Source organism: Peromyscus leucopus, chromosome 6 (genome assembly GCF_004664715.2).
Source record: "Peromyscus leucopus breed LL Stock chromosome 6, UCI_PerLeu_2.1, whole genome shotgun sequence".
NCBI classification, from domain to species: Eukaryota; Metazoa; Chordata; class Mammalia; order Rodentia; family Cricetidae; genus Peromyscus; species Peromyscus leucopus.
The window spans coordinates 116258628-116834419 of NC_051068.1; the positions used below are offsets into that span (position 1 = coordinate 116258628).

General features: G+C 41.1%; 4 protein-coding genes, 2 long non-coding RNA genes and 1 pseudogene across 12 annotated transcripts; 4 read left to right on the top strand and 3 right to left on the bottom strand.

Moving 5' to 3' along the window:
- Positions 1–58332: 58332 nt before the first annotated feature.
- LOC114698252 lies at positions 58333–58936 on the top strand (annotated as a pseudogene).
- Positions 58937–85843: 26907 nt separating this feature from the next.
- Col24a1 (collagen type XXIV alpha 1 chain) lies at positions 85844–355126 on the top strand. The gene is given in 63 exon segments (XM_037207167.1): positions 85844–85994; positions 86419–86549; positions 91228–91292; positions 111416–112138; positions 112141–112835; positions 118144–118197; positions 120615–120668; positions 123321–123374; positions 131741–131794; positions 140581–140625; positions 145386–145439; positions 146561–146605; positions 147581–147634; positions 148792–148836; positions 164371–164424; positions 166080–166124; positions 168940–168993; positions 169072–169116; positions 169359–169412; positions 169622–169675; positions 174346–174399; positions 194365–194418; positions 205649–205702; positions 207077–207121; positions 212245–212298; positions 215794–215838; positions 233459–233512; positions 235578–235631; positions 236818–236871; positions 238979–239032; positions 244501–244554; positions 244779–244823; positions 244945–244989; positions 249617–249670; positions 256308–256361; positions 263608–263661; positions 264032–264085; positions 265323–265376; positions 265721–265828; positions 276957–277010; positions 279536–279643; positions 285221–285274; positions 285796–285849; positions 287131–287187; positions 288653–288706; positions 291444–291453; positions 291456–291496; positions 291603–291656; positions 296295–296348; positions 297728–297835; positions 312386–312493; positions 313340–313447; positions 313539–313592; positions 314518–314580; positions 315869–315922; positions 318543–318578; positions 326802–326837; positions 326951–326977; positions 338631–338696; positions 339660–339828; positions 343605–343714; positions 346561–346776; positions 353678–355126. Coding segments are annotated over 62 exon segments (5190 nt in total). The 5' UTR covers positions 85844–85994; positions 86419–86493; the 3' UTR covers positions 353825–355126.
- LOC119088233 lies at positions 229231–238313 on the bottom strand. The gene is made up of 2 exons (XR_005091861.1): positions 237806–238313; positions 229231–230264 (listed from the first exon to the last, which is right to left on the bottom strand). It is a non-coding gene; the product is annotated as an uncharacterized LOC119088233 (long non-coding RNA).
- Positions 267432–306898, bottom strand: LOC114698286. 2 transcript variants are annotated; one of them, XR_003735334.2, is made up of 6 exons: positions 306787–306898; positions 306550–306713; positions 302007–302067; positions 296810–296913; positions 295538–295659; positions 267432–267912 (listed from the first exon to the last, which is right to left on the bottom strand). It is a non-coding gene; the product is annotated as an uncharacterized LOC114698286 (long non-coding RNA). The 2 variants fall into 2 exon arrangements; XR_005091860.1 differs by lacking the exon at positions 267432–267912 and adding an exon at positions 290986–291632.
- A 16327-nt stretch (positions 355127–371453) lies between the features above and the next one.
- Positions 371454–417452, top strand: Znhit6 (zinc finger HIT-type containing 6). Of its 5 annotated transcripts, none has more exons than XM_028876892.2 (11): positions 371454–371547; positions 372100–372245; positions 373621–373686; positions 373769–373875; positions 373961–374046; positions 378950–379053; positions 398221–398289; positions 399607–399687; positions 401132–401209; positions 412991–413115; positions 416798–417452. In XM_028876892.2, exons 2-11 carry the CDS (start codon positions 372121–372123, stop codon positions 416836–416838), a joined length of 882 nt encoding a protein of 293 aa, XP_028732725.1. In that variant the 5' UTR covers positions 371454–371547; positions 372100–372120; the 3' UTR covers positions 416839–417452. The 5 variants fall into 5 exon arrangements, with proteins under 5 accessions (XP_028732725.1, XP_037063066.1, XP_037063065.1 ...); XM_037207170.1 differs by having other exon boundaries at positions 371455–371880; XM_028876890.2 differs by having other exon boundaries at positions 371455–372245.
- A 46186-nt stretch (positions 417453–463638) lies between these two features.
- Ccn1 (cellular communication network factor 1) lies at positions 463639–466545 on the bottom strand. The gene is made up of 5 exons (XM_028876889.2): positions 466281–466545; positions 465759–465972; positions 465070–465417; positions 464740–464948; positions 463639–464525 (listed from the first exon to the last, which is right to left on the bottom strand). The coding sequence occupies exons 1-5, from the start codon at positions 466341–466343 to the stop codon at positions 464223–464225; spliced, it is 1137 nt and encodes a 378-aa protein (XP_028732722.1). The 5' UTR covers positions 466344–466545; the 3' UTR covers positions 463639–464222.
- Positions 466546–467686: 1141 nt separating this feature from the next.
- LOC114698282 lies at positions 467687–517718 on the top strand. 2 transcript variants are annotated; one of them, XR_005091862.1, is made up of 3 exons: positions 467687–469256; positions 503415–503717; positions 517577–517718. XR_005091862.1 is itself a non-coding variant. In XM_028876888.2 (2 exons), the coding sequence occupies exons 1-2, from the start codon at positions 469835–469837 to the stop codon at positions 503425–503427; spliced, it is 663 nt and encodes a 220-aa protein (XP_028732721.1). In that variant the 5' UTR covers positions 467687–469834; the 3' UTR covers positions 503428–503632. The 2 variants fall into 2 exon arrangements, 1 of the variants encoding a protein (XP_028732721.1); XM_028876888.2 differs by lacking the exon at positions 517577–517718 and having other exon boundaries at positions 467687–470484; positions 503415–503632.
- The last annotated feature ends 58074 nt before the right edge of the window (positions 517719–575792 follow it).

Genomic DNA, 575792 nt, shown 5'->3' on the forward strand with positions numbered 1-575792 from the left:
AAGAAAGCTTTCTTTTTTTAATCATAAAGGTAAAAAAGGGAAACATGTATTTGAGAAGCACTTGTCAGTATCTGCCTTGATGGCGTGGCTGCAATTCTCAGGGAGTTCTTAATGTTCCTCGGGAGTCTTGGGTCTTGTTTTACTCTTGGTATGCTTCATCTGTAAAACACTTACTCACAAATGCCAGTGTTGCCAAAAGGCAATGATGTGAATTGGCTGATTGCACAGCCAGAGATATTTGTCTCTGGGAAGATAGGGCCTCCAAAATCCTGAGAGAGAGAGATGCAGTTGATCTTTCCCTGTAAGTGGGATGTCTGTTTCAGCTCTATGCATTCCCCGTGAAGACTGACAGGTATCATGTTATTTGAAAATGCTGGTACAAAAACAAAAAAATGAAGCCATGTAATTTTCACTGTTCACAGGACTGTGTGAAGCTGGAATGTCACAATGTATGGAGCTGATGTGTCAAAACACATAAAACTGTTTGCCTTCATTTAAGATTGCCTAATTCATTTCAGTTTCATTTGTGAGCACTGTTAGAATTTGAAACATTGTATGGGTAAATTGGTTTTCACCTGGAAAGTACTTGTTTAACTCATTTAAATAAGCAATCAAATCCACTGAAAATACTAAATCTAAAAGATGCAGGTTTCCATGCAGTTTAGTTTGATGCTACAAAAGACATGCATGTGGTAAGTCAGTTTTCAACCTTTGACTTCTGATTAGCCATCACACTTCTGAAAGTAAACAATGCTGCCAACACTTTTAAGGAATTCCAGGAGTTTCGAGATGATTTAATCTCTGGGTCCTTTTAAATTTCACAGGCGTGATCACAGTTAGAAAGGTGTCATTGTTTGTAAGTCTCTTTCTTTTACCTGCCATTGCTTGGGCACCATCAGTAACTACACTAGATATGTTGACAATAGACCAAGAAAATTGCTGTCTTAGTTAGATTTCTATGGCTGTGAAGAGACACTATGACCATGGCAACTCCTACAAAGGAAAACATTTAATTGGGGTGTCTTACAGTTTCAGAGGTTCAGTCCATTATCGTCATGGTGGGACATGATGGCATGCAGGATAACACAGTAATGGACAAATAGCTGGGAGTCCTACATCTTGCAGGCAACAGGAAATGATCTGAGACACTGGATATGGCTTGAGCATATATGAGACCTCAAAGCCCACCTTCACAGTGACATGCTTCCTGCAACAAGACCACACCCACTCCAACAAAGCCACACCTCCTAATAGTGCTACTCCCTTTGGGGGCCATTTTCTTTCAAACACCACAACTGCTGGAACATAACTTTTTACTGCTTCGTGTAAACCTCTTGATTTACTTGTGTCTTTTAATGGCACTAAAGAAGCTAGTTTTCCAGTGATGTTACATTCATCATCAAGACCTAGAGTGAAAATGACAAATAGGGCCATACTTGTAGCATCAATGTCATCATCCATCACCAAAATTTAAAATTAACCACTCCACTCTCCAACTTTTGATAGGTTTTCCAGTCTCTTCAGTTTACCTGGGGAAACAGTCTGATTTTAGAAATACCTCCTCTTTTCAGAGCATATTATATCTGCCATGCTTATCTATACGTTGCTTAATGCATTGACCATCAGGACATGTTTTTTGTAGGGGTGGGTGGCAGAGGTCTTTGTGCTCATGAACATGAACTGGGGGAAGCTGGCATGTTAAGTACACAGTGTTGTTTCTTCAAGGTAAGGAATGTAAAACCTGTTTTCCACCCAGAAGGCTGGAATTGACATGCTTTCTAGCCTGGTGACCTTTGTGAAATCTGTGTAGCTGGAGACTTCCTGGAACGGGAGTCTCCTCCAGACTCCTTTTTAAGCTTCTTTTTCTCAATCAATCTATAGAATTTATCTTTATGGAAAGTGTCACATATACTTTACAAAGAGTTTTGCTGTTGTTGCATCTGATCTGTGTTTAGCTTACTTTGTTCCTCAAAGAGATTTAGGTATGCTTTGTTGTGCACATGTGGTTGGGTTAATCATCACAGGAAAAGTTTACACCAGATTGTGCTGTATTTAAATACACTTAGAATAAACAACTCAAAGTCAGACCCCCAAGTTTGAGCTGACACTGGCTACAGAGTCCTGTTGTACAGAACTGCCTTCTTGCTTCTTGTGGCTTGTCAACCTGATGCCCATGAAGGTCAGAGAAACCTTGATTTTTTTTTTGCCATTAAATTTGCTACCACACTATTAGCTTTTACCAGGGAATTTGAATTGTAACTTTAAAAAAAAAATTGAGAAGACAGATACCTTTTTCAGTTCCACTATTTTTCATAACACAATACTAACACAATACTCATAGACATTGAATTGAACAGCATGTTTTTACATATTGTGCCTTTTCAAATCATAGTCTTTCCAAGTTTGCATCCTGTTATTTGCCTTGATGGCCTTCAGTGGACAGTATTCCTTCATTCATTCCTTTCTCTTTGGGGATATTCTATGTTTTGTTTTGCATTGTGTGTGTGTGTGTGTGTGTGTGTGTGTGTGTGTGTGTGTGCATGCAAGGGTCAGCAAAGGTAAAGTAATAATGCTACATAATTCATAAAATAAAACACTTATTTTTAGATATGTTATCTAATCAGAAATCCACAAAAATTCAAAACAATAGTACTAATAAATAGTGGCATCCTTGTATTTTTGTATATAAATATCTAGAAAAGACTCTTGGGCTAGAGAGATGCTGTAGCAGTTAAGAGTGCCTCCTGCTCTTCCAGAAGACCCAAGTTTAGTTCCCAACACCTTCATTGGTGACTCAGAAATGCCTGCTACTCCAGCTCCAAATCTGATGTACTTTTCTGGCTCTACAGATATCTGCACATACATGCCATACATGCACATAAATAGACACACATACACATAATAAGTGAATCTAAGAAAAAAATTCTCATGTTTTCTTATGTCCCTGTCTAGTACTCTGAGCCTGCTACAAGATGCTGCCCAACTCAGCTTCTATCTTCTCTTTGAGGTTGAAGAGGATAGGAAACAAGCGGTACTTTTAAAAGTATAATCACATGACTGCCAGCACCAGAAATCTGACAATGTGGAGTGGTAATGGGTTTGGTCTACAAATTACAAGTAGAGTTTTTTATTTTTTCTTAGAACACCCTTCAAACAGCCAGGAGTTCCCCAAGGCAATGAAACAACCAAAGAAAGTTTTTAATTCAAAGATTAAACTGCCTACTGAAAAAAAAATGGGTCCTTGTAAATTTTGAAACAGATTGGTCTTAACAAGTTTTTTCTGGCGCATGCTGCCTAGGCGGACATGTACCTAATCCCTCTGTTGGCGCAGCCTACAAGGAGAACATTCTGATTTTTTATAGCCTTCGATACAATCCTCACAGTTTTGCCAACAACCATTAAACTGCATACGACCAAAACCAACCCTTTCCACATAACCTTCCTACCCCAAACCTACTTTCACCCAAGTTCGAATACACATCTGCACGAAGCACTAGACGCCTCCACACCAGCTTCTCTGCGTAGGCATACATTGCGTGTAGATCTATTCACTATACAGGATGCCAAAGCTCAGAGTACTCCCAGTCAAAAGAGCAACCCATTTGATATCCTACAAACAGAAACACGGTTCTAGATACAACAGTACTGTGACACACCGAACGTCACAGCGTTTGTAGGCTCCCAGCGTACCTGCATGACAATGCCACGCCCACCTCCTCAATCAACACTCGGAGTCTCGCTCCCACGGCTTGCTCTCTTCAGCCTCTTTCAGCTCATACCTTCGATTTCTGTGCTCCCAGAGAGGCTACGCTCTCCTACTCTCGCCTCTTCAATCAACATAGGACACTGCATATTGCACGCATTTTTTGAAAGATGCAAGCCCACCACTCGCCCAGGATTGAGTCTCAGATTTCCACCAATCAGCCATTTGATCATCAGAGTCAGCTCGGACTTTCCCTGTGATGATAGATCACACACCACACAACACATCACACACACACAAACACACGCTCATCACACCATCATAGTAGTTCCTCTCCATCCTAGTGCTAAATCTCACGACTAACGGCGCGCTTGTGGTTCCTTCCTACGCGACCAACACTAGAAAGTGACCCTACACCCGAACGCCTAAGTCTCTGGAGGAACTGTGCTGATGTTTGAGGAACGCTCGAATGCGTCGGCCTCTCCCCAACAGTTCCTTGCTTTTTCAATCACTTCCATCCGCCTTCTAAGGCAGCCCAGGGAATGTTCTTCTTAATAGACAAGCACAAGCTTTGGTGACGGGGTAGTTGCGTCTTCCACTCCAGCCTAAAGTCAGCCTAAGCAGCAACGCGAAAGCCACTTATGAGCCCTAAACATTCTACCTGTGCCCTCCAGTTACCTAAGCCTTACCTTCAAATAGTAGCTAACACATGTGCATAACGAAGCTAGGCTTTGGCCCCAGAAAACTAATCCCAGAATGTAACTCCACCAGATAGGACCCCGCTGTGCTAGCGAATTGCACCTTCCTTGACTATAGTGTCACATAGTGTACTAGTCACTACAGTCAGCTAATCTACAATGACCACCCACTGGATCACAGAATCTATCATGACTCCATCATGAAGTAGAGAAAGAGCGGACGCCTATGACACTAAAAAGATTACCCCTGTAAAGGCGGCACGAACATGAACACTCGCTAGGTCGGACAAGACATGAGCGCTCAGACCAGCTTGCACTCCCCTCACCCTAGCTGCTCCTCAGCCCTCCCCTGCCTCGTGAGCCTGGCATGCGGTGGACGACCCTTCAGTAGCTCTTTCCGAAATGAACGGAAGGCCAATGCCTTGCACCTTTACACCACAAAATGTGACCCAAATGGCACCATCTAATCATAGATAAAGGCCTAAGCCCGTCAAGAAAACTTTTGTGCCTGAATTTCTCAACCCAAGAGACATTTGCCTATGTCCTTGAGTGTTCTGTTTAATGAATCTGTCTGCTTCTTCATCCTTGAGCTGCTAACAAGTGACAAACATCGCAATGACAGAGAAAGCTCAGAAACAAGATTGCCCATACAGAGCCCTCAGTGGCATTGCTCTTATAGAAAGGATTTTATTATCTCCATAAAACCATAAAAAAAAAAACAAAACAACACCAAAAGCAAATCTTGTTAACAAAGGTCTCATGTACTCCACAGTCCAGTCAGTTAGCACGCGAACTCTCAGCGATTCACTACTCCAACAGGCAACTGTCCCTTCAAAGGTAGCCTAGGAAGCTTGCTTGGTGTGGGAATTCTGTGAAAGCACCCTTTTTTCTTCTAGTCTCTGTAGTGGTGTTCCAAACAGTGCCTGTCATTTCTCTTACAGAGGCTGTCCCTGCATTACTTCTGGAGCTACTGTGCATTTTGTCACTATTTACATTTACACACAGGCATGTGAGATGGGCAGAATCAGACTATCCCGAGCTGATCTCTATGGAACTTGCTGGATAGTGAGCTGAAATGTGTGCATGAGGATAGGACGAACACCCAACAGATGTTTGTCACATGGAAGATGCTAGCTATAATAGATATCATGCTACTCTTATGTTGAGTGTAATGTTCATTAATCACTTCACAGATATGTCCAGATGTGTGTGATGAGATGAGCGGTCTATGATAGGTGGCCGATAGATAATATCGGATGATGCGTGCGACAGTACTCAACTCAGCATTCTATCAGAAGACGCAGTCGTAGGTGTGGCATAGGTTGCAAGTACGAGTACCGCAATTAGTAGGAGTCCAGCTTAGGTAAGCAGTGGAAGTTGTTGAGCCTTAGAAGGCCTTAGGGTGTTTCAAATCAAGTTTTAAGAAAAATCGTACAATCTCTCCTCTCTTTTCATTGAGAGATCTTGTCAAACTAAAAAGTCTATTTGTTCTGGCACGCCCTAAGTGTTCCTATATCAGTATTTTTGACATTTACTCTGGTACTATTTCTATGCTCAATAATGCTGCCCTCTAGTTAATTTGGAAATAACTACAGGAGTACATGAACTGAGTCGACTGGTGAGGCCTGGGCCCCTTGTACTAATCTCAGTTTTTGGTCATTGGTAATATGGGAAGTTTTAGTTTAAACTCTTTGTCAATGAAGAGCAAGGAGACACCTCTGAAAAGATTAGAGCACTGCTGTGCATTCATGAGGCATTAGGCACTAAGCTTGCCTCTGATGTTTGACCTTGATGACATTCTCATCAGTGAATTCCTTTATCGTAAGAAACGGCAGTGGGACAGGAAGAATTTTTCTTTGCATGATTTTCAAATGACTGTGACTTCATATGAATCCTTAACAAAAGAGTGAGATTTGATCTACTTAATTGTAAAATTCGAAGCTCTTTGCTGCTCTTTGCTTGGCTAGCTTTAAGATTTCTTTTAAATTCTCAATCTTCTGTCTGAGAATGCAGGTAAATTTGTACCTAGGAGTGATCACACATAAGGTGCTATGATCAGTGGCGTACACACATCATTCAGTGCGTTTGAACTTCAACCCCTGACAATCTTACAAGTAATAACTGCAAATTCAAGTGAACGAGTGCGCCATTTCATTTTGTCTTTGTCTGTATCCACAGATGCGAGCGACATTTCTTGAGTTTGCTAGACGTCATCTGCGGCTCACGGCTGTCAGCTTGTACTGCGAGACGCACTGGCCGCACACGATTTGTGCAATGGCAGGAGCGCTCGACTCTGTCTCGTAGTGGGGTGGACATGAGCTGCTACCTGACACATCCACTTCGTGTTATGTCCGCGGAAGTGACTTATGAGTGATCTTTGGAGTAGGATACATTATCGACGACGAGGATAGTGTGATGTCAACAGTAGATGGGAGCTTTCATATTCTCTTTCTATGGATATGGCTGCTTTGGGTTTCTCAGTAGGTCGTCCATATGGCTTACGGAGTGTAATATTTCGACAGATTTATAGGATCCTGGATGCTCTTTAGAAGGCCTCAGTAGGTAGTCAGGTTAGTCTCCAGCTGAGGGGAGCTGAACGGACAGTTGTTACGAGAGAGGTATATATCTAGCTTGCCTTTGTTTCTTTTTGTCGGATGCATATAATAAGAGATATATGTGATAGTTTATAAAATAAGTATATATCTCTCTCTCATAATCGTGTGTGATTATGTGCATAGTCAGGAGGCGCAGTAGCGAGCTAGGAGCTTGTAATGGTGACGTAGTCGGGCAGCAGTGTTAAGGTCTTATCATGATTTAGACACCGGTAATGATGAGAGTGCTGATGTGAGCTATTCGATGCCTAGACAGAGGCAAGTATTTGGAGATAGCAATGGATAGAGGTAGTCGTATATATATGTGCTTTTATAGTTTAACTGAGATGTGCTGGTGTGCAGATCATATACTGAAACTCACTCACTAGTAAAGAAGCTGAATGTTTGTCCTTGAGTGGACCATCTGTACATTAGACGCTATGTCGCACTACATAGAAGAGGTAGCGTATGCACAGACATAGGTGTTTCTATGTAGTGGAGGGTAAGCGCTATCACCGATGGGTTTGAGGTGATTCAGCTATCTAGTGTCACCAATCACTCATCTACCAGAAGTGGCCACGTTGAATCGTTTTTCTAGACTCTCTAGTGGCCAGACATCGGGCGTTTATGTACTATTATGTGGAGAGCTGACTATAATAAAAAACGTTACAGATGAATGTACAAGGTAAGCGTAGGATACGGAGGTTAGAGACGTTGTAGATATTGTTTTCATCTATATTGGTAATTGGGAGGGTGAAAATCAGGGGAGGCGTGTGGACCGTATGGGATATGGAGGAAAGTCAGCGAACAGGTACAAGTGTATGTGTTGGGATGTCAGAGGGACAGATCAGCGGTGTCTCGCGCTAGTGGCGATGCTGGATCTGGAATGCGATCAGGACGGTCAGTGGAATTTGGACGAGGGTGAAGAGTATCATGATGTGTACGTGTCTGGCGATCGAGACATGTAAATACGAGATAGGCGTCAGCATCACCAGAGACGATGGAGTAGGAGAAATAAAGTTGCTTTCATAAGAATATGCCATCTACGCTGAAACAATAACTGTTAATATTCAATCATGCCGCTGCTAGGTGCTGTACTCGCTATAACTAGCGGATAATTCGATTCCCATCGGAGGGCGTCAAAGATCGCTTTGCGCGGCATTGGGCAAATACAATGGTGTCGGAGTAAATTGAGTAGTCCTTTGAAGAAAGAGGGAGATTGCGAGCCGTGCGATGAGCAACGTGATTCTGTCCTGTAAAATTAGATGTGCTCACATATGCTACGACCGGAGCGATATACGAGGGTCTAACGAGCTTGCTAGATTCAGATTACTTAATAGGTGAGATGGGAAACAACTAACACGAGCGGCACACCAACTGTTTCGGGTAAATAGAGACCGCTCGCGAACCCGCCCGGTGTACATGTCGGCTTCGCGAGACCCTGGCCTGGGTCTGTGTTTCCTGGGGCAACTCTTTATCATGAATATGGAGATTAGAGATTATCTTATGGTATAGTGTGAGGTGTTAGTCTCTCTCTCTCACCAGATTATCGGTGACATATGCTGGTTAATGCAGGGATTGCTGACGCACAACACCATCCCGAGCGTGACACTGATTAGTCTTTGATGCTATAAGTGCTTATGCTCTTCGTTGTTCATAAGACTTGCTGGTCTGTAGTTTCTGAGGTAGAGATTATGTGTATTATCTCCAAAGTGGGTGAAGCACCTCCTGGTCCGTAGTTTCTTACTGATATTTTTGGGTTTGTTCACAGAGACCGTGCCTGGTCCTGTAGATTTCCCCTGTAATGTCCTTTGTCATGTTGTTGTCCAAACAGTAAACAAGCTGAAGGGCAGAAAAGTGTTGGTATTTAGTACGCAGTTTTTCGTTTATTTTTATTGTTTTTCTTCTACCTATCTTTAATTTGCCCTTTTCCTTGCTTATGTGAGTAGAAGCTAGAGTATTTAAGGCTTTCCTGCTTTCAAAAGGTAGGTATCTAATACCATAATCTCTTCTGTTTTAGTTGTGCTTTACATACAATGACATACAAATTTTTATATTTGGGATTTCCATTATCATTTAGTTTAAAACACTTCTAAATTTATTACTTAGTCTTTGAATCAGTAAAACAAAAGACTTGCAGTTCTCCAGTGCAGGTAATAATAATTCAAGACTCAAATATGAGGAAAGGGAAGGAAGGGGGAATATGCACCCCAAGTGGAACACGGTCTTTCCTTGTGCTGGAACACTGGCATCTCCGTTCCTGCAACTAAGACTTACACAGAAAATATACAACTAGATCCAGGTCTCCAGCCTCACTGTGCACTATGAGATTTCTCAGACTCTACAACTCTGTGAGTGAATTCCTCACTATGAATTTCTTTGCATGTATCTGAACATACACTATCTGCTTTGTTTATCTGGAGAACTTTAACCAATACATAATGGATGCACAAAAAAAAATGGCTCACAGAACGTGAAGCTTACTGATATACTAATATATATATATGAAATATATATCCTATATATATATTTCACACACACATATATATATAAAATACACACACACACACACACACACACACACACACACACACACACACACACGAAGGAAAATGACAGTCCCAATTTCTATAAGAAAAGCTCAAAGACATTGAAACACTTTGTAGTTTAATATATTTATACCTCGCTGGGGTTGTAGCCAAGAAGAGTTAGAAGTTTATTCCACATGTTTGTTCTGAGACTCTGTCTTTACTGCAGATACAAAAGCCCAGTTCAATGGGGGCTTTATATCGCTATATTTTCCTATTTAGAGAACAATAAAAATGAGTCCAATGTTTTTTCTTGTTGTTGTCAGATGCAGTTGGGACAATAAAACTACTCTATCTGATAAGCCAAACTTCAGCCCATGTTAGGGCCTCTGCTCCATGCAGGGTGGGGTGAGGGGATTTGACATGATCCAGACAATATGTGAGTGAATTTGCTCACAGACAATTCACATTTTTGTTGTTATAAACAGTTTGGCAATCTAAAGTCACATCTGAGCTTACATATGGCAATAAAAGCTGGTTGTTGGCCTTTATGTGCTAATGAATGAACTACATAAATAAGAAAATTGGGGTTGATTGGCCTACTCTGTTCTGTCTGTATGGGACTGCTGATATATTGGTTACTTTTCTGTTGCTATGATGGAATACCCTGACATAAAGCAGGTTAGAAGAGAAATATTTAGTTTAGCTTACGGGTCCAGGGGAGATACTGTTCACCATAGCAAAAGGCAAGGAAGACAGGGCTAGCAGAGCAGGAAGCTGGCTGATCACATTTCATCCATACTCAGAAAGCAGAGACACAAAGCAGGGAGTGCAGCCATGCTACCAAACCTCAGCGCCAGTCCCCAGTGATACACTTTCTCTAGGAAGTCTCCGACCTCTTACAGGTTCTACGACTTCCAAAAACAGCACCTCCTGCTGGGAACCAGGTGCTATAACACATGAGCCTGTGGGGGACATTTCACATTCAAACAAGAATAGCTGGCTTTCCAGTGCTCAACAAAACAGCCTCAGGATTATCTTTCTTTAATGGACCAAGACAAGACTGAGGGTTCACTAATGGGAAAAGTATTTATGGATTTACAAATAATAAATAAAGCAGCATTAGAGTACCAAATGCTTTTTAAGAAAAGACATGTCCTCAAATCAAGAAGCTCAGCTGATGGCTCAAAGCATTGCAGTGTTCTCAATATATTTATGTTGAAATAGCTAAAGTCATGAAGTTCAGCCCTCTGAAAGGCTTGGAAGAACAAACTAGAACATTACTTATTTTTCCATTTTAGAAACCAAAACCTCTTGACCATTATTTTGTATCTTCTAATACTGTCTGGCAGAAAAGCCCACTCAGGAATGGATTTCTGTGCAACCCTGAAATCCTATCCTCCAAATTATGTCATATTAAGTAGCTGTTGTCTCTAGACAAATATCAGGCAATCAGAAAGCATCAGTGTTCAGGTTAATAAGTCAGTACTGCCACACTTGAGAAGTCAGCTAAAAATACTTCTATTGAATAACCAGGAAGCCTCTCTACTTTATTCATGAACCCAACTGTTTTGAGGATAAATGTTATGTTCTGATAAGTAGATAATTCTTAAACAAGTAGCCACTAGATGATCTGCTCCAATAGTGCATTCTTTTCCCAGTGAGAGTTTCAGCTTCATGATTTCTGTTTTGAATGTTTCCATGAGCATATTAAGATACATTAGAAGGAGATGGCTATGACAATATGAACTTTGAATCACCCATGAATTCATAAAAATGAGAAAGATCTCATTCAACTTTGATTCCCAGGTACCCAATTCAGTGCTTGGCATAAATCAAGTTCTCAATGGCTGTTTTGTTTATGATGAAGACTTTTCTGTCTGGGTTCCAATGGAAGAAGATGAAAGAGTCAGGAAATGATTTGTATGTTCATTGAAAGAAACAGACTTTATTGAGATTCAGTGAAGATTCAGGCTGGATTTCAATGTCTTTCTTTACTTCATGATCATGTAACTTCTATTCAACATTGGGTTTTGTATTTGATAATGGCATTCTGTGTAGCACACAGAATATCTAAGCTTTTCATTGAAGAAACCTTATTGAAGTTGATCTTGAACTTCCTATAATCAAAACCCAGAAAAATCTTCTCCCAAGACTGTTTTTGCCAGCTCATTAGCAGAATTTTGTCAAAACCAGACAAGAAACATTAAACAGAAAGTGACTCCTGCTAAAATAGCCATACACTAGAATAAAGATGGTGTAAACGTGTCATTTGAAGGGACTGGTCATCCTGAGATAGCCTGTGGGAGTGGGATGTGCCTGAGTGCCTATCAGTGTCTGACCTTCACCTGGAGTGAATAATGTCACATATGCTTGGGATCCTGTACAGCTTCTTTAATTCGCCAGCCTCTCATAACCATTTTATTTCTGATCTCAGAGCTCTCTCAGACTTCAGTTTCCCTTGCCAACCATCTCTACCCTCTTTTATAGAACAAAACAATACAGAACCCAACATGTTTGTTATAGTGTAGATGCCCTTGTATAGTACATGTGTGTGTGTGTGTGGAAGGCCAGTGAGAAGAGAGGCAAAGCATTCATTTTCAATTCCTTTGTAATAATCAGTAAGAAGTGTTACTTTTACAATGTCCCTCTCTAGCTCCTGGGTTACTCTGGGCACCATGGGGTCCATGTAGAGGACAGATGGAACATTTGTGCTCAGGAAGAGTAAATGAATGTCTGAATGATGAATCAATGTTCAATGGAAAGGAAGTGTGGTCAAAGACTACCTCCCACAAGGAAACTTACCTCAAACTCTTTTCTCCACTCAAGCCCTTAAACTGAATGGCACTTCCTTTTTCTTATAGGCTGTCACTATGCTTTTGAAATACATCTTTGCTCTGTGATTTATGACTATGATATGTGAGAAAGTTTTGTTCTGCAAAATACTGTGTGCTTGTCGCAGGTGATATAATGCACTGGCCAAGACAGTTTCAGTTTTTAAAAAGACTCGCATATTTCATTTTGCAAAAATAGCAAAGTTCAACCTTTGCTAAACAATCCTATTTTATTACAGAACATAAATATCATAAGCTAAGGGAATTTTTTTTCAAATATTACTTACATTTCATCTCATGTAAATTAACTCCTTGATACCCATACCAAAATAAACCAACCCAAATCTTTAAATATATTTGGGACCTACTAAGTGCCTGATCATTATTCTGGGTTCCTTCATCCAAATAACCTCGAGTCTGTGTTAGTGTCTGATGTCTTTCTCCATTACTCTTTTTCCTATACATTGTTTGAAGTTGTGATAACCAGGAGAGACTGAAGGGAAAAAAAGGCACAGTATTAGTTTAGGCAAAATGCAGTTATTTGAATAAAGGACATGGAAGCATGTGAATGTAGGTGCCTTTAGAGGTCAGAGGAGTTCCTCACGCTGCTATGAGGCACCCAACATGGACACTTGGAACAGAACTCTGGTCTCCTATGAGAGCAGTATGCTCATAACCACACCGACCATTAGGACACAGGGCTTTTGCACCATCTGAGATGCTCCCATCTAAACTCTTTAACCACAAGCAACCACTAGATGGATATTGACTGACAATTTCATTGTGCCTTGAGACTTAAGATGCATCTCAGGTTATCAGGCCCTTGCTTTATGGGCATTTGTGCTCTAGTTAGGCATGTTCATTTTTATCTTCTAACAATCATGAATCATTTTTTCAGTGCTCCATTGTGTGGAACATAGACTCAGAACAAACTCAGCTTGATTCTACCAACCTGTAGTCCCCCAGCCTCTCAATTAAGTCTTCTTTCACATTTGCAGTTTCTGAGTTTGGACTGATCGACAATAAGATCAGTGTAAACAAGTGTAAGTCTAAGAATAAAAACATGACATTACCCAATAAAATTGAAAACGCTCAGCCTTAAAACCCAGCAGTTCTACTTTTAGGTGGTGCCCTTGGGAAATCTTGTATGTATGTAGAAGAGGCATATAAATACTCATAAGAGTTCAGTTTATAGTGAAAACAATCAAAGTAAACATATGCCAAAGAAGACACAGATGAACCATGATGCACTTGGAATTATAAGAAAAGGAAGCCATAGTTGGTACTGAAATGCTTCTTTCTCCCTAGAGATTTATAACTTAGAAGGATAATATAAATACATGTACCAGCAAAGAAGTAGAGGAAGTAGTGGGATATGGAACTAGCCAGGCAGTATACTCATGTTCAAACACTGCTGTTCTGATGAAGGGTCTTTCTACATTCCAGCTCATGGTTGCTGATAACTCATTCTCCTGAAACTTCTGTTGAGGGCAAAGAGAATGAGACTGCAAACATGACCCAAGGATGAGGGAGAAAAATGAACATCTCTCCTTGATATATATGAGATGAGAAAAGTACAGAAGTAGGAAATTCAAATTTAGTTGGGAAACATGCAGGGATACCCAGAGGACAGTTTCTAAAAAAAAAAAAAGTCAGTAAGAGCAATAATGCAGGGTAAAGGGTCAGCAGTTACAGAAAAAGCTAAGCTCAAAACTTTGGTGAGAGAGGGTAGTTAGGCAAGGGCCAACTGGGATGTGAACAGGAGCTGAAAGATGGTGAACATCTGCTTGCATTTGCAACGTGTTTTTTATAGGTCTGTGTGAGTGAGTGACCCTGGCTTAAAGGTAGCAGGCTTGAGGTAGCCACTTGGCTTACACAGTAACCACATAGATCTCAGCTCCAGTGGTGGAGCTGAGAGCCAAGGCTGGAAAAGGACTTTTGAGATACTCACTTCTTGAGATCTTGCTTCAGAAGCAGATGAAATTTCTTTGAAACATGAAAATTCAGGAAAAAAATCCTAGTGGATAAAAAATACTGGAGTATTTGATATATGAAACCTAACCATTGTGATCAAACTTCCATTCAATAACCATATAACTGAGGAAATCACACAAAATTTCTGAGCCTTAATCTTCTCATTTTTATGGTTGAGATGATAACACTTAACTCAATTATTGGAATGGTTGACATGATGATAATTGCTATGGTTTGAATGAGAAGCACCCCTCAAAGGCTCATGTGTTGGTGGCACCGTTTGGGAGGTTGTGGCACCTTTTAGATATTGGATCTATCTGGAAGTTGTAAGGCCATGGGACAAGGTTAATAATGGATTATAGGTATCCTGGTTCTGGCCTAGGGTCTCTGCTTCCCTATCCATTAAGATGTAACAAGCTGTGGCTCAAGCTTTTGCCTGCAGGGACAAAGCCCCAGCCACCAGGCCTGTCTCACCATGAGACTGTAAGCTAAAACATATGCCCCTTCCTCCAAGATGCTACAGTCATTGTTCTATCCCACGAATCAGAGAAATTACTATTACATTGCAATGTAGGGCTGTGGCGGAGATAAACCAGAGTGCACCATCCATAGGTTTTTGAAACCAGTTTGGGAGACGGTGTGAAAAACCATTGGTGATAGAAATGTGGATATTGAATGTGGACTCACGAGGTTTTAGAGAAGAACAAAGAGTATACCTGGAATTGGACTAGCCACCTTTCCTACTACATTCTGCCAGATTCTGGCAGTGTTTTGCCTGTGTTCAAATTTAAGTAAGATTCAATGGTAGTCGAGTACATTGTTTGACAGAGGAAATTTCCAGACACCATAGCATTTGGGCTGTGGTATGATTGGTATTTACTGTTTGGTGAGGTTTAGAGTAAGAATTCAAGGCAGAGAATATAGCAGAAAGATGTGAGAATGTGCTGTTTGGTGATAGAAGAACTGACTATGCCATTAAAGTTTTGGAGAGAATGGAAAAAAGCAGTTGCAGACAGAGTGGCTACACTGGCAAAAGATGGCCAGAGGCCATGGCATCTGTGACTCCATCTAGGCTACATCTTGGGCTGTCAACAGAACTTGTCATTGTCCATCTGGTGCAGTTTTGTAGGCACGCAGATGTAAGTGTGAGGGGGTTTTGGGGGCTTGCACTGAGGTTCCAGAAAGATGTTGAGACCAAGCAATGCTGTCAGACTCCCTGCATGGCACTTGAGTAGGCTGTACATAACCGTGGAGTGAAATCCAAATTGCAGTGGAGACCCCAATAAACTAGAGATGCTGGAAATGAGAGATAATCATGGGGGAAAGCTGCAGGAACCACATGGAACCACCATAAGAGAGACACTATAATTGTCACAGACAACAGCAATAGAAGGCTAGGGATACCCAAGATTGTTAGAGTCCAGATAATACCATCATGCACTCCAGATGTTCAATATGGCACTAGAGGGCTTGGTGTTCACCATGATGTCTTTGAGTCTTACTTTGATCCAATATTTCTTGTTATTCTCCTGACCCTCCCTTTAGAATGGTATTGTGTACTCTGTAGCCTCATATGGAACCTGATTTGACTTCACAGGTGATCACAATGATGAGATTGTTTTGAATCTTGGAAGAAATGTTAGAGTGTTGAATAGTGTTGGAACTATGAGACTGTGGGCTTTGAAATTGGGCTGAATACATTTTGCATCATAAGATGGCCATGAGCCTATGGTGGTCTGGAGACAAATGTTAAGGTTCAGTAGTAAAATGTTCCTTACAGACTCAAGTGTTTGAACTCTTTGCCTCTAACTGGCAGCACTCTTTTGGTAAATCATAGACCTTTTGGACAAGAAACTTAGATAGGAGATATAGTGATGGGGTTAGAGGATTACAATCCTGGGTCTGACTGGATCTTTCCATTTTCCTGTTCAGTAGGGAATGCAATAAGTCATGATGCAAGACCCCACTGCCAGAAAGAGAACCCTGGCAGCCATTCATCACCCACCATGAAACTGTAAACTAGAATGCATTTTTCCTTCCCCTAAGCTGTTTCTGTTGGGTATTTCACTCCATTAATGAAAAAATACAGAAACAACAGAAATGATATACATATGTATAAATGTACTTATAATGAATTAACCAATAAAATGCCCCAAACATAATAGGTCCTAAACTTATTTCACTTACTTTTCTCTTTTATTGGCATGATCCTTGACAAATGATTAAATTAGTAAGTAATTCATTATTTTTTAACAAGTATCATTTATACAACAATGTAAGTAAACCATGGATGTTAAATAATAATGCATTGATATGGATATTTCAATTTTGATTAATGCACAATTAATACAGGAGACTAATGATTGGAGAGATTGTAATGGGAGGTAAGAGGCCAACTGGGAATTCTCTGTTTTCCACTCAAATTTTCTATGAGTCTAAAGCCAGTCTTAAAAATAAAGGTCATGAATCATTCTGAAACTGAATCTTATTATGTAAACCAGGCTGGCCTTGAAGTCACTATGATCCTGTCTCTGCTCTACACTGCTGTGCTTACAGACTTATACCCTCAAATCGATTCTTCATTCATAGTTTATAAAGATAAGACAGAGATGTGAAGATGAATGAAGCTGTGGTGTGCTTGCTTGAATATTAGTTTCATTAGAAACACAGGTAGACATAGAAGAGCAAACTTCTGTCTCTCATTTTTTAAAATGTCACTGTATTTATTGCTTCTCTAGTACAATTAAAATATTGGCCTTTGTTTTAGGCTTTGACTGTGATGCTCAGTTTTGATTTCTAAGTCACTTTTAATGCATCAATATTTTAAGGTTAATTATAAGTTTATCAGTAATTTATCATAATAATAGCTCAATTCTTGCAATTATATTTAATATTTAATAAAATCTTGTCTTTATGGCATTTCTCAGGAAAAAGACTATTAATGTGATAACATGTGAGCCTTGTACTCCTTTTTTTCTTTCCTTTTATTGAAAATAGACTCTTTTCTCAGCCTGATTGTAGTTTTTCCTCCCTCTGCTTCTCTGAGTTCCCCTCTACCTACATATCAGCCACGGATTCCCTTGTTCTCCCCCCTCCCGCCCTCCTCCCCTCCCCCCAGCGTACCCCCCATTTCCACCTCTTCCAGAGCAAAACCTCCCCCAAGGACTAAGATCAACCTGGTAGACTCAGTCCAGGCAGGTCCAGTCCCCTCCTCCCAGGCCAAGCCAAGCAACCCTGCATAAGTCCCAGGTTTCAAACAGCCAACTCATGCACTGAGCACAGGACCCGGTCCCACTGCCTGGATGCCTCCCAAACAGATCAAGCCAATCAACTATCTCACCCATTCAGAGGGACTGATCCAGTTGGGGGCCCCTCAGTCATTGGTTCATAGTTCATGTGTTTCCATTCGTTTGGCTGTTTGTCCCTGTGCTTCATTCAACCTTGGTCTCAACAATTCTTGCTCATATAAACCCTCCTCTTTCTAGCTAATTGGACTCCCAGAGCTCCATCCGGGGCCTAGCCATGGATCTCTGCATCCAGTTCCCTCAGTCATGGATGGGGTTTCTAGCATGACAATTAGGGTATTTGGCCATCCTATCACCAGAGTAGGTCAGTTCGGGCTGTCTCTCTCGACCATTGCCAGCAGTCTATTGTGGGGGTATCTTTGTGGATTTCTGTGGGCCTCTCTAGCACTTTGCTTCTTCCTATTCTCATGTGGTATTCATTTACTATGGTTTCCTATTCCTTGTTCTCCCTCTCTGTTCTTGATCCAGCTGGGATCTCCTGCTCCCCCAAGCTCTCTTTCCCTTGACCCTTGCCTTTCATTACTCCCATTCATGTCCAGGCTGTTCATGTAGATCTCATCCATTTCTCTGTCTTTGGGTGATCCCCATGTCTTTCTTGGGGTCCTGTTTTCCAGGTAGCCTCACTGGTGATGTGAGTAGCAGTCCAGTCATCGTTGTTCCACATCTAGTATCCTCCTATGAGTGAGTACATACCATGTTTGTCCTTCTGAGTCTGGGTTACCTCACTCAGGATGATTTTTTTCAGATCCATCCATTTGCCTGCAAACCTCATGATGTCATTGTTTTTCTCTGCTGAGTAGTATTCCATTGTGTATATGTACCACATTTTATTTATCCATTCTTCAGTTGAAGGGCATCTAGGTTGTTTCCAGGTTCTGGCTATTACAAACAATGTTGATATGAACATAGCTGAGCAAGTGCTCTTGTGGTATGATTGAGCATTCCTTGGGTATATACCCAAGAGTGGTATAGCTGGATCTTGGGGGAGATTGATTCCAATTTTCTAAGAAAGCACCATATTGATTTCCAAAGTGGTTGTATAAGCTTGCATTCCCACCAGCAGTGGAGGAGAGTTCCCTAGTTCCACATCCTCTCCAGCATAAGGTGTCCTCAGTGTTTTGATCTTAGCCATTCTGACAGACATAAGGTGGTATCTCAGAGTTGTTTTGATTTGCATTTCCCTGATAATTAGGGATGTTGAGCAATTCCTTAAATGTCTTTCAGCCATTTGAGTTTCCTCTGTTGAGAATTCTCTGTTTAGTTCTATAGCCCTTTTTTTTTTTTTTTTTTTTTTTTTTTTTTTTTTTTTTTTTTTTTTTTTTTTGGTTTTTTCGAGACAGGGTTTCTCTGTGTAGCTTTGCGCCTTTCCTGGAACTCACTTGGTAGCCCAGGCTGGCCTCGAACTCACAGAGATCCGCCTGGCTCTGCCTCCCGAGTGCTGGGATTAAAGGCGTGCACCACCACTGCCCAGCAATAGCCCATTTCTTAATTGGACTGTTGGGCATTTTGATGTCTAATTTCTTGAGTTCCTTATATATTCTGATATCAGTGCTCTGTCAGATGTGGGTTTGGTGAAGACATTTTCCCATTCTGTAGACTGTCACTTTGCCTTGTTGACCATATCTTTTGCTCTACAAAATCTTCTCAGTTTCAGGAGGTCCCATTGATTGATTGTTTCTCTCAGTGTCTGTGCTACTGGTGTTATATTTAGGAAGTTATCTCCTATGCCAATGTGTTCAAGACTAGTTTCTATTTTCTCTTCCTTCCAGCAGATTCAGAGTAGCTGGATTGATGTTGAGGTCCTTGATCCATTTGGACTTAAGTTTTGTGCATGGTGATAGATATAGATCTATTTGCAGCCTTCTACATGTTGATATCCAGTTATGCCAGCACTATTTGTTGAAGTTGCTTTCTTTTTTCCATTGTACACTTTTGGCTTCTTTGTCAAAAATTGTATGTTCATAGGTTTGTGGATTAATGTCAGGGTCTTCAATTCGATTCCATTGGTCCACATGTCGGTTTTTATGCCAATACCAAGCTGTTTTTATTACTGTAGCTCTATAGTAGAGCTTGAAGTCAGGGATCGTGATGCCTCCAGAGGTTGTTTTATTGTACAGGATTCTTTTGGCTATCCTGGGTTTTTTGTTTTTCCATATGAAGTTGAGTATTATTCTTTCAAGGTCTGTGAAGAATTGCCTTGGTATTTTGATGGGGATTGCATTGAATTTGTAGATTGCTTTTGGTAAGATTGCCACTTTTACTGTTAATCCTGCCTATCCATGAGCATGGGAGATCTTTCCATTTTCTTACATCTTCTTCAATTTCTTTTTTTCAGGAACTTAAAGTTCTTGTCATATAGGTCCTTCACTTGCTTGGTTAGTGTTATCCCAAGGTATTTTATATCATTTGTGGCTATTGTAAAGCGTGATGTATCTCTGATTTCCTTCTCAGTCTGTTTGTCAGTTGTATATAGGAGGGCTACTGATTTTTTTTGAGTTTATCTTGTATCCTGTTGTGTTGCTGAAGGTGTTTATAAGCTGTATCAGCTCCTTGGTGGAATCTTTGGGGTCACTCAAGTATACTATCATGTCATCTACAAATAGAAAAAGCTTGACTTTTCCTTTCCCATTTGTATCCCTTTAATCTCCTTATGTTGTCCTATTGCTCTGGCTAGAACTTCAAGTACTATATTGAATAAGTATTGGAAGAGAAGACAGCCTTGTACTGGAGTCAGGTACTACAAAAAGCTAAATCCACCACGAAGTGTGCTGCAAGGCTTGGAGATACCTCTGTGTACTGCAGCAGGAATCTGCCATGCTGTGTTCAAGCTCCAATGCTGCAGCGTTTCTGTACAGAGGCATCACTGTACCTCAGCCCCCATGAGACATATAAAGCAGGAAGCTGATCTTAGCTCAGTTTTAGTAAGTTCTCTCAGGTTTTAGGTGGAAACTCTTGCCATCACCTTTGGGTGTCAAATGTAGACAGACATTTCATTTGTCTTGCCTTGCCCAGCAGTCCTGACAAATCTCTCCCACCTGCAGTCCCACAGCCAGGAGGATCTCTGTGAGTTCGAGGCCAGCCTGGGCTACTGAGTGAGTTCCAGGAAAGGCGCAAAGCTACACAGAGAAACCCTGTCTCAAAAAAAAAATCACTCAGAGGCTTATACTAATTACAAACTGTATGGCTCATGACTTCAGCTTCTTGCTAGCTAGCTCTTTCATCTTAAATTAACCCATTCCTATTAAATCTATATGTTGCCACATGGCCATGGCACTACCAGTCAGCGGGCATCTTGTTGCCTCTTGGGCAACAGCTGCTGTCTCTCCTGACTCCACCCCTCTTCATCTCCATCTTCAGTTTGAATGTACTGCCTAACTTTATTCTACCTCACCACTGGCCAAACAGTTTTATTTATCAACCAATGGGAGTAACACATACTCACAACATACAGAAAGACACTCCACAGAACATGTACCATATTTCAGCTGTATCCATCAGCATCTCTTGTCACATCAACAAACAGGTAATTCATGCTACTGTATTTTTTTATTTACCTTGCATGGCCAGCAATCTTTTTTAAAAAACACATAAATATAAGGCATATAACTCCCCCTTTAAAAACTCTTGGGTAGTCATTCTCCACTCAGGTAGACTCTGGGTGGGGGGGCTTGAACTCCATTCTACATCTCCCTGGGACAACATGCTTGCTGGAGTCTCTGTCATAAAGTTTAAGCTGCATCTGAAATTTTCATTTGAGCCTTTGGGAGCTTGGGCCTCTACATGTGCAATTTAGGAGACATCCAATAATTTAAGGGTGGATTAGACAAGGCTTCCTTTCCTGCAATTTTCACTTTTCCGAAATTTTGCTCCAGAATAAAAGCCAGGGTGGCTATAAAGCTGTGCTTCACTGCTCTCAGGGATCTTAGCTCCTGCAGTCCCATCAGAACTGCCTGCCTTCCAATACTTTAAAACAGTTGTGTGTATTGCATTGAACTTTTAAAGTTATTTCCAGTGGAAAGTTTAGTCAAAGTCAGACTAGTGTCTAGTAGAAGATGCCCTGGCAGAGGGATGTTTTAAAGCTTCCTGGTCATTTGATTCTACAGTGTAGCTAAGACTGAGAACTACTTGTCAGCTGTTATCATTGTTCTTAGTTTTAATAACTCAGGAGAGTTTGCTTTGGACTATGAGCACTGCAAACTCCAAAGGCTTCTCTGGTTTATTCATGCCTTATGCATGTGAGCTGAAACAGTATTTGGAATATAGATAAATTTTGTAATCTATAATGTAGATATTAATATTAAAGGTATTTAAAAGAGGGTCTAAGGGATGGGTCAATTGTGTTTGTTTTGCAAGTACAAAGACCTAACATTGACCCCTAGAACTCATATTTAAAAAAAATCAAGGTATGGTGGCACAGCATTTGGAATCCTAGCTCTGGGGAAGTGGAGAGAGACAAATCCCTAGGTCTCACTGGCAAGCCAGCCAACCTACTTGATGAGCTCTGAGTCAGTTAGAAGCCAAGTCTCAATAAATATACATGGTACTTGATGAATGACACACAGGTTGTCCTCTAGCCTCTACTTGTGTGGGGAAACACACCCCAGTGGGTAAGAGGCAAGGGGGAGCAAGACAGTTGCAAAGAAATATCCTGCTTTAAGAACAAATGAGAGATGCACAGAATTCAAATAGTAACATATTAGAGAAATTAAGTGATGACCACGACTTGTTAAATCCTTTCTGAAATAAAGAAAAGTACAATTTGGCATCAAATCTTCCAATATTGAGTGGAAGCTTGGGGACTCTAACTGGGCTGGATTTGCATGGAAAGTGAAGGCAGCGGTGTATGAAGCATGGGATTTGACGATGCCATAAATCATGTGTGACATTCCAGTGTTAAACACATGAGTGATCTCAGATTGCAAGTAAATGACTAGTTAAGAATAGTCAGAAAATTCCAATGAATATGATTGGCAGATTCAGTGCTAGAAAAAAATAGCAGATTCAAGGAAGCAGCTGATTTAGCTAACATGTAATCCAAATTAAAACCAGATGAAATGGTGAAAACAACAATGACAAAAATGGGTTCAGCGCCACAGAGGTTAAGAAGATCAAGGAAAACCAGGACAACATTCTGCTTTCTCAAAATAGGTCTGCAACTTGGGGTGACAATGACCTAAGAAACACAAAGGCCACATATTCTTTAGGTATATGAAGCCTGCATTGGGGCCATGCATTTTATATCCTTTCTTGAGTCCTTGTTTATGGTAGCGTGAATGTAATTGTCCCCATAATCTCATAGGGAGTGGCACTATTAGGACGTATGCTTTGTTTGAGTGGTTATGACCTTGCTGGAGGGAATGTGTAACTGTAGGGATAGGCTTTGAGGTTTCTATGCTCAGGGTAGCACCCAGTGTCTCAGTTGACTTCCTGTTGCCTGCAAGATGTAGGACTCTCAGCTTTAGCACCACAACCGCCTGCAAGCCACCATGCTCCCCGTCATGATGATAATGGACTGAACCTCTGAAACTGTAAGTGGGCCACGCCTTTAATCCCAGCACTCTGGAAGCAGAGGAAGGCAAATCTCTGTGAGTTCGAGGCCAGCCTGGTCTATAGAGTGAGTTCCAGGATAGCCTCCAAAAACTACACAGAGAAACCCTGTCTCAAAAAAACACAAAAAATAAAATAAATAAATAAATAAATAACCTAAATAAATAAATGTTTTCTTTATGAGAGTTGTTGTGGTCATGGTGTCTCTTCACAGTAATGAAAATCTCAAGACTGAAGTTGATACCAGGAACTGGGGTATTGCTATGATAGGTCTGGCCATGCATCTGTTTAGAGTAATAAGGACTTTGGTACTTTGGGTTAGGAAAGCAGTGGAATGCTTTAAGCACTGCTTAGTGGACCATACTAGTAGGAGCATGGAAGGCAGAGGTCTAAGGTTTATTTGAACTGTCCAGGGTTCACTCAGGAGGTTTCAGAGGAGAGGGATTTTAGTATGTTGCCTAGAGATTGTTCTTGTGATATTTTGTTAAAGGAGTAGCTGTTTTTTGCCCTTGTCCAAAGAATCTGCCTGAGACTGAGAGGTTCAGATTAAATCCTTTGGCAGAAGAAATCTTAAAATAGTCTAGTACAGACTCTATCCCGTGGTTACTAGTGTTCATGCTTATGAAGATTTATAATGAAAAGAAGTAAGATAATCAGGGTAAATTACAAAATGTAAACGTTGCGGAGAAAAGGAGTGTCAGAAGGTAGAGCTAAGTCCTGTATTCGAGGAGATAAATGGATTAAGAAATGGGACATAGTGTAGTTGGTTATTTTTTACTCTTTTAGGGGGCCTGCCACCCAAATCCCAAATAAATCACTTGAATTATTATTACTTATGAATGCCTGGCCTTAGTTTGGCTTGTTTCTAGCCAGCTTTTCTTAACTTAAATTATCCTATCTACCTTTTGCCTCTGGGCTTTTATCTTTCTCTATTTCTGTATACATTTCTTTACTTCTGTCTCCATGGCTTGCTGTGTAGCTGGATGGCTGGCCCCTGGAGTCTTCCTCTGCTCCCCTTTCTCCTATTTATTCTCTCTGCCTACAATCCCCACCTATCCTTTATCCTGCCTTACTATTTGCTGTTCAGCTCTTTATTAGATCAATCAGTTATTCTAGATAGGCACAGTAACACAGCTTCATAAATGCAACATAAAAGAATGCAACACATTTTCACATCATTAAAACAAATGTTCCACAGCATAAACAATTGTAACACATCTTAAATAATACCCAACAACAATATAGGGAATGGTGATCTCAGGGCAAGATCCCACCCAGCTAAGTTTCCAATTTACGAAAAGGAGCTTTAAAAAGCTTAGAGCAGGGTGTGGTGGTGGACACCTTTAATCCTGGCACTGGGAAGGCAGAGGCTGGCAGATCTCTGAGTTTGAGGCCAGCCTGGTCTACAGAGCAAGTTTCAGGACAAAGTTTAGGCAGTAAAAGACAGAAAGCTGGTGAAAATGTAATTAAACAAGGGAGCTGTATTCCAGCCTAGCAAGCAGCAGAACTTGGCAGCTTCAGCCACGTAGTTAAGGGTTTAGAGTTAAGGATAGAAGAAAGGAGTTATGGAATAAAGCTGCTGAGGCCAGGCATGTGTCAGGGGTGTCCCTAAATGGAGGCCTAGTAGAAAGGCCATTGTGTGAAGCTGTGAAGTTGAAGCCTGGATTACCTTGGAGAACCCAAGATGTTAGAGATGCCAGAATCATGGGACACCTGTCGAGGAGAGCTACTAATAAGGAATGGAACCAGCCCAAGAGAAAGATGTGTGTTACATCCAACAAAGCTGAATGGAGTTGGAGATGTGGAGACCGTTTTGACATTAGACATGGAGATACAGAGTTTGGAGTTGGTTTTCGGTCTTGCTTCGGTCCAATAGTTTCTGGCTATGCTCCCTTCCCTGTGTTTTGGAATGGTAATGTATATCCTGTGTTACTATATGTTGGAAGTATGTCATCTACTTTTTGATTTTCATTTTTACAGGTGATTACAGTTAAGAGATTGCATGAATCTCAAAAGAGGCTTTAAACTTTGGTCTTTAAAACATTGTTGAGACTATGAAACTATGGGGACTTTCAAAGTTAGACTAAATGCATTTTGTATTATGATATTGTTACAAGTTTATGGGGACCAGGGAGTGGAATGCTGTAATTTGAATGTAACTGTCCCCAATAATCTCATAGGGAATGGCACTATTAGGAGGTGTGGCTATGGTGGAGTGGGTGTGGAGGAAGTGTTTTACTGTGGGGGCAGGCTTTGAGGTTTCTTATGCTCAGGATATCACCCAATGTCTCAGTCAACTTCCTGTTGCCTGCAAGATGTAGGATTCTCATCTACTACTCCAGCAACACATTTGCCCACATGCCGCCATGCTCCCCATCATGATGATAATGGACTGACTCTCTGAAACTGTAAGTAAGTCATTCCAATTAAATGTTTTCTTTATAAGAGTTGCCATGGTCATGGTGTCTCTTCACAACAATGAAAACCTAAGATATTGTTACTTGTCACTTAGAAGGGTTTTCAAGTTGTTTCAGAAAGAAGGAGCCTCTGAAACACATCAGTGGAACCTGGTATTCCAGCAGAAGACATTTCTGAAGTGTGGACATCTCTGCTCTTGTTCCCATCTTGAAATTATCAGTAAACTATTTGATCATAAACACACATATGCCAAACAATTGTAAGAGCCAGGATAAGGATGCTTGGCCCTTTGTAGTACTTGTTAATTAAAACCCAAAGTTGCATATTATAACAGGAATAAAGATATCCATGGCACATATAAATCAATAGGCTTACAAATTGAGCTGTGATATAGGAATTTAGTAGCATTAGCAGTGGGACTAATTTGCATGGACCAGTTTTCCTGAGGTCCTTCATGGGAGGAGGACTGAGGGAAGGAGTCAGAAGAGTCCAAGTTGAAGCTCAGAGATGATCCAGCTTTGTGTTACTTTCTTAGGTTCATGATGCTGAGATATAAGAACTGTGATTGCTGAAGTATTCCTACTATCTCTATTATCTATCTGTCTGTCTATCATTTATTTATCATCTATCATGTATCTATCACCATCTGTCTGTCTATCATCAATGTATCTACTATCATCTGTCTTTCTATGCATCCATACATACACTTTAGGCATTTATATTTCAAATGAGGACTACAGCCTTTAAAAAGCACAAGAAAGATGGGCTGCCATTGTTTCTGAGAGAACCTAAAGCCACTTGTATTAGTTTCCTACTATGACTGCAACAAAGCACCTAAGCTAGTGGTGTCTCAAACTACAGAAATATTAAGTCCAACCTTCCTGGAGACAGTTTCAAGATCTTATTTTTGGGAGATCATGCCACTTCTGGACCTGTAAGGTATCCTGCCTCATCACTTCATTGCTTCTGGTAATTTGCCAACCTCTTTTGTGCTCTTTGGCTGGCAGCTCCCCTATTCCCATTTCTGTCTTTGTCATCAGCTGGCATTCTCTCTGTGTGTCTCTGTCATTACATCACCATCTTAGGATAACATTAGGTATATTGGACTAGAGGTCTGTCCTACTCCAGTGAGATCTCTTCTCAGCTAGTTATACCTGCAACCACCTCAATTTCCCAGTGAAGTCATTCTAAGATACTAGGGTAGAATATCCTCATATTTGCAGGTGAGGGGCACACTTAAACCCATGTGACCATGCTGACCACAGCAGAATCAAGAAGTTCCTTGGTGATGGAGCCTTGTTCTGTAATGCTATACTGCTGGAGCAGATACGTGGCTTCATGAAACTTGGGCTATCCTCTATGAGGGAGTCTACTTTTCTTTTCTCTATCAATTTATTTACCTTTAAACATGTGCAAAGTTGCAGATTCCACTTGGTCATAATAGCACAGATTTTTCTTATCAAAAAAGGTTTTGATAAAAATTTAAGGCAACTTATTGACCATTTGCCTAGACTTATATCTGTGGCCACTTCTAACCACTCAGGCTTCAGCATAAAAATGACATCTGTTATGAGTGAGCCCAACAGGGGACATGGAAAGGTGTCTGCTTTTTATCTGCATGTCTAAATTGTGTGCCAAGGGCATCCCAATGATAGGAACTATTTGCCTTTCACATACCAGCCAGTTGACTATGCTTTGAGGTTATTAAAGAGATGAAAGAAGAAGAGCAGTCAGATATATTTCTTCTTGACTGCTTGGATAAGTTGAACACTGATGTCTGAGGAAAATGTCCCAGGTCTTCCCCAGCATTAGTTAGTGAATGCTGTAAGCTTTAGGAGATGATATGCAAATGTCCTATTTATAATGTTTTTCTTAACCAGGATTTCCTCAGGGGTAATAGTCAACTGTGAATAAAATTGTTAGGAAGATCAGATAAGAACATTGACAAAACAGTTGTGCTTAATTTTCACGGCTCCATTCAACTTGTATCAGCAGTATCAACGAAGCTAAAGCCATTAATCCTTTCCATTGTAAACCCTGGACATTTACTAGAATGGTGAGGAAAGAACAGACGTTCCAGGGTCAAAAACAATGAATCCAAACCCATTGAATTCATGACTTCCAATTTTGAGCAATTCTTGAAACTGTTTCCATATCTGTAAAACATATAAATCGAGTTTCCCAGGCATCAGTGGCTGTGCTATAGTCTGTCACCGGGAGACTGTGCCCCTGAAGCTTATAATTCTGAATTCAAATGCCTACATTGAACCACTTGAACTAACTCCATTTCTTCATCTTACCGGTGATAGCAGGGTCTACCTCATAGGATGATGGAAACATAACAAGTGTAGGCCCTTGATGAATAAAGGAAGCATCATACTTGCTGGGTGATGTCTATGAATTGACTAAATGAATTTATTGAGTGAATATGCTTGAACATGGTGTTTTAGATAACAGTCTGACAGAGGTAACTTAAGGGAGAAGGGTTTTATTTTAGCTCACAGTCCACCCTGGAGTTGGGGAGAAGGCAGAAGGAGCTTGACACAGCAGGTCACATCATGGTCTTAAAGAGGAAACAGAGAAAGAAGAATATGGTGATATTTTATTTGTACTGAAATGTGATTTTATTTGTATGTTAATAAATAAAGTTGCCTGGGGTCAGAGTTAATAGCAAGCCATAGCAGAAGCCAGATGGTGGTGGTGCACACCTTTAATCCTGATCACATGGCAGGCAGATCTCTGTGTGTTCGAGGACACAGCCAGCGCAGAGACACAGACCTTTAATCTCAATACCAACCATAGAAGACCTGGAGGTCTGTATATACAGGCAGTGATGAGGAGGTCATGTGGTTGGGTTTACAACCAATTAGAAGGCAAGACAGAAAGTCAATAAAAAGACAGATACACAGGAAGTAGGTCTCTTTCAGAGGAGAAGGACGATAGCAGGAGCAAAGGTAAGAAAGGTTTTTTAGTATCAGCTCTTACTACTGCTCTGACCTCTTGGGCTTTTAACTCTGCATTTGGTTCTGTGTTTCTTATTTATTAAGACTGTTACATCTACAGAAGAATGCCTTGTTGATGCTTAGCCTGCTATCTCTTCCTACTTTACGCAGTCCAGAATCCCGGTCAGATGCCCACAATGAGCTTGTCTAACCGCCTCAGTTATGGCAATCAAATACCAACCCCAGGCATGCCCAGAGGCCTGGCTCCCATGTGATTCTAGATTCTGTAAGGTTCACAATAAACACTGAGTGTTGCAAATAGCTGTGGTTGTAAATACGAAAATAGACTCACTTATTCAGGAAGCTTGAGTGGATGTCATACAGACAGGCTAAAAACCCAGGATAGTCATTGTGTTCCAGGGAAAGAGGTGTGTGTTTGAAGAACTTCTGCTTTTTTACTTCCTGCTTCAATTTCCCCTTTCCCTAGAGATGATATTAAGTATGGGGCATGTGCTTGGCTGAGGTACATAATAGCATTTGGAATCTATTAAATTCTTTATCCTGGGTAGGATTTTCTGGAATCTAACCCGGAGTCAAACACGAGATAAATACTTTATCAGACACTGACATTCCTGCTGCTCCCCCTCCCCCACGTCTTCCGTTCCCACTGACTAGCCCAGATTCAGAAGGGAAGCATGAGCTGAACAGACACTTATCCATGTATCAGGTCCTGGAGATCCAGAGAAATATTAATAATTAATAATTGATGCTGCAGTATTGTCTTGTCTGAATCACTTGCCAGTCTGTGCAGAGAGTACTTGGGGAGCTGAGCAAGGCTTTCAGGGGTGGACGTGAACTCTGTCTTAGGACACTGGATGGAGCCCCATGCCACCAAACCCACGACACACCATAAGACCGAGCCCTCGGTGGCTCTGCCTCTGTCGCAGCCTTCCATGACTCTCCAGCCTGCCTTCTCCTGAGTTTGCTGGCCTGTGATTTTTGCCCTTGTGCTTGGAACAGGAACACAAGTGCCTTTTGTGTAGAAAGCTGTAAAAAGGCATCTCGAGTGTCACTTGTCATTATTTTCCCAAGGAATATTCTGGCTCTCCTAGAGGCTGTGGGTTTGACAGTTTCCCAGATTTTCTCTCAATCCCGTTTTAATTTTTCTTCCAAGGCTAATGGTGCTGCTCTTCCTCTTCTGCCTCGCTGTTACATTCATCAGGAACTGTTGCCATGGTGGTTTTTTTTTTTTTTTCTATTTTTGATATTTGCTTGGGCTAAAATATCAGACTCCGCATGGAGCTGACCCAGATTAGAGAGAAGGGCAACAGATCGGTCAGGCAGAAAATCTCCAGCTTTCAAAACTCCGCCATTCTTCCAAGCTTAACATTTCTCTGTAGTGAACGGGCAGGCTCCCCACTTGTGAGTCTAGGGAGAAAACTAATTTCTTCCTCTGGATCCATTACCAGATTTCATTTTTCTAGTGGTTTGATTGACATAACCACTACTTACCCAGTGTCTACTGTATGCCAAGCACCATGCCAGGTATGTGTACAGCAGATGAGCAAGGCACCTCTCAGTCCCAGGAGCCATCAGAGACGTGGAGTTGAGAATGTTCCTGTTTAACCAGGTGCTATTTGATAGGCTGACCTGAGATCAGCATATTCCTCATGTTCAGTCATTTACAACCAACTCCTGGTTCTCTGAACACTTCTTGCAATCTCTCAGTATCTAGTCCCCTCCAGGTAGTGATTATTCATCTAGCCTTAACAATTACTAATCCCTGTAACGTAATCAGGCCACATGAGCATGGACTCAAGGCTCAGGTAGATTTTACAGTGCAGGAAGCAGGAGAGGCATGACATCCATGACTAGAGCTCAGGCTGTGACAATTCCACCTCTGCTTCTGTCATTACAGTTTTTCAAAGCCAGTAATCTGATGGTGGTGATCTAAAACTCACAGATAATGTTCTAATGTGGGCTTGTGAGCTTCGTGTTTACATCAGGGCAAACACTACTTATGCCAGTCTTCTAGTGATGGAAATCGTATCTCAGAGGAAATGGAAGAAAAATGGAAAGGAAAGAAAAATGTAAGTTAACGGAACTTAGGGGCAAAGAATCTACTTCAGGTGAGAGTCTACATCTACTAAACTTTTATTTATTTGTCTGACAAATGAGAACAATACTGTTACTTTTTTTTATACGGAGTAAATACTCGACTAACATGAAGTATGGTGAGTATTATCACTATAATTGAAATTATACTAAAATGAGCAAGAAAATAATCCTAAACACCCCAAGCCCAAGGTGGGTTCCCCAGAGCTTCTGAAAACCACAAGAGGACAAACCGAGGTCCATCACCAAAGCCCTGCCTGGCTGGTCCTTTTCCTCTGGAAAGGCATTTTCCCAGAAGGCATTGCTTTTGAGGAATTTAGGGAAGAGAGGAAAATGAACAACAGCTTTGCTGAATCAGGTTCATTGCCCTTTAGAGAGACACTTTTATCTCTATCTGTAATAGCCAGGGCAAGGGCTTGCTCACAAGCTGTCCTTGCAGAAGGAAGCAGTGCCTTTCTACAGAGGTACAGCTGAGAAGCTGGGGAGTTTGATTTAATGGGAGCATTTGGAACTGGGCCAGAAGTTTAACCTCATTGTAGTTCAGGAGCTCCCAGGACATCTAAGTATCTCGCTGCTTTAAATACAGAACCCTAAGTGACAGTTCCAGTGACGGACGCCAGACACATCCCATAGGCATCCAGGAAATGGGTAGCTTAATAAGCCCCATGCCTGCATCCCAGTGGAAGAAAAGGTGGGGCAATGTTAGATGGGAAAAGACCCAAAGTGCTTTTCCTCTGAAACTATTTTTCAGTTGCATAACTCAAATGTCAAAAATGCCACAAACCTTTGAAAAGTAATTATTTACAAATAATGTCTGGATAAGGTATTTTTGTCCTGATATTCCTTATTAAGAGATTCAAAGAATTTGGAAGGAATTTGAATGGTCACATGTTTTTTTTTTTTTTTTTTTTTTTTTACCTGCACAGAGCCTAGTGAGTTGGGGGTGCCATGGCTTTGAAAGGGCTTGACCAAAAGCATTCATTTATATGCCACAATTGTGATCTGGTTTGGTCCAGCAATCCTCCCCCAGGAGCCACCTACAGTACCAGTGGGTCAAAGTTTACTTTGGACTGAATTAAAATGAGGCATGTGAGACGCTTACTTACACAGCCTTTCTCTAGGCAGGAACCGCAAGTCTTTTCCATTTCCTCTTTAAAACTGAAGGCTGGGAAACTCATTATGGAGACAAATTCATTCATTTTAAACATGTTATATAACTTGAGATTGTTAGATCTGGAAATGAAGTGGAAAAGGCATTTCTGTAGCAGCTTGTGGTGGCATGTTACCAGCTAGTGTGCCTTGTCAGAGACTGTCGGCCTCCTGTGGCTTTATGTTCAAAACGTTTAGTCTTCTCATTTGCATTTGGTATATCTGGACACTTGTAAATTTAGTTCATAATTATTTGTAGAAATTCACAACTTATATCAAACCATGAAACTGGTCTAGTCACTGGCATGCATTAATCATGGTTGAGGTCGCACAATTTTAATTAAGCTAAAATTTACCTGCAGGAAATCAAACACATCTATTTGGCCATTTCCTTTTCACATCCATGATTTGAAGAAATCCCCAAATGTATTTTTCCATACACGGAAGTTACATGTGTGAAACGACACCCTGTACAGTGAACTCTAATCATGTTACAATATGCAGTCACTTCGCTTATGCCTTATTCTGCATCTGCTATTGTGTGATGACACCTGCATCTTTTTCTGTAACCTAGTACATGCATTACTTTGGTTTCAGTTAGACTTGCTTGAGTGAACTGTTCAAAAGTCACACTTCCTGCTTCTGATATTTCCAGTTGACCTTCCTTTTCCAGCCTCCTGTGAGAGAGCTGAAAGCCAAAACGTATACATGTAGAAATTGACACTGTTCCAATTTTCTGAATTCTTAAGTAAAAACAGTCACTTAAAGTGAGGCAAAATTCCAAAGCCATCTCTGGCACTGGAACCACCAGGAAATTCCTATGGAAGAAAGTTTAATGTCTGCGCCTATGAATGAGACTTGGCCCTTCACAGAATGGCTGAAGCAATGGTAGGAGATGGTCAATAGCATGCGGAACTAAACTTGGGGTGTCATCTCAGAGGTCTGACTTATTATAACAGGGACAGCAGGTTTGGGGACTAAAGTCCTAAAAAAAAGTGTGGGCATCTTAGTGTGAGGGCATTGGTACCATTTCATGGGTCCACTTTGGAGGAGGAAGGGAGATGACTGTTGAGACAGTTTTCCATCCATTGATAAACACTTGTCTAACACTTTTGTATTACTGTGTAGTAGTGGTAGCAGTGGGTATGCACACACTTGCCAGCCTGAGCAGACACTCTTTCAGCTTTTCATTTATAAGTGTGATGTTCACAGTGGGTTTTCTTATAAATATCCTTTTACACAGTAAGAAAGTTCCCTTCTACTGTAAGTATTTATATGAATAAATGATTTGTTTTATCAAAAGTTCTTATACATATAGATAAGTTATGCATTGTCTCTTATACATTAGAGATAAGTTTTTAACTTTTATTCTGTTCTTTGATGAATTGTATACATATGTGTTTAAATAAAATAGAATTACATCACTTCCTCTTTTCTTTTTGTTCCCTCCAGCCCCTTCCACATCCTCTCCCACCAACTCCTCCCATGACCTCCTCCCTCTCTCAAATAGTCTTTTTTTCTTTGACTGTTCTGTTATTGTTTTATATATATATTCATATATAAATAAATTATATATATACATACATACATACTGAGTCCTTTTTTGTTTGTGTATATATGGTTCAGGGATGACTATTTTTGTATTGAGTTAACCACTTAGACGGTGGCTCATCCTGGGGGGAGGTTAATTTTCCTTCTCTCATCAGTCATTAGTTGCCCTTAATTCTTCATCTAAAGATGAGAGACCCTTTGAAATTTGCTGCCTTCCTAGTTAGTATGTATATTAATATTGTCATTGTTCCAGTCTTGTTTGTGCAGTTGTTTCCAGGAAAGACATTATCACAGCAAACTTCCTGCTATTCTGGATCCAACTATATTTCTGCCCCCTATTTCATGATATTCCCTGAGCCATAGATGCAAGAGCTGTGCTTTAGCTGTGTCCATTGGGGCTAGGGTCCCTACAGTCCATTGATCTCTACATTGTGTCCAGCTCTGTGTGTGGGGTGGGTGGGTGGGTGAGTGTGTTTGTGGGACATGTGTGTGTGTGTGTGTGTGTGTGTGTGTGTGTGTGTGCGCGCGCGTGCGCGCGCGCTGTCATTGTTATTATTGTCCCATTTTGCTTTAAAGGGAAGCATCTTTGATGTCAGGTGGTAGTTATACTTGTATCTGAGGTATAAGGATAAGAACAGGGATGTAGGAATTATTGTACCTTATGGCCATCTTGTCATGGCAGTCATTGTTGTGGTTCATAGGTGTCACGGATGGGTAGAACTATTGTCCCCCTTCCCAGAAGCTTGCATAGTACTTTCTGGTACTATAAATGCTAGACCACAGGAAGGGAGTTTTCAGGTCAGATTCAGCTCAAATCCTCTTGGTCCTATATCCTAAGTATATGGTGTCTTCAGCAAAAGGGACTTACATTGAGAGGTAACCAAGGGCAACAGCAATAGCCTGCATTGTTTGGGAGTTACCTGAACTACCCTGCCCAACCACTTAAAAGGAGGTTTCTCGAGTCTTGTACTGTTGCATACATTTTTGAATGGTAAATCATTCTTACAGGTCTATGAACTTCTTGATTAAGCATATCATTCATTTATCAGACTTTTAGATTCTGTTTGCTAATGTTTTGTTAAACATTTTGGTCTCTGGGTCCAGAGTAAAATTGGAGGCTGGAGAGACTGCTCAGCAGTTAAGAGCGTACAGTACTCTTCCAGAGGATTCAAGCCTAGCTCCTCACATTCATGTTTCTTGGCTTACAGCTACCTAGGGCTCCAACTCCAGTAGATCTGATACTACCGAACCCCTGTGGGCACCTGCGTTCATGCTACACATACATCCTGTGGTAGCTAACCTTGGTTGTCAACTTGACTGCATCCACAGTCAACTTGGTCGAATTATTTGAGGTAGAAAGACACACCTAACTGGAGGACACACCTTCTGGTGGCAGCACACACGGAAGGACATGGGAGAAGGACAGTTTGCTTCTTTTCCTGCTTGCCTTCACTCTCCGTGGCAAGTTCATCTCTCCTCTTGCAGAGGCTTCCCTTCACTGGGATTAAAACTCACTTCTTCAGGACTCCAGCGAGACTGAAGACCAGCAGCTCTCTGAGAATTCTCTGGGACCCTAGCACCTGATTGGGACTGCTGAGATATCCAGTGCTGTGGACTGAAGAAGTACCAGATTCTTGGTCTTCCCATTGGGAGACAGCCATTGTTGGACTCTCTCTCTCTCTCTCTCTCTCTCTCTCTCTCTCTCTCTCTCTCTCTCTGTGTGTGTGTGTGTGTGTGTGTGTTTTATTTTATTTTAAAATAAAATCTAAAAAAGGAATAAGATTGTACTGTTGTTCCTTTCTTGCAATATCACAGTCAAGTTCTGTGGCAAGTTCATGCAACCTCCATGTAAAGTGTCATTTCTTTGCTGGACTTAGAAAAGAACAGGCTACCAAGAAGTAGGTGGTCTACTGCACATAGGAACCATGCTGACCTCAGAACTGAGGGTGGTCATTAGCAGAAAGTCCAGCCTCACTCCAGAACCTGTGAAGAAACCCATCCTCCAATAGCTGCAGGAGCTGGTGAGTAGACATTGCTCCCTTCCCTAGGCCCTATGGATGCTACATAAGCAGCAGCTTCTCATGTTTACTATCTCTCTTCATTCTAACAATTTTTCCTAGTCTCTGATTTAATCTGATCAAAGTTTTGTTCATTATGTTTCCCAGGTCAGCTAATGTAAGAAGAAGCCATGCTGAGTGACACAAAAACTTAATTGTGAAAGTGACTAAGTACCAAAAGATAGAAAATCAGTAATGATTATTGCTCACTAGCCAGGTCTGTCTTGTTTCCTCAAACCTACTATCTCAAGGGTTTATAAGCATGCTTTATGGTGTTTGAATGATAACAAAAATCACCTAATGTACCCCTTCAACATGTCCCTGTCTGTCAGTAATGTATACACACATTTCGAGCTGATTCTTACCTCATCTGTTGTCATCTAAGCCTCCATATTTGATATTCCCTTGGACTATGGTTGTTGTTTTGCCCTAACCCCATGAGCTGACAAGAAAGAGTGCTACTCAGCTTCTTAACTACTTCCAGAATTGTAAGAATCTGCCAAGAGATTAAAAAGATCCCAAACTAGGAGCAGCTCTTCAGGTTTGCTGCTGCTTCTGAGAATTTGGCTCCAAATTCCCCAACTGCTTTATCACTCCAGAGTGCAATTTTAAAAGTATATTTTGTCCAGCTCATCTAACTGTTATAACTAGGAGAGTTGTTCCAAATCGTATGATCCCATCTAACAGAAAAAAAGCCTCTCCTACAAGTATCATCTTAGTTTCCCAACAGATTACTATGAATAGTTAGATGTTCTCAGTATGATTTAAACTCTTTCTGTGCTTTATCACATTCAATTTTTAACAGCCACCTTAGAAGACATGTACTATTACTAGTCTACTTTATAGTTGAGAACCCATAGTATAATGAGATGCTAGTTTGCCCAAGGTCACATATTATTAAGCAGAGGTCAAATCAGCTCTAAAACTAACTAATAAAACACTGGACTATGCTGTCTCTCACAATTAGTTTTCCTAGTTTAGAAACCATGTACTCTGTATGGACAATATGCAGACAATTCTGAAGGGAAGTGGAAGACAGAAAGCATTTTTCTAAATTTACTCAACACACTTAGGACAAGATCAAAAATAGCACTTAAGTTTGAGTGCCAAATGCCCCATTATTTCTTTCTTTTACCTAAATCAGAACTGTGACAATTGTAAGTGAAATTAAACTACTGAGGTGGGAAAACAAATCGCCACTTTAAACCCATTTTTGTGAGTTTGTGGTACAAGCTAACACACAGCTCAGGAACTTTCTGGCCCTCCTTTGTAGAAGGAATCTGTCAGTTGACATAAAATTGTGCACCAGGAGCGGATGTGATACAGGCAGACAGACAAGGCACATCTCACAGACACATCTGGACAGGAAACCCTAAATATGGTTTGCTTTTCTTAGAAAAAGAAAATCCCGGCCACATATGTTTTGGTTTTCCTCCTTGGCATTTGGTGCGTGAAAACATGGGATGCAGTGCAGCAGGTAGAAGTTCCCAGGAGAGTCATAGCATTTCTAGCAAGGCTTTCAGGGTCTTTTCCCTTCAGAGTTGAAAAGTAAAGGGTTTTTTGAGCCCCAATACTTTTGAAAGATGTATTAATTTGTGATTTTGATGTAGACTCTAGAATAGATTAGCTACATTTTCCTTGAGTGTTTGGGGAAGTTATTCCTAAACTAGAAACAGTTCATACTTTTTGTCAACATCCTTTTTGTAGGGAGGCTGTGAAGCTGAGTTCCTGAACCTTCAACTTTTCTATGGACCATGACTTTTGTTGTGTCTCTTTGAAGTTTGAAATTTAACATCTGGTCTGTCTTGAGAGAAGTCAACTCTTTTTTCAGGAGGATGAGAACCCTTCCTTCCAAGGTGCTCTTGAGGTTTGTGATGAAATAGGTCTGATGCATGTTGATTGGTTCCTTCAGATCCTCTGAGGCATTGTAGGGTGGCCATGATTATGAGGCCTAACATAGCGCTGCTAGAACAATCTCTTAGTCTAGGGTCTTTGTCTTGCTCTTATGTATGCTTGGTATTTCATTTTCAGCTGTAAACCTAAACCTCTATTTCTTGAGTTTTGAACCTAATTAATCTGTTCTTTAACAATTTTATAATGTGCACTGTACATGCTGACCACTCTGATGTCCCACCCTTCCCATCTTCCTACTACCTTTTTGTCTTCCCTCCCACTCAATCTTCCCTATAAATCTTTGTCACATTTGTTTTGTTTTGTGACCCACTGAGTTTAACCCTCTGACTATGCGTTCATAATATCCATTTAAATCTTATTCTTGTAACCTTGAGAGGCCAGGAATATGCATTCACTCCATTCACTGCACAGACAGGCCTCTCTGATTAAGACTGGGGGTACAGTATTTTATATTCGTGTATAAACAGAGATTTTTAGAATAGAGTTTGATGGTTTGCCAATTTACTAAACAGCAGTAGGAAATTCCTCACAAGGGGCTATGTCTTCCCCAAGCATGGGTTGGAAACCAGGTTTACAGGACTGGGCGTGGGTTCTCTCTCACGGAGCAGGCCTCAGTACCAGTCAGAGGGCCTTTGCTTACCTTATGACAGCTGTGTCACCGTTACACATGAGGGAACATTTGCCTGGAAGGTGAATTTCGTCATTCAGAGGGGTTCCCAGCTGGGTAGGACCACTGATACCTCCCCCACCCCACCCTCCAGCTCCAGCTACCAGCAATTATCCAATTGTTAATACATGATCATAGCCAAGGGAAGGTCTTCCTGGCATCAACACTAGTAAAAAAAAAAAAAAAAAAAAAAAAAAAAAAAAAAAAAAAAAAAAAAAAAAAAAATGATTATAGGGACATTTAAGCACTTTACAGGAATCTCTTTTCTTTTTTTCAGTCTAGAATTTTCTGGGGAAATTAACACACTAACCCATTAATATTCCTGTACACCTGCTTCTGTGGAATCGATTATTGGAATAATTGGGTCTAGACTGGAAACAGGTTAGGACTCACTCCATTAGTCAGTCTTTTTGTCACTGCCAAAAATACTTACAAAAGCAACTTAAGCGAGTAAAGATGTATTTTGCTTACAATTTCTGAGTCCATAGGGCAGGGAAGGCTTGTTGGAACAAAACAGATCATGCCATAGTAACCAGGAAACAGTGAAAGAATACACCTGTTTTCAGGCTCTCCCCCCAACATCAGTGCCTCCAGCCCATCTGGGACAGATTTTCCCACCCTAGTTAATCCTCTGTGGAAAGGCCTTCAACAGGGATTTGCTTCATTTTTATTGTCATTTCTAGTAATGGAAATAAAATAGCAAAATTAAAGAATTTGAAAGATGTATTTATGCTGGTTTAGGAGACGTCTCAGTGGGTAAAAGCCCTTGTTGTACAAGCATGAAACATGTGTATGGATCCTCAGTGTTCATGTAAAAGCTGGGCATGACCACACATGACTATAACCAAAACACTGGTGGAGCAGAGATAGGGGTTTGCTGGGGTTCACTGGCTGCCAGTGTGGCGCTGAGTTCTATAGGAGACCCTGTCTCAGGGGAATAATGGAGAAAGTGATAGAACAAGATGCACAGCATCTTCCTCTGGCTTCTGTACATCCCCCCAAACATATGAACATGCAAGCTTATACCAGACTCATATATATTACACACATACACTGTATATACATATATATTTATATTATACTATTATTGGAATTAGATAGCTTCTTGGGTGGAATGTTGAACTATGTGAATTTTTAAATGAAAATAAATATTCTACTTTACTTGATTATTCAGATTCAGAATATCAGCAAGATTACTGGTCCCAGAGCTATCTTGCCACATTAAATTTACTTATGTGCACCACAATAGAATAAATTGATGAAGAGATTAGGTGTAATTCCCACTCACTGCCATTTTGATTAAAGTATATATATATTTGTAATTCCCAGTTGGTGAAATTAGTTTTACCAGTTGTATTTGAAAGTCAGAGAAATCTGAGTCAGTTCATATGGGTTTTATAATTTGATAAGTATAGCATTTCAGTGTTTCACATGTCTGTTGTGAGTAAAATCAACCCAATCAAGAGCAAATGAAATTAATTTATTTGAGGCCAATTAGAATTGCAGTTCAGGTGTGATGGTGACAGTCGGTCTTGGTTGTCAACTTGACCCAATCAAGTGATGCCTAGGACTGGTGAAACTCACCTGCGGGTCTGGAGGGGGCATTTTAAGAGACAACAGCTGTGTAGGACAATGATAATAGGACCCACACCACGTATAGGTGGCCTCTTCTGATGCGCTGGTATCCCAGATGAATGGGGAATTCAGCCTCTGTGCCTGAAGCCCCTTCCCTTCTGAGAAAGCACATCTGTCATGCCTCCTTCCCGTCACTGTAACTTCAGGGAGCTTCGGGGTTTAGCGCTGGGTGTCCACTGCTGAGCCATCCTGCTTCTAAGACTGGAAACACAACTCTCTGCCTCTCTACCATGCAAATGGTTCTGGTCATTGGCCTCTGTCATGGAAGCTAACCTTGTAAATCATATGTATATGTTATGACCCTCTAGAGAACTATGCCTAGCACTTCATGAAAAAAGAGATTCAATCTTCAAACTATGCCTCAAGGTTTTCTAAAATGAGGGCAATATTTATGGCTTTGAACCACAAAGTGGCTGGAGAGTGGAAACAATACCACTTTTAGAAAGGAGTGATGATTGGTGCTGGCTTCATAGGAATAGGACTTATAAGAAAGGCATGGGTTATGGTCTCCCTTTATTAGGAGTTTTTGGGGAGGGATCTTGTTGCTACTGTTTTCCTGGTCTTGCCTGGCCCACAGTCAGGACAAATCTCTCTTATCCACCAGTCCCACAGCCGCTCAGATCCAACCAAGTAAACACACAGAGACTTATATTGCTTACAAACTGTATGGCCGCAGCAAGCTTCTTGTTATCTAGTTCTTATATCTTAAATTAACCCATTTCTATTAATCTATAAGTTGCCATGAGGCTTGTGGCTTACCAGTACCTTACATCTCACTTTCCCTGGTGGAGGCTGGCAGTGTCTTTCTGACTCAGCTTTCCACTTCCCATAATTCTTCTCTCTCCTTGTCCTACCTACTCCCTGCCTGGCTACTGGCCAATCAGTGTTTTATTTATTAACCAATCAGAGCAACACATTTGACATACAGAACATCCCACAGCAGGATCTATTTTGTGAAAAGTATTCATAATGATCAGGAGACTGTAACTCAGTTCAGAGGGTCATCTTGAAGGCAGAGGATGCAGACCTTTCTGTGGCCAGATCAAAGTTACTGACATGTCTGAGAGAAGCTTTAACACGCTTCCGATGAACAAGCTTGACTCTGTTAAATTTGCCTAAACCAGCTTCATTTTGATAGTTCTCTTTGACATGTAGACTAGTGTCTTTGAAAAATGTATCACAGAGTGGCTGTTCACCTCACCTCTGGGTGTGATGTGATCAGCTGTACTCACAGCAGAATGAGCTGATCTTAATGAAGAGTTTTTACTAAGATGCTAAACTAGAGCATCTTTATAAACACAACTGAGAAATTCCATTTAGTCTCAATTCTAAGAAAAGCTTCTAAGCAAACTATTTGTTTTGATGTTTCGAAAGTTGCAAATTTGACAGTTGAGTAAATTTCCTTTTTTAATTGTTTATAACTGAAACATTGAGTCATATTAGTAAATGACTTTTAGAAAAGCCCATGGGCCTTTCTAGGTAGAAAGGAGCTTTTTAAATTTTGCCTTATTCCTGGCTTCATTTTCCATTCCTACCATTGCCTTTGCCTCGTATGCTGTCTTTCCTTAAATATCTTCATAAGCTGCCACTGATCTTATGGAACAAGAAAAGCATACAGGCAGTCATCACATCTTCTGGCTTTGTAAAGAACTGATTGTTAGGTTTGCAGAGAGAATGCAGTATGCTCCCGGAATGGACCACAGTTCCATGAGAGTTAGAGGGATGATTTTCCACCTGATAGGAACAGCAGCCTGACCTTCCACACTGCCCTCAGAAAGAGGGCTAACTAAACAGAAGGGTTCTGAAATGGAAGCTGGCACTCTTGACTTATTTCATAGTTCTGCAGAGAATGAACTCTTAGAGACACAAAAACTATCAGATAAATTGTTGCTGGAAAACCTTGTGGAAAATTAGTGTATGCCTCAATTCTGGTAGCCTCGACATGCTTATTTATTTCTAATTCTCTCCAAGACATACATCTGGGGTTAATTATGGTGAATTATCTCTAACAGGATTGGCTCATGAGGCCCCCTTCTCTATGAGTCTTTATCAGCTCTGTCCATCCCAGCCAACTGGTAGTGTCCTAACAGCTAGTTGTGCTTCCATTCTGTGAGCAGGCTGAACCTCTGAGCCAATGTGAGCAGTGCAGGTTCTTTGTCCCATGAGGCCAGAAATGGAACCCAGAGGTGCTGGCCATACTCTGTGTGGTTTTCATGTCGAAACATGTGAGTTGCATGCTCTGCTGTAGTTCTGCTCGTCCACAGAGCAGGCTGCCCTGCAGGAGGAGGTGTAGTGAGGCAGGCGTGCATGGTAACTGACAGATACATGTGAGGTTCCAGAGATGGGGCACCCTGACTCCAGGGGTGCATGAAGTCCAGTTTCTTGGCTCCTATCTTCTTGGGAGGAGTTTCCTGTGGCTCAGGCAGCTCATGTGCTGTCTGCCACACAGAGAGCAATGGTACCTTACAGAATGTTGTTGTTTGAATGTGAAACATCCTTCATGAGCTCAAGGTTTAAATGCTGATGGCTCTATGGGAGGTCTAGGAACTTTGGGACCTAAGTTAGTCTTTAACTTTGATTTTGCTTTAGGAAATCAGTGGGGCAAGGGAAGAGAGGTGAGTTCACCCTTCCTCTTCATTCTCTGCTCTTGTCTGCACGACCCTGCCATATGCCTTTTCTACCAGGATTCTGTCCAAATGCACAGAGCCAAGTGACTATGGGCTGACTTATCTAGAACCATGAGCAGCAACAAGTCTTTGCTCTTGTAAGTTGTGTCTGTCACAAAATACCTGGCTTTTCAATGTATTTGGCTGATGAATTACCCTCAAAAGAAAAGTAGGTTTCCTTAAGAAACACTGAAGATTCCCTAACACATATCCAGGACTTACGAAAGGGCATTTATATGAATGATGCAGAGAAATACTCCATCTAATAGTGGAGTCATTTTAACCCCTGGTCTAGGGAGGAGCCTGTATTCAGGAGGGTCAAGATTTCAGTTAATTTCCTTTACACCGAAGCCCACTCTCTGTAGCAGGTACCTCCTGACCAGCAGTATCTACTTTCCCTTTGATTCTCAGCTGGGCATGTGGCTGTATTTCTCAGCTTCCCTTTCAGCTGAAAACAGCCACGTGACTAAGTTTCAGTTTGTGGTATGGTGATGGAAGGCACATGTGGGAAATTCTCAAGTTATGTCCTTAATTGCCTTTGGGAGTGGATGCATCTGTGAAAGGCAGCTTAAACCACTAGATGAAGGCTAGAGTCTATGGATAGGAAGCAAGAAAATGGAAAGACACTTAGTCTCTAGATCATGTAACTGAATGTCATGATCTCACCACAGCTTCAAACTACTCAATAGCTTAGACTTCTGCAACTGCTCTAGAGGCAAGGGAATCTGGAAAAATGAAGCCAATAAATGGGGCAGACTAAAGTCTCACACAACAGCCAACTTTATTCAGAGCATTAGGCAATTTATACTCTGAGGGTTAAGAGGAGTCATGTGAGTAAAGTGTCCAATCACAAGAACAAGCTGCATGTGACAGACAAGCCCCACATGGCAAAACATGTTTTTCCATAGAGGCGTATGAACAAATAACAACAGCTGGTTATAATGAACAATCCAAAGTAAGTCACTTCTGTCCACTACACCTGGGAGGGTGTGAAAACACATTCCAAGAACAATTTCATGTTTTGAAGAAACTGAGGTCACAAGATTCTCATCTTGGTTTTTGGAGTTTCCTCACAAGACTCAGAATTCTCCTCACACTGTTCCATTCTTAGACCCTGGTCCGACAACTCCTTCTTTTTATTTTTTAATAGCAGGGTATCCAGAGGGGTTTTGATTTGCGGCATTGTAGATAAATCTAATTGTCATTTGGTTTATGAGTATCCTACAAGCAAGCAACTTATAATGAGTAATACTAGAACAGTGAAAGCTTTGTGTGTAATACTCTGCCATCAAGAACAAGGATCCAAACTATGTCCCATACTATTTGTTACATTATTATATCAATCAGAAAAATCTAGAGAATAGCTTGAAAAGAGACCCATATGACTAGTAGTTCTGGTATCTTATAGAATATAAGCCCATAGTCTTCCTCTAGAAAGAGTGATGATGGGCTTCTGTTTTGTTTAAACTACTTTCAGGCTTAGTTTTCTTAAAGCTGCTCTCTTCAATACCTTGGATAGTGCAGTGTCTAAAAGCTTTTGTGTAGTGTGACCTAAGTATGGAGTATGCAAGGTGTCTTTTCATTAGAAGAAAATGCTATTGAGTAGGGTGGTCAGAGAGCCACCCAAGTGAGCACAGTTGTCTGGAGGAATATTCTAGAGCACAGAGCTTTTATGGTACCATCTTTTTACTTGGAACAACTCTAGGCATACCATAGTCTCCCATGACTTATTGTTCACCAAATGAATGGCATGTCCAAAGCAAACCAGGCTAACACTTAGTCAAGTGGGCAGGAATCTAGTTCTTCATGCACTTCACTTTCATCATTCCCCAGCAGCTGACTGCTCACCTAGATGGTTGGAAGAATTAATCAAGGTCACAGAAGCCATGGCTGCTGATAGCTCCATCCCTTTCCGTATGGCTGCCCACCAAGAACTGGGAAGGACAAGCATGCAGGAGCCTTCAGGATACACATACACCAGCTTTAGGAAGGACTCAAGCGTGCTCTGCTGCCAGAAACCTTTCTTCAGCTCAAGCCAATGGAGTAAGTATTTCCAAAGTGCAATGTGGTTATGTGGCAAGGATTTAAGTGTTCCCCTCATGCAAGCTCTGCTTGAACAAACACAGAGTTCATTTCTGGAAATGGTTTCTGTATTCAACTGCTGCCACTTTTCTGAGCCCGAGGACTAGAGGGAATAATCTAGACAGAAATTCATAGTCTTGAACCCAGAACAAATCCTGAGATACAGTCCTGTTCCCAGAGTGTTCCTGATTCCCTGCATCTCCAGAATCACAGACATGTCCAAGGAAAAGTGCCCTGGAGGCCAGACAGTAAAGAAAAGGTAAAGCATGGAGGTGGAAAAGTGGCACTGGGCGTTGAAAGCAGAGCTTGTGTGCTTGGCCTGGAGAAAGTGGGAGTGATCCTTAACATTTTCCACAAAATGTAAACTCTAACACTATGGAGTCAGGTGGGACAGGCTTGTGGTAGTCAGGAAATACAGAGCTTAGTTGGAGCATTATCTGAACTAAGATGGTTTGGTAGCAAAATCTTCAAAAGTGAGGTAGGAGCCAGGCCATCTGACCCCAGACCCTACTCCGCCTTCTCTGTTTTTATGGATGTCAGACCTGGGGCAGGAGAGATGGCTCAATGATTGAGAATACTCGCTGCTCTTGCAGAAGTCCTGAGTCAGATATCAGCATCTGCATGGTGAACCACAATGACGACATCTTTTGACCTCCACAGGTAAACACATGGTAGACTTACATACATACAGGCAAAACACCCACGCACATAAAATAAAATAAATGATACCTTTAAAAATGTTTAAAAGAATGTCAGATATAAATGAACACCATCCTGTCATGGTGCCACCCACAGCCCAAGGTCAGTGCACTGAGTTACAAGTAATGTTCTGTGCCTGGATCATCTTTACAGTTGTGGCTTTTTAATTTTCTTTTCTTTTCTTCCCTTTTCTTTTCTAACTCTCCAGTAGATATTGGCCAAGTCAGATTCCTGCACAGGTTTACTGGAAAACATTGGTTGTTTTGTTGAAATATATGACCTCAACCCAAAAGCTCCAAGGAAGTAAGTGTGTGTGTGTGTGTGTGTGTGTGTGTGTGTGTGTGTGTGTGTGTTATGTGTGTGAACTCACATTTTGCCTTGAAGTCACTCAAAAGTTTGAGCTGAGAGTTCTTCTGTGGGCTGTCAACACTGTGGCATGTGATAGGGAGAAGGGCTGAGAAAAATTGAAATGCGTATGGTCATCAGCAGACACAAGGTAACAAGGGCCCTGAGATGTGTGTATCACACTCACATCTTCTCAACATCCAAACTTTCAGCTCAGACCAGATTCATAAGCAGGGCTCCTTCCAGAGTAGCTATTGCTGAGGAAAGACCAAGGAAATCAGACCGACATTGAAGAGACTATCAGCACCATCTACACTGACCATTTGGTTTGGAGAAATGGCTGGATTTTGAGAAGCTTGGTTTCCTCATGGCAAACTGTTTCTTCATAGAATTACCATTAAGATAAGAAGGCAATTGAGTGTGTGAAGAGCTGGGCTCATGTGTAAGTGCTTAGCAAGCAGCAGAATTACATCTTCCCACTGAGTCATAACTGTCCCAATGTGTGCTGTTTAACCCTCCCTTCCTCAGGATAAATCACTCCAGTTCCTTCAATCTTTTGATGGAGTCTTGCTTCCCAGTCTCTCATTATCTCTGTGGTAGTTGGCAGACTCTGCATTTGGTTCCCACTTTGGTGACATTTGAGCAAAGCCCAACCTTTTGAGAGCTGAAAGGCCGTTAGATTCCAGTCTGCCTTGTTCTCACCCATCACACTCCTTTCCCTTCCAGTATCCTCCTGGGAAGGGGGCCAAGCTAGAGAAGCTTAGCCATTACCCAGCCCTTTCCCAAATGGTGCTAGTGACTAGTCTTGTGAGCAGCCACCCTTGAGTGCAGCTCTTGGCAAGGTGTTGCCAAGAAGCAACTCTGGAGCCTGCTGTTCCCTCATTTGGGATGAGGGTCTCCAAAAAGCAAAGTGGGCAAGGAATGTCTTTGGTTGCAAATCCATCTGTAGCAATTTAAGACTTAGCAATGGAGAGAGTGACTATATAAATTCCTCGAGGGTCCAGAATTGACACCCACTGCCAAACATTCCCTGTAAATGTGTAACTAATGCAAAACCAATGCAAGAGTGGACTTCCAATACAGGGCAGACACTTCAACTGGAACAGAACTCAAATAGCAATTCTTATATTCTATTGTTTAGCCTAATGTGACCCACAGCTGCTGAACAAAAAAGAATCCCAGGAAGTTCCTCTACTATACAAAATAGTCTCCTACTCCTTTATTTTCAGCATACATCCAAATCTATATTATGGATCACATTCTATTTCTAGCAACTTAATTATGTGTTATCCCCATTGAGACCATCTGTGATATTTATAGTGTATCTAAGTCTACGTTGGTGTTTGTTGTTTCTCACATGGTTATTTGATTCCCACAACTGTCAAAACAGCCAAGAAGCATGTGTCTGGTGTAGCCTAAAACCCTGTGAACAGTGTCTGGGGATCAGCTTGTTGTTCACATGGAGCATCACAGCCTTCACAGCAACTGCAGGTTGGGCTAGGCTAAGGAACTACTGCTTTTGCCAAAATCATTCTTAAATCCCCTTGCCATTCAGTTTTTATTCTTACTCTCAATAAAATGCCCTAGTGGCTGGGCAGTGGTGGCACATGCCTTTAATCCAGCACTTGGGAGGCAGAGGCAGGCAGATCTCTGTGAGTTCGAGGCCAGCCTGGGCTAAAGAGCGAGTTCCAGGATAGGCTCCAAAGCTACACAGAGAAACCCTGTCTCGAAAAAACCAAAAAATAAAATAAAATGCCTGAGTGCCAGGGAAGTGCTTGGCATCCTGTTTTGTTAATTCTCCAGGTCCTTCCAGAATGTTTATAGCACTGAAATGATTGTGTGGTGCTGTGTTGTTACAATAAGGCTCAGAATGAGGCCTTTACACAGGAGAAAGCAGGAAAGTTTCTGAGTTCTGCTCAGCCTCTGAGTCATATACCGGGAGACTCTGTTGTGAAGACCTGCAGGGGACGTGCAAACTTGCTTTCAGCAGACTTTGATCTTTAAGGTAAAGTTCAGATCAGATTTTACTTGAAAATTTCAGACAATAATATTGAATTTGGAAGAGTGTTTTTGAGAGTGTGTTAATGTCCTTAAGCCATATTCCAAATTTTTGACTCTTTATTGTCACATTCTTATCAAGGTTTCTCTGACAATACTTTGTGACTTTCCAGTTCAGTTGAAACTTGAGTCACATTTACGGTAATTTCTCCTATAATTATTTTAATGCATGATTGGAGTACAAAGAACTCTTAAAAAACTAAAGAAATCTGCAACATAATTGATTTTTTAGCTTGAGTCATTTAGTCATCTTGTTTAATTCAAACCTAGCTCTATTAAAGTTCTTTTTAAAGACAGTTCCTGGGCTTTCCCATTCCATTCTTCCCTGAAAGTAGGATATAAAAAACCCACGCCTTTGAAATCTCTGTGTGAGTAAGGAAGATAGGAATGACTCCTGTGCCTTGGTGCAGGAACTCTGAGGTCAGCATGAATCACCACACTGTATCTGGGGTCACTGATTCTGTTGGGTTTTTCTTGAGTGAAGAGCACATGCTTAGAGGTGCTCCCTTAGGACAGGTCTGATGCAGCATCTCAGGACTGGGGCTTGCAGAACTGGTCATGAGCTCAGCATGACCATTTCTCAAGGGACACTTGATCCAAGGGTGTTTTCACTCTTTCAGATCACTGTTGAGAAAAATGGGCTCTTTCAGCTGCCACAGGGGCTGATTCAACAACACCATTTCTTTCTTCCAGCTCCCAACACTAGAGCTTCAGTGAACTATACCAGCAAGGTGGTGATTCTCACCCCCACCCCCTTATCCTTTACAGCTTCTCCTCTTAAGAAAGGAGTATTGAGACCGTGGGCAGGAGAAAGAATTTAGTCTCTGATTTTGTCCCATCAATTTGCTAAACTAATTTAATTATTTCTTTTTCCACTCAAAGGAGAAATTATTTACTAATACTTGCTATTGTTGTCAGGCCCATCCATTGTCTGATAACCAAACTGGTTTTCTTCTAACATATTTTGCTTTCTCTTCTCTCATAAACATCTCAAAAATTCTATTTTCAGATACTATAATAAAATGTAAGTTATTACCACAAATACCACAGGATTCTACACAAAGGGTATAAAAAAGTCATAATTTTCTTCTATTATATGATATACTGAATGCTGAAGGATTTCATTACAGAATAATAGCCTCTGTGGGGCTGCCTATCAGCCAAGTAGGTCAGCAGACATTTTGTAGATGATCATAGAAATGAATGTGTGTGTGTGTGTGTGTGTGTGTGTGTGTGTGTGTGTGTGTGTGTGTGTGATCCCTTGGTATCCATGAAAAGTTGGTTCCAACATACCTACCAAGTTCCACAATTCACAAGTCTCATATGAAATGGCCAAGTATTTGCATATAATGTAAGCACATCCTTGCATACACTTAAAAGTCACAAGGCTACTTACAATACCCAATACAATTTAAATTCTATAAAATTAGCTGTTACATTATATTGTTTGGGGGAAATTATAAGCAAAATATATGTACATGTTAAAGACAAAGTGATTAAAAACTTTTATTGGTTGAATACATGAATGTGGAACTGGTAGATGCACATAGCTGACTAGGTAGACAGACAGATAAATAGATAGGTAAACAGGCAAAGATAATAGATGGTAGAAGATAGATAGATAGATAGATAGAGAGATAGACAGATAGAGATATGGTAGATGATGCAGTCAGACAGACAGACAGGTAGACAGACTGACAGATGAGAGAGAAAGGGAGGAAGAGACAGACACAGATATAATGACTGGAAAGTTGGAATTTTTACTAGAAATTCAGGCGTAAATAAATATTAAAGTCACGAAGCAGAGTTTGTTTTTCTCTAATGATCTTGTTTTTATTCTCAAGGTCTTCAATTTATCAGACAAGTCTTTCTCCAGTTGAGGGTAAATTCTTGTATATAAAGTCAACTAACATTAGCCACATCTACAAAATACTTTACTTGAACACCGAAATGAATGTTTGATTAAAAGCTGGGTGCTATATTCTAAGCAAGCTGACTGATAAAATCCACCATTTTATGTTTTGGTCAAAGCAGAATGTGGATTCCGTTGATACTATTTTCTGCTTCTGGGCCTTTTCCCAAGCAGCAACCACCATATGAAATGCCCTTTCTCTATGATACCTTAGTTCTGGATTGTTTCTTACTTTCTATTTTAGATTTCACCCCCTTATTAAAGCATATAATGTGGATATGGAGAGACATTGGAGGTCTCAAGAACTATTCAGGAGGGGAACCAATAGGACTTCATGGCTGATGTCTTTGGGAGGAGAAAGGGAAAGAAAATCCTAGCCAGATCCCAAGTCGTTGCCTTGTATGAGGTGATGGGTATTGTGTTCAGTGATGCAAAAACCAGAAGAAGAAACAGATTTTGCAGAGATCACTGTTTGGCCACATTGATTTGGACACATTGGAATGAGCTGTCTAGACCCCTCTACTTATGGTCTAAGATGTGCTTCTGTGTAACTGGTGGTTCAAACCATGGAACTTGAACATGATATCCAAGAAACTGTGTGAAACTTGAAGAGCATTGGTAGAATCCTAGAAAAATAGCAACACAGAAGAGTGGACTGAGGGAAGGTTTTTGAAGAGAATGGGAAAGATTTGTCAAAGAAGTGGAAGGAAATACAGCATTATGACACAAGGCAGAATGTGGAGCAGATATATCAAACAAAATGAAGTCAATTCACTCTCCATTGGAGCTGGTACTGATGTTGTTGGTGACCTTGGGTAGAACAGTTGATTGAAATGGCAGATGTGGGAGCTGGAGTATCATGGGATGAAGAATGACAAGATATGAAGTGGATATACCAAATACTGAATCATTGTCTATGGACTAACATTTACAGTGCATAAATAGGTCAGTTCCTTGACTTTGTCAGTTGGGTCTAATCAGGAGATTGAAACTGCAGAATGATTTAAAATGGTGTGTAATATATCGAGTTAGCATTGTTAAACTGTCATGGTAGAAGCTATAGGAATATCCCCTGTGGTATTCCAAAGCAGAGGAAGAGAGACCTGTTACCAAATTTGCAATTCAAATATCCTGAGCATTATGCAGTTGGACCCAGTAGATGGTAAAGACTTGCTGGTTTGCTCCAGAGTTGGTCTACAGTGACGGGCAAGGATGGCAAGCTGCAGCTAGGGTCAGTGCATGAGAATGCAGTAGGAGTTGGATTCCAGTGCTGCAAGATGGTCGAGGAGTGAGGCGAGGTTAGGAGGGGTGTATCACCAAGGGGACTGTAAAAGACATATCCGAGGAGGAGAATGGGCGTGTACAATCAAGGATCTAAGGCCATCAAGAAGCCTGGGGCACATTTTATCTGTATGAATACTATCAAAGGTCATACAGGGGCTGCAAGACTTCTGTGAGAAGGTGCCTTCTGGGTGACAGGCAGAGGCCAATCACCAGCAGATGTCTTCACACCAACACTTGACCCACTGTGCTACAGCTAGAAACTCAGAAAAGCATTTATGCTCTCTCTGCTGAGAAAGGGCACCATCATGTTTATCTTAGCAGGGACATGTTAAAGGACTTCCAATCAATAACCCAGAACATATATTAGAGAGTGAATTGGGAGCTTGTGGACAATCACTAGATGTTTGCACTGGCTCCATCCAATCTTGGCTGTGTTTCCTAGAAACTTTTCTTTCATCTCTGGGAAGGATGCGTGAGATAGGGTAGAGGAAGCAATTCAGTTAGGAAAGTATGCATTTGTAGCAGCTTCACTTAGCAGAGCTGTTTGCTTTTGCAGCTACCACCAGCCACTTGGGATAAGAATAGAGAATCTAGATAAGGCAATGATGCAGATTCGGATTTTGCTTCTGGGGCAAAAGAGGAGAATGTGTTGTGGTGGTATTGTGTTCCCCAAAATATAGTGTACCCTAATAAACTTATCTGGGGTCAGAGAACAGAAAAGCCACTAGATACTTAGGATGGGCTGTGGTAGCACACACCTTTAATCCTAGCATTCCAGAGGCAGAAATCCATGTGTTCAAGGATACAGCCAAGCATGGTGACTCACGTCTTTAATCCCAGAAAGCGAGCTGATGGCAGATAACAGAAAGGTATATAAGGTGTGAGGACCAGAAACTAGAAGCATTTGGCTGGTTAAGCATTTGGCTGGTTAAGCTTTTAGGTTTTGAGCAGCACAGTTCAGCTGAGAGCCATTCGGATATGAGGACACAGAGGCTTCCAGTCTGAGGAAACAAGACCAGCTGAGAAGTTGACTAGGTGAGGTTAGCTGTGACTTGTTCTGGTTCTCTGATCTTCCAGTGTTCACCCCAATAACTGGCCTTGGGTTTGATTTTATTAATAAGAACCTCTAAGATTCCTGCTACAGTGTGTGACAGTATTGAAGGGGGACTCTTTAGGAGGCAGCAAATGACATTGCAAAAGAGGAGTAGAATTGGGACAGTGGACAACAGAAGCTTCAAGAACCATATGCTTGAACTAAAGGGGGATGATCCATGAGAAACGAAAGAAGCAAGAAGAAGCTGAGTCCTCTTGACTTAAGAGTTTGAAGAGGTTGAACATGTAAGAATGGTTAGAATAAAGTGGACTTCTTAAACTTTCCCTGCTTGCCATCCCTATTTCCCTGAGAAATTTTATCTGACTCATCGGTATACAAATCAAACATTAACTAATAATAATCAATAAATGGATTTATTAAAACAGTTTTAGCATACATTTGAGTGGCCTGCACTGCCACAAGGTGCCATGGTGATGTCAGGGCCCAGGCTGCAGCCTAGGACCATGTCTGAGTCTGTGGTCCTACCCCAGCTGGGGTCTATGTTGATGTCCACGGCCCATGTTGTCATCAGGGGCCATACAGATGCCTGGGGTCTTGGCTGCAACCTGTGGTCATGTTGGTGCCTGAGGGCTATGCTGCCAATGGGGTCATGCCTATCTGAGTGGCCTGTGCTGCCACCCAGGGCCATGGTATCATCTGGGCCCAAACTGCTGCCCAGAGTCATGTCTGGGTCCATGACCCTCCAGCAGGCAGGAGCTGAGTTTCTGTGGCTCCTGTTACCACCAAGGGCCATGCAGATGCCCCCGGGGGCTGGTCAGCCACCAGAGACCATGTTGGCATCATTCCCATCAGCCCAGACTGACCAGGTCAGCTACCACCCAGGCCCACGTCCTGAGCCTTGGGTTGGCTGACCCTAACATCTACCACATCTATGACCTGCTGGAGCACATGAAGGAACTGGTCCTGTGGAACAATAGCTTCAAGATCTCCATGACTCCAGGCAGCCATGGGATATCTGAGAGGAGTTTCAGAGGGTCCAGTGATGCTGGTGTGCCAGAAGCCAGAGGCCTTGAACCAGATCAGTGACTCATTGCATTGAACATTTGTGGGTGGGCTGTCTGGACAAAAGGGTGTATTGCATGATGCACCACAGCTTCCAGGGCACTAGGACAAATGAAGAGGTGTTAGAGAAGAAGGAAAGATGGAGATCCAGATGGGTTTTTTTTTTGTCTCATTTTTAATTTTGATGGGTTCCTTTGTGGGGATGCTGCAGGACTGAGGAGCAGATATGAAGGGACTGGGAGGTGAGTGGGATTGGGATGCACGATGTGAAATTCCCAAAGAATTAATCAAGAATTATGTTATAAAAATTTTGGGATGAATGTAATATTAGCATTTATTAAATAAGAAAGAAATAAGATTTACATGCTAATGAGATAGATGTACTTGATTGCCTTTACACAAAACTGAAATTCGAAACTACCAGATGCAGAATATTTTCAATATATTTTCGGGGTTGATCAATATTTTGGTTTTTATAATTATCAATGTTGAGACTTGTGCTTCACAAAAACTGTAGTACAAAATGGCAGAAGTATGTTTTTCTTATTTCAGAAACCATTGGAAATTCTGTTCTAATCTCATGCCAAAATTTAGTTTTTAAAATGAGTCTCAAATCAGCAACTCAAATGTGACTTTTAAAATCAAATGCTGTCACGCAAAACAATCCACAATATATATTACTGTGATATGTACATGCTAAGGAATGATGATAGAAAAATATTGTCTTTGTTTTCTGTAGTAAAGTCATTTCATGTCTCTGGGAACAGCAAATTGTGTATGTGTGGCAAGACACTGAAATTAATAACAGGAAGTAGTCTCAAATCTGAGCTGAAGTGGTTCAGGCAACATTTGTTGGCATTGAATGGTTGGGTGGCAGGCTCAGAACAAAGTGAACCTGCTGTGTACACAGAACCAAGGCTGTAGTGAAGTCACGTGATGCAACATGGTTAAGCATTTCCAGAACTACCTCATATCATTGTGTGTTTGATTTTTGTTCCGTGGGCATCTAGGTCCCAATCTACTATTCATGAAGATGTGAAAAAAAAGGATCCAGAGACCATACTGGAAGGAAGGAGGCAGTGTGTAGAGATGACACCTGAAGAGATGCACTCATCAGCAATTCGAGCATAACTAAGTCAGGGCCCTTGCTACCACTTAGTGCCAACGTTGTCATAGACCTCTTGGATCTTTGTTGTTCTGGCCTTAAAGATGCCATGAGTGTTGCCAAAGACTTGCAAGACGACAACAAGGGTCTCATTCAGGAAAAGGTTTTATCAGTCTTGACTGAGCCACCTTCGTAGCATAATAGCCTATTTACTGGATGCATTATCATTTATTTATTTCTCTATCATTATTTTCTTAATTTATTTTTTTTATTATACAGATCGATCTCATTAAGATGGTTTCCATGGGTGCTTGTCAGACTTGGAGAGTGTTTCTTTGATCTTGTTTTTTTTTAATTGTTTCAGGTGCTTGTAATTTGAGTTTGTGTGTGTGTGTGTGTGTGTGTGCACGCACACGTGCACGCACACACACTCAATTGTATGTTCATGTGCACATGCCCATGTATGTAGGAAGCTAAAGAATGATGTTGGGTATATCCTCTATTGCTCTCTTTTTTGAGACAGGATGTCTAATTGAATCCAGATCTCACTGGTTCAGTTAGACTGGCTGGCAGCACAACCCTGGTGTGTACCTGTCTCTACTTGTCCCCAGATTTGGGGTTATCCTACCACAGCAGCTTTAAGTAGGTGCTAGGGATCCAAGCCAGGTCCTCATACTTACACAGAAAGCATTCTACCCCCTGAGCATCATCCTAGTATAATAACCATCTTACTGGGTACATTAAAACTTATTTATTTCTCTATCATTGAAATGATTTTCTTAGAACCATCAACAAGATATTCAGTCAAGTGTGACATGTAGCCATGAATACATCTGATCATTCATTTTTGTGACAAAGCACAGTATTTTTTTTAAATCTAGTATCATAATTAAAACTGATCATGGAGAATTTCTTCAGCTACAATTGGAACTCAGCATATCTTTGGTGACACTATAGTGGAATGCCTTTTGTTCATGAGGGAGGCCCACAATGCTAATCTGATGTTTCTTTGAAGCAACATCAAAGCAAACTCTTTTATGCATTTTTTTTATCTTTTATAAATCAGGAGAGAAAGAAGACAAAGGAACTCAGTGTCATTAGCAATCACTCTTTTCACTAGTGGCTATAGATTCAGAGGCCATTCAGCTTTAGTACTCATCAGAGAACCACAAGCCCCACCTTCTCAGCCCAACTGCTGACTCTTTCAGCGCCTCAACTATCACTTGCACAGCTGCATAAAACATTAGAGTAACGTAAACTTGTCAATGTGTGCTGAGATGAATTTTAAGTTCCATCTATGGACGTTCACATAGTGGCAATAGGGTTACCTGGCAGTGAACCGCCCCAAGGAAACGAGTTTCTCACAGAGCACCAAAAGCAAGACAGGGAACAGGGGCACGAGGAAGTCTGAAGAACTCAAACTGACTCAGTAAATCCCTAGAGGGACCTACCACTACAGAGACTCTGTATCCCATTCTGTGCTCCCCGGATCTAGGGAGAGAAAGTCAAATCTGCAGTGTCATGTGTCTAAAAGACAGGGCAATGCGGGACAATGGGAACAAATCAGAGATCCTACATTGCCACCGCAGCCAGAGCTGTGTTTGAGGTGCACTGGGAAGGAGATGGGCTGGCACCGGCTCCCAGTGGAGATTGGTAGTTTTAAATCAGCCATCATGGACATGTTTGCACGACAGAAATGAGCACCATTATACCACAGAATTGCTACGAACAGAGACACCCTGACCCCAATCTAGTTGTTAAACATTTCTTAGAACAGTTCTACATAGATCAGTATGTAACTTTAGTGTTTTCAGCTTTGGTTGGAGAGCCAGTCTCTTAGAGTTTCAGTTCTCTCATCTGCAAAATATAAAACCAGCAATTACATTAGAACGAGGTCTCAGGTAATAGCTGGTCCAGTCTCTCTTTCCTTTCCCTGGTGCTATTTAGTTCTACCAGAGAGTGGGCTGTTTGACGTTCCCCCCAGAAAAGCCACCAGGACATCTACCTACATCATTAACTATCATCATTTATTTTAGAGAGACAGTAATAGTTCTTCCTGGTGGTTTACCTATAATGTTTTCTGAAATGTTGATATGGAGTTGGTTTTTCATCTGAGGATGTCTACTTCATAAATTCATGAAATAAAATACTTCTCAGCTTCTTCAATAATGAATACCTATAATATTGATAACTGAAGGAAAGGTGGGAAGAAGAGTAGGTTTGTACCACTAAAGACATTCTATGTCCTATCCACTAACAATACTAATTCTGTATGACCAAGGGACTAATTGTAATGATGCCATCTGCAATGTTCACTCAAGGAAATGGAATTTGGGCGAACTAGTAAAGTTGAGATGAGGATGGGGCACAGCTTGAAATTAGGCACATGGCACTATTAGTCATGGATGCTAAGAGCAGTGGGGAAAACATGAGTTAGGAGGAGGAAGGTACAAGGCTAGGATAAAGCAGTGCTGGGCACAGAGTTGACATTGTTTTGTCTTGAGGAAGCCTATCTTGTCTGGCCTTATGCTTGTCACAAAATTGGAGACATGACAGATTACACTTCAAAACTGATGAACTGTGGAATGTATCAAAAAAGCATCGATGTTAAACAGCTGTTTGTGATTTCCAAAGCCAGCATCAAGGAAGCCAAAGAAAATTAAGACGTTCTGGCATGAAAGACATCACTGTAATCATCAAGATGATTTTTACATGCTGTCCTAAGATCATTGTGTAATTGTCTGACATTTTTGACAAGTTTTTCTCTGCCACTGGGCCAGTTATTTTGAGAATTAAATATACGGAAAGGTGACAGTTACAAATCAACAGCCAGGTACAGCATTGTCCTAGAAGGAGGACCTGTCCATCAGTCCTGTTTATTGATTCACCAGTGCTTCCCTGCTTTTTATGAAACTTAAACCTACTCCCACATGCACTCCTCCCCACAAACATCTCCAGGATTTCTATCTGGAGATGTGTATTTGTCTTTCTCTGCAGAGGCTCCTTTTACCCCCAGCTCTTTCTTCCTTCACACAGTACTGTCACAATCCCACACCATCTGCCATCTGCCACCATCGTTTGATTCCTAAAAAAAAGTTAGCTGAGTTCTAAACTATTTGTTGCTGACACTGTTCATGTTTTCTAAACATTTCTAGATGTTTCTGTAACATCTAAGCAACTAATGTACTTGTAGTTGACTTCATTGATAATTGTTATTGTTGACTATAAACCCTTTTAGAGAACAAGATTCTGGAATAAATTAGAAATAACTGAGTGTAAAACAATCTTGGTCAGACCAACCTTGGTCAAACCAACCTAGTCAAATTTTCTTTGTTGTCTGAAGTCTAAATTCTTGATTAGTTAGAGCTTAGATGGAAATTTAAACTCAAAACCAGATGAACTGGGTAAGTACCACCATCTCTAGCAGACAAAGTATAGTGGAGAGTTTTGTACTTAATTTAGCATTTTAGTGCCTTTAAGAAGGCCTGATAGCTTACTTGAAGGCTACATAAAACTTTAAAGACATTCTCTATAAAAACCACATGAAAAATATTCCTCTATGAAATTTGTACTGAATCCAACGTATTTCAACTTTAAGACTTAAAGGAATCTATCTGTGTATGGGAAAAACAAGTTATTTCATGTTTTACTCATACCCTTAATTTATCAATAAGTATTATGGAGCTTTTTGCAGACATTAATGGAGTGTTACTGAGACGCACTCATTTAGTAAAACATGGCTTGTATCTTCGCAGTTGGTTCAGACTTTTGCAGGCTACCTCAGTATCATCCACAGCAAGGAGGAGTTATATTGAAAGTCAAAAATCTTCTTCCTGCTGCCCTGTAACATGAATCTTAAAAGGTCTCATTATTAACTTTTAAAAATGAAGCCAGATATTGGGGAGTTTTGCTTTTTTCCTGGCCATTCTCAATTATGGTCATGGCTTGGTGGAGAATGGTATATAAGGCATGAAGAGACAGGAACTAAGCAGCAGTTCAACTGAGACCCTCAGGGGTGAGGACTCAGATGCTTTCAGTCTGAGGATTCATGGAAACAGAATTGGCTGAGGAGTTGGCAAGGTGAGTTTGGTTGTAGCTTCTTCTGTTTCTCTGATCTTTCAGCACTCACTCCAATATCTAGCTCAGAGGTTTTTTATTATAAGACCTTTTAAGATTCATGTTACATCTGGTGCCCAACATCTGTGGCACAAATTCACGAATCGCTTGCCTGTGGCCTTACAGTCCCCAGCTCAGGCCTGAACTGTACACAGTCAGTTGTGGTGATACATGCTAGTAGGACTTGCTGAAGGAGGCTGAGGCAGGAGGATCCCAAATTTGAGGCCAGCCTGGGAGAAGCTGTGGCCATGGTCAGGCCAGGCCACAAACAGGACCTTGGAGGTGGTGCCTATTGCTCTGAGTTGCTGGCTGCTTCTCATCATGTTGGTGGAGGCAGTGATGCTGCTACTGGGGATGAAGGGTTTACCTCTGGTTGTTCAGAGAAAAATTGCCAGGACCGTCGTGTTACAAGAAAGACAAAGGTCAGTTTGGAGAAATTTGGCAGGGCTAGTGGCGGGGAGAAGAAGTTGCTGTGAAGATATTCTCTTCTAGGGAAGAACATTCGTGGTTCCAAGAGGCAGAGATTTGTCAGATTGTGATGTTATGCCATGAAAACATCCTAGGATTTGTGACAGCAGATAACAAAGACAATGGCATGTGGAATCAGCTATGGCTGGTGTTTGATTACCATGAGCATGGATCCCTCTTTGATTAGTTGAATAGATACACTGTTACAATGGAAGGGATGAGCAAACTTGCTCTGTTCACAGCAAGCCAACTTGTCCATTTTCACATGGAGATGGTTGGTACCCAAAGAAAGCCTGCTGTTGCTCACAGAGATTTGAAATCAAAGAATATCTTGGTGAAGAAGAATGGAACCTGTTGCATTGCAAACTTGGGAGTGGCTGTGAGACACGATTCTGCCACAGATACAATTGATCTTGCTCCAAACCACAGAGTAGGCACTAAAAGTTTTCTGCAGTGAACCATGACTACATATAACAACTTTAAATTCTCCAAAAGGATGATGGACCCCACAACAATGACTCTAGCAGGACAATGATAATACAAACACTACCCAAAGATCGGCTTTGGACTACAAAACTGCTCAGAACAATTTTGAGATGGCTAGCTGAGATGATTCAGCCTCACAGACTACTTGAGCAAGGACTTGAGACAAGCCCTGCACTTTCCCATTATGCAGAGACTGGACAAATGATACAGCTATCTCTCCTAGACTTGAAAATTAACCCCAAAATTTTCTTTTCACAATCCTCTAAAGATGCCTTTGCCCTCGATCAGCAGGAAGTAATTTTAAGAAAATAATGCTCACATTCCCAAGAGATGGGGTGGGTGGTTTTTGGTCATTCAATGGGTTATGGATAATAGTTGTTGTTTAGGATAGTTGGTTACAAGTTGTTAATTGATAATGATAAAAAAGCTAAATAAGGAGATTTTGTTTGGAAAGAAAAAAGAAAAAAAAGAGGCTATAGATAAGAGGTAGATTATTGAATCTACTCTGAAAAAAATATAGAAATAATAGGGTAAAAGGGTAGATTATTGATTGTACTCTAAAAAAAAGATAATATAGATATAAGATAAAAGGTATATTTTTAAATCTACTCTGAAAAAAGATATAGAAATGATGAAAAAGGGTAGATTATTGAATCTATTCTGAAAAGAAAAAAAGGGGAGGATGTAGATAAGATAAAAAGGTAGATTATTGAATCTACTTTTAAAAGGCAACTAATAGTTTTAAATATTTTACATTGGATTGGATTCTTGTATATTGTATACAAATTATGTACATTGATACAAAGTTGAGATTGATTTTGTTAGAAAATACTACACATATATTTCTAATCTTGTTCAAGATATTGTACCTATACAGTTCATTTAACAATATAATTCAACTTTCTAGTCCTTGAAAGTTATTATTACCAACTAATTAGGATATAAAAAAATGAAAGTTAGTAACTAGTCATTACAATCAAACTTGTAGTCATGTTAGGTATGTTTTTCAAGGTCATACAGAAATATATTTTACATAAACAGGTCATCTTCAAACACTTAAGATATCTACAGAATATGGCATTTAAGATGTTTTAGCAACATAGTTTCTTTTTTTTTAATGACAATGAGACATGTCTGCTCCTAGCAGCACCAATCTACTTAAGAGAAGATGATGGACATTGAAGAAACTCCATACAGAGTTTACTTTCATTGTGACAAGTTAGTCACTGGGCAAGAAAGTGCCCTTACCTCAACTGCTGACAGTATGCTGTCCTAAGTGGACAAGCAGAACACAAAAGAAAGGATTGCCACACCTTGCCAAGACAAGGTAGGAAGGCCCTTTAGAATACCTTGCTTCACAGAGGAGTCTGTCAGGTATGCTAGGCCTGTAGGCTGAAGATGGAAGCCCCCACGTTGCAGAGAAACCTTGGGCGACTGTTCAGGTAGTCAGCTATTTTTGTCATTTCTCACCCTTTTTTGGAAGTGGCTTGTTTGCCTTTCCTGTTTACTCAGTTAATATTATTTCCTTCTTGGGTCTCTGAGGGAGTTCAAGATTAGACAGTTATTGTTTTCCTTGTTAACAAATTTAGAAAAGAAACTCACTAAGAGGTGTATAAGTATATATATTTGAATAAGTGTATATATTTGAAAGATGTCAAGAGATAGTTTTTGGTTGGCAATACAAATTATAGCTTTTCTTATATTAGTTATAGCCTTCTTTTGTTATTGTAGACAAAAAAGGGGAAATGTGGTGATACATTGTGTATCCTAATAAATTTATCAGGCGATCAGAGGACAGAGCCAACTACCAAATTAGACATAGAGGTCAGGCAATGGTGGCACACACCTTTAATCCTATCACTCCAGAAGCAGAAATCCATCTGGATCTCTGTGAGTTCAAGGCCACACTGGGAACAGAGCCAGGCATGGTGCCACATACCTTTAATCCCAGCACTTGACATCTCATGTCTTTGTTTGGGAAGGACACATGTCTTTAATCCCAGGAATTATTATGGCAGGACACAGAAAGGTATGTAAGGCATGAGGAAACAGGAACTCTGCTCTTTGAGGCTGAGGGTTTCATAGTGGTAAGAACATGGCTGGCTTGTTCTGTTTCTCTGATCTTTTAGCTTTCACCCCAATATCTGGTTCCAGGTTTTTTGTTTTTTGTTTTTTTAATTAATAAGACTGTTTAGCAATTTGTGTTACACTGTCCCTTGCGTTTGGAGTAGAGATTGTAGTATTTGAGCAGGAAAAAGGAAATAGCTTTTCCAATTAGGAAAGATACAGACAGACAGACAGACAGACAGAGGGACGGAGGGAGGAAGGAGGAAGGAGTAACTGGCATTCAGTTACTATTTTGCCCCAAGTGTTAATTGCCTTAACACCACAGGCTTCTCCCAAGCAACAATTGTTAATCCTGTCTAAGTGACATCTCTGGCTCTGACTTCTCTAGCTCTCCTTGAACCCAGCCCAGGCTGCTTTTAATTCTTCCAGGGGTGATTTTCCCATTTTAAGTGAGGACTACTATTTGGCTTTAAGGACCCAGATTCTTATTATTTAGAAAACAATTTTGAAAGGGCTAACCATGAGTCACTTATGAGGGCTATGACAGAAGTCCTTGGTAAGAAACCATAGCTTGTGTTGACCCTTCCACAAGGCTGATGAACTGATTAGAATGTAAATGATTCTGGAGAGCTTAGAAAGTTCCAGAGCCTGATTCCACTTTTTCTTGGGCTATCTTTAACCTCCTTGATAGGCATCCCTTGCCCACCTCCATGTCTGACCTAACATCCTGATGACTAACAGGCCAACCCTTGGGAATGTATTGGCTTAGCAGACGGAGGCCGATGGCGAGATTTCCCCACTTTGCTGAAATCCAACTATCTGATATTTCCACCAGCATATCGGGAAGGTGCCTTGATTTATGACTTTCTTTATTGTGCTATAAAAACCTCATGAAACGGTTACCGCTATCAGAGCATGGAATTTGGGGTGAACTGATTCTGTGTTCCCAGCTATGGTCACTCATATTTGACTCCAGAATAAACTGTCTTTTATCTCCTTTGAGGTGAGAGCTGTGTTTGGGCACCGAGTCTCACAGTGCAGAGTGTTGAGTGTGGTGAGGGGAGAGCACAGCTCCAACGTTTGTGGAGACTTCACCACCTCAGAGGTCCTGTAAGGACTTTCCAGATGCAGTGATGCTTGATGTTCAGAATGTCCACGTTAGTATGTCATTCCATTTCAGAAAAGAAAACTGAGGCCCAGGTGTACACCTGTTTAGAGGAACAAACTAAGATCCACCATCACATCAGACAAAAAAAAAATAGAGATAAGATGTTGAGTGAGAGCAAGATGGCCCTGTTAATTCTGTGGGAAAGTGAGCAGCTGACTGCACTCAGCGAACGTCATAGCGGGGCCCTCTTTAGCTTTTCATAATTGGTACCCCAAGTACAAAAGATGTTATAAAGCAAAATTCTCTCGACAAAACAGCACTGTGATGGACACCAAGAAGAGCCTATTCCCAGAGAGTCTTCTAGAGAGCCTCAGACTCTCTAGAACAAAGAGCTCGAGCAGAAATTTCTGCTTCACCACAGGGATTCCTGGGGCCGATATGCTGGGTTTTCTGATTTGAAAACCTTTGATCTGCACCCACTTTAGATGGCCAGTAAGCTCCATGAAGGGCTGCTGAAAATGAAAGCCTTTGAGGAAGGAAGGTCCTGGTAGTTTAGTCAATAAGTCTAATGAGTCATCCTTATAAAAACGCTCTTCTGGCCGGGCGGTGGTGGCGCACGCCTTTAATCCAGCATCGGAGCAGAGGCAGGGATCTCTGTGAGTTCGAGGCAGCTGGGCTACAAGTGAGCTCCAGGAAAGGCGCAAAACTAACAGAGAAACCTGTCTCGAAAAACCAAAAAAAAAAAAAAAAACGCTCTTCTGACTCTTGTTTTTGGTAGTCACTAAACAGATCAGTATTTGTGGATGGTATTTTTAAACCAGAGCATTTGCTTGCATTGGTACCAAATGCACAACAAATACATAGAGTGATCTCTTGTGATGATTAAGATGCTTCCAGATCCCAGAAAAGAAAAAAAAAATTTTTTCCGAAACCAGAGCACCTTTAGTATATTTTCTATGCCATAATAATGGACACTGCTAACAGTTATGGAGGACTTCTAATGATCTGATACCTGGGAAAACATCTAGTCTTTTTGATGGAGAAAGGATTTTAAATGAATTGTCAGGGCTCCCAAATTTTTTGGAAAATACTCTGGGTGGTTGTTCAGGGCAATGTGGCTCCCTTCTCTGTGGAGAAACAGAGAGTGAATATTTTAGCCTCCTCCACAACCACTCAACTGTGTGGTTATCATGCCAAACTGTTTGTGGACAATATAATTCAAGAAAGCTTTCATAAAATGTATGTGTGTGTGTGTGTGTGTGTGTGTGTGTGTGTGTGTGTGTGTGTGTGTGTGTGTGGTATTTGGCACAAACAAAGTGCTTTGCCAACTCTTGGTCCAAAGCAGAAGTTTAAAAAGTGTGGTTCCCTAAATAGACTAGTAATCTTACCAGGGACTTAGGGACTTTACTAAAAATGCTTATTTTGCACTCCTTCCCCAAGGCTTTATCCAAAACAACAAGGGCACTATTTATCTTTGTTTTTTGTTGTTGTTGTTTGGTTTTTTGTTTTGTTTTGTTTTTGTTTATTTGTTTTTGGAGACAGGGTTTCTCTGTGTAGCTTTGTGCCTTTCCTTGATCTCACTCTATAACCCAGGCTGGCCTTGAACTCACAGAGATCCGCCTGGCTCTGCCTCCCAAGTGCTGAGATTAAAGGGTTTTTTTTTTTTTGTTTTGTTTTTTTAATATTTTGCTACGTGTGAGCATACACCACAGCACATGGGTGGAGTCACAGGACAGCCTGCAGAAGTCAGCTCTCTTCTCTTTGCACCATATGGGTTGCAGGAACAAATTCAGGTTTTCTGGCTTGACAGTAACTGCCTTTACCCACTGAACCTTCTTTCTGGCCCTGTTTCTATTTTTTAATCAATTTCTTGAGGTTATAATTTTGTCATTTCCCCCTTCCTTTTCTTCCTTCCAAACCCTTCCATGAAATCTGCCTTTCCTTGTTCTTTTTCAAACTCAGGCTCTCTTTCTCTTAATTGCTCATTTATAGAGATATGTGTGCACATAGATAGATAGATAGATAGATAGATGTATATACATATATTTATATATGTATGTATATGTATACACACACATACATATAAACACATATCTATATACATGAAACACAGTCCACTCAGCCCATGATGTTACTTGTATGGATGCTTTCAGGGCTGACCATTTGGTATTACATAACCCAGTTGGTATGCTCATCTTTGTTTCTATTTTAACAAGCCCTGTAGGTGATTCTGACTCGTGCTGGGAAACTACTTTTTAATAAGAGGGAACGTCACAATGTTTACTGAATATCTGCTTTGTATCAGGGACTTCTAGTGCTTTTTCTCATTGAATATTTACAACCCTTTCAATTTGGTACTTTCCCTGTTTCACAAACTCAGAGAGGTTAAAGGATCTGTCAAGGAGCAAAACCTCTAAGTAGTGGAGCTGTGATTTAACCTGTGGCTGCCTGGTTCCAGAATATACCTCAGCTAATGTATGCCAAAAGAGTCTTGGATATGCATCTAGCGCCCTTCCTGGCCGCTGGTTTTTCAATGGGAAGAAATAAGGACCAGATAGATGGCCAGGTAGATTAGATAAATTTGCTTCAGACTGCTAATTATTTCTCTCAATCCAGTGATCTTCCCTATGTACCATGGCAGAATCTGAAGGTCAACAGAAACCTTCCAGGGCAGAAGGTGTCTATCACATCGCTGCCTTCACAGGCCTGCCTAGCTTGGTGGGAATTCCCTCCAACCAACAGGAAATCCAACAAGTTCCACAAAGGTTACGGCAGATCGTCCCTGTCATTGAACCAGAGCTTGAATCTGAGCACACCAGTGTCACTTCATCCAGCCTTCCCCAGTCCCGGGACACATAGCAGAGAGGCCATCTCAAGCATGTGCCAACAGTACAACACGGAAAGCCAAAAGACATGTACTAAATGTCTTCTAATATAATTACTGTCTACTTTGTATATATTTGCTTCAAACAAGCCCTTTAAAAGCAAGCCAGATTAGACTTGTCCCGTTATACAGGGGAGAAGAATACAAGATGAAATGAAGGAAACTAAATTTGTCAAAGTGTTACATGGTTATCTGAACTCTGGAACTTGCAAGCTCTCCCTTTGCCTGTTCCTCTGGTTACCCCAATCTAGGTGCCCTGCTACCTGATAGGTTAATGTGTGTTCAGAGTTCTGAGGCACCCTCCTTGTGTCTTCCCTCCTGAGTAGAACTGGACTCCCTCAAGAACACTGTGTGCTTTCAGTTGTAAGGGCTTATGTTTATATTTTGATTTTACTTCCAAATGAGATATGTTTGTTTAAAATGCAAGTGAAATTAACTCCAGAAATGTGAACAAAAACAATGGAATAAGAGTGAATTTGAGTTAGCACTTGGTAATTTGACATTTGGGAGCGTAATACAAGGTCATTCTGTTAGGATGCCTCTTCATTCGCCTGATTTCAGTGTTTTCTCATACATAACATTTCTAAGTCCAGCCAGAGACCCATAAAGCATCATTCTCTTCCATTTAATGGTTTCCTGCACAATGAGTTCAAAAATGTAGTCTCCTGGAAAAGATCATCCAGAAGTTCCACTGTGCCTGAATATAACTCACACCCTCTCCATCATCACATCGCTGAGGCACAGCCCCACTTATAAAACACCTCCTCCTGTACTCATTCCTCCACACTTTATAAATACTGTCATCCTCCAACAAAGTTTCGGTGGAAAGTCAAGTGTCAAGTTCCTGCCTACAAACCATAGATGTTAAACAAATCCAACTGAAGGTATTTTTAAAAGCTTCTTTCACAATGAACTTGAACAAGGGAGGGAAGAAGAACCCCTCTCTCCTCTTAAATTCTGTTAGCTTCCCAGAGATGCCATAATGGAATACTTAAGCTCTGTGACTTAAAACAAGAGAAGCACATTCCTGTATAATTCTGGTTAATAAAATTTGAAATCAAGGTGATGGCAGAGCCATAATCTCTGTGCCAGCTATGGGAAGAGTCCATCCTTGTCTTGTCCTTGCTTCTGGTGGTTTTCAGTGTTCCTTGTCTCTCCTTGGCTTATAGCTGCCTCTTTCTAAACTCTGCCTCCATCTTCATGACCATCTTTTCCTGTATCTTTGCACCCGGATCTCCCTCCTCTGCTTACTGTATTACCGCCTGTATAGTTTTACCTGAACCTAATTACACCTGCAAAGGCTTTCTTTCCAGAAAAGGTCACATATGCAAGTAACATCACAAATTATTTCACTTTACTTTCATCGTGAAGCAAAGACATAGTACTCTCTGTTTGTCCTCATGTAACCTTGATTAGTTCAAATTAATACACATTACTAGGCATATATTTGTTTCTATAGCAGGGTGCCCAGACAGTGTGAATCATTGTGGACTGTGGGCTTAAGTTTTCAGTGCCCTTAGCTGCCAGCTGCCTAGCAGGAATGCTGTAAGTTGGATACAAGCAAGAAACTGCCCTGCAATTACACAGAGATTCACATGATATAATTTCTATTTGCCCTTGGTTATTCCTGAACGACTGCCCAAAGAGTTTAAAAATCTACTCCTCAATTGCCTTTTATTCTCTGACTGGTAAAGCTGAAAATTATAATGGAATCACAGAATTTCAGATTTGTACAACAGTAGATTTTTGTTTTTAATTCCTTAATCCACAAGAACACCCAAATATATTCATCATTGTTGTTCATGTTCTTCTAGGTCTGTCCTATTTGTGGTTGGTATTTGAAGGAGTTGTATTTCACTCGGAACATTGTGTGTGGTACAGTGTCTGATCTACTGTAGCCAGGATACAGTAAATCATGGAGGGGACAAAATGGAGAGAAATAGCTTCACAGCCTGATTGAGAATCTATTCTTTAGCTCCTCATTTTAAAAGGGGTCTGGTGTGGTGGTATACACCTTCTATCCCACCACTCAGTCCAAGGCAAGAGGATCTTTCTACTCTTGAAATAAATCTAAACAAATAACACATTTGGAAAACATTCAATCTATTTACAAATCTATGCTGTGTAAAATCAAGCCTAACTTAAATCAAATTGAGTAAGCAGTTGTTAGACTAATCTGGACAAAAGCCAATATTTTTCAAAGAAAAATTCCAGAACCTTATGTCTTCACAATGAAGTCATCACAGAGCCTTGAATATAAATAAAAATAGTGGGCCTGCAAAGACACTCAATAGTTGACAAGCAGTTAATATGAACCAACCCTGAATACTCACAGTAGTTTTAACAAAAACTCTATGCTATATGAGAATAGTAATTATAATATGCTAAATGAATTGAGGAACTGCATTCAGATAATTAAAGGAAAATGAAATCTTACTGAATAAAGAGACATGATAACAGAGTATGGAATTAACTATAACAAGAAGGCAAATGAAAATTCTAGAATGAAAAAAATGTAACTAAAAATTCAAATTCAGTTTGGCTTAACATACAATTATAAATCATGAAGAAGATTTGCTGATCTTGAAGAAAGATACAGCATCATCCAGTCTGAAGAACAGACAGAAAAAATCAAGGGGGAGATTTCTAATCTGAAGAGCAGAGAAAAGGAAAAGTTCAAATCTGAAAAACACAAATTATAGAAATATGAACAGAGCCTCAGGTCCTATGGGGCAGTATCTAATGATCTAATGAACAAATAAGTTTTTAAAACTAAAGAGAGAGACTGGAGAGATGGCTGAGCTACTATAGCATTTGTTGCCCAAATGTGATGACCAGAGTTTAGATTCCCAGAACCTGCATAAATGTACTGTGGGTGTGGTATCCTACCTGTAATTCCAGCCAGGGAAGGTAGAAAGGAGCCCCGGAGCAAGCTGACTAACAATATTTGGGACTTCAGGGTATGATTGAGAGACCCTGTCTCAATGAATAAGGTGGAGAACAATAAAAGTTATTCTATATAACAAATATTTAAGGATATTCTTCAGGGTAAATGGGAAGTGATATATGGAATTTAAATCCATAGTCAGAAATGTGTGGTGGTAAATTGTGTTCCCCAAAATGTTGTGCACCCAAATAAACGTATCTGGTGTCAGAGACAGAACAGCCACTAGATACAAAGGCTAGAAAATGGTGGCACACACACCTTTAATCCTAGCATTCCAGAGGCAGAAATCTCTCTGGATCTCTGTGAGTTCAAGGTCACACTGGAAACAGCCAGGCATGGTGACACATGCCTTTAATCCCAAGAAGTGAGCCTTTAATCCCAGGGAGTGATGGCAGAAGGCAGAAAGATATATAAGGCGTGAGGACCAGAAACTAGCAGCATTTGGCTGGTTAGGCTCTTAGGCTTTTGAGCTACAGTTCAGCTGAGACCCATTCAGATGAGGACTCAGAAGTTTCCAGTCTGAGGAAACAGGGACAGCTGAAGAATTGGCAAACTGAGATAGCTGTGGCCTGTTCTGCTTCTCTGATTTTCCGGAATTCACCCCAATACCTGGCTCCAGGTTTATTTTTATTAAAAAAAAAACTTCTAAGATTTCTGCTACAGGAATGGATAAATATAAAACTCTCCACTTACGAGAAAAGGGACAGGGCTGGAGAGGTGGCTCAGTGGTTAAGGGTACTTGTTCTTACAGAGGACCTGGGTTCTTGACATTCACTTTGTGGTTCACAACCACCGTTAGCTCCTATTCCAGGGAATCCCATGCTTTCTTCTGACCTCCACAGGTACCAGGAACACAGGTAGTAGTATACATACAACCATTCAGGCAAAACACTCCTATACTTTAAAATGTGATAAAGCATATAAGTAAGAACTCAAGGGTTCATATCTGTAATGCTAGCATGTGAGAAGCTGAAGAATTGCTGTGAGTCTGAGGCCAACTTAGGAACTCAGAAAACTAACAACAAAACAAAAAACAGAATGTGGAGCCAGTTAAGTGTGGTGGTACATCCCCATTTCTATAATCCCAGTTGCTTGGGAGGCAGAGGTAGTAAGGTCTTGAGTTGAAGTCTAGTCTGGGAAACAAAGGAAAACCTTATCTAGGTTAGAGGTAGATGACTTGCCTTTGATTTCATCACCAATACTGCAAAAGTAATAATAATAATAATTAATAAATAAATAAAATTAAAAACACCCAATAAAGGATATAAAAACATTTTATTAATGCAAATGACACAAAAGAAATGAGAGTTCTAAAACATTTTAAAGGACAAATAACAAAACGACAGACCAACCACAATAGCAGCTTCACTTACAATAGTTTCAAATTAGGAGCAGCCCACATTCATCATCAGGTGATTGAACAAATGAACTGTGGTTTGTTTATACAATGTAAAATTCTCCACATATTCCAACAACATAAGGGAGTCTCAGAACCAACTGAGTGAAAAGAACCCAGAGGGAAAAATAATGTCTGTTCCGTAGTTCCGTTGTCAGGAAATTCCAGGACAGAACTTAGTGTCTAGAGCAAGAGATAAAAGCACCAGGCTCCTGGGCAGTGATGGATATGTCTGTGAGAGGCCTGGGGATGACTGCATGTAGGCATGAGCTTTTAAGAGGGTAGCAATGTTCTGTGTTTTGTTTGGGACAATGGTTTCACAGGCATATACGTTTATCAGAATAATCACATATAACCGTAATGTGGAACATTTTACAGGCATGTCTGTGGAATTCTTCCTCTACTTGCCAAGCCGCTAATCCTGCCCACCCTCTAGAATGTCACTCTGATGCCACATAGCCACTTGAAGCTGTCACCAGCCTTTTTTAAAATTTTATTTTAACAGTCATTGATTATCTTCTTTCATCAAGAAGTAAACTTCCAGGAACAAATATCCATCCATAAAGTTCTCCTGTATTTTTAATTTTTCCCAAGTGAAATTTCATGTGTTGGGACCATCTGGTTCACTTCCTCACAAGGGAAATACTTGGAGAGGTTGTGAGAATCAAGTCCTGCCCACAACACAACTTTTATCTAAATAATGTTGAGAATAAGGAAATTTATGAGTATTTAAAATATGATAGTATCATTTCAAAGAATTGGTTTTAGTATTTTGTTATCACTTATTTTAATTATTTGGCCATTCTTCAGCAAACATTGACAATTCCTAGGAAATTCATAAACATTATCTGTATTACATCATTTTCTCCTAATCATTTTGAGCTAAATATTTCATATTTGATTTGGACAAAAAAAACCCAGTTCACCCAGATATAGATAATACTGTCTGGGAATCAAGAATTAATGTATTTTCCCATAATTCATTTCCTTAGTAGATTTTGCTACTTATTTTTTAAATCGACACACAGATACTCACACAAATACACACATACCTACACACAGAGCTGAAAAATTTATGTAATTACCTATCGTAACAATTTTGGTACTTGGAAACTTGTTTTAACTTTAAACTTATACATTGAATTTCATTTTTTGAAAAATAAAAATCCACTTTTAAATATTCACATGAGGCTAGATCCAGATCAGTACCTGGACAACTAGAATAGGATGCTAAAAACAGAACAGGTGAATAATTGCTAATATCAAATTAAGAATAAAAGTGACCGCCAAGAAAGGATGAGCCAGGGAGTGCAGTGAGAAGAAGGCGTTCTGCAGAACATGTTTGAAACTTATCATATATTTAATTTTTCCTCAGAAACTTCAAAAAAAATTTTCACAAGAACAGATATCTTATTGGAGGAACCAATCAGATTTGGAAGGGATGTGAAGAATCCCATTTCTGCTTTCAGGAAATAAATTCTGAACACACAATCCTCTGGGTGTTTTCTTTTGAGTCCACCACCATTTCCCTCTCCTTCATTGTTTATGTTCTAATCCGTCGTCAACATCCCTACAGCCGAGAACAGTGGTGGCATACACTCCATCTTCCTCAGAGGAGGACAAGGTATCAGTAGAGTGTGACTACTCCTCTGAGAAGTTCCTGCCCACTTCATAGCACCAAGGAAGTTTATTCGGTGAATTTTCCTACTAAGACTGTAAGACTTTTTAGGGATGGGTTATACTCTAGACTTAAATGCCCCCTAAAGACCATTTGCTAAAGGCTTAGTAAGCAGCCTGTGCAGTAGTGAATAAGGGCTGGATTCTTTAGGAGGTGGGGCCTCGTGGAGGAAATTAGGTGACTGGAAACAAACTCATGAAAAGAATATTGTGACCTTGATATCTCTCTCTCTCTCTCTCTCTCTCTCTCTCTCTCTCTCTCTCTCTCTCTCTCTCTCTCTCTGTGTGTGTGTGTGTGTGTGGCCTGTCTGTCTGTCTTCCTCACTCACACCTTCCCCTTCATGACCACTATGAAGTGACTATTGTGCCTCACTTTGTGCTTTCTTCCATGATGTTGTCTAGCCATAGGCACAATAGCAACCAGGGGATGATACCTCCAAACTGTGAGCCAGGACAAATAGTGTTTTTCCTTTGAGTTGATTACCTCAGTATCTTGCCACAGCAAGAGAAAGTGGATTAATATAATCTTCAGAGAGCTGTTTTTATTCATTTCTTAATTCTTTCTTAATACTATGTGCATCCTAAGAGTCTTAAGAAGTATTTGTTGGATGTAAGTATGAATGTGAGAAGTAGGTCAGGGCGAGTAGATTTTAGCCCTCTAAAATATTGATTCAATATTCAATATTGTTCAGAAATATTGAAGAAATTATTAGTATTTCAGTTTCCTCTTCTCTCTCTCTCTATATATATATATATGTATGTATGTATATAAAGAGAAAGGGAGAGAGCACTAGGTTTGGTAATAATAAAAGATAATAATATAAGATAATAACAATAATGATAAAAGATGCCCTCCAGCCCTAAAATTCTGTGATTTGCTGATTAGAAAGCTAAACTATCTAAGCTTATGCACCAAAAAATAGTGAGGTTGGATTCAACCCTCATCATTGGACCCTGAAAGCATTATAACCATATGAGTTGGTGAGTTATTTGGTATCAGCTGCCATCAGTTGACCTTCTCTTATAAATTCCTCATTGCCTGGAACTTAAGGACCTCACAGATCAGATTTTTTTAGAGACAGCTTTATGTTATAAATTGATTCCTATCAGAAAAACATTGGAGACCCTGGACCCTACAAGGCAGAGTAAAAAGATGCTCACACTAATGGTTTGATGAGTTGGTAACCTGTTCAGGAATGATGGTGCTTGCTGAAGGATTTCTGTAAATCTATGTAGCCAGAATCCCTGCATTTCCTGCATAGACTTGCACTGTGTCCATACCATTCTATTTATGAATGTAAACTTATTTAGTCCTCACAGCAAAGGAAACCAAAGCTAAAATATCCAAACTAATGCACCAATAAATAGTGAGGCAGGATTCAATCCTCGGCATTTGATCCAGAAAGAGGATAATAAATAGTTTTTTATACACATTTATTTTCTTAGCCCCAGCATGAGTCACATAATGGTGTGAGAAATGAATAATTCAGCTGTTAAGATAATAAAGACTTAATGCCTGAATTTCCAAATAGTCTTGCCTATGTGTAGACTAATTCCCAGACTATTCATATTTGTTGAGAAAGTCAGTTACCATTCCTTGGAGACCAGCAATGATGTTACGTTAGCTGTTGATCTGAACTTCATCCAGGTCTGGTGGGTCTTGGGAGCTGGCCCTGTCTGAGGGAATGCAGCTGTGTTGTCAGCATCATGAGGCAGGTGGGATTCATGATGAGTTACAGAATGAAAATGGACTCAGAGGCAAAGGTTGCTCTCTTCTTCTAGTCAGAAGATGGAAAGTTTGTCAGATCATTTTTCAGAAAGAGTTTATCTCAGATACTTTCCACTTCCCTAGAATTCTGTAAACCTTATGTACAGAAGATAAGAATAATATGGTTTCTGTTCTCATTCATTTGCCTTTATTTATTATCCCCATATTCACATTAAATCATTAGAAATAAAACTGTAGCACACAGGCACTTCCTTGCACATAGGGGGGATTGTCTTTCAAAGTGCTGGTAAATTCTCTTACTCATCTTCCCAGGACCAGAATGTTTTGGCCATTAAGTCTGAGTCTTTCATCAAGCATTATTTATAAAAAAAAATCACAGTTATTAGTCTAGATTTTATTCCCAAAATATTTGCAGCAAATTCTGAGTGGAATATGTCTAGCTCTTGACTAGGAAAATTCATGAAAAATTAATGTATTTCTTCTTAATGAATTCAGTCAGCTTCAGAAACCTCAAGTATCAAATAACTAAAGAACTCTCAGGGTTTGTGTAATTCACCTTGTTTTCAGATGAGAGACTACTTTTTTCTAGTCATTAAGAAATATACAGTTAGCTGGAGAACAAATCCTCCCAGTGAATGAATTCCTACTGGGACAAGATGTGGTTGTTCCACATCTAACATCATCTCCAGGGCCTGGAAATGACCAATGAGAGGCCCCCTTATTTTTTTAGTTAACTTTAACTTTTAATAGATTTTTTTTGTTGTATTGAACTGGAATTATAGTCCTGCAGATATCACTGCATTAATATTCTTTCTTGCTTTTGTGTGTGTGTGTGTGAGAGAGAGAGAGAGAGAGAGAGAGAGAGAGAGAGAGAGAGAGAGAGAGAGAGAGAGAGGATGAGAGAGGGAGAGAGAGAGGATGAGAGAGAGATCTTGTCTTTCTTTTCCAGATTCAAAAACATCACTATTCCCCCAAAGTCAATATACTTTGCTAATTTCATACACCATGTTGGGACAACTACAATTTCAAGGTAACTTTTCCCAAAGAAGAGCTTATCTTAAACCCAATCTTGAGTGCTGAGTTTCAGGTCAATATAATCAAGCACCACCTAGTCATATGTATCTGGCTGCCTCATAGACATCTCATATCCAAATTATCTGGAACCTGTTTTATTTTTCCTCCAAGTCCTAAATCCAGAGAATGATGCAACTACCTACCCAAATCTCTGAAGTTAAAAACCAGGAAGATGTCCTGGATTTCTTCCATTAATCATCTTGTACTTTATATACTTTCTTTTCAAAATCTCATGCATAGATCATCCTCTTTAACTTCATTGCCAGGGGCCTTCATTGTTTCTTGACTGACAATTATAGATCAAAGGAAGTTTGGATGAAGTCTCCTTGCTTCTGTACTATCCCCCTCTAATTCTTACTAACTTTTCTACCATAAATACTTACCATTTAAACCTCCTTGGCTCTATTCTTTTTTTTTTTTTTTTTTTGGTTTTTTGAGACAGGGTTTCTCTTGTGTAGCTTTGCGCCTTTCCTGGAACTCACTTGGTAGCCCAGGCTGGCCTCGAACTCACAGAGATCCGCCTGCTTCTGCCTCCTGAGTGCTGGGATTAAAGGCGTGCGCCACCACCGCCCGGCCTTTTGGCTCTATTCTTAACATCATCACATGTTATTTAATCTTGTGAGAGGATTGTCTCAGCGTGTTTGATGTCACTCAAGATTCCCATACAAATACTCCTTCAGGTAGCAATATATATAAAGAACTCTTACAATCCAACAACAACAAAAAAAAAATCTTCACAGATTTCCTACCTTATCCAAAATATGGATGTCAATAAAGAGAATGAAGCATTCTCTTTTATCAGCCATAGCATTTTCAGTTGCCAGTATAACCTATGCTAAAACAGCCTCTCCCAGCCAAGGCAGAGCCTTGTGAGCTTGGCTGGTACCTGGGGAAGTGGTTGAGACAGCCACACACTCCAGGATTCACAGAAATGCTTGCTTTCCATGTCTACTAGCTGTGTGAGCACATGCTCATTTATGAGCATATAAATACAGGTCTTGATTAGCGGCAAGTCAGCAACATTAAAACCAGTAATCATTACCATTTGGGGAGGTTTGGAGGCAGATGCATCTGGTTTTCAGCTGATAGGTTAAGCAGTTGCAGTTTGTTTTGTTTTGGTTCCAAATGAAAACAAAGCTGTTTCTGGTCATCCAGGGTTGGGATGCTACAGTTAGGGAAGAGGCTTTTTCCTATAGGAACATCCTTTGGTCCCTGCTGAAAATGTAAACTTGACAAGAGTTGCAAATAAGAAGTAAAAATTACAAGAGAAGGAAGAAATGGTGGTAGCTATTAATGTTTGAGGCTTATGGTTACTACATGATGGTGGGAGGTCAGTACTTATGTATTTGACGATGAATGGATTCAACATCCTAATCATAATAATATTGCTGAAAAATGCTAAATTGTGAAGTAAAATGTCATCATCAGCCAACAAACATGAAGCTCATTACTTAATAATACTTAAATAATTCTAATGTTGCTACTGTTGTTTTCATGATCAGAAAGATCATGAAAAGATATATATTACTAATACTAGTCTGTCATGCATTAGCTTCGAGCCCAGAACTGTAGTTTTAAATCTGTGTCACCATTTGTAAAATGATCAATACTTCCAATGAAAAGATCCAAGCATGGTTGGAGGATGGTAACACTTATTATGCATATGCTACATGCCAGAGACTCTGTGGCAACTTGCATGGAGCATTTGTATTTAATCTCCACGGTGCCCTTCTGCATATGATAGTGTTACGTTTACCTCTCAAACATAGAAACTGAAGATGGAAGAGAATAAGGAGGGCACCTAAGGTCACATGGTCAAAGCTGGGATTTGATTCCACACTGAGATGTCTACTACCTCATATGTAAGTGTAAGAGTCCATGGTATTTTCCTGTGTAAACTATATGTTTGCCTATAGAAATATAGATATATAAATGGGAGGAGAATTTTACATTTCTATGGATTTCCTCAGGTTTTCTTAAAACAAAAGAAAGGGAAGGAGTAATAGAAGTGTTTCAAAGTATGGAATAACAAAGATGATGTGTACATAATACTAAAATCATCACCCATTATTGCATAACTTGATGTCATGATGCTTTTGAAGGAAGCATTCACATGCTGCAGATACTCTTCATGATATTCTCGTGCTGCCTACTTTTATAGAATGGAAACAATTCTTTATGTAATCTGATACATAAGCTTAAAATCCTTCCTTCCACATGTCTTCTTTATAAATGCTGATTGGGGGGAATTTTCATCTTAGCTACTGTTATCCAGTGATGTTTCTCTTGTATTTTATTCAAACCAAAGTCTAAACCAAAGACGTTTAAGAGGAACATCCATCTGTTCTAGGATGATTCTGGTTTCTTTTGAAAGCATGCTCTAATTTTTTCCATTTCTTGTATTTCCTAAATATTTTCTGTCCACACTCAGTGTTTCTTTAAGCAAAGTAATGTTCCACATTTTAAGGCTGGAACTAATGAATTCCTACATACTTTCACATGAAATGTGTTCCAGAATGTATTGTCATAGTCTTGGACTAGGAGGTGACAACATGACCACTGTATAGCAGTTATGAGGGTGGGAAAATGGAAAATACCAAAATACACTTAAAAAAATGACCAGTAATTGCAGTGAGCAGCTAACCACCCAAAGTTCCAGAGTTTGAGAAGATTTACACAGCAAGGTATTCTGATATTTCTTTTCAACTTAGTTGATCTTGGCACAAATTATTCCATTAATAATTAACTCCACACATTAAATGGAGAAAGTGTTAGAGAGCCTTGAAATATAACTCAGTTTTCTGAAAGAAGTTGTCTGTACATTATTCAGTTCATGACTTTCAGTCCATTTACTTCCTAAATTACAATATGGAAGGGCCATTGAGATGTCTTAGTAGGTAAAGGCACCTGCTGCCAAGCCTCATTATCTGAGTTTGATCCCCAAATCATACATGATAGAAGAAGAGAACTGATTCCCACAAGTTGTCCTCTGACTTCTACACACTCCTTGTACTGACCATGTGTGGATATGGACACACACACACTCACACAATTATATATGAATGGACCTGTGATGGTTTGAAAGAAAATGGCCTCCATGGCTCATATATTTGATTTCTAGTTAGTGGAACTGTTTGGGAAGGATTAGAAGGTATGGCCTTGTTAGAGGAGGTGTGTCACTGGGGGTGGACTTTGAAGTTCCAAAAGCCCATGCCAGGCACAGTCTCTCCCCCTGCATGCAACTCACAGGTAAGATGGAAGCTCTCAGTTGCTTCTCTAGCATCATGCCTGCCTGCTGCAGTCATGTTCCTCACAATGATGATCATGACTAACTTTCACTGTAAGCAAGCTCCCAATTAAGTATTATCTTTGTAAGTTGCCTTGGTGATGGTGTCTCCTCACAGCAACAGAACAGTGAGTCAGACAGGTCCACAGGGGGGAAATAATACCCTCTCCTTTTCTGACATGAACTTTTGCTATATACCACAGGCTCACCTCAAACTCAAAGCAGTCCTCCTGCCTCATCCTCTTGAGTGACAGGATTAGCCACCATGCACACCTCACAGGAAGACCCTTGATTTAATCATCTGTTTTCAAACAAATACAAAACAAAAAGAACAGGAACACCTCTAAGTAGAGTTTTCATTGTTAGTACAGCTTTAGTTTTTGCTCAGACAGGGAAGGGAACGTCCTATATTGCAGCAAGTGGTCTTAAGTCTTAAGAAATGAATGTCAGGAAAAATAATTTTAGAATGTGCAATTCAAAAGGCAGATTTAGAAAATTTCATCTTGAAATTGTTGCCAATCTGAAACTTTTAAGGTCTTTAAATAAATAAAAATACGACTGCTTTAGAAATCTTATTTTTAGTGTAAGAAGGCCAACTGTAGTCATCTGGGTCCCTCTTCCCCACTGCAGTAAAACCACGTGGAAGCCAGCATGGTCACACTGAGTCCTGTTATTTATCTTACACTCTGCATTTTCAGGTCTGCCAGGAAACAACTGTAGCATACAGAGGTGGCTAACCCAGGAAGATCAGAGATAGGCATTTCTTTCTAAACAGAGACCAAGAAGAGCCTTTGAGAAGGAATCATGGATGGAGTGGCCAGAGAAATGCAGAGTACTGGAAGGTACATTTAAAGAATTTGTTTTCATCAGAGAAAACTCAACTATATTATTTCTCTTGAGCCTTCAAGTAAATATGAACACTTTGTACACTGAAAACAAAATTGTGTCATCCCAAATCCTGTTTTAAAATTCTTCTGGAATGCTACAGACTGTGACTTAGAGTTGGGGTTGGTGGCAAGAGTGAGGGTAGAGTCATCAAAAGCACTACTAGTAATTGTATTTTAATATTATTCTTCAATTTTTAAAAGATTCATTTTATTCTTAATTATGTGTATTGGAGTGTGTCTTAGTCGGGGTATATGTACATGAGCTCATGTACCTATGAATGTAGTTGGTTTTTTAACTCTTTATTCTTTGGGGGCCAAGCACTCAGCTCCAAAAGAAATACAAGGAGACTTAGTCTTTCTTATGAATGCCCAGCCTTAGCTTGGTTTATCGCTAGGTAAGTTTTCTGAAATTATCCCATCTACCTTTTGCCTCTGGGCTTTTGCCTTTCTCTGTTCTATATGCCTTTCTTTACTTCTTACTCTGTAGCTGGCTGTGTGGCTGGGTGGCTGGCCCCTGGTGCCCTCTCTCTTTCTCTTTATATTATTCTTGGCTCCTCTCTCTTCTTCTCCTACTTATTCTCTCTGCCAGCCCTGTCTATCCTTTCTCCTGCCTAGCTATTGGCTGTTCAGCTCTTTATTAGACCAATCAGTTGTTTTAGACAAGCACAGTAACACAGCTTCACAGAGTTTAGCAAATGCAGCATAAAAGAACACAACTCATCTTTGCATCACTAAACAAATATCCCACAGCATAAACAAATGTAACACATCTTAAAGTAATATTCCACAACACATGGAGGCCAAAAGAGGGTGTTAGACTCCCTGTAGGTGAAGTTACAGGAAGTTGTGAGCCACCTGATGTGAGTGCTGGGAACCAAATTCAGGTCGCTGGAAGAACAACAAGCGTTCTTAATTGCTAAATCATAACTAGCCCTCCAGCCCTTCTTTATTTATACATATACACAATATAACCTCTCAGCAATCATTTATAGATAATTTTTTAACATTAGATGAATATCTAATGTATCCCTGTGATTCTGTTAGTATATCTTTAACCTACTATTTGAAGATTCTTTTATTTATGCTCATCTACAACTAGAAAATCTGGCATTAAACTTTTATTCCATAAACTTTTGGAATAGAATTTTGTCCTGTAAAAAATGAAAGAATTGCCAAAGGGGATTCGGGAAAAGTAAATCTGGGTGGAAACTTTCCTTTAACTCCTGAAATACCTAAAATAACTATAATAACGCTTCCATAAAGGATTGAGGTGCGAACTCACTGACAGATTTATTAAAAACATGGCTTTGGAGAGTTTGCCCCAGTGCAGCAGCATCTGCTGTCAGAAGCAGGTTGTTTTGCAGCAGTTAATTTTTAATAGAAGAGAGAATCAAAGGAGAAATCCTGGAGGTTTCAAAGGAAATCTCCCGAGTACCAGTTTGAATTTAACTTTATATATACATTTGAAATTAATGAGCTCTTTGGTAATGATGTAGCCTTTGGAATTCATTCAGAAGGGGCTTAAAATGGAAATGCTGACAGACTGTGAACTTCAGAGGTACAAGTGGTGCCATTGTGACCCTTTACCCCACAGGCATGATGCCCACTGTGACAAGCATCTTCACAGTCAGACTTCCTTGTCTCTGCATGCACACACACAAATACTCACACACAGGAACATGCATGCAAACACATGTGCACACCCAAACACATTCACATGTATTCACACACACACACACACACACACACACACACACACACACACACACACACACATGAATTTGGAGGAAATATTAACATAATATATCTAAAGCTAATGGGACAATCTATTTTACATACTTGCCTTTATTGCATTTTGTTTGATGTCTTCATTTAAATTATTTAAGTGCCTCATATCTGACCTTGAAACTGATTAAGGGCCCAGTGAGATGTCTCAGTGTACAAAGATACTTTCTCCTCTAACCCCTCTCTTGCTAGGCCGCTAACCAAGAAAATCCACAAAAAGAAATTAGTCTGCCAACTGTTTAGATGCTGTTTAGACTCAACACATTTGAGAATAAAGGTTCTAACAAAGGGGAAAATTCTAGCCTAAAACACTTGGGAAGGAAAGCATGGAAGAAGAGATCTAGAAAGTTTGAATAACAAAAGATTGGAAATACAGATTGGATTAGAATTCAAAAATCTTCTTCAATGTTAAAGCTATGGATTCTCATCTGCTTCCCTTGTGAGGAAGGCTTGGGAGGTCCTATCATTTGTAATCTGTCATATATAAATAGGTTTTATATGACAAATTCATGTAGCTTTCTTCCCAGAGAACACCAAGTTGTTCTTAAGAATCTTCTAGTCACCTCCTCAAAGTCTCCAGCTGAAAATCCTGTCTGCTTGGCCCAGGCTCCACCTGGCTCCTAGAGCCAGAATCCCTTGTAAAGTGCTTTGTAGCCAAGGTATGTCATGTTCTAAACCTAACAAGAAATCTTAACTCAAAGACTCACATTTTAAACTGAGTAAGGATGCGTGTGGTTTCCTCCATTTGTTTAATCACTCTTTGGACACCAAGGTTATTTGCAGTGGTAGAAAACAGTCCTTCAAGTTTTTTTTAACTTTTTGTTTTCTTGTGACAGATTCTCACTATGTAGCCCTGGCTGGTCAGGATCTCCCTATATAGACTGAGGTAGCCTCAAATTCACATAGATCCACCTGTCTCCATTTCCTATTGCTGGGATTTAAGGTATGTGCCACCACACCTGACCCTTCAAGTTGTTTTATTCTAACAGTTAGGAAAGAAAGTCAAGCTAAATCCCAATGGCTGGAAGATGCTCTATGATTTTTCCAGCATTACCCTATAGTTTTGCCATTCCCGCCACAGGTCTATTATACCTTCACATTCTGGCCCATACTTCCACCTCTGCCCAGACCAGCCTGAGGGCTCCTCTCTGTTTGTCAGAGACCTTCATCCTTGAACCTCTGGGTTTTTCAGTAAGGTCTTGTTCCACTGGAACTTAATTTAACTCCATGTTCCTGGAGGCTTAATCTTTGCTCTGTCATCTATGCATTAGGCTTTCTTGTTACCTCCCATCCTTACCATATTATAACTGTCACAACAGCATCAAGTATGCTGTATACTCATAACTCTCAATCTTACAATGCTGACCTGGTACAATGTAGGTAGGTCACCATCCCTTCACTCATTTATTAAACATTTAAAACATGAAATCTCTGTTAAGCCATAGTTACTTGTCCTAGGTATATATGGACAAGAGTCCTCACTCCTAAAGAGGTTTCACAGGCAAGCAGCTTAGTATTATAATGACAACCAAACCAGGAGTTGCTTAACACATTGATATATGACATTTATGTATTTATTGTTTGTTAAAAATGAAGATTACTGCCAAGTGTGGTGATTCATGCCTGTAAACTTAGTATTTGGGACACTGATGCAGGAGGCTACAAAGTGAGGTACTGTCTCAATGAAAAGAAAAAGGAGGAGGAGATGGAGGAGGAAGAAGAGGATATTGTTCTTGGGTCTTACCTCAAACATAATAAAAACTGCTAGGTGTAAGGCTCAGTTAGTAGAGACTTATATGCACACAAAAGTTTGCAGACCACTGCATTACAAATATGGAAGTCAGAATTTCATGGATCTGGGTTAAGGTTCCATTTTTACCATTTGTTTGTTGTATTAATAAATGCTATGTGACTTGAAAAGTATTAAGCTTTAGGGCTCTAAGGAGCCTCCCGACATTTTATAATGTGAGTATAGTATCTCTTCATTTGGTGATTGAGAGACTTGCACACACTAGACAAAGTATACAGAACTGTGTCCATTACATGGAGTGCTTGGTAATACCCACTCTCTTTGTGTTCCTACCTACTTTCTCCATTTCTCTATGGATGCTTCAGCGGGAGACGTTGAGGAGGTGACTAGAGGAATTTATAAGAGCCACTTAGTGTTCTGTTTGGGAGGAGAACTACATATAACTTGTCACATAAAACCTATTTATATTCAACAGATTACAAATGATAGGACCTCTCAAGTACTCCCTTCCATTTATTAAATTATCTTTAGCTGTCTCATCACTTGGAAACAAGCACCTCATTTGCCCCTTTGGTTTCCCCTGTGATTTTGTGATTTCATGATTACCCCACCATCAAAATTTTGAATATTATTGGATGGAATATGCATACACTAAAATAGTCATATTGTTTTAAAACAAAGCCTCTTGTAGGAACTCATCAGATTTTGATGAAGTTTATGTTGAAATTTTACTCTATCAGAAAAGGATATCCCTTATTTTCTTTATTCTGAAGTCATGTGGTGTCCTGACTGTAGTCTCTTAGTGTTATCCTATTAGCTTCAGAGGCTGGCCTGGCACACATTAACTTTGCTCTTCTTCCACGGAAAAACCAGTTATTTTCATAATATTGCTACTGTTGTTACTCTAAAATCTTGGCAGTTTCCTTTACTCCTATACCTCAAAAATATTACCATTAATCTGACTGCCTGTTTTGACAAAATGTGTGTTGTATATCCCTTCTGAATTTGTAATGTTTAGGGAGAATTTCTGATTGTAGTTAGGTGAGAGGAATTTTAGCTGATGATACTAAGAAAGCTATCATGAGAGTTTGAGTCAGGGCCCTTAGGTGATGTCGCTCTCCCCAGCATGTTCTTACCGGAGTGTTGATGGGGCTGCGCTATCACTGGCTTCTGTAAGTTGGTTTCTTTATTAAAGCTGGTAGCATAGGGGGGGAAATCAACCTTATGATGAAAGAACCAAAACTATAATGAAACGGTGGAGAATCGGAACATTTTGTTTGAGTTGATAGTTTCAAAGGGCAACAATTATTAAAAATGCTTTCTAATGAAAGATTATGGGGCTAGAGATTGCTCAGTGGTTAAAAGCACTTCTTGCTCTCCCAGAGGACACAAGTTTAGTTCCCCACATCCAGGTCCAGTGACCCAGAACCATCTGCAACTCCAGCTCCAGGGAACCAGACACCCTCTTCTGTCCTTCTTCAACACCTGCACACACACACACACACACACACACACACACACACCACACACACACCACACACACACATACACACACACACCACACACATACACACACCACACACACACACACATACACACATACACATACACACACACACATACACACACACACACACACACACACACACACACACACACACACACACACACGGGGGTGGGGGAGGAAGGGAGAGAACTTTTAAAATCCCTTTAAAGTTCATATTATATTTTATATGCCCATACATTTGAGTTAAAAATCTGCTTCCCTACAACTGTAGTCCACTCAGTTCTGTTACGTTCTGAAGATTCCAGACAAGTAAACGTCTGCCAGTTGCTATATAACTGTTCCTCGTCATGGTGAGTCCTCTCTAGGTCCTTACATTCATTCCAGTACACACCCCCCCCAACCTGCTGTTTCTGGTGAGGAGTAATGTTTCTGTTTTGACTATATAACATTGTAAAAATTAGTGTTCAGCTAGTAAGTGAGTCTGTGGGGTGCTCAATGTGAGGACCCCTGCCTCTGGATGCAGACATGGAATCCTGTCATTTCTTACTTCCAGATATGAATTCTGCCCCTCCTAGAACACTGATCCAGTAGAGGGCTCTAGTTGGCTTTAACATATTCTGGAGTAAAAATCATTGGGAGGTTTGTGTTTTTGTTTGAGATAAGCTTTCAACATGACATTTCAAATATAGTCCCCCTACCCCAGTGTAATTACACAAGCTTGGATATGGCTAACTGTTCTTTTGTCTGACTGTCCTGAAGCCTAGCTGTCTTATGGAACAACCTCTCCTTAGCAACATGAACATATTAAAAAATATTATCTTTTGGGCATGTGTTTGCTTGTATGTACCACATGCACATGTGTCATATGTCATGTTTGCCAGAGGCAAACATCTGTTGTCTTCCGCTGTCAGTCTCCACCTTAGGTTGTGAGACTGTCTTTCACTCAGCTTGCTACTCACCTGTTAGCTAGGCTGGTGGCCAGTGAGCTCTGATCCTCTGCCTCTGCGCTGGCTGCCCCCACTGATAGCATTACTGACAGCCTGTTGCTGTCCCATAAACATTTGTTTGATAAATAGATACATGAATGTAAATTATTTTGATGGGAGGGGTCTTCTTTAAAAGGATCTCACCTCTATAGACTAATTGTTTCAGCTCTGTTTACAAATCCAGTCTTTTCTTTCCTAAAGTATGTTAAAATATCACCTCTATCACACATTGAATCTACATCTTCATAGTGGTCGAGGCAGGATATTGTGTGTGAATTTCATAACATTTTGTCCTAAAACCTTCGTGAAAGAGTCAGTGGGGAGGAATGAGTAAGAAAGGAAAGGCAGAAATGTTGGAAACCTGCACTGTACCCACAGACAGTCTGAGTTAACTTCTTCCTGACTTAATTTCCTTTGTAAAATGGAGATAAAGACAATGCCTATTTTATAGGATTTATTAAGAGGATAAATGGAATGTACATCCACATCCTAGGACAGTGCTGATGCCTTATGAAACATGTGCTGCTACATGGAGCTTTCCCGCTGGGCTTTGGGTTGTGTCTCCTGTGTTCTGCACCTAACTATATGTTTAACCTTGATCTGCATTTTCATAGTCTATTCTTTGGAAATAAAATCTACTATCAATACTTTGACGGGTGTGCATGCGCTTGGTCTGCAGAGAGGCTCCTACAGGGAACGTGAGGGGAAGGCAGAGGAAGGGTCTATTTACAGGAAGGCAACTATTTTGCTGCTTTTCTATCACTGTTTTATCATTTCCAAATAGAAAGTTAGAGATTGAAGGAGAGGAAGACAGATCAAAGTCCAGTCCTGAAAAAAAAAAAAATGATAGAGTTTGAGAATAGTGTCCATTATTTGCATTGATCAGTTTTAACCTTCACTGTTACTTCGAGGTGGGCTTCTGTTCAGCAAGTGGAAAGACCCTTCGCTGAGGATGCAGAGAGTACAGTAGAAAGATGTGGAGAAATGGTGTCACACACAGCAGTCATTCACTCAATAGACACGTCGAATAGTTGTAGGTGTTGAAAGCACAGTAGTCAGGCAAAAACAGAATGTCAGTTCCCGCCCAATTTACAAACTTAGCAATGAGAAAAACAATATGAGAATATTGTGTTTTTATTACTGGCAATTTCATAAGGTGGACTTTTCAGTATGAAAGGACGATGGGAAGGTAGGAACCTGTGTTTAAAAGCTGTCCCAGAAATTGGAGGTGTACGTTGTAAGGCTGTGTGACAGCATGCCCTTGCATGACTGCACAGTACGAATCTAGACTTGTAACTGAGTCAAGGTCAGGGCTTAGGTGGAAAGGTGAGTTACCGGGGAGAAAGTCAATAGAACTAGTAAAGGGGGTGGGCAGGAAAGGGAGTCAAGAGGCGGTCAGCAGCAGGAGTGAGTCTACTTTACTAGACTAGGGGACTGCAGGCTAGCTACAGAGAAGGCAAGCTGAGGTGGGAGAGGACTAAGGACTAGCTGAATCCAGGAGGATCCCAGGTGTGGATAAAGAGACTAAAGGAGAGGTCTGGGGATGCGAAGTCATGCAAGAGACTGACATAAAATGCAAGCCAGACTGGTACATGCACAGAGAGGAAGGAATAACCCTAAGTCACCTACAAGTAGGAAGTGCGCTCATCTTGGAGGTGGCCAGGAGGTGACTAGAGTGCCCAGGGTGCAGTTGGCCCAGCCTGACCCTGTTAGGTTGGCGGACCAGGGCAGCCGGCCTGCGCTGGGGTGGGGGAAGGTTGCGGGGGCAGAGGGGGAGGTGTGCTCTGTGTTTAGTGATGTCATTGCAAGTCAGTGCGCGGTGAAATTTAACACCAGCCGGATTTACTAGTCTCCTCTTCTTCCCGGCAAAGCAGCCGGCAGTCAACTCAGAGCGAGCGCCTGCTGTTGCCCCCGGTCCCCTCGCACCAGCTTGATTTCCCAAGTGGGTGTGTGTGCTTGTTTGACAAATGTTTGGGCGCAGGCTGCTCCCGGGGACTTCCTCCCTTCATCTCCTTCTTCCCACCCCCACCCTCTACCCCGCCTTTCTCCTGCCAGGCCCAAAGCAGAGCGCTCCACTGGAGTCACTGAGTCTCCTTTGAACCGCAAGTGAACTCGGGGCTGAGCTCCCTACCCAGCTCCGGCTGTCGCTGCTGCCCCCCGCTGCCTCAGGGTGAAGTCTCGCTCACCTCTGGTCCCCCCAGGGGAGCGCGACCCCAGCTACAGCTGGGCACGGAGCATCCTAGCTCTCTTCCCCTCTGGGTGCTGCTTCCTAACCCTACACCGCTTCATCCTCCTACCCCCCCACCCCACCCCCCCATTTTGCGGGTTGGAGCATGGTTCTCATGTGACTTTCCCCCTTTTCATGGACAGTACCTGCACCTTTAGCAGTTCGGAGCTGGCTTCTGTTTTCCGTTAGTGCTTTGCTGCAGGGACAAATGCATACAAATGCATTTAGGAGCCTACAGGACAAGGCATGGAAAAGTCTCCCCCGCCACAAAAACGTAAGTAGCCCACCCGCCGCGGGAGGGGGGAAGGAAGGGGCTTTAGACCAACCCCCTCTCTCCACCCCCTGTATCCACCACTGAGTTGGAGATTTGTGGTCCTGCTCCTCGATACTTTGTGGCGCTGGGAGCAGGCGAGAGCTGCCGTGGCAACCTCTCTTGACTTCTCAACTTGTAAAATACCGTGTTTGAAAGGAAGCAAGCTTCTGCCAGCGAGTCTCAGTTTATGCTAAAGCGATCCTGCGGCTAGGGAGGAAAAGCTTGCTGGCTTGAGTCCCAACATCCCCTCGGCCACTGCCCCAGGCAGTTTCAAAGCGCTCTGACACTCGCCTGGGCTCCAACTCCAACTACCCTCGCACCCTCCTCCCCTTCTCCTGTTTCAGCCCTGGCTGAAGTCCTATTCCAGCTGTCTCAGGGCGCCCAGCCTGGGCGATTGCTAGGACTCTAGCAATCCTCCGGATTCTGCAAGCACAGGTTTGGGACTAGGTTGCCAAGTGGCGAGAAGGGATGATTACAGAGCCTAGAAAGCAGGGTTCTTCCTGCTCAGGGTCTGGGACAATCACTTTTATTTAGAAGGCAAACAGACATAACTCTAGCATCTGGAGTTGAGGCTGAGCCCTGACATATGGTCTGTCAGTGGAGAAGTGATACTTGCAGCCAGGATAGAGTTGGGAGTGGGGAAAGGGTAGGATGTGAAAGCGAATCTACCTTCCCTGGTAGAGCTTGGGCTGGCCCACCTTCTCTTTGGACAACCATCTGCCTCTATCCCTACACTGGGGAAAAACATGAGGATGATGACTCTCAGCCTTGGCTGCCAGTCTGAGTGCCCCTATTAGAGGCCGGTAGGTTACACAAATTTTCATCTGGCCCCTAAGATACAGTGAGGAAAGCTGCTGAGTTAGTTGTAGGTGGTAGGAGGGCAGAGCCCAAGCTGTCCAAGTCAGCTGAGCGCTGGTGGAGGCGGGAGTGGAGAAAGCCTGCCTTGTGGCAGTGTTTGTGTTCACATGTGCTTCCTAGTCCTGTGCAGGATCTCCAGTGTGCTCTCTGCTCTGACCTCTGCAAGCTTCCTGTGTGAATGTTCCCTGCTGCAGAGCAATTTGCACCTCCAGGCACACCCCCTTTTCTAGGAGACACAATAAAGCCAATATATACTCTTAGGGCACAATAGTGACTGTGTGCCTCACTACTCTGGGAGTCCAGCAGTCCCCAGATGCTAGAAGCACTCCCCGCAGCCTTCCCAGAGAGGCTTGCTTAGATCCAGGCCTTTGATCTGGCTTTTCTTGATAAGCGTCCCACTGAATGATGGATCTTCCAAGAAAGCCAGGCAGGATGGGGCTCGGATGTATCAGATCTTATAGAAATGAGTGCATCTTTCAGGTTGATTTCTGCAGGTGTGCTGGGGGGGGGGCATGATCCCCTGCAGGCTCAAGCATTTTGGAAGACCCCCAGGTTCTGCTCAGACCTCTCTTCTTGCCAACTCCCACCTCCAAGGTTTTCCCTGAGCCACTGCACCCAGCCCAAGTAGCTGACTAATACTTCATGGGGGTTCACAGGGGTCTGCTGCTGGCCCCTGTCTTGCATGCTTTCCAAGGTCCTTCTAGAGGGGCCCAGGATGGACCCTGCATATATTCTTGGGAAGCTTGGAGTTTGTACTGGGTCCAGATGATTGGCCGGCAGGGGAGGCTGGGGGGGGGGTTAAGGGCATGGGCAGGGAAATGAAATAGGATTACACACACACCAGTGGAACTTCTGATGAAAATGATACCTGGCGGATTGGGTGGGCAGGGGCAGTGAACGCTTATGGAGAGGTGCTGGAGTGGGTAGCAGTCCTGGATGAAGTTGATGGTCTTCCGTGGTCTCTGAGGGGATCTTCAAGCCAGGGACCAGGAGCCTACCTGCCCAAAGATCTTGTGATGTCAAACTTGTTCCATTACAGGAGCCAGTGGGGATGGGCCCCGGAAAATTAAGGGCAACTCATGGTTAACCAGATTGCAGGTCCTTGCAGCTCCAACCACACGCATGCAAAAGCAATGGAGCAAAGGTAGTTAGAACCACACAGAGAACTTATTTCTAGAAAAAAAAAAATAGTCAAAGCATTTAGAGTTCTGTAATTTGAAAACATGTCATCAGCACTTGGGAAAGGGGGAGGGGCTTTAGAAAAAACTTTGCTTAGCTGATGATCATTCTGTCAGGCCACTGAAGTAGACTTTAGAGACCCTACTGAGATGCCTGAGATTTCCACTTACTACCATCTTGTTATGGTGATGTTCTGGCAGTTCCAGTTAGTCACCCCCAAATATTGATAATTTTAAATTTGGATACAGACATTTCCTTTCACAGGGTTGCTCTTAAAAAGTGTTTTTTTTTTTTTTTTTTTTTTTTTTTTTTTTTTGTGTGTGTGTGTGTGTGTGTGTGTGTGTGTGACTTTGTGGAATTAAGACAATAAACATAAAACCTGAAAGGTGTTAGATGCATCAACCCTGTATGGGGGGGGGGGCTAGGAGGAGCTCAGTTGTTGAACCGCTTACCCAGCAAGCACGAAGTCCAGGGCTTATATCCCCCACTGCATAAGCCTACTGTGCATGTTGGGGCACAAGCCTGTACTTCCCGGTAGTCGGGAGGAAGAGGCAGGAGGATCAAGGTTCCAGGTCACCTTCGCTACACAGTATCCAGGCCAGCTGGTATAGGAGAGATTCTGTCTCAAAGACAACGAACAAACCAACAAACAAAACTCAGTTATCAGAAAGTCTCCAGAGATGGTTTTTATGGTAATTGAAAGGTTTGTAATATTCTTCCTAGCTGATATGAAACACTTTTCTAAGTTGCTTAGCTATTTGAGTGTTCAAATAAATGTTTAAAATAAGTGGATATCTTAGGGAGAGGAAGTACAGTGTGTGGAAAGCAATTCTGGGTGTTGTTTAGACATTCTGTTTGGTACTCTGTGAAGTCGCAGAACAGTTTAATTTTTTTTATTTCTTTTTCTTTTTTTTTAATTAAGAGATTTTCTATTCATTTTACATACCAATCACAGATTCCCCTGTCCTCCCTCCTCCCAACCCTCCCCCAACCCACCCCCCCATTCCCACCTCCTCCAAGGCAAGGTCTCCCATGGGGAGTCAGCAGAGCCTATTGAGAGCATGATTGGAAAAAGTACAGAGACAACTAGCCAAACTAGTGGAGACACATGTGCTGTGGATATCGCCCAGTTTTCTTCCCATTGCTGGGATGAACATTTTCTCTCAGTTATTTTGAGAAAAACAGATTTTTTTTTTTAACTGTTTCTGGATCTTAGCCGTTAGTGAAACACAGAATCTATAAAGTAGTTAGAATGAAGATGTTTTTGGCATAAAAACCAAGGGTGAGAAAAGCTGTCGAAATGCTAGATGTGTGTTACAGGTGTGTTTCTCACATTACTTCACACCCCTCTGCTGGTTAGGAGGCCACCAACTCACCAAAAAGTCTACTACCCACAGAAGTTCACAAGTCTTTCCTGCTATCGTAATGCCATCTTTGTAGGAATGGATGGTGATAGCCCACCACGTATCATAAATCCTCAGGATCTCATGAGTACCCTGAAGAGATTGCTGGAGTTCTCCCAAAGGAACCTGCACTTCCATGACAAAGAGTGTGTCGAATGGCTCCTTAAGCTGAATCTAGGGAAGACTTGGGAAAAGAATTGGCTCCTCAGATGTTCTAATGATGATCTTTGGAGGTCAATTTTCCAACTAAATTTAGGCCTTCACCTGGCTAGTCTGGTTGGTTATGGTTTGAATGTGGCTGATGCCAAACTGAATAACTAAAGGTGAAGCTAGCAGGCTGAACCCAGACCCTTTCATGCTTTATTAGGCGTCCTCAGTTACTGCAAATTGTCATTTTTGAATCTTTATTAAATTTTAGTGCCTACAATTTTGGGTTCTTTTAGACTTGCTCAGTTTTATTAAATGTCTGAGAATGCTGACTTCTGTCATGTGCAGAAATTAATCTTACACAATAGTCCTCAGCCCTGTTTTGCACATTAGGCCCACCTGGTAAATATTTGAAAATACAGGGCTAGGGAGGCAACTCGGTCTGTGGAGTGTTTCAACCCTAGCATCCACCTAAGGAAGAGCTCAGTGCAGCAGTGTCCGGCAGGCATCGTAGTGCTGGGGAGGCAGAGACAGAAGGATCCTGGGGCTTACTGGCCTGTCAGTTTAGCCAAAGGGTTGAACTCAAAGGCAGTGAGAGACCCTGTCTCAAAAGTAAGATGGAGAACAACTGACTAAAACACTAGGTGTCCACCTCTGGCTTCTAACACACACACACACACACACACACACACACACACACACACACACACACACACGCATGCACATACATACGCACGCATGCACATATGCACTTATGTACTGTGGACATCCTAAAACCAGAATCTTTGTGAGAGGAGAGAGAAGTGACCAAGTATTAAACTCTGAAATGGTTCTAGCGTGCAGCTGAAAGCCATCTGCACGGTGTGAACCAGCTCTTGAACATCACTTGTTCTAAAGCAGAGGACTTCGGATGGTCCTCTACTCAGCAGCATCAGCTTTATGAGGAAACTCTTTGGAGATGTCAGTTCTCAGAGGGCACTACAGACTCCTGAGTTAGGAGCTGTGTGACTTCCTCGGTGTCAATGTCTTACCGGTGTTTCTTCCCCACTTAGGAAACTGCTCCTTCGTTTTATTGTACTATGTGTGGCGTGGATTACTGTTCATGCACAGGGACAAGGTAAGGGGATTATTTTGTTACTTGTTCTTTAAGAATATGTATGAGCTGAGTTTGGTGACATAAACCTGCAGTCTTGGCACATGGGAAAAGGTGACAGAAAGATATGCAGTTCCAGATAAGTATGGGAGTTATTTTCCTAATTACTGTAAAAAATTTCACGTCCGAAGCTGCTTGAGGAAGGGCGCGTTTATTGGACTCACGGTGTGAAATTCTGTCCATCACGGCCAGGGAAGCACAGAGGCAGGAGCTTGAGGTGGCGGCCTCCATCGCATCTGTGTGCACATGCTCAGTTCAAGTTCTCCTTTTTGTTCAGTCCAGGACCCCAGCCCGTGCAGTGGTGAGGCCCACATTTAAGGTGGATTTTCCTACCTCATTTACTCAGTCTAGAAAGTTGCTGACAGATATAGTCAGAAATTTATTTCCATTGAGATTCTAAATCCCATCTAGATGACAGTCAGGATTTGCCATCAGGGACAGTTACCCTTGGCTACCTAGCAAGTCAGCAACCAGCCTGGGCTACATGTGACCCTGTCTCAAAACAATCAATATTTCTGCTTGCTTGCCACAGCCAAGGCACATTCCTGCTAAGTCATCATAACCTGAAATTCAACATTAGACCATAATAGGAGATTATAGCCAGGTCAGGAGGACACAAGGGTACCAAAAAACATCAATTTGGGAGGTAAATATGACCTTTAAGAAATTACTCAGCTCTTCCGTCTGTGAAATTGCTTACATTTTTAAGCAAAGTCTCTATAAAAGGGAAGTTTTGTACAGTGGAAAGGCTTTGCTTGTGACTTCATTTCAAGTGGGAGTTCCTGGGGGTGGCAGACTGTAACTGAATAACCTTTGCCCTTCTTGAAACAACACATGCATGTAATAAATGTTCCGTTTGGATTTGCATCATTCAGAAGCAAAATTTGCATATTAGTGGGCTCCGAACATTATTTAATTCCTGTGGGGTGGTCTAGAGAATAGTGTTTTGGTTTGGTCTGCTAGCTTGTTGCACTCAGAAAACTTTGTATATCCTACTTTATTCATTTATTAAACAACATTTTAAAGTGTCTGTTTCCCAATAAATATCCTACTCTCCAATGACTGAAGTATAAATACAAAAATATCTCTGGCTTCCAAGTGGAAATAAAAGTGGCTTTGTCAGAGGTTCAAAAAATTTTTCAAAGAGAAAATCCAGGAAGTGTGCTGGATTTAAGAAGACCTTAGCAGTGTGGTCCCTAGGTTGTTTTCCTCTCTCACTTTTGTATAGCTCCGTGCAGCTGTCCAGACTCTGATACAGTCAGCTTTTCAACTTAGAGATAAACTCAGTGAGCCCCTGGTGACCCGAGTCCATGCACCAGATAGCAATGCGAAAGAATGAAAAGTAAAGAGATTACAAATGAGGTATTTGTTTGCAAAAAGAAGGTGTGCAAAGGAAGGGATGCTCTTCTCTCTAACAAATCAAAGTGGTGGTCAGTAGGGGCTGCGTCCATGGTTCAGTGGTTAAGAGTGCTTGCTGGACTTGCAGGGGACCCGAGTTCTGTTCCCAGCACTCACTTTCTGCTCACAGCTGCCTGGAACTCTTCTAGTTACAGAGGACTTGACCCTTTGCTGGCCTCCAAGGGCCACCCACGTGCATGTGGCATGCACACGCAGGGACAAATAAATGTTACAAAAAGGAGAAAATAACAAAAATCACGTTATTATAGTGATCACAATCATGACTTGCAACCTTAATGTGGTCAAATCTCAATTTGAGCTGGAGACTCAGTGAGAATCTCAGAAGTATGTCTGTACTTGTGAAACATTTTAAAAATTAAAAATGAGTATCAGAGTAATTCCTGCATATGGCTTAAAGGTAAGTTACACTAAGAAATCAAATTTTTTGCCTTTATCTACTCTGAGACTCTCTGACACCTTATTGATTTAATCTTTGTTTTATTAATAATATGCTTAAATATTTTATTGACTTCCTATTATTGATGATGAAGATTTAATGTTTTATATTATGCTAATTCTTCCCCTCCTATCACCTCAATATAAATCCATAACTTCTTGGCTCTCGTAATTTACCTTATTATGTCCATATACATTTTTTTGTTAACAATGCCTCACGATTACTCACTGTTTATTCCCATTGCTTTTATGTGCATTCTATGACATTTTAAGTTATTTACTCATATGCTACAAGAAATTCTAAGACATCTTTGAAAAAATTTTCTCCCCAAACATACCATAGTTCTTGAACATTTTTAAAGTTTGGTTTTGCCTTATTTTCCTGGAGGAAACCTTCCAGAAGCTACAGTTTTGCTCAACTGTCGACTGCTTAGTTCTCTACACTGGCTCTGCTGTTGGCGTCTCTCATCCGTGTTAGATCCATTCTCTTGGAACTCACTTCTTTTGGTCCATTTCCCTGTGTGTGGGATGTGCATGGTGCAGCTGCATCCTCAGCATACACGCTAAGCTGGGGCAGCTTGGGAAGCTTTGCATTGCTGAGAAGCTGTCTGTCTAACCCTCACAGGGAAGGGGAGTCAGTGTGGGTGAGTAGAGAACCTTTTTCTGTAAGTTTTTTCTTCTCTGAAATTGAAAGGCTTTTGTGGTTTTGTCTCTTGACTTGCGGAGCAATTGTTAAAATTGGTAGAGTAATTCTTGGTAGTTCACTTAGGACCTGTTCTTTGTCTTCTCGAGGTCTTTATATTCACTTGTTCTTAATGTTTTTAAGTTTATAATAATGTGTCATAATATGGGTCTCTCCATCCTGTTGGGTATACAGTGGGCCTTTTCGATGTGGAAGCACCATTCACTTTCTGGAAATTTCCCTTTATTGTGTCTGTGTTTCTAATGAACTCCTTTTGTTCTGCAGTTTCTGCTGCATACTTGAATCTCCACAATTGAATTATTTGTTTTCTTACTTTAAGATCCTCTTTTCCATCTTTGTTTGGTGAGAGGTAAGAGCCTTTCCTGAGTTACTCTTCCTAACTTTTTTATTTCTATTTATCTGCATGTTGCCCCTCCTCACTCTGATTCTTCTTCTTCTTCCTTATAGGAAGCAGCATCTTGGTCGTGTTTCCTGGGTGCGCATCCTGCTCTAACCTCGCTATAGGCGAGAATAACATTTTGAGCTTTTCTTCTTGTGCTGTTTTTTTTTCTTCCAAGTTTTCTTTGTTTTGATCTGATTTTTATATTGCAGATATTCTTTAAGAATCTGCAGTTGTCTCTGTTATCACTTAAAAATAAGACAGTAAAAATACATTTGGGAATTATTTTCATGGAGGCCTGACAACTGAGATGTTTCACATGAGGATGTTGAAGGATAGGCCTGGCCGACTGCCTGGTTGCACCAGTTACCCAGCTTGTTTTCTGTGAGATCTGGTCCATGGAAGTTGTCTGCTTTTTAGAGAGGACCCCTCCCCCAGTTTTACATGTGTAATAAGATCATGGTGGTTACCACTGTTGAAGTTTAAACCCAGTTGTCTGGACCCATGGAATGTCTTTAGAGAGGAGCCCCTCCCTCAATTTTACATGTGTAATAAAATCATGGTGGTTACCTCTGTTGAAGTCCAGTGAAAAAGAGTCTGGGCCAAAGGGATTGTTTTCAAATGTGTCATATAGATCTCTCGGGATTCCCTTATTCTGAATATGGTGCTTCCACATCTTCTGCTTTGATGGGGTCATATTTCAACTTCATCAATCTCTACTTTCATGTTGTGGTCTCAGAGTTTCTTACACAAATGCTTAGCTATTTCCCACTATCCCAACACCCCAATTTGAAATCCCAAGAATCCAGTGAACGAGGCCCTCCCGTTCCTGAGCCTTTCAGGACTTTTCCCTGAGCTGACCTGTTGCCTATGGTTGTCTGCCTCTGCAAGCCTTGGAGTTCACTCTTTCAGCTCCTCCATGCATCAAGAAAAAAGAAAGTCTCTTAACGTCATTTGCCTGCTGCTGTCTCTTCTACTCACCCACTTCCGTAGACTTGAACCATACTTTCTTCTTTTCCTCAGAAAGATCTTGAAGATTGAATGAAAAAAGAAATCTGTGACTTTCCACAATTTCAGTTATTTCTTAAATTTTAACACAGCTAAGACAAGCCACCGTAACTATCATCATAATGGATAGAAATTCTCTGGTTGCCTTCTAGTCCGTTGTTGGGTGTCACTGGAGAAGGGAGTCTGTTTCAGGCTAAGGTGACTTACAGAAGATGTAGCTTTCTGGGGATCTGCGTGGATGGGTGGCTCTCTACCTGCCGCGGCGCCCCTTTCTTCTGTCACTGGCTGCCGGTGAGATGTGGCAGCAGGATGTGGTGCCACTCCACGGTGGGCCACACTGGACTGACTGTGTAACTAACTCTCCAAAGGCATCGTATCTCTGGTTCAGGACCGCAAGTGTGAAGACACATGTCAACACTCCCTCAGGTAGAAGAAGAGTGTCTCCTGTGTACCTTCATCCAGTGTCACACAGAGGCTCTTCATTCTAGCTACAGCAACTCTGCCGCCTTACACCGGGCACTTCATCAACAACTTTGATATGCAGCTTAAAGCTTCATTTCTCACTTTATAAAAAGTTTGCATTGATCAGTTTATACAGAATGAACCTGTTACTTACATTAAGGAGACTTTAAAGAAACAGTTGTTGCTTTTAACATACCCACTGTGCCAAAGGTGTTTGAAGACCCAGGTGTTCTGGAACCATAGCCCAGGTCTATGTCAGATTATACTGCTAAGAAGTTATGTGACCTTGGATGAATTCCTGAAATACCGGGAGCCTCATTTCCCGCAGATCAAAATGGAGATAAGAGTCACAATGCACGAGGTTTAGAGCGAATGAAGTGAGATAACACGTGCAAGGTGTTGAGGTGATGACAGTGCAATACATTTTCCTAGAACGGAAGACCACAGTCTAGACCCACTTCTCTTCCCATATCCTCAGGGATTTGAAAAAGTAAAAGCAACTGATCGTAAATCATTTCCTTTAGTTCCTTAACTCAGTGACCTGGAGCCAGGAAGCTTATATTTGAGTCACGATTTTGGCACTGTTTGGAAGTGACTAAAACAAACCTTACAAAAGGAATATGGAAAGACTGTCTCGTTAATCTGGCCATTTTATACAAATTGGCAAGGAAAAGAAAAGTATGGTGAGCACTTTGTAATCTTTCTTATGAACCTGGTGGTTTCATTTTAAATGATAACTTTTTAAAGATTGTTTTTATTTATTTATTTTAAATATCATATATGCATGTGATATATTTTGATCTTAACCACCCACCCAGTACCTTCTTCAAATGCTTTCCAGGACCCATCAACCCATACACTTCCCAACTTCAAGTATTCTTTTAAATTTTTATTATTATTAATTGCTCTGAGTCCAATTAATGCTGACAATGTAGGAATGGATGTGGGAAAATCACTTCAATTTTTTAAAAATTTGGCATAAAGTGCAGTATCAGAAAGAATATAACAGTAAGACATGGCTGGCCAAGATGTATGAAAAGTTAAAATATTGAGAACTTGTTAGAATTAATATATATCTATTTAGATTTTCATAGTAAGAGTTAACTCTACAACTTGTTAGGCTCTAAAACTTGATAACTTTTTTCCTTTAATTTTATTTTACAATATCATTTAGTTCTACATATCAGCCACAGATTCCCTTGTTCTCCCCCCTCCTGCCCCCCTCCCCTTCTCCCCAGCTCACCCCCCCTCATTCCCACCTCCTCCAGGGCAAAGCCTCCCCCGAGGACTGAGATCAACCTGGTAGACTCAGTCCAGGCAGGTCCAGTCCCCTCCTCCCAGACTGAGCCAAGCGTCCCTGCATAAGCCCCAGGTTTCAAACAGCTAACTCATGCAATGAGCACAGGACCTGGTACCACTGCCTAGATGCCTCCCAAACAGATCAAGCCAGTCAACTGTCTCACCTATTCAGAGGGCCTGATCCAGTTGGGGGCCCCTCAGCCTTTGGTTCATAGTTCATGTGTTTCCATTCGTTTGGCTATTTGTCCCTGTGCTTTATCCAACCTTGGTTTCAACAATTCTGGCTTATATAAACCCTCCTCTTTCTTGCTAATTAGACTCCCGGAGCTCCACCTGGGGTCTAGCTGTGGATCTCTGCATCCAGATCCCTCAGTCGGTGGATGGGGTTTCTAGCATAACTATTAGGTGTTTGGCCATCCCGTCACCAGAGTAGTTCAGTTCCGGCTATCTCTCAACCATTGCCAGCAGTCTATTGTGGGGGTATCTTTGTGGATTTCTGTAGGCCTCTCTAGCACTTTGTTTCTTCCTTTTCTCATGTGGTCTTCATTTACCATGGTCTCCTATTCCTTCTTCTGCCTCTCTGTTCTTGATCCAGCTGAGATCTCCCGATGTCTTTCTTGGGGTCCTGTTATCCAGGTAGCCTCCCTGGTGATGTGAGTAGCAGTCCAGTCATTCTTGTTCCACATCTAGTATCCTCCTATGAGTGAGTACATACCATGTTTGTCTTTCTGAGTCTGGGTTACCTCACTCAGGATGATTTTTTCTAGATCTATCCATTTGCCTGCAAACCTCATGATGTCATTGTTTTTCTCTGCTGAGTAGTATTCCATTGTGTATATGAGCCACAATTTATTTATCCATTCTTCAGTTGAAGGGCATCTAGGTTGTTTCCAGGTTCTGGCTATTACAAACAATGTTGATATGAACATAGCTGAGCAAGTGCTCTTGTAGTATGATTGAGCATTTCTTGGGCATATGCCCAAGAGTGGTATAGCTGGATCATGGGGGAGATTGATTTCCAATTTTCTAAGAAAGCGCCATATTGATTTCCAAAGTGGTTGTACAAGCTTGCATTCCCACCAGCAGTGGAGAAGAATTCCCATAGTTCCACATCCTCTCCACCATAAGGTGTCTTCAGTGTTTTTGATCTTAGCCATTGTGACAGGCATAAGGTGGTATCTCAGAGTTGTTTTGATTTGCATTTCCCTGATAATTAGGGATGTTGAGCAATTACTTAAATGTCTTTCAGCCATTTGAGTTTCCTCTGTTGAGAATTCTCTGTTTAGTTCTATAGCCCATTTCTTAATTGGATTGTTGGTCGTTTTGATGTCTAATTTCTTGAGTTCCTTATATATTCTGGTTATCAGTCCTCTGTCAGATGTGGGGTTGGTGAAGACCTTTTCCCATTCTGTAGGCTGTTGCTTTGCCTTGTTGACCATATCCTTTACTCTACAAAAGCTTCTCAGTTTCAAGAGGTCCCATTGATTAATTGTTTCTCTCAGTGTCTGTGCTACTGGTGTTATATTTAGGAAGTGATCTCCTATGCCAATGTGTTCAAGACTACTTCCTACTTTCTCTTCTAGCAGGTTCAGAGTAGCTGGATTTATGTTGAGGTCCTTGATCCACCTGGACTTAAGTTTTGTGCACGGTGACAGATATGGATCTATTTGCAGCTTTCTACACGTTGATATCCAGTTATGCCAGCACCATTTGTTGAAGTTGCTTTCTTTTTTCCATTGTACACTTTTGGCTTCCTTGTCAAAAATTATATGTCCATAGGTGTGCAGATTAATGTCAGGGTCTTCAATTCAATCCCATTGGTCGACATGTCGGTTTTTATGCCAATACCAAGCTGTTTTTTATTACTGTAGCTCTATAGTAGAGCTTGAAGTCAGGGATCGTGATGCCTTCAGAGGTTGTTTTATTGTACGGGATTCCTTTGGCTATTCTGGGTTTTTTGTTTTTCCATATGAAGTTAAGTATTATTCTTTCCAGGTCTGTGAAGAATTGTGTTGGTATTTTCATGGGGATTGCATTGAATTTGTAGATTTCTTTTGGTAAAATTGTCATTTTTTACTATGTTGGTCCTGCCTATCCATGAGCATGGGAGATCTTTTCATTTTCTGACATCTTCTTCAATTTCTTTTTTCAGGGACTTAAAGTTCTTGTCATATAGGTCCTTCATTTGCTTGGTTAGTGTTACCCCAAGGTATTTTATGTCATTTGTGGCTATTGTAAAGGGTGATGGATCTCTAATTTCCTTCTCAGCTTCTTTGTCCATTGTATATAGGAGGGCTACTGATTTTTTTGAGTTGATCTTGTATCCTGCTATGTTGCTGAAGGTGTTAATAAGCTTTATCAGTTCCTTGGTGGAATCTTTGGGGTCACTCAAGTATACTATCATGTCATCTGCAAATAGGGAAAGCTTGACTTCTTCCTTTCCAATTTGTATCCCCTTAATCTCCTTATGTTGTCTTATTGCTCTGGCTAGAACTTCAAGTACTATATTGAATAAGTATGGGGAGAGTGGACAGCCTTGCCTCATTCCTGATTTTAGTGGAATTGCTTTGAGTTTCTCTCCATTTAATTTGATGTTGGCTGTTGGCTTGCTGTAAATTGCCTTTATTATGTTTAGGTATGTTTCCTGTATTCCTGATCGCTCCAAGACTTTTATCATGAAGGGGTGTTGGATTTTGTCAAATGCCCTTTCTGCATCTAGTGAGATGATCATGTGGTTTTTTTCTTTGAGTTTGTTTATATGATGCATTACATTGACAGACTTTTGTATGTTCAACCACCCTTGCATCCCTGGGATGAAGGCCTACTTGATCATGGTGGATAATTGTTTTGATGTGTTCTTGAAGTCTGTTTGCCAATATTTTATTGAGTATGTTCATGAGGGAGATCGGTCTGTAGTTCTCTTTCTTTGTTGTATCCTTGTTTGGTTTAGGAATCAGGGTAATTGTAGCCTCATAGAAGGAGTTTGGTAATGTTCCTTCTGTTTCTATTGTGTGGAACAATTTAGAGAGTATTGGTATTAACTCTTCTTTGAAGATCTGGTAGAATTCTGCGCTGAAACCATCTGGTCCTGGACTTTTTTTTGGTTGGGAGACTTTTAATGACTGTTTCTATTTCCAAAGGGGTTATTGGACTATTTAAATAGTTTATCTGGTCTTGATTTAACTTAGGTATGTGGTACATATCCAGAAAATTATCCATTTCTTTTAGGTTTTCCAGTTTTGTGGAGTAGAGGTTTTTGAAATATGACCTGATGATTCTCTGGATTTCCTCAATGTCTGTTGTTATGTCCCCCTTTTCATTTCTGATTTTGTTGATTAGGATTCTCTCTCTCTATCTTTTGGTTAGTTTGGATAAGGGCATGTCTATCTTGTTGATTTTCTTAAAGGACCAACTCTTTGTTTCATTAATTTTTTTGTATTGTTCTCTATTTTATTGATTTTACCTCTCACTTTGATAATTTCCTGGCGTCTATTCTTCCTGGGAGACTTTGCTTTTTTCTTGTTCTAGAGCTTTCAGGTATGCTGTTAAGTCACTAGTGTGATATTTCTCCAACTTCTCTATGTGAGCATTTAGTGCTATGAATTTCCCACTTAGCACTGCTTTCATAGTGTCCCATAAGTTTGGGTATGTGGTGTCATCATTTTCGTTGATCTCTAGGAAGTCTTTAATTTCTTTCTTTATTTCTTCCTTAAAGCATTGGTGATTCAGTTGAGCATTATTCAGTTTCCATGAGATTGTAGGTTTTCTGTAGTTTTTGTTGTTGTTGAAATCTAACTTTTAACCATGGTGGTCTGATAGAACATAGGTTATTCCAATTGTTTTGTATCTGTTGAGATTTGCTTTGTGGCCAAGTATGTGGTCGATTTTAGAGAAGGTTCCATGGGGTGCTGAGAAGAAGGTATATTCTTTTTTGTTAGGATGGAATGTTCTGTAGATATCTATTAGGTCCATTTGGGTCATGACATCAGTTAAGTCCTTTATTTCTCTGTTAAGTTTCGATTTGGGAGATCTGTCCAGTGGTGAAAGTGGGGTGTTGAGATCTCCCACTATTAATGTGTGGGGTTTTATATGTGGTTTAAGCTTTAGTAATGTTTCTTTTACATATGTGGGTGCCCTTGTGTTTGGGGCATAAATATTCAGAATTGAAACTTCATCTTGGTGGATCTTTCCTGTGATGAGTATGTAATGCCCTTCTTGATCTCTTTTGATTGATTTTAGTTTGAAGTCTATTTTGCTGGATATCAGGATGGCTACACCTGCTTATTTCTTTTCTTTTTTTTAATTATTTTATTTTATTTTAAGATTTATTATGTATACAGCATGTGTGCCTGCAGGCCAGAAGAGGGCACCAGATCTCGTTACAGATGGTTGTGAGCCACCATGTGGTTGCAGGGAATTGAACTCAGGACCTCTGGAAGAGCAGTCAGTGCTCTTAACCTCTGAGCCATCTCTCCAGCCCCACACCTGCTTATTTCTTAAGACCATTTGATTTGAAATTCTTTTCCCAGCCTTTTATTCTTAGGTAGTGTCTGTCTTTGAATTTGAGATGTGTTTCTTGTATGTAGCAGAAAGATGGGTCCTGCTTTCATATCCATTCTGTAAACCTATGTCTTTTTATAGGTGAATTAAGTCCATTGATATTAAGGGATATTAATGACCAGTGATTGTTCATCCCTGTTATTTTTGGGTGGTAGTGTGTGTGTACTTCTCTTCTTTGGGGTTTACTGCTATGGCTTTATCTATTGCCTGTGTTTTCAAGGGTTTATCTGACTTCCTTAGGTTTGAATTTTCCTTCTAGTGCTTTCTGTAGGGCTGGGTTTGTGGATAAGTATTGTTTAAATCTGGCTTTGTCTTGGAATGTCTTGTTCATTCCGTCTATGATGATTGAAAGTTTTGCTGGGTATATTAGTCTGGGCTGACATCCATGGTCTCTTAGTGTCTGCATTACATCTGTCCAGGTCCTTCTGGCTTTCAAAGTCTCCATTGAGAAATCGGGTGTTATTCTGATGGTTTGCCTTTATAGGACACTTGGCCTTTTTCCTTTGCTGCTCTTAATATTCTTTCTTTATTCTGTATGTTTAGTTGTTTAATTATTATGTGGTGAGGGGAATTTTTGGGAGGTCTAGTCTGTTTGGTGTTCTATAGGCTTCTTGTATCTTCATAGGCATTTCCTTCTTTAAGTTGGGAAAGTTTTCTTCTATGATTTTGTTGAATATATTTTCTGAGCCTTTGAGTTGGTATTCTTCTCCTTCTTCTATCCCTATTATTCATAGGTTTGGTCTTTTCATGGTATCCCAAATTTCTTGGTCATTTTGGTTCATGACTTTGTTGGCTTTAGTGTTTTCTTTGACTGATGAATATATTTCTTCTACTGTATCTTCAATGTCAGAGATCCTCTCTTCCGTCTCTTGCATTCTACTGGTTATACTTGCATCTGAAGTTCCCGATTGGTTACTCAGATTTTCTATTTCCAGCATTCCCTCTGTTTGTGTCTTCTTCATTTTTTCTATTCCCCTTTTCAGTTCTTGGACTGTTTTCTTTGATTGTTTCATTGCTTTTTCATGATTTTCTTTCAGTACTTTATTGTTTTCTTCCAGGACTTTATTGTTTTCTTCTAATGTGTTTGCCCTTTCCTCTAGTTGTTTATGGCATTCTTCCCATTATTTTGTCTTTTCCTCTACACAAGCCTCTATCTTCTTCATGATGTTATTCATAAGGCTGTTTTCTTCTGCTTCTTCCAATTTTTGATGTTCAGGTCTAGATGTTGGAGGTGAGCTAGGTTCTGGTGATGTTGTATTGCTCTTCATTTTGTTGTATGTACTTCTTCCTTGACGTCTGCCCATCTCCTTGTGGTTCGTTCTTGGTCTTATCAGCGCACTTGGTTCAGACAGAGCTGACAGATTCAGGAAGTCTCTCTCTCTTGTCCAGATGGGAGTTCTCTTGTCCAGACGGGATGTCCGCAGCAGGATGGGAGCTCTTGTCCAGAAGGGAAGGCCAGGGCAGGATGGGAGCTCTCTCTCTCTGGTCCAGAAGGGAAGTCCGGGGCAGGATGGGAGCTGGGGGCTCGTCTCTAAGTCTCAGGAAGTGACTGGGGTCTCTGGTGGATGGGCATGGGGGCAGGGCGTGGAGATTGCAGGGTCTGCAGGGGGTCTTGAAGAAGGGGATCCTTCCTGGTGGTGCTAGAAGGGAACCTGCCTCTACCTGGTGGCCAGAACCTGAGGCCAAGTTGGGCAGGTCTTCCCCGGAGTGGCTGGTGCCCAGGGATGGGGTCCGCACTGAGCCAGGACACTTACCTCTGGTCCAGAAGGGAAGTCCGGGGCAGGATCTAAACTGTGAAAACTTTTTTTTAAAAAAATCACTTAAATTACAATTGCTAAGAAATATAAAACATCTCTAAGCTTTCAGGGATAATCATATATGGCCCTTGTTTCTCCAACTTGGGATGGAATGTTGATAGGTCTGCATCTGAAAAACAAATGTAGATTCTTGTGCTACCACATCTGGTTTTTTAAGGCATGGAATGTACACCCAACGCATCAGTTACAATTTATATTTACAGAGACTGGGGTATAAGTCTTAGTGTTATCATCTGAGACTGGACCCACCCCCCCCCCCCACCCCGTGCCCTCCTTCATCCATCCCTCAACTCTACTCCATTTCCCTCACATTTTCTTTTTCCTCTTTGGGAGAAGGGGCAGTCCAACAGGATGGCACATGGTGCATGTAGTGATTGTCATAGGCTTGGATGCCTAGGTCAGGAGAATCTCTCAAAGTCAGAGATTTGAGACCAGGCTAGAAAGAATAATAAGATCCTGCCTTTAAAATAAAAAACAAAACAAAACAAAATAATGTGTCACTTGAGCTAAGTCCTGTTGGGGGGTAAACCCTAGCATGGGTAGATACTCTCAGTGGGACTTTGAGTGGGATTTTAAAAACTGACAAGCTTTGGTGATGACAAAGTTTAAAAAGAGTAAAAATACCCAGAGTGGAGGACGCTGTGACACAAGCGGCTGTACCGTGGACAAAAGGTGAGCATGTGAGAGGGCATCGCTCCCAGAACCTCCCTTAGTTATGACACCAAGTTCAAGTTCAAAGATTCCCCAAGACCACAGCCAGCTTCAAACCCCTAGAAAAACCCACAAAACTTACAGAAATCTATTAAATTCACCATGAATTTTATCATTGCAAAAGCAACTGATTAAACGTAGTCCAGGGATGAAGGGTTTAGAAACTGAAAGCCCACTAAGCACAAGCCCCGGGAGTTCAAAGTGAGCTCAGTAAACTTAAAGACTAAGAGAAGATGTGCTTGTCTGGAATAGAATAAGGTGGGATGAAACAACAGGAAGTGAGGCAAGTGCGGTAAGACAGGAACCCATGACACAGATCTCATGCATCACACAAAGCCATTGCAGGGTTTGAACCAGAGGTGGGTCATAATCTCAAGTACGCTATAGAAAGATCAGGTTGGCTGCCTATGTGGTTGTGGGACTCTAAAGCATGAAAAGTGAAGTTTGGGGAAATATGTTGAGTTAGAACTGCTTTGGGGACATGCAATTTCTCCTAGATAAATTCAGCAGACAGTTGGAGATGCAAAGCCAGAAGCGAGGTCTGTGAGTCAGAATATGTGGTCGCTGCAGCTATGGTTTGAATGACGCCATTGGGCCTGCTGTTTACAGAAAAGAGGGCATGGCTGTTGTCTTGGTGACAGCACCATTTATTCTACATTTAAGAAGCAGATGGAGGAGGGGGCACAGGCCATTCTGTTTTTATGTAAAGTGAGATAAGTCACTAAAAGTCACTGAGGTAAGGGATGGAGTCTTGGAGATTGTATCCAATGGATGCCTCTGCACTTCTGCGTTGAGTGGCCTTGGAAATAGAATTTAACTCAACTTTTCCTAAGTGTCAGATAGGAGTGGCAGTGGGGTCTGCTTAAAGGGTTGTGAGAGCTGCGACAATGATGAGAATTAGGAAAATGTTCTGAGAGAAGTGCTGGGAACATAGGAAGAATTCAGTACCTGCCATCGTGTTCTTTAAGAAATAAGGCCGCTCTCGTGCCTTGTCGATAATCTATTGTTTTTCAAATGGTAACTAATTTCTTCACTGATATGAATTAATGATCTGATTTGATTTTGTGGTTAGGGCTACTCATGAAACTAACTCATTACAGACAACTTACTTATTGTTTATATATATATATATATATATATATATATATATATATATATATATTAGTACCAAATATCTAAATCTAACTCCAAATCATAATTTAGCGATGTCTAAGCCAGGCTTAAGAACTAAAGAGCTTTCGTTGCTCTCCCTCTCTGTCTCTCCCCCAACTCCGCCATCATTCTCCCACCTCCCCTCTACTCCCTCCTTCCAGTTTACCCAGGAGATCTTAACTCTTTCCCCTTCCTAGGGCAATCCATGTGTGTCCCTGGGAGCGGGAGAAGGGGAGGAGGTGGAACAGGGGTTGGTATGTAAAAAGAAAGACTTTTTTTAAATAAAAAAATGATTAAAGAGCTTGGGTTCTAGATGGAAGTCTCTCTCTGTCTCCCCCTCCCTCCCTCTCTTCCTATACTTCTTTACTTTCCTGTCTTCTTCTCTTTACTACTGTTTTTCTCAATCTCTCTTATACGTGCCTTCTATCTGTGAGTTCGCTGTTCTCTTTTCTGTCAATTTCTGTCCCAAAATGTGTTTAGTCTGTGACAGATTAAAAGCAGGATGCTTGTGTGACTCTGCCTGAGAAGTTCATATCTATCCACCTCATATTTGGGGATGATAACAGACAAACAAACAACCCTATCCAAGTCTAGCTTAACGAGCAAAGGCGTTTCCATGGTAACGTAAAGGCGCGTAGAGGATGCAGGCAGTGCATCACCAAAAATCCCACCCCACTCAGAACAGCTGCATCCCGAGAGCCCCTTGTGTAGCTTTGAAACAGCTCCCCCACCAAAGAGTCTCTTCCTTCTTAGTATTTGTGGATGGAAAGGTCCCTTCTCTGTCTTGTGAGTCCTGTGAGCCTTCAGAGCTCCCTTTGTCCCTCCTGAAGGGAATGTTTCATTTCAGAGGAAACAACTTCACAAGGAATGGATGCCAGTTTAACTAGAGAGTATTCCTCACCATGTAATTTCAGTGGGGAAAAGTAATCCTGCCATGGTTACTTAGTGAGGTCTGTAAAAGTGATGTATGAAGAACATGGCAGCCATCAGGCCATGGGATGACCTTGAGGTCAGACTGATGACTCCAGTTCAACTGTTTACTAGTTGTGTGACCTTGATTCCATTATATTGTTTCTGTTTTCTGGCTTCATCATTTGTGAAGTGAGCAGAGACTTTAATTTTCTTTTAGACTTATTTTACTTTGCATGTATAAATGTTTTGCCTGCATGTATGTCTCTATACCAGGTACTAGATACCTGCTGAGATCAGAAGAGGGCATCAGCTCCATGAAACTGGAGTTATTGATGGTTGGAAGCCACCATGTGGTTGCTGGGAACCAAACCCAGGTCCTCCACAAGAGTAACAAGTATTCTTTATTGCTGAACCATCGCTCTAAGTTCTGGGCATAGACTAAGTAAAATGAGACTTTAATACATTATCTTCCCACTTCTGTTTGTGCTTGCCATACAGCAGAAACAAGCTAGACAGAAAGAACAAGTAAATTTGGAACTTGTCAGTTTGGGGGGGGGGAATGAGATATGAACTCTACAAGGGCTAAAATATGAAGAAAAATGGATATGGCCCATAGAGACAATACAACTCAACAGTAACATCCAAGAAAGCAGGAGCAGAAATAAAACCTCCAAGGGGAAGTACTAAATATTTAACCCTGGCACATAGGAAGTGCTGGGGGTCTAAGCAGGGCAGATGCTGCTGGGGGCGGGGAGGACAAGACAGAAGCGCAGATGCTATAATTGGCGACATGAGGGAGAGCTCAGAAAATGGAAAAACCCCTTCCCGAGGCTATGGATTCATTCTGAAGCCTGAACAAGTAGGAATGAACCCAGAGGAAGGAGAATGAGATAGGTAGAGCTGGCTGAGCATGTCCTCCTGAATTAGCATGGTTCACAGACAGGGGGAACATAAATTTTAGAAAGAAGATGCTGATCACACTGAGGGAGTTTGGAGAGCTGGAAGGCGTGGTCCTCTTCTCACAGCATCTCTATGCTGGATATGCTTGGCTGGGAAATCATAGGCAAGTAAAAGGATTTGATGCAACGTAAATAGAAACATACCAAAGAAAAATGCAAACAAATGTGTAACACAAATCTTAAATGGTCTTATTAATAAAAAACAAACCAGGAGCCAAATATTGGGGTAAATTTTGAAAGATCAGAGAAGCAGAACAAGCCACAGCTAACCTCACCTTACCAACTCCTCATTGGATCCTGTTTCCACAAAGCTTCTGAGTCCTCATCTGAATGGATCTCAGCTGAACTGCTGCTAAAAGCCTAAAATCCTAGAAGCCTGAAAAGCCACTAGTTCTGGTCCTTACGCCTTATTTACCTTTCTGCTTCCTGCCATCACTTCCTGGGATTAAAGGCATGTGTCTTTCCCAAGCAAGACATGAGATCTCAAGTCCTGGGATTAAAGGCGTGTGTCACCATGCCTAGCTGTTTCCAGTGTGGCCTGGAACTCACAGAGATCTGGATGTCAATGCTAGGATTAAAAGCATGTGCTACCACTGCCCATCCTCTGTGTTTAATATAGTGGCTGTTCTGTTCTCTGACCCCCAGATAAGTTTATTGGGGTACACAATATATCAACCACACAATGTAGCAAAAAGAATGATGCATACAAAAATATTGCAATGAGACAGTTAGATATTCTGACTACTTATTTTTTTTAAAAAAAGGAAAAACTCAAGCCAGATCACATCTGATGAAGTAGGAACATGAAAAGTCGGGGAAAATGAAGAGCTGAGAGGAAGTTAAAATAGATTTGAGTTGTGGGTTTATGGAGCTCAAAAGTCATAGAAACAAAACCTTATAGACTGAGATAATATTGGAAAGAACACAGAGGGCAATTACACAGTGCAGGAGACACAGTAAAAACAGAAATGGATCTAACTAACAAATTAAGAAATTTCTAATGGATTGCTTGTATAAAAGTAAAGAAATAGAGAATACAGAAAGTGAACAGTGAAGTCTAACCCCATGGGGCATATTAAAGTCTCCACAAATACCTTTGCAGGTGCTTATGAAACGTTATTGGGATTGAAGAAATATTCAGGCTAAAATCAGTTTTCACTGCTCTCTGATCACATTGTTGTTAGGTCAGATTTTAGTAACAACACCAGACAGCAAAGTAAAACATAAAACTTGTAACAGGAACCTTAAAAAGACATAGGAAATACATATACATAGTTTCTAAAAACCAGCAGTGAAAACAGAATCAATGAACTCTAGCAGATATGACTAATGCATTGCTCAGACAGATGCTTAATTAAATACATTTGTAACCAAGTAACTCAACTTCCCAAATTAGAAAAAAAAAAAAAGTAGAGAAAGTTTAGGTTAAAACCTGATACTGACTCGTTATATAGAAGATAGACAACAGTAGAAAAGTAAATCAAAAGTCTTCATTTTTGAGATGATCAGAAGTGTCATTATCTTAGGAATAGAGCAAAATACGCAAATCAGAAAGGGAAGTAAAGAATTGCAAAAATATGTCACCAAAAAAGGACCATGAAGAATATTACATGAAGATTTCTGAGTAGTACATTTAATATCCTTCATGAAATTTATTGTTTCTTATAAAAACACAAACTTTAGGGTGTTTGTATTTTTACAGATAAGTGACTCCAGGTGCAGTCATGAGTTAGGGCTCAACACAAAACAGAGGAGGCTGAACACTGAGGACTCAGTGAAAAGCCCACCTGGTGAGTTCTATAAAGTCATGAGCAACAGAGATGATTCCAGAATCATTTAAATGTACTTAATTATTAAGCTTAGTTAATGTTCCACATGATAATGAAATTGTAATCTGATAGGCATAGGACAATAAGGCAGAACAGTGGCTTAGCTGAACATGTACTGATGCTTGAATTCTACCTGAGTCATTAGCGGAGAATGCGACCAAGTGTGAAAGAATGGTATTCAACAGCAAGCAGACTGTCTTAGGAACGCATTCTCAGTTCAGGAACAGAGAGCTCACTGAGGGATAACTGTTCCTAGCCATCTGACTCCTTCCCAAGTAATTCACTATAAATACTACAATACAGAAGAACTGGAGGAAGCACCCTGAAATACCGCTAAGATATCACGAACACATATCCATTCGTAAGTTTTCAGAGTAATACTCTTCCTCATACCATCTCATTGTAAGAGAATCAAAATTACTAGTTGAAACAGAGGCATTCTTGCAAGGCAGGTTTTCTCAGGACAAAGACCAACCCTTGATCTCACATTAGAGACTTATCTTGTGTCAGACTGACTGACTTACTTGACACATAATGTGTCCATAATGATTTTGAATAATGAATAATGACGTTCACAGACTCTATGGCAATATATACTTTACATTTAAGCACTGTAATTTTTAAAGGAGCATCACTCCTCCATGACTTTGTCCTGGGACTGAGATATGCACATACTTAGAGTCAGAGAGCGCTGGGTAGGAATCCCTCAATAACAGATTGACATGGCACACACTCTAAGAGTGTGAGTTTTGTTAAAGATTGGTGATAAGTACAGTTAACAAATTTATCTGATAAGTAATTTATTTTTCATATGAAAACAATCATGTTGTGGATGATAATAAAAATTTTACATTAGTTATAATGAAATACCATGAGAGAGCAAAGATGATTTTTTTTTTTTTTTTTTTTTTTTTGCAAATTATATGCTATTGCTTTAAAATGGGCCACTGAATCTTTGGGGGAACTTAAATTCCTGCATTGTTGTTGAAAATATTTTTATGGAAAAGTTTGAGACTCACTATCACATAATATCTTAGATGTAAATAGTTATGCCCTTTGTAATTGCTACAATGATTTCATTAACAGCTGGTAATTGCACTCACTCACTGGAGTATTTGTATGTATCTCTGTGAAAAGCACTTTAAATATAGTACTGGATTACACAGAATAGTGTTTTGTAATTCTTCATTGTGATGCATAGTTGGCAGACTTGGGCCTCAGAGTTGCTCCTCATGCTTTATTCTTTCAATGAACAGAGACTGTCAAATATCTACTGCTTTGCCACAAAAGGAAAAGTAATGGTGCCAAACATTCCTAGCTAATTTCAACTTTTTTTTATTTTCCTTTACATATTATAATTCTTTGCTATTTTTACCTGGAGATTATTACAAGCACACATAGATGCAGATGGGATCATAGGATCACACCTTTGACTAAGCTGGCTGTGGTTTTAAGAAAGGTTCATTTATTATTTAATGAATGGCATGAAAAGCTATATGGCTCTAACGATTATATGAAATCTGATTGCTTTCTGGTGGGACAAGCTCATTTATTCAGAAATTTGAGAACTCTTTACAAGGAAAGAGTAGAAGCATAATAATGAATCAGACAGAACCTGTCTTTCAGGATTTTATAATTGAGTGAGAAAGGCAAGCAGATCACTACTGACAATAATATAATGAACAATAGATTTTTAAATTCACAATTATATTAAAGTCATATTCTAGAAACTACACATTACATAATAAATATTGAAAAAGAGTCTACAAATTTGGTAAAAATCACTGAAGAGAACTGGAAATATGAATGACAGAGAAATATGTAGGAGACAGAAAAAAAGAACGATGCTCACAACAAAGAGAATTTAAATCTCCTTTTATGCATCACTCAAGAATCTGGGTGACCAAGGTGCTTTAAGTGTGATATATAATTAAAGTATTAGTCACAGAAAGCTTCAATTAAATTCCCAGGAGTTTGAAAAATTAGAATTTAAGTGATGGTGTGAACTTAATTTATAAAAATAATTGTGAGTTACAAGCTACTGTCATCATCAGGGTCTCAGTTTTGTCCAAACATAGATGTCATTAAATGTTAAGTTACAAGTTCAGGACATGAGTGACATTTCAGAAGCTGTGAATATGCATTTATAGTGAAGGGACAAGAGTTCGAATAAAATGGAAAAGAACAAAGGAGCCAAACTGGTTTTTAAATTATTTTGGGGCCTAAAATATAGTGATGTGGGGGTGGGGGAAGGATGCATGCACACTTGTTTCATTCAAATTATTGGACATAACATCTGTCTTACTAGTGTTTGTTACCTAGAAATCACTTGTTGACAGAGCATGCTTAAATTGATTGGAAAAAAGTTTTGTTTTTGTACTCAAGCATTTGTATGGATATATAAGTAAGATCCTTTCTACCTTCATCTCTTTTCATTTCCAGGCATAGATATTCTTCATCAACTAGGCCTTGGAGGCAAAGATGTAAGATATGCATCATCAGTGACTGCTGTGCCGTCGTCATCCACACCATTACCTCAGAGGGTCCATTTAACAGGATTTGGTGTCATTTTAAAAAACAATGCCTATATTGAGTCACCTCTTGTAAACATTTTACCAGTTAGCTTAAGACAGCCACTGACAATATTGATTGGGTTGCAATCACATAAAGTGAACAATGCGTTTCTCTTCAGCATTCGCAATAACAACAGGCTGCAATTAGGAGTCCAGTTACTACCTAGGAAACTAATAGTGCATGTTGGCGGAAAGCAATCAGTCATTTTCAACTACAGTGTCCATGATGAGCGATGGCACTCATTCGCCATCACTGTCAGAGAGAGAGTTGTCTCCATGTTTGTTGAATGTGGAAAGAGATATTTTAGTGGAGAGACTACTTCAGCAGCTCAGACCTTTGACTCTCATAGTGTGTTCACCTTGGGAAGTATGAATAATAATTCTGTCCACTTTGAAGGAACAGTGTGTCAGTTGGATATTATTCCTTCCACAGCAGCATCTGCTGACTATTGCAGATTCATGAAAGAGCAGTGCCCCCGAGCAGACACATCCCAAGCTGAAACCAGCCTTCCTCACACAGCAGTAATGCCAACCAGACACCCTGAGCACACTGCCTTGCCCAAAGGATTTGGGGAAGCAGAATTGCCACAGAGACATTCACAGAACACACACCCTGGCCCAAAGGATTTGGTGAGGCCGAATTGCCACAGAAGACATTGTCTGATGGCAAAAACATTCTAAATGTCAGAAATAACGATTCTTCCACAGTGCATAAAAGCCAAGAGCACCAGATATCAAGGTCTCAGTTAACGTCTTTCCTTTCAGAAAATGTATCGGCTGTGACTATCCCAAACTACAGAATTCAAGCTAAAAATGGCATCATGAAGGAGAAAGACTTAAACCTGTCAGTGTCTCATCATCACCGTAGTGAGGCAAGAATAAACAAAGAGGAGCAATTTAGCCCTCTCTTAGCTGGACCAGACAACATCACTCAACATGATAAGGAAGCAGCTGGCCTGGCCCTGCCTAAGCAGGCATCATCTAGCATTGAACACACAAATCAAGAGGCCATGACTCATCTCAAGAAGGCTATCCCGACAAACCTACACACCAATGAACTCACAGAAATGGAACAGATTGTAAACACCACCCTGTATAGAGTGACACATGGGTCCTCTCTGGATAACCACCTTGAACTAAGGAAGGAAGGTGAATTTTACCCTGATGCTACTTACACTCCTGAAAACAACTATGAAGCCCAGCCTTATGATTATTATTATTATGAGGATTACAATGCAATGCTTGACATGGAGTATCTGAGAGGGCCTAAAGGGGACACTGGACCTCCTGTAAGTTGGGTTTTTCTTTTTCAACTATGTCTTAATGCACTAACTTACCTTGTATTTCAGTGTCTAGACCATACAACATAGGATAGACCAGAGCTGTCTAAGAAATATATCCTGCCACAGTGGGTCATGCTTGTCCTAACAAATCTGCCAGAGTGCAAACTTGTCTCAAATTATACTTTTTTTAATTGGCAGGCTGAAAAGTTACCTAATTCTCAGTGAAGAGGTGGAGAAACTATATGGTTTTCTAATTCAGTTGAAATTCAGCCAAGAATTTTAACTGCAAAGTATAGATTTATATTCTTTATAAAAAAAAAAAAACAAAAGCTTGGGCTCAATGCCTAGTTATGTTAAAATGATATATAAAAGTTAGATTATGGAAAAATATACTAAGTATACTCATTAAGTATGCTTTTATCAAAATAACATCAAATGGATTAGTAAAGTATATTTGTTTTTTAGACAGGGGTTATTTTATAGACAAATGCTAGGAAAAAAAAACAAACTGTGATGTTATCAATCTCAGTGAACTATTTTTATTTCCATGGTGAATAATCTCTTTAATGATGTAGTCAACTTACAAATGGATTAATATAAGCTCTACTTACTTAACATAAAAATACACAGTCAATCTACTTTGGAGAGAAAAAGATCAGCCTACTTAATGGAGAACCCCAAGACAATCTACTAATATGTCCTAAGGCACTGCCTTAGTATTTTTATTGTCTTATTGTGTGGATGTTTTGCCTGCATGTGCCTCTGTACCACATGGATATATGGTGGCCATGGAGGCCAGAAGAGGGCATTCAGTCCCCTGGAATTACAGGCTATTATGAACCATGACGTGGGTGCTAAGAATCAAACCAAGGTCCTTTGTAAGAACATCAAGTACTCTTAACTGCTGAGCCATCTCTCTAATGCCATCAAGACACTTCTTCATTTCATAAAAATACAACTTGAATCATCTATAAACCAGAGACTGAGATAAGATGATGCCATGTCCTTGGCTGGTGTTTCTTTGTGATTATTACTTGAGACCGTTATAATCTCAACAACTCTTTCTAAAGCACACTGTTGGGAGTTACAATACATCCAATAGATGCACTGATATATAGAATTAACCCTTTCTGGTACTTATAAAGAGTTATAAGTGGCCACCTACTTTCCTCAGAAAGTCAGTGTAGTGGGGTGAGTGAGCATTAATCTTCTAAACTGTTCTGTAAAGCCCCAAGTCCTTATTCCATCTGTATTTGTAATGCAGTAAAGTGTTCAGCAGACATTTTCTTAGTCTCTGCAGAGCTTGAGGCAAAAGCACAACTTCTTTGTTCTAAAGGAGCCTACATTTCAACAAGAAAAATTAAGTATTGTGTAACTGTATCTTGTGGTAAAACAAGAAACACACCATTGGGTGCTGGAGAGATGGCTTGTGTTAGAAATAGAACCGCTTCTTTCCTTAGCTCAGTTACTAGCACCCACCTTGGGCAGTTCACAACCACCTGGAACACCAACTCCAAGGGAATCTGAAGCCTCTGGCCACTGAAGGCACTGCACTTAAAAGTGTGAGTACACACACACACACACACACACACACACACACACACACACACACTTTAAATAATAAAATAAATCATATGCAGCTGAAAGACATAGTCTCATATGTGGGGTGAAAAATCATATTTTGCAGCTGGTGTCTAGGAAACGTCCTGTATAGATCACTGCATTAGGTTCTTATGACAAAGTTGTGTAGGACTGGGCCTTAAGGAGTAAATATTTTGATAGACGAGAAAGGCAGATTTCCCTCTTAACATGGGGAAGGCAGAGTGGTAACTGTCATCATTGATGTGGATGATGCTCTAACTGGCCCTTCATGTACCTTCTCTTGACAGACCTTTGTAAAGTTAGCACAATTGTCCTCATGTTTTAGTGAAAGAGACTGAAGACTGAAGGAGTTTATTGTCTTGAAAATAATAATATGGCTTGTAAATGATACACCCAGGATTTGAATACAGATTTTCTGTCTCTAAAGCCAAACTCTTTTATGTTAGGCTGCATAATGATGGACATAAACCCAAGCAAGGTAATGTCACATCATGGAGAGTCTTAACTGTCAAACTAATTGTTAGAACTTTATATTGTTCTCAGGAATTTTGTATGTTTCCAAGCAAGGATACTAACTTACAAAATTCAGTCAGGCCATAGTACCCAAAATAGATGTTAAGTTCCCAGTTCCATCTTGGTGTTGTATGACTTGGACCTTCTTCAGGTCAGAAGTAAAAGTGGGAAGGTAGGATTTGAGAAATGGTTTGAAGGAAGATATATAATAGAGCCTGGGCATTAATTGGATCTAGAGTCCAAGTAAAATAGAGGATCAGGATTGCTGTCATGTCCTAAGACTACACACAGAGAGATTAGTGATAGCAATGCTGAAAATAATGATGAGAATCCGTCCATTTAATAGCAGCAGCAGACGATGGTTGATAAGAAGAAAGGCAATATATCATTCAGTCGAAAGAGTTGAAGAAGCGAAGTCAAGGCTGGGGTATAAATTTGAGAGTCTTCCTTGTTAATACTTCAGTTGAAGGATAAGATAGTGTAATATTTTCAAAGAAAGAGCTGTGCTGAGGGTCAGGAACCAAAGCAGGGGGATCTTTGCTTGTTGGTTGTAGAAGAAGAAATCAGAGTAGTTGAAACGATTGAAGAGAGAAATATTGTGCTGATTACAAAAGCCAGTGAGGAAAGAAGAATATTTGAGGTGTGTGTGGAGGGGGGGGGGTTGATCAGCATCGCTAAGAGCTGCAGAGAAGTAGAGTGAGAACTGAGTGGAGGTGGGAGGTGGGAATCCTTCCTCTCTTCTCATGGGAAGGCCACAGCTGAGCTTGGACAGGCCAACCTCCAAAACTTTGTGGGAGACTGAGGATGGGTGACAGAGTGCTAGTGGGAGAATGAGTGTTGACATTTCTGTGGTCTTGAAGAGGCTGTTTTGCTTTCTGATGTTTCCGTCTAAGCCCTGTGGCCCAGCTAGTTTCTCACTTTCGGGTGGTAGCATTTTTCTGTCTGCATCCCTACACAGTTCTTCTATACTGTGTTGCTTAATTTATAATTTTGTAGACGCATAGTAAATGTACATATTTATGTACCATGTGATAATCCAATAACACATACAATCAAGATATTAAGTATGTTTATCTCCTTATCATGTTTTGTGTATGGAGCCTTCAAATTCTGTCTTCTAGTTCTTCATGAAATGTATGTTACTGTAAATTAGCCACCCCCTGTGCTGGAAGACCCAAGGAACCGTTCCTCTGTAACAGGACTTTTATGTGTGGCCTCCATCCACATATCCTCCTTTTCCTATCCTCTAGAAATAACTCTAGTCTCTTCTTTGAGACTGATATATTCATAGTTTTAGCTCCTTTGCTTAAGTGAGAATATACACTACTTTTCTATGTCTTCTGATTCCATCCATGTTATGCTATCCTTGTCTGTGATACATACCGTACTTTGTTACCTTGTCACCTCCTAGTGAGCAGCCAGGTTGAATCCCTCGCTTGGTGGTTGCTGGTAGAGCCATGATAAACACGGAGGAGCAGGTTTCTCTCTCCCATGCCAACTGCATTTCGTTGGATATGTGTAGCTAGAGTTTTCCTGCCTTGCCCACAGTCAGGACAAATCTCTGTTACCTGCCAGTCCCACAGCCGCTCAGACCCAACCAAGTAAACACAGAGACTTATATTGCTTACAAACTGTATGGCCATGGCAGGCTTCTTGCTAACTGTTCTTATAGCTTAAATTAATCCATTTCCATAAATCTATACCTTGCCACGTGGCTCGTGGCTTACCGGTGTCTTCACATGCTGCTTGTCATGGCTGCAGCTGGCAGTGTCTCTCCCTGCTTTCCTGTTCCAATTCTCCTCTCTGTTAGTCCCGCCTATAATTCCTGCCTGGCCACTGACCAATCAGTATTTTATTTATTGACCAATCAGAGCAATTTAACATACAGACCATCCCACAGCAGGTATGTATATGCAGGATAGCTGGATGGTGAGGTAGTTCTATTTTTAGGTTTTGTGGACTGTCCATACTGCATCCTGTAATTGATGTACTAATTTACATTCCCACCAACCAGATTTTCTTCATCTTTGCTGTATTTGTTATTTTTTGCTTTTTGGAAAAATAACTGAAGGGAGATGATATCTCATTGTGGTTTTAATTACATTTGGCTACAGAAACTGAACATTTTTCACATGCTTATTAGACACTTGTATATCTTAATCAGGAATTGTCCATGTGCAGAGATTATTTTGCTGTGAGGTCTTCAAAGCTCTGATATATTCTATTACCAATTTGTCTGAGGAATGATTTGTAAATATTTTCCCATACTAATGGTTATCTTTTCATCCTTTTAATTTAAGATTTATTTTTATTTTCTGTGTATGAGTGTTTTACCTTCATTTCTGTAAGTGCACTGCATGAATGCCTGGTTCCTGCTTAAGCTAGAAGAGGTCATTGATCCCACCTTCTGTGAGGAGGCCTTTGGAACCTGCTTCTCTTTTCCAAGCCCTTCTTTGCACTGATTCTATTCCCTCTTTACTCCAAGGCTGGGTGTGGGGTTATAGACAGCTGTGAGCTACCATAAAGATACTGGGAACTGAACCCAGGTCCTGCGCAAGAGCAGCCAGTGCTCTTGACCCCTGAGGCATCTTTCTAGGCCCTCCATTTTTTTCTTTATAAGTTGTTTAGCTTTATAGTGAGCTCCTGGTATGTCACATTTGGTATAAGACAGATTTATTATGCCTTTAAAAGAATTACCTCAGCATAGCAGGTCAACACATCGTGAAGATCTTTGGTATAATTCTTTTACAAGAACACAAAATCTTTAGTGCTTTTCCTTACTGAGGTTCAAGTGCTCTTTTAAAGTGTGTATAAAACAAAGCAAAACAAAACAAAAAAACCTGCACTTGAGTGCCAGCCCTAGGTTGAATTTCTCCTTCCATAATAAAAATAAATTTAGGTAAAAGTCACCCACAAAACTACTAGTTATGCTCTCTGTAAAAACAGATAACATGGCTGTAACTAAGCCATGGACTTCCTGCTGCCATTTCTGGCCAGATTGAAGAGGAGAAATGATAGAGTCTCACCTCTTCCATGCTGTTGTCGATGAGAGGTTAATGTTGCTTTAAAACCACTGTCAGCTGGGAACAGGGAATGGGGGAGGAGGAGGAGTTATTTTGGAATAGAAATGGGATAAGTATGTGTGAGAAAGACATGCTTACTATTTATCCTGCTAATGCCTTAATGTTTGCTTCCTAAGGGTCCCCCCGGTCCCATGGGTATCCCAGGTCCATCAGGCAAGAGAGGCCCGCGGGTGAGTAGATGGACTTCAAGTCATACTGTCAGATAGAAGTGTAACATTCCAGGGTGTTTTTTCCTAGTTCTGGGCAGTATGTACATTCTCTGGAAACATGTGTCTTCACACTTAGCTCCTTTGGGGCAGCCTTGCTTGTGTGAGTGTAGGCAGCCAAGGAACTCCTTGTAAAAATGTCCAGGAAATAGGATCAACTGTGGGCTGTTTGGCTGCCCCTCACATTATTCTTAGTTATAAAGTGAGGCCAGTGTTCTAAGGTAAGGTTTGTTTGGGAAACAAAGGGGATCAGACTACCTTAAAACACTGCGTTCTTGGATTGTAAAGTGGGGAATACTGGAGCCATCGACTAGAAAAAAAAATTCATGAAGGAAAAAGCTGCCTTATGGATCAGTAGTAGTTTCTCACATTACACAGGTCCCACAAAAGATTTATTGCTTTCAAGCCTAGAGAAATAAATGTAGATTTTTTGCTGAAGAAAGTCTTTCATCAATAAACTAGAAAACGTGTGCTACTAAGACAGACGCAAATGGATTTAATGTAATCAACTTTCTTTGCACCCTTATTTATATCATACTTGGCTTTATATAAAGCCAAGCCGCTGTAAAATATTACCTTACACTCTCTGTATTCACACCGAACGGCTGTTCATTTGAAGGCTGAGATAAATTCCCAGTCTATCGACTCTCCCACATCCACTCTAACCATTGCTTCTTCACCGTCCTCCAGCATGTCAGTCAGTCATCCTCCCACCTTCTGTGAGGAGGCCTCTGGAACCTGCTTTTCTGTTCCAAACCCTTCTTTGCACTGATTCTATTCCCTCTTTACTCCAAGGCTATTATTTTCCGACAGAATGACCTTCAGGTTCTGAATCTCAAACTACACTCCAGACACATAGGTTCCTGTCTCTAATGTCTCTCCCTCCTTTTTTTTTTTCCCCCAACCTGCTATCTCCTAAGGAGAAAATAGTCTGCTTCATGGGACTAGTTATTTTGGTTGCATTCCTAATTCCATCCCTTTTAATCAATTCTCTAACTTGAAAGTTGCAACTTTGCAAATTCTCTCTCCTTAAATTTGGTCCTATTTGGTCACAATCAACAAGTCATTCCTCTTGGAAAAATCCCAGACTTTAATTGATACATGTTTTTCCTAAAGCTATATGTCAGATCATGCTGAGTTTTGTGAAATAGGGTTAAACTCATTACCCTGAAGTCCACAGCAACAATTCATTCATTAATCTCCATAGATGTTCCTGCTTCTTTTTCTGTCTTTAGGTTTCCAATGTCATGGACTGTAATAGTTTCTCCCTAGTTTTATTCTTACTGATGTATTTTCAGTGTCAATGTTGTTGAGTTCTCCAGAACAATTTTTCCTGAAGAGACAAGTAATTGCTGAATCTGTTATATGTTACGGTGTATACATAGAGAACACAGAGGCAGGAATACAAAACCCGTCAGTCACCTGCAGACCTGAAGGCTTTCCAGAGAATGTATCTCAGTTTCTGTGCTCACTGGTTGTGTGAGCTTAAGTTTTCCCATTTGAGAATAAGAATAAATTGGCTTTCTTGCAGGGTTGTTATATGAGTTAGTAATGAGAATTGTCAAGTATGATCATAGTTCAAGACACAAACTAGGTTCTCAGGGGAGAGAATTAATTTTTAAATTCAGATGATAATAATTTATCAGCAAAGTGAAATCAAATTCACAAACATTCAAGTGGCTGATGGAATACTAGACTAGTAAGATAAAGAGTCTCTTTTCAAAGATATTTTAATCCTGAAACTAAATGGCACAAGTCATGATGCATTTGAAACAATAACGCAATATTTACATAACAGACTAGAACAGCATATGATGCCTGGAAATTCAACATACTATGGATTTCACATGCAGTAGTTTCAACAGAAACTGCCAGGAGAGAGATGTTAACTTCATGTTGACGACTCTAAGGTTTTAAAAGGAATGTGGAACAACTGAGATTGAGGAAGTACTTGGATAGATGTGGCAAAGTTAACGAAGTCAGAATTTAAGGAAATCATTATCCCATGTGCAAATCTTGACTGTATAAATGGATGCAGAGGTTTGAGAGCACAGAAACCAAATGATCGCACGTTGTTGGGCTTCGGACTCCACAGCACAGATGGAGAAGTCAGCTCTATGTGCTGCACAGAGGTGGTGGCTAATCCACACCTTGAGAAAGCATTTGATATGAAAGATGGACTCCACTGTTCTGCTGTCTGAATAACAGCCATTCTTTCCAAGATTAGAATAGCAAAAAAGGAATAACTTTGAAAATACAGTTATTGTATTTTTAGCATTTATTTTAATGTATATATTATGTAATAGTTATATGAATGTCAAAAGAAACCCTATTATTTTTTGTCTGCTCTTAGAATAATCAGATATTTTCACTATTTGCAGGGCATTCCGGGACCACATGGAAATCCTGGGTTACCTGGATTGCCAGGTCCAAAGGTGAGAAATTCCTAATGAGCATCATTCCATTTTCCTGACATCTTAAAAGAACGTTCTCTGCTTTTCAGGCTAGATTTGGGATGTAGAAAGTCTCTGACAGTCCTAGGTCATGATTCTTTAACAAGATTGTCTGGGCAGGGGGTCCTGGGTAGCATAAAAGAGCAAGCCAAGTGAGCCGTGAGGAGCAAGCCAGTGAGCAGCATCCTTCTATGGCCTCTGCTTTAGTTCCTGCCTCCAGGCACCTGCCCTGCTTGAATGCCTGCCTTGGCTTCCATCAGTGATAGATTGGGATTGGGAATAGTAAGCCAAATAAGCCCTTTCTTCCCTTAATTGTTTTTGTTCAGTATTTTATCACAGCAACAGAAAGCAACCAAACATCCACCTAGATTTGATTGCCCCTTTATATACACAGTGCCACTCAGTCTAAAGGTGTTTTGGGTTTTGTTTTGTTTTGTTGAGATGAGGGTCCCACTGTATCAACATGGCTAGTGTTGAATTCCTGGACTCAAAAGATCTTCTTACCTCAGCCTTCCAAGAGCCAGGGGTACCTGGCTTTCCTCTATGCCCAAATTATAATTTTAACATTAATATTGTTATTTAATGGGTTGGGTCCTTAAATATTACAACACCATACAAGCAGTTTCTTAGAGCAATGATCTTGTAACCAATGATGGACCACTGTAGCGTCATTGGTAGAAATGGTGATGGTTCTGAACAGACAACCTAGAAAACAAGCTTTTCTCTCAAAAAATTTCTTTGATTGAAGGGCATAGGATTCTTAGTTGTATTTCTAATTTGCTTCTAAATGTGTAGTTACTCAGAAGAAAAGACTGAGCATCAGGTGGGGCTTCTCCACTGGTCATCTCTCCTTACTTGGTGAGTTGAGAGCTGTTTAAAGCATCCATAAATCCATGAAAGAAGATGCAGTTACCTATCTTTTTCACACAGAGTGAAAATAGTATTTACTATTCTCTAAGAGTGGAGAATTATGTGTTCTTAGCTGAGAATGGTAATGAAATTCAGAGTTGAAGTTTTAAAGACTCTCCATGGGGCTTCTGTATTTTATGAGGTCTGACAAATACTTTGAGAAAAAGATGCATTTATCTTAAGCATTTGGAACCATCTATTTACTATTGACACAACAGAATACCACAGATAGGGAAATTTACAAAAAAAGGTTCATTTTTGCCAATGGTTCTAGTGTGGAAAATTTTAAATCAGTCATGCTAATCATCTTGCTGTGGTGAGCACCTTCTAGCTGGCTTCAGTGTGAGTGTGGATCATAGAAGGGAAGAGGAGACAAAGGGACTTGACTTACAGCAACCTTCCCTTGTGAGAGCTCATCAAGACCCTCTGAGAAGACAAGTCACTGCAGAGAGATCTATTCACAAAGCGTCTGTCCCCAGGACCCAAACACCTCACACTTATAAACATGCCATACTGGATAATCAAGGCTCAATGTGAGTTTCACTGGGAACAATCCACAGTGGCTTCACAATCCACAGTGACTTCACAATCCACGGTGGCTTCACAATCCACAGTGACTTCACAATCCACAGTGGCTTCACAATCCACAGTGGCTTCACAATCCACAGTGACTTCACAATCCACAGTGGCTTCACAATCCACAGTGGCATCACAAGAGGCATTATTTTAGTACTGTATCCAGAAACACTGATTGAAGGCTGATGTCATATTTCTCTTAAAATATAAAAGAAATTGCTAACTGTGAAAAGTATGTTTTAACAACAGAATAGAAGATTTTAACAAAGTGTTTTTTTATTTCTTATTTTTTCTTACTCATAAAAGTAATATTAGCACGTGCTTTCAAGATTTTGAAAAAATACTCAGGTAAAGTCACATGGTAAAATGTTAAGGTTTGTGATAAGCAATTTACTTTTATTGAACTATCATCACTCTAATGCTATAATATTATTATTATTAATGAGAAATAAGTATTAATAGTAAAATAATATATTTAGCTAATATCAAAAATTCATTGTCTCAAAAGTGGTGTAAACTTTACTACATGGAAAGAAAATAGTTTTAATAATAATATTCCTTAATGTTTATATTTTTAAACTTTAGCTGTAGTTAGCATGTTATTAGAGAGTGCAGCTTTTACAAACAAGACTAAAAAAAAACAACGCATGTCTAGCTCAAAGGTTTTTTTTTTCTATTTTTTTTATTCGTTAACAATTTTTCCCAGGAGTTTGATAGGTTCTAGCCCATTTCATGCCCGTGTGCCCTCTGTCACCCTCTTCCTCTCCCCACTGGCAGTCACCCTCTGACTTCCCATCTTCTCTTTGTTTGTAACCAACTGAGGTTAAGTAGAGTTCCTTGTACGCATGACTGGGAGGCTGTCTACTGGAGCCTGAGGAGCTTACCAATGGCTACATCACTGAAGAAATGAAGAAAGCCATTAACTGCCACTAGCTCCTCCAGGAGGCCCCCTGCTCCATTCACAGTGGAATGCTGATGGGCTCAGTCTTGGTCTTGTGGTGAAAACCACAGCTTTGTGCATTCATGAATGCAAAGTAATGTTATTTAATATCATACGCTATGTATAGCATCTGTGGACATATTACTGAACCCAGTAGTGTACACATATAACTCGTGCTTCACAAAGTCTCTCTTGACTATCATATCTAGGGCCCCAAAGGAGATCCCGGGTTGTCGCCAGGCCAAGCTGATCCTGGAGAAAAGGTAATTATTTTTCAATGAAATAAAAATATTTCTATTTATTTCTAATATTTGCCAATAACAGTTTCTAGGGCCAGGGAGGATGGCAGAGCAGGGAAAATGCAGCTGCACTTGCACGAGGACCTGAGTTTAGACCTAGCAACCATATTTTAAAAGCTAATGTGGTGGACAGTGCTGAGGTCTGTAGGTTCAGTGCTGGGGGGCAAGAAAGGCAAATCTTAGGGGCTTGCCCCCAGTTCCAGGTTAGTTAGGGACCCTGCCTCAAGATGTAAGGCAAACAGCTATGGAAGGGAAACCCAACAGCACCTCTGGCCTCCATAAGTGCATATGTGAATGAGGACACTCAGTGTGCGCGCGCGCGCGCGCGCGCGCACACACACACACACACACACACACACACACACACACACACACACACACGTTTTTTCTCTCTTGAAAAAATACATATGTATATATAGTTGTATGGCCAGAGAAGATAGCAGAAAACGGTTGAATTTTGATGAACAAAGAAATATTTGAAGAAGGAAGTAATTGTGTTCTGTCAGCTTCACTTGCTGTTTTATCTTCCCATTAATTTTATCCAGTGTCTGCTGTACCCTGACATTGTGTCAGACAGGGTGAATGGGCTGAAATGTTGGACCAGAATGTGGTTTTGTGTTTGTGTTTGTTCCTTTGAGACAGAGTCTCATGTAAATCAGGCTGGCCTCAAACTCCCTGTGTTTCTAAAAATAACATTGACCCCTACCTCTGTTCCCAAGTGCTGGGATCACAGGCAGCCGCCCCACCATATCTGGCCCAGGACTTGCTCTTAACTTCAAGGGCTTTACTCTTAATATATATGTGAACATGTAACACCTAAATACAAAGTCATATATTTTAGGAATGTTCTACATCCTTTACATCAGTGATTCTCAACCTTCCTAATACTGTGACCCTTTAATACAGTTCCTCATGTGTGGTGACCCCCAACCATAAGATTATTTTCATTGTTACTTCATAACCGTAATTTTGTTACTGTTATAAATTGTAATGTAAACATCTGTGTTTTATGATGGTCTTAAAGAACCCCCGTGAAAGGGCCACTCAACCCCAGAGGGGCTGTGGCCCACAGGTTGAGAAGCACTGCTTTGCCTAGTGAAAAGCCTAGGCAGCTCTTCCAGCTGCAAAGACCAGAGCAGCCAGACCTTAGGTCGATTACACAAAAGTGGTAACTGGCAGGATTGATGACAGAACTAAGCTTTCTAACTTCTCATCCAGGATGCCTTTCATGCCATCACAATACTCTGAAATTTGTGGGTAAATACTAGCGATTTAAATTAAAGATAGCAACAAACCCCCAATTGGGAGGATGATGCTGATTTCAGTAAGAATAAGTAAAAACGGAATTTTTATTTTATTTTGATTTGTTATTGTGGAATTAGTGATGTTCTTTATTATTTTTATGTTTTATTACTTCAATTTGCTATTTGATGACTTCATAATGTACATAATGCATTCTGATCTCTTATCACCCACCATGTCTTAAATCCTCCCCACTCTTTTCTACCCAAGTTCTTCCCTACAAATCTCTTTCTCATACTCCTATCTGTAATGTTAACATAGTAAAATTATAAACAAATAAACAGTTATCAAATAAGAATTACAGTTACAATATCCAGTCCATTTGCATTTGGCAAAATTAGAGAAGACACTCTATTATTTGTCTTATCTTTATGAGTCTAAAATTTTATACCTAATTTACCTTTTATCATAACTAAGGAAAATTTAGCTCTCTCTAGTCTTCAGCTTCATCAAAGACCCCAGAAAGGTGAAATGTTACCTAAGGTCAGGGACATCTGGCTGCCTAGACAGTCACCCAAAGTTATTCTGTAACATTGGGTTATCCAACTTTGGTCTACAGGCCTAGTATATCTGACAGATATTTTTGAGAAGCAGGGAATTTTGAAGGACTGCTCTACCTTGTCTTGGCAAAGTTTGGCAGTAGCTTTTTTTTTATCCTACCAGTCCAATTTGGACAGTATACCATCAGCAATTGAGGCAAAGGCAATTTCTTTTGCTAGCTTTTACCATTAAAAAAAAAGGAAAGTCCATATGAAGTTTCTTCAATGCCCATTATCTTCTTTGAAGTAAATTAATACTTCTAGGAGCAGATGTGTCTCACTGTTATGAAAAGCCTTTTGTTATTAAAACATTTTAAATGCCATGTTATGTAGGTCTTTGAAGTGTTTGAAGACCATCTATCTATCTAATATATATGTTTAACCTTGAAAACATACCAAATATAATTATAAATTTGATTATTATAGATGACAAACTACTAACCTGCATTTCTTAATTGTATATTATATTCTTAAATGAGTTGATAAGCATAATACCTCAACAAAGAGTAGAAACATATGTAGCTTGAGTTTTCCTGCCTTGCCCACAGTCAGGACAAATCTCTGTCACCCGCCAGTCCCACAGCCGCTCAGACCCAACCAAGTAAACACAGAGACTTATATAGCTTACAAACTGTATGGCCGTGGCAGGCTTCTTGCTAACTGTGCTTATAGCTTAAATTAATCCATTTCCATAAATCTATACCTTGCCACGTGGCTGGTGGCATACCGGCATCTTCACATGCTGCTGGTCATGGCGGTGGCTGCAGCATCTCTGGTCATTGCGGCGCTGCAGCGTCTCCTTCTGCCTTTATGTCCTTTTATTTCTCCTCTCTGCTAGTCCCGCCTATCTTTCCTGCCTAGCCACGGCCGATCAGGTTTTATTTATTGACCAATCAGAACAACTTGACATACAGACCATCCCCAGCACAGCCAAGTGCAGACCATCTCAAACACCTGCACTCAGGCCCATGGTCCTAATCATCCTCTATACGGACCTGCTGGGTAACGCCACAAAGAACCCAAGAAGGGCTCCCACAGGACATACAAATCATCCCACAGCACTTCCCCTTTTCTTTTTTTTTAAAAAGGAAGGTTTTAACTTTTACACATCTCCAAAGCCAGCTTGGTATATTTGGGAATTTGGGCGTAGCTTCTCTTAACTACTTCCTGCTGGAGGGGGGCGCTGTATCTTATGGGGATGCAAAGAAAATTTTAGGTTCATGGAGTAGTCCGTGAGACTGTATCGTCTGAGCCAATTGCCTTGAAACGATTCTGGATGTTGGATCATCTGGGCCATGGTATCATCGGAGACCTTTCAGGGGGTCTTGGCTGGTCAAACCTGATGTATCTTAATCTGGAACAAATCCATAGCCTCTGGCTTTCTGTAGAGACAAAAGCAGAGTCTCCTTTTCAAAGTAACACATCCTTATATCCAAATTTTAAAGTCAAGGTATCTTTAATATATACATATTGGTTTAACTCAACATCTTTTATGATCAAATGTTTTTCTGCAGTTAAAAATCCCAAAGACAATATAATCCAAACTCTCTGTGTGATATCCATCTTTACATGGCTTATTTTTTATATTACTTTTACTTTCTCTTTAAAGACTTTATTTTTTTAAACTTTCTATTTCTTTATATAACTGTCTATGTTCCTTTTCCTCTCTCTTCCAAGCCTATGTACATTTTTACACACATTGTAAAGCATTTAAAGTCTTGTTCCATCTGAGTCTGTCTTATTGCAAACTTATTGCTTTAAACTGTAGCCTTCTAAGCCTGAAACAGCTCTGTGGCTGCTGGCTCCGCCCCCTTCAGCTTCCCAACATGGCGGTGGTACGTTTTCCACCAGCTTTGGGAGCTATCATGAATCTATGCTTTTATCCAAGCAGCGTGTAGCCCAGAAACCTTTTTTGTTTTGTAACTAGCAAAGGCTAAATCCACCACACAGCTTAATGTGCCACTTGCAGAGGCCTCATTCCCGCCATACTGCAGGTCAAGCACACATGCCAGGAACCCGCCAGTAACTCAAACCGGCGGCTGCCGCTCATTTGAGAGAGAGAATTAGGAACTGTGGGGCGTTTACCGACGTCACCGTTCCTGGAGAACTTACCGACATCACCGCTCCGTGTGTTGAGTTCTGAATCCTCTTTACCACACGTGAGGATTCTTCTCAGATCACACTTTATTGGAGTGCCTCTTGGTTAAGGGACTTTGTCTTTAGTATTTTTTTTTTTTTCATAACACCGGCCTTTATCCCTGTTCATTTGTCCTTTTTCTTTAGTCCCTCTTTTTTTTTTTTTTTTTTTTTTTTTTTTTTTTTAGCCCTTTTTTTCTTTAGCCCCACGTTCGGGCACCATTTGTAGCCATTCCACCGCAGGCGGAAGGGTGAGATTTTGGCTCTGAGCTCTGACCTCTCGGCTTTCTCTTTTCCATTGTTTCTGTGTTTCTTATTTAATAAGAAGGTTGGTTACATCAATATCCATACATATAGCATAGCAAAAATAACTTTAAATTTTTCATCAATAAACCAAAATCCATACCAATGTATAAAATTTAAGACTAGTAGTTGCTTTTTTAGTTTAAAAGTAGATTCAATAATATACTCCTTTATCCTATCATTTCTGTATCATTACCCCCGCCCCCTTTTTTTTCTTTTAGAAATATATCTTTGAATTAACTCTTGTTTGGCTTTTTCCTGACTATGACCAATAACAACTTATAACCAATCCCCTTAAATGATAACAAATATCCATACTTCATCTTTGGGGAATATGAATGTTGTTCTCTATACTACTTTCTTGTTGTCTGTGGGCACTGGTATCTTTGGGGGAACCTTGAGAAAATCAAATTGTTAGGTCTTGGCTGGAGTATTCTGTGAGGCTGGACCATCTTCGGCAGCAGCCTTGACACTGTTCTGTATGCAGAACTCCAAGGAAACAAGAACAGAGGCATTTTGAGATGCTAGATCACCTGGGCCATTTGTTTTTATTGGTGTCTGGTTCCCTTGCTCTGAAAATACATAAACTTTTAAAATTAACATATTTGCATTAAAATACAGGTACAGACTGTGTGTTATACACAAGTTAGCCTAAGATTATTTTTTTCCTTATGTTTGAGCAGAAAAAATAGATGTCACATGCTTTGTAGTTTTTCTAGGTTTATTTCTTTATGTTTGTAGTCAGGATTTTCCGGGCATCTTCTTGATAAAACCTGATCCATCTCAATCTGGAAGGAATCCACAGCCTCTCATTTCCTGTGGAAATAAAATCATAACCTCTCCCACAAAGAAACATACCTTTTGACTTGCATTTTGAAGTCAAGATATTTTTAAAATACATAGATTGGTTAATCTAGCAGCTGTCATAACCCAGTGTCTCTTAGCAGCCAAAAAAAAATTAGAGACAGCACAGTAACATACAGGATCCAGACTCTCTGCGTATTTTCCATCTTTATGTAGCTTTTTTTTTCATATTACTTTACTCTATTTTTAGCACTTTATTATTTTAAAACTATATATTTTTATGACTGTCTATATCATTTTTCTTTTATTCTCCCAAGCCTATGTATATTTTTAAACACATTGTAACCCATCTAGAGTTGTTTTTTTCTGTCTAGATCTGTCTTTACTGAGCATCTGTATTGTTTTTGATTGCATGAGATGAATCTTAAACTTCTATATTAGTAACTGGCACGGCTTAGCTTAATGTACAGCATTAGCTGCTGGCTCCTCTCCCCCTTGGTTCCCTGAGTACTTAGCTTCATGGCGGAGGTACCAGTGGGAGCCACATTTACTACCCCAGGTCTGGGAAGTTGTTGGGTCCATGTTGCTACATAGTAACACGCCACCCACTGCTCATAAACCCCATTTAAGTGTTCACTAGCAGGGCCTCTTAAAAGAGCCACGTCCGTGTTTGCCACTAGCACCAGTCAGGAAGCTGCCACTTAAAGGAGCCGTGTCTCTGTTTGCCACTATCAAACATAGTCTACCTGAGAAAAGGCAGTTACCAAGTAGCCTTGTTTGACTCCATTTTGTGTGTTTGGAACTCCTCCCCCACCTTTTATTTAAAGTTTTCTCAGGTTATATGTGGATCTATGTTGCCCTACATTGGGTACCATTTGTAGGTGGACTTTTTCTCCCTGCCTGCCCGTTCCCAAATAACTAACACAGAAACTTAATGTTAATTATAAATATTAGGCAGTAGCTCAGGCTTGTTACTAGCTAACTCTTACAACTTAAATTAACCCACTTATATTAATGTACATTCTGCCATGTGATCATGCCTCTCTTTCATCTTGCATCTCCAGTTTCCTCTCCATATCTGCTGGCAACTCCTCTGACTCTACCTTCTTTCTTCCCAGCATTCTCTCTGCCCAAAAAAATTTTACTTAGCCATCAGCCAATAAGCTCTTTATTAACAGTGAAAACAATACATATTTACACTGTACAAAGATTGTTCCTCGGCATCTTATCCTCTGCTCCAGGGGGGAAAACAAAAGGCAGACAAAAGCCTGTTTTGTTTGGTGGCCTCCCTGTCCAACCACTTCTACAGAGGTGTCCCACACTCAGGCACTAGGAGTTTAGTTTAATGACTGTTTCCAGGAGAGCAGCATTCTCTAGCCATGCTCAGTATCTTCCTTTAATCCCTTCCCCACTTTTGAATTAGGTTATAAGACAGTTTTTTTTTTGTATACTCTTCATTTTGGTTAATCTCCTCCCTCACCCCCCTGCCTTGTGTGTTTGTGTTGTTGGTTTCTTTGCTTGAGAAGAGCTCTCTCTATGTAACCACAGCTTGCCTAGAGCTCATGATCCTCTGGCCTTGGGATCCTGAGGCTGGGGAATACAGGCGAGTGCTACCGTATTTTGTTGCTAGTGGAGTCTATAGGAAGTCATTCGGGAAGCTCTCAATAAATGTGATACAAGTATAGGATGGTTCTGTTCATTGTTACAGAATCACAAGTTAAAAAGCCTCAAAAAGTTCCAGGGATTCCTGGGTTGAAATCTGATCTTGCAATTGGCTTACAGAAACTTTTATACACTTAAAGCCTCATCAGGAATCCTCAAAAAAAAATCTAAACTTTTAGTAGTTTTCTTTCTGTTATAGAACTGAGTTCAGAGACTCTAAAAAACATAGAAAGGGAATCAAAGTCTATTTCCAGAAAGACAGTATCTTCATTGACCTGGTCATCATTCTGAGGAAAAGTGCTAGGTAATCTGAGGAATACAAATGCCATCTTTTAAAGTACCTAAACATAGCACATTTACTCTCTTATTAAATTTTGGAATTAGAGGTCAACTCTGTTTACTGACTTCAAACTAGAGGCTCCAGATTAACCATAAGCATTCATATCAAATGCTTGGTTTTATCTTTCTCTGTGATTTTTTTGTACAAAATATAGGGTGGCTCAGTATGGGAGTGGGAACTTAAATGATGTTGCTACTTGAAGTGTTTACACTTTTGACTTATTTATGTACTAACCATGGATAATATTGTATATAAGAAATGCAGTTAGATGTAAGATTTAGTATCACTCTGGCACTGAGCTTTAAATGAAACTCATGGTTTAAAAATGACAGATGCATCTCCTTGCCTTTTGGGCTTCTCAGTACAAGGGCTGACCAGGCCTTAAGCATGATAGGAAAGTGCTGTGCCACCGAACTATGTCCCCAGCACTCTCCTTTCAGTGTGTGTGTGTGTGTGTGTGTGTGTGTGTGTGTGTGTGTGTGTGTGTGTTTGTGGATGTGTGGATGTGTATATATGTGTGTGTGTGTGTGTTTGTGGATGTGTGGATGTGTATATATGTGTGTGTGTATGTGTGTATATGTGTGTGTGTGTATGTGTGTGTGTGTGTGTGTGTGTGTGTGTGGTGTGGTGTGTGTGTGTGTATGTGTGTGTGTGTATGTGTGTGTGGTGTGTATGTGTGTGTGGTATGTGTGGGGTGTGTGTGTGTGTGTGTGTGTGTGTGTGTGGTGTGTGGTGAGCATTTGCATGCCACAGCGTATGTGTGAAATTTGGACAACAACCTTGACTATTGGGTTTTGCCTTCCACTGTGTTGGAGACAGGGTCTCTTTGTTGTTCACCACTGCATAACCCAGGCTAGCTGAGCCACAAACTTTCAGGGCCTCTCCTCCACCTGCCCCCTATCCTGCCAGCAGAGCACTGGGGTGCAGAGGTGACCTATTACACCCAGCTTCAGCTTCTCCTGGGCTCTGGAGATTTTAAATCGGATGGACTCTCATGAGTGTGCAGCAAGCACTTTACCAACTGAGCATCATCCCAGGCCTCTTCATCCCCAACTTTATTTTGAAAGAGAGGGATGCTGAAAAAAATGAGAAAGAATGATAGGAAGGGTTGAAAAAGAAGGAGATGGAACTTAGGCCAGATCGTCAAGATCAGCAATATATGCATAAAGGCTTGTTGTCTCACATTAAAGTTTTAATTTTTCCATTTTCTTTCATGGTATTAAACCTCTGTGTTTTGTTTACAGGGTGACCATGGTGTTTTGGGATTAGTGGGCCCCCCTGGTTTACAAGGTGAAAAGGTAAGAGGAGTTTAGGAGTTTTTCTCTGACATTATCAAATGCCAGGGGGGTCTCAGAATGCTTCTATGGCTGTAATTCCATTTTGAAGTTGAGCCTGACACCAGTGTCCCAGATCTCTTTGCTCAGCAGAAGAAAATTAATCAGAAAGTTTAGCCATGATAATCCACAAACTTAATATCCATTAAAGACGAGATCTTGGGGATAATAAAAGATCCTTGAGTTTACTGATGGATTCCAAATTCCAACATAAGATAAAGTCAATGCCGCAGACAGGGTACCCCTCTTTTAAGGTATATCAACCCAGCATCTTACTTCTGAGGCTCTTCTGACTTCTTATAACATTATGCCCAAATGAGATGCCTATCAGTAATTAGATTTCAAGGATTCCCACTTACGAGGAAGTAATGACTATCATGATGTGTCTGTAAATATGAGCCTGAGGAACAGTGTGCTGGTCAGACTTTTTGTTGCCAGTTTAAAAGGAGGGAGGATTTAATTTGCTGACAGTTCACAGATTTCAGTCCTTGGACAGCTGGCCCTGCTCTTTCCCATTTGTTGTGAGGCAGGGCATCAGGTGGGAGGGGCAAGGTTACCCTGGCTACCACCTAACGGTAGCCAGGGATCAGAGGCAGAGAGGGGCAATGGACCGGACTTGTCCAAGAGCCTATCCCAGGGGCCTACTTCTTCCACTTAGGTCCTTCATCCTAAAATTCCTAGCGCCTCCCCAGATAACTTCCCTGGCTGGGACCACACCTTCAATCCACAAGGGTCATGTGGGGAGGCACACCATCTCCACACCGTAACAGGTTGCATGGACGTAGTATTGGCAATAGCTCGGGAAGAGCAAGGCACTTGGCAGCCTTGTTTTCACCCACCCAGCTACTGTAAACAGTCCTCAGGTAAATGAATTGTCCCTGGCTAATGAGATGTGACAATAGCTCAGAAAACTGCTGAAAATTCAAGATGATCTTGTTTATTTCTGAGAATGCTTTCTTCCTGTTCTAATTGCACCCATTTATGGAAACTGAGTACAGATTTTTGAAAACTAGGTGATGTTAAGAATGCAAAAGACATAAGTATACAATCTAACTAGTTCTTTACTTAGCTGGACTGAGACAAGTTCCCATCTGACTGTCTATCTGTATGCATTTTATGTGAATGTATAATCTACATTCAAAAGGAGTTTGGTGTACTTTACTGCTACTCCTGTAAGGAAGGGTAAAAGCAGACACTATTTGGTAGAAGGTTCAGATAAATAATGACCTTTTGAAAAGTTGAACTCCTTAATTCAGTTTTTTGGGGGGAGGAGTAACATTTAATTCACAGAGTTGGTTCCTACAAATAGGACCTGTACTAGAAGAATCAAGAATGTCCTTGTATCAGCAGTGTCTTGCACACCCCGCTCCTTCATTCTTACCGTCTGCCCCCAGAGTGGCAGGTGAAACCTAAGCTCAAGTCTATACTAAGTTTCTCTAGGTGAGGAAGCTAAGATTGGCTCAGAGAGGTTAAGAAAATTTCTCAGCATCACCAAGAGTTACAGCAGGATCAAGATAGAAAGCCCATGGAGACTGAACCTGTGGGCTTTTAACTATACCCAAGTTCATGATGAGATGGAAATAACATGCTTAGGTTTGCATTGATATGAACTAATTACATCTTTTTATCAGTTGAACCATTTCATGGATTACTTTGGTAACACTGCTAATATCAAAAGTAACTATTTTATTATGTGCAATGTTCTAGTCTGCTGAGCACTTTTTAAAACAACCCTGGGGTGTATATAATACTGAATATACCATACAGAAATTAACTGAAGTGTGCAGGGGCTAAATAATTCACCCAACGCCACACAACTGTTCACTGGTGACCTTGGATTCAGTCCTGGCCTGTTTGACACAAATGACTGTGTTCTTGATAATTTTTCACAGTATTTCCTATGCAGTAATTTATTATTTAAGTCAATAATTATTAGACTTAAAATTGCCATATTTCTAACTGTCTCTAGTCTGTATGAAAAGGAAGCATGATGCTGATTTTCATGGGAGTTTTGGGAAACATATGACATGACTTAACTATTCTCTTTCTCTGAAAAGTATATGAAAATATTAAAATTATCCTAATATAAACCAAACTCAAACTCAAGTGATATTAAAATCTAGAATGGCTGCAAGGGAACTCACAAAAATGGTTGAGATAAATAAAGATTTATGTGGAAAGTTTTGACAACTCTAAGTACTACTGAGATAGAAATAGCAATGTGAGGCAGCTGAAATATTTTTTTTACTCTCCAACAGAATGATGTTAATTCACTCTTTCTCCCTTCAGTCTTACTTACCTCTGTTTTTAAAACAGTACCAACATCTCCATCCAACAATGTTTGTCCCCTCTATTGACCCCTCAATTACATTGCTTCTACTTAACCATGTTCTTGTAACTCTTATTTTCCTAGGAGCTAAAGTATATTTTCAATTCCCACTTAATAGTTTTTTTTTTTTTTTTTTTTTTTTTTTTTTTTGCCAAAACAGCAGATAAATTGAATCCAGAATGCATGCTGAGTTGGATAGAAGACAAAGGTTGGGAGTCCAAGCTTGGATTCAAGATAGTTTTTTAAATTGCTTTATAAATAGCCCGTCAGCTGCTATATTAAAATTGGAAGCCAGCTATTTTGTCTTGTAAGGACATCAACAGTGTGATCAAATGAAAAGAATTTTCCTAGGTTCAAGAGGATGAGGGATGCAAGCAGTTAATTGTGAAATATATGAGCATTTAAAACACTCTTTTATGATGCATGGCATATTTGACTATCAGAAAGCATTACTGTGTTTTAAATAATAGTTATAAGCCAACATGAGCTCCTGTTTTATTTGACTAGAATTGCTTTAGTTATTTGAAAAAGTCCATAGCAAAGGAGACACAACACAGTAAAAGCCTGTGTGAAGAAGGAAAGGAAGAAACTGCTTACATAGAGTCCACTGTGATTTCCCAGTCCCTCAAAAGCTGTGTAAAGCAAGGGCAGACTGAGGCACTGTAGACACTCAGTTTCAGTGGGAAAACTAATAAAAGAATCTAGCTTGGAAAAAAGTCAGGGCCTTACGAAACAATGTGAAGATTTCCACCACTCCATTGCCAACTCTATACATCATTCCTCACTGGCCCATCCTTCCTATGAAAGTCTGTAGAGCTATTCCACCTTGGCTTGATTCCCAGCCCAATGTGGTACTAACATCTAAATCCAAAGCTACTGCTTACAAGCTGTGTCTCCGCCACCCGTCTCCATGTCTGCGCTCCGCTCTTCCTGCAAACAGGAAATTGGAGAGCAAGGCCACATAGTTCTGAACTCCCTAGAACGGAAGCTAGGGGTGGCCAAAACCTCTTCAGCTGGGGGGCTTTGAAAATTATATTTCCTTCACACTGACTCAGGTTGTTGACATTTCAACATTGGCAATAAATTCATGTGGCTTAAGGTATTTCAGCTTCCACAGTTATATCTATACCCTCAGAATTAGCTGCATCTGTCATTGGGCATTGCTATGGTTAGTTCAGTAGTTTTTCCATTCAAAAGCCTGTTGTATGGTCAAGTTATTGTTTAAAGAAATATTAAAATTAAAGTCTTGGACTGGCCAGGGGCTCAGTGGGTAGAGGCACTGCCCACCAAGCCTGACAGCCTGAGTTCTATCCCTGGGGCTCATGTCCCAGGAGAAAAGTGACTCCTGCAGCTTGTCCTCCAGTCTCCATACACACGCCATGGCACATGTGTGCATGTACTTGCACACACACAAATAGATAAATTTAATGCGAATAAACAAACTTACAATTAAAATCTGTGTAAAACATAGATCCTAAGCTGTATTTATGATTGGAATTACTACTGTGCAAATATGGTATTATAACAAATTTTAAATTATTCTTTAATTTATTATAATATATATTAATCTGTTTTCAAATAGAGATATTAAATTTTCTCATTGACCAAGTTCCTTAAGGAATGTTTTTATTTTTATCTGAATATACTTTTAAAAAATCATATGTTGTTAGTTTTGACCTTTCGATGTTTAATCTAGTCAAACAAAATGCTCAAAATAAGAATCTCTATTTCACACAAGTGGTTTTCCATCCATCTTTTCATCACTTCACTCCATCATTTAATGAACACCCACCGAGGCACCGAGACAGAATGCACAGAAAAGGAACCTAATGAAGTTTAAGCTCCCAAAGAGGCCTGTGCATCACCTCTAATATCTGTAACTCCAGTCTGGCCTGATTTACAGACGTCTTTCATCTGGATTATAACAGCCTTTCTCCAAGCCACCGACTTCCATCTGCTTACCCCAGTGTCCTCAATCCAACATCTGGATGAACAACATAAAGAAAAGAATGATTTATTTCTGCTTACAGCTTCAGGTTTTTCTGTCTGTGGTCCTTGGTCCACTGACAGTGAGCCCATGATGAGGTGGATTGGGATAGAGCATGTGGAAGGGGAGTTCCTCACTTCATGTGGTCAGGAAGCCGAGACTGGAAGAGACTGGGGGCCTGACATAATCTTAAAGGCACACCTGCTTCCTCCAGTAGGCCCCATGTCCTACTCCAGAGTGCCCCCAAATAGTGCCACCAGCTGAGGATTAAGCATCCAACTTGAGAGCTGCAGAGACCTTTCATCTTCAGATTCTCTTTGCTTTTGATCGAGTTAGGAACCAACCTTGGGAGCCTGAGGTTGGGTTTCCTTTTAGGTACATCAGTCTTGAATTCGTCCTCTGTCTTCAAGCCTATAGTGTGTCTCAGATCTGCTTTTCATCTATATATCAGCTAAGTTTTTACAAAAGTAACAGAGTCCTTTCTGATGGCTTCTTGTGCTCCTGGAATTCTAGCAACTGCCATTTAGCAATTACCCAATTCAATGCTATCATTTTACATAGGATGACGCTGGGGCTCGTGATATGACTAATCACTGCAAAGATCAGAGCCAGAACTGCTGTGCTTGCTCTGTTCATGTTAGTAACACTGGAAACAGACACAGAAAACATCTTGTTTCACTTAGACGCTCTTGATTGCGAAGGACAGTGCCATAGGCCATCACAAGGAGGTCAAAGTTTCAATCTCCTCTGCAGCATTAAGGGAACTAGGGATCACACAGAATCTAAAAATAGGTCCTGTAATATGATGACCTTGCAGAGACTGTCTGATGCCAAGCTTAGAGGCACATTAGTGGATGTTTAATGTACTATCCTGCTCTCTCTCTCTCTCTCTCTCTCTCTCTCTCTCTCTCTCTCTCTCTCTCCTCCTTTCTCCTCTCTCCCTCTCCCCTTCTCTCCCCTTTCCTTCAATCTACCTTTTCAAGTTGTCTTTCTTCTCCTCTGAAAACTTCCTTTCTCAGCATCATATCCATTCACTCTTAATTTTTCCTATGTTTTCATGTTTGTGTGGCATCTCACAGTCCACACTAGTGAGTACCTGAATATTTCAGCATTCTTATTTTATATTAATGGAAAAGATAATATAATTGAAGCAGCTAACCTTTGTTTAGACAAAATTCCTCATTCTAATTCATCTCATGGGCTAATGGCCAGGCTTGGTATTGTTCTTTCTTGGGTCAATGCCAACTCCAATGGCTGAAGCCGGATGGGAATGAATTCATGAAGAACAAGCCATACTGGTTGATACTGCTGTTTTCTCAGGCTCTCTGACTGAAGAGTCCCTGAAAGGGGTGGGCAGTCGTACATGCAGAAGCTACCATCATTAGCATACCTTTCCCTGTTAGAAAATGCTTCTGGGGAAGTAGTCCAGAGAAGTTAGACCAGTGCTTCATGTGTTTCACTGTGGGTGAGGGAGGAAGGAAATGCCAAAGAAAGGCAGGAAACATGGAGCTACAGACTCAAGCTCACAGGAGTGAAAATAAGTGAATGAGCATATACTTACTTAGAAAGAAGGTGGTGGGAGAGCCATTTTAACTTCTGTGCCTCCTGTCCTGGTTCCTTATTTTTCAATTCCTGTCTCCCAGGCTCTCCCTGGGAGTTCTGCCTCACCTCACAGAACAACCACCATGTCTGAGTTCTTACCTCCTACACTATAGGAAGGATCAACTTGACCTTGTGGAATCCTGATAAACATTTGGACAACTGAGCACAATGCCTCATATTTTTGTAATTAAATTGATCATCAGCTAAAATGTAAAAACTTAAAATAAAACCAAGTGAAAACAGCACATACTAGATATCAGGCATAATAAGCATGTTACTGGGAACAATAGGAGTTGGGAGGTTTTGTTCTTTTTGTTTATCAGTTGGACACAGTGACGTAAGGATGCATCTGAGTATGAGATAGAGACAAATTAAGGAACTAGGAAGACCCTCTCTCAGTTCTTGATCTGTATAACAGCCTATGTTATTTGTCATTCTGTTGGTTATGTTGTTTAACTAGGTTCTGTTTCCATTTTCTATAAAGGGTGGAGGTAATGCTTCCATTATAAGATGGAGTAACAGCTGACTGGGAATCGGGAAGTGGTGGATTTAGTGTATAATGGCTCAAGGAAGTTCTTTCATTTCCTTTCTGCTCTTCTTCTGTTTCCCAGCTTCTTCCCCAACCTCTTTCTCATAGTCCAATTACAAAAGAAGTCGCTCTCAGAGGGCAACTTTGCCTCTCCCCGCTACCTTTCTATACAGTTATCACAAAAAGAAATCTCTAGACTCTTGTTTCTCTGTCTGCTCTTGGATTCCTGCTGGTCTGTGCTTATGTTGCTGTGACAGTATGTGATACTGTACAACTTATAGAGAAAAGAGATTTATCTTGGCTCTCATGTTTCTGGAGACCAGAGTCCAAGAGCATGATGCGGGTGTCTGCTTGGCCTCTGATGAAGGCCACATGGCTGCCACTCATGATGGAAAACAGAAGGGCAAAGAAACACTTATGGGACAGGTAAAGCAGAAGGTGTAGCACAGCTCTGAGGAAGACCACTGCTGGGGTAACTGATCTAGTCCCATGGGAGAGACGATTCCCTCCCAAATGAAAGGCGTCCATCTTCTTATGGACTTGGTCACTTCCAAAGGCACCACCACCAACACTGTTACACTAGGAACCCAACCTCACATGATCTGTGACGGGGCCATCCTGTATCCAAACCATAGCCATTTCCAAATCTATGGCAGATTTATTCTGTATCCAAACCATAACCATTTCCAAGACATGTCTGCATTTTAGTGTTTTTGTAATGCTTTTAAGTTTAACATCCCTGAAGCTTTCTAAATAATTTCCTTTTCAGGTAGGGTTATTTTGGAACAAAATCTCTATTTCAGTCTCTAATACACTAATCTAAATTTGCTTTCTCTTATTAACCTACAGTGATCCATCCTGATTCATTCATTAGGTTACTGTGAGCCACTAAAAAAAAAAAAAAAAAAACATCGGTCTTGCTTGCAATGTATAGATGGGACATGTTGATGTTTATCAGCTATTGGTTTCACAATGGAGTTATATTTTGCTTAAGTTTCTATGAGGTTCCTTTGGTTGTGAACCTGGCTTTGAACTCCTAAGCCTATTTTTTCAGCCCAATTCTTGAAGTACTTAAGAAAAGGAAACTGAAGTGGGGGAATGTGACTTGGTCAATCACATACTTGCTCCCAAGTGTGAGGACCTAAGTTTAGATCCCAGAACCATGTATGAAATCTGGGTGTGAGGCTGCACTTCTGGAACTCCAGCCCTGCTGAAGCAAACACAGCAAGGTTCCTAGAACTCACCGGCCACAAGCCTGGCCGAATCAGTAAACTCCTGGTCCAGAGAAAGACCCTGTCTCCAAAGACAAGGTGGAGAGAGCTTGAGAAAGAACCAGACATCAACCTATGGTCTACACACACACACACACACACACACACACACACACACACACACACACACACATATACACACAAACAAACATGAACATGCATGAACAGGTACACACACATGCATGCCCACACCGAAAAGAAAGATAAGAAAAGGGAAATTTTTTGTTCCTATATGTGAACCAAAGTCTCTGGAAATGAGATACTGATTCACTGATACTTGATTCTAACTTTATCAATAAGTGCCAGCATCTCTTTCTCCCTGTTGCTTCTTGCAACTTCATTAATTCTGTTGCAGATTTTTCCAGTGGGAAAATTATACTATCTGTTTTCTAAGGCAGGGTGCTAATGAGAGAGGTTAATTTTTGTCCATTAGTTCCCTTACCTGGAAAAGACTTCTATGGCTGATTTCCCAGTGGCTCTACGGGGCCGTTCGGATGAATCCATGAATAGCCTCTTCCCTTAGTCGGCTCACTCATTCATTCATGAATTGCAGTGGTGACTGGATTAGAGACAGGACTGGATATGGTCCAACTCTTCAGTAATTATAAACAGACTGTGTCTGAAGGCATGTTGTCTCAGGATGACTGAGCTAAACACAGCTTTGTAAACGTCTCAGTAAATTTAGCAGATTCTTTGGTAGATTGGAGCCTTTTATAACAGTTATTTTAAAAATTAGATTTTTTGATAGAAATTAAATTCTTATTCAAATTTAGTGAGAAACTGAGAGAATACTGAATTGATTAGGGAACTAAAAGTAGTGATAAAAAGCTAACCAGGGGCTGGGCATATGGTTCAGTGGTAAAGGGCTGTTTGCCTGGCTTGTATGCGGCTCTGGCTACAATGTCTAGTGTTTAAAACAGAGCAACTAAACAAAGCAACAAAAGTCCTCTGTGTTTTAGAACCTACATTTAGTTAGTTGATCGCCTTGTGTAAGCTGACTTTCCATGTCATATCTTCACTTACTTCCTATAGGGTCTCAAAGGATATCCAGGGCTCCCCGGACTCCGTGGGGAACAAGTAAGTGCTTTCCTGGCTTCCAGAGGGTGGGGGTAGGGGGTGCTGAGCAAAGATAGACATACGGGGAACTGTGGAGGGATGATTTCTCTCCTGCCTTTTCAGTTTTTCCTCATGGTTATTTTCATTCTATTTAGAGCCAAGTTAAAACCTTTTTACTGTTATTCATTTTCTTTTTTCCTGTTGTGTTCAGAATAGTGATTCTTAAATCTCTGATTCAAAACCATTTGAGAATTTTGTGACTGCTTCAGACCCTTTCCAAGAAAATATACATATTTGCAAACACCTGACTTTTCATTCAGCTTTAGGGTCTAATCTGTTCACTAGGTCCTAATCAGCAATTCAAACTGGAATGGACCATACATTGTTATCCATATGTATGGATATACACACACATGTACTGTTTAAAAGTCAAAATACTTTTGTAACTGCTTGGGTTTTGGTCATGTTACTGCTTTTCTCTCCCACAAGACAATGATGACATTGTATCATAGATAAAATGTAATCACGGACAGTGAGGATCAGGGATTAGAACCTGACTAAGGTAATGGATGCCATATCAATGATTCAGCAAAGCCTCAAGAAGCCCTGACAAGGACTCCAGGAAGACAAGTGATGATTAGTCTCTGAGGGAAATACACAAATGAAGAAACAAAGCCAGATTTCTCTTTGATTCATATTAAGAAGGACAGCATGCTGTTTCCAGTCCCTGAGGCACAATTTTTCAAGATTACTAATTACCACCCATGGCCAGGAAAGTGGTGTGTATATCAGCAGCAGGTGCAGGCTTGGCTTTCTGAAGCACAGACAAGTGCTGAAAGGCATGTGAGCATTTACAGGGGAAAAGTATGAGAAGGGTGGTAGGAATTAGCCCCTTGGGAGAAAAATCCCTGACTACTGCTTTGGCAGAAATATGTGGATTCCAATGAAGGACCCAGTACATCAGAAGTCAGTGACAACTTGGCACTGATGGAACTGACTAGTCCTCTCAACTGCTCAGTTATCTAGCTCTGGTCATTTACATGCTATTGCTGTGAGGGGTAATAGATTTACTAACTAGGGAATTCAGTTCTGAATTCAGTTTTAAAGACTGGAAAATATGGTCCAGAAAGATCAAATTGTAAAGTACTTGCCATGCAAGCATGAAAACATGAGTTTGATTCCCAGCACGCACATAAAAGGAACAGAAGGCTCCTTGGCTATCACTGACTAGGGAGACTAGTCCACTGGGCAAACCTTGGCTTTGAATGAAAGATCCTGTAAGAGAAAATAAGGTAGATGGCTCTTGAGGAATGGCACCCAGGATTGACCTTTGGTCTCTGTGTGTACACATACACACACACACACACACACAGACACACACACTCAGAGAGAGAGAGAGAGAGAGAGAGAGATCCATATGTCCATACACATACCCATCATAAAGACTAGAAAAAGAAGAGTCAAAATTGGTAATGACCTGAATAACAACTGAAAATACTCCTGCATTTCAACTGTGGAAAGACTGGATGTGCAAAGGACAAAAATTGACTCATTTCATTTAGAATGTGGCTATGATTCTAAGGTTTATTTCTGGGAAATTTGTCAGCAAATTGGCCAGCAAACATTTGAAAACACAATTATCTCATTTGCATGCATTCTAGTCATAAGAGCTGGCTGAGCCTGTATTTTCTGCCAAACTGTACTATGACAGACTGCAACCTACTGTAGAATTACTTAATATTTTACATGTGCTAATTATTCGAGTGTTCAGTAGCATTGGGTTATTGCTGTTGCCTCCACTTTAAAAGATACTCCTATATACTGTTTATTTTCTCCACATAATAATCATATGACCTAGTATTATTCCATTTGCTAGTAAGAAAACCAAGAGTATGTAGAAAAGACCTGTAGTGACATTGCTGGAATTGTGAATGAAGTCACCCAACTAGACACAGATACTTTGATGCTCTTTGCATGAGAAGTGAGAATGGGGCAGGCTTCCTTATTTCCTGATGCTAATTGCTCAGTTAGAAGACTCTTTTGAAAACCCATTTTTAAATACAGAGTGAACTCAGCCATGGTGCCTTGTGATTCTGTGCTTGTCATGTGACTTTTAGAGTGTGGCTGGCCCATGGCATGCTAGAGCTTTATAAAGACTGTGAGGGACACTCACTTGCTGGCTTTCTTGACTGACATTAGTCTGCTATAGCAGGATGGAGACATGAATGGAATTCTCCTGTTTCCTCTGTGCAGCTGGGATGTGTTAGAAACCTATCCAGAATCAGATTGCCATCGTGTCCCATTGCAGATTGCTTTAAAAACAACTGAGTTCAGTTAGCCTAATCTAGCTAGGAATGGAATGAGAAAGGGATGGTGGTTGGCATTAGTCAGAGAGACAATGAACTATAAAAAAAACTGCCTTTTAAATGTGCCTCACTCTTTCCCATCCTCATATCCAAATACATACTCTCTCAACTTGGGTCTGTGTGTTTTGGAATCAAATGAGACATTAAGGAAGACAGTTGTAAATACACTGAAGCAAAGCTCACAATTAGGAGGCTTTTCCTAGAGTGTTACCTGCAAATCAGACTCACACGAGAGAAACCACCTTGAATGACAGTTTCTAGAATTAGACTCATTTATTTAAATCCTGCTGTCCCATGTACTAACCATGTGACATGCCACAGGTGACTTGAACATTTCATCTCCTTTTCTCACATCTATAACCCAGAAACAATACTATCTATTTTATAGGACTTTTGAACAGGTTGAACAAGATGATATATATCAGCACTTAGTGCCTGGAGCATGCTCAGTAAACATGACGGGGATAAAATACCCTATGTAGTCCATATTAGTAGAGTAATATTTTACATATACGGTTTTAGACATTGCTGTCATGTAGATAAGAGTTTTCTATCGTGTAAGCCCCAGAAAGCCAGCGTTTATTCATAATTCATTAACGTATCTACTGCCATTACTTCTATGTAACTTCACTTCTCCAGATATAAAATAGAAAAAAGGTAATATCAATGAAAGAAACGTAAAGCAAGTGTAAAATGCTTGCATCATGGAACAGTCTTAGCAAGGAATCACTGTTGGTCAAAAGGGACATGAAGAGAAACAAGAGAACAAAACAGGAACATTCTGGAAACACTGAGAGAAAATCTTTAAATTGTATCCTCAGTTCGCTTTTCTCTGGGTCCATTCTTTCCCTTGATTCTCAAAACTTGGAGGAATCCTAGGGGTTCAGTGTTTACACTGGAATTGATGCTTCTGTGTGCCACAGAAGGGGGGGCAAAGGTTCAGCCTGTTACCTCTTTATGGTCAGTAAGATGAAAATGAATTCTATGTCACAAGGAATCTAGAAAGCCTACCACTATTCTATTGTTAACATGTGATGTTAAATAAAGGCAGTACAGCACACATTCCTTTGGCATTTCCTTCATTTATGAGTTGTTTAAGACATAAACTCTAAATAAACATAAGAATTAATGAATAAAATATCCATGAGTGTCTGGAGAGGTGGCTCAGAAATTAAGAGCAGTGGATGCTTTTCCAGAGGACCAGGGTTTAGTTCTAGCACCCATGTGGTGGCTCACAACCAACTGTGAATCCAGTTCCAGGATATTAGTTGCCCTCTTCCCACCTCCATGAGCATTGCATGCATGTGGTGCTAGACATACATTCAGGCAACAACACTCATACACATAAACAACTAAATAAATAAATAAATAAAATCTTCAAGACATCAATGAAAGATAATGCAAAAAAAAATAAGCTTTTACTAATTTTTCAGTCAGTCTGCAACAGATTTCCTTCCTGATGACTTTTGAATCTCCGTCAGTTTTCTTTGAGCCAAATTTGTCTCAAGCCAAGAATACAAAGCGTGTCAATCCAAGTGAATTCACTATGTGTCTAAACCAGCATGGGCTGCTATGACAAGATTCCATAGGCAGGGTGGTTTATAAACAACAGAGCTTTATTTTTCCCAATCATAGAGGCTGAGATTTCAGGCCAGTAGGCCAGTCTAGATAGACTCTAAGGAGGGCTGTCTTCAGGCAGCTGCCTTATACCCTGGTGTGGTACAAATAGGGCTACAAACTCTTGCTACCTTCACATAAGAACTTCAATCCCATTCATGAGAACACCACCCATTTGACACAGTTACCTCACAAAGACCCTCCCTATTAAGCCACTAGGCTTAGGATTTCAACATGTGAACTTGAAGGAGAAAAGGAATATTCAGTCCAAGCATCCTCCAAATTTACTCTGTGAATTTGAGGTAAACCCATGACATTATAAAAGTTTTGTCAATCAATATCTATTTACTCAACCAGACTCTCTATAAAGTCATATCCACCTTAGAAAGAAATAAGAGGTTGGCTTTGAAGTTCACTGGTCCTCTTGGTCCCCTGGGGTTGGTGTTCAAACTTTAAGGGATGCTGGAGAATGATGGAGATAAAAAGACTATTAAGATATGTACTTGCTGTTCCTCAGAAATAATTTTCTTATTTAGATAGACAGCACTAGGCTAGATTTTTTTCTCTGACATGTATTATCAGTGATCAGTATCTCACTTATGGACTATTTAACAGTTCTATTCTTTTTATTGAAAAAAATTTAGCCTAATTTCCTTCAGGTAATGATTTCAGTATGAGACACAGCACGCTATGCTCAGTCATTTCACGGGAAAACTTTTTTTCTAAATTTGGGTATTCCAAATACCAAATGAGTCTCTTTGGGTCTCCTATGTCTTATTGACTTATTTTCCATTTCAGGGAATTCCAGGACTCGCTGGTAATGTTGGCTCACCTGGCTACCCTGGCAGGCAGGTGCAGTGGCTACGTTTACACTTCTCCTTTCGTGTCCCTTGTCACATAGGCATTGCACAGTGTGGCTCTGAGAGTCCTTGTTCAAATAGCAGCTATGCTCTCTCTCCTTCACGATGAATTCCTAGATAAACAGTCAAAATCAAAGCTGTAAAAATTCTTCAGATATTGTACTGTAGACTGGTTTGTTGGGTGTGGAAGCCTGACTTTTAAATACATTGGATACATTTTACAATGGAACTTTTAAAGTTATGATGCCTAAGAGGCGAGTAAGATTTGAGATGAGTCCCATGCTAACTTGATGAAATAAGTGTAAAAGTATCTCTGCAATAAGTGTTATTTTCCATAGCACACTTATAAAACTTGAGGGGTAAATGGCAGGGCTTCACACGCCACTATGAAATAGTTTCATCTGACCCGAATTCAGTGCATTGTATAGTTTTGAAAATCTATTTCAATAATTTTATATGTATTTCCCTCTAACTTCTTTCCCAACTTCACATAAACTAATAATAGAGTAAGTCCTCTTTCTTAGACTTTTCATGACATTATTGTTTCCAAAAATAATTAATTAAATTTTGAAATCTATGTTTATAGCCTTATCCTCAAGAAAAGGGCAAATAACATAAGAATTAATCTATTGTTAACAAAATTTCATTTTAAGCACTTAAAACTATCCAAAGTACTTATGTTGTACTGGAACCATCTAGTAAGGATGTATGTTATCAGAAAAACAAAATATGAACACATACATGGACAGTGATTTGAAGTTTAAAATGTATTCACCTCTTAAAAACATATGAGAATAGATTTTAGAGCAAGATAGAGGTGTCTTCACAGAACACAGACAATTTCCCAGTGAAAAATAATTTAGAGGAAAAAGAGGTTTGTTGTTCCTGAAAACACCTGCTAATGTACTTTATTTAGGTGACTCAAATGTAGTTTTATATTCATTATATGTAATGCCTTTTGGGTCCTGAAATTACAAAATTCTTTGAACATTTGTAATCTTCTTTAGGTAAACCAAGTTTTGAATTTTATAGTATTTTTGTAGTTTTATCTATCTATTTGTTAGCTCCTCTAACATACTGTATCATCCTGACAACACCCTTTGTTCACACCAGGGTTTAGCTGGACCAGAAGGTAACCCAGGTCCTAAAGGTGTCCGAGTAAGTAAGCGTTTGTTGTTGTTGTTTGTTTGTTTTGTTTTGTTTTGTTATCAGTTTGTTAAGTATGCCTGCAAGAAGGTAGAATGAAAAGATAAAGCACTTACCCCTTTCACATTTTTAATGGTTTTGTAGGCTTGGTTTGGAAGGAATGAATTTGCCATTTTCCCTCTGGTGCACAGAAAAACTTCGGTCTCGTGCAGTGTTTGCATCACTATTATGTACTTCCCGTTCTTCACCTGTTTTTTGGTTAGGTTAGGATGTGCTGTGCACACGGTGTAGCATCATTTACATATGAACACATTGAAGCCTTAGAATACATGTTGCAGTGAAGAGGTGAAGAGATGTATGAAGAGTTTAAGATGGAGATAATTTGATGATGCATGAGTTGTCATTGCTGTCCAGAGTAAGGAAATGTCTGTGATGAATGGAGTCAGCTTCACATCAGGGCATCCCTTTACACTTCTAAACCATTAATGGAAAACGGGAGCCACTCTTAATCAGCAAAGGAAAAGGGAAACATACCCGATAATGGAGTGTGCTACAAATTACAACCCCATTGCTGCGGTTGCTGTTTTTGAGTGCACATCTCCAGCCTCTGCTTACCAGGATTTGTGTGCTGTAGATCTCCCCTCCCCTCACTGAAATGTGTGCCTCCCTGTGCTACTGCAGTCTGCCTTGCATTTTAGTGAGCATACACAGTCTATGTATTTTCCTACCCCAGAGCATCAGTGAAGGAAAGGCTTTGGCGGGGTTGAGTTTCAGTTGCTGCCTTGAGTTACACTCTCCACTCTTTTGTATCAGTGAGAAGATTTGTGTGCAGTATCTTAACAAAAAGCAGTAACATGAAGAGAAGTTGTCATATTTTTACACCTTTAAATTTAAAATACGTAAAACTTTAAATACTTCTGCCTAGAGTTTTATGGATCAAACAAACAGTGAAATGAAACAATGTAAAGATTATTTTCTGTCTTCAAGGGTTTCATTGGCTCTCCTGGAGAGGCAGGACAGTTGGGACCTGAAGGAGAAAGGGTGAGGTTATTTCCTTCAAATGTTCCTTCTAATGTGTTCTTCTTGTGATCCAGTGGGGATCACAAACTCACAAGGGGGGTCTGCTGAATGAGCGAGCAAGCCCAGTCCAAGAGAAATCACCTGCTAGGAATATTGGGCTGTTGTAAATTCTTTCTTTTTCTTTTTCTTTCTTTCTTTCTTTTTTTTTGGTAAGGAACATGATATGAATATATATGCTTAGAGATTTTAAATTCAATTTTTAAAATATATGTTAAAATATAAAAATAGGGCTCTTTGTAAACATGCCTAATGAATTTCTTCCTCTCTGTAAGATGCTTTAGATATCAACTAAGAGACACTCAAACTCAAAGTGGATTGAAATGGAGAAATTTTAAGAATAATGATGGGAGTAGTAGATGATTTACCAAATAGCTACACACACACACACACACACACACACACACAACACACACTACTGTACAAACACTTCATATAAATTGACTCCTGTAATGCACACGGAGTACTGTTGTTATTCTCATTACTGATGGAGAGAATGAGGCATGTACAGAGAAAGTAACTCATCCTTGACCACACGCAGGAATTGAGAGTGTTTAGACAGAACATGGCCACCGGTGTTCTGGGCACACAGCCTGGGTGCATGACTCCGCTGCTTCTTACATGACCAGAAACACGAAGAAAGGCCGGTGGCGTCATTATAGAAGATGGTCTGGAGCAGGGAGAGGATTGTCCTCTCTGTTGCTTTCCTGAAATTGGTTTCACATAAAATTGGAAGCTGGCAATGCAAGGATTTGATTAACTTTGTTTATCTCCAAACAGAGAAAGAAGGGGAGGCAGAGGAGGACACATCCTGTTTTAGCTGTGGAAAATAAGATGTTCTTGTTTGTCTGGCTTGCCATTATTGGTGGCAGGCCTACTCTTCACAAATAACTATTATTACCAAGGAAGGGAAGGACTCCATTCAAAAGCTTGAATGATATCAGGAATCTTTTTTGGAGAACGAATTGAATGTATTGTTAAATGAATATGTTGAAGTTAAATGAATATATTGAAGCTTTTCTGAACACTGCACTCATTTATATTTCATTGATGGAAAAAGAGCTATGTTATTTAATGCATTCATTCAGCAAACACTTACTTTGGACTTTTCTATATTCCAGGGTACTCCTGGGATCCGTGGGAAGAAGGGTCTGAAGGGAAGACAGGTAACTTGGTCCCTCCTTCTTGAGGTCCAGTACACTAGTGGGATCTCATCTTGTTCGTTTCTCCCTTCTTAGAATGTTCATGAGGATCTCATGTGTGTGCTGTCACCCCCTGACTTGTGCCTCTTTAACGTTGTACCAAATAGTACTTGAGATGGTAAAGGAAATGCAGGTGTAACAATAACTCTCAATTGAATACTGCTAAGCTTTTTGGTATAACAGCAGAATAAATTGTGGTCTCCATGGTAGGTAGGTACAATGCGAGAACATACAGGAACAACTTAAACCATGACCAGAACACAGCTTCAACCTGCCCTTGATGCTTAGACATCTTAAGTTCCACACAGAGGTGTCCAACCATCTGACATCATGACACTGTGTTGCATCTATCCAATCCTCACTGGACAACCACAGAAGTAACAAAAACATTGCAAAAAAAACTTCATGTTTTAAGGAAGCTTGCAATTTTATATTGGTGACATGTAGCCCACAGTCTGCTGGTTGGTTACCCCTGAGAGACTTTCTTCTTACATTTCTTATGTTTTCAGGTTTTTTTAAGCAGGAATATGATACATGTTAGATTAGATATTTTTATTAGATTTATTTTAATTAATATTTTATTATATAATACAATAATTTTATAGACAGGAGAATATGTTGATATTGTCTGAGACTCAATTCTTAATAAATGAAGAAACTAGTCCAGAGAACGACCCTGGCTAAGCTAGCAGAGCTGTTTAGATACCTTTTCCTCCAGTTATGGCCTTTTCCTGGCCACTCTAAGATGGCTTTGAGAGTGACAGTCTATGTTTTACTGTGGCTGTGAACAGTTTGATTCAAATTTTTGATATCTATGAATACTATCTTAATGCCAGCAAAAATGGATCTGTCTTGCAAATGTAGTTTTTCTAAGGATCTAAATCTATTACAAGTACATATATTTTAAAGTAACTACACTCTGTGAATTTTGCAATATAAAGAATAGTCAAAGATCCCAGTAATCAATTCATTTCCCATTTCCCATGGCCTTCTCAAACTCTCCTTTTAAATTCAATATTACTTTTTTGGATATTTTTTAAATCACCTATTAGTAAAAAGCCAAAGTTGTCTGTAACATCACCGATCTGTAATATTTAAATTATTTAAAGCATTCAGTCTTCTGAGCTTTGTAATAGTCCTTGAAAATAGTTTGGGATAGATTCTAGTGTCATTGAGGTTGGGAAACGGGAGGTCTGAGATGTGGAATCACACTTAAAAGCAGTGGAGAGGCTGAGAGGGAGGGGAACTGCAGCCAGGATGCTAAAGGAAGAAAGAAAAACCAGCAGGACAGTTGACACTGAGTGCAGATGCACTTGCAATGTCTAGCAATCCCTGCTTTCCATCCTCTGCTCGAGCTACTTAAAAGAAGTGTGATTTTTCTATGTGTGATATGTGGCCAAAATGTGATAAAGCTGTTTGAATTTTTCACTGTGAAGACTTGAGTTTATTGAAAAACATCTATCAAACTGTCAAGAGATGCAAAGTAAACCTCAAATTTTGTTTGAATCTATAATGAACTTCAGAGCTGACCTCATCTCAGCTAGAACAGGAGCAAATACCATCGTCACTTAAGGAATGGAAGCAGCATTTTAAATACTTTGTGTGCTGTGTTATTTAATTATATTCCTTTTTACACGAATATGATGTTGTATTCTTTGCATTTTAGCCCCTATCCACACCCCAACAGAACCCATTCTGTATTTATCATATGTCAAAATGCTAACCAAAATATGAAGATCTGATGCTGTTCAAATTGACAGATCAGTCTCGTCATTTTTAATCTTTTCCACTGTAGTCTATAGCTCTTAATTTTTCTATCTTGTTCCCATCATTTTGTTGCTAATAAAATAACCAAAAAAATCATTTATAGTAGTACATAATTTCCCATGCTTAAAATTGTACATTATTCTTTAATAATTATTTAAGCATTCAGAACCTTGAGCTAAACCAGCAGACAATAGCTGAGATTGGTGAACAGATCAAGAATTTTCTAAATCCTATCATACATGACTTCGACAATCACTAGTGTGATAAATATATTTGGTCTTATATGGATATTGACTCAACCTTGGAATCAGCCACATGCAGGATGGTTCTAAGTTCCTATTCCATAGTAACACAAATTATCCAGAGAGATTTATAGCAGCTTTTGGTTGTTTACTCCTTAGAGAATTATAAAATTAGATAATGGGTTCTGTTTAATTCAAAATGATAGTTCAGGGGGCCTGGAGAGATGGCCAGCAGTTAGAAACACTGGCTGCTCTTCCAGGGGACCTGCTTTTGATTCCCAGCATCCACATGGCAGTTCACAACTATCTATAATTCCAATCCCGGGGAATTCAACACCCTCATCTGGCCTTCGAGGGCACAGTATGCATGCTATGCATAGACATACGCACATATAAAATTCCCATACTCATCTAATAAAAATAAATAAATAGTCTTAAAAACAGAATTCAAGAAAGTGTAGAGAAATAAGATGCAATGCTTTCTGGGAACTTTTGTTCTACTCTTCTTCACTTTGTAAAACTGGCAAAGGTTTATTGATTCAAAATACATGCAAGATTTAGATCCTGAGATTTATATTTGAAAAACACACAAATCCAGTTTTTCCTATTTTTTATAGAAATAAATTGTTTGATACTGTAACATATCATGCTTCTTATATGTATTCTTTCTTATTCTTACCACAAAGTGGCCTGGCAATATGTAGAGAGCAATATGAGCAGTTAGGGTGAGTGATGGTGTAAAAGTTGAGTTGACCAAGGTACAGTGGGCCTCAGTGTTCTAATGCCATCCCTCCTGTGAGCTATGGAATAACATTGTTTCTGAGCTTACTTTTGGGAGGATGTTGTTACAAATCACATGTTGACACAGTTGGCAAATGATCACTTACTTCCCTGAGTAAACCCAAACCATGAAATTAGCTGTAGGGAGCCAAGTTCGTGATGTCTGCCTCTTTTGTTGTTGTTGTTGTTTGATGTGATCATAGACTGACAGTGAGATGAATCTTTTCTAGACATCTTAAATATACAAGTGCTACTGAAATGGACACATTTAAAAAAGGATGTGTTGTTTTGATTATTCAAGAAATAATTACAACTGAGGTAATTATCATTCAGCTTCATATTGTTTATTTTTAACTTAACATTTCTGTTAAAAGTTACTTCTGTTCAAATCTTACTTTCTAGACCAGCCGTCCCACCAGTGAAATAGTGTCTGTATGCAGTGTTTACATAGTTAATTCATATTTGTAACACAGTATTTCTTCAGAATTTTTGAAACCAAGATTATTACTTTGAAGTAAGTTCATTGTTTTTGTTAGGAATTTGCTGTACTTCAGGGTCAAGTAGTATCAAAATGGTTATTTTAGTAAATATACTCCTTGGTCTTGAGTTGTTGGTGCTTGAACTTTGCTCTCCTTCCTTTTATGAGCTGTTCCTGCTGTCAGGATGGAGAGTAAGGCTCATGCTGAGCAGTGTCCTTAATTAAAGACCTTGTGTAACACCAACCTCATTTAGCCTTCCTTGTGTTAACCCAGGCTCTCAGACATTCAGATACAATAGTCCTTATTACTTCTCTACTGTTTATGTGTTATAATACGATGAAAACTTGAATACTAGAGGATAGCCCCTGGAACTCAAAGCATTATTAATAAAACTGACATTTAAAGATGGACAGGCCCAGGAAATGTGTCCTGTGCATGCGTTTGCACTCTGTGATCTGGAGTCAATGACTGTTCATTCTCCAGAGATCTCAGATGGGGGGAAAATCAAACAAGGTGGCAGGCAATATTTTTGAGTCAGACTTTTAAAAACTCCATGGTGCTGTTCTGTGATACATACTTCACTCTATATATGTGAGGTGCATCTTGGAACAGACCTGTGATGAATCTTATTCTTTAAATACTCAAAGCATCCATTGATTTCAAAAGTAACAATACTTACAAAAGAACAATATAAAGAATCAATGACACAAAGAGTTGGTTCTTTGAGAAAATCAACAAGACAGACAAGCCCTTATTCAAACTAACCAAAAGGCAGAGAGAGAACATCCAAATTAACAAAATCAGAAATGAAAAAGGGGACATAACAACAGACAATGAGAAAATCCAGAGAATCATCAGTTCATACTTTATAAACCCATACTCCACAAATTGGAAAAATCTAAAAGAAATGGACAATTTTCTGGATAGGTACCACATACCAAAATTAAATCAAGACCAGATAAACAATTTAAATAGACTTATAACCCCCAAGGAAATAGAAACAGAAACTGTCATTAAAAGTCTCCCAAACAAAAAAAAAAAAAAAGGCTCAGGACCAGATGGTTTCAGCACAGAATTCTACCAGAATTTCAAGGAAGAGCTAATACCAATACTCTCCAAACTGTTCCACATAATCAAAAAAGAAGGAACATTGCCAAACTCTTTTTATGAGGCTACAGTTACCCTTATCTCCAAACCACACAAAGATGCTACAAAGAAAGATAATTACAGACCAGTCTCCCTTATGAACATTGATGCAAAAATACTCAAAAACATACTGGCAAACCAAATCCAAGAATGTATCAAAAAACTTATCCACCATGACCAAGTAGGCTTCATCCCAGAGATGCAAGGATGGTTCAACACACTAAAATCTGTCCATGTAATCCACCATATAAACAAACTGAAAGAAAAAAAACATGATCATTTCATTAGATGCTGAAAAAGCCTTTGACAAATTCCAACACCCCTTCATAATAAAGGTCTTGGAGAGATCAGGAATACAAAAAACATACTGAAACATTATAAAGGCAATTTACAGCAAGCTGACAGCCAACATCAAATTAAATGGAGAGAAACTCAAAGCAATTCCACTAAAATCAGGAACAAGACAAGGCTGTCCACTCTCCCCATATCTATTCAAAGTAGTACTCCAAGTTTTAGCTAGAGCAATAAGACAACAAAAGGAGATCAAGGGGATACAAATTGGAAAGTAAGAAGTAAAAATTTCCCAATTTGCAGAAGATATGATAGTATACATAAGTGACCCCAAAAACTCTACTAGGGAATTCCTACAGCTGATAAATACCTTCAGTAATATGGCAGAATACAAGATTAACTTTTAAAAAGTCAGTAGCCTTCCTATATAAATATGATAAATGGGCTGAGAAAGAAATCAAAGAAACATCACCCTTTACAATAGCCACAAATAATATAAAATACCTTGGGGCAATGCTAACTAAGCAAATGAAAGACTTGTATGACAAGAACTTTAAGTCTCTGAAGAAAGAAATTGAAGAAGATATCAGAAAATGGAAAGATCTCCCATGTTCATGGATAGGTAGGATTAATATACTAAAAATGACAATCTTACCAAAAGCAATCTACAGATTCAATGCAATCCCCATCAAAATCCCAACACAATTCTTCACAGACCTGAAAAGAACAATACTCAACTTAATATAAAAAAAACAAAAAACCCAGGATAGCTGAAACAATTCTGTACAATAAAGCTCTGAAGGCATCACGTACCTCAATCTCTTCTATAGAGCTATATTTATTGCTATAGAGCTATAGCAATAAAAACAGCTTGGTATTGGCATAAAAACTGACATATGGACCAATGGATCAAATTGAAGATTCTGACATTAATCCACACACCTAGGAACACCTGATTTTTTACAAAGAAGCCAAAACTGTACAATGGAAAAAAGGAAAGCATCTTCAACAAATGGTGCTGGCACAACTGGATGTTAATATATAGAAGATTGCAAATAGATCCATATCTATCTTCATGCACAAAAAAGTGGTTCAAAAACCTCAACATAAATCCAGTTATATTGAACTTGATAGAAGAGAAAGTAGGAAGTAGTCTTGAACACATTGGCACAGGAGACCACTTCCTAAATATAACACCAGTAGCACAGACACTGAGAGCAACAATTAATAAATGAGACCTCCTGAAACTGAGAAGCTTCTGTAAGGCAAAGGACATGGTCAATAAGACAAAATGACAACCACAGAATGGGAAAAGATCTTCACCAACCCCACATCCGACAGAGGACTGATCTCCAAAATGTATAAAGAACTCAAAAAGCTAGACATCAAAATACTGAACAATCCAATTAAAAACTGGGCTACAAAGCTAAACAGAGAATTCTCAACAGAAGAATCTCAAATGGCTGAAAGACATTTAAGGAATTGCTCAATATCCTTAGTCATCAGGGAAATGCAAATCAAAATGACACTGAGATACCATCTTACACCTGTCGGAATGGCTTTTGTTGGAGAGGATGTGAAGCAAGGGGAACTCTCCTCCACTGTTGGTGGGAATGCAAACTTGTACAGTCACTTTGGAAATCAGTATAGCAGTTTCTCAGAAAATTGGGAGTCAATCTACCTCAGGACCCAGCAATACCACTCTTGGACATATACCCAAGGAATGCTCAATCATACCACAAGGACACATGCTCAACTATGTTCATAGCAGCATTATTTGTAATAGCCAGAACCTGGAAACAACCTAGATGCCCTTCAGCCAAAGAATGGATAAAGAAAATGTGGCACATATGCACAATGGATACTACTCAGCAATTAAAAAAAAAAAAAAAAAAACAATGACATTGTGAAATTTGCAGGCAAATGGATGGAACTAGAAAATATCATCCTGAGTGATGTAACCCAGACTTAGAAGGACAAACATGGTATGTACTCATTCATAAGTGGATACTAGATGAAAGGCAAAGGATAACCAGACTACAACCCACAGCTCCTGACAGGCTAGCTAACAAGGAGAACCCCAAGAGGGATGCATGGATTGCCCTGGGAAGGGGAAATGAATAAGATCTCCATGAGTAGACTGGGGGTGAGGGGGACAATAAAAGGTAGGGGATGGGGGATGAGAACATAAGGGAATAGGATGGTCAAGCTAGAACAGGGACGGAATGGAAGAGCAATGAAAGAGATACCATGATAGAGGGAGACACCATGAATGCTAGGAAAGTTCCTAGAAATCCACAAGGATGACTCCACCTTAGACTACTAGCTATAGCAGAGAAGTTGCCTGAACTAGCCTACCCCAGTGATCAATTAGTGAATACCCTGTCATCATAGAGCCTTCACCCAGTAACTGATGGAAACAGATGCAGAAAGTCATGGCCAAGAACCAGCCGAGCTCCGGAAGTCCGGTCAAAGAGAGGAAAGAGGGACTCTATGAGCAAGGGGCATCAAGACCATGATGGGAAAACTTATAGATACAACTGAACCAAGCTAGTGGTAACTCATGAACTTTGGACTGATAGGTGTGGAGCCTGCATGGGACTGGACTGGGTCCTCTGCTTGGACGAGACCATTATGTAGCTTGGTCTGTTTGAGGGACCCCAACAATAGAAATAGGATCTGTCCATGGTGCATGAACTGGCATTTTGGAGCCCAATGTTTATGGTGGGACACCTTACACAGCCTTGATGCAGGGGGAGGGGCTTGGACCTGCCTCAGTTTTGTACAGGGCTTTTGCTGACTCCCCATGGGAGGCCATATCTTTTCACAGAGGGGATGGAGGGTGGGCTGGGGAGGAAGGCTGGGGGGAGTGGGAAGAGAGATGAGGGAGGGATCTGTGGTTGGTATGAAGAATGAATAAACATTTCTTAATTAAAAAAAAAGAAAAATAGTAAAGGGAAACAGGATTGGCATATATTTGAAAACTGTAGATTTCATACATTATACCTAAAACCACGTATTTTTCAGTGCAGTTCCCAAAGTTCGTTTTGTAGGGCAGCAGTCAGATGTTAATTCTAACGTTGCTTTTAGAAGAATTTACAGGGCTACTGGTTCGATTTACCAACAGTGTGTTTATTGTACTAAGCTGTGTGGTGTCAACATCTAAAAAATGTATACCACAGCTGACTTTCCATGACTGAAGGCAAACATGAAAGGAGATAACATTGACTCTCAATAACACCCAGACAATAACCATCAAAAAACAAAACAAAAAAAAACAAAAACCAGTGTTTTAGGCTGGAGAGACTGCTCATTCAGTAAGGGCTTTCCTTGCAAGCCTGAAGACCTGAGTTCGATCCACAGAGTCCATGGAAAATCCAGTACAGAAGTATATGTGCTGTGGGATGTTCTGTATGTCCTGTGGGAGCCCTTCTTGGGTTCTTTGTGGCGTTACCCAGCAGGTCCGCATAGAGGATGATTAGGACCATGGGCCTGAGTGCAGGTGTCTGAGATGGTCTGCACTTGGCTGTGCTGGGGGATGGTCTGTATGTCAAGTTGTTCTGATTGATCAATAAATAAAACCTGATCGGCTGTAGTTAGGCAGGAAGGATAGGCGGGACTAATAGAGAGGAGAAATAAAAGGACAGGAAGGCAGAAGGACTGACTGCCAGATGCCGCCAGCACAAGAAGCATGTGAAGATGCTGGTAAGCCACGAGCCACGTGGCAAGGTATAGATTTCTAGAAATGGGTTACTTTAAGATATAAGAAAAGTTAGCAAGAAGCCTGCCATGGCCATACAGTTTGTATGCAATATAAGTCTCTGTGTTTGCTTGGTTGGGTCTGAGCGGCTGTGGGACTGGTGGGTGACAAGGATTTGTCCTGACTGTGGGCAAGGCAGGAAGACTCTGGCAACATATATGTCTGCAATTTCAGTGATGGTGAGGTGGGTAGAGACCCAGACCCCTGGAAGTGTGGGAGCCCACTAGCCTGGCCTCTGTGATGCACTTCCAAGACAAAGAAAGACACTGTCTCAAACAAAAGGTAGAGGGCACCTGAGCACCGAGGTTGACCTCTGACCTCCACATGTGTACTATGAAGGCACACACCTGCACTTGCATGCACACACTTACACGCACATGTGTGTACGCACACAGACACCAAAATTCTTTGAGATTTCTTGGACTTGAAAGGACTAGGTTACAAGTAATCAGATCATGTTACCTTTAAAGTTTGGGAGCATGACTGAACTAGGTTTTACTCCTGGGAAAATTGATACCCTTAAGGGATGTTTATTTTTCTAACTATAGAAAAGAATTCCCCACCCCTCCACCCCATCTCTTTCTCATATAGCTTTCTGTTGGAGGAGTCTATTTAAAGTAAGCTATGTTTTGGCTTCTAACCCCAGTGTTAGGAGTTTGGGAGTATAAGTGGTCTGTGGAGCATCTGTTATTAGTGTCTATATTTAGCCCATGGCAATCTTAAACACATAGAGCACACTATCTTCTCAATGCATGCACTCTCTGGAGAAGTCACAGACAGTATTTTCTTTGCTTCAGGAAAAAGTTACAGTTCGTTGGGTCATAAAGGAAATGCTGAGATATTTTTGGTAGATTGCCATTAATTTTCCAACGATTTCTTCCTCATTCAGGAAAAAAAGAGCTATTTTCTGGTTTCTACTTTATGGAACCATCTATTGCAACCATATTTGGCTAACTGCCGCATGACGAGTGTATAGAAGATTTCAGACTCCAGGGCTTTGAATTTGCTTCATCCACAGGGCTAGGAAAGGGACACCCACTGCTCATTTGGAGAAAATCCAAAACAGGGCATGATTTCACTGGGATGTGACACCAGCAGGTGGAGAGTCAGCCGAGTGATTATGTTCAGGGCTGATAACAGATGGAAAATGCAGAGTTGTTTGTAGGTCATCAAAATGAAGCATAAGTAACATACGGCGGGCAAGTCTGGTGTTTGAGGCTCTGTTTTCTTTGAGAGAAAACAGCAAGAGTGGCAGATGCTGTGTCACAAATATTTTTTGAGATGAGGGGAAGGACAATGCCAGTTCTCAGATCAGGAGCACGAGGTGATGACCGTTCTTTAAGAACAAGGCAGAAATGACTCTGAAAATGGAGGTATGGACTAGCAAAGCCTACCTGGAATGATTCAAAGTCCTATTGAAGTCTACCATCAGCTCAACTGAGGTGCTAGGTTTCACCTTTGACTCATGGCTCAAATTGTCCTAGCTGTGTGAAAAAAGAGGATGTGGAAAGTGGGTATCACAGAGCCAGCCACACTCCAGCCTTGATCTGTGGTGATCTCTTTCCTCCATAGAGGACTTTTAAATGACAGAAATAGATGTGCATGTGTAGGATACACAGAATTAAAGTCTACAATGTAATTCATCTTTCTAATTCTAGAGAAATTATTCTGATCTCTTTCCATTGCTTTGTTTTAGAAAGATATACCTCTCTATGTACTGGTATGACAGCTTAGTGTATTTTTATTTATAAAATATATTATTACCATATTTTATTATCACTATTTAGTGATAATTTTTATTTATTTCTACTTTAAGCTGAATATATTTAAACCTTATGCTAGATAGAAAAAAGTATATTATATAGAAGTATTTATATTGCTTTTATTTTTTAACCCTGTAATGTATAGTCATTATAACCATTTAATGATTATTTTTCTTATTCTATGCATATTATTTTTATGATTTCCTTGTAGAACTAGGAAACTAATCCTTTTATTGAACACTCTCAGCAAGAAGTTTTTCATTGTTCACACATATCTAGACACACTGCAAGTATCTATGAGTGATCTAAAATATAACACCACCAGTATATTCAAGCAGATGTGATGTTTCATGTTTGAAAACTTCCATGTTTGGTGACAGTATCATTGTTAGACTCGAGCTTTAGGAGGCTCTGTGGATCACAAACAAACACAAGAAATGTGTGGCAAAAGCAGATGGGTGGCATGCCATTTAGAATTCAGTGCCTAGCCCTACAATTTTAGACACCGCTGTTGTTACAGTGTGTTAGTTATTCAGTGCTATATGAGAAATAACTCCAAGTAGGTAATCTTAAACAACAACAAATATATCTTGTTATAGTTTCCTTAGTCATGAGCTTGAAAATGGCTTGTTGGAGTTGTCTAATTTATGAGCTTAAGGTTAAGACTGGGTAGATGTCATAGTCATCCCAAGGCTTGACTGGGCTGACAGGATCTATCTGTAAGGTGGTGTGCTTACTGGCTGTCTGGGTAGATGCTAGTTGGTAATAGAGCTCTGACTTCCACAAGGCTCTGTGGGGGTCTTAAGAATGGGAGTTCTTCTTCTCCTGAGATGGGAGACAATGAGTCCAAAGTAGAGAGGCTGCAGCGTCTTTATTAGGACTGCTTCCTATATCACTCACTGCCACTTTTGTTTTCTGTGCATGATAATAAACACCAGCCATAATTTGACATGGAAGGGGTCTATACAAGAGCAGGACTGTCACATATCAAAGAACACTGAGGTCCATCCTTGTGACTGGCTGTCACAATTTAATACCGTGTGGGCCTCAGAGACATTCTGAGCATGTCTTCTCTGAAAGCCTGGAATGCCTGAAGGTGACATTAATTTTAGACACAGTAATGGCTTAAAATTATAATGAGGATTTGGTCATACAGTAGAAACAATACGGAAGAGGAATGTTAAACTAATTGTATAACTGAGTCCAGTGGACTTTTACACGTTCAAATTGTGGTTCTTAACAATTCAAAGTTTCTGTTGACTGTTTCCCATCTATACTCTTATTTTTGATCCCAGGAGTTATAAAATTAATGTGATAGTAGCAATAGGTATATTTACAAATTCACAAATATTTAGCATCAAAAAAACACCCAATATTTTAAATCTGGATTTATATAGATATTACATGCAAATTTTCTTCAAAATTTTATCATTTACCCTCTCCACTGGAAAAGATATAGACATGAAATGCTAGAACGATAAAGTTTTAAGGATACAAATATTTCATAAGATGAAGGCAAAACTGATAAAGGTAAATAGAAAATTTTAACCTGTTTAATTTTCTTGCTCATGGACTTGAACTTACACTGAAACAGCAGCAGAAAATCTTCAAACCTGTAACAGGCTTATGACTCTAGAAATAGTGAGTGGACTTAATAACCTCTCACAAAATGCATGAGCAAGGCTTTATAATTCTCTACTTAAAAATTAAACTGGTAGTCTTATTAGTTTCCGATTTCTGTTGCTGCATAACAAATGCTACAAGTATGGAGGACTGAGTTTCATGGTGTGGATCCAGACACTGCCTAACAGAGTCTTGTACTCACATCATCAGGTGGCTTTCAGGGTGCCATCAGGGCTGCATTATCTGGAGGTCTGACTGGCAGAAAAATCTTTATCTAAGCTCATTGTGGTTCTGAGAAGTTACTCTCTGAAGTTGGAGAATTGAGGGTTCTGGGTTCTTACTAGTTTTGGGGCATAGACCACCATCAGGCCCCGTAGCCTATCAGCCTCTAGAGGCCAGCCACAACTCCTTGTCATGTGAGATTGTCCACCAAAGCTAAAATCATCAAGCTGATCAGGGATATATCTATTTTCATGGTAGTAAGAATTTTACATAGATTTTGTAGTATAATTACGCAGTCAAATCCATCACTGTTGCTCTATGCTAATTGTTCAATGAAGCAAGTCACACATATTAGTCACAGTCAAAGAAGTGTGTAGTGATCACAAAAACAATCTCTATTTAGTAGCAATTTTTAATTGATGATATACTGATGAACATGTATATAGAATAAGAAATAAAATCCATTCTTCATATCTATAATAGGGGATGTTTAATGAATAATAAATATTAAAATCATAAAATAGCTACCAGTCATTTCAACTAAACTGCTTGAGGGATGAAGTTAAGAGTCAGCAGCTAGCATTTATAAATGTTGGACAGTGACCAGAGGTAAGCAGGAAAGTTCCCTTGTGTTGCTGCTGCTTGAAGGATGTCTGGGAATTTTAACAGGCGAGGAATTGACCACAGTCCTTTCTCCATTTTTCCCTCTTTTTTCTTCTATAGGGAAAATCACAAACTGTGGGAAGTTACTTAAGAGAGTAACTTCTCTCCCTGGACTGTGGTGGGACCGGGTTGTGGGGGGAGGTGGTGGAGGTGGGCGGTGGGTATAGGTGTGTTAAGTCAGAGATGGCAGGCACTTCATTTAGTCAGTCCTGAGTGAGTGTCCAAGAATGTTTGTTGGTACCCCAGCTCTGTTCCTGGCTTGTGGTGGTGGTACGCACGTGGGGTTCATGTGTGTGGAAGTGGTTAGAGTTTCTACAGAGGCCAGAGGTTAGCATTAGGTGTCTCTCTCAATTGCTTTCTACTGTATTTTGTGTAACAGGGACTTAGAGCACTCAGTTTGGCAACACTGTCTAGACAATGAGTGCCGAGGAGGTCCACGCATCTCTACCTCCCAGTGCTGGAGTTAGAGGCATGTGTCACCCAGCTCAACTTTTCACGTGTTGGGAATCTGAACCCTGGTCCTTTGCTTTGCATCAAACACCTCATTGCCTGAGCCATGTCCCGATTCTCTGTTTTCAGGACAACTTATTGAAATATAATTCACATAACACAAATTTCACTCCTTTAAGTTTGTTATAGAATTTCATAGGTTTTAGTGTATTTAGAGTTGGACATTAATCATGTTCTCTAGTTTTTAGAACATTTTCATTACCCCTCAAAGGTAACCCAATGCTCTGAAGCTCCTCCATCCCTCCTGTTACGTCCACATCTCCACTTTGTATCTCTGTGAATTTGCCTGCTGTGGACATTTCACATTAAGGGAATCACCTACTGTGTCCCACTTTCCTAATTATTTCACTGCAGAAAAACATTCATCATCTCTAATTTGTCAGATTTATGCAACACTTTTCCTCTTTTGTTTTCATTACCTGGCTGTCATAAATACTTTCAGATAGAATGTATTAGCTCATTGTACTAGCTAGTTTTATGTCAACTTGACACAAGTGGGCGTCATCAGAGAGGAAGCAGCCCAGTGACCTGAGTTTGATTCCTGGAACCCACAGAGAGCACCAATTCCACAAATCAGCTCTCTGCCCAGCATATACGCACCATGGCATGTGTGCCCCACACACATTATGGAAACACAACACATGCACAGACCCAAAAAATTTTGATGACAATAATGGTGGTGATGATGATGATAATGAAAACTTTTTTGAAGTGCATTTTACAGTTCAGAAGGATCAGTGGTACATCATTATAGAAAAGCCTTCGCATCCAGTACTCAGCACAAGCACCTGGGTACTGAGTGATTCTGTAAGAGAATTCATGTTTATTGTCTTGTCATCCTTCAAGGCTTTACAGTGTGGAATTCTCACGAGGTGTTTCACACTGTGAACATCTTATGTTTGAGGTGCTTAGGTGTGTTGTGTCTTCTCTTATAAAATTGTACTTCAAAGACTGAGTTTTCATATTTTTATCCCAGAATAATGAGCTGTTTGATAGAGCATTGTAAAAGGATTCTTAAATTAGACTACCTTTGTTTGCAGTCTAACCGTGGACCAAGAACTTACCTTTTCTGTACTTTAATTTGTTCAGATACAAAATGAAGACATTAGGATCCATGAAATAGACCTGCTGTGAAGATTAGAAATACACACATTACACTGTGTCTAAAGCCCGAGATATGGAAAGTACTTGCTGATAGGCACTCTCTGGTTTAGTCTAGGGACCACATGGGACAGCAAAGGTAGCTAATGAATTAGACAGAATCTTGCTTATGTTCCCTCTCATTCAGTGACTATGTAATAATAAAAAATTCTGTCTTTACTATTTTATTCTTATTTGTACAGTATGAGGTATATAAAATAATGTTCATAAAAATATAGAAATACTGTGTTTTAAAATCAATGAAACTTAATCCAAAAACTGGATTACAGATAAGGATTTAGGGAATTAATTTTTTCTGTTTTACTGTGTGTGTGTGTGTGTGTGTGATGCACGCTCATGTGTATACGTGTATGTGTGTGTGCTCACACATATGCACTCACATATATGGAAGCAGACAAGAGGTATCATTCTCAGTGGCCATCCACCTTGGTTTGGTTTTGGTGTTTGAGACAGGATTGCACGCTGGCCTGGAGCTCACCAGCTTGGCTAGGCTGGCTGGCCAGGGAATCTCAGGGATCTACCTAACTCTGCCTCTCCAGCACTGGGATTATAAATGTGTGCCACCAGGGCTTTTTCACATGTGTTGGTGCAGCATGCATCCTACCAACTTACTATGTCCCCAGACCCAGGAAATACATAGTTTCTGTTACAAAATTCTTAACCTAGGCACTCTGCATATATGTTATAATTGTATAGCTTGATCCTCTTGTGGAACTCCTAACAGCGAGAACAGGGCCCATCTCCGACTCTTTTACTGGCTTTTGGGACCCTACTCCTCATACTGGGTTGCCTTGGCCAGCCTTAATACATGGGAAGTGTTTAGTCTTACTGCAACTTGATACACCATGTTTTGTTGATACTCATGGGAGACCTGCCCTTTCCTGAACAAGAACAGGAGGAATGGATTGTGGGGTGGGGCCAGAGGTGGGTGGAGGAACTGGGAGGAGAGGAGGGAGGGGAAACAACAGGATGTAAAATAAATAAAAGAAAAAAAGAAGTTATAATGCAAAAAAAAAAAAGGAAAAGAAGCCCGTGAAATGAGTTCTTTGTATATTCCAGCTTTGACAGTGGCATTCTTCGTTTCTCTGCAGGGCTTTCCAGGTGACTTTGGAGACAGAGGCCCTGCTGGTCTGGATGGTAGTCCTGTGAGTACCTCGTGATGGTCCATCCTGACAGTTTCACATCACTTATGCTCTGTGGCAACTGCATGTGGCATCCTTATGAGCATATTTACAAACAACGCAGCTGGGCAGTCTCCACACCTCTGTGCACACTCTAGTCTGTCACTTTTCAGTGTGAGAGATAACCCAGAGTTGTTTGGATATGTGACAGTCACTAAAATCAATCACTTTAACCACGTTTGAGTCACTTGGGTAAATATGACACAACACTGACCTTTGTATGTGAAGGCACTAACTGTGCTCCTCAGTTCTGCACAGAGGTCTTCCACTTGGGGTTATTCATATCACTGTTCAGACTGGAGAAGAAGTGCCTTTCAAGAACTGTTGCATTGCCTCAAAAGAGTGGTGATGGTGTGCTGGGTTTCCACACTACAAAATAGCATGCTGGGTTTCCATGCTGCAGGATAGCATGCTGGGTTTCCACACTGCAGGATAGCATGCTGGGTTTCCACACTGCAGGATAGCATGCTGGGTTTCCACGCTGCAGGGAAGTTGTTCTCACTTTTTCTCCTTCTGAAGAATCTGTGCCATATGTGTATTATTTTCATCAGATTTTCGAATGATTAGAATCAGTGCAAAATTTGTGTATTCTAAATTGTGACTGGTTCCTATATTTACTTGTACATGAGTCAGTATCACAAAGTCTATAAACATACTTTCTTTTTAAAATTCTCTGTCCAAGTTAGCATAGTTAAGTAAGTTGGTAGGTTTAGCTAAGGTTTTGCTTGTGTCTAAGCCATGGGATTTAAGAGAAAATTAGAACTGAATCAGGTTAAGTTATTAAATATTTGAGTAATATTTTGAGTAGAATATTTACCAACTTTTTCATGCCCATAATTCTAGGGGGATCTAATTTCAAGTGTAATGAAGTAAGCATCATTTAGATTTTAAAATATTATCTATTGAGTACTTACCGACCTCATGTGAATCCATTATTTAATTGTTTAGCAATTTTATATCCCTGGGAGCTATTAAAGCTGGATTCAGCATGTTTAAAACATGCTCTGCAAAATATGTTCTTTATTAAAATATATCATAATTATTCTTGAATATCATTTAAACATTTAAATACAAAAGTAAAGTAGATGTTTTAGTGCAATTTGTAGTTTTTTTCAATAATTTATCATGTATGTGTTTCAAAATGTAAATCATGGCATACTGAGGGAGATCATTCCTTTCCCTCATTCCCTGTAAATTTAGTGACACATCACGTTATGATTTTTATGATAACAAAATCAGATATTTCTGTTTTAACATTAAAATAAAGGTAGAAATTTAAAGCAACATTCTTCAAAAGATGTGACTTTTTTTGGCCATCTGAGAATACTCTTCTAAACTCTATATACTGACCATCTGCCCTTTTGAATATGTCTGTAATGTTGATTATTGATTGTATTTTCTTCTTTATTAAGTACTTATAAGGCATAGAGAATTATATACCCTAACCTAGAGAGTAGTTTTAACATCTCAAAATACTTTTAAAAGAAGAAAGTACTTTCTGTTTTTCAATGGAAGTCAATTTTCACATTGTTTCCTGGAAATATGTGTCATCATTTCAGAAAATCCCTCAGCAGATTGCAATCAAAATGAACACATTTTGTACATTTCTTTCATAATAGGGACTTGTAGGTGGCATTGGGCCTCCTGGATTTCCTGGTATTACAGTGAGTATCACTAAATGTCATTTTTATGAAATAGTTTATTACGTAATTTAAATTGTCAGATGTTCTTTAAAAACTTAGTCAAATGAGTTTTCATGTTGTTGCTGTATAAACCCAGTTTAAACATATTTCTCAAACAGACAGGAAAATTAGACTAGTAGTATAAATCAAAAAGATAACTGTTGCTTTTGTGTAAGCTAAAATGGCTTTCTTCTATAGATAAATGTATGTATACATAGATAAATCTATGACTGTCTTGTTAAAGGCACTAGCAGGACTCAGTTTCTTCAAAAGTGTAAGACATAGACGAGACACTTCCTGTGAGAATCACCTTTACTACCCAGTTGAAGACCAACAGAGGCTCATGCTTTCTTCACCCACTTTTGGTGTGCCATGCTGTTGGTTACCATTGCTTTCTTAACTACTCTAGTGATATGCTCACCTAGGAGTATGGTCGGCATGGTTGAAAAGTCCAGAATTTGGTCCTTTCTACAATGCATTCATATGAACTTCTATGAAGTGACTGATGACTCCTTTGTCTAATATAATGAAGGTGTGCTTTTGACCTCTTTCTTTGACTCAAAAGTTCTCTGCTGTTTATAGCTTTGTGGGTTATTCTTTCTTTCACCCCTGGTGCTAGAGCCCAGACGCCCTCAACTAGGTTCCTATGAGTCTTCTGTCTGTTCAAGATTCTCCCAGCAGGGACTACAGTAGGTAGGGAATAGCAAAGGACCTTCAGATTCCCTTGATGAGCTGAAACTCTCATAAAGTCATCGTGCATTGCTTTATAGAAGGCGATAATTTTTCAGGACAAGAATTTGACACATAATTTCTGGTATGCTGATATAATGGCCCTGTACTTACTACTCCATTTTTGCCTTATACTATTCTGTTGTAGTGAGTTCTTCATAGCCTTTTTTCTTGATATCTCTTGATCTTAGTGATGATTCTTTTAGAATCACAAAAAAAGTAAAATAAGATATCATGAATTCAAAATACATTCATCTCAAAGTGCTACATTAAGCATTTGGAGACAAATTTAACTAAGACAAAATTTAAGAATTCTATATTGTTTGTGAAAAAAATAGCACAAAGAAAGTCTTTTTGTTTATAAAATGACTCTCCAGCATTAGATAATTTCTGAACAATTCCAAAATACAGAAATTTATTGTGTGTTTTAAGCTAATATCAGCTTTAAAGATGTGAACTTTGAATAAACTAGCCACTGTAGTGACATGAATGACTGTTTTCTATTGGCAAGTTTGAAATTGTGAGCAGTGATTGCCCTTGAATATTTATTAAGCTGGAAAGTATTACTCTTTGCTGCTAACAGTCCCATACATTTCAGGACTAAACACGTTGGGAATAATTTGTCTCTGGTGTACTTCACAGACTTTAAGACTCTTCCAAAACTGCCAGTATCATGTTTTCCATTCTGAAATTTGTATCATGTCAATGTAGACTACTGCCCATGCAGTAAGGAAAAGTTGGGAACTAGAACTCTAGAAATTGCTGTATAAAATAAAAATATATTTTAAAGTTAATTCCTTTAGTATCCACTCCACATTTTATATTGAAACTGTTATATCACATTTATTAGGTTGAGTCTAGGGATAGGGTGGAAAATGGCACATGTGTCTGCTCTCAGCTAATTACAGATTAAGAGACTGGGGGAGACATGTACGAAAGGATTTGGTACTGGTCATTCTATCTTCAAAGACTTGGAACATATTATGAGGAAGAATATGACTGGGGGTGGGGAGTGGACATCCTGGGTGAGTGTAGGATGCAGAGGAGGAAGAGGAAAAGGAAGAAGTGGGTAACAGAGAGGGGGATAGAGAAGTGTGGTGGGTATCTAAAAGAGAGGGCAATGATGCTAGCTTGATAATTTGAATTCTAGCTTAAACTGGTGACATTTTTAGAATCTCAGAAACAAAAGTTTTGGTTGTTGCTTTGCTTTCAGAGACGTGGTTTCCCTGGATGAGAACCCTGAGAGCTAACACGCTCACTGTGAAGCCAAGGCTGGCCCCAGACTCCTGAGTGCTGAGGTTACTGGTCTCAGCCACTACACCTAGCTTTGAATTTTTGTTCTTTGTTGTTTTACAGCTATCCTCTCACTGTGTTGCTATGTTGCCCAGGCTGATCTTGAATTCTCCAACCCTCTTGCCTTATCCTTCAGAGTGGCTGGAGGTATAGGCATGGGCCAGCCATGGTCACATATACAACTTTCTGACCATTTGAGAACTGTTGACAGAGGATTGAACTAAAGTGGTTATCAGGATGGAGAATGACAAGGAAGCCAGGACAGAGTTATGAGAAGCAAATTTGGGTCTCAACACCAGAAACCTGTCCTCTCCTGCCTAGCTATTGACCATTCTGCTCTTTAATAAACCAGTCAGATGAGGTAAAACACAGACATCTTCACAGTGTACAAAAGATTATCCCACAACAGCTAATAATGAATAAAATAGAAAGTTGAGCTGGTTGATTAATATATTTGACTATTTGAGAGGAACTTAACACTAAAATATTTCTACAAGGGGTTAATCTGTCTGGAAAAAGCTGCAAATCGAATGTCGTGAACAGAAGGAACATAAGAGCTGAGTGGAGGGAAGGGTCTCACTAGACCAGACTCGGGTAGAATCAGGAGGAAGGATGGGATGCCTAGAGTTTAAGAGTGGAGTATTGCTTTAAAAAAGAAGAAAGGTTGCTGGAACTGGGAAAAATGTTTCCAGTTCATTAACTTTTTTTTAACTGTACCATGCCCGCTTTCTAATCCTAATAAGTGCTTAATGATATCTTTCCTATCATTCCTCAGGGAAGTGTTGGTCCTGCAGGACCAACTGGACCCCCAGGAGCTCCTGGTCCAATGGTATGGCTCTATTTGCTTATTACTATTTCTCTTTAACTTCTCCATGATGTCACAAAATATCACTTTTTGTATTTTTAGGGCCTCTCAGGAAATAGAGGAGCACCTGGAATCAAAGGTGATAAGGTGACTTCAATATTATTAACATTTTCACAGAGATAATTCCACCCCCCAGCTGGTTATTATGTTCATGTCAACAGAAATTATTAAATATTTTGGTTTTATTCATAGGATTTAATTTGTGCTATATTAGTTTTTCTAAGAAGTAGGGAAAAATCATAGAGTTTTTCTTCTATAATGAATACTTGCCTTCTTGTGTATCACCATACTTATACTGCTTTGTCTCTCTGTGAAATTGTGCTTCCTAGGGTGAACAAGGCATGGTAGGAGAACCAGGAAAACCCGGGTATCCTGGAGACAAGGTACCTTTCATACCACTCATTTGATAAAAATGAAAAACTAAATGCATTGATTTAAAGAAAGGAGGACTTATTGTTTCAGCCATGCATTTTGAAAGGCTATGGTATCAATATGATGTTTAATTCTAAAACACATCCATGAATATTTGTAGAAGTATACAAGCAGAAAGTTTTCTTTACTATAACAATTTCCCTCTAATTTCTTCTTCTAGGGCACCATTGGGTCACCAGGACCACCAGGGATAAGAGGAAAGTCAGGACCTTCAGTAGGTTTGAAACTTCACTTTGCTTTTTGTGATAAGCACAGAATCTTGATGCTGTTAATGGTATTGGCAGGATGTATGGCATGAGGTGGATGCCTACCAGCCTCACATCTCTCTCCTCAGTCTTAGGAGATAGTGGGCCCACAGGTTTTCCGCACGACTTCCATAGATTGATTCATACCTTGTGTCAACAACAAAGCCATAAAGAAAACAAGGAAAGCTTAAGTTAAAAATAGACCTCTGAATGTTTACAATGGTAATGGTCTTACCTAAGCCTTATTCTTTAGGAAGTGCTAGGCATTGTTGTAAGGATTACATATTTGATTTAATAGTCACAACGATCCTATGAAGTTGGCACTATTTATTTTATAGATGAATGATATTAAGACAGAGAGTTAATTAACTTGCATGAGGTCCCATAGTCGGTCAGTGGACACCTGAGTGAATGTAGGTAATGAGGTATGCCACAGCCCAGACTCGCAATCATGGTGCCATGCTGATTTAGAGCTTCATATTTTAAGGCTGTTTTAAGATGCTAATACTTGCCAGGCAGTGGTGACATATACCTTTAATCCCAGCACTCAGTAGGTTGATCTCTGAGTTCAAAACCAGCCTGGTCTACAGCGTGAGTTCCAGGACAGCCAAGGCTACACAAAGCAACCCTGTCTTTAAAAAGAAAAAAAAAGTTAATGTTGTCTATAGCTATAAAAAAAGTATCATAGATAGAAAATTGGATATAGAATTAAAGTTCACAATAAAATATTAAAATTACATTTTCCTGAGCACTTTATTAGACTCTCTCTAATTCTACCCCCTTCTCTCAGGAAGCAGGAATATGTTTCAGAATTTAGCACCTTGTGAATATTTCCCAGGAATTACTTAATCCAAAGAATACTTTTTACACTTTGTCCAATGGCATGCCAATGGATGACCTATTTTTATTTTCCATTAATCTAATTGACCATGTGCCCGTCCACCCTGAAGTTGAATCTTGACAACTCAGCAGTTCCTAATAGGGCAGGAGGGTTGGTCAAGATGACAGCTAACAGATTAAAGGAGCCTGAACTAAGCAGCAGGGACTTCCTGGTGTCTGAGGTGACTGGTAAAGAAGGCCAGAGCCTTCCTTTTTCTTCCTTTTTTGTATTTTGATGATTTTTAGAAATCCTTTGAAAGTCATAAGAAGTGACAGAACACAGTTACCTAAGTCAGATAACTAAAAATAAATCCAATATTATTGTCACATGCTCTACAGTTCGTATTGTAAGAACACTGAAGTCAGCCTCAGGCTCACATTAGGCTAATCATTGCTAAGTTGCTCAACCTCTGATCCAGTTTATATCATAGCATGCTTATCACAGGAGAAATGAGTAATGAGACTAAGAGATAACGACATGCGTTTAAGTCCCAGCTCTGACATTTGACCCTCTATGACCTCGGGTATCTAATTATCACAATGCCCGATTTCTTGTGTTTGAGATGAAAGTCAGATTATATTGTGCTTATGAATACTTCTCTAGTTTGAGAGAGGGAGACTTTACTGTGCATTGCCACTCTCTCTGTAGTCTAAGCTAAGAGAAGTCTGTTTTACCTTTAACATACTAACTTAATATTTCCTTCATAAAAGAAATCACAACAAATGCTAATAAAGTTTATTTCTGGTGAGGCATGAAAATGGTCTGAATGAGTTTTACTGACTCACTGTCCATGTTCCTGTAGTATTCTAATAAAATAATTTAATGTCAGTGGGGATTCCATTACCAGGGAGATGGTTGACCTTTTGCAGTTTTACCAAACTTTGAGAAATATATGCTTTGAGCTCAAGAAAGCTTAGACTCACAGCTGACTTTCACAAGCGCTGGGGATATGGCTCATTAAGTAAACTGTTGGCTGTGCAACATGAGGACCCAAGTTCAAGCTCAGCAGTGGTGCGTGTGTGTTTGTGATCTCAGTGGTGGGAGGCTGAGAAAGGATGGTCCTGGGGCTTGTTTGACCACCAACCTACCCTATTCAACAAGACCCAGGTCTCAATGTTGGACCCTGTCTCAAAAGATAAGGTGGATGATGCCTCAGAATGACACCCAAGATTGACCTGTGGCTTACACACACACACACACACACACACACACACACACACACACACACACACACACACACGCATGTGCTCACTCATGCACACCCGTATGAACACACACATATGATATATTAATGAGAGAACTGTTTTTTTGGTGACTAAACTCATTTCCATCTTACTAATACCAAGATATTTGGCCAGAAAACCTTCTCCAGTAAGGATAGGAGACTCCTATTTTATGAAATTTTTTTTACACAAAATCAATGTACTGACTTCTTAAGAGAAAAACTGCCACACTTGGTGAGGCAAGTTCGTGTCTACCTAAAAGCTTTGTCTGCTTCCATGGAAGGAATGATTCCTGAGGCTGTATTCCTCAGTCCTAGCTTGGGTTTTCGGTCATCTTAGGTTTTCCTGGTTGCTCTAATTGCTTACAAGTGGATTTGAGTTATAACATGAAAGAATATTTTCCAGATGTAGGAATGGCCTGATGTGGAAGGTGTGTGCATTCTGGAACAGGGGAGGTTTTGTTCAGCAAGTTCAGAAATCAGGGAAAGCTACCACTCTGGAAGGGTCAGGAACCCTCCTCCCCCTACCCTGAGCGAGAGAAAACAAAGACTATTGTAGCATTCTTGTTTACGTGTGTGTGTGTGTGTGTGTGTGTGTGTGTGTGTGTGTGTGTGTGTGTGTGTGTGTATGGAGAGAGAAAGAGAGAGAGAGAGAGAGAGAGAGAGAGAGAGAGAGAGAGAGAACAACTCAGGAGTCTTTTCCTTTCGTCTACCATGTGATTTCCCCAGCATGTTGAACTCAGTCTGTAGATCAGGCTCGGTGGCAAGTGCTTTGGCCACTGGGCCATCTTGCTGCCCCCTTAACATTTTATACTGGAAGTTTCCTTATTGATAGAGATTTACTTGACACTGCACCATTCTGAAAGCTACTTGAAAATCTTCATAAAATATTTTATAAAGGAAAACTGACATCCATAGAAAGATGGTAACTTAAGTTTTATAAAATAAATAATTATTATGAAATATTAGTACAACTGCTCCCCAATTTCTTTTTTAACATTTCCTGGTCAGTTAAGTCAAAGGCCTGAGGATATGTGCTGTCTTTTCTTGGGTGCTTCGTTGGCGTCCTAATTGGTTTTTGCCACTAGAGGGCGCCAGTGAGACCCACCCCATCACTAAGAGAGGCGCTTGTCCCTTTTAGACTTAAGTCTCCTTGTACACTGACTCAGATGGATTACAAGTTTTTTTCTGCCACTCAAAAATGAGCCTTTGCCAGAACCGTCTGAATTCTGGTGTGACAGTTGTTCTGAACCTCTCATGTCAGAGGCCTTAGCACCACGAAGGGAGCTGGTCAACATGGGAAGCTGCAGTCGTCAGGAAATGGGTCCCCTCATGCTGTATCCTGCAACTGATGTTGTCTTAGGCTGAGTTTAATCAGATGAAAAGCTCATATGGAGGCTTAGAGGAAAGGCAGGAAACTCAGCAGTTTTCCTGTGAAAGCGAGAGAGCTTCATACTCCTTCCCCTGGTCTACGCTGTTACCCTGGACAGCCCCGGTGCCTTCTCTGGCTTCAGGGCATACGCTCGCCCCCTCCATCTTCTGCCCAGCTTTACCGCTTCAGTGTGAATATCAAAAGTGCCTTCCAAAGTGCTGAAACCAAGCCCTCAACATTTAATTCCAGGATCGGAGCAATCTGGGAATTGCAGGGAAAGCCAGGTGAGGAACACGGGCAGGAAGTGGACAGTCCGTCACTGTCGCTTTGGTTAATTAGTGCTAGTGATCCTCCGGTGTGTCCTGGCTCTGCACTGTCCAGACACTATCTCCCTGAATCCTCACAATGACTCTGTAGCTTCGTCATTGTCCTTCCTGTCCTTTTGATGAGACAGGAGAGATTTAGAGACACCTAGCCGCAAGGGTTTCAATCCAGGTGAGTCACAATTATTTCATCAAGCCGCTTACTGTAGCAAAGAGGAGAAAAAGTTTCAGAAGTGCCCTAGAACTCTGATTATAAAACGCAAACCCTCTTCTAAAACTTCCCACTGCTGCTTTATCATCTTGTCTGGAGAAACATACACACACACATATGTATACATGTGTATACACATACACACATACATGGTCACACATACGTGCCTGCACACACGTGTGCATGCACATAAACAGACATGCACATACACATACATGCTCACATACACACATGCATGTGCATGTATGCACATATACACACATATACGCACACATGCACATTTTCACACCTACACGTCTCTTGCCCGAGCCACCTGACTGGTGAATTTGTATAGCTAACATCAGCAGGTATGTATTGCACCACAGACATCAGATATAGGTAAGTTTCACGGTGACGGTGTGATGAGTGTGTGAAGTCTGAAGCCAGGGAAGGCGGCTGATACTCTCAGGCGTTGACAGGAAGTGACGGGAAGAGCAATCCAAAGACCTTACAAACTAAGTCTCTGGAAAGTCATCACAACTTTGTCTGACATGATGAATTAAATGCTGTTCGACTGCAAAATGCCAGATTCCACTTTCAGTTATGTTTATTACATTAATATTCTTATTTTGATTTTTCCCTCCCCTTTTAGGGACAACCAGGTGACCCAGGACCCCAGGGACCATCTGGCCCTCCAGGACCAGAGGTAAATCATTGATTAAAAGATAATACATTTGAAACAAAAAATGATGAAAATTAAATTTCTTTTACAAAAACATGCTTTTTGTGGGAAGCTTGAGACAGATTCTTTCTGAAGTTTACCTATGAAGAGCAGTTTAGACTACATTTACCCCATCAGGGATCCTAAGGAAACAGGAAATTGAATATGAATTGAAGTTCATGGGGCCAGAACACTTTCAAGCTTTGAATCCTTTTCAGAATGACAATGGTAATTTAATCTAAATTTATGTTTCCTATGTGCTTAGCCAGAAGGTACATGTGTATAATGTTTTCCAGACCGCTGGCTTGTGACTGGGACCCTCACAGAGGGTCAGGTGTAGCTCATCCACTAGTGTGTATCACATGTCTTAGGATTTGGGAACATTCTGTATTCCAGGGTTTTTATTAGAGATGCAAACTCTGGACTCTCTGCCTGCATCTTTATTCTGATGAAATCCCAGCCGATTTGTCTTCTGTGCATAGCTGGTCAATGATACAGAATTAAGAATTGTAAACAAAATTGGAGTCGTAAACTCCACTGAATTAGTAATACGAAATGCTTCCAATTCTTGCTAAATGCATGTATAATTTGGACTTCATATCTAGAATAAATGCAATTAGGCTTATAGTAGACATATCAAGTTTGTTTGTATATTCCTTAAAATGTTGAGTTTGGCTTCAGGCTTGGTATGGAACCACTCTCTTTCCTGAAAGCCTTCGTAGACCAGAAGCTCTAGGGGTAAAATGCTCTTGAATCATACCATAAATTGCAGACACTATGTGAGATAAAGCTTCCACATTTTCTCTTAGCTTCATAAATACACCCCAAGTCTAACTCAGAGTCACAGATGCAGCACAATGCCAAGAAAATAAGTTGACTTCTTATTAAGTAAACCAGAGTACTATCAACTCCCTAGTGGCGGAGCCCTAGGTAGCTTCCAGGACAGGACTGTACGATGGCTTCTCCCTCTGTGCAGACTACAGGTCTTAGCCCACAGAGACTCTTCGGGGGTTGGTAATTTTGTTGGTTAACTGATATTATTTTTTTTTTCTAATTTACAACACATTCATTAATGACAGATCAAAATCAAACATTACATTACACCTGGTTTTGTTGAGAAGGAAGTAGTGGAGTGTGAAATGAAGCTGCATATTGGTGCTGTCCTGAGAAGGACATTGTTTTGAGTGAACAATTAAAGCTTGAGGTTAATAAAAGTTTGTTATTTATATGATCCTCTCCTCTTTTATTCCATCAAGTTTAGTGGAAGCTTTTTGGAACAAATAGGATTTGCCTGACTTCTTTCACCCAGGATGCAGAATCTAATTTCAATGTAATTATTTTAAATGAGTATTGTTCTTAGCCCACCTGCAATTGCTGTAACTGAAGTTACAAGAGCATCTGCCTTGGGGAGGGCTGTTCTGAATCTTGGATCACTGTTGTTTTAATGATCTTCTTTTGCATAAAGTCTTTCTCTACTACCTCATCATCCAAAGATGTTCATTTTTCCTGTTTCTTTGAAATTTTGTCATTTTTCATCAACGGTTAAAACATTGTTCTCGTTATCTTTAATTCCACACTGCTTATAAAAAGGTCCTGACAGCTAACTGCTCTGTTCTTCTTCATCACCTGCTTTATTTTCCAGAGATGTTAGCAGTAGTCTCTCAAGGATTTGTTCAAGGTCATTTGAGGCAATTTAACGATTACAGTGTCTTCTAGCTCATAAACACGTGTTACATATGGGCCTGGATATGAAGTGCTGTCTTGTAGCAGATGTGCTGGTCCTCTGGCTCTTACACACACACACACACACACACACACACACACACACACACACACACACACCGCCTTCTACCTTGCTCCCTGAGCCTTAGGTATACAGGTTGTGTTGTTAGATGCATCAATCGGTGATGGGCACCCAAGAGTCTGTTGTTCTCTGCCTTTTGACTAGTTGTGGATTTCTGTGGTGGTTTCTTCTGCCAGAAAAAGAAGCTTCTCTGATGAGGGGTGAGAGCTGCACCTATCTATGAATACAAAGATGAGTATTCAGAATACAGTTGAGACTTATACTCATTCTTCTGAACTTTAGACTTTTTTTTAATAATTGATTCCTTATGGGTGTCACACCATGTACCCTAATCCCACTCATCTCCCTGTCCCTTCATATGTGCCCTCTGCTCTTGCAACCTCCCCCCCCAAAAAAATAAAGTTTTGTTTGTTTAAAACAAACAAAAAACTAACATAAAAAAGAAAAAAAATCCACCAATGTCCTAGTGTGGAAGCTGTAGTGTGATACAGCATCCTCTTTAGTCCATATATCTTTACTTGTAAGTGTTCATTGCAATGAGTCATTAGTCTGGTTCGAGGCCTCTGGCTTCTGCTACACTGGGCCCTCCCTGGGACTCCTCCTGGTTATCCTGTTGTTGCCTTGTGTCACAGAGATCCTGCAGCTTTGGGTCTGCAGGACCAGCCCCTTCAGGTTTCAGCATGAATTTTAGACTCTTTAATGTAACCAGAGATTCAAGAATTTAAAGAATTTAATAGCAGATCAAAGCTAAAATGATTTTATTTTCATAATAGATGAATTTTCTCAGGTAAAAGTTCTTAGTTGTTAAGTTTATGTTTATCCCAAAGGCTTCAAGTAAGAAAATGGACTTCTGGGACTTGAGCTTTGTGAGATGTGTGCATGACAAGAGAGTAGATGGTTATAAAGGGGGGTTACAGGGAGACTAATTAATCCCTCTAATTACTTAGAAGGATAAATGTGCTAGAGCCAAGGGTTAACAGTGAGATTGAGTGGCCTCATTTGTGAAAGGTAAGGATGATTTCAATAGAAACACAGTAATATAATTTACAACATTTGAGCCACACAGTTCAGCTCAGTTAACTCTTGAGAGAGGGCTATAACATAGTTTTTATATATTTGCTTGACTAGTTGAGTAAAATGTGGATTATTCTAAAATAGAGACTAAAAGCAGAAGAAGAAAAAGAATTTCAAACAAAGATTTCTAAGCAAGAAAATGGAATTCTGGGGCTTGATCATTATTTTGAGATCATGTTTTGAGTGCCAGGATTAGATGTGGTGGAAGGGTCATATGAGTGCAATTGCCTATGCGGCCAGAAGAGGGCGATGGAACTCTTGGAGTTGAAATTAAGGGTTGTGAGCGCCCCACCATGGGTGCAGGGAATCCCTCTCAAGTGCCCTGGAAGAACATCAACAGTTCTTCATTCCCGAGCCATCTCTCCAGCCCCTGGTTTATGCTTTTAGGAGGTCACTTTGGGATGCTGTGTGTATGTCAGAGAATGAGGAAAAAGAACCCTGAGAAGAAAGAGATGATTTAATGTCAGTCAGCACAGCTTGATGGCACAGCACTAGGGGTCTGGACTAGACAGAGCACTTGTTCAGTCCAGTGGAAATTTAAGTTTTGACAATGAAATGGTGCCAGCTGCAGAACCGTGACTTTCTTTCAACCACTCTGGACATCACCATCACATAAAGAACTTGGAAAGAAATCTAGATGCTTAGGGCCAGCCCCCACAGTACTGAGTTGGGTTCACTTAGGGTATCCCATGGGTGATTCACAGCAACAATAACCACATTTATGTGGTATATATACACAATGGAATTTTATTAAGCCATAAAATGAAATCATGACATTTGTAGGAAAATGGATGGCAATGGAAATTATTATCTTATGTGAACTACCCCAGACCTTGAGAGACAAATAGCACATTTTCTCTCATATGCAAATCCTAGATCTTTATTTTTATGTGTGTGAGTGTGTGAGGGATAGAACAGAGAACTAGAGTCTAGACAACAGTAAGAGAGAACTCTTAAGTGAAGGTTGAGGGGAAAGAAGAAGAGATGAAAGAATATTAGGATAAATGTAATATGAGAGCAGGGTGGAGGCTGTGGAGGGAGGCGGGGCTAAGGGCAGTGTGGACAGATGAGCAAGAACCAAGTGTGGATGGAAATGGTACAGTGAAACTCACGATCCAGAGCGCTGATTTAAAAAGTAAAAACTATGATGAAAACAAACACCCTTAATCTTCCTGCTCTTTATCACTGAAGTACCATTCTTTCAACAGAATGCAACTCCTCATGCCAACCCAGGAAGACATCAGGCTTTGGGGAGCGGCAGAGGATTCTTCCATTCTCTGGCTGGAAAGCGTCTGCTCTGTGGTTCAAGTAACCTTGTAAAATTATTGCTGCCACTCAGTGCAGCCGAGCGTGGCACGGGGACAGCATTCGACCGTGTTTATAATATAAAGTAACGAAAGAAAGCCACTAATAAGCTCTGCTATGGAAGTCTTCCAGTTACCATTTAATCTGAGAGGAGCTGGAACAGGCCGGGAGAGAATAAACAGCTCTGGGAGGGCAGGGTGAATTTGACCTAAAGGCAGAAATTTTATAGTAGCAAGAGGCTGTCACGGATTCTCAGCTAGGACTGAGAGAAAAGAAACACGTTTGCCTGGATACCTCAGTTGACTCTACATTTGGGGAAGTATTAGTTTTTATTTACTTTTTTAAGATTTTAGGTTTCATTTACTATGTATGTGCGTGCAGCTGACTGTGAGTGCCCTTGGGTACCAACAGAAAGTGTCAGATCCCCTGGAGCTGGAGTTACAGGTGCTTGTGAGTTGCCAGGTTGGTGCTGGAACCAAACTCACGTCCTCTGGAAGAGTATCAAGCCCTCTAAAGCCCTCTCCTCAGTCGCTAGGTTTTATTATTTTAAACTTTTTTGAAACTTTCGTATCTGTATACTCTCCTCCCTTCCAATTCTTCCCCCACTCCCACAAAACATATCTCCCGTCTGCCTCCCAACTTCATTCTCTCTCTCTCTCTCTCTCTCTCTCTCTCTCTCTCTCTCTCTCTCTCTCTCTCTCTCTCTCTCTCTCAGCTCTATGAGTCCAATTAGTGATGTCCATATGCCCATGTGTGGGGTCATTCACTTGGGCACCTTCCCCCAAAGAAAAGTGACTTTGTCCCTTCAGCAGCCATCAACTGCCACTGGCCTTCCAGCTATCGTGGGGGTGAAGGACCCCTCCTTCCTCAATGCTGGAACTTTCAACCCTCTTGACCTTGAGCAGAGCCACAGCTACTGGGAGCTCATGCATGTAACAGACATGTCATGGCAGAGGCCAACCTTTCCTAGCTCAACTCTATACAGCTATCAGGAAAAACAAAGTTGACTTGAGTTAGTGCAGTGAACTGTGCTATTCTTACATGGTTGCCCACATACAGGTTCCGTGTTTGAAATGACACGAGCTTTGTGGCATGTTTTAATGGCTAACAGTCCCGTAGTTTCTCATCTTCAATATTTTCCTGTGTACACTTGAATTATTTTTCCCATGTAAAGTTTAGCATCAGTCTTATCTAGCTTCATTAAAAATACCATCATTGTTTTTACTGGCTACAGTTTACACTGATAAATTAAAAGAGCATTGATAAAATTATGCAAGTGAGTCATCCTCTCTAAGAACAATGCCTGTCTTTCATTTGCTCAAATCTCCTTTTCTATTTTTTGAGGGATATTTACAGTTTTTCCACATGGTAGTTTTGCACAATTCTTTTTAAATATGTTCCAAATTTTATGATTTTTTAAGATTTACTTTTTACTTTTTAAATTTTTCTTATTTATCATCATCATCATCATCATCATCATTATTATTAACTTTGGTTCTTGGAGACAGGGTTTCTCTATGTAGCCCTGGCTAAACTGGAACTCACTCTGTAGACCAGGATGGCCTCAAACTCAGAGATCCACCTGCCTCTGCCTCCGAGTGTTGGGATTAAGGTGTGCACCACCACCACCTGGCTGTATTTTATATTTTTATTTCTCTACCTTTATATTCACTGGTAGACTTTTGCATGTGCACATAAAGATCATTAATTTCCCAGTGTTATTTTAAATTTTGATACCTTACTATTTCTTCTGAGTTAGACTTACCACATCTTCCTAGGGCTTTGCCACTGTGTCATTGTGTAATTTGCAAACCCACACTATTTGAGTTCTTGCCAATCTTACACCCTGACTCAAGTCTCACAGTGAATGGCTTCATAATGACACTAATACAGTGTCAGAGTGGAAATGCGGTACAACTTTGCCTGGCCCCTAAGCTCCCTAGAAATGGAGTGATTTTTCCTGATGTAAATTCAGGGATCAGGATTAAAGTATGTATATATTTGACTACACTAAAAAATACTATCAATTCCTATTTATTTAATTTGAAATGATCGTCACATTTGATTAAATATACATGCACATTATATACATATTATGCAGGTTATATCACTCAATGCTGTACATCTTAAGAGTTTAGACAAATTCATAATGGCACATCTCCATCATTGTAATTTCATGAATAGTGTCATTGTCCTAAACCTCATCTGTAGTCTTCCTATTCATGTTGAAAACCATAGCAACTGGTTATCTTCGTATCGTCTCCATTGTTTGGGCAGTATGTCATGTGGGGTTGGAATTACAGTAGAGAACATTTTGGATAGGCTTCTTCCCACTGTAATATACACTTGAGGTTATATTGCATTGTGATAAGGCTGTCATTCTGTTTTAACTGAACTTGATCCTGTTTTCCTTTTGACCCATTGGTTGTTCACTTTTTTAATATTTATATGACAAGAAAATAATACTTTTGTCAGATGTAAATTTTAGTCTATAAAAGCTTAGTTTTCCTTTTTGTATATTTACATTTGCTGTATCTTTACTTATGTAGAGTCTACTTGATCTGCCTAAGTTCAAAAGAGGGATTACACCCTTGGCGATCCAGTTGTCCATGGCAGCACAATTGTTCTCCTCCTGTCCATCCACCATGGCCATCTTATGCTTTCTCATCCTCAGCTGGTCTAGGCATATTACTGGTGGTCTAAGCTAAATTTTCATAACTAAAGGACACATCCCAGGAGGCCGACGATTTTTCACATGTTATTTCAATTTTTTAATTTTTCCTTCCTGCTCTATTGTGTAAAAGCCATCTCCTTGCTTATGTTTCTCAGGGTCTGTTAGGCATGCTTAGAGAATGACTTTTCTTTGTTTGCTCATATATGGCCACAAGAAGTTCAAAGAGCCCCAGGGGCAGCCATAACTTTAAATTTTCCAGGAATTTGTGGTGTTTCTTGTTAAGAGAGACACTTTGGATGCCAGGACCTCATACCCTGTAGGGTCTAGGGTTGTGTGACATGAAACATAAATCAGTGTATCATTGAGAATTACGGTAAATAGAACCACACCTCCTCCAACTTCTTGGTCTCCTTATATCTTCACTATTTGAGGCAAAGTGCCTTGTAGAGGGTTTTTCATGAGTACACCATGTGTCACTTTTGTTAAACCTTTAAAAGGCTGCTTCAGTGTCCAATGGGGAAGGCTGCCTCTATGTTTCAAGACAGCTTAAGGTCAGAAGATTGTATCCTGGGTCCACTCTCCTACCATATGAAGAAGGCTCTGATTCAGAGGCTGGATCTGTGGAATTAGATACTATGGATTATGCATTCTATATAGCAGAGTAGAAGCTCCAAATGCAGTAGAAGCAAATGGTGCCCATTGTCTGTGAAGACACTGATAACACTGGGATTGCAAGGGACTGAGTGTAATACACTTGTCACTAAGTGGCTAGTTGGCTTCCGGGGGGTGGGGGGTGCTGTATTGGCAAATGTGTTTGTCTCTACTGCTGGCAGTTTGGACTAACATCATCATCAGTAACTGTTATCCAGCTTGGCAAAGGGAGGTCCATCTTTCAGACGAACGTATAGCCCATGTCTTTCTTACCTTGTCTGTTTTCCTCAGATGCTACCCAATCTAGTCTGAAGGTTGTCAGTGATGAAAGGCTAGCCAATGTCAGTTTGATGAGACATTGAGTGCACTTGATTCTTAGTTGGTCTTTGACATGTACTTCCTAGTGGACCTTAGTATGTGATATAAAATCCTTTGCCCTTAGTGTACTGACCTACATATCCCTTCTGTGACTGTAGCTATTTCCTCTTTTCTTCTCTTCTATGTCTCTTCTGACTGGGACCTTTGAGCTCTCCATCCCACCTGAGGCCATGTCTCTCCAGGAAGAGAATGACCTGCTGACCTGCTCACAGATCAAACTGTTAAGCAATTCTTTCCTCCCTGCTGTAACTTGGGATGCCCACAGTTGTGTCATGAAGTTGCTGTTCATCTCCAGCTGACACCCACTGAAGCTGACCCACAGCAGATCATGCTCAGCCTTTTTTCCTGCTACGTCTGGGTACATAAGTCCCGCCTTTCCATTGCAACATGTACTGTCTTGTGTAAAAGAAATCTGATGCATCTCTGAGAGCTAACCTGGAAGACTGGGCTATCTCCACATGCAGTTTTCTTGTGCCCCCTTGAACCTGTTTGTATTCAATTGTGGTTATAGAATTTTCTATCTCAATTTGTGACCTGGCAGTTCCCACTGAATTCTGGAAATACTGGGAAGTTTTGGGTGTAGATTCAGTTGATATTTCAATGGTCAAGCACTCTTGCTCTACCAAGACCTACTGACACCAAGAGTTATTTCCCAACAATCTTATTATTTTCAGCTGTGGATTACATGGCTTCACTCTTGACTCCTGAGGGTAGCACGCTTCTCTTGCTGAAGATTGTCGTGAGCTGTATTGCCTCTGTCTGCATCGTCCACTTCTCTAATGTTGCAGGGTCTTCAGGAATGCTGCATTGACGGCAGAGCTGCATGGGGTTCCCCTTGAACTAGCAATCTTCAGAGTACTCAGTATATGGAAAACAGTGGCTCTCCTACATATAGATGTCTTTGACCTCAGAATTCAAAGTGGCCAATCCTTCCTTTTGGTGACACAATGTATAATATTGTGCTTAATTTGTCCTATAGGAGACAGTCCAGTACATTCATAGTCACTGGACTCACAAGACCTCAGAGAATTGGCCATCCCTTGAAACTTACTGAAGTTTATTCTCGCTATCTGGAGTATTCTTCATTCAGTATGATGTTACATGTTTAGTGGGTTGGGGTGTTGTTATGTAGCATATTCTAATAGTACAGACCCCTTCAGACAGTATTATTATAGCAGAAGTCTAGGAACACAGGAAAGGTATAAGTGACTATTATCTAACCCACATGAACACAAACTTTTCATTTTCTGTTATAATTATAAAGGAAAAGAATACATTTGCTAAATCAGTAACTACACAGCAAAGATGGGAAGTCTTAGTAATCTGTTGTCACAATGACACTACATCTGACCCAGCAGCTGCAACTGAGGCTGTGGTAGACTCCTGTCAGTCCCTGGTGAAATAAACAATGTTCTAATAGCAACCTCCATCCCTGTATCTTTTAGGTCTTTGATGACAATGTTGATCTCTGATGTCCTCCTCATCCTTATCCAACACATGTATACATGCATGTGTGGATACATACCCACCAAATATAAATATATATGACTAAAAAGTATGAAAATGTGTGTGACTGACTGCTTCTCAAAACTCAGAGTTCCACCAGACTCCTGTCTTTTAGCCTTCTCTTTAGATAATCTAATATGTTGTTCATTTCCAATAGATCTTTTAGGAACAATCACTAAAAATCAAATGCTGAGGTTAATTAAATTATGTCCTATCTTCAAGTAGTTTATGTTTTAGAAATTAGTGGTCAATATGCCAAAAGTTTACTTGCATTGTATTTAATATTTGATAAAATGAAAATTAAATAGTGAAGCATTCCTTGAGAGACTAGGAAGATGCTAGTCTTTAGAGAAAATTATATAGTTTGGGTATATATATATATATATTTCCTGGGCCTCCCGATCTCTCCCTTCTATCTCGGTTCCCTCTTGGGCATGGATTCCTAGCCTCCCAATCTCTCTCTTTCCCTCTATCTCTGTTCTCTCTTGGGCATGGATTCTTAGCCTCCCAATCTCTCTATCTCTATCTCTGTTCTCTCTTGGGCATGGATTCTTGGCCTCCAAATCTGTCCCTCTATCTCTGTTCTCTCTTAGGTATGGTTTCTTAGCCATCTGAAACAGCCACCATGCTCTTTTCCTTTGTATAATTTGCCCTTCAGTTACAGCCTGTTTTTAGTGAAGGACCAGATAAAGAGGTTTCATTCTGAGCAGTAAGTGATTGATATTTAAAAGTGATGTATTTCCCTCCAAAGACATCTCCATTTCAATTTGGAATGGACACCTGAAACTAAGATAACAAAAAGTCTCTGATTATCCCATCCCCAGTGTCACATATTGAGGAAGGGAAAGTCCATGGATGACTGGAAAATTCAATAGTCCTGAAGTTAATCATATCACGAGACCAGGTATCTGCTCAAGTACTGGCCAACAGTTCTTACTAGTTTTTTCCAGACAGGAAGCTCCAAGTCCTAGGTGTAGTTGATGAAAGCCAAGTGTTCGGAAGCTGTCATGAGTGTTGGTATTTGCCTTCAGCATTCATGGGAACTGCCCCTTGATAAAGGTTATCTGGATAAAAATCCCCTTAAAATGCTTAAAACATAACTGTTCTTAATGTTTGACTTAGTTCCTTCAAGTTATGAAATCACTGTAATAATGACATGGAGATCTGTGCATTTCTGTTCCTCATAGAGTAGTATTACAGGTATGCTTTTAATAGAAATATATAAGTGATATTCAGGAAATTTTGCAGTTTCTCTGGGCATAGTAGCATTAGTCTTGAGCACAGCTCGCACACAGGCTCTAAGATGGTAGCAGGAGAGTGAGAGTGTTTGTTGATTCAGCTGTTAAGTCCCCTGGGCTCTTGCTCTTGCCAAGCATTTGAGTTGGTGATGCCGGTTTTAGTAAGTGGGGCCAGCTACTTATCACAAAAGCGAGTCAAGACTACTAATCAAGGAACAGGGCCAAGTAGTGGGTCCTCTTTGTCCAACCGGGTGGTCTTCCTTTGAAACCAAGAATAGTTTGGCAAGTCTGTTCATATCAAATAGAGACATTCTATTGCATGTTCATTTCACCATTTCAATAGACTCAACTAGAACAAGCCAGCACCAGCCTGTGGCTCCTATGTTAGTGATTATATCCATGTAATGGATTCCTTTCACTTAATTCCTTGATATCTTTGATGATTTGGATTTGATTAAGAATTTTTTCTTTAGTTGTCATTTTAAAAATGGTGCTAATAGAGACTAGGGGGATATCTCAGTGGTTAGGAATGCATGCTGCTCTTTCAGGGGATTTGTGTTCTGTTTCCAGGACCTACAAGCAGCAGCTTACAACCAACTTCCTGTAATTCCAGTTCCAAAGGATCCGATGCCCTCTTCCATCTTTTGTGTGCACTGCACTCACATCCTCATACCCATAGTGTGTGTGTGTGCATACATGCACACATGCACACACACACACAATTAAAGTGGTATTAAAAGAGTACATGCAATTAAATCAACAAATGAAAATATATTTATTGAGTTTCTACTATGCCCTTAGCTATACCCAATGAATATTGCAGCATATATATTTTAACATATCACCCATACTTTGAAAAAGATGCATATTCTGGTTGGGAAAAGTACAATATACACAGGAGTGGAAGATTCATGTGAGAAATAAATGAGTGGTTGTTATGTTGGAGGAATAAAGTTAGTTGAGGTACAACTATCTCCCTTATGAGCACACATCATACCAGAATGGAGAAACCTACTCTTGATCATGATATAGCATGCCTGGTACTAAATAGCCATCGGGGTGGCTATTCTTGGCTGGCGATGGCTATTAGTTGTCAATGATAATTCCACATCTGGAATTAACTAACGCCCAAGTGGCTAGGCATTCCTACAAGGGATTTTAATTAATTAAATCATTTGAAGTGAGAAGACCCACTTTTAATCCAGATCTTTTGAGGTAGGAAGATCCACCTTTAACCTGGGCCACACCTTTGGTGGTAGCCTAAATAAAGAACATGGAAGAAGGAAGCTTGCTCTCTCTTTGCCTGCTTGCTTTCGCTCTTGCTAGTGTGTCCATTCATTTGCTAGCATTAGAGCCTATTTCATCAGGATTCCAGCATATACTGAAGATGACATCCAACCTCATGGACTGAACAACTAGTGGATTCTTGGACCTTCCATTAGTAAACAGCCATTGTTAGACTACAGTCTGTAAGCCATTCTAACAAATTATATATGTGTGTGTGTGTATACATATGTGTGTGTATACATATATATTTGTGTGTGTGTGTGTGTGTGTGTGTTCGTTCTTTTAAAGCAGTTCTCAACCTTCCTAATGCTGAGACCCTTTAATATAGTTCCTCATGTTTTGGTGACTCCAACCATAAAATTATTTATGTTGCAACTTCATAACTGTAATTTTGCTACTGTTATGAATTGTAATGTAAATATCTGATATGTAGGATATCTGATATGCAACCCCTGTGAAAGGGTTATTTAACTCTCAAAGGGGTCACGACCCACAGGTTGAGAATTGCTGCTCTACAGGACTCTGACTAGCACACCATATTAACAAAGGTCTGCAAGACTTAAACACACTACCAAATCTAACTGAGGCAAACCCTGAGGGGAATCATAGACCACATGGCATTGAGTTGGCAATATAGTGCATGGTTGTAGAAACTGGAGCTGGTATATTCTTCTCAATGAGGCCTAAATGTATGTCTATGTAGTTCAAAGAGCAAAAAAATTATTTGAAAAGGAAAATAAAAGAGAATATGAAGCTGTGGGCCCTAGGTCCATGACTGCTTCCAGCATTATAAATGGGCTTTGTTTTGCTGCATATACACCCTGTCTGACACTAAACTGTTCATGCATGAAAGGAGACTTTCTTTGGGACAAAGTCTTCAGAATGTATTTCCATGAATCCAAGACTTTTTCCCAAGAGTGCACTCGGTGATGAGAACAGTGTCTGGTCCCTTCAGTTGTGTTAAAATGGGCAGACTGATGCTCATTAATTAAAACAGCAGAGAATTCCTAATGAGTCAGGTGGATGGCAGATATTGAGTATCTATAAATATATTTTTCTAAATACATGAATAAAATAGTGATCGTGCTGTTATTATCTGTGAAATAATTCAAAACCCGAGCTTCACTGAGTTTTGCCTGGGAAGAAGTTCAGGGAAATAAATCTTAAGGTTTTTTTTTTCCTCTAAAGGTTTTTTTAATCATTCCAAACCTGGGTACCACGACAGCATGATTAACTAAGCCATCCAATCCCAGCTGCCCCCCTTGAAGTATAATTGGCATATAACAAATTGCATACATTTAAATTATACAATTCAACTATTTATCCTGGTACAGGGTCTTCTATAGCCTAGGCTCGCCACGAATTCACTGTGTAGCTAAGGATAGCCTCAACTCCACATCTTCCTGCCTCCACCTCCTAAGTGCTGAGACTAGCACCTGAAAATTTACAAGGTTCAATTTTTGACATAAGAGTAAATCATGAAAACATCATCAAAACCAAGTGAATGGAGATATAATCCATCTTCAAGCCCCTCATTTTCCTCACTTGCCTTTATAGTCATTTTCTATCCTCGCATTTCCTCCCAGCCTACTATATTCTATCTGCTTTTTGTCACTATTGATTATGAACTCCTAAATAGCAAGTAACAAACAGGGTGGTTTGTTTTAAAATTGTAAGTTTGGTATAGCTTTGTGTGACCTTTACAAGAATACATGTGGACTTCCTGTCTGGCCTTGTCGGTGCCTTTAAGAGCGATATCACAGATGTGTGGATGCTCTGTGGAACTGGAGACAGATGTGGAGCAATATCACAGATGCATGAACACTCTGTGGAACTGGGGATGGATGCGTGGCATCATAAGGAATTACGTTGTCTGTTGTTTGAGGACTTTCTCTGCGGGGCTTTCATGATGCTGAACATATGGGAGTCAGCTGCAGTGTGTTTTCTGCTCAAATACATGGAATTGCTCAAAGGAGAAAATATATAATGAGGAGTAATCAATTGCAAAACTTTTCAAAAATCTCGTAATGAAAACAATCTGGTTCTGAAGGCATTTTAGGTCTAAAAAAGCAAAGGGAGGATGAAAAAGAACCACATATCTCAATGGGGTCTTTACTTTGCATTTCTCTTGGCAGAAGCCAAGATTTTCTACATGTGGTTTTTCCTGAAGACAGAGAATCTCCTCCGTTAGCAGCAGCCCTCTGCTCTATGCTTGAGTTTGGTTCCTATAGTTTACTGGGAAAACAACTTTATTACTTTTGCCCTTTCCAATATTTTGTTGGCATTAACTTTTGGATGGCTTATTCTTATTCAGAAAAAGTCAATTTAATCCTTCACTTAATATCTTTACTTCCCTGCTTGGAGTCACCGTTTTTGCTGACATGATGCATGTTTCTTAAAATGCAGAGGAACAAAATCCTATGACTGGATCCTGGGTCTCTGCTCAAATCAAACAGCCACTCACAGGACCCCCGCTCTCCTGCTGGGTTTGCTCCTTCTCCTTTGAATCTGTAAGGCTGCAATCCTCTCCAGAGAAGCTGTGCTAAGTTTTTGTCTTTGTGCTTATTTTTGGACAAAGGATAACTTTTGTAACTATGTAACTGTTTAATTATCTACACTAGAATTAGTGAGGCTGTGTCATGGAGCAGTTGAGAAAGTGCTTGTGCTGAAAGCTTCAGAACCCGAGTTTGATCTCCAGAACTCATGGAGAATCTCTGGGGCTCCCTGCCAACCTAGTTTACTCTACAGGTTCCAGGCCAGTAAGAAATCCAATCTCTAAAGAACAGGTGGATGGCACCTGAGGAAGGGTGTGCAAAGGTGTCTGCTGGCCACTCACATGTGCGCAAACATTTGTTTACACTGACACACAAGAGGATCCATTTTTAATTTGGCATCAGTAAAGACTATTAAACATTTCTTTAGTGTACTCTACACATACCAGCTAACAGACTAGGCTTTACCTAGCTTTCTTTGTACTAGGTTTCTTGTACAAATTCATAATCTACATGTCGCTTTTATCAATTTTATTTTGTGACTATTTTCTTAAATAAAATGTTTCATTCATCTCTACTAGCTTTAAATTTCAAAGCTACTCAGAAGATAAGTACAATCCATATCATACTGTGTTCTGTGTATTTAAAACACAACAGGAGTAGCAAGTAACATCTATAGGAATTAAACATTTCAATGGCATTTAATAGTCTAAATATCATCTAGAACAATTTTTAATATTTTAAAGTACAATGAAAAATGACATAAAATCCCATTATCCAAAAACACTTTGTTTTCAAGCTATGATTATAATCAAGTATACTACTTACCTCAAAAATAAGGTAAAATGTATCCAAACCTAAAGTCTATTGATCTTACCCAAGGACTAATTCAATGAGTGAATTTTGCCTTTTCCAAAGATAGCGCACAGTTGCCTACCACACAAACAGTTATGTAAATACCTGCATTAGTCACCTTTCCTGTTGCTATCACAAAAATACTCCAACAAAAGCAACTTATGGAAGAAAGGATAATTTGGGCTCCCAGTGGAAGGATACAGTTCATCATGGCAGAGAAGCCATGGGTGCCATATTGTAACTGCAAAGGCAGAATAATTGTCATGCTCAGCTGGCATCCTCCTTTCTATGGAATCCAGGACCCAGGCCTATGGAATGGTGTTGCCCACAGTGGAGGTGGTTCTCTCCACCTCAGTTAACCTAATCAAGATAATCCTTCACAAGCATGCCCAGAGGCTAACCAAAATATCCCTCACAAGATGTGCTTGGAGTGATGTCTTCTAGGTGATTCCAGATATTGTGAAGTCAATGATCAGTATTATCCATCACAATACTCAATACCAAATTCCTTAAACAACAACAAAGACTTATTGAGGTATATAATTGGTATGGAATAAAATCCAAATATTTAAACTATTCAATTGAATAATTTTCATTTATGGATAATTTATGCTATCATTATTGAGTCAAAACAACAAATGTGTCTACCAAAGCCAGCAATTGCATCTTTATAATTTTTTATTTTTTATTTTTCTTCTATTCTTCCTGCCCTTTTTCTTCATAGGATACCTTTTTCATCACTCTACATTAATCCAATTTTCCAAAGTATTCTTAGAAATGACTCATAGTTTATGCTCTTCTTCTGTCTGGCTTTTTTCACTTAGCATAAGACCCTTGGGGTTCATACAGTTCGTTCCATCTTATGATTGATCTTCATTAACTCAGCCATTAGATTTACTTTTGTTTGTTATTTATCCACTTGTGATTTTTAATTGAAGAAATATAGAGCTTAATAAAAAGCAGAAATATATTAGCCCTATTGGAAAGCTACTCCAAATGTCAATGTGAGCCATAAAATGCCATATATTTACCTTACTAAGAAACTGGTTTTTTGAGCTTTTGGCTACCACTAAGTAAGAAGGCAGTATTTCACTTTTATGATTTCCTAGGAAATGAGTATAATCTGCTAGTGCCTTGGTTCCCAGGTTTTGCTATAAAAATGCATGTGAATTAGTCTCCAGCCTTGAGTGATTAGAGAATAATAAAATTTTGTTTTTACTGGAGAGAACACGGAATCACTCTCTGTACAGCAAACAGATGTGAAGGCTCTGAGAATAGAAGCCACATTTGCACTTATTATTTTTAAAGCTACTTCATTTTTCTGCTTCTCAGTAACAATTTTGATCAGACTTTCTGTTAAGAAAGCACCAGAAGTCAGGCTGTTCCTCCCCCTCCTCCCCCTCTCCTTTCTCCTCCTCCCCTTTCTCCTCCTCCCTCTCCTCCCTCTCCTCCTCGCTAAGGTATCATGCTTTCAAGTGTGATGTAAAGATTTAACAGAAACAGTGAAGCTGTTTGTGGGAGGAACATCTTCTGACTTGTTAATGTTATTTTAAATTTAAAGCAATGAGTCGGGACATCCTTACCAGGTTTTTGTTCTTTATTGTAGATTTGTCTGCCACTATGATTTTTAAAAATAAGTTTTGACCCTGAGGATATACTCTAATTTTTTAGTGTGTAAAGTCTCTGACATTTCACTGTTTGGCATACTTATCCATGTCCCATCGTTGGCTTTACAGATTGAGCAGTAAATTTAAACATTAAAAAGTTCCTTTCTGGTCATTATCATTAAAACTCAGCTGATCCAGTTAACTCTGGTTTTTTTTAATATATTATTTAAATGGTGAGCTTTTTACTTGGGAGTAGTCCAGCTATGAATATTTAAAATAATGAAAATGGTTTTTGGCCAATTTTCTAAGCTTGCCCATGTGGAAAGGAATAGAGTCTTTTTCCTATTAATAATTGTGCTGACATGCTTCTGAGATTTTCAGTAAACTCTTAATTTTGAAACACTTGACTTGCTTAACTCTAGTATGAGGTTTGAGCTGGTGATCTCTTTGTCGTACCTCATGTCTTTTCATGTATACTGTTGATATTTGGACCCACAAAGGGTGCAGGTGCAGGTTCACACATAGCAGACACCCCATGTTTAACTGGGATTACCTCACTAATTTTGTCAGTTTTATTGTAAAATAAATCACAACCACAAGTGACTGTACAACAAATGTGTATCGCTCACCAATTTCAGACAGATTTCCTTGTAAGCACTGTTAGGTTAGAGTAGAATCACTTGCTGGTACCCAAAGCCTTCTTGAGTCTTTTGTTTTTAAATTTGCTGTGTCTTTCAGTCTCCAAGTTCACTCCCCATTCTTCTCTCCCTTATAATTTAGCTGTGAAGCACCCAGCCACTTGACTTACAGCATCTTCCACAGTCTGTGTTGATTATAGTCCCATGGTGTAGCTTTGCATGTTCCTTGATTTGTGTTTTTCTTGAAAATTGCTGGTCTCATGACAGAGTCCTGATCATATTGAGGTTTCTTTTGCTTGTTTGGGCAAAACAGCAGGTCATCCTGTGTTCTTCCATCAGTAAGAACATGCTGTGTCATCCTTTTGTGTGTGTATGTGTGTGTGAGGTGTTACTGTAGGTCTAAACACAATGCCAAATCCATGAGATAATTTGAGGGGATGAAAAACAGATTTTCATGCTTTGCCATTTCTTTGTGGGGAGGGCTGGAATGCCCTTATCTACTTTGGGAGAAGATTGCATACTCTTACCTACTATTTGGATGAAAGTTGTACAGAATATAAGCAAAGGCAAATGACTGCTTAATTGTTAATTTTTGTTATCACTTTCCAAGTAATGAGTTAGCTTCCCTTTATCTTCTATACATGGTATAGAAGTATTTGAACTTATGAATTTAAATATATTTATTGTGGTTAAATTTAATCCAATGTTTTCCCCCATTGAAAAAGATTTCTTTCCCCCAAATATTTGGCTTGTGGAATCCTATCCAAGCTCCTTAAGAGTTATTTTTAAATGACCCTAGTTTCAATGCTTCTGATAGCTTTCTTGATTGCTGGTGTGATAACATGTTCTGGGGTCATCTGGATAATGGACAAGTCACGAATGTAGCCATGAGGGTGATCTGAGCCAGTGTTCTGAGTGGTTGTAAATGGAGACCCAGGATGCAAGTAGCCACAGTACATGCTGTCCCCTTTTTCAAAAGAAATAAGTCAGTCACTCAACAATAACAACAGCAACAAAACTTTTAAAAGCAATTACTGCACAGCAGATGTCATAGTACTTGCTGGGAGTATGAGAGTGGAAAACACATGAAGTACACCCAAGGTGTTTACAATCGGACATGAAAAATAAAACAAGACAAGACACTGTTAACTTACTTTGTTGTGTGAGAGTTTTAGGAGAAGAGAAAGAGATATTTAAAAGGAGAGTATAAGTACCTTTGACTTGGAACACTCAAGTAGTGGATGCAGAGTGAGGGAGCAGTGTAGAGAATTTATGGAGTACATGGAGTTCAATGAGCAAGTGTTTCAGCAAGAACTAGAAGACAGGTATATTGCTTCAAGGTCAGTAAATATAATTTATTCAAGAGAGAAGGCTTGAAATTAGGTGAATATAATTTTACATATGCATGAATATAAATGCTAGCATAGTTTGCCTGGTTCCTTATGATCAGTTAAAAAATCCATATATCTGTGTTAACTATTCCATGACCCTTGGAAATCAAACCTTGTGGTAAATCCTTTAGGTACATACCTTTTTTTGTCTTTTGCCACAAATGTCCTCCACATAATCCAAAATTTTAATCTGGGATATAAATTGCCAGAGTACACATGTTCTAACTAGAAATGGACTTTCTTCATTGTGACTAAATCAATAAAGGAAAGCCTAGTGATGATGATGTTGTTTGAAATTGAGCATGAGGTACTGTGTTCTAATTCATTATATCAGCAGAAATTTCAACCTCACCATTTTAGAGCAACAGGCCAGGCCTTTCCCCAGCATGGACTTTAGTTAACACTATGATGCATTTCATTATGGGAACCAAGTACTTTAGACTGCTAATATAATTTCCAAAGGTGAAATTATGATTCTGATGCAAATACATACACAGATAAAATTTTCTTAAACTAATTATTTAGATAATAAAGAGACAATGTAAAAATATACTTAGAGGAGCTAGGATAGGCAATCAAGTCAGGGATTCTATGATAGATAGGTAGGTTTGACGCAAAGCAGATTGACATCCTATTCATAAGGTGATGATTTTTTACTAGATAGAAGTGGACTGTGTCTGCACTTAGCAAAAGTTCATTGTAAGTAAACAGTGAACAGTGAGTCTTACAAAGTGCATCACTTTACTCTTTGGTAGTTCGATGTCTGGTGTGACATTGGAAAGCTGTGTTATTCTTCTCCTTCTTTTAGACAGGACCACAGTGACTTCTCTAAGCCTGGGGACTGCGACTCATTAATAAAGTTAATTTTCTTGTTTTAAGATACCAAGTTCTTATCCTACTGTGGAACAATTGTCTAATAAACACTGAGTTTTGAAGAATATAAATTGTTTTAACTAGGCATGGGATACAGACAAAGGAGGGTTTTATATGCTTAATAAATTTAAAGTAATTTGCTGTGGAATAAACTCTCTACCTTTTTATGTCCACCAGGGTTTTCCAGGAGATATTGGGATTCCTGGACAAAATGGACCTGAAGGACCAAAGGTAAAAAGCAAATAAAAGCCATACTGGATGTAGATATCTAGAGTTTTCTCATTAAAATTCATAATATGTATAGAAAAAGATCTTAAGAATATCAGAATCATCAGTAATTAAGCATTTTGAGTTCAGAATCCAGTCAGTTCTAAATGATTTTCTAAGTTCATTATAGTTACTAGATGGATAATATTTGAAAATCATAGATATCAGTCCAAAGGGTGTTTTAGAGGCAACAAAAATGAGAACATTTCTTAAAAGTCATAGTGGACAGAAAATAGAGAAATTTCTGATGACTGGAACACTTCAACACTGATAAAATGCCCACTCTTACCATATAAGAAAGCTTGTGGTATCCCAGGGCCTGGATGTAACACAAGGCACCTGGAGAAACCAAAGTGTCCTCACTCCAGTTACTGCTGCTCTGTGTGTGTACAAGGATGCTGCTCTGTGTGCGCACAAGGATGCTGCTCTGGTGTGTACAAGGATGCTGCTGTGGTGTGCACAAGGATGCTGCTCTGTGTGTGCACAAGGATGCTGCTCTGTGTGTGTACAAGGATGCTGCTCTGTGTGTGCACAAGGATGCTGCTCTGTGTGTGTGGTGGGGGGTGGGGGACAAGGATGCTGCTCTGTGTGTGCACAAGGATGCTGGGGGCGGTGCTGTGTGTGTGCGGTGTGTGTGTGGCACAAGGATGCTGCTCTGTGTGTGCACAAGCAAGGATGCTGCTGTGTGTGCACAAGGATGCTGCTCTGTGTGTGCACAAGGATGCTGCTCTGGTGTGCACAAGGATGCTGCTGTGGTGTGCACAAGGATGCTGCTCTGTGTGTGCACAAGGATGCTGCTGTGGTGGGGGTGTGCTGGTGGTGGGGTGTGTGTGGTGTGCAAGGATGCTGCTCTGTGTGTGCACAAGGATGCTGCTCTGGTGTGTGCACAAGGATGCTGTGGGTGTGCGGATGCTGCTGTGTGTGCACAAGGATGCTGCTCTGTGTGTGCACAAGGATGCTGCTTGGGTGTTGGGTGTGCTGTGGTGTGTGGTGGTGTGTGGTGTGTGGGGTGGTGTGGTGTGCGGATGCTGCTGTGGTGTGCACAAGGATGCTGCTCTGTGTGACAAGGATGCTGCTCTGTGTGTGCACAAGGATGCTGCTCTGGTGTGTACAAGAATGCTGCTCTGTGTGTGCACAAGGATGCTGCTGGTGTGTGGCGGGTGCTGCTGGTGTGCACAAGGATGCTGCTCTGGTGTGTACAAGGATGCTGCTCTGTGTGGGCACAAGGGTGCTGCTGTGGTGTGCACAAGGATGCTGCTCTGTGTGTGCCAGGGATTCAGCATCAAAAGTTTCAGTATCAAGACATGCCCCAGGTACCAGTACCAGGCAGGCTAGGCACCATAAACAAACACGCATCGGAAATAGAACTGGAGTGACGAAGTCTGGAATTTGAGGGTAGAGGAGTTGAACTCAAGCTCAAGTGGAAAGTGTTAGTTTACATGGAGAGAGAAGCAGGGACAGTGAAGGCTGGACAGATGTTAATAACAGCTGTGTTCATCTGTGTACTGTGCTGTCGGGTGATACAATGGCATGGTAAATGTTTTACTGAGATTAGATCATTTTAGTTTTACACAATGTTACCAAGTAGACAGTACCCCTTTTTTAAAATGTCATAATATTAAGATAGTCACTCAAGGAACAGAGAGACCGCTCAATGGGAATGGTACTTGCCACAAAGTGTGACAACCAGAGCTTAAGGCCCTAATCCTCCTTGGTGAAAGTAAAGAACAGATCCACAAAAGTTTTCTTACTCCATCCATGTGTTTACCACAGTGTATACAGGAACACATATGTGAATGCAATGAATAAATACTTTAAAATGTAGGCAGAAGATATTTACTCAGTCACATAACTGTAAAGTAGCAGAACCAGGTTGTCACAAAGAGGTAACTACCAAGTCTGGGCTCTTCACTGAGCTTGGATCACATCATTAGGAGCACTCACGGTCAGGCTGCAGTTTCTGCTTTATCTGACAGGCATTGGGGAGTGATCAAAGGTATTTAAGTAGCAAATATACCATCTGCTTCTGTCTTTAAAAGATAATCCTACAGTCAATATAAGGGATAGTTTAAACTAGGAAGAAATTGAAGGCAAACGTGTGAACTACAAAAATCTAGACAATGGCCTGGAGGGATCGCTCAGCAGTTGGCTAAGAGCATGTACTGCTCTTACAGATGACCTAAGTCTGATGCCCAAAACCCATATCAGGTAACTTACAGTGACCCAAAACTCTAGCTCCAGGGAAGTCCAGTGCCTCTGGCCTCCTAGGGCAACTGCACTCATGTGCGCAGCACACACACACACACACACACACACACACACACACACACACGTAAATTGTTTTTTTATTATAAGAAATTATAAGGGAGCTAAGGGAGGTGCCGGACAGGCACTGGATATGCTTCTCTGTCCAAGCCTATAGGTAGACGAAGGCATGGAGTGGGGCTCCTCAGACTACCTGAGTGTTGGCTGTGGGTCCTGGGCTCTATCTGAGGATTGGGGTGAGTGCATGAGGCTCCTATTTAAGAGATCAGCTTCACTGGAGAAATAATAAAAATTTGAAATAGAACATTTATTCATTTAACAAATATTTATTGGGTGACTCCCAAGTGGGAGCTACTGTGCTGGACCCTGAATAGAAAGCCCTAATCTATGTTTTCAAGAACTTTACAGCTGGGCCTGAAGAGGTGGTATTCCAGATAAAGTGCCAGATGCACAAGCAAGAAAATTCAAAAGTTCAGATACCCAACACCCACAGAACAATCTGGGTATGGTAGAGATACCCAGGGCTCATGTTCCAGCCGTTCCAGCCAACTGGCAATCTCCAGGTTCAGTTAGAGACCCTATCTCAAGGAAAAATAAGGTGGGACGTAATAAAGGAAGACACTCAACAACATCCTCTGGCCTCTACATGCACACACACACACACACACACACAGACAGACACACACACACACACACACACACACACACACACAGACAATCCATACAAGCACAGAAACCCTTTTTATAACCACAGTGAAAGGGGTGCATAGTTATAGGACTCGAATCAACATGATGAGTGAGGAGTTTGTGAGGCAGACAAGTGGGTTGTGTGACATTCAGGAAAAGGAAACTTACGAGGGGATGGAGCTGCAGTATTTGGAAAGTATTTAAACAAAATGTCACTCATTATTTATCTGAAATTCAAATGTGACTGTGCATCCTGTGTTTTACCTGGCAACCTCACCTGCCACCCACCAACTTCCCTCTGTGCAGCCATTTTTCACTTCTTTCCGTGGCTGTGAAGTATGCCTCTGCACGTCCATGTCCCACATATGCTTTGCATCAAATCCTCTCTGGAGTTCTGAGCAACATTGTGCCATCAATTAGAACCTTTTACCATTTCTCCTTGACTCAAAATTTCCCCGCTTTACTTTGGAAACCGTTTTCACTGCCAATGTTGTAGCTTAGACCCTCTTCATTTTTATCCGGGATTAGTGTGGTAGACCTCCAGTTACTCTCCCTGCCTCCAGTCTGGCATTCCTCCAAACCCACAGGGGCGATGCCAAAGGAAAAATCTGTGGAAAGTGTACATCACAGCCTGCCACTGCCTGAATCCTTAAGTTATCCGAAGTGCATGTCTGTGAAGACTTGCGTGTCTTTCCTCTTAACACACGGTTCTCTACACGCTAACCTTAATTCTGCAGCGTACACTCACACTCATCATTGCTTTTCAAAGCATCATTCCTGTCAAACTTTATAGATAAACAAACCATGCTGTACTTGTTCAAATCTCATAGCTGCTTTGATGCTGTTCTTTTATCAGGGTGTAGCTTCTTTCCTTTACCTTTCTTTATCCATCACGTACAACACTGGCCAAGTTTACTCAATATCTAAGTTAGCTGTTTTTCCCGTGTTCCTGAAAAACCTCTATCAGGCAATTCTCACCATGTATTATACCTGATTTTATGCTTGTCTGCCTCTCTGCTAGACTACAGGGTCTTTGAGAGAAGAGATTGAATGATCTGAAATATATTACAGTGACTAGAATAAAATGCTAGGAATTTCATAATAGGAACTTGATATGCACTGACCGGATGATTTGTTGACTAGCTATGGGTAAAAGTTACTTTAAAGATACAAAAAGAAAAAGAAAAAGAAAACTTGATACCTAAAGGAACATGATAGAAGAAAGAGGAATAAAAACTAAAACCAAGACTTTCAGTCGGGTTTCTTGTCATTGAACATTAGTGGGAAAATTAAGTAGGAAACGGGAGAATTTGCAGCTCTGGACGAGTATGACAAAATGCTTATTTTGATATATAGAAATTATAGTCATCAGTAAACCAAGATAAAATGTAGAAATAAGAAGGCAAAAGAGATGGGTAATGTAGAGAATGGCATTAAGATGTCTCCTCTCTACTCTAGCCTTTCCCTGCTTAGGAACTTGAACATAAGCATCTTTATTTATTTGTTTATTTTTCACTCACTGGTTCATTCACTCAATCCTTGTTGAGCTGCCTTTTTGTGTTATGTCAGGTATTAAATGTGCAATAATAATGATTATATAACTACAGTGCCTCTTGTGGATGGAGTTCTAATTTGGCAAGGAAGATAAAAAGAAGTTATTACAAACTATAAGAAGTATAATATAAAAGAGTGGTAGAGGCTGGAGAAATAGGTCAATAGTTAAGAAAGATGGCTGCCCTTGCAGAGGACCCATATTCAGTTCACAGCACCTGAATGACAGCTCATGATGGCCTATACCTTCAGTTCCAGGGATCTTACACCCTCTTCTGGCCTCTACAGGTTCCTGCACATATATGGTACAGATAAACTCATGCACATACACACATCATATAAACACATTAAAAAATAATAAATTATTTAAAAGAATTGATAGTATACTGTGAGAGCCTCAAAAGTTGAGCAATAGAGTCTGTCTTTGGAAATTAGGAAATGATCACCAGGCTTAACATGTAAGGATGAATGTCATGCTTATGAAGATCCATATTGCATTTCAGTTCAGGGATCCTGTTTCACTTGTTTGGTGGAGAATAAAAGAACTAAAGTCAGCTGGATTTTTTAATATGGCTGCCATGGTCATCTTAAGAAGTTTGTTCTAGGTAGTTCCTCTTACAGTGAAATGTTAAAAGTGGGAGCTGGGGAGATGACTCAGCGGGTAAGAGCACTTGCTGCTCCTTCTGAGAACTCAGGTTCAATCCTCAGCCCCGACATCAGGTGGCTCACAACCACTTGCAAGAGTTTCAGAGAATTTGAAGGCCCCTTCTGCCTCCTCTGGCATGTGCTCATGGTGCACATACAGAAAAGCAGGCTCACACGCACGCAAGTCAAATAAAGTAATAAAAAAATGTTAAAAGTAGGTCAGTGGGCCTTCCAGATGGCTCAGCAGGTACCAGGCATCAAAAATGGATGCCCAAACCCACAAAAGACAGAGCAGACTCACACACACACACACACACACACACACACACACACACACACACACACCTTTTTAAGAAGTTGACCAAAAGGCCTGAAAGCTAGATACTTTAACAAATACCAATGGTTGAATTGACAATGAATAATTATTGCTTTTTGGAGTATTTTTTCTAAAAGTATTTATTCAATAGACATGAGCTTAAAGATTCATTAACACAAACAATGTGAGACTAATTGAGTATATATATATATATATATATATATATATATATATATATCACTGAAGTTTAAAACAACTTTTAGGAGGCATGATTTTATTAAAAGAACCAGAAAGTATATATATATATATATTTATATATATATAATATATATATATATATATATATATATATATGACTCTGTGTTTTAAGAATGAGAGATCCTCTGTGAGTTCGAGGCCAGCCTGGGCTACCAAGTGAGTTCCAGGAAAGGCACAAAGCTACACAGAGAAACCCTGTCTCGAAAAACAAGCAAACAAAAAAGAATGAGAGATCCTGATTTTATCTATACGATTGGTCTTTCTCTTTGTCTTGAAAATTTTCTAGAAACAGGAAAAATAAAGCCAAATATAGTTACATGATAAGTATGATGTGTTTCTTTCCTGACATAGAAGCACCCTACACCTTCTGTATTTTTATGGCATGTCTTGTCTAGGAAGTGGGAATAATGTAAATTACTAAAGTCATATTGACATAGTCATCACGAAAACCACATGGGCTCTGGAGGGATGGCTCAGGGTCGAAGAGCACTTGCTGCTCTTGCAGAGGACCCAGGTTTTGTACCCAGCACCCATATGGTGGTTCACAACCATGTGTAAGTCTAGTTCCAGGGACTCTGATAACCTTTGTGTCCTTGGTGGGTACCAGGTACACACTTTTGGTGTGCATACATAATGTAGGCAAGCACCTATAAACATGAAATAAACATAAATAAGTATTTTTAAGAGACGAGAAAACCACGCACACTGTATTTGAAAGAAATAGTTGTCCTGTGTTCAATAAAAGGGAGGAGTCTTTCCAGGGAAAGAACTCTGCAGGAGTTTTTTATTTTTTGTTAATTTTCTGCCACTTAACTAAAACCTCAAACTGGGATTGCAAACGTGTGTCAGTTATGGTTCTACTGATTGCGGAGTTTGGGTGCGTGCGTTTGTACATAGATACAAACATTCTTCAGTAAGCCTTCCAGAGACACTCAACTTGGCGAGCTGCTTTCAGGAATAGCATAACATCAGCTAATCCACATCCTCTGCTGGTCCTGCAGAAAGTAGGAGTGTCTGATAAATATCCCCCGCTCTTCAGTAAACAGAGGAATACTGTATCTGTTGCTCCATTGCTTGTGTTGCTGCTTTGGCTATGGAATTAAGAATGTTGAAACCAGCTGTTACTGTGTCTTGTATTACAGTCCCGATAAGCTTACAGAGGAAGCCCACTATTTGTGAGATTGTGTTGTGTAATACATGGAAATAGCGCTTGCCTTGACCCGCTCTGGTATGTCCTATGTTTATCTGTTTAGGGGAAGTAAGCTTGGTAAGAAAAGATGCATGACTCTAGACCATTCTCATAGATCACCTCAACTCAGCCCTGAACATCTACATTCCATCACTAAATCAAGATTTTATATACACATTTATTACACTAACCATTCTGTTCTCCAGGCAGTGTTTAGTCAGCTGAGAAACATTTATTGAGCTTGTATATTGGGCAGTTTTTTTTTCTGTGTTACTGTTTGTAATATATTAAACAGTAACTAGAAAACAAGATTAAGACATGGTCTTCTCTGTACTAGGAATTTATAATCTTCTAGAAACGTGTCTTCCACGTGGGAAAAGTTAAAAGCATAATTACTAGGCAGCATATAAGTGAGTAACTAGGAGTTTTAGAGGAGGAAATAGTCAGTGTGGCCATGGGTTCCTAGAGAGTCACAGTTAAATTGGGATTTGAGTTGAATGGGTTGGATTTAGCCAAGTTGAAACAGAGAGCTTCTGTACAATAGTTTCAGTAAGAACACAGCATGGATGACAGAAAGAAATCTGTCCTGCTTTAAAAAAAAAAAAAAAAAAAGGTAGAAAACAGATTGTGACAGATACTAAATATAAAAAGTATAAAACTGGGGCATATAAGCCCCAAAAGCCTGTAGAAAATGTGTGTGCGTGTGTGTGTGTGTGTGTGTGTGTGTGTGTGTGTGTGCAAGTATGTGGGTGTGTGCAAAACTCACAGTGTAGACTCTATTTTCTTAACAGCTTAATCGGTGTATAGTATTGTAATACTTAAAGTATATGTTTGCTGTGGTAAGACAGATCTCCAAAATTTTCTCATCTTGCTTGATTAACGCACCCATTTTAAAGCAGCTCTTCACTACGTCAGTCCCAGGCAAGGCCAATTTACAACAGACTTCTGTGGTTTTGTGTACTTTATATACCTCATATAAGTTGGATCCCGCAGTATTTGCTGTTCTGTGACTGGCTTATTCCAGTAGCATAATGTCTTCAAGGTTCATCCATCTTGAAGCATGTGACAAGAGTTCCTTCTTTTTAAAGCTAAATATTGAATTATTTGTATATAACACCTTTTCTTTACTCAATGGACACTAGAGTAACCAGACCTTGGCTTTTGTAACTAACATGTCATCAAATATAGACACGCAGATCTCTGAGAGCCTGTTTACGATTCTTTTAAATATATATCCAAAGGTCATTTGCCCACATTTTAGTGGGCTATTTGGGTCTTTGCATTTGAGCTGTAGGAGTCCCTCTTACATTTTGGATTTAAACACAGTATCAGATGTGTGGCTTGCAAACATTTCCTTCATTCTGCAGGATGCCTTTCCAGCACACTGACCATTATCTTCTTGGCACACAAGCTTTCCGTATGAGATCATCTCACTTCCTTATTGGTTCTTTGGTTACTTGTGCTTTTGTGTCACATCCAAGACATCATTGTCATCAGCCATGTTTTGGTATTTTCTTATTTTCTTCTACAAGAAATATGGCTTGAGATTTCATATTCAAGTCCACAATCCATTTCAGCTTGCTGTAGTGAGGAATTAGATGAAGGCTCTGTTGTTTCCCCAATACTGTTGAAGAGACTACCCTTTTTTCATTGTATAAAGCCTGTACAAAGAAGCCTTCAGTGGGGTTCTTTCTGGGTTTTCTATTCTATTGTCCTAAATCTTCCATGTTCTTATGGTAGTTTGGTCAGTTTGGTGATTTCAGCATCGTAGTGCAATGTTTTAAGGTCAGGAAGCGTGATGACTCCAGCTTCATTTTTCTTTCCAAGACTTTGTACTTTGGGGATCTCTTATGGTTCTTGTGTGAGTTTTAGGGTTTTTTTTTCTGTTTCTACAAAAGGCAAGTGTAGTTTCACAGTGAAACATTGAATGTGCAAGTCTCCTTCTGTCTCCTGGGCATTTTAACAATATTAAGTCTTCCAACCCAGCAACATCTGATGTCTTGTGCTTTATCTGGGTATCGTTATCGGCTCTTCTACTTACTCCACAGTTTCACTAGAGTCAGAAATCAGGAGTGGGAAGGGCTGTCCCTTGCTCACTGCTAAACCAGTCACTGTCTGTAGGGATGCTGAAGAAGGCAACTAAATTCAGTTTCTGATGTACACTGACCATTATATTCAGGGTTAGAAACATCTAACCTCAAACTACAATGTCAAGAGTGAAAACAAATGTTTCCTTGGGGAAAATTAAAGTGATTTTTGTCATAAATGTATTAATATTCTGGACCAACATAAAATAGCATATCCTCATATCCATTACCTAACTCATCTCCTTTTCTAAACAGAAGTCCATTAAACATTGTGTAACTAGCCTAAGTGTGATAGTTTTTTGATTGATAACATTCATATCACAAACTTGCAAGAATGTACACTGAAGATAACCAACCATTTTCCATTTCTTATTTACATTAAAGCATATCCCAGCAAGAGCAAAGTCTACAGAAAGATCTCATATGGTTTGTCACTGATGAATTCCAAAACTAAAAATGCAAGTCACCAGAGCACATTTACTCTATGACTCCATGTAGAAGATTTAAAAAATTCTTTGAATTGTTATAGGAATATTTGTAGATGTAACCAACAGTCTTATTAAATAAGAAACACAGAAACAATGTAAAAGAGAAAGCTGAGAGGTCAGAACTCAGAGCTAAAATCTCACCCTTCCGCCTGCAGTGTCCCAGCTTCCCGAAAGAGAGCTATATCCTGTCTGTTCGGTTTTTTTTATAGTATTTTGTTCTGCCTTCTCATTGGTTGTAAACCCAAACATGTGACTGCCTCGTCACTGTCTGAATGTACAGCCCCCTAGGTCTTAAAGGCATATGTCTCCAATGCTGGCTGTATCCCTGAACACACAGAGATCTATGGGATTAAAGGCGTGTGCCACCACCGCCACATTCTTGCTGTAGCTCTAATAGCTCTGACCCCCGGGCAACTTTATTTATTAACATACAATCAAAATCACATTTCAGTACAATTAGAATACCACCACAAATATTATAAGAAATTATGCAAAAATGGAATTCTTAGAAAGGTTTTACATAAAGCTTTTCTGACACATTGCATAGTTTCAACAAAACTGCTAAATGTAGCTGAAGTTTTCCTGTGTCCCACCTGGTCAGGGCAAATCTCTCTCAACCTCCAGTCCTGCAGCTGCTTGGACCCAAGTAAACACACAGAGGCTTATATTATTTACGAACTATATGGCCATTCATTCAAGCTTATTACTGACTAGCTCTTACACTTAAATTAACCCATAATTCTTATTTATGTTTAGACACATGGCTTGGTACCTTTTCTCAGTTCTGCCTTCACATCTTACTTCCTCTGTGTCTGGCTAGTGACTCCTGACTCAGTCTTCCTCTTCCCAGCATTCTCCTAGTTGCTTGCCCCGCCTATACTTCCTGCCTGACTACTGGTCAATCAGCATTTTTTTTTTTTTTTTTTTTTTTCCATTTCTCTTGTCTTTCGCTTTCTTACTCACTTCCAGTGCCTCGACTCACACGATCCGCCTGCCTGCCTCCCGGTGCTGATAAAGCGTGCGCACCCGCCGCCTCAATCAGCATTTTATTAAATCAGTGTACAAGAACATTATCCCACAGCAGCTAAAAAAGAATGTCATGGACAATAGATGTTGTATGGTGTTAGGTGAACTGGAAGATCATTTGTATGGTTATTTTGAACAAGTTTTCATTCAGAGAACAATTGTGTTTTAACATGTTTTATTATTAACAAAAGGATTTAATAGTCTTAAAAGTTCTGGTAATGAAGTTCATTTCTTCTGCAAATTGCCCTTCTCAAATTAGTGTGTATGAGTTGAAGGTCCCTTTATAGGAATAACAAATGTCACATTCTACTAGTCTCTTAACAGACTTCTGGGATACTTTATGTAATGTGTACATTTATTGTCAGAATAACAGTTAGGCCAATTGCTTTAAATTAAAAAAAAACAGCTTTGTCTGAAAAGGTGTCTAAAAGCTGAAAAATAAGAAACTGAACTAATTATTTGAACCTTAACATGTTGCTTAAAAGCAAATGTATTGCATTCCTTGGTTGTCTAGATGCTTTGATTTTTTTGCTCAGCATCCATTGCATTTCATTTTCATAACTCTTAATGGGAAATGAGTGGTACCAAATAGTGTCTCCACCTTTGTGGTAATGTTGGCTGATAAAAACAAAACTTCATAGATGTATAATTTTCATCTTCTGTATTTGCGTTGACTGTATAGGGACATCTTGGAAGCAGAGGGCCGCCCGGACCTCCAGGACTCAAAGGAACTCAGGTAAGGAGGAAACCAACGTCTAATCTGCACGTTTTTAGTTAGAATTTCCCTTTTTTACTTTTGTGACACTTCAGTTTTTGCTTAATGAAAAGGATTTCCTTAGTGTGAACAATTTTTGCTGTAAAGGATTTCAAGTTATTTATATTGGCACTTATGGGACGGAATTTGGAATCATTTTACAGAGTTCTGAACTCATTAGGTAATTTATTTCAGTAATCTTCAATGGAATGTTGAAGAATCTGAACCCAGAATGAAATGTATATGTACCAGAATTCATATTTGCTACTTGTGACTATTTTATATTTGTGACTTAATAAATTATATTTAATTGACTTATGAGTTGAGCAAAACGTCTGTTTATGAACTATATAAGGCATGTGATACTAAGGAAGTCTGTACATGCTGCCAAGAGTAGTAACGTAAACCAATAATACCAACTATTCATTTAAAGGTGAAAAAGAGCAATCTATTTCATGAGTGTATTTGGAAATAGAGCATACTTGCTTTTTTTTCTTGTTAGAAAGTAATGCCGAGAAGTTACTTATCTTTGGATGTGTTTATCTCCCACCTCTTTCTACCATTCAGTTTTGACCCTTACAAGAATGAACCAGATATTTACATTTTGTGGCATTATAGCTAATTTGACTCTAAGACGTGAGTGTAAATTAGTTGAGAATACAGTGTTTGACAGTAAGCACCATTTGGGTAGGGTCTGAGGTGCTCTGTAAGCTCCTGTGGGGTAGAATCTGATGTGCTTTTGTGTGTCTAGAGTCTCAGACAAAACTAAAATTTAAAAACTTGTGGTATGATGGCACCACCTATAATCCTATCACTTTCAAAGCTGAGGCAGGAGATCACAAGTTTGAGGCCAGCATGGGCTATAGAAGAGACTCAATCTTAAAAGAAGAAGCAGCAGGAGGAGGAAGGGAGGGGGAGGGGATGGGTGAATGAATAAAGTATCAAATGGGCCTAGAGCATGTTCTGTATAAGTGATTGTTAAATATGCCATAAATATGTGTGTTGATTTTCATCTGCCAAAAACAGAGTTGCATTTCTGTGTAGCCAACGAATTAGAGACTCTCTTTAATGATCTTGGTGATTCTTTTCCTTTACTCTCCTCCACTCCAAATTTCCTGTATATACTATGTGCCATCCACAAATTTAAAAAGTAGTCCAATGATACATGTCGCTTTTGAGGTGAGATAATCACCAAAATATTAAAACATGGAATGCTTGGATTCTAAAATAAGAGAGTCGTAGCAAGATTTTTGAGCATTCCTTAACGTGGTTCAGATTCAGAATTAATACAAAGGATAATGATTTCTATATTTAAACACTATTTAAGGCCATGAATTGTTCCGATTTATTTTTAAGGGAGAAGAAGGACCAGTTGGACCCTTTGGAGAACTAGGACCAAGGGCAAGTATCCCAAGAGTGGTTCCCTAAAGCTTGGTGAGGGGTGCACGCTAGTGACTCCAGTACTTAGGGAGGAGGCAAGAAGGCCCTAAGTAAAAGGCCTGCCTGGCTAGCCTCGGGTATACAGTACAACCTGGTCTCAATAGAAGGGTTTGGAAGGAGGAAAAGGAAGGGAGAAATGTTGGAATTATATTATTATCTCAAAAGTTTTAAAGATTAAAATTTTTAGTTATAGAATTAAACTATAATTTTGGGTGAAGAGAAACTACTTTTTGTTGCATGTTTGCTAAAGAAAAACATAATATATACACTCTCAAAGATTAATTAATTAAAATAATTCTGTTACTAAATTAAATTTCTGTTATTAAAATAACAGAGGGCAGAAGTTGGAGCCATTATGATCCTAAAATCCCCCAAAATAAAGTAAGCTGCTAACTAGATATTTCTTGAGATGTATTTTCCCAGGGCTAAGGGCTGACCCCAGGTCCCTGAATAGCTAAGCAAATTCTACCACCCAGCTTAATCCTTGACCCATTGATTATATTATTATCACTTCTCAATTCCCCCCATTGGTTTTATGGTATCAGGAATCATGAAAATTATTTTGAAGGGTTCTCAGTAGTACCAAATAAAATAATTTTAGAAATACTTGTGGAAAACTCTGACTTATCAATGTGTCAGTATAGAAATTATAGAAAACTAGTGGGTAGTTGCCCCTACTTGTAACCAGATAGTGCCATCTTGTGATATACAAACTACTGTTTTCTAAGTTTTGGAAATAAAGTCAAATGTTTTTATACATGACCAAAGCTTGCATTTTAAATAATTAGGATGTATATGCTATATTTAAGAGGCATTTAACTCATGTGACATATGTCTAAGTTTTTTTTATTTGAGAATGTCACAAATTACACATTCTTAAGCTTTGCTTTGTATTTAGGCAGATAGAAATTATTTACTTGTGCCTTTATCTCACAGACACACATGTTGGCTCCATACCACTGAAAAGGAAACATTGTTTTTTGTAAGAAAGAGAACATAACAGCAAAATTATTTGAGACTAGCAAAACTGATCTCATTTAAAATTCACTTCCCTGGAAAACAACAGAACCATACTCTATAATATTCAGTATTATTTCACTTTGGTTGGTTGAGGGTCAGTTTGGGAAGTAGGATGGCTATAAGCATATCATATGAATCAGCCCAATATTGAAAACTCTGCAAGATACTATATGAAAATAAGGTTTTCATATTACATTTTCAGGGGTATTCCCACACAAAAAAAAGTGTGCTGGAGCTTAAAAGGGGCCATAAGTCATAATGCCACCACCATGGTCCAGAATGGCTTAGTTTCAAGGATTCTAAATGTATTGGCTCCAATGGTACTTGTTTACAGTGTAGATTTATTATGATATTATATACTGTCCTGAGATGTTTATTAGTTGTACATTGAGAATGAAAATGAATGTTTTCTTTATGGCACTTTCCAATCAGTTTTAATAAAAACGGATTGCTGAAAAATTGTCAATATCAGAAAAATTAAATTATTTCACTCTGAGCTAAATTTCTAATCTTATATTCAGGTGAAAGACTGAATCCAGTCCGAGAGCAGGAATAGGGTCAGGTTCAAGACCAGACAGACCTAGAAGGGTGGAAAGGTCATGTTGGCTGTATCAGCATCAGAGGACATAGCCAAGCAGAAGTTCAAGTGATAGTTGCAAGTACTCTGCTTGTGAGCCCTTCACACACACACACACACACACACACACACACACACACACACACACACATGTTGCTGGAGGGCTTCTCTCCAGGTTCCCCAAGCCCCGCAGTCCCACAATCCACTTATAAAATAATCACTCAGACGCTTATATCACTTATAAACTGTATGGCCGTGGCAGGCTTCTTGCTAACTGCTCTTTTATCTTAAATTAATCCATTTCTATAAATCTATACCTTGCCACGTGGCTGGTGGCTTACCAGAGTCTCTACATGCTGCTTGTCCTGGCGGTGGCTGCAGTGTCTCTCCCTCCTTCTTCCTGTTTCCCCAATTCTCCTCTCTCTTTGTCCCGCCTATACTTCCTGTCTGGTCACTGGCCATCAGTGTTTTATTTACATAGAGTAATATCCACAGCACTTCCCCTTTTCTTCTTTTTTTAAAAAGGAAGGTTTTAACTTTAACATAGTAAAATTACATATAACAAAACAATTACCAAGCAAGAATTATAGTTATAATATTAAAGAAGATGTCCTATCTATCTTATATTTATGAGTTTAAGGTTTTATAGCTAACTTATCTTTTATCATAACTGAGGAAATTATGACTATCTAGTCTTCAACCACATCAAAGACCTGAGAAGGAACATAATGGTACCTGAGAAATGGTAGATGGATGCAAGCAACTTTCGGGAATCTTGCAAAAGTAGACCAAGACAGCTGGCAGCCTGGACAGTCACCTAATGTTTTTTAGCATTGTTGGTGCATTCAAATTGGCTACAGGCCTAGAGTATCTGACAGACCATTTTTAGAAGCAGGAATTTTAAGAGACCATCTTACCCTGTCTTGGCAGAGTACAGTGGTCGCTTTCCTTGTGTCCCGCTTGTCCAGAAAGGACAGCATTGCATTTGTACTGTCAGCCATCAAGGCAAGGGCAGTTCTTTGCCCAGTAGGCCATTTTGTGCCAAAAAGACAAACTTCCAAATGGAAATGTCTTAGAAGCCCAACATTCTCTCGGATCAAATTGGTGCAGCCAGGAGCAATTGTGTCTCACGTCAACAGAATTCTAAGTTATTTAAATGCCATATTCTCCAGGTCTATGAAGTGTTTGAAGATTACCTATCTATCTGAAATATATCTATGTATACCTAGAAGACTTAACTAACATGGCTACAGATATGATTATCATAGATGACTAATTATTAATCTATTTTTTAATTATCCATTACAATTTTAAATGAGTTATATAAACATAATACCTCAAACAAGAATAGAAAATATATATATATATACAGTATAACAAAATTAACTTCAAGTTTGTATCAATGAACTAAAATTTTATACCAATGTAAAACATTTTAAACATAAACTAAAATCTATACCAATGTAAAACATTTTAAACAAGTTGTTCTTTAAAAGTAGTTCATTAATCTACCCTTTATCTTATCATCTCCATATCCTCCTATATATCATATCCCCCTTTTTTTTTAGAAAGAGATCACATTTATAATCAACCTGTTTTAAATAAAAATATTGGTTTTTCTCTGTCCCACACCAGAGGCTCTTCTGATTTGGACACAAGAATCACTTAACCATTTTTTTTTAAGCAATATGTCTGGTTTAGAGGGGAGTGAGCCAATTCCACCTCTAAAGCCAGCTTGGTATATTTGGAATTTGAGCGTAGCATCTCTTACTACTTCCTGCTGGAGGGCGCTGTATCTTATGGGACGCAAAGAAAATTTTAGACCTATGGGTAGTCCGTGAGGCTGTATTGTGTGAACCAGTTGCCTTGAAACTGATCTGGATGTTGGATCATCTGGGCCATGGTGTCATCGGAGTCCTTTCAGGGGGTCTTGGCTGGTGAAACCTGATGTATCTTAATCTGGAACAAGTCCACAGCCTCTGGCTTTCTGTGGAAACAAAAGCAGAACCTCTTTTTCCAAAGTAACATATCCTTATATCCAAATTTTGAAGTCAAGGTACCTTTAAAATATACATTTTGGCATAACTCAACAGCTTTTGTAATCAAATTTTTTCTTTAGTTATGAATATCAAAGAGAACATAATCCAGATTCTCTGTGGTAGCCATCTTTATGTGGCTTATGTTTTATATTACCTTGAGCCTTGAGCCTATTGCTTTAAACTGCACCATTGTAAGCCTGAAACGGCGCTGTGCTGCTGGCTCCGCCACTTCAGCTTCCCAACATGCGGTGGTACATTTTCCGCCAGCTCTGGAGTCATCAAGTCTCAGAAATAGTGGTCTAAGCTTTTATCAAAGCAGCGTGTAGCCAGAAACCTCTTTTTTTTTTTAAAATACTAGTAAAGACTAAATCTACCACACAGCTTAATTTGCCGCTGGCAGATGCCTCATTTCCGCCATACTGCCGTCAGACGCACCGCAGGAACCCGCCAGTGTCCAACCTTGCGTTTTGCCGCATCTAGCTGCCCGTATGAGCCAAGAAGCAGGAACCTGTTTTGGCTCTGTTTAGAATTGGTTATTAAATATTCTCAGGTTTAAGGTGGAAACTCGAGCCGTTGGCGCCATTTGTTGCTGGAGGCTTCTCTCCAGTTCCCCAAGCCCCGCAGTCCCACAATCCACTTATAAAATAATCACTCAGACGCTTATATCACTTATAAACTGTATGGCCTGCAGGCTTCTTGCTAACTGTCTTTTATCTTAAATTAATCCATTTCTATAAATCTATACCTTGCCACTGGCTGGTGGCTTACCAGAGTCTCTACATCTGCTTGTCCTGCGTGCTGCATGTCTCTCCCTCCTTCTTCCTGTTTCCCAATTCTCCTCTCTCTTTTCCCCGCTATACTCCTGTCTGTCACTGCCTCATGTTTTATTTACATAGTATACATATATGTGCAACATAGAACATACATACATGTAATATTATATTATATGCATATGTATACATGCATACATATAGTATACATTTAAGATTTTTATCATCCTCACTGAAGTGTAAGCTCTATGGAGGCAGGTGTGTAGTGTTCTCTTCATCCTGACAATTGAGATCTGTGCATGACTCGTTGGAGGCACTCAAGTATTTATAGTATAATTGGCTAATAAATATGATAAGAGAGCATCGAATATTTTGAAGTTATCCATTTTGTAGAACAGAATGCATTTCCAAAAACAGTGATTCTCAACCTTCCTAATGCTGCAACCCTTTAATACAGTTCCTCATGTTGTGGTGACCCCCCAACCACAAAATTATTTTGTCACTACTTCATAACTGTAATTTTGCTACTGTTATGAATCATTATGTAAGTATCTGATATGTGACCCCACAGGGATCACAAACCACAAGCTGAGAACCACTGTCTTAAACCTTAGAACACCTTTATAAGTGATGAGTACTAAATATGTTTTTATGGTTATTGTTCTTTCTTTCTTTTAGGGAAAACCAGGTCGAAAAGGGTATATGGGGGAACCAGGGCCAGAAGGCTTAAAGGTAAAGTGCATGAAGTTTTTGTCAATTTGAAAATATAAAATTTCAAAAGGATAAAGTTGTGACCTTTTTCAAGCAAAATTAATCAGTACAAATTAAATGAGCAAATTTCAACTTAGGATGTACCAGTAAGATGTTAAAAACTGTTCAAACAGCAAATTATAAGCCATGTAGCTACATCTGCATTTGCATAGGTGTACAATTTAATAAAGAAATGTTAGAATACATTTTATAAACTTTTGCAATATGAGATACAAAGCAATAATAAGTTTTATGCAACTTAATAAAAATGTCAGGGTAATATTTTTGGATTAGATTTGGGGCAATAAATATATATGTTAATGTCTCTTATTAAGCATTGGTTCTTCAATAAACAGCTAACAGTAGGTCCACCTGAGTCTGTCCTTACACAGTCACTGAGTAGCCTTTATCACTGTGGTACTTTGAAAGGATGTGCCAGCCATTCATAGTTTCTTGCTTCACCTCTGTGTCTTAGATAATCCTTTACAACCACAGATACAAAACAACACAGAGATTTGATGAATGGAAGATACCAGTTTATAGGGATTGTTGAATTTTCAAATTTAAAACTCATGAAAGAGACAGAGTATTATTACCAAATTTCCCAAGTTAAGGTTTGTTTCATATATATCAAACACATAATTTTTATGATATTAAATCCTAAGAAAAAGCTAGACATCAAGTCAATGAAGGGAGATGACTTAAAGCATTTTTAATGTATCAACATGTAGACAGATAAAACATACTAGGAGGATGTGTGCCTGGCTTTCTCAAATTATATATATATATATATAAACTCCAGAAAACTGATTTAAAACCAGAAAGTTTAAGCATCCTGAGTTTAGTCTCTATCCTGCCAAATAGCACTAAGAAATTCAACGTTGAGCCACAATGAGGCAAATTAGCTAGCAGCTTAACCTCAGTCACTGGTAACAGGCTGCCCTCCCTAGAATCTCACCACAGCAAGTCTTTGTTACCCAGGAACCTGAAGAAATCCTTCAGTGGCCATCCCTCCTGAGCTGCCAGTGCTCCGGAGACCTGTGCACCATGTGGCTGTGCTCAGTGAAACACTCGGGAGTTGGTGAAGGGTCACCGCCTGCCACTCAACCCTAGTCTTTGTCTCCGTCTCTCTGTCTGTCTGTCTGTCTCTGTTTCTGTCTTCTATGTCTATCTCTCTCTCTCTGTCTCTCTTTCACCTCCCTCCCCTCCCTCTCCTCTCCTTTTCCCTTATTCCCTTCCTTCCCTCCCTCCCTCCTTTTCTGCACCACCTTCCTCCACCGCCTGGCGGTCTCTCTTCTCCCCTCCCTCATCTCTTCCCTTATTCTATTCTCTCACCCCACATCTGTCCCTGCTCCCCTCCCTCTGTTTCTCCCTTCTCTCCCTCTTCCCTCCCTTTCTCTCTTCTCTCTAAAGCCAAGGCTCCTCTTCCCTTACCTTCCAACTCTGAATGTTAAAACAAGATGGGGGCCACTTCCACTCTTGGCTGTCAATCAAACCTTCTGTGAGAGACAAAGGCACATTTTCTTTGGTGGGAAAAGACAATTTTGGATAGAGGAAAGAGGCAGATTAAAAGATTAATTACTCAAAGATTATTCTGCCATCAATTTCCTTAGAAAGTTGTCAGATGAGTTCTTTATCAATAACTAGGTACTGCGTCCTACCATGCCTCACTGTTTCCAGTCCTCTATATGTGTACCAATGGAACAGAAAGCTTGTACAGACTATTGCTAAGGATGGCTATTAGGTTCCAGTGCTTAAAAGCAGTAAGATCCTGTAGACATGTAACATTAGACACAGATGTGAGCCACAATGTAGAATAGAGAGAAAAATAAACTTAATTTTAATAATATAGCTAATACAAGCCATAACAGTGCCATCCTTTTCATGTGTAATCAATATTGAAAACATTATTGAGATACTTTGTAATCCACAATTTATACAAAGATTTTGAGATCCGATGTGTATTCTCCACTTACTATATCTGTCAGTTCATACCAGTCCATGCCACTCGTCACCAGTGTCCGCCATATTGTTTGCATCTTAATATCTTGCTACTCCACACTTCAATTTCATTATTCATTTTAAAATTATCATTTTTATAGAAAGAATCATAGGTCCCTATCACACTCACTGTATGTGATAACTCACAATCAGTCTTCTACTTTCATTAATTAGCCCTTACCTTCTCTTACATGTGTTCCCCTCACTGAAGTGGCCCTTTCTCATCCCTTTCGACACCTCCTGCTTACAGGGACCGCTCCAGTGAGTTCTATAACCCATCATTTGGAGTTATGAAGAGTAATTTGGGTCATATAGTATGTTTTACACCTCACCAGTAGCCGACTGGGGAGCAGCACCCCAAATCAGACATGCTAAAACCCCTGCACTAAAATTAAGTGGGAGAAATAAAAAAACCATAACAGGATTCTCTTACGTTAGAAATTGGTGCCAAATAACTAAGATTAGGCCAAATTTATTACTGATGAGTGGAGGAAACCTCTGGGTCCACAGAGCTCATGGACTACAGGATTGTGCCTCAGAAGCCATGAACAAATACCCCTTCTGGTGGCCAGCTCTGCTGACTGGAGCTCACAGACCCTTGCTCTGAAGACATCTTTAGGATTATCTGTGTTGGAAACAGCATCCTCTGGGGCAAGGGCTTTAATTATACTCTTAACATCTTTCACAGTACCTTTTATTTGTTTTAAAAATACTTTTACACCGGGCGGTGGTGGCGCACGCCTTTAATCCCAGCACTTGGAGCAGAGCAGGCGGATCTCTGTGAGTTCGAGGCAGCCTGGCTACAAGTGAGTTCCAGGAAAGGCGCAAAGCTACACAAGAGAAACCCTGTCTCGAAAAACCAAAAAAAAAAAAAATACTTTTACATTTATGATTTCTGTATGTGGGTGTGCACACATGCCACAGTGAACAATGAAGGTCAGTGGACAATGTTAAGGGTTTGGCTCTTCCCTTCCACTCTGTGGGTCCTGAGCATTGACATCAAGGCTTTAGGTCTTTGGGCTTGGCAGTAGGTGCCTTTAAAGGTTTTAATGTGTACAGGTGTTTGCCTGTATGTATCTCTGTGTACACTTCACGAGTGCAGTGTGCATGGAGGCCAGAAGAGGGCATTGGATCCCACTGAACTGGATTTACAGATGGTTGTGAGCTACATGGGTGCTGGAATCTAACCTGTGTCCTGTGCAAGAGCTGCCTCTCCAGCCTTAAATATGTCTTTAAAATGACTCACAGTAATGAATAAGGGAATGTGACTTCAATATGTAGATAATTATTGTTGGAATAAAAAGGGAAAAAAGGCCAGATTTCACAAAAATACTATAAATAAACTTGAATAACTGAAATTGACTTTGTTTTTTCTGTTACAACTATGTAATTATGTAAAATGGAAACAGATAAACTGTGATGACTATTGTTATTGAAAAATTGTCATTTTTGCAATGTTATATTCCTGATCAACAGGGAGAAGTAGGAGACCAAGGAGATATTGGGAAAATTGGTGAAACCGTAAGCTTGCTTTATACTCTTATTTTTATTTTTTCACCCTCTGTGTTTCCTGGGAACTACGTTAACCATGATCTAACCAAGAATTGGAATAAATTTAGACTCTATCGACAAATAAAAAACAACACAAAGAGATGTGAAGAAAAAACAGTGGATATTTTCAGTGAATATGGGCCATGTTTATGACCTCGGGGGCATTTTTCTTTTTAGTATTTGACATTCCATTTCAGTTCCATTTATTTCAGTCTAAAACTGACCTTTTAAAAAGAGTAGCATAAACAAGGCATGGTGACAAATGCCTGAAATGCCAGTACTCAATGATTAGAGGCTAGAGCAGGAGGTTCCTGAATTCAAGACCAACGTGGTCTACACAACAAACACCATCTCAATGAATAAACAACAACAAAAAGCTAATTAGATGAAAAAATAGTGTGTGTTGATAATCTGACTTAAGATTTGAAGGGTAGGAATCAAGCAGAGGCATGATATATAGAGTATATAATTATTTTTATCAAAATGCGGTTTGTTTAGGTTCATTACTGTTGTAGCAGAAAGCTCCATGTAATTTTTTAAGATGCTTTTTTATTTTTGTGTGCTTTTGAGTGCAGTGCCTACAACCACCAGAAGAGGGCCAGAGGAGCTGGCTTTACATGCAGTTGTGAACTGCCAGACCAGGGCTAGAGCTCTGGAGCTCTGAAGTTGGGTCTTCTGCAAGAGTGTCATACATTGCTAAGCCACCTCATATGCCTTGCATATAATATTTATATTGTGTCTATTAACAATAATTTTAATTAGGATCTATTTCAACAATGAGAAAAAACATTGAAAATAATTTCTATGAGCTTGGGAAGATGTTTCAGTCAGAAAGTGCTTTCTGCCGTAGACACTGGATCTGCAGGACTCATCTGCAGTCTCAGGGCTATGAGTTAAAAAGCAGATCCTGGAGCTTGCTGGACAGTCAGTCTAGCTGGAGCAGTGAGCTGTATGATCAGGGAGAGACTCTGCCTCAAAAAATAAGGTGAGAAACAGTAGAAGAGGACACCTAATATCAATTCTGGTCTCCACCCACATACAACACACATACTACACACACACACACACACACACACACACACATACACACACACACATACACATGTACTGCATACACGCAAATACACAAAAAGAAAGTTTTTTAACAAACCTACATAATCAAGTAATGAGTTGACAAAGATGAAAATATTTACAGTGTTCAAGGTCAATTGTCACAAAGCAAGTGAGTGAAATAGTTTGTCTCAGTGAGTAAATTTCCCCTTAGCCTATTTTAAGATTTAAGAAGTAGATTGTTCTACAAAGACATTTTATAAGCTTAATTTGTTTACAATTATTAATCCAGGTGTTCTGATAAGAAAAAAGACTCTGATAGTCTTAGTTTTACCATTAATATTAGTAAAAATAGACAGGGGAAGTTAAGTCACAGGAATCATTACTACTTCCAGGTAATCCTCAGTCACCAAAAGGTAAGTTTTTTATCTATGTGTTTGCCAAGAAAAGACCTTTCAGTGTAGTACGTAGATCACCTTATGAAAAATGTCTAATATGATTGAAGCTTTTTTTGTTTCTATGGTTAGTCAAAGAATTAAACTATAGCATTTGAGTGTCAACTTGCTTAGAAAGTGTGTAGTGTGTGACACACTATAGTCAGGATCCAAAGTTAAAATTCTAATAAATGACGTCTTTTCAAATTTCATATATTAAATTTCCTAGCATTATTTACTTAATCACTCTGGATTAGTTCCACACAGTCGAAAAACCAATGGTTTCCAGTGCTGTCCAAAGTGGGCACGGACTACCATGATGCTAGATTTCTGTGACTGAAATTTTTTTTAAAAAAAAAATGCATTTACTGATCCTTTGGTATGTTTCCAGCATCAGCCAGTGCTGGGATGTCTTATTTAATTCTCAGAGGCTCCTCAACCCCCAATTTCTACAGCAAGGAAACCAGAGAACAGGAAATAACTGATTCAAAGTTCCATAACTAAACCTTGATTCAAACCCAGACTTCCAAGCTCAAAACCCAGACCTCATGCCATATGCACACTTTTAATTTTTGCTGAAAAGCCGTTTGGCCTGGATCTTGCAAAGACACTGTAAGCATCAGATAAGCTTGATATTAATTTAAACATGTTTTCTTATTAATTGAACAACAATTTGGCCTTGATGATGTAAAGACCTTTTGAGTACTTGGTAAATTACCACACTAAAGTACCTTCCCAATTCTGATATATTTTTTCTCATTAAGGATGTGATATGAAGGACTTTCTTCTATAATACATTAGTTCTTCTATTGAACTAATCAAAAATCTAATTTGCCTAAAGAGTATTTGGGCCCTTCTGTAACTCTCAGATCGTGTTTTATCTTAAGTTCCAGGTCCTATGAATACACTTCTAGTCTAGAATTTTGTTGCCAAAAGAACTTCTCCTCTTGAAAGATACAGAATATATAGTTGCACTTCATGACAACAATGTTTGAAATCTGAAATAGCCCAGTATACAGTAGTGCTGCATTTTTCACTTTAGATGATTTTATGGTCATTTAATTGCCTTAACTGAGTGACTTTTTCTTTCTCTACTCCTACTAATTAGGGAAAACATTTCCTGTTGCGTCTGTCAAGATCAGCAGTGTTATCTACATTTTATGTCGGTGTTCATTTACAGTCATTTCTTGGATTCCAAGAATTGATTTCTATAAATGTGCCCCCCCAAATCTCCAATTTTCTTTATTATTTTTATTAAAAATAACAAACTTGATTTCTATAAATGCATCTCCTAAGTCCCCAATTTCTCTTTTTAATTTCTTATTCAAAAACCTACATGCATTTTCAACAGTGATAAATGTATGCATCAGCAATGTTTCTTAGTGTTTTCAAAATCCTGGCATGTCACTATTTGAAGATTCAAGGACAAGAATTTAGTATTCCCAAATATTCTCAGAGTTTTCACAATTATGATATTTAAAATATACCTCTAACAGTATTTACACCTTGTCACTTAAATAGCTAAAATTCTTGCTTAAAGAATTTTAAGTTTAATAGTGCTTACAAAGAGCTGGGTCCTACAGGAATTATCAGTGCAGATAAAACAGGGAAGGAGTGTAGCTAGTCCTTGGTGTACAACTGTCTTTAAATTCCTAAGCTATTTATTATTTGTCAGGAACATTCTGCGATATATGCTGTCAAAGAATAATTCCAGTTCTAGGAATCCCTGACTTTCTTCTAAGAAGTTTAATAACCCTGCTTTTCCTCTCCTCTGCCAACTTGGCAGCTTTTCCCTCTTCCGATCTCAGTACATGCTTCTGAAGCTGAGCAAACAGAACCAGACAGTCTATTGATTTACGTAGTTATGTGTATGTGTGTTTCTGTGTGGGAGTATTTGCACATGACTGCAAATGTTTACAGAAGCCAGAAGAGGGTGTCAGATCCCCTAGAGTTGGAGTTACAAGTGGTTATGAGCTACCTAACGTGGGTGTTCGGAATCCAAGTGCTTTTTTAACCACTGAGCATTTAGGGCCAATGACTTCAATGGCCATTGCTATGAGGAGAATAGTAACTTCTATGGAACTCTTTTTACTGTTATGATACTCAAAGCCATGTAGTCATATTCTTAGAACAGATATCTTTGGGAAACCACCAACAGTGGCAATCTTTCAGTGATCTATTACCTTAAATAAAAGATGTGAGAATATTTTCCATAAGGTGTTCTTGATTACATTAATTTTCAGTTATCACATTTCTTCCCACTTGATGAAATTCATGATTGCCTTATAGTCTGGTCACCCTGACATTTCTTAAAGTGTAGCTCAGCTTACTGAGTTTGGCTTCACACATTTCTTACCTTACCAATATAAGGAGATTTCATGTGCAGCCTAACTACTGTCTGCTCTCTTCCTTGCTGTGCTAAATGGTGTGACTAGTGAAAAGACAAGTATTCCACCTTTCATTATAAAATCTTCAGAATCACAGATGCCTTGATGAGTGATCCCTGGATGACTTCTAAGCAGTTCATTCAAAGCCAAAAAAGCATGAAAACTGAAGAAGAAACAGAAACCCAAAGAAATCTTAAGACTAGATACATTTTTCTAGTCTTAAGGTGACTACCCTAAGTTTTCCTATTGCCATGAAATGTGTCCAGTTTGCACAATCTGTAAGCTGTGGTTTGAGAGGTCAGGATCCAAGATTTCAATCTCCAGCTTCCAGGCTCTTTTCTTTTCATACAGTGACCATCAATGTGTCCCACCCTTGACGTACATCCTTGGTGCTAATGGTTAGGAAGATCTGAGCTAATATTTAGCAAATTTGAAAGGAAGAGCAAACCAAAGTTTTACCTTGTAATATCCTAAGACAACCTGGAAACTCACTTTTAAAATATTGCCAAATAGTGTTAGTTTCCATGAAATATGGAAACATATCTGTAATGGAAACAGAAAGTATTTTGAAGGAATTGAAAGTGTTTGCAGAAGTGTTCAGCATAAACCCTCACTTGACAGAATGGCTAGGGCTGTTCTTGGGTAAAATTACCATGGAATTAGTTTGGTATAAATTCATTTCATTATGTTCCAGGCTTTTTCTTTTTTTCATGAAAGGGGAGGTAGCTAGCTTCAAAAGGGTCTACTAAATCATAAGATCTGTTTCCTTGAAGGAAGAGAGCCAGAAGCTATGAGCATGGTTTAACCAAAGAGGAAAGGTTAATGCCACATCACATTTTACCAGCACATTATACTTGACCTCAGCACATTCTGAGTCTTGTTGTCATTTTCTTATAAAATGTCAGCCACCCGCTCCTGTTTCTAAGCTACACATGCCTAGAGTACAGCTGTTAATAATCTGTCAACCTCCTGAGTGGTGTGAATGACAGGTTTCCTAGGTAATGAAAGATTATGCAGACTGGATACCCATGATACATGCTAGCCTCCAATGGGTCTTTAACTGAGTACGTTACCAAAAATAATAATAATGATAATAATAATAATAATAATAATAGGTACTCATTATAGAAAACTTGTGGGGCACCAGGCACTTTGGCTATATTTTATTACTTAATAGCCATAAATGTTTTGGTAAATGTAATTAATCCTATTCTATACTTTTACAAAGTTGATATTTTTGACAATTTAAATAACTTGCTGTAGCCAGGTAGCACAGTAATGAAGTTAGGGCTACAGGGCACTATCTCTAATGTTTTCAGATTGTCCTGGGGCCACTTAGTGGTGGGCTGCAGACTTCCGTGTTCCTAGTAAACACCTACTTTTGCTACTTGAGAATACAAATAGCACATCACATTTGAGAAGTAGGATTTCCAAAATCATGCATATGACTCTTGGAATGTAGAAACAGCATTGTGGATCTGATTAAAAAGCCATTGCAGAGTCTAGTATTGTGTCTATGAAGGTATAAACCACTAGAAGGGAAGCCTGATGTTGTGAGGAGCACCTGTCAGCATAGCACTCGGGAGGTAGTAGCAGGAGGGTCTGGATTCCAAAGCTGTCCTCAGCTGGAATGGGCTAGAAAAGATCCTGTCTCCAAAAGTAGACTAGAAGAGTGAATAAACAAGAAACATCAAGAGGCAGATGTGAAGGACCTCGCTGGAGTGTAGGTGGGAACTACACTGATCTGTAAACTGCTTTGGTTGGATGTCACCATAATATTGCTTCTTTACATCAGTGAATGTGCCCTCTATTTTCATCTATTTCCATCTTCATTTTCTTTCATCGATGTTTACAGCTTTCAGTGATGAGATCTTTCATATCATGTTAAGTTTACTCACAGGCATTTAAATTTTTGTATCACTAATACAAAGGCTCCTTAAAATTATGAGTTTATTATTCTCCAGTGAGTTGAAATAATTTTATCATTTGTAAAGATATGCACCTCAGTATTTTTCTTCATCATGAGCCTGTATTTCTGTGTTTTAGAAGAATAGCATGTCTTTTAAACATATGTTAATTTGTGTGTGTGTGTGTACATGTATTTGCATGAGTGCACACATGAGTACACATACCAGTGGAGGCATCAGCTCTCCCTGTAATTATCAGCATCCAACAATGGGTTCTGGGAACTGAACTCAGGTTCTCTGTAAGAACAGTATGCACTCTTAACTGCTAGCCAAGCCATCTCTTCAGCCTCCAGAAATAGGAAGACTTTTACAGCCAAAGAAAGATGGAACTTCAGTCTTCATTTATTTATCTGTCATCAGAAAGTACTTACTGAACACTTTCTGAGTGCTAGACATACAGTTAAACAAGACTTTGTCCCTGGGTAGTTTCTGGTAGACAATGATAAAATAAGTATACATATGATTTTATTGAAAATTCTGTTTTGTTACATAAGATGCTCTAAGAGCAAGAAGTAAAAATTATTTTGGCATGGCTCATAAGGACATGTGTGTTCATAGAGAAATTCTGTCTTTGGTTGAAAACAAATTTCCATCCTCTTGGGTGTAGACATTATGGTATGGTTCACAGCTTTTAAGGAAATAGTATGTTAAGTTCTTGTCTAGAAGGGGATAATACTGACATTTTGTTGGAATGGTGTTCTAATAGTCTTCTTTTAAAGCTGTGTTTGTATGCAACAAGTTTTCGTCCATTACTAGTATATTGTATCTGCTTTTATATACATATTTATATGTTAGTACAATGGTAAAGATCACTGCTTTTGTTAAAAATATGTGAGATGGAGAATGTGTTGATTCTTTGAGTTTAAAAAGTAGAAAGGTGGATGAAATAATGGGAGGGTCTGTGATAAAGGGTTGTTTGGTGCCTCCTGCTGAAGTGACCATGTCGATAGACCATGATGGCCACATGACCACCTGGAAATAGGTCAGTGACAAATATCCGTGCTTCTCCTTTTAAAAACGAATCCGTGACCTGTGAAACTTGAAGGCTAAGACTATGAAGGCTAACTATTCAAGACTATGAATAGCATAGAAGAGGGTTCAGCAAGCTTTTCTGTAGAAGGCCAGGTGCTGGACGTTTGAAATTCCCAACCATACGGGCTCTGTCACACTCCCTTAGCTGTGGTGCTATAGTGTGAACCTAGCCACAGAAAACAATGGATGGACGAGCCTGGCTCTGTTTCCAGTGAAACTTTATTTATAAAAACAGACAGCTGGCAGGAATGGGCTGCAGGCTGTAGTGTGTCTTTTCCTGCTCTAAAATGTTTCACGCTATCTAGGACGCACCAGCTTTTATTGCGTCTGCCTTATGTACACCCTGCTTCATTTGTCTTTTGCCAGTAACAAAAAGAGCAATAAACACAAATGTGATTTCTCTGAATCGTAACTTCAAATCCAAAAACAGATTCAAGTTAACAGGCAGGTGGTATGGCTGCCATTCATTGATTTATTTTTGTCCTGATATCAAACATAATGAATTTATTTGCATTTATATATGGACCACATGTAAGTCCAAAGGATGCCACAAAAACTTATCATTTCCCCTCTAACAAACACTTGAGATTATTACCAAGAACTATTTCTAAAAGCTATGAAATGCTTCCTTTGAGTGTAATATTTCCCATTGAGTTGAGATATTTTGCATTTGGGTTCAGTTTTGCTTATGAAATGGCTCTTCTATTTTTTTCACTAGCATAAGATCTTCACTTTTCAAGGGACCTTTCTAGCTATCCCTGCATTGTATCTTAAAGACATTATCCAACCTATCTTAGGGTTTCTGTTGCTGTGAAGGAACACCGTGACCACAGCAACTCTTACAAAGGAAAACATTCAATTGGGGTTGAATCACTTATAGTTCAGAGGTTTAGTCCATTATTATCATGGTAGCACACGGCAGCATAGAGGTAGAGAAGGAGATCAGAGTTCCTCCAACAAGGACACACTTCCTCCAACAAGGCCACACCTACTCCAAGGCCACATCTCCTTACAGTGCCGCTCCCTATGAGATTATGGGAGCCAATTACATCAAGCTACCACACTACCACACTTCGTGGGCTCTGAAGGTGTCACAAGACCAGTCAAGTGTGATTGCAAAAGTCCACAGTACAGGTATGAGAAAACTGAAGAAAGACCTGTCAATGCTGAGTGGAGAAAGAGAGTCTCTTAAGGACAACTTTATCCCTCTGCATCTTCTACTTTTCCATTCTTATTTTTCTGAAACTTAAGGCAAACAAGGAAGGGCACAGATTTGTTTGTGTAAATACACTGTGGGGATTTCCATAGCTTCAGTATTTTAATTGAGAAACCAGTATCCGGTTTATAAGGTGCCTTCCTTCTACAAATATTTATGATCATTTGCATATGCAAGAAAGAGATCAAACTAAACAGGACACTGAACCCACTTCAAAGACCTCATACAAGATTAGGATGCCAACTTAGGCATTCAGCAGAAAGGGATCTCAAGGTCACCACTGTCTGCTGTAGAGATAATCAGTAAATTGGTTCTGGATGATCCTGTGCATCCAGAACGCTGGATAAAACTCCTTACTAGAAAAAAAATTTAAATTCTATTTCTTTTGAAAATGTGCATCTTTTTCTGGGGTGTTGAAAAAGATTTTTAATGCTTAAGTACCTGCATGATATTGCTCTTCTTTGTGGTTGAATCAGATTTTAAAGGTGGATGGTATAAAAGAAAGAGTCTTGCCCACGTGATTTTTCAGAGTAGGAAGGTAAGGTCAAAACCGGTTCAGTGACTTTCTTCAGAATTTAAGCATTAAGCTGGAACTCAAGTCATTGTATTAGTAGGTGACATGTTATCATTTCCCACATTATTAGCCAAAGTGATTTGGGGTTTGTGGGAATGAGGGGAATCCAGAGACATCAGATTTGTCTCACTCTAGTTTTGTCTTTGTATAGAACTCACAAAAATCACATTTCCTATAAGGATAGCCTGAAAAGACAGACAGAATTAATTTTCTTCTTCATATATGAAAAAAATGCTCTGTGCTTTACATGCACGCCCCTCTGTGTGAATGGGCCTGCTAGTTATTAGTCTCAGGGAGACTGCACAGTGTAGATGTTATTGCAACACAAGTGTCACTGCAGGAGAATTCCTTTTATTTCTCATCCAACTTACTTTAAAAAAAAATAGCTTAAGTTCAATAAAGATAGGCGGCTGTTCTGTCAATATTCACATTATCACCCTTGATTTATTATCAAGAGACCCATCATCAGCCACGCTGCCAGGCAAATTCAGTGCAGCATGAGTGACCTTTCCTTTCTCATGTTTCCCATAACATGAGTGTGACTGACACATCTGCTCATAGAACATTCCAGGCATAGCCTCCTGATCATTGCCAGAGCTGCCTGGGGTAAAGCTTCATTCTGGGATTTTTTTTTTTTAATGACTGCACATTCGATCCTAGAGAATAAGAATCGGAGAGTCAGTGGGGAAATGGCAGGGCTGACATTTCTACTTGGCTATTTGGAGGACTACTGAGTGACACTTTGTGGGGAACCTTATGTATCCACATAGCCTGGAGTAGAAACTCTATGACCCCACACAGACCTGTCCAATCCCTTGGGACCCTGTAAAATTATGAAAGATCTGTCTATAGCCTAAATTTAACTGTACAAACAGTATATACTCTTTAGTGTGATGTATAATACTATGCTTTCAAATATGTGTTTACACAAAACAATCTTTTACAATATTTTTATAAAATATTAATGAATTTAGGATTTCCACAGAATTATTTTTCTTTGGCTGTTAAGCAGTGTTTAGAGATAGTGTATCTTCAGTGCTCAGAAACATCAAAACATCAAATGTTCGTGAGTTTGAACACTTGGTCGTCAAGTGCTCGGTGTTGTCTTGAAGGCTGTGCAGCCTTTAGAAGGTAGGTTTTAGCTGATGGAAGTGGTTCACTGAGGATACCAGCATATTATGAATCTATTCAAACAAAAAAAGTTGTCTGTTCCAAGTCACACTGTCAACAGAATAATTTCTGAGTTTGTAGATTTCATTTGAAAATATGAATGAATTATCAAAAGATTGGTTATTTAGAAACCAATAATTAACAAATAATCAGAAAGGCTTCAGGTATAAGCCTTAAAATTACCCTAAAATAAAAAGTCTGAGGGAAAACTGTTGAAAACAAAAACCATAGACATTATTCACCCTTTGTCAGTTTACTTTCTATGCATAATTAAATCTGTAGATTTTCTGTGTCTTTTCCTCTCTCCACATGCATGCTCTCTAGGGTAACTCTTCTGTACTCCATATCTTAGTTACCACTTCTTCCTGATGGTCAGTGAATTTCTTGACCCTAGACCCACATTTTCATCTGTACACTGAGTATTCCTCCCAGAATCCCTCACTGGTGTTTCATATTCATTATATTTTTAAAAGGAATTCTTGTGGCTGGAAAGATGACTCAGCAGTTAACAGAACTGGCTGTTCTAGAGGACCAGGATTGATTCCCAGCATAGACATGATGGCATACAGCTGTCTATCACTCACAGTTCCAGGAAATCTGACACCCTTTTCTGGCCTCTGCAGGCACAGGGAATGTATATGGTGCATAGGTATACATTCAGGAAAACACCCGTACACATAAAAGTAAACAAACAAACAAATGAGGAATTCAGGTGCTGGGGAGATAGAGTAATTGGTAAAGTGCTTGTCCCACAAGCATATGGACATGTGTTTGAATCTCCAACACTCATGTTGAAAAGGACCGGGTACAGCAATGGATGTCTTTAGCCTTAGCTCTTGTTGACCAGCCAGTTTAGCCAATCAATGACTACCAGTGAGAGACCCTGTCTCAAGCAAAGGTGGAGCTGGAGAAAGGAAGACACCAAACTTCAACCTCTGGCCTCTATGTGTACATGGGCATAAGTATCTCCATATATACATATACATAAAAATAAAAGCCAAAGAAAATAGGAATTCTGCTTTGATACTCAGCCAAATGACATATTCTTTCTTACCCATCCCCTTCCATTCTGTCTAAATCAACCACAGATTATGTGGCCATCTCCTTAGACAATGGTGTGAAGGGTGAAGATTTGATGCAGAGAAATAGCTCCTGTGAGAACACACATCCCATTTAGTGCTTGAAAGGGGATTTATTTTTCTGGTGTGACTGAACCTTTTGCTTCTCCCATCATCCAAAGTCCACACTAGATTGATAGACAAAGCTGTCATTTTAAAAGTAAAAAATGGTCAAGTAACAGTGATTTTCTTCAATTCAGTAGAGTTTACGATGGTCAGGGTGTAGGTTTGAAAAGAAAATAAAAACACTGACACAAATATTAAAGCTAATAGTTATCTAAGATACAATAGAACAAAATTCTAGGGAATTTGCTTTATTAACTGTATTTTGGAGTAAATTTCAAAAGCTCTAAGGGCTGTAATCCTTCATCCTGTGTCACAGTTCTTTACATGTTGAAGATTTGAACTCCTATGAGGCATTTAATCCACTCTCTAAGACACAGTGACTTTTGAAGTTGTTAAGTATAATTGTTAAGTATAGGAACTTTCTATATAAATGTTGTATAGCACCTCTTTCAACTAGGAAATATTCTGATGTTATATTTCTCTTAGACTGAATCAGTAGGATGTGGTTACTAAAAAAAATAGACATAGAACATTTTAAAGTTTTTACTGACTTTGGGAGGAAAAATAATATTTCTTCTTGATTCTAAAAGTTGATTTATTCCACATCAGGCTTTTTGGCCTTCCACATTTTGGCTTCAGTTAACAAAATCTTTAAATAGAACATTACATACCCCATTTTGCAAAAAGTGAAATGTTTTCAATTATCATGAATCTTTAGCTCCTAAACAGAGTGTGTTCTAGCTGAAGAAGCTACCATGCTCCTCACTGTGTGGTAGATGTAGAATCAGTGCTTACAAAAGAACTGAGGAGCATTCTTTGCCAATAGGCATATGCTGTTGGTAATTCCTAAAGGTGAAGAAGATGGCTTCCACAACTGTTTCGTATTCCAGTAAATACACAACAGAATGAATTTAAGCCATCTGGTCTGTTTTACACTAGATCTACTTACATCATGAAAAAGCAGCATGGAGGGTTGATAAGTAAGTGGGCATGGCCGTGTTCCAGGGAAAATGTCAAAGACAGGCAAACATCATGTGTTCTCACTCCTGATTTTGCTGGAATTCCCTACCATTTTATTTCTCGGCAGTTTCTGTTATCTGCATGACCTTGGTGTTCATTAATTCTAAATTAATTAGTATGGTACTTTTAATTACTGAAATTTTACACATCTCATACATAGAAATGTGTACATCCTTTTGACAATTATTTAGAGGTTCCTAGAGAAGTATGCAAGTTAAAAAAACTACAGAAAGTAAATAATTAGTAAGAATGAAAGTTTTAATACAATATCAGAGCTAGCCAACAATAGAATTTAGTCATAATGACTGATTAAAAATATATTATAAATCCTTTGTGGTTTTTCCATCAGAGAAGAGGACTCTAATTTCCTTCTTTGGGGCTGGAGGATGGCCTTGAGGCAGGGGACAGGGATTTGTGAGGAGGGGTACTTGCTGTGAAAGCAGAAGTCAAATCCCTGGCACCCAGGTGAAAATAAAAACCTGAACATGGCTATGCATGCCTGTGTCATTGGAGAGCAGAGACAGCAGTGTTGGGAGCTTACCGGCCGGCCAGCTGAGCCTCAGTGAGTGAACCTGTCTTAAAGAAATAAAACAGACATGAACAGAAGTAGACCATTTCCTTGGCATCTATGCATGTATGCACAAGGACATGTAAGAGAGAATGAGAGAGAGGAAGAGAGAGAGAGAGACAGAGAGGGAGGGAGAGAGAATAAGAATGTAGGGTGGACTTACATACTGTTAATGAATGTGACAATAGCTGACATGACAGTGTGTGATTTATAAGAAGTATAAATTCACTAGTCTCATTCTGACCGCAATTACATCAGAGTTCTGAGCCAGAGCTGCTGATGGAAGTCATAACCATCCTATAATTTCTTATTTTAAGCCACTTTGTTTAGGGAGATTATGTGATGTAGGAACTAAGTCAACAATATGAAAGCTGTAAAGATGGAGCACATCCCTCATAAATATTTTCTCTCTTTCTGGAAGCTGAATCTTCGCTTGGTTAGCCATCTGCCTTGCTGTGCAGAAACATTTAGTTTCATGAGTTTCCATTTGTCAGTGGCTCAATTATCTCCTGAATACCTAGGTCCTGTTCAGGTCTTTGTCTGTGCCTGTTCCCTGAAGTGTTTCCCCTACTTTTTCCTGTAACTGTTTACAAGTTTCAGGTCTCACATGGAGGACTTCCTTTAATCCATTTGGTGATGAATTTTGTACAGAATGTGAGACAGGGATCTATTTTCACCATTCTGTTTGTGGACATCCAGTTTTCCCAGAATCTTTTTTTTGATGAAAAAGAATGAACAGAAAGGAACAAACCAAAGAATCTTTCATTTTCTATTTATTTATTAGTCATCAATTTAAATGAGTTGCAACTATGGCCACATATACCCAATTAGCCTTTGAGCATTTGAAAATTGAAAGTATATTTGTTCCTGGTTCTGAGTTGTATCTTGTCCTAGATCTCACTTGTATAGAGGTGCCTATTTCATAGATGAATATGAAAACAAGTCAGGGCACTGTGATCTTCCTTTTGGAAAGTGTTTGTAATAATAATAATAACAGTAATAATATGAAGAGATGCATATAGGAGTCTGATACATACTTCCCAGCATGAGTTTTATGGCTTGCTAAGAATTTCCAGTGCAAGGAGGCTGGCTAAAGATGGGGAGCTGGCTAGGAGATAGCCCATGGGGCAAGATTAAACCTGCCAGCATTGCCTTACTATTACAAATGTATTGGTCCCAACCACTTATGATGGATTAGGCTCCCATATCAGGTTGTTTTTAAAAATAATCATTCTGTGAAACAGAGGGAAAATATATCATAAATATAATTGCTTTTTGTTCAACAATGTACTTCTCTTGTAGATGAACTTTCTTTTACTTGGCTGGCAGAGCAGAACTCCTGTTCTCAATAGAATAATTTTGCAAACCATGGTCTCCAATAGCAATTCTGTCTCCTTTCTCCTGCCAAATTTCTTAAGAGTGTTGGCTATACAAGCTGTTCGCTATGCTTCCTTCATAGAGGCACTATTAACCCTTTAACAGTCATGTCTAAATATGCAGGCGCTACCGAAGTCATTCTTAGAGGTTATCATTGACCCTGCACTGCCAAATCTCATCGCTCTCTCAAAGTTCTTCCTTAACAATGATGTCTTTTCTTCCCTTGAAACTTTGCTCCTTGGTTTTCTTTGTGTGTTCCCAGCTCTCCTCCATTATAAGTCTCTATTTTGTTTTCTCTTCTCGCCTCCAAATGCTCTTCATTACGATCCTCTTCTTGTTCATTTTATTGGTACTGTGGATGGTAATTCTCTTGTTAGTAGTGTGTATGCTGCATTCGTCTGGTAATTACAACCATTTCTGAAAAACAGTTTTTTACATAAACAATCCAAGCTAGATTCAAGTTTTCCAATTTTATGTCAATGCATACTTTAATTCATTGTATTTGGGGGAAAATATTAGCCACTGGATCAAAATAAACACAAAATGGAGTGTTGTAAGGTGATGAAGAGTTTTTGTTGCTTATGTTTCTAGTGATTAAGACAGTCAGGCTTTTTAACTGAAGTAGTTCCCCACTCCCCTGGGACAGTCTTCACAGGCACTGGAAAGCAGTGGGGTTATCTACTTGCTCCTCAGGTAAACAAGCACTGTATCTCACCGACTTTGTCAGAGTAGCTCAATTATGCTGCACTACAACACAGCTTCAGAATATCAGTGGCCAGCAATAGCAAAGGTCGCTTTCTCACTCACTCCCTAACCACTGGAGCTGCCTGTGTCAATTCCAAGCCATCTGGATTCTGGGGCCCAGGCTCACAAAGAGTCTCTTTGAATCATGGTTAGTTTGTGGCCTCTAAAAAGCAGTTTGACAAATGTCATGTCTTCACCTCTTCTCTGTGTTCTAAATAAGCTACATAGAGGAGCCTAGTATCTGGAGGATGGACGGTAATGTTCTTCCCATGCTGAAGCACTGTAAGATCCACAACAAGACCAACAGAGACAGCACAGGGATGTGTGATTGTGCTACAGAAATAAGCAGTGTTGATTAATACAACCTAGCATGCTTTTTTTTCACATATTAACATTTGAAAATGGGATATTTCTTAAATTCACTGACAAATTGCATTTGCTTATTGGAATTTTTTCCTTTTAGAAGTATAAAATATAAGTGCATCAATGGCATGTTAAATTTAATGAAACTTGATAGGTTTCAAATCAAAATAGATTCACCTATATTGCCAAATGTGTGGGTGGTTTCCTATTAGATAGTAATACACACTTAAATAGCAAATGGATTTAAAGCCTGTGTGTTTCAGATGTTAGGACTGACTTAAACCTCTCTGAGCTTACTCATGTTGTGAGGACAGACAAACACAGATAAGCATTTGAAAAAAAATGAGTGAGAGAAATTTATAAAAGGGGAAAAACAGAAAAAATAGCAATGGAATAGAATAGAAACATGAGAAATAAGCTATGCCTAAGCATGGTACCACAAATCAATAGAGGACAACGGCATTTTATATATTTATATATGTATATAAGGTGCATATGTATATACATATAAGTTGTGTGAGAACTGAGTCACTACATGGACATAAGCACAGTCCCCACCACATCTTAAGTCTTGTGACAATGAGACTCCAGACAGATTAAAGATCCAAATAGAAAAGACAAAAAAAATCACATGTTAAAGAACATAAAAATAAAATTTTCAAAATAAAATGCAGTATACACTATTGGAATAGTCATATTTTAAGCACTTGGTGTTCACCTAAGCTTACCCATACTGTTTAAACTCCTCTGCTTAGCTTATCTACTGCATCTGTCAAAGGAGAATCCCATTAATACTACCAAAGTCAGTGGCTGTGATGACAAAATTATGCTCACATGCACAAATGCCTAATACATGTTATTGTTTTCAGGATCATGTAACAGCCAGCCAATCGATACTGAAACTGATAGGACTATGGACCTGCCTGGATAAAACCATACTAAGATAGTTTCTGTTCAGTCACCCACTGGTCATGGTTCACTGCTTTGTACTTGTAAATATGTATTATATAAAATGCTATCTAAGCAGGATCTATACTTGGTAGCTACTGAACATTTTCGTCTGTCCTTAAGTAAAGGTAGAAAGTTACTACTTCCTTGCAGTTTAAGAAAGAACGGGGATATGTTCGTGTGCTTACTCTATGTTGCTCTTTTTTCTCCCTATTTTCATTAAAGAAGGAATAATAAATATGTGCAAATACAGACACAGAGAGAACGCAAGTCATGTTCATTCAAAACAACACTGCTGGTGGCCTTCTTCCATTTGTCCTCACAACTTTATTCCTTACTCAGCCTGGATCCTAGCCTGCAATCCCTGCCTCCCTTCTTCGTGTTGCTGGATTACCCCTTCCTACTCAAGCTACAGATTAAATGTCTGGCTTCATCCTTTTCCAGACTCTCCTTGCTGAAATGCCTTCTCTTTCATTCTCCAGCATTATAATTATTTCCTTTATGAGCTTATAACTTACAGTTGTTAATGGTTTTCCTTCTGTGTTACAAGATGTTTTGATTCATCAAATGTTCCTAGTTTGATTTCTGTTACTGTACTAAGCACCATGACCAAAAGCAATTTGGAAGGATAGAGCTTATTTAATATACAGGTTGGGTCCCATCAGCAAAGGACGCCAAGGCAGGAGCTTGAAGCAGTAACCACGGAGGAACGTTTGCTTGCTGGCTTGGTTTTTCGGGCTTGCTCAGATCACATTCTTATGCAACCCAGGCCCACCCCTCCCACTACATCAATTAACAATCAAGAAAATACCCCCACAGACATGCCCAGAGGCCACGCTGGTGTAGATAATTCTTCAGTTGAGGTTCTCTCTGTCTGAGTGACTGTGGATTGTGTCAAACTGATAGCTGAAACTATGACATAAAGGCAGGGCCTGAATCTGTCTTACCTCAGCAACTAGTGCCGCTCAGAATAGACATCAAATCCCTGTATAATTGGACAAATGAACATGAATGGGTATTAAGGTACTTTCAAAGAAGGTAGTCACAAAAATGATTTTATGAGGCCGGGCAGTGGTGGCGCACGCCTTTAATCCCAGCACTCTGGAGGCAGAACCAGGAGAATCTCTGTGAGTTCGAGGCCAGCCTGATCTACAAAATGAGTTCCAGGAAAGGCGCAAAAGCTACACAGAGAAACCCTGTCTTGAAAAAAAAAAAAAAAAAAAAAGATTTTATGATAATATAACCACACCAAGCAGATACAAAACTTGCAGATATATTTATAACAACCTGTTGATTATTAGTTTCATAAGGACAGAGACTACATTGTCTCCCAATGAAGCGTCTGTTATGCATTAAATTTTCACTTAGGTATTTCTAACTGATTGATCACTTATTCTATGTGATATCATAGGGTATATACCAATTCTGCAAGAATTCCTCCCCAAAAGAAATTTAGATGAAGTAGATAGAGAGAGTAATTATAGGCAGTTTAAAACCAGGATGCTACAATATCAATGTAATGTATACATACTTTCTGTTATTTTTTTTTTAACAAGGGACCTGTTGGTTTACCTGGAGAAGTAGGGACAGCTGGAAGCATTGGTGAAAAGGTAATTCCTATTGTTATCTTGCTTTATATTAAGAACTCTTGGCTATCTTCAATCTTCCATATGGCATTTTATGTTGATTGATTAGAAGCATCATCCTGGTAGGAGACTAGAGGATGGGCTAAGCATCCTCTAGTGTGTCCACACATCTCCAACAAAGTATCAGAGTCCAAGAAACATTTGGTTAAAGCATAGAAGCTGCTTGGACATTTCCCATACTTGTGACGAATAGCAGGTGTTTGGCACAAGGGACCATCCAACCAGGCCCACAGGCTCAAATGGCTCCCAACTTGAAGGAGGGTCCTACTTTCCTATATTACTGAGCCTATATGCTGGCAATAATTCAACCTAACCATGGTCACAGTAGCCATCAAAACAAGTGAAAAAGTCTGATGGGGCTCAGCCTGCAAATAGCCTTGTTTGAGCTGCTGTAGCTCATCTGTTTGAACTATAGAAAGAACACTACGCAATACCCTCCTGTTCCCAAGTAAACTGCAAAAGGATGATTCTAGAAGAGAGCAGAACATCTTTATCCTCTGCCTCCTCAGCAAGGAAGAAATACTGATTGGTTTTGTTTTCTCTCTGAGTATTTGGTTTCGCCCTCTTACTTTGTTTACCATTAATACTTTTTCTTCTGCTGTCAACACATGCATTTTCTCTTTTTCCTTTGTTGCTTATTCTGTTTTTTTCTCACTGCTCACCTTCATTTTATTACTTAATCATTAATAATCTCATCTTGAAAAGCTTTTCAATTCTTGCCTTATTCTGTAAGTATCTTAGCTCTTTTCTTTTCTTTCCTTAAGGAAATACAGCTGCTATTTCTAGTTGGTTCTTTTTTGATGCATTTAAATATCTGGTTTGTTTTTGAGTTATTCTGTTGTGATCTGCTTCCTCTCCTCTGGTGGAGATTGAAAGCTCAAGATAAAATCCCCCACTAAGAAGACTTTAACATAAGACCTAAGGGATATCCCAAAACAGGCAAAAATATTTACATGGAAACACAATAAAATGGGTAGACTTGGCAATACGACTCTCACAAAAGTTAACAACTCCTCAGAAACTGAATCCCAAAAACAATGAAGTGGCTGAAATGCTACGCAAAGCATTCAAAAGTTGTTTACTTTTAAAAGTGACCAGTGACCTCAAAGGAGAGTCAAACAAACAGACAAAAGGGGGAAGAAAGTCAATTCAAGATCAGAGCAGAAGTTTAATAACAAGGAGGAAAAATTTAATAAATAAATACATTCTGGGGTGGGGGAAATATAGGAATTTTGGAAATGAAGAGCACCATAAATCAAAATTTTAAACTATAAAATACATAACCATTAAATTAAAATAAGCAGAAAAAAGCTTTCACAGATTGAAGGTATGAATAAGGAATGACTGAACTCAGACACAGCAAAGAAAAGCAATCATGACCATGAATGACCATGATTTTCAAGAACTTTCGTGAAATGGAAACTAAAAATGCTCAATGTAGTTAAGGAACTGAACTGTGAACTACAAGCACAAGAAATCTACTTGCTCAAACTGTGCAGAAAAGTATTCTGAATATAGGGGAATATGTGTGCATCCAAGAGACATTTAGAACCCCAAATAGACATAAAAAAGAATGAAATTATATCATTCGCAAGTCACTGGGAATGGAGATCATCGTGTTAAGAGAAATAAGCCAGGCTTGAAAGGATCACCATTACATGGTTTCTCTCAACAGCTCTTCACTGAGATCCACAGACCACGGAAATAATTCGTAAATTGTTCTAGAGAAAAAGCTCATATTTCAATATGCTTGATGTTTTCAGGAGTTTCATGCTCTATAGTCTCCTATAAAAATCAAAAGAATTTTCATTTATAAAACTTTAGGAAGCTACATGCTTCTTAGGAGATCTTGTTTATCTATAATTTCTATTTTCATTTTAATAAGATTGCAAACAAGAGAGCTATTATATTAGAAGATTTGTAGCTGTAAGTTTAAAAATGCAAATTATGGCTCTGGTGGTTTCTCTTTCTAGCTTCAAATCAATCATCATTAACATTACTCAGTGTTTCTTCTTTATTGTTTTAAAAGGGAGAGCGTGGAAGTCCAGGCCCACTTGGTCCCCAGGGGGAAAAGGGTGTCATGGTAAGAGTTCAGTGATCTAAAAACTTTGTTTCCAATGCACATAGGTCAAGGACTTCTAGGAGTAGACCCACCTTGACTGGAATTCAAGTGAAAATGTTATTTTTGTAATAAGTTTCCAATGAAGTTTCCTTTTTAGCATTTTATATCCTAGAATAGTGTTCTATGGTATCAAATCCATGAAAAAGCATAAAAATAAGCTGCCTTAATAAAATTATTTTATACTTATGGGAGAATAATTAAATGACTATAAATTAGCCATACTGAATTAAAAAGAAAATTCAATTAAAATTCTTCATGTTCATGTGCAAATAAAGTTCATATTATACATATCCTCAACAACTCTTCCACCAGTTTTGGCCATGAAGTTGGTTTTTTAGCACTTAAGAGTTTAAGCACCAAAAAGTTATCTTATTCTCTTATATCTTCAAGATAATGACAACTGGAAGGTTTTATACCTGGGTTGTCTTTTTAGCTTATTAAATAGTCTGTAAGTGTTATATGAAGTTAAAACGATGATTATTATCTATTTTAGGACTTCATTTCAGAAAACATATAAAAAATGTCTTGTGGCACATAACACTAGCTACAAACCCAATCTGCCTCTCACTCTTTATTTTTAATTTCTGCACCATCAGAAGAGTGCCAAAAATTATTTTTAGCAGTTTCTAGTTGGGACACACAGAAAACCTAGCATCTATATATAGAATCAATCAAATTCAAGAATCTTTACTTCCTAAGGCATCTTCAGAACTAGTACCATAATGCATGTGTTCTTTCTAAAAGTTGATGGCCTAATTGTATCTGCCTTCCTTAGTTGTGGAATTCCCTAACTTCTCTCAAAAGTTTGTAATTCATACTATGCATCACTGAGCATTGTCACAGGTAAGATACCATCACCAACAGAAGGAGGAAACAAAGGCGTCTTCCTGGTCCTGTAACACGTAGTGCCACCTAGTGACTCTCTTTTCCAAGCAAGGACATAATAAACGAATGTGCATCTTCTATGTAAACACATCTTTAACTTTTATGGTCTGCTGTAGAATATTTCTCAGGCTTCAAGTATAGCGAGTAGGAAAGGATGGTCTTATCAAGCTGTTGTTTTTGTTACTATTTGTAGTTTGCTGGCTTTTTTCTCTGAAAGGAAAACAATTGGTTTTATGTCTTTCATATTTCACTTAAATCATAGGGCTACCCAGGTGCTCCTGGGGCTCCAGGACCCATAGGCCCACCGGGATTACCTGTAAGTATAGAACAAACTCTGTGATCCTTTCTTGAATGTCCACTTTAATTTAAATCCGTTGCTTTTGTTGTACTGTCTTTGGGATCTCGTGTAAAATCAGTTGTGTATAAGGTAATGGAGAGTGCTTGTCTCCCAAACTGTATGAGCATTCTGAAATATTTCTCAATATTTTGAATTCCTTACCCCTACTATGTTTAGTAAACAATTTCAGTTCTCTAGCCTAAACTAATATACATACATACATATGTATGTATGTATAAATACATACTATTATATATATACATATATATAATCTTCATTTGTAAGAAAATAGAATCAGTAATCAAAATACAGCTGAGATCAAAGGAATTAACAAAACACAAGCAGATGTTTTAACATGCTTTTCTTAAAATTTGCAAATATTCTCAAACAGTTAAAATTCATAGGAAATGTGCCTTGGTAAGTAAAACTTGAGCTTTAAATATATTCCATATGTTGTTTTCAGAAAGATAATTAAGTCTTACCCCTAAAGAGAGAACCTTTGCTTATCACGGTTTGACAGTTGTGTTAACACGAGTCTGAAGAAGTTCAGCCTCAGTGGTGTCACGGCAGGAGTTCTCATTACAGAAATCATTGATATTGTGCTTCATGGTGCTTCCAGTCTAACACATAATCTGGTTTTCTAGTATATTCATAGACATATTAACTTCTAAAGCAAGAAAGACTACAGCAATCTCTTGTCAACCTCTTCACTCATATAAAAGAATGAGTAAACTTGATCCTAAAATTCGGTCCATTTTCATCTACCTAAAGTTCATAACTAAACAGAAGACATAGGCTGTTAAATGAAGATATCAGTGCCAGGATCAGGATGCCTCTCTATGAGTGTTTGGTCAGGGAGTCCCCAAAGGCACCCAAAACCACCCAGGGCATTACTATTGCTCACGTTACTCACCATAACAAAGAGGAAAGACCTGACAGCTGAAGACACGATGCATGTGGACTGCAGGACATAGGACAATCAATCTCAAATTGACCAGGGACTGCTGGCGAGCTTTCAGAGTGTGAGAATGTGCTCTGTGGATTGCTGGTGGAGAGAAGAATCGAAGGTCTTAACCAGCTCCAGGCTTCGAATGCTCCCGGCAAACTGTACCCACTGATGCAATCATGGTGTGGTGGTTATGGGAGAACCAGCTGCTTTATGATTGCATCTGAGGCCTGCTGCACAGGAGGGATTTCAGGTCTGCTCTTGTGAACCTGGTCAAAAGCCCACAGTTGTGAAGATCTCGTGAGGAGCCTACTATTGTTGTTTGGCTAAACGATCATATTGTCAAGAATTGCCTTCTAAAGTTTATATTTACAGCCACAACTTTGTGCAATTTTCTAATAATAGGAGACTTAATACATCATTAAACTTAACTTTAAAATGAAACTTAACTTCAGCTGGGCGGTGGTGGCACACGCCTTTAATCCCAGCACTCGGGAGGCAGAGGCAGGCAGATCTTTGTGAGTTGGAGGCCAGCCTGGTCTACAGAGCGAGATCCAGGAAAGGCGCAAAGCTACACAGAGAAACCCTGTCTCGAAAAACCAAAAAAAAAAAAAAAGAAAAGAAAAGAAAAAGAAACAACTTCCATTATAAGCTACTTTTGGTATATTAATTTAAAATCATTTATGACATTTTTCATAGACTGAGAAAATACACAAATTTTATACATGGGGTTATAATAGATCCCTTTAATAATAACAAGGAGATTGCAATGGTAATAGCCATTGCTTCTTTGTTGGACCAGGCATAGTAAACTGGTTTGACTGGCGAAGTGCACCTCTCCTTCCTCCATTGCTGTCCTGCATTCGTCCTGAACACTGTTTGTCCAGTGAATAACTAACCCTTCCAATCCATCTCATACAAAAATGACATATTTCCAAAAAGTGAAATATTTTAAAAGCAGAACATTAGGGAGGGATGCATGGTATTGATTAATTAAAGTTTATTTGTAGGGCAACTAATGAATATAATTTTTAAAATTCTTCATTTAAAAAAATGTATCCCATAAGAAAGGTATAACTACTACTCTGATAGCAATGCTATGAATTCTGATATCTGAGTTTTTTTATCTCCATCATGTAGGGTCTTGCTGGGGCAAGAGGAGCACCTGGGAGTCTGGGTCCTAAAGGACAAAGAGTAAGTAGCACAAAAGTATGTTAGCCTCAAAAGAGTCACCTCATGTGGATGTGGTCGGCAAAACCTGCTCTACACCTTCTGGAATCATGCTAACATGTTGTCAGGGTTTTTTGTTTTTGTTTGTTTGGTTGGTTGGTTGGGTTTTTTTTTTTTTTTTTGCTCTTTTTATTCTATTATTAATAGAATTAGCTCAACATTTCAATTACCTGTAGTAATTAACATTATAATTAATACTTTGTACATATGAAATTATACTTCTTCATTTTTATTTTTACATACTATAATATCACGTAGAATTCTTTTTTATCCCCAACCTCTCCTTCCATAATAAATGCAAAGATCTTTAAGTAAATTACATTTATATTCACAATAGATTTATATGTCATGAAAGATGATAATAAAATAAAACAAGAAATAGAATGAAGATACATGGGATGAATTAGTATTTTTCAGTTGTAGATCAAAGGTATTTTAATTATTATTGTCTAACAATTAATATGCAGGAATATGTGTAGAGGATATTTATCTCCCAAGTCATCTCTTAAGCATTAACTCTTTTTATGTATGTGTCGAGCAACCACTTGTGTGCCTGTCACGTGTATATTGTCTCGTTTAATACTCAGAGCTTCCTTAAGAAGACATCATGCTTGAAGCTATAGAGACACAGAAGAATGTCTCAACCAGCATTCAAGCTTTGACTGTTTATTTGATGCGATATGGAATAGTAGAGGATACTTCTGAATGTGTGGCTTTAAGAGTTGCATTTCATGTGTTGAACTTCACTTGGCTTAAATTTTAGAGCTAGTGAACAGATTTTTTTATTCCAAAAGCATGATCTCTAACTAACAACGATGTTTAAACATTAAAAAATAATAAAGATAAAAATCACTGGAGTTTCCCTGTTGTAAAATTGAGAAAGAGTGTTGTGAAGTCCCAGTTCGAGAACGGCTTTGATGTTATGTCATGTGTGGTAGGTGGGGATTGAAGAAAGTACTTTGTCTTTTTTCTCATTTATTTTGTGAAAAACTCTTTTCCTTCCTGGCTTTCAGATTTACAGTCTACAAACATCTGTGATGGTTGAACCATTTTAGCTTAAATGAATTTAAAACTAGGAGAAAAGTGATTTGTACTCTAACTGTCATTTTGCTGTTTACACCCAGCCAGGACTCAATTCTTGGTGAGGTCAAATGTGTTTTGTTTTTTTTTCTAGTGTGAGTCACAGTGGGTAAGCTCAAACAGTTTGTGGCAGGTGGATGATCTGAACCTTTTGTTAGTTGAGTGATTTAGGTCTCATCGACTCTCTGGCAAATTCATGTCCCTAACCATGGTACATGCCGAACCATTTGAATGATCTCATAAATCCTATGACAAGTTCTTTTGCTCTGCAGTTTTTATAACTTCACTCTGACCATGTGTAGCTTCCTGCTTTCCTGGTTTGTCACTTTGTCCTCAGCTCTCACATCTACAAGTTTTTACATCATTTTCCATATACAATTTACTGACTCTTTCTGAACGGCTCCATGCAATTTTAAACCATGTCACTCAATAATTTCTACAAAAAGGAACTATTGTTAGGGGAGGAGGATGTCTTTCTTCACTAGGAGAATATTATAAGCAGCTAGTATACTTTATACAATAAAATGTAACTGAATGGGGATGGAGAGATTGTTCATTGGTTAAGAGAACTTGCTGCTCAATCATGAGAACCTGAGTTGTATTTGTTAACATCTATGTCAACCAGCTCACAACTGCCTGTACCTCCAGCTCCAGGAGATCCAATGTCCTCTTCTGGCTTCCACAGACACTGCACACACACACACACACACACACACACACCAATTGTTCCAGCCTATTGAGGTAAGTGAGAAAAGTGTCTGGCTCAAGATCTTGGGTCCACACTGTGGTACACCCCAAAAGCTAAGGGAATCAATTCTTGTTGCACACCTGTCATTCCTTTGTGTAACAGGACCCTGAATGGAAACTCTTACGTACACATGTTCTGAGCCCATACAGAGTGATCAAAATACTCATTTGCTCTTTCTATTTGGTCTTGGATTTATACTGTTCTTGAATGGTCATATAAATACCATCATTGGTAGGACCACTCCTGGGAGATTCTGCCTACCAACCTTTGCTGATTTCTTATGATTTATATAACACTTAACTAAACCCAGAGGACTCTATGTCAACTAGCCCTCAGGTTTCAGACCACAGTGGACTTTCCAATTTTGTGACTTATGGTCTAGAAACTGTGAAATACCACGGAGTACTAAAATCCACCAAGGGGAAGGAAAAATAAATCAAGGAGGCCACAATGCCAACATCTGAAAAGTAAGCTGAATATAATATCATGAAAATTTCTGTAACTTGCAGTAGGACAATTGTATAATCATGCCTCTTACATAGCTGCAAAAGACAGCACGATTCCACTAAAAGGTAGTCATAAATATACTAAATTATTATATAAATACCCTTTATATTTAAAACATTACTCATCTTAACCTTTTGCTAGCTGGTATGTTTAGCTGGAGAACAGCTAAGTGAAGTGAAGTGATTTGATATACTAAAGCATTTTAGCAGTTCACAAAATCCTTTCATTTGTATAGATGATGTCAGCTAACACATTTGCTACTTTAGTCCTGATGAAGGTGACTTGGCCTGATGGGCAAGTAAAAGTCAGCACAGGCTGAGCCATTGCCTTTCATACACAGTTGACCCTTAGAGGATAAGTGATAAAAAGAACCCTTGATATCTGCCCAGTACTTCCTCCTGTGTCCAGCTGCCCAGCAAGGAAAGCAATACAGGCAAAGCAGATCCCACCTACTCACCTGGGCATGAATTAAGTCTTTGATCACAAGACCCCTTAACTTACACAGTCTTTCTCTAGAGCATTGGTACAGAGAGGCTTGCAGCTGGAGAATTTGGTATTGAGACCAAGCCACATAATACCGAGATGGGGTGGAGGGATAACTGTGTTAGAAATATGCAACACCTTAAGCTTTTCTCTCGAAAAGTGAAACCTGTGTGGTCATAAACATTCTGCAAGTCAGCTGCTTCAAGGAACTGCTTATCCCTTTAAGGTGAAGTCACTTCCAGTCATTTGTTTTTAAGCTCAGTGGTAGGCAATAGCTGAAGCATCTCAAGAGATAGTTTTCTCGTCTACTCTTTAAAAAAAAAAAGTTTGTAGCAGAAACCTTTTCCTCAAGAGTCCCGATAGTGTTAATCTTCTTCAGTGGACCACTTGGTTCCAGCTGTGTAAAGCAAGGGCCAGAAAAAGACTGCTAGGCATCATTAGTTAGGCATGTGAGTGACTTAAAAATTAATAGGGGTCATACCAAGATCCAGATCTTGCTTCAGGAACATAAATACATCTGTCTTGTGAATATGGCTATTTCCTTCATTCATGGACACTCTGCCTATCATAACTTATCTCAGCAGTTGTAGAAATGGATTTAGGGTTCTCATAAAAGTCTTCCTAAATAAACCTAACATTAATATATGTTAGTATTTTAGTTGATTGTGGTTTCTTCTTTTAATTTTAATATTTATATGAAGTAGCAGACCCAACACCTTATGCATGGCTAACTCATGAGCCTGGCTAACTCAAACATGAAATGTGCTTTTCTTTAATGGAGTTGAGGTATTCAACTTTCACTCTGGCTTTGAGAGCCCTCTCCCAGCTCACCATGGACAGCTTTGACATTCCCAATGACATGGAGAAAAGTCTGGGTATTCTGTTTATGTGGCATGCTTTCACCCAGAAAATGCTCTTGAGAGACCCATGAGACACTTTCAAGCTGTTACTTTTTAACTACCATGCCAAATTATGTGCCTGTTATAACGACGTGCATCTCGGTCCTTGTCCTGAAGTTTATTTTGTCTTAGGAGTCAGATGCGAAATGTGCATTAGCCAGTGGGATGTGTCTGCCACCAGAGGGAAATCTACTGTTGCCAGGCTAAGCCTTTAGCTCATTAGCTCACTCTTGTTTGAAGCACAGAGTCCCAGTCTTCCTTAGAACAGTGTTTTCAAACCCTCACATGCAACCTTTGGCTCTGTGACTGTGGCTTAATGTGATCTCCTGACTTAAGACTTTTTTTTACACTATACATGGTTATCTTTATCACTGTGAGCACAGAGACATCTCTTGGTAGATGAAATAGTAAATGTAAAAAAGGGGGGGGGACAGCAGTGGTTCAATGAACTGCCTGTTTATGCTAGAGGCTAGAGTTCAGCACCAGCATCATAATAATAACAACAATAAAAATCACTGTGAGACATTCCTGTGTAAGAGTATGTTAATGTAAAACATTATACAAATGAGTAGTTGTGTAAGCTTTCACTTTACCAGGAGAGTGGAGCAACAGATCCTCGTGGGTGGGAGTGCTCCAAACTGTCGAGTGTGCCTGGGAGTCTAGGAAGCTCAGGAAACCAGCCTGGAGAGACCTGTTGTAGCAAACAGCTTTCGATAATAAAGTTCTGGACCTTACTAAGACATGGAAGAAGGCATGGAGCCAACACGAGGTCCTTCCACTCAGCACTTGACAGGGGAGATTGTATAGTTGCTCTGTACGGAAACCTTCCGCTTCCCCATCACCAACTGCCTTGCTTTCTTAATACTTCTCTCCGTGCAGCTAACTCAGCCTGGCTCAGCTAAGTCTCATCCTTAGGCATCTTCGCTCTTCTTCATGCTGTCCCTTTGTCTGTCCATCTCACAAGCCCACGAGGCTGACCGTGTACTTCCAGATGGTGTCTCCATTCCTGGGACAAATGTACCAGATCTGCCTCCCTGTGGACTCCTCCTCTTGATCCTTGAATTCTTTACTCTTTTTAACTTTGCATTCCATAGGTTCCATAATGAAGAAATTCGTGATTGTGTATCCACACAGCTATCTCTTCTCTACAGCAGGTGCTCGTGTAGAGGACACAGAATTGAGTCCCTTACAAGGCCCTTCGAGATGGTTATGCCTTAGAAAGTGAGACTTATCAGTGTATGAGAGCAACTGGCTCTTCTCTACAGCTAATTATTGAGTAAATATTGAAAAGATTTGCCCTTAAATGGCCTTTCTGTGCCTATTCTATGCCCAGTCCGCCTTCCAGTAACTGCTGTCCAGTAGGCAATAGCAAGCACATTGTCCTAAATGTTCATTTTCTAAAAATGCCAAGAGAGAATGGCAATTCCAAAATAATGAAACTTAAAAAGACTGTTTAGGAAAAAAACCCAGCCACTTATAAGTTAACTTATAGTCATTTAAGAATAAATCCCAGAGAACTACTGAGTAATAAAAAAAATAAAATAAATAAAATGAGTAAAAATCACCTAGGATTATAGACACCCAAACAACTCTTGCAGATATTTTTGTACTCATCTAAGTTACTATGTGGGATAACATCCTTAAAACATGGACTTGATTATTATTTTAAAGGGAACATTTCAAATTAACAATAAGTTATTTTCTTCTACCTGTAGGGACCCAGAGGACCAGATGGCCTCCCAGGGGATCAAGGTGGACACGGTGCCAAGGTACTTGCTGATTCTCCATTTCATGTGCAGTTAAATTTGGCAGAACCATTATGCCCTGTACATCTGAATAATGGTGTATTTCCTTCTAATGCATAATTTTCACTGCACACCAGTCATGCATTTTAATATTGAGCTACATACTTGATGCCTTTATTTCTGGGTGGTACCATGTAAGAACATGACTCAAATTCTGACCAATCCATCTGATATCGATATTTTGTTAGGGTGAAAAGGGAAATCAAGGAAAAAGAGGGCTGCATGGTCTTACTGTAAGTAATAAACCGTGTCTCCTTCAGTACGAACATTTTCTATCTCTTTGCCTTTTGCTTTCTTCCCTACACTATTTTGAGAAAGAGCTATATGACCTAAGCATTTTTCCCCTGTGTGTAGGGTAAGACTGGAAGCCCAGGGGAGAGGGGAGTTCAAGGAAAACCAGTAAGTTTTTGTCTTTGATGTGTTATTGTTATTAATAATTGAGCTGATGTGATAATTGTTATGTTTTCTTTATTCTCATCATGATTAGTTTTTCTCTAAAACCCCTTTGAAAATGAAATGCTAAGATATGTAACTGCACCAGGACGTAATAAAGAGAATACCAGAAGCTTCTATGACCGCTCACCTAGCTTCGTTCTTACCTCAAGTGCTGTTTTGTCTTTTGGATTGCAGAGCCACACACATCTTTCTTTCTTATTATAATGCTTATTATACTGCTTTCTTATTATACTGTAGGAGCTTTCGGTATTTTATAATGCTGGATATCTCCCTGCTTTCTATCACCTTACCCCTGAGAATCAATAATTTCTGTAATTGTCATTGTGAAAGAGGAGAGAAATATCAAAAAATGCACATACAAACATATACACTTATAATAATTACATAAATTAGCACACAGCTTAAGCATATAAGTATTTTAATTGCTTTGGTTATGAATCATAATGTTAATGACACTTTGATTTGTTATACAAATATATATTATGGTTTAAATTTAAATAATTTGATAATTCAAATGGATTGTAGCTGAGTAGTTAAAAATAAAGGCCAGGCCATACTTGTTTCGGCTGGTGGTGGTTGTCACAGAGGACAACCTTTCCTTGTTCCTATTTGAAATCTGCTGCCCCCTGCCTGTTGTCTTTCATAATAGCAATGTATTTGACAAAGGTCAAATCTAAAACACCAGAGATTTAAAAGAGAGAAAATAAATGACTGTCCTGAAAAAGCTGTGTTTGGCCTTGTGCCTTTAACTGAAGGCATTCCCAAAGAACACCCCTGTGTCTTCATGTTCATCATGTAGGGTTTATTATCTTGTCAGTGATAAAGATGCTTCTGTAGATTTGGACTACTTTACAATATTGCAGGCAAGGCTGAGCTCAAGTCCATTCCTATCATTTTAAAAAAAAAAAGTGAGGCTCACAGAAATAGAATTACTTATCCTGTATATTGTTGACCTCCCTTAGAATTTTATCTCCATTTCCAGTTTAGACAAATGGGATATTTCCTTAATCCTGTAAATGGTACTAGGATCATCTTGTCTTAGAGCACACAGTGCTGGATGGATAAAGCCACCTTAACTGTTGTCATAGCTTGGACAGAAAATGATGAGTTTATAATATCTATGAGGTTTATGAAATTCTTTGCCTACTTGACTCCTCCTTAGCTGAAGTGGAGTTTTAGGAAAGCAGGGAACATTTCACTGGAAAAGCTAAATAAGCCCCAAAGATTTCCATTAAGATTTCCATTATCTTTCAGAGGAATCTGACAGTCTCTATTCTTCAGATACTGTCAAAATAGGCAGCACTCTATAACACAACGATATTAGAAGTCAGACAACTTTTCTTACACGCTCCTAAAAATGGCATGTAGGGCATATTTTCTTACCCATGAAATTAAGAGACTAATAAAATCTGTAGAAGAATTCTCCTTGAAATTTCCCTGCTCTTACTTCTCCTCCTCCCTCTCCCTCCTCCTCCCCTTCTTCCTCCTCCCTCTTTTTCTTCTTTTTGATAGAGATTGATCCAGGGTCTAAGCACATGGATCGGTGTACGTTGTCACTAATCCACAACCACCCCCAAGAACTCAAATTGTCAGAATGGTAAAATGAAATACTAAGTGAGCTCAACAGTGTAGTACCCTAATAATCCTGAAAACTGGGAAGGGTGTGTTTGTCTGTGGACCACCACTGTTCCATTCACCTGTAGATCTGTCCCAAAAGTCAAAATCAGAAAGAAAGGCCATGATCCAATGATTTTTAGGGTCCTGTAGCCTGGGTGGCTTTTTTTTTTTTTACTATCTAAATCATAAAAATTACAATATTTCATACATTACTGGGTTTTTAATGAAGGCACCCTATCAATCCTTAAGATAGGTGTGTAAAAATCTCTCTGATCTTGTGTACCTCTGATTTTTCCCTTTGTTTCTTTCTAATTTTCCTTCATGTAGTTGAAATTCTAATTTTGTTCAACTTTGATTATCTCTTCCTGATAATACTGTTTTGGAAATGGCTTCATTGGATGTGAGGATTGGTCTCACCGGCCTTCATGGGCTTGCAGGTTATCTGATGTGTTCTTCTCACCAATTTTCTTTTAACCCACCTGCATCTTGATATTTAACATAAACATATTCTATTTGGATCATGCTTTTTATTCTGATAATCTCTGCCTTTTAATTACAATATTCGGTCCATTTCTGCTTAGTCTAATTGCTATGGCTAGACTTACATCTATTTTGTGCTTTGTTTTTCTTTGTTTTGTTCAATGTCTTCTGGCTTGAAAATTATATCTTAACTTGCCTATTGACTTTTAATATTTACTCATTCTTAATTTAGGTAGTTATTCTAGGCCAGGATCAGCAAACTTTTCCCATAAAATACCAGGAAGGAAGCATTTATGTTATAGAATACATGTGTAAAAACTTACAGTCATATAGGACAATTTATTAACACATTGTTTTTATACTTATTTTATATATTACATCCATGTGTATTATGAACCCCTCATTGTAAAAAAAGCTTGTATCTGAACATTAATAACATTTCATTTGCTTTGATATAAATTAGTGGTATACTTTAGAGCTTGGTGTGAGGAAACAGGCTTTCTACACATCTTCTCATTTGCCATTTCTAGTGATCATCATTCATTCTTGAAGGTTTGAATGTCTACGTGCTGCCATTTTCCTGGAGCCTATGAAATATCTTTTAAGTTTCTTTTAGGAAAGTCTGCTAATGGTGAATTATTTTAGTTTTGATTTGTAAAATATCTTTATTTCACTATTAATCTGTAAGGCAACTTTCAATGGATATAAAACTTTAGATTTAATTTATCACCGTAAAAAGGCCATTGGGAGAGAGGATGATATAGAAGTCATATATCATTAACATGTGTCTTTGCCAGTATCTCCTTATGGAATGATACATACCTTGTATTGAGTTAGACAGGTTGCTGGTCAAATACTGGTTCTGCCACTTAGTGCCTGATTTAACTTTATATAAATTAATCAACCTTTTTGAGCCTTAGTTTATCCACATTTAAAAATTAATATCTAGGTGGGAGGAACTAAAAAAATGGGTCAGGGATTGTGAGCAATTCTTGCTCTTCCAGAGGATCTGAGTTTGATTACCAGCATCCACATGGAATGGCTGACAATCTCCTGTAATTTCAGCTCCCAGAGTTCCAATGCCCTCTACTGGTCTCCACAGGCACCTGCACATCATGTTACACACACACACACACACACACACACACACACACACGAATAATAATAATAATATAATAATAATAATAATAATAATAATAATAATAACAACAACACATTTTTAAAAACGAATCTTTCATGATTATAAGAACTGTAATGGCTATTGTGCGCTTAGTACAAGTCTTTGTTATTCCCATGCTCATTTGTTCCCATGATTGCTGAGTCATGGAGTAGTGAGTTCTGCTGCAAAGTCATACATCATTAACAACATCTGAGAAGCCTTAATCAGAATTTTTATTTTAAGCCAATTTGTGCCTTTCCTCTTAATCCTCAATAAAAAACTGAGAACATGGAAATTGTATTCTTGTTTTGTGAAACAACCTTGGTGCAGAATCCACATTAATGGAAATACTAAGTTGGTTCTGTGTCCAAACACGTTTTACAGGGCAAACTGAGTGGGCAACATTTAAAGGTCTGAAATTTCATCACACACTTCAGTTAGCAGAGCAGGCAGAGCAAGGTCTTTGTATTGATCCTGTCTATTAATTTAGGAGCCTGAAGCGGAAAGAACAGCATATGATTTTCACAGCTGAAATAGAGCTTTAATCACAATAAATAAATAGATAGATGATAGATAGATAGATAGATAGATAGATAGATAGATAGATAGATAGATATAGATAGATAGATAAATGTAACTTTAAAATTAAAGAAAGCACAGCATTATGTTTTCTCTTATGTAGAACTAAAATACAGCCCATCAGTTCCACCTCTAGTATTTGCCCAAAGTGATGGAAAGCCAGGGCTCAGATACTGCATGCCCATGTTCACAGTAACATGCGCACAATAGCCAAAAGCTGGGCCAACCTCGGTGTTCCCTGATGGATGGATAAACAAAACGCGATTCATGCATCCATGGGACTATCATTCTACTCTAAAAGGGGTGTTTTGATCCGTGCTACAAGGAAGAACCCTGAAGACATTCTACCCAGTAAATAAACCAGACACAAAAGAACAGCTATCATATGGTCTTAATAATTACCTGGACTGTCAAATTCATACAAACAAAAGTAGTTATAGGGAATGGGGAAAGGGCAATAGCAATAAATGAATTATTAGCAGGGCTTAACTGGGAAGATGAAAAGGTTCTGAAGATGGATGGTGGGGATGGTTGATACACATTGTGGATCTACTTAATGCTAATGAATTATATTCTTAGTTGTGGTTATGGTAAATCATATATATTTTATGACAAAAAAGAAAAAAAATTAATGAATACAGAGAAAAGAACCCACAAGCAAAGGCAAGGTGTGTAAACTAGCTAAAATATTGTCAGATGCCACCTCTTCTACAAATTTCTCCTTTGTTTGTCCAGGGCTTACAAGGACTCCCTGGCAGCCCAGGAGACAGGGGGCCGGCTGGAGAACCGGTAAGTTTCCTTCTGCTCTTCTAATTATGGCTTTCCTGTAAGGTGCACTTACTGCTTTCATGACTGTTGGTCTGCAGTTTGTGAGTGGCCTGCTTTAGAAACAGAATCAACTGAATAGCGAAGACAAGCTCTACAGAATGGATGTTCTACTGTATCAACTCTGCAGGGTACATACAAACACATATACGTGTGTATTATATGCATATGTGAGTTACAGTTTTCACTGCTTCTGTGGCTTCATGTAGTCAAATTTGGTGTTTTTCTCGATGGCTGCTAAAAGGGCCATATTTCTGCTTTAGAAAAAAGAAAACGCTTTGTTTTGGTGACTCTCAGGAACGCTGTTTCTAGACCTGCTGTTCTTATAATTGTTACATTACCACACACACAATCACCAGCTCCATAATGAAGGCCACATAGAGAAGCCAGTCTCTGTATCTGATTGGCCCAAATGTGCAAATTTGACAGAAACACTGTTACATCAACAATGCAAAAACATGTGCCACAATTCCTTAGCTATGCTGCGGTTCTGGAGTTTCCATGGAAAGTGCAGTGGACAAAGGAAGGACTTAGAGACACTCCTTTCTCACAGCTTCGTAAGATGCTGTAATGTGTTTCTGAGATTCATAATACAATACAGTCTTTTGAAGCACTGAGTTGATATTATCACCAGTTGACACAATGGTTTGCAGGTGGCCTTTGTGTAATTAATTTAGATAGTAACAAGTGGAAAAAGTTACCAAAGAGTAAAATGTTCACACTTAACCTATAACATAAGGTCACCGAACAATAAGGGTTCACAATACGTATAATTCTTGCCTGATAAATATCTAAGATGTGGCATTGATTTTGCATAACTGAGTCTTTGGTTTGCTCTCTATTGTATGTGCATCAATCTGTTATCCCATCATTAGGGTTCATTTGACCTGAAATAGCACAGTCCTCCTCTACCAGCCTCCTCCAGTAAGTCCTCCTCTACACAGCCTCCTCCAGTACAGTCCTCCTCTACACAGCCTCCTCCAGTACAGTCCTCCTCTACACAGCCTCCTCCAGTACAGTCCTCCTCTACACAGCTTCCTTAACAATCTGATCACTCCATAAGCTCCTTGAAGCAGGGACTATTTCTTTTACCTTCTTACCACCTTTCCTGTATGATGTCCAGTGTAGTCCGTTTTCCCAATGTGTGTTTGTTAAACTGAATACACAAAAGGCCGTGCCGGAGGAATCACTGACAGTGAGCAGCATCACACTGAGGAAACGGAAGGAAGACTCACAGGATTTTATTAGATAAGGGTGTCAATCGAGCCATGGTCACAATGGAGACAAAATCTTAGGATCTGAGTAAGGAAGGACTTGTGACTTATACAAGAAAACACTTATACAAGAAAACACTTGTTAATAAAATGGCTTCATAGTGCTTAAAATGTCAATGTGAAGGTCACAATGTCACAGGACTGGCAATTAAAATATAAACCAATATTTGAACTACTAGTTCAATCATAGAAATAAATGGAATTGGTAAAATGAGGATGGCAAAAAATTAAATGTATTTTATATTTTGACAATAATATAATAAGTACTACAACCTTTTAAAGACTTTTTCTTCATGGCAGGCATTTCTATTAAATAGGTCACCATTCTTTGAGTCAGTCAACAGTTATTAAGAATCTGCTGTTGGTGTTTAAGAGTGAGGATGAAGTTTCCAGTCCAGTGATAGGAGAAAGTATTGATGAAATGATTACATATATAAATAGATAATTATAAAATGAGATAAGTACCTGAAAGCACAGTCAGAACTCAGTGTCCCTGGGGAAGCAGTTTAGTACCCTGCTCAGAGACCGTCCATTTCCTCGTGTGTACTTTAAATCATCTCTGGGCTAGCTATGTAAATAATTGCTACATGATATTGTTTAAGGAGCATCGTGAAGAAAAAGTCTGTACAGGTTCACTGTAGATATTTGTAAAGATTGCCTTCTTTCTGAACTTCATTGAGTCCATGGGGCAGAGTGGATAAAGAAGACTAACTATGAAGAGTTCAGATCTAGAGGATCTATGATAAATAAGCTGTCACAATATGGAGGCCCAAGAAAGCTTCCTTGAGCGGAGGCATGTGATATGAGAGAAGAGTAATACTTATTTGAGCCAAGATGAGGAAATTTTGTTCCAGAACGAGAGGACAGACAACATGGCTGTGACAGTTGGACAGGAAGCAGGTCCAACACAAGAACAGAAAGGGACATGCTGACCCCACACACAGCTCTACGGGCCCCATGCCAAGGGATTTGTAGTTATTGTAAGGATAAATGGACGGCACCAGGGGGAAGGAACAATGATCAGATTATTGTCTTACAAATATTATCAAACCACGTAGTAGAATGAATCAAGAGCCAAGATCCAGATAAGATGCAGCCAAAAGTCTATGATAAGCAGGCAAGAAAGAAGCAGAGAGGGGAAGGATTCCAAAGATGCTAAAAGCAGTAGGAGATCCCGAGCCTGTTTTGAAGTATTATTCCTGAGTGTCTGGCTCCTTGCATTAAATATCATTTGTTGAAGCAAGAAAACAGTGAAATACTGGGCTGGAGAACTGAAGATCACAAACTGAGTCATGAATCTGAGAGGCCTTTGAGAAATGATACGTTGGCTGTTGGATTCAGATCAGAGGAATGCACTAAAGTTATAAATATGAGAGTTGGGGCTGAAAAGACGGCTCAGAAGTTAAGAGTACTTACTCCTCTTGAAGAGGACCCAAGTTTGTTTCCCAGAAACCATGTGGTGGGCCACAACCACCTGTAACTCCGACTCCAGGGGATCCTATGGCCTCTTCCAGCCTCCAAAAGCACCAGACATGCATGGGGCTCACATACACACATGCAGGCATGCACTCACACAAAGACACCATTGTTTGGAGATGTAAGTACCATCACATAAAGAGAGTAGACACAGTGGGACCAGAAAGATGACTCAGTGGCTAAGGTGCTTGCTGCTAAGCCTGGTCACCTGAGTCCAATCCCTGGGACACACATGGTAGAAGGAGAGAGAGCGAAATTAGTCCTGCATGCTACCTCTAACTTCCATCTGTGCTTTGTGGCTAGTGACCCTCTCCCCCCAACACACACATATACATACACAATAAGTAAATAAATATAAAATAAATAAATAAGCATAATGAGAATTGAGCTTAGTCTCGGTTGGTGTTGCTTATTCTAAGAGGGGAACGTTTTATTCTACAGAATAGAAACTGTTCCAAGAACTGAGTGTAAGGGTTTTATAGACAGAATGGGCTGAGAGCTTCCAAGTCACTGTCATCATAAAGTAAGGTGAGGCAGACAGTCACAGGAAAGACATGACACCCAGTCATTGCCAAGTGACCTTTTGGTAGGGACTGCAGCTGGAGAGGCATCGATGCTGTGCTGACCGAAAGGGGCTGATTTGGAAATCTGCATTCCTCCCTGAGTTCTCAGAAGGCCAGACTGTACCTCCCTTTGGTTCAGTACTATAGTATTTGCATTCTGTTCTGTTGGGGCTGAATAAGAAGTCTTAGTTATTACAAACAATGGCCTCCTCTGACTGTTTTTATAGTGGATGTAAGGCTGAAGTTAAATATTGAAAATTTCAAATGTTGGTAGAAAAGAATAAGAATGCAAAAAAGGTGGGCGGGGCCAAGGGAAATGGAGCTGGCAGTCCAGTCACTGTTTTACACGCCAGGTGCTTCTGAAACAGCCACACTACGTGTGACTGCTCTCAGGCTGGGACAGAAACATTCAATAGTTGAGACAAAAACCACAGGACCCACAAACCCAAAGCCCTTCAGAAGAGTTTCATGCCATCCACCTTTGATTTCATTTGGTCGTTTAGGTCCTCTCTTGTTCTCTTTAGCCGTTGCTTAATTCTGTGGTGGCAAGTTGGGTGTAGGGACAAGGTCTATTGTAAATTTAATGCAATCATCCAGGAATTGGGACATTTTGTATAAATAAAGTAAATTTCTACAAATACCAAGAGAAAATCCAAACCTTCATTCAACAACATAACACACATTCTTTGGAAGCTCATATAAAACATTCCACAATATAGATCAAATTGTGGTCTAAAATATACATCTTAACAAATTTTAAAGATAATATGATAAACATAAACATAATATGATATCTGCTCACAGACCATAGAAGAATTAAGTTAAAAATGAAAACAGAAACATGCTGAAAAAAATCTCAAAATTTCCTGATATTTAAAAACATACTTCTAAATAATACAGTGCTAAAAAATGAAATCCCATGCCAGCAACATGGCTCAGCAGGTAAAATGGGCCAAGCCTGATGTCCTTACTTAGTTCAGTCCCTAGAACCCTCAGTGCAAGGAGAGAACCAACTCCTTCTAATCATTCTCTACCCTCTACAAGCTCACCGTGGTGCACACATCTCCATAAACACACACACACACATGCACACACGCACGCACGCACGCACGCGCATACAACAATCAGAAGAAAAATTTTCAAGTATCTTAGCTAACTTAAAGTGAAAATACAGCCTAAAACTTTGTGGATTAGAAGGAAATTTGTAATATACATTTTAAAAGGAATGCTAGAGGACTGGAGAGATGGCTTAGCAGTTGAGAGCACTGGCTGCTCTTCCGGAGGACCTGAGTTCAATTCCCAGTGCCCACATGCAGCTCCTAACTGTCTGTGTCCCCTGTTCCAGGGGATCTGACACCCTCACACGTACGTACACGCAAGCAAAGCACCAGTGCACATAAAAAATAAATGAATCATTTCTTTTAATTATAAAGAATATTAGAAAGATAAAGCATTTCAAATAAATAGTCTAAGCTTCCAACTAGAAATAAGAAAACTCGATATAGAAAAAGCATAATAAAGTAAATAATAAAAATAAAAGCCAAAAAACTAATTTAAAAATCAATTAACCCAAACACTTGTTCTGCTGAAAAAGGAGAAAAAAATTCCCCAATCCATTGGCAGAATAATCAAGAGACTAATAAGAAAATACAAATCACTGATGTCAGCTAAAAGAGAGAGGCCACCACTACTGATTTAAAAGGAAGAACAGCTCATATGTCCACAAACTCTGTAACTTAGATATAATTAACCAACTACTTAAAAGACTTTTTTAACAAAACGGACTTAAAAACCGATCATTTGAATAAGTCTATGTTGGTTAACCACTTAAATAAATAACCAATAACTTTCCCAAACAGAAAGCACTAGCCCTGGGTGATCTTGATAATGTCTAATAATCATTTAGCAAATAAATTATGGGAATTCTCTATAGCCTGAGTAGGGAGCTGGAAGCAACGGTGACTTCTCCCTGGTCCTTTCAAGAGGCCAGAATTATCCCAGGACCAACAGACATGTATGTTACAGGAAAAGAAAAGAACAGACCAGTGTCACTCAGGAGCATAAGTATAGAGTCTTCAGCACAATGTTAGATCAAATCTAACACCATGCATCAAGACCAAGAAAGGATTTATTCCAGGTATACAAGGGAAGTTTAACATTCAAAACACCTATGTAATCCATCACCTTAATAGTCTGAAGAAGAAAACAGTGTTATAAATACATCCAGGAAAATTATTTGACAAAATCTCATTCCCGCTCATGATAGAAAATAAAATACAGACTCTCAGAAAACTTGAAATAGAGGGAAAATCCCTAAGCTTTGTGAAGGATATGTATTGGGGAAAGACCTTAAAATCAGAGAAATGGATATATTTCATTATAGTCATTTATTTGGCAATGGAGGAGGTGGAGGAGGGGAAGAAGGAGGAAGGGAAATGAGCCAGCAAGTTAAAATATTCCTAGGCAAACTACAGTGCATGCTGCTGAATGAAAGAAACAACTGGAAAGCTATATGCTATGGCATTCTGGAAAGAGCAAGACTGTAGAGACGCCGGGCGGGGGGGGGGGGGGGGCGGGGATCACATACTTTTTCATTTAAAATATTTTTATTTGTCATATATTTGCCAGGGTTATTAAGTAGATATGTGGCTGTCATGCATATAAATAAGGTACATTGTGAAAGCCCTTAGCACATGTTCTAGTTTCATTCTTTTGCTATGATAAAAAAAAAATTCTAGCCAAAAGCATCTTCGAGGAAGAAAGGTGCAGTCTTACAGGATGCAGTCTAGCGCTGAGGGAAGTCAGGGCAGAGCCTGGTACAGAAAACATGGAGAAATGCTGTTTGCTGACTCCATTATGCTCAGCTCGCATTCTTGTAAAGCCGTGGACCGCCTGCCTGGGGAATAGTGCCACCCACAGTAGACTGAGTTCTCCCATATCAATTAAAAATCAAGACAGCCTCCTGAAGACATGCCCACAGTTAAAGATAACTATGGGAGCACAACATTCAATAATTATTGGGTATTTGATAATGTTTGTTGAATGAATGAGTGAATTAGGGAGTAAAATGTAATAGTACCCCTTACTCTATTTTTATTTTGAACACAAGCTTAGTTTACCATCATTCACAAAACAACATAGATGAATCAACTAAAGCTATAATTTTATTTATATAGAGAGTAAAGTAATATGTCAAGTCAGATACTACTCATTAAAATGAAACTGAGATGCATTGTTTATTAAAAAAGTAAACTTTGATTCTCATATCTTCAATTTATTTGAATATAGGGACCACGAGGACTACCTGGTAATGCTGGACTTCCTGGAGAGATGGGTGTGGAGGTAACATTTTGTGATTCATTCTAATCTTTGGTTCAACATGTTTTACAAAGTAAAGTGAATTAAATATATTAAGTATATGTGATGAAGAATAATTTTATGGCATTTTCTTTTATATATAGAAAATAAAACCTAAAACTATAAATGGCAGAAATAATCAATGTGAAGAGACAATTTCATACATACAAAGTTGTCCTCTAAGAACAAAAAGTGGATGAAGATTTCCTTTCACTGATGAGAATTGACTTGAAAGCTCTTCATTCTAAGAGGCAACATCCTTTAGAGAATGGGGAGTTTAGAAGTCACCCTACTTACTACACCATTTTAAATAACAAACTACATTTGTTATAATTATGAAATCCAATCATTTCATTTCTGTTTCTTACTCTGGTAGTAAAGCTATAGATTACCCCACTTCCCTGGCATCTGGGAAAGTGCTCTTGCTCTCTTCCTCGATTTATCTTCTCATTAGCCTTTCTCACACTCATATGAAACTGCCCCTCTACTTTCTTGGTTTTGCCAACTGAGTACCAATGTCACCATGAAAGCTATAACTCATGCCTCTCCTTTTACACCACTTATTGATGTCCTAGTGGCACTTTCTGTATTCACCTAGGTAGCCCACTAACATCTCAGGTGCAAAATCTGTGCACTATTATTCTTTTTCTATACATGAAGCCCATCACTTTCCTAATCTTCTGTTTTCATGAGCATCTCACTGAAAGACCCCATAGTCACCCTAAGCTGCTCCTACTTCACCCTCTCCTTACCTTTTCCCTTTGAATAAGACCTTGCTGCCTTATGGCTACCCTTCCCTCTTCAGGTCTACTGCAAAGGCAATTCTGCCACCTTTATGCTGTGTCTCCTCCAATGCCCCCAGACCCTCAGCTACTCATCTCCAGTTTGTCTTTATTGCATCATTCTTGAAATTCTTTAAGAGTTGAATAACCTTTACAATAAACATCCATTTCCTTTTTTATTTTTTCTATAAATTTTATTATAAAAAGTTTGCAAATAAAAAATCATACACCAAAATTAACTAATTTTTTAACACAATAATGTTCTATATTGTCTACTTCTGCAGACCTGTTCTTTATTAATTATTCTTTATAAAATTTCATTCTGCCGTTAGGCTTGGAAACCTAGTTCCCCTTCCTTGACGATGCCATGCCTCTTACTGTACAATTATCTGGAGATGTAATAATGCATTTAAGGTCACTGATTCCTTTACAAGCTAATAATCTATTCAGAGTACAGTCAGCATCAACAATCATTATATCGCAATGGGTTAGGGTCAGCAATGCAGATATTGGCAGGGAAATAAGGGAGCAAAGGAATTGCTGTTTTACCCCTCCTTGGGGGAGGAGAAAAACAAGACATATATATGGGAACATAAAAAAGTGAGACTGACTTGGAGAGATAAGGATACAAGGGACATAATCTAAACATAGTAAAGGCAATATATAGCAAGCCAATAGCCAACATCAAATTAAATGAAGAGAAACTCAAAGCAATTCCACTAAAGTCAGGAACAAAACAAAGCTGTCCACTCATTCTATATCGAGTCAATATAGTATTTGAAGTTTTAGCTAGAGCAGTAAGACAACTAAAGGAGATCAAGTGGATAGAAAATGGAAAGGAGGAAGTCAAGGTATTGTTATTTGCAGATGATACAATAGTATACATAAGTGACCCAGAAAATTCTACCAGGGAACTCCCACAGCTGATAAACACCTTCAACAAAGTGGCTGAATACAAGATTAACTCAGAAAAGTCAGTAGCCCTTCTATATACAAATGATGAACTGGTAGAGAAAGAAATCAGAGAAACAGAGTCCTTCAATAGCCTCAAATAATGTAAAATTTCTTGGTGTAACTCTAACCAAGCAAGTGAAAGATCTTTATGACAAGAACTTCAAGTCTTTGAAGAAAGAAATTGGACAAGACAGCAGAAGATGAAAAGATCTCCCATTCACATGGATTGGTAGGATTAACATAGTAAAAATTACCATCTTACCAAAAGCAACCTACAGATTCAATCCCTATTAAAATCCCAACACAATTCTTAACAGACCTAGAAAGAACAATACTCAACTTCATATGAAAAACAAACAAACAAACAAAAAAACAGGATAACTAAAACAATCCTGTATAATAAGAGAACTTCTGGAGCCATCACTTTCCCTGATTTCAAGCTATAGTAATAAAAACTACATGATATTGGCATAAAACAGACAGATTTATCAATGGAATTGCAAATCCACACACCTATGGATACCTGATTTTTGACAAAGAAACCAAAATTTGACAATGGAAAAAAGAAAGCATCTTCAGCAAATAGTGCTGGTCAAACTGGACGTTGGCATGCAGAAGAATGCAAATAAATCCACCCTGGACAAAACTCAAGTTCAAATGGATCAAATACCTCAACATGAAACCAGACACTAAACTAATAGAAGAGAAAGTGGGGAATCATCTTGAACACATTAACACAGGAGACAACTTTCTGAACAGAACACCAATAGCACAGGTGCTAAGACTGACAATTAAAAAATGGGACCTCATGAAACTGATAAACTTCTGTAAGGCAAAGGAAATCACAACAGGACAAAATGACAGCCTACAGAATGGGAAAAGATCTTCACCAACCCCACATCTGACAGAGGGCTAATTTCAAAAATATATAAAGAACTTGGGGAAACTAGATACCAAAGAACTAAATAATCCAATTAAAAAATTAGGTACAGATCTAAAAAGAAAATTCTTAAGAGAAGAATTTCAAATGGCAGAGAAACATTTTAAGAAATGTTCAACATCCTTAGCCATCATGGAAATACAAATCAAAATGACTCTGAGATTCCTTACACCTGTCAGAATGGCCATGATCAAAAACACAAGTGACAGCTCATGCTCGAGAGGATGTGGAACAAGGGGAACACTCCTTCATTGCTAGTGGGAGTGCAGACTTGTATAGCCACATTGAAAATCAATATGGTGATTTCTCAGAAAATTGGCAATTGATCTACCTCAAGACCCAATTATATCACTCTTGGGCATATACTGAAAGGATGCTCCATCATAACACAAGGACAGTTGCTCACCTATGTTCATAGAAGCTGTATTTAAAATAGCCAGAACCTAGAAACAACCCAGATGTCCCTTAACCTAAGGATGGATAAAGAAAACATGGTACATGTATACAACGGAGTATTACTCAGGTGTTAAATAACAATGACATCATGAAATTTGTAGGCAAATGAATGGAACTAGAAAATATCATCCTGAGTGATGTAACCCAAACTCAAAAAGACAAGCATGGTATGCACTCACTTGTAAGTGGATATAATCTGTAAAGTAAAAGATAACCATGCTGTAAACTACAGAACCATAGACGGTAAGTAGCAAGGAGGAATCAAGGGGAACCCTTGGATCTCCCTGGGAAGGGGAAATAGAATAGATTTTGAGGGTAGACTTGGGGTGGGTGGAGATGGGAACAGGAGGGGAATTGAAGGGGAAGAGTACTAGAAGAGATGACTAAAAGGGGGGGTGGTGGTTCAGGGTATGTTTCTAGTGCAATAGAAACTCCCAGGAATCTACAAGGGTGAGCTCAGCTAAGACTCCTAGCAGTAGAGAATATGTAGCCTGAACTAGCAATCTCCTATAACCAGGCAAGACTTCCAGTGGAGGGATTGGGACATCAACCCAGCCATATAACCTTGGACCTACAATTTGTCCTACCTACAAGATGTGCTGGGATAAAGGTGGTGCAGAAATTGTGGGAGTGGTCAACAACCAATGACTGGTCCAGCCTGAGACCCATGCCACGAGAGTGAATCTACCCGATACTGCCTATAGCACCAGGATCCAGAGGCTGGAGAGCCCAGAGACCTAGGCTAGAACCAAACACAACTAGCAAAAACAAAAGTCAGTGAAATGATTCCTAATGATATTCTGCTATACTCATTGATTGGTATCTAACCCAATTGTCATCACAGAGGCTTCACTGAGTAACTGATGAAAACCTACAACAAAACATTAGGCAGAGCTCAGGGAATCTTTTGGAAGAGGGGGAGGAAGGATTATAGGACCCAGAGGGGTCAAAGACAGTACATGAAAACCCACAGAATCAACTAACCTGGGCTCATAGGGGCTCACAGAGATTGAACCGACAATCAGGAAGTCTGCATGACACTGACCTAGGCTCTCTGCATATATGTGACAGTTGTATAGTTTAATGAAACTCTGAACAGTGGGAGCAGGGGCTGTCTCTGACTCTTTTGCTAGCCTCTAGGACCCTATTCCTTATACTGGGTTGCCTTGTCCAGCCTTAATATGAGGGGAGGTGCCCAGCCTTACTGCAACTTGATATGACATGTTTGGTTGATATCCATGGGAGGCCTGCCTTTTCTGAATAGAAACAGAGGAGGGGTGGGTGGGAGGGAAGGGGGAACTGCAGTCAGGATGTAAAAAATAATAATAATAATTTTAAAAATAATTAAAAGAAAAAGAGAGGTTGAAAGAATAAAAATGGAGCTTTAGTGATAAGAGAAAAGGCAGTTACAGATGAAAGAATCCCAGGAAGGCAGGTGGTACTAGGGAGAACCTTAGACTGTGGAGCTGTGTAGAGTATTTGATGCTTACTGTCAAAAGGGAATAGTGACTGATTAGAGGAAAACCATGAAAATTTCCTGACTCCATTAAAGAGCTTGAACATTTTATCTTGGGCTCTTGTAAGTCATTATGTAAACAAGAGAGAGGTGAAATCAGAACCATATTTTGGAAAAATAACCCTAGCAGCTGAATGAGAAATGTTTTTCAGCAAATATAAGTAAGGACAGATCTATGTATTAAAAGGTTATTGAGATGTCACAGTGGTGCAGCCTGAGAACCAGTGAGCTCCAGGAACGCTTGAGCTGTGGTGTGAGACCCTGTCTGAAAGAAAGGAAGGAAGAGAGAAAGGGGGAGGGAGAGAGGGGGAAGGGGGAGGGGGAGGAAGGGAGGGAGGGAGGGAGGGAGGGAGAGGGAAGGGAGGAGGGTAGAAGGAGTGAAGGAGGCTGGTGAACTGAAGTGATGGATGGGCACATACAGACACTTGTCACCTAAATTCCACAGCTTCTTCAGATGTGGACTTTGAAAAGCAAAGCAGAAAGGGAAATCATTCTGACATTTCTAGGCTACATGACAGATGTGGCAGTACCTTGTCCTGAGTCGGGAAGATGGATGTGAGGGAGCAAAGGTCACAGTCTGCTTGTCCACCCAAGGCTAAAGCATACAAACAGCAGGGCTGGCTTAGAGCTGACCTAAAGATGATGCTTATGGCCAGTTCTGTACCACATGCCAAGCCTGAAGAAAGCACAGAATGCTGAACCTCACAGCTTGAAATTTTTTTTGTTGTTTTTTGTTTTTGTTTTTGTTTTTCAAGACAGGGTTTCTCTGTGTAGTTTTGGAGCCTGTCCTGGAACTCACTCTGTAGACCAGACTGGCCTCCAACTCACAGAGATCCTGGCTCTGCCTCCCAAGTGCTGGGATTAAAGGCAGGCATGTGCCACCACCGTCCGGCTCACATCTTGAATTTTTAAGAAAGTAGATAAGATTCTGTTGTAATAAGGATGTGAAGTGTGACTAGTGGTCTAAGGAAAACAGTGGTTTTGAACAGTGGTTGGAGGCGGTGGGAAAGAGTGCCCCCTGGCAAGTAAAAGATGAGATGTGCCTCGCTCTGAGGCAGACTGAGGAGGACCCTGACTTTGATAACACTTTGAACACTGAAGCGTGCTTATGTGGCTAGCAGCATTTACATACTCTGTGGCTTCCATGGATTTGCACAGCTTCATGAGGTAGGTCCAGTTATTCCCCCCATTTTACAGATGAAGAAACTAAGGCTTGCAATTATGAAAGAGCACTAGCAAAGAGTAATGTCAATCTCAGATCCAAACATAGGCACTCTGCCTGCTCATTCTTGGTCATGAGCATAGACACCAAGGAACCCCCCCAAAAAACCAAAAACCTAATTTTCTCTAAGCAGTGCAAATGGACTTTTCATATCTGCCCATCTCTTCTATTATGTATATACTTTTTATTTTATTTTATTTTTAAAAACAGTAAATGTGGATTGCAAAGGCCTTATAAAAAAGAACAACTAAATCTCCTCTCTTCAAAAATACTATTTAATAATGAGAACAAAATCTTAATTTCTAATAATTATAAAAAAGAGTCCAGTCTGTGCATCAGAAGTATTGAAGAATTTCTGAAAAGAAATAGAGAAGGTAGAAAAGTGGGGCAGGGAGAAGGCACACAGTTCCACTCTAAGCTAAAGAGCTGTCGGCCATTGTTAGCTTCAGGGAGGAGAGAGAGTTTTCTCCAAGATTATTGCCCTCAGTAAGTCAACCACTCTCCAATAAAAGACTGATCCTCTAAGAATATTTGGGCAGAACTAATTGGTCTTGGAGGATTCTTTCTTTAAAAATGTGTAGGTGTGTGTTTGGGGATGGTGAATTGTGAAAGCATTGGGAGAGATGGGATGAATATGATCACATATATACAACACTCTCAACGGACTAATCAACAGGATGGAAGGGTAGCATGAATGAAGAAGAAGACTGGGGGGCACATAGAGGATGCAAAAACCGCGGCTGATACTCCTGGGAGATACAAATTACACAACAGCAGCTGTTGAAGCTTCAGAACATGAAAGAACCAAAGATTGCAAGAAATTGTATGTTTTCAAGGTCAAAATAATCAAAAGGTCACCCAACAAAGCTATACTCACCAAGAAAGAAGACTGGAAAAATAATTCAGTATATGCATCTCCTTTTCAGTGTGACAACTTTATCATTAATTCACACAGTATATTTTATTTTTAAAAATGAAAAAATTAATTGATCTCAAGGAAGCAGGTTTCAATAGGCACAGGAGGAAGGGATATGATGCTCAAAAGCAAGGAAACATCTTTGAATCTGGGAATAGATAACTCGAAGCTATAGGAAATAGATTATCTCATATCCTCTAGGGTCTCAAAGGTGAAAGATTAGGGGAGAAATTTCTTCATTGTCTTGGTTTCAAATGAAGCTCTTTTTGACATTTTAACTGTTAAAGAATCCCAGAAAAAAATCCTGTCTTAGGTGTTGAAGTGTGTGTGTGTAGGTAGCGAAAACCCTTTCTGGCACACAAACTCTTACCTTTGAGCTGAAATGCAACCATTTTCTTATGGGGTTTGTACAGCCTTTGTAACATGTCAAATCATCCTCTTTCAGGGACTTCCAGGCACTGAGGGAGAATCTGGCCTGCAAGGTGAACCAGGTGCTAAGGTAACCACGCAAAAGTGTAAGAGAGGGACATCTCTAACGCAACATCCACACTTGCCCCAGTTTGACAAACACCATTTTTTTGGAGGGGGCAAGGTTGAGTCAGGGTCTCACTGTGTTGTCCTGGCTGTCCTGGAACTCACTATGTAGAGCAGGCTGGCCTCAAACTCACAGAGATACGCCATCTTCCTCCCAAGTGCTGAGATTAAAGGTGTACAGCACCACACCCGGTGACAAAACCATCTTGAAGGCAGATGGAGAGCATCAGAACAGAAGTACTTTAGATGATATCCCTTATAATTGGTACTTCGTGAATAGGAGAGCAATTTGAGTGGAAAAAAAAAAAAGCTTCCTCTGCCCTTTGTCTCTTTAGGGAGATGTTGGACCTACCGGCAGCCCTGGAGCAACTGGGGAGTCCGGGTCACGTGTGAGTACCTACAATAAACAAAACAATGTACTGAGCCACTTATTTGGGGAGACTCAAAATTTAACTGCCCTAAACACATCAAAAAGTAGAGTAATAAGCCTTTCAAATGCACCACAAAATGTTTCATGAATTTAAAAACTACACACTAAACTCTATTTGCACTCTAAGTTAGGCATTTAGAATCCTAAGTGACTTTTCTCAAAACCAGGTGTGCTCTGAAGAGCCTTGCCAAAAATGTGCGGTCAGGTGGTTATTGCTTAGCGTTGCATGAAGAAGAAATTCACAAATCATTGATCAACACATCAGGACATTTTTTAACCTAACAGACAAATGAAAGATTGAAATGCAATGTGTGTTTTAAAACCACCCCAGGGCCTAAAGAAATTTTTATGAGTAGTTGTAATTTGACATCTTGGAAAAGTTATGAAGATATAGACAGGCTTTAAGCCATGGTAAGATTTTTTTTTCAAAATAACAATGTTTAAGACAAATTTTTAAAACCTTTGTTCACTAACAGATAAAGTAGGGAGATTTATTTTTGTACCTGGTTTGTTGATTTGCATTTTCCTTTTGTGGGGGTGAGTAGTAGGGATCAGCTTAATACAGGGCAGGGGTCATTAATGGGAATGATGTTGTACTATTAATTAGCACTAATTAATTCACTTTAACTTAGTTATAAAGACAGCAATACTGTCTTAGCAGCTTCATAAGCTATAGTCTGTATTTTTGCAAGTTTCATATCTAAAAGGTAGCTTATTGATATGCCTTGGCCATAATCTTTGTCTCTCTGAAGGGAGAAAATACAGAAACTGAAAGTCTGGTAAAATGATCATGACTGAAGTTTGTTATATTACATGTAAGTTCATTATATCAAGGAGCTGAATTTCATGTGATGATAGTGTTTATATTCCTTGATGTCAGAAGCACGTTCTAGCTATATTCATTTCCAGACTTCAGATGAATATGTTACCTGCAATTATCTAAAATGTATTAGTATTCTAGAGGCACATTGTATCTGAATTTACAGCCCTGACTGTCTTAGGTACCTCCAGAGCTCTTCCAGGCAAGTCAAATCATGCTTATTACACTGTCAGGTCTTCTTTAGAGACAAGGTTGAAGTAGAAATGGACGACTATAAACCAGTCACTTCCTACACCTTCTGGGGACAAAATGTAAAATAAGATCAGCGAGATAGCCAAGAACTTCATCTTGCTTTTTCTGCTACAAAATAAAACAGGGTGAACCAGGAGCTCCCGGAGAAGAAGGTCTCCAAGGAAAAGATGGATTGAAGGTAAACTTTATATATTGAGACAATGTCTCATGTGTCCTAAACTAGCCTCAAACTCACAATATATCCTGAGGATGACTTAAACTTTGGATCCTCCTGCCACTTCCTCCCAAGTTCTGGTATTACAGGTTTTCTTCAGTCCTGGAGATCAACCCCCCAGGCATCATATGTGCTTGGCAAACACTGTAGCAACTGAGCTACATCCCCAGCCCCAAGCTATCATTTTAAATGGAATATTTAAAATATCAGGCTTAACTACTTTTGTGTATCAAATACAAATATACTTATTACAGGACATAATTATTTCACCGCATTCTTCAAAATAAACCCTTTTCCTTGTGTTCCAGGGGGCTCCGGGAGGAAGCGGACTTCCTGGAGAGGAAGGAGACAAAGGAGAGATGGGCTTACCAGGAACAACGGGGCCCTGGGGTAGAGCAGGTCAGACGGGACTTCCAGTAAGTACCACTGGGTTCACTTAACTCAGTGCCACCTGTACAGGTAAACATATGGTCGCATGCCACACACACACACACACACACACACACACACACACACACACACACACACACACACACACGCACACACACACACACGCACGCATGCACACGCACATGCACATACGTGCACACACATATGCATGCACACGCATATGCATACATGCACAGGCAATGCATATGCACATGCACACACACACACACACAAACAAATACATTGACCTTTTGTATCTACAGGGTAACTGGAGATGTTGAGCTGTGTCTTAAATAAATGATAAAGCAAGATTATCAGTTGTCCTCAGATGCAAAAGGGGAAAGATACTTTTTCATAAACAGTTGAACTTCTATCATAAAGCTTTTGTTGAGGGAGAGTCTTCTGTTGTATCAGACTTAGTTTGTATAAATATTCTGTATCTTTGTTCATAGAGCCCATGTTCTTGTTATAGAATAGCATCTTAGCCCCCAGATTAAGAGTCTTTGTAGGCATTGTACACTACCAATACCAGCTCCTAAATTATATTGCTTTAAAGGAAATTATAAATTGTATAGTCAAAAATATTTCTCGCCTTGAGGCAAATGAAAGATGTGAATAACGGGAGCAGTTTCGGAGGGTATTTGTGACATTCTTCCACGTAAGTGTTCCAGTCTTAGGAGTAGTGTTTGCTAAAGCTTCACTCTTGCCTCTTGTCTGACACGTGTAAGCAAGGGAGATTATTCTTTTTTTTTACTTCTCGAAGTTTTCTTGACTTTAGAGACTGGTCTTTCCTTGGTAGAAGAATCCCTACGACTCTACTAAACAACAAGAAAGGATTTCTCTCTCCTCTGTGCACTGGCAGTCTTCATCCTTTTAAAGACTCAAAGTGAACTTTGGGCTGTGGAAGTCTTCTCCCTGGAAAATAACTCTTGAACAGCACAGCTCTGTCTCCTACTGTCTCATTAACCACATTGCTCTGGGCTCCAGTATTTCCACGCGAGGGCTCTGTAAAGAGTGAGGAACTAGCCGTGGGTGAATTAACCATGCAGGCAGGCTGCAAGCAGAGCAGGGATTTATAATGCTGGTCATCATTATGTATTATTCCTGTGTGTCTCTTCACTGGCTCCAAACCTCCAGATCAATAATGTCTTGTCAGTGGTGTGCCCCTGCCCGAGTCAGCTCAGCCCAGTTTGTCTCGCCAACCTGAAAATGCTATCTTGAAAACCATGACAAATACCGTAAATGAAGCTCTACCTGGCTATCTCGTCAATCACAGCTAGCCACCTCTGCAGTTCCTTTAGTAACAGTGAAAACAATGCTACAATGTCATTAACGTAATATAATAAAACAGATATCCTCTTCAAATAATAGGTGATGGCCCAAGCATAGTTCTAACTGGCATTTAAAGAATGAGGGTAAAGGGACTGGAGAGATGGCTCAGCAGTAAATAGTTCTTGCTGTTCTTGCAGAGGACCTAGGCTTGGTTCCCAGGACCCACATGGAAGCTCATAACCATTCTCTGTAACTCCAGTTCCAGGGATATTATCTTCTGACCTCTGCAGGCACTAGACATGCATGTAATGTGCATATGTATATGCTGGCAAAACACTTACATACATAAATTGGTTAACTGATTACAGAAAAAAAGAATGTGGATAAAGCAGAAACATCACTATGTTTAAATATCAGCACGTGGAGATTATTCCCTCCAGATCTAGCATCATGATAAATTGCCTATTTCTCCTCTGCCCTGACATCTCATCACAGCACACACAATGCCTTAAGGATCCTCCCTGAGGTTAAGCAACTTGAACTCACTCACCTCCTCTCATAGAATCCTCCTGACAGTCTATCTATGTTATTATTCCTCATTTCACCAGAAAACAAAAATTTAGACTCACAATACAGCAGCAGATGCCAAAGCTGACAGCAATTCCTTTGTTCTCTGACTTCAGCATCCCCATCATCATTGAAATACTCACTTTGGGTCCTGGGTTTTACCTTCCTAGGGTTCTCGATAGTCTTCATCATTTTTAGAGAATTAGTTTTCCCATTAGCACCAGGGCTGGACCTGTAAAGAAGCAAAATAGTGCCAAGAAATTGTGATTCCTGCTCATTCTTGACAAGTGGATGTTCTTCAGAGCTGGGCATGTTGCTTAGAGATAAAGCATTTGTTTAGTATGCACAGGTGGCTTTTTCTCCAGCTTGTGCATGCACACACTCACAAGGTGTGTTTGTCCATATGTATATGTATATATATGTGTGTATATATATATATGTTTATGTATATGTTTATATAGAGAGACATATATAAAGATTATATGTGTGTATCTCCAGTAACTTATACTTCAGCATAGACTCTTAAACAACTAGCTTGAACAGAGAACGTAGGAAAGATGGATCTAAGCACACCACAGCACAGCATCTGCAGGGACTCTGAGGATGATGCCATGTGACAGCTGGGGATGGGAAGAACAGAGATGGAACAGAGGCTCCAAACAGAGCATGGAAAATGATAAACACAGATCCCATCTGCGTCCTAATGTCTCCCAGGACCAATTCTGCCCAGTACACATCTTTGTTACTTTTTTTTTAGCAACAACACATGTGTGTTTCTTTTTTATTCTTTTTGTTGTTCTCTTTGGAATTTTAAATGCCTTTCAGCTTATAAACTCAATAAAAATACCGTGGCATATTTTTTTTTCAAAAGAATTTTATGATCCAAGGAACTATTGCTTAATCACTCAGCCTGATGTTGGTTTTATTTTGCACTTTTAAAATTATTCCTTGGGCAATGTCACAAAGATGCTACTTCGATTTCTATAAAATAAACAAGGAAAAGAATGTAAGAAAATCACTTTTTTTTTTTTCAAAAAAGAAGCCCTTCATTGTGGAAGACTGAGAATGAGATCTGTATAGACGAAGCACAGGAAAACATCAATTGACAAATTCAAAATCCAAGGTATTGCTTCCCTGGGCAGAAGAGAAAACATGCATATTTTATGCATGAATTCTAATCCAAAATGCTCGATTGCCTGAATGCATATCTCTACTAGAGAAGAAACATCTGTCTAACTTATGGTCGGCCATCCACAGCTGAAGATTCTACCACAATGGTATCTCAGCTCTAAACACATGTGGAGCTATGAATTCCAAAATGGAGCATATTAAAATGAGATTATGTTGTTTTATTCTTTTAGTGCAAAATTCAATTAGACTTATTGAAATATGCTTTTTTGATCTGTGTAAGTTAGAATAAGAGTTTCCTTGGAAACCCTGAAAAACAAATTGATCAGAAATTTTGGATTGGTGGTATTAAGTGACATTCAGGGATAAAGGATATCTAATTCTTATCATATAAGTGTTCTCTGTGACTATGGGGTTAAGGTTTTGTTCTGAATTGCTTTAGCCTAAGCATCATAGATATGGGAACCCTGCTCTGCCTACTGTTTTCAAATCACTGGTTCCCCACTCAAGAGCTGCATTTCTGGGCAAGCCAGTCTGTCTTACATGTTATATATCCACTACATGAATGACAGGCTGAAGCTGTGCAGAAATTCCCAGTGTGGCTGTTGACTTAACATGGCTCTGTTCCTGCTAGTCCTACTTCTGTCAGAAAAGACCCCCATTCCATTGCTTAACATGTAGCTTCTGCATAGATTTCCTTCAGAAGAGAAGGCTCTGTGGCATTAAAACAGCTTTCATGTGGGCTGGAGAGCTGGCTTGCCAGTTAAGAGCATAACTGCTCTTGCAGAAGACTGAAGTTCAGTCCCCATGTCAGGCAGCTTACATCCACCTGTAACTCTAGCTCCAGGGAATCTGATACTTTGGACTTCAGCAGACATCTATACCCATATGCACATACCTACATATACACACATACACCTAACTATAATTAAAAATGAAATCTTTAAAAAGCAACATTCACTTGGATTTCTAATGTTTTATCCAGCCTTTCAGAGCATGATTCTACAAAACACGCATGTCCAGACAGTTTCTGGTACTTTTTGTGATTCTAGAATTCTGTTAAGAATTGGGCATAAAGTGGAAAATAAGGGTAGTGAAGTCCATGATCAAAAAACTGTAGTCAGTGGATGAGAGATCAATATAGACTGTAGTAATGCAATGATATCAATAAGTTAATAGCAAAAAATGTGAAGTTTAAACATATTAATGGATAGTGTCATTAATAACAGATTACGAGTAGGAAAGAAAATTAGTTAAGGATTATGTTCTAATAATTTCTGTTGCTGCAATAAAATACTCTACCCAAAAGCAACGTATGAAAAAAGACTTATTTTAGCTCACAATTCTAGGTTACATCATGGGGGAAATCAAGGACTTGGTTACATCCACAGTTAAAAGCAGAGATAATAAACTCATGGATCCTTGCTTGCTAGCTTACTTGCTTATGCTCAGCTAGGTTCCTTCATTCTTATGCAGTTCAGGGCCACCTGCCTAGGGGATGTGCTACCCACATGGGGCTAGGTATTCTCATATCAGTTAAGGTCAACAAGACATACCCACAGGCTAACATGATCTAGACGATTCTTCAACTGATTCTCTCCTCCCAGATGATTCTAGGTTATGTCAGGTTGACAGTTAAAACTAACATCACAGATAGAAACCATAACCTGCTGGATCAGTTAACACCTTCTTTGAACAGGGGTTGACTGAGCTCAGATCTGGAGTATTAAAAAGCATCCATCATTCCAAGAACTGAAAGAAGATCCTTTGTGAGTAGTGGAGCATCAAGGGCCATGAGGTGGAGGTGAGTCAGCTGAACCAGACAGCAGCCACAGCACAATGAACAGTCAGGGGTTTGTTTCTTGTTTCCCTTAAATTTGAAGAAATAGATAGGAAGCAAAATATGTGGGGCTTCTAAAGCCATAGTAAGGAATGCAGATTTGATTCAGAGTGGATGAGAGGACACTGAAAATTTTGGTGAGAATCACTTCATAATTTCCACATTTGTTTAACATTGTCTAATACCATGAGCTATCAAGGAATAAACTCAAGGAAACAAACAAAATGCATTGAACGAGAAAAACATGTGATGCACTAAGGCAAATCCAGGATGGGGAAAGTCATCTTTTAAAGAAGTATGTTAGAGCGTCGATCCACTGGTATGCAAAGACTTAAGCTGCACACTTCTTCTCACTACAGAGAAGCTCCTAAGCCTGAATACAAAAGCTCTAACTGTAAAAGCCTTAGAGGAAAGTGGGGAGTGAATCCTCATGGCCATGGGATAGGCAGACACTTCTTAGGTAAAGCTTTAAGAAAGACCATAGACACTGACAAAAAGATAATGGACTCCATTAGAAATAAGTGTTTTGTACAATATAAATTGATATAATCCTCATACCATAAATGAACTTGTTTAAAGAAAAGCAGCCCTTCTAAAAGCAAAATAACTACTCTCATGAAATTTCAAATAATCAAGATGGAATCTCAAGTTGGCCTGTTCTTTCACCACTCAAAATCAAGATGACTTCTGTATCAACACAACATATATTAAATATAGACAGGAAATGCACATGGGATGGCTTGTGGGTAAGACTGCACAAGCATGGGACCTGGGTTCAAAACCCCAGCATCCTTGTAAAAAGCTGTAACCCCAACCCTATGGGGGATGGAAACGGAAGGATCTCTGGGGCTGAAATTTAGAGTCAGTGAGAGTCAGTTCATCCTTCCCCACCCCTTCTCGCTCTTCCTTGTGGAGGTCTAGAATTCTGTTCACTGCCTCTATGTCATATTAATATCCCTTTACCCTCTAGTAGAAGCCTTAAAGTGACAGTATGTCCCTCCACACAGGAGAGGCTTGAGTGCTGGTACTCCAGACTGAACTTGTAAATTGTTGAAAAATGAAGAAAAGGAAATTAGAACCATCCTCTCTTAAGACACCCCCTCCGCGGGCACATGAACTCTTAAGACTGAAAAAGGGTGAAGTACTGGTATTAACATAGGCAAAGGAGGAAGATATTTTAATGGTGTTTCCAAGTATTGCTCCATTTCAGTAGAGATTGGAGGACCAAGAGAGACCAGGCTTAGGGGTGGGAGGAGGGGATGTCATTGAGAGCTGATGTCATTGGGTACCATGATCTGGGCAGCCTTAATTTAGGAATTGTGAGGATACGGGTGGTATTTGACAGCATGGGGATTGGGGAGACCACATAAGGGGGTAAAAGAGAAGAGGCCTCTCCAGGATTAAAAGGTGCACAGAGGAGGAGACAGCTTCATCTAAGATGTAAGTGGAAAACCAGGGAGGAATGTCACAATGAAAACAAAGGCTTTAAAACGTTATAAGTATGAAAAATGTTTCAAATAAAATCACCTTTGGATTTGGCTCTCTGAGGTCAGTTTCAGTGGTGGGAACAAAAGGCCAGCTGAAGAGAGATGAGAGATTAGATCAACAATCAGAAGAATGAGCACAACTTTCAAAAAGTTCTGTCATAAGGGGAGAAAACCGGAAAGACAGTTCTGGAAAACTTCAGGAGTAAATAAATGAATGTGTGATGAATGAATAAATGAATGAATGGAGGGAGGGAGGGAGAGGGGGAGAGAAAGGGAGAGATGGAAGCTTGAGGATTCTCCCAAGAAGCTTTAAACCTCTGTTAATGGAGTTGGGGGTGACCCGTTCAGTAGAAATACTGATAGCCCAGTCAGAGAGTGGGCTCTTTCAGAGGGATGGGTCTTGGGTAAGTGAGTAGGCCTGGGATCCAGAGCATAAGCAAGGAGCTGGCCTCCCCCAGGGAATGGATCCTACTTCTCTGTCAGAGAAAGGAGGCAGAAGCTGCCTGTGAATAAACAGCAGGTGTACTGTCAGGTTAGGGAAAGATAACTTCAACTCCTAATTTGATTGCTACTGTATCTTAATGAGCTGTGAGACCAGGTCACTAACTTGAAAATGAGGTGAAAATGGAGGTTTAAAAATAGAGATGAGTGCGCAATTCATCTTCAAAGGAACACCTCAGTCAGAGGTTGTTATCTATGTCAACCCCTTCATTTAATCATGCATTGCAGACCCACACATTGTAAGAACTCCCATAAAGAAGGGAGGCCTCAAACGCACTGTTGTTGACAGGTGGTGTCACGCAGATATGTGAATTTACTTCACCTCAAAGTACTGATGCACCCAAAAGGTTTATGAGTTCCCTCATATGAATACTGTACCAAAACTTTAACATCTTAAGATGTTACAAATGTGAGTCACATATTTTATGAAATTTAACACAGGAACATAGTCACCCCAATAGATGAAACAAAAAAATTTATTAAAACTTAATATCAATACTTTTACTATTATACTTAGTGGAGAAATGTCAAAGAAATGAGCTAAGATTGACATTTCTCCTCCTTTCTTCCCATATTACTCAGATTAATATTGATAATAGTATTTATATAAAATAAATAGAAATACTTGTATAACATAACAAAATAGATAATCTATAAATTATAATTAGTAAGAATTCATCATGATGTCAAATGAAGCATTAATATTCAAAATTAGATTTTATGTTTCTTTACCAACACCAATTACTTAGAAAACTATTTCCAAAAAATTTTGATTATAATCAGCAACAAAATTAAGCTCCTTGGATTAGGTCTTAACAGAATATTGGTAAAATTTGTAGATTTTTGCAGTTTAAGAACAATACAACCTAAATAAAACCTAAAAGACTTAAATATATGGACAAAGATTTAACATTCATGAACAGGAAGACTTACTATCATGAAATCTTTTCTAAGTCAATTTACATTTAATACAGTCTCAATAGAAAACCCCTGGGTTCTGGTGTTTGTTCACAGCAGAAGAGACATTCTTCAGTATCTGGTTCTTTATTTGTGTTTTTCAGAGTGGTTCATTTATCCAGACTGGCCTCAAACATGTAACTGAGGACCTTGAACTCTCGATCCCCCTGTCTACCTCCTTAGTACTGGGATTATAGGTATACCCCACACTTGGTTTATGTGGGTCTTGTGCGTGCCAGGCAAGCATCCCACCATGAACTGAGCCATGTCCTCAGCCTCATCTGCTATTTTGTTGTTTCATTGTTTGGTTGTTTTTTGTTTGTTTTGTTTTTTAACGATTTTCTCAATTCCTTGGGGTGGTGGGGACTGTCGTCTGACTGACCTCAAATATACAACAGAAACCCTGGTTTTATATGTGTAAGCACATGTGTTTATACATAAATGATTTTAATTTCTACTTTCTGAAGTTAGTCATGTATAGTGTATAAGGTTTCAGAGAAAAGATTAATAAAACCCATGCTTAAGCACAAAAAAAAAGGAAAAGGAAAATCCCTATGGGATTTTTTTTAATATAACTTGGTCGATAAAAATTAACTCAAAGTTTGTACTGAAGATTAAAGAGCCAATATCAACAATATCAAGACAGTTTTAAAGAACAACCCAAGGATGCTTGGAGAGGGAGGCAAATGAAACAATAGACCTACGTGATATCAGAGCATTGCCAAGGTTACCATGATATGGTTAATTTTATATGGTTTACAGACATCAATAGGAAATATCCTACAAAAGGATCTGAGTCTTTGCAACTTGATGTTTGATCATTTGAGTATGCATTATGTATTAATAAGGAAAAGATCCGTACAATAAATTGTAGTATTATAACTGATTGCCCACACAGGAAAAAAAGTCTTACACACACGCACACACACACGCGCACATACACACACACACACACACACACACACACACAAACACTAGCTAAATACAAGCCAGCAATTCAACTCAAGAAGAAAAAAACCTTGGCAAGGTAATGAGCAGATATACTTATAGCAACATTGTCAAGTAAAAGGAAATCTAGTCACTAGGAAACATGGTTAAACTGTGTTTGACCATACATGGAATCTGTAGCAGTTAAAAAATGTGAACAGATTGAAGACACAATGGATAATGGCAAAAGCAAAGAGTCAGAATGCTGGAAGTGTCAGAAGACACCAAGTCCAACACCACTCAAAGTTTAAAGATGCAGAGTAATGACATACTGTGTGAGGATCGAGAGGCATGCCATATTGTGTAAAGAAATGCATAGGAATAGCAGAGTTCCAGACAATGACTGCACTGCCCAGCCCCCACCCCACCCTCCACCCCACCCCTGTGAAAAGTGGATGTTGTACTTCACTCCAATTCCATATGTGAGTGCTGATCTTTTCCTTTAACATGGGTAGTAAGCACATAGGCTTTCATTGTATTTTTATTGTCTTTATATGTGTTTAAATACTGCATAATATACTTAAAGGGCAGAAATTAGTGAAAACTAACTTTATTGAGCCCTTCATTATAAGCCAATACTTTCCAAGCTTTATGTAATCTCACTGTGTCTTAGTGACCCTTCCAAGAGGTTATTTTGGCCTTTTGTTTGTTTTTGGTTGTTTTAGTTTTTGGTTTTTTGTTTTGTTTTGTTTTGCTTTGTTTTAGATCCTTCTTTTATTTAAGGAGTAAACAGAGTCCTACTTTAGAAAAAAATTTTTTTTACATGCAAGCATTTATCGCAAAGAGTCATTGGTCTGGTTCGAGGCCCCTGGTCCCTGCTGCACTACCACCACGGGGCCCTCACTGGGACTCTTCCTGGACTTCCCGTTGCTACCTTATATTGTGAAGATCCTGCATCCCTGGGTCCACAGGACTGACACCCTACATGCCTGCATGTAAAAATGTATGGGTAAAGGGGCTTACTGTGTAACTCACTGTGTCATACTGAAGCTTCTAGAACGAGATTTTTCCCTTCCTTTTTTTTTTTCTCTTAAATTTTGTTTTGTTTTATTTTGGTGAGAGATGGAGGTGGGTGGGATTGGGAGACGTGATGTGAAAGACACAAAAATTAAAAAGAAAAAAAATTAAGTTATTTGTGAGTATGTGTATTTGTTGTGGGCATATGCACATGGGTGCCCACGGAGGACAGAGGGCTAGGATCACCTGGAGTCAGGTAACTGTTTAGGCCACCTTGGGTCCTCTGCAAGAGCAGCAATCACTCTTAATGGCTGAGCCATCTCTCTAACCCCCAGAGACCTTTAATAGATTAAGCAATTTGTCAGGGCTATGTGGCAACTAAAAACCTGAACCACAAAAGCCCGACACTTAAAACTCGATGCAGATTAATCAGTTTCTTTTGGAAAGTGATTTACTTATCTGCAACAAAAAGTCCTCTACATGGTGCAGCTGTCATTTCTACCTCTGGATGCAGCTGTAATACAGCAATAGAACACGACTCAGTGAGGGAGGCTGGAATGGTGTTTGCTGGGAAGTGTAGGGCGTGAGTCACTTCCTTGGGGATCTGTTTATTCATTCAACAAATATTTATCAAGGGCCTGCATAGCACCGTGGTAAACCACCATTTATTTCTTGTCTGCATAAGCTTGCCAAGCTTAGGGGGACACAAATTTGAAATTTCCATTTTCATTTCCAGCTAATGAAAAGAAAGCTGTAATTATTACCCGTTTTAGGACTGGCAGCCTGGCTCACTATAGGTTACACTTATTCATTGTTGATACAAAACTTCGTAGAGCACCCCACTCCTGTTTGAAAACCTCTATTTTGCAAACTAAACAAATTACCAGCTGAAATTAAAATATTACTTTAGATTACTATGACTGCCTCCTTCCCTCCCTGACTTTCCTTTTTCTCTAACCCTTTTCAATCCCCTATTTATCTCCTTAATATTCTCCACTTCAGTGATATTTTGAGACTTGTCTTGACCATGTAGTAGATATTTTTTATAAGCTTGTTCTTTCAACAAAATGCCAAGCTAAATGAAGCTCGCTAAAATGTTAATTTGAATGCATTTGGGTACACTTTCACTACATTCTCATTAATTTAAGCAACTATATTCCAAGAAACTTCTTTCCTAAAGAATAGTTTAAAGTTTATGTTGACCCATGTGTGTGGGTCAAGTTTATAAAGTTTATAGCTTGGTAACAACTCTGCCTTTTAATCACTGTGACCTTTTTAAGAACAACTATAGAAATAATAGTGTTGAAAAATAACCTTCATTTATATTTAGTGTTTATTTCGATGATTATCTGATAGAAGTATTTAAAGCCTAAACTTTTTTCTTTAAACATTTATTTCTTTTTTATATCAAATGATCAGGGACCAGATGGAATTGTGGGAACCCCAGGACAAAGAGGCCGACCAGGGAAAAAGGTAATTTTTTAAACTATCTTTTTGCATGAACTTTCTTCCCTCTCATGCCCAGAGGTCTGCAGAGTACTGTGATGGTTGTGTTTGCATCAGAAATAAGGTGACAGAGACTTGTAAATGGGGTAGTAAAGCATACAGGGTTAGTGACTACTTCATTTGATAGGAATGCCTATTACAGTCATTGTCTGAGGACAGATTTTCCACTTTACAGTTTGGAAAGCTAATCTTAGCTTTCTTTCCTTTGTCTCTTATTTACCAAAAAGCTACAGACAGGGAAAAATATAAAATGAAAATATCATTTTATTTGGGCCATTTGAGAACAATTTTATTAAAACATCTGAGGGAGATAGTGGGATTACTCATCTTTCTAGGCTAATTAGGAATGGTTTCTTAACTTAAAAGGTTGATTTGTCTTGCCTTTCTCCTGTAACAAAACACAGAAATCAAGAATGTTTTTCGGCCGGGCAGTGGTGGCACATGCCTTTAATCCCAGCACTCGGGAGGCAGAGGCAGGCGGATCTCTGTGAGTTCGAGGCCAGCCTGGTCTCCAAAGCGAGTTCCAGGAAAGGCGCAAAGCTACACAGAGAAACCCTGTGTCGAAAAATCAAAAAAAAAAAAAGAAAAAAGAATGTTTTTCATTGCTTATTTTGTCTTTTTCCAAACAAACAAAGCCCTTGATATATTTGTGAGATCCTATTATGTTACTCTTAAAATGTATCTTTGTATCTTATCATTTGTCTCAGTATTGGTGAAGTATGGTAACAGTCTTTCCAATGGACTGTGACAGTTGAGGACACACTCACACAGTTAACTTTAATCTGTGTTTCCCCAAAAGTCCAGTTCTATACCTGAGCCATCCTTATCAGTTTTAGTCACTAGAAGGCTAAGAAAAGCTGTTACCATTTCTAACTGTAAAAATACCCCCATCATGAAGTCTCTTTCATGATGCATGGTAATGCAACTAACATCAGTATCAGATTTGGGAGCCTTGTGACTGACTGACAAGATTTGGTCCAAATCAATACACACAGAGAGACACACACAAACAATGGCATGCACACACACATACAGAGAGAGAGAGAGAGAGAGAGAGAGAGAGAGAGATACAGAGATACAGAGATACAGAGATACAGAGATACAGAGATACAGAGAGAGAGGAAAAGAACGTACACACACAATACAACACAACACAACACAGGAAGCACCAGGAAACCCCTAGTGAAATCAGCATTAGAGACAGTGTGGGTCTTAACAACAATCATCACTGCCCTAGAAAAGTGAAATAAATCCTGTGAGCTGTCAGGAATGCCTCAAGTATCCTGACTGATTACAGGTTTACTGTCTTTTTCTCATCTTGAGTATTAATAATAAAGCAGGCTTGTAGCCAGAAGTTTCTCTGGTCCTGCCTGGCCCCACAGTCAGGACAAATCTCTCCCACCACCCACGGTCCTGCAGCCACTTATAAAATAATCATTCAGAGGCATATATTAATTACAAACTGTATGGCCTATAGCATCTTGCTAGCTAGCTCTTCTAACTTAACTCAACCCATTCCTATAATCTATATGTTGCCACATGGCCGTGGCATTACGGGTCTGCTGATATCTTGTTGCTCCTTCAGTGGCAGGCTCGTGTCTTCTTGGACTCCACCCTTCTTCTCTCTGTCTCTCTGCTTGGATTTCCTGTCTGTCTGTAAGCTTTCTTGCCATAGGCCAAAACAGCTTTAATTATTATCCAATGGGAGCCACACATATTCACAGCATACAGAAAGGCATCCCACAGCACAGGCTGGTTCTTGTTTTGAGAAAAGGAATGAAAACAATAAAAATGTAGCTTGTGATCACCTGTCAAAGACAAGGGCTTGTGAGTGTGACGCCAGAAACACAAGTGTCTGAAGGCTGTGAAGTGACGTAAGAAATAACAGGGATTCTTGCAGGCATGCTGTGAGCAGTGAGAGATGATCCTGAAAATCCAGAGCTGTGTGTTCACTTCTTTCTGCATGCAGTAGACCTTTGGGATGCTGAAGTTCTCTAGAAATGGACATTTCATGAGTCCTGTTTTCTCATGATTATAATACACACATGCAAGAGAGAGAGAGAGAGAGAGATGTATGTACCAAAATACATTTGAAAGTTGGTAACATAGGACTCATCCTGAACATGTTATATAGTTCCTGCTTGTTTTTTTTTTTTTTTAAAAGACTTTTTAGTCTCTTTTCAAAATTGTTATTATTTTTCAAACAATATGTGATAGGAGTTTCTTCAGGCCAGATGTGATAACATGCATCTGTAATCCCACTAGTCAGACAGCAGAAACAGGAAGATCACCCACAAGTCAAGACCAACCTGGTCTATATAGTAGGCACAAGGCACACAGTGAGACTCTGTCTCACAAATCAAGGCAAACAATACCAATAACCATACTCCATAGAACTCTGCTTTCCAAGTATCCTATAGAGTCATTCAAGCATATGATATAGTTAAATAAATTAATACATTTCTTTTCAGTCATGCTAATGTCATCCACAGGGTGATAAAGGACAAATAGGACCCGTGGGAGAAGCTGGAAGCCGAGGCTCCCCTGGAAAGGCTGGGGAAAGTGGCCCTAAGGGCGCCCGAGGAACAAGAGGTGCTGTGGTCAGTATTTGATTTCTTTTCAGCACTGAGTCACTGTGGATGGAAAAGAACTGTATCCATGCTCGTAGGGCGTCATCCTTGATTGACTTTACAGAGGATGCAAAGGTTCCATTGAAAATAATCTACCTCTGTGGGATGGCGGGAATCGCAGGCATTCCACAGTATTAAACAGCTTAGTGGGTTTTGGACATGCAAAAGGAAAGGGAAAATTGAAAATGGAAATAAAATATGAAATGAGGTTTTAAAAATCTGATTTTAACTCCAAAGTTAAGTAGGAAAGTTTATACACTGAGCACTTCAAAATCAGGATTTAATATCTGTCTGAAGCTGATGTCAGGTTGGCAAATTGCTTTGAAAATTAAGTGAACTTGAAATGTGTTTCCATTCACCGTTTGGACCCGTTCTGCCTTAACTTGAGATTATCTTTCTAAACAGCTGGGAGGAATCTGCCCAACAGCTATTTATATCTCATCTTTTGCATGAACTTTGCCTGACATGGGGAGCTGAAGCATGACGCTTCTGAACCTGTGGCAGCAAAACTGTGGGACTGGTGTGCACTTGACCTGCTCAGAAAATGACAGTGTGAAAGAATGATATTTAAAAGATAATCTTCTATTCCATGAACTTATTTATAACCTGGAGGTGCATTAACTTCATCTCCATTTAAATATTCCATGCCAGGCCTGTCACCAGGCCTTCAGAGACCCTTGCATACTGTTTGCTTTCTTAAGGAAGTTTGCCATTATTTATTGACACCTCAACACCCAAGCCTTAGGTCATTTTATGTCACTGTTTCTCTGCCTTTTGCCTATGTTTTAAAAACATTATATAATGTGATTAATTTTTAATGAACATAAGAATTAATACAGTCCAAAATATTGCCTTTAATGTAAGCTTCTACTTTGGAATTTTTCCTGTAAAAGCATTCATCTTAAAATGTCTTTTAATATATTTTTAATTAAAATGTAATTACATCAGTTCCTCTCTTCTCTTTCCTTCCGGTGTCCCCTCCCTCCAACCTCTCCCATGCCCCCAACTCCCTCTCAAACTTATGGATTCCTTTTCCTTGATTATTATTGTTACATATAACTATAGATGCACAAATATACACAGAGCCTGCTAAGTCCATTTTCCAAAGCTACAGCCCCATTGTCCATATTCATATTAATTCATTTAGTGTTTGATAATCTGATAAATGAGAATATATATAATTTTTCCTTTAATATTTAAATTTCCCTTGTAACTATGTAATATATACTTTTTCCAATGAAAATTTCCCATTAATTCATATATATATATACACGTGTGTGTGTGTGACGTGTGTATGTGTGTGTGACGTGTGTGTGTGACGTGTGTGTGTGACATGTGTGTGTGACGTGTGTGTGTGACGTGTGTGTGGTGTGTGTGTGTGTGTGTGTGTGTGTGTGTGTGTGTGTGTACACCACATATTTCTATTTGGTGAGTATTTTTTCTTGCTGATTTGCAACCATTACTCATAAATCTGAAGTGATGATATAATTTGTCAAACATGTTACAAAATAAATTATAAATGATTCTATTTCTGTCAATTATCTATTTTTGTGTCTTTTGATGCGTAGAGCATTTTAATTTTAATAGTCAAAGTTGTCAATATTTTCCTTTGTATTTTCTGGATTTTATTCTTCATTAGAAATTCTGTCTCCACCTAAAGTATTTCCTCCATATTCTTATCCTAATATAGTTGTAACGTTTTGAATTCTTTAAGCCATGTGGATATTTGTTTGTTTTCTTAGTTATGGAAGATAGATGTTTGTCTTCTCCCACTTCTTGTTTTCTTAATTCTGTGAATGAATACTCAGTGTATTTGCCACTTAGTGTAAGGCTATTTTTACTGTAATTAAACCCAAATATTCAGTGCTTTCATACAGTCAGTGTATTTCTGGTCCAGAGCAGCCTGTTCTGTCTATCACGCTGTTGCATCTGTTGAGTTCTGTTAGAGCAGACACTGCATGGTTCCTTCCTCAGAGACCCCCGGCTCTGATGCCCACCTCATTGTGAACTTTATTATCAGCTCCTCAGTTCCTCCTAACACCTGGCCTTCCTACGAAAAACATGAGGCATCTTCTCACTTACTCATTGCTCTCACGTTTCTGTTTGTTCTTCTGACTTATTACATTGACTGGAATTTGGAGAGTCATACTGACTGGATCTCTTGTGATGCGAAGCTGAAATTGTCCCTAGTGAGAAACTCCTGAGGTCTCACAGTCGGGTATCATTTCAAAACACACTTTCTCCCTTTAGAGAATTTTCCTTTCTTTCCTAAATGACAGTTTCAACTAGGAGATTTTGATTTTTACTAAGTTCTAAAACATTTGTTTATATCAGAGTTGGAGTTATCACAGTCTGGTCTGTGATCCATTTTGAATTTGTTTGTGAGCAGGGAGAAAGATGTGGGATTTACTTTCATTCTTCCACACGTAGATTCTGAGTTCTCCCAGCACTGTTTGTTTCTTGGGCTTTTCCTGTTTCCCCCTTGCCCATTCCTCCTCCTTTTGCTTCTTATTAACACACTGAGTTTGAAAATCACCTTGCCATGCTCACTAACAGTGTGCTGGCTCTTCTGTGTTCTCTCCTACGACCACTCCACGTTTACACTAACAGTGTGCTGACTCTTCTGTATCCTCTCCTATGACCACTCCATGTTTACACTAACAGTGTGCCGGCTCTTCTGTGTTCTCTCCTACGACCACTCCACGTTTACACTAACAGTGTGCTGGTGTCCTCTCCATGACCACTCCACGTTTACACTAACAGTGTGCTGGTGTCCTCTCCTATGACCACTCCACACTTACACTAACAGTGGCTCTTCTGTGTTCTCTCCTATGACCACTCCACACTTACACTAACAGTGGCTCTTCTGTGTTCTCTCCTACCCTCCACCTTCCAACAGTCTGTCCCCCCCCCCCCCCCTCCCCCCCCTCCGACCACTCCACGTTTACACTAACAGTGTGCTGGCTCTTCTGTGTCCTCTCCTATGACCACTCCACGTTTACACTAACAGTGTGCTGCTTCTGTGTCCTCTCCTATGACCACTCCACGTTTACACTAACAGTGTGCTGGCTTGTCTGTGTCCTCTCCTATGACCACTCCACGTTTACACTAACAGTGTGCTGGCTCTTCTGTGTCCTCTCCTATGACCACTCCACGTTTACACTAACAGTGTGCTGGCTCTTCTGTGTCCTTCCCTTACTGAGGTGAAGCTCAAATGGTTTTATTGCATTTTAGTGACAGCCTGTTGTCAGATCTTTGTTTGGGTGAATGCTGCCTGCTTCTCCCTCTAAGCAAAAGTTAGTATCATGGAAGAAGACTCACATAAGGATAGAGAAACACATAAAAGACAGACTGAAAAAGAAATATAACTAAGGGACACATCCATCCCAACAGATGTGCAAATCATAGAAAGAAACACACAGAATACTAGAAAACAAGCCACTTGGACACCTCAGAGCCCCTCAAAATCTTAACCCAAAGATAATGAAATAGCTGAAATGTTAGAAAAAATTAGAATCTCCTACAAATGTTTACTGGCCACAGGGAGGCCCCTTTGTTCTTTGTTTAGTAAATACATTTTAATCTACCTTTTCTGTCTGGCACTGACTAAATTTCTCTTATTTTTATGTTAGTGTTTTCCCAGCATCCATTTAGAAATAGCCTGTAATTCCAGATTTTGTTTTCTTCTCAGGAAGAGTTGTTGTAAAGAATTTTTGATTTAAGTAGATTGTTGTTTTTTAAAGTCTCTTCTTCCTTTCTAACTGTGTCTCATCATATTCAGAGAATGTAATATTTGATTCCTGCTTTGAACAACTTTATTAAAATTGTGTTTGAGGCCATTATGTACTAAACATTTGTAAAGTTGCGTGTTTTCTATGGGCCTGTGAGCACGAAATTCCACATATTTCTATTATATTAAGCACATTCACTAAGCTTCTCAAATCTGAGCCCTCCCTTACTCTCCCACTGATTTCTAAGGAAGTTCCCGAATCCTCCCCACGCACTTCACTTCTTGTAGGGCCCATGTTCGGTGGAATATATCTTAGGTACATTATATTCTTAAATACACGAAGGTGCCTGGTCCCTGTTTTCATTATGCTTCACACTTTTTTATTTCTCCGAGCAGCAGCTCCCATTATCCATTCTCTGAGCCAGCAGCCACCTTCAGTCATGCCTGCCTTTCTGGACACAGTTCCCAGGCTGCCTCATTTAACCTCTAAGGAAATGCTGCTACTGTCTGGTACCCAGAACAAGCAGGGGAACAGGAAAAGCTTCCGACTCTGTTCCCAAATTAGTCAAGTTGACTCCACCCGGGCCCTCCAAGCTCTTTATTTTAGAATTTGAAACTTCTTTGAAACCATTTGCACACCAGAAATGATCTTCTTTGCGTATACTCAGACCTAATTTTTGCCTCATATCACAATATTTTGGTCCAGAAGCTATGCTTATCTTCCAGAATTAATTAAATTAAACTAATAAATCGCTTCCCACTCTATCTCCTTTCCTTCTCATGTCATTCATTCATCTTAATCTAATCTAATCTTCGTAAAAAGCCTTAGCAATTTTCTTGTGTTTCTTTCGGTTAGTACTGTGACTGAATCATTACATTCCACTATAAAAATCCCCATAACGTATAATGTCTGAATTCTTACTTATTTAAAATGGCTTTTCATAGTTCTTTCTCAAACTGAAATATGTTCCAATCTAAATCTCTCTAAATTTCCTAATTCGTGATTAATAATTGTAGCATGAACTTTTTTTTAGGAATATAGTGAACTGTGCACTGTATGTGAGCTATGGTGAAGCAGCTTGGTCAGGTGTGACACTACACACAGATACCCACAGCTGCTTAGTGTGTAATACACAGCAAATCGCATAACTATTCTGTCCTTCATTTTCTTACCTCCTCTTTGAGACCCAAACAGGAGAGTCCCATGTGCCAACTCTGATGCTGTGAGAAATAGGACATTCTTACTATCAATACTTCAGCTGTCTTTCAGCTGTCGGAGTCAACTTTTAGTAGATTAGGAACATTTCCTGATCAGTCTTTAATTTATATGGCTTGGTTGTCTGTAAAATACTGATAACAACAATCTTACTATGGTAATGACACACACGTTGCCAGTATTTCTAATCTATCACCTTTGGCCTGCGTTAAAGCCATGCTCCTGGAACCATCTGGAACCATCTATGAGGATGAAGCCATTCTGAATCCCAAAGTCACACTATCAAACACTGTCAGCCTCCACTTTCTGACACCCAGTGACCACAAACTTTGACAGACACGAACTGCATTCTAGGGACCAGCAGTATCCCAATAAGTGAGCATGTTTTTTAATGGACACATACCAGAAATGAGCCAGAAACATTGTTTGTGGGACTTCTGCCGTTCAGAAGAAACACAGACAAAAATTGGGGGTGTCATGTTTATGTCTTCCCAATTATGCCAGGTAGAAAATCTAAGGTAAAGGTTTCAGTAATAGACACAGATGCTAAATGATTCAAACAATTGTTCATTTTCTCTCTCATATTTATTTTGATTTTTAGGGTCCATTAGGATTGATGGGACCTGATGGAGAACCAGGAATACCAGGATACAGAGTAAACATTTCTAATTTTAAATATATATATTTTTATTCACAGGCAAGAAAGTATTTTTAGTTCATATTATATTCCAAATGTGCAAATTAAGATTCACTTTCCCTTATTAAAATTTATTATAAAAACGCATGCAAATAAAAAACATCATGCAATGAGATTAGACCCAATGTCTACACATCTCAAAAAACATCTGTACAGTCAGAATGGCCATTGTGGAGCTTCACACTGGGTTTTACACCTTCACTATCATATATCATATATATGTCTAACACCTAACACACCACCAAAAAAATGAAAGTTCTAATAAATTTAAGAAAATAAAAAAGTAAACCCTGTTATTTATAAAGGTTTGTTTTCCTTGATAAAGCATTGTGATGTATTTAATTCTCAACGTCCTATAAAGTGTGTCTTACTTTTCTTCTCAGAACACTGCAATGTCTAGTAACATGGGCTTGGCAGCATTATGTGGCACATGTCCATGTGATCTGGAACTGTCTCTCTACTTGTTCCTCTTTTTATAGGGCCAGCAAGGTCAACCAGGACCCTCTGGATTGCCAGGACCTAAAGGAGAAAAGGTGTGTGTGTGTGTGTGTGTGTGTGTGTGTGTGTGTGTGTGTGTATTGTCCTTTTAATTCCAAAATTATGTATTAAATCTACGATTTCTTTCTAAATGAATGCATAGAAATATTGCAAGAGATAGAAGAACCACTTTACAAGTTAGAAAATTTGCAAATTCTAGGAGGATACAAATACTAAGGAATTAAAATTCAAATAAATTATTAAAATATCTTTCATAGATTAATTAAAGATTGAGGTGAGACAGTGTGTGTGAAGGTACTTTGTGATACACAGTTTCATAAAAGCAAAATTATTTATTGAAAGAAGATGTGATGTACTGGATGAAATGACCATAGCATATAAATATTAACTTAGAATTAAATTTCCAAATGAGTTAGTAATAAACTATAGCATTACTCAGTTTATGATTTAATTGAAAGTCTACATGTTGAGAAAATTCCTAAGATGCATTCTATGTAATTAAAACAGATTACTACTTCCAAGAACCATATACTGTATCGGGATTTATTTTGGGGCCACCATCCAGCTCCCAAATCACAACACAGAGATGTCTAATTAGTTATGAATGCTCAGCCTAGCTTAGGCTCATTTCTGGCTAGCTCTTTTAACTTAAATTAAACTGTTTGTCTTTATCTACCTTTTACCTTGGGGCTTGTTACCTTTGTTTCTCTATGTCCTACTCTGTGTCTGCTGGATGGCAGCTGCCTGCCTGGCCCTGGGCGTCTCCCTCGTTTCTCCTTTGTTCTCTCCTCTCCTTCTTCTCCCGTTCTTCTTCTCAAGCCTAGATTTCTCCTTCTATTTATTCTCTCTGCCTGCCAGCGTTGCCTATCCCTCTTCTGCCTAGCTATTGGCCATTCAGCTTTTTACTAGAGAATCAGGTGCCTTAGGCAGCAAAATTAAACAAATACAAACATATCTTTACATAATTAAACTAATGCAGCATAAACAAATGTAACACAACCTTACATTATTAAACAAATGAAGCAGAAACAATCGTAACACATCTTCATGCAGTTAAAGTAATATTCTACAGCATAAACAAATGGAACACATTTACATAATTAAATACCCCACAGCATAAACAGATGTAACACATCTTTACATAGCTAAATATTCCACAATATACAAACTAGAACTGTATACAAAATATACACTTAAATTCTTAGCTATAACATTTCCACTTAAATAAAGTAAAAAACACATTAGAAAATGACAGAATATGACAGAATATTTTGAGTGTACTTTCTTTGTTTAATAAATTACTATTTTCATTTTAGGGATACCCAGGAGAAGACAACAAAGTCCTAGGACCTCCTGGGCTTCGAGGTGAACCAGTAGGTCTTTTCTAAAATTATTATGGTCCCTCAGGATGGAATTCAATCAGAAACTTTCAATGCTAATTATATCTTTTCAAAGTTTTATTTGGTTAGTTTTATAACTTGGCTTTATAGTAAACCAATATTTATCTCCATACCATCTAAATAATGTAAAAATCTTAGATCTGAAAAAATACATAAGTCCCCGAGTGCTGGGATTAAAAGTGTGCACCATTGCTGCCCGGCCATGAAATATGTTTTAATCTATCTAAACCACTTAGAGCAGCAGTTCTCAACCTGCAGGTCACGCCCCCTTTGGGTCATCCAGTCCTTTCATGGAAGTCACATATCAGATACCCTGTATATCAGATATTTACATTATGATTCATAACAATAGCAATATTACAGTTATGAAGTAGCAACTTTATGGTTGGTGTCACTACAACATGAGGAACTATACAAAAGGGTCACAGCATTAGAAAGGTTGAGAATCACTGACTTAGGGGGAAATATATGAAAATTATATAAAAGTTATCCAATAAACAGAAAATAGCCAAGTGGAGAATAGTAGTATTTGTTTTCCCAGGTTTGGGAATGTCAATCAAAGACTGTCTGCTAAAATATAATAAATACCTGTGCACTTAAAGTAAAATCAGTTATGGTGGGATTTCCCAGTAGACATGAGACAGGCATGGGACTTAAACCAGATACCCAGAATAAGGGAGGAGCAGAGCTTCTCTTTGCATTATGCCTACTCACTATTCGTCTAGGAGTAAGGTGATTTTTATCTATCAGTAGTCTATAATGACCAGTCTAGAATATTTCCTGCTTTTCCAACTTATTTCAATTTAAGTTTCTGTTCAGACAGGAAGTTCTAGTATATGATAACTAATACTCTATGCAATTTTTAAAGATTATAACTTGAATGGTTTACCATATCAAAAAATTTATATAAGTATTTAAAAAATAAGTCTTATTTTGTTAGTTTAGTTGAAGAAGCCTGTAAAGTAAATGGAATTAAGTCTTACATAAATTTCAATCCATTTAACATTAAGAAATCTACAAGATTTATAATATGATATTTTACTCATAAAATTCAGTTTTATTAGACATAATTTCTTCAATATTTTTCATAGCAGAATAATTATGAGTATATATTCATATAATTCTGTTTAGCAATGAACCTCATACTAATTATATCTGTGCTATAATTTGTTATATTAATTCTAATAACTAAATATAAAAGTTTTGAAATCATATGACAACTGTGTATAAATTATTAAGTTAATTGATTAAGTTTTAAATTTTGTAGCACTCTTGATACCACTTGAAATTCAACCATTTTCAGTTACATAGCAGACTTAAAGAATTCACTATACACTGATCCCTATATTTTTGGCAAAAGAATAAACCACCCTAATTGTAGCATCTGCACTCAGGAATTACAGCCATGAAATTGACTGTCTGTGTGTGCTCTCTGTAGGGGCCAATGGGGGAACAAGGAGAGAGAGGAGAGTATGGTGAAGAAGGCTATAAGGTAATCACTGGAAGCTACAAACCTTGCTTTAAATTTGAGTAGAATTTCCTGAAACTGCTCAACAAAAGCAAACACCCTGAAATAATGAGCCATGCATTCTGTTTTGGATCAAGAGGTCACCTAGCTCTTTCTCCTCTCTAACATTGGCTTCTTCCCACTATTGCATTTTTCTCATCACCGTGATGTCACCTGTATAGTTATCACCAGGGAGGCTTCCCCTTCTTAAACAGATGTAGAACTATTTTGCCTGCCCTACCTAAAGTAGATCTATAGCTATCACTTTATCAAGCATCCTCGTTTCCATCATGGTACTGAAATGTTATTATTACCTTATCACTTTTTATTTGTTTTTATTTTCATTACTAGTCTTCACCCACCAAAATATCAGACCTAGAAGGATAAGAATCATGTCCGTCTTTCATTACAACATCCCAATTTCTAGGATGCAGAGTCCCTGGTAGCTAGTAGAAGTTCCTAAAGACTTGTTGAAGAAATAGATTTGGACTCATGTTCTTGTTGATGATGTTTTATCTCTTGTCTGCCATTTCTTGCCTCTTTGTCAATTTCCCTGTCACTTTGGTCTTATTTCTTTGCTCACCAGATCCTCTACCTGCTCCCAGCATTACATAATCCTTGCTTACAGAGATTCTGCCCTTTATAATTTGTCTCTGACTTTCCTCTCATCTGACTCAAACAGCAGCCTTGCCTTTTGCAGCCCTATAATATTGTTTATAGGTCACTCAACACATTTTACTGTCTTTTGTTACTGTACTTTTACTAGTTGGTTTTTTTAATTACATAGTGCCTTAGCTCCCCAATTAGAATCTAAGCTTGGTCTATCTTGTAAAATGTTTAGTTGGAAGCCCTACATATAATTTGCTTTTAATAATGAACTGTGGGCTACTTGACCCACTGCATCTCTGTCTCAAGGTTAATGCACTGTGATCACTACTGAAAGGCAGATTTAGATTAGCCAAGTTAATTAGACAAGCAGGTAGACAGATAATTGCCATTATTAAACTGATCCTCTCAAGATGTCTTTTGTCTGAATTCTTTTAATAGCTCTCTAACTAGACTCCCTGTTCCCAGCCATAGCCCCCCAAATCCAGTTACCAATTATGTCATGTAAATCTCTGTTCCCCACACTTTGCCCTCTACCAGGAAGTCCTCACTGTTTCACCTTGAAGGTGGAGTCTCTGAGGTTTAATTTGTCCCCACTTGGCTTATACAATCACATAGCCATTCAGCTCATCCCTCCACTAACATCGTCAGACAGAATTCACCACATTCCTTATGCTCTTTCTCAAGATTTTACAAAACCCTTCTCTGTACCACATTTAAGTTTTGCTGCTTCACAAAAATGGCCATTGTGAGTGTTTACCAAGATATACCAGAGTAGGAAACGAAACTTCCAGAAACTGGTTTATCATTGGTGAGAACTGTGCCTTGACTTCACAGAGTCCAAAGAGGCAGCTGGTGACTATGTGGTCATTGTGGAAAGGCCTCCCTACTATTACAAGCCAAGGAGGCAGCAAAGTTGTGGTTGACTGTAGCTAGAGTTTTCCTGCCTGGTCCACGGTCAGGACAAATCTCTCTCACCTGCCAGTTTCATGGCCGCTCAGACCCAACCAAGTAAACACACAGAGACTTATATTGCTTACAAACTATATGGCCATGGCAGGCTTCTTGCTAACTGTTCTTATATTTTTTTTTTTTTTTTTTTTTTTTTTTTTTTTTTTTTTTTTTTTTGTTTTTTTTTATTTAGCATGGCTGATCACAGATCGCTGCTTCTCCATGCTGGATTGCGTTGCAACGGTCTGTTCTTATATCTTAAATTAACCCATTTCTATTAATCTATAAGTTGCCACGTGGCTTGTAGCTTACCAGTATCTTAACATCTTCTCATGGCAGCAGCTGGCAGCATCTCCTCTGCCCCAGCCTTCCTGTTCCCAGACTTCTCCTCTCTCTAGTCCCGCCTATACTTCCTGCCTGGCTACTGGCCAATCAGTGTTTTATTTATCAATCAATCATCCACAGCAGTTGACCATCACCATCCTGAGCTTTGTAGCTGGCTCAGACTTTCTGGGGATCCTTAATATAGTGTCTTAGGGTTTCTATTGCTGTGAAGAGACACCATAATCACGGCAACTCTTACAAATAAAACATTTAATTGAGGTGGTCTCTTATAGTTTCAGAGGTTCAATCTATTACCATCATGACAGGGAGCATGGCAGCATCCAGGAAGACAAGGGTCTAGCTACATCTTGACCAGATGGCATCAGGAAGTCAACTGACAATCACACTGAGGGAAGCTTGAGCAAAGGAGACCTCAGAGCCTGCCCCCACAATTACACACTTCATCCGAAAAGGCCACACCCACTCTAACAGAGCCATGCCTCCTAACAGTGCCATGCCCTTTGGGGACCATTTAAAGTATAAAGACTCTTTTTCTACATCATACCACATTTACAGGCTTCAAAGATTAGGCACCATCCTAATCTACCATCCAGTCCTCTGCAATAATTCACATTTTAAAACAAAACCAAAAATACTATATTTGTCCAATATAATATACCAGATTCATCAAAATACTTCTCAACTATATGTTCTATCCTGTTTCAAAGAAGGCTCTATATTTAAATTAAGTTCTAGAATACTCTGCTCCCACTTTAAGTGATAACAGTATAGGTCACATGACTGAGCTTACTTGAATTAATAGACTCTTTTCCATTCCTAGGGCCATGTGGGTGTCCGGGACTCAGAGGTGCCACTGGACAACAAGGGTCCCCAGTATGTTGTGAGAGTATTCAATAATTCCAACATTTAAAGAAAATCACATTAATACAGCTCATTTCTTATTTGCTTTACATGAGATTTCTCTTGACTCCTATTAAAGGGTGAACCGGGCGATCAGGGTGGACAAGGCCTGAGAGGAGAGAGAGGATCTGAGGTAAGTGAGACTTGTTGGCATAGGGAAGTGGGCACACAAGTGACACTGTTTGTTATTATATCAAATAGCCATCCTGAGTGGAAATCAGTGTAAGCCCCTTGGAGACCAGGGGGTTAAATCTTATGCCAAACCATGACTGAGTAACTTATATCTTTTGACTAGAATCTAAATTGCTCTTCATCTATCCTGGCCCTGTAAAAATCACCTAAGGATATCCCCTAAGGTAGTTTCAAATGGAAGTACCAGCACTGTAGAGTGAAAAACTATCAGACAAACAGATCCAGTTGTAGAAGTTACATATAAGGAAAGTCCAGGCATGTGTAAACTATGCTGAGAAGTGGAGACAGGTGGGCCCCTTAGCAAGTTGCAAGTCAATGGGAGAGGGATATTTCACAACCACCTCTAAGACCAGCTCCATAGAATCAAATGCCCTCTTCTGGCCACCATGGGCAACTGTCCTTATGTGCACATACCTCCACACAGATAACTTAAAAGTAGAACACACATATGCATAATATTAAAATCAAATACATCTGTTTTTTAAAAGTGAGCACAGCCTGAGGAACAACACTCAATGTTGTCCTCTAACTTCCACATGTATGTGCTCATACAAATATGCATGCACCTGCACACACGTATGCACTGATATATGCACAAGCACACACACACACACACACACACACACACACACACACACACATACACATACACACACACACAGTAAAGAAGGATTAGTAAATAGTTACTGAAAGTGTTCAAACCTGGCCTGGATGGAGAAAAAGAAAGGCAGAGAAACATGACGGCCTCCACTTTTCACTTAGCATTTTTAACACATACAATGGAAAAAGTTGTGGAACAAGCTATAAACTCATAGAACAATGCTACGTGTTACCCAAGAATGCAGAGGCTTATTCAGGTTTTATCCTGAAGTGCCTAATGTTTTCTAATTAAAACTTTCATGTTTATCAGGTTTTCTTTTTCTTGTTTGACATATCTCTTGAAAAAAAACTTTCTGGTTTTTATTAGTATCTGTTAAAATTATAGCAATGAAAATCAAATTCTCTTATGGGACAACTGCCTTCCAGTGAGCTGGGTAGCTGTCCCTATCTCTAGAGCGATAAGGAGTGGCAGCCATGCCTTGCCTTCTGCATGATCCATGGAGACCAGTTGCTCTCTGCTCTGGAGTGTGCTGGCACATGCTGTCCAACCACACAAGGACCTCTTAGAGTTTATGCTAGCATTAATTGCTACAAGAATAGCCATGATTATGTATTAGTCATTAAGGACTCCTTTGGTAGCCAGATGAGTCCTGTCCAATTGCTGTCTTCTTGTTTTTGCAAAGCTTTATTTTCTAGATTTGGAAAATGGACCCTTAAAAATCATCTGGACTGTGATCTTGTTTGCGAAATGAAGAAATTTAAATCCCGGAGAGATTATGTGTTACCTAAGATCACAGAACTAATTAGCAACAGAACCAGAAACAACTTAATTTCCTGAGTCTCATTAGTGTACAAAAGCGATTGCTTTGAAATCTTCTGTTAATTATAAATTTTTTATAAATTAAAATACAGTTAATCCTAACTTACTAATGAATCCATTCACTGGGCGTGGGAGAGTGGGTTCCTCTAGAAAGAAGTCAGAGCAAAGGAAAACCACTGTATCTTGCAAAGATTTTTGTGATGCAAATATAAGCGAAAGCCTGTGAGCCTCAAAGCCAAGGACTCAAGCCAAAGCCTTCTTCTCCTCTCAACACAAACCTTCTGGGTTTTAGTGAATGGCAATTTTCTTGGTTAAAAAAGAACAGGGGGACAATAGTTCTTGCATAAAGCCCTGAATGTGTGTTTGCTCTCTAAAGTTGATCACTCAAAGGAAGTTGGAGCTAGCCAAGTGTTGTGATAACTATCCTTGAGACTTTTTTAAAAACAACAAAATAAAAAAATTAAAAAAATAAAAAACGAGGTTTCAATTAACAGAGAACCTTAAAATGTCCTTTGTCACAAGAACTACATCACCTTCTCTAGTCAGAGAAGCAGTGGAGTACCCAGGAACGGAAGGCTTCCAGAATGGTTCCTTACCGTCTATTAGGTGTATTTTTCAATGCAATCGAAGCAAAGGGGAAAATGTACCCTGAAAAAGCTTCCTACAGAGTCATCTGCCTTTCTATTTAGGGACATCCCATCTGTGCATTTATGAAGGACTTATATTCAAATAAAATAAAATGAGTAAGCTAAGTCTGATGTCACAGAATATGTCTACTTTATTATATTTGGATTTGGAGGGTTAGTTGGAGTGTGACTGTTTCCCTTCATAAGGTAATAACCCAGTTACTCATCCAGTGAGAGCTTACACAGCAGCATATTTCCTTCACCTGAGACCACATCTAAGTTCCTACTGGGCAGACCACTCTGTGCAAGAGGAGTATTTATTAATGCTTAGCTCTTAGTTATGAAACTAGTAATGCTAGTTTTGAGACATCTTAATATACCAGTTCTCATATTAAAATATAATACAGTACAAGAATCACTTTATCTGGGCTTCTATAACTAAGTACCGTGGAATACATAGCTTGTAAATAACAAAGTTTCATTCTGGAGGCTGAGTCCAAGGTCAGGATGGCAGCATGGTCAGGTTCTAGTGAGAGTGCACCTCTAGGTTACAGGATACCAACTCCTCCCTGTATCCTCACTAGGAGAGAAGGGGACTGGAGAGCCCTCTGAGGTCTCCCAGAGGACCAGCCTTGACACTTCATCATTAAGGTCAGAATTTCAACGTGTGAATTTGGGGAGCACACAAACATTTAGTCCATAACAAGAGCAAAGTTCTGCATGTACTGAAACCTCCATTACAAGATAATATGGCCTTTCCATTTCCCTACCTTCTTCCAGTTAAAATGACAATAACTATAGTAAAGAAATCCTTCTTAGTCTAAATAATCCAAGACAGAGGCCAGAATCTTGGTATTGGTTAAATACTTGTCCACGAGTGGATATTGCCATGATTACCCTTCTAGCATTAGTAAAACAACCTTTTAAAATGTCTCGCATATCATAAACTCCCCTTAGTGTTGTGCTAGTAATAACTGCTTTAATGCCCATCCAAGTCTAAAGAACATTCTAGTTGTGGTAAGTCTTTAGATAAAGCCCTTGGAGTACAGCATTTAACTTCTGAAGTAATCCCCAACCTAAGGATCATCTTCAAAGGTAATTGACTGTAATAGAGCCTGAATCTTCTTGTTTGTATTTTGTTATTTGAATGTTTGAAGCACATACATAAAAATGTGCTAGAAGTAGAATTTTATTTGTATTCTCTATAATAGAACTTAACATCTGTCCTGAATGTCCATCCCATGTAGTAGTAGACCGCTAAATGGTGGGAATCTAGTTGGTTAACTGCCTCTAACTCCTCTAAAATACTCAAACATGCTGCATTTGACATACAGTGTTTCCCACTTGCTTTTTTCTCTCAAGACTGCAGTAGCATTCTGGGTTGCCATAGTCAGGAAGATAATGAGAAGGGGGCTTTACTCTTCAGGCATCCTTCACACATCCACCAAAATGCATGCCATCCTTTGTGGCCTCCAACATGCCATAATCCTACTGTGCTGGCCCCATCTGGGGTGAGAATCACTGGCTGAAGTTATATGAACCATGTTTGCATGAATAGCTTTCTGAGTCTTGGGATTCCTCAGTGCATACTGCCAAACCCAGTTAAACAGTTGAGTGTTCTGTCTCTTACAGAAGATGTCCTTTTCCTCTATGGTGACATGCACGATGTATCTTCTCAAATATTTAATGCTATTTTCAAAGGTGTAACATCTGAAATGATTATTCATGTATATGTTGTTAAGCTGTAGCTTCAGCATGCTAGCCTTAAGAACTTACCATCCCAGGCTAAAACAATTCTGTCTAGGGTAACTTCAAATGATCTCTGAGAAGTATGTCTGGTAATGACATGATTCTTTTCCTTATTTGTACACCAGGTCACTGTTTTCCATGTTTTTCATCTGAAAATAATTTGAGGGATATCATGAGAACAATGGAATGATTTGCAAGGGCTGACTCTCTAACTGTCCTGGCCGACCAGTTACTGTTGAATCAATTAAGACTTAAAACATCTCACACATGGAAAAACAAACAGGCCTTGAAAAATAAATACATTTTTTTTTTTGCAAGTGTGTTCTTTATGCTTCCATGGAAGCACATTTTGGCTGTTGGTTCACATCCATCACCACACAGTTAGTGTCTTGTGACCAGGAACTTTGCCTCTGAATTCTAGCATGTAACAGATGCCATGATACATGATACTCAATAAATATCTACTGAAGTTAGCCATTTTTAAAAGGAGGCATAGACCCTGCCTGAAAGCAAGGACATTCACAAAACAGTGCCTTTTTAAGAACTATGATTTAAATTTTTAAATCTGAATTCAGAGCAAAAAGGAAATTCATAAGTGATCTGTTCAAATTCTCCCATTTTCCATGATGGAAGTGCCCCCCCCCCAGGAGATAGCAATGGCCATTCCAGTGATAGACAGCTAGTTATGTGTGCTTCTGTGCCATTCAGGCCTTAGCGTTCTCTTCCATGGCTTATTTAAGTCAGCCTATTTCTATCTCTTAACAACTGTGATTTCCATTTTCAGGGTCCTAAGGGGAAAAAAGGAGCTCCTGGTCCTTCTGGGAAACCTGGCATACCCGTAAGTAACAGACCTCTTTTATCTTTCTTGTTTTTCTAAGCAGAATTGACAAGTTTAGCAAGCAGAATAGTTTGGGGCCAGTTATGTCATGTTGGATAAATCAGACTCTCTTGAAAAAAATTCAAACCCATATTGGAACACAGAGGGAACAAAATATGACCACTAACTCAAAACCAAACTTGCTGTTTAAATCTAAGTCCCTGCAAGTGAGGGATGCTATTTTCCTGTGTTATGGAGCCCTCCCTGTGGACACTTACTTCTCTCTCTTGGTGAACCACTGTAAACAGGGAACTTGGAAACATGACCAAGTGAGTGGTAACAAAGGTCATAGTCAAGCATAATTAAAAAGACATGAGCTGGGTTTTAATTGGAGGCCTCAGCTTCTCCTTCTCCTGGCAATTAGAGCAGACAGTCTTGGAGAGAAAAGCAGTCCTTAGTCCCAGAATGAAGATGAATTTTACCTGCGCGTCAGTTTCGTCCTCTAGCTGGGTAGGCATGTGCTGACTGATTAGTTAGCAAGGAGAATGCTTCCGATGCTGCCCAGCCAAGACTTGCTTCCACCAGCCTGCATTGGGACAAAGGAAAAAAAAAAAGATCACTTGTAATTACATTCATGTCAAAGACCCTACAAATAAAACCCAATTGTTCAGGGCCAGTCACGATGCTGAAGGCCTTTAATCCCAGCACTTGGGAGGCAGTAGCAGGGAGATCTCTGAGTTTGAGGGCAGCCTGGTCTACACAGTAAGTTCCAGGACATCCAGAGCTGTTACACAGAGAAACCCGATCTTGAAAAACAAAACCAAACAAACAAAAAACAATCGATCATTTATTCAAAAATGGAAACCAGATATTCAAGCCTATCATCAGTCATATGACTGTCTGACTTCAAGGGAAACAAATCGCATCAGTCTTTATTCTTGGGAAACCCATGGTGCAGTGTGTTTGAGAAGAGACTGATGCCTGCATCTCCAGCTCTCCAGTGTCCATCTCTCATCTTTTCTTGACAGCTAGAGAAAGATGGACTGACACAGTGAGAAATATCAGGGAATCTCACTGAGGCTCAGGAAGTTACACAATAAAGTACTGATTCACTTTCATTTTTGTTTAGAGAAAGTTTTCTAGGGCACTTGAACTGAAACCATATTTGAAACTTATGGATGTGAAGTAAATGTTCTACTGTGGAGTTATAGCCTAGATCTGTTTAGAGGGCATTTTAAGGCAACTCTCTTATGGACATATATACTAAATCACTTAAAAAAAAAAAAAAAGAGGCAATTTTATCTTGGGGCAAGGTCCAGAAATATAAAACCTTTTCTATACCAGGAAATGTCATCTGCCCAATATGTCTCTGTAATCAAAAATAATTTTTAATTACTAAGGGACTTCCAGGCCTTCCCGGGCCAAAAGGCTTGCAAGGATACCATGGAGTAGACGGCATGTCAGGAACCCCTGGAAAACCTGGGCTCCTGGGAAAACAAGGACTTCCTGTGAGTACTGCAGATGCATGTATGCTCCCTATTTCCTGTGCATTGATGTCTTTTTAAGAACCATGGGGATTGGGGTTATCTTTCTCATTTCAGGTATTAGCTCAGATTAAGTCAATCATTTCTCTCATTGTTATTTTGGAATTGTACTAATGATTTTCAAATATGTCAGTAGGTACATTCTCTTGGATATTTTATACCATAGTAGCAATTTATATATTTTTGTACGTGTAAAAGTTTAAAAGTAAATAAATAAAGTATAAAGAAGCTCCATTTTGTGGCTCCATAACCAGGCTATGTTTTGTGTTCATCAAATGTCCTCACCTTCTTTGGAACATTTCGGTCTTGGCGGTACCTCAAGTAGGTTCTGCCCAGAATAATTTTCCCTTTGCTTTTACAGCCCTGGTATTTTCAAGAATTGCATAGATATTTCCTGCATTCATTTAAGGGTGACACAATGATACAAATCCATTCTTGTTTTAAATGCAAATTTCTAGCTTATTCTATCAGAAAATTTAAAACCATGTATTTTTAAAGAGTTATTTTTAATAATGTGTGTATGTGTGTGTGTGTGTGTGTGTGTGTGTGTGTGTGTGTATCTATGTGTGAGTGTATGATCATGGGTGCAGTACCTGAAGAAGCCAAAAGAGGGCATCAGATCTTCTGGAGCTGAAGTTACAGGAGGTTGTGAGCTGCCTGATGCAGCTGCTGGGAACTGAACTCCAGTCTTCTATAGGAGCACCAAGCACTCCTAACTGCTGAGCCATCTCTCCAGCCCCCAAAACCGTATTTTTGTCTTCACTCAGTCATGTTCTCTTTTCCTTTTATTAGTGTCCACTAATCCAGATATGTTTGTCATCTCAGGTTTTATTTTCACTCGAAACATTAGAAAAATTAACTGTGTTCTTCCAATAGCCAAGTAAAAATGATCTTTTTAAGTTTCCATTATTGGATATGGCTATCCATTGATTTGTTTCTCTTAAGTAATAAATCAATCCTAGTTGTTTATTTACATCTGGCAAGGCAGTGTTCATAAACCCAAGCCCATATTAATATTCTTCTTTCACTATGGTGAGTTACCTCATATATTTAAAAACAAAAAGAAACTGAAACTATTATCTATTCAATCTAAGTTTTTGAGAAATAAATATGTGCTCAAGTTTTATCTGGAAAGATGAATATTTTTAAGGAGTTTTTTAAACATCATTTCTATTATTTTGGAGGAAACACATCAGAACATCAGATTAAGACCTAGACAGATATGACATTTAAGGCGAATATTTAATTAAAATAAATATTTTATATTCTTCTGACAGTAGTTATCTGGCTAAAGAGGACTTTCTTCCTCTTCCTTTTCCTCATCTTCCTCTTCCTCCTCCTCCTTTTTCCTCTCTTCTTCTACCTCCTCCTTCTTCTAACATGATCTTACCATGTAGCCTGGAATGCCCTCACACTCAGCCAGGCTTTTGTTTCAGTCTCCCTAGTACTGGGATGTAATGAAGCATTATAGGCATATGACACCACACCCACCACACCAGAGGACTTTCTTCTGAGATCCCAACCTAAAGGAGAATTTGTACACTGTGCCTTCAGCTTTCCTCTGGAAAGGTTGGGTTTTGCTTTCTCCGGTGCTCAGTCACATAGTAATTGACCAGAGGTCCCTGTGAACAAGCTTTGGAGATGGGTCATAGAATACACCTCTCACCATATTGTAGGGTTTTCCTCCAGGAGAATCTGCTTTCCCTCAGGGGATTCTGGTCTGGGAATTGGCTCTGAATCTGAGAACTGACTGAGATTCTTAGTTCAACATATATCCATAAGACCTACACATTTTCCAGTTTAACATCAACATATTCTAGTAAGCCATGACATATTTGGTTGATTCTGTGGGTTCCTATGTTAAGTTAAACATCTCCACACATCTGTACAGATCAACCCATTCTGATTCCACAAAGTTGTGGCTCCATGCAGTAGCTGCTTTTTTCTGATAACAGATTGCTATCCCGGGTTCTACTATTAAGGCATTCCAAAGCTCCCATTTAACAGAGACACAACTCCAGGGCACTTCTGAACACCCTGATAAAGAATTGCTCTGACCCTTTCCAGTGGGACAGTGGCTAATTCCAATTTAATATAATAAATGCATCTCCATGCTTCTGTCTACCTAAGCCTTTGAACCCTTCATACAATACAGTAGGGAAACTAGCATTCAACCTCATTGACTGTAGGTCACAGTGAAATCTGGGCTTCAAATTGCCAATCCACCAGATATTAATATTGCCCTCAGGTGTGCCTGCATGTTCTTATTCATCTTCTACATACTAATTGATTTTATTATATAAATAAGAACAACCTATTTGAAAGTTATAGTCTAATATAGCTAAAAATATTTTTCAGGTAATTTTCTATTGTGATTCTATTGGATTTTCAAGTGGATGATATCTTTAAATAGTGGCAAACTTACCTCATATTGATTTTTTTTCTAAGTTCTCTGGTACCCTCTCTGCTGTATTTAGAAGCATCAGGAATAGCAGGAAATTGATGCTCTCATGGAGGTAATGCATCTACATTTCTCCACCTGGAGCATCTCCATCTTCAGTCCATCCCCCTTGTCCTGCATTATTTCTTGATTTCCACAGACATCTTGGTTTTCTTCTGCTGATTCAAAAGTTGCCTGTCTTTGCCTGTTGTCCACGCGGCAGTAATAGTGAACTTAATAATCAAGCACATGTGTGTTTAATCTGTGCTCTCCATATCATACCACTGTCTGTAGCTTCCCTCTAACACAAGAGGTGGAATGTGTCTGAAGTAAGTTTGTCTCTCTAAGACTCTGCCCTCCACGGCTTCTTCATGGTGCCTCAGATTTTGACTATTAGGTATTATGTGCTTATTTCCTGTTTGTATTCTCTTCCTTTCCTACATTTTTAATTAAATTACCCAAGCACCAATATTTTCAGTATCCTTTCTAATAAAACTGTCTGACTTTGTAAGGTAGCCCACTGAGCTCTTAAATGATAAAAGATAACACTTTTACTCGTGTTTATAAGACACATTCAGCATTGTACTGGAGAGTCTACCAAACACAGTAAGGTTCCAGCCAGGACAGTAACAAGAAACAAAAGTCATCTAGATGATAATGAAAGGAAAAATTGTCTTTATTTGCACATAACACAATTATCCACATAGAAAATCCAGGATTCATTAAAGAAACTAGTTTAGCAGTGTTGCAAGGTGGATGAGCCATACACAAAATTGAACTTTTACACTTGTGTGTTGTTTGATGGCAGAATTCTGAGAAAAGCACTGTTTGGGATTCCATCATTATGAATCATAGACTGTACTTACATAAACTATAATTGTGCAGCTTACTGCACAGCCTGTGCTAGGTGGTGTAGCCTTTGCCTCTATTTGTACACCATGTCACAGTACTGACTATTATTGTAGGCTTGGTATCTTAACACTACAGTGCTTATTTATGTAGTTGAGCATCACTAAACATAGAGAAGTACACGGAAAATGTGTAAAGTGCTTGTTTAAAATGGGGGACTGGATTAAAACGCCAACAATGTCAACAACCCTCTGACCTGGGGAAGCTTTTGCCATTGCCATGGGTCTGAGGCACTGAGCTCCTTGACATGGCCCTGCTCATGTCAACACAACAAATTCACTTAGGGCTTCCTCTGCTCCCCACGGAGGACTCTACTCTGGAGCTACTAACTCTAGGGCACAGTTGTCCACGACAGTGGTGGTGTCCATAGCACCCTGTGGTCAGCAGCAAGCATGGTGCAGGTCTTGGTGTCCACACTTTGACTTCCTGACTACCCTTTGATTAGCATACTTTTAAACCTGATCGTTGTTTACCTGTGATTCTGTGAGTTACAATGGTCTTTTTCCCCTCTAAATTATCCAGGGTCAAGTTCTGGTATTTACAGGTAAAGTTCTAAAACAGAAATCCAATAAATTGACCCTCAGAGCACTGTGGTTTAGTATGTGGAGAGCATTGGCAACTTCGGCAAAGAACCATTTGGTCTGATTAGCGAACTGGACCACTTGAGGAGAGAATGGAGAATGACATGTCAAGACAGTCAGACCATCAGATCCTTCAGTGGAGAAGCTGAGTTCTGGATGAGAAAGCTAGATAGTAACTAGAGATAAACTGAAGGTCAGAACTTACCTGTAGTGAGACATTCTGAGCATGTTTAAACCCTCATGAAAGTGGCCTCAAGGTTGAAGATCTAACGAAGAGAAAAAAGAGTCTGGGGTGAATTATTTGAAAAACAAGGCATGCGTGATCTATGTCCACTTCTTAAATTACTCTAATCTCGGAACAACTTTTAAAAAGAGATTTGAGCCACACATTCCTTTATATGTGATCAGCACAGAAAGCTTATTGAACTTGGTGATTTAAAAAAGCTAATGTGAATTATAATAATATAAATACTGCTAGAATATACCTCCCAGGGCGGTGAAGTTAAGTGACATCTGATATTACCATTAGAAAGCAATTGAGTAGGCATCAGATCATAGCCATCACCTACTACTTTTTAACATTTTCACAGGATATGTTGGAAAATTTTTACATGTATAGTTAGGATGCTGGGATGCCCTGAGCATTAAAACATGAATATCTATCAAAATAAAAATAAATTAACATTCCCTTATAGACTCTGCATTGCAAGCCCAGTATTTGCACATCTTTGGAGCATTTATGAAGATGGAAGTGTTTTCCTTAAATATCTCTGCTCTCTACAGAACAGTTTATGTGAAATTAAGATTGTCATGCTTTTTAAAGAATACACTAAATGAACTGAAATATTCAGTGGCTACCTGGTCATTAGTGCGAGTAATGTCCAAAAGCATAATTTCTAGAACAAAAGTAAAGCTACTGGTTTTTGTTTTTTTTTAAAGCTATTTTGGAGGAAATAGTATCATTGCTAAATACAAGGAAGATTTCTGAAGTATTTTCAACCAAGAATAAGGACATCTTTCCGTTGGCCTTTTTTTTAAATCATGGCACCATGGTGTTCTTTGGCTTACCTTTAAAGACTGCTGGGTTTATCCACTTAGAAAAATATTTATTCTAGGGTTTGTAGCATTATGCAACTGCCTAGTTTTCCTAAACAATGTTCTTTTTTCTTTCTTTTCTTTTTTAGTTTTGATGTGGCCACGGATTTAAGAATTCCTGGCATCTTCACTCTGCAGTTTCAATGTTTTTCAAGGTCATGTGACCATAGCTGAGGGATAGATACTAGGGAGGCTCAAGTTGCCTTTGTGAATTTCCTTTTGCTCAGATGAGTGTTCTGAGGCCAGACAGTTTAGCACATCTGTAGCAAATGAGTCTACCATGCTGTTTTCATTGCGTTGGGCTTCTGTACAAACACACTACCTCAATCATTTAGGAAAAAAACTTTTCCTTGAAAAAATCATAAATCCATTTGTCACCAAAATGAAGACTTACCAGCCTTTTTTTTATTATTACTTTTCTTGCTATGCTAATAAAACTGGTTTTTGGAAAGGAAGAAATGAAACTAACAACTTATTTTAGGACAAATCAAGGCCCTTTCAAGCCTGATTTTGCCACTCATCAGGTGAACCTGTGTTTAATGTTGTCTTAAAAGAACACTGAGAATCTTGAGTTTCTCTTCTGTGGCTGGTACCCCGGCACTGTATGAGAGGAAAAGCACACTTCAGCAGCCCCCCCCTGACCACCATGGGAGCCTGGGTCCTGAGCCCCCGCAGCTCTCCCGCCCATCTGGTCACTTGGAACCTATGACCCAGTCACACTCAACTCTTGTTCCTAAGAGGATGCTGTTCTGCCTTTAAGTGTTTTAGAGAAACACACTTGTGATGGACAAGTCTCTGCTGGGCAAACCCCGTCAACTCTTCGTTATGAAAGGCTGCTTATCCAGCTTGGGCTTGATCTCATTAGAACTCTCTCCCCCTTTTGCTATGCTGCTTTCGTTGGGCAGATTTCCTGCTCATTAGGATCTCTTCCAGGACAGAACTCAGATGGTGTGCTAGCTTATTAGTACCAAAGTGAAAGATTTGCAGGAGAGAACTTTCCTAGTTGGATCTTCAGTGAACCCCACCCCATCAGATACAGCTCATACTCCATGGAATGACGTTCCTTCGGAATCTGGCCTCTGTTTACTTTGCCAGCCCGACATTCTGCCCTGCTTTTCATGAGTACTGCTCACTTCAAGCAAAATAACAGCTAAGTTATCAGTGTTTACTGGGTAACAGACACTGTTCCAGTGCTGATTGTATGTTAAGGTATTTAACCCCTATGAGGTCAATGTGGCTATTATCTCTAGTTTACCAAAAGGAAGCTGAGACCCATAAAGACTAAGAACTTGCCCAAGATCACACAGTCAACAAGCACAGGAACCAGAATTCAAAACCAAGAAATCTAGTGTCAGCACCCTGCTCTTCACAATGATGCTCTACCCCACGAAGCGTGCTTACTTTCTAAGCTGTCCTCCCAGATCCTCTGTATTCCTCTCCTCACATTCCATGCACGCCATTGATTCCCTCGGCTTAGAAAGTTCTTCCACCTTTCCATTTAACTTTATGACGAATATTTTCTTAGCCTTTCAGGACTCAATTCAAATTTAATCTAACTTTAAATGAGAGTCCTATCTTCTCAGAACTTCCGTATACTCAGGGTGCTTTCTCCAGCAGAGCACAGTTAATGTAGATGCCAATTGTTTATGTTGTTTTCTCTTGAGGGAATGTAAACTCTTGTATAGCAGGTCTTGTATTTTATTCTTTGGATGCCTGGCACCTTGCACATTGTCAGGCTCATAGGATAATCCCTATAAATCATTGAGAATTGTTCTTCATGCAGTCACTATGACTTGTGCTAACTAATTAGCATCCTAAACAACATCTATTAAATGGGCATATCAATACCTAATTTATATGGTTCTTACTATAATCAAATCATATATTATATGTAAAGAGCCTAACACATTATCTGAACTTGTTGAGTCAATGTTGTCTCTATCAGTAATAAATACAAGTGCTTATTCTAATATTACTTTAGAATACAAATATTTGTTCAGTGTCTGATATGAGTGAGGAGTGATAGAATGTAATAAAGTGAATAAAAGCTGACCTCATGGGATGTACTTGACCTTTAACAAAAATCACAATTTATGGATTGATAATATGGGTCAATATAATGGTTGGATACTAGACTATAACTAAATAAATAGATGCAGCAGATTTCAAATCTTGTTTAGTGCAAAGAAAGAAACAGCTATGTGATAAAGCATCATGGGAGAGGCAGGTTGGCAGGTTGTACATGAAGTTTGGTAGGGAAGCCTCCCTGAGAGGTTATAAGGAACCTGACTGAAATAAGATGAATCCCAATATGAAAAAAAAAAACCCTGCTGAATGACAGGAACCAAAATGAAAATGCTCATAATCAGGAAAGAGTTTGGCCTGTTCACAGGGTTACTGAAGGATGGAGTGAGATACACAGATGTGATATTAGTTAGCTTTGACATTGGAAGGTACACAGTGATTTCTTCACAGCAGTAACAGATGAGACATGTGCAGGAGCCAGGCATACATGAGTCCTCTTCTGGTGCCTGGTAATGCTGTGATTGCGTGTTGAGACCTAAGTAAAGGAGATTTCACACAATTCCCCTGTATTGCAGTGGCATGTTCACTGTTCAGGTTTTCAGGATTAAAAAATGATCATTTGTTCTACTGAAAACGTGTAAGTAATGCCTGTGAGGCAGAACAGCACAATGCTGGTGTTTGCTGCATCTGAGTGAGAGGTTAGTTTCCTAGACTCAGAAATGACACAAATCAAGCACCACTATCCTTCCCCGAGTAAGACTTGCCTCAGTTTACTCTCGGTGCCTAAGCTTTAATACACTTAGATGCTTCAAACTACCTTCCAACTTTAGCATGCAGATCATTCATTAATCTTACTCTAGCTCTTGACCATGTTGCTTTTGATTGAAATTGTAGGACAGCATTATAAATCTGGCATAATTTATATATGCTGTAGCCTTGCATATAACTACCCATAATTACTAACCCAAGTATTTTTAAACAGCCACTTCTTCCCTGGGAGAGATGTATTTAGTGAATCAAATAAAAGAGAACTTTGTCCTCATGCAGAAATGGGTCTAGCTGTTACGTTAGAGGAGGAACTCTGTTCTGTTTATGGCTCTTGGGTTTGCTGGCTTAAAAAAAAAAAAAAAACTGCACACCTACGTTGCCTAAAATAAAAAGAAACTTTGGGATATTATGCTAAATGTTTGCAATAAGGGAAGTAAATTTTATGCTCTCTCCTTATATAATCAATAACTATATGAATATAACCCTATTATATAAAAAGTGTGTAGCAATATAGAGGACAAAAAAGGGGGGGAAAGAAACTTTTCCTAGAGTTTTTCAAAGAAACATCAAATAATATAAAGTTCAATGTCATTAAGTTGTTTTTTCCATTTGACTGAAAAATCAATAGAATTAGCATCATGAAAGTTTATAATTCACTCAATGTAATTTTAAAGACATTAGTCTCTTAGCTGAGCCTCTTTTTTAATGTGTATTTCTATTATTGCCCAGATTTCACAGATTTTATTTACCACTGATTTCTCAAGATAGCTTGTTCAGTACTAGTGACAGTTAGTTAAAGCAAGGACCAGGGGGAGCAGGAGAGAAGCCGTCTCTCCACTCTCCTCTATTATTATACACACCTGAGCTCCAAAACCTCTGGTTTTCTTGTCAGTGTCTCCAGGGAAGCTGCCTTTTCCTTCCTGGGTCTTCACATTCAGTTCAGAAAAGAAGACAAAGTATTTCCTTCTTCCAGAGGAGAGAGGTCCAAGTGAAAAGCACCTCCCTCTTCCTTACCTGGTGTAAACTGAGAACAATAGAAACATGGTGATGGCAGTCTCTGACTCATGGGAAGTGCGCAGAGAAAAAAAAGCACCCACCGTGTGATGCTTTTGTTGTCGTTATTTGTCGAATCCAGGACCTTTCTCCTTAGAGTCTCTGGCTTCTGACCTGTCAAGATAGGCAATGCTCTCCTGAAGGGCTCACAACTCATTCCTGTAGGGAGACAACCTTGTATGAGAATGATGGAGCTCCCTGGCCGTGAGACATCATATACACTTTTGTTATAGTAACCTTCTATTTTTGTCATTGGATAGTACCTTTTAGTTATAAAAATGATAATTAATTGACTAGAGAATATTTTGCATAGATTGGGGAAATTTTCATATTTTATACATGTGTGTGCTGCCATATTAAACTTCTAAGACTCAGGTAAGCTGTTCATTGATTTCAGCATCCCTTACCAAAATGAATAATTACTATGGTTTTGTTTATACAATTTCCCTGTGTTACTTTACCCCTTTACTCATTAGTTTGAAGCAAATCATCCTCCGGAAGCCACTGGAGGGAATGCCTGGAATTAGCATCTGTTTCTCTTGAAAGCAAAATTAATCATCCATCTGTGTATCCCTAATAAAAAATGTTTGTTCTTTGCTTGTCCAAAACACTCTTAGAACTTTGTACAGAACACTCTGCTACCATCCTTGAATTTCTCTCTAAGAAACCAACATGAATAGTAAACGACTTGCAGTGTATTTGTTAGACTGTGCTAAATGTCTGGTAACTCAAGTAAAATGAAGTTTCCATGTAACCTTAACAAAGTTTCTCATGATGACTTTTACCACCCTTATTATCAATCCAAATTATCCGTTGACCTCAGAGCTGTGTGGTCAACAGTGTTTAAGTGTCTATGGTTTGTATCTTAGCAGAAGAATGTATGTCTTTTCTACTAGAATGTGGGAGTCCTCTTTCCCCTCTCGGCCTATGGGCCATCAGTCCGAGAGGGGAATGAGGTAGAAGGGGAGATAGAAAGCTTTGTATGTGGCACATGAGCATGAATGGAGACAGCCCTCTGGGGTTAAAATAAATTTTACAAACATAGATGCAATATGATTCTTATTTTCAAGAATCTTCACATTTTATTAGACTTTTTTGGTGTTTCTAAGACAGGGTTTTGTGGTGATATTATGTTCCCCAAAATATTGTGCACCCTAATAAACTTATCTGGGGTCAGAGAACAGAACAGCCACTAGAAATAGAGGCCAGAAAATGGTGGCATACACGCCTTTAATCCTAGCATTCAGGAGACAGAGATCCATGTGGATCTCTGTGAGTTCAAGGCCACACTGGAAACAGCCAGGCATGGTAACAAGAGCCTTTAATCCCAGGAAGTGATGGCAGGAAGCAGAAAGGTATTTAAGGTGTGAGGACAAGGAACTAGAGCCTGGTTAAGCTTTCAGGCTGTGAGTAGCAGCAGTTCAGCTGAGATCCATTTGGATGAGGACTCAGAGGCATCCAGTCTGAGGAAACAGGATCAGCTGAGGAACTGGCAAGGTGAGGAAGCTGTGGCTTGTTCTGCTTCTCTGATCTTCCAGTATTCACCCCAATACCTGGCCTCAGGTTTGTTTCATAATGAATATGAATTTATGTCCTATAGCTATCTGCCTTTAATAACTTGACATAGCTTACTAATACTTAGTGACTCTTTTGTGGTCATAGAAACTCTACCTAGAAGGGTATCTAGAAATATAGTTAGGTACTGGAGATATGGTTCAGCAGTTAAGAATTGTTGTTGAGCTTGCTGCTCTTGCAAAGAACTAGAGCTCATTTCTTAGCACCCACATCCAGCAGCCCACAACACGCTGCAACTCCAACTCCAGGGTACTAAACACCCTCCTCTGACCTCCATAGGCACCCACACATGTGTGTGCATACATACATGCAGACAGACACATAAACATACATTTTAAATATAAATAATAGATAATACATTGAATTTTGACCATATGTAGAAGTATAATAATTGTTGGGCAGTGGTGACATGCCTTTAATCCCAGCACTCAGGAAGCAGAGGCAGGTGGATCTCTGTGAGTTCTAGACCAGCCTTGTTTACAGAGAGACAGAGAAACCCTGTAACATGAATCTTAAAGGGTCTTAATAAAAGCAAACCCGAAGCCAGTTATTGGGGTGAATACTGAAAGATCAGAGAAGCAGAACAAATCACAGCTTCCTCACCTTGCCAGTTCCTCAGCTGATCCTGTTTCCTCAGACTGGATGCCTCTGAGTCCTCATCCATATGGATCTCAGCTGAACTGCTACTCACAGCCTGAAAGCTTAACCAGGCTCTAGTTCCTTGTCCTCACACCTTAAATACCTTTCTGCTTCCTGCCATCACTTCCTGGGATTAAAGGCTCTTGTTACCATGCCTGGCTGTTTCCAGTGTGGCCTTGAACTCACAGAGATCCACGTGGATCTCTGTCTCCTGAATGCTAGGATTAAAGGCATGTATGCCACCATTTTCTGGCCTCCCTATCTAGTGGCTGTTCTGTTCTCTGACCCCAGATAAGTTTATTAGGGTGCACAATATGTCTTAGAAACACCAAAAAAAGTCTAAAAAAAGTGAAGATTCTTGAAAATAAGAATCATATTGCATCTATGTGCATATTCCCTAGAGGGCTTCCTCTGGTGTCTTCCTTATAATAGTTGATACTTAAAAAATCCTTGTTGAGTGCATGGAAGAATCATTGAATAACATGATTTAGTATCCCAGGAACATACTCAGACTGTAGCAAGCCCCTTCTAGAGAAGAACTTAGAAGATTTAGTAAGAATGGATAGAAAAGGAGGGAAATTGAGAGTTCTGCTTAGGAATTTGTATGACAAATTAAGTGCTACACGTTTTTATTCATTAATAATTTTAACATGTAATAATTGAGTACAATTTTGTAATAAGGTCCACTAGTAAGAAAGATGAAGAAAGCCTAGTAGCCATCTTTGGAGAGACAACATTTAACTTGCTGCAGTTAGTGCCCTATGCACAGTTTTTGCCGGTCTATTAAACTGCCCTGGGTTGTGACTCTGCATATTTTACATATTCCATCTCTGAAAGGTCTTCTCACAGAGATAGGAGCTTCCCCGTAAGGTAATTTATGAGCATGTGATCTTAGTTGAACATATTCAGTTCATGGAAGGAATTCATAGACTTCTATTAGATTTTCCCCCTGATATTTGTCTTTTAACATGCCATTACATTGTAGCTTAATCATTTCCAATTGAAGATTATGTGAAAACTCCTCAACTGTACAATCAAATTGATTGGGAAACACAGAATCTTCTTCCATCTAGGTCTAAAATATGCACCTGGAACTGAACTCAGGAAATCTGGCAGTTGCCTTACAATTCTTGTTTTAATTTGACAGTACAGGAAACATATAATGCTCTTAGTGTTGCATGTAATCAGTTGTTGAAGTTACCACAGTGTGTTTTTCACGTATTATCACTGTTGTCCTATGTTGTTTTGAGTTTCATTAACTAATAAGCATTGCACAGTCTACTGTAAAACCTAATTTTTTTGCTTGTTTGTTTGGTGGGCAGGTTTTGGTTTGGGGCTTTGTTTTGTTTTGTTTTTTGGTCTGAAGCATTCCAGATTATCCTCAAATATACTTTGTCATCAAGGATAATCTTTAACTCCTAGTCCTTGTCTACCTCCTGAGTGATGGGCTCACAGGTGCAAACAGCAACACCTGGTTTATGTAGTGCTGGCCACTGGACCGTAGGGCCCCGTTCATGCCAGGCAAGCAGTCTACCCACTGAGCTACATCCCATGTCATTTCTTTCTTTATTTGGGACAAATTTCAGATATATTTACTGTCCTCTTATATGGAGGGATGTTTTTCTCATTTAGGAAAGTTTTCATCTCTGTCTCAAAATACATCAACAAAGATATACTTATCACAAACCATCAAAATTGTGTAATTGGATGTCCGTGTATCCCATCCCTGGTTTTGATTAAAAATTTTATACAACCAAAGAAGATTAAATCCACAAGATCCAATGGAATTCACTGTTGCCACACAGGTTGGATAATCCATATATTAAATTCAAATGTTTTTCTCAAATCCCCTGTTGGCAAATACTGCAATGAATATTTATAGCTTTAAACATCAGACTTTTCACAAGTTCTGAAGTTTGTTCAGTAGGTCTTTTCCTGATCACATCTATCGATTTTGTTGCCTCTTAGAAGATTCTACTTCAGGTTGTGTTCATCTGTTTGTCCTTAACTTCCTTGATAATAGTCTTCCTTACAGTTACCCACAGCTCATCCAAGTAGGCTAACTCTTCTGTAATTTCAAACTCATCGCTGACTTCTCAAATGAACAACTGTGCTGTATTACAATCTTCTGTTAGTTTAAAAGCATTTCCTATATTTTCAAACTGTTGAGTCTATTACAATGTCAACATTTCAAACAATATTCTCACCAAAAGGCTAAACAATATTGAACAACACTTTTTAGATACATGATGTAATCATTCTCCATAAACAAGGCGAATTCTTTGCTGAGCTGACAATTGGGAAATTTTAGTCCAGCCTTTTTAAAAAAGTGTGTGTGTGTGTGTGTGTGTGTATTCTGCTATGATAAGCACTCCTTTTTAAATACTCTAACTTCCTATCTCTTGTGTTTATGTAAAGTTGAAATATGTCTTATGTCTAATTTGCTGGACTGTATCATATGTATTTGAGTTATAGATGTGGTTTCGGTACATAACAAACACAAGAGTTTGTCATCTAATTTGACAACAAAATAGTCCACATTCTTTCTATTCTGCTTATAAACTCTGACATTCAAGGTTCATCTTTCATATTTTGACATGGTAGTTATGTTCCAGCAATAAAAGACGTGAAATAAAACGTCACAGGAAAATCACATATGGTCCATTTGATACACACCTCACTCTAGCACTGCACAGCAAACAGGAGTACCGCCATCTCTGCCTCCATCATGGCTAACTCAGCTCTGCTGCTGCAGCGCAAGTGAAGCCAGAATTGGTACATTAAAGAATGCATGTGGCTGGATCCTCAGAAAACTTTTTCATAGTTACCAAAATTTCAATCTCATATACTCTTCACATTCTTAATTATTATTATCTTGGTTTTCTCATCATTTAAAAATGTAAAAACTATGCTTGTGTTACAATCTATACAAGAGCAAGTGACTGCTTGCATTTGGCTTGTGAGCCATAGATGGCCAATCCTGATTCAGGACGTGGTTTTAGGAATTTAATATTTGCTTGATTAGCTTCATTTTCAGGTTCTTTTTACTGGATTATCTATAATTGTGTAATTGAGGAATAGAAAATTCTTTGTGAGGAGACATTCTTCTGTGAGAACTGCATGCCCAAGCAGAACATACATTCTTAAGTTAAAATGTAGCAAAGCATACTGTGCATGCTGCTTGTATAGATCAAGAAGAACTCGGTATTGCCTTGGCATCTCCATTTTAAAAACCCAAGATGGTATTAACTCTAATTAGATATTCATGTGAGTGGTGGGGCTTCCCTATCCTTTCATTGTTTCATTCCTGTGGGAAAGCATACTTTCAAACACGGGCACCACATCACCAACAGCCCCTCTATATTTCTCTAGCCTCTAGGTAGACTTCTCAACATGCCCTAGTTTCCATGTCTTATCTGTGTTATTCAGGGTGTCACAGGCAGCCCAGGAAGAACAGGACTGGCTGGATCCCCAGGTCCTCGAGGAGGAAAGGGCTCATCAGGCCCGCCAGGAAGCCCTGGTGTTCCGGGCCCAAAGGTACTTCCTTATTGTGTGTGTGTCAGGTAGGACAAGCTACCTGTTCTGACCCTGCATATATTGTCTAGATCACAAATGAATGGGTTTTAATAAAAATCTGACTGATAGGAAATCCACATTAGGAAAAAGGAAAATATTTGGCCTACATTTATCTGTTTCCCCTGGTCACCAACAGGCATGTTGTTGGGAATAACTTATTCACCAAGACCTAGAAGCCTTTTCAAATGCACTTTTTTAAAAAACTTGTTTCAAGCTCTTCTTCCTTCTCTGTCATCTGCCTTCTACAGGTAGAGAAATGAAATTTACTTCCAGATGCATACTTTCCCAAATACACTTTTATTCCCCCAAAGCTGAAGATAACTGTTCAGTAACCTGATAATGAGACATTCCACCAATATTCAATAAACCTGATAATAGAGCCAATCATTGTTCAGATTGGCAGAACTGGAATGATAATCATGGCAAAATCAGGGTCCATCCCTCATGAAACTGCACTCTTTCTGGTGTCATGTATCTGAGTCATCTCTGGAAGACAGGGAGAACAGAGCAAAATGATCACTGTTGTACAAAACATGCTCTCTCTCATGTAACACCTTCTACACACCACAACGTCACCCCTTCCCTCCTCTTTCAACATGTCTACCCCAATCCCTGGAATTTTCCTTTCTTATGTCTATACTTTTTGTTTATTATAATAACATTTTACTTGTGGGAAATGATGGAAAGGGTGAAGACAATATATTTGACATCCTCAATGCTTTCTACTATTCTGAAAATGTATATATATATCATTAGTGTATTTATAAGTTCTGAGGTTAAAATCACCTTTCTTTGTTTGGTCTGTAGGGTGAACAAGGGCTAACTGGTCAACCTGGAGTTCCAGGTAAAAGAGGTCAACGAGGAGCACAAGGTGACCAAGGACTACATGGAGAGACTGGTCTGAAAGGGCAGCCTGTATGTGTCAACTCTGAAATCACCAAGCACTAAGGCCACAGATCAGACCACCACCTTATATTAACAATTTTCCTGTCTGTTTGCCTTACAGGGAGAACATGGTGATCAAGGTTTGACAGGTTTCCAAGGATTCCCGGGCCCCAGAGTATGTGTATATATGGTTTTTTTTTTTGTTTGTTTTTGTTTTTTTTTTTTTTTTTTTTTTTTTTCCAGCTGCTCGATCACAGATCGCTCTCTGCTATGTATTAAAGCTGGAGTGTATATATGTTTTGATAGTCTTATATGTATCTCAAAAAATGAGAGGTGTTAAAATAATCAATATTTAGTCTATGACCTGAACTTTTCTTTAATCTTTAAAATATTTATTGGTATACCCATGTGTTTGAGCTTTGAAAATGTTAATTTCAAAACCCCTGTAATTGCTAGACTTGGTGAGGCAGGAGGATTAAAGTTCAAGACAAGCCTGGGATATATGAAACCTTGTCTGGAAAAAAAACTTAAAATAAGGCTGGAGAGATGGCTCATTGAGTAAACACTTGCCACAAAGCCTTGGGTTCTGATCCCCAGAATCCAAATCAAAACTAATCACAGTAGCTCAGCCTTCTTCAATCCCAGCACCCACTGGGAGAAGATGAGAGGCAGTGATAGGGGAACTGCCTGCTGGCCAGCTAGCATGGCTAATGCAGCGAGACCCTGTCACACACACAGTGTAAGATGATGCCGATGATGCCTGTCCTCTATCCCTCTAACTCCCCACACATGCGCTCTCTCTCCCTGTCTATCTATCATCTATCTATCTATCTATCCATCCATCCATCCATCCATCCATTCATCCATCTCTATCACACACACACACACACACACACACACACACACACACACACACACACACACTTGATAAAAGAAAATTTCTATAATCATATGTCCCATTGACTTTTTTATATAATTGTCTTTTGCTCCCATTTTTAAGAAGTATTTTTGATAACTCTTTCTATATTGGTACGAGACTTCATTTGTAAGATATTTGTAGATGGCTAACGCAGGCTTTCTGATTTTTATTGTATCTCTAGGGTCCAGAGGGGGATGCTGGTATTGTTGGAATTGTAGGCCCTAAAGGTCCCATTGGGCAGAGAGTAAGTATAGAGTCATCCTGTCACCCAAGACCTCCGCTTCTCTGCTTATTGTAGGACTCTAAATTAATATACCTCACATTAATAAGTTAAGAAAGTGATTTTTAAGATGGAAACTCATAATAGCCCATGCAAGCTCCAACCTTTTACAGCTCATAAATTATTTAAGCAAAATATCATAATTGACCACCCACACGTCTCAGTTCTTGTTTTAAAAAAACATCAGAGTAGCTGTGAAGAATGGAGAGCATGTCTGTTAACACAGCATCAAAAACACAAAGCAGTTTTGTGTCATGCACATTAATACAGCCAGAGTCTGAACACCACCCACCTGGAGGAGGCTTGCCTCTGACCAGGACTCTTAAGGCCACACTTGGACAGCTCTTTCCAAAGCTGAGTATTTTCTGCTCAGGATCAGGTGTCCCAAGAGAGTGGTGCAAATTGCTGAAAGAGTTCCTAGACTCAAAGGCTAGCAAACGTCATTTAGCATTTTAGTGCCTGGAGCTGCAGCATGTAAAGAATGTACGTGAGCCAGCCTCGGTCCTGGCCAGCGTTAGTCCTGCTTTGTTATAGTTCTTATTAATCACGCCGTCATAATGAGGGATGGTCTATAAAACGGAAATGAAACAAAACAACCGTTTCTAAACTGCAAACGGTGATTTGGCTGTCGTCATAGCAACCCCACAGTTCACAGCAGCTGCTAGGCTAGGGCTTAGGTGGACAGGAGACAGGAGAGAGAGGAAGAAGGGGAACAGTTCAAGTGTGGCAGGAAAGACTCCTGAAGAGCTTTGCAGCCCCAACCACTGTCTTGCTCAAAGCAGTGAATGGGATTTGAGTCTTAAACTGGCCTGACGTGCCCTCTTTCTGCCATGCTTCCGGGAACTCAGGCACCTGACCTTTCATCATCTGTCCATACACTCATTTAAAAATGTGTTCATTATTCTGTACCCTGCATAAAGCCATTGCATTTGTTCTGTGATGCTCTGCATACAAAATACATCCTTGGACTTCTCACCACATGAACATTTTAATTTTGATTTGTATTGGTTAGAAATAACAATTTACAGCTCCCTTGGTAGGAAACTACAGCACTATATGCAATTGTATCACACACTGTCAAAATTACTGTAATTTATGCTAATATTAGAATGTATTACAACAAAAACTATTTAGAGATAGCTATTTTACCATAGCACAAGCTTTCTAGGTTTTTCTTTTCTTTTCAATTATTTGGAGAATGAGACTGACTTGTTCTTAGAGTGAGACTGACTGCTTTCTCTACCCCCACCAGGGAAACACTGGCCCTCTCGGCAGAGAAGGTATAATAGGCCCAACTGGTGGAACTGTAAGTTTGTTACAGCATAGCTCTTTTATCCTTTTGCTGCTTCTGTTGTTGTTAACCCTCTTTTAAAATTCCTAGTTCTAGAATAGTCCATAAAGAATCAGCCTGGGTATTTGGGAAACCCAAGGTTTAAAAGAAGATGCCCATTTTCATCTGGAAGGCTATTCTTAAGGGTCATAGGGTAAGAGAAGGTTTGAGTGGTAGAGGCATTTCAAGCTTGAGAAAAGAAAACTGGACTCATCCAGGGAGAGTAGTAAACACAGAAGCAGTCACTGATGCTGTAAAACTGGGTCCAGTTCCAAGGTAAGCTACAGGAGTTCCGATAGCCAGGATTTGAGTCTTTAGAAGCACCCACTTGTAAACAGAAAAAGACGTTGGTAAATGAGCAACAAAACCAGGATAGTGTGTGGTTAGGCTTGATGGTCTCAAGGAGGGTCAACACGCTCTCCAAGTGCAGGTTACATTCAAAGAAGACTTTGAAATGTGCAATGGTAACATCTTGAAAATTCCTTTTGTGACCTCTATGACTTTTGTCTTGCTTCATTTCCCATGATAGCATTCCTCAAATTGTTACAACAAATGGTTGAAGCAGGCATTATTTCTACTCAATAGATAAAATTTATAGAGGTTCATCTAGTCAAAGAAAAGGACCCAGTAAGTTGCACCACTGATATCTCCATCTATCCCATCTGGGTCTGGGGTAGGCATAGAGTCAGCACATTGCCAATCCCATAAGAAATTTGTCTGTAAAGCAACCAAGAAATAAGACAGTGACTGAAACAGTGTGGTGGGTCCTATCGCAGAACTGATAACTTGTACACAAAGGGACACAATTGTGTCAAATCAAGACTAGGAAAACCAAGATTCATTCCCTTCGAGGAACCCATATTTTGAAGCATTTGAAAGTGTTATATGTAGACATATTTAAAATTAAAAATGGAATGTTTTAAGTGTTAAGGAAAGCTCTTATCTTTGATAAATTTAGAGAATTCACCACTAAAGTTACTGGAGTTTATTCAAAAGAAATAAAATGTGTAACTCATTCTCTTGGCTTCCAACATTTGCTACTCAGAGCTACATAAAACTGTAGGTGGGAGACTTCTCATAGTTCAGTGGGTGGTTCTTCAGCACATGCTGTTCTGATTAAGGAATGATTGTTCTCCTCTGTCAAAAATGTGAAATATTATTGGTCAAGGAAAATGTGATAAAGAAATGTCTCAATTAAAATATCTCACTGTGTTTTATTTATACAATAGTTGTGAAAGTCATTATGCTATTCACCATGCACATCAAATTTCTTTTCAAATTTTTTCCATATTCTGTTTTTTCCATTCTGAGAAGAAAAGTCCATTATAAGAACTAAGCATCTGAGAAGCACACACCCACAAATGTTGTGAGGGAAAATAGGTAGGGCAGAGGCAATGGTGGGTTTCTCTTCCAGATTGGAAACAGCATTGAGAGCGTCAAGTTATGGCAATGGAATGCATGGTAGGAAAAAGAAAGAAGCTGATCAGTGTAACAGACAAGAGGCAGAATTAGATATCTGAGCATATTGTAATGCACAAAAAACTTACCAAAAATAAGGCTGCAAGTAGTGGAAATACTGAACCAAACTGACTTATGGTGAGTGCAGTAGCTAGGATGAAGGACTTCAGATTTGGTTAGGTTTTTAATTTAGGCTCCTACAATTGCTCAGAATCACCCTGAAGTATCGGGTATTTCTGGTGTTTAACTGACTAGCATTTGGTCACATGGCTACTCCCACACTGGTGGCAAGGAAGGAAGATGAATTATTTGGGACACCTTTAGTGTTGAAAAGACATTGTCATCCCATTTCACTATTTTTTTTAACACCAGATGAAGTTCATGTAAACAACAGAACAGAAAAATCATTTGAAAAATGATCTAGAAAGCTAAGGTGTAGCTTACAGATTGGGGAGATCTAAATGAGACTAGAAGTCTAAAAAAAAAATTTAAAACATACTTTAAAATTGAATTCTTAGATTTGAGTTGGAAGAATTATTCCCAAAAACAATTTTAAAAGCTAGTATGGAGCAGCTAATAGTGCTTTCCAAGTGAGGCCAACAACCTGAGTTCAGTCCCCAGATCCCACAGTGAAGAAAAGAACTCACTCCCGAGGGTAGTCCCCTGACTTCACACGTGACCCACAATGCACTGAAATAAATAAAATTAAAAGAGGAACAGAAAGTGAAAATGAAAGAGAACAAAGAAGTCACTTTGGAAACAGGGGTTTTGAAAGCACAGAGAGACAAGATGGGAACTTAGAAACTGAAAGGGTTTCCTTTCCAAATTCTTCTGTGAATGGTTGTCAGATAACTGTTTTGACTATCCTACCTGAGTCAGAGTCCTGTTGTTCCCGTCTCACTGCAAGGTGGAGCTTGGAATGGTGAGCAGAGCATAATCCACCAGCAAGGGTTGTTTCATTTTGTTTGGGGGGAGCCTTTCATTACTCAGGACATGGAGGCTGTATATGAATTAACGATCTTCCTAGGTGGTAAGACAGGAATCTAAACTGGCGTGTTTCTGAGTACAGCTGCCATTGCTGCATCAAACACACGACGGCCCGTGACACTCAACTACCGTCTTTTCCCCTCTCTTTTAGGGACCCAGAGGTGAAAAAGGCTTTAGAGGTGAAACTGTAAGTTTAACTGAATAATGAAATCTGTGATTACCGCAGCCCCTGTCTCTAGGCGATAATCTGCAGGGAATCAAAGACTGTGTAAGATTTGCTCCCTATCATGCCTCTGATGCTTGTGGACTCAAAATCAAATTATAGTCGTGGAGAAGTGGAAATAACCTAGATGGTACATTCCAGTGGGATCTGATAAGCCCTAAAGGTGTTTAAGGACCTGCCAATCATATTCTCCCCAGATTGCTGTGTACAGTAGAGTGTTTGCCTCGTAGGGCAGGAAAGACACGGGTCTTCTCCAGTGCCAAAGCAACAGCCCTGCCAGCTCTCATTAGGCACACGTGCTATGTCTGGCCAGCAAGGGATGCTGTAAGGGAGAATCAAAGCATTAAACTGTTTGTTCTATTTTGAGATAGACTATTGCGATGTTGCCCAAGCTAGCTTTATTTTTTTTCTCCTCCTATCTCCTCCTCCTGAGGGCAGGGATGACAGACATACATTTTCTTTTTAATAAAATTTTTGTTGTGTGGATGTTTGGTGTACAAAGTGGTGGTGTGAGCTGTATGTATAGATAGTAAAAGGCTACCAACGTGAAGCATATGAGTACATCCACCACTTGATGTGGTGATACTCTGTGCTCTCACAAATAAAGCTTGCCGACAGATCAGAGTGTGGAGCTAGCCACTAGAGCCCAGGCAGTGGTGGCACACACCTTTAATCCCAGCACTTGGGATCCCATGCCTTTGATCTCAGTACTGGGGAGGCAGAAACAGGAAGTGTTATGGCTGGGTGGAGAGAGAATGTGATAAGGTAGGGTGGAGACAGGAGCTCGGCCCCTTTTGGTCTGAGGATTCAGCAGAGGTAAGAAGTCTCTCTAGTGGCTGGCTCCTTCTCTGATCTTTCAGCATTTACTCCAATATCTGACTCCAGGTTTTTATTAAGACCAGTTAGAATTTGTGCTACAACTTGACACAAGTACCATTGTTTGGTTGGGTATTGCCACAAGAGCGATTCATGCTGACCAGATTGCAGCATCCCCCATGAAAAGGTGGCAGGCATGGAGTGAAATAATTATGCTAATTGGCTGAAAAGGGGAACACATGACTTCAGACTTTTTTCCAACAGACAATATAACAGGAAGCTAGAATGTATGCATCTAGGGAGTCTTAGATTTCTGACAGAAATTTGGCATCCAGAATAAACAAGTTAGTGACCAGGCAGTCCATCCCCTTCAAACTGAAACATGGATGGAGTTGAAGCCACTCAGCGAAGGCTCTCACATTGCTGAAGGGTCCGAGAGCCAGGGCCTGGAAGGTCCTGTAAAGACCAGGTGAGGTAGCTATGATGTTTAGACCCCGCAGGCTGATGGCTTCCCTCTCCTGTTCTTTCTACAGCCTCCTCACTTTCTGGTTCTTGTTCCTGCTACTTCTATACTGTACTTTTAAACCCCTCTGCTTCTACTCATCTTGACATTTCTATTTAAAAGCCATTTGCAAAGGCTAGACTAGCTGGAGTACTGGGCACACCTTGCCCCCACCCCTGGAAATAATACTTAATGCCCTGGACTCAGTACAATACCTGTCACCTGAACCTTAATTCTTTTTCTCAGAGGCTTCTTATCACTAAGTCTTTTCCTGACTAGCCTATTATATTAGTTTCTTTCATACTATGTGACTAAAATAAGTGACAGAAACAACTTCAGAAGGAAAGATTTGATTAGTCATGGTTTGAGAGTGTCCAGTCAACCACTGCTTGGTGCCATACACGTGAGCAGAGTATCATGTCTGCAGGGGCATGTGATGGAGGATAGCTACCATGTTCACATCACGGTAGAAAGGAGACAAAGCTGAAAATCTTAGCACTTTGCTGGTCTTCTCCTTTTATTTCATTTATCCCACTGGCCCGATCCCCTTCAGGATCAGTCAATAATCTCTGAAAACCCTTACAGATATGCCCAGAGTTGTATCCCAAACTCCTAAATGCCAATTAAAGATCAACCATCACACCTCCATGTAAAGGCAATGATCCCCCCTTTCTGAAACTGTATCTTTGGTTAGCCAGGTTCCTTACTGCCTGCTATATTACATTGGTCTTTTGTTCGGTGTCTCTCTCATTAGAGCATTAGCTCCATAAAACATATGTTTGTTTGTTTGCTGATGTTTGTTTTCATGATGGGATCCCAATCCCTGGCAGCATCTGTCTTGTCGTTGGCACTCAATAGGTAGTCTATTTTGAAGAATTTTTTTTCTTGGATTTTTTTTCCTGAACTCAGAGTTCCACCTGCCTGTGCCTCCTGAGTGTTGGGATTACAGGTGTTTGTCATGACTGTCTGGCAGGTAGTGAATTTTAAATGAATGATAAATATGAGTAATTATGGAGGATAAATTCAAATGATTATTTTTAAGTATTGTTTCCATTTCTGTGATCAGCTTCCTGAGACATTGTACACATGTGAAGCCATCTGTGAGATCATTTTCTGATAGTACATCTACCTCCCATCTCTGATAGCAAACACTGACTACAGGAGCTTGACCCCGCAATGACTCATCTGATATAGCAGTGAGTCCAGCACAAGATGCTTTCACAAGCTCCTGTCATGGAAAGCTTGCCAGCCATCTCCTGGAGTTACTGGACTAACATTATTGCTCTGCCTGGAATTATAGGAGATGCATTTAAGTCCCTTCCAGATCTTAGGAGTGTGATACCTCATGAATGGAAAATAAGTAAACCCCCAACAAAAGTGATAATAAAGGCATAGAGTACAAAATTGACCTTAGTCTCCATCAATTTGCACCCATCAATTTGCCTCACCTCCATCCCTGACACTGTCTGCATTACCATTCTATCACCCCCAGCTCTGAACTTCTCGTTGATTCTACTTTTCCCCTACTGCAATCCATTCTCCACATATGAGCTGCAGGAATGTTGTTAAGGTACAAACCAGATGTGTGGCTGCCCTCTTTAAACCTTCCTTGACCCTTGCACTCAGACGAAAATCTAAACTCCTCCCCTTGATAGAAAAGCCCTGTGTGGTCTAGCTGGCTCCCCTCCAGTCTCAGCGCTTTCCCTGCTAGTGGCTCTCACTTCCTTCCGTTCTTAGGAATAAGCCTTCCTGTCCCCAGGAGTCCCTGTCACATGCTTTATCACAGTATCCCCATCACTGCTCAGATATCACCATGGAGACACTTTCCCTTTGTCATAGGTTTGAACTTCTTGCTGGAGGAGCTGCAGCTTAACTTTATAGACTCCAGAACTGGAGCTAGAAATGAGTCCTTCCCACAAGTAGGTCACCATTTCTGGACATTCATGGAAGAGAGATTTCTTCTCTATTCTATACTTGGTCCTTGTCTGGCTGCCTATGGGTTTTATTTTTAAAGCCCAGGACTCACATATACATTCTCTAAACAGCTCCCGATTAGGGCGTCTGAAACCTGCTCCAGGTAATATGTAGGAAATTGCCTTTCCCTTTTTCCCCAACTTCAAACTGTGTTTCTTGTAAGTTACTTTTTAAAAGAATTCCTGACTTGCTTGGGATTCCAAAACACTTTTAGGGCACAATTAGTTTGAGGAGAAATTTAAGGAGCATCTGTCAGAAATAATAGAATACACTTATTTTTAAAATAAAATATTAGCTTACACCAAAAATAACATTCTATTGTCTCTGATTTTGACAGAACATCACAACCTGAAACAACTTGGAAGCCACAGAAGTAGGAAAAAATGCAAAGAGAGCAATTTACCATAAATTTTAGGGAGGCGGCTTCATTTTTATAGTACATTATGATAAGATAAAAATCAGTATAACGTTGAAGAATTCCACTGACATTTTCTCAGCTACTCTAATATGGCTTTATAGCTTTTGAGTGTCAGAATTATTGCCTCCAATTTGGCTTACAGTATAAGAAAAAAATCAAGTATGAAAAAACATCCTAAATTTTAAAGTTAAGAATTTAAAATATATGGGTGTATATTTCATTCCTAGATAGTATAATTCATTCAAATGAAAAATAAATCAACTCATTTGATTCAACTACAAATTCCCTTATAGTCCTACAAACTTCAACACTGAAACCTTTAACCTGTACTGATGGTTGTAACCCCTCCCGTTAAGAAAGATGAATTTTTTTAAATGGCTTGAAAACTGCAATTATAATATCCCCCCCTCTCTCTCTCTGTGTGTGTGTGTGTGTGTGTATTTGTGTGTGTGTGTGTTCAAACTTAGAACCTTAACTAGAGCCTTCAGCATGCTAGACAAGCACTCTCCACTGTCCTTGATCTTCAGCCTGAAAAGTAAATTCTCAAGAGCAGCATAGAAACCGTCCTCACTGTCTTAGTTTATGGTTTTTTGTTTTGGTTTGGTTTTGGTTTTTTTTTTTTGCTGTGAAGAGACACCATGGCAACTCTTATAAAGGAAAACATTGAATTGGGCTGGCTTACACTTTCAGAGGTTCAGTCCATTATCCTCATGGTGAGATATGGCAGCATGCAAGCAGACATGGTGCTGGAGAAGGAGCTGAGAGATCTACATCTTGATTTGCAGGCTAGAAGAGTGAACTGTAAAACTGGGTGTAACTTAAGCAGAGGAGACCTCAAAGCCCGCTCCCATAGTGACACACTTCCTCCAAGAAGGCCACACCTCCTAGTAGTGCCACTCCCTTTGGAGGCCATTTTCTTTCAAACCATCTTTCTCACTGAGCCTGCTATTTTTCAAATGAGATCTCTGTGACCTGAATCTTTAGGGATGCACCCAAGAACATATAATAACTTAGAAAAACAAGATTAGAACCTAAGTCTCTCATTCTCAAACAATGTATTTTCATAAATCACAGAGCCTTTCAGAAAACTAAAGGTTGGGGACCAGCTGGGTAAGAGCTACAGAGAGTAACCAGCCAATCACAGGCAGCTTGGAGATCAGATTCCTAACTTGGCAGTCACACTTTGAGCCTTCTAACTTACCAATTCCACCCTAACATTGCTGTCTAATAAATATTATTTAATATTGTGAAACTCAAAATTAAGCCCTTCAAGCCTTAGTGGTTCTCAGGAGAAGTCATCTGCCTCTGAGCTCCAAAGAAGTATTTGCAAAGACTAGATAACATTGTTCAGTTGTCACAGCTGGGCAAGGGAGACAGACCAGTGACAGAAAACAGGGACTAGGCATCCTGGACTAGAAGTCCTCAAATTTTAAATAGAAAGGCCACTTGAAGACTGAACCAGCCTAAGAGAACTCAGGAGATAAATGACAATGTATTTACATAGAGTAAATGAAATAAGAAACTTACATAATAAAAAAGACCAAGGCAGATGGCAGATGGCAGTGTACGCCTTTAATCCCAGCACACGGGAGGCAGAGGCAGATGGATTCCTGTGAGTTTGAGGCCAGCCTGGTCTACAAAGCAAGTTCTAGAACAGCCAGAGTTGTTACACAGAGAAACCCTGTCTCAAAAAGAAAAAGAAAAAAAAAAGACCACATATTCAGATTCAAGGCCACACACTTAGTAGTTTTCTTAAATCAGATGATAAGCTGTGTTACTGTTTAAGAATTTGTTTAAATTCTAGAGTGAAACAGAGAGTACTTGGCATGATTTAAAGAGAATGGTTTCTCTATAGCCACCCAACCCACTGCCACAACCATCTCCATGAATATGGTTCCCCTTAGGACAATGATAGCTTGTCTACAAAGGGCTTCATGTAGCGGATAGGAAGTGGATGGCTTTCTTAGTCATGTTAGCTGAGGAAGAAGGGGACTAATAACATGTTGTGTGGTTGGAATCACAGTTTGTTCTATTTGGTTAGCTGCCCTGTCTCATGCCATTGTTGCACTAGGGTTGCCCTGCCCTGCTCTGTTACGTGTTAAGTATTTCATCCGATCATATTTGTGGTGAACTGATTTGCTCTAGAGAACAAGCTGAAATGAGTTTGGTAGTGTCAGCAGTAGGAAGAGTTTGTTCATTTTTCTATGGTACATTCCTCTTTCGGAGTCAAATATAGGATAGATGTTTGGTATTGAACCATCAAAGAGATTTTATTAAATGTCAGAAACATGCTCGGTGGTTCAATCACACAGCTGTTTATTATTTTTGCAGTGTTGATTCAGAATGGATCAAATTCACTCTAACCTCTGCATAATTTGAAATTAGACTATCACTAATAATGGCATTCCTGCAACTTAGCAGGCAGCTTCTGAGGACAACTTTTGAACATTCTCTGATTACAATTTTAAGTGCAGGTCATGCAAACTATGAAATGTTTATCAGTCATAGTGTGAGTGTTCTCTAGCCTACTTAAGTAACTGCATGTTATTTGTTCTAGCTGTCACAACAGAACCTGGGTTAACAGCCTTAGTGATAAAGGGTCCTGACTAAGAAGCCAGTTCCAGCATCAACAATATTTGAAACCAGCTGGAGATGAAGTCTTCTTTTTGCCATCTTCTAACCATAATCTGAGTTTGACTCAATGTGATGTTAACTTCCATTTCACCTCAAATAAGATAACTTTGAGCAGATGTGTAAGACATGAACCATGATCGCTGCTGATTCATTTTGGAAAATGTCAGCATAATTTTGGCATCTTCATTTACCTATTTAGCCTTCTTATTTTCTAAATTAATAACACTTTTAACATTGCTCAATTATGTAGTAATAATTATGGAGATTCTAGTACATATTAGGAACTATTCTTGTCCTAGAAAATTAAAAAGCAACAGACATTTTATCAGCCGTTAGGTACTTTTCACGGTGCTGTGTTCTATGGAAAGGAGAAAAAAGGAAGTAATTAGTTGAGAAAGGAAGTGACGATGACAGGTAGTTGTAGTGGATACAGCATTTTAAAGTAGTACTGAGGGAGAAATGAGCCTTCAGTAGATAGATGGGTAGGCTGGAGCATGTGCAAAAGAATGCATTTATGAAAGAACTCGGGATGCCAGACATGATGGTACTTGCCTATAATCCCTGTTCTCGGGAGCCTGGCGCAAGAGAAGTGGGAGTCTGAAGCTGGTTGTGTTACAGAGAGAAAATCTGAAGGAAGAAAGGAGTGAAGGGAAGGAAGACAGGAGAAAGAACGAGAAGAAGAGGAGGAGAAAAGGGAAGAGAGTTTAGAGATGTGCAAGTAGCTGGCTATAAAAGGTGTGGAGGATGTATTGATAAAGACCTCACCTTGAAGAGGAGGCAGCAGGATGAAGTGTCTAAGGACATCACTTCTGTATTTAGCTGACTTAGGTCTTGGTACTACCTCTGCTCCTCATTCGCTGGTTACTCAGTTGTTCTGTTTTCTGATGTGTGACGTGGAAACAGCACATAAAAGGAGCTCAGTATGGAGGGTGAGCCATACTACTAAGAAGTTTATACTTCACCTCTGAATGAGAACCAGATGACTAATAGTGTGATTGGTTCCAGTTTCTAAAAAAGAATGGCATTAGTGTGATGAACAGACTGATCTATTCCTGGCTTACAGAATGCCAGTTTCTACCCTTATCCTGGAACAGAGGAGAGCAGATCATCTCTCTGCTTCTTTTCATAATGGCATTAATCTCTTTAGAGAGTCTACCCTTGTGACCCAATTACATCTCAAAAGCCCCATTGCAGGATAAAAATTAAGACATTATTCAGAGGTTGGGGGATGCAGGTATTAAGCCATAATATGTGATTTACATTGAAAATAAAGAACCATTTTGGCAATGTTTACAAGGATACAGTTTACAAATAGAAGAAGGAAAAATATATAAAAACAATGAAGTTTCTAGCTTTTGTGATTAGGTGGTGCAAATAGAAATAGCTTAGGATGGGGTTGGAGCCATGGCTCAGAGGTTAAGAACACTGGCCCAGGTTCAATTCCCAGCAACTACATGGCAGCTCACAACTGTCTGTAACTCCTGTTCTAGGGGATATGACACCCTGACACAGACATACATGCATATAAAACACCAATGTACATAAAATATAAATGGATAAATTATATATATTTTAAAAATAGCTTCGGCTGTATTAAGATTTTACATCACAATTTATTTAATTTGTTAAAATGAGCAAGTAGTTCCCTCCCCCGCAAAAATTAAATTTCCAGGTTGTTCAGAATTGTGGGTCATAGTTAAAGCAAGAGTTTCTAAGTATGGAAACAATTGTGAATCATGTGATCTTCACAACATCAATAGGCAATGGCAGAGGTTGGATCTTGGTTAATATCAAACCAAAAGCAAATTACCTATATATTGTGCTTTCTCTTCCTTTCATTTAGGGTCCCCAAGGACCAAGGGGTCAACCAGGACCTCCTGTGAGTTCATTTATGTTTATATCTGTTTGCCATTAATATTCAGTTGCCTGGTTTTAAGATATTTACCAGCTGGGTTTTGGTTTGTTTCATTTTGTTTTTTGAATATGTTACAGGGTCCACCTGGAGCACCTGGTCCAAGAGTAAGTTATCTTGGTTGGTTTCATTCTGTTTTGTCTCAGCATATCAACTCTGGGGTAGGAGGTTATGGGTGTGTGGATGTGTTTGTGAGAGGGGGTTGTGAGTTGTATGTATGTGTGTCTGTGTGATATGTATATGTGTTGTATGCATGTATGTATGTGTGCTGTATGTGTGTATTATTGTATGTGCATGTGTATGTGTTGTATGTGACTATTGTATGTGTGTTGTATGTATGTGTTGTGGTGTGTGTGTGTGTGTGTGTGTGTGTGTGTGTGTGTGTATAGGCCAAAGAAGGAAGTCAACTCTCCTTTTTCTATCATCTATCTTATTCCTTTGAGACAGGTTCTCTCACTGGAAGTAGGCTGGTAACCAGTATTACCCTGTCACCACAGCTGGGTTTTGCAAGCTTGCTCAAGCATACCTGCATTTTAATGTGGGGACTGTGGCTAACAGGTTCTTATGCTTGACTGCCAAGTGCTCTTATCCACTGAGCTGTCTCTCCACCCCCATCATGTGAACTTTAAACTTTGAAAGGCATCCTGTCCTTCTGGTATACCATAGTTCGTGTTGCTAAGCCAGCCCAACTATGAGAACTCGAAATCCAAGCCTTATATTTCTTATCTAGAAAAGAGAGATTATAGTTCCTGCTTTTGGTTCATTTTGAACATTAACAGTAGGAAAGCCTCCAGCACAGAGGGTAGTACATGATAAGTACTCAATTTCTTCTTGTTTCTGGTACCTGGCTCTTTCTTTTAAGTCTTATTTTTTTTGACTCAGAGTTCTCTTCTTAGGTATTACATGAATCTTTGTCCGTTGCTAGTATGGAAAAACCATCAGACGTCTCATGTGTTTGCTTTTGATCTAACTACCACAGCCTAAAACATGCTATGCTCATTTTAAATAACATGTCTATTTCTTTGGCTATTATCTCTAATATTCCAATATTCTAAGTTTAGTTTCTCTTCTTATCTACTGTCATATTCTAAGACTTCTTTGACCCCATGCTTCTTATTGGGAGTCTCCCTATGTCCCCAATCTCAGCCATCCCTCATTCCATTGGTCTCCTGCTCACTTACAGCGGCGAGTGATCACATTTCCTTCCCAGTTGACATCCACTAATGGCTCCAAGCAATGGTCAGTCGGCCTTAGCTTTCCAAGCCATAATTATTTGCACATGCTGTTCTTGTGTCGTTTAACTCAGGATAGTTCTGGGTGGCTGTCCACGGGGCTCCCACTCGGCAGACTGGGAGCTCTGTACTTCCCTCAGTTTTGCTCTGCAGCTGGGACCGATTTTCCTGCAACGTCACGTGTCTTTCATTCACACTCTGCCTCTCTGTTCTTCTTGCCCTCTCTGTCCTTGCAATGCCTGGACTGTAGGTTGTCTTTTGTCCTTGTCCATGGCCTTCCCACCTTATGATAGCTTTGAGAAATTGTAGCTGTCATCCTGAAACAAAATCAGTTCTGAAGAATCACAAAATGAATGGCAAACTAGAAAGCTGTAGAGAAAATTTTTGTATTTAAGTACCTAGTAAGGGGGTATATTCCCTAGTCTCAGCTGAAGATCTATGTGTTGCTACACAGCTGAAATGAAATAGACACGTGAAAATGTTCTTCTTTGAGAACATAAATGTGAATATGAATAGATACTTTGAGGAGTTATTAAGAGGCTTAAACTAAAAAGTACCTGTGCTTGATAAAGAAGAAGTGCTCCGTAGTGTTAGCCTGATTGGTTCCTTCTTTGCTTTCTTTCTCTTCCCTGTCTTCCTTATTCTTGTCAGATGTGAAAGCAAATTTCTTCACACAGTTTGCAGAGGCCAATGCAGGGACATCAACAAGTCTAGCGTTTGTGCAGCAGAAGTCTAAATGACAATGGTTACAGCCTCCTTGAATCTTCGTAATCCCATCTCCTCATTGCATCCTGAGAAAGAACTGATAGCTCTCCCTTTTTCATCCACGCTTACTTTTATGTTTATTTCCTGATCGAGCCTTTAATAAGCATTTGTTGAATAGATGTGCCATGTATACACACACACACACACACACACACACACACACACACACGTCAGATCTCTTGCATCCTCTAAGGAAAGGGTTTCACTTGGAGGAGATAAGAGGACACAGTGAGAAGCAGATGCCCCAGGTAAGCACAGTAACATGTGCACATTCCTAGGGAAGCAAAAGATGACAAATTCAAGGTCATCTGGGCAACATAGTGCAACCCTGTCTCAGAAATAAAACAAAGGATTAGAAGTCCTCTCAGTAATTATTCAGTAATTTTTGCATCGTGACAAAATTCACACAAAAACATAACTGACAAATGGTTTTGCAAAGCCATGTCATGCTCACTAGTAATGATGTGCTGAGGTTTTTGTAATGGTTGATTTTTATTGAGCTAAGAGTCATATAACATGAAATTTACCAGTTTTATCATTTTAGAACCTACAGCATTAGATTTGTAATGTACAGCTGTCGCTGGTAATTTCAGAAAATTTTATCACCCTAGAAAAAAAAAACATGCCCATTATGTTAGTCACTCCTGCTCCTAATATGTATAGTGTGTGTGTGTGTGTGTGTGTGTGTGTGTGTGTGTGTGTGTAGGTAGGTATGTGGGATGTGTGCATGTAGTGTATGTGTGGTTTTACACAGTCACTTCTCTCCGTATATGTGTGTATATATGTGTAGCATTGGTGTGTGTGGTGTATGTTACTACTTCAGAATGCAAATTGGATTCATTAATCAGTGGAAGATGAGACCAATTTAGTGAGCCTCTATCATACTCTTTTGTAATAGAACATATAGGAAGTAGATCTGAGGAAATGGCTCAGTGGGTGACAGTGTGTACTGTGAAAGAAGAAGACCTGAGTTCAAATCCCCAGCCCCCATGTTAAAAAGCTAGACATCGATACCAGCATTTGTTACCCAGCATTGGAAGGGCAGAGATGTGCAGATCCTGGAAGCTCTCTGGGCAGGGAGCCGGCCTAGACAAGACGTCAAGCCTCAGGTTCAGGGAGAGACCCTGTCTCAAAAAGTAAGATTATTAGAGGAAGACTATCAACATCTTCCTCCTGCCCTCACTTGCACATCATATGTGCGTGTATGCACACACTACACACACACAGATGCTACACACACACACACACACACACATGGAGAAAAGTGACTATGTGAACACATGCATGCACTACATGCACACATCCCACATACCTACACACACACACACACACACACACACACACACACACACACACACACACGGAGAGAGGTGACTGTGTAAACCCACACATACACTTCATGCACATATCCCATATACCTACACACACACACACACACACACACACACACACACACACACACACACTATACATATTAGGAGCAGGAGTGACTAACATAATGGGCATGGTTTTTTTTCCAGGGTGATAAAATTTTCTGAAATTACCAGCGACGACTGTACATTACAAATCTAATGCTGTAGGTTCTAAAATGACAAAACTGGTAAATTTCATGTTATATGACTCTTAGCTCAATAAAAATCAACCATTACAAAAACCTCAGCACATCATTACTAGTGAGCATGACATGGCTTTGCAAAACCATTTGTCAGTTATGTTTTTGTGTGAACCTTGTCATGATGTAAAAATTTCTTATTGTGGGGCAAGATGAAAGAAGTTTAAGACACTCTAACCCAGCCTCCCCACCCCCACCCCACCTCCATCGAAGGCCCATGGAGTTAAGTCGACTCACAGTCCTACAGTACAGTGAAAAGCTAACACGTCCAGGAAAGAAGTATGTGTTGATGATGATGTGAGTGTGAGGATCTAGTAAGGACTAGACCCAAGTGTCTGCCTGTGGTATGATACTTAGAAAGCAATGAAGGAATTTATCCCAGGAAGCTAGAAATAGCTCTTCACATGCTAAAGGAGGAGCAGGATGGGAATGTGGGTGTGGGTGCATGCACGAGTGTTCGGTGTGTGCTCGTGTGTGTGGCGATATGTAGACAATAATCAATAAAACTCAGTAAATGTGACAAGGGATTTCAGCTGATCTCTCCTAGTTCATGGGTCAACTGTGAGTCCTGGAGAGGTGAGCTGAGAGTTGGCAGAGAGGTCCTGGCTTTGAGGCCAGAAGTGCTTCCAACAGAGAGGGTCAAGGCCTTAAACTGATTCCTAGTCCTTCAAAGTCACCATCCACCCACCTTGAGACTTCAGAACTCCAAAAAGCAACAATCCCCAAACCCTGAAGTGCCCACACTGAATCTGTGTGTCACTCACTTGAACACGGGAGAGAGCTGGGAGGATTATATTCTGGCACAGTGTAATGGAATGCATCTAGCTCCTGTCATTGAGCCTGTGAGGTCCCTCACTAGTTACTAGTCTGCTCCGCCTTGTTCTGTTTCCTACTGTATATGCTTGTCTGTAAAAAACGGTTTAGGTGATTTTCACATGATAATCTCTCTCACTCTCTTTAACTAGACTACACGAGGAAGCCGCTTTGTTTTGTTTCATTCTGGATCCTGCCCCTGCATTTAATGACAGCTTTATACTCAGATGTGGGTTGTTTAAAATATTAAGTGATTTTCTTGTTATATTATGTTCTCTTAAACTAGAGTACATTTTTTTTAAGTTGGGTGTTTTTTGTTTGTTTGTTTGGTTGGTTGGTTGGTTGGTTGGTTGGTTTTTAATCCCTTAACTGAACTTAGAGGTTTTTCTGTCACTCTGTTTGGAAACACTGTCCCAGACTCACCTTGAGCTCCTAATCCTGAGTACTGGGATTACAGTGTCTGCTGCCACACCTAGCTCCAAATGAAAGTTCTGGGCTCAGATGTGGACACTGAGCTGTTACGAATGACTTCCCCAAAATCCTCTTAATTCAATCTGTCTGGGTCTACAAATGAGAAAAATAACAAAGTTCGTAATTCTGAATTCCTAATCTGTGCCAAAGGGTAGACTGGGCTTTGGGAATAGTCTAGGGATTGTAGAAATATGAAGAATGCAAAGAAAAGTCATAAGAACTAAGTCCTATGGAATGTCTTTGTTTTCTAATGTCTGTTCCAAAAGGTAATTGCCTTTCTCATTGAACTGCCATGATTAAGATTGTGGGTGCTTTCACATTAATTAAGTACCAGCCTCTACTGGTCCTAATGAATTCTTCATTCACATATACTCAAAGAAGATGAACCAGTCATTTAGGCATATCTTGTCATTCTTTATTCAGTTTTCTGTTGATAAACATTTAAATTGTTTCCAATCTTTTGTAAATACAATTTCTACAAATGTCCTGTCAATACACCTATCTTTTTAACATATGTAGAATAGCCTTAGGACCAATCCCCAAAGGTGAGATGGAATTAGCTTTCCTTCCATCACTCTCCGTGACAAAGCACATAAGCTAAACAACTTGAAGGGGTGAAGGTTTATTTTGACTCAAAGTTTCCGAGGTTCTGTGAGTAGCCACTTGGCTACATTGCTTTGGGCCTATGACATCACAGATCATCAGAGGGTAACAAAGTGAGAGTCAGAGACTGACGTCCCAAAAGTCACACTCCTAATGACCTAGCTTCGTTGTATGAGAGCCCATCTCCTGAAGATTCTACCACATCCATCAGCGCCATAGACTGGGGACCACATCTTTCATATGTGGGCCTCTGGGAGACATTCCCAACCCAAACTCTGCTGGATAACCAGCATATTTACATGGTATTTTTCGTTTTGGTGCCACATATATAGCACGGCCTTTGCCATTGTTAACACATGTAAATGTACTTCTTGCTTTAGTCATATCTACAGTTTTGTAGCCAGTGTCACCACCGAGAACCCTTCTCTGCTTCCCAAACTGAGACGCTATCGACTAAACAATTAACTCCCAGTTTTCCTTCTCTCAAGGCCCTGGCAACCACCAAGTCTTAATGGACTTGACTAATCTAGGTATTTACATGAGTTAATCATGCACTAGCTGCTCTTCTGTGACTGAGTTACTCCCTTTAACATAACTGGACTTTTCACCATGTTACAAGCATATATCAGATTTAATTATGTTTAGTCTAACTAATATTCCATTAAATTTACACAACACTTTTGGTTTATCCAGATGAATGCTTACATTGCACACATCTTTTAGACACTTTAAATAATAATACCAGTAACACAGATATATAAATATCTGAGCCCCAGTTTTCAACACATTTGGTTGCATAGCTGTTAATGAAATTGTTGAATCACATAGCAATCCTATATTTAAACTTTTGAGAAAGAGCTACAGTGGGTTCCATAACACCTGCCCACTTCCCATTAAGCACTCCTTTTCTGGGTTTGATTTGGTTTGGTTTTTATTTTTAAGATTATAATATAATTATAACATTTCTTCCTTTTGTTTTCCTCCCTCCAAACTCTCCCATACACCCCTCCCCACACTCCTTCATATTCATGGTCTCTTTTTACACTAATTATTACTGCATGCATATAGGTGTATACACACACACACACACACACACACACACACACTCCTAAATAAAACATGTTCCATTTATAGAATGCTCCTTGTGTGTTCGTTTTCAGGGCTGACCATTTAGCACTACACAACCTGTTGCTAGTTCTTCCCCAGGAAAAGCCACCTCTCCCAATCTCAGCTTTCCTCAGTTGTCTGTAGTTCTTTGTGTAGAGTTGAGACCTCAGTTTCGCAGCCAACTCCCTGTGCCTCTGGCTCTTACAATTTTCTGTTACCTCATCTGCAATGTCCCCAGAAGTAAGACCTGCTCAACAAGAAGAAGACCATGCCGAGTATGGGAAATCTAGCTAGCTACTCAGTGCTAGTCAAGTCATCAATATTGGAGGAGCTGTACAGCCACTAATTTACTAAGCCAGCATAATCCCTAACAACAACCTACAAACATTTGTCCTTATACCCATGTTAAGTGTACTCTTCAACCCTCATCAAAGGAACCACCCTTTGCAACAGATGGAGATCACTACAGAAAACCACAACCAATCAAAATGCAGAATTGTGGAGCCTAAGCCCAGTGGTTTGGCATTGTGAGACAGGATCTTGCTAAGTAACCCAAGATGACCTAGAATCACAGTGTAGCCTAGGCTACACTGTAGGCTCAATCCTCCTCCTCTTCATCCTTCATAATACTGGGGCTGTAAGCATGCATCACTACACCCAGCATAAGTGTCCTCTCTACTTTTGGAGTGGGTGAGGCAATATTTTGGACTGAATCAAAGGCCTCAAATGTTACCATGTCCAACTCTTCATGTATGTGAGGTTGCCTGAAGAGACTCCCACATCCCTTGGATCTGGAGTTACAGATGGTTGTAAGCCACATGATATAGGTGCTGGGAACTGAACTCTGGTTCTCTGTGAGAGCCACAAAGACTTTTAACCACTGAGCCAACCCTCTAGTTCCTCGTTAGGTTTTTTTTTTTTATGCAAGGCAGACTAGTGTTAAAGCATGTCAGTTTTTGTTTATCTGAAAATGTCTTAATTTCCCTTTGTGTTTGAACATTTCACCTGTCTTTCCACACCCTGCCACACTGCCTTCTCACTTCTATGGGTTTTGAACAAAGTCATCTATTACTCTGAGTGTCTCTGGATTGGTTAACCTCTCCTAGCTCTGACTTTAACATTCTATTTTTGTCCATAGTGTTGAGCATTCTGTTTGTTTTCTTTGTTTTAGTTTGTTTGGGATACTGTCTTCCTAGATGGCCGAGGTTTCCTATAACTCACTATGTAGTCCAGGCTATGCTAAAATTCATGATCCTGTTGCCCCAACTTCCCAACATTTTACTCCTTAAGAGTGAGGGAAGTTCACGGGGTTCTTAAATGTGTATATTAATGTTTCTCATCAAATTTGGCATGGTTATAGCCATTATTTCAAATATCAGGCCCCCTTTTACCTTTCTTTTTATTCCCATTACATCTGTGGTTGCTTGGCAACATCCATCAAGACATTAAATTTGTGTTTATTCAGCTTCACTCTTTTTTCCTTTCTACTCAGACTAGATCATCTTCAGAGTCACTGGTGCTTTCTTCTCATCACTAAAATCTATCGTTGGGTCTGTACAGTAAGTTTTTATTTCAGCTATGCTCCTCAGCTTCAGAGTTTCTGTGTGGGCCTGTTCGATGTAATTTCTGTCTCCAGTTTGGAATTTTTTATTTAATAAAATGTGTTCACCATTCTTTAATCTTATAAAAACAGGTCCTTTTAATTCTTCAAACATTGCTAAGTCAATGTCTTTGTCTTACACAGTCTGAGATTTCTCACAGGCAGTTCCTTCTTTAACTTTATTTTAGGAGGAGCACAGGTGTCAGTCTGCACTGGCAGGGTTCAGAGAACAACTCGCTATACCAGTTCTCTCCCTCCACCATGTGGGCCCTGGGGATTGAACTCAGGTCATCATGCTTAGGGGCAGACAGTTTTACTCCTGAGCCACCTTGCTGAGCCCTCAGAGAGTTTCTATTGACTGCTTGTTTTCTTGTCTAGTGCCCACACTAACCTATTTCTTGCAGGTCTTGTAATAGTCATCTTTTGGAATTCACAAGGGAAACTGGTCAAAGACTCCCTTTAATACTCAAATACACAAATGCTTGAGTTCCTTATAAAAATTGGCATATAATGTACATATAACCTACAACCTTTAAATCATCTGAAAATGCTCCTTGTAACTTTAAGTTATCTTGAAATTACATATAAAATACAACATAATAGAACTATTTATTACACTATATTGTTTAGGTAAGAATAACAAGAAAAAGTCTGTATGTGTCCAGTACAGATGAAATTTTTTATACTTTTGATCATGTTTGTTTGAACTTGAAGATGTAGAATCCCCAGATATACAGAAGCAAGTGTGTTCTTATTGAAAAGAAGATGTTTTGCATAGTACAATGTCACATCCCTAGAAATCATATTCTTGCCCTCAACCTGAATTATTCTTGTTGCTTTTCATTGTTGTTGATTGACATTTCTGAATCATGTAATCTCTACATTCTTTGCTATGTGTGAACATTGAAGTCACTGCTGAGCTTAGTGCTTAGCTAATTTCTGTAAGAGGTTTCCTACTAGATTTTCTTAAACACCAAGGATGATAAGGCTACCATTTTGCTAATAGGATCTGTGGGTAATTGTGGTACCATTTCAGTGCTCAGCCAGGCAGTTGACAATTACACCTTAATCTTCACTGCTGTGACAGAGCCTCCAGATCAGCCAAAGCTAACAGCTTAGCATCTCTCAGGACTCTGAGCACATATATAGTGCTAACATCGCATGAAGTTTCAGATCCTGGAATATCGTCACAACTTTTGAAAGTCTCTAAGACATCACATTCTCTAGCTTTTCTTGGAAACTTTTGGTTATCCCAGTAGTTGCTTCATTCTCTACTGTTTTAGACAAAGTTAAAACATTCACTGCATATACTGTTAGGAAATGCTCCCATGGATACCCTTGTGTTGCACTGGATGACTGCTGGATTGGGTAAAATGAAGATAGTCTTAGATGTCTTCCAGGAAACCACTAGAAAGGTCAAATAATGATGATGTCCAGGAAGTAAAACTGAAGTGATGTCGGTCCTGTTCTGTTCCTTCTGTGTCTATCAAATTTTGCAGGCTGTTGACTTTGTCCAAACTCAAAATTGTAATAAATTTAGCTTAAAAGCCCTTTGCCTCTTATTTATAATTCTAAAAGTAGACAGTGCCCAGTTTTATGAAAGAGAATGGCTGTTCTAATGATCTGAGTCAAAACAATATTAGAAATAGTAAAAGGAAACAGCAAATCCATTGACTACAGAAACAAATGTGAGCTTTTACCTTTCATCATTAACCTAAACATCAAAGATATGTAAAAGCATAAGGCAACAACATACTTATGAGTTTTTGTTTGTTTTATAAAAACAATACATAAGAATATTTTGGTGATTTTATTAAATAATCGGTGTATTATTATTTTAAGCAATTAATAAGTCATTTTAAATCTTATGTTCATATCTCTACTTTGGCAAATACCAACAGTTATAACTCATACAAGCAAGTCTTTTAAGATACTCAACTATACTTCTGGTTGGTTGGTTTTTGTGTTTTATGGTGTTGGAGATGGAAACCATGGCCTAATGTATGCTTGGAAAGTGCTTTACTCCTGAATTACAGCCCCAGTCCCACTCAGTCATATTAAAAGTCCAAGAGCCTTCTAATTCTAAAGAGCTTGAGAGCCACTGTGCTAGGTCTTCTAACTAATACTTTTAATCACACACCAGGAGCTAGAATGGTGGCATGCACCAATAATCCCAGTAATGGGGGTTGCTGAGGCAGGAGGATAGTGAGTTCAAAGACATCTTGAGTTACATAGCAAGACTGTGTCTCAAACTATAGGATTGGTTAATCTGCAGAAAAAGTTCTTAGCCTAACCTTTCCTGCTTCTTGAACAGGTCATATCTCATGGACTTTATCTAGGCTTGTTATTTACGCTTGGGAAGCTCTTCTCCCTTTCCCTAACCATTCTCCTATTCTTTATTTCCACTCAGATATCACTACCACCAGAAAATGTTCCCTCACCGATGTCTTGCATTCTCTGGTTTTGGCTCACCAATTTCTTTCATAACCCCGTACACTTTTCCTCCATTGCACATATAACAGTATATAATTGTGTGGTTTTAGGTCAGGTGATCTCTGCTTGTTTCTCCTCTAACATTAACCTCCACTGGAACAATTTTCTTCCTTGCTTAACATTCTCTCCTCAATACTTACCATAGTGTTTGGAAATACATGTATGCAGAATAAGTGAATCCTTTTCCAATATGAAAACCACATGTGCAGACGGGGGGGGGGGGGGGGGAGGGAAGTGTTCTTTATTGATTGTTCCATCATCTTAAATGGCTTTTCCAATTACCAGCCATGACTTGAGAATGAACTGTTGATAAGCAGCTTTTATCCTATGGGCCTGCAAATAAGGTATCCCAGTATCATAATCTTTCTGAGACAAATCAGATGGCTTACCTCACTTACAGATGTGATTTCCAGAGCCTTCCCACAGCTCAGGCTTCTTCATTTCCAAGACTTTTTTTTTTTAATTATAAAAAGACTATTACAAATGGTCATCCTGAGTTTTTCTCTTAAAATATCTTTTTATTAAATGCAGGAGCAGATTGAGTTTGTCTGTTATTTCTTTTGGGACTAATGGTACATTTTCCAACTTCAGAAATTGTTTTTAAGACCACAAAAGTATCAGATTGGGCTCTTGCGGTGACTACCTCAGGACAGCAGTATTTTATTCTACTTTCCTTCCAAGAATGGAACTGTTAAAAATTACTACAGTTATTTATTCTTCAGTGTGCAATTTATTACATGGAGGGGTTGTGTTTCATTCTTCTTCCATTTGAGAAATGATGTACACACACTTCCATGCAGCAGAACACACAGCTTCCATTAGTAAGCTGTAGACCAGGTCCTGTCTGAAGGAGACCTGTGGGGTCAGGATGAAGGCTGCATGTTGTCTTTCATATAAAATAGCTAGCCATTATTTGCAAGATCTGTCATCATAAGAGTTGCAGATTCCATTCAGATCAATCTAGCAGACGTTAACAGCAAGGTTCCCAGAACATACTGAACACAGAGTTCTTCAGAACACTGTCTTGATCTTATTGCAATCTCAAATGGTTTTGTTTTACACAGAGACTAATGGATATCAATGCTGCTATTCAATCCCTGATTGCATCAAATTCTGCACTGCAGATGGAGGTAATATATCTGTCTCTATTTATATTGGCAGTTTATTGAAAGCTAAAATGTGGCATTATCTCAAAGGTTGTATTTAAAACAGAAAATCTGAAACTGTTTTCAAGTATAATAAAACAGAAATACATGCACAGGATGTTTCATAAGAAAAATATTTAAAGCAAAACATCTAGGGCTTTTAAAGGACTTATTTTTTAAGGGCTTCTGTACTGTTGGGAAGATAGTAAAGTAAAATTAACCATATTTCTTACAGTAAGACTTGTCATGATCACTCATTTCATTTAATCTCAGAAAGAAAGAACAAGAAGCATGTTCTCCCCCTTTGTTGAATCTGGTCAATCGTCTATGTATATACATAGCAAGTGTATGTGTATGTCTAGGATACCACATAGAAAAGAAAACCCAAAAAGCTAAACATCAAGGTCTGAGGAAAACTTGATGTGGATAGTGGACATGAGTTATGAATGAGAATAGAAAGCTAGTTGTTCTTCTAGTTTTCACCCTGTCATGGGTTTTTCATTTTGTGTGTTAGATAAGTACATAAAAATGTATTTGATAGTAAAAGTATATGATCCAGTGTGAAGCTCCACAGCCTCAGGATGGCTATTCTGACTGTGCAGAAGATCATTAAGTTAAATAGTCTTTGGTTCTGATTAATTTCAGTGTATGATTTTTTGAAAGTTTTACAATAAAGTTTAAAATAAAATTTTAAACTGATTATTTTATATGGAGTTTTAAAAAGCATGATGCAATAGGCATAATAATCATTAAGTCTCTTGTCAACTTACAAACTAAACTCTGACCTCCTATTGGGATCCAGGATTAGTAAGCAGATATCCATGCTTAGATATAAAGATATATACTTTCTACCCTATTCTCAGCAATTAGGATCACAGTCTTATTCTGCCTTGTCCAGATTGTTATTGGGGTTTTCTTGCTTATATGATTCTTGTGATGACTTGGCAGAGTTACCAGAATACTGAAGTGACTTTAATCAACCCCAGTGCAGAAATATTCAAAACCCTGACCTACCTTAGCAGTTTACTGAGCAGCATCAAGAATCCTCTGGGCACACGAGATAACCCAGCACGGATCTGCAAGGATTTGCTCAGCTGTGAGTACAAGGTTTCAGATGGTAAGTCCTTCTCATGTTTAATTTCTTCATTTCAGAACATTTGAGATCTGCAATGTGTTTACTTCCAATCTCAGTCATTTCGATAAAACATCAGCAAAAGCCATTATAATGTCATCAAACTGAAATAGTCTTTGAGGAGGATATATTTCTGAAACCACCTCGGTCCTGTGTCCTTTGTTTATACTTTGTATTTGCAAGGTAGAACATGATATAGGGAAGGCTGACCCTAGGGGTGACAGACAGGAACACATCTTAGTCCTTGGTAATTCAAAGCCATCAAAGTTGACAACACTTTAAAAAAATCATAAATTCTCTTCTACAGCACTCCCTAACAATGTGGTTTAATAGAATTTAAATGTGCCCCAACTAGAATCAGCAAACATCAAAATAGAATTTCTCATCCTGTTCAAGTACATTGGTCAGGAATATAAAAGTAGGTTTAGAGAAAATCATTAAGGAAATGTCTTAAACCCAGAGGATCAATCACCACTTAAGGAAGAGAAACACTAACTGCCAAAAAATTGTGTCATTTTGTTTTCGTTTTTTAGTCTATAATCACCTGTATAGTTAATAGTATGTCTTTTTGCTTTGCTAAAAACTTAATTCCCCGAACATGTTAAGTTAAGGTGAGTCTGGTCAGCCCAGTTTTGCTTTCTATAGATTAGTCAGGAAAATGACTCTTATTTAGGATTGGATTTTGTAAGACAAATACAATGAAGAGATGGGGGCAAGGGAGCTAAGAGCTTGTCTGAGTAATGTCCTTCAATGGAGGAGAGAACTCTGAACTTGAGACTGCAGGAGGGGCATGAGGACATCAAGAACTGATGACGTCATTGGGTAGTCGGTCCTGATGGAATCAAAGAAACTATTGAATAAAGATACTAGAAGGAGTAAGCAGGAAGAAGCAAAGGGATGGAATTGTTGAGAAGGTAGGGTTGTAGGTAGTACAGGTTAGGGTATACAGCCTTGGGAGTTAATGGTTGGAGTAGAGGAAATTGGAGTATCAGGAGCAGAGGGGCCAAGGCGTTAGGAGTAGTGTTGATGTGGGTTTTGGTTTTTTTTTAAATACCAACAATGAGGTTATACATAGATTTTTCTGAAAGTAATAACAAGACAGAAATTTAAATATTCAAATATTTTCAGTAGTTGCCCTGGGAAATGATAACAGATGATATAACATGATGGTAATCATTGCAACATAGAATGTTTCAAGGGAGAACAGTTTTAAGGAAAATGATCTGGAGGAAGCAGCAAAAGAGACATCTTCCCACACCCAACTCTATGAGCAGGGCAGAACTTGTATGAAAGAGAAGAGAGAGAAGCAATGCCCTCGGGGCAGAGCTAATTTTGAATTAGAACCCTTTGGCTCATAAAGATATAAGGCTCATAAAATAGATTTAAGATAAACTATGTCTCATATTACCATGAACCTCCTGCCAGATCCCCACTGTGCAACACGGTACCTGAATTCAAAGCATGCCACCACACAGAGGATGAAAGCTTGAGGGAACAACTTTCATCTATACAAAAATATCTCACACAGTAGTAGGAAAAATTTTCTTGAAATCGAAGAGATGATGGATGAGGGTGTGCATTTACTCCCTTGGATAAAACTGGAAGTCTGTATGGGATTCCGGAGAGAAATCAGCTATGATTTCTACGAATGTATAAAATATTGAGGATTCTGAAGGAATCTGATAAAGGCAAAAGTCCTTCACTCTTTCCTTCTTTGTCAAGAAATGAGTTCTCCAAACATGGTCCCTGGACGACAATTAGATTTTTATTTGAAATGCAGATTCTCAAGCTGCGCCCAGGACTTCATGAACCAGCAGCTCTGCTGGGTGGAGCCACTAAGATGGGTTGTGCTCACTGCAGTTTGAAAGTCACCCTCGCTGAGTACAGTCCTTGCCTTTGAACCACCAGTTCAGCAAATATGTGTCTGTGGGCATGTTAGAAGGATGGAGGGACAAGATTGAAGGGTGTTGGAAGGCAGGGGAAACTCGGGATGAGCTAGAGGACTCTCTAAGGTAGAAAGGAACATAATCTCAGCCTGCGGTAGGAAATGACACTTGATAAAAAATTATTTGACAGCCTTGTTTTCTTAACGCAATAAAGCTGAAGCACATGATTCCAAAGTTCCTGTTCCTGTTTTTGGAATCAGATGCTATTTGAATATTCTGTCATTGGAATCAGGAGGCTAGTACATGCCTTTCAAGCTGAGCATTTCCTAAACAACCATTCTATTCTCTGCCCCTCACTTTAGCTATCGATTGGCTGGCAGGAACGAAGTATAGAGACTTCAGTCCTGCCCACTTCCAGCTCTGAAGGGAAGAACACAAACATAGTCACTGTTTAATTGCGTATTTCTCTTTCTGAGAATAAAATAGAACTTTTTGGTTTTTAATTTTACGGTTTTGTCTGCATGTGTGCATGTGCACCACGGGTGGGTAGCAGAGCCTGGGGAGGCCAGAAGAGAGCACTGAATCTTCTGGAATAACAAGACAGCTGTGAGCTGCCATGTAGAGGCTAGGAATAAAATCCGTGTCCTCTGTAGGAGCGGCAAGTGCTCTTAACCTCAGAGCCATCTCTCCAGCCCAATTTTATTATTTTTACTCATCACTATTATTTTCTTCAGCTAGGTTGGAATCATTTCTATTGAAATGAAATCTCCATTTTAAACTCTATAAATAATTTAGACCAGAAATATACATTAACTACAACTTTAATAATAATTGTGTAACTTCAGATAATTCTCTTCTAGTTGACCTTTTCCTTTTTAAATTTTTTTTACATTCATTTATTTTGTGTGGGTACACACATGCCGCAGTGAGTATGCAGAGATCATAGGGCAACTTGCAGAAGTCAGTTCTCTCCTTCTACCATGGGAGTCCCAGGGACCAAAGTCAGGTCATGAAGCTTAGTGGTAAGCACCTCTGCCCTCTGAGCCATCTCACAGGAAGGCCTTAACCACCACCTACTTATCCATAATCCAAAGCAGTGAACTCAGTCTATCTATCATTTTGATTAAAATTACGAAATGCTTTTTATATTGATAGGCTCTTGAAAATACAGTTCTGGGTAACAATTTTACATGCTTGTAGCTTTCATTCACTCACTAAACATAGGTGTTTACAATCAGCTATGTATTTTAACAGATAAAATTGTGATATGTCAACATGTATATAAAAAACATACCTCTTATCTTAAGGAGAATAAGAGACAGTTTCTTTTAGGGCCATTTTGAGCAACTATGGCTCAGAAACACAGATTTAAGTTACCCCAACTTCCACGTTCCAATGTGTGGAAGTGGTTTTATGAAGTACAGAACACAGAAAGATACAAATCAAGGCAAGTTAAATACACTGGTAGGTACATCACAGAGGCGGTTACAGTGAGATGGGTGAAGCTTTTACATAGGCCCAAGATGCTATCTGGTGACATTCTTAGCTTCTGGAACAGTGGAAGCTAATGGTCTGCTAAATTAATAGATTCTAAAAGGTTTCTACCTATTAGTCACAAGGTGGTAGTCCAGAAACAGATGTGAGCAAGCAATAACTGTTCTAGGGGATCCTAGAACTAGCCCAAGACTAGGTAATTAGCCTCTGGGCCTACAACATTCCAGTCTCTCCCCAGTACTGAACTTCTGATCAGCCAATTAGTCTCTGCCAACATAGATTCTTTTCAGGAGTTTTCATTCTTAGTTGTCACAATATATAAGTCCATGCAATTTTTGTAGACAGTTGAAATAACCTTGTGGTTTTGTTATAAATTAACAGGAAAATACTGGATTGATCCAAATCTTGGGTGCTCTTCGGATGCCTTTGAGGTTTTCTGCAATTTTAGTGCTGGTGGCCAAACATGTTTATCTCCTGTTTCTGTGACAAAGGTGTGTACCGAATTTTAGGACATGTGCCTGTGTACGGTAGAGTATTCATAAACAAGGATTAAAAAAAAAAACTCTGTCATATAATTGTGGGTTTTTAAGAATAAAATTAAAATGTGCCCTTTACCCTTCATTCTCTATCATATATGAGAATACTTTCATTGTTAAAAATATTTTTAAAGATCTATTTTTGTTATATGTAAGAAGTGTTTGCCTGCATATATGTGTGTGCAATATGTACATACCTGGTCCCTGGAGAAGTCAAGGAGGACATCAGATTCCTTAGAACTGAAGTTATGAATGGTTGTGAGCCACCTGAGTGCTGGGAATTGAACCCAGGTCCTCTGCAATAGCATCAATTGCTCTTAACCACTAAGCCATCTCTCCAGTTCTCACTGTTAAAAAAAAAAGTTAACTGCCATAAATCTTGAAAGTTTGACTGGGTGCCTTATGATTGGTTCAGTGTGGTATATTCCATGGATCTTGTTTCTTCTATTCCCTAAAGCTTGCGCAGCATGGAGCTGTGTTTTCAAACCTGCATAGACCTTAGAAAACCTCTGATCAGCTGCACTGTTCTGATCAGCAATCCATTACCTACAGCTTTGTTGAAAATTGCATCATCATTAAAAGAATTTTGCTACAGAAGCTTGCTGGTTTGTATGGTTGACTTAGAACAACTTCCCACAAACATTCACTGAATATTATTTAAACATTTTGAGACTAAGTCTGTAAACACACTATTTAGAATAAATGTAGATTAGTTTCATACAACAGTGACAGTTACAAGTATTTTAAAATCCCAAAGCCCAGTTCTGTTAATAACAACTTGAAATAAAAATTGCACTTCTTTCTTTTTCTGATTAAACTGGCTTTGCCAATTTTCTCATAGGCAAAGAGCTGGCACAAGCCTATCATGTGTTCTCTCCATCTTAAGAAGGCTTAAAGGCACAGTGAGCAGCTGGTTTTCACTGAGCTGTTCTCCTTCATGGAACAGGGCTTTCTACTGTGCAATCTCAGTCAGTGGACATTCACCACTCTTCACCGTAACAGAGGAAGGAGGACTGCTCCATCCCTAGGGCACCCACGTACCTCTAAATGAAGAACACAACAGATCTCTGTATAAAACATGCATCCATATTCTAATCCTCAATGCCCTGGGAGTTGCCTGAGGATTTTGTAGAAAGGAGATAAAAGAAGGGAAATTTTGAACAAACCAGATAGAAGCAGTAAGAACAATGTGCTAGTTTCTTCCATAACTAAATCAATTCTCCCATTGGTAGGTAATAGAAAGACCAGAAATCAGAAATGTTTGTGAAGAGCAGCTCCTTGGGGAATGAAACCACAGGCTACTGAAGGGCTTGCTCTACTCTGTGGCTGAGAGTGGATAATCACCTTTGTTGTTTTATTTTGTGCTTTTAGTGTGAAATTTTATTAATGTTGAATAGTAAAACTAGTAATACCATAATCAAAACAATTAATAGACATATTCCAAGAGAGTTACAGTCAAAATTTTGAAAAATAATTGTTTACTGCCTAATCAGACTTCAACAATTAGAAAATTGTCATAATCTACCAAGTTAAGGCTCTTAGCAGACCCACAAAGTGGGTGTTATAACCCCAGTTTATCAACAAGGTAACCAAGGCTGGGGAAGGCTGGTATTCTATACATACCTGACTCGATATGGAAATATGTGTTGACAATGATGATGAGGGTGGTAGTAGTGGTCGTGGTGTTGACAATGATGATGATGATGATGGTTGTGGTGACGATGATGATGGTGGTGGTGTTAACAATGATGCTGATGGTGGTGGTGTTGACAATGATGATGATGATGGTTGTGGTGACGATGATGATGGTGGTGGTTTAGACAATGATGATGATGGTGGTGATGGTCTTGACAATGATGATGATGGTGGTGGTGGTGACAATGATGGTGGTGGTGGTGGTATTAACAATGATAGTGGTGGTGGTAATGATGATGGTGGTGGTGGTGGTGGTGGTGGTGGTGGTGGTGACAATGATGGTGGTAGTGGTATTAACAATGATGGTGGTGGTGGTGGTGGTGGTGGTGGTAATGTTGATGATGATTATGATGATTATTATGCTGACAATGATAATGACCATGGTAATCATGATGATGATTATGATGGCGATAGTGGTAGTGGTGTGTGGAGCTACAGAAATATTTACTCCCTTTTCCAAATATGGGAATGTATAGTCAGACTTGCTAATATCTGTTTTCCCCTGTACTGTACATGCTATTAGTTAAGGCTGGTTCATGTATACATTCCCTTAGTAAACATTTCCTGCTGACTCAGTTTGCAACTACCTTAGGATTTGACCAAAAATTAAAATTACTCAACCAAATTATTTTTCCAAACTTGTAACATATCTTATGAAAGTCACACAAAAGTAATCTCAAATGAAGACTCTCATGAAAAAAAGATTATAGCATTATGCCAAGAAAATAACAATTATTACTGTGTTGCAAATAACACTATAAAAATTATTTTATTAGACTATTATATGTAGTAGCCTAATGATATGTTGCAGCCAGTTCACACAGACTCAAAAAAACACCTGTTGTCAACATCCTTTCTCAGCCCATGCCCACTGGCATCACCTTGGTAGTCTGACAGCAGTGTTTCTACCCTTATAATCAGAATCAGAGATCACACATGTACACACATCATCACCACCACCACCACCACCACCAGGAACCAATGAGTAAACCTTTGCCAGCATTCCACCTATTGGCATTTAAATTTCAGATTTCTCAGGCTGCCCTTCCTTGAAATTCCCTGTATCACCATGTGTTATAACATGACTCTTATTTCTATGATACTAGTTGGAGTTTGGAGTTGGCAAGGTGCAGATGAACTTTCTTCATTTGCTGAGCTCAGAAGCCACCCACATTATCACCGTTCACTGTCTAAGCACCCCAAGGTGGACAAGCACACAGGCAGATGGCCCAGGATTGCCGATTAGTTTCAAAGGATGGAATGGTCAGACTTTTGGAGAAAACACTCTACTTGAACCTAAAGTCCTCTCAGATGACTGCAAGGTAAGAGAATGGTGTAGACAGAAGTTTCAGAGGTCCAGACAAACTTCTTCCACTTGAACGCCAGATGTAAGACAAATCTTAAAATGGTCTTATTAATTAATTAAAAAAAAACCAGAACCACATATTGGGGTGAAAGCTGGAAGATCAGAGAAACAGAACAAGCCACAGCCAACCTCACCTTACCAACTCCTCAGCCTCTAGCGCGAGACTTCCTGTTTACTCACGCCTTACATACCTTTCTGTGCCCTGCCACCTTTCTTCCTTCCTAGTGCTGGGATTAAAGGCATGTGTGCTTCCCACTTGGTGGCAAAGGCATGAGATCTCAAGTGCTGGGATTAAAGGTGTGTGCCACCACACCTGACCTCTATGTCTAATTTGGTGGCTGGCTCTGTTCTCTAATCCCCAGATAAGTTTTATTGGGGTGCACATATAAAATATTACCATAGAATGGCACTTTCAGAAATGTGACTTAAAATGATGAGAATAGGACTTTCCTTGCAAACTGAAACTACAGAAGGGTTCTAAGTTTTAAGGTCCTTAGCATACCTACGTTTTCCATAAACAACCATTATCTATCTATATCTACCTATCTAGAAATGTATATATTGTCAATTTTGTATTATGTTAATAGGTTATTCATGGATTTTTGTTTTGTTTTGTTTTTTAAGATAGGGTTTCTCCATATAGTCCTGGATATCCTAGAGCTTGCTATATAGCCCAGGTTGGCCTTGAACTCAGATATCCACCTGCCTCTGCCCCCCATGTGCCACTATGCCCAGCTTATTTATGGTCTTTTAATGTCTTTTTTAAAGACTTATTTTAAAAGATTTTTTTACATGTATGAATGTTTTGCCTACATGTATATATGTGCACCAGATGTGTGCCAGATGCCTTTTTAGGTCAGACACTAGGTCACCTGAACTGGAATTATACATGGTTGTGAGTCCTGAATCCTCTGCAAGAAAATCAAGTATTCTTGACCACTGAGCAGTCTCTCCAGCCCCTTATTTTTTAATTTTGTGCATATCTTTGTGTGTTTGTGTGTGCCATGTATGTACACGTGCTCATGGAAGCTACAAGAGGTATCAGAGCCCTGGGAGCTGGAGTTATAGGCAGTTGTGATCTGTCTAATGTGGGTGCTGGAGGCCAAACTCTATAAGAGCAGTATGTGCTCTTAATTGATGAATCAGCTCTCCAACCCCTCTTTATGTATTTTTATGTGTAAAACAGATGTTAATGCATAGATGTTAGTCCTCAGGTGAGGTAATTATATTTGGATAGATGAATGAGTGGATTGATAGCTCAACTCATCAATTGACTGATAAAGCATGCACATAAATATATTTGTTTCATGGTTTTTGCTCTATATGCTCCTTATGCTACACGGAAGACAAGTCATATAATTGTTACTTTATTTGGTTTTGCTAACTCTTACACAATTAAATATGAATACAGTTGTGGACTGACTGGCCCTCTTGGTATTTGACTTTTAGCTCACCTTTTTCCTACTGAAATGAAGTCATAGATACTGGACAAACTTGGTTATATATAATTAATTTTTCATTAATTATTTTTAAGTAGCATTGTTTTCCACCTTAATGTATAATTAAGTCCATGATTCAACATCTCTTGCCATTTCTTGGAGACCTTTTTTTTCTACATTTCTTTTCATAGGTAAATGGTCAAAAGTAGATTGCTCTTACTCTCTTTATTTAATTCATTGATTATGTACACAGTGTTCTGCCTGCATGTATGCCTGCAGGCCGGAAGAGGGCACCAGATCTCATTATAGATGGCTGTGAGTCACCATGTGGGTGCTGGGAATTGAACTAGGTCCTCTGGAAGAGCAGCCAATGCTCTTAACCTCTGAGCCATCTCTCCAGTCCCTGATGGAAGTAGATGCAGAGATCAATGGCCAAGCCCCAGGTGGAGCTCCAGGAGTCCAATCGACAAGAGAGAGGAGGGATTATATGAGCAAGAGATACCGAGACAAATAGCCAAACTAGTGGAAATGCATGAACTGTGAACCAATAGCTGAAGAGCCCCCATGGAACTGGACTAGGCCCTCTGAATAAGTGAGACAGTTGATTTGAGACAGTTGATTAGCTTGAACTGTTTAGGAGGCCCCCAGGCAGTGGGACCAGGACCTGTCCTTGGTGAATGAGCTGACTTTTTGGAACCTAGGGCCTATGCTGAGACACTTTGCTCAGGCTTGGTGCAGGGAGGAGGGGACTGGACCTGTCTCAACTAAATGTACCAGGCTGGGCTGAATCCCCAGGGGAGACCTTGCCTTGGAGGAGGTGGGAATGGGGGGTATTTTAGGGGGAGGGGAAGGCTGGGGGTGGAAGAAGGGAGGGCAGGGGAATCAGTGGCTGGTATGTAAAACGACTAGAAAATCTCTTATATATATATAAAAGAGAGAGAGAGAGCAGTATTCCCAACAAGTTCATGTAACTTTTAGTCCTTCCCAGAAACTTTCTTAGTTAGCAGTAGCTCATTAGCACCTCTGAGATGCAATCTGAGCATCAATGAGTGGGATACAGCTCAGCAAGTCAGGCCCCAACCTACCTTTCTAGATCTGGCTGGGCTTTCACTGGCTGCTACTCTATTCTACAGCCAGAGTGATCTATTTATTACAACAACAATAATATTAATAATAATAATAATAATTCCACTGTTTATTGATTGATTTTATATGGTAATTGAACATACAGTCCAATATTATTTTATTAGTCATAATACGTTTGTAAAAAAAATTAGTCCAAGCCAGTCTTGGTAGTACACACTGTAAATTTAGCAGTTACGGTGTAGAGATAGGAGGATTAGATGTTCAGGGCCAGCTTTGGCTACATGAGATTGTCTCCCAGACAAACAAATAAGATTAGTCCCATTTCAGCAGCCAGGCGGTGGTGGCACACGCTTTTAATACCAGCACTCAGGAGGCAGGGTCAGGTGGATCTGTGAGTTCGAGGCCAGCCTGGGCTACCAAGTGAGTTCCAGGAAAAGGGGCAAAGCTACACAGAGAAACCCTGTCTTGAAAAACCAAACAAAAAACAAAAAACAAAAAGATTAGTCCCATTTCATAGGGAAGAAAGTGAAGGTACAGAAAGCTTGAGAAACTTCCCGGAGGTTATCAGCTAATTAGTGGAGAAGCAAGCGAGCAACCGCAGGTATGCACAGCTCCAGATTCCATGCCTCACAGCCAGCTTGCAATGTTGGCTTGAACTCTCATTTGATCTCCAGCCCTGTAAAGCAGGTTCAAGTCCCATTGTATATGTGAGGAAAGTATCCGCGCCTGAATTTCCATTTTCCCAGGTGGTGTTCTCACCCCATGCTAGACTGACTTCACAGCTGCATACTTGACCTGTTCTCACCACATGCTATAACTTCACAGCTGCATACTTGACCTGTTCTCACCGCATGCTATGACTTCACAGCTGCTTACTTGACCTGTTCCCACTGCATGCTATGACTTCACAGCTGCACACTTGACCTGTTCTCACCCCATGCTAGACTGACTTCACAGCTGCATACTTGACCTGTTCTCACCCCATGCTAGACTGACTTCACAGCTGCATACTTGACCTGTTCCCACTGCATGCTATGACTTCACAGCTGCACACTTTACCTGTTCCCACTGCATGCTATGACTTCATAGCTGCATACTTTACCTGTTCCCACTGCATGCTATGACTTCACAGCTGCATACTTGACCTGTTCTCACCCCATGCTAGACTGACTTCACAGCTGCACACTTGACCTGTATCTGTACTTGGTTTGGCCGGTGGGGGGTGGGGGTGGGGGTGTTGCCCTTGCCTTTTTGTTGGGGGTGCCCATTCCCTTTCCTCTGCAATGTCTTTCTCGACTTCTCTCACCATTTGGAAGTTTCTGGCATTCTTTAAGAACCAGGTAATTCTGGATCTCCTAAAATATTTCCTGGCTTCTCTAGCAATGAAGAATTTAGTATGTGTGTCTGTCTGTACCATACATCTTGCCCTTACTGTATGCAGTCTTTGTCTGTAGGCTGTACTTGCCCTTGCCTTACATGATCTTGAATCACTTATTTATGTCTGTTCTTCCCAGTGAGATTGCTAAGCTGTTTACTTCAGATGTCAGAACCAAATTAGTCACCTTTGTATTTCCCAAGCACTGTAATAAAATTAGAAATGACAGCGCATTCAATTATGCCTAATGTTTAGCAGCACATTCGATGTCTGCGTGATGAGTCAGTGAATGAATCTAACAGTTGCATTATGTCTGCTTGACAGGTCAGTGTCTTTCCAACAGTTTAGGTCTGGTTATCATACCAACCTTATGACATCAGACAAATGACTTATTGGTGAACATCAATGGCCTTGGCTCTAACATGAAGATATTAGCTTAAATAGTCACTAAAGATCCTTCAAATTTTAAAATTCAGACCATGACAAGACTATGAGCAAGTAGATTGGCTTCTGAATAAAAAGCTCCACAAATTTAGGCAACTGTGTTTCTCTGCTTTCTCTCGCTGAATATTTAACATAGAACATTTTATAATGGGTCTTGACCATGTCATTTATCATAAATAGCAGAGGCTGCAGTAATGTGGGAAGCAGAAGGCTTATAAAGAACAGAGAAGAAAGCCATTTGAGTGGAAAACCACAGAAGGGGGAGGGATGGGAACCTAAGATGATTCAATATGATTACCATTCAATGCTTCTAACAACGCAATTCTGGCTATTCGGTACCTAATACACAAAGATTGTGATAATTAGTCCTCTTGTACCCAGGAAAAGTGACCACCCTGAAGAAATACAGGGAGAGGGAGCTGCCAAAAAGGCTCAGTGGGTAAAAGGTCTGCTGCCAAAGCCTGATAACCTAAGTTCAATCATTAGAACCCATGTGGTAGAAGGAAAGGACTGCTCTTATTGGTCCCCTGTGGGAGCCCGTTCTCGGGTTCCCCGTGGCTTTACCCAGCAGGTCCGAATAGAGGATGATCAGGACCACGGGCCTGAGTGCAGGTGTCTGAGATGCTCTGCACTTGGCTGTGCTGGGGGAGGAGGTCTTTTGCTCCACCCCTTGGCGTCTCGATAAAAACCCTGGGCCAGAGACAATCTGGGCCCATTGGAATAGGTTCCAGGCCCTCTCGAGGCTATCCTTTATTTTCTATCTGTTTATCTCCGCAAGATTCTCCACTATAAATCCTTCTATCTAATATTTCCTGCTGATTGCACTCAAGAAAACTCTGGGAAGCTGTGGGGGTGGTGGGTAAACTCCCCACAGTCCCCACTAACCTAAAACACACACACACACACACACACACACACACACACATACCCCAAATAAATACTCAAAAAGGAACAGATGGGTCTGACCGTTATTAGGAACACTGCAGGCTTCTAACTCATATCTGCTACCTGGGTCCATCAGAAGCCGAAAGCTTATATTAACCTCTGGCAGTAAAAATCAAAAAGGAGCCTGCTGTCTTAGTTTCTTTTCCTGATGCTGTAATAAAACACTCTGTCATGAGCAACTTACAGGAGGAAAAGGTTTACTGTGAGTCAGAGATGCTCACAGAGCATCCATAATATCCATGAATGCACATGTGCTAGGGCCCAGCTGACTTTCTCCATTCATATGTAGTCTAGGATCCCCTGTCTACGAAATATTGCCACCCACTTAATGTAATAAAGATAACCCCCACTAACATGATCAGAAGCCAATCTCCCAGGTGATTCTTGATTCTGTCAAGTTAACAATTAACACTATCACCATGGGCCTGGTGGTATGAGACGGGTCAGCCACTTCAAAGACTAAGGCAGGAGGACCATATGTTCAAGCCCTGCCTTGTCTATAGAGTGAGTTCAAAGCCAGCCTGAGCAGTTTAGTGAGAGCCTGTCTTTAAGTGTAAGAAAGAGGTGCTGTGTTAGCACAGTAGGTAGCTTATCATCTCATCAGTATATGCAGGGTCTTGAGACGTAGCCCAGGGACCAGTGTAGTGAGAGGACTTAGCTTTCATACCCAGTATGGGGGAGGGAAAGAAGATAGGGCAAGGAAGGAAAAGAAGAAAAAGGAAGGACTAGCCTCGACTTTTAATATTTGATGCTAATTACTACTATTTATTTAGTATTGTTCTAAATGTTTTCTATTCTCTTTAAATCTTTTTTTTTTTTATTTTGGGGGGTTAGGCCTCTATATACCCAAGCTGGACTCAAACACACCATGTAGTCCAAGTGGGCCTCAAACTTACAATTCCCCTTGCCTCGGCTGCTGGTATTCCCACAAGAGCTAACATCACTGTCTGTCTAAATCTTGAAGGAAATCCACATTGTCTATGAAGGGTACTGAATGTGGTAGTATTGTGTCCCCCAAAATATTGTGCACCCTAATAAACTTACCTGGGGTCAGAGACAGAACAGCCACTAGATACAAAAGCTAGAAAATGGTGGCACTCACACCTTTAATCCTAGCCTTCTGGAGGCATGGATCTCTGTGAGTTCAAGGTCACACTGGAAATAGCCAGGCATGGTGACGCACGCTTTTGATCCCAGAAAGTGAACCTTTAATCCCAGGGAGTGATGATAGAAAGCAGAAAGATATATAAGGTGTGAGGACCAGAAACTAGAAGCTTTTGGCTGGTTAAGCTTTTAGGCTTTGAGCAGCAGTTCAGCTGAGAACCATTGGGATGAGGACACAGAAGCTTCCAGTCTGAGGAAACAGGACCAGCTGAGGAACTGGCAAGGAGGTGAGGTAGCTGTGGCTTGTTCTGATTCTCTGATTTTCTAGCATTCACCCCAATAACTGGCCTCAGATTTGTTTTTATTAAAAAGAACTGTTAAGATTCATACTACAGTACTGCTTGTTGAGAATGAATACTCGGAGAAGCAGTTACATTTGAAAGCATTTTGCTCTTCTTTTACAGATTCAGGATGGCAGCTGGCACAAGGCAAAATTCCTTTTTCACACCCAGAATCCTAATCAGCTTCCTGTGATTGAAGTCCAAAACCTTCCTCATCTCAGAACTGAGCGGAAGCACTACGTTGAAAGCAGCTCTGTGTGCTTTCTCTAAAGCCTCTGGGTTAGTGCCGAAGCTGTGCTGTGGGTCAGGTACTTGGTGCAGAGGGGAACGCTGACAGAAAAGTACGTTGTTATGAAATGTAGGGGGGGAAACAGTGGCTAAATCCTAAGAAATCTCAGGAAGAAAAGATTTCCTCCTAAGGAGAAATGGCATTTTTAAAGGACTATGATTGATAGTGTATTTAATTCTCTTAAATTTTTTTTTTTTATTGATCTGAGTTTGCGTAAAGAATTCCCTAGAACTGAAAATGTATAAACTTGGAATTCTTAAGGGTGCCCTATGCTTTCGTCCCCTTAGACAGCTGGAGCTGCGGGGCCCTGTGGAGCAGTACTGGATAGTGCTCCACACGGTGCGACGTTTCTGTCTAAAACTTGCGAGCCACAGTCTCTGGCACCTTCCCTTCCCAAACACAGAGCTGTATTCAGGTCCCCCATGGGCATAAAATCTTAGCTGGTGTACACTACCTCTTCCATGCTGCCTTTGTGTGTTGCCTGGTGCTGTTTCTCAAAACAGGGTGCTGTGGCTGTCATAGACTATTTCTTTCTTCATCTTCGTCATTAAGAGTGTATGTACTGGTTACATCAAAATATGTCTTAATTGTTAATACTAATTTCCATTTGTTTGGTCTCATGCTTAATAACAAGTAAAGCTATTTATGCAAAGTCCTTATTTTATTTTAAAGTTCTCTTCATGCACACGGAATCAAAGCCAGCATGTCGTAACTTGTGTATATGCAAGAGAATTAGGGTGTTTCTTTTGTTTTTTGCTTTCTTCCTTAAATTGCTGTAAAAAGTATCTTAGGTCACCTATATCCAGTGGTAGGTTTGGGTTAGAAACTGGGGTTTGTGATATACTGTTTTAAAACTCCAAGATCATCTGGAATGATACGTTGTATATATATAAATATTGTGTAAAGTTTTAATTCAGCCAACCTTTTGAAAATTGCTGCTGTTTTAAATTATAAAACTATATTTATGCAATGTAGAAAATATTTGCTTTGTAGTACTCATTGATTTTTTTCCTTTTCACTGTTCTTAAATATAATGTTAGTGCTTAGAAGATTTTTATAGTCTTTAAAGCAGCATTGTGCATTGAGGGGGTCTTTTTTCCACTAAAACTAAGTTCTGCCTGTCAGTCTTTCCTGTTATAAGAGAAATGTTAGTTCAATATTCAAAGAAAAAGATTATGCCTCTTGCTGTATAGATGAGCCTGTTGTTCAACTATTACAAGCATACTGTTAACCTCAGCAAACCACATTTACCTATGTATAATAAAGAGGTACTTTAAATCATTTCAAGTTATTCTTGTCGCCTTCATTTATTATCATGCTCATTTATTACATATAATAACTTCTCTATCATCCCATGCTATGTATATTTTCATTATTAGAAAATATGCTATATGATTACTGAAGGAGTATAGGGCCTGATGCCCATCTTTACATAATTAGGACATGGTACAGAAACAACCATGGCCTAAGATATGATGGATGATTTCCATTAAGGATGTCAGCACCATCCAGAGGATGGACGACAATGTTCTCATCAAAGAAGGCTGGGAAAACTGAGTGTCCACCTACTGAAAAACAAAGGCAGACAATTTCCTTCCTTGGTAGTACAAAACAGCTCACCTGGGATCAGACCCAAAATAAGCTCTCAGAGGAAGCATAGAAAACCTTCACAACATCTGATTGAATGATAATTTCTGGGAATAACACCAAAATCACACTTAAGAGAAAATCCTAGATAAACTGGACTACATTAAAAAAAAACTTGAATATAAAAGACCCTATCAAAAGAGCCATGTAGCAACCCACAGAATGTTTTCATGTAATAGGATATTCTGCAGCCTTAAAATGCATGAAATATTGATGTATGATACAACACAGGTGAATCTTGAAAACACTGAGGTTAAGACAGATACAAAAGGATAAATATGATAGGATTCCCTTTCCATAAGGGATCAAGAACAGACCAACTCATCATACACACAGAAGTCATGAGACAGATTAGCAGAGGCAGGAATCAAATGGAAAATATCTTTAATAAGCAGTTCTCTTTAGGATGATGACAAATTCTGGAGACAGACTACTGCTGGTTGTACAGCAATTTAAGCATGTCAATACCACTGAATTGTGTGCTTAAAAATGATTTAAATAGTATTTTGTTATGTGTGTTTTATATGTGACTTTAAGAGGGATCATAGCAAAGATGTCTGACTCGATGTTGGAGGAAAATAAAAATGTTTTCAGAGGTTAATTCTAATGAGAAAATCATATCCTGTGATTGCACCTGAGTCTGCATGCTATGACTGTTGTGAACATAACTACTTATTCCGAAATTCCAAATGATAAATGACATTTCTAGTTAGCATTTAAGAAATACATACAGACACAGAGTAATCAAGAAAGACAGAGAGAAAAGAGGGAGGGAGGGAAGGAAGGAAGGAAGGAGGCAAGGAGGCAGAGGAGGGAGGGAAGGAAGGAGGGAGGGAGAGGATGATGGAGGAAGGGAGGGAGGGGGAGACAGGGTGAAAAGGGGTGCATGCAGAAATAACATGCATTGTGGTTCATATGGCTCATTTGATTTATTTGGTTTTGTTTTCTGTTTTGGATTTTTATTTTCAAGCAGGGCCTCATTGTAGTCCAGGCTGACCTCAATCTCATTATGTAGCCAAGGCTGGCCTTGAACTCCCAACCCTCCTGCATTTATTTCCCAAATGCTAAGAATACAGGTGTGCACCACCAAATGTGCCATAGTGTTTTAATTGTGTTGCCGAATCACCTTAAGCATAGTCAGTATGTGTGAAACGATGGTTAACATCCCTGTGAAGGTTGGCAGTGTGATTTTCTATACTGTGTGTTCATCGCTTCCATTTGCTCACTGTTAAATGGGTTTCGGAATGGACTCAGTAACTCTTGGTTTCAAAGCAGTGTTTGATGTCCACTACTGCTAGTGCTTTTGCCATCATTAAAGACTTAGGCAGTCTGTGTTATCACTGAAGAGAGCTGTATGGAATCCATAATGAAAGTCTATGCTGGGGAAGAAAGGAACAATCCCTACTTGGCTTATTCATTTGCATGATAAAAATATTCCTACCCTGACAGCTTCCAGGTAGGAATCTGATGTTACCGAACATGAACCCATAAAATTTGCTTTATAAGTATAAATTTTTATATTTTATATGTTAAATTCTTTTAAAATCAGATGTGCCTATGTCTATTAATACTTAAGGAAAGTTCCTGGATTTCCTCCTAATCTTTATTCTTTTTTTAAGATTTATTTATTTATTATGTGTACAGTGTTCTGTCTGCATGTATACCTGCATACCAGAAGAGGGCATCAGATCTCATTACAGATGGTTGTGAGCCACCATGTGGTTGCTGGGAATTGAACTCAGGACCTCTGGAAGAACAAGCAGTGCTCTTAACCTCTGAGCCATCTCTCCAGCCCCCCACTTTTAATCTTTTAATTTTTTAATATTTGTTTTATGAGCATATGTGTGTGCCTGAGTGTGTGTCTGTACACCATGCATGTGAAAGAGCCCAGGGAGATCAGAGGAGACATGGATCCACTGGAATTGGAGTTACAGATGATTGTGAGCCACCTGCGTGTGAGTGCTGGGAACTGAACCTGGGTCATCTACAAGAGCAATAAGTGCATTTAACTGCTGATCCATCTACACTGCCTTGGTCTTCGTAAAGTATCACAGATTTTTACTGGGATATAAAACCATGGAAATGATCCTGGAATAGAGAAACTTCATTCAGTATCAACATGTACACGCCTTGTTTTAGATATTTGAAAAAGTCATTTTGTTACTGTCCCCATACTGAAAAGCTGCCATCTGCTTGTCCTATCAGTTATGGAGAGGGGACACTAAGGTTTCCAGCTCTGTCTGTATCACTTTCCTTCTTTTATGGCTTTCATTTTTGCATTATATGTATAATTAGTTGAATTCAACTAATCTTGTTGTGTGTTAATAAACAACTAGGAAGGGGAAGAAAGGGCCAAATCCTGGTTGCCAGCATTTGCTGTTTCCATTGCATAAATATCCCTAGTGGTTGATTTCAAGCCATGAATTGCTATTACTGCACATAGAGAGTGAGGGCTACATGATGGCTATGCCAAGCCAGTCCCGACACGGCCTGTGCCATTCTGTTAGACCGATTACCTACTGGACATGCCTTTCATTTCTGCTGTCCTGTGGCACTTGCCTGATGAAATCTGTTTTGTTTATTGCTAGTGTCCCACATTTCTTAGCCTTACCTGCGAAAAATTATGGGTAAGTGGATATACATTTATCCTTTTTTATCTTAAGTTTTCTGCATCCTTTCATTTAGATATGTCTTTGGTGGGCAGCATATAACTGTATTTTTATTTGTACTACAATTTGATAAATTTAGGCTTTGAATTAGTAAATTAACACATTGTTGTATTCACATCTGCACCTGCTACCTTCATATTATTTTACAAGTCTCTCACCTCTAACTTGTTTCTTTTTTCTTTCCTTTCCTCTTGCCTTCCTTCTTAAGGGTAAAATATTTTTATCATTCCACTTAATCTTTTATGGATAATTGTGAGCCACCATGTGGGTGTTAAGAATTGAACCTGATTCCTCTTGAAGAACAGCCAGTGCTCTTAAACCCTGAGCCAATTCTCCAGCTCAACTTTTTAATTCAAATTACATCATTTTCTCAGATCCCAAGTCTTGGGAAAATCGTCCATTTCTGTCACTGAGGCCATTCATCACAACTGTTTGAAAGTCCGTATCTGGTTATCCCAGACAATGATCTATGTGTGCTGTTGCATTTTCTTTTAGTTTTCAGTCATTTTCTCTTCTTCTGGCATGGTTAGCAAGCCCTTGATAAATATCAGACACGGCATGTAAACATGGCAGACTCTGTGATCGATAATCAGTCACTCCCTCACAGAAGAAGTAAACTTACTTTTGACAGTTGGCCATAATCAGTGACTGGGATAGCTTTGACACTAGGCCTTCTCGGAGCAGATTCTGTCTCCAGGTTTCCTTTCCTTGTAGTTTTTTTTTTTTTCCTTCATTTCTCAACGGAAAGCCAAGGGTGGGTACCAGGACTCTGTGGTCCTACATCAGCCTTGGACTTTAGGTTTCATCCCGTTGACTTGTTACTCTCTGCTCACCAGCTACCCGCAGCTCAAGATGCTTTCTGTTCAGAGTTTTCTCCGGGGAAAAAGTGCTGAGGGAAGTCAGCTCATGACACTGTTTCTTTCTTCCCTAATCCTTCACCCTGGCTACTCAGGTGGGTCGCTGAATCTGCCAAACATCTATTTTTTATATCTGTACAGATTTTCTAGTTATTCTTAGCAGTAGGTTTGGTGTCATATAAGCAATTACATCATAACTAGAAGCAGACTTTTCTTTATCTGTAATAAAAAAAAACAAAAACTCTTGGCCTTAGTTTCATTTTCTAGTAGAGATGACAGAATCAAGCTCTAAATCATCACAGTCAACTTTTGGTGAGTATTGACTATCTCCAAATAAAATAGTAAGTGGAACCTTGTGTACATCAATCACACACTTCTCCTTAGCATACTTTAACAGCACACAGGTCAGCCTTCCTGTTTGGTGCTGTCATACATGATACATCTGTGAATTTCATAAATCTAATAACAATGGATTTTGACTTATTGTAATTTTATTAGTAAAAGGTATGTATTTTCTCTAGATATTAAAATCTTTATTGCAGGATTTTTATTGTTGTTGGTTTGGCTTGGTCTAGAGGGGAAGTTAATTTTGGGATTTTCTTTCTTTTGTTTTTTTCAAGACAGGGTTTCTCTGTGTAACAGCCCTGGCTGTCCTGGAACTCTCTTTGTAGACCAAACTCACAGATGTGTGCCTGCCTTGGCCTCCCAAGTGCTGGGATTAAATCACAACAGGCTGGTTGCAGGGTTTTTTGTTGTTGTTGGTTTTCTTTTTTAAGATTTATTTTATTTTTATTTATGTAGGTGTGTGTCTTTGTGTGAGTATATTCCACTTCTATCCAGGTGACCGTGGAGGCCAGGGGAGAGCATTAGATCTGCTGAAACTAGAGTTACAGCAGTTGTGAGTTGCATGTGGATGCTGAGGGAAAAAATCTGGTCCTGTGGAAGAGCATCAAGTGCTCTTAACTGCTGAGCCATGTCTCCAGCCCCATTTGCAGGGTTGCTGGTACTGTCTTTTCAGACTTTGTTGATGTTTTTGGTCTCCAGCTCAGTGATGGGAAGCTAGCCACTTTTCATACTGTTATTCTCTGCTGTAATGCTGTACTTTCTTTCCATATTTCTTTCTGTCTTTATTTGGTTTTAGGGAATTAATCCATGGCACCATTTTGTAGTAATGCTGTCACCTGGAGTTTGGTGAGCTTGGATCTAAAAGACTGTACACATCATCATGGTATAACATCTTTCATCCACAATTCCTTGTGTTTAAGTACAAATAAAATTTGTATATTCATAGAAACATCATGAATATCCAAACCAAAATACTTACACATAAACTTATAACCATTGATCAAAAGTAAAATCTGTTTATCTACAAAATATATTATAAACATAGCTTCCTACTGACAGAATAGTTTAATCATATTAAACTACAGCCTGAAAAGTATGGCAAGATAATAAAATTATTTTTTTTCAAATTTGCTTTTGTTTTTTAATGGGGACTATTGGGGTCCAGCCCCTCAAGAGTCCTCTCCCAGGATCTAGGAATAATCTACAACCAGCTGATAATTTAATTTTTGATGATAGGAAATTATCTGTATACATGAAACTCCTTAGTCCATGCACTTTATTATTCTGAGTCAGTTCTCTCTCTACACAGCTTCTATTCTGTTCTCATGCCTAGCTCCTTTCTTGCCTGATTTCTCTCGGCATTTATCTGCTGTCCCCTCTAAGTTCTATCTTAATTCTCTCATCTTAGTTCTGCCCCATCTAGGTTCTCATCCATCTAGTTCCTTCCCTTCTTAACTCCTCTCCCATCTCCTTCTTTCTCATCTTGTTCTTCCCCAGCTGGCTCTTCCTCATCTTCCATCTCATTCCTCTAGTACTCTCTTCTAGCCCTTCAATCTAGTTCTTCCCATCAAGTCAGCTCCTCTCCAGTTCTTACCCATCTAGTTCTTCCATTCTCTTTTCTCTTCTCCATCTTATCCTCAAGTCCTCTCCTTCAAATCCTCCTCCAAGTCTCCTTAAACCTCTTCTTATCCCTCCTTCTCTCCAAGTCTCTGAGGTATTTAGTTATAAACCCAAGCAATAGCAATCCTCCCCTCCAGCCAGGTCACCAGGCTCAAATTCCTACAAGGTCATAAAGGCAGGTAAGAATTTTCCTCAGGGAGTGATCATCCGACTTTCTTTTACAACCCACAAAGGGAGTGGTTAAAGGAGGAGGTCAACTGAGGGCTAATATCAGTTAGTATATAAAAAAAAAAAGGAAATTATGTGCTCAGTCTACATTCCTAAAAGTGGTTGGGTAAAAATGTTAGGAGTCTATAATGTTAGTAAGGCTGTTTAAGAAAGGAGGGTCTCAGCTAAAATTGCACAAGAAAATAAAGCTATCCACCTCACCCAGGAGACAGGTGTTGTTTCCATAAGGTGTTATCTTGGTTCAGGAGATCGTTTGGCCTTGGATGCTTGATAGATATTTTAGATATATACACTGTTATAAGTTCTTGGAACCACACATAGTGTACAAGAAAATCATTGTAGGAATCGGCTAATATATATTATAAAGGCTAAAATATCACCAAGACTTCTTAAGCCATGACTTGGCCTACAGAAAGGTGCTTGACTTTTCCAAGTAGTAGCTTTTGTCATAGTAGCTGGATTCCATTACATTTTCCTGCAGCTTACAGCATTTTTTCATGTCTTTTTACTTTTAGTATGTCTGTGTGGTTTGTGTGTCACATTGGGCACACACATGGTATGGTGCTTCTGTGGTCAGAACAACTTTCAGAAGTGAGTGTTCCCCTTCTGCTATGGACCTCAGGCCTTAATTCAGGCAATCAGGCCTGCCTGCTTGGTAAGAACGTTTATGCACTGCCCACTGGGCCGCTTCGCCGGCCCTCAGATGTGCTTCCTATGCAGGCCGAACGGGCATCAAGTCAGCACCAAGTTCTTTTCAATACAGAATATCCTACATGAAGCCATACCGGTCTTCACAAAACCTACTTAACCTCAAATGAAACGTTAATGTGGGTCTTTCTATACAAAACAGACAGGTTCTGTTTGCTTGCTTGACAATCTTATAATAAAGGGAAGGTTGGTAGTGGTATGGTGTTGGCAGCAGGCACCTTGTGAATCTTCACACTGTGTGTGAATTTATTCCTCGCAGTCAGACGGGCAATGTTTACAGCTGCAGAAGTGTGGACTAAGCTTTCAATGGATAGCGCTCAGCCGGGTTAATGTATCCCCTTTTCCTCAGGACTTGGGTTTAAGGATGGTCTGTGACTGGTAGGTATGATGAAGCTGTTTTCACCTCAGCTTGGGCACATGTTATGCAATGTGTGTGTTTTGGATTCAGACCCTGGACTAGTTCAGAGCCAAGTTAGGAAAACAGCCCCTCTATAGAGAAGCGACAGACGGGGAATCTGAGTGATCATCTTGGCTGTCCCAAGCAGTAGGATTTTTAGAACTACCCATAGCCACAAAAAAGTTAGTAACCACACATTAAAAATAATTTTATTTTATTAAGTATCTAGTTCAGGAAAAAGTTACAGTTCAAAGACAAGAAAATTTCTCACTTCCTGAAGCAAACACTGGAAAGCCAGTTTCATAAAATGGACACTTTTGATACAGGGATGATGATCTCTCTCAGCTAGTAAGAAGTGAAAATCTTTACCTGAACTTTATTATGTTATATTCAAGTTCTTCACTTGAATACTTTTGATTTATAGAAGTGAAGCCATTTAATGATACAGATGTCAAAATGTTAATTTTTTAAATTCACAGTTAGGAGAGGTGGAGACGGATAGCTCAGTCCAGATGCTTGCCGTGCAGCACAAGGACCTGCCTCTGGATCCCCAACACACAATCAGAAGTCAGGCAGAGTGGCGTGCACCTGTAATTCCAGCACCTGGGAGGCAGAGGCAGGCGTGTCCCTGGGGCTTGCCGGCCAGCCAGTCCAGCTCATCAGCATGCTTAGGTTTCAGTTACAGACCTTGCCTCAAAAATAAAGTGGAGAACTATAGAGAAGACACACAATGTTGACCTCTGACCTTTGCACTCATGTACACATATCCCCAAAAAATAGTCCGTTATAATAAAATCCACGGCTAAAATAGTTTTAGTATTCCCAAATAGTTTACTACATAATTCCATGCAGAAAAACCTAAGTGTCAGTGAAAAACTAAAAGGACTTGGTTTTTGTGGTGGTTGTTCTTGTTTTGTTTTCTTTAGTTTTGTTTCAGACAAGGTCTCACTATATAGCTCAGGCTGTCCTTGAACTCATAGAGATCCACCCTGCCAGGTCTCCTGAGTGTTAAGTACATCAGTATGCCCAGCTAAGGATTGGTATTTTTGAGTGTGGCTTCATAGCCACATATTATTCTAGCTGTGAAACTTGCTGGCTTCATGTCACTACCTGTCAACATTCCACATAAATGGGGTGAGGGCTCACAGGACCCCAGGTTTTCTTTAAGGATGAGCCCTTGGTAAGTTGGCCATGTTCTAGTGGTCAGCTGTACACCATGTGCATATATGGGCAACACTAATTGGATTCAGTAAGGTGTGTGTGTGTGTGTGTGTGTGTGTGTGTGTGTGTGTGTGTGTGTGTTTCACAGCCTCAGGCCATTCCCAGTGTGATATTTCTGCTTCAAGCTTGTAGCTCAGCTTTCGGCTCCTGCTATCATACCCACTGCTTGCTGCTATTTCCCCTGCCACGACAGGCTCTTCTTCCTCTGAGCCCAGAAGCCCAAATAAACCCTTCTTCCTCTAAGATGCCTTGGTCATGGTGTTTTATCACAGCAACAGAAAAGTGACTAAGACACTCATGGAAGCAATACCTCAGTAAATAGAGATGAGACCGGAAAAAACTTTGCAGAGCTGTAATAAGGACCCAGCTCATGACCCTAAGAGCAACTATTAGACACTTAAGGTTTTAAAAGAGGTCCCTGAAATTATCAAACTTCGATCCATAATTAGGCCAAGCTATTGTTTGGAGAATGGATTGAAAAAAAGCCAAATATTTACTTACTAGGTTAACAAATTATTATTTAACTAATATGCCTAGATAACTCCTTCATAGTCACTTCATGTTAACTATGTGTAATTAAATTTGAGTTTTAATAATAAATTTGAGTTTTAATAATAAATCTCCATGTAGCACTTTACAATTGAAATATAATACATATACAATTTTAGATTCCCTAATAACTTCATTTAAGTAAGCAAAAAGAAACAGGTAAAATTAATTTCAACAACATATATTATCTATTATACCAAAAATAATATCATTATAACAAGAAATCAACATAAAAATTGTAGGGTAAAAAGGGCCAGTAAAAGACACCTTGGTCCTGAGACCAGAGCCAAGGAAACTCACCCTGCCCTAACCAACTCAGGAATTGAAATCCAACCAATCCCTGAGCATGGAATCCAACCAATCTTTGAGCTTGTCCCAAGCTCAGGAATAAAGATCTTACCAATCCCCATCCGGAAAATCTCCACCTTAGACAGATCCTCCCCTAAGAAACACTATATAAGCCCAGTACCTGTTCAGTTCGGGGCTGCCCTTTTTCCACCCTGGCAAAGGCAACCACACTCCTGGATTCCTCCCTCCCAATCAATCTCTTGAGTGAGGTTTGTTGGAGTGGAGCAGAGCAGAACTGTAACACCTTGGCTGGGGAAACTTCCCCTTGCTGGAGCAGAGATGTTACACTCTGGGGGAGCTGAGCAGAGCTGTAACACTTCTCAGGAGCAGATCAGTACTGTAACAACCTCCCTGGGGAAAGCCTCCCCTGCTGGAGCAGAGTCATTACACTCACATTAGGGAAACCTTTCCCAAGCAAGGACTATAACACTTTGCTAGGGAAACCTTCCCCACTGAACAGAGCTTTAACACTTCTATTGAGATACCTTTCCCTTCAGAGCTATAGGTGTTCCTTGGCTTCCAACTACCAGGATACCTCTCCCTTCAGAGCTGTAACACTTACAAAAGTATTATTAATGAGATAATTTACATTACTTTTGCATTAAGTTGTGTATTTTATGCTGAGAGCTTGTGTTATTTCAGATAATTCTATTTTATGTGCTCAGTAGTCCTTAAAGAGCTGTCATGGTGAAAAGTATAATTATAATAACTTTACCAAATGGTTCTCAAATCTGAACAGTACCACTTTGCCTCAAAGTTAAAAAGACCATATGACCTTTAAGCATCCTGGGGACCTTTGAACAGTAGCACTAGCATCCATCTGTCTGCCTCCTGATGAGGATGCAGTGCAACCAGCAGCCGCCAGCTACCGTGTCTTCTCCGACAGGATGAACTAACTATATACCCTCAAACTGTGAACCAAAACAAACTCTTTCTGAAGCTGCTTCTGTCAGGGATTTTTCACAGCATCAAGAAGAGTAACTGATACACAGAACCCTGACTCCATGACTGTATTAGTCAGGGTTCTCTAAAGGGAGAGAAGTGAAAGATTTATTACACTGGCTTACAGAATATAGTGAGATAATACAACAATGGCTATTGATTGTCTTAGTCACTGTTCTATTACTGTGAAGAGATGCCATGACAACTCTGATAAAGAAATCAGTTAACTGGAGCCAGCTTAGAGTTTCAGAGGTTAGTCCATTATCATCATGGTGGGGGCATGGCAGTGTGCAGGCAGACGTGGGGCTGGAGAAGGAGCTGAGAGTTCTACACCCAGATTCACAGGCAACAGAAAGGGAGAGAGCCACTAGGCCTGACTTGGGCTTCTGAAACCTCAAAACCCACCTGCAATGACACACTTCCTCCAACAAGGCCACATCTACTCCAACAAGACCACACCTCTTAATCGTCTTTGAAATAGTGCGACTCCCTGCTGACCAAGCATTCAAATATTTGAGCCTACGGGGCCATTATTACTCAAATAATAACCACCACAACCACCTAATGACAGAAAGGCCTAGAACCTGGTAAACTGTTCATTCTGTGAGGCTGGGTGTCTCTGTGTTTTCAATCTGGTGCTGGAGTCCTGGAGAATTCCCAGAGAGCTATTGATCTTCAGTCTATATTGGAATCTTGAAGAAGTTGGTTCAAATACCAATGAGAGAATGACTCAGTCGTAGCATAGACGAACTGACCATTGAGAGTGAGGGCAAGTAGCAAAAAGCAAAATTTCCTCCTTCCATGGCCTTTAGGTGGGCTGCCAAGATTTAGGGTGGGACTTCCTGCTTCAAATAATCTGATTAAGAAAATCCCTATCAGGAGTGTCCACCAGCTTGGTTTTTTGTTTGTTTATTTTGGACTTCTTTGCCTTTATTTTAAGTATATGAATGTTTGTTTGCATGTGTATAAAATCAACACACACACATACATACACACACACATATATACATACACATGTAAGCAAACACTGAAGTATCGTCTGAGGATGGACACCAGGCAAGCACAGTGTGTGTGTGTGTGTGTGTGTGTGTGTGTGTGTGTGTGTGCACACATGCATGCTTGCCTGGTATCCCCAGAGGTCAGAAGAGGGCATTGAGTCCCCTTGTATTGAAGTTATAGGTGTTGTAAGCCATTCGATGTGGGTGCTGGGAACCAAACCCAGGACTTCTAGATGAGTAGCAAATGTTCTTAACCACTGAGCCATCTTTGTAGCCCCAGCCTGGGTTTTAGTTGATCTGAGATGTAATCAAGTTGATTAACCAAACAACCAAAATTAACCATAACAATGGCAAAAACAAACTTAAATAGTTCATGACCACTAACCCAGGAGATAGAAACCTGTAGAAGACACAGGAAGGGATTCTACACATATAAGAGGAAGAAACACCTCACAAACCACAAGAGCTCAGGAAGAACTAAATATCAAGAAAAACAACAGATGAACAATAGAGACCTGAGGAAAAAAACATATTCAACTCAGTGAACCAATGAGCTCCTAAGATGAGTAAGAGAACAAAAAAAGACAGTATTTAAGCAAACCAAGATAACAACCAACAAAATTAGAGGAATCAGTAAATACCAATCAAGGAGAAGCCTGACTATTAATGATTGCAACGCATTAGGCATGGTGAATGACTGTTACTCCAGCCTGAAATTCGAAACAAGAGAATGAGAATATTGCCAAAAGGTCAAGAGGTCAAGGCCAACCTGGCCAAGACCCTGTCTCAAAAAAAAAAAAAAAAAAATCCACCTCTCCAATTAAAAGATGCAGATTACTACATCCAAACAAGACCCAACTCTGTGTTGTCTATAAGATACATCTCCTTGGCAAAGTGAAAAAGTGAAAAGATGGAGAAGTGCGTATCGAGCAAGGAGATGTAAGATACAAGCAGCAAAGGCCATTCTTATATGACAAGTAGAATGCCAATCAGTGTCCCAGAAGAGATAGATAAAGGTCACTACATATTAACAACAAACAAATACAGTAAGAAGACAGAATGATAGTAAATATTTTTTCACCAAATGTTGGCATGCCCAATTTCATAAACAAAACACTACTGGGCATAAAAAGATAGTTACTAATGCAATATAATATATGACTTCAGCATACCACTCTAACTAACTAATATATAGATTATGCAAGCAAAATATCTACAAAGAAACTTCAGAGTTAAACTGCACCACAGATAAAACAGATTTAATAGAGCACTATAAAGTATCGTATCCAGCAGTTACTACAGAATGTACTATCTTCTCAGTAACCCAAGGAACTTCCCCTAAAATAGATTATGTCCTGGCCATAAGGCAGGTCATTAACTTGCTGGCCATTAACAAATACCAAAACATAAAAAATAAAAATAATTTCTTTGATAGTATCAGACCATAATAGAATAAAATTGAATATCAATAACAAAAGAAGCTAAATAAACACACAGAGATTTAAACAATATATTCTTGAGCTCACCACTGACCCTAGACCTGTTTCCTACTCCCAGCAACACAATTTTTTTCTAACAAGATCACACCTACTCCAACAAGGCCATACCTCCTAAACATTCCACCAACTAGAAACTAGGCATTCAAATATCTGAGCCTGTGGGGCTATACCATTTTTTTTAATTTTATTTTATAATTTAATTTAATTTTATATATCAGCCACGGATTCCCTTGTTCTCCCGGCCCCCACCCCCTTCCTCCCCAGCCTACCCTCCATTCCCATCTCCTCCATGGCAAAGACTCCCCTGAGGATTGAGTTCAACTTGGTAGATTCAGTCCAGGCACCATCCATCATAGGCGCATTCTGCTAAGCTTCGTAGTGGCCTGAGTTCAACTCCCATGTGGTAGAAGGAGAGAACCGGACACAGATTTTCCTTTGATCTTCACATGTGCGCTGTGGCTCTCTCTCATATGTACAGACACACACACACACACACACACACACACAAATAAATAATGTTTTAAAATAATCGGTAAAATAAGAACTCAAAAAGTAAACACCAAAACCAAAAAAAAAAAAGTACATTCAACAAAAGGCAAATGAACTGAACAGTTCTCAGAGAAGCCCAAACGTTCAGTGCATTAGCAGCAGAACGGCTCATTAGGTAAAGGCTCTTGCCATGCAACCCTGCCAATCTGAATTCAGTCCCCAGAACCACAGGCAGGCAGGAGAGAACCGATTCTCCAGGGTTGCCCTCTGTCATCCACATGTTCACTATAACATGTAAGAGCTCACATACATATATCATATACACATATAATAATAAGTAAGTAAAAATTTAAATGACAAAAAAATGTGAAAAAAATACTTGATATCCTTAGCCGGCAGAAGATTTCAAATCAGAGTACATTAAGGTTCCATCTTTCCCCAGTCAGAATGGCTGCTGTCACTAAATCACACAAGTGCTGATGAGGCTATAGAGAGAAAAGGAACACTTATCTACTGTTGGTATGGATGTAAATTAGTGTGCCACCATGGAAACCAGTACCGGGGTTCCTTAGAAAACTAAAAGCTGCCGTCTTCTCCAGCGGTAGTACCCCCTACCTGAAGGAATCTAAGTCAGCACACGACACAGAAACCTGCCCATTTCTGCGGGGGGTGGGGGGGTGACACAGGCAAGTCTCTGAGGTGGAGGCCAGCCTGGTACCCAGAGCAGGTTACAGGACAGCTAGAGCTACACAGAGAAAGCCTGTCTTGACAAACCAAAATTAATAAATACATGTAAAAAGTCCATCATGGTGACCCACGCCTTTAATCCCTATGCTCCAGAGGCAGAGGCAGTCGGATCTCTGTGAGTTCAAGGCCAGCCAGGTCTACAGAGTGAGTTCTAGGACAGCAACAGTCCAGGGAGTTCCAGTTCTAGGACTGCACAGAGATACCCTGTTTCAAAAAGGAGAGGAGGGGGGAGGAGGAAAAGGAGGAGGAGGAGGAGGAAAAAAGGAGGAGGGGGAGGAGGAAGAAAAGAAGAAAAAGAAAGACAGAAAGAAAGAAAGGCCAGGCAGTGGTGGCACATACCTTTAATCCCAGCACTTGGGAGGCAGAGGCAGGTGGATCTCTGTGAGTTCAAGGCCAGCCTGGTCTACAGAGCTAGTCCAGGACAGCCAAGGCTACAGAGAAGCCCTGTCTCAAAAAACAAAAAAAAAAAAAAAGAAAAAAGAAAAAAAGAAACCTGCTCATTCATGTTGATGAAACACTATTCACAACAGCCTAGATATGGCATCAGCCTAGGTATCTGTCAGTAGATTAACAAATAAAATGTGGCATATACATGCACACACTATTATTCTGCCATTAACCAGAACAAAACTATGTTATTTGTAGGACTAAGGATGAAACTTCTGTTGAGTACTCACGGGCTCACCAAGATGGACTTCAGTGGAATCCTCACTTCAGACTGTCGTTGGTCCCTCCCTGGGGTGAACAGACATCTGCTCACTTCTTGCCCAGCAATAGCGTCACACAGCCGCAGGTCCCAGTCCTTTGCGGTGGTTGGCAGTGTGTCAGTTGACTGCAGCAACATGACAGCAAGGTAGCACAGACTGGACGGCTTAAGCAAAGACCATTGTTATTTCCTTGAAGTTCGAGTAGCTGTATAAGTCCAAGGCCAAGGATTCAGAAGTTTCTTTGTTAGGCTACCTGGGTTGGCAAACAGATGGCCTATTCTCACTCCATTCCAGTACTCATTCTCTATGCGCATTCACCCCACTTGTATGCAAATTTCTTGTTAAATAATGCACCAGTCAGATTGGATTAGGGCCCACTATAATTGCTTCTTCTTAACCCGTATGCATTTGAAGGCCTCATCTCCAAAATATAGTCAAAATTGTGAGGTATTAGGGAGTAAGGGGTTCAGCATATGGATTTGAGGGATATTATCAGCCTGTAACAGCCAGTGTTCCAGCTGCTGGTAGTAGTAGTAGGTGATTCCCAGGCACGGTTTCATGTAATCCTTGCAGAAGTGCGTCTCTCCGTCCCCTTCCTCTTCTTCCTTCTCCCTGTCTGTTTTGTTTTTCAAACAGGGTCTCACTATGTAGCCCTGGTTGACCCAGAACTTACTATGTAGACTGGGCCGGCCTTTAAATTACAGGGATCCTCCTGCCTCTAGCTCCTAAATGCTGGGGTTAAAGGCGTTTTCTTTCTTTGGTTGGTTGGTTTTTAGTTTTTGAGACAGGGTTTCTCTGTGTAACCCTGGCTGTACTGGAATTGTCGACCAGGCTGTGCTCAAACTCAAGAGATCCCTGTGCCTCTGCCTCCCATGTGCTGGAATTAAAGGCGTGCGCCACCACCCACACATAAAGGCGTTTTCTTACCTTGGTCCCTAGCATATAGGTTGAGAAACAGTTTAGAGCCCGCAGCAGTCGCACATGCCTTTAATCCCAGCACTCGGGAGGCAGAGCCAGGAGGATCTCTGTGAGTTCGAGGCCAGCCTGGTCTAGAGAGCGAGATCCAGGCAGGCACCAAAACTACACAGAAAAACCCTGTCTCGAAAAATAAAGAAAAAAAAAAAAAAAACCAGAAAAAAAAAAAAAAGAAAGAAAAGCAACCAACCAACCAAATAAACAAACAACAACAACAAAAACAGTTTAGAGCAATGGTTTTCGACCTGCCGGTCGCGATCCCTTTGGCAAGCCTCTATCTCCAAAAACATTTACATTACGATGAATAACAGTAGCAAAATTACAGTTATGCAGTAGCAACGTAAACAATTTCATGGTTGGGTGGGGGGCTCACAGCAACATGAACTGTAGTAAAGGTGGCAGGACTAGGAAGGTTGAGACCCACCAGTTGAGACGGTCTAAACTTTAGAGGAACATGGGAGGCTGTCCTCCATTATTAGATTTAATTCTCAGGACGGACTAAAGCTGGTCATCTGATTTCGACACTATCATTTCAGTACCCAGGACACCAATTTTGAAGCCTGGGCGTGGTCTCTCACGACCCTAAGAGACGAGGCTGCAAAAAAAAAAAAAAAAAAACCGCAGCCGTAAAGAACTCCACGAGTCGTGAAGAGTCGTGGCGCAGAAGAGTTGCTTTACGGCTCACCCCGCTCCTAGCGGGCGTGCAGAGCTTGCGGGCTCGGGTTGGCACACGTGTGGCGCTGTCGGTGACTCCTTTGGTAATCCCTCTTGGTAGCGCGGCAGTGGAGGACGGAGTGGCAGCTCCAGCCGAGGCTCGCGAGCCCATGGAGCTTGCAGCTGAGGAGGAAGGGACTCCGGGAGGAGGTCCCCAGAGGGTGGCGGAGGGGGCGCGGCCGAGGCCCGAGGCTGGTGGGGACGGAGCCTGGGACTTAGGTGGGCGCCCCGAGGCTGGCGATGGAGAGGAGAGGAACGGACTGACAGGAGCTCCGACCACAGAGGATGTGCAGGAGATAAAGATGGACTTAGCTGTGGTGAAGCAGGAAGTGGTGGACTGGTCGGAGATAGACGGTGGCCTGTCGGACGGCTACTGGGTAAAGCCGGAGGTGGAGGGCGGGCCTGAGGTGAAGGATGAGAAAGTAGGCGTGGTGGAGGTGAAGCAGGAGGCGGATGGTAGCCTGGTGGTGAAACAAGAGCCGGTGGATGAGCCGGAAGTAAAGGTGGAGACCGTGAAGGTGAAGGAGGAGGTGATGGACTGGGAAGGAGTGAAGGAGGAGGACCTGGACGTCAAACAGGAGTTGTTTGTTGGTCAGAACGTAAAGGAGGAGCAGGTGATGGATGGAGTACACGTCAAGGAAGAGGCCTGCCTCAAGAGAGAAGTGATGGATGACAGGAAGGTGAAGGAAGAGCCTCAGATGAATCCCCGAGTGGGCTGCAAGAGGAAACTGGCCATGTCAAGGTAGGACGGGAGAAAACCCAGAGGGAGATAGAACATTGAGTGGAGGAAGCCACCGTAGCAGCAGAAAGTGGAGTCAACTAACCAGGCATGAAGTGGGGTCCTGAAGTCCGAATGGTGGTGTTGAGTCGGGCTTGGAAAGGGTACTGTAAGACCACAAATTCTGGAACACTGTGTGAAGTGGCAATGTCCAACATGGTCAAGTGAGGGAGTGAAAATTCTGGGGATCAGAGACCTTTGTGGAACCAAATCTTGTTAGCTGTGAAGCTCTTGTGTAGAGCCTCTGCCTACTAGAGAAAATGGGAATTAGGGGACAGCTAATAAAAGCCAACAATGGCCGGGCGGTGGTGGCACACACCTTTAATCCCAGCACTTGGGAGGCAGAGGCAGGCGGATCTCTGTGAGTTTGAGGCCAGCCTGGCTACCAAGTGAGTTCCAGGAGAGGCGCAAAGCTACACAGAGAAACCCTGTCTCGAAAAAACCAAAACAAAAAACAAAAAAAAGCCACAATGAAAAAGTGGGTGGAGTTAATAGACAGTGTCAACTTCCTCTTGAATTTTTTCATGGCTCCTATGAATGTTTATTTCTTGATGTAGTTTCTTTCCTGTGCTCATGTAATAGCACAGAGGATCAAATTGTGATCAGATTATGTCTCAAACAGCTTGAGCTGAGCGACCTGTGCTTTGGTTGAGAACAGAAGATGAGTAATACCATCTCCAGGTTATTTTGGTGTCCATTCTAAATTAGATGTGGACTTTCTGAAAGGGCATACATTACTATTAGATTAGGCTGTGCCTCATCCTATCTTGTTTTGCTGGTGCATATGCTTTTAAAATATCCAAATGTAGCTTCTAGACACACACAAAAGTTCCATGAATTACAAATTTAAAAAATTACCAATTCATGTTATTCTCTAATTACAGTAGAAAAAGAAGTGAAAAAGAGATGTTTTTTCTTTTTTTTGTTTCTGGAGCTGAGGACAGAACCCAGGGTCTTGTGCTTGCTAGGCAAGCACTCTATCCCTGAGATATCTATCTATCTATCTATCTATCTATCTATCTATCTATCTATCTATCTATCTCTATCTATAGATAGATATCTATAGATAGATATAGATATATCTATAGATAGAGATAGATAGATATAGATATATAATATATATATATATAGTTTTCTTGAATTGCATTTCATTGTAAATGTCATTTGCAAACATTTTCCTAATTTTCAGTGACAGCTATTGAGTATTTTATCAACGTTGCTAACCTGCTTTATTTGCTTTGACTACCTGCCTGTAAACTGTGAATATCCTTGAGTCAGTATTCAGAGACTGTAAGTGGACTTCATTTTTGAGCATTAAGTCACAGGTGAACTTTTACAGGTGTCAGACTTGTGGGACAGAAGAAGCCAAGTACAGATGTCCACGCTGCCTTCGATATTCCTGCAGGTACATATGTAACTTTCTGCCTTATTCCCTTCGTGTCTGCACTTACTTCAGATAGAAAACTGCTTCCTGTTTGTTTCTGCAGTTTGCCCTGTGTAAAGAAACACAAAGCAGAACTGCCTTGTAATGGAGTCCGAGATAAAACTGCTTACGTCTCACTACAGCACTTCACTGAGATGAATCTCCTAAGTGGTGAGTCGTTTGTGCACAACACAGAAATGCTTTCTGGCCGCCTGGCACATGTCACTTGTTAATTTCTCCATTCTGAAATTCCAAGACTATCGATTTTTGGAAGACGTGGCAAGAACAGCAGACCAGGTTTCAAGAGACACTTTTTTGAGAAGACCAAAGCGCAAAAAATATGTAAGTATTTCTTCTGATCTTTTCAAGTTAAAATGTCTTTCAGTCGGTTTATTCACTTCTCAGCTATATCAAGTGGCCACCCTGATCTGAGACTGTTCTGGTTATTCAAGATAGATCCAAAGTACTTACCCTGAGGAGTTTGTATTGTAGTGGGGAGTTAGTTAAGTGGAAGAGTCCAGATGTGTAGAACAACAAATATCATTTCTTATAGATTTAAGTGCGTGTAGAAAATTAGGGTGAGTCAAAAGAGTAAAGAGAACAGAGTGCTGTGTGAGGGGCATGAACTGTTCAGGGTATGAGTGTCAACACAGTGATGATGACGAGTGTCTCTGATTGGGGACAGTCAGGCAGTGATCTTAATGGTGTGAAAGAGACAGTTGGAGATGTTTGGCAGGAAACTTTTCTGGGTAGAAACATAGGCAAAAGTGGCACAAGCCTGTGACCCGGCACTTGGAGGAAGACATAGCCAGACTTTGACTCAACAAAGATGCATGTTGGGAACTGGTGTGTATGTTTGGAGGATTACAAGGGGCAGGATAACTGAAGAATAATGAGTGGGGAGGAATGCTAAACGGGCTAGGGAAGCCTGCAAGAGTTCCCAAGCATGGCCGCTGTGGCACACGCCTTTAATCCCAGCACTGAAGGCAGAGCCAGGTGGATCTCTGTGAGTTCGAGGCCAGCCTGGGCTACAGAGTGAAATCCAGGACAGGCACCAAAACTACGCAGAGAAACCTTGTTTCGAAAAACAAACAAACAAAAAAAAAGAGTTCCCAAGCTTTCTAAGCAAACAGGAGACCAAGGGAGGCTGGGTGTGTTGGAGCCTTTAATGCAGCACTCAGGAAACCAAGAGGCAAGAGGCAGGTGAGGCTTTGAGTTCTAGGCTACTCAGTGGTATGTGAGACCTTTTTATGTTTGTTTGTTTCAAGACAGGGTTTCTACTGTGCAGCTCTGGCTGCCCTGGAACTCTCTCTCTGTAGACCAGGCTGGCCTCAAACTCACAGAGATCCGCCTGCCTTGCCTCCTGAGTGCTGGGATTAAAGGCGTGTGCCACCACTGCCCAGCTGAGACCTTTTCTCAAAAAAGAAAAAAAGTCTGGTGATGGTGGTATTCACCTTTAATCCCAGCACTCGGAAGGCAGAGGTAAGTAGGCAAATTTCTGAGTCCAGCAAAGTCTACAGAGAAAGGACAGGCAGGGATACACAGAGAAACCCTGTCTCAACAACAACAACAAACAAATAAATAAATAAAAAAAAAAAAAAAAATAAATAAATAAAAACGAGGGGTTGAGCAGGTTTTTTCTTTAAAGGTGCTTTTGAGCCTGGAGAGGTGGCTCAGCAGTTAATCGAACATGATTTTGCAGAGGATTGGACTACACAGAGATGTACAATCCACTGTGACTCCTGCTCCAGAGGCTCCAGTGCCCTCTTCTGGCCTCCAAAAGCACCAGGCACACACATGATGCACATACATGCATGCACACAAACACTCATGCACATAAAATAAAAAAAAAAAATACTTTTTGAGAAAAAAAAAAGGTCACTTTGGCTGCTTGGTTGGGGTCAAGGAACCACAGTGGATGACTGAAGCATGAAGTATAGTTTCGGGGGTGTATGCCCTATGAGAGATGGTGGTGGCTTCTTGTGTATGCTTTTAGAAATAATTGAAAGTAATGTGATTCCAGTTTTGACAAAAAGTTAACAGGACCCTGTGTCCTGACACACTTAGTTTTCATAGTCTTGCTTCCCTTAAATACTAGAACAATTAAAGATTACACACATAAGATATTTGGTACCTGAGAAATTCATTAATGCTGTGATTGAATCAGAGACCATTTTAGTGTAGAAGTGAGGATTCTCAGTACCTTTCACACACCTATATTATTGGTACCAAGATGATAATACACATGTAGAAAGTTACCATGTGGCATTACTTACTACTACTCAGGTTAAATTAAACATCACTAAGTTCTATTTTTATTGTAAAATACAGCATATGTTAAAGAATCATAAAATAGAAATATAGTGCAATGATTCATGATGTAGTGAGAATCTGTGTAATTGCCACTGGGCCTGGGACAAGGATGTTCCTGCCTCACTGGTGTTCCTTGTCACCTTCTGGTGTGCTGCGCTGTCCCAGTCTCCTTTCCAGAGTTGTCTTGGAACCATACCTTTGCTCACTCTGTTGTTCAGAGATGAGGTTTCATAACAACCACAAACGTTTTGAAACAACGCTTACTATTGGGAATATTTTGGGTTTTGAATTATGGTCTGTAATTCAAATTCTAGGGTTTATACTTAAACGTGGAATTGTTTTGTTGCACTGTGTTCCTGTCCTTAATTTGACTGGATGTTAATAAAACTTACTCTGTAGTGATTATTACCAGTTTTCTTTCTTCTTTTGGGGTGAGGGATTCACGACATGGTTCCTGGCTGTTTTAAAACTCACTCTGTAGACCAGGCTGGCCTAGAACTCAAGAGATCCACCTGCCTCTGCCTGGACCTCCTGAGTGCTGGGATTAAAAGTATATGCCACTACTATCCGGCATATTATTACCAATTTTCATTCTGACCAATTATGTCTAAATTTGGTCCAGCTTTTAGGTTTTTTTTAAAGTCTGATTGCTTTAGGATTGTATTGGGTTTTAATTTTACAATTTACCTACTCCTTTTGAGAAGAAACATCTTTTTATTGGACATTCAGAGTTCCTCTTTGTAAATGTGTGCTTAAGCCTTTTGTTCATCTTGTTCAGCTTTCTGTTCCCTTTGTCTGTGTGTCAGTGTGGGCAGACGCATGGCGTGGCACATGTGTGGAGGTCACAGGCCGGCCTCTGGAACTGGCCCTCTTCTTTACTTCTCCTGGCTCCTGGCTCTCCATAGGACACTGGGATAGCTGACTTTGCTACCACACCAAGCTTTGTGCGGCTTCTGTGATTTCAAACAGTTCTTCATACTTGGGCAGTAAACTTTACCCACCAGGCATCATCAGCCTGTGAGCTGGCTTTGTCTTAATAGTTTGTGAGAATTCTTGGTGATTTTTTAGATACTGGTCAATACTTGATGGGATGTTATAAACTATTTTGTATGTTTGTATCTTTTCACACTTGGTGAACAAATGTCTTAATTTTAGTGTACGCCTTATCTTTTGCTTATTTCCTTTACAGGTAGTAGTTGTATATGTTTATAAGGAAATTCTTCCCTGTACGTGGTCAGCAGCACCTGCCATTCGGGTAGCCTGCTTTGAATCTAATATTTTATACCTTGAAGTTACAGAGATAATTATTTTCTGAAACTTTATCGTCTTTCATTTCACATTTTTGTATTTTCCTAAAATTGTTAGTGTCATTGGAAGTGAAAGTGCCATTGAATTTTCCATTTAGATAATCCCTCTTTGTAGTACCATTTCCTGGAAAGTTCATCTTTTCCTAGTTTTCCCAGGGTCACATTTATCATAAATCAGGGCACCATATGTGCTTAGATCAGTTTCTAGTCTGTCTGCTCCATTCTGTCGGTCCATTTGTCTGTCTTGCATCACTGCTAGACTCATTTATTGTACCTGTTTCACTCAGCACGTGGCCTGTTTGCCTGAAGAAATGTCATTCCATACTGAGCACCCACACCCTTTTTTCTTTCCGTGCTGTTACTCCCTACATGACCTCTTAATTGTTGTCTACATAATGTTGGACATAAGAGATCATTTAACACAGACTGAAACGTACAATATCATGTGCAAGTATTATACCATTTATGTAAGGGACTTGAGCATCTGCAGAGCCTGGTGTCTGTCCATCACTGGTTCTGTGGCATAAGAGTATGCTTTCTTGAGATCAGGTTTATTGAGTGTGTTATTTAAATCATTTCTAGCCTTCCTCACTTACGGTATTCCTAGGGAGCAAAAGCAAAGGGACTTTTTGATCCTTGTCTCCGTTTGTTTTTGCTTGGTTACTTTAAAGCTAACATACTGCATGCATCAAAGTATTTCTTCCTTAACATTATGAGGTTACCATCTCTGCTTCTAAGCCAGGGATTCTCAGCCTGTGGGTCATGACCCCTCTGCACCCATATGGAAGCACAGATATTTGCATTATGATTCATAACATTAGCAAAACCACAGTTATGGCATAGCAGCAAAGACAGTTTTATGGTTGGGGGTCACCACAACACGAGGAACTGTGTTAAATGGTTGCAGCAGCACTTGGAAGGTTGAGAACCACTGCTCAAGCTCTTTGTCTGCTTTTCCCAATATTAAAAACTGTATCAGGGCTTTGCATGGTGTTTGTGTGTTGTGTTTTTCTTTTCCACTTTCCTATCTTATGCTTTGGTAAGTCTTTTGTGTCACGGCTCTGTTCTGTCTTGAGCAAGTATGATAATTTGGGTTTTTTTGTCAGCTCAAATGCTTTTAAGGCAGTTTTTAAATATATTTATTTTTATATATGCATTCTCTCATTGCCTGGCTGTTTCCCATGGAAGAGTTCATCTTTATAACTACTACTATTATTAAAACCAAAGTCTGCTGACTTACAAAATTACATGTTTTGTTTTGTTTTGCTTTTTGTTTTTTTGTCATTTTCTTACTTAGCTGGTGATTGCTAACCCTTGCCCATGGACTTAAGACTTGCAACTTTGCATTACAAGTTTTAGATTCATATCCATTTAACCAGAAAACATTTTTGTCCTTCCTTTGAGTGATTTTTTTTCTTCCTTAGCTCAATAGAAGGCTCAGTTGAGATATTTCCTTTGAGACTCTAGAGTTACCTCCTTGAGCTTAATAACCAGCTCTCAGGTGGAGTAACATATGTTAGAAGCAGGTGTTTTTATGTCCCATTTTGTACCCTCTTGGTATAGTTTTATTTGATTATACATTGTAAGGCATTCTGAAATTAACTTATGTTTGGCTTTGTTGCTAGCTGTTCTTTATGAAAAATCGTGCCCGAAAGCAAGGTATTTTCTTGAGGCTTCTACCCAATGGATTCAGCAAGAGGAAAGAGAACTCAACAGTTTTTGATCATAGGTAGGTTTCTTACTTTTACTATATAGCTATTCTAATTTGATGGGGAACAACCTCTAGGATTTGGTTTACTTTAGAACATTGTTAACGAAAGTGTGATCTGTAAACTTACTGGATCAAGATAAACTGATATTTGCATGTCCTCCAACTAGTAAAGATTTAGGAATGTGATGTGTTGTCTTGCTGTCCTCTGAGAATCTTCTCAACTGTTAATATGCATAACAAATCAGTAGATGTATTTGTGATTTAATCTCAGTAGGTTGAATTTGATGGCATATATTTCTGATAGTGCCCCGTAATTCTTATGGCTGGGTTGGAATTTGATAGCATGCATTTCTAATGGTGACCAACAGGACTCCTTCCTGGCTGAGAACCGTGCTTTGAGTAATAGTGTTGTGAAGTTTTCTCTAAGACCTAGAGCATCATGGGAGTATTTGGGAGGCTTAAATTCAAATCTAGAAAGAATGATAAAAGCTAGGTAAATTCCTTTGGTTAAATCAGTTCCTCTTCTCACTCACCACTTTGTACCTTGATGTAAAGTAAACAACCCTGAGGGACTTACTTCCCTTTAGCTTGTAGACAGATCTCAATGTATTGCCTAAAGTGGTCTCAGCTCTGACTCAAGCGATTTCCCATTTGAGCTTCCCAAGTAGTTGGGACTGCAGGCACATTACTGTGTATAGCCTCAGCCTCTTCTTTATGATCTGATGGGCAGGGAGCTAGATAGGCTGTAGTGCCCTTTCCACTTTCCTATTCCACATGTTAAAAAATTAGAATCATCAGAATCATCATGCTTTATTCTGCGAAAACTTCCACCATTTCAAAAGATGTTATGTAATTACAAAATGACATTATTCATTTAGTTTGTGCTTTAAGACATAATATTAGTGAGATTGATTCTTCTTGTTCATGATTGGTTTCCAAAGCAAAGTAATTACTTACTGTTACCAGATGTGAGATTTGTATACGTTGAAACACTGAGAATTGGGCATACTTTGGTGAACTTTAGAGTAACCAGTTTGCGCCTTTACATAAGATGTGTGCTGTGTTGTGAAGGAGTCATTTAGGACTATCATCCCAGATTAGTTCTTATGGATCCAAGTGTAGCATTTTGTCTCTGGATAAGGAATGTGGAGAAGATTGTTTGATCTGTCACTGGGTTTAGTAACTTCATTTTAATTACGGACCACTCCAAGATGGCAAACTGAGTACTTCTGCCCTAATGTTTTGCTCGTGATATTCCAGAGATGTGAGGCTGGTCTTGTATTTGTAGTGTTTTGTCTCCAGTAGTTATAATACAGTTTGATTGAAGTTATTGATCTATACTGAGGACATTTAAATGTGTTGAATTTGCATTACAAACATTCTGTATTACTTTATACCTTATAGTTTATGTATATAACCATAGGAGAAATATGTTCCTGATTTCTGTTTTTCCTTGGAACTAAAATAATCTGGCTTCAAATTTCATTGCAACTAGCTCTACAACCCACATCTTTCTGTCTGTGCAGCATTTTCCTCATGAGGGAAAGGGGAGTAGGTTTAATGTGTTTACATGACTAGTATTTATGTTCACTCAAAAAAAAAAAAAATCCTTGCCAAGTGACCATGGCGCATGCCTTTAATCCGAGCACTCGGGAGGCAGAGCCAGGCAGATGTCTGAGTTTGAGGCCAGCCTGGTCTACAGAGTGAGTTCTACGACAGGCAACAAAACTACACAGAGAAACCCTGTCTCGAAAAACAAAAACAAAAAAATCCTTTTAGGGTCTTTTTTTTTTTTCTTTTTCCTTTTAGATTTCCTTAGTGGGGGCCTGTAAAAATGTGAGCCAGGCATGGTGGCATGTCATCACCCCAGCACCCAGGAGACTGAAATAGGGTGACCATAAGTCCCAGGCCCCACAGGGCAGCATAGCAAAGCCCTGTCTGAGAAAAAACCTTATAATGTATTTTCCAGGCTTGTCTGAGAATAGTTTAGTTTCTTTTCTTTTTCTTTATCTATTTTTCCCTTGAGGCAGGGGTCTTAGCCAGCCCAAGTGCCTCAGACTCACTGTGTCGTTGACTTCTGATCTCCTGTTTCTTTCTCTGGAGACTGGGATTGCAGGTGTGTGCTGCTAGTGCACCGCTTTCTAGGAGGGTCCTACTGTCACCTAGTTTCTGCCACCTCCCTTGGGATTAGCTGCTGCCTCCTGCCAGGATAACTGCCTCAGCTCTAAGGTTTACATTAGTTTTGCCCACTGAATTTTCCCCAGTATAATTTAATTGCTCAATCACTGTCTTAGTTGGGTTTCCATTGCCGTGTTAAACACCATAACCAAAAGCAACCTGGAGCAAAAAGGGGTTATGTCACTTACATTTCAACATAACAGTCCATCAGCAAAGGAAGTCGGGGCAAGAACTGGAGGCAGGACCTGAAGCGGAGTCCCTGGAGGAACACTTACTGGCTTGCTCCTCATGACTTGTGCCTCTTTATGCCCCCTAAGACCATCTGCCCAGGGATGATACCACCCATATAGGAATAGACACTCCCACCTCAATCATTAATCAAGAACGAACTTCAGAGACGTGCCTACAGTCTTATGGAGGCATTTTCTCAATAAGATTTCCTCTTCCCAGATTTGTCTAGGTTTGTCAAGTTGACAGAATCAACCAGCACCATCACATCTACCCATTTTTTCACCCATCGTTTTTGGACATTTCAAAGTTAATGCAGGCATCATTATGCTGGCCTCTGCATGTTTCAGCATTATTAGCTGGATCTCAGGAGCCATTTCATTCTTCCTTTTGATGCGGTAGTTACGTACTGTGAAATGTATAGATCTTAATTATCTATGTGGTGATGTTGGGGCAGGAGGATTAGTCTATGACCTCACCCATACCATGCAGGTGCTGTGCCACTGAGCTGCATTCTCGGCTCTATAACATAATCCCTGTGACTGCATGAAACATGACTATCATACCAGAAATTTCTTTCTACACGCCTATCTCTTTCTCCCCACTCCCCAAACTGAGGTAAGTCTTCCTTGTTTTCCTCTTTTGCTGGTGAGTAGAATTTTCTAGTTACCTGTCCACTGTTCTTGGGATCTCACTTAGAGGTCTTCAGCTTATTGGACCAACCTTGCCTCATGTCACAAAGAGAGCCTCTTGGTTATTCTAACTTGTTATGGGGTCCTAGTGAGAGACTTTTCAGGTTGTCTCCTCTGCTTTATTGCCCTAAATATTTAAGCAGTACAAAGGTAAGGACAAGTGGTAAGAAAGAAGTGATAGAGGAAGCATGTAAGTACCTGTTAACCAAGCAGTTTTTCTAGAAAGAAGGTAATTATCACGCTATCCAAATTAAATGTACTGATATACTGATTGCCCAAAGTATTAAGTGACTAAAGATAGATAGATGGAAAGCCATGCTCATTGCAGACTACCACTGTGTAAAATTTAATTTTTTTTTTTAATGGCTCAAATTTGTAGATTTCTCTTTAGGAGATGCAGCCTATGATCTGAATGCATCACTCCACTTCATTTCTGAGGGCTTTTCACGGTGATGGAATTACCATCATTCAGTGAACTTTCAAACAGTAGCTAGACTAAAAATTTAAAACTTATATGCATATATGCCATACAGTAGCTGCCCACTCTCTCTCCTCCATCTATAGGGTTTGTATTCAAAGCCTTCTAGCAGATTCCTAATAGTGTGAGTAATCCCAGGCCTTGTTTTGTTTGGTTTGGTTTTGGTTTTGGTTTTTCAAGACAGAATTTCTCTGTGTAGCTTTGAGCCTTTCCTGGGACTCACTCTGTAGCCCAGGTTGGCCTTGAACTCACAGAGATCCGCTGCCTCTGCCTCCCGAGTGCTGGGATTAAAGGCGTGAGCCACCACCGCCCGGCTCATCCCAGACCTTGTATGTATAGTTTGTTTCTATACATACATACCTGTGCTCTCATTCAGTGTATAAATTAGGTACATCTGTAATAGAACAATTATGGCAGTATACACCAGTGAAAGCTATGTGAATGGGGTGTCTCTCGGAGCATCTTTCTGTTCTGTTTTCATCATGGTTGTGGTGGCATGAGATGATAGAGTGCCCATGTGATGATCAACAGTGAGACCCAATAGCTTCCTAGTGCACTACATCACTATCAATCAGCACATGACACTCTTCACTGACGCTGACTCCTTCAATCTTAACTAAAGACAGTTGCTGAAGTTATCGTTTAAGTTTAAGGTATACTAGCAAAGTTGGCACAATTTGTTCTTACCCTGGACCTCAGGAACTCAGCAGATGACTTTTTACTTTGCCCACCGACCCCTTAAATTGAAGGCTTTCGGCGCTTTATTTAAAGAAAGCGTTTTACACTCTTGTGTTATATTCATGTTGCTAGCATCACTACTCTTCCACTTTGAAGACATTGTTAAATAAAATAAGCATTAAGTCAATAGCCACACTGTAACAGTAGTGACTAAGATAGCAACTCCTGGTGCACAGGCAGGTAGCATACACAGTTTGGATGTGGCAGACAAGGGATCATGTACATCCTCTAATGGGACAGAGAGCAAATTCCATCTTACTGCTCAGAGCTGTGCAGTTTGAAACTTAGGAACTGTTTATTTGGGGAATTTTCCACTTGACTATTCAGCTCACAGCTGTGGGTAATGAAACCACAAAAGTGAAGCCACTGGCAAGAAGGGACTGGAGTATTTTACAAGGGCAGCAACTTTGGGGAAGGGGTCTTAGTCTCTTTTCTGTACTGTAACAGAATAATCACTGGCTAGGTAATTCTTAAAAGAAGTTTTGGCTCGTTCTTCTAGGGGCTTAGAAGATCTTGGTACCAGGGTGTGCTTAGTGTCTTCTAAGGGCCTTCTTGCCTCTACAGCATGTAGAAGACAACACATAAGAGTAGGTACATGCTGGCTTTGCTCTCTCTTCTCTTCCCTGTGAAACTGGCATTGCCATCATGGGGCTTCATCTTCTCTCTGGCCACATCTAATGCTCATCACTATCCAGAATAGGACAGTAGGTATGAATGTAATGGTAAAGTTTCCAACATAGGACTGTGGTGGTCCGTGGTAGGGGGTAGTTGAGTAGAGCAGGTATGGGTAGTGTGTATTTTTTTGTTCCTTTCTGAAATTTAGGCTGCATGTGTTTGTGATTGACAGGTATACATAGTTCATTTATGTATCTATGGCTGGAAGTTTAATATTTGAAAAGTATTCTTACACTATCATGTGAAAATCTGTGTTTTATCTACACTGCTTGCCTTGCATTGTCTTTTGGATTTGGCTAGTGGAAACTGTGTATCTGACCTGTTCCTTACTTGAAGAAGAGAGCATGAGAGTGGGTGTGGCCCCTGTTTTGGTTAACAGGAATTGTGGAGGTGCAGAGGGAAGGTGCTTGTCACCTGAGCAATGACTTTGACCGAGGTGTGATTCTCACTGGAGATGGCTTAGACTGCAGCATGCTCCCAACTGGGCTGAGTGCCTCTAATTGAAACTTGAAACTGATGTGTTTCAGATTTGGGAATTGTTTAAGTTTTATAATATTTGCATAAACTTTACCAGTAGAGCACCCCTGATCTGAAAATTCAAAATCTGAAATGCATCAAATGGCTCAATATTTTTAATTCAGAACATTCTAGAAATTTTCCTTACTTTTTAAACATCATTTGAGCAACTCTTTCAGTGTCTTCGTCTGGGGCAGCCTCAAGCCAAAGAGGCCTTTATGAAAGAAATAGGTAAGAATGTCACCATAGAGAGACATGGAAACATGCTGCAAGCCACAAAATATGAAGGAGGAATTCAGCTGACAATGGTAAAAGCTATTACCAGAAAGAGTCAAGAATTCTTCCAGTGGATAAAGCCAAGCCTCAAGCAGTCTTGGGGACACTGGCTTTTGAGTGTATTAGCTGTGTCCTACAGTGCATTTCTTGTGTGCTCTTGTAGCTTTCCCACTTGATTCTTTCCCAAGAACTTCTAACAGTATGGTTGATCATTCTTTGGGCACAGTTTCCCCTATACAATTGGAGTATTAGGATAACATCCCCCCAACTGTGTGACATCGGTCATATAGTCAAGACCCCTAATGGCAGGCCTTTCTGTAATTATCAGCATTAGCAACATCCGGCCAGGACCATCTCCAGACAAAGGTATTTTTTTTTTTTTTTTTTTTTCAGAAAATCAGAACTTTAATCCACTCAGTATTGCATAAATTACTGAACATTTTTTGATTGAATCCACTTATGAGTGAGTACATACCATGACTGTCTTTCTGGGTTTGGGTTACCTCACTCAGGATGATTTTTTCTAGTTCCATCCATTCAGACAAAGGTATTTTATCTGAGATACTTCCCAGGCTTTCAAAGAACAGACTGCAGATAGATAAGCATCCAGACTATCTGTTAGTTCCTGAAGGAAGATAAAACTTCACAGTGAGATAACCACCCAGGCCAGAAAGATGTGCTAATTAAGCTTAACCTTCCTTCTTCCAAGTGCCAGCTTTAGTTCTAGATCTCCCTTTAAGAATTAACTCAGGCGCCGGGCTGGTGGTGGCACACGCCTTTAATCCCAGCACTCAGGAGGCAGAGGCAGGCAGATCTCTGTGAGTTCGAGGCCAGCCTGGGCTACAGAGTGAGATCCAGGAAAGGCGCAAAGCTACGCAGAGAAACCCTGTCTCAAAAAACCAAAAAAAAAAAAAAAAAAAAGAATTAACTCAGAACAAAAGGGCTTTTTACATACCAGGTACATCTAGCCCTGACACAGGTTGCCTAGTTACCAAGTACACTTCCCCTGCCCTACCGGAAAACAGCACAGTTTGGACAGATTTCAGTGCCAATGGGGAAAAAGGCAGTTTTATTTCCACTCGTGACTTAGTGACTTATAGGCTCTTAACGTTTTAATGAACCACTTCTAAGAATATAGTTCGAGCACATAAATTCTCTTTCTTAGATCCATTAATCGAATTTAGCTCTTGGTTGATTCATTTACCATTAGTCACTTCCCTTTTGGGTTGGTAATGATAGCTGACAATTACTGATCTTTGTATGGATCTTATCACCCCTCCTTTTGACCCTGAAAGAATTCAAGCCTGGTGACCTTGCCTTGGCCAGAGTATTGCTGATTGCATGGGTGTATAACTGAAAACCTCCGATGCTTGGGAGAATTAAGATGGGAAGCACTAGATGGGGAAGAACTAGATGAGAAGAACTAAGATGGGAGAATTAAGATTGAACTTAGAACAGCAGAAAAATGTAGAGAAAAACAGGCAAGAAAGGAGCTAAGTGTGAGAGCAGAAAAGAAGCTGTGTAGAGAGAGAACTGACTCAGAAGAGTAAAGTGAATGGACTAAAGAGTTTTGTGTGTATAGATTCATTTGATATCATCTAAGATTCGATTCTTAGCTGGTTGTAGATTCTTCCATGGACCCTGGGAAAAGGCTATTAAGGGGCTGGACGCCAATAGTCTTTTTTTTTCCTGGAGCTGAGGACCGAACCCAAGGCCTTGCGCTTGCCACTCTACCATTGAGCTAAATCCCCAACCCCCCTATAGTCTTTGTTAGAAACACTTTACCCCTGCCCAGAGTTTACTTGTGCATAAATTTAGTACCTAGTTGCAGATGGTTCAAGTAAGCTTTCTAGTATTGAAATTTTGGTGATCAATAGAAAATTAGGCAAAGAAAATTGCTCAAAGTAAACATGTCAAGAGCAATGAAAAATTACCAAAGTACCATAAAAACCAACATTACAGCAGTCTAGAAACCATTTAATATAAAAGCAAATAGCCCAATACAATACAATATCAAAGGGCAGTTATTTTAATGCAGTTTAATAATTTGCCTTCACTTTTTATACTAAATTAACAGAATTTCTATGTTGAATAATACTAGCTAATAAGGCATTCTATACTACATACACCTTAGGAAATTACTTCAAAAAGTTGTATTGTAGGCTGGAAAGATGGCTGAGAAATTAAGAATTAATTGATCTTGCAGAGGACCAAAGTTTGATTATCAGCATCCACATCACATGGCTCACAACCTCCTGTAACTCCAACTGCAGGAGGTCTGACTCCCTCTCCTGGCTTCTGTGGGCATTTTCATGTACATGTACATATCTGCACACAGACATATATACATAACAAAAAATAAATCTTGTGGACTAGAGAAATGGCTCAGCAGTTAAGAACACTGAATGCTTTTCTAGAGGACCTAGGCTTGATTCCCAGGTCCCAAATGGCAGCATAGAACCATCTGTAACTTGAGCTCTAAGAGAGCCAACACCTTCTTCTGGCCTCCCCAGACACCAGGCATGCATGCAGTGCACAGATATAGATGTAGACAAAACTCCCATATGCATAAAATAATAAAAAGTTAATAAAAATAAAGATAAGTTAAAATGTCAGCATTAGAAGAATACGGTTAGATTAATAGTTAAGTTAAAACATATTGTACTTAAGACATATTTCATCCTGTCTTTTCCCCCCCTCTTTTATTATACATAGACTCTTCTTATGCAGTATGATCTGAATATAGTTTTTCCTCCTGCTCCTCCCAGTTCCTACCCACCTCCTTTCCCATCCGGGTCTACTCCCTTTTTGTCTCTCATTAGAAAAGAACAGGCTTCTAACAAGATAACAATGAAAAACAACAAAATAAAATATAGTAAGATAAAACAAAACCCATCATATCAAAGTTAGTAAGACAAGCCAACAAAAAAAGAGTCCAAGAGAAGGCACAAGAATCAGAGACCCACTTGTTCACACTTTCAGGAGTCCCATAAAAGTACTAACTGAAGCTATAGTATATATGCAGAAAACCTGGTGCAGACCTCTATAGGCCTTCTGAAGGCTGCTTCAGTCTGTGAGTTCATATGAGCTTGCTCTGTTGTTTTAGAGAGCCTTGTTCTCCTGGTGTCCTCTGTACGCCCCTCTGTCTGCCCGACTCCTGCCTCCTCTTCTGAGGGATTCCCTGCTCTGAGAGAAGGGATTTGATGGAGGCATCTTGTTTAGAGCTGTGTGTTCCAAAGTATCTCTCTGAGTAATGTCTAGCTGTGAGTCTCTGTATTTGTTCCCATCTGCTGCCAGAGGAAGCCTCTCATGATGGCTCAACAAGGCACCGATCATTCGTTAGGAGTACTCAGCCTGTGTTTCTCTCAACTTTCACCCTGTATTCTTGTATGGACTAACCACCGATTCCCCAGCAGGGCCCAAACTTCACCTTCCTCTGCCCAAAGTCCATCTTCCTGTGGCTTCACCATCCCCAGCCCAGTTCTAGGCAACCCTAAGACCTTCTGCTTATTTTTCTCATACCTCCTGCTTAGAACTGTGAGTTTTAGACTTCTCAAGCCATCCTTTGGACTTAGGGTTTTGTGTCTTTTGCTTGGTTGGGTGTTTTGTTTTGTTTTGTTTTATTTGCTTTCTACAAAAGTATCTGTCATCTTTACAGAATTAAGATCATAGAGACATGCCCTTTGTTAAAAATGTGAATTAGTATTTAAGAGCTCTAGTTCTATTTTAGAAGCTAGCCACTAGGTGTCCCTCTTGTAAAGACATAACAAACATTTTGCAAATTTAAAAATACTATTCTTTAGATACAATTATAACTTTCTAATTGTATCATGTAACATGCCCAGCTACTTGGTTGTTAACATAATAGCACTTGTTTCCTTAAACAGTGGCAATGTATTTCTTTAAACACAGTTTTTTTTTAACATGGTGTCTGTGTAAGTATAATATATAAATATATGTACTTTTCTGCGACTTGGCTTTAGAAAGGACCAAGGAAAAATGGAATGATGAGTCTAGCAGTTGTCATGGAGAACACGTAGATTTTGCAGTGAGATTTGGGGGTTATGTAATAAATGCTGGGTGTAAACTTGTAGCTGGCTGAAATGCTGAACTCTGCCATTTCTTTTCCGTGTAGCTTTTAGATGTTGATGGAGGAGTTTCAGAATAACTGAAGGTCTTCCAAACGCACTCTAAAAAAACAGAAGCCTAATTGTCCCCATTCCTGCCTTTCCTGACCGTGGCCGTGCCAACAGAAGCAAGGGAGCTCTGTGACACTGCTTCATTCGGTGTGCCTCCCTATAGTTTGCTTACACTGTCTGTGGAAATGGGAAGCCTAACAGTTTGATCACCTTTGTTGTCCACAGATTGATCCAGTTAGGGAAGTCTTTCCAGGCACTAGGCCTTCACTGTATGCATCTAGACTGTGTCCCTACCCATGTCCTTGACCACAGCATTTAGAAGCCATATCTCCATGTGTGTTCCTGTCTTGCCTCCTTCAGGGTCTATATTGATGCCGGATACGTCGTTTACATCATGCTTTTACCACGATGGCCACCTGCTCAGAATAGTAAAGCTTCTTTCCCACTGTGTCAGTGGCCATTGGCAGAATTGCCAGTAGTTTAAATGTGTTGTCTCATTTCCTAGCATCGTGTCTGAAACTCTGAAATGTTTTGCCCTTTCCATGGCCAGAAGTTAACATCTGCTTCTCAATCACTCTGCATCCTGAACTGCTACCTTTTAGGGAGGGGAAAGGCCATTTTAGGTACTTCCATGAAGCAAGCTAGTGGGAGCTGCCTTCTGTTCTCTTCATCAAGCCCAAGTATCTGAGCTTTGAAACTGGCTCACAGTTACTTCTGAAAGGCTCTCTGAATTGAACCACTCAAAAACCTACACACAGCCCCATCACTGTTACAGATCCTCTCTACCCCCAAGGCAAAAGGCTTAGGGAAGTAACTTGCCAAGGCAACTCCCTTCACGTAACATCAGGCTTTACTATGCTGAGCATGAACCAATGAGCATATGACCTATGTTGTAATCTCTTTATCAAGCAAACGCACAAGGCAGGGTGCTCATCCTGCTGACTCCTAGGATGTCCTCCTCTTCTGTATTGCCTGCCATCTGTGGGAGTGCACACTGCAGCTCATCTTCTCCATCGTGTCTCTATTGCCTGAGTTCCTTTAGTACATATTTTCTCCACAGTTAATAGGGAACAGATGCCAGCATTTAATCCTGGTATTCATTTTTTTGGTATGCATATATCTGCTCTTCATCCATTATAGTGTTTTCATGAGGGGCTCCCTGGTTATTTTGAAAGGTACATTGTGTGTGTGTGTGTGTGTGTGTGTGTGTGTGTGTGTGTGTGTGTGTGTGTGTGTGTGTGTATAGAGAGAGAGAGAGCGCCCTTTGATACTTTGTAGAAATCCTTGTATTCCTGAACCTTAGTGGCTCTGAACTGGCCAGCCATTCCCAAACATCACTCTTCCTTCTACCACAGAGCTGGTTAAGAACTGCCATAAGTGGTTAAAAACGTTCTTTTTCTTTTCTGCCTTCACGAGCTGCGTGCATTTTCTTAATATACTGTCTACTAGCTCCCACAGCACCTAACTGCATACGAGAAACACACCTTAACTTCACAGCTAGCTAACCTGCTTCCTGTTAGCATGTAGTAGAGTACTTTATGGGCAAAATATATATATATATAAATGGTCTTTTCAAAAGTATTTTCATAATGATGTGAGACATAAAACTGGTTTTTATTCTCAAATTCTAGTTATTTTAATCCAGACTAAGTAACTAAGCAGGCCTTTTGTATTCATCCTTCCAGAAATACTTAATCATGGTACTAATCCTAATAAAATAAATTATTTTTATGAGGAAGGGTTGCATTTATTTTTGAGAGACTAAGTTTTCATCATGAAAAATACTTTAAAGGTCAGGTGGTTGTGAGTGAAGGATTGTGTAGCTATTTTGTGCATTTGTCCTTCAAGGGTTTCCAAATTTGGTAGATTTTCTTTCAGTTTTCAATTAAAATAAGATTTTATTGCTGACAGTGGAACAAAATGCTTTTATTCCTAAAATTCCATCAGGCATTACTTGATGCTGAATGTCCTAATAGTTGACAATGTGGATCTCTCTTTTCTGTTGCTTATAAATGAAAAGTGAAATGTGTTGTCTTAGGTTTTTTTACCTGACACAACCTAGACATACCTGGAAAGAGAAGCCTCAGTTGAGGAACTGCCTCCATCAGGTTAGCTGGTGGGCATGTTTGGGCCATTTTCTTGATCGCGAATTGATGTAGGAGGGCTCAGCCCCATTATGGGATGTACTATCCCTGCTTATGGCAATACGGGCTGTGTAAGAAGGGTAGCTGAGCAAGCCAGTAAGCAGTGTTCTCCCATGCTCTGTACTTCATTTCCTGTATTCAGGCTCTTGCCTTGAGTTCCTGCCCTGGCTTCCCTCCGTGATGGACTGTGACCTGTAAGAGAGATAAATGCTTTTCTCCCTTCGACTGGTTTAGCCTTTAGTCCCGGCACTGGGGGACAGAGGCAGGCAGATCTCTGCAAATTCAAGGCCAGCTTGGTCTACAAATTAAGTTCCAGGACAGCCAAGGCTACACAGTGAGACCCTATCTTAAAATCACCACACACACACACACACACACACACACACACACACACAGAGAGAGAGAGAGAGAGAGAGAGAGACAGAGACAGAGACAGAGACACAGAGAGAGAGACAGAGACACAGAGAGAGAGAGACAGAGAATCCAAACAAGGGGCCAGTGAAATGGCTCAGTGAGGAAAGGGGCTTGCTGCCAATCCTTATGACCTGAGTTTAATACCCAGGGCCAACATAGTCGAAGGAGGGAACCAACTCCTACAAGTTGTCCTCTGAATTCCATTTATATGTCCTGGCCGATACTCACCAAACAGATAAATAAATCAAAGAAAAGGGCAGATAGTTAGGTCTCAATTGATGAGTCTTTCCCTTAGTCCGTCTCTCACTCTCTAAAAGCCTTGTGAAGCAGTAATCCCACCAGAGAATAGTCAGGGTGTATAGTCTCCTCACTAGACACTGTGCACTGCATTCAGAGTGTGTTTGCTTATGGAACTCATGGTGGATAGTTTCAGTTACACATTGTCAGCATTTCTGTGCTAAGGTTCGTAATTGAGATCATTGAATTGAATATATAATTATAAAGATAACATTTGACTGTCTCTAAGTTCTTAACATACTGTTTGCCCTTTTAATAATATTGTGATAGAAATATCATCATTTCCAGTTTACTGTGAAAAGTCTGAAGCTAGAAACATGTAGTTTCCTGTTCAAGATAACATTAGGTATAAATTGTTAAGAGTAGAATTCAGACAGAAGGTCCATTTAACTTCACCCCATCCTGTGAGCATTATGAGTGTGTGTGCACATGTGTGTATTGCTTACTCTTACTGTATAAAATTAAATAAAGAATAGAATGCTTCATAAGAAAATTATGGGATGGAACTAACAACAAAACCAAAAAGTAACAGGAATTAACAGTCATTGGTCATTAATATCTCTTAATATCAATGGACTCAATTCACCTATAAAAAGATACAGGCTAACAAAATGGATATGAAAACAGGATCCATCCTTCTGCTGCATACAAGAAACACACCTTAACTTCACAGACAGACATTACTTCAGAGTAAAGGGTTGGGAAAAGATTTTCCAATCAAGTGGAACTAAGAAACAAACAAGTTGGTGTAACTATCCTAATATCTAACAAAGTAGACTTCAGACTAAAATCAAAGAAATGGAGAAGGACATTTCATATTCATCACAGGAAAAATCCATCAGGATGAAGCCTCAATTCTGAACATTTATGTTCCAAATACAAGAGCACCCACATTTGTAAAAGAAACATTTCTAAAGCTTAAATCACACATCAGCCCCCACACACTAATAGTGGGAGACTTCAACACCCCACTCTCACCAATGGACAGGTCTGCCAGACAGAAACTTAACCAAGAAGGGAGCTATGAGATGTTATGACTCAAATGGACATAACAGACATTTACAGAACATTTCACCCAAACACAAGAGAATATACCTCTTCTTAGCACCTCATGGAACCTTCTCCAAAATTGACCACATACTCAGTCACAAAGCAAATCTCAACAGATAACAACAAGAAAAAAAACAAAACAAAACTGGAATAACCCCCTATGTCCTATCGGATCACCATGGCTTAACGTTCGAATTCAACAACACAAATTACAGAAAACCTACAAACTTATGGAAACTAAACAGCACTCAACTGAATCACCCCTGGGTCAACGAAGAAATAAAGACAGAAATTAAAGACTCCATAGAATTCAATGAAAATGAAGGCACCACATACCCAAACTTAAGGACACTATGAAAGTAGTGCTAAGAGGAAAGTTCATAGCACTAAGTGTCCACATAAAGAATTTGAAGAAATCTCACACTAGCGACTTAACAGCACACCTGAAAGCTCTAGAACAAAAAGAAGCAAAGTCACCCAGGAAGAATAGACAACAGGAAATAAACTCAGGGCTGAAATCAATAAAATAGAAACAAAGAACAATTCAAAGAATTAATGAAACAAAGAGTTCTTTGAGGAAATCAACAAGATAGACAAGCCCTTATCCAAAATAACCAAAAGGCAGAGAGAGAACATCCAAATTAACAAAATCATAAATGAAAGGGAGACATAACAACAGACACTGAGGAAATCCAGAGAATCTTTAGGTCATACTTCAAAAACCTCTACTCCACAAAATTCAAAAATCTAAAAGAAATGAACAATATTCTGGATAGGTACCACATACCAAAATTAAATCAAGACCAGATAAACAATTTAAATAGACCTATAACCCCTAAGGAAATAGAAGCAGTCATTAAAAATCTCCCAACCAAAAAAAAGCCCAGGGCCAGATGGTTTCAGTGCAGAATTCTACCATAATTTCAAAAAAGAGCTAATACCAATACTCATCAAATTGTTCCACACAATAGAAACAGAAAGAACATTGCCAAACTCTTTTTACCAGGTTACACTTACCCTGATACCCAAACAACACAATGATGCAACAAAGAAGGAGAATTACAGACCAATCTCCCTCATGAACATTGATGTAAAAATACTCAATAAAATACTGGCAAACCAAATCCAAGAACACATCAAAAAAAAAAAAAAAATCATTCACTATGTCAAGTATGTTTCATCCTAGAGATGCAGGGATGGTTGGTTCAGTGTACCAAAGTCTGTCAGTGTAATCCACCATATAAACAAACTGAAAGAAAAAAATCACATGATCATCTCATTTGATGATGAAAAAGCCTTTGACAAAAATCTTAACACCCAACATCCCTGATCTTAGAGAGATCAGGGATACAAGGAACATACCTACACACATAATAAAGGCAATATACAGCAAGCCTAGAGCCAACATCAAATGAAATGGAGAGAAACTCAAAGCGATTCCACCAAAATCAGGAACAAAACAAGGCTATCCATTCTCCCCATATCTATTCAGTATAGTACACAAAATTCTAGTTAGAGCAATAAAACAACAAAAGTAGATCAAGGAGATACAAATGGGAAAGGAAGAAGTCAAACTTTCGCTATTTGCCGATGATATGATAGTATACATAAGTGACCCCAGGGAACTCCTACAGCTGATAAACACCTTCAGTAATGTGGCAGGATACAAGATTAACTCAAAAAAATCAGTAAGCCCTCCTATATACAAATGATAAATGGGCTGAGAAAGAAATCAGAGAAACAACATCCTTTACAATAGCCACAAATAATATAAAATATTGTGGGGTAGTTGGGGCTGACCTCATCCTGCTTCTGCCTCCCAAATTCAGGGATTATAAGCATGTGCCACCATTCCTGAGTATTTGTGACATATTTCTCAGCAAAATACCTTTAAGGTTATCAGAGTAATTATATGATCTGGTTCTCATTGGGGTCTGTGTGTTATGAGCGTAAAGGCTAGAGGTCAGTGTTCTCAGTCACGCTTCACCTTGTTTTTTGAGGCAGGATCTTTCACTCAGTGTGGAAGTCACTGACTGAGCTAGGCTGGCTGGCCAGTGAGGCCCAGGGATCTGAGTTCAGATGCTCATGCTTGCCAGCAAGCCCTTTCCCAGCTGAGCCGTCTTCCCCACCCCAGAGCAATAGTTCCTAAGGAGACATGTTACATGTTCAAGGGAATATTTCTAATAAAGAAGTATTTTAGTTTAGAAAAAAATGTGAGGATGACTCCCCATATTTGTCTCACAATTATCTGGTACTTCTCATAAAAATTATCTTTGGTTTTATTAGTAGTGGAAAATAACAATTTATATGTGAAAGATTGATTTAATGCAGACCTATTCTTAAATAAGAATTAAAGCATTCTCTGTCATAACTCTCAGACTTGGAAGTACATCATTCAGTGTGCGTACTTTCCTACCTCACTGCATAGTTCTGCCTGTCCCTTAGGGCTAGTTAACATTCATTATGTAAATCTGTTTTGTTAGGATGGAAGTGTTTCCGGCTCACCCCATTCTAACACGTGACACAGTGGACAGTTATACATATCTTATTACTTGCCCAGTTATTTCTTCAGGATAAATTCCCAGGAATTAAACTGATGAGCAAAAAGTCTGTACTCATAAAGTCAAGACTAACTGAGTACATGAGCATAGAACCCCCTGCCAGTGTCTTCATCTGCATGTTACTTTAGTGAAACTGGGAAAAGATGATCCTTCAAAGTTCCAAGGATGCGAAAGTTGATAAATATGTATAACTCCTGAATATAAATATCAAATAATATATATGTATGTTCCCTATGTCATACATGTGCCATCTATTTCTCAATTTTTTATTAACCTCCCCCTCCCCAGGAACCTTTCAGACATTTTTCTCCTAACTGTATTCTGGGATGTTTTGATACATTGTATGTCTGTTTATATATTGCTCATTTGGAGGACATGAATTTATGCATTAAGATTTTGTTGACCATCCAAAAGACATTGGGTCAGTACTGCCTCAGTTGAGAATGCATGGTATCTGTGTGTGGTTGTGTGTGCACTTACACGAATATTTGTGGTAAGATCAGAAAACCTCAGCCATGCCCTTGCTAAACCTTTGATACCTTTGGTTTCATGGGACTCAGAGATCAGTTGTCCAGAAAGGGACAGTACTGTTAGTAATTAAGCCCACCATTTTATAATCTATTCAACTGTAAACAAGCACCTTGGATTATTTAAGTTCTGTAGAATATTCTACATGGTATTTTCATTCTTGAGAAGTGGATATGGCAAGTGTGCAATGTTCCTGTTGTTGCTGAAGGTGTCTGGTTGTATTTGAGGAAAGGTATCTCTAATGAATTAGAATTGACTGATAGTAAATGTTTAACCCCTGCCCCAATATCCCCTCATAGTGGTTCTGCCTACTGGGGATACTGGGGGGCATTTTCAGTTCCAGTTGTCAGAACTGGAAACCTGAGTCCTTAGAACATCTGGTGGGTCAGTCAGGCTAGAACTCTGTTAAATATCCTACAGTGGATTTACGGGACAGAGAAGTAGCTGGTCCAAAATGTTGGCACTGCCGAGATTGAGAAGCCCTGAACAAGCCTAATGATGTGAGCACTTCTTAAGATCTTTCTTTGGAAGATACCTGGTAGCATTCTGGTTTTAGTATATGTACACATTTTGAGTCATTTGTATATTGCTGTATATAATTATGAAATTTGGAAAACAATTCTTTCGAGGCTCCAGAAGAGGTTTGATTGCCCATGTGCATCTATTACCTAACAGTTATTGCTTATCAGTTATGCCTGCGTGGATTTCAGTCACACTAAAATTCTTCAGAGAAGGAGCCAGTGAGATGGCTCAGCAGGTAAAGGTGCATGCTATTCCTATAATCATTTACTCAAAGCTAGTAACTAACTGCTGCCTTTGCACAGATCTGTGTGAAAGTTCTTTGTCTCTGAGATACTAGACATCGGACTTCAGCATTAGTAACATGTGCTTTTTAATGTCCTATCCAAGAAAAAACCAAACTGAGCTTAACCCAATTTTTTTTGTATAGTAATAGCACTGTAAACACAAACATAATCTGCACATTTTTTTTCTCTAGCTTTTCCAAAACCTGCATTAGTACTAAAGAAAACTGCTATATTCAAATGTGTGCTAACTTACTGTAACAGACAGGATTTTACTTGACTTACAGTAATTGCCTCCAGACCAAAAAAAAAATAATCAAGAATTCTGACCAAATGTTATAAGTGCTTGGTGGAAGATGTCCTACTTGCACAAAGCTACACAGAGAAACCCTGTCTCGAAAAACAAAATAGATTATATATATATATAATCTCCCCCAGCTGGTGGTGGCACATGCCTTTAATTCCAGCACTCAGGAGGCAGAGGCAGAGGGTCTACAAAGAGAGTTCTAGGACAGCCAGAGCTGTTACATAGAGAAACCTGTCTCGAAAAACCAAAAAAGAAAAAAAAAAGTTATAGATTTGGGGGTCCTCTTACAGCGTAAATTTCAAAAAGATGCTGATCATTGCCTAGAAGAGATATAGCAAGTGGATGGTAAAAGTTTTCTTCTAAGACAAGGCAATACATGTAGGCCTGATGTCACCCAGTAGGCAGGCTGACCTCTGAGTTCAAGAACAAACTGTCCTACATAGCAAGTATTCTAGGCCAGCCAGGGCTGCATAGTGAGATCCTGAGATCCTGCTTCCAGAATGAAAGGAGATACGTGTAAAGCCATCACTTCAGAGAAAAGATTTAAATTTCTGTGATGGAGACTTCAGACAGTAGTTGGCTTTTTTGAAATTTAATTTTGTTTTGTGCTTTTAGGTATGGTAAGTAGGGTATGTGATCATTTTTCTAAAAGCAAGCATTTAGTGAGTTACTGATTTAGGTCCTATATCAGACCAAAGTTCAGATGGGAAGCAAAAGCATTCGGTGTGATTTGCTTAGCAACCAGCTTGTTGTGTCCTGTTTGGCTACTGAATGCACGCAGTCATGCCTCACAAGTGCATATGCAGCCAGCTGGACTCAACTGGACAATACTTCATTCACCTGCTTTCTAGACTAGTCAGGCGAGGACACCAGCTCACTGTGTTTAATCAGGAGGAAATGGATTTGTAAACTCCAAGTTTATGCTCACCGATCTCAAAAGCCTCAGCTAGGAGAAATCACCTTCTAATTCAGGCAGACAGATGTCCCTGGGATTCAGAACTTTCCTCTTAACAACCCTTAGAAGTCTATTACTCTAGGAAGTTCCAAGATCTTAGAATGCAGTAGTTTAAGTTCTGAGACCAACTTGAGAAAATCTTACAGTGAAAATTCAGGCCTGACTTGATTCTCTACCTTCATCTGCTTGTGATTGTTCTCTCCTAGGAAGCAGCAGTTTTTCTGGCATGTAAAGCTCCAGTTTCCTCAGAGTCAAGCTGAGTATGTGGAAAAAAGGTATGATACCTCTACCACCACTGTCCATTCTGAGAGCTTTACTTTAAGGCTCTGTCATTCAACAGGGAAGTGATGAATGAATAAGCTGAGCTGTGCTCGTCACACAGTGCAGGATTCATCAGCAGTGACAGCAGCAGCAAGTGACCTGCCCTGAGCCCCACAGCTCTACATCACATCAGCTGTGATGCTGAGGGAGAGAACAGGTCAAGGAGCAACAGTAGAATGTGGTTCTGTCTCAGAGTAGGAAACTGCCCGGGAGCTAAGTAGCGTCTGTCTCAGGAACTTACAAAACAGTAGAACCGGGAGGGAGCTAAAGCAGACTGGGTGGTAATTATTTGAGCAGAGAGCAGAGGTTCAAGGAGGGGTGTGTTCTGATCAGGAGGTCCAAAAGCTGTTTCTAAGACTGAGTGGTTACACAGGACATGGAGGACAACCCAGAATTCTATGACAGAAAAGTCCCTCAGAAGTTATTGTAGATACATGTATGAAACATGTATGTGTACACATCATAATACATCTTAATATACATGCATATCCTAATCTAATATATAAGCTTGTTAAGGTTTTTGATTGAGAACATTTTCAGGTGTCCCGGGTTTTGTTAACGATGTGCTGTGTGGTTTCTTGAGTCAGGGAGATGTCTCAGTTGATGTCAGGCCGTGTCCTCAGCATCTGTCCCCACTGTGCACTGCCTTTCTTCCAGATTGTCACGGGTTGTTGGGGAAGAATTTTGTTACCAGCGTGAAGTCAGGGCTGGCCTTATTGGACACGGAGGAGTGTGAGAACAGTAGCGCAGTGAGGCAGATTGCTCAGGGAAGTCACTGTTTCAGAGGTCCGAATTTTGTTGTGTAGAAATGTGAAGCTGCGTGCAGATACGGGAAGTTTGGAGACTTGCAATGCTTCCTTCCTGGGAAATTGGTATCCACTTTGAAGCCTGGTGTGTGGCTCCAGATGAGTGAACTGAACATGGATGAATTGTAGCCTCCTGAAAGCTTTCTTCAGTTGTATTTCTATGAGCTTCGTGTATGTTTCAAAGTTTGAACATAGGTGTATGTTAAAAGCGGTTTCATATTTTTATAAATGATTGATAAGGAGCTTTTCTAAACTTTTAAAGACTTTATAAAGTGTTTCTTAAGAGCCTTTCTGTGCTTTTCTTCTACATAATTTTAGCATGAAAGAATGTTATATGCTGTATTTTGCCAAGAGTAAAATAAAGGCTCCTTGTTCAGTTTTTCCACCAAGTTTAGCAATTTTAAGTTAACACTTAGTAGCAAATTATAAATAATAATTTTTGCAATTTTCCTTCTCTGTGGAAAGAGTACCAGATGATAAAACTATTAACGAAATTCTAAAACCATACATCGATCCTGAAAAGTCTGATCCTGTGATTCGTCAAAGGTATGTTTCAAAACTCGTGTAGCTTTCTGACGTGATTTAAAAGTGTTGGCTTAAAGCATGTGTGTTTGTGCACTCATATGCATACACATGCTGCCAAACACATATGGAGTGAAGGCTTTGGGGAGCGGGCGGGCGCGCCTTCCACCACAGGGAGCTCAGGGATCAGGCCTGACCACAGGCCTCTTTACCTGCCGAGCCACGCCACTAGATGCAAACGTGTCCAGTATTTGTGTGTGTGTTTATTAGGGGAAGCTGGGGCTGTATTTAAATGTGTTGTAAAGTGCAGTCGTTGTAGCTAGCCCCCTTGGCTACAGACACTCAAGCAGGCAGTAATGAAGATTAGTTAATTCATTTAACCATCGCAGCAGCTCTGTATCGGGAGACACTGATTCATACCCATTGTACAGGTGGAGAAACTGAGCGCTAAGTAGTTAACATAACCTCTTGTGACTAATAAGGAAGCTGAGATCCAAATCCCTGCAGTACCATCAGACTGAAGTCTGTAGTCTCACCCCTTCAAGTGGAACCATAAATTCTACAACTTAAAAGTTTTCTAGTAACTGTTGAAGATGGAAATTATATTTCAACCGAGTACATCCTCCCCAAACTAAATAAGGTTACACTTTGCCTCCAGAAATACCGCATGGTCAAAAGTGGCTAGCATAGCTCAGCGGGGAGTTCTGCGCTGGATATATGCATTAAAGTGGTTTTAATTAGATGAGAGCAAGCTGCTTCACTGCCATGCTTTAATTTTCCCATCAGTGGAATGAGAATAATACTAGATAGGAAGTCAGGAAGCCTGGAAGAGAGAAGTATGGAGTCCAGAGGGGCTGGCGTGTACACAGCAGTGCTTGGACGGGAAGCTTGGTGGTGAGTTAGTTTCCAGTGCACCTGGGCAGGAACCATGTAGCTTTGTTCTCAGCAGGTGGTCTGTTCCTGGGATGGGCATGTTGGTTTGGTGCCTGGGGTTTGAAGTTCACACCTGGTGCATCCTAAGTGTCTGAGCTGCTTCAGTAGAAGAAGGCAGTGCCAGCCAGACTCAGGCAAGCCATGCATGAACCGAGCCCTGTCTTTGAGACAGCTCTGATAGTTAAAGCCTGATTGATGGATAATCTGGTTATAGTTTGTTCATGTACTTGACATTAATAAAAAGCATTACTAAATTGAAGACAATAAATTGGTAAGTAGCTAACTATTTGCTGACACAACTATATTTTTTAGCACATGTACTGACAAAATGAGATTTTGAATTTATCTAATTAACCAGAGAGAGAAAAGGTAATTGTTTTCCACATCTTGCTTAGAAAATATCTTTACTTTTTTCTCTGTTCTTAGATAGAACATTATAAATGAATTATAAACATTATTAGCTATTCAAAAATTTTAGTCTTCATAAAGACTATCTTAAAATAGATTTAATTTTGCTTCCTCTACTATGATGCAGATTGAAAGCCTATGTACACTCAAAGACCGGGGTCCAGATTTTAATGAGGGTTGAAAATATGCAGCAAAATTTCGTAAGGTAAGATTGCTTTCCTCTGTTTCTTTATGTATAATTAAGTAACTTGGTTAGGTTAAGTAGCTAACTACTATATTAATTGTTTAGCTGTCAACAAAAATCTAGACTTATAAAAATCACTTTCCAGTTAAAATACTAAAATAATCACTTTAATATAAATTTGGTAGCAATCACCTGTTAGAATAGAATATTTTAAAATATCCTCAGATGCTATTAAAAAGTTTCTAAATCCCACTTATTTCAAGAATATATGACTGAGTTCCAATGTTTATGTTTATAATTTGGAAATCAAGAGCTCACATAACCAGCTAGCTGCTGCATACCCCGTCATGGAAAGAGCATCACATAGAGGCAGAGAGAGCTGTTCTGACAAACCCTGATCTCAGAACGGAACATTGATGACTAGATCACATCTGGAGATGAGTCTCTACCACTGAGCATTCAACAACTCCTTGTCCTAGACTGCTACTGTGGGGTGCTATCTGTCCATCTTGGTTCTCAAAATCCCTGACTGTCCTGGAACTCTCTATGTAGACCAGGCTGTCCTCAAACTCACAGAGATCCACCTGCCTTTGCCTCCAGAGTGCTAGGACTAAAGGCGTGCACCACCACACCCAGCAGAAATCCCTGCTCCTAAGCATAGCTAGGAAGTCAAGATGTGGCTCATTTGTACAGCACTTGCTTGGTGAGCCCTGACTTTAATCTGTGCTAAAAGAAAAGAACATGGGATCAAATATGTTACCTGATACCAGATAATTGCAAATCGCAGACATCAGTTACCATTTCAGGGGCTCTATGGATAGGTTGTTTATTTGCATCAATACACAAACTTGACACCCAGATTACTTTTACAAAATGAAATAATACTCATTTTAGTTAGTTTGAGTGTCAACTTGGCATAGTCGCCCTCTGCTTACCTATTTGGTTAGCCTGATAATTCAGTTTTTCCAGAGCTGAGGAAGGCAGCCTGTATCATTTTAATACAATCATGAAACAGAAGGAAATGATTTGTCTTCTGGGTTTGTTTGTTTATTGGTTATTAGGTTTGTTTTCGTTAGTATATTTTTTTCCATTCTCCTTCATTAACTGTGAGGTGAGGTTTATTCTACTTGGATTTAAGTCAAGGTAAATTAGGCTGTGGAGAGTGAAGAAAGGTGGTACGTTGCTCATTAAACTAGTCAAATTTGACTGTTTGGCACAATATCCACTTCTAAAACTCAAGGAGCTCAAAGCTATATGGTAAAAAGGGTAATTGTAGGCACAGGACCGCCTGCTGGCCTGTGATAGCAGATACCTTTACCCCAGCGTGTGTATTAACAGTGAACAAGCAGAGAGGACGGAGAGTGGCAGAGGTGCCGTGAGAGGCCATGGTGCCAGAGTGAGGAGCAGGCTGTGCGGTTGAACAGGGAACAGTCAGGACCTGGAAACCAGTTAGCTTGGGAAGATTTTAGATAGGCCATCACAGTAGGCTGAGCCTACGGAGTTTTCAGGTATACCACTTTTTCTGCAACTATTTTCACACAGAATGACTAGTTTTTATTAGTCAGATGACTAAGATCCTTTAGCCGTGAAATTGCATTCCAGTAAGAGCTAATCACATTTTCTTTCCACAGTGTGTAATTTACAGAGGATGTACAGATCTGTTTACTTTACATTAAAACATTCTTTATTAGACCTTATAGGCCAAATTTCTTGCCATTACAAATGTTATATTTTTCATTCTCAATAAATACATACTCAGATATTTTGACTTAGCAAAAATACATCCAGTTTAGCATCATACTAAAGAGGCATGAATGTGAATGATTGTCATTTGTTTGTTTGTCATTTGTTTTGATTTTTAGCATCCTGGAGATTATTTCCTTGATAAAAGGAGAAAATGTGTTCTGTATGAAAGTGCCACATGGCTGGCAGTTGCCTGTGTTAAGCATCATATTTTTTAAATAACAGCTTCTTTTGGCCAATAGTTTCTTCTAGGAAGTATGCTAAGGTAATGTTAGCTGTCCTCTAGCAGGCTGCTCACCTTAGGGTACACATACTTAGTCATGTTGGTTTACATTTCTTTTCAAATAAAATGGGTCTTGGAACAATGTGAGGTTTTCAGAAGCTGTATAAGATGTCAGCAGCTGTTATGTCTGTACAAGTGGCTCCTGGATCTGGATGTACTTGCAGCCCTTCTCCCAAATACCCAGACCTCTTCTCCAGCTGTCTTTACTAACCTACCTCGTTAAATCTAAAGCTCAGTGTGTCTGCCCATCACCACACCACAGCCATGTCTTCCTGGTGTGCACTCTCAAGATGGGTTGATAGTATTCCTGGCATTTAGTACACAGTCAGCAGATTGTGCTACATGATCATCCTCTGTTACTGACATAGTCTTGTAAGCATAAAACCTTGAACACAAGCATCTTTGATGGCTCCCTTGCCATCCTTCTTTACACATTGTCCTCCGTAGTGAGTCTTGACAATGTCTTTTTTTTGTTCTTCAAGCTAGATCAGTGCTTACCAGTGTCTTCTATGGCACCCATTTTTTTCCTTATTCTTTCAGCTTCAAAAACTGTTTATACTTTTCATACATCTTTAGCATCCTTATAATCCTGTCATATATTTCATTGCAGTTAAACATTCTGTGTGATAACTCATTTTTAAGATAACAACTGCTTTAGACGCCTTCATCTTTATTTTTCCTACTACTCTGTCAGTGACGTTCCCAGAGCGGGGTGTAAATACTAATCTGGGGGATGGTAAGATGATTTAGTCAATAAAATAACTTGCCATGTAAGCTTGAGAACCTGAATTCATTCCCCAGAACCCACATTAAACAGCTGGGTGTTGTAGTATGTATGCATAATCCCAGTACTGGGGAGGCAGAGACAGGTGGGTCACAGAGGCTTGCTGGCTGGTCAGCATAGCCTGTTGGAGAGCTTCAAGCCAGTGAGAGATCCTGTCTCAATAACAATGTGGATAGCACCTGTGGAACGGTGTCAACCAAGATGACCTCTGTCGTCTGTGTACTTGTATGCATGCACAAACACACCAGAAATTTAAATAAATTTTACTATTTTTATTTCTGCCTTTTAGCACATAAACAACTATAGACTATGTAGATGAACAGACATGACTGTCCCAGGAAAATACACAAAAATAGTGGGCTGCATTTGGCATGTCATCGTAGATTGCTAACTCGTGCTCTAAAGGAATTTTTTTGTTTTTTGAGACAGAGTTTCTCTGTAGCTTTGGAGCCTGTCCTGGAATTCACTCTGTAGACCAGGCTGGCCACGAGCCCACAGAGATCCACCTGTCTGCCTCCCAGTGCTGGGATTAAAGACATGGGCCACCACCGCCCAGCCTAAAGGAATTTTTAAAAATTCTTTGAGGTTTGTCTTAGGGTTTCTATTGCTCTGAAGACACCGTGACTATGAGAACTCTTATAAAGGCAAACATTTAATTGGGGTGGCTTACAGTTCAGAGGTTCAGTCCATGATCATTATGGTGGGTAACGAGGCCCCATGCAGGCAGACATGGTGCTGGAGAAGGAGCTGAGAGTCCTAACATCTTGACCAGCAGGCAGCAGGAAGTGGTCTGATATACTGGGAATGGCTTGAGCATATATGAGTGCTGCGGGCCGCAGGAATATATCCTAAGAACTCAGCTGGTTTTGGCAAAGTCACTACCTGGAGGAATCAGGGAATTCCTCCAGAGGAAGCCAAATCCAAAGGAGTTTTTGGTGTTACTTAGCTTGTTATATATCAGCTGTATTCTGTTAATGAAAATCATGTGTGCCTTCATAGTTTTCCCAATTGATTTTTCCCTAAGAAGGGCTAACAATGTGGACTGATCACTCTCTAGACATACACATTCCAGGCATTTGGAGAACAGCCTCAGGAAAGACTTTCTCTGGAATCAGATATCTCCCCTAGCCACTTTGAAGAAGTAAAGGAGACACCACCCAGGTGGTTGCCCAACTTCCGAGGACTAACAGTGATAACAACCCACAGGCAAGTCTCCTGACAAGGTAAATTCAACAAGGAGACACCGCCCAGGTGGTCACCCAATTTCCGAGGACTAACAGTGATAACAGCCCACATACAAGTCTCCTGACTTAAGGTAAATTCCACAAGGGGACACTGCCTAGATCAGGTAGACATTAAGTAATAGCTTTACACAATTTAGCTCGGACCCTCCCTTTATATACCGGGACTTCCAGGGCACAGGGGGAGAGAAGAGAAAAGAGAATGGAAGAACTGGACGGGTAAGAACTTGAGAGGAACGAACTGAGATGGGAAAGAACTAGGTTGTAGGGCTAGAAGAGAGTACCAGAGGAACGAGATGGAAGATGAGGAAAAGTCAGATGGGGAAGTACTAGCTGGGTAAGAACAAGATGAAAAGAACCTAGATGAGGCAAAGTTAAGACAAGAGAATTAAGATAGAACTTAGAGGAAACAGTAGATAAATATAGAGAGAAATCAGGCAAGAAAGGAGCTAGACATGAGAACAGAACTGAAGCTGTGTATAAAGGATGTTATGCCAGAGGAATTAAAGCAAGTGGACTATAGAGCTTGGTGTGCTGAGATTCTATTTCCTGAAAATAGTCCTCGCCGTTAGTAGTTCTCTCTCCTGAGCCCCTGGGATGTATAATATTGAGGCTGGTTCCTCTAATATTATACAAGATATGAGGCCCCAAAGCCCACCTCCACAGTGACACACTTCCTCCAGCAAGGCCACGCCTACTCCAACAAAGCCACACCTCCTACTAGTCCCACTCCTGTGAGCTTATGGGAGCCAGTTACACTCAAACAACCACGAGGTTTTATGTCATTTAACTAGTTAGGTGCTTCAGTTCTCAATGTGCCAAATGAAAGATACCTTAACAAGAGCCCAGTATAGTGTATGCTGCTTCTCTGAAGTACACCTTCTCAGAGGCAGGGTTTCAGGTTGAATGTCCTAGTGCATTAAGGTTGATCAGAGCTGCACTTTACATCCATGCAGTTAAGTCACTGAGCCCCTTCATGTGCCACTGCAATGCTAACCAAAGGGCACGTGGACTTGTAAAGACCCACCCTTCATTCTGATGTCAGCAGCTAGAGGCTGGAGGTCAGAGGTATGTTAGTGGTACATACTGTGATAGGTATGTGTTTGAAAAAAAAAAATACTAGATACTCAGTGGAAAACATGAGCATCATTTTTTGAACATTCCAGACTTGTTTGCTGATGGACGCACAAACCAATTGCTTTCATTCTCCTCCCAGAAATTGACATATAAACCAAATCTGTGGACTCAAAACTGAAGCATCATCTAGGCTTTGGCACCAAGGATGTCATAGAATCCTGTTACTCTTCCTGAAAAGACTACCCATTGTACCAGCTCTCATGTTCTATCAGTCATCTCCGACTATGCTGGCTTTAGTTTGAAACACTTGTGTTTGCAATCAGAAAAAAAGCACGAGCTATTTGTTTGGATGGTTTTAGTCCTGTACTGAGAGGATTTTTTTTTTATTTAATCTTTAGATATTTATATTTATTATCATTTTCAGTTACATTAAGAGTTAAGATACCCCCCTTTAGATAAATTGATTTTTCCTATATGAAAGCCTCGTCGAACAAGGTTCTCCTGACTCTTTTCTTGTTTTGTTTGGGGGTTGGGGGCTTTCTTTTCACTACAGTTAGATAGTTAAAAGCCATCTTTCTGAGAGCTTACTTCATGTCACTTGATCAGGTTCTAACTGACAACTGTGCCTACCTCACCAGATCGTCTTACCAGCCCCTCCTTGCTTTTTTCAACCCATGCCCCTCCTGGCCAGATTTCCTCCCCTACCGTAGACGTCTCCCCACCTGAACATGTATTCTCTGAGAAGAGTGCTCCCGGCTTTCAGTGCCCGTCATACTCCTCTGGGATGCTTACTGAGTGATGATTTACAGCTCACCCATAGAGGTCCTGGTCTAGTATATCTCACACAACCCCAAACCTGTGTCTGGGGACGCCGATCAGTTATTCTTAGGACAGCCCTTTAAGAAACATATGCAGGTGGTACAGTCTGTGAGGACATTCTGAATCTCATGCATGTCCAGCGGGTTTTCCTTAGTCTAAGTATTTGGTGGGTGTTTCTTCAGTTGGGTTGAAGATGTGTGAAAAAAATAGATCAGCTGACATTAGCATGGATTTTTTTAATCACATTTTTACATCCTTAAAGATACTAGTCTGTACACTTCACTTGACTGAACTAGAAGTAGAAAATTAAATTATCTTGTTAGACTTACAGAGAAATTAAAAAGTGTACTGTGCAGATATTTGAAAAGGAAATGTATATATATTAAAAGTTAAAATTTGAAAATGGCTGTTAGAACATTGGAGATGATCAGAGTTAATACTAGGCTTATCCTTGGAGTTCACCTGGAAAGGGGGGGTTTGTTGAAAACTGGGTTTGCTGTCTGGATAGGTATGTTAGGCCTTCTCTTGGGTTTTGGGTTTTGGTTTTTGTTTTTTTTTTTTTTAATTTTTTTATTTGATTCTGCTAATTAGCTGGCAATTGGGGGAATCAGTCTACGAATCAGTAACAAAAATAAACAGCTTTGACGCTAGTAAAAGCTGCTTGAACCATTATATTGAGATTCATTTTCAATAAAATTAAATGTTGGTACTATATTTGTGAATTTGACTAGTTTTATAATACTATAATAATAATAGTTCCTATTTTTCAGTTCAGAAAAACCTTTAACAATTAAAGTCTTAAAATGAAAGTTTAATAGGGGCTGGAGAGGTGGCTCAGTGGTTAGGAACAGTTGTTTAGAAACTTAGGCCTGTGCCTGTTAGGCAAGCACTCCATCACCAGCCTGTATTCCCTGCCCTCCTTCTCCTCTTTCCTTCCCCGACCATTTTTTTTCACATGATGTTTGAGTTGAGTACGCATGTTTGCATGCAGAAGACTGGAGTTGACACTGTTTTCAGTTGCACTCCAGTTTTTACTAAGGGCGTGGTCTCTCACTGACCCAGGAACTAGCAGTCTGGCTAGTCTCAGCCAGTTGAGTCGTCCTGCCTCCAAGTGCTGGGATTACTGGTGGCCACCCTACTTGCCTGTGTTTGTGTAGATTCTAGGATTCTGAACTCCAGTCTTTGTTTGTACAGCAAGTGTTTTTATCCAGTAAGTCATCCCATAAAGTTATACTGACTGGCCTGGAGCTTACTCTGTAAACCAAGGCTGGCTTTGAACTTATGTTCCTCCTGCCTTAGCCATCTGTCTTAGGGTTTCTTTTGCTGTGAAGAGACACCATGACCATGGCAACTCTTATAAAGGAAAACATTTAATTAGTTCAGAGGTTCAGTCCATTATCATCATAGTGGGACATGGCAACATGCAGGCAGACATGGTGCTAGAGAAGTAGATGAGAGTCCTACATCTTACAGGCAGCAGGAAGTGGTCTGTCTCACTGGGTATAGCTTGAGCAAATGAGACCTCACAGCCCAATGCCATAGTGACACTTCCTCCAACAAGGCCACACCTAATAGTGCGTCTCCCCTTCGGGGCCATTTTTCTTTAAACTGCCTCCATCTGAGTAGCTTGAATTGCTAGTCAGAACCAAAGCTTGTATTTTTTTCAAGGAGTTTGGTAAGTATGGCTCCAAACCACTTCACTAAAAATTCATTCTCACTGCCCTGTTGTGCCTGGAGAATGTGGTAAATCTTTCCATCTCCCTCTTCCTCAGTGAGCCCTGAGCCATGGGCCAAGGGAATGTGATACAGATTTAGGACTAAGCAATCTGCATTCTTCTTCTCTGTGCCTTGACCATCAAGTTCTGGAGGATAACCAAGAACGTTGGCAGTAGCCTGTAATGTTTGGGATATGTAAGACTCCAGAGAGGTGATCTAGTCCTGGCACTGGACTTTTCATCTGTTAGCCTGGATGAGTCTTGTCACTCCCATTGTCTGGAAACTCCACTGAACTCCTTCAGTTGCACATAGGAACTGTGAGAACATGTGCAAACCTGTGCAAGCCCCCGCCAGACACTAAGCCCCACCACGAGCTGGGGAATCTGTTGACAGATGTTCGCTACTTGAGGAGTCAGTCTGTAGGGTGTGACCCCGGTAAGTTGATCGATCACACACCAGTTAGTGGCTGCGTGTCCCGGAGTGTGTGGGCAGCACAGGTGGGGTTTAATGGGTTTTAGAAACAGAAGACACAAGGTGGGATGGGTGGGGAAAAGAGTGGATCTGGGGTGAGGTGTGCGGAGGGATGAGTATGATCAAAATACATTGTACAAAATTCTTAAGTAACTAATAAAATGAGGGAAATAAATATAAGCCTTAAAACAATAAAATTTAGCCAGGCAGTGATGGCACACGCCTTTAATCCCAGCACTCAGAAGACAGAGGCAGGCAGATCTCTGTGAGTTGGAGATCCAGGAGAGGTGCAAAGCTACACAGAGAAACCTCTGTCTTGAAAAACCAAAAAAATAAAATAAAATTTAAAAATCTACAAACTTTAAAATCTATTCCAGTATCTTATGGGATTCATTATTCTAGAATAAGCCATACTTTAAAAGACATTTGGCCACCAGATAACAACGGATTTATATTGTATTAAGCCTTAGCTTTTTTGTTGTTATTGCTTTTTTTTGTTTTTTCAAAAAGCCAGAGGTTCAATTTTGTACTTTTGGAATGAATTGGTTGCACTTTTAACCCAGAAACCTAGATTGAGAAATTTATACAACTCTACTAGGACATAGGTTATATCCCCCTACCTTTGGCAGATACCTATCAAAACTTACAGTTTTATAGCTGTGATTGCCTCATTCAGTGACCTTATTTTGTAGTGGAAAAATACTGTGAACTTGAGTCAACTATTCAATTTTTACATCTGGGAAAAGTTGAGCCTTGGTCATTCTATATTTTAGGGAGTGGAAGGGTGGTGGTCTAGAGTGTCACTGCCTAGATGGGAAATAGCATGCTCAGGAAATAGCATGCTCGTGATCCTCTTTTTAAATCTCCTCTTGAAGCTGGGCAGTGGTGGCGCACGCCTTTAATCCCAGCACTCGGGAGGCAGAGCCAGGCGGATCTCTGTGAGTTCCAGGAAAGGCGCAAAGCTACACAGAGAAACTCTGTCTTGAAAAACAAAAACAAAAACAAAAACAAAACAAAAAAAAACAAATAAATCTCCTCTTGAGTGTGAAGAATAGAAACCTGCTGTCCTAATTTTCTGGGACAAAGAGGAGGTTGAAGAAGCTGGGCACTTTCTTTGAAAGATGGCAGCAGAGCCAAGGTCACACTTGCGGATCGGGACCTTATTTAGCATCAGCCCCTGTGACACCTGTTGAGCCTTCTGAGCGAGCCCTGCTGCCCTGCTGATGCTCCTGTGCAGCTGCCGGCGCACGGTCAGCTGGTCCAGGGGAGGTTGAGCAAGTCAAACAAGAAGAAATGTCTGAGGTGTCCCTGAGAGCGAGAGGAAAGACAAATGTAGGGATCATGAGTCTTCCAAACCTAAGTAGTTTCTCCTCTGGCAGCAGAGCCATGCTGATGGAAATAACAGAGTTGTAGAAATTTCAGAAAGATAAAAGTGTCTTTGGGGATTTGGTGACCCTAACAGCTTACAAAGACACTGGGTCTGAGTGTTTCCAGAGAGGCGAAACTGAACTTTTAAAACTTGCCTCAGGATGTTGGAAACAGAAGCGTTTGAAGTACTTTTAGATTCTTGAAAATAAACATGACAGTACAGTTGTGGTTTGGAGGTTGTGCTAAAAGTCATTCTCACAAAGACAAAATGTGCCTAATGCCTATAAGAGCGCCGCTCTTTCTTACTGAGGAAATCCAGGGACTTTGTCCTATGATTGTGTTCTGGTGAAAAGCTGTGTCCGTGACTTGAGTCTGAGCTAGTCGTCTGTTTTGTCACCAAGCACTCGTAACTTGTGTCACCCGCATTTCAAGCAGGAAACAGGATTAAAGAAGGGATGTGGGCTAGGGAGATGCTCCGTGGATAGAGGGCCAACTGCACAAGCGTGAGAATCTGAGTGTGAACCCCCAGTATTCTGGAAGCTGAGCAGTGTCTGAGAGTCCAGTGCTCTCATCACTGAGATGGGCAGCAGAGAAGGGAGGAGCCCTAGATGCTCTGGGGCCAGCTAGTACGTTGTATGCCACAGCAAACAGCAGAGACCCTGTCTCTAACAAGGTGGGAGGTGACAACTAACCCCCAAGGCAATGTGCACACACATACATGCACAACACCCGTATCATACACACACACCGAATAAATATAAATTATATCATAGACCAGTGAGTGGCACAGCAGGACTTTTAATAAACCCTTTTAGACTTATTGCTTCATTTAACTAAATTCCAAGTCCATAAAATGTTAACTCCTCATGTATTTGACCGCCTTTCCTTCCTGGCCCGGGGAGGCATTTCAAGACAGGGTCTCTCTGTGTAGCCCTGGCTGTCCTGGAACTTACTCTGTAGACCAGGCTGGCTTCTTAACTCACAGAGATCTGCTTGTCTCTTCCTTCCAAGTGCTAGGATTAAAGGCGTGCACCACCACCGCCTGGCTTGACAGCCTTTCTTTATAAATGACTTCGGTGGTATTCCTTTAGTCATTGGTACATACTAATGTCCTACTCAGAGTAACCACTAATAAAAGAATCTAAGGAATCAAATTTTCAATTACAAGAGTCTACGTTAAAGATGAACTATGCAGTCAGTAGTGGGAAAGCTTCGTCTAGACATTTACTGGCCCTTAGTTGCAGTGTTTCTGTGTTAGGGGCCTGTGACCATTCAGCAGGCACTGACTGAAACCATGGAACCGGGCCAGCACCCCTTGTTCCTCTGTACCCATGACAAGAGGCTTATAGCTGACGGAGACAGCTCAAGGGGCATCCACTGCCTCTGACTTCCACGAGCACCCATGCACTCACACAGACACACAGACACACATAAATAAAAGCATTTCAACACATGTTTGAGGGATGAAAAAGAAAAACTGTTTTAAAACAACTTCTTAGTTAACCAGTCTCAAAAACTTTGTGTCCTAAGTGTTCTGCATAGTGCAAGCTTGGCATGTGAAATAGGACTGGTTTCTCAAGGTAAACAAGGGAAACCTAACAGATTCAAGTATGTGATTTGTTACATGCGTATAATTTTATGTATCTTAACATTCCTGCTGGAGAGTGGGACATCTGTTATCAGGTTGTAGCAATTGTGATATTGGCAGCCAAGAGCAAATTAAAATGGGTGATGTTGAGAAAGGCAAGAAGGTTTTTGTTCAGAAGTGTACCCAGTGCCACACTTTGGAAGCAACTATGCCCTACTGGGTATACATTTTGGTTATTTGCTGTTTTTTGTTTTGTTTTGTTTTGTTTTTTGACCTCTTGAGACAGGGTCTCAAGGTATAACCCAGATTGACCTGCGTAGCTTCAGAGTCATCATCCTCTTGCCTCAGCTCCTCGTGTGTTGGGTCACAGACACTGGTATTCTTGTAGTTTCATTTTAAAACCTCTATAAGAGTAGCCCTTTTGCCTGGCTTCTTAGAAGGCATCAAACTTACATTAAGGAACTTAACTCCTGAGTTAATGTTTTGGTATGTTTCTTTAAGATTAATTTAGCCAAACAGTTGTGGCACATGCCCTTAGAACTTGGGCGACAGAGGCAGAGGCAGGCAGATCTCTGTGAGTTTGAGGCCAGGATAGTCTACAGAGTGAGTTCCAGGACAGCCAGGAGTACATAGAGAAACCCTGGTGGGGAGCTGCGTGGGGGCAGGAAAAGAGATTAATTAAAATTTTAAGGGTGTTTTGTTTTTTCTTAAGATATTATGAACTGGATCCCAACAAAAGTCTTTTAGACAATTTGAGGAACAAAGTGATCATTGAATATCCAACTTTGCACGTAGTATTGAAAGGATCTAGTAACGACATGCAACTTCTTCACCAAGGTAAGCACATTTTATCTTTTCCCTTCTGAGAGGGTCAAGCAGTTATGTGGCTACTCCTACATTTTATATGTGTGTTATAGATGTAAAAGAATTTACTGTGCACAGCAACTGATATTGTAAAGTACCAAGTGAGTGAGTGCCATTTATACCCCACTAGAAAGTGTGATGCTCATGATGCTGGAATGATTGAATCAAAGTGTCTTGCTAAAAGGGGTATTTTGCTTTATTAGAATTGTCAAGATATTTAATTTACTGTCTACTGAAAACTGTGGGCGGAGTTTTTCATCGGAATGACAGGTCAGCTCTGTCCCATCAGCCAGCTTACAAATAACCACACAGAGACTTAATATTAATTATAAATGCTTGGCCAGTAGCTTAGGCTTGTTACTAACTAGCTCTTACAACTTAAATTAACCTATATTGATTAACTATGCTCTACCGTGTGGTGGTACCTTTTTTAAAGGCATGTTCATTTTTCTTCTCTCTGTCTCCCTGAGACTCTTGAGACTTCCCTCCTTCTTCCCAGTGTTCTCTCTGCCCCAGAAATCCTGCCTAGCCATCGGTCAGTCAGCTCTTTATTAACCAATAAAAGTAATACATATTTTCAGTGAACAACAGGATTATTCCACAACAGACAACTCTAGAGATTCACGAAATGAGAAATACTGATTTTGTATCCTCCTTTCTAGCAAAGGATGCTGCTGAGGGAATGTGTTTAAGTCTGGGCTGTGTTTAGCTGAGCTTGTACAATGGCTTGCTGGTTTATTTCCTGCCATTTCTGTCTCTTTGCCATGTGAGCAGGTCCTAGAACTGTGATGGGACTAGACGTGGTGTGTGTGAATGTTTGGTGTGTAAAAATCGCTTACCTACATTGATCAAAGTAACCTACATTCATCAAAGTAACCTAATTATATTGCATAATACAAGAGTCTAGGGCTTGATAGAGCTTAGTAATTACTTCTAGAAGGTGACTACTCAGAACCCTTAGATAACATTTCAGCTGAGAACTAGTAGAAACAGGCCAAGCTGCATTGTTGCGTGTGAATCTGTATGTTTGAATAGTTTTATTCAGCATGTGTGGTTTGCATTTTGTTGCATAATGGACAGTAGCCTGTTGGTAAGGTGTTTTTTCCACATGTATGTGTGTCAGTTTTTTTTTTCTTGAGTAAAATTAATAAAAAAAATTTCCAAGATTTTTAATAACAAATTATGAGTCTCTAAACCTTGTATCTATTCTTATCTTTGTTTTTCACAATTTGAGGATAGCCAGTTTTCTCAAATTAGGAATTTCAGTTTTAGGTAACCACTTGGACTTTTCTAAACTTTGTAAAAACCTTACTTTTTCTTCAACCTGATTAACATTGTGTTAAGACTTGTAAATGTTGGTCTCAGTGAAAGCTGTTGGGTGAGTTACTGGCCAGGGCAAACATGGACTGTGTAAACAAACAGAGCACACTGCTCCTCTTTCACCTTGTTTAGGAATAACATGTCCAAGCTAGGCTTCCTGGGATGAAGCAGTAAGAAAGGCTAATTCAGCATGTCCTGGAACCTCAAGTAGAAGCTGTTGCTTCATTTCGCACTTATTTGCAGTGGACTCTTCTATGTAAATGGTGGTCTAGGGCTGCTGCAAAGAGTCTGCCGAGCTGTCACGTTCTAAGTGCTCTCCCCTAACAGTGAGGGTGCATCTGTGGGCTTGCATTTATTTTATTTTATTTTATTTTATTTAGCATATCAAGATGCCTGTCTCTTTATACAGTCCTATAGCAATGATATTCTATAAGGTGGCCCCATGATGTAGGTGTGTGAGGGGGGGTCCTATAAAAATAGCATGTTCTTTGGAAAGCCTTCAATTTTTGCTCTCTCCGAAGGCGGGGGGAAAACGTTGAATTTTTATCCTGAGAATAGAATTCTGTTGGTGATGGGGGGGGGGGATGTGTTTCTGGAAAATGTAGTCTGCAGTTGATGGTTGTTACAGTGTTTATTTGGTTGGTTGTAGATTGCCATAATTAAGTCTGCCTATATTAATAGGAAAGGGGGTAATTGCTTGGTAATCTGTCCTTCCTTCTCTTTTTAAGGAATGAAAAGGGTTAACTGGACTAGGCAGGAGAGGAAAGTGGGAAAGTGCTGGTTACTCCCACCACACACACACACACACACACACACACACACACACACACACACACACACACACACACACACACACCCTTTGTGGATCCCGTGGGACTGCAGAGAGTGCAGAGAGCAGTGTGCACCCCTGAACAGGCTCTCCTCTGCTGGTGTTCCAGAAACAGAGCGGGGTGACTTGAGAAAGCAGGCTGGGCTGACTTCTGAGGACAGAACTGTGTGAACAGACAGCTAGGCAGCTGTGGTAGGCTACATCAGTGACATTACCTAGCAGGACCACCTTTCATATGTCAGTCTCTTACTGGAAAAATAAATCCTTTCATTTAACCTCCTCCCCCAGTCTTCCTCAGCCTTCTTTGTTTGCTTTCTTTCCTGCAGAGGAAGCCGGAGGATAAAATAATCAATTTGTAGGATCGCAGAGGAACTTGAAAGGTTCTCTTGGAATTTCTAAAACTCCCAAGATGAACACTGCCTGACGTGGCAACATTTTGATGCCTTACACATAGGAAGGACTCACTGAATGCTGTTTTTGTTGCCAATACAACCGTAGATCTAAATGAACCCCAAGGAACTTGACAGTTGGAATATGAGACAGAGGTCCAAGCTCCTGTTTTTAGTCCTTGTGTGTCCTCTCCAAGATCTCTTCTCCTTCTCTACCTCATGGAGACAAAAAATAATAACATATTATTTTAAGACAAAGCTTAATATGTTATTATTTTTTAAAGATTTCGTTTTATTTATGTGTGTACATGTGTTCATGTGCATCCACTCATACTTACAGTGCCCTCAAAGGCCAAAAGAGGATGTCAGGTCCCCTAGGGCTGAAGTTACAGGCAGTTATGAACCTCTCTGTCCCACTACAGGTGGGTATTGGGAACCAAGCTTTAGTGCTCTGAAGAGGCAGCTAGTGCCCTTTACCCCAACTGTCTCTACAGACCCCAGTCATATTTTAACCTTAACAGTTTTCAGTGTTTCAATGTGTTATTTCCTTTCAGATTCATCATATATAAGGACAGGGTAATATGTAGTCATAGGGGTTCAGTGTACTGCACACTGTGGGGCAAACCCAGGGAAGAGAGCTTGTGTCTTGGTCATGGAGACTAGCTTCTGTATTGCTCACCCTCAGCATGGCAGGAGCTTCAGAGGCCTGCATTGTGCTCAGTCTTCTGTCAGCCCACGTGCATTCACATATATATACTCACCCTTTAGTATAAAAAATACACATCTGTAAAAAAGTCCCAACTGCATGTGGACAGGCTTTGTGATAATGGTGTCATGAATATGGGATCATAACTGAACCATGAGGTCCATTTCCAAGTCTTCCACTGTCAAGAAGGTTGTAACCCCACAAATTATAATTGCCACTCTTAAGCACCATTTCTCTATTTATTGTGTCCAGAAGTGAGTCTCCTGGCTGCCTGAGACATGACATGGTTTGTCTGTCCCTGTGAGCAGTGCTGTTGCTATGCTGTGCACCAGAAAGGAGGAGAGATGAAGAGAAAACAAAACAGGCTGAGCAGTATAAACATTTGACTGTGTTTACGTGGTTTTCTTCCAGTGAAAAGTGAACCTACCCAGAAGTTCGGCAATGAAGATTGAGCACTTGTGGAAGAAGGTGAAAGTTCCCAGAGGGTTGAGAAGATTGTGTGGATGGGCAGTTGGGTGGTTGGGGAACTGTCAGCCGGGGGTTGGAATGTGTTGTTTGTATAAAAGGAAATTAAACAATATAACTTTCTTTTGAAAAAAGTGTATTTTGTTGTCTTTTAAATGAATTGAGGTCCAAAGCCTCTTTCACAGAATGAACCTCTATGCACCTGATTAGTGGAGTCCTCCCTAGACTTTAATATGCTTATTTCTGTAAGCTGAAACATTTGTATTTGTTAGGGTGACACAGGACCAAACCCAAGGATCACCTGGGTCAGCCACAAAGATGGCCCTCTCTGTGGTCACAGCTCACTGAAGAGAATGCCACGAAGCTAGCAAAGCGTCTAGCCAAGTCGAAGCACTCTCCCAAGAGTTTACCGTCCTTTACCGTGTTTGGTTTTTCTGTAACCCCTCTTAAGACAACTCATACTTGAGATACTCTCAATCTTATGGGAAGATGAAAAAACACGAATCACTCACTGTGTGTTATGTTCAGTTAAAAAGATCAGCAATTCCATGTTGAGTTATCCTTGATGACATCTTCACACAGGTTCTGTGCCTCATCCATTCCCAGTTGACTCTGTTGATGCACAGGGATACAATGATGACCAATTTGGTGTTGTAGTTTGATACATCTAAAGGAAACAACCACTGGGAATTCTTGAGTGTGTTGATGATGCGTGTGGAAGTATGGTGATGTGTGTACACGGCTTGATTTTTAAACAGTTCACATACTAAAATTAAACTTTGATCATTTCATGTACATTTATGACGCTCTGAAACTTTAGTTTGTAGAAGAATAAAGAATTACATCTGCATTGCATCTTGTGTACTAAATGTTTTTTAAAAATTAATGAAAAGGGGGCTATAAATTTGAAAAAGCAAGAAAGAATATATGGAAGGGTTTAAAGGGAGGGAAGAGAGAAATGATGTAATTATAGTATAATCTCAAGAATAAAGCTTAAAGTGATAAAATTGGACATTAGTGAAGATCATTTAGCTCCTAGGTATATAAGAGTCAGGTCAAAAAGAAGCCAGAGACTTGGAGAATACAAATACATATGTAACTCAGGTTAGAAATCACAGTAGAAAACCAAGGGGCAGTAGTGCCCAGAGACCACTGCTTTCCAAGTGCACCGGAAGTTCGGTTCGTAGTTAATGGAGCCATTGAGAAGTGTGCTCAGACCCTGGGTGCCCTTGAGATCTGACGTGGCAGAGGATTCATGTGGAGTTATGTCCTTGCCAGTACAACTGGAAAGACAGCTAAGCTCAATTTCACGGGATTCATATTTGGTCCAAAAGTAAAATCTGTGTCAGTGAGGCAGGCAGGAGAGGTGGAGGAGCTGAGGCGCAGTGTCCTGGTGGTGTTGACGAAGTGGGATAAAAGGACCCAGGAAGAACATGTGGTCCGAGTGTGGGATGGAGAGGAATCCTAACAGTGAAGTCTTGTACTTTGGTCTCAATTCTAAGAAAAGTGCTAAGCTCCGTATAAAACTGAACAACAAAGAAAGAATTTATTCTGTGTTTTCCTTCTCCCAGGAGGAGAGGGGAACAGAGTTCACCTAAATAGAACTGTCAGCTCACTTGATTAATATGCATATTTATTCCCAAGCAATTTATAATAAACATGTGTCTTAATGGGTGATCACGCTAGACTCGAGGGGTGACGTGGGAATGGTTCCCCGAAAGCCTTAGAAGGCAGTAGTACTAAAGCCCACTCTCCTCATTGGCCCTCTCTCTCAGATTCTTGACAGATTCTGGAGTAAACAGACTGAGACCCATGGCAACGTCATCATTCTGCAGTAATCCTGGATTACTTTTTAAGAGGGGAGACACTCCACCTGGCCTTTTATTTTTTTAAACAATGGTTTCAAAGACAAAATACGGCTTTTCATAATTGCCAATCATGACATATAGGATTAATAGCATAAATTACAACACACAAAATTTGCAAGCACAAGGACCTAAATTTGAACCCCAGAACCCACATTTAGAAAAGGGGGGAAAGCAACAGCTGCCAGGATGTAGTCCCAACATCAGAACAGTACAGACAACAGAGTGACCATCAGGGCTTTCTAGCCAGCCAACATGGCCTAGCTTACTCTGAGTTCAAAGTCAGAGAGAAACACTATCTCAAAATGAAGGTAGACAACACCTAAGGAACAACACCCAAAGTTATCCTCTGGCTTGCGTGCATGTGCCCACTCACGCACAAACACTCACTCACACACACACACACACATATACACGCGCGCATGTGCGTCTTTTAGCCTTTGAGAAGCCAGCTGTATGAGCCTGCTTTTCCTTTCATACTCTTGGTGACTAAAGTCAAGGCTCCAGACCGCCTTTTCTCTTTTCATTCCTTGCCGTGATGCTTTACTTGGGAGCTTTACCTTGAGTACCTACCTGATCCTTCTGCCTCCACCTCCCAAGTGCTTGGATGGTAGATACTTGCTATCACACCCAACTAACCACGTTGTTGTTGTTGTTTGTGGTTTTTCAAGACAGAGTTTCTCTGTGTAGCTTTGAGCCTTTCCTGGATCTCGCTCTGTAGACCAGGCTGGCCTCAAACTCACAAAGATCCACCTGGCTCTGCCTCCCAGGTGCTGGGATTAAAGGCATGTGCCACCACCGCCCAGCTCCACATTTTTAAGAGGGTTATTCATAATTTATTAGTCCATTTTTTTCCATTTCTCCCAGCATCCTTAGCAGCTATTTTGTGCCTTTTATTCATGCTACTCTAAGTCATTGCTGGTTTGAACATAGAATCTTAAGTGACCTCTGTTAGCTCTTATGTTCCTGCCAGTTTCTTTGATGGGCTCCAACATTGGCATCTGGTCTTTGTCATTGTCTCCTCTGAATTGCCCACAGCTGAACTGAGTGCAGCTCAGAGCTGTCAAAGCAGACCCGAGGTTGTGTGGCTATCCAAGATTGCCAGGTCCGTGGACCCACGTGGAAAGGACACATTCATGCAAGAATAACTGTCGCTGACTGGTGTGTTAGCATACTGAACATTAGAAGAACCGTGTGTTCGGCCTGCTGGTGCATCCACCTATGACTGGCCATGCCTTTTAGATGGGACAGGCTTGAAGGGCAGAGTTTGGTGGGAACTATTGCAGCTACGTGGGAGATACCGTAATTTCCTGACCTTTTGGAATTCTTGGGAAAGGTTCAAAAGTAGACATTAAATGGTTGAAGGAAATCCATAAAGACACCAGGGCAGACAAAAGAAAGGTCTTGCAAAATGCATGAGTGTTCATTTCCTAGACTGGAGACAAAGGTTCATACTCTGACATGCACCCAAGAAGGAAACCAACCAATATGGTTTTTATTTTTAAAAGCAAGCTTCCTATCTCCCTCGAGAGATGCAGAAACTATTACATGGTGATTTCACATTTTTATTTCAGAAAACTCAAGTTTCTCTTGGGTTTCTGTTTAGCATTCTAGTTGTATTTTTCTGTTAGAAGAAATTGTCACAATCCACCTCTTGGTATCTTGATTTCTTTTGGCTCCTCAAGCATGGGTTCTGATTTAAGTCCATATGGTGTAAATCTGTGGTGCAGAGATGTCCCTGGAGCTCAGTAGTGTCTTGTTTTCCTAGAGCCCTGTGGTCTTCCTGTTGACTGGTGCTCTGTGTTCCTAAAGAACAGGCGGATCCAGTGTCTGTTTTGAAGTATGGGGCCTAGCTGACCAGATGCTGGGAGTCTGTGCTCTAAAGCCTTCGCCAGTGTGAGACAGCAGCCTTTTCCATGTTCCTGACAGACTGGGAGGTGTGTTTTCCAGTTCTCTGCTTCAGAGCTCTCTCTGGAAAGGCTGGTCAGTTGTTCAGCCAACATCCTTGGCCTCTGCAGCTGCTGCCGCTTAGAAGGCCTCTCATAGTTTCTGCCACATTTGGACCCTCACAGTCAAAACTTCTAAGCATTGAGAACGGGAAGCTGGAGGTGCTGACTAGTGCCAAGAGAGTGGGTACCGACTGGCAGTGACTAAGGAAGCTGCTGTGTGGCTGGCCTGTGTGTGGACAGGCACAGGGAAGGCTAACCCAGGTGTTCCATTCTTGCCTTCCTAGGTGACAAGAAGCAGTTGTGAGGTTTGAGTTGATTCTTTTAAAGGCAGTTCTTTCTCCTGACCAGCTTGTGTCCTTGACGGTGGGAGGGGAAGCAAGTTAATTACCAAGTGTTCTAGCCTATCTAAAGGTGCTGTGTTTGAAGTTCAGTGACTTAGACCAAAAATGCTTTCGATGATTCCATAATCTCCTACATTGCCTCTTAACTCCGAAGAGGAGTCGTGAGTCTGGGAAGCTTGGACTGATAAATGACATTGAAGGGCTGAGTAAAGCCTGCTGCTGGCCACTCGGCATGCTCCCACTCCTGGGAACAACTCCGGGAATGACCGGCTTCACTGTTCTTGGCCTCCAAGTTGAAATGGGCTTGACCCGTCCCCTCCTCCTGATGGGATTCCTTGGTCTAAACTGCTCAGCCACCCACTCCTCTGTTTAGTTCAGAACTGTGCAAGTGACCTGAGCACATGGGACCTAATCAGACACAAAGAAGGGGCTGAGCATGGCCGGGCTCCGACTGCCAGAGGCCAAAGGTAGATTTCTGAATGTGACGCTGTGAGGAGAGCTGGTCTGCCTGATGACTGGCAGGAAGCCAGTCGGATCTGTGTTCAGCCGTGCCGTGCATCCCTGTGAATTGTTCAGTAACAGTGGCCAAAAGACTGCTTTCTCTTTTGCCCGCACCTCTGCCAAATTTAATAACCAGGAAATGAAAGGTAGTAAATGATAGCCACTGGATTAAAGAGTCTGCTGAATAAAATAGAAGAACCTCATGCTATAAACCAGGCTGGCCTTGAACTCACAGAGATCCACCTGCCTCTGCTTCCCATGTGCTAGGATTAAAGAGTGTGCCACCACTACCCTCGGGAGAATCATTCTTTACAGATGCATTAACTGGACTTAGTGGGTTATCAAAAAAAAAGTGGGGGAGGGGGAGAGACGTGAAAATAGAAGAACTGGTTTAGGACTAGTCCACACCAGAGTGAGATGGACTGTTACTCTTTAACTACCTCATCCCATTGGACCTGATGCTGTGAGGATGTAGGCCTTGGAACCCCCAGAGCCCCTTGTGATACTGCAGAGAACTGAGAGGCACTTTGCTTTCTGTCTTGCCATTCTGGACTGTTTCCTTCATTTCTAGCAACAGCAGTGGGGTTTCCTGAGTAAGACAGATGTGAGGAGACTCAATCAAGCGACTTCTTACAGAGGGCTCGTCATCTTTCCCAATGCCCCTTAGAACGGAAAGGATTGTAGAGATCAGCTACTCCCATGAGATCAGTGCCTTCCCAAGTGCCTCAGGGTGACAAGGTGATTTTTAGGTGCTTCATGAACATTTTTTATTTTAATAAATATAATTATCAATAACAATTCCCGGAAAAATAGGACTTTCTGCATCAAATTTGTAATGTTATGGGCTTTGTTGTGATGCTTTTATTGGAGCACAAATTAAAGGTTAGGAAAACAGAAGTTTGCTTTTTTAAGGAATTACCCAGTTGCCAGATGAAGAGTGAGAGATACTACACATGAGATCTTGGAGCTGGAAGGGGCCCTGGAGATCATGCACTCATCTCCCGTGCCCATACATCTTCCACACCAGAGTTCTCCCCAATGCGCTCCTCAGAGGGGCCAGCTGGCTTCTGCTTGACCGTGTCCAAGGGTGGTGTGCTCACCACCACTTGAGGAACACATCCTGTGTGACAGTTCTAGTAGTTAGAAAGGCCTCCCTTGCCGAGCCAGAATTAACACACACACACACACACACACACACACACACACACACACACACACACACACTCACACACCGCCTTGCAATTTTCCACTTAGTTCTGCTTCTGCCCCGATGCCACCTTCTGTGTTCCAAGGCAATGACGACTCTGCAACCCCCAGGACACCCCGCATGTCATCATAGCTGGGAACTTTTGATCACTGTTTTCTCATCTTCTGATTTAATCACTCAGTTGTCTGTATACCTGCTTTGTGTCTAGAACAACACTTAATATACTTGTAGTATTGAATAAACCAGAGCTAGTCCAGCTCTTGTCCTGGACCTTATGTTTCTGTGAAGGCAGCCGGCTGAACACGGAGTGACAGCATCAATCATGTTACCTTTCAACCCCACCCCAGGTTCCCTGTGCCAGGGTTAGGGATCAAACCGTCTCTTGTGGGCTAGGCAAACACCCTGCCATTGACTCACATCCCTTAGCCCGCCTGGATTTTGTCTGCTGTTCACTGTACCATTTATGCCATAGTCAAGTGACTGAGTGATTGAATTTTTTCAGTTTATAAGTCCTAATTTATCCATCTTGATTCGATCGCCAATTCATTGAACCCCGAATGGTTGACTTCAAGAGTGTCCCTAGAAACTTAATAAAAATAAGATACATTTACATGTAGTGAGCAAAGGAAATTCAATCCTGGAACCTAGTATGTATCCAAGAGATTGACATAGACTCAAAGTATAAAGAATTCAACACAGGTCAATGAGAGATTAGGAGTTAGGATATGAAGGGGCTGGAGCGATAGCTCAGTGGTTAAGAGCACTGGCTGCTCTTCCAGAGGTCCTGAGTTCAGTTCCCAGCAACCACATGGTGGCTCATAACCATCTATAGTGGGTTCTGATGCCCTCATCTGGCATAAAGTTGTACATGCATATAGAACACTCACAGACATAAAATAAAAAATAAATAAATCCAGAATACATTGACCTAACCTTATCCAGCCCACCCTCCTGGTGGTGAGTCCACAGAATGCATGCCTGTTAAATCTCTAACTCTGCATGAAATTCCTACCACCCTCCACTGCTACAAAGGTCATCTGTCTTTGGCTCTATACTAGTTAACAAAATGGATCTAGAAGTTAAATAGGACTGAGTTCAATTCTTAGCATTGTAATCCCTGGTTGATACCTTCTCTCAAAAGCTTCCGAAAGCCTCTGACCACTGTAAAATAACACAGTTCTAAACTCATGATGTCATGTAATAAATCACTTGGCACATCAACACTTAATATACCGTGAGTGATAATGTGGTTCCAGTCTACTGATACATAAAGTAATTATAAAAACTGAAGATGAGCCGGGCAGTGGTGGTGCACGCCTTTAGTCCCAGCACTTGGGAGACAGAGGCAGGTGGATCTCTGTGAGTTCCAGGACATCCAGGGCTGTTACACAGAGAAACTATGTCTCTGGGGACGGGTTGGGGGGGGGAGGACTGGAGATGAAATTAGCCCACATGGGGTACATCTGTCCATTAAGGCTTTGTATATTTGGGTTTGGACAGTTTCTACCCTGAAGCCCTTGAATGAGGTTATACTCTCTCAATTTGATGAAGTCCCACAATCCTCAGGCTTCTCGGGTTAAAGGGAGCAGGGCTGCATGAAGTAACAAAGGAGGGATGAAACCATCGGCAGATGTCTCCTTTACCACTATTAGCTAAACAGAGTGACCTGGAAGGCATGCAGAGGCCTATTCCATTAGAAGGCCACTTACTGGTCAGTGCCACCCGGCAAGAGCCATCCCACTAGCCTGCTTGTGCAGTTCTGTGGACCTGCAGGGCAGGAAGGGACAGATGGCTCAGACATGAGTGGCAAGTGAACTCTGTTTTTCCCCGTGTACTTTTTTCCGAACGCTGGCTTGCCATCCCAACAGGATGCATTTTTAACATGAAGAAGCTGCTGGGTGCATGCGTCTGGGCAAGCACAAGTCTCCCAGCATTGTGCTCCGAACACTGACTGGGCTTGCCAGTCTTGGGTAAGGCCTCCCCTGATCCGAGGATTATTGTTAGGCAAGAGGGCTTTAAAAATTAAATCCAATTAAAGGCAGGAAACATCGGGCTTCCTACCCCGTGAAACAGCTTCAGTTAACATCCCCATATTTGCTTTGTTCTGAAGAATTTCGGGGTGTAGCACTTTTCCCCCATCAATGGAAGAACGTCAACACCTAGATGTTTATCCATGGCCCAAACCATAAGGATGACTACCAGAAGCTCTGGGATTAATACTCCTGGTGACCCCAAGATTGGCACGACCCTCCCCCCCCACTCACTGCCCTTCCATTTGGTACTGCCGTATTGAGACAGGAGTTCTGACAGTCAATTCACTTAGGGGATTTTTGACTAATTAGTCATTCATCGCTTGATGTTCAGAGGACTGTATGTCTCTCTGTCTGTCCCGTTTGTCATTTCATCCCCCGCCCACATCCTCGGTCAGATCACAGAGCCCCGAAGTATTACTAGTTTTCCATTTCTCCTCTGCTCCCTCCTTTCTTTTAATAACTCTGGGAGACAGGGAGGCACCTTGTAAAGTTAATTTCCTCCAAAGCTTTCAAAGCAAAGGCATAGCTCAGGCCAGACACCACCACCCCTCTCCACCCCTCAGCAAGGTCGCACACCCCTCCTTGAAGCCTTAGTCACCGGGCTGTGCCCGCCACCTAGGATTTGCCAGGCCCGGGCTCTGTCTCAGGGGCATGGTGAGTTGCCCTGTGGGTGGGGTCCCTAGATGGGAAGAATTTCATTTATCCGCCGGGTCCCTTCAACATTTCGCTTCCTAACGATGCCCCCCTTCCCCTTCACAGCCCTGTTACTTTCAGGACTCGGGGCTGGCTGGCTGCCTGTACCATGGATGGCATTTCCTCTTCAAAGGCCTGTGGCCTCAGCCACCCAGCTCCACAGAGCACACAAACCAATGGAATTGCTGTGGCTTCGCTGCCTGCCTCCTTGGAAAGCAAGGGTAGTTTTTTAAACACCCCTTGGGTTTCTTGGGGCAAAGCTTTTCTCTGTTGCATTTTATTTATGCGAACAGGACCTGTGGCTTTGGAGTGTTTGCTTTTGAATGTTTGTGTTAATGGACTAAGCTGAAAGCATTTCCTCTTACCGGAGAGAGCCGGCACAGCTGGGGGCCAGGCTGCCCTGCTCTGGCAAAAGCTGTCCCAGGAGGAAGGAGTCGCCGGCCAAGGAAGTCTAGAGGCTCAGAGAGGAATTCAGTGAGGCTCCGGGAGAAGAGCTAGGCTCCTAGACTGAGCCGAGAACCTCAGCGACTCCTCCTTTGATTAATAGGAAGGGCTGGACCAGAGACACCCAAAGTTTTGCAAATATACTTTTTAAATTGTGCATATATTTACCAAAACTGTGTGGTTTTTAACAGCTGTGGGGTCTGGTCTTTTCCTCCTGTCCCAGTCTTTTAAAGCATTCCTGAAGTGTTAACTCCTCCTGAACAGGGTCCATCCTTAAGTTGTGTGTCTGTCAGTCATGTAGATTGTGGAGGACCCAAATTACTCAGGGTCCAGAAGCTGAGCTTGCTTTACCCAACCGAGCTGCATAAGGGGATGATTTGACCAGGGCGTGGTTACCAGGTGTTTGGAAGGGTCTGCACTTGGCTGTATCTAACAAGAGGGGAGTCTTTTGCCCCACCCCTTGGCATTGTTATAAAAAGCCCTTTTGAACAAACTTCTGGGCCATTGGCTATTGACCCAGGTCCTCCCGAATCTCTCCTGTGTTTCTGTCTCCTCTCTGCTGTCTTTCTATCTAGTATTTTCTTATTTCTCTCTCCTCATAGGAACCCTGGAAAAGGTGGGAGCTGCTCTCCCACAGTAGATCAGCCTATGAATGTTTATTTCCTCTCTTGTCTTCTCCCTCCCCCGTACCTAAGGATGAAAAATTCAAAAGGACAAAAACTCAAAAGTCAGTGTTGGGCAAGGCACTGTAATTCATGGTGGAGTGTTTGCCTAGCATGTGCAAGGCCCTGGGTTCATTTCCCAGTACAGGGGAAAATTAAGTTTCAATAACTGGATAACCTAACCCTGAGGTAAGGAATGGAGGCAGAAGACAGTGAAGGGACCAGACAGAACCATGTAATGAAAGCATTAGGGTCCAGAACAGAAGTGAAGGGACACTGTGATAGGAATTCCAACCACGCCCTCATGGTTGTGCATGCCCAGTGGGACACTTAGTCATTTCCGAGTCATACGTTCTAGTAACCCATGCCCCATGGCTGGGTGGTCACATAATCGCGCAGATGTGACCACATGATCTATGCACACGTGTGGAATAGCCACATGGGCCTACTGCACTGCTTCCCACTCTGCCCCTAGACCAGTGTCAAGCACAGCGTTTCTCTATAGTGGTTTCATGGATGAACGAATGGATGCGGGTAGTTGTTCTTATTCTAGGGCAGATGTCCATCTCAGGGTGGCTATAAGTAGGTGAAAAGTTGCAAGCACTACACAAACTAAATGGAGTCGGTGGTTTGAACGTCCTGCCTCACAGGCTCCATTCTGAGTGTGAGAGCACAAAGCCTGTCCTGTTGTCTGTGGTGACTGGAAGCTGGCAGGACCAGACAAATCTAGATAACTGTTTGCTTTTGTTGTCATTTTGTTTTGGTCTTCTGATGTTTGACTGACCAACAGCCACTCAGCTTCCCAAGAATCCTCCAGTCTCTGTTCGAAGGAGACGCTCCCTCCTGTTGGATTCAGTTTGTGGAGACTGCAATGAAGAGCCTCACTTCCACCAGGCGGTGGTGGCACACACCTTTAATCCCAGCACTCGGGAGGCAGAGGCAGGTGGATGGATCTCTGTGAGTTTGAGGCCAGCCTGGTCTACAGAGTGAGATCCAGGACAGCCAGAGCTACACAGAGAAGCCCTGTCTCAAAAACAAACGAAAAAGTGTGGTGGTATTGTGTTCCCCAAAATATTGTGCACTCTAATAAACTTATCTGGGGTCAGAGAACAGAACAGCCACAATATTAAACATAGAGGATAGGCAGTGGTAGCACACACCTTTAATCCTAGCATTCCAAAAGCAGAGATCATCTGGATCTCTGTGAGTTCAAGGTCACACTGGAAACAGCCAGGCTTGGTGACTCACACCTTTAATCCCAGGCAGGATGGCTGGAAGCAGAAAGGTATATAAGGTGTGAAGACCAGGAACTAGGCTAGTTAAGCTTTTAAGCTTTGAACACCACAGTTCAGCTGAGAGGCATCCAGTCTGAGGAAACAGGATCACCTGAGGCAAGGTGAGGAAGCTGTGGCTTGTTCTGTTTCTCTGATCTTCTAGCACTCACCCCAATGCCTGGCTCCAGGTTTGTTTTTATTAATAAGACCTTCTAAGATTCCTGCTACAAAAGAGGAACCAAGGAGGTGATTTCTTCCCCAAACTAGACCTTGGAGCACAAGGACCAAGTAAAAATATGCTGTGTGGAGGTGACCTGTCAGCTACACCGTACCTTCTGTGAACCCGCTAGAGTTTTTCATGGTGCCCCATCATCCACTAATTAATCAAGAGTGGCTCCCAGTAGTCTTCTAAATTCCTCTTTCCATAATTTGGTCAAAGTTGTTCCCACTACTTGTAATTTTTAGCATAATAAAGTTAGTAAAAGGAACATACCTGAATATTCTACTTTTCTAATGTTCTAATATATTTCAAAGCTCAGGGTCAAATCTATGATATGAACCCCCAGAATAAATGTCAGTTACCGTGTGACTTTGGGAGTCTAACAAGAAAATGTATACATTCAAACATCGAGCTTCTTAGGAATCAATACTCAAAATATCACTGTGTGGCTTGGTTATCTAACTATGTACAGAATAAACCAAAGCTACATTTTTTTTTAATTCTGAATTCACTTGTAACCATGGTGTAAAGAAACCAAAAACAAGGATCAGCCTCACTACCAATCATGGAAATTCCTTAACCCACACACTTGGCAATCAGTTCTGCTGAAGTTAAAAAGATTGCCAATATTCATCATGACCTCTTTCATAGTAGATACAGCAGAACTTGATCAATTTAGGAAGGCTTATCAAAATTCAACATCTGTATACCCTTTGAGCCTGCAGTGTTGGGGGGAGGTTTGGTTTGTTCTCTGCAGTCCTAAGGATTGAACTCATGGCATTGTACATCATGGACAAGAACTCTACCACATGAGCTAATAGATCCCCAGCCCAGCCTAGCAGTTCTGTTCTTCAAGTAAATAAGAGAAAAAAAGGGGCCCTGGTACACAGGTATTAGAATGTCCAGAACAGTCTTAATATATATGATCAAAATATTATAAACAACACAAAATAGTGATCCTGGGTAGGCTTAGTATATTTAGAGTGTTTTTACTATAATTTCATGATGTGCTCTGGAGCCACGACAGTGTGTGGCTAGTATGTGGTATCTAGAATTGCAGTAGAGTCTATGACATATTAATCATATTAGTGGCAAAAAGCAAATTGAGCAGAAAAGGTCTTTTTTTAGTAAAAATGGAAGTGTACTCCCAAACATGTATGTAGTATGTAAATATGTCTACACATGCATAGAGGATCTGCCTGATTATCAGATTATCACCGCCTTGAAGAACAGAGACACAATGGAGTCGGGGGAAAGGAAGGAAGAGAGTGTTTCAGTCTGTATTCTGTGTTCTTCGGGGCCCTTTAGATTTGTTTTGCCTTTGTATTGCTTTTGTACGGTGGATTTTTGAAATTATAAACGTAATAAAAACTGCTGCTTTTTTCCTTTGAGGCAGAGTCCCCCTATATAGCCCAGATGTGTTTCAAATTCATGATCCTCCTGCCTCAGCCTACCTGGCGCTGAGATCACAGGCCTGTGCCACCACTCCCAGCTCACTTACAACTACTGATCCAGAAAGCAGAGGTGGGTTCTAACCCACTCACCCAAAAAGACCAGCCATGCCCAGGACATACCCACCGAGCAAGCCGGAGGAGCTGCCCTGAACCCTTCCCTGGCTGCTGTGACATCCTGCCCCACTGCGGTGGGAACTGTGTTTTTGATCTCTCTCGTTGGCTCTGGCTCCCTTAGTCTGTGAGATTCTTTGAGATTAAGCAGGCAAGTGAACATTAGTCTGTGAACATTTCATTTGCTCTCCTGCCGAGGCTAACTCCAGATTCCACTGTGTCTGATGAACGTAATGACTCTGACGTGGGTGTCTACAGACAGTAATTAGAACCTCTTCGGTTCACTGAAATGTCACATCGCCCATCAGGTGCCTGCTTTTCACATTGCCTTGTTTGGGCAGAATTCAGATTTGTGTTTGACTTCATTCCAAAGCATAGTGCATCAAATATACTTTTTAAATGAGAAAATGGAGATGAGAAAAAAAAAAAAGGGAATAAAAAAATAAACCTAAAGCTGGGTGTGGTGGCTTGCAACTGTAATCCTGATACTGGAGAGACTAAAGAAGGAGGATTGCTGTGAGTTCAAGGCCAGCCTGGGCTACATAGTATATTGCAGCCAGCTATACTGTATATTGTAGCCTGGGCTACAAAGTGAGGCTCTGTTCCAAAAATACCAGAAATGTTTCAAAAAATAACATTAAAATTACAACGAGATTAACATGGTATCCAAAGCTTCATATATTTAGTAAATTAAGGGTGGCCACAAATTTGGCTCTGAGTTTCCTTGAAGCCAGGGCAGAGTGGACATGACCAGGGACAGACTTGAAGGCTAGTGTTGTTTTCAGAGACAGAATCTCATGTAGCCCAGATTGGTTTCAAATTCTTACATAGCCAAGGATGACATTGAACTCTTGCTCCTCCTGCATCCACCTCTCAAATACTGAGGCTATAGGCATCTACTGCCCCACCTAACTTAGCCTTGGACATTTAACAGTAAGAAGGGTACAGTTTCACAGTGGACATGAATATATATATATATATATATATATATATCTGTGTTTATGAATATATACAACATATGATTTTATATATATATACACACACAATATAATCATATGTTGTGCCATATGTTATGAGAAACCTCTCCCAGTATATAGTCTAACAGACTTGGGGGGTGCTGTAAGGCACTGGTTTCCCTGTCCTTTCCTATGGAATACCCTGTCTTCAGTTCCCTGTGAATCATGGTCTCTTCACCCCTGAAGCAGGCTCCTTCTCTCTCAAAAGGGTAAGCCTGGGGAAGACGGCGTCTTTGTCAAGCTGTTCTTTTTGTGGTTTCGTTTGATTGTAGCGCTGGGGATGGGATCCGGGACCTTGTGCGGGCTAGGCAAGTGCTGTAGCACTGAGCAGTACCCCAGCGCTCATCAAGTTATCCTGGAATCTTGTGAGAGCTCCTACAGCCACGGTCATGTGATCCCAGGTCGCACCGTGGTCATTTTGGACACGGTTGTGTTTGCACAGTGATGTCTGTCAGCAACCACAAAGTAAGCTTCCAGTGACCTCATGTCAATCTGAGCCCTGGGTTTGTTTGCTCCTCGGGTTTCACTTTCGCTTATGTAATGGGCTATGACATTTTTCAGTCATTACCTCACGCTGGGACCTCCTTTGCCTTTGTCTCTCTCGGTGTGTCATGGTCTTCCTCTACTCCCTTGAACCTCTTGGCTACAGTGTTCTCAGCTGGTAGGCGGGAGTAGGTGGGAGCCAGATTGTATGACCACTTCTCCACCCTTCCTTCCCAAGACAAGAGCCTGGGTTTGTCACGCTGCAATCTCTTGACATCCCTCAGAAAACACAATACTAACAAGTATACCAGCAACCGAAAGTATCCATTTAAACAGGCTGGAGGAAACCCAGCCGCACTTCTGGGCTAGGCGGGAAGTCAGGCAGCCTTCTGAACTCATAACTAAACTGACCCTTTCCACAGAGTCTGGAGCTCTAGATGGCCAGTCCCCTGGCTGTTGTACACCTGACCACATCTACTCTTAAAGGAAATATAACCCTCAAAGTGTGAGCAGTCTTTGACTCGAGGACCCTCTGCCTGGGGTCAAACGTCCTTCTGTGTAGCTGTCTACTTGAAATCAGAAGGCCTCTGATCTTGATTGAACAGAACACTTGCTTCATGATCCCACACCACTTCCAACCTGCCACGTGTGACTTTTCCGTGTTGGAAAATGGCTGATCTTCACCCATTGCTCAGTCAGAAAGGAGGAAGAAGAAGGTGATTCATTGGTCTCTCTCACCCTTTCTTTCACCTTTCATATCTACTTCAGATATGTTCTCTTCTCCCAGGCATCCGATTGTTTCCACACATCTGGCTTTTACCACGTGGTCCACGCCGCTGCTAGCTCTTCACAACTGACATCACCAACCAGCCTCCCTACTTCCGTTCTTGCCCAGGCCCCAGTCCGTTACCACCAAGTAGCCAGGGTGACCAGTCACCCCACTCCCGAGCCTAAAACCCCACAGCCACTCCCCCCCCTCCCAGAAAAGAACAAAAGGCCGCTCCTCATGCCCACCTGGTAAACCACTTCCAAGGTCACTGAGTTGCCTTGGACTCTCTGACCTCTTATCTCTTCCTCACAAGTGCAAATGAGCTTGTACCCAGGCCTGTACACTTGGTTGTCTTTCCCTGCGAAGCCTGCCCTTGAATTCTTACCATGGAGGCCCCACTTCTTGGTGAAACCCCATTGCCATTGTCTCTGCAGCCCCTTTCTTTCCATCAAGCACTCCATGTCACGGTCAAGTGTCTCCAGTGGTGATATGCTCACTTTAAAAAGATTTGTTGTACGTGTATGCATGTGTGAATGCACACCACCCGTGTGCAGTGCCTGCAGGGGCCGTAAGATGGTGCTAGATCCCCAGAAACTGGCGTTGAGGACGGTTGTGATCCACCACACAGGTTCTGGGAACTGAACCAGATTCCTCTCCGAGAGCAGCAAGTGCCCTTAACAGCAGAGTCCTCATGATGTCCGTCCATCCCCCCTCATCTTCATCCAGAATACCTATGTTGTTCATTGCTGGATCTCTGATGAATGTTCCAAAAACTGAACAGCACATGAAGTAAAGAGCCTCCTAGTCTGGAGCGCGTGGTCAGCCCGATGGAGTAAATTACTCACTAGCCACCTCCTGGGCACAAGTGTCCACGGTGCTTTGCTCAAGTGTTACACAAGCCCTACTTCCTGCCCTTCCTCCTTTTAACCATTCTATAAATAACTGACCTTCTTCTGGTGTTCTAGTTCATCCTCTTCCTGACCCTTGTACTATCAAATTTCTCATTTCTTTGGCCCTTTCTTCCCCCGAATTTTGTTTATAAGCTAAGTAATTTCTTCAGATTAATCTTGATTCCCTGGTTTTCACTTCACTGTCTCTACTTGTACTCAACCATTGCTTTGAATTTTAATATTTATGTTATTTTATATACTCAATATACAATTACATTTTACAATATAGTGTTTTTATGTAATTGCTATTTTCTTTTTCTCCATTCTTCCTAATAGTCTTATTATTTTTAGGTTTTAAACTTTTATATTTTTTTGAACACTTCTTATTGATGATCTTTTGTTGTGGTTTCTGTTCACTGTCGTGCGTGATGTCTCATTTCCTGATGTAGTGACAAGCTGCATGCTGGTGCTCAGTGATGCTGTACTTGTTAGGTTTCTATGAAGCCTGTGTGAACATCCCTCTGGAAAAGATCTGTTTCTGCCTGTATCCTGGGATGCTGCCAACCTGGTACTAGTTAAGTTAGCTTTCTAGTTAATGTTTCTCAGCTCATATAGGGATTATAATTTCAAACCCTAAACCTATGTGAAGGGGAGTCTGTGGTTTTAACACCTTGAGTCTAGGCCTAGACACACAAGTTTATTTGTCTCCGAGGACAAGCGGACAGGTTTTGGTTTGTGTCCATTTTATTTTTGCTATAGTCTACCCTTTTACTGGGTGTATATTCCTTTGTGCCCTCACTTTTAGGCAGAAGTATCAGCTCTCCATCTTTTGAAGGTGTTAAGCCTTGTCTCCTGTCCTCCACAAGGTCCTCAAAACCACACTTCCGTATAAACATGATAGACGGACATTCTTAAACAGCATGTGCTTCATCTCTGGTTTCCAGATGCCAGGGTGTGTGTGTGTGTGTGTGTGTGTGTGTGTGTGTGTGTGTGTGTGTGTGTGTGTGAACTTCTCTTTAAGGGTTTGCAATGCATTTGAAAATGCATTGTTAAATTTTAGTACTAATTAGTGATCTATCTCTTGCGTGACTCATCAGTTGAAGCGATATGTTACTGACATCATGGTTTCGGCACTTAGGCTTGTATTTCTGTTTGGCTCTCAAACACTTTGATGGCTATTGACTCCCCTTATCAGCACATCCACCTCCAGAAGGAGACAGGGCAGGTGTCTGGCCTTCGTGATAAGTGTGACCCTCACTATGGTGTTTGTTCCTGACTGATCTCTTCAGTTCCAGACACATCATCTGTCATCTGAGAATCATGGTGAGGCGTCCATGTCTCTGTGTGTCTGCCGTCTCACATTCAGCTGCACTCAGCACTCAGACCGGGGTCCCTGTCCTACAATGTCATCAGCACTCAGACCGGGGTCCCTGTCCCTGTCCTGTGATGTCATCACACTTTGTCAGTCTTCCTCGTTGGACTGTGGGCTCCCCAAGAACAGTTCTCTTTTTTCACCTGCTGAATTTCTCTAGCATATCCCATGTGCTCCACACGTGGAAAACGCTCAACATTCATCTAACAGATGATAAATGAATGACTCGGGCTAAAAGCAATAGTGAGGGAGAGAAGCAGGGGTGGTGTTAGAGATTCAGCTGTGAAGACCCGAGAGAAGAAGCAGGAGGAGGAAGTAACAGTGAGCCATGGAGATGATTCTGCCTGCAAAGGGGCATTCATTGACCAGGGTAGGACACGTGGGATCACGAAGGACTTTATGAATCAAAGAGGGGGCCAGCAGGATGGCTCAGTGGGGAAGGCACTTGTCAACAACCTGGTGACCTGGGCTTGCTCCCTGAAGCTCACATATTGGAGAGAACTGACCCCACAGGTGTCCTCTGACCTCCACGTGGGTACTTCGGCGTGTGGCCCGACTCCATCAATAAATAAGCATGCAATAAAATTTTTAAAGGAACCAGAGAGCTTCCCCAGTAACTCCAATTGCTACGACTTTCCATTTATTTAGTCCAATTTTATTTTCAGGGATAACAGAGAATGAACTTCAGCCTTGGTTTTGCCAAAAGTCCACAAGCCCCTGAGAGCGGAGGTAGCTCCTCAGTGGAGGTGTTTTACTGGTAAGGTCCACACCAGTGAAGGTGCCTGGGCCTTCTGCGGCGGTAGCTCCGAGCAGCTCTGTCCATTTCTGAACCGGCCCCGCCCCTGGGACAAGCTTGTCTTCCCCCCTCTCCACAACTTCTTTTTCTTTTTTCCCCTTGCTCGCTCAGGCTCTGCTTCAGCACATCCGCCACGGACCACAAGCCCCAGGCCGGTGCAGCGCGGTCCTCTCCTTTGTCCAGAACCTAATAGTATGGGGTTATATTGGCCCTAAGAACCACGTGGTTAGATGGGCAAGCCAAAGTGTACGGAAGCAGGCTGTGCCTACCCTGCCTTTAAAGAAGAGATCCTGTAGTTCTTAAATTAAAACCTGGATCCTCAGCTGGGCATCTAGCTCAGTGGGAGAACGCTTGGCCTGGGTGCACAAGATGCTGGATTCATTTCCTAGTGCTGCAAACTAGATTTCACACGTAGAGACTTAGATCTTTGGTGCAGGTAGTAGCCTTGGGGCCAACAGGAAGAGGTGCCGAGTGCGCACCCCCGTGGGTGCAGCCGGCAGCTGTAGCTCATCGCAGTTCTGAAGCGTCTCCTCGCCCAGCTATGAAAATGACCTAATCATGTACAGCAACAGCACGTGTACAGGGAAATAATACAGTAATACAAATATTCAGGCCCAATTGGAAGAGCAAAGAAGGAAGGAGCCAGAAGACATTAGATCATTGCCACTGCAACCTGGCCAAGACAGCATCTGGGCGCACATCCTCAGTCCAGCCTTTGTTCACACACCATCCCTCATGCTTCATTGCGTGTCTAGAACAATAGCTCATCTACACACAACCCTTTGTGTGGCTGCGCTTTGAGGAACAAGGTCTCTCACAGTGTCCCTTGAGAAGAAGCGGGGACTTCCCTCCTAGGAATGCTTTACTAGGCTTCCGGGTCAGAAAGGGGTCTTCTCCCTCTGCAGGGGTGGGTGGAGAGTGATGCGCCTTTGGCCAGCGTGGGTCTTTTCAGCGTGTGACCAGGGCAAGCTGTGCTCCTGTTCCGTCCTCACTGGGTCATTCCCACTTGCGTTCTGAAAACAAGAACAATTGAGTGAACAAAGACCCTTCCTGACTGAACTTTGGATCCCCCTTTGGGTTTGGACCAGGAAGTGGGGGAGGTGTCCATTCCTCCCCTCTGTGGCCTTCAGTTGTAGTCAGCTCTGAGTCTGCAGAATCCCTCCTGCCTCATTCTTAGCAGTGTTTCCCCACTGGGCAAGCCCGGGCCCAGCCTGAGTGGGACCTCAGCCTGTCACCGCAGAGGCTTGGACAGGATGGGCGCCCATCTAAAGCTTCAGGCGTGGGATCCTGGGTGCGTTAACAACACTAACACTGTCTGTCTCCTGGGTATGGGTCCAGGCTGTGTTAGGAGATGCCTCACAGTTAAGAACAGTCGCTGCTCTTCCAGGGGACCTGGGTTGGATTCCCAGCACTCACATGGCAGCTCACAACTATCTGTAACTCCAATTCCATGGGTCTGATCCCTTCTTCTGGCTTCTGTGGGTATCAGGTATACATGCAGGCAAAATATCCATACACATAAATTAAAAAATAAATCTTTAAAATAATAGCAGTAGAAGTAATAATAATAATGATGATGATGATGATAATATAAAACCTGAGGCTTTGGGGGGAAGCAGGGAGGACCCAGCCCATCTCTTGCAGCTGCACCCAGGAACTAGCCAAGAAGGAATCATCACACAGGCTCAAGTCAGTGAACCTGTGGACCAATGCATCCTGGGAGTGAGAAGCCATGCTGATCAGAATAAAGCAAAAACAAGAACAGTCCTGGATTCAAATCTCTTCTCTTGCGTTTCCTAATTTGTTGGTTTGGGCAAGTTGCTAACCTTTCTGAAGCTGGAGGTTTTCATTTGTGAGGTGTGGCTGATAGTGATATCACTTTGATAAGGTGACATGGATGGAATATAGTGCAGAGGATGCTGTAGTAATGACTTAAATGAGACATCTCTGAGTGGCTTGGCCCCAACAGATTGTGAACGAGTGCACACAGACATACACACACAGAGACACACACACACAGATACACACACACACACACACACACACACACACACACACACACACACACAGAGTACTTGTAGTATCTGGCAGGAGTGCCTGGGACCTAACCAGCTCTAGGGTTCCACAAGGCCAAGGACAGGGCCCCAGACTCTGCATGCTGCCAGCACCAGCAGATGACAGCTGGCAGGCAGAGCCAGTGCCGGCATTGGCCATTGTCTCCCTGGAGGTCTAGGCCAATCTGGTGGCTCACTGGGCTCCAAAGTGGGGCCCTGCTTGAATGTTGCCGCCAAGTTTCTAATGATCTAAAACTATTGATTTGGGAAGAAGAAAGAAGTGGGGCTGTGTGAGGGGGTACCCAAGCATATGTCTGTCTGCATCGTTGCCATGGATTCTATTCAGATCTACACAGTGTCTTTTTATTTAAAACAAACAACAATAACAACAACAAGAAATTCCCACAGGTCTTTGCAATCCTCTACTTGCAAAGATTGCACTGTGTGTGTGTGTGTGTGTGTGTGTGTGTGTGTGTGTGTGTGTGTGTGTGTGTGTTGCAGTGTTGCTATGGCAATGCATATGGTATTGTTTGCTGGAATATGCAGAGAAAGTCATATGTATGCACGGCAAAACAAATGGGACCTTTCAGAAACCAGGCTTCTGAATAAAGATCATTCGGATTCCTTGATATTGACTCAAAATGGACCACATGGTGCAAGGATGCTGCTCAGCTGCGCCCTCCTGAGGAGGCAGAGGAGGCAGGAGTTGATGAGAAAAGGGGTGGCTTACCTGCTGTGTCCCCTCTGCCAAGTGGTGGGCTGTGGGTGGCCTTTGCTTCCCTCCTACCGGAAACAGGAAGCAAGGACCCTTCCTGCGCGTCTCTGCTGCTGTTGTCAAATGGAAGCAGGATGACACAGGAAGTGCCCAGTCGGTGGTCAGCCTCTGAGCGGAGGAGGTTAGCACCCCCAGCTCTGCTGCAGGGATTAGCATGGTGTTGTTAAAAATGTACCCTGGCCTTGGCCAGACTGTGCCTGGAGCCAAGGGCCTCGGGGATGGCCACCCTGTGGACTGCTGTGATCAGACCGGATGACCACAGAAGAGCCCAGACTATTGACCACCAAGGGAACTAGAGTTGTCTTCTGGGAACAGTGGGTATTGAGTCACCAAGATGGGGGTGCATGGCAGACTGGTGTGCTGTGAGCTTTCCATATCTGGCTCTGAGAACCTTCCACCCCAGCACTTTGCCAGAAGCAGTATATCCTCCTGGGCCAGCACATGGGGAGGGCAGAGATGCATCCCCACAGTGCTCATACCTGTCACCCACCCTGAAGGAGCACTTCCGGGGCAACTACATACTTAGTATAACTACAATACTGTTAAATCGTGATCTCCCTCCCTTCACACTTGCCTCCCCTCCCCTCCTCTCCATTTCTTTCCACACAAAACTTCACATAAGCCCAGCTGGCCACAGACTCACTGTGTAGCCCCATGTGATAGCCCTGAACTCTTCGATTCTTCACCTTCCACCTCCCAAGTGCCGGGGTTACAGGTGTGCGTCCTCCTGCGCAGCAGTTAAACCTGTGTTTTGTGGTCCATTCCCTTGGACTAAAGTCTGGCAGGGAAGCACTCTGCATACACTCTGTGTAGTTTGCACTGTTTAAAGGATTCGCAGACCTGATGGGATGCTGTCTGCCCATCTCGCGCGTCCACTGGAGATTATCAAAACCTTCTGGGAGTTATCCAGGACTGTCTTCTTCTGATCTGGACCAGCTGTCTTCCGAGGTTGTTCTAGACCTCTCATTGGCAGTCTGGCGTTCACTAATCAGTCTTGAATAAAAGACAAGCAGTCTTTTTTTTTTTTTTGTATTCCTGATGGTTGCGGTTTTAACTTACATAAGAAACCATGAGGAAGGCCTGTAATCCTATATTCCTGTACACACTCATTCGCACCAGTATTCCAGTCTCTTTTGGTCCTATGAAGGAGCCTCAGGAGGAACTGTCTGGTAAAGCATCAGTCCCCTGCCTCTCCTGTGTGCCTGACTTCCTTGTCTCATGCCGAGACTTCAGAGTTAAGCAAGCGGGCCCTTCCCATCTGTGGATGCGTGTAGCTGACAGAAAGCACTTCACCATTGTGCTCTGCTTTTCTTGCTACATATTTTAATATGATCTGAGTCACCCTTTAAAAATCGATAGGGCCTGAGAAATGGCCCAGAGGACAAAGGCGTCTGTCACCAAGCCTAATCAGAGTTCAATTCCTAGGATCCACAGGGTAGAAGGAGAGAGAGCCAGCTCTGGCAAGTTGTCCTCTGATTGCTACAAGTACACCATGGCATGAGCACACCCGTGTGTGTGTGTGTGTGTGTGTGTGTGTGTGTGTGTGTGTGTGTGTTGACAAATAAGTAAAATCTAATACAAACAATTTAAAAATTGACACACAGCAAAAAGGGTAGGTGGCAGGAACCTAGGCAATTTTATTTTTGAACTGCAAGCTACATAAATTGCCATCATTCTGTGCATATTACAAAGGCCTTTTTCTTGGCAAAATGGTCAAGGTGTGTGTTCAGATGAGGATATACTGTGTAAATCTGTAAACATAAATGTTAAATGTACTGTTTACATATTTATAACATAATGGTATCCTTTTTATGTAAATAGTATATGCTTATATTCTTGCTAATACTAATCTTCAAATGACTGCCATAAATGCCATTAGTCCCCTCTTCCATGTGAATATTGCCTCACATTTAGAAAATCAGTAAGCTTACCTAGCAAGTGACATTAGTTGTGTTCCATGAAAGCATTAGTAATGTCTTTTGTTTTTGTTTTGTTTTGAGATCTTAAGTAGCCCAGAATGACCCTGAACTTGCTCTGTAGTTGAGGATGACCTGGAATGTCTTCAGATTCCCCAACACCTCCACCTCCCAAATGCTAATACTGCAGAATGAGCCACCATGCGGTTCATTCTGTGCGAGCCGAGTGCCATACTTCTACAGACCTTCCCATCTTCCTGCCTCCCAGCTGTCTCATCTTGGCTTACATACTGGTAGAAGAAACAGAATGGCAGCCTGCTCACTGTGGCTTCGCTCCCAGCTCTGCCATTAGCCAGCAGCTTTCCCTTCTCAGACCTAGGTTTCCTCATCTGAGAGGAGGAGAACTTGGCTCTGGGCCAGCTCTAAGATGCCTTGTGCTCTGTGTCCAGGACTCGGCCCAACACCAGCATAGAAGGGTCATCTGCTGCCCATACTGTTGTCCCTTGGCACTTCCATTCACAAGAGGTGACTCTCAGACCCTACAGCTCCGAGGATGCCCAGTCTGTTCGTTATTCTTCTAGAAATTGAGCTTGAAGCTTTGGGTGAGATTTGGGTTCAAAACCCCAGAGTCAGAAAAAACAATCTCCTTATCGTTGAACACGAATTCAAGAACCGCAGCCCTTCCCAGAGTAGGTAGATCCTATTTCCTGTTCGTTTGGCCTGTGACCTGATGTTTATCTTCTGTTCAGTCATTGCAGGTTGGCATTCCTTTTCTTTGTTCTCTTCAAATTCCACACAACTAGCTTCTATGACCCAGGAGAGCCTCTTGCGGCTGTTTCTTATCTCGGTTCTCTTTCTGTGGAAAAGATGAGCCATCGTGTGCCATTACACTCAATTTGTCCAATAAGTTCACTGTTCTGCTTATACTCATCCTTTGTTTTCACTCCTATATCTTACACAAAAGTCAGAGGATGATCTTGAGGTGGTCTTAGCTTTACAGTTAGAATAGCTGACAATTTAGAGACATGTCTGTCAGCCACTGCAATGATTTATTACAGGTTGGCAACTAAGGAGAAGTCTTTAAAAATATATTTATTGTTTTAAAATGTTTATGTGTATGAGTGTCCTACCTGAATACACATATGTGTGTGCACCACATGCCTGTAGTGCCTGAAGAGACCAGAGACAACACTGGACCCCCTGGGATTGGACCTATGTGAGCTATCTTGTTGGTGCTGGGAACTGAACTCAAGTCCTCTTCAAAAGCAGCGGGTGCTCTTAACTACTGCGCTACCTCTTTAGCCCCAAGAGAAGTCTTTTGAGGCCACATAAGGAAATGAAATATGAGAGACAAAGCTGGAACAGTATTATTCAAGCAAAGCAGAGTTTGTGGTGCCATGGATACATCCTCTGCCTCCTCCTCTTCCGCTGGGTCCAGGACAGGCACTGGTGCTTGCTAGACGGCTTTCTAGGAGGGCTACAATACAGCCCTGCCCGTTGAGCCAACCACAGGCCCCCATGTGAGTGGATGGATTGGAGCTTCAGCAAGGAGGGTCCTGATGGAAAGACATGCTCTCTCTGTGCCAGAGTGTGGGTGAGAGTGAGGCTGGGAACCAATATGGAAGTCTGGGATTTCACACTCATCAAAAGGCAAACTCAAGATGGACACCATATCCCACTTGGCTCCACTGGTACCTGTTCCCGCCCTGTGTGGTTCAGCTTCTCTCCAAAACTGCCAGTCTCTCTGCATCTTGGACCTCATGGAACCAGCACATGGACTGCTGAACCTCAGCTCCTCTAAGGCCCTTTGCTGGCCCCGCTTAATGATGCTTTGCTTTTTCACTTGGAAGTCGTCTGGACTCTATTAAAAAGTAGTGTTTGTAAGGACGGAATGCCTTGTCATGTTTCCTCTCACGTTTGGGGAGTTTGAGACTCAAGCTCCAGGCTGGTTGGGTGAGGTCCTAAAGTGTTCGCCTCGTGAGCCATGGTTGTCAAGAGGCTGGTCAGAAAGGAAGGGGGCCACTCTGCCCCTCCTCACTGTGATGTCACTTTCTACACAAATCTCATCCAAGGCTCCTGGTTTTCATCATTGGAGACGTCTAGAGGTGAGCTTTGGCTACATGTACACTCGTTAAAGCATTTAGAAGTCCATGTAAAGAAACTCAAGGTTGAGAGTGAGACTGAGCATGTGTGTAGGGCATCTGAGACCTCAAGCAGCAAGGAGAGGCCATTCTCAGCAGGCCCTTGCTGGTCCAACAAGGTATTCACAAGAGGAGCTGGAGGGGCAGGAACCCTGGGTCTCACTGGCAGTCAGCCTAGCTGAATCAGTGAGTTACAAGTTAGAAAGAGACCCTGTCTCAAAAATTAAATAGATAGATGATAGGTAGGTAGGTAGGTAGATGAATGGATGGATGGATGGATGGATGGATGGATGATGGATGACACAATGAGGTAGACCTCTGACCTCCATGCAAGCACACACAGACATGCCCAAGTACCCATGTCCACATATGAACATATGTACACAAACACACACAGAGGCAGGTGAATCAAGAGATGGAGGCTGGAGTGGACTACATAGTGCGACCCTATCTAACGCCCTTTCCCCAAAGTTAATGACCTTAGATCATATTAGAGGCCTGAGGAAATGGCGCAGGGGCTCAGAGCACATGTTCTTCTCACAGAGGACCAGGGTTTGGTTCCCAGCACCCATATCAGGATGCTCATAACTGCCCTGTAACCTCAGCTCCCGAGAATCCAGTGCTCTCTTCTGGTCTCTGCAAACACCAGAATGCACAAGTATATATCCACACAAAATACTCAGACACATACAATAAAAATAAAGAAATCTTTTTTAAAAAAAAGGATATATCAGATTAAGTGCAATAAACTAGTCGCAAAGGATAAATGCTAGATTGAGGAAACGTCTAGAACTGGAGAGTAGAATGGTGGTTGCCAGGGGCTGGGTGACTGAAACCAGGGTACAGTCATTAGTGGGTGTAGTATTTAATTGAGACGGTGAAGAAGTTCTGGAGAGGATGTCAGTGATGCTCCACAAGCACACGTATGTGAGATGCCAGCAGGCTGTCTGCCAAAACGTGACAGAAGTTGTCAATTTTGTTTCATTTATTTCTACATTATTTTTTAAATTGTATAAGCTAGCCAGACACTTTATGATTATCTTAGATACTGTTCTATTGCTGTGAAGAGACACCATGACCACAACAACTCATTTAAAGGAAAGCATTTAATTTGGGCTGGCTCACTTACAGTTCAGAGGTTTAGTCCATTGTCATCATGGTGAGAAGTATAACAGCATGCAGGCAGACACGGAGCTGGAAAAGGAGCTGAGAGCTCTACCTATGGTTCTGGAGGCAGCAGGAAGGGAAAGAGACTGGATTAGACTAGGCTTTTTGAAACCTCAAAGCCTACCCTCAGTGACACACTTCCTCCAACAAGGCCATTTCTACTCTAACAAGGCCACGCCTCTCAATCCCTCCTAAGTAGTGCTGCTCCATGAAGAACCTTCTAATATATGAGCATGAGGCTATAGGGGTCTCCTTATCCAAACCACCACTGATTAATATAAATTTACAAATATATATGCATGCATGTATGCTCCACAATTTGCAAATGGGACAGCCCAGGAAAGTGATTTAGTGTCTTTATACTTCCATTTTCTGGTTTTATCATCTTGGGTGTCTGCTAGCATTATGGAATTGTTTTAAAACTAAATGAAAGTATAACTGTAATATGCTTAGGATAGTCCTTGGGACAGTAAGTGCTTAAAGAATACTATTGTTGTTTTTTATGAAATAGAAGAGCAAATTGCTGAATTCTGTGTCTCTAATACCATCCCATGTATATTTTGTGGAGAGAATCTATCTGTGGGTGTGTATATGCCCTCAGTATTCTCACTCACACATGCATCATGCATGTAGCAGATGGCTTCTGCATTCCAGACATTGTGCTGAGGACCGGGCAGCCAGCAGCCTGGCGCTTAGGACAATGTTCTTGATGGGATGCTCCAAAAGAGAGGTCACAGGAAACCTCTGTGAGTAGGCACTGGTTCTGAATAGGATGTAATAGAACGCAGAAAGAGCCTGCCATGCAAAGGCACGGGAATTCCCAGTGGAAGCAGAAAGGGGGTGAGAGAGAAAGCTGGAATACACACAGACAATCTGGAAAAATGGGAAAGAAACTGTCTTGATTTTATTAGCGATGGTGCCCAGGTAAGGAAGGGGCATAGAGTGGAGCATTTTTTTTTAACTTTTATTACATTTTATTTATATATGTAGTGTGTGTGTGTGTGTGTGTGTGTGTGTGTGTGTGTGTGTACACGCACATGCATGCTACAGCACATCTTGCAAGAATCAGTTCTCTCTTTTCATCATGTGGGTCCCCGGGGTCAAACTCAGGTCATCAGTCTGGGTGGCAAGCATCTTTACTCACTAATCCACCTAGCTGGCCCAGGAATTTTACTTTTCACCCCCATTTTCTTCTCTCCTGTTTGAATTATTTACCATAAGTCTGTATTTATTGTTAGAAAAAAGCTAGTTAATAGAAAAGAGGGGTTTTAATGATTAATAGTAAGGAATCTAATAATGTCACATTTCAGGAATCACCGCGTCTCACCTCTGGCTGCTTTTCACGAAGCGAGACCAGGGAATAAGGACATGATCCTATTGGTCTGAAGGGAGGGCAGCCTCTTTCTTCTGTGTATGCAGCCACCATTTCCTCTAAGCCGCATTCTGGTTCTCTTCAGTGAAACCCTGACCTCTCTTTCGCTAGGAGTATTTCCAGGTTAAAAAACCTTTTGCTGGACGTGATGACACACACCCTTAGTCCCAGCATTCAGGAAACAGAGGCAGGTGGATCTCTGAGTTCAAGGCCAGCCTGTTCTACAGAGTGAGTTTTGAAACCCTGTTTCAAAAAAGAAAAAAAAAAAAAAAAAGACATTCAAATTCATGTGAGAGTCATACTTTTTGGTCACACGTGACAGACAGAGGCAGGTATTCAACTCTCCAGGTGAAGGAGGCTGGGTTATGGGTAGGACCTACAGACATCAGAGGAAGAAATAAAGCATGGTGCTCACGAGACACACCCCAGGGTTTGAGGGTACGTGCTCATGCTCTTTACACCCCAGTAGCTCTGCTGGGCTTTCCGTGTCAGAGAGGAATAAAGTGTATCTTGTAGGAAGTCCCAAAAGACAGAGAAATAGTCTTCTATCTCAGTGGACTCCAGCAGTGGTTAAGACTTCTTGACCAGACCATTGAGTTGATAACTGATATTTCCTTTTTCTTCCTTTCTTTCTTTTTTAGAGAGGGTTTCATGAGTGGCCTTGGAATCAGTATGTAGCTGAGGATGACCTTGAACTTTTGTGGTTTGTCTCTACCACCTGAGTACTAGGATTATAGGCATGTGCTACCATGCCAAGTTTACTTGAAACTAGTGATTGAACCAGTCAGAGTTTCATGCATTCTGGCAAAGCACGCTGCCAGCTGAGCTATGTCTGTAAATCCTGATGATGGACAGGTCTCAACACTAGCTTGGAGGAAGGTACAGCACGCGTGTGTTTTATGCACACCTTGTAGAGGCGTGTCTGGAGATCAGCGTACCTCCAGATACGGTGGAGTCAGAATGGAGGAAAATGGCTACTCATCTGTTCTTAGCCTGCTCATCAGTAGGATAAATGAGGGGTCTGCATCGTCCCCAGCTCCTTATGTGTCCTTCCCACATGCCATGTCTCTCTTGCATACCTTGCATTTCTGGCCTCTATGATGACTGTTTCCAAAAGGAAGAAATATGTCATCAATGGAAACTTTGTCTTTGGTCTCAGGCCATATGTGGCCCCCACCTTCATACTCTTCCCAGCCTTGGCACTGCCCTCCTGAGAGTGGCATGTTTTGAATCCTCCTCACCCAGACAGCTGTACACAAGGTCAGAGGTGATTTCTAACCCATTCTATGCCACAGAATCCCAGGAAGGCTTCCCCTCTCCTACCTTGTGTTTAGCAGACTTATTTGTCAGCAGTGAGAGGCATGTTAATAATCGCGCATTTTCTGAACACCATCCACATTCAGCTGACACCCTCACTACAGATTTACCCACCGAATGCTGTCTCTGCACAAGCCCCTGGAATAGTCGCTGTTGTCTTGGTGTGGGGATGAGGAAACAGAGGCAGAGTGGCTGGCTTCTGCAGCGGGCTGCCTCACTATGGGAGGACCGCGCTGAGTGAGGCTGCCATTGTCAAGGCCTGCTGAGGGGCTGGCGATTGATGACATGATCTCTTCTCTTCCTCGTGGCCTTTCCTGTCCCCATCGTCTTCCTGCAGGCTCCGTCTGTGAAGCATGTGGGTGAGGTTTGAAGAATGACTAAGGGGGGAAGCAGGGTTTTATGAACTTCAGACTGTGAACTCTCAAGGAAGAGTGAGTCAGACAACTGCATTCCTGACATACTTTCAGGAGGTTCCATGACCTCAGACAGTAAGAACCTGAAGCAGAATGTCCTTGGGAGGCCTCCCACGGGGAAGACTGACCTGGAGGAGCTACCTGTCTGGTACTTCTCCCTGATTCCAGAACCCTACACTTCTCAGGACTCCACCAGGTCAGATCCCCTAGGCCTACTGGAGGACCTCTGTTTTTGTTAAGCTGTCCTCCCCAAAACACCTGAAATGCCTTTCCCTAGGCCACGCTCAGCTTGTCCTTAAGGCTCTGGGCCCATGTAGCCTTCTCTGGCTTTTCCAGAAGGAAACGGGCCCCTGAACTCTAGGTTCCATGGAGCTCTGGCCTTGCCTCTCATTGCCAAATGCTTAGGCCTGGCATACACACTCTAACCCTTTGAGTCTGGCAGCAACTCCGCCATGGAGGAACAGTCTCGTGCCAGAGATGAAGAAACTAGACCCATCTCTGGCTTCTGCCCTGCAATGATGCCTCCCACACCTCCAGCTCTCGAGTTAGACTGTTTGCCTCCTCTCCAGACAGACAAGAACCAGGAGCCCCAGGCACTCTTCTCAGAGGTGTAGGCCCCTATCTGTGAGTGGATTGAAATCCCGGAGAAAAATCTTTCTCCGTAGCTTGTGTTTGTCTTTCCCTCACCAACTGTCACGTCACCCTGTGGCTGACAGGAGGTGCAATGAACCTCGAAGGGAAAATGTCATCTTTTAGTCAACAGCAGTCAAGGAGGAGGTGTGGGGGGCTGGTTTGGGGGGCGGGGGGAGAATATTCTAGGGACGGATCAAATGAGAGGCCACCAGGCCAGACTGTTCTCCACAGACGAGTTACGGTGAACAAGTCTTCCCAAAGATAACGGCACCATACCTCAGGAGGTCTTCCAAGCTCTGTGGGCAAGGGAAGAGTGAGGCTGTACTCGAACCCGTCTTGTAGATGGGAAAGCTGAGAGAACATATCTGCAGGCTTGAGAAACCACCACCAGCAGCATGACTTTTGAAAAGGAATGGAGTGAAGGGTGGGTGAGGTGAAACTAACAACTCTGTGGATTATTGGCCCCAAGACTCAAGCCCTCCAATCTCCTGACCCCGTGTGGAAGTGCTTACAGTGGTCTGCCCAACATGGCGCCTGTGCTGAAGAAGAGGCTCTGCCCTGGAGGAAGGGGATGTGGGTTCTCACCTTCTCTAGTGCGCCCTGGCCATGCCACTTCGCTTTCCATGTCACCGAGGTGGTGGAGAGATGGAGACGAGGCTGAGTTCTGGCCTGTGACTCTCGACTCCCTTCTGCTGTCCCCTCATCAGCACACACATTGCCCCATGACCCCTGGAACCTGCTCCATCTCTGTTTCCCCGAGTAACAGTTGCCACCAGGAGTGTCGCCCTCGGGGAGAAGGAAGGAAGGAAGGAGTGTGGGCTGGTGCAGGTGCACACGCCGTACCATCCGCTGGGGATGTGGGATTGGTGCTGCCTGCTGGATCTGAAATCTGTTTGCATTCCTCGCCCACCTCCTATTGCACACAGCCCCATCCCTACCCTACTCACGCCTGGTGGTGGCCTTTCCCTCCTTCCCCTGAGGAAGCTCAATCCTTCTACTAAACCAGAGCTGCCCCAGTTACCCAGGTTGCATCTGCCAGATGCTTTCTGCAGCCTCCTGCAAGCTAATGATCTCCCCTGGGCAGAAGAGTTCTTTAATAATTGACCAGGGCAGATAAAGAAAAAAAAGCATAGTTCTCCACTTGGAGTCCAATTACGCTGGTGACCCAGACACTGTGGATGGGGCTAAGATTGGCTTAAGATGGGGCTTCCCTTTAAATGGGAAGCCTGCCCTGTAGCTGTGTGTGTAAAGTCTTAGCGGAGCCTTGCGGCAGATGTCTGAACATCCCAGGCCTGTCGTGTGATCAGCACTTTAGGGCGCCTGCATTACTCAGGAGAACCAGCTACATAAAGTGGAAGAAACCAAAATGCCCTAGGACAAAATGAGATTTAAACATTTGAAGAATTCCAGAGAATAAAAGTTATCTCTGGCTCCTCTAGTCACTATTCGAATTCTTTCAATACTTTTGCAAGGAGAGTTATTATGTGTTTGAAATAAAAGTGCAGACGGTGAAAGACAGCTGGGGTACTTTGGAGGTGGAGAGTAGTGTTGAAATTTGCTTTTAACTAACTATGAGGCTTTGAGAAATTGATTGGGATTCTAAGAACCTCACTTTCTCTGTGTGTAAGCTAGAAATATATGTCTATATGGGTTCTATATGAATCATGAGCATGTAAACGACAACCTGGAACAAGGAGATGATAAATGCTGTGTATTCATTACAACATCATCATCACCACCATCATCATCACCACCACCACCACCACCACCACCACCATCATCACCATCATCATTACCATCATCACCACCATCACCACCACCATCACTACCACCACCACCACCATCATCACCATCATCATCACCATCATCACCACCACCATCACCACCATCACCATCACCACCACCATCATCATCACCACCACTACCATCATCACCATCACCATCATCATCATCACCATCACCACCATCATCACCACCACCATCACCATCATCACCACCACCATCACCACCACCATCATCATCACCATCACCACCACCATCACCACTATCATCATCATCACCATCACCACCATCATCATCACCACCACCACCATCACCATTATCACCACCACCATAACCATCACCACCATCATCATCACCATCACCATCACCATCATCATCACCACCATCACCATCACCACCATCATCATCATCACCACCACCATCACCACCATCACTACCATCATCATCACCACCACCACCATCACCACTATCATCATCATCACCATCACCACCACCATCACCACTATCATCATCATCACCATCACCACCATCATCATCACCACCACCATCACCACCATCATCATCATCACCACCACCATCACCATCACCATCATTCATCACCATCACCACCACCATCACCACTATCATCATCATCACCATCACCACCATCATCATCACCACCACCATCACCATCACCACCATCATCATCATCACCACCACCATCACCATCACCACCACCATCATCATCACTACCACCATCACCATTATCACCATCATCATCACTAGGGTTGCCCATATCCAGTAAAATCTGAATTTTATAAAGACCTAATATTTTTTCTCTGAAAAATGTACAATGAAATGTAAGAATAAGCCAGCAGTGCAGGCCTGTTATCCCAGCTACTGCAGAGGCTGAGGCAGGAAGATTACTAACTCATGACTTACCTAGGCTAGAAAGAGTCCCAAGCCAGTCTGGGCAATTTAGTGAAGCTCAGTCTAAAAATGAAAAGTAGAAACTGGAGAGAGAGTTCAGTGTTTAGAAGCCCATCCCACTCCTGACTGGAGTTTGGGTCTTAGCACCAATATCTTGCAGCTCACCTCTGTCTCCAGCTCCAGAGGATCTGCCTCCTTGGGCCTCTGTAGGTACCAATATACACATGCACTAACCGCCCCCCCATTCCCCCACCATACACACACACACACACACACACACACACATTATTAAAAACAAAAATAAATAAGTCTTTAAAGTTAAAAAATGAGGGGAAAGATTTACAATTAAGGATACAGCCCAGTGGTGGAGTTCTTATCCAGCATGAAGGAGGCCCTAGGTTTTATCCCCAGTGCCAATCAACTAACTAATCAATCAATAAACAAGTAAATAAAGGAAGATGAGAACCTTCTTGGCCCCAGTGAATCACCCTACCCAGTGACCTTGTGAAGTGCTCCATCTCCTCCTTTGACAGTGACTTGTTTTGCTCCTTGAGGCATTGATAAGAGTGAGGTAATCAGCGCTTAGTGGGGCTCTTGTCCTGGACCCCTCTTAGAAGCCAGTTCTGTGCTGCAAGAAGCTTAGGCCAAGCATGATGATGCTTTAATCCCGGCCGCTTCTTCTGTGAGGAGTCCAAGGCCAGCCTGGTACATATATGAAGCAAGTTCCAGGTCAGCCAGGGTTACATGCTGAGATCCTGTCTCAAAACAGACAAACAAAAAGAAGCTTAGGCCAAACACAGCATGCAGTGATGAGAAATACAAGAGCAAAGACCACAGAGGACGAATGAGAGGACCTTGGGGAAGTTCTAGCCCGAGCCAGGCTGGAGCTGAGGGAGTTACCTCACCGCTGAACCTCATCAGACAAGGCAACTGTGACAAAAGGCAAATCAGTCAGGCCGGGCAGTGGTGACACACCTTTAATCCCAGCACTCAGGAGCCAGGCAGATCTCAGTGAGTTTGAGGCCAGCCTGGTCTACAAAGTGAGATCCAGGACAGGCACCAAAACTACACAGAGGAACCCTGTCTGAAAAACAAAAACAACAACAACAACAAAAAGACAAATCAGTCATTCAAAACCACAGAATTCTGGAAGAGTGTTGTGGAATAACCTTTTTGTACACTGTAAAGATGCGTCAAGGTGCCTTCTGATTGGTCTAATAAAGAGCTGAATGGCCAATAGCTAGGCAGGAAGAGGTTAGGTGGGACTTCTGGGCAGAGAGAGAGAAGAGGAAGAGATGAATCCATGTCAGAGAGAGATGCCAGAGGACACAGAGAGGAAACAGGAGGTACAAGGTGGAAACAAGGTAAAATACCACAAGGCAAAACATAGATTAATGGAAATTGGTTAATTTAAGTTTTAAAAAGTCAACAGTGCTGCTAGAAGCAACCGTCTCCTTAGAGAAGGCCGTGATTGAAACCTTGGAGCAGTTAGCTGCTAGCCCGACACTCTGCTGAGATATTAAAGTCGAGCTCAGTCTACTTTCCTTTAAACAAATAAACTTGCGATTGACAGTGCAGTAATTGAGCATCTGCTAGTTACCAGGTTTGGGGCTAAGGGCTGTGGATACCCAGATAGTGAAAGCCAATTCTCCTGCTGCATGCCCATCTCGGATTCTGGAACTAAGGCCTGCACTTTTATATTGGGGCATGTGGGAGCTGAGAGAGTAAGTGCTTGGGGTTCAGCTGGGAGGAGAGATGTGTACACACTGGTACTTCAAGAGCCCTGAGGGTGCTGAGGGACTTGCTGCAGCTGGCAGAGAAAATCAGGAGTCCGTGTAGCTCTGCTGTTTGCCGAGTGACTCTGATAAATGGAGGTAGGTGAATCTGAAAGCAGGCTGAGAACGCAGACCTGAAGAGCAGATGGTAGGAAGGATAATTATAGACATCGTGTTTATCCCAGGAGGGGAAGCAAGAGAAGAGAGCGGTGACATGGTCCTCATGGGGATGGAGCACATCGATTGCAAGCTTTCAATATGACAGCTGAGAGAAGATTAGGTTCATCCCTAGGACCGCCAGGAGGAGAACCGTGACCACTCACCGAAAGCCAAGGAAGGCAGTTCTCCACTTAATAGTCAGAAGGGTTCCGAATGCTTCAGAGCAGCCCAGAAGAAAGAGAGGGCATTGACTCTGTGAAAGCCAAGGGACTGGGCATCCTCCTGCTGAGGGGGTGGGAAAGGGATCCTGTAATCCGTGGAGCTGAGGATTTCTCTTTCCCAAGCATAGGGTCACATGACTCATCCAGAGTTCTCAGAGTGTGTGTGTGTGTGTGTGTGTGTGTGTGTGTGTGTGTGTGTGTATTTGCCCCAGATGACAGTCTCAGGTGTCCTTCATCAGACACTGACCACTTACTTTTCAACACAGGATCTATAACCGGCCTGCAATTCACCGAATAGGCTAGGCTGGACACCAAGCCCCAAGGATCTGACTGTCTCTTCCCCCCAACACTGAGATCACAGGTGTGGGCTATCACACCCAGATTTTTATGTGGTTTTTGGAGGTCAAACTCCCATCCCCAGGCTTGCACAGCAAATGCTAGCTCCCCAGTACCCCCCATCTGCTGAGTTTTGTCAAGACTAAATAGTCTTAGAAGTATGACCCATTGGAAACACACAACAGGGACTAGGAGAATTCTCCATGGCTGATGATAGAGTTCAGCTCTGTCCTCAGAACTTAACCCAGGAGACTGAGCTGGGAGACCAGGGATGTGACCTCACATACCCCTGTCTAATATCTAACAGTTCTCACCACTTTGAGGGAGTCTGTGATAACTTCAGCTTTCTGGGGGCTCTTTATCATGCTCTTGAGGCCAAGCCAGAGGCTCAGCTCTAGTCAGTGTGAGCATGTAGGCTTCACAAGCATGACAATTTGGGAGGAACTAAAGAAGAGAACTAAGTCCAAGGCAGTCACCTGACATTTCTCTTGAACAGGGCAGCCCTGCCCTGGAACCCTGTGCTCACAAACAGCCCCAGGCCTGGAGAGGTAAGCACAGGCTCACCAGTTTGTAGGGAGCAGATCTCAGAGGTCAAGGTGAAGGTTTCCTGGAGACAGACCGTGCAAGGATGGCCCAGGTGACGGAAGCCTTTCACCTCTCTGGCGCTGACTGGGGGTGAAAGCCAAGGAGCACTGGGGGCCTGGGTCGCTGACAGCTCCTTACTCCCTGGGTGCTTTGTGTTTTTCACATCCGTGTCTTCTCACACGCAGTCCCACTATCCAGTGAGCTTCCCGACTTGGCTTTTTCTTCAGCTTTTAGATTTTACCCCCAGATAGAACCTTTCCCAGTTCCCTGGACAGAATCAGGAAGTCTCATGGAGACAATAAACCCTACAGCACAGGAAATGTGTAACTGGTGCCATGCACCCTGAAACCAGAAGCTGAATCTTGTTTCTGCCCCCCTCTCTCCCTCCCTCCCTCTACCCATCCCTTCCCCACTCTCTCCCTCCTTTGTTGCTGGAGGGCTTCTCTCCAGGTTCCCCAAACCCCGCAGTCCCACAATCCACTTATAAAATAATCACTCAGACGCTTATATCACTTATAAACTGTATGGCCATGGCAGGCTTCTTGTTAACTGTTCTTATATCTTAAATTAACCCATTTTTATAAATCTATACCTTGCCACGTGGCTGGTGGCTTACCGGCGTCTTTACAGGTTGCCTCTCCTGGCGGTGGCCGCAGTGTCTCTCCTCCTTCTTCCTGTTTCCCCAATTCTCCTCTCTCTTTGTCCTGCCTATACTTCCTGCCTGGTCACTGGCCATCAGTGTTTTATTTATATAGAGTGATATCCACAGCACTCCTTCTCTGCTCTCTCTCTCTCTGTTTTTTGTTTTTTGTTTTTGTTTTTGTTTTTGTTTTTTGAGACATAGTTTCTCTGTAATCTTGGCTGTCCTGGATCTTGCTCTGTAGACCAGGCTGGCCTTGAACTCACAGAGATCTGCTAGCCTCTGCCTCCTAAGTGCTGGGGTTAAAGGCCTGCACCACCATGCCAGTGATTCTGAACCCCAAGTTCCTCCATGCTCAGGCTACATGGTCTGCTTTGGAGCCCTCTCCCTCTGCGCACTGGGGCACACTCGCTTACACTCCTAACTGGGCAGCATTTGTGCCCACACTATCACTGCAGCCCATTTCCCGAAAGCTGGAGTGAAACTGGTCAGAGAAACTGGTCACCTCTAAAGGAGGTGAAACAATGCAAAGTCTAGTTTCCATTTGCTCCTTTTCACAGTGGAGAAGCCAGGGCACCTGAGAAAGGAGTTTGGTTAGCTGGGGCCTGAGCGAACCAGGGCTCTCAAGAGAGGTCGTGACCAAAACTTTTCAAGCCACTGACCCAGCACAAAGCTCTACTGTGGGGAAACTCAATATCAGGGTGTGCCTGGTGCTACGGGAACAAGATACACACAAGCCCAGAGTTATGTGCAAGATAGGCCTGGTAATGGTCATTGACCGGACAGAAGAGCTGGCCAACAGTGTCCTGTAAATAGCCAGCTCCTGCAATCCACTGAAACTGTGGTTTTATTTTCAGGAATTTGATATTGCACACCAGTTTTCAGGAGAAACATAAATAGGGCCCCAGGGAGCCCAGAATGGCAGCGGCTCTGGCTACAGTTGCCCAGGCCTTACAGTAAGTAGGCTTAGAGCGGCTCTACAGAATGTCGAGCCGTGGTTGCGAAGCTCTCCCTCAGTGTTCCTGTCCAGTCCAGACACCAGGAGCCTGCAGGTTTCTGATGCTGTGCTTGGTGCCATGGGAAGAGCAAGGCCTGCTTGAACATGAACAGCTTGTTGGCTGTCTGGTGCCCATTCTATGGGGAAAAGACAGGAATTACACCAACTCGCCACTCACTCACTGGGATCACACGATGCTGTGCTCGGCACACCAGAGTATGGAAGACAGCAAAGTGCCTGCTGGGCACTTGTATCCACGGAGATTCAAGCCTCCATACTAGAACTTTTTCTAAGTCTACCAGCTCTAAAAACAGATCCTGTCTTATTCTGGGTAGCTTGTCATAGTCTGTGAGTCTTCTCTGTTGTTGTTGAGACAGGGACTCATAGATCCCAACTGTGCCTGAACTGTAATTGAGGATCCCTCTGAACTCCTTCTCCTGCCTCTAGGATTGCAGGCATGCACTGCCACACCCCACTTTTGAGGGGACAGGGCTTGAACCTGGGGCTTCATCCATGCTAGACAAGCACTCTATGGACAGAGCTCTCTCCGAAGCACGTCATAGTTTAATTGGCTGGGCTGTTCTTGGTGGTCCATGAAGTGTCGGCATAGCTTGCATTGGTCAAGGTCTCACATGGATGACTAGGCCTTACAGCAGTGGCTTCGCGCGATACAGGAATCCAGGGAGGAGTGGCTGCTGGAAGATGCAATTGATCCCGTGTGAATGCTCTGTGTGGGGTTGACTTTGCAAAGGATATATGTCCTAAACTTAAAATAAGGCCCCTTCTTCTTACCCGGGGAGCTGAGATGGACTCACCTCACCCTCTATTCTGAGAGTGACAAACAATGGGGAACCTAGCTCTGATTTCTTTCCAAGTGAGCCACAGGAAGCAGGGACTGGTCCAGGAGACAGTCCCTTCAAGGTCAGGACAGGATGCCATTGATGTTGGTTCTCTGACTCCTAGATGGAAGAGTCCGCACTCTCTTGCTCTCGATCTTTCAAACCTCCTCCATATATATGTGTGTGTATACACACATAGAGAGATATACGGGTATTTAGATGCATGTAAATGAGAGCATTTCTGTGACTGTGGCCAGGAGTTGATAACACAAAAAGCGCAATGTAACTGCTAATCTTGGCTTCTTGGCCAAAATTCAGGAGAAAAAAAAAGTCTTATGATCTACTAATGTTACGGGGGATTTCTTCTCTTTCTTTTTTGGGATAAATTAGTCCTCACTCCAAACATTAGAGACTGCAGTTGCTGGTGCTGAACCACTGTCACATCCTATTTATTTAAATGTGTGCCAGGGGACCTGGCTTTTGATTTATGGGAGCATGAAGAGAAAGTACAGTTTCTGGGCCAAGCCTAGGGTCACTGTCAGGGGTTAAAAACATTCTTGGGAGTGCTTGTTCATAGACAGACACCTGCAGAGGTTTAGACCAAATGTGCTGATATAATAATAAGGTCCAAGGTTTTAACTTCTGTTATTATTATTGCTATTACAGTGTTTTAAAACAGGGTCTTGCCCTGTAGCCCTAGCTGGCTTGAAATTCGTTCTGTAGAGTAGGATGCCCTCAAATTGTGGTGATTCTCCTGCATCAGCTTCCTAAGTCCTGGCACTCCAGTCATGTGCCATGATGACTAGACTTCAGTTATTTTTTTACTTAAAAAATATTTTTATATTTATTTATATTATTTGTGTGAATATTTTGCCTGCACGCATGCACACATACCACATTGTATGCCTAGTGCTTGCAGAGGTTGGAGGAGGTTTCCAATCCTTTGGAACTGGAATTATCGAACATGCAAATCCCCATGTGAGTAATGAGAACCCGAACCCAGGTCCTCTGCAAGAACAATAAGTGCTCTTAACCTTTGAGCCATCTTTCTAGCCCCAAGCCTTCAGTTACTAACGCAACACACAAAGGCTATGGGCCTTTTGCTGCTCTTGCTTGACCATACAAAGGTAGCATTGTGTCTCTGTGCCCTCTCCAACATCCAGTGGGATCAAGGGGAGACCGCGGTAGTTATTTTTCTGCTGGAGGAGTAGTTGAAGTTTAAAGAGCTACTGGAACCCCTCTGTTGGCATTCCACATTACTGCAGGCTTTGGTGTTCTGAACATGAAAGCCGAACATACACAGTACTCCTGGAGGAACCAGAAGCCATTAAGGGACAGCTTCCGGCTGGACTCTGACCTGTGGCCCAAACACAAGAGCATCAGATATGTAGTGCGCATGCGGCCTCCTTTCAGCGTTTGCCGCTGGGTCTGCCTCCAGTGATCACCAGAAGGTCAGTTCCGGTCACCATGAGACAAAGCTCCCTGCCATCCTGAGGCTGCTGTGGGGGCAGAGGCAGCAACTATGACACCCTGGCACTCGGGAGTGGCATCAGTGCTAACCCGTCCTTCTTCACAGGCAGACAGTTCTCATTCCTGCGGTGATGGGGGATTTTTAAAGGCAACTCCCATGGGTGGCACAGGCCTAACCCCATTTCCAGGGTGTTATCTCCCCTAGCTTCCCAGTCCTTCTGAAGGCTGTATTTCCTCTTGTCATTCACTAAAAACAAAATACAAAATGGCTGTTACTACTCAGGACTTGCCTGAGACTCTTAAATTTGTAGACTCTGACAATGTTCCTGGGTTTTAAACATTGACATCTTCTAATTACGGAGGTAAACCCTGACCAAAGATGCCTGTTCATTCTCCAACACTTAGCTCTCGTGTGTCACTGGTGGAGGGTCTCTGTAATCCTCTCTCCTTCCAACAGGTACTCTGGCAGGCCGCCACACACTAGAATTATTTATAGATAGGACAATCTTCGCCAAATGTGACATCCTTCAAACCAGCGAACATGTTTTAATATTTCCTTGCTTGCCAACCATATCTAGTTGGCCCATAGCCTGTCATGTGCTCTCTGTGGATGAAAACCATGAATGAAAACCATGACAAGCATGTCTAGTTGGCCCATAACCCATCATGTGCTTTATATATGAATGAAAGAATCAAGTTTCTACTACATATTTGGATTTTTTTTGTGTGTGTGTCCATTCATTCACATCTAAAAGTGCTTTCTTCCCTTTTGAGGATGACTCTTCATAAGCATTCAAAAAAAAAAGAAAGAAAAAGAGAGGAAAGAGTGAAGAAAAAAGAGAGGAAGAGGAAAGAAGGAAGGAAGGAAGGAAGGAAGGAAGGGAGGGAGGGAGGGAGGGAGGGAGGGAGGGAGGAAAGAAGGAAGGGAGAGAAAAGCAAAGCCAAATATGTTTGTTAGGATGGCTTTACCTGCAAGCGACAGATGCCTAACTAAAACAGCTTAAATGATAAGGGCTTTGCTGTCACACTCAACAGGAGGGTCCCCGGGGCTAGAACTAGGTGACTTAGAAGCTCAAGTCCATTTGAGTGTACAGGGGTCCTCACTGCTACCCCACCGTTCTCCTGGGGCAGAGAAGAAAGGCATTTCCTCTCCCCAGCTCTTTATTATCAAGGATCTCCTCCAGGGTGTCCCCTCCCCTCAAAGGTTCTCCTTCAGTATCCTTGAGGAGATTAAGTCATGGTGATCTAAGGCAGTACTGATGCAATCCTTAAGGGTGAGGGTGGAGGCAGGGGATTTCCTTCCTGGAAAGGCAGAAGATTCGATCAAAATTGAGGCTTTGCTGGTGAAGCAGGAACTCAAAGACACCAGGCATGGCTGTTTAGTGGGCATCTAGTAGTACCCACTAAGCCAAGTATTTAAATATACCTTTGTCACATCACTTATAGAATGAGGGCCTATGAAACTATTACAAAGACTAAGTTATTTGGGAGATGCAGGAAATGTAAACACCACGTATTCTTTGGAATTATTGATTTGCTGTTGTTCAATGGATGCCCAGTTCCAGAATGTTCACTACCTATGTAATACTGGGTAGTTGTGCATTTGTGTCCGTCTGTCTGTTTGTCTTGTCTGTCTATGTCTCTCTGTCTCTGTCTCTCTATTTCTCTCTGTGACTCTCTCTGTGTGTGTGTGTGTGTGTGTGTGTGTGTGTGTGTGTGTGTGTGAGAGAGAGAGAGAGAGAGAGAGAGAGAGAGAGAGAGAGAGAGAGAGAGAGAGAGAGCACTGAGGGTTTTCTGACATTCTGTCTTTCTAATCATAGGGAATTTGTCTCCGCACGCCTTCCTTTTATAAAGGCAAAATAGCAACAAGAAACCCCAAACATTGCAAAACATTTTAAATGGCCAAGTATCGTCTTAAATGCAAGAGGTCAACTAAAGACATGGGCTACTGTCCAAGAACAAACTAAATTTGGAATATAGGAGGGACCTTTCAGAAAGTCTTTCCCGGGAGCCTGAAATTTAAAGTCCTGTTGTGGCTGAATGCGTTTCCTTTAACTAGCAAGTCTCTGGAAAATATAGAACTGTCGTCTGTTTGCTGGAGAAGGGTGACATGCTTAAATGAGCCCCAAGAATGCTGAATCAACTTTAGGAAGTGGCGGAAATCTTCCCTGGAGTCAGCCACATTGAAACCAAGGACCTGTATCATGGCCAGACCCCTGGGGAACTCAAGTGCCTTCCTGTGCTCCAGTTGCCTCTGTCTGGGGCAAGCTCAGATGATAAATCCTCTGAGGTCCACCTTCTCCTCTACTACTGCCTGACTAGCCAGTAACTACAGTAACTACACAAGCCAGTCCTCCATCGCTTAGGAGTTTCTTAAACACGTCTGAAAAATGCGTATCTGTAAAGATAGGACCTGGAGCTGTTTCTTTAAAACTCCTAAAGCAGGCCCCCTAGGTTATCTGAGCAACTCTCCTTCATACCCAGCAGTCTCTTTGGTTACTATAAAAATAGGTAGTTAAATTCAGCTTGTGTTCAGGATGTGCTGTATATCTTTGATTAACTTATCCGGTGTCAGTTGGAAAATGTGACATGGTTTTATAAATGGAGTAGGTGTGCACTTCTCTGCAAAAAATACACAGACTAGAATTGCAGGAGGAAGCAGGGGCGAGGGCATGAGAGGCACAGTGATTTGAAGCAATCTCTACTCTTTCTCGGGTTTATAAGTATTACCATAGCGAAAACTGTTTTTCTAAGCATTGCTTTGTGAAAGGGGTGATCTAAATTGGGCTTTGCTAAGAAGGAACCTGGATTTTAGTTAGCTCTCCCTGCCTTTGGCTCTCCTGGAATGGAGTTACAGGTCGTTGTGAGCTGTTCATTGTGGGTACTGAGAACTGGCTTCCAGGCTTCTGCAAGAACAGTACACACGTTCAACCACCAAGCGGTCTTTCTAGCTACTGGCATGGCTTTTTTTTTTTTCAGAGAATACAAAGGTCAGTGCCGAGATGGCTGTGACAAGTCTGCACATCTAGACCCCTGTGCCAAGTGAGAAGCTGAGCCTTATTCCAAGACCAATGGGACACCACTGGATCCTTTAAGCCGAAGTTGACATGCTCTGATTTATGTTCTAGAGTCACTCAGGTTCTTTTGCAGAGAACTGATCATTGAAGGACAAGAATGGATGTTTTGTTTGTCTATTGTTATAAAACCACACCCAAAACTCCCTACCTTAAAATTGCAACACTAGTTTTCTCACCCCCCTGTGGGTCAGGAATAGTGGGAAGGACTCAGGCAGTTTATGACCGATTCACAGGCAGTCAGGTGACCTGACTTTGGGAGGAGGGTTCCCTTTCCAGACAGTTTACTCATGCACAGTTATGATGCTCACATGTTCCCTGACCTTGCTCCTCCTCAGGTCAACTCATTCTCCGGGACCAGTTCATGGGGCATTGGGCTTCTCAGAATCTCCTGAGCTCATCTGTAAAAGAGAGGGGGGGGGGCACTCCAGAACTCCACTGTAAGCTGTATTTGTGAGAACGGAAAAAAGCAGTGGGCTGTGTCAGAGGCACAGGAAGGGCAGGCGATGTTGTCGAATCCACCTTTGGAAAACACGCTGGCGTGAGCAAAGAGGCCATTCGTTAATTCAGATAAGAGATGGTGGCGGCTGAGGCGTGTATGCTTGCACATAAAGAAAACGGGTTGATGTAGATGAGTATGATCCCGGGTGGGAACTGTAACACTTGGAAACAAACACATTTGAGGATTTATTAATGGAATTTTATTTTGTAAGGTTCCATAGATGACTAGTTAACCATCACTAGTGAAATTGTTACAAATGCGTGATCTTATTCACAGGACACATACATCATCATGCTTCACATGTGTTTTGACTTAAAGCATCCACTTTTGGGACAATACAGTTTGCGAGGTACAGATTTCAGAGGCATTCTGTGAGGTGAAAGTATGGACCTATATTGTGAGGCCCAGCGACCTCCATGACCCTCGTGAACTAAGAGTGTGGGATGGTAAAAAGGGTTCTGGAAACGTATTTTTAAAGACTTTATGGAAGTGAGTACATTTAATCATAGAAAGATCTGGACAGTTTTGATTTCACATGTCCATGTGCTGTAAGGCAACAGCTTAGGAGGTGTAAGAAAAATGCACCAAAGAGAGTATATGATACATGGCTAGGGCATCCCCCCCCCCACACACACACACATGCACACACACATGCTTAAAGTTTGGGGCTGGAGAGATGCCGCAGGGTTTAAAAGCCCTAACTGCTCCTGCAGAGGACCAGGTTTTGCCTCAGTGCCCTGCTCACAACTGTCTGGAGCTTCAGTTCCAGAGGATCCAACGCCTTCTTTGGCCTCCACGTGCACTGCATGCAGGTGATACACATACACATAAAACAAAAATACATCTTTTAAAAAAATTCTGAGGCCGGGCAGTGGTGGCGCACGCCTTTAATCCCAGCACTCGGGAGGCAGAGCCAGGCGGATCTGTGTGAGTTCGAGGCCAGCCTGGGCTACCAAGTGAGTTCCAGGAAAGGCACAAAGCTACACAGAGAAACCCTGTCTCAAACCTGCCCCCCCAAAAAAAAAAAATTCTGAAAGCCATTTTCCCGTTTTCCCACGTGACAGAGTGATCTAGACACTCTCCCAGCACTGCCCAGTGGGTTACTGACAGAGCTAGTGTGATGAAAACAGGACTTTGGAGTCTAGTGTGGGATTCTTTGTGTCCAGTCCCCTGCCGTCGTGCCCAGAATACAGCTCTGCTCTGTCCTGTGCTTGTGCTGGACCCATGCTGATTATTGCTCAACAGGTTTATCAGTGGTGCCAGAAGCCTAGGAAAAGACATTGTGAACAGATCAAATATGTTCCCACTACTGGAAAAATAGCCCTAAAATACACTTTTCTAATTTTGACTCAGTTGCGTCTCTTTGTGGAATGGCCGGAACATAGCATTCATATGAAACAGCATCCCAGGAAGACCACTCTGGGCTGCTGCATGTCTCATAGAATATTTCTTAAATTCATAGAATGCCTAAGACTCTGAGGTCATTCTATAACACTCTGGTCTTAAATCTACCAGCAACCATCCCAGAATCACTGGGCTGGCCCGGAAAAAGAACCAAGAGAGAGAGGTCTTTAGTGTTGTTGGTGATATGTTGTTGTTATGAACATCACAATGCATGCTGACATATTCAGCTTCCATGCCATGTAAGTAAAGACAATGACTTTTGTTTTCACAATAATTGAACTGAACAAGACCCACTCCAGTCATGGCTGATCTTATATATGGTCTGAATACTGCAATTTGATTCTCAACTATTCTTAGGTTCTTCACTATTTTCTGTATTACTGTATTTATATTTCTGTAGTACTTTGCTGTTGAAATAAGTGGACACAATTTGCTTTTATTCATCATTGTACTAATTGAGCATTCTTGTGGTCCATGTCCCATCCTGTCGTCATCACCGTAAGTACTTGGACCAGATGAATGACTTTTCAAAGATCATCTGTTTTTCTTATCAACATTGTTTCTCATTTGAGATACCTTGCACAAATACTGTCTTCCTACACACTTATAAAGGATCCGTACAACAGCACACTCTATGGTCTCTGCACAACAAAGACGTTTGTGGGTTCTCTGGATGCGAGGCAGCATCTCAGGATTCATGCTGAGGAAAGAGCAAATCTTGCTTAGGGATTCTGATGTCGTCCAACAGGACTGCCCCACAAAGTCCTAATCCTTCTATCGTCTTTCACATACTATTATCACACCCTGACAAGCTTAACTGCGGATACAACTAGGCCAGGTGGTATTTAAATCCCAAATACCTTAAAACTCCAGTGCCGGGGGGCAGGCAAAGCTAACAGTTCAGAAGGTACAATTTGAAGTATTTTAGGCAAGATCCTGCCAAAATCAGAGGAAGACCTGTGACCATAGATTTTCCTAGCATTCATCTGGTAAGGTCTAAAACAGATGCTGGGGGGTGTTTCTTTTAGGTCCTTATTAAATCATCAATATTAATTCATCTATTTAGAAAACTCCCTTATAGAGTCCCAAGAGCTGTCTCCCTCCCCCACTCCTCAAAGCACTTTCTTATGTCTAAAAATTCAAGTACTCTCTTCAAGTGCAGACTGAAATATCTCACTATGGATTTGAATGGGAGCCAGAACTGATGGTGAAAGGAAACTTCTCTCTATAAAAGGTTTATTGTCAGCGCTCTCTAAAGATGTAGATTTTTCTAACACAGGCTACCGGCTTTTCTTCACAAACGTTAATGCAGCTGTCTCTACCTCTCCTAGCCTCACAGTCAGGCCCTTTCTTTTTGGAATGCTCAGTGTCTAGCCTTTGACCTCTGGATAGCCCACTCTATCTAAAAGCTCCCTCTGCCACCAATATAATGTAAGGAAGGGGGTGGGTTGCCCTGGTCCTTTAGAGATTGGAAAGTACTGAAATTCCTCACATTCTTTTGCATTTGGTAGCATGTTTACCTAATCGCTGGCTTCTTAGGATTAACACAAGTCTTTGCTTCAAACTCATCTATTAACCAGGGACCCTATAGATCCCAAGATTCCTGCCCACCCCCATACCAGCCAAGGGTAAAATGTTAAAGCAGCTTCCCTAATTTTTAGATATAATATTAAAAAATTACAAAGTTACAAACTCAATGACCTTTTCAAATACACTTCAACGAAGCAGTTATGGCTGAAGGTTATTAAAGGCTTCCCCATGTCTTCTTATATGACGCCCAGAATCACCCTGGAGCTGGGAGCTAAGCTTTCCTTTTAGTTCTTATGAAAATAAATCATTGTTTTAGGTTAGCAAATTAAATTTCAGCTTCCCTTTTTATGCTTCACACAATTCCTGTGTTCAAGACTTCACTCTCCAAACTGATGACTTATAGACCATCATTCTTCCTATAAAGATGTATAAAGACAAACACTGTCCAGTTTTCTCTCCTGAGTTATCGGTTATCTGAGTAAGACACCTAGAGTAGTTCGACTCATAGTAGGTCCTCAAAAAACAAAAACAAAAACAAAACAAAACCCTGTTGCAATGACTGACAGGAGCAATTTTTCCTGATAACTTAAATGGTTTCTAAAAATACTGAACAGCAAACACTCAGATATTAGGTAAATATTTCTTTATTAAATGATTAATTTCATAAATAAATTCTCTTCACTGATATAAAATTAAAATCATTTACAAATTATTCCAGTATTACATTTCCCCTCCCTCCCCAAAAGCTACATTTTGATAAATAAAAAACATTCAGTCTTAAAACACCTGGTTTCTGTTTGCAATTTAGAGTGCAGGTAGCTGCCTCTCGGACACTCACAGAGTGTCCCCCTCCCCCAGGAAGGGATGAGAGGCCCTTTCATTGACTTCTGTCAGAGGACAAACAAGGCTTTCACGGGCACAACTCATCTTTTTATCTCTATTACAACTGTAGAACAGAGAGGGGGAGAAAGATCTAGAGCAAAAAATACACTTAGCAAATAATTTACAAACAGAAAACAGAACATCATCCACACGACACGCTCCAAAATGAAGCATTAACACGTGCTCCAATACTATGAAGCGAAGTATTCCCCAACTGCGGCTGCATTATTGTCCATCCACACCAGCCCCCTTGGCAGTTTTGAAATACCTTAATGCTACTCAATGATGAGCAAGGCATCCCTTCTACAATGAGCCCCTTCACCCCACCACCCCACCCATGTCTCCATGATGCTCACACTCCTCCTCTATCCACCCCACACTAGGAACCAAGGAGGCATTTAGTCCCTGAACTTGTGGATGTCATTGAACAGGCTGTAGAGGCGAAATGATGCCTCGTTGGGGTGTGGGCAGTTGTAGTTACATTTGCAAGACTGAATCATCATAACATTCTTGGAAAACATCTCCCCATCTTCACATCGGAACCGCATCTTCACGGTCCTGGTCTGCAGAGGCATGCAGCAGCGACCGTCCACGCAGGAGCCACAGTATTTGGGCCTGTATTTCTTCACACTGGAGCATCCTGCATAATTCAACCTTACTGGTTCTGGGGACTTCTTGGTCTTGCTGCATTTCTTGCCCTTCTGGAAGAAAGAACAAAGAAAGTCAGGAATGTGATTTGTTGTTGTTGTTTGGGGAGAGGTGCATTTAACCACTGTATGAAGCCCAATAGTATTAGGTTTCATAGAGGCAATTTATTTCCAATATATCATGGACTTTTCTCTTTCTGGAATAGAGAGGTTCATATCCCACCCACCCACGTGCTGGGGTCATGGTCAAGTCCCTGAAGAAACTTACTTTCAGGCTGCTGTACACCGGTTGTCCACAAGGACGCACTTCACAGATCCGGGTCTCTTTCACCAGGCGGCACTCTGGGTTGTCATTGGTAACTCGTGTGGAGATGCCAGTTCCGCAGCTCTTGGAGCACTGGGACCATGCCGTTGTCTGAACGATGCATTTCTGGCCATGCAGAGGGTTGTAAAGGACTCGCGGTTCGGTGCCAAAGACTAGAAAAATAAACCAAATGGAACACTCCTCAGAGGCATGCTGACACACACTGGGTTCTGCAAAGTTGCAGACCAAGAATGAATTTCAGTACAAGGTCTTAAGGGCTCCATTTCCACTTACCAGGAAGCCTCTTCAGCGAGCTGCCTTTTCCAACTGCAATTAACTCATTCTTCCTCGTCAACTCCACCTCCGAGGCATCAAATCCAAGGAGGTCATCCTGGTCGTCCAGGGAGTCCTTAATGCTGCTGTCTTCATCACAGACCCACTCCTCGCAGCACTGCCCACTGACTTTCACCAGCCGGGGGTTGGGACAGCCCAGATTGGGGAGAGACAGCTCTTGGGGACACAGAGGAATGCAGCCGACAGCGCCATCAATACATGTGCACTGATGTTTACAGTTGGGCTGGAAGCTTTCGCCATTCTGATAGATTCTAGAGTTATATTCACAGGGTCTGCCTTCTGACTGAGCTGTAAAGACGACCGAAAGAGAGAGGAGAAGGTTAAGATTCGCCGCCACAGGCTGAAACTTATACATATTTTCCGCTGTTCAATTCAATGTATGGTAAAGTTCCCTACAATTCCCCCGAGACTCCAGAGCTGAACAATAAGTTAGTCAGGAATCACTTTTCCGTATGCGCTTTTCGTTGGGCCCAGACACACTGAATTGCATTCCAGACTGCTGAAATCATGTGCCTTTCTGCCAAGCTACCATCAACAAAGCGTCACCATACATGGTCTCAAAATTACTAAACTTCTGGACTATGGGGACTATTATTTTTTTTAAAGGGGCCAAACCACAAGCCTCTTACCTCTGCAGATCCCTTTCAGAGCGGTGGAGCTGGCGCCGAAATTGCATTCCAGCCCCTTGGTGTGGTCGCAGGGCTGCGTTCTGCTGCAGTCCTCATTGAGTTGCTTGGCGCAGACCTTACAGCAGCCACAGGCGTCCCGGACCAACCCGACTCCCGGGGCGCACTTGGGCGCCTCCAGAGGGCAGTGGCAGGCGGCGGGGCAGGTGGAGAGTGCCTAGAAGGGGGAGAAGAAACGCGTGAGACTGTTTTGTATTGCTCGGGAGAGGCGCCTATACTGCCCTGAGCATGGGTCTGGCTCTGGGACTCCATCCACCTGGAGTGTCTTGATTGCGTCCAGCCACCCGGGCCACCCCGGCGGCTGCGCCCCAGAAAGAGGCCCCCCGGACACGTCGTCGGGGCTTAAAGCAACAGCTGCCTCCAAACTGTTAAGTCTTAACTTTCGCTTCTGTGGACGATCAGGGCCCAGGGAAAGGGATCGGAGAGGGCGGACCGGGAAGCGGCGATTAAACATGTCCAACTCACCAGCCTAGTCAAGTGGAGAAGGGTGACGGCGACAGCGAGCGCCCTGGCGGTGCTGGAGCTCATTGTGGCGCGCAGAAAGAGCCGGGACGAGCGCAGCGACACGGAAGCCAACAAGGCGGTGAGCAGCGGGATCGGATGCTCCGGGAGCGCGGTGAGGCTAGGGCCGAGGCTGGGGGCGTCCTTCTCTCGAGGTTCTGGCGGAGGAGGCACAGAGGTTGCAAGCGCTTCTCTGAGGCGCTCTCGCTCACGGTCTGCCCCGGCTCCGGGAGCCCGCCCTTTATACCCGCCTGCCTCGGCGCCTCGTGTTGCAGTGACGTCGGCTCTGTCTGCGCGTTCCAGAATTCTCAAACATCTCAGGAATGTTGGTTGGCGCGGGCTGCTGCCAAGCACCTCCCCTGGCTCCATTGCACCTTCCCCCCCTACCCCCCTTCTCAGATCTATCAAAGAAAAAAAAAAAGTTCGTTTTTTCCACTTTAAATAACGACATTCATTGGGGAGGGTGGGATGCTTGGGGAGCGAGGGTGATGATTTTGGTCGAAGAGTATACGAGGGGGCGTGGTGTATGTGTTGGTGGGAGCACTTCAGATCATTGGGAGGGTGGGAGGACCTGAGAGGGAGGAACAAAAGTGGTTTTGTTCGAAGATGCCCAGTGGACCCGGACCCGGCATCTGCCGAAGCCCTCACCCGGGAACGCAGGGAGCTGTTTGCTTGTTTACAACCAAGGTGAGAGTAAAGTTATCTACTCTGAGTCCAAAGGGGAGGGGGAGCTGGGTCTCTGAGCCAGGAATCTATTTGTGGACTTCAAAGAGGCATGCTCGGATCAAGTCCCAAAGCTGTGGCATGATGTTTATTAGCCAAGAGAAGTGTATTGCAAATTAATACTCAGAGTGGCATTTATGAATGAGAGGGTGGGGGGAGCTTCCCTCTTCGCCTGGCAAATTTCCAGCCAGAGGTCTTCCCTCATCCCTCCCCCTCTTTTTTTGGTATGTTGTACTTGTTTGTTTTTGGAGGTTCCCATTTTTAGTTCCAGCCCACTGCCTGCGATGGAAATCCAAGAGGAAACGAGTGCAGGGAGTTCTCCCGGAGCTTGCTTGACTTGCACTTCCTCACGGATGCGGGAGGCCGGGTAAGCCCTCCTGGCCTCTCTCCCCGACTGGCGGCGGTGGAAACTGAGCAGCCAAACCAGAAGCGGAGGAGACGACCGTGGAGTGATTTGTCCCGAAATCATCAGGTGCAAAAGCTGCCAGGACAAAACAGAGTCCAAGGGGACCATTGTGCCCTTTGGATAGCTGGAAAAAGACGTGTGTGTGTGTGTGTGTGTGTGTGTGTGTGTGTGTGTGTGTGTGTTTTCACATGTATCTCTCTGTGTGCATGTGTATGTGTTCGAATGTGTGTGTGTGTGTGTGTGTGTGTGTGTGTGTGTGTGTGTAACTCCTTTGCTTTGGATCACTTGGAAGGCTTCCTTTTCAAAAAGTGAAGTGCAATGGCTCTCTTTCTCTCAGTTCAAAGAAATGAGGAATTTAGAGGACAACATTCTGTAATAAAATAAATCAGATTTTAAGATCTTATTAGACACACCTGAAGACCCCCTCATTAAGACCCTCTCCAGGATTACTAGTGCCATTCATAAACTTCCAAAGCTTCATAATCTGTCTTCTTATGTAATATTAATAAGAAATGACACTAGATTCCTCACTCCCCTTAATGCTCTGGGATAGCTTCTCTTCATTTTCAATATACAAGGCCTGTCTGCCTTCAGAACCTAGCAGTATTGCTTAAGAGCGCTGTCAGTGCGGACTTTTCTATGAATGACTCCAGTGAGCACAATGAGAAGCTATTGGGTGAAGACAGCTGTTACAGGAAAGAGCTAAGTTCATTCATTCAAAAGTATTTGCTAGGGGCAGTAGGACCTCTAAGGCTTTCTGGATGTGGGGACTTTCAAAGACAATGGGTTGTCAGGTGTTATGCAAATGAAGAAAGCAAAGCCGGGCCCTGTCCCCCAAGCCAGCCTATTTCGTCTGCTAGAGAACAGTTCTTCCTGCCTTAATGGTTCATTGTTTCCATCTTAGGGAAGTGGCCGGGAGGGGAGGGGTGGAGGGTGGAGAAGGCACAGAAGAGGGTAGAAGGAGGTGATGGAGAAAGCGAATGGAGACGAGAGTTCCTGGCTTCTGGTGTGGCGTCTTTTCTATTTGACTTCATGGTTGTAAGTATTTCCAGATGGTGAATCAGACACCAGACGTAACAATATTTCCATATTTGGGTATAGCAGTAGCTTGCGTTTTTAACATTTTTCTGCCTCTGTTATCCAACCACAAGGCATTCTTGACAGCTTCAAATGTTGTTAAATATAGACTTAACTTCTGTTCCCAGAGCAGGAAATTCTTTGGAATTCCTTGTTTTTCACGCAATCTGTCTATCATGATTTAAAATAAAGTTACAGTGGGTGATCCAACTGGCCCGAATATACTGTGTTCCTTTGCGGGGGGAGGAGGAGCAGCCTAGAGGTCCAGTGTACTGCACAGCGTCCAGACAGACACGCCATTCCATAGATGCCTTTAAAAATCAGATTAAAGTTTTCTAACAAGGATGTGTGGGGTTTTGTTTCTGGTCTCCAACCGGGCAATCTCAAAGAACGGGGTTGTCCCAGAGGAGAACCAGGACGTTACCATCAACTGCCCATTTAAAGCAGCGAGTGTGTGGTGGGAAGAGGTGGGAAGCTGGAGTCCAAGAGGCCAGGAGGTGCCAGAGGAGGAAAGGCTGCTGTAACCTATGTGCACAGCCTTTGCAGACAGCATGCCCTGCTTCGCCTGCTGGTAACCAAGAGGAACAGCGGCTTCTTAAGTCCTTGCCTAGGATGGTGCAGAAACCCCAGACTGGTCCAGAAACCCCAGACGTCCTGTCGCCTTCTCACCTCCTCTGCTGAGAGCTACAGATCTTTCGTTGACAGACACGGAGGGAAATGTGCAAATGGTGTGGGTAAGTGTTGCTTCGGGTGTGCTCATTTGCATGACTCTATCCCCTACCGTCCCTCCACCAGCCGACGTGTTTCTTTGAGCCGCAAGCCACTGAGAAAGGACTGCTTGTCCTCTGCGGCTCCTGGCTCTGGCTGAGAGGTGGAGAGTCTCGCTTGTGACTGCCAGGGAAGTTTAGATTACCCCAAGAAGGTTTCACTGTCTGGCAGCAATTGAGACTGATCATAATCCCAAACCTGTCCACTCCAGCTTCCTAGTTTAGTGGGTCTCAGACCAGCATCACGCCGAGGGTTGCTAGGCCCCACTCCAGAGTTTGTCCTCGGCTGCATTTTAACAAGGCTCTAGGTGATGCTGCTGGTCCCACTGCCCTGGATCACAGGAGTGCCCCCTCCTCCTTTTCCTCCCTCTGTCTCCTCTTTCCTCCCTCCCCTCCCCCTCCCTCCCTCCTTTTCTCTTTCTATCTCAGTCTCTTCCCTCACCCTAATACCTTTTTTCCCGCCCCCATTTCCCCACTTTCGCTTGTGTGTGTCCATAATCAGATAAAGGGTCGCTCACGACCTCACTTTTTTAGCCCTGTTTACAATGTCTTCAAGAAGCTTTAAGGTGGCACCCTTTAAGGTCACCCTACATTTTTTGCACCCCTCTTCACTCCCCCACCCTCATAACTTGGCACGGGCGAGGGCGGGGGTGGCTGGGATTATGGTGATGGTGACAGACATGCGGGTCGGGAGGGCACGAGGGCACCGGGCCTTGGCCACCGGGATGGGCCCTGCCGCCGCCGCCGCCCCCTGTGGGCCGCTGGCCCGAGATCCGCACTCCCGCGGTGGCCGCGACTCGAGGTTTCCGGCGACGCGCAGCACAGGACGTTTCCAGCCTCGGCCCATATTTGGTGAAAGTCTTTCGAGACTCCGTCATCCGGCTCCGAGGGGGCGGCGGTCCTGGGAGCTTGCCCGGCGACCGCGCAGCCGCCGCGGCGTTCCTGAAAAGTGCATCCCGGCCGCCCACGCCCGGGTTCCCCCCGTCGCAAGGGACCCCAAGGCTGGCGGAGCCCGGAGTCCGCAGCACCTCAATCCCCGGCCCCCTGCGCGGGAGAGCAGAAACCAGGCCTGCGCTGTGGGAGAGGCTGGTGGCACAGGGAGCTGCAAGGATTATGTCACTTTTCCCGTCCACCCCGCTGTTGACTCGTTCTCCCTACGGGGCAGCAAGTGGCCTCTCCGTGCCAGACATCGAGGGTACGCCCAGGAACTGGGGGCTGGGGACTTTGTGTAGGAAGGTGGCCTTTGCTGAGACAGGAAGAAACCAGAGGGGTGGGGTGACCGGGGGTTGTCTGGGGGTGGGGGTGAAATCCAGAAGGGTCTGGACTTCAAAGGGGACACAAGCTGGAGCTCACTGTTTCTGAGTCCCCTACAATTTTCCGCCTGCCTGCTCTCTCTCTCTTCTTTCCTTCCATTCCCTTCCTTCTTTCCTTCCTTCCTTCTTTCTTTCTGCTCCTCCACCCCCACTTCAAGACAGGGTTTCTCTGTGTAGCTCTGGCTGTCCTGGAACTCTGGCTTCAAACTCACAGAGACCACCTGCCTCTGCCCCTGCCCTGAATGCTGGGATTAAAGGTGAGCGCCTGCCTTTTTTCTTGCTTCAGCTGCACACCAGCAAAGGAGGCCTGAAAGAGTAAAACCCCTACAATCCTTTCAGGGCCCCGCCCCCGGGTAGCCCCTCTAAGAATGGCTGTGCCCCTGGGGCTTACTCCATTCCACACACCATTTGCAAGTTCTGCCGTGTGGTCGCTCCTTAACCACCAATGCGCATGGTCTTGCTAACATCATTTTGTACCTGAATGAAGAAACAGAACTCCAGGAGCCCAGCGACTAGCCACAGGCCACTCACTTAGCAGGCTGCACCAGGGCATCTTGGTCCAAATCGCTCTTGCACTTAACCATAGGCCTGGAGTGCCTGCTGTTGGTTCCTTAGCTCAGACATTCAGGTCTGTCCTATCTCCTGGAAGGTTCCCTGTAATCCTATCACTACATAGCCAGACAGTCTAGGAAAAAGACATCAGATAGAAGAATAGTTAATAAGCTAACTGAAGCTGCTGACTCCATTAGCCTTGAGGATGGCAAGGGATTGGGGGAAGGTGTTTTATTTTAACAAAGTCTCAATAGAAAGGCCTGGCCTGGGTGGGATGAACTGCGTTTATAACTGAGTTAAAATTTCAGTACCACTTCCTTGCTAGTTCATCAATTTGCTTTTAGCTGTTTTCTCCCCTATATTGTGAGTAAAAACATACCTATATATCAAAGAACCGACCCTTTATTTTCTGGATGCCAGATTTATTTAGTTCATGAAATGTCTAGGCACCAGTGACATACAAACCAAGGCTTTTAACACCGAACTTCCCCTGGGGGGTGCTTGGGTCTGATGAAGACGCAGGCATGTGGAGTTAGGGCTGAACTTGCTAATGTGGAGCTGAACGGTCAAGTAAGTGTCTGCTGACAGGGAAGCACATTTGGGAAAAGGGCAGCAGAGCCTTGACCAACTATAAGGACAGTGTGGCTGAGCCACAGGGTTTCTTTAGCCAGAGATCAGGGGCACCTGCCTTGGCTGCCAAGCATCAGGACTTTGCCTAAATGTTGGTAAAGAGTTGTGGAGTCTGCCTTGCTTTTGTCTCTATAAGGGTGATCCCAGTCCGGGGGACACATTCAAATTGCTGCAGGACTGCTAGGTCACAGAATAGCAGGCCTGAGGATGAGTACTGGCTGATGCTTGTCCTTAGTATTGGGGGCTGTTAGGTATGGATAAATGAAAAAGTAGGCCTGTGTTCTCATATAAAAGAGATGCCAGAGATCAGATGTACTTGTGAAGTCTTCAACATTTTAAAACATTGACAATTAGTTATAAGGTTGAAACACCATTTGGCTGATTCTAGACACCTCACAGTTGCTGGTTGCAACGGTCAGGCTGCAGACTTCAAAGGACTTGTCCTCTCAGGTACTCTGTAGCTCCCAGCTACCTGTGTATCCTCCAAGAAGAGTGCCCACTGCCCATTTCATTGCCAAATGAACTTGACTTTACTTAATGATCAGAAGTGATGTGACCCAGAAACTCAAGTGTTTGCTACCCAAGCATGAGGCCCTGAGTTCAGATCACCAGAAAAAGCTGGGTGTGGGGGCTGGAGAACCGGTTCAGCAGTTAAGAGAAGTTGTTACTCTTGCAGCAGCCAGGAGTTCAGTTCTTAGCACCCATCTGACGGCTCACAATCATCTATAATTCCAGTTCCAAAAGATCACCTCTTCTGAACTCTGTTAACACCAGGCACACACGTGGTGTGCATACATACATTCAGGCAAAATATACAAACAAAATAAATCTTTTTTTATTTATTTAAAAAAAAAGCTGGACATAGTAATCTGAGCCCTGAGGAGGTGGTGATGGGCAGGTCTCCAGAGTTCCTTGGTCAACCAGCCTAGCAAAATCAGTAGGCTTCAGGTTTAGTGAGAGACCCTGACTCAAAAAAGAAAGTTGGAGTGAGCCTTTTAGACCCTTGTTCTTGGAATGCAGAGGCAATCGGATCTCTTTGAGTCTAGGGCCAGCCTATTCTACAGGGCAAGTTCCAGGCCAACCAGAGCTACACAATAAGACTTAGTCAATAATAATAATAATAATAATAATAATAATAATAATAATAATTAACCAGGGATACACAATAAGACTTAGTCAATAATAATAATAATTAACCAGGGATACACAATAAGACTTAGTCGATGATGATGATGATGATGATGATGATGATGTGGAGAGTGATTAAGGAAGATGCCTAATATCAACCTCTGGCTTCCACAGGCAGGTATACATACATATCAGAGCTGCCACTCAACTCGTGGTTGTAGAAGTTTATGACCTCTCAGTAAAATGGAAAAACTGGCATTTTCTTATGTTTTTTTTTTTTTTTTAAATCCCTCTCCAAATACCACTCTGTCTTCCTCTTTGCTCTCCCCTGAGTCAGTGCTGTGAGAAGCTGGCACTGTCTTGGCGGCATGACAGGAAACACTTCTCTTAGGGCACCCGTATCCAATGGGAACCACATCTGTTTATTTCCTCCCCCTGGCGCAGGGCCACAGGAAGCCCTGCAGTTCTGTCTGAATCCCTTACCTGACAGAACTGCTTGTCTTGTGCTAACACAGAAACATTTCACTGGAAAGAACTGAAAGGCACCTCCCACCCCACCCTGCAATCTATCTTCAGGAGATGATTGAGCAATTTGCAAATATAGTAATTATAAGTCACTATCAAATGGGCTAGCTCCAGATTTCAGGGAATCAAGAATTCAGCCTCCACCTCCTGTGTTTTATTTCTGGAAGTACTTTTCTCTTAATTACCTACTTTAAAACACACACACACACACACACACACACACACACACACACACACACATCATTAAGAATTCAGAGAGGATTTAATTTGGGCACAGTTGATGAGCACACAGATAGAGCGTACAGACAGATTGAAGCTTTTTATTTGTGCCAGCTTCTTACAGGGCATGCGGATTAAGTACGAGGGAGGGTTCTGACATTGGGCTGATTGTGTGAAGGAAGACATAAGATTGTGCATTAATACTCGGCCTGATGCTTGGCACACAGAAAGTGCTTAATTCATAATAAATTAATTAATTAATAAAATAAAAATAAAGCTCTCTTGCTAAGCACTATCATGATCTTAACTTTTATGATAATTAGCATCAAATGAGCTAGTCTTATTCTAGAAAGTATTTTCTAGTCTGTAGAGTAGATGAACTCAGGCTATATATGCATGTGTATGGTATATTGACAATATGATTACAAAGACCCATCTAGCCTAGTATTCAGACCTGCACTGGGTACCAGAGACCATCCCATACAGCACTCAAATGGCCTTGCCTGCCACAGCATTGCCATCTTGCCTGTAGCCCTCCATGATGGCGAGCAGCGTAAGATTTGTCTTGGTTTCTTTGACAATAAAATAAAAGGGTTGGACTAGTTACAGAGTCAGAGAAGTGTCTCCAAAGGACCAGCTAAGTCAAACAAACAAACAAACAAACAAACAAAGTGCTGTGTCTGGGGGTCAGACCTGGCTGCTCCTTGGCCTCAGCAATGGGGCCAGTTGGAACCCTCTGTGGAGTCCATCTTTTACATGAGAATATGTGCATTCAGCTGAACTTTATACACAGCCTGTGGTGTATTTTATTAAAAGATGAGACAAGGAGGCTTCACTAGAAGTTTGTAACTAGAGCACCCATGTGGTAATATTTTATTTGTGATGAAATGTGATATTCTATTTGTATGTTAATAAATAAAGTTGCCTGGAGATCAGAGGTCAAATAGCCATTAAGCAGAAATCCAGTGGTGGTAGCACACACCCTTAATCCCGATCACATGGCAGGCAGAGTCGCTGTGTGGTCAAGGCACAGCCAAGCTTGGTGACACGAGTCTTTAATCCCAGTACCAACCATGAGACCTGGAGGTCTGTATAGACAGACAGTGATGAAGAAGTCATGTGGCTGGGCTTAGAGCCAATGAGAAGGCAGAATAGAAAGGCAATAAAAACACAGGTCAGGCAGGAAGAAGTTCTCTCTGTGGAAGCTACTGCTGGTGGTAAGCTAAAGCTAGTCATGGCTATTGCTCTGATCTCTTTGGCTATTTCCTCTGTAGTTGGCTCTGTGTTTCTTATTTACTAAGACTGTTTAGAATTTCGGCTACACACCCATACAAGGCAAGGCTCTTAGTAGAGCAGAGTGTCTGTTTCCACAGGTCATTGCATTCAAGGACAGCATGGTACACATGTGCCCCTGTGAAATCCACCTTCCAATTCAAAACTCTGTTTTCAGTAACTGTGGACCCCCAGTTTCTATGAGACGAGAATCTGGCAATTAGCGAGTTAATAAAAATTATTCTCTTTAGGGCCCCTGCCTGACTTTGTTCTCATTTCCTCTAAAGAGGGAAGGGGAGGGAGGGAGGAAGAGGTGAGAGCAGAGGAGCGTCTCAGAGATTGAGAGAGAATGCTGTTATAATGACTTAGTCATCTCCACTGATTTTGTTGCCTGAGGCAGTAAAGCTGCCACCGCCCACGACCTGTGGCCACCTTCACAACAGTTACTAGGCACAGAACTCTCCAGGCACCAGGCAAGCACACCCAGTGTGTGCTTTCGCAAGCTGTCCCTGAGCCTTGGGTAGGTGATGGTGCCCTAAGTTATGGCAAGCTGAAAGCAGCTTGATGCTAGTATGAGCTATTTCTTTGGTTGGGTTTCAGCTTGAAAAACAAAATAAAACTGTTTTCACATCATTGATTCTTTGTGTGTGTGTGTGTGTGTGTGTGTGTGTGTGTGTGGCAGGGTACGCTCTCGCGCGGGGGGGGGGGGGGGGGGCGGTGTTTCTGAGACAGGGTTTTTCTGTGTAGTTTTGGTGCCTGTCCTGAAACTTGCTCTGTAGACCATGCTGGCCTTGAACTCACAGAGATCCACCTAGCTCTGCCTCCCAAGTGCTGGGTTTATAGGTTGCCCAGTAACATCATTGATTCTTACAGAACAACAACAACAAAAATTGTATGTGTTCAATGCTTAAAATCTCTGAGGCTCTGGGAAGTCTGAAGAATTACAAAGTATAACAAAGTACTAGGGTGCCGCAGACCAAGGATGAACAGTTCAGTTCGACCTAATAAACTTGACACGTGAGATTGGCATTATCCTAAGCAGCAAAGCACAGAACAAAGCCCAGGGAGATACATGTGATCCCAAAGGGAACACTGGACCTGAGGAGATGGCTGGTGGGTAAAGGCATCTGCCTCCCGAGCTGACAACCTGTGTTCAATCCTGGGAGCCAGAAATCCAGAAATTCAGAAAGTCAGGTGAGGTGGTCCATATCTGTGACCCCAGTACTCCCATCTTGAGTTGGGAAGCAGAGAGAGGAGAATTGATGTGAGGCTCAAAGGCTAGCTAGCCTGGTGTCCAAAGTATAGCAGAAATAGCCAGAGACCAGAGACTCTGCCTTAACAAGGTAGAAGATGATACCTGAAAATTGTCCTCTGACCCCTGGGAATCTAGATGCTGTGACATGATTGTCCCCACTAACAAACGCATACACCCGCACATAAACTCACATACACATACACCTACACATACACTCATTACACCCATACATACACTTCATATACTTTTAAACTCATACATACATTCACATACACAAGCACATACATACATACATAAATACATACATACGTAGATGATTGAGATTACCACCATGATGTGGGTCCATACATCAGGAACAGTATGGCCAGGCTGCTGTGGGAACGTAGCTAGATGAGGTTTACCTCTGAAGACACTCGTTAAAAATGAAAGTACTTGTTTGTGTGTGTGTGTATTGTGACAGATGAAAAGAGTCTGGCATAGTTCCTCCCACCACACATGCTCTGTGTGAAGCCCATGGCTGCAGAGAACATAGGCATTCCACCATTTCACGGGAGATTAGCAAGCATCTGGAGGGGAAAATCCTGCAGCAGGGGGTAGGGTGTGAGCTCACAGAGGGCATGGACTCCAGACTGAGCTGCATGCTGCCTGAGCTTTGGATGATGAGAGCCCCTTCTCCCTGAGGAGGAAAGAAAAGTGACATTTACTGGGCGTCTTCCACGCGCCAAATGCCTTCAAGGTCACCTCACCAGGCGTTCAAGAAATCCTCTCAGGTGGCAAGACCGCTCAGTGGGTAAAGCACCTGCCCCTAGAGCCTGAGGACCTGAGTTTGATCCCTGGAGGAACCCGCAGGGGGAGGAGGGAACTGACTCCTGAAGTTTTCCACAGATTTCAACACACAGCACAGAGTGTGGCAATACACACCTGCATTTTGTACATATATATACATACATCCCCTACACGTGCATCATACACACACATATGCACATACATCACACACATACAGAGACACACATCACATACATATACACGCATATATCATACACACACACACACATCCACCACACACATACACTCATATATCATATACACATAGATCACACACACACATATATTGCATACATATACATACATTATTAATAATAATTTTTTTAATTTCAAAGCATCCTCTGGGATGAACTTTTCTGACATCTTTCTAAGCTTAAGAAATGGAGTTTCAGGGGGCTAGAGAGATGGCTCAGTGGTTACCAGGCATATACATGGTGCACAGGCATGCTTGCAGACTAAACAACCATACGAATCAAATAAAAACAGATACATCATTAAAAAAGAAAAAAATAGAGTTTCAGAGACGTTAATCAGGTGATTAGAATGTGGCCCTTGGGGACTCTAACTCAGGCCTGCGTCCTTTCTATATCCCGGAGACACTATGCTAATTCTTTGAGTTTCTTTGCAAGTATTTGCTCTTTTTCTTATTTTAAATTTGTATTTATTTGGTTTTTTCCTTGACATAGGGCCTCATGTCGCCCAGGCAGGACTTGCCTTCACTATGTAGCCAACGATGGCCTTGACCTGGTCTCCTGCAACCGCCTCCTAATACTGAGAGTGTACGCCATGCTACCACCTGGATTTAATGCAGCGGCTGGGGGTGGAACCCAGGACTTTGCTCATGCTAGGCAAGCACTCTACCAACTATTTTAGAAATTGGTACCAGCACTGTGTCTTCAGGGAGCCAGCCCATTAAGCTCCCCTTATACTTTCCAATCCACTGGTGTTAGTCTTTGAGCCAGAGATGACTCTTCAGCATCTAAAGGGAGATGCAAATTGAAGTGAATGGGATCATTAGTATCAAGTTGTTACATCAGCACCATCATTATAATCAGAGAACAGCATGGTGATGCTAAGCCTGCATGTTTCTTTGCCAGGCACCATGGAGGATAATTTAGATGTGTGTAAGCTGTTTGCCAGAAACAAAAGACAAGCTCTGGAGGATGTAGTGATCATTAGAAATAATGAAAGAAGCACCATTTGGGGGTTTTGTGTTTAAGGGATAGATGGTAGGTGCCATGGCAACCTAAGGCTACTATAGAGCATTATGGTAGAATCCACTTCTAGAAGATAGTTAGGTGGTTATGTTAAGAGGGCATTGGACAGATACATTGAGGGATGTGTTGGAGTGTGTGTATGTGTTTGTGTGTGTGTGTGTGTGTGTGTGTGTGTGTGTGTGTGCGTGCGCGCGTGCGCGCACGCGTGCGCACCATATATATAGATATGTGAGATGCATACACATATGAAGAGAGAGAGAGAGAGAGAGAGAGAAGAGAGAGAGAGAGAGAGAGAGAGAGAGAGAGCCTGCAGGTAAGCAGGTGGCAAGCTCTCGAATCTCTCAGGACCTCAGTCTGTTCTTTGCTTTCAGCTTGGATCTGAAATCTTATTTTCAGTTAAATCTGTAGGCTCTTCTGTGGGTATTATATGCGAACCCTTGCCTTTTCAAAGGTTCTTTTTTTTTTTTAAAGAACATTTCCAGGGTTGTTTTGCTTGCTAGGACCCGAGGATACAGAGATGACAAAGATGGTGAAATAAAACCAGGTTGAGGGTTGCTCTTTACTCTTGGGAAACTGAGGCATGCCCTGTCAATTAATTAATCTCATCCTAGGATCCAAGATCCAGCTGAAGCTCCTGTGGAGTCTTTGGGAAGGAAGAGGCATGGCCAGGGATGGAGAGAGAAAGTCAGTATTCAACCCAAGAATGGGGTGTAGGGGTGATTATGTAAAGGGGAGGAGCTGAGAGCAGCAACCGATGGCCACACCCCTAGGGACTCCGTCATCTCTTGTTACCAACTCCATCCGTGTCTCTTTTCTCCGGGCTTTCTGTTTTCTAGGTCATAGCTCTCCTGTTCTGATTAGAGAAGTCTTTGAGCCCTCTGTAAGAAAGGAAGCCAGAAAGGACTAACTCTCACAGTGTGGCCAGCCTATCAACACTGCTCCAATGCCTATGACCCTGAAAACTGGGGCCAGAGAGATAAGAGAGAAATGTGGAGGTGGGGAGAGGCCCAGGGAAGACTTCTGAAGGGGCATGGAATGAGAATGGAGACAATCTCCACTTATAATCTTGTCTCCAGTTATTAGTCATTAACCCTCTGGAACTGAGTGCAGTTAATTTAGTACCATGCTGGAAGCCTTATAACGTGACCTACTTCCACAGGCCAGGGACATCCAGGTCTTGATCCTTAGTAAATGCCTCCTTGTTGGAACACAGTTTGGTGTCGGCTCCTAGGAACTAAGAAGTGTGCCGAGTTGTGAGTCACCGCAGGCTGCTTTCTTCCAGAGCACTGTGGGAAAAGGATGGGCAGATGGAGTCAGATAAAAGCCAGACCCACCCAAACACTCACTGAAGGCTGGAAATAAGTATGTTTAAAATGCTTAAAAATCTAATCTTAGAAATCAGGTAGTAAGCCTGGTTCCTTGGTTTCAGTTTGGGTCTGAAGTCTCGTTTTGTTTGTGGGTAAATCTCCAGGCTCTCCCACTAATGTTATCTGTGAATGTTTCTATTTCCAGAGGGTCCCCTCTTGCGTGTTAAAGAACCTTTATGGAATGCTTGGGCCATGCTGGGACTTGAGGATGGAGGGATGACTAAGACGTGGGCTCAGTCCTTAACAAAGGTGCAATAGAGAGGGGAGAGAGATTGTGGAAGTACGGCATGTCTAGAAGCACAGTAAGGACTTTATAAGACTTATACAGAATGTATAAGCAACTTACGTGTGAACGTGACCAGGTGTTCAAGGACTTGGACTTGGGGCTTGGGGATGGGAGCTTCATGCTTGGGGTGCTGCTAGTGAACGTGCGAGTTTCCTCTAAAAGCTCACCAGGGCAGACTTCTTGCTCCTCTGATTAGATTTAACTGACTGTTTAGGATTTCTAAGGACCTTCCATTCACTGGTGGTGGGGGGATATTTTTTACTAATGGCCCTTTCACTTTCCTCGGTAAATAACACAGCTTCATAATGTTTATAGCTTTTTTTTGGGGGGGGGCGTTCTATCTTCTGGTGTCCTGACCACAGCTGGTGGCCTTGTAGTTATACTCGTGGCTTTACCTGAAATGGTATGTGATAGAAACCTACGTTACTGCTGAAGAATGACGAGTCCAGCAATTAGAAGCTTTGTCTCAATAAAGTGGAAAACAAGGGATAGCCTTTTGGGTAAGAGGGTCTTATTCCGTGATTCCACATGGTTTGATGGCATTTAGGAATGCTCCATCATTTTTCTTGATCTCACATCTATCTTGCTTACTCTCCTCTCTTCTGCATACTTTGTGTCCAACTTACTTCTTTTTAAAAATGTCTTAAATGTGGAAGTTGAACTCACTCATGTAAGTCCCTTTTACTTCGCTTGGGTTTTGTGTTTTTAAAATGTGGTTTCACTTAGCCCAGGCTGGCTTTGAATTTGCCATGTAGTCAAGGATAATGAAATTCTGATTCTCCTGCCTCCACATCCAGAGTGCTGTGATTAGAAGTGTACACTGCCAGCCTGGCAGTGATGGCGCACGCCTTTAATTCCAGCTCTCGGGAGGCAGAGCCAGGTGGATCTTTGTGAGTTCAAGGCCAGCCTGGTCTACAGAGCAAGATCCAGGACAGGCACCAAAACTACACAGAGAAACCCTGTTTCGAAAAACCAAAAAAAAAAAAAAAAAAAAAAAAAAAAAAACTGTACATTGCATACCCAGTTTATGTGGGGTTGTGAATCAGACCCAGAGCTTTGTGCATGCTTAGTAAACACTCTGCCCATTGAATCTATCCCCAGTCTCTACTATTTAATGTGGCAAATATCCCTCTGCTCCCGCTTTAACTGCCTGCCTCCACTTTTGTTCTGTTTGCTTTTATTTTGAGACAGGGTTTCTCTATGTAGTCCTGGCTGTCCTGGAGTTGACTCTGTAGACCAGGCTGGCTCATAGAGATCCATGTGCCTCAGCCTTCTCAGTGCTGAGATTAAAGTCATAAGCCAACATCCTGGCTATAGCCCCCAATTTCTGATATACTGTGTGCGGTGGTTTGAATAGATATGGCCCCCATAGACTCATGTGTTTGAATGCTTGGCCATAGGGAGTGGAACTATTAGGAGATGTGGCTTTGTCAGAATAGGTGTGGCCTTGTTGGAGGAAGTGTGTCACTGTGGGGATGGGCTTTGAGGTCTCCTATGCTCAAGCTATACCCAGTGTGGAAGCAGACTCCTTCCGATTCCTGCTGATCAAGATGTAGAACTCTCAGCTCCTTCTCCAGCACCATGTCTGCCTGCACACCACCATGTCCTACCATGATGATAATGGACTAAACCTCTGAAACAGTAAGCAAGCCCCAATTAAATGTTTTCCTTTATAGGAGCTATAATGATCATGGCATCTCCTAGCAGATCAGAATACTGACTTAGACACTGAGCTTTCATTTCATTCCATTCAAAAGATTTTTTAGTTTCCTTTCAAATTTATTTTTAACTTAGATTACTTAGAAGTGTTACTTAGGATCTAATGAGTTAGAGATTTTCCAGGTATTATTCTGTTATGTGTTTCTAGCTTGACTTCATCATCATCAGAAAGTAAAGTATGCATGGCTTGAATTACTTTTCATGTTGGAAGCTAAGCTGATAGATGACTTGAGGTGGCTAGGAAGACAGTCCATTTGAAAAGCGTGCTGACTGTGCCGTTTGGGGCTCCCTCTTCTAACTAATCACGCTGTCCTTTGTCCTCACTCATCTGCTGTCTACCTAGTCTGTGGGCAACTAAAGAGGAGCACTTGGAGCTTCCATTCAAAGCTGTGAATTTGTTTGATTTTCATTTGGATCCGTTTTGCTTGATTTTCTTTCTTTTTCTGGTGCTAAGAATAAAACTCAGAGGCTGGCATGCTCTGGATAGGCACTCTACCGCCAAGTCTCACCTCTGGCCCCGCCTGGTGCACTTCCAACTTCTGTTATGAGGTGTTTAAACATTGATTTATATCTACCTAATGGCATAGTACCTTTTGTTTTGTTTTGGTTTGGTTTGGTTTTTTGAGACAGTTTCTCTGTGTAGCCCTGGCTGTCCTGGAACTCACTCTGTAGACCAGGCTGGCCTCAAACTCACAGAGATCCACCTGTCTCTGCCTCCTGAGTGCTGGGATTAAAGGTGTGCGCCACCAGCAGGCATAGTACATTTTAAAAAATTTACTGTTATTATTATTTTGACTGTTTTTTTTTAGTCAATGACAATGCTTTTTGAATATAAGTCTCATTTTATCATTAATATAGTGATACCAAGCAGTATGTATGTATGTATGTATGTATGTATGTATGTATGTACTTATCTATTTTAGATAGGGTCTCATATAGTCTAGGATAGCCTCAAACAAGCTTTGTGGCAGAGGATAACTTCCTTCCTGCCTCCATTTTCAGAGTGTTGGGATTGCAGACATATACAACCACACTTGGCTTATTTATTAACTTTAAACAGACACAGCTTTGCTGTTACCCAAGTTGGCCATGGACCTCACTCAAGGAATCATCTTGCCTTAGCCCCGTAAGTACCAAGGACTAGCAAGATCCAAAGCTCTACCTCACCCTATTTTAAGCTGATTAAAGTCACTACATCCTTTGGTTACACAGACTATAATTACGAAGTGACTCTTTGTGGTGACTGGTTTCAGGAGTCAACCTGACTATACCACAAGGGCCAGATATGGGGTCAGACATCATTCTGCATGTGTCTGTAAGTGATTTGGGATGAGTTTCTCTTTTAAATCGGTAGGCTGACTAAAGCATACTGCTTTCTCTGATGTAGGCGCATCTCACCCAGTCTGTTGAAGGCCTTAAAACATTCTGTCCCTCTGGGAAAAAGAAAAAAAAATCCCTCCTGCCTGAGTGGCTTTGAAGTGGGGCATGTTTTTGTCTTTTTTCTTTTTCCATCAGGTTTCAGACTTGAGCTGAGGTATTTGGCCATCAGCTCTACTGGGTCTCCAGTCTGCCATCCATAGATCATGGCCCTCCTCCACCTCCAAACATATGTGAGCTACTCCCTTAGAAAAAGAAATCTCTCTCCATATATGTGTATACGATGCACACATGCATGCATATGTTTGGGGTTCTTTTCCTCTGGAAAATTAGCTTCAGAAATCTAAACACATTCTTTATCTCTAGTGATAATCTTTGCTTACATGGTATTTTTCTCATTCTTTTATTTCCCACTTTTTTGGTATCTATATACTTAAAGTGAGGTTTTTTAGTATTGAGGTTTGCTTTTTAATCCACATGACAACTTTCACTTTTTAATTGAATTGCTCAGACATTAACACTGAATGTGGCCATAGGTACACTTGGGTCCATCTGTCATTCTTACCTGCTTTCCATTTATTCCTTCTTTCCTCTTTTCTTCCCTTCCACTCTTCCTCTTTCTTGGGTTGGATTTTTGAAGCTGATGTTTTATTTCAGTGGCTTAGACTTTACAGAATAAGTTTACATTTACCCACTGTCAGATGATATTACACTATTTTGTACATAGTACAAGCCCTGCCCCCCCAGCACACCTGCCTGTCGGTCCCTGTGCAGTTTTTGTTATGTATTTTATTTCCATATAGCTAACATCCTATTTTATGACACATTAGTAAATATCTTAGCCTTGACCTGTCATTTTTAGAAAGATATCTAAAATACACATTTATATTTACCCACAAATGTGCTATCTTTGCAGCCCTTCATTCTTCTGGATCTCATTTTAGTTGGAATATTATTTTTGCTTCTCTATAAACCTCTTCATTTAATCTCTTGTCGAAGTATGCTGGCAATGGACTCTTATGCATCCGCAAAGGCTTTGTTTAATTTTAATATTTAAAACCTTAATTTTGATGTTCTTTGGAGTTGCAGAACTTACAAAATAGTACACTACTGTCAGTCATAAGCTCTTAACCTGCTTCTTTCAACGATGGCATCTCAGGTCACATGAAAGTTAGGAAATTAATGAGTACAATACTGTTAATTAAACTATTGACCTTAGTCAGTTTCTGCTAGTCATTTCAAACACTCCTTTGTGTGTTTCTCCTTTATTTCTGAGAAATAGCTTTCCTGGGTATTGGATTCCAGATTGGCAGGGTTTGTTTTGTTTTGCTTTGCTTTTTGCTTCATTATTTAAGGATTCTGTCACCCTGTCCCTGGCTGGTGTTTCTGAAACAGCTCCATTCATTGTTCCCAATGCTGCTGCTTGGGAATTGGTTCCTTGCTTTACATTGTATGTGTTTTTCCGTGGCTTTCAAGGATCTTTCTAACTAGTTATGAGACACTTGACATGCCTTGGTAGAGTCTTCTTCATGTTTCTTGCATTTGGGATTTTAAATTTTTCATCACATATGGAAAAAATTTCAGCCATTATTTCTTTAAATTTTTTTTTTGGTCTCACACATCTCTATTGAATTTTCCAGACTCTAGTAGTGTGTATATTAAGTTACTTGAAGTTTTCACAAGTGTATATGGTACAATGTCTATTTTATTTTTAGTTTATGTATTTTTTATTATTATATCTTTTATTTATTTTATGTATATGTACACACTAGAATGCACTGTGTGTGTGTGTGTGTGTGTGTGTGTGTGTGTGTGTGTGTGTGTTCACACCTGCCTGCCATGGCGCTAATACGGCGGTCAGGACAACTTTAAGCCTCAGGTCTCTCCTTCCATTACCTGGGTCCCCGAGACCCCACTTAGACAGCCAGGCTGGGCAGCAGGTGCCTTTACCCACTGAAGCCAGTTCACTCACCTTGAGCTATGTGTTTTACTCTGGACAATTTTAATGTTACATCAAGTTCCTCAATATTTTTAAGATTGTGTTTCTGTACTGTGTGTGAGAGAGAATGGTGTATATGCACGTTCACAGATGTGAATGCAGGCCTGTGAACTCACAATGGTGTGGGTTTGAAGGTCAAAGGGCAGACTTGGGTGCTGCGGTTCCATTTCCACTTTGCTCGAGGCAGGGTCTCCTTTTTTGATGTCGCTGTTCGCTTCTGTGTGTTCCAGGCTAGCTGGCGTGAGAGCTTCCAGGAATTCTTCTGTCTGATTCCCGTTTGCCACAGGCACACTGGGGTTATAGATGTGGGCTACTGTCGGGGCTTCCCTTGGCGTCTGGGGACTGGAGCTCAGGCCTTCACGCTTTTGTCACAAGCATTCACCCAGTAAGCCATCCTCCTAGGACCTCATCAGCACTTTCAAATGATGGCTTTGTAACTGCTTTTCCTCTCTGCCACTCCTGTTTTCTTCTCAGACATTGTAGTTTCAAGCTTACATTTAGTTTCAAGCTTACATTTTTCCCTTTCTTTTTTTAGCGTAGGCTAGCCTCTAACTTTTGATTCTTCTGACTTAGCCTCTCAAGTGCTAAAATTATCAACATGAGGCACTACACTCACCTTCAACTATAGAAGTTTGAGTCAGATCTTTTAAAATATCTCCCGTATTGTCACTTAATAAGCTTTATTTCTATGATCATGTTGCATATATAGAATATAGGCATACTGTTTTTGTATGTGCTTATTCCTAATTCTATCACGTGTCTAACTTATGGATCTGTTTCTATTAATTTTTCTTCTCATTTAAGATTTTATTTTCTTATTTGTATGTCAGGTTATCTTAGTTACGTTTCTATTGCTGTGAAGAGACACCATGACCAAGGCAACTTATAAAAAGACATGATTTCATTTGGGGCTCATGGTTCCAGAGCCCATCATGGCAGGAAGCAGACATACATGGCCCTGGAGCAGTAGCTGAGAGCTCACATCTTATCTGAAAGCTTGAGGCCGAAAGAGAGAGAACTAATTGGGAATGGCATGGACTCTTGACATCTCAAATCCCACCCTCCAAGTGACACACCTCCTCCAACAAGGCCACATCTCCCAATCCTTCCCAAACAGTTCCACCACCAGTGGACCAGGCATTCAAATACATGAACGTATGGGGGCCATTCTCTTTCAAACTGCCTCACAGATCAGGTTTTTCAAAGATTATTTTTTATTTTGTATGTACAAGTGTTTGTCTATATGTATGTATGTGTACCATGGCTGTGCCTGGTACCGTAGGAGTCCAGAAAGGCCATCAGATCTCCTGCCCCTGGGGGTACAGATGGTTTGGGGTGCCACATGCTGGGAATCAGATGAAGATTCTCTGTAAAGGCAGCAAGTGCTCTCAATCACCGAGCCATCTCTCCATACTTTAGCTGATCACTTTTGAGTGAATGTCAAACCCAGTAAATTTTACCATGTTGGATGCTAAATTTGTTTACATTCCTAAAAAATTCCTGGATTAATTTGTGTGGCACAATTATCTAGAAATTGTTTAATCCCTTTCAAGTCTTTAAGCTCTGTTAAAGATCAGAGTAGCTATTAGACCAGGCTAGACCAGGACTAATACGTTCTCACTATTAAGGCAAAAACCTTTTGAATATCCCACAAAATGTTCTAGAATTTATAAAATTCCCCTCTGACTGCTGGGCACACAAAATACATTTGTTCCAAATATTGTTCCCTCTGTTCCTTTTCCAGTCTTAGGCAGCTTCCTACCCTGGGTGACTGGAAAACAGGAGGATGGCTTCTCCAGACTTGAGGAACCTGTCTCTGCACAGCTCCTCACTCTCAGCACTCTCCATGATAGTTCCACACCTTGCTTTCCCTTATCAGAGACAACAGGGGTCCAGCCCCTCAATAGTCCCCTCCCAGGGTCCGGAAGAATCTACAACCAGCTGATAATTAATCTTTGAAGAAAAGAAATGAAACTCTGTACACAAAATTTCTTAGTCCATACACTTTATTATTCTGTCAGTTCTCTCTCTACAAGCTTATACTCCGCTCTCATTTTAACTCCCTTCTTGCCCAATTTCTCTTTACATTTATCTGTTGTCTCCTCCAGGTTCTATGTTCTTAATTCCTTCATCTAGTTCTGCCCTTCTAGGTTCTCATCTATCTAGTTCTTTCCCATCTTAGCTCCTCTCCCATCTCCTTTTCTCTCATCTTGTTCTTCCTTGTCTTATTCTTCCCCATCTGGTTCTTCCTCATCTTCCATCTCGTTCCTCTAGTACTCTCTTCTAGCCCTTCAATCTAGTTCTTCCCCATCTCAGTTTGTTCCTCTCAAGTTCTTACCCATCTAGTTCTTCCATTCTCTTTTTCTCTACTCCATCCTCCCATTCCCTGGAAGTCCTGGTATATATACACTTACAAGCAGTATTCCCTTGGCAGTGCAAAGCCAGGCTTCCAGTGTCAAACGGAGGGGTGATAAGAATCACATAGGGAGGCAATAATCGTTAATTATCATTTGCAACCCCCAAGGGAAGTGACCAATGGGGAAATGAATTAACTAAAGGCTAAATTCAGGTAATATCTAAGAAGAGGGCTCTTATGTGCTCAACTATAGTCTTAAATGTGATTAGTAGAAAATGTTAAGGATTCATAAGTTGCTAGGTCAATGGTAGAAAATAAAACTGCCTTCTTTTTTCCTGTAGCTCCTATCTGTCCAAGCTATCTGCCATTCTTCTGCAGGATGGGGGGAAAGCGTGCTCAGTCACTAGGCAACCTGTGTACAGGTAGATGCCTCTGGTGATAAAGGGAGATCTGGAACCGGAGGTAAGATTTGGGAAAGCTTAATTGGCACATCCATCAGGCCTTCTCAAACAGGTAGCCTGGATGCTTAAGTCTGTTCTTAGAGAGTACAGAGGTATCTCTGATAAGGTACTTTCCTCCATCTGGGGATGGACCTGGCCAGATGCTGCCAATGATGAAAATTACAGGGAGGCTTGAACTGGGGTTCTGGCTGAGCATAGCTGTCAGCACAGAAAGTTATCTAAATATTCCTAGAAGTTCTTAGGAAAGCAGTTAAGGGGTCTATAAAGTTAGTAAGGATGTAAGAAAAGGAGGGTCTGAGCTAAATTGTGTAAAACTATTACTTAACATCCACCTGACCTAGGCAGTGTCTTCTTGTGGAATTTATCTTAAATCAGGAGACTTGCATATGGACATGTGGACTGTTATTACTGCTAGTCCTTGAAAGTGGCTAAGGGAGATATCTGATTCCAGAGAAAGCCTTTCCCGAGGCTGTTCTCCAAATACCTGGAATATGTATGTCCAGAGGGTGATCAGTCCACACTCTTAGCCCTTCTTAGGGAAAAGTCAATTGGGAAAACTATGAAGGCACACATGATTTTCATAACAGAAGACAGCTGATATACAACAAGCCAAATAACACCAAAAGCTCCTTGGAATTTGGCTTCCTCTGAAGGAATTCCTTGATCCCTCCAGGTGGTGACTTTGCCATAACCAGCTGAGTTCTTAGGATATATTTCTGCGGCCTGCAGCATTCCCTCACCCCAGCTGGGTTTTATTCAGCAGGCAGGCTGGTGGGCTGCTGAGGCTGGCCGCCTTTGCCTGCCCTGCAGTCTCAATGTGCTTCTCAAGCAGTGAGCTGGGGGAGTCCCAGGTCGTGTCTTCCTACTGCAAGCAACTGCTGTCTTGATGCTCTTTGATGGCTTACGTCTGTGAGAAGCTCTTTTATGGCTTTTGTCCAGTTTTTTGTTGTTGTTGTTTGTTTGTTTGTTTTCTCTGGGAGGAGAGGGAATCTGATCATTGTTTTTGCAGGTTTGCGAACAGTGCAGGTTTTGTGACTGGGACCTAGCCGAGGATACTGTGCGTTCTGCGGGCTTGCGCTGGCACTGCCCAGCAAACTGAGTGACTTGCACCACTCAGAATTCTATGGGCTAGAGTTCTGAGGTCCGGTTATCGGAGGGCCCATGTTACTTCCAAAGAGTCTGGAAAATAACCCATCCTTACTTCTTACGGCTTCTAACGGTTGCTAGTGGCTACGGTGATCATTGGCAGCCTGTCCTCACACTCTGTCTTCACATAGCCTTTAACTTGTGTGCCTGAGTCCAAAGTCCCCCTACCCTAGCCCAGTTGTGATTTCATCCTAACTTAGCAACATCTGCAAACGCTTTATTTCATTACCTTCCTCGTTGCTGTGAACAGAAACCCAGCCACAAACTGGAAATCGAGGGAAAGACTTATGTTGGCCTGTGTTTCAGGTCGTAAAGGCCGTCACAGTGGGGAAGGCACTGGAGAGAGCAGGGAGCCTGTGGTAGCTTTTCAATATGAGAAAAGAGCCAGGAAGCAGAGAGCTCAGTGGACACAGGGCTAGCCTACAACCCTTGCCCTCGTGGCTCTGTATGTGCTAACTAGGGCCCATGTATAAAATATTCCACAACCTTCCAGAACAGATCCACTAGCTGACCAAGTGTTCAAATACATGAGCAGACAGGATACATTTCACATTGAGACCACAAGTATAATTTACAAGTATAAGAAGTTAGGCTTTTTCCAGGCAGTGGTGGAGAATGCCTTTAAACCCGCACTTTACTCCTGAAAGTCTAGAGTCTACACTAGCTTTCCTTATGGTAACAATGCATGTTGGATTATGTCCATGGATACACAGGCTTTCCACAATGGAAGGCAACTCTGAGGTCATTCTCACTATACTTAATATGCTGAACTATTTTTAATTCTGGATTCAGTTTTAATTTTAAAAGTGAGTTTAATTTTGAATGTGACCTTCCCAGCAGCAAATCTGAGAGAACAAAAGTCTTGATATTTAACATATGTCATTAGTGGATTCTCAGTAAGTGCAAAAGAGAGAAGTCGGAAATGAGAAAGGGAAGAAGAAGCCAGAGAAGGGGCCCCAAGGTCAATGTCACGTCTGCACACACACAGATCGGACAGGACAGAGCCAAAATGCTCTCCCTAGCTCTCAACTTGTTCTCTTGCAATGTTTTCTATATTTGTTCTCCCTGAATATCAATTCTGTTCCCACATTATATTAGCTTCCATGAATAATCACAACCAAATGTCTTACAGCATTTACTCTCTTTTTGGTACTTTCCAAGCACTTTTTGGTTTTAGGTTTATTACATTCTTACTTACTTTTTGTGTGTATATGTGTGCATGTACCTGCACACATATGTGTGTGGTTACATATCTGGAGGTCAGAGGATACATATGGAGGTCACAGGCATCCCTGTGAGAGGGTCATTTGACCCCCAAAGGGGTTGCGACCCGTGGATTGAAAACCACTGTTCTAGGGCCTGGAGAAATGGCTCAGAGGTTAAAAGCACTGGTTGCTCTTCCAGAGGTCCTGAGTTCAATTCCCAGCACCACATGGTGGCTCACAACCATCTGTAATGAGATCTGGTGCCATCTTCTGGCCTATAGGCATACATGCAGGCAGAACACTGTATACATAAAAAAAAAAAAAAGAAGAAAAGAAAACCACTATTCTAGACCATTTTTTTATAGTTTAGGTATGCCAATAATGTTCTATCTGATTTTTGCTGTAACTTTGCCTTGATTTTTAAAGAGTTTTTGTACTGAGTGTAGACATTCATGTTGATACCTCTCTCTTCCTTTCAACACCTTGAAGATATTCCATTGTCCTTGGCTTGCATGTTCCTGACAGAAGTCGGCTGTCATTCCTTTCTGTTACCTTCAGGTATATTTTTCCTATGGTTGTTTTTGATACTTTATACCTGTGTTTGAGCAGCTGAAAATTATGTATTTTAATCTCAATTTATTATTATATTTTTGAAATTCATTAAGATATTTTGAGGCTGAAGAGTTGACTCAGCAGTTAAGAGCACTGACTGCTCTTCCAGAAGATCTGGGTTCATTCCCAGCACCCACATGGCAGCTCATATCTGTCCAACACCCTCACACAGACACTCATACAGACAAAACACCAATGAAATAAAAATGAATAAGTTTAAGATTCCCAGATATGTGGGTTTATAACTTTGAACAATTTTGGAAAATTTCACCATATTTTTCCTCAGATGCTTTTCTATTACTGTGCTTCTTCATAGGGATTTGATTTCACATGTTTCCTGCTTATTCCATAAATCAAGAAGTCTTGGTGACCTAAAGAATACTTTTATCTTTGTATCCTTCACACATCTGATATTCTGTGTCCTTAGAGTCAGTGATAGTTTCTCTGCAGCATCTCATCTGCTCTTCACTTCACCCAGTGAAACGTTTGTTTCAGACACTTCATTCTTAGAGGCTGTAGTTGATTTTCTTCACTTTCCAGTTCATTTTATCTTTGTAATTTTCCTTATGTACTTGTACTTAGAGGTGATGACTACTTGACTCTCAACTTTGACTGTCATTGTCTTTATTATTTCTAGGTCTCTTCCTATTGGCTGATTCTCTTTAGTAGTCTAGGTCACAATGCCTTGCTTTTTGGCATATTTAGTGTTCTGTGTTAGAAACTGAGAACTATGAATGTCTTTTCATTGAGGTTCTGTTGTTTGTTGTTTTTGTTTTGTAGTTCTGTGCTTTGTTTTGCCAAGTGTTAGCTAACATGCAGATCAGATTGACCAATCCAAACTCTACTTCTAAAAGGGTTTTATTGCCTAGGACCAGGAGTCCATTCCTTCAGGTAACAGTTTGTGCCACTATTAAGATGTGACTCTACTGCTGTGTCTGCTAAATGATTTCAGATTTCACTGAGGTCTCCTTAAAGTGGCAGGTTGTACAATTGAAAGTGGACATTTAGAGTGATTTTACTGAGAAAATGAGTTTGAACATAAATACTTTTCTGGTGTCTTCCAGAATGAGCAATGAGTATGGATCATTTTATTAATACTGATATATAATATGAAACTGTTTTTCATATCACAGCATTTTAGCATAAAATGCCACCAACAATTTGGAAGATTGTCTACTTTGCAACATTCTCAAGCACTGAGCATATTAAATTCTAGTATATCTCTTAGGAGACACTATGAGGTAATAAGATTAAAGTTTTCAAGACCAATGGCTTAGGGGAAAACTCTCAAAGCAATTAATTGAACAAAAGTAAGGCAAATCATTCTATGTGAATCAAGATCTTATTTTCATATAACATTTTCTTCCAGTATAACTTTTCTGTTATTTTTAATTTTTAAACTTTATTATATTGTTGTGTGTGCATGCTGTATGGGGGGTGTACATGCCACAGTGCCTATGTAGAGGTCAATCATTAACTTTATGGAGTTGTTTTTTTTCCTTCTACTTTTCCATGGGTCTGGGATTTGAACTCAGGTCATCAAGCTTGAATAGCAAGCACCTTTTATTCACTGAGCCTTCTCACTGGTCCTCTTTTATGTTATTTTTAGTATAACTTTAAACATCTTTGTTGTACACTCTAGGCATTTGTTTGACGTTGGCCAAGATTTGTAGCCTCTCTGTACTTCAATAGTCTTCTCAAAGAGGGCACAAGGTCATACTTCATGGTGTGAGTGCCAGTATTCAATGATATAATTTATATAGAACTTATAAAAGAGTTCTGGTTACATATACATAATACCAAATGCTCATTAAGTACTAACTGTTATTGCTATGTCAAATTTTTCTAATTAATGTAGCTGTCTGGCACAGAAAGTGACAAACAGAAAACGCAATTCCTGCCTTTTCAGGGAAGATAGGTTTCTCCCTGGGACTAAATGCCTGTCCTATTCTATTATTCTTATTCTACTTTTAAAAATTCCACTACTGGAGAGTCAAAGCACACTCAGTCTCTTTGTCTTTTCCTCTCACTGTAGAAACTATTTATGTATGGTATATAGACTTATGGAGAATAAGGTATGAAAAATGAACCCAAAATAGTAAATTCTATTATCTTCTTTATGATTATTCCTTTCCATATCTCCTAAATCACACACACACACACACACACACACACACACACACACACACACACACTCTTATAACCCTTTAGCTGTGCTGGACACATTACCTCATATCATATGTCCAGATTCTGTAGCTGGATAAAGCTGTCTTGTGGTATCAAATTGATTGAGCAGTCAGTCCTTTGAGAATGCTTTGATGATAAAAATATGGATGATGTGCCTGTCTTTTGTATCCCAACTCACTCATCTCCTGTGGTAACATGTACTCTGAGTACTCTGTCAAGTGTGGACTTGTGTTGATCTACCTCATACATTGGTTCTAGCTGCAGTAATACTTTGGGAAAAGAATATGATCTCAAAATAACCACCAGGAGAAGTGTGTCATGAAAGGTCACAGCAGTGGGGCAGAGGAAGTTGGACAGAAGAGTTCTAAAAATAGAGAGCAAGAGATCAAAGCAGCAGTGATGAGGAACCTTTTTGATTTGGGTTCCCAAGAGGAGGGCAGGAGAAGGTAGCAGCCCTGATCACTCTGCTCCCTCTTACTCCAATGTCCTGTCTTTCTTCAGAAATGAGTTGGGGTAGCACATGTCTCAGTCCCGGGGATTGATTGTTTTTAAATGACCATAGAATAATGTAAAGCAAGTCAAGATATGGAATAGTATGGAGATTTTACCATATTGCCACATTTCTAGCATCACAGGGAAGGTCTAAACATTTCTGAGATCGACAATCAATAAATGGCACCTCATGAAACTGGAAAGCTTCTGTAAGGCAAAGGACATTGTCAATAGGACAAAACAGCAGCCTACAGAATGGGAATAATCTTCACCAACCTCACATCTAACAGAGGGCTGATCTACAAAATATATAAAGAACTAAAGAAACTAGACATCAAAGTACCAAATAATCCAATTAAAAATGGCGTACAGACCTAAACAGAGAATTTTCAACAGAAGAATCTCAAATGGCAGAGAAATGCTTAAAGAAATATTCAACATCCTTAGTCATCAGGGAAATGTAAATCAAAATGACTCTGAGATTCCTTATACCTGTCAGAATAGCTAAGATCAAAACCACAAATGACAGCTTATGCTGGAGAGGATGTGGAGCAAGGGAACACTCCTTCACTGTTGGTGGGAATGCAAACTTATACACACAGCCACTTTGGAAATCATTATGGCAGTTTCTCAGAAAATTGAGAATCAATCTAACTCAACACTTAGCTATATGCCACTCTTGGGCATATACCCAAAGGATACCCAATCATACTACAAGGACACTTGCTCAGCTATGTTCATAGCAGCTTTATTTGTAATAGCCAGAACCTGAAACAACCTAGATACCCCTTAACCTAAGAATGGATAAATTTAGGAAATGTGGTACATTTACACAATGGAGTATTACTCAGCAGTAAAAAACAATGACATCATGAAATTTGCAGGCAAATGAAAGGAACAAGAAAAAAAAAATCACCCTGAGTGAGGTAACCCAGACATAGAAAGACAAACATGGTATGTAATCACTCATAAGTGGATATTAGCTGTAAAGTAAAGGATAATCCACAGCTTCAGAGAGGCTAGGTAACAAGGAGGGCCCAAGTGGCGACCCTTGGATCTCCCTGGAAAGGGGAAATAGAAGAGATCTCCTGGGCGGACTGAGGTAGGTGGGGGATGGGAACTTGAGGGATCAGGTTGGGCAGTGAAAGTAGGGGAAGAGTACTGAAAGAAATGACTGGAAATGGGGGGCGGGAAGGGGCAGCAGCACTTCAGGGTCAGGTAGAAACCTGATGCAAGGGAAACTTCCACTAATCTACAAGGGTAACCCCAGCTGAGACTCTTAGCAATAGCGGATTTGTAGCCTGAACTGGTCATTTCCTGTGATCAGATTGGGGACTACCCCAATTGTCATCAGAGAGGCTTCATCCAGCAACTGATGGAAACAGATGCAGAGACCCACAGCCAAGCATTAGGCCGAACTGGGGGAACTCTTTTAAAAAGAGAGGAAAGGATTGTAGGAGCCAGAAGGATCAAGGACATGCTAAGAAAACCCACAGAAACAACTAACCTGGGCTCATAGGAGCTCACAGAGTCTGAACCAACAGCCAGGAAGCCTGCATGGGACCAACCTAAGCCCTCTACATATAAGTGACAGTTGTGTAGCTTGGTCTATATGTGGAACTCCTTACAACAGGAGCAGGACTGTCCCTGATGCTTTGGCTGGCTCTTGGGAACCTAGTCCTCATATTGGGTCACCTTGCCCAGCCCTAATACAAGGGAAGGTGCTTCGTCTTACTGCAACTTGATATGCCATGCTTTGGGACCTATGGGAGGCCTGCCCTTTCTGAACAGAAACAGAGGAGGAGTGGATGGGGGGGGAGGGAGGGAGAAGGAAAGGAAGGAAAGGAGGGAGGGAAACTTTAGTTGGGATGTAAAAATAAATAAATTAATTAAATTAAAAAAAATCTCTCTGAGCCAGGCGGTGGTGGCACATGCCTTTAATCCCAGCACTTGGGAGGCAGAGGCAGGCAGATCTCAGTGAGTTCCAGGCCAGCTTGGTCTACAAAGTGAATTCCAGGTCAGCCAGGACTGTTGCCTTTGAAAGCTTTTCAAAAAAAAAAAAACTTTGACTTTCTTTGAACAGCTTTTGTCAAGTCGGTGTTTTGTTCTCGCTCTTAGCTGAACCTTATGGTGGAGGATATTTGCAAAGCCAAGCACAGAATCTTGTGCACGCATAAGAAATTGAATCAGTGTGTTCGGCCACATCAACGCCATCAGGTACTCCAGGTTCTGTACGAATTTGGTCTGGCAAAGAGACAGATAGTTTAAACATGCTGTCTATCTTCCTCTATGAAAATACAGCTCTGACAATAATGAGTTGTGTAAATGAAAATGTGTTAAAAACAAACAAACAAACAAAAACTTTGGGCCACATAAGTAAATTCTGGTACATTTGTTTGTGTATATGTATATTTCCTTTTCTAATTCCACAGACTGGAAAAGCAGGCCATCTGGGATGAGTCCCATAGTTTCTCTCAAGGTGAATTTACTGACATTTGGCCAAGTGACAGTGAGTGTATTGAAATGTTGCCAAGTACACAGTGCTGTACAAATGGTTCCCAGCTCACACCGTTCTCAGAGGCCCAGCCTTCAAGATGAAGCCACTCCTTCCTATTCAAGGAGGCCTCTCCTCCCCTCCCCTTCCTCCCCCTCCTCTTCCTCCTCCTCTCCCTCTCCTCCTCCTCCTCTTGGTTGTTGTGAGAAAGGATCTCCCTGTGTGCCTCTGCTCTCCTGGAACTCACTCTGTGGACCAGGCTGGCCTTGTACAGAGATCTGCCTGCCTCTGCCTCCAGAGTGCTGGGATTACAGGCATACACCACTGCACCTGGCTTTAAAGAAAGTCCCTTTCATTCATTCCAAAACTATTTACAGTGTCACTCCAGTGTGCAAGGCTCTGTGCCAGACACCCAGAAGTGGTTAGAGATGAATCACACCCAGATCCTGCCCTCAGGGAACTGAGAGGACAAGCCTGCAGATAAACCACAGAAAAATGAGCCCCTTGGGTTCTCTGACTTAGCTGCTGCTCGCTGCCTAACTGAACATAGTAGGTCGTTTACAAGTGATTTGCAGTTCTCCTTAAACATTTAAATATCAATGTGCATGTTAATTAGCAGACATTAGTCTGTTAATAGAATAATTAACGTATAGACTATTACTACACACTTAGTCCAGAAGAGTGGGAAATGCTTGTAACAGCAAATATGTTTGGGGCAGGCACTCTGTGGCCTTTTGGTGATTAAGGGTGGCAGACAGTGTCCTAACCTCAGCCTTTGCTAGACATCAGATCAGTCTTCATTAGGCTCCCCAAGTCAAAACTGACCTGAAAACAATTGATCCTGTCTGCCCCCGAAGCTAATTCTCCCATTTGTTTTCATTCAAGGCAGCCTTGGCCTGAACCCTTGAGCAAAGGGATCTTTGCCTTAATATTTTAGTTGCGATGTAGTTTCCAAATCTGTGAAAAGCACAGACTTTGAAGAGAGACTTCTCCCAAGGCAGAATCCTAATGTGTCACTGAGGAACACGCACATCCTGATCCTGAGTACTGTGCGGTTTGCTGTCAGTTCTGTAAAAATGGGATGTTTGGCTGGAGGAAATGCCCAGTCGTTTGAAGGTCACACAAAGTCATACTCTTGTAAAACTAACTGGAAGCCTGTTCTTCAACAGGACAATGGCTTCCCAAACATCTCAGAGATAGGTCTTCTGAAAATACAGGCCATGATACTGACCTCCTCTCCCAGAAGGAAGAAATGGTTCAAGTGATCTGAAATCTCAGTTCCTTTCCAGACTAACTATGAGGTCCGCCTGTTGCTCTTCAGTCAGCTGCTCCCTCAGACAGTGATCTATTCAAATCAGTAGGAGAGATCTTAAATATGCACCTAGGAAAAAGAAGCTATTCTGAGCTCAGGAGAGAATCGTGTTTCATGTGGTACTGAGAGAAAGGCTGCAGAACCGTTAGGGGACCTGTGGGTGCTAACATTTAGCTAATGAGTTCCGTGGAATGGGAGAAGAGGAATGTAAACATTATGTGAACAACAAGCGTATCCTTCCAGTCAAGATGTCCACAGTAGGCCTGAGGACGAGAGAGATAACTCCCACCAGATCCTTCGAAAAAACTCCACAGAGACCAGCAGGCTGGCTCCATCCCTGCATCTCTGAATACTCTGACTAAAAGTCTCAGAGGAAGGGAGGAGGGAGGGAGGGAGGGAGGGAGGGAGGGAGGGAGGGAGGGAAGAAAGGAGGGTCCAAATTCGCACCAGACTGAGGCATCTGTGACCCTTGGATATAAGCAAAGCCATTAATATTGCTGACAGTCAGTCCCTGGATTCAATCAATTCCACCAACAAATATTCATCCAATCTCTACCCTTTATGGTTTTCCAACCATAGTGAATCTATTCATCTCTGACCTGTTGGGTCTGTGCTTTTGATATCTGCAACCCAAAATGAATGACTGTTCCTGGTCAGATAAGCAATGTACTCCTTTGCTGTTCTCGGCCCCCAGCAAATGACTTCTGGTCTTGTCTTTACAGTCAGGACCCAAGTCAGTTGATGGTTCTCAAACAGTCCTAATTATTTATTTGTTTTTTTGTGGGTTTTTTTTTTGTGTGTGTGTGGTTTTTTTTTTTTTTTTTTTTTTTTTTTTTTTTTTTTTTTAAGACACAGTCTATAGCCCAGGCCGACCTCAGACTTCCATATATAGCTAAGGGTGACCTTGGCTTTCTGATCCTTTTGCCTCCCTCTGCCAAGCCCTGGGATTGGAGGCATGCACCACCATGCCAGTTTATTTAGTGTAGGCATTAAGCATGTTAGGCAAGTACTCTACTAACTGAGTTACATCCCAGACCCCACCAGCATTTTGGGGAGAAGGGGAGTGTAATATCTCAGTTTTAATCTTGAATTAATGAGTGATTTTTGACTTTTTTCAGATGACCAGTGAGCTTTTTTAGGAACAAGAGGCAGGGTCAGGAACCCATCCTCTGGATTTTCCTACATTAGTTTTTTTTTTTTTTTAATTTATTTTTATTTACGTTCATTGGTGTTTTGCCATGGGTTTTGGGTCCCCTAGAGTCACAGCTGTGAGCTGCCATGTGGGTGCTGGGAATTGAACCTGAGTCCTCTGGAAGAGCTCTTAACCACTGAGCCATCTCTCCAGCCCCCAACATTAGCTTCCATGGAACAAATTATCCCCAAATTTAGCCACTTAAAACAGCACCTATTACATGTTACGGATCCTGTGGTGAGGTATTTCAGCAAACCCATCTGACTCATTTTCCTACTCCTCCTGATACTGATTTCTGTCCCTGGGTTGGAGGAGAGGACACATTTGGGACCGTGACAAAGATGGCTGGAAGTGTGAGCTCAGATGGACTGAGAGCTCTGTCGCCCAGAGCCTCGATACAGATTGCTCACCTGGGTGACCGCTTATCATGCATGGTGACTCACTACTTGCAGAGCAAAGACCCCCAGGGAACAAGAAGAAAGTTTCCTGGTGTCTTTTGATACAGTCTCAACAGCTTTGCAGTATGCCCTCTACAGGATTCCCTTGGTTACAAAAACATCCTAAGAGCACCTGAGAGTCCATGGGACAGAAGTGGGCTCCTTTCTTGATGGGAGGCCACACTGTAGAAGAGCCTGGGATGTATCGTAAAAGCTGTCTTTGCATACACAGCATCCCACATTGGCCTCACCTGTCTGAACACCCAATTCTTGTGCTGTGTTTACTCCAAAGCAAAGCTTGCTTCCCCCATCCCCTTCCAGCCAGCTAAGATACTCACAGCAAAGACTTCCCAGAGGTGGCCTAAAAAATAATGCAGAATTGATAGGGTTTCCTGGAATCAGTGCTGTGGTATGGGTCAGGGGCTGGGGAGTAACCATGAAGGAAGTTTTTGCTGAAGCGGCTTCTCTTAGGCTACACTCTGATGGGCAAGGACAACTTTATTCTCCCATAAGCCGAACCACATAAGCATACAAAGATATGTGAGGAATGTTCTAGGCTGCTGACATCCCGGGAGCACCAAGGAACCAGACTTTGCAGCTTCTTTGAAGAAGGGGGTTTTGACGGCACAAGATGGTGAGAATTTAGGACCAAAGGGAGGTTGGTGGATATAGGAGCTTTGGTTTGAGCAGGTCACTCAGAATTCTTGTGCTGGAGACATAATCCCTGAAGTGAGATATGAGCAATATTTGGAGGTGGAATCTCTGGGAGGTAATCAGGGTTAGATAAAGCCACGAGGGTGGGCCCCCATCGTGCCATTAAAGGCTTTTCTAGGAGAGGAAGAGAAAACAGGGCCAGCACACTGGTTCTACCTCACAGGGTGCTGTCCTCTGCCTACAGCCTTGCAGCAAGAGGCCCTTGCCAGATGCCAGGCAGATTCCAGCACCATGCTCTCAAAATGTTTAGTCCTTAGAGCCACAAAATAAACAAACAAGAATTCTATGTCAACTTCCCAGTCTTGAGTATTTTGTTATAGTAACAGAAAAACAGATAGAGATGTCTGGGGAGTAGTAGGTCCTGATGGATAGAGAGAGGTTAGTTTTCCATCTTCTTAGCTATAAAACAGCTGTGGCTGGACAGAGGTGATGGCTTAGACTTGTACCATTCATCACTGGGCTTGAGCGTTCCTTCAGCAAAGACTTGAACAGGTGTGCTTGGATTGAATACTGGGTAAAACTACTCATCCCTTGGGGTTTCATGCCACCCACTCCTCTCCTGGTGACCATGTGTCTCACGGGCATTGGGAACCTTTTATTTCCCAAGTTCACTCCAGATCTTGGCCCTAACTGTCTCCTCCAGCATATCCTCCAACTGTCCACTTTCTCACTCTTCTCTGAGCAAACCATGATCCATCACACTGCATAGGGGTCCCCTTTGTCCCCTAGTGTTCCATTAACACCCACCTGAAGTGTCACCTTTGGAAAGTGCATCACAGCAGGCTGCTTCCTTCTGATTTCCCACAACATCCTGTCTCCCATTAACCCATTTCCTACCATAGTTCAGGGAGTATTTTGTGCACTCCACCAAGCCTCTCAAGACACACACACACACACACACACACACACACACACACACACACACACACACACACAGCACAGATGCTTCTTATCATCTTTGGGTCACTGACATCTCTCACAAGACTCAGAACATAATAGGTGGTCATGCAATGCTAAAAGAAAGAAGTAAACTAGGAACTTCGTTTGACTTGTACTGGTCTTTGCTTCTGATCCAGAAAATCCTGCACTTTAAGCGAGCAAAGGCTGGTACCATTCTGCACAGGACGGTGGTATGTAAGTCTCTTCAGAGAATGCTGGGATTCTGTTGGCAAAAGCTACCCAAGAAGCCTGGGAAACCAGCCAGTGAAAACCAGCATATCCCAGAGTATCAGAGCTCTATTCACAAATGCTGTTTATTTCTAACAAACTGTTTCCCAGAGGCACCCTCAGCAGCCCAATCGAGGAGGCTCTCACACCCCTGCAGCCGTTAAAACTGGCAATTCCTCTCCTGTTTTCAGAGTCTGAACGCCATATGTCAGCATCTCCCAGATTCTTCACTAACATTCTCCTCTCTCTGACACTCATGGGTGGCTTAGATCATTGTCAATGTCTGTGTTCTCCTTTTAAAACCTAAGGTCACACATTCATAAAATCCTTGCTGACACAGTGGATAATGGTGGGGAACTCAGCTTATATGTACAGTAAGCCCTGAAGAATGCCCGTGGGCAGAGCGCGGCTTTCTTGGGAGAAGTTGTTTGCATAGGGTTTCAGAACCCAGGCAGATGGGACGGTTTCCATGAAATGCCTTATGTAACCCAGACAGCAGCTAACAGAGTTCCTGGTGCTGCCCTGGCTATGGCCAAGTGGGAGCAAATGTATGAGCCCTTCCTAGACCGCTGGATAAAATACCTGAGCTTAAGGAGAACCCCTGTTCCTGCCTTTTAGTTACTTGCATGGGTCCTTCTCGGGGCTTATTAAATAAAGTCTCTCAGGGTGTCACTTTTTGCATCCTTCTGACTATAACATCTTGATTTAATTTTACCCATGAGCAGACACTGTGCCTCTCTAGACTTCAGTTCCAAATTTATGTCAATTCTAAGGTGACATGTATATGAAAACGACAGTTTTAAAAAAGGATTTACTATTTTATTTTCTGTGTATGGCTGTTTTGCCTGCCTGAATGTCTATGTACCACGTTTGTGACTGGTACCCACAAAGGCCAGAAAGAGGCGTCAGACCCCCTGGAACTGGACTTACAAACAGTTGTGAGCTAAGGTCATGGTCTAGATGTAGAAACAGAGATTAAGCGATACTTCTCTGCTCATGATCAAAGCCTCCTACAACAGCTCCCAACAGCAACCTGGGACCCGTGAGTAGCTTTACCACTGTGTAAATTCTCAGGCTTCCTTCCTAGTTTTTTGGATGAGAAGCCTCGGGGTGAGGCCTGGCAATCTTCACTTAACAAGTCTTCCAGAAGATTCTGGTGATGACAAAGTTTGACAACCGTGGACGATAAAGCCACGAGCAGCACAGAATGATGGGTTTTGGAGGAAAGTTAAGAGTTGCTTTTCATGGTATCCCATACTGTACAGCTACTGCTTCACAGGCTAAACTGAGTCATAACCTAAGTGTGCTGTACGGAAGTAATTCTGGAAAACATTTATGTACAAATGAAGCAAATGCCCTAATAGTTTAGGGTGCTTTTGGCTACACAAAACGAATTCGTTTTCTTTGACGAGAGCCTGTCTAATTTTGTGTGATCCAGTGTCCTGCAGGATTTCTCAGAACTTTTAAATCATAAGTGTTCAATTATGAGTCTCTAAAAGGATATTCTCTCTCCTATAAGGTACATCTTCTAGTTTAATTCCTGTGTTCTGGATTTGCCTTAATTTCTCAAATAAAGTCCCACTTGTTATCAAGTGTTTGAAAAAGAACGTTTCCCCTCACCTCCTAGTCTAAGTGATTGGGTGTTGTATTATGCTTAGACTTTTTTTTAAAGGACTATATTGACTTTCTTTTGTTTCTGGTCCACTAATAGTTTAGAACTATTCAGTATATGACTTTCATCTCTAGTCTCTATCTTGCATGATCTGCCTTAGGTCCAACAGTTTTGAGATGAAAGCCAATAACCATGTCTTAGTCTGCTTTGCTCAACTGTAACAGAATATCCCACCCTGGGCAGTTTGCAGTGAACACAATTGTACTGGCTCACAGTTCTAGAGACTGGGAAGTTCAATGTCAACTTGGTACATCTGGCAATGGCATCTTTTTAGGCCATCTGATGGCAGAAAGTCAGAGGGCAAGATAAAACCAAAGGAAGACTGAATCCATCCCTGCGTAAGGAACCCATGCTTGTCTCCCATGATTCCGGTTGTAACTGCCAAGATGGTAGCATTTCAATGAGAGCAGAATTCTCATGAGTAATTTCTTCTGGAAGGTAACACCATTCATGCTGTCACAGCAATCATGTCTCAACACGTGGTTTTTGGGAAAACATTCAAGACCTAGCAAAGATATACTGAGAATTTGAAGGGTTAATAGATATGATTTAAGAAGTGGAGCATTAACCACATCAGAAGTTTAGAAGTACCCTTGTTTCCCCTTTACAAGTAAGAAAACTATATAAATAAGGAGACTGAAACAGAAGAGGTTTGCCCAAAGTCCCATGGCTGGCCATTTAGCAGAGTTGGTCAAACTCAAAGAGTTTGACATCAAAACCTAAGCCCTTGAACTTGGGACTATACTTTGGTCTCCTCAGAAGCAGAAAAGTGGGAGACACTCAAGGTGACCCATTTTGTCTGTTCACCTCCCTTTTCCCTTCCTTTTGTTTTTTAAATATCCTTTTGATTGAATGTATTTTAGTGGAATATATTTGAGCAACATAGTATCATTAATTATTTAGACTGGGGGGACGTAGGGTAAGGGAAGGAAATTAAGAAGGAGAACATGCTGGATATAGTTACCTCTTGTGTGTGCCTCTTTCTCAAATGCAGGGTTGTTCCCTGACCGGCTTTCACAGTGAAAGAGGCATTCACTCACAGCAGAAGCAGCCCGACTGCTGCCAGGACCTACTGCCAATCAACAGCGAGAGATGGGAAAACTAGCAGTGAGCTGCCATTTCAACACAGCTTAGTAACTGAAAGAGTCAAAATTGATCCTTATCTGGAAAGAAAAAGTATAAAAGGCATCAAGAAACTTCACCTTCATCTTATCACCTGTGTTGTGTCTTATCGTCATGTTAAAACCATGGGCTAGATATTTTCTTCGGTGAAGAGTCGGCCTCCATGTCATTAAAGGTGAAGAATTTTTGGTCCCTGCTTCTCTCCTGTCCTTGAGTCTCTCTCTCTCTCTCTCTCTCTCTCTCTCTCTCTCTCTCTCTCTCTCTCTCTCTCTCTCTCTCTCTCTCTCTCTGCTTTTGAAAGGTTCAGAGCTGCTGGGAGTCTCATCTGGCTCAGCTTGGTGCCTGGGAGGAAGGAGGGCAGAGTTTAGGCTCTTGAATGAAGCCAAGGAATGTTGGAGTGGCAGGAGTAGGGGGTTGTTTACTTTGCTGAAAATACTTCTCGAAAATATAATGCTAGGTTGTGCAGCTCCCCCCAAGTGCTGCTCCAACCCCCTCCTTTTAAATAAACGTGTAGAATTCCAGCCCTGTACATAGGAAGTCAGAAAAGGAACCCACTGATGCTATCAGCACAGGCATCTGTGTAGGTGTGACAGGGTGAATAGGCCCTTTGGGAATTTTAAGGGGAATCCTCTAGAGCCAAATTCTTCAATGAGGGCAAACTTCCATCAGCTGTGTAAACAGTGTGGCAATGTGTAGAGGCCACAGGCAGTCTCCTGATAGTCAGCTACTGTGCTCAGGTAAGTAAAAGAAGCCGTGTTCCATCTACCCCAAGGCTTGAATGGTGAAGCTGGGTTTTGTGGTTCCCCATGAGTGGGTGGCTAGGAATTCCCTCTCCACTTCATCTAGTACAGAGGGCAGTCTGACTAAGCTAGATAGTGGAGGCTGGGTAAACCGACACCCAACATGGCTCCTGGTATCCGAGTGAGTGAAGAGAAGAACAGTAACTCCAAACTGGCACTAGAACTAGGTACTTGCTGACAGCCATCCCAGCGGCTCAAGAGATTCCTGTCCAGTAGGGCAGTATACTCTGAGAACTGTTTATTTAGCCATTTTATCAAAAACATCTTGTTTCCCTACAACATCTGAGGGATGGCCGAGAACCCAGAAGTAAGGCTGTGTGTCTGTCCAGCAATGCCCCATGTCCATGCTTGTACATCCAGGGTGTTGGTGTACACAATGCTAACTTCAACTCTTCTTTGGATGGAAATCTGGATACTGGGTCCAGTGCCTAGCTCCACAATTCTCCAGAGACTTCTTTATCTTTCTGACGTCCTCTTTGTTTAGCATCAGTGCATAAGGAGGAGACAGAAAAGCTAGGTCAGTGTAGTACTTTAGGTATATTTGTGTGTAATACATTCTTGAGCCTGAGAACAAATTTGCAAGAGGTAAATAACAACTCTCCTTTTGTAAACAAAGTTATAATAGCAAATGACTAAAAACAAAACAAAACAAAACAACCCAATGCAACTGCCATAAAATTCCCGATATATCTTGAGTTTAGAGATGATTTTCAATCATGTATTTTGTTTTAGCATTTTGCTCTGCAGATGGGTTTCTCTTTTTCCACCACTCAGCATAGGAAGTGTTGGCCGAAACTCAGCCAACATCCAACTGAGGGAAAAGTTTCTCTGCTTTGGGCTCCATCCCTGTTAGCCGTGGACGATATGACTGTACTGAGTTAATGAGATTTAGCCTTAAAAAAAATCAATAATGTCAATATTGATTTTTTTCACTCTAAGCTCTACTTCTGTAGATATAAAACCTGATCAAAATATTTACTTATGCAAGTAGTCCTGCAGGAAGCTGGTGCCCTATGCTCAGCAGAGCCATAGTACCTGCCAGCATCCAGTTTTGCCACCATTGGTTTCAAGAGGTCTGCTTTTCATTGCTTTCATGTTCGTGCAACCTGCCTATGCTGTCACAAGTTAGCAGAAATCAAGACTACGTGCTGCTCTGGAGATGATTTCTGGAAGCGATCAGCTTTGGGGCATGGTCTAGGGTGACAGGAATTCCTGGAAGACAGACTCAGAGGTGACTGTCTGTGTACTGTGTGCTTTGGGAACAAATCTGCCTCCTAGCATTCTGGGGGAAGTAGGTGGTCTATGTAAATCCCACTGTGTCCTGTGTCTTAGTTCCCTGGTGCTATTACAAAATTCCCCAACAAAAGTCACCTAGAGGAAAGGAGTTTGTTTAAGTTCACAATTCCAGATGACAGTCCATCTCAGCAGGGAAGTCACGTTGTCAGGAGCCTGAGAGAACCAGTCAAGCTTGAGAGAACCTACAGTCAAGGGCAGAGCAGTGAGCTAATGCATGTATGCTACCGCTCAGCCCACTCTTCTGCTTTATGTAGCCCATGATCTTCCGCTCAAGGAGTAGCCCGACCATACAATTAAGGCATCGTTCCCCACATCAATGAATGTAATGAAGGAGCTTCCTCACAGACATTCTCAGAAGCTAGCCCTAACTAAGACAATCCCTAACAGATGCACCGAGGCCTGCCTGTCCCCTGGAGGTCAAGTTGACAATTAACATTAACCAGGCACACACCTGTCATTTTCTTCAAAACAGTGGGATATTTAAGCCACCCTCTCACTCCCTTCTCTTTCCTTCCTTTCTTCTTTCCTCTTTTTCTTGGTCCATGCTGGATTATTAAATCCAGGGCCTCACTTATGCCAAGGAGTTGCTCTGACACTGAGTACTGCTCTCAGCAACCACACCTCTATTTTCTGTTTTTGTTTAAACGTACTGAACATCTGCAAGGATGGTTGTAACCAAGAACTTAGTGAAGAGTGATTCAGGAGAGAAGGGAAGAAGTGGGAACTAAGGAGGTTCAGATCTTTTGAGTATGAATGTTGTTGTATCTCCTGGTTCCTTGTAAACACAGCACATGAGGATTACTATGTGGTACTTATCCTGGGGACTTGGTTTACACTTCAGTATCACAGTTTTTACAAAACAGATCTGAGAAGCAAAGCGGCCAACTCTCTAAGATCATAAAAGGAAGACGGGTTGGCTCTTGAGTCTGATACTTTCTGGCTGTGGGATCTCAGGTGACAGTTTTAACCTTGCAGAGTCTCAGTATTCATTACCATTCACAAAACCAAGACACTTGTGAACATCTCTCAGGCCTGTTATTAATGGTAAACATAAATATGTAGTAAATTTAGGGCAATTACTCAGTTGTCAGAATCCTAACATAGGTTAGTTTCAAAGACTTCCTTAGTATGATTTGAAAGCCTATTATTTCTCTCTTTCATCTTTAACAACCATTGAACAAATAACCAGACTAATTGTAGTAGAAAGGGCATGGACGATGTCATGACTGGCATGTATCTGGAAATGTACTGTGTTGTGGAATATACACTTCTGTACACTGTGAATATATGTCGCTATGATTGGTTTGATAAACAAGCTGACTGGCCAATAGATGAACAGGATAAAATTAGGTGGGGAGCCAAACTGAGAACGATGGGATGAGGAAGGGCAGAGTCAGAGAATAAGTTGGACACACAAAGTGGGATAGAGGTAAAAGCCACAAGCCTCGGGGCAGCACATAGAGAACAGAAATGGGTTAAGTTGTAAGAGCTAGTTAGTAACAAGCCTGAGCTATTGGCTGAGCATTTATAATTTATATTAAGTCTCTGAGTCAGTTATTTGGGAAGTGGCTGCTGGTTATTTGGGAGCAGGCAGTTGGGACAGTAAAACTCCTCCTATAATACTGGGTGATTAGACAGGATGGGTCTATATGCTGACATCATCACTTTCTATTTATGCACGACTTACCATACATCAATATATTGGCTGAACATATGAACAGACTTTTATAGAATGCTGTCCTCCAGGCATGACATCCCCTTGCCCTCTTGAACTCTGAGCAGCTGTGACTACCCACACAGCATGAATAGGATCAGGCTCTGTTAACAGTTTGTCTTGGAGGGAGGGAGGTGTCCGCATTTTAAGATTAGATTACAGACCCATGCAGTCTATGTTGCAACCTCTGGGAATTGTTGCCAAAATCATGGTATAACCACAGTGTTTTGGTCTTTTCTGCAAACAGTCCTATATTTTCTAATTCCTTATATGACTCTTCCTTGTAGTAGAATGGGCCACATCCAAGTTCTGAAATAAAGAAATATGGAAAGTCAGGTGTGCTAGTGTACACCTCTAGTCTTAGCCCTCAGGAGGCAGAGGCAGGTGGGTCTCTATGAGTTAGAGGCCAGCCTGGTCTACATAGTGAGTTCCAGGTCAGCCAGAACTACACAATGAGACCCTGTCTCAAAAATAAAATAAGACGAAAGAAAATGGATTAAAATCTAACCTCTGTCATTTATGTTCTTAAGTCTTAAGACTGGAAAAATTTTGTAAATATCTTCATTGAGAGGTTGTTCCGAGAACTAAATGAGCAAATTCATGTCTTAGCATCTTCAGGCTGCTCTAACATAAATATCATAGTAATTGGGCTAACCTGGGTGGTTTTAACAACATGCATTCATCTTAGTCTAGAGGCTATGATATAGGTGTCAAAGCCTGAGGTCTAGCGCAGTGATTCTCAACCTTTGTGATGCCACTACCCTTTAATACAGTTCGTCATGTTGTGGTGATTCCCCCCCCCCCACAACCAAAAAACTATTTCATTGCTACTTCATAACTGCAATTTTCCTATTGTTATGAATTGTAATGGAAATATCTGATATGGAGGGTATTTGATATGTGATCCCCCCCAAAAGGGGTTGTGGCCCACAAGTTGAGAACTGCTATGCTAGAAGTTATAGACTGTGGTAAGTGCTGACTCCAGCTTACAGATGGAATCTTTTCATGGTGTCCTCATGACTCCAGAGACCACAGAGCACTCTGGGGTCTCTTTTATAAGAACTCTAATCCCATTTATGATGGCTCTGCTCACCTGACACAATCACATTCCAAAGACTTCTCATCCAAAAATCATTATATTGGGAGTTAAGTGCCAACAGATGAATTATGAGAAGGCACAGATATTCAGTTTATAGCAATGTGTAAAAATTTTTACAGAGTATTGGTTGGGGTGGGGGCGGGGGGCGGCAGTGGCACAGAACAATTCCTCAGTGAGGAAAATACTTCCCAGCAAGCTTGGTGCCCTGAGTGCGATTCCTGGACCCCACATATAGGTGAAAGGAGAGAACCAACTCCCCAAAGTTGTCTTCTGCCCTCCAGATGTGTATCACAGCATCTGTGCACATATGCGCGCGCACACTCACACACACACACACACACACACACACACACACACACACACACACGAAGTTTTACTTACTTTCTATTTTTCTTTTCTTTTTTTTTTTTTTTTTTTTGACAAAGGATGGTTTTAGTGGTTGGCCATCACAGGAGTTCACTGTATGCCACAAGCAAAGAAACACAAACCCACAGAGCATTGTTCTCTAGGCTCGGTCTACAGTGTATGATCAAGCCCTGTGAAAGCATTTTCTTTTTCTTTTTCTTTTTTTTTTTTCCTTTTAAACTACAACACATTTCCTACTACAGTCAGAGATCAAACTTTTTTTTTTAAACTCTGTGTGTGTGTGTGTGTGTGTGTGTGTGTATGTGCGCACGTGTGTGCATTCCTATGCTCCAGTGCACTCATGTGGAAGTCAGAGGAGAATTTGGAAGAGCCAGCTCTCTCCTTCCCCACATGTATCCTAGGGATGGAACTTGGGTCTTCCAGCCAGGCAGCAAGTGTCTTTACTTGCTGGGCCCGAGGTCCAAATTTTTAATGAAAGTGTCAAAATATAAATTGGACAAATGATAGCTTTTTCTATAACAGGTGCTGGGGAAACTGGCTGCCCACATAAACAAACAATATAATTGTTGCAAATTCTCTGCTCTGGGCAGTTCTTGCTTTGTGTCCATGAAGACCGAGGTACACAGACAGTAACCCGAGGATATGTTCACTGAAAGAGGAGCCTCCTGGCAGCAGAGAGGGCGCAGCAGGGGGGGGACATGGAAGTGTGTTGCCACCAAGAGGCTGTGCTTAAGGTTTTCATAGGTTCAGTGGGCTCTGATTGGCTGGTGAGTGTGAGGAGGGCCATCATTGGAGGGGAAGAACTATAGCAATAAAAATTGTATGAAAATAGGATAATGAACCCCACTGTTTTATATGCGAATTTTTAAAACTACTAATAATTCACTTAAGGTGTTTGTGGTAACGGTAACAAAAAGAGGGGGTATTTCTTCTCTTTGTGGTTTGAATTTTCAAAGGAGAACAGGTTTAATCTGAGCATTACACCTCCATCCAAAAAAATGTGCTGATTTGGATGAGGAGGCGAAGGTCATAGTTCACAGACAGTGCTTTTCTGCAGCTCTGAAGGGCGAGGCTCAGTTAGAGGCTGGAGAGGGGCAGTGTGGAAGCCTGACAGTGCAGTTCCTACCTGAGTGGTGGGAGGTGCGTGGAGAACAACATGTTTGCGTTGGTTAGTTTTTTCATTGTTGTGACCAAGAAGCACAACTAAAGGAAAGAAAGATTGAGTTGGGCTCACAGTCTCAGGGTATCACGACAGAGCAGTCTGGGGGCAGCAGTGAGACAGCAGGTCACATTCGTCTACAGAGAGGGGTGAACACTGGCGCTCACACTGTTTTCTCTTGTTTATTCCCAGTCCGTGGCATGATGCCACCCACATTTAAAATGGATCTTTCCACATCAGTTAACGCAGTCCAGAAAATTCCTCACATCATCTGTGCCTGTGCATGTGCCTGTGCGTGCGTGCGTGCGTGCGTGCGTGCGTGCGTGCATGCATGCTTGATGTCCATGTTAGGAGTCTTCCTTAGTCACAGTTTGGTTAGACCGACTGGCTAGTGAGCTCTAGGGATTTGCCTGAATCCGTAGCTCCCAGTGCTGGGGTTAGAGGTATGCAACACCAAGTTTGCTGGGGATCTGAACGCCCGTCCTCACACTTGGCCATGGTGGCCACAGTTCTATAATCCCAGCACAGAGGAGGTGGAGAGAGATCCATAGAGCTCACTGGTCAACTAGCCTAGTGGAGACAATGAGCTCCACGTTCAGTGAGAGGCTGGTTCAGAAAGTGAGGCAGAGGGGCCAGAGAGACCCGTTAGTTGGCACAGGTGCTTGCCATACAAGCCTGGTGACCCAAGCTCCCTGGAAGACACACAATAAGATGGATTTGGAAGAAGTCTTCTGGAACCCTGCTGTGCCTGCAGCATGATGGGAGGTGGGTTAGGGGTTCACCCCGACTCTCATGGGCTGACAGCATGGCATCCACATGCAGCAAAAGGGCAGAAATGGTGATGATGAGAGACCTTTCTCCAAAACAAGGTGGAGGTCATAACTGATCCCCAAAAGTTGTCCTCTGGACCATCACATGCCCACACCCTCACACACATACACATATGTACACACCAAAATAAATGAAAAAAATTCAGATCCATTTTTATTATTATTTTTATTCCCGCCCCGCCCCTGTGTGTGTGTGCGTGTGTGTGTGCGCGCGCGTGTGCGTGCGTGCGTGCGTGCGTACGTGTGTGTGTGTGTGTGTGTGTGTGTGTGTGTGTGTGAGCGTAAGTGCCCACAAAGGACAGAAACTCAGATCCCTCTAGAGCTTGAGTTACAGGCAATTAAGAACCATCATGTGGGGGCTGGGAAACAGCAAGGTCCTGTGCAAGAGTGATACAAGTGCTTAACCATTGAACCATCTTGCTAACCCTAACAAATGAATTAAAAATAAATAAATAGGGAGCTAGGAGATGGCTCAGTGGTTACAACACTCACTGTTCTTACAGAGGACCTGGATTTGGTTCCTAGGACCCATGTCAGGTGGCTCACAATTGTCTGTAAGTCCAGTTCCAGGAGACCAGACACCCTCTTCGGGCCTCCCTGTGGTACACAGATAAGTATGCAAGTAGGCACACATACACATATAATAAAAATAAACAATCTTTAAAAAATATAAATAAATTAGGTGGAGTGAAACGTGACCCTAATTAGTCTTAATCAATAAAATCCTGGAGTCAGATATTGAGAGGGGAAGCTGAAAGATCAGAGAAGCAGAGCAGCAACCACCAGAGACTTCTTGCCTCTACAAATCCTCAGAACGAATGTGGGCCCGAGATCCTGTCTCCACTTTATCTTCCTGTCTCCGCCTCCCTAGTGCTGGAGTTAAAGGCGTGCACCACCACCGCTTGGTTCTGTTTCTCTTTCAAACTGTTTAATCTCATGGAGCCCAGGGTGGCCTTGAACTCCTGATCATCCTGCTTCCTCCTCCCAAGTGCTGGGATTAAAGGTGTGTGCCACGACTGCCTGGCCTCTATGGTTAACTAATGGCTGGCTCTGCCCTCTGATCTCCAGGCAAGCTTCATTTGTCAGAGCACAAACAAATATTATACAGCAGTGGAGAGCAACTGCGGACAGTTGATGTCAGCTGCTGGCCTCCACACTCACACGTGTGAAAGTGCAAGGGTACTCACATGCACACACCCACAGACATGTACACACACATACACCATGCACACACAAAAGCACTCCTAGTTTTCTAATGTAACCCCAAAGTTTGAAGCTTTTCTGAAACAAGTTAGAAATCAAAAATACATTGACCAAACACACTAACACATGTAATTAGTTGTAACTTATATAGAGGTATGTACTAAAATAATTAAGACTCTAAAAGATGGACAGATCTCTCTGCGAACTTGTGGAAGAAGAGAAAAGTTTGGAAAATTGAACAAGAGCCCATTTTCTATCAAAACATTTGTGCAGAATAAAAGAGATCCAAGCAACTGCAGGCTGTGTGTTTAACTGCCACTGGGAACACTTTCACAATTTTGGTTTGGTAAATAAGCGGCTGCTCTCTATGCTTTGGGCAGTGCTATTTAGGCAGTACAGAGGGAACTAGGCTGCAACCCGAGTGTGCGGGATCAAGTTAGAATGTAAGCATTTTATGGCTGGGGGTATAGGAGCAACTTCCTAAGGTGGTTGTGAAACCTCATTCTCTAGAGGGTGGCGGTGCAGGAGAGAGTTCCATGTCTGCTTTAAATCTGGTGCTGCCTAAGGGTGAGGGGAATCCAGAGTGCTTTACTTGGTACCTCCTCTGTATTTTGAAGACTTTTAAAAATTGGATCCTCAGGGCTGGAGAGATGGCTTAGTGCTTCAGAGCACTGCTGCTCTTCCAGAAGACCCAGGTCCAACACCTTCATGCAGACGTACCTGCAGACAGAACATCAAACCTTCATGCAGACAAATATCAATGTGCATAAAGTAAAAATAAATAAGTTTGAAAAATTGGTTTCTTTGTTTAAAATGTTGGAAACTGGAAGAATTTGTGTTGTACAGTGGCATGTGTGATTTTTAAAGTATTCTTTCTCCTTAAGTGAGTTTGCTGATTCACCACGACACGCGCACACCGCTTTGCCTTAAGACTTAGACCCAGTGTTGGTGAAAGAGGAGAATCCCCGGCTGCGTCCACTCCTCCCAGCCGCTGGCCGCTCTCGCTTTTGCTTTGGTGCATTGTGGTTTTGGTCACATGTGCATACAACAAAGTTCAAATAAGTAGTCATGGGAACCTTGCCTGGCAAACCCAATGTGTGGTATCCATACGTAACGTGTAATCATTATACACGGAGGGGAGAGGCGGAGGGCCTGCGAGCTCTTGGCAGAGCCCTGCTGTTTGGTTAGAAAGGAAGGAAGTTACCGGGCTTGGACATTCAGTTCTGAGACAGTATTCCTGACTCAACAGGATTGTAATTATGTATGTGGCTTAGAAGAGACATTTACGCAAGAGGAACATATTGTTGTCAACTGTGTTTGTGATTTGCTCATGGTTCAGAATTGGAAGGAAGCCTAAAGTAAGTTCTGAAGGTACATGGCTGCTCTGAAGAGCAGGGGATAAAGGTATCTGGACCAAGAGGGAAATAATTCATATCCTTGGCCTCCACATCCGCCCTCTTGCCTAACACAGTCTTTTTTATTTCACATTGTTGTCCTTACAGTATTTTGCATTTTTTAAAATCTAACCAGGCAGCCTGGGGCACTCGTGTAAACCGTCAGTAAGGAGGCTAGAACAGGAAGATCTCAAGTTCAAGGCCAGCCTGAGGTACAGAGCAAGATTCTGTCTCATAAAAACCAAACCAAAAAACTTTGAACTTTAAGCCCGCGTTCTCCTGTCGTGGTGTTGAAGTGACTTGGAGAGTTGTGTTTAAGTTTGCTATGTCCTTGTGTGTGTTTTAGAATAATTTTGAGAAAAACTGAAAATTCACCACACTAAAGTGAGAAGCTTCATGAGACACAGGAAGCCTGTTCTGATTTATGGCAGCTATCCCAGATCTTATGGGTAGATTAGAGGGAATTAGGGAGCCTTAAGGGGGCTGTGGAAGGCAAAGAATTTAACTTCCCTAACAGTAAACTTCTCTCCATTGACTCCATTGATTTATTAACTGATTAACAAAACCCTTCATTCAGGATTTATGAAGTACCTACAGTATCACTTCTGTGGCTTAAGTGTTAGGTATAGATCTGTGATTAGCTTCATTTGATTTATCTTCTAAATTCATCATTGCTTAATTCTCCTTCTCAACACCCATCCAGGTATTATTTAATGACATTTTCTGCTTTGAATAGCTAACGGTTAATGGCTCCAGTGCTTCTTAGCTTTCTGTCTCTATGACGAGGGAAGTCAACTTGTGAGGAAGAACTGTTTGCTTTGGCTCACAGTTTCGGAGGTCTAACTCCATGGTTACTTTTAGCCCAGGCTGTCAACATGAAATGGTTGCTTTTAGCCTAGGCTGGCAACATGAAATGTGTTAGTGAGGAAGATGGTTTTCCTCACGGCAACCAAGAAGGAGAGAGACAGAGAAAGAAACATTTGGGTCCCAATATCCCCTCAGGGGCCTGTGCCCAATAACCTAACTTCCTCCCATCAGTCTCTAGCTCCTAAAGATAACCATTAACTTCCAACAGCCCCACAGGGTGGGGAAGCCTGTAGATACAGTCTCCGAAGGAATAATTACTATCCAAACCATAGCCAGGCTTGCTAGACATTGCCCTGAGGGCTTTTTATATATTGTCTAATTTTCACAACAGGTCACCTGATGCAGTAAGATTTATTAGCAATCCAACTGAAATAGGAAGGGCTGTGTACAGGCAGGAGAATCAGCTTCCTCAAGGTCACCGCACACCTAGTAAGTGAAGCCAACCGTATGACTCTGAGCTTTGTGCTAGCCTCAAGCTACTGCACTTCCTAGAATCATTAACTCATGGGTTTTTAAAAAAATTATTTATCGATTTCATGTACGTATATAATATATTTTGGTCATTTTCATCTCTATGGGTTTTCTCTTTCTTAACAATTAGGTGTTAATTCCCAAGATCACCTCTATTCCTCATTAAAAGTTCATTTTAAGTGAAAACAATTTTTGAAAGCTGTTTGGGTGACTCAGTTGGTTAAGGCACTTATTAGCAAGCCTGGGGACCTGAGTTCAATTCCCATGACCCACACAGAGGAAGGAGAGAACAGAACTCCAAGAAGCTGCCCTCCGGTCTTGACACATGCCTGGTGGCTTACGCAACCCTCGTACACACAGAATAAATCAGTACATACATGGATGTGGGGGACGGCTGAGTGGGTGAAGGTTGTCACCGCCCAGCCCGGCGACCTGAATTTGATCTCTTATGCTCCCAGGGTGGAGAGAGAGAACCGGCTCTTGAAAACTCCCCTCCAACCTCCACACGAACCACACACACACTAAATTAAAAAGTTAAAAAAATTCAAAAGTAGTTTTGTGTTCATCCTTTTTCCCTCCTCAAAGGCCCGCCTAGAATTGTTTTTCTGCATGTGTTGGTACGGTTACTGTTGCCTGTTGTTGTTGTTGTTTGTAGTGTTTTGAAACAGGGTCTCACTATGGAACCCAGGCTAATCTCCAACTGTCAATCCTCCTGCCTCAGCCTCCCAGTGCTAGGATGTTAGGCTTGCACTGCCATGCTCAACTTGAGGTTGTGATGAACAAAAACCAGTCAGAACCTCCACTTACTTTAGATTTTGAGACTCTTTCAGATTTTCCCTTTGATGTGTATGTATCTGTGTCTTTGTCTGGGTATGTACACGTGAGTGCTTGTGTGCACGCATGCGTGAGGAGGCATCAGATCCTGGAGCTGGAGTTACAGGCAGTTGGGAGCCACACAACACAGCAGTTGGGAGCCAACAAGGGTCCTTTACAGGAATAGTATAAGCTCTTAACTGCTGAGACATATCTCCAGCTCTTCCCTGAAATTTTTGAAAGTGCTTTTACAGTTCTTAATGATTCTCAAAGTCTTGTAACATAGGAAGATCTATAAATTCACACAAAATAAATTATTTGAGGAGATAAAGTGATTCTTCCCCCCCCACACACACACACTACTGTCCATATATGGTAAATAAATCCCTAATTCTCTGAGAAACTAAAGACACTTACAGCCTACTTGGTGAGGGAGACAGTGCAGGATGTGGCCGTGGGAGTGTGGCACTGGCTTCTGCACGTTAGAGAGAGGTTACAAAATAAGGCTGCAGCAGACCTAGAAAGGGCAGCTGTGATTCTGTGAGGACGAGAACCCAAATCATGTTTGTTAAATGTCAGCTGTACCTTCCAAAAAATGTTCTTTTTAGATGAGCCAGATCTGCAAACCAACATATCATCTTGGAGCAATTAAAGGTTTTCGGGTTTCCCCCTCTGGAATCTTATTTCCAGTTGACAGATTTTGAAGGTTCCCCGAGGATAACCGCTTGTAGATGTCATGTTCCTTTTAATGGACGGGTTTCAGAGCAAATGATCACTTTGTTAGAACCTGGGGGCTCTTGCTGGCTTTGTGCAAGGCCAGTGTTAGCAGCTGAAGCAGCCGGGGACAATAAAAAGTCAGGCCGTCCCTTCACAGTCTTGTTCTAGCACACGGCTCAGAGCAGTCCGGCCTGTTCCATTCAGCTCCTGGTGCCTTGTCTCGTTCCCTTGTAAGATGGGAACATCAACTGTCCCCATCTCATACATTATTGTGAAATAAGACAGTCTATGAAAAGCCCATGACAGAATGCTTGGCCCATATGAAACACTTTTATATTTCATCTACCCCAACCATGCAGGAATCAAAGGTGACATCTGCTGAACTCAATTGTTTTAAAAGACCTTCATAGAATTACCATCCATATAGCAAATCAGAGCCCCATAATACTAGAGACCTTTGAGGTTTTTAGAATTTTTAGGTATTCAAAGCACAAAAGATTGCTTTCTTTATGTAGATAAGAGATGGTAAATCACTTTCTGTTCTAAAGTAATTTCTTTTACATTAATCTTTGCAAACACATTTTATTGGTTTTATTCCTTGATAAGGTTTGAGGGAGAAGAGTGTAAGCTGCAGGTTTTGCCATTGAGCCTGGAGAAAATAGAGACTGTGGGGATATCTAAGAATGTGTGTGTGGTGTGTGTGTGGTTTTGGGGTGGGGGAGGTAAGAGAACACAGAGCCCAGGTTGGAAAAGCAAGACAGAGACCCAGAGAGAATTTTGTCCTGTGACTCCAAACCATGTTTGCTGAAACTGATCATTGTAATCATAGGCATTGCCTACAAATAATGCTTCCCTAGCCAAGGGGGTTTGCAAAGTCCTGGACCGAACAGGACTAAATGACTTCCCTGGCTGCACAGCCACTCACTACATGGCTTCGTCTGAATTCTAGCCCCGCCTCTCCCCATCTGTCTCAACTTGACAGCTTGCTCAATTTCTTCATCTGGTTTCCCCAGTCAGAAAGCAGACATAGCAATAGCACCTCTGTTGACTTATGAATTAAATCCATGAAAATTTGGTGCCTCGCTTATAATAAATACTATGTAAGTGTCAGATCTTATTAACATGGTAGATGGAATAAGTTATTGACCTTGCCTGGGTGTAGGAGCCACGCCTATAATCCCAGTATGCAAAAAGCTAAGCGGACTGTTGTGAGTTTGAACAGAGATCCACCTGGCTCTGCCTCCCCGGTGCTGAGATTAAAGGCGTACGCCACCACCCCCTGGCACATTTTTCTTTTTCTTTCAGACTTTGAATGTCACCAGATTTGCTGCTTCTAGAGGTTTCCAAATGCTGAGTCAGCAGTTTCTACTTGTAAGCAAGCATCACTCTCAGAGATCCTGGGGCTCCTCCTATGGCGCTGGGGCTGTACTTACACATGGCTTAAAGACTCGGGGGGGGGGGCGGGGCAAAATAGCTTGACCACACAACTGCTATGAGAGGCTTAGGGGCCCAGACGCAGCTTCTGTACCAGGCTTACTGGCAGGCAACACCCCATCCAGGAGAAGCCATAAGATGACCCTACCTCCCCCACCCCCACCCCCCACCCCCCACCCAAGGAAGGTCTGCATCTAAGGGAAAACACCTGACAATCCAAACATTCCCTATACCCCTAGACAAATGTCAGCCAATCAGGGTCCTGAACCCTGGAAATCCCCTCACCCAACCTCTACTGTGATTAAAAACCCCACCCTGCATGGGTTGGGGGCTCTCTGCTCTCACTGCGGCCTTGGACAGAGACCAAGCTCTCAGCATGAAATAAAGGCTTTGTTTTTACATATGGGATTCAGTCTCCATGGTGATCTTTTGGGGGTCCCTGTGATCTGGGCATAACAGTCTCTGGGAAATGTGAAGCCTTCTGGCTTGGGTGGGGGTGATCCAGAAGCCATCTGGCACTTGTTCTACCCTATGCCTGGCCAACAGGGAAGGTTGGCTCTAAAACGGTCCTACATGTCAGAGCAAGTAATGGTTTAATATTTGTTCATTCATATACGCTTCCTCTTAACACGTTGTGATAGAAACCAAAAAAATGTAGCCAGCCCACCATGTTAGGCTGGGGATGCACCAGGACAGACATACTGTCTTGACTGTTCCCTGTGGGTCTCAGGGAGGAGGAAGAGGAGGAGGAGGAGGAGTAGGAGTGAGTCGATCAGCACACTCCCAAGTGTGGGAGACAAAGTTAGAAAAGATGAATGAAGAAATCCATTGGAAATAGGACAACAGGGCTGACTGTAAACTTTTTGTTCCAGTTGCCCATGTTAGATTGAGGAAAGGATTTGTACAGGAACTCCATGTGACCAGCCACTGGGAAAGGATCTAGTCCAGTGGGGAAATCCTTAAAGGGGAACTGTATCAGAACAGCCTGTGTGGGAGTTTGAAAGAAAATGCCCCCCAAAGGGAGTGGCACTAATTAGGAGGTGGGCCTTGTTGGAAGAAGTATTGTTACTGTGGGGGTGGGCTGTGAGGTCTCCTATGCTGAGGCTACACCCATTGAGACAGTTCACTTCCTGTTGTCTGTGGATCAAGATGCAGAACTCCACCTCTTTCTCCAGCACCATGTCTGCTTGCATACTGCCAGGTCCCACCATGATGATAATGGACTAAACCTCTGAAACTGCAAGCCACCCCAATTAAATATTTTCCTTTGTAAGAGTTGCTATGGTCATGGTGTCTCTTCATAGCAATAGAAACCCTAACTAAAACAACCTGGGAATCCATGTTGTTGTTTTTGGAATTTTAAGATATGTCGCTTTCTCTCAAACAGACCAGGGAACTTTGTCCCTGAAGGCTAGCTTTTATAGTGCCAGAAAGTGCTATTCAGGCCATTGGGGGAGAAAATATGTCCAAAGTCTTGCACAGTGCTGGACTCTGCATCCTGCAGTACCTCCTGCCAGGCTGGGTGTGCCCACTGGGACAACGGTGGCATGACTGTTATGGGGAAACTAACCCTTTCTCCATGAATTTGAGGCTTGCTCTACAGGAGGGCATGTCTCGCCTGACACTGGGATACTGATTGGAAGCCTGTGACTGGCAAGGTTATAGGCCACAGTGTACAGCCTGCCACTGTTACATTGCTCACTCGTCATGTTGCTCTCGACCTTGTTCAGAAAAAACTTTTCTTCTTCTTCTTTTGCCATGGGCAGCATCAGTGCAGAGATGCTTACCGGATCAAAGTGCTGAGAATAAGAGGCTATGCACTCAGTCCTAAGTGAACATCTTCATCAGCTTACCCCATCCCTTCACCCCAAACCTGTCAAGATTCAGGGAACATCTTGGAAGAAGCAACAGAAAGAATGTAAGTGCTGCGGAGCTGGGGCTGGGGAACACCATGAAACGCTCTCTGGACATGCTATGGCTCTCATACTCATGAACTCACAGCTGCCATAGCTAGATAGATGAAGCCGACTAAAATGCCAGCGTAGATAGGAGCTTGCTTTTCAGCGCCCCACCACACACTCACTCACTAAAGGACGCGCATCCAGCAGGTTTGACAGCAGCTGCTTGGAGGAGAAAAGAAAAAAAAAAAAAAAAAAAAAAAGAATCCTTATCCATTGAGAGTGTCCCGGCTGGTAAGATTTTCCACACTCCAGTGGATCTCTTCATACCCATACACATACGGCTAACACTGATTGGATTTAGTGAACTATCAAAGAAGATGAAGAAGAAGGAGGAGGAGGAGGAGGGGAAGGAGGAGAAGAAGAGGAAGAAGAAGGAGGAGGAGCAGGAGGAGGAAAAGAAGAAGGAGAAGAAGAAGAGGAGGAGAGGGAGGAGCAGGAGGATAAGGAGGAGGAGGAGCAGGAGGAGGAAAAAGAAGAGGAAGAGGAGGAAACAATGAAGTTGAGATGAGGACATATAAGGGGAGATAGGGAGAGAGTTGGAGGAAGGAAATGGGAAGTGGTGGATATGGTCATATTTTATTGTATACATGTATGAAATTATTAAGAATAAAGAAAAATTATGATAAAAATAACAATAAGATTTCTCTCAATGAACTTAGTAGCATCAAGAAAAAGTACAGGCAGAACCCCATTTAAATTCAATTCCGTATACAAAAATTGGCATTTATAAACCATATGTGAAGGTAAAATACATAACCTATTTCAAAAATAATCTTCTCTGTGTCCTCAACTCCAGGGGTTCTGATCAGACCATTAATTACTGTTGATGAATAAAAGGCCCCAGATATGGGAAGTCAGACTTTAAATTACAGAATAGTTTTTTTACTTTCACAAATAGAATCACCACAAAGTTTCTTTGAATAATTATCCTTTGCAAGCAATTAGTTGGACTTCAAACGCTAAGTTTTTTATGATTTATTTTTGGATAGTTATTGTTTTGCTGACTTTTATTTGAAACTGGGGGCTTGTGTGTCAGGGTTTTCATTGCTGTGAAGAGACACCATGGCCACAACAACAACTCCTATAACATTTAATTGGGGGAGGGTTCCGTTTACAGTTTCAGGGCTTCAGTCCATTATCATCATGACAGGGAGCGTGCAGGCAGACATGCTGCTAGAGCTGAGACTGCTACATCTTGCAAGCAACAGAAAGTCAACTGAGACGCTGGATGGTTTCCTGAGCATAGGAGACCTCAAAGCCCGTCCCCACAGTGGCTTCCTCCAACAAGGCCACACCCACTCCTACAAATCCACACCTCCTCATAGTGACACTCCCGATGAGATTATGGGGGCAAATTACATTCAAACTACTGCATTGTGTATCTCAGATTGGCCTTGACCTCCATAACTGATTATGACCTTGAACTTTTGATCCCACAGCTGAACCTTCGGTACTTCCTGTGTGCTGGAATTATAAATGTGGGCCTCCATGCCCAGATTATGCCCTCTACCAACTGAGCTACATCTCCAGCCCCTTCAAACATCAGTTTTGAGGCAGTGACACTTTCCCAGCTGTTTCCATGCTCAAGCTGTGAGTGGAGCCTTCTCATGAACCCAGATGTTGACTCTTAATTCTGTGTGCTCTTTCCAAGTATGTTATTTCCTATGAAAAAAGAAAAATAATGAGAACAACAACAATAACAAAAAAACCAGGAAGGTATTAAAGAAGCCTAAAAAAATGAGTTAGCTTATAATTTTTAAGTTTGAAATGTTATAGCAAATGTTATTCAAAAGATTCAAAAGGAAGAAAGAGGGAACCTGACTATGTTCTTTAAAAAGTTGGTAGCCTTCAGAAAGTGATAACATTACAAAATCAATCATAAGTAATTGAAATTAAATATTCAAAGTCTCCTCCCAGAGGGGCCTTCTTTATCTGGGGAGCTACTGACAGTTGATGGACACTGAAAGAGGAAGACTCACTTTGTGATGTGGCTGCTGGTCTGTTGCCCAGGCCCTAGGGAATAAGCCCACACCCATACACATATAGGTAGCACTAACTGGACTGATTTAAATAAATATTACATAAATTAAAAAATATTAAAAGGAGGATATGAAGTATGGAGGGATATGTGATGGGGAGGTGTCTTAGTTACTGTCATATTGCTGTGAAGAGACACCATGACCAAGGCAACTCTTGTCAAAGAAAGCATTGAATTGGGGGCTTACTTACAGTTTCAAAAGGTTAGTCCATTATCATCATGATGGAAAGCAGACAGGCATGGGGCTGGAGCAGTAGCTGAGAGCTTTACATCCTGATCCACAGGCAGCAGGCAGAGGGACACTCGGCCTAGTATGAGATTTTGAAACTTCAAAGCCCACCCAAAAGCACAATTCCTACAAGGCTACACCTCTTACAACAAGGCCATACCTCCTAATCCTCCCCAAACAGGTCATCAGTGGGGCCTAAGCATAAAAATATATGAGCCTAAGGATGCCATCCTCACTCAAACCACCACAGGAAAGGATCCAGGAAAGCATTAGAGGGGGGAGTTGGGGTGAATATGATCAATATAGACTATATACATGTATGAAATTTTCAAATAATAAATGAAAATATTATTTTAAAAAGACAAAAATATAAGAAAACTCAGAACCTCTTTATAGTATTCATGCATTTCCTTGAGTCATTTCAAAGACATGTCCATATTTATGCACTGTAGCAATATTTTTCTCCACACAATTGTGAAGCTAGAGCGCCAGGGAGAATGGAATTTCTCACACTCCAAGTCATGACCTATCAATGGGTGGGAAAATAAAATGAATCACTGTAATCTTTTGAATTTTCTACAAAAGAAGTGAAAAATATACTTGAAAATACCAAAATGAATCAATAGGTAAAGGTAAACTTCATTTGGCGGATTTCGTGTCCCCACACATATTCACACAGTAGCCTTCTTATAGATATTTAAGTGGTATGCACATATGCATCTGATTGTCCTGACTCACCATGGAATGCAGACAAAAGAATTTGAAAAATCCAAAATGGAGAAGACTCAAAGTCAATGGCCACAGTATGCAATAGCTGTGACTTTAAGTGAACCTGTGTCTCTTAACACAGTGTGTTGAGCTGTGACAGGCTTCGTGTTCTCATGAGCAAGAGAAGCATTCAAGCCAAATGTATTCCCTTAAATATTCCCTCCTGCATGCATATGGGCACCTAGCTATAAATAGACTTTTAGAAATCTTTAAATACAGTAAAAGCTTTACAAGGTAATTAGAACTATGACATCCCGATTCCACAAATAGCACTTGCGAATACTGTAAACTTACAGCACAGAAGACCAGTTGGTATTTTAACTGCCCATCCATTCATATACTCTAAAGGCCAATGTGGAAAAAAGGAAAAAGAAATCATCTCTGCTTGTTGCTTTCTGTAACATCTCATCAGTCTGGGATGATAGGATTGATCTGTGAGATGTAGTTGGAATCTAAAGAGAATTCTGAACCTGCCCCTCATGCTTGAGAGAAGACAGTTCTGTCCCTCATCTTAATGACTTCCTCCATCTCTCTCTGATCTGAACTAGTCTTGCTTAACTCTGTAATACTGCTTTACCCATTCTTCATAGGGACCATCCAGGTTTCCAGGAAACTCTCTGGGCTAAAAAACATTCCAGACATTCCTTAACACTGCGTTCCTGAAAAGGTTGGTTTCTTAGGCTCCTCAGAGAGAACACTGCCCACATGGTTCACAGGGACCGCCACACAAGCCTGGTTTTAGCAGCCAGCCAAGGGTGGCCTCCTGTCCCTTCCTCTGAAAGGCTCGCTGTACTCAGTCCAGACTCCAAGAGACTCGATTTTACAGGGGAGCTGAGGACACTAGGAACCTCAGTAAAGAAGAATCCATGAGAGAGGCTGTGTTCCCAGCCACACAGTGAACCTACACATAGGGTGTGTGTCTTGGTATGATATGTATTTTCTTTGGAAACAGGCATTTAAATGAAGTTTCCCTTAGCAAAATCTTGCCCCCAACAAGAGTCTCGAAAACACTTTTAAAGAATTCAAGAAATAGAAAGTCTACCCTGGAGCTTGTATTAGCCGTTTTTCTTACTAAAATAATTACAGAGCACACCATTTCTCTCTCATTCAATTTCAGTTTCTCCCTTCCTGCATCTTCTCCACCCCCTGCTACCTTCCTCCTTACTGGCCTCAAATACATTCATTCGAGATGTTCTCATTCTCTTTTTCTGACCAGGGAGAATGAATGTCAAACATTCCAGGGGTGAAGAGTTTCAGAAAAGAGATAAGCCCCACAGAGTTTCCTTCCTCAGCAGCCAGATGCCTCCTGCTCCTGCTTGGTGATACTCTCTGCCAAGCTCAGGCTCTCTGGCCTGGAGTGTGTCCTAGGTGTTCTTCCAAACTCAGCACCTTCGCTTGGTTTCCACATCCCCCCCTTTATTTACATATTTCTAAAATTATTTTATTTCATGTATTATTGTGTACACATCAGGGATCAGACCTTCCAGGTCCTTTAGCATCTCACTGGCCCTTGTTTTGTTTTTTAGCTAAGGTTTTGCCATTCGGTCTTGGTGTTACAGGAAAGAATAGAATGCACTCCTATATGGAGATATGCCACGATCTCCTTAAGAGAATCCAGCTAGGCAGGTCAATCACCCAGCCTGCCACCTTTCTGATATCCAATTCAGGAAGGTATACCTTTTCCTTGTTCTTTTCTGTCTCTTTTGGATGCTGGCCAAAACCTGAATGTTCCCCAAACTGAGTAATGAACCCTGGTGCCAGGTCCTACAGTTCTTGCTCCATGAAATAGGAGTTCTTGGTCAATTGTTGCAGGCTGCATCAGCACTGGGAGATGGAGGGCTCCGACCACTGTGTAGTCTGTCATGCAGCTCCACTCTTCCTGAGAGACTCATGAGACCCTGGGGCATCTTCAGCACGTGGCCGACTGTAGGGGGAAATGGAACACTAAGCCCAAGGGTGGGTGCATCATTGAAAGAGGGTACGATTCAGGAGCGGAGTCATCATTTCACACTCCAAATGGACAGCATTGAGTGCTGGGGATCAGGGTGGGAGAAACTACTAGCTCCAGGACTCAGCTTTTTCCCCCTCCTCACCCTTCCGTGAGCTATGAGCTGGGTCCCTGAAAGTGCTACAAAAAAAAATGATAACCAGGTAGGCAGCACTCTCCCCATCTGTTATACCAGACGACCTTCTGACCTTTGAATCAATGGCTGAATGTTGAACATCCTCTGTCTGAAATAGAGAACCTCACCTAGGCATTTCCTGGAAGAACACGTCACCTCAAAAGATCTCTGGTAGATTACTGGGGGCTGAAAAATGAGGCAGAGATAACTACTTCACACTGACTTTGGAAAGAGTCACTACGGAGTGTTTACAAAGATCCCACAGATGGCTAAAATTAGCTCATTCTGCACAGAATTATCTGCTGCTGACTCAAGATGGTGACACAGGCAGGGATAAGCTGTGAGCTCACCAGGAAGCTCATTCCCTAAAATTACTCTCTGGCAGCCAACGACCATGCGCACCAGTGGATGCATGATGGGTTATAAATAGCGGTCAGTTATGCCGTCACCCACAAGCTGTGTCTTTAGTGTTGTTCTTTGCACAGATCCAAAGACCTTCTGACTGCCCTGTTGTCTCTACTGCAGTGTGTGTGTGTGTGTGTGTGTGTGTGTGTGTGTGTGTGTGTGTGAGACGTGCACACGCATCTCTGAATGTCATTCTTTGAGTTGTGTGACACGATAATTAGAAAACAGGTTAAACCATCTGGGCAGGATCATCTGACGGCTCAAAGACATCAACCCACTGAGCCTTGGATGTCTTCCTTTAAGGTGGAGCACACACCCTGCCAGTTGACCTTGGGTCAGTGGTCGGCTTAGAAATAGGCAGAGGATAGAGTGTGGTATAGGCAACATTAGAGTGATTTCTCCTTGACTGCAAACAATGGTTTTGTTTCTACCTAAGGCAAGTCTAAGCCAGATCTGGTGGCATGTTTATAATCCATCCCACAGTTGGGAGGCCGAGGCAGGAAGGTTGCTGCAAGTTGAAGCCTCTCTGGGTCACAGCAGTGAGTTCAAGGCCACCGAGACCCTAGCTCATAAGAAAGGCAAGACAAACAGGTACAGGCTGGTGTACAAGAATGGAAGTGTCCAACACTACTCAAAGAGGTACTTTTAGTTGCCTCTCACTTAATCAAACTTGAGTTCTTGGTGTCAGACAAGCAAACTCAGTTCCATTAGATAAAAAACGGCCCCGCCTTTCCCAGAACGTCCCATAGCCTGCTACGTTCCCTTTCCTGGTGGCTGACTTCATGTCCTCTTCCATTCCTGCTGCAGCTTCTCTGTAATATTCATTTCAGGACATGAGCATCACTTCATGTGTGTCAGATGCATTTGGGTTATGAATGATGGCATTCCTCCACAGGTATCAGGTCTCTGCAGCCAATGGCGTTCCCTGACTCAGGAAGCCACTTTCTGGCTCATTAAGAGCTAGGCTGATTTCTTCAGTGACAAAAGAAATGTCAAAAAGAAAATTGGCACACCATGATTTTCTATTTTTGGAGCCCTGGAATTTTTCTTGTTGGGACACTGAGTACTCCGTGTCTAATTAGGCCTTCCTTCTTACTCATATTTGGCTTTATCAATAAATTACACAACTGATAATTAGGAACAGGAGCCCAGTGCGTGCAGCAAAGTGTGTGTGGGAGGAGCATTCAGGGAAACACAGGATTGGGATGGCGAGGTGGGACAGGGGACACAGGCCTGATGGGAAGCCTTCAAGCAATGTGCACGATGGTTGGACTCTGACTCACTCACGGGCGGTTCATCTGCTTTGTAGTGAGACAGAGTGCTCACTTTATGATTTCCTTTAAATAGTTTTGTTTGGTATTGTATTTTAAAGCCGGATCATAGATAGCCCAGGCTGGCCTTGAACTCTCTCCTACTTCTACCTCCCGAGTGCCGAGACGAAGGCATGTGCCACCATGGCTTGGTTTATGCAGAGTCGGTGACTGAACCCAGGAATTGACACATGCCAAGCAAGCATTGCACCAAACAAGCTTCATCTCCACCCCCTAACTGTACCATGTGTCTTTGGGAAAGGAAACAGACCTGCGGGCTGTGTAACCAGAGTTAAGCAAAATGTTTCAGTAATAACGCTGGCATTTCCAGCAAGTTCCTCCTTTTCCAAATATTCAGGAGTGGTAGCTCTATCTTTTCAACCCCAGAGCATCCAGGGAACACCCACAGGAGAGACTGACCATAGAGGTGTGTCGAAAGCCTTTAGATAATGCTCATGATCATCAGCTTGGCCTCTTTGTAGTACTTATCACCTTCTGCCTGGTATCCCCGCAACAGGCGCACACTGAACGTCTCCCCCAGTGAACTAAGCTACAGGTGGGCCCAGGGCACCCCTTAATCTCTAGCAGTGTTGTGTGCTTTCTGCATGCATTGAATGAAGAATAGATTGCTGGCCTTTGTTGGGTGTCTCTGCATCCTCTCTCGTGACAGTCAGTAGACGGTAAGTGTGGGGAGGTTGAATGGAGATACATGAAATGTCCACTATTGACTAAATTTCACAGTTCAGCTTTTGTGTCTTGCTTTCTGAACACCGTGCTAGTGACAAGGACATAAGCAGCAGCACCTGTGTCACCAGGAACCACCCTGCCTTGTTGGTTCTCACTTTCTCTTCCATGCTCTGCTCTCTCCCGAGTATCCTCTGTGGTGTGAACTTTCCTACCCTCTAACTGGCCTGACTGTGGGTTATTTGCGGCATACCTTAGATGGCACTCAGAGGTCATCCTTGACTGTCCTGAGCAGGTGTCCATGTTTCTGGAATTCCCTGTTAGACTCCAATAGGATTTGATTGCATTGTACGTAATGACTATAATAGTCATTCCTACCACTAGCCCGCAAGCCCACCAAGTGTGAGTCACCTGCTCAAATTCCTGGGCGCTGAGAGCCAAGCAGAATTCTGGGCACAGAGAAAGTGGCTCACAAATATTTGTTGACTACATGAATGCAATCCAGGCTTCTCCTGTCCATCCCCACTTTAAACACACGTGACAAACCAAACACAGGCACTATCCACCTCCACATTTAAGTGACCAAGATCTGGAGGAAATGCACAGCCATGGAGTACAGGTTAGGCATGTGATCGCTCTGTACTGCAACAGAGAGAAAGTGTCTCACTGCTATCCAAACCAAGACCATGGGAAGAAAAAGCCGTTTTTTTTTCTATTAAAAAAAAAAAATGTAAGCCTGAAAAACTTGTGGCTGAATAGAATGTTTCAGACAGCATTTTCCTTTTCTCCACTGTAGGCTTGATGGATAAACAATGTGTAAGGCAAGCGTGTGCTAGAGAGACGCAGCCGTAATTACTTGTTCTCAAATGTTTGTCGAACCACGCCTCTTAATCCAACATCCAGTAGTTTAGAACAGAATTAAATTCTGCCCTTTAGGCAGGATTAGCATCTGGAGGTTCTTGTTTCTGTCATTTAAATGTTCATATCCCAATATTTGTACTTTTCCATTTAGAATAGACGCAGAGTGTGTGCAGGGAAATACAAAGAGCATGGAATTTCTATCATGCAGCTCATCATCCTTCTTGGTTTGTGGTCCATTTTTATGGATATCATTTTTTTAAACACTGACTCATCCACCCCTACTTACAGGACGTTAGAACAAACTGCTAGACCACCCTCTCCTCTCACCAACCAAGTACACTCCTTCTGCCAGAAATTAAGTTGTTTTTTTTTTTAAACCAGAAAAGTATAAAAAGGACTACGGTGAAGATTCTAGATAAGGGAATAGTAGAACATGAGTGCCATAAAGAGGGAAATGGGGTAAAATGGGGGGCAGGAGAACTGGGAGGAGAGAAGGAAAGGCTACATGGTGGGGGATCATACTAAGGATGTTTGAAAAAGCTTTAGAGAAACATATTAGCTTATGCTTAGTTAAGAAACACACACACTCTCTCTCCTCTTTATATATGAAGACATATAATATATATATACCTCGATATATTAGATGAAGCTGTGCCACTCAGGGTGATAATGCTCCCTCCCAAGAGTCATAGACTATCTAACAAAAACCTAGTGCCAGGCAGGGGAAACTTCCCTTCAAGTTATTGGTCAGAAGACTCCAAGAGAGTCTTAAAGCACTATAGCTTCTTGCATTACCGTTGGATGCCCCCCGGGATTTGAAGGCAAGACCTTATTACTGCAGACATCATACGCTGCAGACATAGGACTTAGAGGAGCTGAGCTGGAACTGATCTGGAAGCCTCCTCCTGGACGACTTGCTCTCATGGTATATAAAAGTGCTATCAAGCTGCCAAGGGTGGTAGGCGATCAACAGTCATACTAAGCAGTAAAGCCCAGGAACCCAAAAAATGATGTTCCCCAGGGTGCAACAGTGGCACTGATTGGTACCTTGGAGGTAACCAACAGCTATTTGATTGAACTGAAGGCCTGGACTCGAAATCTGGGCATGCGCAACCTAATCACTTTAGTACCTAAAAGTGGGACCTCTCCCCATTGGTGTAGAGAGTGGCACCTCAGTGGAAGTACCACAGCAGAGATGGTGGCCTTGATGTTTGGGAATGTGGAAGTTTACATGTGGGATCAGTAAGAAAACTCCAGGAGCTAAGAGCAGCCTTCACCCAACAGCCAGAAAGAGTCCTCGGCCACACAACCATGAGGGATGAGTCTGTCAATGCTAAAAAGTGAGGAAGGAAATGCTCTCTTAGAATACAGAAGGAGTGTTGTAGCCGGAAGTTTTCTCTGGTCCTGCCCTGCTCTGTAGTTCCATAGCCATAGGCCAATGCAGCTTTATTTATCAACCAATCAGAGCAACACACATTCACAGCATACAGAAAGACATCCCACAACAGAGTGTAGCTCTACCCACACATTGTTTTCTGGCTATAGTGGATGTCTGAGATGATTAGTTCATACTGTTTTACACCCATAAAATGGAAGCAATTTGTTGTGGAAGCAATAGAAATGGATACAAGTAGACATAAGTAATAGGTTGTAGAGAAATGGAAATCCAAATTTAGCCCAATTCCAAGGTATACACATGTCTATCATTTATTTAATTATATCCATGTCAAAGGACATTTAGGTTACTTTCAATTTACACAATTTGAAATGATAGGACAAATTTCCTAATATTTATATTTTCATGCAACTTAGAACTTCTCTATGGAAAATCTTAGAAAAAAATAATATTGGTGAAATTATTAAGGTTACTCTACATAGTTAAAAGGAAGATTTATTTAGTGGGTGACTTACAAATGAAGGAATAGGTAGATTGCGGGGGTCTGGGGAAGGTGTATCGCAGTACAGTGGTGTTCTCTGGAGCTCTGCTCAGTCAATCTCCACCATCTAGGGTCCAGGAACAAAGAGAGCACTCGCCCATCCAGGTCGCAGGTCTCCAGATTCCTCCCTTGGCCCTGCCTCATAGGCGTGACAGTTGCCAGAGTCTCAATGGGGGTTGGAACTTCCAGATCCAAGCTGGAATGGCTACCCACTACAAACTAATAGGTCAAAGTTTATGTACATTAATTAGTTCTTAAAATGAGTACTGTTGAATCGCCTCGCAAAGCATTGCCAGCACAGCTGAAGTTGGTACTGGAAGGTATGGATGTCCAGATCAGCAAAGTGTGGGACTGAAATGACCACAAACAAAAAGCACTCTTTGCATCTTTAGCTGGACAGTCTGCAGGTGGCTGAGCTACAAAAGTCCCTTTAGCCTTGTTCTCTCCATGTACATTGGGGGTGAACTCGTTTCTTTATGCTTTTTTGTCTGGCTTATGCTGTTTGGCTCTTGAAGTAATAAAGACTCACAAAAAATAAAGTCTTTTGAGTAAGGATCATTCATGTTATGTGTCCAACCAAAGAACTGTTGATTTTGACTGAAGCCAGAGTTTCCCATGTGCACCACTAGACACTCTTACAAATAACAATGAATTAGTTTTAACTGGTGATAACATTTCCAGGAGGGCCCTGGAACCCAACTGCCAGAGAAATCCCTAACTAAAGATAGTTAACACAGCACCCAGATCACATGCCAGGGCCCAGCAACTAGCTGGCATTTGATGGAGGTTTTCTTACTGGATATGACTTTAATTTATTTGAGAATCTTCATCCTTTCACTTGGAAAACATTCTCTCTCTCCCCTCGTTTCCATCTCTCTTTCCTTTCTTTCTCAGTGGTAAAAAAGCTGTAATTACAATTTGCTAGGTATTTCAGTTTAGAAGACCTGAATTATGCTGGGTGATGTCCAAGCATCCTTTATACATAACACGTGTCTTCTCTTCATCATGACCAACCAGAACACTGACCTTGGCTGTGTGATTGTCTCAGCATTTCTTCTTAGAGTGTTTGATCTGTTGTCTGTTGGCCCCCAACATCCACAGTGCACACTGTACTTCTCACCTTCTGTATTCTTCATGGTTGGTCAGAGGGATCTTCAATAGATCTGTGGTCAAAACTGTTTCAAAGCTTTAGAGGATGTGAGTCCTATCTCAGGAGCTATTGCTTTCTTCCTAGGACATGGAAGGTGGGTGTGACGGGATCTTTCCTGTGAATGTGTGCATATGTGCACACAGACACGTTTGTCCGTGTAGCTGCGGACTGCTGTGGATATCACTCTATATGAATAAAACACTGATGGCCAGTGACCAGGCAGGAAGTATAGGCGGGACAAAGAGAGAGGAGAATTGGGGAAACAGGAAGAAGGAGGAGAGACACTGCAGCCACCGCCAGGATAAGCAGCATGTGAAGACACTGGGAAGCCACCAGCCACGTGGCAAGGTATAGATTTATAAAAATGGGTTAATTTAAGATAAAAGAACAGTTAGCAAGAAGCCTGCCATGGCCATACAGTTTATAAGTGATATAAGCGTCTGAGTGATTATTTTATACGTGGATTGTGGGACTGCGGGGCTTGCGGAACCTGGAGAGAAGCCCTCCAGCAACAAATGGCGCCCAACGTGGGGCACGAACTTTGATAAAAGCTTAGACCCACTATTTCTGAGACTTGATGACTCCCAGAGCTGGCGGAAAATGTACCACTGCCATGTTGGGAAGCTGAAGTGGGTGGAGCCAACAGCCACAGCGCCGTTTCAGTCTTAAAATTGGTACAGTTTAAAGCAATAGGCTCAAGGCTCAAGGTAATATAAAAAATAAGCCACGTAACAATGGCTACCACACAGAAAATCGGGATTATGTTTTCTTTGATATTCATAACTAAAGAAAAACGTTTGATTACAAAAGCTGTTGAGTTATGCCAAAATGTATATTTTAAAGGTACCTTGACTTCAAAATTTAGATATAAGGATATGTTACTTTGGAAAAGAGGTTCTGCTTTTGTTTCCACAGAAAGCCAGAGGCTGTGGACTTGTTCCAGATTAAGATACATCAGGTTTCACCAGCCAAGACCCCCTGAAAGGACTCCGATGACACCATGGCCCAGATGATCCAACATCCAGAGCGGTTTCAAGGCAACTGGTTCACACAATACAGCCTCACGGACTACCCCATAGGTCTAAAATTTTCTTTGCGTCCCCATAAGATACAGCGCCCCCCTCCAGCAGGAAGTAGTAAGAGATGCTACGCCCAAATTCCCAAATATACCAAGCTGGCTTTAGAGGTGGAATTGGCTCACTCCCCCTCTAAACCCAGACATATTGCTTTAAAAAAAAAATGGTTAAGGGATTCTTGTGTCCCAAATCAAAAAAGCCCTCTGGTGTGGGACAGAGAAAAACCAATATTTTTATTTAAAACAGGTTGATTATAAATGTGATCTCTTTCTAAAAAAGAAAAGGGGATATGATATGGATATATAGTATATAGAGATGATAAGATAAAAGGGTAGATTATGAACCTACTTTTAAAGAACAACTTGTTTAAAATGTTTTACATTGGTATAAATTTTAGTTTATTGATACAAACTTAAAGTTAATTTTGTTATACTGTATATATATATATATATATATATATATATATATATATATATATATATTTCTATTCTTGTTTGAGGTATTATGTTTATGTAACTCATTTAAAATTGTAATGGATAATTAAAAATAGATTAATAATTAGTCATCTATGATAATCATATTTGTAGCCATGTTAGTTAAGTCTTCTAGGTATACATAGATATATTTCAGATAGATAGGTAATCTTCAAACACTTCATAGACCTAGAGAATATGGCATTTAAATAACTTAGAATTCTGTTGACGTGAGACACAATTGCTCCTGGCTGCACCAACTGATCCCGAGAGAATGTTGGGCTTCTAAGACATTTCCATTTGGAAGTTTGTCTTTTGGCACAAAATGGCCTACTGGGCAAAGAACTGCCCTTGCCTTGATGGCTGACAGTACAAATGCAATGCTCTCCTTTCTGGACAAGCGGGACACAAGGAAAGCGACCACTGTACTCTACCAAGACAGGGTAAGATGGTCTTTCAGAAATCCTGCTTCTGAAAATGGTCTGTCAGATACTCTAGGCCTGTAGCCAACAATGCTGAGAAACATTAGGTGACTGTCCAGGCTGCCAGCTGTCTTGGTCTACTCTTGCAAGATTCCCGAAAGTTGCTTGCATCCATCTACCATTTCTCAGGTACCATTATGTTCCTTCTCAGGTCTTTGATGTGGTTGAAGACTAGATAGTCGTAATTTCCTCAGTTATGATAAAAGATAAGTTAGCTATAAAACCTTAAACTCACAAATATAAGATAGATAGGACATCTTCTTTAATATTGTAACTATAATTCTTGCTCAGTAATTGTTTTGTTATATGTAATTTTACCATGTTAAAGTTAAAACCTTCCTTTTTAAAAAAAGAAGAAAGGGAAGTGCTGTGGATATCACTCTATATAAATAAAACACTGATGGCCAGTGACCAGGCAGGAAGTATAGGCGGGACAAAGAGAGAGGAGAATTGGGGAAACAGGAAGAAGGAGGAGAGACACTGCAGCCACGCCAGGACAAGCAGCATGTGAAGACACTGGGAAGCCACCAGCCACGTGGCAAGGTATAGATTTATAAAAATGGGTTAATTTAAGATAAAAGAACAGTTAGCAAGAAGCCTGCCATGGCCATACAGTTTATAAGTGATATAAGCGTCTGAGTGATTATTTTATAAGTGGATTGTGGACTGCGGGCTTGGGAACTGAGAGAAGCCCTCCAGCAACAGCGGACATCGTCTAACACAGCCTTGGTCTTCAGAGCCTTTGCTTAGGGTCAGCTCTGGAAGAGGCAGTGTTTCCTTCTCTGCTTTTCAAGCCATTTTGGCTGCAAAGGCTGAGGTGTGGTAGGTCTCGAATTCCTATACTGCACCGTGCTTTGGACGAGCTTGTAGATTTGATAGCATCTTTTCGGTTTTCCAGAGATTCCATGCTTCTTATGCACCGCCTTGGGGATCCGGGCTTTGCCTGAGGCTGTGGTTTTTAATCAGTGAAGCTGTGAACCCCTTTGACTACACTGTTGTTTTTGCCCTTGTTCACAACTGGTTGCTCTTGTAATAACTGTTCGCTTTGCTGGGAAATGGAATGATGTCTGATTAATATAGTTGTTTGCTATCTAATTTTGTTTTGTTTTACTTAAGATATCAGAAGGAAAACTCAAACTCTGCCAAGTTGAAGGTTATTGTAGTGAATAGCAACATAGTAACTCTTCTTGTTAACGGGCACTTACTGTGTAACACTGTCCGAGTTTTACAACAGTCTTCTCCCTTGTTGAAGTCCTCAGGATTGCTCTGCGAGGTAGGCGTTGTTACTACTTACATTCCACCATTGAAAAAGATTCCATATGAGACATGAGACAAGCTGCTTAAAGGTACAATGATAGATCTGGGATTCAAACACTGGCTGGCCTGACCAGCCTGTCCTCTTCACCACTGTACCGTAATGTTCCTTGACATTTCAGGTTTTTGTAAGCAATATTTCCAGGAACATTTTTAATTAGAAAAATAATACCTAGAGCGACTTGGCTGTGGTGAAATAGAAAGAACATCGGGATGTGAAACAAGCAGAGGGAGCTGGCCCCGTCCTTGAACAGCTGAGTAAGCCACTCAGCAGTCAGGACACCAGCCCCAGCCTGTGTTTTCCTCAGCAGCGATGAAGCCAGCCTCCTAAGGCCCTTAACAAAACTTGATTTCCCGCTCTTTAGTGATCGCTGTAGTAAGATAGATTCACTGCCACTCCCATGTCATTTTTGACAGTTAAGGGTGGTATCAAATGAGTCAGTTGGCATAGGGATAATTGATTTGAATAAAGACAAAAAGGCAATGATTAAACACCCCCTCCCCCGACAGAAAGCAAGCTAAGCCTAGTGACTCAAGTCCAAAGCCTAGAAAAAGAAATACTGGTAGAAACAGGGTGGGTATATCCCAGTGTCTCCAATTTTCTGTGTGTATATTCATTATTGATCATATAATGTGCATGAACATGTGACTCATTCTTAATCATCAACTCAGAATTGCTCAAGTCATTGTGGGGTAAGAATCCTACCAAAGTTCATCCACCTAGAAATGAGACCAGCCATGGAGGCTTGCTAGCTTTCTCAGACATGTAATCTTATCATATAGCCTGTTCCAGTCCCATGGGTTCTCTATAGGCTGAGCTGTGTCCACCTGTCTCTGTAGTCACACACTGAACATTGACACCCAGTACATGAGAATGTGACCTCACCTGGACACAGGGCCTCTAAAGTGGTTAAGGTAAAATGGGGTTCTATAGATGACCACTAATCAAATAAGATAAGTGTCCTTATAAAAAGAGCCTAGGGTTGGAGGGATGGCTCAGTGGTTAAGAGCACTTGCTGCTCTTGCAGAGGACCCAAGTTCTGTTCCAAGCACCCATATCCGGTGGCTCACAACTGCCTGTAACTCAAGCTCCAGGGGCTTGACAGGCAACCACATATACACAACCGTACACATACACAGACATTTTTAAAAAGAGAAGATTAGGGTACAGACCACAGATAAGCTGAGGGGCAATCCTGAAGTGGAGTGGACACAAGCTAAGGAGAGAGTGCTCAGGAGGAAACAGATCTCGTGACACCATGGTCTCGAACTTCCGGCATCTAGAAAATGAAGCTGTGTTGTTTGATCCATCAACCTGTGGTGCCTGGCAATGGTGGCACTGGAGAAATAACAGGGTTTTATCTTGGGATTCCTGGAAAGTTTCTCCCTTATTCCTTGAGGTTCTTCACCTCCACCAAGCAAACAACAGCACGAATGCCCCTCCTCTGTGTGAGCTGGCCTTTCCCATCCTGACCAGCTGCACCCCTGCATCTGGCTGCACCAATGAACTGAGGTGCACAGGTGCACAGATGTGAATGGTATTTGAAGAACTCAACTTGTCATCAGACGTGCTTCTTGCCAGGGACTCTGAATGTACCCTGCATTTCTCTGCCTTCGTCAATCTTTGTCCAGTGCTGCTCCCTTAGACACACACGTTCTCACGGAGGCCAATCTATTGCTAGTCCATCACCACGTGGCATGCAGTTGGTTGCTCAGGCCCAGTCTCCACTCTGTGACTTATTCTCTGCCCTCTCATGCCTGTCTCAGGTAAGACAATAGCAGTGCTACTTTCCATTCCAGCTCGGATTCCTAGGCTGGGAATTTCAGAAGTCAATCTTGGTCCTTTATTGTTCCTTGCCTCTTACATCTAACTCATCCCGCACGCTGTTCACTCTTCCTTTAGACTGTCTAATGTAAAAAATGCTGCAATGTTTATCTACAACATTAAATTTGAATTAGAAATATCAATATGGAATAAGTTAAAATACATGCATGTGTGAGTGGAGTATATGTGTTTATGTACCCACGGATGGATAGACAGACAGATGTACTTTAGCCCTAGAACATGTGAGTAGTGACATCCTTCTAACAATGAACAAACTCCAGAATGTATGTCTTGTTCTCCAGCCACATTTACCTTCTAAAAAGAACCAAGTTCTTTGGTGGAATCACTGCTTCAGTTACTGAGCAGGAAGAGTAAGGGTTAAGTGCAGGTCAGACAGAGAGGAAGTGCTGGATTAGTTCTGGGCTTTGTGACAAAGAGCACAGGAGCTAGCTGACAAGGCCTCTCACTTGTCAGATGCTGGACGATTTGAACATTTGCATTGATTGTAAAACAAAGAGTATGTAAAAAAATTTATGAATTCCCTAGTGATACCAAAAAGGAGGTGTCATTTACCATGACTGAAAATGACCATTCAATAAACCCTCACTCTGTAACGGAGAAGAAATAAAAGAACTGAACAGCTGCTTCCCTTCGAAGGAGAATTGTGCACCTTAATCAATGAGGGGACATTTGTTCATAGAAAAGCAGGAGTGACAACATTTGGAAGTCATAACATCACAAACGTCAGTGACACCACTGACTCAGGCTGGGCTCAGAGTGGGAAAGCATTATTGGAACACTGCGTTCATTGCCCCAAACACTCCCCGCCTGTACAGGGCACAAAGAGACCTTGCAGCTGCTACTCTCACCATATGATGGGTGTTCGATGGGATAGGTCACCATGGGATCGGACGTGGTCAGGGAGCTGTGGCTTTAGATGTGATCAGAATTCGATCTACAAAGCCGAGTTAACTTGCATTGTAGCCTTCCTTGTTGATGTGGATAAAATCTACAGAATAATTTATAAAAAATTCTTGTCCAAAGATAATGAAGCCTCTATGGTTAAATCCAAATGTGTAGGAGTTATAGGAACTCAAAATTACAATCAAATTACACACACACACAAAAAAATCCTGCAGAGGAATCCTGAATGAAAGACACTCCACAAAACCACTGTTGAAGTCATCAACATGGGGCAGAAAGAAATTAGAAATGTGCTAGATTAAAAGAGACCACAGAGAATTAACAGCTAAATATAATATTATGAACCTTGATGGGCTCTTAGCTCAACACAAATAGATAAAAACTATTTTAAGGACAACTGGGGAAAATCTGAACCCGAGTTATAAATTAAATGAGGTGGACATTATATGATACTAATGGGATGAATATTAACTTCTTTTGTTGGAACAATGACATTGTGGTTATATATAAGATAATTCTTATTTTTAGGAGGTACACAATTTGGTCCAAACATTTAGCATGAAATATGAAGATTCTAGACACACACACACACACACACACACACACACACACACACACAGAGTCTGTGTTCTCTCATTAGGTTCTCAATTTCTCTGTGTGTGTGTGAGGCGGGGAGAGGAAAGAAGAGAGACACACACACAGAGAGAAAGGAGAGATAGAGCAGAGAGAAGGAGAGAAAGCAAATACAGTAGCCACCCCCATCCTTGAAGGTTAGACTCTAAGTCTCATCCCCAGTAAAAGACTCAATCCATAGATAGTTCTGGGTCTGCATAAACATACTGTTTTGTTCTTACAGCAGATATTAGCCTGTAAGACAAATTGCTAAATGGTCTTATTAATAAAAAACCCAAAACCAGATACTGGCGTGAATCCTGAAAGATCAGAGAAGCAGAACAAGCCACAGCCAACCTCACCTCGCCAACTCCTCAGCCGATGCTGTTTCCACGAATCTTCAGACTGAAAGCCTCTGAGTCCTCACCCCTGAGGGTCTCAGCTAAACTGCCCCTAAAAGTCTCTAGTTCCTGGTCCTCGAGCCTTAAGAATGCGAGTTCCTGTTTTCTCACGCCTTATATACCTTTCTGCATCCTGCCATTATTTCCTGGGATTAAAAGCGTGTTCTCTTTCCAAGCATAGGCATGAGATCTCAAGTGCTGGCATTAAAAGTGTGTGCCACCATGCCTGGCTCTGTTCCCAATGTGGCCTTGAACTCCCAGAGATCCAGACAGATCTCTGCTTCCCGAGTGATCGGATTAAAGTGCCACCATGGTCTGGCCTCTATGTCTAATCTTGTGGCTGTTCTGTTTTCTGACCCTAGATAAGTTTATTAGAGTACACAATATATCAACCACAATTAGCCACCCCATTATCTTGGCTAATTAAACAGAACATTCACCTTTTAAGACCTAAAAGAATCATTTTATGGCCTCTCTGTAGCACATCCAATCGCCAGCATCAATGGTCTTGCACTTTGAGCTACTATTGGGTAAAACAAGGGTTATTTGAACACAAGAGTTCCAATACCACAGTGGTCAATCTGATAAATGAGATCCTACTTAAGGGAACCAAGGGTAGGCAGCATGCACAAGGGATATGTGGGATGCAGTGTGATTTACATCCTCTCCTGGGTGATGTGGTAGCTATTCTTGGTTGTCAACTTGACCTCATCTGGAACTACTAGCCAAAAATGGAGGGCACACCTGAGAGAGACTTTTTGCTTAATTTGAAGTGGAAAATCTACTTCTAATCCATATCTTTGAGTCAGGAAGACAAGTCTTAAATCCAGATCTTGAGGCAGGAAGACACACCTTTAATCTGGGCCATGTCTTCTGCTGGAAGCCTATGAAGGGTATAGAAGAAACACTTTTGCTCCTTGCCTGCTTGCCCTCACCTTGCCAGTACATCTGTTCCTTCACTGGCGTTAGAGTCTACTTCTTTGGTATTCCGGCATATACTGAAGACCAGCTGAGACATCCAACCTTGCGAATGAGCAATTACTGGATTCTCAGACTTTCTGCTGTAAGTGCTGTTCCTCTTGAGAACCCTGGCTAATACAGTGAGGCAGGGTAAAATGTAAGATTCTACCTCACAGCTCAGAATAGCATGCAATTTAGAACTTATAAATAGGCATTTCTGTAATTTTCCATAAAATACTTTCAGGCCAAGGCTAGTGGTTGATAACTGGAGCCACAGAAAGTGAACCCCAGTGTAAGGGTAGAATACTGAACCAGTATAAGGGAAATAGTAACTATTGTTAAAATCTATGAGGACTCTGGGTAGATGCTGATCTTATTATTCTTACAGTTTTTCTAAATGTTTAAAACTTCTCATAGTAAACGATCTAGAGAAAAAAAAATCACATCTTTATTCTCTCAGGTGTTATTGTTTTGTTTTTGAGGGGTGAGAGTAAAAATGGTACTGGGGATTAAACCCAGGACTTCCCACATGCTGGGTGAGCTGACTGAATTACAAGATACTGGTGCAATGCTGTAGAAGAATTTAGGACATGGCTTCTACAACACCCAGTTGGAAGTGCACTTCAGCATATCTCTTGGGGGCTGGAGAGGTGGCTTTGCAATAAGCATTGGGCAGGACTCACAAGCACCTATACCTCCAGCTCCAGGGTTATGCCCTCTTCTGGACTCAGTGGGCATCTGCACTCACATGCACACACCTACACAGAAAGACACACATATGCATATAATTTTTAAAAAGAAATCTTTTAAAAATAATATATGAATCAAGAAAAGGAAATATCCTATTGTCATGATTGAAGTTCAGGTCATCTTTGAGGATCATTTGCATATTATAGACCATCAGGTACAAGGTCACTTTAAAAAGAAAAAATTTTCTCAAATCAGTATCTGATATTTTAACCAGAGAGCACAAGAATATTATTTCAAGAATTGTCTTTCTTGAACCATCTTGGACATAAGCAGGCCAAGGATTTAGACTCAGTAATTCACGAGTTCTCTACATCTAATGGAGCCTTTTAAAATAACCTAGTGCTGGAGGTACACCAGATCAAGCCACCGCTTGTCCTTCTGACACTAGATCGACTGGGCCCTGAACTCCCACACTTCTCATTCTTGGTTGCTTCGTGCCTTTCTTTTCTGGGGGGGTTGTTTTCTCATTCTCAGCATTGTGACCAAAATTCAGCTCAAAATGTACCTCTCCCAAGAAGCCAAGAAGGGTTCTTAACTTGATTCTTTCTTCTTGCTGTGTTCCGTTTAGCTGTGTTCCTTTGTTCTTGGCTATGGCTTGTACTGGAATCTAAGAAGAATAGCTATACTATCAAGAATAAGATGACATGATAAGAAGAAACACTTGGGTGCTATTGTTCAAATGAATAATGGCTTCATCCACGCCTGTGGAGGTTCTGGCTTATCTGTGGCATGGGATAGGGAGGAAGCATGGCCAAGTCTTACCTCCAGGCAGCTCTGGGCTACGTTACTGTGACACAGGTCAGGATGGCTGTTTCTTTGGGTTTTCAGTAGCACCATGGTGACTCAGGATAGAATAATTCAGAGGATTTTACTCCAGCCAAATCTATTGTCAAAAGCCTGGGGCCCTCTGCCAATTTCTTATCCCCTCAGTGATGTTTTGTCCTTTGAAAACCTTTTAATTTTATCTGTAATCTCTATTAAATTATAAAAAGGTTTTTGAAACCCGTGATCCTGTCATCGAGTTTTGCTATGTAGAGGCTAGAGTATCCATGTTCTATATTGGGCTATTGACAGTGGGTGAGGTCAAACAGAACAGGTATTTATTTCCAATAACTACAGAAACGTCATCTGTGACTTAGGTTTCAGTACCCCTAATGGGTCTTGGAGTCTTACACTTCGCTCACCTCTAGCACTCTCCACTGTTTTTACAATAAAATTTAAAACATTTTACCGTGGTGGTCCTGACTATCCTGTCTGCTTGACCTCCTTCCCTGTGATGCACTTCCTAGGTCATTTCACTTCAGCGACACTGGTTGCTATGGCTTAGCTATGGTTTGAGTTGCAATTTTCCGTATTGAAATTTTTGGTCCCCATTGTGACAAGGTGAGAAGTGTGGTACTTTTAAGAGCTGGGGCTTACTGAGAAGCTCTCGGGTGATTGGCTGTGTGCCCTCGGAGGAGATTAAGGTAGCTCAGAGGATTTCCTACTTCTCAGGAGAGTCAGTTATTGCAAAAGCAAGTTGACTCCTGGATGGCTCCTTGGCTTCTGGTTTCTGACCTGTATCCTGATATTAGGCCCTCACCAGAAGTCAAACCAACCTGCTCTCTCCATGAAGTTACCCAGCACTAGGTATTACATTATAGTAATGAAAGATGGACTAATACGCCACTGCTTCCCACCCCTAGTCTAGCCTGTTCTTTCATAGCTTCACCTTTTCAGCCCAAAGGTCACTGTCTTGGAGACTGTTCCTCATTTAACCATCAAATGTCTCTCCTTCCACCACTTTCTGTCGGTTGATTTTACTTATTTCTATCCAACACAACATTAGATGTTGATTTATTTCTCTTTTGGATTTTCTATGAGAGTAGATCTCCTGTTTATCCTGTGTTGCACGCACTGGGGATAGATCCCGGTACAAGACTGGTATTGTGTGGGCTTGGTATATGTTTGTCCAGTGGACAAGTGAGCTTTATAGACAATGAACGTCCACATGGCGAAGACTCAGTAACAAAATCCATTAGAGTTCAGCTTTTTGGAAGAAGGGAACTCCCTATTAAACAAAACAGCTAATTTCAAGTCATTTTTATTGCTTGGTTGGTTCTCTTAGCTTATTTAAAAATCAATACGATTCTATACATACAAAATGTTCTTCATGAACCTGTAGCAATTTAATGAATCTTTGTTCTACTAGAGCCACCACCAGGGGGAATCAATCCTCTGATCAATAGTTGTGGACAGTGAGGAAGCTGGCCAAGGAAGTAGCTGTGGTATGGGGGGGGGGGGGGGACCATGGCAAGGAGACAGGGGCACTGACTGTTTACCGTGCCTGCCCTCTGGGTATCTCCATGGTTCTGCAGAGAGCCTTAGGAAGCAAAGAAAGCAGGGGTTGTTCTTAAAATTTCAGAGAAGAACCAATAAGGACTTTCTACTGCAGATCAAGTTTCAGCAAGATGCCTGGCTCTGTAGCTTTAGCACTGCAGAGGGGATGGCCATGGGCAGTGGTCACAGCAATAGCAGTGATGCCATAGGAGATGTGATGTGAGAGGCAGCATCACACCAAGCTTAGGCAATGAGGGCTCTGGCAGTGGGCACCGATTGAGCGACAAGCAACAGCCTGCAGGGTATTTGACCACTCACATCCTCCTAAGTGACAAGAAGAGATTCCAAGACTGGAATCCCAGCATCTGAGCATGTGTAGCCTCAGGCACACACATGTCTGAGCATCATAACTCAAGATCGTTGAGCATGTATTCAAAAGTTGCAATAACAGTCAGACAGCTTCTCCATGTGCTCAGCTTGTTTCTCGAGGATGGTGCAGAGAATCCCTGCTGGTCTTGCTTGGTTTCCTGTTCTCTCTCTCTTTCTGTGTGTGTGTGTGTGTGTGTGTGTGTGTGTGTGTGTGTGTGTGTGTGTGTGTGTGCAGGTGCATGAACCATGACATGCATATGGAGGTCAGAGAATAACCTGCAGGAGCCAGCTCTCTCCTCCTACAGCATGGCTCCCAAGGATCACATACCAGAATCAAATCCCTAACCAGCTAAACCATCTCAAAGGGCCTTGGTTTCTCTTTTTGAAAAAATGGTTTCAGCTGAAAGGAAAGAGTACTCTGCAAGTGTGTTATTATAAGATTTTTGTCTCTAAGGGCACTTCCCCACTTATCTTCTCACAGCACCACTTTGGAAATTGAGGGGACAGCAAAGGTTTCAGCCGGTAAAAGCATTTGCTTGGGAGACTGACAACTTAAGTTTGATCCCCAATTTTTACAAGGTAGCCAGAGAGAACCAACCACTGAGATTGTCCTCTGACCTGTGCCATGGCAACATTCGAGAAATATTAGCTTTGGTCATTGACAAATAACTTAAAGGGCTACATACTCATTGTTTTTCAAACTTAAAATATGAAATATTCATATTTCATATGAAATAACCTAAAATATTTTAAAGTTCTAAGTATAATAATAAAGTTCATGGTATTTGTTTTGTAAGACAGCATAGCACTGTTTAGCCCTGGCTGGCTTTGAACTCACTATGTAGACCAGGCTGGTCTTGAACTTAGAGGTTTACCTGCCTCTGCCTCCCTAGTGCCAGTAGTAAAGGGGTGCATACTATGTTCCACTTAATTCATAGTATTTGTAAAAAAGACATATCAAAGGAATCGAATATACCCCTCTTGCCTTCTTTTTAAAAAGATTTATTTATTTTGTATCATGTGTATGAGTACTTTGCCTGAATATATAGTGTGTACCACATGCATGCTTGATGCCCTCAGAGGCCAGAAGATGGCATCTGGAACTGGAGTTTCAGATGATTGTGTGCTGTCATGTGGGTGCTGGGAACTGGACCCCGGTCTTCTGGAAGAACAGTAGCCAGTGCCTTTAATTATGGAGCCATTTCTTCAGCCACTTCTTTTCTCTTCTAATGTATTACTTTTAACCTTTCTACTTAAGACATCTCTCCTGAATTTGGTAGAGTTGATTCTTATCTCTTTTCTCAATGTCATGACCTCTGCCTTTCAGTTGATAAATTTAGTCCAATTATACTTAATATAATTATGACATTGGGTTTAGATCTACCATTTTGCAATTTTCTTTCTCTTGTTTGTTTTGTTCTTTTTCTTTCTTTCTTGTTTCTTTGTTTCTCTTTCTATTTTCTGCTTTTGGATTTGTTAGAAATTTTAAAATATCTATTCCAAAGCCATGTTGTTAAATTGCATTCTAAATATTTGTGCTGATACCCAAGGATTTGTGCTGGTCTCAGGCTTGGTCAGAGAAACTTCTTTGTGGGTTGGGTAGTGGTTAATGTAGAATCATACCTGGTCAAAGTGCTGAGTAGAAATGACTGAGTGCTCAGCTGTGGATGCCATTTCTATCTATCTCTCAAGGTTTAGGGAACTTCTTGGATGTGTGGAGCCTGAGGCTGAAGAAAAGACTTATGAAATGTTGGCTTTAGGACATGGCTGTGTCATGCATCAACTCATAGCAGTTGTTGCAACCTATACAAGACCAGGACAAGGTCAAGCCAGTCAAAATTCCAGTATGGTTTGGGAGGGACCCCTGAGAGCCACTCTTATCTGAGAATCTATTGACAGGTGGTAGCTGTTGGGGAATGAGAATCACTCTTATTTGGGGATGTGGCCCCATGTAATCATGCCTCACTGGGTAGTAGCACAACTATGTGCTTATGGGCAGCACTAATTGGATTCAGGAGGTTATCAGTAACAACAACAACAAATACATGAACCTTGTGGTAGTTTGAATGTAACTGACCCCCATAGTCTCATAATGAGTGGCACTATTAGGAGGTGTGGCTTTGTTGGAGAAAGTGTGTCACTGTCGGGGCAGACTTTGAGGTTTTCTATGCTCAGGATCCACCTAGTGTTTCAATGGAATCCCTGTTGCCTGTAAGATGTAGGACTCTCAGCTCCAGCACCATGTCTGCCTGCATGCCTCCACTCTCCCTGTCATGATGATGGTGGACTGAACCTCTGAAACTGTAAGCCACCACCTCAATTAAATGTTTTTCTTTATAAGAGTTGCCATGGTCATGGTGTCTCTTCACAACAATAGAAACCTTAACTAAGACAAAGCTGGAGTGGAAATGGAGGGAGATAATAGTAGATGAATATGACCAACATACATTGTATAAATGTATGGAACTTTCAAAGAATGCAAAATATTCTTAAATAATAAAATAATATTCCTTAGTGGCTTAAAAACTATACCCCTTTGTTTGAGTTTTTTATTAATTGAGCTGTAGACTGAAAAAGATGTTCTTAGCATAGCAGAGTCTACCATGACTTCGCAACCTATAACAACATGTGTAGTATAAAAAGCTTATATGTAGCTGGAGAGTTTTCTCTCTGGATCCCACCAAGCCATGGCAGTCTGACAGCGCACTTATAAAATAAACACACAGACGCTTGTATTATTTACAAACTGTATGGCTGTGGCAGACTTCTTGCTCACTGTTCTTATATCTTAAATTAACCCATTTTTATAAATCTATACCTTGCCACGTGACTCGTGGCTTACTGGCATCTTCACATGCTGCTTGTCATGGTGGTGATTGGCAGTGTCTCCCTGACTCAGCCTTCCACTTCCCAGAATTCTCTCTCCTTGTCCCACCTACTTCCTGCCTGGCCACTGGCCAATCAGTGTTTTACTTATACAGAACGATATCCACAGCACTTATAAATTTATGCCTCCCTTTCCCAGCTTCTCTAGGAGTTGTCCAGGGTGCACATTGTAATCATGCTTCTGTACAGAAAATCTCATGACAAGTTTTACCATATTTACTTTCAATATTCTATTTTGTTTTAAAGAAATGAAAGGAAGCTGTTATTGGAGAAAAACTGAGGAAAACTTCCTCAGTTTCCTCGCTGGTCACTGTATGCCAGATGTTATGTGATGTCTGTTTAGTCCCTTCATGCTGGGTTGAGTGAGACCATCCTTCAGAGAAATCACTGCTGTGGTCTCTCTACCCCATCCTCGAGATCTCTTTAAAATTCACCCTGGAGACAGGGCATCAGGGAGTTAGAGGATGACAACAGTGGGCCAGGGAAGTTGAAACTACCTGTGCTGTATTTTTAAAGTCTCATAAAGTAAAAGTTGGTGTGGCAGCTCACATCTGTAACCACAACACTCAGGAGGCTGAGACAGGAGGTTTGCTGTGAACTTAAAACCAGCCCTGGCTACATAGTGAGATCCTTTCTAAGGCCTCACTTCAAAAAAAACAGTCTCATTAATCATCCCTTCTGCAAAAGTATAACCCGAAGTCATATTTCTTTTAAGAAAGTAAATTGAAAGTTAGTTGACTCTGGAGACACTGAAAATTATATAAGAATTGTCAGTCATCTAGTTTTAGATCCAAATGAAAATACTAACAGTTTTTATTCAAAATTTCTGGAGCTGGGACCGGCCTAATGGCTCAGTAAGTAAGGGCGCCTACTGCCAAGCCTAACAACCTGAGTTCAATCCCTAGGGCCCGAATGACACACTCACGTTCGTAATCACAACACTCCTGCAAATTGTCACCTGAACTCCACATCTAATAAATAATGTTCAATAAAAAATACCCGGAGCAAGGGCTGGAGAAATGGCTTAGCAGGTGAGAGCACTTGCTGTTCCTGCAGAAGACCACGTCTGATTCCCAGCACTGACACAGCGGCTCACAACTGCCTGTGACGCCCCTTGCAGGGACAGACATCCACTTCCGACCTCCGTGGGTACCAAATGCATGTGGTGCACGTACACACTCAGCACACACCCATAAAATTAAATTAAAGAAAATAAAAACAAATCTGTGGCAGAAATAAATTTACTTCTCAGGGCCCATGAGCTGTTAGCAATTTAATAATATACCATATGAGAGATTATGTTTGGTAATTACATTATGTTTTTAATCTTACTTTTTGATATAGAAAACTGAGAATGTCTTAGATCTGTGTTGTAGTTGAGTTGCGATATATTCCTCACCTTGCCACAAATCCATACTCCCCAATCACCTGTCTTCAATGACTGCATCTCAATTAACCCTTTGTTTTCTTGTGTTTAAATCATATCCAGTACCTTGCACATGCAGGGCAAACATTCATATTTCGTTCTAATAGAAAATACAGTTAAGAATTTCCTACAATAAAAAATGAATATCTTGAGAATGAGGATTGAAGTCTTGTCACTGTGATTTATATTTGTGAAAAAATTAGCTGGGAAACCATCTTTTTTTTTTTTCTTAAATATGAGCTATGCATGTGCCACGATGCCTGTGTGGACATCAGAAGACACCTAGTAAGATTCAGCTCTCTCTTTTACCATATGGTTCCCAGATATCAAACACCTGTCTTCAGGCTTGGCAGCAAGCCCTTTACCCACTGAGTCACCTTGCCTGCCGGAGACCACCCTAGCAGCACACTTTCTGAGCATAGAGTTGATGTGTGGGACCATGGTATGGAAAGGGTGCCCCCTTTTTTTTTCTTGTTTCTTTCTTTACCGCATTAGTAATCCCCAGAATCCTGCGAGCCTGGAAATATTGTGGCTTAGGGGGCAGTCGAAGGAAGTTGTCAGCGGCTGAGTGTTCCACACCAGCAGAGAGCAAAGCTCCTGGGCGTTCTGTGTCTTCTTAGCAATGCTCATGACTGTTTCTTTTTCCTTTCTTTCTTTTTTCCAGACTCTCTGGAGTTCTATTCAGTGGGTCTCTGGGTCTAGAAGAAGGTGTTAGGCCTCTTGGTGGTGAAGCGAGGCTTGTGGTGGTGCTGTAACACATGATGTGGCAACGGGACTTGATCTTGGAGTAGTGGAACTGCTTGACAACCGGCCAGCGGCACTTGCCCTCTGCAATCTCTTCCACGTTCATGATCTGGATGGAGTGTGCGCGGGCATCGTGACTGTTTCTTTACCTCCTGGGCTGTTTTCCATTTCACTGAGGCCTCCGGATCTCGACAGCTGTGTATTCAGCTGCTGGTCTGAATCTGGACTCCCCGGTACCTGCTGCCCTGCGCTGTGGGGATGCTCTCTGCTCTTGTCAGGACCCCGGTCCTGTTCTCTTGGGTTGAACCGTCCTGGTGATGCCCCCAATACTTCTGCAATGTTCACTTTTCTTTTTCTGATCTGAGCTAATGAGGCAGGAAACACAAGCATGTAAGTAAGCTTGGTTCCTTTCTGTGGAATCTCCTCACACTAGCACATGAAGAAGGCGATGTGGGGTTGCATCAGTTTTATCACATTAATCCTTGCAGATGAGAAGCTGGGTTTTCCTTCTTGATGGGTAGAACTGGTTGCCGATACTCCTATGGAGGCTTATAATATTGAATTAAACCACATGCTATTTGCATAGTTTGATGGTTCAACCAACCGAATGGAAGGCCAGCAGCTTCAGTTCCAGGGGTACGACTTATTTTAATTAGTTCTGTGTCACTATGAGTCTGTTACAGACTAAATTAACACATAGCATTTAGAAATTGGAACTTGAAAGGTGTGAATCTTTTTATTCTTATCCATGATGGTTTTGCTCAATACCTGTGTTTCCTGGCCCTTAAGGAAACATGGAGACCGTGCAGAACTCTGGGCATTTGCAACCTCTAGCCCCTTGAAAGGCAAACAAATAAAAATAGAAATATTACTTATTCAATTGCAGGTTAAAACCATCTCCAGTTCCTTGTCACAATTATTTAAACTTGCAGCTGTTCCTTTATGAATTTTTATAAGGTTTTTTTTTCCCTCTCAGAGAAGACAATTCCACTACAGGAATATATAACAGAACAGCTTCCCCTCCCCCTCTCTCAGTATTTCTGAGTTGCAATTCCATCTGTACTAAGCGCCAGTTCAGGCAGCCTCGGCCCAGAATTTTTCAGCAGGAAAATCGAACCTCGGCTTCAAAATAAAAACCAAAGAGCTGTGTTTCAGCCATATCTTCTGCAATTAGATCCAAGTAAGTTACATTGGAGGCACTGTTCCTTAGAGCTAAAAGGCAAACGCATCTGACTTAATCATATTAATCAAAGTGTATCTGCAGTGAAATGTTCTCCCATTTAGTGCTCCTGGATGGATTTAAAGAACACTGACTTGTTTTTCTCACGTTTTCAGATGCCAAGCAGGTTTTCAGAATTTGGTGCTCAGCATGGTTGGTTTTGGGGGAAAAAAAACAACGATACATAATTCAGCTAAGGGTGGCTGTGTTTTCCTTTATTCTTTAAGCCAGAAGCAATTACTCTTCATTTCAGGCTTAAGACCTGCAGGGTTGTGGTTGGTCGCCGGGGCTCCTGGTTTCAGCATGTCTCCCTGGTTCTTCGCCAGCCCCAGCACTTGGCTGTGCAGGTGGCGGCTGGCCTGGGAGTGCCTCTCCAGCCCACATTCCTTGGCCATGAATTTCTCAGCCCTGTTTATCTGATGAAGACCTCCGGGTAGTGGATTGCTCATGACATTGTCACACAGACCTTAATGAGTGATATGGAAAGATACGGAATACTTTTTCCTCTTGGTATGCCAACCAATCCTGAATTCCCCAGCTCCTCCTCCTGGGCTGACGGCCACAAAGGCCTGGTGCCAAGAGCCAGTGAGACCGTTCTTATGCCCATCAAAGTCAAGCAGGACGCCTATGAGTCCCCTCTGTGAGCCTGTCACGGAAGCCTGTTCAGGGGATTGTTTGAAAATGACATCTGTCCCTTCGGTGAGTCCACTCTGCGCTAATGTGTCATTCACACAGAACAGTGGCCCTTAGAGTCCTCTGGGAGACTGATTCCAGGACCTCCCTAACACGTGAAGGTGTTAAGTTCGACATTTCTCAAACCCCCAGTGTACGATGGTGTAGCGTTTGCAGGTAATCTCACATCATCCCGTACAGCTTCCAAGATCTTCCGTGACTGTTATACCTGATAGGGTGTAGTACAAACACTTATTACCATGTGCTCTTTAGAGAACACTGACAAAAACAAAAAACCTCCGTACATTTCCCGAGTTTCCCTTGAATTTAAAAAAATCAATTATTATCATATGTACATGACGTGTGTGTGGGTGCACAGGCCACAGCATGGCTGTGGGAGGTCAGAGGACAACTCCGAGGAGCTGATTCTCTCCTTCCACTTCTTCATGGGTTCTGGGGAATCAAACTCGGGCTGCCAGGCTTCCGTGGCAAACATCTTTCTTCACCTGCTGAGCCAGCTTTCCAGCCCTCCTCTGGTTTTTTTTTTAATTTTTTATTTATTATTATTCTCTCATATATTACATCCTGACCATGGTTTCCCTGCCCCCACCTCCCCTTTGCCCCTGATCCACCTTCCCTCCATTTCATCTCAGAAATGAGCCAGGTCTCTCAGGGACATCAAACAAACACAGCAAAGCATGCTACATACAATAAGACCAGGCACAAACCATCACATCAAGGCTGGACAAGCCAACCTGGTAGGAGGAAGAAGGTCCCACAAGAAGGCAACAGAGTCAAAGACCGTCTGCGCTCCCACTGTTAGGAGACCCACAAGAACACCAAGCTACTCAGCCATAATGTGTATGCAAGGGATCTAGTCCCTACAGGCTCCCTGATCTCTGTGAGCCCCCCAGAGTCCCGGTCAGGTGATTCTGTGGGCCGTGTTTTCTTGGTGGCCCTGACCCCTCTCGTTCCTCCCATCCTTCCTTCTCCTCTGCAGGACTCCCCGAACTCTGCCCAATGTTTGCCTGTGGGACTCTGCATCTGATCCCACCAGTTGCTGGAGGAAGTCTCTCTGGTCTCTTTGATGAGGATTCTGCTAGGCTCTGATTCCAGAACACTCTGCAGGCAGAACACTCAACTGAAGTTGAACAAAAAACTGAAGGGTTTGTGGATGGGTTAGTGTCCCAATCCCTCCACTTAGGGTGTTCTTTCCAGCCCTCCTCTGTTTAAAAAACAAAACAAAACAAAAACATATACTTTTATTTTTATTTTATGCGTATGAGGGTTTTACCCTCATGTATGTCTGTGTGTCATGTGTGCCTGTGCCCATGGAGGCACTGGATACCCATGGATGGTGAGAACTGAGCCCAGGTCCTCTACAAGAACAGCTAGTGCTCTTAACTGCTGAGCCAACTCTCCAGGCTCTCCACACATGCAGTTTTATCATATATATAAAATCATATGTATATGATTTTTTTAAATCAAGCATGACTTAAGGGTCTAGAGAGAAGATTTAATTTCTATCTACAAACGTCATCACCAGCATTAGCACACAAAACCTACTCTTCCTCTCGGTTAGCAAGAATTAACTGGGGTGGCTTTGTCTGCCCCCACCCCCTGCACCCCCTTCACAAACCAGCTTATAAATTCCTGGAGAGAGAAGACCCAGAGAACTAGAAATACACATACAGATGGGGTGGTGGTGGATGAAGAACAGGAAGTGCCCTATTGCTGAGTAACCCAGAACATTTGCCTTAACACGTTCAGGAAACAGGAGTTCTGACTACAATAGCAGTCCTCGCCTCTGCCCGGCTGCCCTCTGCTGGCACTGCTGGTGAGTGAGACAGTGGCCCAGGCCAGGCCTGTGGGAAGATGACTTGATGCCTTGGTGGACAGCCAGTTGAAAACTGTGACTTGTGGGTCTCCTGCATGGATTATCGACCTCTTTAATATGCCTTTGCATAGCTATCATTAACCTTCCAAGACACCTGAGCTGCTCAGCTGTGAACAGACGTCAGTTCTGCCCGCCCATGGCCTTGTCTGTCCTCTTCCTCCTCTGCTTGATCATCCCAGAGCCATCCCACAATGGCCAGCAGCTGAGCTGGGTCCTTCCCCTGCAGATACGAATACCCTTCCCTGTTCACCAGCCCCTGGGAGTCTACACCTCCTCCATCAGTGAAAGGCATTTACAAGGGTCGATCTGGAAATGCAATGCTGGAGATAGTCTGAAACTCTAGACTGGTTTCCTGTTTCCAAGGGCAGCAGGATGTGTCAGCTGCTGAGGCAGCCCATGCCCTTGGAGAGGAGAGAAACAAGAGTGTGTGGCCAGTCAGTGACCTCTCCCTCCTGCGGTCCTGGGAGCGTGGACAGGTCTCAGCTCCTGGTCAGGTGGCTAAAAGTCATTTAAAAAAAGATGAAAAATGTGACTGTTTTCCCTTAAAAATATTAAAAGAGAGTGCTCTCTGGGAAGTAGAACCGTTAGTGGAATCCATTCCAGTATTATGGTTAATTAATGTAGGCAGTTTTAATGCCATTTCATTATGCAGCCTTTGAGAGCTGTTCTGGTAAATGCCTGTCCCATAAATACTAACATGACTTCATATGTACAATTTCCTTTCAGAAGAGTGAATATGAATTATGATGTGGGTATTAATCTGCACACAGCTCTATCCAGACAATGATGCCTCTTGATGCTTTGAACACTGTTCATTGTGTTTGGAAACCACTCAGATAGGCCAGCTACATTTTAACTCAGATAGGCCATCTGTATTTTAAGGCCACAGTTGTCAGTCTGCTTGGCTCCCCAAACATAACATTGACAACCAGTTCCACCATGCCAGAAACTAAATAGCTGGCTTCTGCAGTTCATTCTGAAATTAAATAGTAAGCACTGAAGTGTTAGAAGAAATAGCTCAGTGCACAGGAAATCATTCTTCTAAAACGACTGTATTTTAATTTATGATATGCCATCATATTTATTCATGCCTAAGATTTCACCAACCAGCTTTCTATTTACTAAAGATATTTCTGGAAAAATGCATAGGCTGAACTAAGTTCTGCTCAGGAACAATATGGTCCAAGCACAAGCCCACATTTCCAAAGTCCCCACCTTATGAACAGACTCTATTGGAATGTCAGAATTTTAAAAAGAAAATATTTGGATTTCATAGTTTAGAAGGTGTGCTGTATTTGTTCAATATTACAGCAGTCTCTGATGTTATTGAAAAATATTTATTTTGCCAGTTTGACAGCCTTCTACATAGATCATGAGTTTTAATTTTGTTTGTAGTACTGTGCTTCAATAGTTGGCTTTGGATGAAATGAATGTCTGTGTTTTTGTCGTAGTTTATTAATTGGTTGCCTCTGAACAATATTTTAAGCTGGAAGTCATTCCTGAGTGGCAGCTGTAGGAATCACCACTGCTGAGCTAACTTTAAATCCCGTTCTCCTTTCATTCACTCCATAAAAATACATTCAACACATCTCGACACTGAGTTATCCACAGGTGACATGGTTCAGAGTGCCCCCCCAAGAGCACGTCTTGAAAGTTAACTGTTACTGGGGCAGTGTTAAAAGGCATCCTTCCCAGGATGATCCCGTTACAGGGGCAGAACCTCCGCGAATCTATTGACACTGCCCTTAAGGGAATGGGTTAGTTATAGCAAGAGCAGATTCTGAAGAAAGACTGCTCGGCCCAGGTCCATGTGCTTGTGTGCCCACCTGCTATGAAGCAGCATGGCGCTCCCCCATACCCCACCCTGTAGCAGGCTCTTGGACTTCCCAGCCTCCTGCAGCATTTGTTATAGCAACAGAAAAGGGACTGAGCCGGTAGAACTGTTAACATGGCTCCTGTCACTGCCATGCATTTAGAGACTTAGGAACATGTTAATTTATTTTCAGATCAGCACTAAAATAAGCTCTTATCTCTCAGTGTCCTTAGGAGATTGGTTTTAGTACTTCCCTGGGATGCCCAAATCCTTAGATGCTCAAGTCCCCTGTGTGAACTGGTGAAGGATTTGCATATAATCTCTGCACACCCTCCTGTGTGCTTTAAATAATCTCTAGGTTACATATAGCACCCCCTGTAATGCAAATACTATGTAAATGCATGCTTGACTGTGGTGTTTGGGCAACAACAAGAAAGAAGTCTATGTGTGTCTATAAGCTTTAAAAATAATTTCAGTCTGCACTTGGTTGATTCCATGGAAGGGAGATCCTTCCATCTAAAATGATACACTGCTATAGAGTATCATTTTAGAACATTCTACTTGTCTTTATATTGGCATGGTCATAAAATACTACCTTTAATATTTTAATGGATGGAGTACTTATAAAGGCACAGAAGAACCCTCTGACACACACATACACACATATACACCACACACACACACACACACACACACACACACAACACACCCCTCAAATAAAGGTAGTAAGGAGTTGTGGTCCATGAGATAATAGGAATCAAGAATATAATAGGCCTCCCTTCTGGTTGAGCAGCCCACAGGATATGCCCAGCTAGGCTGCCTCCTCTTATCGCCTCAGACACCTAGTGATATTTTGAGTCAGCTCTACCCTTTGTGTTCGTTATTAGAATGCCAGTATCTCTGCTGCTATGTAGAAAGTGTGTGTGTGTGTGTGTGTGTGTGTGTGTGTGTGTGTGTGTGTGTGTGTCTGTTTTGCTTGCTTATTGTTACAATGTCTATTCTAGCAAGAGTGGTGTACATTTAAACTGACTGCAGAATTCCCAAAATGCTCTTGCCTCTGACTCCAAACACCCCAGGGCAGCTGTCCACATTCTGTATTTGGAAATTACCAACCAGCAAAACCTTCTGTGTTCCATTCTCACATATATGACCCACCCCAGTCCAGTCCTGCACAGAATTCCCAGTCTCTTATTTTGTCTTCTGAAGCAGTTCATGCACACAGTCTGAGCTGGCTTTGAACTTGTAATCTTCCTGCTTCAGCTACCTGGGTGCTGGGATTTCAGATGCCAGCCACTAGCTCAGTGCACAAATGTTTTTTAGCCTTTGTACTTTTGAAAGAACAGTTGTGAACATTGGCGTGTGATAAAGAAGTGGGGCTGTAGCTAGGGAGACAGCATCTCTGCTGTGGGGCAGTTGAGGGATATCTTGTTTGTTTGGAACACATTCTCCTAACAGGTTGCCTCACACATGCCTCCCTGTGGAGGGGGGCTTAAAGCAGAATTATCACTTGGATCAGAAAATGAACAAACTTTTCTTGATGTCTTTGTGGACTTACTTATGACCTGGAGTATTGGGAACTATGGGGGTCCAGCCCCTCGATAGTCCCCTCCCAGGGTCCGGGAAGAATCTACAACCAGCTGATAATTAATCTTTGATGAGAAGAAATGAATCTATGTACACGAAACTCCTTAGTCCATATACTTTATTATTCTGTGACAGTTATAAGCTTATATTCTGCTCTCATATTTAGGTCATCTTTAGCCTGATTTCTCTCTACACTTGTCTGCGATCCCCTCTAGGTTCTATCTTAATTCCTTCATCTAGTTCTGCCCCTTCTAGGTTCTCATCCATCTTGTTCCTTCCCATATCATCTCCTCTCCTGTCTCCTCTCTCTCCTCTTCTCGTTCTACCTCATCTTGTTCTTCCCCATCTGGCTCTTTCTCATCTTCCATCTCATTCCTCTAGTACTCTCTTGTAGCCCTTCAATCTACTTCTTCCCCATCTCAGTTTGTTCTTCTCAAGTTCTTACCCATCTAGTTCTTCCATTCTCTTTTCTCTTCTCTGTCCTCTCGTGCCCTGGAAATCCTGGTATATATACACTTACAAGCAGTATTCCCTTAGCAGTGTAAAACCAGGCTTCCAGGGGAAAATGGAGGGGTGATAAGAATCACAAAGGGAGGCAATAACCATTAATTACCATTTGCAACCCCAAAAGGAAGTGACCAATGGGGAAATGGATTAACTAAAGGCTAAATTCAGGTAATATCTAAGAAGAGGGCTCTTATGTGCTCAACTATAATCTTAGAAAGTGTTAAGAATCTATAAGTTGCTAGGTCAATGGGAGAAAATAAAACTCTCTTCTTTTTTTCCTGTGGCTCCTATCTGTCCAAGCTATCTGCCGTTTTTCTGCAGGATGGGGGAAAGTGTGCTCAGTCGCTAGGCAACCTGTGTACAGGTAGATGCGTCTGGTGATAGTTAAAGGGAGATCTGGAACTAGAGGTAAGGTTTGGGAAAAGAGGAAGTAAGGCTTAATTGGCACATCCGCCAGGCCTTCACAAACAGGTAGCCCGGATGCTTAAGTCTGTTCTTAGAGAGTACAGAGGTATCTCTGATAAGGTACTTTCCTCCAACTGGGAATGGACCTGGCTGGATGCTGCTAATGATGATAATTACAGGGAGGCTTGAACTGGGGTTCTGGCTGAGCATAGCTGTCAGCGCAAAAGGTTCTCTAAATATTCCTACAAATGGTTAGGTAAGGAGTTAGCAGTCTATAAAGTTAGTAAGGCTGTAAGAAAGGAGGGTCCGAGCTGAATTGTGTAAAGCTATTACTTAACGTCCACCTGACCTAGGTGGTGTCTCCTTGTGGAATTTATCTTAAACCAGGAGACTTGCATGTGGACTGTTATTACTGTTAGTCCTTGAAAGTGCCAAGGGAGATATCTGATTCCAGAGAAAGCCTTTCCTGAGGCTGTTCTCCAAATACCTGGAATGTGTATGTCCAGAGAGTGATCAGTCCACACTGTTAGCCTTTCTTAGGAAAAAGTCAATTGGGAAAGCTATGAAGGCACACATGATTTTCATAACAGAATACAGCTGATATATAACAAGCCAAGTAACACCAAAAACTCCTTGGATTTGGCTTCCTCTGGAGGAATTCCCTGATTCCTCCAGGTAGTGACTTTGCCATAACCAGATGAGTTCTTATGATATATTCCTGTGGCCCGCAGCACTGGAGCCTTTTCTTCTCATCTCCAGTGGGTCAGTGTCTGCCTGCCATCCTATGGGGGGGGGGGAGACTTCTGTCACAAGAGATCCGAGGAGCTGTGAGCAGTATTTTAATTTGGTTGCCAATGTCCTTTCCCTCACTTGTTTCAGGTTTCTTTTGGGAGGTTGGCCCTCAATTCATCGTCACCTTGATTAGTGTCTGGTCTTTAGTCAGAGTCTTTGTTTTTACCTGAAAATATCCCTGTCTTTGCACACTTACCTTTTCTTCCTTCTCAACATTAGAGGCCACCCACTCCCCTTACACTCAGTCCTTCCCTCCTCTACCCCTTCAGGTGTGCAGGAGGGAAGAATTCACCTCCATCTTCTCTTTGCATCCTCAGTTGTTCCTCACCATGAGATCTCTCTCTACTTACATCCTTCTACAAGACTACCCTAGTGAGGTGCCATCAGATGAGGGAGTGTGTGGGAAACACTGCATTCTAAAGTGGAATGCAAATATGGAATTTCATCATCAGCCTACCTTTATACTTCAAAATCATCTAAAAATATCAATATAAACGTATTACTCTCTACACAACTCCTGACGTGGTACTTTAAATTAGATCTCTGTTTCTTAGAACAGTATGTTGAGGGTCCACATCATTGTCTCTTCCAGCATCCGGTGCTGGCAGCCACATTCTGCTTTCATGGTTTCTGTTACCTTACAACATTGATTTGTCTCTCTCCTGATGACTCTCCTTCTCCTTTAGTCGGGATATTTGCTTTCTACCTCTGAATGCGGGCGGTTTCCCTCCTTCTGCCCTTTCTCTCCTGCCTTCTGTCTTGTTCTTATGAACACTGAAACTACTCAGAGATCTCTCTCTTCAACCCCTGATAAACGCCTGCCCATAATTTTAACCTACAAGTCTCACGAGCACTCGAACACAATGTGCCGTATATTAAAATGATCCATTACCTCACTCAGAATACCTCTCACCCTAGCATAGCTAAGAGTGACTATATGCTACCAGTCACCTGGGTTTAAAGCCTGGTTCTACCCATAACCCCTGCACCGCCAATTCTATTTCAGGGAGCCCTGCTCTGTTCTACCTTCAGGCTGTCGCTCTCCTGTGCCTTATCTCTCTTCAGGTAGAGATAGTTGAGAGAAACGGCCTGTTATGCTCAGGTCATACCCGAGTGTTTTGTGGCTGCACCTTTTCTCCTCTTCATTCTCGATTCTTTCATTTTTCTGACTGAATAAGCATTTGAACTTTACTCATAAACAGTACTAAATCTTTCTAGCTAGTATGGTTTTTTTAAATTTTATTTTATGTGCATTGGTGTTTTGCCTGTATGTATGTCTGTGTGAGGGGCCCCTGGAACTGGAGTTACAGACAGTTGTGAGCTGCCATGTGGGTGCTGGGGATTGAACTCGGGTCCTCTGGAAGAGCAGTCAGTGCTCTTAACCACTAAGCTATATCTCCAGCTCCCTAGCTAGTATCTTTATCAGAACTTAAACATACACTGAACTTTCTTAGAACAGCCTGGACAATGATAGTCAGGTGTGAGTTGACTGTTGTTTACAAGCAAAAGCAGAAGTACATTTCATCTCTGATTTAATGAATACAATTTTCAACTTCAGAAACAGCCATGTTGCCATGTTGGGACGTCTCACTGAAACCTGACTCAGAAGACAGAAATGTGTGGTCCGGTACTGCTATGGCACAGGTTCACTTACTGGGTCAGTTGGGACAGTTTCCCTGCAGTCATTGGCATGTGATTCCAGTTCATGTCTAATCTCATCAGAAGCATCAGCTTTCAGTGTCCCAGACTCAACTCTATCCCCTTTCTTCCTGCAGGTCCTCTTAACAAAGAATACTTAAGAACGGCTCAGGTCCCTGGTTCTGACTCAAGGAGCGTGTGATGTAATGAGTGTACCGCTGTGAGATACAGAGAGAGTGGAGATTTCTGTGTTTGTGAGAAGATCTGTCAGCGACTGAGTGCTGGTGTTCCCTCAACATTGTGTGCAGTCCTAACCCCGATGCAATGGTGTCTGGAGATGAGGCCTCGGGGAAGTATAATAGTTTGGGTTAAATGAGACCTTATGAGTGACTTTCTCATGGTGGGGTTTATGTCTCTGTAAGAGAAACGCCAAGAGCCCACTGGTTATTTCCACTACATAAAGACACAGCCTTCTAGAAACAGGACAAGAGCTCTCATTAGACCCACCATATGGAGTTTTGGAGAAGTCTCAATACTAAGAGTGCACCCTGAGACTGGAGTTCGATTCCCAGCACCCACATCAGCAGTTAACAACCATAAGACTCTCAAGGAAGGGGGCACTGTATTGAAGCACACAAATCTGTAGCCTCTCTCTCTCTCTCTCTCTCTCTCTTCTCTCTCTCTCTCTCTCTCTCTCTCTCTCTCTCTCTCTCTCTCTCTCTCTCTCTCTCACACACACACACACACACACACACACACTACATCATTTAAAAATAAAAATAAAATCCTTTTTAGAAATCTCTATAAAGAACTCACCGTGCTAGCCCCTCATCCCACAGAGCTGTAGGAAAATTAATTTCTGTTGCTTAAGTATCCAGTCTATCATATTTTCTTATGGCAGCCTGAACTAACACAATAGGTAAGATTTATTTTGGTGTGTATGTGGGGTAGTGGTGGCCAGAATAGTGTATTCCAACTAGGGTAAGAAAAAATAATCTGTGCTTGCATTGATTCACAGAAATATTTTAAAAATCTTGGGGTGTGTTGATGAAAAACTGATAATATTGGTTAACTTCTGCAGATATGGATGTACAGTTTTTATGCTTTTTATAATCAAGCTTGCAAGTTTTCTAGCAGTTCAAGAATAACCCTTAATTCACCTAAAATAATAGTGAAAGTTTGGAAAAACAAGATTATGTTAGAAGGAAACTACTGATTGCATTTAAAGGAGATTCCTGATGACAGGATATAGTTACAGCAGAACTACATTTGGAGACAGCACATATTGAACAAGAGGGATATGGAGAAACTGCATTCAATTTCCTTTTCAGGGTTTTTGTTTGGTTTGGTTTTTGTTGTTGTTGTTGTTGTTTTTGATATCTCCATGACAATGTAGGTGGTGTTGATGATCTGATGCCCTTTTCTTGGATCTGAGCTGGAAGTGCCCTCAAGTGACACGTATGTGACTGGAAGTTAACGCCCACAAGATCTCACACATTCTTTCAGGGAATCCCAGATGTTCTTTGTCATTAACTTAACTTGATTGGTGATCGTTCATGCAAGCACAGCTGCTGAGAAAAGGCCATGTTCATTCATTTGAAAGAAGTTCGTGTGGGATTGGAGAGAAGGCCCAGTGGTTGAGAGTGTTTGCTGCTCTGGCCAGAGTTCATTCCCAGATTTCACATGGTGGCCTACAACAGTCTTTGCTCCTCCTTCAGGGGATCTGATGTCCTCTTCTGACCTGCACAGGCACTGCATGCACATGGTACACAAGTGTACATACACAAACATGCATATATACTTGCAAAACACTCATACACAAAATAAAAATAAATAAATGAAGAAATCTACAAAAAAGAAGTTCATATCTCATCTGGGGGGATAGAATGCAACTCCACTTATGAGGTACTTTGTCCAAATAAAGCATCCTGTTGTTTTAAGAGTATTGTGTGATATCACCCAAAGTGTTATCCTAATTTGTAATTCTGATCATTTTGTTTTTGTTTTCACTTCTGTTCGTGTTTTCTTTTCAATTAGTTTCAGGATAAAATCCAAAGTCCCAAATGTGTTATTTAATGACTATGGTCACTTGGTCTTGCTTCTGTCTGCATTCCCATCTACTCTGAACTGTTTTATCATGACCCTCAAGTGTCTCTGTTTCTCAGACTCCCATGTGATTTCCATTTTCTGGACCACTCTTCTCTCCACTGTGGGATGAATGCTTTCCCTGTATCACCCTACAGTTCTTGCACACCACTGAGATCTTTGCTCCTTTCTACTGAGTTTGAGCAGTCCAGGGCCATCACACATTCACACTGCATCTTCAGTCCCGGCTTCCAGTGAGCACTTGATGGTTGGTTGAATGAATAAATACACAGTCGGGCACTTTTAAAGACAGAGGTATTGTGGCATCCTCTAATACAGCCCAAACCAAGGCTTAGGGAAAACGCTTGGCAGGCAGAATCTACTTCCCTGAACTTTAAGTGCTATTCAGCCTCAGATTGATTTATAAGAGATGAAATATGTCAGCGCAATTCTTCATAGGACCTTTGACTTTTTGCAAACCTTTCAATTTCATAGATTTCTACGGGTGTGACTTGAAAACTCTGTCCTACATCTCCACAGTAGGCATCTCTTTGACAATGTCTTCTGCTTTAACATTTTACTTCAAACATTCTAAAGCATGAATGATAGCTCTCAAGCTGGAGACTTTCATCCTTATCACCAGAAAAATGCACTTCTAATGCTCTGTGGTAGTGAGTCGCATAACTGTCAAAGTCACCCTGTGGAAGCCAGCCTTTGATTGGCACCGCAGATCTACATTTGCTTAAGAGACTGGAGTGACAGCAGTGGCCTCTCCCACTTTGTACTTAGAAGTCTTTTTCAGTGGAATTCCTAAAATGCTATGAAAGTTGTGGAGAGCAACCCTAACAATTTCTAGCCAAAATAGTTGACTAATGGGCCTGATTTGGGCAAATTTCAGAAGAATCAATAAGATGCTATCTAGACAGATTTTTAGAGATAGGCTCATTATCTTTATTAACTCAATTATCCTGAACAAAAGCCACAAAACTGATACCAGAACCCCAGCTCTTCAAGTCTGCTTGTATAAACATGTCTTCCTAATGACTTGTTTTCATAGCATATTGTATTTAATTGTCCTACGGAAGCTATTAAAATGTTGTATAGATACATCAGGCCATTTGTTCAGATATGACATGAGAACAGAAGTGAGACTGGGAAAGTGATTATAGGGGCAATAAAGAGGAGCTAAGGGGGTGAGCACAGTCTAAAAACATGAAGCACTTTAATGAAACTGTCTTTTATATAGCTCGTCATTGTGTGCAATGAATATTCACCAATAAAAAATAGACATTCAAAAAGTGTCCATCGACATATCTAATGTGTTAGTGTCCATTTTCTGTTGTAGTGAGAAACATTCAAGAGCCGTGAGCACAGGAATGCATTTGTTCTTCATGACGTGTGGCCAGTGAGGGCACTGAAGGGAATTCCCTGGACTTTAGTTCTGATGCCACATGTGGCAGAGCTTGGGATGGAAGCAGCGGGAATCACCGACAGGTCTCCAAGTAGAAGTCAGCTCTTTCCCAGTCCCTGGATTGTCTGTGCAACCGGTGTTTCTGAGGAAACAGTCTTAATTAAGTAAGTGGCTGAGCTCTTCTACAAACCAGTTATTCTCCTGTGGTCTGCTGCTCCGATCGCCTCTTCACGGAGTAGTAAAGGACAGCTCCAGCTGTCTCGTTCTTTATATAGTGTGTTACCTATTTAATCCACGCAGTCATACATCATGTGCATGTCTGTTGTCATTGTCCAAAATGTCCTCCGTGCTTCCTGCCTCTGCTCTGACTGTGGAGCCTGAATAACAACCTATGGTGTTGAACATGTAATAATTATTTTAATATGATGAGATGAAGACGGGAATCTATTGTTGCCTGATGAAATGTGAACACCACTGAGGCTCCGTTTGCACTATCTGTTCTGGTTAGATTTGTATCAACTTATCCAGGAAGAAGGAACCTCTGTTGAGAAAATGCCTCCGTCAGACTGGCCTGTAGGCAAGTCTGTGGAGGAATTTTCTAAATCAGTGTTTTATGGGGGAGGGCCCAGCCTTGTTAGGAACTGTGTTAGTTTCAGATCAGTTCATGAGTGCCTGTCCAACAGATCTCCAAGAGGTAAATCCTGTGGAGACATTCTCCTACTCGGCAAGGACCAGTGCTGGGACCATACTGCTTGTACACCCTTTTTCTCTCATAATGTTGACTATTCTCTTGGTGTTTTTAGTGTCATTTTGTCAGTAATGCATGAGATAGATGTGATCTTCCTGGAAACCCCATTTTTTTTTCTCAAATAGTTTCTTCCCTTAAACTTCTTTGGGGGGACTGATGCTTCCCAAGTGTCTTATCTGGAAATACCAGCTATCACTCCAGACCCTGGAAACTGTTCTGATTCAGTACTGATAGGATCAGAGCCAATAAATGTTAATGGGCAGTTGAAGAAGTACAGGCTAACTGTATGCAGGCAGATTATGGCAAATCACCCTATTTCTGTAAATATGCTTTGTTAAGTTTTGAACGATATTGTAGTTCTGGAAAATGTGTGCCTATGTTTATCACCTTTTAGCTTTGTAAGGACAGGATGTGCCTGACTCAATATTTAGCCAAGCTAGCAAAATGCTAAGTGTTGTTTTTGGTTCAAAAGTTGTATTGATGTAAAGGTTGGGAAAGAACATATTTGACATATTTGTTTATACTGGAGGCTAATGCTGGAGGGTGGGAAATATGCTTGTTTTTGAATTATAAATAAAGGCAGCTTGAGCTAATTGGGGCTGGCCACCTGTGTGAAACTTATCTGGTGATCTGACACTACTTCATTTCTCCACACGGACGCCCCTTCCCCGTCTCAGAACTTAAACTCGGGCTGTGGTGGAACTGGAGCACAGCCTACTGTGGACAATGTCACCCCTACGTAGGCGATCCTGGGTTGTATACCAAAGAAAACTGACTAAGCTGTGAAAGCCAGCCAGGGAGCAGCACACGTCTGTGCTTCCTGCCTCTGTGCCTGCTTGAGTTCCTGTTCTGACTTCACAGGATGGATGGTGATCTGAATGTGTAGACCAAATAAATCCTTCCAGCCCCAAGCTGCTTCTGGTCACTGTGTTATCACAGCAGTTGAAAGCAAACTACAGCATCGCTGTAGCACACAATGATGTGTATCAGTCACCAAGAAATTCAGTATCTCATGAAGGCCGCTCAAAATAAGCTCCTTCTGATGACCCATAGGACATGTGTTTCTTTCTACTGGTCACCCGCTTTTACCACCCAGAAGCTGAAGATACCCATGAGGGGTAAAATTAGCCTTTTAGAGGGTAGGGGTGGTGTACCTGGGACTGACCTCAGGCCTCACACCAGCTGAGCAAGTGCTTCCCCACTGAGCTCACTTTAAGTAGTTTGCTACCTTGAAGGAGTCTCATTGGGACATCTAAGCCATCTCTGAACTCACTGTGTAGTCCAGCTGGTCTTGAACTTCAGTTTGTAGCTTGAGAGTTTTCTCTCTGGGTCCCACCAAGCACCGGCAGTCCAACAGCCCACTTATAAAATAAACACACAGACTCTTATATTATTTAAACTGTTTGGCCTAAAGGCTCAGGCTTCTAGCTATCTAGTTCTTACATCTTAAATTAACCCATTTCTATTAATCTATACTTTGCTACGTGGCTCGTGGCTTACCGGTACCTTACATCTTCCTTGTCCTGGCTGCGGCTGGCAGTGTCTCGTTCCCCCCCCCACCTCCCCTGCCTTCCTGTTCTCTCAATTCTCCTCTCTGTTAGTCCCACCTATACTTCCTGCCTGGCTACTGGCCAATCAGTGTTTTATTTATTAACCAATCAGAGCAACGCATTTGACATACAGAACATCCCACAGCATCAGTTTTTCCTTCTTCAGTCTCCAGGTAGTTGGGATGATGAGCCTGTGCCACCAGGCCTGGAAAAATTAGCCAGTTTTCTACACCCTGGTTGTTTAAGTGATAGATCAATGGGAAAAGACCATGATTGCTAAACTGTACTTTAGGGTCACTGTGGACTTTGGGTCTTGTTGATGAGCTTGAACACATGAAGTACACTCACTGTTATAGAAACACAGAGAAATTTCTGGTTTTGTATGTGAGGTTTGATGGTAGATCTTCCATCTTGATGGACTATGAGAGCTCGGAGGGGCAAGCCTTAAGGCCAAAGCCCAGACCTGAGAACTAGGGAATCCAGTCTTCTGTCAGCTTTCTCAGTAAGAAAATTGTCAAGGTTGATTGCAAATGAGTCATCGTTGGAGCATGTTTTCCCCCAAACTGCTTACCCGTCAGTTCTTCACAACTGCTCCTTGCCCTCAGCGGGATGCAATAGATCAGACGTTGTACACACTTCATTTTACCACAACATTTAAAGGCATTATATATTACATAAAATTACACAATATATATTAAAATAGAGAGCTACATGGACAGACAAGGCAGATAGATCAAAGATTTCCCCAAACAGGCTATGCCTCTGTACATTCAGTTGTTTCAGAATTACATCCTGAAACCATAGCCTTTGGGTCACTTGTTCTTCCAAGAGAGAATAGAAAATGTTTAGCCTAGAGACAGCATTAAATGTACCAAGAAGTGCATTGCCACAGTTCTATTAATATTACTTCTCCCTAGACAGCCCACATAGCTTTTTATTTTCTTAAAACTGAGTTTATAGTAACATTTCTTTCCCCCCAAAAAAAAAAAAATACCCAAGTCTGTTCAGTGTTTGTATCTTCAAGACACAGAATTAGATAATTTTTTTCACTCATGGAACACGTCTCTAATTCAATATGATCCTATACTAGAATATGAACTTTAGTTTTGACTCCTAAATGTATTCAACAAGACTCGACCTTAGTGAAGGTCACAGGCCCTGAGCCTCTGAGTTGCTCAGAGAGCTCCACAATCTGTCATCTGCAGTTCGGGAATCCAAAGTGCTCTACATGGAAGTACTTTATGAAGCCTTAATTCCTGTTCATCTCATTCACTGGGAAGTTGGCCATGCTTGATCCTGGGCTGCTGCCCCAGACCCTGAGGTGTTAGGAAAAAGAATATATCCACATTATTTTCCTAAAACCCTCAGTTTTCTAGGTTTTGAAATATAGCTAATATCATAAATTTGGTTAAGGACCATTTAATTGTACTTTCTTTGAAAGAAAAAAGATTTTTGCAGAATCATGGAACAGCAGAATCATATCAAATCCTTTGCTGTGTGGGACTTGGTTGCTCTCATAACATCTTGTACATAACACTCAACATAGCAGTTATTTGTTCTCAGTCTTTCTGTTTGGTCTAGTCTCACAACTCTTTCAGAGAAAAATTGTGGTTTTGGAAAATTAAAAACTTTATTGCTTCTGATTACAGTATAAGTATAAAGAAAATTTGGGAACACATAAAAGTTGGAATAAAATTAAAAAACATACATCATCTCTCTTCTGAGAGAGAACCTAAGTTGCTACATTGCATGAAATGTTCTTTTATATATTTGTCGTTAACATAAAACACAGTATTTTCCAAAAGCACTATCTTTAACAGCTACAGTGTACTCTACAGTAAGGATGCGCATGATTTATTGAACCTTTCCCTTACTGTGTGGAGTTCAAGTCCTTTCTAACTTTTAAAATGGTGAAAGGGAGCGAACGTGTTCATGAATCAGAGCCTCAGCCACAGAGTCACTCGCCATAAAAGCACCGATTCCCGCCTTAAATGGGGTTTTTAGTTTTAAACGCCTGAGAATCTGAAATGAATTCGAGGGGAAAGCACTGGCTTCTGGAGGGGAGCTATTTCAGCCTGTTCAGACGGGAGAACACTGTGGTAACGCGGGAGGGAACCGCAGAGGGTGTGTGGGACGGGGAGACGGGAGCACATAGCAGCTTCCTGAGATGAATTCTAAGGGTGTCACAGTTGAACCAGCTGACAGACGTGTTGAACCAGCTACAATGGTTAAGTTTCCACACATTTCTGCAGAAGGAGCGGCTCTGTCACGTGCTCAGTTTTCTTTCAGCACTCACAGTTGTTCCTCTGAGAGCAGCCATGTGCTCTTTGGTTTAACTGAATACCTGCTTTACGGCAGTGTGACAAGGACACAGAGAGAAGATGCAAGAGTCCTAAGCAGTAGCCTCCTTCCTGGGAGAGCATTCTTGGACGTCCCACAGACACACTTGAAACTGTAGCTCCTGCTAAACATGTACCACTTTACCTATACCTGGTTATAAATAATAGGGTTATTATTAGACACAGCAAGAAATTAACCACAGTAACAAAATAGAATAATTATGGTGATATACTGCATTAAAAGTTACTTAAAGGTTAAAAAACAGAAGGGAAATGCTATCTTAGATTCAGTGAGCATCGTGGGTACTGGCATTTCCTGATCTGTTAGAACATACAAGCACATGGGGGAACCCTCAAGCTGGGTCCAGCAGATGGAGGCTGGGATCACCATTTTTACCCTAAAGGAACCAAACAGGGTTCAGCCAGGTGAAATAGCAATATCCAGTTGTCTGGTGTTCTGACAACCCCACCCAGACCCCATTTTCAGAACGCCGATGCCTTAACCCTGCTGCTGGCCTGCCTGTGTGGAGCTGTGCTCTACTCTGAGACCAGTGAACACCGCTGTAACACTCAGAAGCAATTAGTGGTGTGAACACCGGTCCTGGTAATACTAGCACTCACCTAATTGGTGTAATTTAATTAAGCAGTTAATTTCCTTCTGGCGTCTGTATAAAAGAAAAACAGGAGGGAAGAAAAACAATCTCAGATTATTAACTACTTTAAGCTTTCCAGCTACTATATCTTGGGTTACAGCCAGGGATCTTTGAAAAACAAAGAGCAAAATAAAGGAAAATGAAAATTACATCTAAACTTTCAAAAAGCAATGAAAGCATAATTTCTTTTAAAGGTAATATTGGCTTGAAAATATTTATATTTCTTATAACTAATCATTCTGAAGCAATGTAAGATTGTATAAAATGAAAGATTATATAGTAACATTAAAGCCCTGAAGATTGCCTTTGAAATATTCAAAGCCTTTTCTTCATCAACTGATATTCAATGCCTAACCTCTTCCCCAGCCTCCAGCTTATCAATCAATGAACATTTCTGATGAAAATCAAAGCAATATTGCAACGTGACAGACAATATTATAAAGCTCTAGATAGAAGAAATGTCATAATACAAAGAATAAAGCAGCCGACAGGATGATCCCCAAATTAATGAGGACATCAGAAAAAGTTCTTGGTAAAAAGCAATGTATTCACAAAACCTTTCCCTTTCCTTCCTGAGGAGACATTTCATGCTTTTCTTTCTTAATGCTTAGTTTTAATTGTGTCCATACATGAGTGTTTGTGTGTGAGTGTGGATACGAGTGAGGTGCCTGTAGAGGTCAGAAGAGAGCATTGGACACCCCCTCACCCCCCACTGCCCCTGCCAGCCCTGGAGTTGCAGGTGCTTGTGAGCTGCCTGACCTGGGTAATGAGAAACCGAACTTTGGTCCACTGCAGGAGGAATAGGCTTTTATTCCCCAGCCATTCCTCCAGTCCTCATTCCAGGTTCTGTAGTGGGAACCCGTGAGTTTCTACATAATGTTCTTGCCCTTTTCCCATCTAGAATGGTATATATAGCATAGTGTTCCCACAGGGATTTCCCCCCTGTATTTCCAAGGCAACTTTCTTTTCAAAAAAAAACTTGAAACATTCTTTCATTAAAGGACTTTCTAATATTTTTTCCACTTTTGAGCTGTCAGATGGCACTGCTAATTAATTTTCAATTATAGAAATAAAGTAAAATTAATCTAAGGAACGAAAAGAGATTTGAGGTTCATACACTATAGGATAGCATAAAATATCTCCATATGCTAAATTAGAGAGACACTGCAGAGCCTTTTCAGTTTTGCATATGCTAACTTGGTGGCTATGGTATTTAAAGAAATTCTTTGAAAAATATAGTATGTAGTAGCTACATATGCATAGTTATAAATTGCTATTTCTCATTAGTGTTCACATACAAATTAAAACACATACACAAACATGCACACACATTGTACAGATAGTATTATGAGTCATATGCAAATTGTTGAGTATAAACATAAATACTTAGAATGCAGTTGACAGCATGATGTTTAGTAAATCAACAACAGCAAGCATACCTAGCATATGGCTTCCTAGTCTTGAGCTTGTTTGTTTGTTTGTTTGTTTGTTTGTTTTGTTCTTGAGACAGGGTTTCTCTGTGTAGCCTTGGCTGTCCTGGAACTCACTCTGTAGACCAGGCTGGCCTTGAACTCACAGAGTCCCACCTGCCACTGTCTCCTGAGTGCTGGGATGAATGGTGTGTGCCACCACCACCTGGCCCAGTCATGAGTTTTTAACGAGGTCATCAGTCACAAGCATAAACTTCCTTCTGTGTATCAGGCCTCACATCCAATCAGAAGGCAGCTGGTTACTTCCCTAACTTTCATGCCACTGTTGTACCAGTGGGCAGGTCCCGACAGCGTGATTTAAAACAAGGTACACAGCATCACTGACATTCTAGACACAGCACATGAGCTCTTCCTTACTTCATTAAGACTCTGCTCAGATGCTCTCAGTATGGTGTATTGTCTCCACACTACGGAAACACCTACATATCTTTTCATTCTCAGTTCTTCAACCACCTCCTCTAGGAAGCTTTCCTTCATGCCTTTAGACACAGATTTTGCATTATTATATATACTCATGCCATCCAATCCTTTGCAGCACATAGTTTGTGGATGTGTATTGATATGATCTGGCTTATGAGCTGTGCCCCTTATAGACAACACTAGCACCCACAATCTTCAGTAAATTATATAAATAAATATGTAAGTATGGATCCTGTTTTTAATTTATAAAGAATTAGTAAAACTCCAGAAAATGAAAGGGGATTTTCTGAAGATAATATTGAAATACTATGCCAGAATAATAATAGAACTTGTTAAGTGAGTCGGATGGTGCACAGTTCCTCCATCAAGTATCTGTTTCCCTCCCTTTGAATCTGTCCAGTACCGCAGATGCTTTGATCAAGATAGTATGGTTGAAAACATGCTGTGTTAAGTCCACAAAGAGCTCTTAACTAGCCTGAGAGCTTCTATTTCTCACCTCAAGGAATCCAACTACCAAGTAAGAAGTGAGACTATTCCAAGACAAGCACAAGTCACGTGCAGAGGCCCTGGAGGAGGAGTGTTGGTCAAGTGAGGCCCAGGGACTCTGGGCACAAGTGATGTGAATGAAGAAAGCTGCCTGGAAAGTGGCTTCTCCAGCTCTAGCTGCCCCAAAAAATTCTGTGTGAGTCAAAGAGAAGCTCTGAGACCTGCCCTTGCCAAGGTCCTGATTCACGAATCAGGCACAGAACATATCGGCTGTTCTCATCCACTCAGGTTCAGGGATCGTCAGTTATGAGGCAATGGGCAGCCGGAACAAAGGAGGAGCAAATGGGTGGATGCAGAGGAGCAGCTGAGCATCGGAGATTCAAAGAAGAAAAGGGGTGAGGATGAGGTCAAGAGAGACACAGCACCTGCCACAGAGGTAAGGGTTCATGTTGTGGAATAGCATTTGAACTGGGCAAAGATGTGGTACATTTGTTTGCACTGCAGAATATAACTTTAACTATGTAAAGGTGTGCTACACTTTTTTGTGCTGTATTTGTTTAACCATGTAAAGATGTGTTGCATTTGTTTCGGCTTGCCTGCCTGGGACACCTGATTGGTCTAATAAAGAGCTGACTGGTCAATATCTAGGCAGAGAAGGGATAGGCAGGGTTGGCAAGCAGAGAGAATAAGTAGGGAGAGAAATCTAGGCTCGAGAGGAATGGGAGGAGAAGAAAATGAGGGAAAAGAGAGAGACATGCCAGGGCAAGAAACCAGGCAACTGGCAGACAGACAGACAGGAGAAGCGGTGAAAAGAAGATATACAGAAGGGAAAGAAAAGTAAAAATCCCTGAGGCAAAAGGTAGATAAAGAGAAACAGGTTAATTTAAGTTAAAAGAGCTAACCAGAAACGAGCCTAAGCTAGGTCAAGCATTTATAACTAATAAGAAATCTCTGTGTCGTGATTTGGGAGCCCTAAAAGAAAAAGACTGGTACAGGTTTACATAATGAATAGATGACAATGTCCCCAATAGTGAATGGCTGGCAAGAAAAAGAGTAAGGAGGTGACTCTGTTGTTAGGCAGCTATCATGAGGCTTTACAGATTTTCCTCTCCTCTTCTCCTTCTCCAACTCCTCCTTATTTCCCATGTCACCACAGAAGTGACTGACTTGTATTAAACACTTACTATGTACAGGCTTTACCTGGACCAGAGTATAGAATCCCCCAGGGTAGGTCGGTGTCATTTTCATTTGGGGAACAAGAAAACAGGAGCTCTGTGACTAAGTTAGTTCACCAGGACTCGTCAGATAGCAGGCTGGTGAAGCCAGCATTTCAGCCAAGGGCTATCTTAACCTGTGGGAGAAAAAGGGAAAAATATTAACTCTGTTTGGATCCTATAATAACTACAGTGCGTGGGAACTGCCCTAGCTGTTTATCAGGTGAGGCTTTGAGGCTTGGAAAGTCAAGCAAGTCGTGTGATACCACACAGCTGCGACAAGGCCAGGCTTCAAATGCAGACTGCGTACTCTCCACCACCCACCGCAGTCAACAGGCATGTGGTGCAATAAAGTCGTGGGCTTCTGAAACAGGAGGGGCCCTGGTATTATCTTATTTCTTAAAAACTGGAAGTCTTACGATGGGTCGATGAGAGGGTGGGAGGGAAACGCCATCTTTGAGTCAACTAAGCCATGTTCTAAATACCTGACTAGAGGATCTAGCAGCAAGAATATGTGTGCCTGTCTGTCGGGAGCTCCTCAGAGTAGCAAGTAATGCAGCAGCTTGTGACAGACGTGAAAGCAGGGAACCGGTTGTGGCATCCAGCTTGGGGGGCTGGGGGAAGACTTTGTAAAAGGGTAAGCCGTTCATTGATTGGTGAGTTTTTGTTTGTTTTTTTCTAGCATGTATTATTTGTACAAAATAATGAGTTTCATCATGGCATGCACTTTTCAGGAAGCAGAACACCACGGGCAGAATCCTAAGTAAGAGACAGGATGGGAAAATGAACAGAATTGAGGCTGGAGACTTGCTGGTAGGTGTCTTGCGGGCCATTCTGGGGGAAGCAGGAGTCATTAAAGGGTTTAGCAGGAGAGGGGCTCTATCAGATTTTCGGTTTGGAAAACCCCACATGGCACATGACTGCTGTTGCAATAATCCATGGAGTTGATCATTTAGAGCTAGGTGGTGGACTCTGTGGATGGAGAGACATGGGTAGATTTTGAGGAGGTAAGAAGGTAAGGAATACATAGGGGCCAGGAAGAAAGAGAAGGGGAGACACTTAGATCACCAGCTTGCTCTTGCAGCTGTGTGGACTAAGGGGCGGGCTAGAAGGGAAAACAGGGCATTGGGTTAGTTTCAATTTTATTGCTGTGATTGTATGAAGAGTTGAACATTGATGAAATCAAGGTGGCATTTGAAGTCATGGGCCTATATTAGCCCACCCAACCCAATTGACAAGACATGTAAAGTTGGGAGGAAAGCAATGGACCAAGGAAGCCAGAAGAAAGCTTTTCTGTGACAGGTCACACCAAAGCAGTCTTCCGTCCACACAAGAGCAAACGCAACAATCCTCTGGCATTGCCAACCTGGTATTTCACCATCTGTATAAGGAAATAGAGCCACTTAACAGACAGCCCTGTGGTGCATGTGTGTAAGCACATATAAGTGCTGCGGGCCGCAGGAATATCATAAGAACTCAGCTGGTTATGGCAAAGTCACTACCTGGAGGAATCAGGGAATTCCTCCAGAGGAAGCCAAATCCCAAGGAGTTTTTGGTGTTACTTGGCTTGTTATATATCAGCTGTATTCTGTTATGAAAATCATGTGTGCCTTCATAGTTTTCCCAATTGATTTTTCCCTAAGAAGGGCTAACAATGTGGACTGATCACTCTCTAGACATACACATTCCAGGCATTTGGAGAACAGCCTCAGGAAAAGTTTTCTCTGGAATCAGCTATCTCCCCTAGCCACTTTCAAGGACTAAAGGAGATATCACCCAGGTGGTCACCCAATTTCTGAGGATTAACAGTGATAACAACCCACAGGCAAGTCTCCTGACTTAAGGTAAATTCCACAAGGGGACACCGCCTAGGTCAGGTAGACATTAAGTAATAGCTTTACACAATTTAGCTCAGACCCCTCCTTTCTTACAGCCTTACTAACTTTATAGACCTCTAACTACTTACCTAACCACTTCTAGGAATTTTTAGATAACCTTCTGTGCTAACAGCTATGCTCAGCCAGAACTCCCAGTTCAAGCCTCCCTGTAATTATCATTATTGGTAGCATCCGGCCAGGTCCATCACCGGATGGAGGAAAGTACCTTATCAGAGATACCTCTGTACTCTCTAGAACAGACTTAAGCATCCAGGCTACCTATTTGAGAAGGCCTGGCAGATGTGCCAATTAAGCCTTACTTCCTCTTTTCCCAAACCCTACCGCCAGTTCCAGATCGCCCTTTAACTATCACCAGAGGCATCTAGCTGTACACAGGTTGCCTAGCGACTGAGCACACTTTCCCCCACCCTGCAGAAAAACGGCAGACAGCTTGGACAGATAGGAGCCACAGGAAAAAAGAAGACAGTTTTATTTTCTCCCATTGACCTAGCAACTTATAGATTTTTAACATCTTTTACCAAACACATTTAAGATTATAGTTGTGCATGTAAGAGCCCTCTTCTTAGATATTACCTGAATTTAGCCTTTAGTTAATTCATTTCCCCATTGGTCACTTCCCTTTGGGGTTGCAAGTGATAATTAACGGTTATTGTCTCCCTGTGTGATTCTTATCACCCCTCCATTTGACCCTAGAAGCCTGGCTTTGCACTGCTAAGGGAATACTGCTTGTAAGTGTATATATACCAGAACTCCCAGGGCACAAGAGAGAGAGAAGAGAATGGAAGAACTAGATGGGTAAGAAATTGAGAGGAACAAACTGAGATGGGGAAGAAGTAGATTGAAGGGCTACAGGAGAGTACTAGAGGAACGAGACGGAAGATGAGGAAGAGCCAGATGAGAGAGAAGGAGATGGGAGAGGAGATGATATGGGAAGGAACAAGATGGATGAGAACCTAGAAGGGGCAGAACTAGATGAAGGAATTAAGATAGAACTTAGAGGGGATCGCAGACAAGTGTAGAGAGAAATCAGGCTAAAGATGACCTAAATATGAGAGCAGAATATAAGCTTATAACTGTCACAGAATAATAAAGTATATGGACTAAGGAGTTTCGTGTACATAGATTCATTTCTTCTCATCAAAGATTAATTATCAGCTGGTTGTAGATTCTTCCCGGACCCTGGGATATAAGGAGATAGAGAACCATCTGAGCTGCGGAGAAATGGTTTCCTTTACACACACACACACACACACACACACACACACACACACACACACACACACACAGGTTTTCATTACCTCTGAATTGCAAAGGCTTTTCCTTCAAGCTATTTATTCTCCCCATGAAATTACGTATGAAATTCCCATTAAAAAAATACTCCTGGAAGCACAATGTCACTAAAAGCTCTATGAAACTGGATAAAAAGAATTATAAAATTTGGAGCCATGCATACCTCAGTGGATGACCATCTCCTTAGGGATAAGGTCACAGATCTCTTGTAAAAATTCAACCCATTTAAATGACCCTTGGCACTCTTTAGGATTTGTTTTTCCTCATTAGCCTCTAATGTGGTTGCACTGACTTGAGCATGGATGGGTTATTTACACTAGATTGATAATCTGCAGAGAAGGATGTAGAGAGTTATGGAAATGCAGAGGGGGTATGTTGTCTATGCATGAGGAGGTGGGGAGTGGAGAAGGCTGTGCTTTGGAGACCATTTCTTGAGTATGCTACGTTGCATCCTGTCAGTTGTCGGCTTTTTATAGACTTTCTCACATGAAGGGACTTGGGCATTTTGAACGTAAACATGGATATGTTACACCAGGGTAGATGGATACTTAGGTATTAATTATAGTGGATGATGTAAGAGCACTATTAATATTCTCCATCTAATCACATTTCAGTCTTGTGGCAACTCTGATTTCCACTTTACATGTAAACTCAAGTGGTTTTCCCTGTTAAAAGGATATAGCATACTTAGCTAAGAACTTGAAAGAGACTACTTAATGTTTTTAGAGGAATGGGCAGAGTCAAGAGAACAAAGAACATTGAGGCCCCAGAGACTGGCAAAAACCAGGAAGCCGATAGATACCACTCGTTGTTAGGGATAATGGCTGTAAATGGCATTGCAGACTGCAGCTGAAGGTTCACCAACACAAACTATTTTTAGAAGAAAACGGTTGTTAGAATCACAAAAAGGCAAAAAGAGAGCGGTGGAATTCATTCTCCAGCCTCTCCCCTCTTTCCTCCTATCTCCTTTATAAGAACACCTCATATTATTAAGCCCAATAAAAATCCTCTGGGGCTATAGAAACAGGGAGAATAGTAAACCATGACTCGACCTTGCAGAGGTTACAAAATGCAGCAGGAGTGGGAATGAATTCAAGTATCTCTGCATCCAAAACTCACACTGCATCAAGGAGTTGCGTATTTCTCCACCGTGATGAATGAAATCCCCGGTGGGATTACAGACTGAGACTAGAGCTGTGTCTTGACTTTAGAACCATACCCTGGCACCATTACCTCCCTGTCTGTAATCCTCTGCCTGCCCATTTGACCAAACATCACTCATTCCTCCAGAGATTAAAGGAAGTCTTCAACACTTAGCAGCTCACCCTTCTCTAAATGTTTCTGTGTTGGAATTCTCAGGGTTTAGGACCAGTTCACAGATGCATTGTGCTTTCTAGATCCATGTTTCTAGCACTTGTGATGGACATGGTCACGTTTGAGTCCTCTATCTCTTATAATATTCCCAATCTCATCCCCAAAGACCCACCCCCAGTGAAAGAATAATGTATCTGCTTAAAGTTAAGGAAAGATTAAGGCAGGAAATTCTGCTTTTAATCCTGAAGCATTTTATGTCTAAATTGATTTCAAATGCAGAACATACTGTCAATGAAAAAAAAAAAATCTGCCTCTGTCTTCAATATCCAGTAGGGAAATAGAAACAACTCTAGGTTTGTCAAATAAAATTGGCCTGTGCCAATTCTCCATCCTTCATTCTGGTCATTCCCCCATCCTTTCTCTTACTTTACCCATGGTGCTATGTTTACTGGAACCAGCTCTAGGTATGTCAAATTTTAAATATGAAACTAGTTATAAATATTTTGACATAACTGAGGGTCAAATGGAGCACTTGGCAATACACTGTACTTTATGATTCACAGCTACACACTCGGTGGCCAGCGCAGTCTCTGACAGAGCAATGGTTCAGCGAATGCACACCAGATCTATGACTA

Coding starts and splice junctions, on each gene's coding strand:
- Znhit6 (XM_028876890.2), top strand. CDS start 371,614: ATGGAGCTTGCAGCTGAGGAGGAAGGGACTCCGGGAGGAGGTCCCCAG. Junction 401,210..412,990: donor ATGCAGCAAAATTTCGTAAG/GTAAGATTGCTT, acceptor TTTTTTCTTAAG/ATATTATGAACTGGATCCCA. Junction 413,116..416,797: donor CATGCAACTTCTTCACCAAG/GTAAGCACATTT, acceptor GTTTTCTTCCAG/TGAAAAGTGAACCTACCCAG.
- LOC114698282 (XM_028876888.2), top strand. CDS start 469,835: ATGTCTTCAAGAAGCTTTAAGGTGGCACCCTTTAAGGTCACCCTACAT.
- Ccn1 (XM_028876889.2), bottom strand. CDS start 466,343: ATGAGCTCCAGCACCGCCAGGGCGCTCGCTGTCGCCGTCACCCTTCTC. Junction 465,973..466,280: donor TTCTCCACTTGACTAGGCTG/GTGAGTTGGACA, acceptor TCCCCCTTCTAG/GCACTCTCCACCTGCCCCGC. Junction 464,526..464,739: donor CGGTGTACAGCAGCCTGAAA/GTAAGTTTCTTC, acceptor TCTTTCTTCCAG/AAGGGCAAGAAATGCAGCAA.